The sequence below is a fragment of the Anser brachyrhynchus genome, assembly GCF_964034855.1.
Source record: "Anser brachyrhynchus genome assembly, chromosome: 1".
Taxonomy (NCBI): Eukaryota; Metazoa; Chordata; class Aves; order Anseriformes; family Anatidae; genus Anser; species Anser brachyrhynchus.
In genome coordinates this window covers 1,156,770-1,655,108 of record NC_137694.1, presented here as the reverse complement: position 1 = coordinate 1,655,108, position 498,339 = coordinate 1,156,770, and the positions used below count along the sequence as shown (strand labels likewise).

General features: G+C 56.1%; 23 protein-coding genes and 2 long non-coding RNA genes across 61 annotated transcripts in view; 11 read left to right on the top strand and 14 right to left on the bottom strand.

Moving 5' to 3' along the window:
• Positions 1 to 17,379: 17,379 nt before the first annotated feature.
• On the top strand, positions 17,380 to 38,489 carry COPG2 (COPI coat complex subunit gamma 2). 2 transcript variants are annotated; one of them, XM_080578259.1, is made up of 24 exons: positions 17,380 to 17,483; positions 18,845 to 18,897; positions 19,562 to 19,642; positions 20,479 to 20,550; positions 21,627 to 21,706; positions 22,516 to 22,591; positions 23,000 to 23,092; positions 24,262 to 24,348; positions 25,403 to 25,560; positions 26,250 to 26,383; positions 27,135 to 27,202; positions 27,836 to 28,024; positions 28,885 to 28,980; positions 29,338 to 29,581; positions 30,531 to 30,606; positions 31,783 to 31,886; positions 32,756 to 32,881; positions 33,766 to 33,828; positions 33,952 to 34,091; positions 34,403 to 34,574; positions 35,532 to 35,629; positions 36,342 to 36,480; positions 36,895 to 36,993; positions 37,972 to 38,489. In XM_080578259.1, exons 1-24 carry the CDS (start codon positions 17,447 to 17,449, stop codon positions 38,100 to 38,102), a joined length of 2,616 nt encoding a protein of 871 aa, XP_080434385.1. In that variant the 5' UTR covers positions 17,380 to 17,446; the 3' UTR covers positions 38,103 to 38,489. The 2 variants fall into 2 exon arrangements, with proteins under 2 accessions (XP_080434385.1, XP_080434386.1); XM_080578260.1 differs by having other exon boundaries at positions 17,440 to 17,505.
• Positions 38,386 to 45,537, bottom strand: MEST (mesoderm specific transcript; the record flags this gene model as incomplete). The annotated part of the gene is given in 10 exon segments (XM_080576180.1): positions 38,386 to 39,647; positions 40,114 to 40,182; positions 40,525 to 40,601; positions 42,646 to 42,747; positions 43,221 to 43,367; positions 43,713 to 44,002; positions 44,309 to 44,348; positions 44,350 to 44,375; positions 44,475 to 44,490; positions 45,533 to 45,537. Coding segments are annotated over 10 exon segments (885 nt in total). The 3' UTR covers positions 38,386 to 39,534.
• A 781-nt stretch (positions 45,538 to 46,318) lies between these two features.
• Positions 46,319 to 57,051, top strand: CEP41 (centrosomal protein 41). Of its 2 annotated transcripts, none has more exons than XM_080578238.1 (11): positions 46,319 to 46,390; positions 46,778 to 46,844; positions 47,804 to 47,851; positions 51,512 to 51,573; positions 52,722 to 52,791; positions 53,184 to 53,319; positions 54,044 to 54,195; positions 54,508 to 54,575; positions 55,397 to 55,511; positions 55,682 to 55,897; positions 56,360 to 57,051. In XM_080578238.1, the coding sequence occupies exons 1-11, from the start codon at positions 46,358 to 46,360 to the stop codon at positions 56,506 to 56,508; spliced, it is 1,116 nt and encodes a 371-aa protein (XP_080434364.1). In that variant the 5' UTR covers positions 46,319 to 46,357; the 3' UTR covers positions 56,509 to 57,051. The 2 variants fall into 2 exon arrangements, with proteins under 2 accessions (XP_080434364.1, XP_080434365.1); XM_080578239.1 differs by having other exon boundaries at positions 46,322 to 46,390; positions 46,781 to 46,844.
• Positions 57,052 to 57,732: 681 nt separating this feature from the next.
• On the bottom strand, positions 57,733 to 71,041 carry LOC308187755 (uncharacterized protein). Its single transcript, XM_080575997.1, has 23 exons — positions 69,557 to 71,041; positions 68,736 to 68,817; positions 68,134 to 68,268; positions 67,774 to 67,872; positions 67,160 to 67,261; positions 66,823 to 66,924; positions 66,348 to 66,458; positions 66,074 to 66,164; positions 65,743 to 65,942; positions 65,325 to 65,409; positions 65,052 to 65,232; positions 64,752 to 64,798; positions 64,069 to 64,426; positions 63,657 to 63,738; positions 63,222 to 63,356; positions 63,039 to 63,140; positions 62,795 to 62,896; positions 62,612 to 62,713; positions 62,377 to 62,487; positions 62,095 to 62,185; positions 61,517 to 61,716; positions 60,647 to 60,731; positions 57,733 to 60,520 (listed from the first exon to the last, which is right to left on the bottom strand). The coding sequence occupies exons 1-23, from the start codon at positions 69,658 to 69,660 to the stop codon at positions 60,333 to 60,335; spliced, it is 2,895 nt and encodes a 964-aa protein (XP_080432123.1). The 5' UTR covers positions 69,661 to 71,041; the 3' UTR covers positions 57,733 to 60,332.
• Positions 71,042 to 72,000: 959 nt separating this feature from the next.
• CPA2 (carboxypeptidase A2) lies at positions 72,001 to 83,855 on the bottom strand. Of its 2 annotated transcripts, none has more exons than XM_080578215.1 (12): positions 83,712 to 83,855; positions 81,152 to 81,240; positions 79,183 to 79,264; positions 78,200 to 78,334; positions 77,288 to 77,386; positions 76,381 to 76,482; positions 75,539 to 75,640; positions 74,679 to 74,789; positions 74,225 to 74,315; positions 73,643 to 73,842; positions 72,541 to 72,625; positions 72,001 to 72,299 (listed from the first exon to the last, which is right to left on the bottom strand). In XM_080578215.1, exons 2-12 carry the CDS (start codon positions 81,214 to 81,216, stop codon positions 72,112 to 72,114), a joined length of 1,260 nt encoding a protein of 419 aa, XP_080434341.1. In that variant the 5' UTR covers positions 81,217 to 81,240; positions 83,712 to 83,855; the 3' UTR covers positions 72,001 to 72,111. The 2 variants fall into 2 exon arrangements, with proteins under 2 accessions (XP_080434341.1, XP_080434342.1); XM_080578216.1 differs by having other exon boundaries at positions 83,649 to 83,772.
• Positions 83,856 to 87,939: 4,084 nt separating this feature from the next.
• Positions 87,940 to 101,886, top strand: TMEM209 (transmembrane protein 209). Of its 4 annotated transcripts, none has more exons than XM_080578202.1 (16): positions 87,940 to 88,009; positions 89,187 to 89,245; positions 89,914 to 90,053; positions 90,169 to 90,227; positions 91,063 to 91,194; positions 92,100 to 92,338; positions 92,691 to 92,895; positions 93,580 to 93,755; positions 94,468 to 94,539; positions 95,644 to 95,740; positions 96,617 to 96,742; positions 97,203 to 97,300; positions 99,054 to 99,168; positions 99,264 to 99,361; positions 100,021 to 100,094; positions 100,703 to 101,886. In XM_080578202.1, the coding sequence occupies exons 3-16, from the start codon at positions 89,917 to 89,919 to the stop codon at positions 100,755 to 100,757; spliced, it is 1,683 nt and encodes a 560-aa protein (XP_080434328.1). In that variant the 5' UTR covers positions 87,940 to 88,009; positions 89,187 to 89,245; positions 89,914 to 89,916; the 3' UTR covers positions 100,758 to 101,886. The 4 variants fall into 4 exon arrangements, with proteins under 4 accessions (XP_080434328.1, XP_080434329.1, XP_080434327.1 ...); XM_080578203.1 differs by having other exon boundaries at positions 87,980 to 88,009; positions 89,190 to 89,245; XM_080578201.1 differs by lacking the exon at positions 87,940 to 88,009 and having other exon boundaries at positions 88,963 to 89,245.
• Positions 101,887 to 104,734: 2,848 nt separating this feature from the next.
• Positions 104,735 to 111,534, top strand: LOC308194215 (uncharacterized protein). 2 transcript variants are annotated; one of them, XM_080589795.1, is made up of 20 exons: positions 104,735 to 104,805; positions 106,208 to 106,354; positions 106,441 to 106,562; positions 106,671 to 106,779; positions 106,891 to 107,007; positions 107,193 to 107,260; positions 107,350 to 107,487; positions 107,641 to 107,823; positions 107,899 to 108,001; positions 108,087 to 108,228; positions 108,310 to 108,493; positions 108,596 to 108,695; positions 108,779 to 108,897; positions 109,023 to 109,060; positions 109,284 to 109,396; positions 109,486 to 109,634; positions 109,844 to 109,938; positions 110,226 to 110,304; positions 110,552 to 110,660; positions 110,931 to 111,534. In XM_080589795.1, exons 1-20 carry the CDS (start codon positions 104,748 to 104,750, stop codon positions 111,002 to 111,004), a joined length of 2,247 nt encoding a protein of 748 aa, XP_080445921.1. In that variant the 5' UTR covers positions 104,735 to 104,747; the 3' UTR covers positions 111,005 to 111,534. The 2 variants fall into 2 exon arrangements, with proteins under 2 accessions (XP_080445921.1, XP_080445920.1); XM_080589794.1 differs by having other exon boundaries at positions 107,638 to 107,823.
• Positions 111,535 to 114,439: 2,905 nt separating this feature from the next.
• KLHDC10 (kelch domain containing 10) lies at positions 114,440 to 132,195 on the bottom strand. Its single transcript, XM_080589835.1, has 9 exons — positions 132,029 to 132,195; positions 122,817 to 123,038; positions 122,183 to 122,337; positions 120,406 to 120,554; positions 119,708 to 119,792; positions 118,711 to 118,777; positions 118,115 to 118,162; positions 116,486 to 116,625; positions 114,440 to 115,345 (listed from the first exon to the last, which is right to left on the bottom strand). The coding sequence occupies exons 1-9, from the start codon at positions 132,153 to 132,155 to the stop codon at positions 115,136 to 115,138; spliced, it is 1,203 nt and encodes a 400-aa protein (XP_080445961.1). The 5' UTR covers positions 132,156 to 132,195; the 3' UTR covers positions 114,440 to 115,135.
• A 270-nt stretch (positions 132,196 to 132,465) lies between these two features.
• On the top strand, positions 132,466 to 139,425 carry ZC3HC1 (zinc finger C3HC-type containing 1). Of its 2 annotated transcripts, none has more exons than XM_080589811.1 (10): positions 132,466 to 132,638; positions 133,555 to 133,669; positions 133,907 to 134,057; positions 134,804 to 134,887; positions 135,451 to 135,578; positions 136,630 to 136,787; positions 137,048 to 137,273; positions 138,103 to 138,309; positions 138,426 to 138,629; positions 138,978 to 139,425. In XM_080589811.1, the coding sequence occupies exons 1-10, from the start codon at positions 132,526 to 132,528 to the stop codon at positions 139,044 to 139,046; spliced, it is 1,455 nt and encodes a 484-aa protein (XP_080445937.1). In that variant the 5' UTR covers positions 132,466 to 132,525; the 3' UTR covers positions 139,047 to 139,425. The 2 variants fall into 2 exon arrangements, with proteins under 2 accessions (XP_080445937.1, XP_080445936.1); XM_080589810.1 differs by having other exon boundaries at positions 132,468 to 132,638; positions 138,100 to 138,309.
• Positions 139,426 to 141,389: 1,964 nt separating this feature from the next.
• Positions 141,390 to 191,181, top strand: UBE2H (ubiquitin conjugating enzyme E2 H). Of its 3 annotated transcripts, none has more exons than XM_080578176.1 (7): positions 141,390 to 141,733; positions 166,886 to 166,962; positions 167,660 to 167,734; positions 179,535 to 179,574; positions 180,248 to 180,300; positions 184,091 to 184,219; positions 189,849 to 191,181. In XM_080578176.1, the coding sequence occupies exons 1-7, from the start codon at positions 141,681 to 141,683 to the stop codon at positions 189,971 to 189,973; spliced, it is 552 nt and encodes a 183-aa protein (XP_080434302.1). In that variant the 5' UTR covers positions 141,390 to 141,680; the 3' UTR covers positions 189,974 to 191,181. The 3 variants fall into 3 exon arrangements, with proteins under 3 accessions (XP_080434302.1, XP_080434304.1, XP_080434303.1); XM_080578178.1 differs by lacking the exon at positions 141,390 to 141,733 and adding an exon at positions 143,038 to 143,089 and having other exon boundaries at positions 166,855 to 166,962; XM_080578177.1 differs by lacking the exon at positions 141,390 to 141,733 and adding an exon at positions 154,787 to 155,622 and having other exon boundaries at positions 166,855 to 166,962.
• Positions 191,182 to 208,203: 17,022 nt separating this feature from the next.
• NRF1 (nuclear respiratory factor 1) lies at positions 208,204 to 270,055 on the bottom strand. Of its 15 annotated transcripts, none has more exons than XR_013942544.1 (15): positions 256,703 to 268,628; positions 256,298 to 256,529; positions 252,883 to 252,997; positions 250,829 to 250,955; positions 250,110 to 250,250; positions 243,354 to 243,512; positions 242,191 to 242,388; positions 240,675 to 240,776; positions 240,103 to 240,174; positions 238,133 to 238,290; positions 234,305 to 234,429; positions 220,140 to 220,196; positions 218,612 to 218,674; positions 213,490 to 218,072; positions 211,120 to 212,512 (listed from the first exon to the last, which is right to left on the bottom strand). XR_013942544.1 is itself a non-coding variant. In XM_080570625.1 (14 exons), exons 2-14 carry the CDS (start codon positions 256,518 to 256,520, stop codon positions 209,900 to 209,902), a joined length of 1,728 nt encoding a protein of 575 aa, XP_080426751.1. In that variant the 5' UTR covers positions 256,521 to 256,529; positions 269,876 to 270,055; the 3' UTR covers positions 208,204 to 209,899. The 15 variants fall into 15 exon arrangements, 13 of the variants coding, with proteins under 13 accessions (XP_080426751.1, XP_080426745.1, XP_080426750.1 ...); XR_013942545.1 differs by having other exon boundaries at positions 213,838 to 218,072; XM_080570625.1 differs by lacking the exons at positions 211,120 to 212,512; positions 213,490 to 218,072; positions 256,703 to 268,628 and adding exons at positions 208,204 to 210,063; positions 269,876 to 270,055 and having other exon boundaries at positions 218,588 to 218,674.
• On the top strand, positions 269,121 to 297,895 carry LOC308184060. 4 transcript variants are annotated; one of them, XR_013942563.1, is made up of 6 exons: positions 269,121 to 269,750; positions 270,661 to 271,182; positions 278,678 to 278,814; positions 289,451 to 291,759; positions 291,878 to 292,015; positions 293,504 to 297,895. It is a non-coding gene; the product is annotated as an uncharacterized lncRNA (long non-coding RNA). The 4 variants fall into 4 exon arrangements; XR_013942562.1 differs by lacking the exon at positions 278,678 to 278,814 and having other exon boundaries at positions 271,139 to 271,182; XR_013942564.1 differs by lacking the exons at positions 269,121 to 269,750; positions 278,678 to 278,814 and having other exon boundaries at positions 270,295 to 271,182.
• SMKR1 (small lysine rich protein 1) lies at positions 278,809 to 287,004 on the bottom strand. Of its 2 annotated transcripts, none has more exons than XM_080570742.1 (3): positions 286,913 to 287,004; positions 286,317 to 286,374; positions 278,809 to 283,895 (listed from the first exon to the last, which is right to left on the bottom strand). In XM_080570742.1, exons 2-3 carry the CDS (start codon positions 286,317 to 286,319, stop codon positions 283,692 to 283,694), a joined length of 207 nt encoding a protein of 68 aa, XP_080426868.1. In that variant the 5' UTR covers positions 286,320 to 286,374; positions 286,913 to 287,004; the 3' UTR covers positions 278,809 to 283,691. The 2 variants fall into 2 exon arrangements, with proteins under 2 accessions (XP_080426868.1, XP_080426867.1); XM_080570741.1 differs by lacking the exon at positions 286,913 to 287,004 and adding an exon at positions 286,506 to 286,820.
• STRIP2 (striatin interacting protein 2) lies at positions 293,249 to 313,324 on the bottom strand. Its single transcript, XM_080570617.1, has 21 exons — positions 313,121 to 313,324; positions 311,845 to 311,914; positions 310,897 to 310,971; positions 310,671 to 310,805; positions 310,389 to 310,509; positions 310,067 to 310,135; positions 309,867 to 309,973; positions 309,628 to 309,755; positions 309,164 to 309,349; positions 308,360 to 308,583; positions 307,011 to 307,076; positions 306,290 to 306,353; positions 305,640 to 305,711; positions 305,333 to 305,407; positions 304,587 to 304,684; positions 303,856 to 303,982; positions 302,352 to 302,452; positions 300,783 to 300,849; positions 297,352 to 297,456; positions 296,942 to 297,146; positions 293,249 to 295,208 (listed from the first exon to the last, which is right to left on the bottom strand). Exons 1-21 carry the CDS (start codon positions 313,241 to 313,243, stop codon positions 294,958 to 294,960), a joined length of 2,469 nt encoding a protein of 822 aa, XP_080426743.1. The 5' UTR covers positions 313,244 to 313,324; the 3' UTR covers positions 293,249 to 294,957.
• Positions 313,325 to 314,684: 1,360 nt separating this feature from the next.
• Positions 314,685 to 391,849, bottom strand: AHCYL2 (adenosylhomocysteinase like 2). Its single transcript, XM_080552834.1, is given in 18 exon segments — positions 314,685 to 317,200; positions 318,639 to 318,759; positions 320,038 to 320,116; positions 320,190 to 320,258; positions 320,677 to 320,775; positions 321,419 to 321,513; positions 322,198 to 322,268; positions 323,800 to 323,888; positions 324,997 to 325,060; positions 328,114 to 328,230; positions 329,631 to 329,737; positions 333,370 to 333,464; positions 334,419 to 334,521; positions 335,323 to 335,423; positions 336,100 to 336,243; positions 342,440 to 342,548; positions 391,405 to 391,642; positions 391,644 to 391,849. Coding segments are annotated over 18 exon segments (1,848 nt in total). The 5' UTR covers positions 391,784 to 391,849; the 3' UTR covers positions 314,685 to 317,193.
• LOC308194468 (uncharacterized protein) lies at positions 372,724 to 391,133 on the bottom strand (the record flags this gene model as incomplete). Its single annotated transcript, XM_080590471.1, has 3 exons — positions 372,724 to 373,378; positions 373,710 to 390,395; positions 391,127 to 391,133. The coding sequence occupies 2 exons, from the start codon at positions 391,131 to 391,133 to the stop codon at positions 389,089 to 389,091; spliced, it is 1,314 nt and encodes a 437-aa protein (XP_080446597.1). The 3' UTR covers positions 372,724 to 373,378; positions 373,710 to 389,088.
• A 5,630-nt stretch (positions 391,850 to 397,479) lies between the features above and the next one.
• SMO (smoothened, frizzled class receptor) lies at positions 397,480 to 403,892 on the bottom strand. Its single transcript, XM_080552731.1, has 12 exons — positions 403,673 to 403,892; positions 401,693 to 401,898; positions 401,352 to 401,561; positions 401,079 to 401,251; positions 400,772 to 400,991; positions 400,560 to 400,683; positions 400,389 to 400,481; positions 400,066 to 400,174; positions 399,775 to 399,960; positions 399,335 to 399,483; positions 399,105 to 399,239; positions 397,480 to 398,989 (listed from the first exon to the last, which is right to left on the bottom strand). The coding sequence occupies exons 2-12, from the start codon at positions 401,837 to 401,839 to the stop codon at positions 398,421 to 398,423; spliced, it is 2,115 nt and encodes a 704-aa protein (XP_080408857.1). The 5' UTR covers positions 401,840 to 401,898; positions 403,673 to 403,892; the 3' UTR covers positions 397,480 to 398,420.
• Positions 403,893 to 405,523: 1,631 nt separating this feature from the next.
• Positions 405,524 to 413,380, bottom strand: TSPAN33 (tetraspanin 33). 5 transcript variants are annotated; one of them, XM_080575890.1, is made up of 9 exons: positions 412,483 to 413,380; positions 410,974 to 412,379; positions 410,091 to 410,276; positions 408,665 to 408,739; positions 408,472 to 408,567; positions 407,917 to 408,045; positions 407,527 to 407,688; positions 407,199 to 407,314; positions 405,527 to 406,568 (listed from the first exon to the last, which is right to left on the bottom strand). In XM_080575890.1, exons 2-8 carry the CDS (start codon positions 411,466 to 411,468, stop codon positions 407,228 to 407,230), a joined length of 1,230 nt encoding a protein of 409 aa, XP_080432016.1. In that variant the 5' UTR covers positions 411,469 to 412,379; positions 412,483 to 413,380; the 3' UTR covers positions 405,527 to 406,568; positions 407,199 to 407,227. The 5 variants fall into 5 exon arrangements, 4 of the variants coding, with proteins under 4 accessions (XP_080432016.1, XP_080432015.1, XP_080432014.1 ...); XM_080575889.1 differs by having other exon boundaries at positions 405,527 to 406,565; XR_013944863.1 differs by having other exon boundaries at positions 405,524 to 406,568; positions 407,199 to 407,688.
• A 1,043-nt stretch (positions 413,381 to 414,423) lies between these two features.
• LOC308188273 lies at positions 414,424 to 416,561 on the bottom strand. 3 transcript variants are annotated; one of them, XR_013945309.1, is made up of 4 exons: positions 416,445 to 416,561; positions 415,488 to 415,642; positions 415,184 to 415,309; positions 414,424 to 414,585 (listed from the first exon to the last, which is right to left on the bottom strand). It is a non-coding gene; the product is annotated as an uncharacterized lncRNA (long non-coding RNA). The 3 variants fall into 3 exon arrangements; XR_013945310.1 differs by having other exon boundaries at positions 414,424 to 414,564; XR_013945311.1 differs by having other exon boundaries at positions 414,424 to 414,555.
• Positions 416,562 to 423,062: 6,501 nt separating this feature from the next.
• TNPO3 (transportin 3) lies at positions 423,063 to 445,983 on the top strand. The gene is made up of 23 exons (XM_080577523.1): positions 423,063 to 423,344; positions 427,466 to 427,666; positions 428,701 to 428,774; positions 429,208 to 429,364; positions 431,677 to 431,820; positions 433,515 to 433,690; positions 434,911 to 435,049; positions 435,794 to 435,940; positions 436,360 to 436,467; positions 436,921 to 437,012; positions 439,050 to 439,189; positions 439,275 to 439,466; positions 440,879 to 440,970; positions 441,450 to 441,526; positions 441,748 to 441,808; positions 442,079 to 442,219; positions 442,675 to 442,791; positions 443,155 to 443,249; positions 443,398 to 443,554; positions 444,220 to 444,387; positions 444,578 to 444,690; positions 445,440 to 445,531; positions 445,619 to 445,983. The coding sequence occupies exons 1-22, from the start codon at positions 423,219 to 423,221 to the stop codon at positions 445,498 to 445,500; spliced, it is 2,778 nt and encodes a 925-aa protein (XP_080433649.1). The 5' UTR covers positions 423,063 to 423,218; the 3' UTR covers positions 445,501 to 445,531; positions 445,619 to 445,983.
• Positions 445,984 to 446,133: 150 nt separating this feature from the next.
• Positions 446,134 to 453,365, bottom strand: IRF5 (interferon regulatory factor 5). Of its 2 annotated transcripts, XM_080577524.1 has the most exons (8): positions 453,009 to 453,365; positions 451,373 to 451,590; positions 449,884 to 450,067; positions 449,320 to 449,372; positions 448,888 to 449,224; positions 447,763 to 448,152; positions 447,134 to 447,252; positions 446,134 to 447,043 (listed from the first exon to the last, which is right to left on the bottom strand). In XM_080577524.1, exons 2-8 carry the CDS (start codon positions 451,544 to 451,546, stop codon positions 446,816 to 446,818), a joined length of 1,485 nt encoding a protein of 494 aa, XP_080433650.1. In that variant the 5' UTR covers positions 451,547 to 451,590; positions 453,009 to 453,365; the 3' UTR covers positions 446,134 to 446,815. The 2 variants fall into 2 exon arrangements, with proteins under 2 accessions (XP_080433650.1, XP_080433651.1); XM_080577525.1 differs by lacking the exon at positions 453,009 to 453,365 and having other exon boundaries at positions 451,373 to 451,607.
• Positions 453,366 to 460,354: 6,989 nt separating this feature from the next.
• On the top strand, positions 460,355 to 470,500 carry CALU (calumenin). 2 transcript variants are annotated; one of them, XM_080577518.1, is made up of 7 exons: positions 460,355 to 460,472; positions 463,126 to 463,360; positions 465,781 to 465,974; positions 468,187 to 468,353; positions 468,440 to 468,500; positions 468,879 to 469,078; positions 469,263 to 470,500. In XM_080577518.1, exons 2-7 carry the CDS (start codon positions 463,140 to 463,142, stop codon positions 469,365 to 469,367), a joined length of 948 nt encoding a protein of 315 aa, XP_080433644.1. In that variant the 5' UTR covers positions 460,355 to 460,472; positions 463,126 to 463,139; the 3' UTR covers positions 469,368 to 470,500. The 2 variants fall into 2 exon arrangements, with proteins under 2 accessions (XP_080433644.1, XP_080433645.1); XM_080577519.1 differs by lacking the exon at positions 465,781 to 465,974 and adding an exon at positions 465,518 to 465,711.
• Positions 469,423 to 475,017, bottom strand: OPN1SW (opsin 1, short wave sensitive; the record flags this gene model as incomplete). The annotated part of the gene is made up of 5 exons (XM_080577522.1): positions 469,423 to 471,532; positions 472,853 to 473,092; positions 473,416 to 473,581; positions 474,438 to 474,606; positions 474,675 to 475,017. 5 exons carry the CDS (start codon positions 475,015 to 475,017, stop codon positions 471,410 to 471,412), a joined length of 1,041 nt encoding a protein of 346 aa, XP_080433648.1. The 3' UTR covers positions 469,423 to 471,409.
• A 3,780-nt stretch (positions 475,018 to 478,797) lies between these two features.
• Positions 478,798 to 481,089, top strand: LOC308187754 (uncharacterized protein; the record flags this gene model as incomplete). The annotated part of the gene is made up of 3 exons (XM_080575996.1): positions 478,798 to 479,433; positions 480,784 to 480,905; positions 481,003 to 481,089. The coding sequence occupies exons 1-3, from the start codon at positions 478,971 to 478,973 to the stop codon at positions 481,087 to 481,089; spliced, it is 672 nt and encodes a 223-aa protein (XP_080432122.1). The 5' UTR covers positions 478,798 to 478,970.
• Positions 481,090 to 483,874: 2,785 nt separating this feature from the next.
• FLNC (filamin C) overlaps positions 483,875 to 498,339 on the top strand; it is a 38,792-nt gene continuing 24,327 nt past the window's right edge. The window contains 16 exon segments of the mRNA XM_080577513.1: positions 483,875 to 484,892; positions 487,613 to 487,861; positions 488,678 to 488,775; positions 489,359 to 489,509; positions 490,186 to 490,304; positions 490,448 to 490,525; positions 491,479 to 491,641; positions 492,327 to 492,527; positions 493,172 to 493,309; positions 494,280 to 494,406; positions 494,492 to 494,628; positions 495,292 to 495,485; positions 496,036 to 496,149; positions 496,234 to 496,377; positions 497,229 to 497,352; positions 497,464 to 497,624. Coding sequence (XP_080433639.1) covers positions 484,553 to 484,892; positions 487,613 to 487,861; positions 488,678 to 488,775; positions 489,359 to 489,509; positions 490,186 to 490,304; positions 490,448 to 490,525; positions 491,479 to 491,641; positions 492,327 to 492,527; positions 493,172 to 493,309; positions 494,280 to 494,406; positions 494,492 to 494,628; positions 495,292 to 495,485; positions 496,036 to 496,149; positions 496,234 to 496,377; positions 497,229 to 497,352; positions 497,464 to 497,624 — 2,538 coding nt within the window. The 5' untranslated portion in view covers positions 483,875 to 484,552.

The following is a 498,339-nucleotide window of genomic DNA, read 5'->3' as shown; positions in this document are numbered from 1 at the left end:
CTCCACTTATGAGAGCTGCTCCACACCAGCCTTATGCACAAATCTCTTCTCTTACTCGCGGGTTACTCGCAGGTTCTCACGTAGGGAATACTTTGATGAAGAAGACTGAGGAGATGCCAAACACTACGTCAAACACTCCCCAAACACCATGCTGTGCCTGTTAATCACTCGAGAAGCCACTGACTTTGAAGATCTGCTAGGGGAGGAGGACGCATCTCACCCAGCTTTACATACCAACATCTGGATGTCTCCGCTCAACTCAGTTGCCTTCGATTCCCTCGGAGTCCACAGGAAAAAAACGGCACCTTCTGGATACATCTTAGCTGGTTTCCATCAGAACTGGTGGTCAGCAGCAGAAAATACCTGCAAAGACTTCAAATGACTTCGAATATCTAAACTAGTAGAGCTTTAACACGAGCAGAAGGAAAGACAAGATGCAGTTTTGCAAAACACGCCAACTACCTCTCTTCTTGTGGAAAACGGGGCGTTTTGTAAGGAGACTAAGAGGAAGGTAATACTTAACTATCTGCAGCCACCGTTTCAGAGAGAATTGCTTGGAAATCTGGAAGGAAGCCCTCTGCTCTGCCTCGCCATCTGATACCGAGATTTAGACCTGCAAAGCTTGGACTGGCATGCAACTGCCCCTTCGAACGTTGCTTTCTTAAGGCATTGGATGTAATTGATAGGGATGACTGAGTCAGGATCTCTGGTTAGGGGACAGAGTCCTCAATTGCTCCTTCGTTAACGAAGAGAACTGCAGAAATGGACAGTAACTGCCTCCAGCCTTCCATCTTGCGGAACGTAGCAATCTTGTCTGTGTCTTTCACAAAATGGAGGAATTTAGGTTTGAAGAGAGACATTTCAGCATTCCATGAATGAACACGAGACAGCAGCATGTCCCGCGATGACAGCAGAGAGATGAACGTTGTCCTCTAATTACAAGTTGTGGTTTAACACTTGGATTCGTTCCTTGGATTCAGACACCACCAGCAAAAATTTCTTTCCTTTTATAGCTCTTTCCTGAAAAAGAACCATAAGAACAACAACAACAACAAAAAAACACAGCACAGATGGTTGGAGGTTTTGCTGAAGTGGTTTTGGAGACCAAGGAGCCCTGCTTGTTGTGCATGCTTATGCTGCTTCAGAAGAGTTAAACAATTTTTATTGCAACACTTCTGGTCCAAGCAGACACCACTTGAATTTTCTGCTACAAAAGATTGTATACGGTTACATGAAAACAAGCGTGGCATTCAGGGCATTTGGACAGATTAATCATACTTAAGGAGCAGTTCAAACATTTTGCTGAAAGAATGCATCTTGACCGGGATTTGTCTTTGCTGGACTGCATAAAAAAGCAGAATCAGAAATATTAAGTGGTTTTTATCAATCTCTCTGCATTAATTAGGGGACTGAAACACAAGCCTGTTGCCTGTGAGCAGGCAGTACCAGTCGTCCCATTTCCCAGACGATGTGGACTCAAGGGAATGTAAAGAACAGCAATTCTGACTGCTCAGAGATAAGGAAAAACTCTCAGAAGACATCAGAGAAGACTGTGAGAAAGGATATCTGTCTCAGGAATGGTACAAAGGTCTCGTGGCACACCAGACCGAAAGGAGAAAGTAGTAAACCCAGAAGCTCAGAAAGGGAAGCCCACATGACACAATGCACTGTTAGGCGGCAGAAGTCCAGACAGGCAAATATCTAACCACTAAACCAGCTGGTCACTTTATCATATTGCTTGTGGCTAGAATTAAAGATAAACTTTTCATCCAACACTGTAAACTCACTCACCAGTCTCTAGTTTTCTAAAAACCAAAATGAGAGCTGCTCTTGGAACAGATTATACAGGACGACCTTTTATAGAGCCCGTACTTCTTCTGGGGCAAGAAAAAATTGGCCACAATCACGGAATTGGTACAAACGCGGCACTTTGAGGCTGATCCATCTGAAATTTCCTGGGTTACCAAACCAGACCTACATATGTGTGCTGCCATGACACAACTCCAACTGTCCCAGCTGCCTTGCTGACGGCAACCAGCTCCCGCTGAGGTTTTCAAATAGATTTATGGATGTTCTTTTTCCAGCAGACTAATTTGTTCACCGGATTATGCAATTAATCTTTGTGGTCCGGCTGTGTTAGCGAAGCCAGGGCAGATGTAGCGCATTGTGCTTGGCTGCTCAGACTGCGTCCCAGCTGGCTCCCCCCGGCCACGACGTCTATGGCATGTTGTTGGTGTGGTGGGTATGGACTGCTCCTGTACAGCACGGTGGGGATGGTCTGCTCGCGTACAGCATGGTGGGGATGGTCTTCTTCTGTACAGCACGATGGGTTCCGTCTGCTCCCGCTCTTGGCATAAGTCGCAGTCAGGTTTGCGAGCATGAAATCGCCCCTTGAACAGGATAGCTCGTTAAAACAGAGCCCCAGGCAGAGCACATTCTGGGAAGCAACCTGATAAGGAATCTGTTTGACTACCATTTGATCATTTAATCTCATAAATAGGAAGGGAAAAGCTATCACGACACCATTCCTCTGCTGGTGAAGGCTGACAGCGCCTCACTCCCCTGTGAGGGGAAGAGGATTGCGCAACCCGATTTCAAAATAAATATTCAAAAGACCCGAATCCTGGAAAATTACTGACCAAGAGACAATGGCCTTGTAATCCTATGAATAGCGACCCCAAACAAGAACTCTTGGAGCTCTCCAGGAACTGAACCCACAATTTCCCCCTGAGCTGGGACACCTCTCGGGGTGCCCCGAGGGTCCCCACATCTCAGGGCTGAATCCTCAAGGAACGAGCTCATCTGCAGACATACACCAGCGAGGGAGTAGGGTGAACTAAGAGGGAGGTTTTGAAGCCACAGAATTTAGAACAACTCCCCTGGGACCCTGCAGTAAGTCTCAGGTGAACCTTGTCACTCTCGGACCACTAACTAAGTCACTGCGTCTATTGTAGCAAATCCCTTTGGACCATTGTGCTAATTGTCTGAGACTTACCTACTGATGAGTGCTGTTAAAATCATGTAATCTAACCTGGTTATTTGCTATAAAGGTATATAATAAAACGTTAATTGCTGCGTCATTAGAGTTGCATAAAATCTAATTCCACAGCAGCTGGAAAGGACACCTCTCTTCTTGGCCTTCCATCTGAAACCTCGTAGGGGGTTCCAGAAACTCCCTTTTTGTCCCGTTTTTTCTGCCTGTCCTAAGGAGCAGTGCTTTAAAAAGCAGGAAGCCTGAAACAACAAACCTACTGACAACTTGCTCACATTATTTCAACCCAGTACTTGAAGGGAAAGGGTGTGTTCTATTGTGTAAATCAAGCTCAGTAGGAGCATTTTGCTGTGCAGGAAGGATTTGACAACAAATACAACTTTAACTAAAAAGGACAAGCAAAATTGCATTATTTTCTAGAACAAATTAAGAAGCCTCATGTTAAAGCAGCCAGCCTAGCAGGTGAGCGTGGGAAGTGTCCTACAGCACACAAGGGCCGCACAATGAAGACATCAGAGTGGCTGGAAATACACTGATATATGAGAAAATCAGGCTAAGGGGACTGATGGGTAGTACGCAGTATTACAAAAGATGAATTCAGAGGGGAAGATAAAAGTCTTTTTTTGATGTAAGAGCGTGTAGGAAGACACTGAACGTGTTGGAAGGGGAACTCGGTACACTAGAAGGTAAGGGAGGTGGCTTTTTAATAGCGTTCCCGATGTGTACTCTTGGGAGGCTGTGATGGTACAGTGGTCGAAGCAGGATTGTGTAAAGGACTAAAAGAGAATTTAGCCACGGGGTCGGAAAGAAAAGGAGGGATGGTGGCTACGGAGAGAGGCTAGAAGCAGAAAGATCTGAAGGCAGTCTGTGGGGTGAGGTTGGATGGAAGTTTGGCGTCTTCATGGTGGAGAAGCTGTTGTTTGGTGGCGATGGCAAAAGAAAGGGGAGAGGTTTGGGAATTAGGGAGGGAGAAAGCAAGATGCAAGACAGCATTTTTTGTGTGAAACGATCAGAATATAAGTTTCAAGGAGTAATGTTTGATCATACTAACAATGAATGTCAAATTTCCAGGATGGGAGGTATCTAGGGACAGGTTTTTAAAGCACTGAAGTGTGTAAAGACATACAGAGGTCCCTATATACAGTTCCTAAAAATGTCTCTTCTCCAATTTTTAAAATGTACAGAGAGCAGTTCCCCCTTAGTAAAATGTCCAGGAGTGTAGAAGTTGCAGTCGTGCCCTCCCTGACTGAAACTATTTCCTTTTCAAGTTAACTGCACTAAAATCTGACCCTCCCACATCCACTTTCAATACTCACATGGCCGGACAGGATATAGTTGAGTACAGGCTGGAGAGTGTGAACAAAATGGAAGGATGTCAGCGCGGCCATATTCATCTTTAGGTAGCTCAAGGTAGCTGAGTACAATCCCACAGTTTTGCCATCACAATCTATGCAGAAAACTGAAAACAAAAAACAACAACAATACCCCACAAAGTCAGTATCGGCTTTGGGGACACACTTACACATAACTACTGTTCCTTTACACATTGTAGCAGGGCAAGGGGATGCTGAGGCAACGTTATGTAGTATTTTTATATTGCCTTTTTGCCCACCAGGTTAATGATTTGTTGAAGCACAGAACAGAATTTTTTTATTTTTATTTTTTGTAGGGTGACGCAGAAAGCATTACTCAGAGGAACTTTGCAGGGTCACTTGTACCTTGAGATTTCTGGTTTGTTCTGAGCAGTTGTGGCACATTTTTCACAAAGAAAGATGTCATTTCTGAGGCCATGGTTTAATGATAAGTAAATCCAGCTTAAAAACTCCTGAACTGAGTTAAACCCTTCTGCAACTATATGATGCAAAGCACTGGCCCAATATAAATTCAGTGTGTTGACTTAAGTTGGTTCAAAAAATGATGCTGGATTCCTTAGGTACCAGCTGGTCCTGTGCCAGATCAGGTATTGTTTATTATTCCCAGGTAGCAAAGGGAATAAAAGTATAAATATAAAATATATATAAATATATAAATATAAAAGTAGTGCTAGCTAAAGAAATACTGATTCACAGTTAATTCAGATTGCATTTGTATTGCAAACAATTGCTGAATCACAGCCAAAGGAAAATAAAAAGTAAACCACTGAAAACATTTTGACCAGAATATTTTTGCTTTTAATTTATTTTAAATAAAAGCTATTAAAGGGGAGTGTTCCTCAGACTGGTTTCTACCTTTGTAGTGGCTGTATATAATTCAGTATGAGGTTCTGCACAACATTTACAATCCTTTATTTGGCACACATACATTTATTTTTTTTTTCATTTTTCCCTGTTAGAGATCACTTTTTACTTTTTCTCACGGTGTATTTTGTTACCTTAATTTTTCAGACGCACACCAACCTCTAAGCCCTCTACAAACATCTCAGGCTCAGTCAGCAAACAATCTGGGACTAAATGGACCTGCCCTAAAACAGTTGTCTCAGGCAGGGTCATAAACTGTCCTGTGAAACTATATTATTCTTTAAAATTGAAAATAAAGCCCAGACAGGATGCCTGACCCAGACACACAGCGTTTTGGAAGATTAATTCTGCCCTCCTGTCAAAGGGAGTGCAGTCAGCAGCCGTCCACATCCTTTGACCTCGTCTGCACTTACCACACACTTCAAATGGCGTCAAATTAGAATCAAAGAATCACAGAATATCCCAAGTTGGAAGGGACCCACAAGGATCATCGAGTCCAACTCCCGGCTCCACACAGATCTACCTAAAAATTCGGACCGTCTGACTGAGAGCACAGTCCAAACGCTTCTTAAACGGCTCGGTGCCGTGACTGCGTCCCTTGGGAGCCTGTTTCAGTGCGCGACAACCCCCTCGCTGAAGAACCTCTTCCTGATGTCCAGCCTGAACCTCCCCTGCCTCAGCTTGACACCATTCCCTCGGGTCCTGTCGCTGGTCACTGAAGAGAACAGATCAACGCCTGCCCCTCCGCTCCCCTCGTGAGGAAGCTGTAGGCCGCCATGAGGCCTCCCCTCAGCCTCCTCTTCTCCAGGCTGAACAGGCCTGGTGACCACAGCCGCTCCTCGTACGTCTTCCCCTCTAGGCCCCTCTAGGCCCTTCACCATCTTCATTGCCCTCCTCTGGACACTCCCCAACAGTTTAATGTCCTTTTTGTACCGTGGTGCCCAGAACTGCGCACAGCGCTCGAGGTGAGGCCGCACCAGCGCAGAGCAGAGCGGGACAATCCCTTCCCTCGGCCGACTAGCGACGCCGTGCTTGCTTAAACACAGGACTTGAAATAGGAGAACCTGTTATTTTTAGGCCAGTTGCAACAGCACTGACACCTGCATTCCAGATTATCTAATCGTTATTTTTAAAATCATTAAAAATACAGCTAAATTCTTGCTGGGTGAGCTCCCCAGTGCTTGTGCGGCAGGGACCCAGGGCTGCTGGCACCCCCCGGGCACTTCCCACTGCCGTTCATTGCAGGGTCACAGATGCTGACCCTGACCGGCAGAGCTCCTTGATAGCACCACTGGCAAGTAATTAACAAAAACTAAAGCCAAAGCAAATTCAGGCAGTGGTCATCAGACAGTCGCTGTCCCACTGGAAACAAGCTAGTCATCTTGCACCATGGGAAGCCCATGCAAAGGCTTGAGACTGCGCCAACTTGTCAGGACAGAGCCCACAGCTTTACGCTAACAATAGCAAATTTGAAATTAACGAGAGATCGGTTAGTTAATTTTATGAAGAACAATGTCAGGAAAAAGCATTGTAAAATACTTGGGAAATACTCAGGAAAGAAAGAGGTGACCGGAGAGGCGGTAGCTGGAGGGTGCCCAAACCCAGACACATCCTCTCCATCCCGGTTTTGCTGGAACCAGCTGCATGACCCACGCAGGACCAGCTGTGTGCAGCCAGCAGTGGAGGACGGATGCTTTTCATCTCTCCGGTCACTCTGTTCCTTAGGAATAACCATGCCAGATACAATCGGCCCTGCAGCTCCGGGCACGTGCCCTGGTCCCAGGAGGGTGCACGCAGAAGCTGCCAGGGTGCTGCTCTCCCCAGCCCGGGCTCAGCGCTGAGCACTTATCCCTCGTCCTCCACCACCGCCCAGAAATGAGCAAACACCCAGTGCAACCACGAGGCACAGGGCTTGGGAAGGGCCAGGAAAAGGCTGGCACGGCAGCCACCACACCGCCTGCTGGGATTCGTTCCCCATTAATAGCGTATAGTGTTTAAAATAACCAGCCAGGTTATTTTAAAGTTCTCACACTGCCACTTCAGACTGCGACGTTGTATCTTATGCATACAGCCAGTTGTTGCACCAATTAAGAATTTTCTTTGATTTAATAATCTTCTAATTGCAATGTACTCACAGTCTTGGCCCAACTATTTTGGCAGCAGCGTTTCAAAGAACACGCTCTGTGCACACTGGCTTGTCGTATCCAAAGCAAAGCCTTTGGAGCAGTGGCTCGGAGGAACCCCTTCAAGCCTCTCTGCCAGCTACAAGCCCAGCCCGGAGCTGCCCACAAGCTCAGACTGAGGGTATAAATGTAAATTTCTGTCCTTTAAGAAATTTGTGTGGTATAGGACTGTTGGATATAGATACATTCGCCTGCCTCTGTTCTTTTCTTGCCCCTCCCAAGGTCAGGAGACATTTTTAGTCAAAGGTTACTCACGGACAGTTAAGGGACCCAGCATTTTTAGCATTTTACAGCAGCGTGTCTGCTAGCTGGGTTGTAAGGAAGCTGGTACCTGGTGCAGAACTGCCGAGGAAAACCAAGCCAATAGCCTCCTTTCCTCCAGAATAGACAGCCCCAGCGTCCCCAGCCGCTCCTCACAGGACATGCCTTCTTTTTACCTGCTTTGTTGCCCTCCTCTGGACACTTCCAAGTACCTTAAAATCCTTTTTATACCGTGGAGCCCAGAACTGCAGGCAGTGTTTGAGGTGAGGCCACACCAACACTAAACGTAGCAGGAGAATCACTTCTTTTGATGCCCCCCAAACTGGTGTTTGCCCTCTTGGCTGCCAGAGCACGCTGCTGGCTCCTGCTGTCACCTGCACCCCCAGGTCCCTGTCTGCTGAGCTGCTCTCCAGCCACATGTCTCTGAGTCTGTACCCATGCCTGGCATTACTCCATCCTTGGCACCACAGCCCTCATTTTTCTTTGCTGAATTTCACGCCGTTGGTGATTGCCCAACGTGGTGCCTCCGGCACGGCAGCATGCACTGGTGGCAAGGCACCAGCCCTCCCTGCTCGCCCACAGCCGTGCTTCTCTCCCATGTCCAGCAAGGAAACGCATCCTTGGGGCCTGCCAGATTCCTCACGAAGAGCTGTGTCTTGATTTGAACCAGTGCTGGGCTGGAGAACAGCTGCAATGCAGAAAAAAAAAAAAGGAGTTAAGTGAGGCGATGGCTCCACATTCCTCGTGCAGATCGAACGTTTGAAGATGTGTGTTGTTTAGTGAGGTTTTGTAGCCTTCTGAACAGCCTAAAGGACTTAAATTCTTAAAAGCCAGCGGGTTTTTGTATGCAGCAAACACCTTTAACATCTGGCAAAACAAGTGTATGTAAACTGTACTGTGGCTTTTAGAGGGAAAGAAGTTTCTGAATCACTGTAGTAGTCATATCAGAGACTGGGCCTCTTAGCCACGCTGCTTATTTCACATCCTTCAAGCTTTACAAATGTAACATGAGACAGCTCCCTAGGCTGGAGATGTCTGCGACAGCCCGGAATGCAAAAGATGAAGTATGGGAAAAGGAAAGCAAATACTTGAAGACCAAACTCTGGCATTCGTGATGTTTTCTTTTCATGTATTTTGCAATTCTAGGGGGGAAAAAGCCATTGAATAAATTCATCCATCACTCCTGTCTACTTAACTTCTTTTCTTGGAAAACAACTATCTTTATTTGAACTTATTAGTAGGGAATTCCTCAGGAAAAAATAAAAATGTCAGAAATTGGCCCTATTGCCATTTGAGTGGCTGAGTCGGACATTTCAGAAATGGCCACTCCACTCTTTGCGTCTTGTCCAAAATTGGAAAAGCTCTCCGTCTTTTTCCTAAGCCCCCTTTTAAGTATTGAAAAGCTGCAATGAGGCCACCCCGGAGCCTTCTCTTCTCCAGGCTGAGCACCCCCAGCTCCCTCAGCCTGGCTCCACAGCAGAGGGGCTCCAGCCCCTTCACCATCCTCGTGGCCTCCTCTGGACCCCCTCTAACAGCCCCACATCCTTCTGGTGCTGGGGGCCTCAGACCTGGACACAGAACTCCAGGTGGAGCCTCACAAGGGCAGAGCAGAGGGGCACAATCCCCTCCCTCCCCTGCTGCCCACCCCTCTGGTGGTGCAGAGCCCTGATTTTATCTTTCTATTTCATCCCTGGAGGCAGCAAGCATGAAAATGTTTCCCTACGGCACAAGAAGGGGCACGCCAACATTCCCTGCTTGGTAAGGGAAAAGTGTTTTTTTCCTCTGCCTATGCTGGTGGAACAACGTCCCAGCCCTCTGAAGCTATTACTGCTGTTTCTATTAGAAGTGGCAGCATTTTAAAGGTTGCTCTCATACTAATTAGTCCCTGATAAGGACGCAGCGTGATGATCCCAGGCACTATGGGGCTGATTCATACAGGCGAGCACCAAGCACTGGACTTTCATTTTTACAGCTCTTTGCTGTGAAGGAAAGGCTGCTTGTTTCAGAGCAGGCTGCTCCTTCCCCCATGGGATCGAATGAAGGGGGAGGTTATACTTCCATGTCGCTCCTTCTTATTAAAGTTGCTGTTGCCGTCGAGGCTGAGTAAGAAGCAAAAAGCTACTAAAAAGTGGAAAAAAAAATAAAATAAAATTGCTCTGAGATTACAGCCTTCAAATGGAAATGGACTGGCACAGTGGTCCTTGGGATTTATTTTCTTTAGCTCAGGTGACACCTCTACTGACGTCTGGAAGTCCCAGGATAAAATCTTGCTCCTGGAAGGTTGTTTCAGCAGCGTAACAGAGGGCATGGTGGATGGTCCTCCGAAATAAAATGGTCCTCTGCAGCAGGCGGGCTGGAGCACACACAGCACCTAAAATCCTTATGTGGTGTTTTCTGAAGAACAGCTGTCACAAGTAAATCGAAGCTGTTTCAAACATCATCTAGACAAATCCACGGAGAGACATCGATGCCTTTTAAACACAACAGCCCAGCTATGGAAATCACTAAACCCAGTGACCCCTGGAGTGCCAGAGTGGGGAAAGACTGCGATATTCAGGTGATTCTTAGATTCTGGGTGTCTCTGCTAGAGACTGGGATCTCTCCGGGATATCCCCTCGACAAAAAGTGAGCCCAGGCAACTCAGGACTGGTGCAGGAGGGCAGTTCTCGTACTTGTGTAATCATAAAATGGATATATAGAACTGGCTGTCTTATTTCAGCTCTTACTTTTGTCCCAGTACGGGAGCATGACTTTATGCTGCTCACCAGTGACGCATTTCAGAACCATCTCAATAGCTGCAGAAGGCTGATGAGATAAGGAGGTAAGATAACACCGACCATAACAAACAATCACCTCCCTGAGCTGAATTGTAGCCGCACGGTGTTTTACACTGAAAAGCAAGATGGAACTGCAAAGCACTTTATAGCTAATCAGCGTACAAGGAACTTAATTTCTAAACTATCAAGAAGGTTTGTTGAAGGCTAAAGAGACCCCAGAGTCACAGCTCCGAGGCGGGCGGTAATACGCAGTGAGCTGGGAGGCTGATTTTAAAATTTCAGCCCATGACTGTAGTTTTGAGTGCAGCAATGATCCAACAGAAATCAAATCCCATCCACTGGGTCCGCTTCCCAAGATCAGTGAGCCGAACCCTTTGCCCTGCTGCACAGGGAGTCATCTGGAGCTAGCAGGTAGGAGAGGGAAGAAGATGCGGGTTTTTACACCTAAGCTGTATTAAATATAACAAGAAACCATACCCACAGACAGGGGATTCAGTTCTGGCTGTCTGCAGGGTCAAAGTCTGAGACCCTTCAGTGATGCTGCCACAAAAGCCATTCCCACCCCATCTTTGCTCTTTGCACCACCACCTTGGTTGGGCAGCTCAGTTGCCTTTTATTACGCAGGTAACGTGGAAAAAATACACCCAAGTTTAAATAAATGAATAAATATCAATAAATTATAAATAATAAACAAACTGGTTCTGTTGTTACCTAAGGAAATATGGTCAAAACAGCCTCGTGCCTGCACTTCCATGACTAGTAGCCCGTCGTGCTATCGTGCTCCTCCACTTCTTGACTGCAAAACAGAGATAAAAAAAGTCTAAACATGGAAGGGGCATCACTGCTTGGAGCAGGGCTGAGTCTGGGATCTGCTTGCTTGTTTGCTACAGTCTCTCAGGCAGGGAGAGTGACAAAAGCATGGGATGCGGTCAGCAGGAAGCGAAAGATCACGCCGTGGCTAGCTGGGGCATGCAAACACATTTAATGGAGATCGTGTGCTCCGGTGGGAGAGAATCAGCCTTCTGAGGGAAGCGCTGGGGGCTGCGCGGAAACGTGGGTAGGATTTGGCAAGAGCTGTCTTCAGTCTCTTGTGCCTAGGTGAAGGAATCCTCTCACGTGACTACGGCCACCTCAGGCTTAAGGCTTTCATTCTAAACTACGTTAAAAAGGACGTTTAGATGTGTGGGTAAAGGCGTCCTGTGGATGTCAGCGTCCCCAAACGGGATGCTCTGTCCATGAGCAATGTCTCCTTCCCTCTCCCTTTCTCACCTTCTACTCAGTGCAGAAGACATCCAGATGACCAACTCAGACTAGATGCCTAAGTTGTAGACAGCTGAAGTTAGGTGAGATGAATTCCAGCCTCAGTGCTGTGGAATTACGAAAGCATATTAGTATTTCTTTAAAACTGACCATCAGTATCTATGCCAGCCAAGAGAAACTACAGAACTCAAAGGGCAAAACAGAAAACAACAAAGAACAACTGAAAATATTTTATTTATACAGCCCAGCTGCCTTTACATGGTAGTTTTGGAAAGCGTGTGCATTAGGATAGCTGTGTTATTGCCTTCCCTGCGGCTCAGCCTGCTTGGCCTCCATTGCTTCCCTCCTCTAGCAGCAACTGTATTTGCTTTAACTCTCTCACAGAAACACCCTGCTAATCCAAAATTCCTCATTCCTGATGCAAAACCATTTTATATTACCCTGAACAACTGTCTGGAGGTCTGGAGCTTCTTTCTTGTGTTAAAGTGGATGTTTTCAACCTGTCTCTGTACATCGAGTTTGATTTAATTATCCCTTCTCTTCTAGAATATTGCTCCCAAGAGTCAGATACGCTCTCCCTTGCTGAAAGCACACTGGAAAGAGATGACAGAGCCAAGGACAAGCTTTCCTGGGGAGATGGCTGGTAAATGTTTTCCATTCAGGTACAGTCAAACCGCTTTCCTTTCCTACATAATTCTTGCCAGAGTACTACCATGGATTTTGAATCCTAACTTTGATCTGAAATTAAGAAAGGGACCCGGAGCAGGTAGCAAAGCTATGATCTGCCTCTTCTAAATGCAAGGAGAAAATGGAGCTACTTGAATGTTTTTCAGTGGTGATTAAGATCATCAAATAGGCTCAGCACTTAAGAACAACCCTGCACGTGTTTTAGCCCACGTATTTCTATAGCTTCTCATTCCCCCCAGGCAATTCCTTCTCCTGGGCCACCATGTGGGCTATTCCTGGTTTTAAAACAAGGCTCAGGTGGGCTCTGACGGATACCTCCTGCAGCTTCCCCCAGCATCGCGCAGCTGCTTGAGCCCGAGAACAAATGCTCCTCTCTGGAAGCCCCAGAATATTGGTATTTCAATTGTAGCTGGAGAAGGGCACTTAAAGGGCCCTACTTCACCCTAAATGATCACTTACGGATCCGTTTCCGCACTTGGGGTTGCCAGAGACATGCGGAAGTCCACTTTGACCCAGACCCTTCAAGGAAGAGGCTCTCAGGTCGTGAATATCCACTTGCCTTATCCTGCTTGACCTATAGAAAGGGCTGTTCTTCATGTGATTCACTGCTGTTAAGCACTCGGAAGCATGATCAAGTAGCCCATATCTATTGCTGGTATGTCCAGCTGGTTTCCCAAGTCTGGTTTTCACTTCATACCCTAAGTTCTCCAAAGTGATTTAGTGGCTGAAAGATGGTTCTCAGAAACCTTCACTGAGGAGCAAATAAAAAGGGAACATACGCAACTCTGCTACCAATCCTTCCCTAAACCAGGGGGGAAGTTACCTCTCCTGGAGAAGAGAAGTGAAAGGGTTGAACATATGCAGCACCCAGTCATCACCCACTGCAAAGCTTTTAAGTCAGAAGGAAAGAGCAACCAATGTTTAGTTCCTTGAGTAGCTGTAGGAGGAGGACCAGAGGGTGTGGAGAAGGTGAAACACGGTGTTGATACCCTCCATTCCAGTCCACGGGTAATAATGTGTGATAAGATAAAAGATTCTCCTTCTCCAGCCTACCAGCAGCCATTCTTTTTACTAGATCTGTAAACAGACACCATTCCCTAAAAAGCTGCAATCAGTAAGGTTTTAAAGGCGGTGAGTGAAGGCACCTCTTGGCTCCCTGAATAAAAGCTGCCCTGGTAGCTGTAGTTACCCTAAACCCATACAGGAATTCACCCTGCACAGACCCAGCCCCAGGGATCTGTATGTATCATCTGTTACATCACTGCTCACCATTGAAGACCTCCATGTAAGAGCTAATGCTTTGTACATGTGAAGAAGCTACATCAACATGACAAGCCCGTTTTTAATGTAAATTAAACTTTTATGGACCACGAGAGAGTGGTTCCTAGATGACAGGATGTAAGCACGTCACAGGTGAGGTAAGACATGATACGAATACCTTGAATACTTTACTGGGACAACTAATTCTACACTCAGTGTCCTTTCTTTCTCATTTTCTTCCATCCTCTATTTGCTTCAGTGTTGCTGCCTACTCTCAGACTGTTCCCCTAATTTATATCAAACTAGTTTAGCATCCAGACATTCATGTTGCGAATATCAAAGCCTCCCTATCCTACATCCTGCTCAGTACAGCTTTTTCCTTTCGTGGGGCTCTCCGCTCTTCACCATTAAAAATGCTAAGCTCCATGCTCAATGCCCCTTCAACTCCAGCCCCATGATCTGACCCATTCCCTCACTATTTTTTTTATGAGATGAATATTTTTTTTTATGAGGCTTCCCATTTTATACTAAGAGCAGCAGGTGGACCCCTAGCCAAAGAAGTCTCTGAAGGGAATTGAACGTACAAGATCCTCTGCTGAAAACCATAGAATTATCATAGAATCATAGAATGGCTCAGATTGGAAAGGACCTCAAAGATCATCTAACTCCAACCCCCTGCCATGGGCAGGGATGCCACCCACTAGATCAGGTTGGCCAAGGCCCCATCCAGCCTGACCTTGAACACCTCCAGGGATGGGGCATCCACAGCTTCTCTGGGCAACCTGTGCCAGTGCCTCACTACCCTTACAGTGAGATTTCCTCCTAACATCTAGGCTAAATCTATCCTCTTTTAGTTTAAGAACATTCCCCCTTGTCCTATTATGATCTACCCGAGTAGAGAGTCCTCCATCTTTTTATAAGACCCCTTTAAGTATTGAAAGGCCACAATGAGGTCTCCCTGGAGCCTTCTCTTCTCCAGGCCGAATGTCCCCAGCTCTCTCAGCTTTTCTTCATAGGAGAGGTGCTCCAGCCCTCTGAAGAGTTGCTCCAGTCCTCTGTAAAATCAAGGTCTGTAGGAGCATTGAGCAAAGGGACATGACCGCTTCTTCCACCTGCATGTAGAAAGCTAACAGAGCTGTCCTCAGGGCATCAGACGGAGCATAAAGATTGATGAGATCCCCCCAGAGGACAGTATGTTTTTCCCTCTCAATCCAAGACAAGAGAAGAAGCGAGCAGGTTTAGGGATGATCCTTTCCTGTTGACAGAAGGTTACCCAGACAGGCTACGGTGTCTGACTCCATGCAGCTATTCAAAAGCCGTCTGGACATGGTGCTGGACAACCTGCTCTAGGTGGCCTTGCCTGAGCAGGGGATTCAAACCGTTTGACCTCCAGAAGTCCTTTACAGCCTCAGCCATTCATCCTGTGATTCTGTGAAAAATGCAGAAAAATCCAGTTGCTAAAAACACGCAAGCAGGTGCCAGGCATTGCTGTGTACCGATAGCAGTGTGCTGCCAGGATCCCTCCAAGGCCTTCTCTGTGAAGGAGCTGCAGTGACAGGATTTTGGAAGGAGAGGAAAATATTTGGCTCACAAGTGCTGCTAATCTGAGATTCAGCAGAAATGCCCTGCTCCTGCCTACCTACATGAGGAGCAAGGCCTCAAGGGTTTGCTCGCTCCCCTCCAGGCAATTTCAGATCTTGGCACCCAAATACTCCAAAAAGCACCTCCAAAAATACTCACTAATATCACCTGCTGAGTACTCTGTATCTTCATCTCTTGCTATTTTCATCTTCCACCTGTAAAGCAATAAAGCAAGTGTGAGGACAGGCAGATGAAAAGCAGGGAAGCCACTCAGCTGCTTTGGGCAGCAAACGCCCAAGGTAGGCAGGAGCCAGTTTTGCAGCTGAACCCAAAACATGTCTAAATAACATACCTGAGACTGACAAAAAGTGAAATTTGTCTGTGCCTCACTAAGAAACAGCACATACTTCCTTACAAGGCCAACAATGTCCCAGCTGTAAATAGCTGTAAATAGCTATTTATTATTTCCCTTATTATTTCACTCAGAGGGTGGTGAGGCACCGGCACAGGTTGCTCAGAGAAGCTGTGGATGCCCCATCCCTGGAGGTGTCCAAGGCCAGGCTGGATGAGGCCCTGAGCAACCTGATCTAGTGGGTGGCATCCCTGCCCGTGGCAGGGGGCTGGAACTGGATGATCGTTGAGGTCCCTTCCAATTGAGCCATTCTGTGATTCTGTGATTCTATGATTATTAGAGTCAACGTTTGCCGGTTTCAGAGCCCTACCGAGGACTTTCACTGAGACAATTTTGCAAAGTTGAAAATCCAGGTAATTTATTAAGGTGACAGACATAACAGATTCAGAATTGCCGTTAACAAATTCACTTACTGCAATGATTGATCTCGAGTTAATAGTTCGGCGCTGTAGTTATCAATGTTTTCCCAGGTAACATCCAACAGAGTTGGAGGCAAGAATGTTACCAACGGGGCATCCCTGCTTGGGAAGGAAAGCGGTCCAGGCCTGCTGACCTGCCCAATAATTGGAGTTCTCGTCCTCAGAACAGAGGTTTCTGAATACCAGATTTATATTTCTGGTGAGGTGGGACTAAGTCATTTATCGTGTGCCGATCGGCTCTCAGCAAGGCTTGTTTGGTCAAGAAGAAAAGACGAGGAGGGGGTGAGGCCAACATTCAGTACAGACAGGTTGCTTTCCGGCCTTACTTGAAGCAACATCAGGATGTGAGGAGACATCGTTTAATTGCTGCAGAGAGATCACTTAATTGCTGTAGTTGCCAGGCCTGTTGTTCAACCGCAAACCTCTAACTCGTGTTCCCGCTCAAGTCCAGTTTCAGCAATTTTCTGCTGATTTTGGTATTTTGACACCAAAAAGCCTGGCAATATTCCACAGCCTCTCTGCCCTTGTCCTGAGCCACCATGTCACCCCCAAGCCTGGTGGCAACGGCTCCCAGAAAGGATGATGGCCACCAAACGGCTTGGTGGCACTTGGCACCCAAGAAACCCCTCTGTTGCCTCACACGTTGGCCATCGCTGTTGGGAACGGTGCCATGATAGGGGGGATCCTAATCTCTGTTTTTGTTTTGTTTTGTTTTGTTTTGCTGTTGTTTGCTTTTGGTTTTGTTTTGTTTTTGTTTTTGTTTTGTTTTTGTTTGACTCCATCACCTCCCTGAGCAACCCCTTCCAATGCCTGACCGCTCTTTGTGAGAAGAAATGTCTCCTCATTTCCAGCCAGGAGAGAGGCCATTTGCGCCACATCATTCAGAAAGCCCTCGCAGGGGCATTAATGATTTATGACCACTCCATTTTTAGCTTTATTATTTTTAGAAGGGACGGGGCAGAGGGAATCAGTGCACAGGGTGAAGCAAGGGCACGCTGAGATGGCTGCTGAAACACCTCAGGCAACTCCAAGCCCCTTTATGAGAGTATCTGGCTAAAATGTGCCCTTTTATTTTGTTGAGGGGCTCAGATATTTGTTTGGATTGTTTGTCCGTCTGTCTGTCAGTCGGGGGGGGTCCAACACCCCCTCACAAAATGGCGCCGCGGCTCCTTTAAGACTCGGGGGGGGGAGCGAGGAGCTCAGTCCCTGCCCCGACCCCTCCGCAGCAGGGAGGGGGCGTGGCTTGGAGAGACGGACGGTCCTGAAAGGCTAAGAGCCTTGAGTGGCAGCCCCGTGAGCCAATCAGATCGCAGGCTGCGAGGCGGCAGGGGGAGAGGGGGCGGGAGCCGCCGCTGAGGCGGTGGCGGTGGCGGCGCCATGTTGAAGAAGGCGGACAAGAAGGACGAGGAGCCCGGTCCGGCGGGGCGGCAGCGGGGGTGGGCGGCGGGTTCTTGAGGGAGCGGCTCTGAGGAGCTCCGGGGCCGTGCGAGCTGAGGGGGTTGGGTTTCCCCGTGCCGCCGTTACCGGCTGTGCTCTCGCCGGGCCCCAGCCCCAGCCCGGCTGCGGCCGTTTGGGGGCTCGGGGGGCCGCGGTCGGGCACCTCAGGGGGTGAGGAGCCCCTGAGGCGCAGGTCGGGGCTCGGGGGGCAGGGAGCTGCTGGTGCTGCCCCGAGGCTGCCCCGTTACAGGCCCCGAGCAGCGGGCGGCGGGGTCGGTTCTCGTGCCGGTCCCAGTTTCCCTCCGCTGGGGGTGTGAGGGCTGAGGGATGGGAGAATTAAACGTTAAAAGGTGCTTATGGTAGGAAAAGGGTCAAGAGCAGGGTTTGAAGGGGTCTGTGTGTGTGCAGCAGGGGTTCTGAGGGGTGTTTTTGCTGTCAGCGTGCTGCCCGCAGAGAAGTGCCATCTCCAAGAAGTTAAATGCCTTCAGAGCGAAGAGTTAAGCTCAGAGTTAAACATCGGCGCTCTTCAGAAATCTCAAAGAGAAGATGGTTCCTCTTAACCGCCTCTGAAACTAAAGGCTTCCCTCTGCTTTCCAGCAGAGATTCAAACTGTATTGGATACCAGATGTGCAATAGTTGGCATAGCTGGTTCTCCAAACGGTGCACCAGAGTTGAAATGGACAAGAGATGGATTTGAGCCTCATGCCATGTCCCATCCCGTTGTCCATCCATTGTCTCCCTCTGCCCCCAAATATTTTTGAAGTCCTCCTGCAGATTTTGGTTTTAGCCACTAAATAACTTCCCAGCCCCATAATCTGGGTGGCTAAAAGGTTGAGAAGTCACAGCACGGAGATGAGTCTCGGATCTGTGGTTTTGCGATGTGCCGTAGCCAGGCTGGTTGTGGAGTTTGCTGAGTAGCCCTGCTTAGTGGTGTGCTTGTTTTTCGGATCCCGAGCAGCAGCCCCATCCTGCTGTGTTCGGTGCTCTCTGTGCCTGAAGGAATAAAGTAAGGGGACTAGGAAGAAAAAGAACTAATAGCTTTATACAAAATGACTGTTATTAACTACCTCAGTAGTTAATACTTTTCTCCCTTACCCTCCAGCTGTGTTTAAAGCCTGTCACCCATTTTTTCCTGTACCTCTGAATATACGGCTTCAGGAATTGGATTCACAGCTGCTGATGGGGAACATCAGTTATTCAAAGAGGAATGTCATTGTAGCATCGAGGTGTTTTTGTGAAGTTTAGGAGCTGTTCCTGCATGTACGATTCTGTTGCTTTTATTATTGGCGTTTGTGATGGATGGTTTCCTTTAATTGAGAGTTTTCTCTTGTTGTCCAGGTAGTGGCTCTAATCCTTTCCAGCATTTGGAGAAGAGCGCTGTGCTGCAGGAGGTATGAACAGTACCTTAACCCTTTCTGATCGGGGGGAATTAGCAGCTTGAGGAGGAATTACAGTGCAACTTGCAGGCAATGCGAACAGCGAAGTTTGAATAGTTGATTTAAAATCAGAGGGGGTGTAAAAGTGCACATAGAGCTACTATATCAGGGTTTTCATATGGCAATTAGATCTTTCTGAAGAGATGCCCTGCTTGGTTTCCTATTCTCATTCGATATACTCTGTTATGGGTCTTCCTGTTTCTCTTTGTGTTCCCCTAAGTGGTGAGGTGAATGTGTGGTTAAATAACAGATTTTTGGGGCACAGACAGCAACAAGAAGGAACTTAATTTCAATTTTCTGTTCCCACAGGTTATTACTAAGTAATGTTTGGGCTACAGATGCTAAGGAAAGAACAGAGTTGAAATTTTCTAGGTTATGCTTTTATTTTAAATTATTTTGTTAGTACCAAATAGTAAACTGAGTCATTGTCTCTTGTTGAGACGCAAGAGATGGCCACACTTGAACTGGACATCAAAAATATGTTAACTGGGACACATTTTAGAATAATAATGAAGTTATAAGCTGCTCAGTTGAAAGCAAACTGCTTTAATTTTTATGGTAAGGACAAATTGTTAGTGTGGGATTACAGTGTAATACAGTATTTGTGCTGTGCTTGCAGGCGCGTATCTTTAATGAGACCCCCATAAACCCACGAAGATGCCTGCACATACTTACCAAGATCCTTTACTTGCTGAACCAGGTAATGATCATTTCTTGCCAGCCAGAGCGCGCGTTCCCAAGGCTAATTTCTGGTAACCTTCATTGTGAAAGAGGTTTTATAACTCCTTTCAGACTCAGGAGGTAGGTTTTAAGAAATAGAGTGCTTATGCTATAGTATTACGTGTCCCTTTCTGACTAAGGTGAGGTATGTCTATGTCCCTGAAGCTTTTAAATCTTTTTTCGAGTGCCAAGTGCGCGCTGCTGTTTGGTCTGTGTTGACTGTCGTTGAGCAATTAAGAGTCATTTGTGGTTGCCTGCCTGAAGTAGGAATAACTGAGGTGAGATAAGAGAACAAGGTGTCATTTTGTTTGTGGGGAAATTGGAAGCGTGGTAAGGAAAGGAATTTTACGCTGGGTAACCACGACAGTTTCCTGCCTGCGTGGCCTGAGCCAGGCGGTATTTGACACAGGATTACTGCTGGCTGGGACGGCCTGCGCTGCTCGCTCTTCATTAGCACCAGTCGTCTTCGAGTAGGTGCCTCTTGAAGCAAGGGCATCTGTGCGCTTAAGAAGCGTGGTGCAAAGCCAGCTGCTGACACGCTAACCTCAGAAGAGGGACCAGAGGTTACAGGGCCGACTGTTGTGGCGCTGTACAGCTGTGGGTGGCGCTCTCTGAAGCCAAGTGGGTAACAGTGCCAGTGACGGCCTTACTCCCTGGGAAACAAGGTGAGGGAGGGACTGCTCCTCACATGAGGAACAAGTCTTGAAAGAAAGCATCGTTGGAATGTGAGTAGGCGCTAGAGGTAGGGACTGAGGTGGAGGCTACTGGATAAGGATAGGATTATTTTTCCTCTCACTTCTCGCGTTCTCTTTTCAGGGTGAACACTTTGGAACCACTGAAGCCACAGAAGCTTTTTTCGCAATGACTAGGTTGTTTCAGTCTAATGATGTAAGTGCCTGGCGTTTAACGCTTTCTGCCTCCCTGGTTTTTGTTTGCAGTAATTACAAAGCAGCTGAGTGCTGGGCTGTGGGAGGAGGGTGAGGTGAGCAAACCACTTGCTGAAGGCAATTCACCGTTTGGAAACAAATGACTGAAATGATTGCAGTAACACGCAGCTCCTTCTGCAGGTTGCTTTTGGTGGTTTATTTTGAATTCCTGTTGTAAAGAATGTGAATGATGACAGAAGGGCTTAGTATACCAATCGGTATAATGTTAGGAATGTTTTTTACGCTTGCAAATAATCAGCTCTCAAAACGAAAGTTAAAAAGTTGCTTGTAGCTTAGCTGGTTCTATTCCCTAGCACGACTCGCTGTATTTGTTAATCAGCATGCAATAGAGGCGTGACAACATCCTAAAAACGTTGGATTAAACTTTGGATTTTGCCCGATGTAAAGTCCTCTCCTGGTCTCTTCTGCGGAGGGTGTAGAACTTAGCAGAACATGCTTCCTGGGTTGGATTTCATTCACGTTGGTTAAGATGAGCTAGCGCTTCAGTTTTGAGGGGGACTTGTCTGAAGAGAGTTCGTGTGTAACTGTCAAAAGGCAGAATGAACATTTTGGAAGCACAACGCGTTTTGTGACCTCTCCCATATCCATATTGCAGAAAGAGTATTTTCTAATGCAAAAATGTCATTTGCTTTCAAAGAATTAAAATGGCAGTGCTCTTTGCATATCTCTGTTCTTCTTTTGCAACAAAAGAGGAAGTTTTTAAAGCATTTGGCTGGTAATTGTGAGGTTTCTGCTTGTAGGCTTGGTGTGCCACTTCACTCATAAACAACGCACAGATTTTCTTTCCGTTAGTCCTATCATTTTGTAAGACATCTCTTAGTTGTTTCCTGATTTGTTTGATAGTAGGAGGCAAGAGCAGCGTCCAGCTTTCAATCAGGGTTTTACTTGTGTGCTTATGACTTTGTATGGACGCGGGGAAGGGGGCGTGCCGTGTCTGGTTTACTTCTAAAACTTGTAGGGAGTCTTCATTCGTAATTGCCTGTGAGTTTAATGGTTTTCTGCAATTCGCTTTCACAGCAAACCCTTAGACGAATGTGTTACCTTACTATCAAAGAGATGGCCAATATTTCCGAGGATGTCATCATTGTCACAAGCAGGTACAGCCTTTTCTGCAGCTACCCTATCAGAGCTCTGAAACAATTAGCTACATTTTGACATGTTTGTTTTAACCACTAGGGTTTTTTTGTAATTGTGCAAGGATACAGCAAGGGAAAACAAGTTGTTCCATGCCACCTATGAAGTGTTAATTTCTTCCTCCTGTGTTGTTATGCTTTCCTTAAAAAAAAAAACAAACAAAAAACTTATATACACTTTATTAATATGTTGTTATTTTTTGTGTGTTTTCTTTTTTCTTCCACCTTATTGGTGCTGATGCTTTTGTCTTTCTTGATGTTTTGAAGCCGATTTGTTTTGCTTGTTTGTCTGATGTTTTGAACCTGTGGTTTCTGTTTCGCTTTGCTGTGAGAACAATTACGGAAAACAGAGCAAAACTCAGCTCGTTCCAGCACTGAACTATCAATTTTTATCACTGTAGAGTAGAAGTGACAGTTGTTGTGAGAACAAATTCCAGAGGTACGGTTTTTGCTAAGAGAATTTGGTTTTGTTGATTGAAGCTGTTCAGCAAACAAAATTTTATGAGGTAGAAAGAAGAACGGCTGTGCTAAATAAACCGGCTCCATGGTAGAGCAATTTTATGGACTACATATCTTTGTAATGCTCTGTATTTCTATAGAATCTGATGTTAATAATTTTCAAATAGCTGATTATTAAATTGTTTCTACTGTATCTTGGCAGTTATGTGGTAACAGCTTGAAGGATAGGTAAATGAGATGAGTGGAGCGTTGCAAAAGGACTGAGACACTGAGATCCTAAAGAAGTGTTAACAGGTTGTCCTTGATTATTTCAGTTTGACCAAAGACATGACAGGGAAGGAAGACGTATACCGAGGCCCGGCCATCAGAGCACTGTGCAGGATCACTGATGTAAGTACAAAACGCTTCCGTTGGAGAGATGAGAAGTGTATTTAAAATCAAATTAACTACTCTGTAGCAGGGTGCTTTCTTAGAGTAGAAAGGGAATTTCCACTTCAGGGAGGACTGCTCCGAAGCCCTGTGCTGATGTGGAGGCTCTGGAGCTGTGGCGCTGTAAAGATGGAGTTAAAAATCAGGAGCTTTGGAGTTCTGGTTTCTGCTCTGAGACTGCCTTGCTGTGGGCTTTGTGCCACTGAATCTTCAGGAGTGGGCACTGATATCTCCCTTGTGTTTTTAGAATTAGGTGAGGCATCTTTCTGAGAGCTTTTTGAACATGTTGTGCATTTGTTTTTGTCGTAGCGTTTATACTTTACCCCCAGGGGTTGAGCATCAATGCTTTCTTTCCCCCTCTTCTCACAGGGTACGATGTTACAAGCCATCGAGAGATACATGAAGCAAGCCATTGTGGACAAAGTCCCCAGTGTGTCTAGTTCTGCACTGGTGTCTTCCTTAGTAAGTACAGCAGTAAATTGTTGTAAATCTGTGCCTTGTGTTGTGGCTGGGAAGGCTAGTCCGCTGCATGTGCAGCTTTGCTTGGCTTTTGTTTTGTTCTTTCCTCATCTCCCTTGCCTTTGATAGGACTCCTCTTTGTCTTCTTGCTGGAAAATAGACATAAACAGCAGCAGTGGAGTTTCCTTTGTCTCAAGTAGTTTCTCTGTCTCCTTCCTCGATCTTCTCTTGTTTTAAAGTACTTCGGTTGTATCGCTCAAGCACCAAGTGCTTGGTTATCTCTGCGTGTAGTTAATGTAGAACATTGATTTGTCTGGGGAGAGACTTGTCTTTCTTTTTAAATGTCAAGCACACTGACGGCCATAAAAGTGCTGATCGTTTTGCTGAGAGTAAGTAAAAGCAACCTGCCCCGTGTTGGGAAAGAATTGGCACCGATGACTGAAAGAACGTTTAAGTTACGCAACAGAAAGTAAAAGCAGCCGGCTTTGTGCTGTGCAAAACCCACATCATTGAAATTGCTGCCCTGGTACAACTGCAATTCAAGATTATTTTTGCTAATATCTAGTAGGGGGGCCAGGTGAAGAAGTTTGCTGTGTATTTTCTCTCCATCGTTTTCAAGAAAAGGCTGGAAAAGACCTTGTTAATTTAGTATTTTTATTAAAGGGAGAAAATGCAAGTGAAAGCATGGTAGTCTGAGACTGAGATGCAAGAAAAACAGTGGTTTATAGGTGCGGAGGGTAACAAGACTGGTTGCACTGGGAAAGAAATAAATAAAAAACAGGAGCTAAGAAGTTTAGCTGATAGGGTAGAGCAGGGCTTGTGCAAGACCCCGAGGGTGCAAGTGAAGCTGTATTAATACTGACAACTGAAGGGCTCCTCCTGAACTAGCAGCAGGTAGATGGATTGCCCCGGGTTTGTCTTCTGTCTGGTTTGGACATAAACAAAATCTCTGAGTTACTTCTCGCTTTATTGAAACAGGCATCCTGTTGTGTAATTTGGGAGTTATTGTACGTGTCCTAAATACGTATCTGGGAGTTATTCTTCGTTACCAGTAGCGTGCAATAAAGCGGTAGATGGTCTTGAAGTAGTGAAACCGAAAAACAAGGCTCATGGTACTTCACGGTGCTTCTGCTATCAGCTTGTTTGCAGTCTCAATTTGTGGCTTCTTCCAGCACATGATGAAGATCAGTTACGATGTAGTCAAACGGTGGATCAACGAAGCTCAAGAAGCAGCTTCTAGTGACAACATTATGGTACAGGTACGTTTCGGGGGGCTGCCCCAGGAAGCTGTAAACGCGCTACAGGTTTTAATGGTATTCTGGAAGTTCTTATAATAGCTTTAGAAAAAGGAACTGGTACTCATTTTTCCTTATTCTTTTAAAAACAATGGTTTTGTTTTGAGGGAAACGATTCACAGTTTCAAAAACCATGAATTTCTGCACAATCCCAGTGCAAGACAATTAATAAGTGGCTCTTTAGTGCAATCCTCTGCCCTTTCCCTGCGGGTCTTTTGATAGCTGGAATGCTGCTGACGGGTTTCACAGTAGGTATTGCAGGAGAAGGGCTTTGAATCTGAGTTTCCATGAATCTCGCTGCTTTCCAGAATACCAGTATCTTTTGTCTTGGCCTTCATAAAATTCGCCAGTTATTGCAGGACCGCAGGGAATAGCCCAAATATCTATGATAGCCATATTAGCAAAATCTTTGTATAAATATTCCAAACAGTTATGGAAATGACAGTATTTATTTACGACTAACAATCAGAAACAAATCTACAATACCAGCTTTGTTTGTGCCCAGTTAGCAGCTTCATTAAGCTTTACTGTGAATCAGTCTCATGGAAAAAAAAACAAAGCAAGAAAAAAACACTGCAAGAAATTGGAAGTGTTCCTTTGTACTTTAAACATGAATGTCTCGAGTATTTTTGTGTGGTCAACTATGATTTGAAGGGCTTGGGGTGCAGTGGATATTAAGTATACTAGAAAAGCAAGTGCTACTGTGTATCATAGTCAAGCCTAAGCCTTAGAAGTTCTGGTGTTTAATGGGGAGAAAATGAAGTAAACTAACTTCATGACTCCTTTGATCTTTAAAAATGTATTGAGGCTTTCTTGAGGGTAGGCAGGAAAGGAAAGGAAGTACAACAGATCTTTGTTGTTTGTCAGGAAACTCAGATCATTTGAGGTTAGAAGGTACTTCTGCTAGGAAACAGCAGTTGTAAGACACAGAAGAGGGCTGATAATCTGCCTTTTCCAACTGCATTATGCATTTAATATCCTCATGTGTTCCTGTGCACATCTGTTTCTGATCTAATAGTACCACGCTCTGGGGCTGCTCTATCACCTTAGAAAAAATGATCGCCTCGCAGTTACCAAAATGCTGAATAAGTTCACAAAGTCTGGCCTGAAATCCCAGTTTGCGTACTGCATGCTGATCCGAATTGCAAGCAAACTCCTGAAGGAATCTGAAGAGGGGTGAGTAAGAAGCAAGGTGTTTAATTACAAAATTAATGGTAGTTTGAGGTAAACAGTAGCTCGGATTTTTTTTTTTTTAAAGTATGTGGAAGTCTATACACAGAGCTGTAGTGTTAAAAACGAAGCGCAGGTAAAAGCAGAATGCTAGGCTGAACTGAGTAGCAGTTTGTCTGGTAGTTGTGTGGTGAGTTTTGTGTGTTTTTGTTTTGGCACCACACCAGAACTCACTTTAGAGTACAACTAAAACTGCAGAATAATCTCCGGAGGAGGGGAGTGTTCTGTACTTTGCCTACTTCGTTGTCTTTCAAACTCAGTGAGGATCTATCTATATTACGGTGATAAAAACAAAAGGAACTCTATTCTGATCTCATACTAGCAGAGGAGTTATCTGAGAAATTAATTTTCACTGATAACAATTTCATCAGGAAGTTTTTGTTAGTGGTGCGTGATACATGATTAACCATAAAGTATTTATTTGTAGGGTGCGGGAGTTCTGGCTTGTAGAAGATAAATATAAAAAAGAATAAAAAAATAGTAAATAGGAAACTTATTGCTCAAATATGAGTTGGGCAGCGTCAGAAACATGAGACCCAGGGCAGTAACTGTGCTTTCGGCCAAGTTCTCAGAAATACAGCATCAATGATTGCGTGTAGTTCAGCATCACAATGTGAAATGTCATCTCTTTGTAGACATGAAAGTCCACTCTTCGACTTCATTGAGAGCTGTCTGCGGAATAAGCACGAAATGGTTATTTATGAAGCTGCTTCTGCAATCATCCACCTGCCAAACTGCACAGCGAGGGAGCTGGCACCTGCTGTTTCAGGTTGGTCCGAGAGCCCTGTGTCCTGCTGACATGGCTGAAAGAAAGGGCGGCAAAACACGATACAGAGACAGTACAGCGTAACTGCAGTACTGGACTCAAAACCCAAATTTTCTGATTGTTCCCAGATTTAGGGGGCTTCTGGCTGGGAAACAACTTGATCCCTTTTTACTCTTCATCCAGAGCTTTACAGAAGGGACAGGAGAGGTGGCATGGGGTGATGCCTGCCCTTTTCCAGCTGCAGGAAGGGAAGGTGGGAGGAAGGTAGAGGAGAACTTGGGCAGAGGAGGTAGTAAAGATGTGTCACTAACTGCTATACAGACAGCCTATTGTTGTTATAAGATGAAAAACAAGCTTTTTTTTTTTTTTTAAATTTGCTGTTGATCTTAATTAGCTGTTGAAACTAGAAATCAGTTTATTAATAGAGCTGCACAAATGTTTAGTGTGCCATCTGCATAGTTGAATGTGGATACCTCAGACTTCCCTCTCCACTCCCTTTTTTTTTTGAAAGAGACCACATTTGGTTTTCTCTCGTGGTGATTTCTGACTCTGCTATTTGCACCTCTCAATATCAAAGTGCTGGCACAAGGCAACTTCCCTTTCCTCATCTGGTATGGGCGTAAGGGCTCTCATCTTCTGCTCCTCAGACGTTACAGGTGCCTGGAGGAGCAGTACTGGGAGCCAGTTTTTGTTAAGCAGTCTCTTCTCTGTAATATTTTGTCGTCGCTTACTTCTCTTGGTTCTTTATTTTCAGTGCTGCAGCTTTTCTGCAGTTCTCCCAAACCTGTCTTGAGATACGCAGCTGTACGGACCCTTAATAAAGTGAGTGCTTCCGAGATCTTCTAAACAAGCATAAGTCTCTGAGCATCAGAGGAAGCCAGACTTCAGTGCCTAATGGTGTGTCACCTAAACCAGCAACTGCTGGTGTGATTACTGTATTCCAAAATACTCTGTGTTGGAGGATTGGCTTTTCTGTGCCAAACTTCCTGGGGTGACAAAAATCTTTTCTTAACTGAAGCTCTTATTTGCTTATTTCTAGACCACAGGGCTATAACGGGCTGTAGCTGGATGACTTGTGAGCTCTCAGCTGTGTAAGGAAGCAGAGCCTCAGATATTTAATGCTGTGAGAAGTGTGGATAGGGCGTGTGTGAAGGAAATAACATTCTGGTTTCAGGGCAGCATGCTACACAGAAGTAGAGCAAGACGCGGGTCACGTTATGTGACTGTCAAACTCATGAGCTGTAACTTTAAGTTAGAGGAGTTCATTTCAAAAACCGAAACAAGAATGCAAACCGAAATCAAAATGCATTGATTGCATCCTGCCAGCAGCGCACGATGTAGGTTTAGTTGCAGTGCTTGAAAAAACAAGGACTTTGATACTTGCTTCACTGAAAGCTTTGAACTCTGCAGGATGGCGCTGCTCTCGCGTAACTTTTGAAATTGTTTCCGTTACAGGTGGCCATGAAGCATCCATCTGCAGTCACTGCTTGCAACCTGGACCTGGAAAACCTCATCACGGACTCCAACCGCAGTATTGCTACCCTCGCCATCACCACCCTGCTGAAGACAGGGAGTGAGAGCAGTGTAGACAGGCTCATGAAACAGATCTCTTCCTTCGTGTCAGAAATATCAGATGAGTTTAAGGTGTGGCATTGGAGGCCTCTCCTCTTTCCAGCTGCAGGTTTTTCTCCCATTCTTGTTTTTATGAAGCTTTTCCCACTTTTTAATCCTTCAGTGACTTAGTCTAATCGAGCAAAGCCAACGTGAAATTCTGAAGGTGTGGTTCTGTGTTTTCCAACTGTCAAAATACACTTTTCCATTTCCTCTCTCCGCTCTGAAAAAGGATATACATCATTTGGTAGATTCCTGGCTCCTGCGCTGTTTCCTATAAAACTTTGTACCGTCTTCTGGTTGCCTCTTAGGAGAGGGATTTTAACTGTCTTAATCAAGTCTCTATGACTTCAGCCTGATAGGAAACCTACAGTTCACACTACTAATTTAAGTTTAATCACTGTGAATTCAAGTGATAACGTGGTTAAGGATGATTGTTTGTCTGTACCTGTCCCTCTTACACTGCGGAGTTGCCTTGAGGAGCACAGCATGCCTACAAAGTCCATGTCCACTATTGCACAGTGGTTTTACCGTATTATCTGTATGAGCGCAAGAACCAAGTTTTAGATAGCTTTGAAATTGCAAAGAGCCTTAGTGACACGATCTACCTATTAAAGTTAGAATTAGGTCAGGATTTTCACTGGGTAGAGGGAGAGGTGGGCCTTGGAATTGCCGTATGACATCTGAATACAGCCCCTCGAGCAGAGCCAGGTCTTGCAGCCTGCTAGCATAGAGCCTGCTAGCAATCCATGCTGAGAGTACACCACCAGGTTTTATCCTTCCTGTACAAGAAAGTAATCTGTCAAAGTGACAGTTCGAGATAGGGAGAAGGCTGTGCTGCTCTTAGAAAAACAAAATGCGTGTGCCTAACGTCCTTCTCTGTTGTTTTGCAGGTAGTGGTAGTACAGGCTATCAGTGCTCTGTGCCAGAAATACCCTCGGAAACACAGCGTCATGATGACCTTCCTCTCCAACATGCTCAGGGACGATGTAGGTTTGAAACGTTCCGTGTAGTTCTGGGCAGGGAGCTCTGATGGTGTGAAGGGTCTCTTGCCTTACAAGACCTCGTTTGTCTTGTGGGTCAGACCTGTCTGAAATCTGCTTCTGAATTAGAGTTGGCACGTTAAAAACCCTTCTAAGGAAATTCTCGTGATGATGTGCCTCTCTTGGTGGATGGGAACTGGGAAGACCCTATTAGATTATCCAGCCCGTCTCCTCTGTTTATGTACAGATGTTTTGTTTTGTTTTCCTCAATGGAAAGAAGTAATTGAGGCATGAGGGGAGCTGTGTAGAACTGCAGTCTGAGCTCTGCCTGCTGGGTGAGTGTCCTTGCTTTGCTCTTCCCAGGGTGGCTTCGAGTACAAGCGAGCCATTGTGGACTGTATAATCGGCATCATCGAGGAGAATCCCGAGAGTAAGGAATCTGGCTTGGCTCACCTTTGCGAGTTCATCGAAGACTGCGAACACACCGTCCTAGCCACAAAGATCCTGCACCTGCTGGGGAAAGAGGGGCCGAGGACCCCGTCCCCGTCGAAGTACATCCGCTTCATATTCAACAGGGTGGTGCTGGAGAACGAGGCTGTGAGGGCTGGTGAGTTGAGCTAAAAGGCTGGCGTGATGTCTGACTTCTGCCCATCGTCTGTTTGCATGGAAATCTCCCGTGCACAAGATAAAGATTCCTCCAAAAAAAAAAAGCTTGTTGCAGACTGACGCTTCCTTCCTGCAGGGCCTCAACAACAAACCCTTTAGAGTGTGGCGTCTTTTTTTCGCATTTTGGGCCTGGTTTTGGAGAGGTATTGGCTCGACCTCCAGAGTGCTGGAGGAGGAAGCCCTGCTGGGGAGGGAGGAAGGAAAATGAGCTGACAAATACAGTATGGTCTTCTTGGCGTTTGGTTTTTGATTACAGCTCTTCTGGTCACCATTTCCTAACTTGTAACCCGGGAACACATGGAAAGCATCCCTCTGAGACCGTACTCTGTACAGATATTTCATCATATAGCTTCTTTTTTTTTTTTTTTAACTCTCAAGGCCATAAAGACTACTTCCTTACTGAACTTTCTGTTTGTATATGTGGAATTTATCGAAGGCAGAGCTGAGCTGAAATGAGAGTAGTTTGGACAGGCCGCTTTAGGTGATTGCTGAGGAGTTTCACCTCCTTGCAGAGTCACTGGCCACTGGATGCATCTGTATGTGGAAAACAAAGATAGCCAGGAGTGTGAGCCACTGCTAAGGGTAGAGGGGCCAGAGACTGGAACAAGCTGTGGAGCTTGACCTAACCTCATCTGGCAGAGGATTCTCTCGGAACAGGGTTGTAGGGCGGTCAAGCTGGCCTTGGCCTGTTAGACCCTAATGTCAAACTATTTCCTTTTGAAAATATAAAAATACTTTAATCTTTCCGTATCTTTAACGAGTTTGTGGCGTGGAAGCGACAACCTTTGTCACTGGAACCTCGGGACAGCAGTATGCACAACGCTCTGGGTCTGCTGTGAAATCTGCGTGTAGCGTTCACACCTCTGATGCCTCCCTGTTTCCTCTTGCAGCTGCTGTAAGCGCGCTGGCAAAGTTTGGTGCCCAGAACGAGAGTCTTCTTCCAAGCATCTTGGTGCTTTTGCAGAGGTGAGTGGGTCCGACTGTGCCGTGTAGGGGCTGAGTAGCGGTGACACCGGGTGCTTTGCTCCACAAAGAAGCAAGTTAGGCCAGGCCGGAACGCGTGCTGGGTCTGCTGAGCGGGTGGCTGCCTTCCTTCCCGGCTGGTGGGAACGCAGGGCTGCTGAATGTGCGTAAACGAAGGATGTGGTGGGTCATGGAATCACCTGACAGCAACCTGATGTGAAAATTTTCCTTAGTGGGTAATAAATCTACAGTAATTCGATAAACGTGCATTTTTGCATCCCTTTGAAGCAGGAAAATAGATGTCCATGTTATTCATAAATAGTAAAAGGTCTGTGGCTGGTCTCAGGTGTTCCAGTTCCGCAGCTTTGTGCGCGTTGTGCTAAGACCACCCAACCTTCCTAAGTTGTCTGTTCCATAAATGTCACGTTCTTCCCGTGTGTAGCACCATAGTGTACCAGAAATCCAAACTATGACTGACTTCTGTGGTGAAATAAATAATTTGAATTATGAAACGCTTCAGGAAAAAGGCAACCTCGGCATAGGTGCAGGTGAAGAACTGCTGTGACAAGTGACCGGAGCAATGTGGAAGAAAAAACAGAATGAGTTGCCAGGAGGGGGGAGAGGATCTCTTTTTATAAGGCACCTGCTGTAATTGGAAAAAGTAGGTGAATGTTTGAGCACACGGACGTTTTTTCAGTATGAAATAGCAAGCAGCTCTAACACGGTGGTTTTCGTAATCTTTTCCTTCTCCTTTTTTATCTCAAAACAAAGCTGTTTAATCAAAAAAAGGGCAACTGCATGGTGCAGTTAGCCATAAAATGCAGGCTCCAGGTGTGCGTTCTGTAGTCTAGCCACGTGTGTGAGGTGTTTTGGTGCATCTCCTTTAGCCTTAGGTTTTTCTAGTGTGGCACTTGTATACAAGCTTCAGGTTAGCATCTCCTGACTGAAAGAGCTGAATGAAATATCCCGTCTTTTAAAATCTTACGTTTTCTGGTCAGCACATTTGGGTGTGACAGCTACCGTGTTGTCTGAATGCTTTTTTTCCACAATTTGCAAATCCATCAGGAGAGCTCAGACTATCGCTGCAGTATCAAGCCCAGCCCGGTCAGTGCCATTTGCAGCTCAGCTCTCACAACGTCCTGAGCAAGCCGCCTTCTGTCCTTTTGTTCCCCAAACCAGGTGTATGATGGACAGCGATGACGAAGTTCGGGACAGAGCAACCTTCTACTTGAATGTACTTCAGCAGAGACAGATAGCCCTGAATGCTGCTTATATTTTTAATGGTCAGTGGTAGAAAGAAATGTGTGCACGCCTGAAGTGTGAGCTGTTATTTCACATTCCGTATTATGGGTGGGTTTAGTTGCTGTAAGAATAATTTTCTGTGATGCGTCTGGGGGTAACTTGGGTCAGAATAACTGGAAGAAATGGAACCGTGTGTTTCTTCTGGCACTAGTGCTTTCCTCAAAGGATTTGTGTCAACTGAGAATGGCAGACTTAGCAAAATATGGGAGGGATCGTCTGGGTAAATAGAGCAGGAATATGGGCTGGGCTTTTTTCATCATTGCCTCTTCCTTCACTTGAGACAAGTTTCTTAACCTTTGCACCGTCTTCTCCGTCGCAAAATGCGGATGACGTATCTCGTTGTGAGGGCTGGTTATAAAAAGATGTATTAGAGTTTATGCCAGAGCGATTGTGCAGCAAAGTATTTAATGATCAAGATTATTGCAATGTGACTTCTCTCAAGTGAACTGTTGTGACTCCAATACTCTGGAATGGCAACTTAGTCTCTGTCATCTTCAGAGCAGCTTTTTTATTCTGTGCAGTGTCTTGAAGTACTTCACACGTGTGCGTGTATACAAGTGTCTGTATGTGTTTGCCGAGAAGCGAAAGTACTTCTGCCAGCTTTTTATTAGCCAAAGTCCAAACCGTATCTGTTTAGCTGTAGCCGTATCTGTTTAGCAGATTCCATGCAAGAGTATTGCTCTGCAGCCTGAGCTACAGAGAAGAGCTCTTAAAATAATTTTCCTTACTTGATCTCAAGAGGGACGGAAATATAATGCTGATAAGTTCTTCAGACCCTGGCACCATGTTGATTCTGGGGCAGTGAACCTCATTAAAACTGAAATCTTCTGCCTGTGATTCTGCTTTGCAGGGCTGACCGTCTCTGTTCCTGGAATGGAGAAAGCCCTCCACCAGTATACACTGGAGCCTTCCGACAAACCTTTTGATATGAAAACAGTTCCTCTGGCTACCGCACCGATCTTTGAACAGAAAGCAGGTAACGCTCAGGCTTCCTTTAAATAGGAGAGACTGGCAGCGTTCGCGTGTTGCCGTAATGATATTTGATGCCCGTAAACTTGGCTGCTGCCCTCGCAGTGGGGTCAGGCCAAGACGGAGGTGACTCAGCTGCATGCCTCACAGTTCAGTGTCACGGGCTCTGTGTAGGTAAGCCTGCCCGATCTTCACAGAGGAAAAACAGAACCTCTTCCAAAGAAATACGGATTGGCAAGATTTCATTATTCGTTCAGCTAGTCTTGTTATCGGATGGGAGTTTGTACATCATCAGAATTAATCTGCTCATAGATGTTTGGAAAAGGCGCGTTCCAGAAGCGCTAAGTCACTTCGCTGGCTTTCTTCCATGGTCTTGTGCAATTCTTGCATCTTGACCTTGCACAAGCTTTCTAGAGAAGGTTTTTTTTTTCCCCCCTTTCTCATTTTCCCTTCCTATCTGTTAGATATGGGAGATAGCAGCTGCGTTATTTCGAATTACAGGGGTTACGTGCTCTCACGCGGAGTAAATAAGTTAATGCCTTCTGAGAAACGGCATCTTGTCTTGTAAATTGCTGTTCTCATATATCATGGCGGTGGTCATGTTGTATGCTGAAGCTGGACCAGTCACGCAGTGTGTGGTGAGCTTTTTGCTGGCTGTTCCAGACTAAAGTGCACTTTCTTCATCGTGACTCAAACATCTCCCCTTTTCTCTTCTTACAATCCAGTATTGCCTAGCAGAAAATACTCTAGTGTGTGTGAGGAGCTGGCAGTGGTAAGGAGCAGGATGTGTGAAACGCTGCAGGTTAATGAATTTTTAGTGGAGCTATAAAGGCATTTAAAACTCCCCGTTGTGGAATTGACAGCGCGATGTCTCTGCTTTTCTCATCACAGAGATTGCCTTAGTGACCAGCAAGCCTGAGAAAGTTGCTCCTTCGCGTCAGGATATATTCCAAGGTACGAGAGGAGATCAGCGGGTGTCCGGTGCTTGAAGCAGGGGGAGGATTGCTACAGATGAGGCGGGAGCAACGAGCAAACCTGTCACTGAGTGTCTGTCGTCGTCTTCTCCTTTCTGTGCAGAGCAACTGGCGGCCATTCCAGAGTTTAAGAGCTTGGGTCCGTTATTCAAGTCTTCAGAACCGGTGCAGCTCACAGAAGCAGAAACAGAGTATTTTGTCCGTTGTATTAAACACGTGTTCACAAATCACATTGTTTTCCAGGTGAGGGAAATGAAAAGCCCCTGTGAGGGTGCAGTAGGGGGTCAGCCGTTAGTGAGGCCAGGGTGTAGTGTGAACAGCATTGCCACTGCACCCTAAAAAAGACAGCTTCCCTCTTAAGGGATTTGCACAGTAAAGTTAAGAGGGCGTGTGTTGCCTCAAAAACGATCCAAAAAAGGGTTGTAACCCATACCCATCTGCTAGAGAATTCAGGTAAAATTGGAGAGAAGCTGTGCAGCGAGACCGACTTGGGAAAAACTGGATTGGAAATGTTTCTCCTGTGCTTGAGTCCTCTTCAATTTATTCTTCTGCAGTTTGATTGCACAAACACGTTGAACGATCAGCTGTTAGAGAGAGTCACTGTGCAGATGGAGCCGTCGGACGCTTACGATGTGATCTGTTGCATCCCAGCACCCAGCCTGCCCTACAACCAGCCGGGCATGTGTTACACCCTCGTGCAGATGCCCCAGGATGACCCCACTGCAGGTAACGACTGTGAGAGAATAAATAAATCGCGAGGAAAAGAAAGCTTTTTGAGAACAGGTGTTACAACGTTCAGGGTGTGGGATTTGGTGAGTGCATGCTGAGATTCTAGCGCCGTTTTCCTCACGTGTCTTACTTGCTGGTTTTTATGCAGGACTTACGTTTGTGCAGAACAGTGTGCGTGCTTTTTAACTGATCGTTGGTACCGGGTGATTAAAAATGAGTTGGTAATGAGGACTGGAGAGCACGCAGGTGATACAGGAAACTGAACGTGTTCGCTTGAGTCAGTGAAAGCAGCGTGTTTGAAAACGTGGATGCTTGGTAGTGCTCAGGAACAGACTCAGTCAAAGGAAAACGCAGGTGGAGACGAATGACTGGTAACTTGGGCCTTTGCAAATTCAGCTCATGCAAATTTTCCTCCCCCTAGAAAATTAGAAACTACTGTGAAATTTAGGAGTGAGTGATTTTCTTGTGCGTAAAGCTTCTTTCTTAAGTTATTCACACGCAAAAGAACCTCTGCTGGATTTGGAGTTGATTTAACGTGACTCAGCTTATCAGCGAGATGGATTTCCTGGTTAACGCTTTAACCAGAGAAGATCAGAACCGGTCTGAATTCCCTGAACTGTGCTTTTGGATCGTGATCCGCTTGTCAGAAATCCTTGCAGGGTTTCTGCTGGTGGCTAGCGCTGACCAATGGCACTGCAGCACCCTGCAAGTCCTTGGGCCAGTGCCTGTTACGCTACGGCCTTGGCATACTCCTTCCCTGAGATCCTCCTTTAGTCTTCATCTTGGAGCCTGGGGGAAATTTTACGTGAGGCAGAAAAGTGCTCTGACCGCTGCCGTGTCTGTATCTTCCGGGAAGAGCTAACTTATTTTCTTCCCAATCCTTTTTGGGAAGCAAGGGCTCAGGCAGAAGAAACTGCGCTACTAACCTGTGAGGGCTTTCCCTTTCCTCCCCAGTTGCTTGTACTTTCAGCTGCACGATGAAGTTCACCGTTCGGGACTGCGACCCGAACACAGGAGTGCCAGAAGAAGATGGCTACGATGATGAGTACGTGGTGAGTTCAGGACCGTTTTTCTTTTCTCCTGTTGCTAATTCTGGCCGTTGGGCTGACAGTTTCCTTTCAAGCCTGAAGCCTGAAAACAGGGGGATCTGCCTGAAACACTTCCAAAATACCCACAGCTTGTGACTGCTTAGATCCTTACCCAAAAATAAGCTTCTGCCTAAAGTTCGTTTAACTTTAGTGTCCTGTGGAGACGAGATTTGTGGGTTTAGACGTGAAAGCAGCAATAACTTCCAGTGTCCCTTCTCAGAACCGTGGCCCAACGTTTTTCTCCAACCCCCCGAGCATTTGCACCTCTGCGTTGTGTTCCTGGTACCAGTCAGTGCGTTAGAAGCTGGATCTCAGGAAAGCGCCTGTCTTTGGGGCTTGGGGGAGGTAGAGGCTGCTTCTGGGTTCTGAGACTGCCTCTCTCCTTGTGCATCCAGTAAGGCTGAGAATGGGCTTTGACTTGAAAAGCAATTGCCCCGTTTTTTGCTCTCCTTTTGTCTCTCTGATCATTTTGTGTGTATGTTTTTAAGCTTTGCAGATGACCACCACAAATACCGATTTTTCTCCTCTGCTTTTTAGCACAGTATTATACATTTCTCCTGAAATTAAAGCCAGGCATGCCGGAGTTGTCGCGGCAAAACGCTGCTGCCCCTCTTTCTAAGATTAGGTTCCTCTCTGTAACTGGCAGCTGAAACTCTCCCTCGCTTTTCTCTGTCAGTTGGAAGATTTGGAGGTGACAGTGGCTGATCACATCCAGAAGGTTTTAAAGCCGAACTTCGCAGCTGCGTGGGAAGAAGTGGGAGATGACTTTGAGAAAGAAGAAACCTTTGCGCTGAGTTCAATTAAAACCCTCGATGGTGAGATGGTCTCTCCTCACTTATCGGTGACCCACGTAGTAATCCTGGTAAATCTGCCGTGCTGGGGAAATAATTAGTGTGGTAGGAAGAGGAGGAGGAGGAGGATTTGGTACCTTCCAGTGTGACATTGTCCCAGTGACGAGGGTTTTTGTTGTAGTTTGGGATTACGGTGAGCAGAAGCTTGGCAGAGCTGTCGTGCTGAGGCTTGTTGAAGGGAAGGGTGCGTTCCTGGGCTAAGGCAGCAGAAAGGACATCGCACCTTAGCTGCGGCGGTGAGGCAGCGACCAAGATCATGAATGAAAAACAATTAAGCCGTGTGGGTGCTTAGAGAGTGTTCTTTGACTGAGAACCAGCTCTCACAGAAAGCTTGGCACCAGCCTGGAGCTAACTTTCTTTTCCGATCCCTCAATGCAGAAGCTGTCAGTAACATCATCAAGTTCTTGGGCATGCAGCCCTGCGAGCGATCAGATAAAGTGCCAGAGAACAAAAACTCTCACACGCTCTACTTAGCTGGTACGTATTCACGCTGCTGAGCCCCGTGTTTCCCTGTCCCCACACAGACAGATTTTCCCTGAATGAAGGGAAACGGGTTTGGGGATTCTGCTCCCATAAAGTTTTGCTCTGTAAAAAGCTGCGAGCTGGATGAAGCCGGTGCTGGTTTCGCAGCCTGCTGCTGTGGGTGCGCTCGGGCTGGGCTCTGTGCCTCCGCGTGGAGGCATTCTGCCCGGGGGAACAAAGCCTTCCAAAGAACTTCCAGAGAAGACACCTAACTTATTTCCTTGCCAGTTGTTATTTTGGAAGTGGATTCCTATGAACGCTTTGTTTTCAAGTTCCTGCCTCTGAAGACACGTCCTAAATTTGGCCTGCAGTACCCACAACTTTTTATTCGCTGGCTGTGGTCCAGGCTTACGCTTCTGGGCAATCCCTGGAAGTTAAGAACTCCACAAAACCTTCGTGCAGTCGTTAAACTGCGATGGACCTGCCATATAATGGTCCGACTGCAGGGCTGGATCCGTTCTGGGCACAGAACGGGTAACTCCAGGTCTGTTTTCGTAGTAATGTTGGAGAGGGACTGGAGGTGGCTCATCCTGCAGCCTGTTGCCTCCAGGAGCGCCGCTTCCAAGCCCTCTGGAATAAACCTAGGACTGTTCTTCCTTCACGGCAGGGGCGCTGAGCCACCAACTGCAGCGTGCTGCCTTCCCAAACTAAAAGTGACCTTCAGCTTCCTCGTTTCTGCCCGTTTAAATCTGCCTAGCCCTCCAGCAACTCATGCTGACTCCACGTGACTAATTTGGGCATTAATCTGTTACCTTTGGGATTTTTTGGGGTCGCTTCACCCTCCGTGCAGCTGGCCACAGCCTGTATCTGCCTCGCACTCGGCAGGCTGGCTGCTCCTGGGTTAGAACTACATCACTTCCTGAGCCCCTTACACTAGAAACCTGTCAAATGCTTTGGTGGTTTATTTTTATATATATTTTTTTTGTCCCTCAGGTGTGTACAGAGGCGGTTGCGACGTGCTGGTAAGGTCGAGGCTCGCTCTAGGAGACGGCGTGACCATGCAGGTGACGGTCAGGAGCAAGGAAGAAACGCCCGTCGATGTCATCCTGGCCTCCGTGGGCTGAGCTTTCCAGCGGCCTCAGCTGTGGTGGAAACACCCCCTTGAAACACCGGCTGGGCGTTCCCCAGCTGTCACGCGGCCCCGTCTTTCTGCATGTAGGTTTTTATTCCTCGATTTGGTAAATATTTTGTATGATGTTACAGTAGTGGCTGGCTGGTACTGAGCCTCTCCCGTGCCCTCTCCTCCCCTGACACTTAACACATTCCCGTCTAACTTATTGCGTCTCTGGCCACTTGCGGTAGAGCAGGGAAAAGAAAAGAGGTAGGTGGTAAGAAAACGGAACTGGATTTTTGTCAGAACTAATTTTTATTAACAGAAAAATAAAACACTGGTCCAAGTGGTTGGAATTCATATAAACTACTGTTAATAAAATAGAAAATTCTTGTTCTAATTCTGTCCGCTTCCATGTCTTCAATTCAGAAAAATCCCTCCACAGGGGCTGTTTACTCAGCAGAAGCCCCTTATTCTTAATAAATTTAAAACAAAGCAGTTAAAAAACACCCAAAACCTGCAGCATCTGCCAACCCCCAAATTTACAGTCTCTTGAAGACTTCGCGTGAAATAGAGGAGACAAAAATCACTGTATAGAGAAATTAAACTTCAGCCATGAAGGTTTTTCCCTTTCTACTCTGGACTAACACTTCTCTGAGCCTTGCGTGAGGTAACACTACAGAACACTGCAGCTTTTTTGGGCTTAAAGCTGTCGAAGATTGGGAAGAAAAAGGAGGAAGGAGGACCCGGCGGTGACTTCCTTGGGAGGGGAGCTCTGCCACACATCTCCCTGGAAACGAACTGGCGTTTCTGTCCTTAACCAAGTCAGGGCGAGGAAGGAATACTGCTTCAATGCTAATTTAAACACTTCTCCCAGCTCCCTGTGGCAAAATAAATAGCTATTGCTCTGAAAAAGCCCTTGGCTTTTGCTAGGGCCAGTATTGCTCCAGGGACCAGGCACAAGGTCGCCCCGGTAGCACCGCGTGCTACAGCCCAGCTTCGAGGGAGCTCCCAAGACATTCCCAAGGGCAGCTAACCCAGAAACATGTCACTGCTCCTAGGAACGTGCTCCTGGCTGCCTGGGGCAAGCAGCAAAGCCTCCCGCTGAGGGCAGGAAGGGCTCTTGGACTGACATAACTCGTGTCACGCTTCCCCTCGGGTGTCCTTGTTCTGCCCTGAGCCCTCCTGGCCGGCCAAGAAGCGAGGTAGGCAGGGCTGGAGGAGCTGTCAGCACCCTCTGACTCTTAGGCTGATGATTTTCGTCCACGCCTCCCCGCGGGCTCATCTTTTGCGCTGCTCGAAGGATTTAACTGCATGTGTGAACGCAGCACATTGGCAGCCAAAGCTTGGGTCGTTAGTGCAAAGCGTTGATCTGGAGATAAAATAAAATCAGTTTTTTCCTGCCCCCGAAGCCTGACTTTGGTAAACAGAGAGCAAGCAGCAGCTCAGAAGGAGTCGATGAAGCTCAGACGGGCGTTCAGGAAGCCCGTTGGATCCTCCAGCTGCGGGTAGTGGCTGACGTGGTCATCCAGCGCGGACGCCGTGGACGTGGGAAGCACTTTTTGGGGGGGAAGAACGCAGCAAGGGGTAAGCGCAGCAACCGCCGCGGGCTCCGCCTGCAGCCAGCTGCTGCTGCTGAGAGGGACAGGGCCCTCCTGCGCAGTCGGGGTGCTGCCTGTAACGTGGCTTTAGCACAAATAAAACCCCAACAACCTGTGAGAGCTACAGCTGGCCCCTGGTCCACGTGCTTGGACTTTTAATTCAGGTCCACTGGAGGAAAAGACGATAAATCTTAACTGCCTGACGCGGTTTTCGAACGCGTGATTGCTGCGACTGAGAATTGGGACTTCGATGCCTAAAATTGGGGGACGGTTTCTAAACTTCCGAGCTGCCTGGCTGTGTAGGTTACAGGTGGGGAGAAAAACCAGCCCGGCTGGAAAATGAGCAGAGGGAAAATGTCTGAGACAAAAATCCCCCTCGAAACGAAACCCCAGCTGCGTGCCGCCGCTCCGTGGTGGCGGCGCCGTACTTGTACGGCTGAAGGAACTCCGGCTGCGGATTCACAGGGTCCAGGGGCCCACAGATTAAATGCGCTGCAAGAAAGCAGCACGAACGGAATTTTTATTACCTGGGAACATCCCGAAGCAGGCCGGGGGAGGCTTGCTGCAGTCACAACCCCCAGCAGGGAGCTCAGGGAACGTTCAGCAGGGCGCTAAGCCCCCAGCCCAGCTCAGCACACGGTGGGGGGGTGCAAACCAGAAGCCCAAAGGGCTTTTGCTCAGCCCCCTCTGCAAGCACCAACGCTTTCCTCGAGCTTTTCCTCGTCCTCATCACGAGAGGCTCCCACGAGGAGTGGAAGGAGCTGGCGCCCGCAGGAGACGGGCGCGATTCCCCACGTCCCCCCCGGAAACCAAAGAAAACCAAATCCTACTCACGCAGGACGGAGGCGGCCACCAGAGCCCCAACCCAGCGGTCTCTGTGCTTCTTCCTCTGGTTGACGTACCGCAAAATGCTGAAGGGAAGCCCGTCGTTATAACGCTGCTGTCACCACGAGGTGCCTGCGCAGCCCGGAGCTTGCTCTCGCAGCGACGCCCAAGGGCCCCCTGCACCCGCGTCAGCCTCCCGGGTGCAGCAGCAACAAAAAAAATAAATAAAAAATCAGCCTTCTGGTCAGCTCCCAGCTCGGCAAAGTGCCCGCTCTGTTATTTCAGCAGTCAGCAGGTAAAAGGGCAGCTCGGATCACTGGCTCCGAGCCCCTGCTGCTGCCAGCCCCGTGCCCTGCGGAGTCCAGGTCAGAGTCCTGCCTCCCGGCCGGGGCTGACCCCAGATCGCAGGGGAAAGGGGAACTGGCCCCGTAGTGCGGGTCGGGGAGCTGGGAGGATGGGGTTTGCAGCCTCCCCACATCAGGCGGAAGCAAATTTGGGTCCCCTGCTCCCAGGTAAATGCCACGGGGTTGTTAAAGGAGGGGAGCGGCTCCATCCGGGCAGCGCAGCGCGGCTGTGAGTGAGCACCAAGGAGTTACTGAGAATCAGAGAATCCTAAAATCATTAAGGCTGGAAAAGCCCTCTAAGATCACCTGGTCCAACCACCCCCTCCCACCAATGTCACCACCAAACCCTGTCCCCAAGCACCACGTCCAACCTCTCCTTGAACACCCCCAGGGACGGTGACTCCACCACCTCCCCGGGCAACCCGTCCCAACGCCTGACCGCTCTTTCTGAGCAGAAATGTCTCCTCATTTCCAACCTGAACCTCCCCTGGCACAACCTGAGGCCGTTCCCTCTGGTCCTGTCACTGGTTACCTGCGAGAAGAGGCCGACCCCCAGCTCCCCACACCTCCCTTTCAGGTGGTTGTAGGGAGCAATGAGGTCTCCCCTGAGCCTCCTCTTCTCCAGCCCAAACCCCCCCAGTTCCCTCAGCCGCTCCTCACAGGACTTGTGCTCCAGGCCCTTCACCAGCTCCGTTGCCGTTCTCTGGACACGCTCCAGGGCCTCGACGTCCTTCTGGTAGTGAGGGGCCCAAAGCTGAGCACAGCACTCAAGGTGCAGCGTCACCAGAGCAGAGCCCAGGGGGACGATCACCTCCCTGCTCCTGCTGGTTACACTGTTCCTGACACAAGCCAGGATGCCCTTGGCCTTCTCGGCCACCTGGGCACGCTGCTGGCTCGTGTTCAGGCAAGCACCAACCAGCACCCCCAAGGCTCCGTAAAACCCCCGCTGCTTCGCCCCGGCACCAGGGCAAACAGTGGCTTTGGCCCCACTTCCTACAAAGCAGGCCCGGGCTCCCACTTTTAACCAGCACGTTCACGTCAGCTGGGTTTCCAGGAGCTTTCCAAGGACGGGAAGCTGTGCTAAATAAACCCCCTGGTTTATGAACCCTCGGGCTCGTGGCGTTTCAGGGGCTGGAGATATTTGTGGGCCGAGCTGTGACGTTACAAGAATTTGCCCCAACGGGACTGCCAAGCGGGCAGCGCATCGGCCCCGTGGCTGGGCTAGTTATAAAATGCTCTTGTTACAAAAGGCAGGCAACAAGCGCCCTTCGGAGAGCCTGGTTTTTATTTTTTCTATCCTTATTGTACTTTGTGATTTGGCTGGAGATTGTCCCCCGCTGTCTTTGCAGCCCCCGCAGCAGGAGGAGAGGAGTCCGCGTGCCGGGCAGGACACAAACCAGCCCCACCAAATTCACACCACCAGCCCGAGGTCCTTCCGAAAACCCCAAGCTTGGAGAGAGCCAGAATTAGCTCCGCTTGCGAACGAACCCCCCAAAATTCAAACCGTGCCCCCAGATTTCTCCCCATCAGCGGCCCTGTTCCTTGTCCCCCCTCGCTGCCCCGCCACGCGACACGTCACCCCCCCCCCCGTCCCATTCCCAGCTGCTCCTCCATCACACCCCACATCTTTTTTGGGGGGGTTAAGTGACCCCAAAGCCCAAGAGAAGCGCCCGGAGGCTCCGAGCATCCTGTGCCCAGACCTCTGACAAGCTCCGAGGCGCTGCCGGCAGACAGGGGCACGCTGCTGGTGTCGAACCGAGGAGCTCCCGCGGCGCTCCCAGCTCACCTGCCAACCACGAGATGGCCGTCGTTGGTCCTCACCGCCGTCCACGTGCCCCAGTACTCGGCCTGCGAAGGCTGCGTGTAGGGCCCGTAGACGGCCCCGAGCCTGAGGAAGGTCCGGGGCAGAAGGGCAGCAGCCCCGTTAGCGCGCGGCTCGGGCACGAGCCCATGGCAGAGACGCGCCGAGCGCTCCCAACCCTCCTTGAATCCCTCGGGAGCCGCAAGTCATCCCCCAGAGGCACCCCGAAGGCATCAAAGAGGGGTTGTAACAGCTGGCAAAGATATTTCTTTGGTCGTGTATTGTAGGTAGAGTGGTTTAGGGTTTTCGTTGCCCCCGTGATGTCTCACCTGCAGGAGAGGAGGAGTCTAGGGCATGGAGGAAAGCCACGTGGTGTATTATTAAATGCTCTGCCAACCCAACGGGAACAGCTCGTGGGACCGAGGTCACTCAGATTAGGGGCAAAACTCTGCTGGGGCGGATCCCAGGGATCCCTCCCCTGCCAAATTCCTCAAATTCCTGCCTTCGCCCCCCTCCCTGCCCGTCCCACCCGCCGAGGGAAGCACGGCGCCCCGGCTCACCCTCTGGAGAAGAAGTTCATCGGCCGCGTGATGACGGGGGACAGCGGGTCCCCGTCCTTGAGGACCTGGGGCAGGAGGAGAAAGCAGGCGGGCATCGCGCTCGGCATCGGCCAGGAGGGCGAATCCCGCCCCTCCGGAGCGCTTTTACTTTTTTAATTTCCCCGTGTCGGAATTACGTGCAGCGTTAGGGAAGGAGGGCAGGCACGTAACCCGCTTGGCTGACGGGCTCCAAGCCCCCAGGACCACCCGCGTCACCTCTCTCTGGACGATGCCACCCGGGGAAGCCTTCCCTCCGCTGGACAAGCAGAGGCTCTCGGTCAGGACGCCCTCGATTTTGTTGTGCTCGTGCCTGGGGACAGAGGAGGAGGAGGCGACGCGCGGCTACGACCCCTCCGGGTAGCGGCGTCGCACCACCCCCAGCTCGACACGAAGGAGTTTGGGAAGGAATTTAAACACCCCAGGGGCTGGGATCGGATTGGGGGGGGGGATCCTCAGATGAGGGATGAGGCCCAACAAACCCCCCCAGGCCTTCGTTTCAGCTGCAGGAGGAGAGGGCCCGGCACCAAATCCTGCCAGCCCTGACGGGAACGGGCCGCTCGGGGACACCGTGGGCCGCTCGGGGACACCGTGGGCCGCTCGGGGGACACCGTGGGCCGCTCGGGGGACACCGTATCGCCGTAGTCGTGGGACAGGAGGTCGATCCTCCGGCGGTGGAGGCCGAGGTGCCGCACCAGCCCCCCGACGACGCTCGCCTGCTCGAAGACGGAGTGGCGGTGGGGTCGCCGCGAGGGCCTGGCCCCTCAAAAAAAAACAAACAACCCAAATCCTCCAAAATGAAGCCGCCAGTGGAAGAGCCTGGGGCTCGGGGCTAGGGTTTGTGGTAAGTCCCACAGCAGTCGGGGCGTCCTGGGCCAGCAGCTCCCCAAGAGGGGCCCAGGCGTGCTCCGGAGGCACCCCAAAGCCAAGAAGGGGGGGGACAAGGAACCCCTTCGACCCCCCCCCCCCCCAGCCTTTAAAACATCCCGCTCTTTTTCGGGAGGGGATTGGGGATGGGAAGAGAAACGAGCTCCCCCCGCCCCGCTACTCACGGGCTTGTCGCTGAAGCCGAACCCGACAAAATCCGGGGCGAAAGCGCTGCGCCAGCCCCTCCCAGATCTACGGGGGGTGAGAAAAGCGCCCCCAAAACCCACAAAGTTCACCCCGAAAGCTCTGCCGGGGAGGGAGGGAGGAATCCCGCGTCCCCGAGCCCCTCACCTTGCTCCAGTCGCAGCTGGAGGTGGGGCAGCACGTGGGCCCTCACCCCATAACCGCCTCGCCCCGTAACCCCCGTCCCCAAAAGCCCCGTGACCCCCCCCCCCCCCGCCACGGCCCCATAGCGGCCCCCTAACCCACCCCCATGTCCCCAACCCACCACGTCCCCATAGCCACCCCATCCCCATAAGCCACCCCTGAACCCAACAACCCCCCCCCCTTGGCCCCCATAACCTTCCCCACGTCCCCATAACCCCCCCCCCATTCCCATAACCCAATCCCCCGTCCCTACAACCCCCCATGTCCCCATAGCCCTCCACACATCCCCACGAGCACCCTGCGTCCCCATAACACCCCCGTCCCCACGAGCCCCCCATGACCCCACAGCCCTCCCCATGTCCCCATGCCCCCCATTACCCCCATAACCCCCCCATACCCCCCCATGTCCCCCTGTCCCCATAAGCCCCCACGCTCCCATACCCCCCCATGCCCCCATAACCCCCCCATGCCCCTGATGCCCCCATAACCCCCCCCATGTCCCAAGGCCCCCCATTACCCCCATAACCCCTCTATACTCCCCCATGTCCCCCCATCCCCATAACCCCAGAAGCCCCCATTACCCCCATGCTCCCATACCCCCCACGCCCCATAACCCCTCCATACCTCTAATACCCCCATTACCCCCCACACCCCCATTAACCCCCCCATGTCCCTACACCCCCCATTTCCCCAATAACCCCCCATACCGCCCCATGTTCCCCTGTCCCCATAAGCCCCCATGACCCCATAACACCCATAATCCCCCCATGCCCCCCCATCCCCATAACCCCCCCCAACGCCCCCATTATCCCCCCATGCCCCCATTACCCCCATACCCCCCATGTCCCCCGTCCCCATAAACCCCCCACACCCCCAAGAACCCCCCCATGCCGCTGATACCCCCATAACCCCCCCATGCCCCCATTACTCCCATTACCCCCATAACCCCCCCATTACCCCCATGCCCCCATTAACCCCCCCACGCCCCCATAACCCCCATTATCCCCAACCCCCCCCGTTACCCCATTACCCCCATAACCCCCTCATGCCCCCCACAACCCCACCATTACCCCCATAACACCCCCATGCCCCCATTACCCCCATTACCCCCATAACCCCCCCATTACCCCCATGCCCCCATTAACCCCCCCACGCCCCCATAACCCCCATTATCCCCAAACCCCCCCATGCCCCCAGTACCCCCCATTCCCCCATTCCCCCCATAACCCCCCCATGCCCCCATTACCCCCATAACCCCCCATAACCCCCCATAAACCCCCCATTCCCCCCCATGACCCCCCCATTCCCCCATTACCCCCTATAACCCCCCCATGCCCCCATTCCCCCCATAACCCCCCATGCCCCCATTACCCCCCGCAACCCCCCCATAACCCCCCCCATGACCCCATTACCCCCATGACCCCCCCATGACCCCCCACGCCCCCCCCAGCCCCAGCGCGGCCCCACCTGGAGGCAGCCCAAGCCCCGCCCCCACCAAGCCCCGCCCCCATCCACCACAAGCCCCGCCCCCGGCCCCGCCCACCAACAAAAGCCCCGCCCCCGAGTTCCCCCTTCCCGCCACGCCCCCTCTCGGCGCCACCAAGCCCCGCCCCCCGCCCCCCGCGCATGCGCCCTCCTCCCCCCGGCAAACCCCGCCCCCTCCTCTCCCCGCGCGTGCCGCCGCGGCGTCTCCCCCGTTGCCAGGCGACGATTGAGCGGCGTCAGGGCCCGAACGGCGGCGTCCGATTGGCCGCGGGGGGGGGGCGGGCGGCCAATCGGGGCGGGGGTTGTTGCGGGGTCGGGTTGGGCGGGAGGGAGAGGCAGAGGAGCGGGGCGGCGGCGGCAAGATGTCGGGCAGGAGGAGCGGCGGGCGGCCTGAGGTGGGCTGGGCCGGGGCCTTCCTCCCCTCCTCATCCTCCTCGTCCTGTTCCCATGAGGCGGGGGGACCTTGGCTGGGGCTCGTTGGGGGGGAGGGTGTCGGGGGGAGCGGGGCCGGGTTTGGGGGCAGAAATTCAATTTCCGGGGCTGCGGCGGCCCCCGGGGCCCGGTACGCCCTGTGGTGGGGGGCTGGGGGCCCGGCTCGGGCCTTGCCTGGCCTCTGGGCTCCTGCCCGGGGGGGGGGGGGGGGGTGGCCGCGTTCTCGCTTCCCCCGCTGTCTTTTGGAGCTCCTAAAATTGCCTTTTCTGTCAGCTTTTTAAAGGCTTTCAGCCTCCCTAGCAGGTGCGGGGCTGTGTATCGACAGCTTTGTCTATTTTTCCCTTTTAAAGCAGTATTTAACCAGGCGCATCCCTCAGAACCCCAGGTACCAGCACATAAAAACCCGCCTCGATACTGGTAAGTGGAATTGGGGGGTAAAAACTGCCGGACACGGGTGTAAAAGAGCACAAATGGCTACGCTGCCGGCCGTGTTTTGCCCCAAACCGGCCGTGTTTTGCCCTGCACAGCTGGTTCAGAACTCTCGTTGCCATTGTTGTGTCCTCCCTTATTATTTATGTCAGGTTCTGATGTGGCAGTTTGTGCATGTGAGCTTTGCTTGTATAAATCAATAACTTAACGAGGGCATAAGTCAAAATAATTAATTGGAGGGTTTGTTTTGAGCTTTTTTTTACTGTTAAAGTGATCAAATTTTACCCGGTTTGTCTATAGTACCCAAACAGATATTGGGAAGGGGCAGCATGGCCACGTTTGCACTCGAAGCAATGTGTCAGAGGCAGGATTTGGATACCAAGGTCCTGATTTTGGTTCCCTCAGAGGTTGGTAACTTCAGACTCCATAACCTATGGAGGTTTAGGTAGTGGCAGAGACTTTAACCTACGGGGCACCATGCGCCCCCAGAGACACGGGCAGCTGTGTCCAGCAAGCCCTAGGCTTGATGTGACTCTTTAACGTGGCCGTCCTTGTGAGAGAAAAGCGCTGAGAGAAAAACCGCGGTGCTTTGGGTTTGTGGCTGCCTTGTCTTGTCATGGTAAAAGAGGATCTGCCGCAGACACTTGTTATTTTTAGGAAAAATGTCTTCGTGGTGAGGGTCAGGCGCTGGCACAGGCTTCCCGGAGAGGTGGTTGGTGCCCTATGGCTTTTGGTGTTGGAGAGGCGTTTGGGTAACGCCCTCATTAACGCGATTTTAATTTTCAATTAGTCCCGAAGCGGTCAGCCTGTTGGACTCGATGATCTCTGTGGGTCCCTTCCAGCTGAACTGTTTTCTTCCTGTGTGGTCCCTTCCTTCAAAACCAAAGTGCTTAAGCCTTAGCGGCTTAAGAAAACCGCTAATAATTTGTAACCGATGTTTGTTACAGGGTGCAGCTTAACAAAATACATTGAGAAGTTGGAGGAGATCAAAAGAAGTGAGTATCTCGAGTAGTGTTTTTTTTTTCTCTCTCTTCCTTCTGGTAGGATGTTACAGATTTAACTTAAGGTAGGAGAGAGACAGGTCTGAGAGGTTTTGTAAAAAACTTGTCCAGGTTACATTAGTGAACATGAACCAGGCAGGAAGAAGTTCTCTGGATAAGAAAACTAGCCTAGACTCGCGTGGGAATACTCAGACTACGTTTCTGAGGCTTTATTTCAGTTTTCAGTAACACTACGGCTGAACTTGAGGTCTCTTTTTTTCATATAATTTTAGCACACTTAGATTTCTGTCAGGATATTACAAAACTGGAGGTAGACAAGCTCCTTCCTGTGTCCCTCATCAATTTTTACCAGCAACACCGGGGTTTCGAAGGCTTTGGGTTGTTTGGGCTAACGAAAACCCAGCTGGCTTTTATTTGTGGCTGTGTTCCTGCTGAAAATAAGCTTTTAAAAATGCTTCACTGCTTTATCTTCGCCTATTGTCAGGGTTATTTTCGCACGGAGAGCCAGAAAGAAGCTATTGAACCCACAAGGTGTGTTTATTGAGGTGAAAGAAAACACCCCGTAATTAACGGGGGTTAATTAGGACTTTGAATGCTCGCTTTTCGTTCCTAGGCCCGCTTAATGTGCTCCTCCAAAATAAAGTTTGGGTTGAAAGGGAGGTCACCGATCCGTCGCGGGACGTGTTTGTGCCGGGCTTGCTGCAGAACGGCCTTTTGTTGCCGGCTCGCTCCTGGGAAAGGCGGCAGAGCAATGCCCTCCGTTTCCAAAACCCGGCTAAGGTTTCAGCGCTCGACGCCCGCTCGCCGTCGCTCCCTTACCCGCGCTGAACACCTCGTTGTGTTGCTGCCGTTGGGTTTTAAATCTCCCCCCGTGAATCCGATCTCTCATCTCGCGCAGGAGATCTTTTTGTTTCGGCGGGCTTCGGGAGCCCGGCAGAAGCTTTCTCGTTGTGTCTGCACTGAATGGGCGCCTTGTGTTCCCAGGCGGTTTAGAAACTTCCCTCCCTCGGTTTCTCAGGGACAGATGACACCGTTTGGACTCAGCTTTAGGTACCCAGCACAGTCAGCTCTCTGTTTCTTGGGTAACCTGAGAGAGGGACTTTATACCCCGAGCCTGTCGTGGAATCAAAAACGATAAGGCAGCTGGAACCCCGATTATTTGCCCTTTGGAGGGCTGGCTCGAGGAGAGGCACCGAGTCTCTTCCCTTTCTCTGGCGTTGCCGAAGCACAGAGAAGAAATTCCGTGAATATACAACGGAGAAATCGCAGCTTGAGACTCGTTTCCCAGAGCAAAATGTCAGAGAATCCGAACGGACTTCCCGGGACAGCACCAGGTACCTGGCCTTGCTTGGAAGCAGCGCTGCTGAACCCTCTGCTAACGGCTCCGAGCGTTCAAGTGGGTTTGCTCCAGGTCGGGCTTAGGAATAGCGGCTTTTTTTCCCGTGTAGAACTAATTTTGGGTGCTAAAGGTAAGGTCGTAAAGGCTTATTTGGGGATGAAAAACCCTTGCCTGTGATGGCAGGAACCAGCCAGTCTGCACAGCTGTCGCGGTGAAAGGGCTGTGACAGCGCTGCTGCTTTGTCAGTGCTTATATACATCAGTATTTCATAAGCTTTGCTTCTATTTTTCCCACTAAATTAAAATAATTTCTTGCTCTCCACAAGACACGAACTCTTTTTGCCTGCGGATGGGGGTTTTTAAAGATTCGGTCGTGGGCTGTGCGTGTGTGTTGCGTTGGGCAGCTGAAATGATGATTGCTGTTATTTCCGAGTTACAGGGGGAGTTTCTAACAGCCTGAGCTTGAGGCTCGAGGCCAGGCAGTTTTGCAAGGACCACGAGGATCGTTTTGAAGCTATTGGGCGTTCTGAAACCTCGTTCTGTGCTTCAGACCCGTGGTTCGAAACGGACAGCGTACGCTGGCTTAGTTTGGATGGGCACCGTTTCTTCGAAGACAAACTTAGTAGCACGTTCAGTTCTTCATAGCCTCACAATTACATAGGGCAGGATGTTGAATTTGGGACCTCTGCTTGCCCTGAATGCTGAAAACGAATTGTCTCACTTCTGCAGGAAGGGTATTTAAGAGACGGGAATTAAAAAACTAGAGGGGAAAGCTCACGATATCTTAGTGCCTGTCCTGCTACCACAGCGTGCCTCTCAACTGCGCGCAGGGAGAATCCTCTCCGAGCGGAATTCCTTTCAGGACGCTCACGGTCCCCTCGTACCAGGAAGAGATTTCAGCCTCCGGCATCCGCTTGGCTTCTTCTCGATAAAGATCTCGTCTCGAGGGTTTCCCCCTAAGCCAATTTTGGGGCCGCTGCTTGTGTGGCGATTACAGGGGTATGGATGGGAGCCTCTCCCCCTTCCCCACGTCTTAAGCCATGGAGCATTCAGCAGATGGCAGGGTTTAGAACCGCTTAACTGGCCGGATTTGATAAGTTCCTGGGCTGCGTTATTAGCCCTCTTGGCTGAACAGCTGGAGAGAGGGCAGTCGGGAATATCCTCCGGCAGTTATTTACGATATTAGAAAAACACCAAGGATTTTTCTTATTTTAAAAACAAAAACCTGTGAGCTGAGGGGTGGAGCCCGGTAAGCGAGGAGGGGAAGAAAGGAGGAGCGATTTTGTGGGTTTCAGGGAGCTTGGATTGATTGGAGCTCGGCTTCCTGGGGTTAAAGAGCTGCACGCGGAACTTTTACAGCCGCCGTGCCTGGTGCAGAAGGAATCTTGTTCATCGTCTTTGCCTTTCCTTGCCAGTACAGGACAGATCCTTATTTTTATTTTTTCCTGCTTACCCCCCCACCTTTCTGTCTTCTCTTTAGCTGTGAGCTTCCCAAGGGATGGGCCTTCTGTTACCTCCCAGGGGAGGCTCTTTCGTATCAAGATGTTCCTACTGACGCTTGCCTTAGCTTCCCTCTCCTACTGCATACACCCTTTTGTTTCACACCTGAAGGCTCCTCTCCTCCTGGTGCTTGCCCATCTCGAGTATCTCGGTGCTTCCATCCTTGTCTTCGCTTTCCTAGCACCTTTAATCCCTGCTCTGGTTGTTTGACAGTTGTTCCATCAGACCGCTTGGTTTTCAGGCTTAAGAAGACAAAGACACTCCCTTAGAAATCGATTAACAAATCATAGGCATTGGAATTTGTCAGGTAAAGCAAGAAAACCTGGACCATTATTATCAGTAAGATTAAACACACGTGTATAATACTAGAGCTTAGTAGTTTAAAAAGCTTAGGCTGAGGTCTACCTATGCTCAGATCCTGCTGTAACGTATACAGTTAAAAATTCAGGTAAATTAAGTCTTTTGATACGAGTTTGCAATCACAGAAAGCTTCAAAGAACGGCAGAGGTGATAAATTCATGAAGCTGCTTCCTTCCCTCAGTGAGAACAGAAAGCCCAAAGTAAGAACTACAGTGTAAAAACGAAATCTGCCTTCTACGTTTTAATTGTACCAGGACATGATCTCCCTTTGGTAGGGGTTTTCACGAGGCCTTTAGGTTTGCTGCTCTGACCCTTCAGAGCGAGCTTACTGCCCCGAAATCTTAACACTTTTAAGAGTCTACAAAAATAGCTGAGGCTAAGCCGGTCACCTGGTATCCGCAAAAGCTGAGAATTGCTTCAAAATGTTCATTGTTCTCTTCTGTTTCCTTTTTCAAGATTACAGATACAAAAAGGACGAGCTCTTTAAAAGACTGAAAGTGACTACTTTTGCCCAGTTGGTACGTATAGCTCTTCTCTCTGACTGCTGAAAGCTCTCTTGTGAACAGTGTGCTTGCTTTGCTTAAAGCCTTCTGTGTAGTTACGTAGGTTTTTACAACATGTAATTCTTTTCGTAATTGGTTTCTTCTGCACCTTCTTATTTTCCGACTTCCTGCCCTCATAGATTTCCCTTAATAAAAGCAAGCCGTGCAGGCCCAAGTTTTCAGAGCGGTCAAACTCCTGTAATGGCAAATTGAAGGCTGCAAAAACTCTGGTTTTGAAATTTGTTCCCTATTTGTTTTTTTTGTTTGTTTGCTTTTTTGTTTGCCTTTTTTTCCCATTCGCTTAAGAGGATCTTCAAGCCTCTTACAGAAGAAAAGGACCATGTAAAGTAGTATTCAGATCTGATTTCTTTGAGCTTTGGGTCAAGTAGCCACCTCCTGAAACCCTCCCTAACTGCGGTTGTATCTGCAGGATATGGAAGGTTGAGACTTCAAAGCTTTCTGCGTAGTTTTTAATTAATGAAGCAAAATATTAAAAAATTGAAAAATCTGATCAGCAAGTAGAGCCGAGCGTTTCTTATGTTGGTGCAAGAGAAACAGTAAAGCAAGAAAAAGGCAAGCTTTCTTCTAAGGAGTAAAGGGAAAAGGGAAGGTTAAGCTTGCAAATACTGAAGGAGCAGATTTCTGCAGGATTTTGTCTTTAGTTACACTGGATTGCCACGACCAAAACTGTGACTCCCACTGTTGGGATGAACTGATTTATTATGTGAGCGTTGTAGGTCTGCTGTCACAGGCCAGTTATGCTGGCTGTGTGAGGTTTTTTTCCAGGACAGTACTAAATATTTCAGTTGCTGTCAGTGACTGAGCTTCGTAAATGTCTGAAAACATCTGACGTATCCGATACTGCCAGCACGGCCTGTCTGGCTTTTCTTTGTCCTCAGGCTGAGCGTCTTTTCTTTTTGGTACAACTTCCATTTAATAAAAGGGCAGACCTGCAGTGCAGACCTCAAATATCCAACTGTGTTTGACCTTGAAGTCCAGTAGCAGGTACGCTGAGTTAAAGGCGTTTTGGCTTGGGGATTATTTTTCCTTAAGGTGATCCCTGCCGTCTTTCAGTGACACCAGTGTGTGTGTATCGAGGCATTGCTTGCTTTTGTTTCCTGCAGGTTATCCAGGTTGCTTCTCTATCTGATGAAACCTTAGGAGCGATGAACGAGGAGATCCACAAGCTAGAAGGTAACAATATTTATTGTAAGCACAAAGAGAGGGAGCTGTAGATCACTGTCATGTGCTGAACTGTGCCCTGACGGACATAGCTGACTCTTCAGCAAGTCTTTAAATCGAGGAGAAAAATGGCATCATCTGTGGCCTGCAGCTGTTTGCAGGCTTGCAAATAGGAAAGACCTCGTGCTGCACGGTTTACGTTTCTATTGAATGCTTAAAAGTGAGATCTTGAGCTCTTAAAAATCGTATGGTTCTTTCTTATTTTGTACCCTGGGGCTCTCAGTAAGTCATTTTAATAAGAGGATGAAGATAAGGCCGTCTTTGAGACTAAAAATAGAAACCAGGCTTAAAACCTGCTCGTTTCCTGCAGCATTTTAACTCTTTGTGCCACGTTCTCTTCCCAGACGGTGCTTCCGATGCAGATGCTGAACTCACGGCAGGGACAAACGGGAAAGGAAGCCCCAGTGGGACACCACCCAGTCCAGTCCTGTTCATAAACAGCACAGGAGCTGGGGAATCATACCGGTCCACACTGCAGAGGTACCTGATGATAACACACAACTTTATCTTGGCAGCTAACTGGTTTTACCCAGCTGGTTATTTTAAATTGCTGTTAGTGGCTTTATATTGTTTTTTTTTTTTTTCCTCTTTAAAGCCTGTTTTTGCAAGTCTGAGGATGGGAGTAAGAGAGTTGGCAGATTTTCCTGTCTGGTTGAGTTTGTTCTGAGGTTGTGACCCAGCGCTGTTGCCACTTGATGATCGTCTGAATGGCTGACAAAGAAATGTGTTTGTGGGATTCAGTCCAGTTCCCTGGGCTCAAGGATCCACGTTATAAACTGCTCTGGTGAACCCAGTGATGTGTCTGCCCAGTGAGCTTAATGAATTGTCCCGAGACTTAGAGAAAGAATTTCCAAACCCAATGCATCAAGTTCTTCCTTGACAAGTTTCTCCCTCACCTCAAAGAATGTTTCATAGTCACTTAGAGGGCTGAGTAAAACACCTGGACTTGACTGATCTGGAAGAGTATGAAATGGTCGTATAGCAATGCTGTACTGTTTATTTTTATACAGATAAAAATGAAATCAGTCTCTTACAACGTACTGGCAAGCCTGAAATAGATTCTCTCCGTTTTTATGTGGTGTCATCCTCTATTAGAACATAAACGGGCTATAAGAGAAGTTGATCAAAAAGCACTCTGACCTGGCTAAGAGGTACAGAGGTGTTCAGAGGGAGGCTTGCAGCATAACGCCTTTCCTTTTTGCAGTGTGATAAGTGGTGTTGGTGAGCTGGATATAGAAAAGGACACTCCAAAGAAAGCGGACGCTGAGGCTAAAGACATGCCTTACCCCGACTGCCCCTTCCTGCTTCTGGACGTGCGAGACCGAGATGCGTATGACCAATGTCACATTGTCGGAGGTGAGGAGCCGCAGTCCCACCGCAGTCCGTGCCAGCTGGGGTCACACACGGCTCTGCGTGTCGTGCTGGCGGGCTTCGTATTTCCCCCCCCCGAGGTGGACATCGCTTGGCTGCAGGACGTTCTCTGCACTCATCCAGCGCGCCCATCCCTCCTGGAAAAGGATGCGGGGACCGAGCTGCTGTTAATCCCTTAGTCAGCGGGTTTCTAAATCTGTTGTACTCTTACAAGCCCGTGTCGGTTGTATTCCAGACTGTGAGGAATAACTGTGTGTTCAGTAACTGTATGATTTCTCTTTTTTTCTTCCTCTGCAGCTCATTCCTATCCTATTGCAACGCTGTCTAGAACCATGAACCCGTATACAAATAGTATTTTGGAATATGTATCCTTTACTTATAAAGCGCTGGAATCAAAAAAAAATAAGAATAAAATTGGGGGCACGTTGGCAAGGGCTTTCAAAAACGGTTGCAGCTGTAGCAGCTGCTGTGGCCAGGACAGAGTTTAACCATGGAAATCCTGGGATTCCAAGGAGAGTGGGAGGGGAGGTTCTTTCTGTTAGCTGTGGTTACCTGGTGGGGCTCTGCTGCAGCCAGCGGGTGCTGGATTTTGAGTTCCTCAGAGCTCTAATGCCTCTTGGTGCCAGTGGGAGCTGCCTGAATTTGGCGCTTTGTGAGATTGGCTCTGGCTGCTGGAAGGCAATTCTGTTTTACTTGGCGCCTGTTCCGTGCTGTTGTTGGAGCGCTGGGCTTCTTGAGGGAGGCACTGGTCAAATCCTCTGGCTTCCTCTCGGCGCCTTGATGGGGATTGGCTTTTCTCTGGAGGGCACAAAGAGGATTATTAGCTAGGATTAGGCTGATAACTTCCCAAGTTGGAAGCTTGTGAGGGCTGCAGGGGAGATTTTGAACAAATTGCCTCTTGCTGTTGCCTGTTAGTAACCAGTCTTCAAATCAGCACTGAAACGTGTTCACAGGGGCTGCCCTGCAGTGGGGATCAGGCTGTGTCCTTCCAGTGTCTGGCAAGCTTCAGCTACTGAAGAATCAGTTTTTAAAGCATAGGTGAAGGGAATGTGTTCCTGCCTCGTACTTGTAAATCAAAAAGGGAGTCCCTCTGCCTCCATCCCCACTTGTTTCTCTCTTCTTCTTTCTGAAATTCACTGACAGTCGCCCCGTTTACAAACGGATCCTTAGCTCTTCCGCCTCTCAGAAAAATGCCCATGGGAAAATCATAATTTTGTACGACGACGACGAGAGGCTGGCCAGCCAGGCTGCCACGACCATGTGTGAGAGGGGCTTTGAGAACTTGTTCATGTTATCCGGAGGTGAGGGGCAACGGGCGGGATTTCGGGTGAGTGGGCGCAGTGTGAGAGAAGGGTTGTGTGAGCTGGAGGGTGGGAATGGATGGATGGTCACCCGCTGCTGGTAAAACCTCAAATCTCTGATCCCGTCTTAGCTGGTGGTCGCTGCTAATAAGCGGTCTGTCCGTCTGCAGGCCTGAAAGTCCTTGCGCAGAAGATCCCGGAAGGACTCGTCACCGGCTCGCTCCCCCCATCCTGCCAGGGGGCAGCTCCCCCTGGATCCGCCCGAAAAAAGGCCGCTCCCAAAGCGCCACCCTCACGTGCCGAGAATAAGTGGAGATTTTCTGCGGAAGATCTGCAAAAGATTAAGTACTACCTAGAAGAGGAGCGGATTCCTTCAGATACTGCCAGTAAGGCTCCAGGATAAATGCTGCAACTGCTTCCTGTAGCCCTTGAGCCTGCCCTGCAGCAGTTCCTTGCTTTGCTGTTTTCTTTCCATGAGGTAGCTGGGAGAAGGAGAGGGGTTTTTTTTTCCAAACTGAGAAAGAACTACGCTGTGCTGATCCCGAAATTAAATCTTCTATGGCATTATGACAAAATCCTGGTTCTGTGAGGCAGACAGAACCCACGCTGCCTGCGATGCTTGAATGCCTTTAGGTTTCCTGGCCATTAGTAGGTTTGGCAAGTTCTTAGCCCTTCTGTTCCTGCACAGCCAGATAGAGACTGCCCCGAAACCCCCGCTGAATTTTTTGAAAGGTCTGTGTGTTTAGAGTAAGAGCCAGACAGCCAGCGAGGGGCAGCAGATCATCGTGTGTCTCCGTGCTCTGTCACGCACACAGCTTCATCTGGATTTCTGATCTGTTTTTCCACAGGCCGTCTTAGCCGTGGCTCTTCAGGGCGCGATTCCAAGGCAACGACTGTGAGGAGCAGCCCCAGCCTCCCCACCGCTGCTGCCAACGCGGGGTCTCTCACCACCCGCTCGTTCAGCAGGAGCAGCCTCCAGAACAGGCCATGGAAATAAGCAGCGGCGTCTTCTTCCAGTGAATAAACGAACGTCCAGGTTCTGGGAACCCTGAGCAGTGCAGCCCGTTTGTCGTTTTAGGAATCCACGGGGAAAAGCAGCGGTGGTTTATGAAAGGCAGCTCGGGTAAGGCAGGGGGGGAGCTGGAATCTTTGAGGTTTTGTAGAAGCAGCGACATTGGCAAGGCTGACCTTTAGGTGCAGTGTCAGGACGGGACTGATATAACTGATTTTGTAGGGGATTAAAACTGGTAGTGAAGCCCGTGACCAGCAGGAACGGTGCTGTGAAACCTGTAGTTCAGACTGAAGAATTTGTGTCTGTAACTACTGCTCCCTCTGTGCTGTGCCCGGAACTGCAGGCTGTGCTAACGGGAGAGCACGTGAAGGTCGGTGGGCCAGAAAAGCATCTGTGAGCAAAAACCTTGGTGTTTTTTTTAGCAGAGATGCAAATTGCCAAAATAACGGAGAGAGGATTCCACAACTTCTTCTTTTTAAAAATGTTTATGAGCGGAAGTACTTGTAATAAAGCTGGTTTTGGAAATAAGGCCCAGCATGGCACAGTAATGTGACGGTTGTCTTGGCTCGTGGGCAGTTTGTGAACTAGTTCTGTATTTCTGAAGGTGAGTTGGAAGGGAAAACAACTGATTTTTCTCCCTTACTGTTGGTACTGTTTGACTTCTGTGCTTTTTCTGCTTTGTTCTTTGCTGTGGTTATGGAGAATGCTCCCGTGCTGTGTTTTGGGCTCTGGATAAGATGAGAGGGGGAAGGCTGTGAGCTGAGCAGGGTTTTAGCTGGCTCTTAGAGCGAGATCAGCGGCCGTGCCCCTCTTCCAGATGTGCAAGCGGAGTTGTCTCCCTGGTTCAACTGCACACCAGTGGTTTCTCCGTTTCCCTGCTTGGAGCACCTTCTTTAAGGTGAGGGTGGCTGAAGGGAAATTTTCTTTTGCCCTCTCACCGGGGCGCCTAAAACCTAGACGGGACGCAAATCTGGTAACTGAACAGGGCACGAAGATTTTGTGGAAAACCAGGATCACAGCTGTCATCAAACTGGTGCTTTCATCATACCAGTATTGCCTGGGTGACCTAGAAATCGTCTGAAACTCAACAGTGGAAAAAAAAAACGATGCAGGGTGCGGAGAAAGCAGAACCAAGGCTACAAACCCGTGTTTGTAGATGGTTGCGGAGAGATCCTGCTCCTCTCGCCTTCACCTAGAGTGTTGCTCAGCTTTATCTGGCTTTGGCTTCTTGGTCTTGTGTTTTAATGCGCATGGCTTTTGGGGGTTGCTTTTTTTTTTCCCTTTTGACATAGGCAAATGATCTTTAACAGACCCCTAAATTCACTCCTGGTGCAGGTTGTAGGGGAAACTTAAGGTGAGAGAAATCACAAGCGACTCCCAGTTGATCAGTTTAAGACTCAGCATCCCTGAGGACACTTATCACAACCTCTCTCTGTACCTCCGCTGCAGGAGGGAGCTTTGCCTTCTGTACCCGTGACCCCTTGGAATGGTTAGGATAATCCCTGTGAAAGCAAGGAAGAGGTTGTGTAACGAGCTGCTTTTCTGCTTCTGGACTACTCTTTTCAGATTCTTTCACTCATTTTAGTGACAAATACTGGTAGCAGAGCAGAACCACAGAATTTAGCTCTGGGTCTCTCCGTGAGTCTGAAATCAGAGAAGTGCTCGCACAGGTGAGATTCCTGTGCCAGGCACTGGCAGGCTCATTCTGATGAGAGCCGCAAGCTCAGACCTCTCCAGAGAAGTGCAAAGTGACCGGCACAAACCTCCCACGCTGCATAGGGATGCCCCGAGGGGGAGAAAAAGGGGAGAAAGGAAGGGCAGAGCCACGTTAAAAATATCCTGAAGGACTATGCATACTTCAGCGTTGAACGCCCGTGTTTTCAAATATGGATCTATATTTTTTTATATGTAACAAAAGCCGATTGAAGTGAGGTATCTTAAAGCCCTCAGCTTCCCAGAGAACCCTTGAATGGTTGGAGTTGTGCAAAGCAGCTTTAACTTGGACAAGCTGCCCTTCCAACCCATCCCCGAAGGATCACCTGGTGTCTTGCATTTCCACAGGGAGCGTGCGTGTTTGTACTTAGTGCTGCAAGAGGCAGGTTGGCCAAGTGTAAACACCCAAATAAAATAATTTTAAAAAAAAAGGGGGTTGTCTGTGTCTTAGTCTTATTTCTTCCTGTCCATGGGCAGCTGAATGCATCTCGCCGTCTTATGAACTGCTCTGCTTTCTTGCCCTCATGCATCATCGCGTTTTTGGAAGACTTGTTGGAGCTGTAGGTGTATCTGTTTTGAATGGAGCAGCCTGTTTCCAGGTCAGTCGTTTCCAGGTCAGTCTGGTGTCACTGCGGTGTCGCCTCTGGGGAGAGAAGTGTTTGTTTAAATGGTCTGAGACCAAAGCAGGAGCTGCAGAGACCTTGCTTCATCCCCGCTTTTCTTCACTCGTGGTCCAGGGGAGTAGTGGACTCAGCTGTCAGGGCTTTAGTTTGTTGATGGTGTTGCTGGCTGGATGTCTCCCTAAAGCTTTCAAAGGAGCCTGATATTGAAGCATCGTGGAAATGCCACGTTTAGCTTTGAGTGTTGGGGTGTAATGGGACTTGTACAGCTGCGTATTTAGAGCTTGATGTCCCAAATCAGCTGCTCCTTTCTGTTCTGTAGGCAGCTCTATGCTAATGTCATTGGAAAAACAAAACCAAAAAACAACAACAAAAAAACATTAACCTAACAGGCAGCTCTTGCATGATTCAGCGGGCAGCTAGTCTAGGCTGGTTGATCAGGTAGCAGCACTTTTCAGGCAAGGTAGTTGAAGCTGAGTGCACGAGAGAGCACTAAGAGTATTTATGTGCTTGATCTGCAAGGACCAGCACAGCGTTCAGGGGGTAGGAGGCATTTCAGCTCCCTGGGTGCATGGAGGTGTTGGTGCGGAGGTAAGGAAATAAAAATTGCATCCAGCTGAAACTGGAGATGCGAGTCAGGGTCGTAAATCAAATGGCCTTAAATCAAATCCTCCAACCACTGGATAGCAAAATGAGAAGGATCCAAAATCCCTGGCTGCTCTGGACTGCATGAAAACCGACTTCTGAAGCAGAGGGACAAAACTCTTGCAGCTGTTTGTGATCCTCCTAACCCAGGGCAACAAAGCAAGAACTGAACGTGCTTCCCTGTCCCCCTACTGTCTTGATGGATTTAGGTATTTTGGACTTTTGATTTGGTATTGCTTGGAGGGGATGGGTACAGTCAGACTCTGCATAGACTGGGAGTTTTAAATGTTTAATAAAAAGTAAATGACGTTGTGTGGTTGAGTTCCTCTTTCAAGGTTGAAGAGGATCTGCAGGGGCTGAGCTCCCCTCACCCGGGGATCGCAGCAGGTGAGGAGGGGCAGTTCTAGCAGTGCTACAAGTTGGTGTTCGACCACCAAAACAGAATAAATCTTGCTAACCTGCCCTGGGCACACCCCAGAGCCGCCTCGTCCCCTGGGGATGATGCACACCAGTCCTGCCAGCACGGCTGAGGTATCTGAGGTCTCTGCTTGCCCAGTATCCAACTGAGGCTCTCCCCCCTCCATCCTCTGCTCCAGCAGGGGGAAAACAAGCCCCTTCCTTTCATGTCCCACTGTTTTTATGTCCTTAAGCCCCCCGTGAGCCTGCTGGGCCAACATGCCCTGTTTATGTTGGCCACCCCCAAGAACACCGCAAAAGCTTTTTGACACCGTTGGAATAAGGGAACCCACAACACGAGGCGTTTCTCTCCTTCTTGCCAGCAATTTATTGCATTCTTCTCCCCAGCTCAGTCAGCCACCGCTCCGGCTCCCGTTAGTAGAGGTGTTCGCGCGTGTGGCGCATGATGACCTTCAGCGCCAGCCACGTCTCCTGGGCGGTCGGCACGATCTGGCTGGCGGGCAGCAGGAACCCGTAGCGCCCCGTGTCCCGCAGCTCGAAGGTGAAGGAGTACTTAATGCCCTGATTGTACGTCCAGTCGATGGTTCCTCCGCTCGCTTGATCTTTTTTGGGGGGGGGAAACAGCAAAAATGGTCACTCTGCCTTGTAGGGTTGTGTGGGAGGGTGTCCCCCTGTCATGGGCAAGGGGATTTTGGTTTATGCGGGAGCGGAGCAGCCCCGTTACTTACAGATGGTGCTGATGATGCTGCCGTACTTGTACGTGGTGCCGTACAGAGAAGACAGAGCGGCAACAGCCTCCTTGGCCAGCTGGTGCTGGGGGGACACAGAAGGGAGAAAGATGAGGTGGGGAAGGCCTGGGGCAGCCTGCAGAAAGGTTTTACATTCTTGCCATGGGCAAAAACAATGCCAGGAAGCTAGAGTTTCTTTAGGCTACGGCCTTTGAGCTTTTCCAAACTCCCCAGTCAAATTCCTTTCATAAAGTCTAATAAAATAGGGCTAATAGGGCTCCTAAGATGGTGAAGGGCCTGGAGGGGAAGACGTATGAGGAGCGGCTGAGGTCACCAGGCCTGTTCAGCCTGGAGAAGAGGAGGCTGAGGGGAGGCCTCATGGTGGCCTACAGCTTCCTCACGAGGGGGAACGGAGGGGAAGGAGCCGATCTTTAGTGACCAGCGATAGGACCCGAGGGAACAGTGTCAAGCTGCGACAGGGGAGGTTCAGGCTGGACATCAGGAAGAGGTTCTTCACCAGGAAGGTGGTCGCGCACTGGAACAGGCTCCCCAGGGACGCAGTCACGGCACCGAGCCTGTCAGAGTTTAAGAAGCGTTTGGACTGTGCTCTCAGTCATAGAGTCTGAATTTTGGGGTAGACCTGGGTGGAGCCAGGAGTTGGACTCGATGATCCTTGTGGGTCCCTTCCAGCTCAGGATGTTCTATGATTCTATGAGCAACCTCAGCCCGGGAAAGGCCCTGGGGGCTGGCAGAGGAGCCAGGGCTTCCTGGCTTGCCAGTGTCCACTCAGTGCGGGATGGAGGCCGCTCGGAGGAGGAGAGCAGCCTCACGGTGCCCAAGCCCCCATCAAACCTCCGCACCAGCCCCTACCAGTTCCTCCTTGTCAGGCACAGGGGTGGTGGTGTAGCCGTAGGGGTAGAGCAGGAGCTGGGAGTAGCTGTGGATGGAGATGAAAGCCTTGATGTTCCCGTGGTTCTTCACGAAGTTCACGATGGCCTCAACCTCGGGCTCCGAGTCAGCGTAGGGCCCTCGGTACGTCTCCGAGCAGGGGTTGCTGCTGGACCCAGACCCTGTGGAGAAGAGGACCGTGAAAATGTGGGGTGGGTGTTTGGTGGCTTTGGTGGCACGTGGGTGGCTCGGAGAGTCACAAGAGCAAAGGACCTTTTCCATTTACAATCCCAAGAGCTTCTCCCACCCCTTGGCTGTTTGGTGGCTGGAGAGGAACGCTCCTAGGGCTCCACCTAGACGTTTGTATGATGGTTCCCATTTGTGGTCCCTACCGTACTGGTCACTAGGGGACACCAAAGCCTTGGTAGAGCCCGAACCCACGTCTTGGCCAAGGAGAGCAGAGCCCAGCCCTTCCCCAGAGACATCAAAGAATCTCTCTGAGTCAGAAATGTCCAGGAGGGTGCAACCACCCTCTGTAGGGTTAATGGGAGAGCTCTGACCTCCAAAACCTGCATCCCAGTTGCGGTTGGGGTCCACGCCGACACAGAGGGAGCCTGACCTCTTGGACCTGGTCTTGCGCCACATGCGGTTCTGGAATGGCAGAGCCACCTCAGCCTGTGCCCGGGGCTGGGGCTCTGCCAACCTTGGGCGGAAAAGGCAAAGCAGTTTCCTGGGGGGGACTAACGGGTCACAGCTGTCCCCTTTCCACCCTGTGGAAATATGGACAGGGAGGCCTTGAGCTTGTGCAGTACCCCCATCCTGCTCCCCAGACCCAGCAGTACCGTGGTGTGGGTGAAGACGAAGCCGTCTGGGTTGGTGACAATCTCCAGGAAGATGTCCATCTGGTCCAGGATGGAGGCCAGACCTTCATCTTTCTCCTGATCTTGGACAATCTAGAGAGGGTGGCAGTTTGGGGCTTGCTGGAGCACCATGGTGATGGCCACACGGTGCTCGGGGGGGGCTGTGGGGCCTTGTGGCCCTTTGGGGATGTGATACGTGGCCAGGAGGTGCCCGTACCTTCTTGGCGAACCAGACGCCACTGGCGTGCGTCACCCACTCGCGGGAGTGGATGCCGGTGTCGATCCAGATGGCCGGGCGGTTCGTCCCCCCTTTGCTGAACTGCAAGAGCAGAAAGGGGGCTGTGGGGGAACCACCCGTGGTCCTGGGACCTGGTCACCCCACGCACCCCTCCTGCCTTACCTTGAGCACATAGAGGGGGCGGTTTTCTGTCGTCCGGCCGATCTCGAGCTTGCTGACCAGGTTGGGGTTTTCAGCCACCAGCAGGTCCATGAAGGCGTAGATCTGGGGGTGGGAGAGGGATTGGGAGGGCAATGAATGGCCCCTGCAGTTGGAGCAAGCCCCTTGGCAAAAGCAACTCCAGCACCTAATTTTTTTCCCCCCAAAATGCCCCAAATCTTGTGCTTTCCCACCCACAGGACATCACCTCGTCCAGGTTGTGGTAGCTGCTGTAGTCGAAGGCGTCGGTGGAGAGCGGCAGGACCCGGCGGCGGCGAAGCATCTGCATCTGCTCACGGTCCACCAGCGCCTGGGGGACACGGGGCAGGGTGAGCCCTCCTCCCCCGCCATGCCGAGACCCTCGCCCCCCACTGCCACCACCACCACTGACCTGCACGTCCTCGATCATGATGGAGTAGGGGATGCCGTTGGCCTCCAGGTGGGCTTTGAGGGGCTGCAGGCTGGGGAAGGGCACGCGGACATCGACCGGGTCCCCGGTGCCGCGGGGCGCCAGCCAGAAATCCAGCTGGGAGGGGGAGAAAATGAGATGGGGGTGGGCAGGATCCGGCCTTGGGTTGTCCACCCATGGGACCTCACCCCTCCCTCCCCGGGACATCATCACCCGCTCCCCAAGCCTCTACCCTGAGCACCCACAAAGTTAATCCCTCTCCCATCCCCAACAGCACCCCAAAATAGGGCACAGGCACCCCAACAAGACATCATCTCTAACCCACAGCCATCCCTGCTCTGTTCTGTGGGTGCAAAGCAAGGGACACAGGTGGGGGGGGGGAAATCTTCCCCCCACACACCCTGCAGCGCCCAATACCTGCAGCTCCTCCAGGTCCTGCAGCTCCTGCACCCTCCTCAGCTCCGCGTCGCTACTGGGGACGATGCGCAGCACCTGGTGCCTGCGGGGTCAGAGGGTGCTGGGGGGCGCGGGGCAAAGCTCCAGCACCCAGGAGTCCACCATAGCCCCCTCCCCATCCACCCCATCCCATCCCATCCCACCCCACCCCATCCCATCCCATCCCATCCCATCCCACCCCATCCCATCCCATCCCATCCCATCCCATCCCATCCCATCCCATCCCATCCTCATTCCCCCAGTGCCTGTGTCCCATTGGGGCTGAACCAGCCACTGTCCCCATCCCGGACCCCATCCCCATCCCAGACCCCGTCCCCATCCCAGCCACCATCCCCATCCCAGCCACCCCCACCGGCCAGACCCCCCCCCCTACCCAACAAAATCCTCGGTGGCAGCGGCAGCTGCCACCAGGGCAGCCAGCAGCAGGAGGACCTTCATTTCCAGCCGAAAGAGCTCGTCCCACGTCCCCGCGGCACCTCGGGGCATCTTAAATCCCAGCGGTCCCCAGCCCGGCCCCCGCCAGCTGCCCCAGTTCCCAGAGCCCTGGGAAGGCTCCGGCTGGCACCGGTCAAGGTTGGGCACCGTGGCGCTGCCGGTCCCGGCGAAACTCGTCCCGGGGAGCTGGAAACCGGCCGGGGCCGTCGGTGACTCAGCCGGCGGCGGGGCAGGACGTGGGGAGGTGACGCCGGGTGCTGGATCCCAAATCCCACCGCCCACGGAGCCGGCCGCGGCTCAGTGCTACGGGGAGAAAAAGGGCAAAACCGGGCTGAGAAAGGCGCAGGGTGCGGGTTTTCTCATGAGCCTGGGGTCCTGAGCGCGGCTGTGTTTTCTTGTTGGGGGGGGATTGGATTAAAGGTTGGTGTGGGATGGAGATTAGGGAGGGTGCTGGTTGTTCCGGCTGGGAAAAATAATAGAGGAAATTCCTGGAAGCACTGGGCACCCAGAAGTGTCCCCACTTGTCCCTGAGGGTGCCAGCCCCAAGAAAGGGGAAGGGATTTTGGGGCGGTGCTGCCCCAAAAGCCACAGATCTGGGCGCAACCTCCCATGCTCTCCCACACCCTTTGGGGTCATTGGCCCCAAAGGACAGGGACGTGGTGGGGCTGCTGGTGGCATGGGGACGGGGATGTGTAAGGACAAAGCAAAAAGGAGGGAATAAAGCCCCCCCAAGGGCTCAGAATCCTTTTTTCACTTTTTTTTTTTCCCCTTTCATTGAAATCTACCATGAAAAAAAAAATTAATAAAGGGCTAGGCTTCAACCAAAAAGAGTCTGTGGGATTGTTTATTGAGACGAGTGGCGGGGGCCGGACCGGTGGGATCGGGGTTCCCCTCCCCAGCCGATCCTCGCGGGCTCAGTACGGGTGCTGCTGGACGTGGAGCATGATGTCCAGCAGCGCCGGCCACGTCTCGGTGGCGGTGGGGATGATCTGGGTGCTGGGCAGGAGGAAGCCGTAGCGCCCCGTGTCCCTCAGCTCGAAGGTGTAGGAATATTTCACCCCGTTCTCATAGGCCCAGTCCACGGTGGTGCCGGATGCCACGTCTGCGGGGAGAGGAGGCGAGACGCGGCCCCAGTGAGCGGTGGCAGCGCCGCGGGGAGGACGGAGATATTTGGGGGAGGGGCGGAACACTCACAGATGGTGTCCACGATGCTGCCATAGGTGTATTCCGTCCCGTACACCGCGGCCAAGTCGTTCACTGCCTTTTTGGCCAGCTCGTTCTGCAACAGAAAACCCCGAAGCACTGAGACCTCGTGGACCCAGACCTTGTTTCCAACTCCCTGGGGCAGCAGAGACCCCAAGGCACCAGGGCTTGGAGCCCAGCATCCTTCCCCACCCCTTCTCCTCTTGCTTTTCCCCAAAACACCCTTAGTTTTTGGCACACACGAGGCACATCTTGCAATCCCCATGAGACCAGGGAGATGATGGGTTTCAAAGTGCAGGTTGCACCTAATGAGAGGTCTGGGGGGGGGGGGTCCCGTGGTGATCTGTCCTGGCTTTTCCACCAAGGTTGGTGCTTGCAGCCCCACCTCGACATTTTGGGGCCATCTCACCAGTTCCTGGTAGTCAGGTGCAGGCGTCCTCTTGTAGCCGTAGGGGAACATCAGCATCTGGGAGTAGCTGTGGATGGAGATGAGGGCTTTCACGTTCCCGTGGCCGAGGATGAAGTCCACGATGGATTTCACTTCGCTCTCAGAGTGGGCGTAGGGTCCGCGGTAGGTCTCGGAGCAGGGGCTGCTGCTGGAGCCGGCGCCTGGGGCAGGGTGGAGGAGACACCGTGAAACGAGGGGAAGGGTTTTTACCCCTGGCTTTCTCCCCTCTGGCAGGAGGATCCAACGCTTCAACGCGTGGGTGCTGCCCAGCGCGGGGCATCCCGTGCCTCACCTCCAAAGCCCGCGTCCCAGTTTCGGTTGGGGTCCACGCCGACGCAGGAGGAGCCAGCGTTGATGGACCTCGTCTTTCGCCACAAGCGGTTCTAGGAGCAGATGGGTGAGGCCACAGGGACGTGAATCCCTGCCCCAGCCTCCCCAGGACGGGGTGAAGCCACCTCCACCGCCAGCCCAGGTGACAAGGGACGTGCCTCAGCACCCAAACCAGCGCCTGCTGGAGCCCAGCACCGGGACGAGTCCCCCCCTGCTCACGGTGTCCCCACACTCACGGAGCTGTGGGTGAAGGCGTAGCCGTCGGGGTTGGTGACGATCTCGAAGAAGATGTCCATGCTGTCCAGGATGGAGGTGATGGAGGGATCCCGGCCATACTCCTCGGCGAGCTGCGAGGGGAAGGAGCAGGAGCTGCCTCAGGGCCCCCCGGGATGAGGGATGCGACCGAGCAGCACCGGGGAAGGTGTTGAAAGAGGGCTCAGGTAGGAAGACGGGGAACTGGAGATGCTGCAGGGTTTTTTTCCCCATCGGGTCCAACCACAGCACCCAGGAGGTGGCTTTGGTTTGCAATTTCTGCCCTTCCTTCACCCAGATCTTCGCCACGTGTGGGCCCAGGGATGGGGGACGCCGTCCTGTCCCATCCCGGTGAGCTTTGGGTTGTTCCCCTCCTCTCGCAGCCAACCCCAACCCATGGCCGGTCTGAGCCCATGGAAATACCCCACACAGACAATGAAGTCCCCATCGTGGAGTTACCTTGTTGGCCGTCCACACGCCGGTGGCCTGGGTGACCCACTCGCGCGAGTGGATGCCGGTGTCCAGCCAGATGGCCGGCCGGTTCGACCCCCCGGTGCTGAACTGTGCGGAGAGAGCAGGATGTGACCCCAGGGCCCACGTGGTGCCAGGCTGGCGGAGGTTGGGGCCACCTCTGGAGGCCACCAGCAGGGTGCTCAGCACCATCTCCAGGTGGCTTCTGAAGCTCTCCAAGGAGGAGACCCCACCACCTCTCCCCACCACCGTGCCAGGGCTCAGGCTGGGTGCAGGGGGACGCCCGGGCAGGACGAGGACGAGGTGAGGCTGCCCCCGAACCCACCTTCAGCACGTACAGGGGTCTCTTCTCGTAGCTCTCACCGATCTGGATCTTGCTAACGAGGCCGGGGTGATTGGCCACCAGGGTGTCCAGCCAGTCGTAGATCTGAAAGGAGGAGTTGCTGGGTTATGCGGCTCACACGGGTTTTTCTTTTTGGTTTTTAGGGTGTCTGGCACCAGACACAACATGCAAAGCTTCCCTGGAGAAGATCTGGTGCTTCCCTGGAGCAGACCTGGTGCTCAGGACTGGAGTTAAACCCTTTGTGCGAGCAGGGAGGTTGGTGGACTACCAGGTGAATGGTAGGGAAAAAAATCTCCGAGATCCCCCAGCACCATCACAGCCTCCATCAGCCACCCACCAGGCTTCGAGGACAGGGTTCGACCCCAAAATGAAGTTGAAGACATCCCCCAGTAAGGCAGGGAGGTGGTGGGAGAGGCCGAGCTGTATGTGCATGCACAAGGAAGGGTTCCTGCTCTCCAGGCTCTACAAAACCCTCCACCCAAGGAGGGCAGACACGTCCCAAAGGTCTCGCTGCTGCCGCCACCAATGTCACCCCATGCACACAACCATGGCGCGGCCCCAGGAAGGTGAAGGGAACGCTCTGCAGAGCAAAGTACCTCGTCCAGCGTGTGGTAGGAAGCGAAATCGAACGTGCTGGCGCTTCTCTCCAGCCCCCTGGCCAGCATCATGGTTTTCTTTTCCTCGTCCAGTAGTTGCTGTTATGGGAAATAAATCCATAAAGGGGGCTGGGAGGAGCCGGGGGTTGGTGCAGTGCATTTTTTTTTTTTTTACAGGGGCTGTTTATAGGGAGAAGCATCAAACCCAGCCCCACAGAGCCCACGTCTTCCCTCCAAAGCCCCATCATCTCCACCCCACCGATGGGTTTTGCAACTCTGCCTTCTCTACCCGTCGTCTTTTCTTCCAGCTCCTTGGGCATCCCACCTCTCTTTCACCCCCCTCCTTGGGGCTGTCCTCACCTGCACGTCCTCGATCATGATGCTGTAGGAAATGCCGTGGGACTCCAGGAAGATTTTGACCGCTTGCAGGCTGGGGAAGGGCACGTGCAGGTCGGACGGGCGCCCGGGCTTGGTGGGGTCGCGCCAGAAGTCAACCTGATGGGGACAAGAGGAGGCATTTCTGCTGCCTTGAAGGATCTGGGAAGGGTCTTTGGACAGGTTTTGGGACCAGGAGGGCTTGGGGACCCTTCAACGGATCTTCTACAGAAATGTTTCAGCCCAGATGTCTTGTTGGCTGCAGATGTACCTCTGGATAATGAGGATTTGTGAACTGGACAGCTGTGAGGAGACACTGGGGTCACCGCATGCTGGTTCTGCTCTTTAATTCCATAAAGGTAACTCCAGAAATCAGGTTGGGGGTGCACATACTGCTCCCCATCACCGATCCATCTTGCACTGCCTATATTATCTGCCAGGATTCACTCCCCCGGAGCACCCAAGGCAAACGCAGTGGGCGCATGGGCATTTCATAACTCAACCAAAAACCAACCAACCAACCCCAAACCCCGATACTACAGCAGGAGATGCTCGGGGCTGGCTCTCGGGGCACCAGTGCAGCTCACCTGCAGGTCCTCCCGCTCGTCCAGAGCCCTGAGCAGGGCGATCTGCTCCTCGTTGCTGGCCATAACACGGAGAACTTGGTCCCTGCGGGGAGTCAAAGCCATCAGTGGGCACGGGGGGACATGGAGGAGCATGGGGGGACACGAAGGAGCACGGGGGGGGATGTGAAGGAGTGCGGTGTGAGCAGCAGAGCCCAGCCCCAAGCCACCAACGTGGCCCCAAGCGTGGGCTGGGTGGAAGCTCGAGGTGGCTCTAACGGGTCTGCAGCAGCAGAAATCACACTTTTTATTAGAGGTTTGGTGTGGAGAGGGGAAAATGCATGCTCAGGATGGCTGGCACAGGAAAAAAAGGAAGCGTTGGACAGCCCGAGGTGGTCTCAGGCCTTCCTTGGGTCATGAGAGGGGCTAAAGTCATAGGAAATACCTAAGACAGGCTCAACGTCAGCAGGAGGGAAGGTTATTTCTGTTAAACGATAGAGCAGCCGCCTTGACAGTGGCGATTTATAATATTTGGGGAGGCATTTCAGGAGACTCGTAATGAAACAAAACCTGCTAGCAAAGCTTTGCGCTTGAAAAAAGTGAACGGACCCCCACATGCGATGAGCTCTCGCTCTGCTGAGGCTCAGCTCCCCCGAGGGTCTGAGCTTCCCTGGAACACCCCAAGGTGCAAGGTCCCTCCCCTGGGGAACGCTCACAGCTTCCATCAGCAGAGGAAACACCTAACGGGGCTTTTTTTTTTCTCATGCACGAGGGCGCAGGCAAGCAGGATCCCTCCCCGTCCCCCAGCGGGGGTGCAGCGCGTCCCTGCTTTCGGCAGGACTCACCCCACAAAAAGCTGCTCGCTGCGGGCGGCCGCCACGAGGGCGGCGAAGACCAGGAGGACCTTCATGGTGAGCGGACGCAGGCGAGCCTCAGCCCCTGAGGGCATTTACAGTCCCCCTATATAGTCCCCCAGGGGCACTCATGGACCTCGCCACCAAGGCCACCTCTGCCGTTCCTACAGGGCCGGTAGCTGCAAACAGATAAGCCAGGGACGGCTTCCGTGAGCCCAAATGTTTGCTTTATTTGGAGGAGTCAACAAAAGAGCGGTCAAGCTGGGGGGGATCTGATAACATCTTCCTCGGGGCTCGGGTGCTGGCGCAGATGGCAGAGGAGGACACGTGCACCCCAGCTGGGTGTGAAAGGGCAAGGTGCCATGCTCAGGGGTCCTTTAGGGCTTCTTAATGCACAACTGTTGGGTTCCTGGCCAGGAAAACCCTACATGCACTGGCGATGATGTTGGTGAGCTGGTCCCAGCACAGAGGTCTTCATTTAGGTGGATCGTGGGGTAGCAGAGGTGGGACGGGACCTCGGGAGGTCTCAGGTCTGTATGCGACCTCCTGGCCCATGCAAACTCATCTCGGGGTCAGCCCAGCTCCTTCCACGTTGGGTCTTGGAGCTCTCCAAGGATGGAGACCACACAGCCCCTCTGGGCCATGTGTCCCACTGCTGGACTGTCCTGGTGGAAAAGCTTTTTCACCCGTCCATCCTGACTCTCCCGTTCCAGGTGATGCCGTTGTCTCACTATCACGTTGCGGTGGAAATCCTGGTTCCATTTCCTCAATGATCTCCTCACGGGGACGGGAGGGCCGCTGTTAGGTGCCCCCACCCCGAAGCCAACTCATCTCCAGGAGCAGCCCATCTCCCTCAGCATCCCGTCGTGAGCCTCCAGTCCCTCTGGGTGGCCTCCACTGGCCTTGCTCTGGGTCTCGTTGGTACCGAGGATCCCAAAACTGGATGCCGCTGCCATCAGGCCACACGTTTACAAGACGAGGAGCCGGGTGGCCTTGAGACACGGGTGCTCGGATGGGGCTTTGCAGGTCTCCAACCTCGCCCAGCACCCAACGCGGGGGCCCTGCACCACCAGCAGCAGCAGGTTGGCCGGATCCTGGAGCTGTGTGCCCCGAGTCCTGCCCGCCAGCGGGGTTTTACCTTTCTCACCAGCTGGGTTTTGGCAGGGTGGGGTCAGTTTGGAAATTGGGTGCCCTGTGCCCAGGTTTGCGTTCCCAAACGGCCGCGTTGAACCCAACGACAGACCCACGTGGCGCTGCCCGAGGTCTCAGCTGCACCTCCGCCTCCCTTTCCCTGCCAACAAGTCTGCACGAACGTTTTACCCGCTCGCTTCAGGTGTGTTTGCTCTCCTGCCACGCTCCCAGAGCAGTGAGTAACTCGCCAGCTGCTGGGGGATTAGGAGACATTGAGATAAACCTGTTAGACTCGGTACCTGCTGCACCCCAAGCAGGGATTGCTAATCTCCCGTCCTCTCGTGGCTCCCATGCAGGGCCGTGAGCTGTGTGCTCTTAATCCCCAAGAAATGAGCAGGCTGAGCAGCAAAACAAGGGAGGCAGGCGCTCAGGGGACGGAGGACTGGCCATGCAGGGTGAGAGCAGGCGTCCTCCTGCCCTGGTCCTCCTGATGACCCACCGGGGAGGGAGAATTGGGACAGGACAAATACAAGGGGATGTTAGCCCAGGACACCCCCTTCCTACCAACCATCACTTGCAGCAGCATCTCAAGGCTTGTTAAAGAAAATTAAATTCCTTTAAATTTCTTCCTGTGAAGTCTCGCAGCCTGCGTTATGCTGCTTCGTGCCAGGCACCTGTTCAGCCCCCAGGAGCGAGCTCTGTTGGTGCCCCCAGGGTCACAGGCCCACCAAAACTGAGCTGCTCTGCACAGCAAAGTTCCTCACGATCCTCTTTAAATGGCCACTGGACCCTCCCAGAGCTTAAGGAAGGCTCAGGCAGTCCCCTCAGCTGGAGCTGCGCTGCAGTCGTGGAGCAATTAACATTCTACTCGGTGAAGTTTATCAAGAGCTTCAGCAGCTCTGAAGAGCTCACACTGCTCTCAAGGCACAGCCACAAATTTCTGAGATGCTTTAGAGAGCCTGCACCAGCACCTCGGGGAGGCGGTTTCGGTGCTGGTGCCAGGGCCGGCTGTGAGAAGGGGGCTACTGCATGGGCGAGGAGGTTTGCCGAGGTACAAAACACTGCCAAGGGCTGTTGTTGCTTGCTGCAAGCACATTTTGCATTTACTAACGGAGATGGAGCTGCAGAGGACACCCGAAGGGGCACAACGCAGTATAGTTTGCTGCGGTCACAGGCCAGGGGATAGATGTCTCCTTTCCAAGTGCATCTTTTGACCGAGTCCTAAAATCTGTGATGCCTCGTAGGGGTCTACCGTGCACACAGAAGCACAGCGAACCAACAAGACAAACACGAAGCGCTTGGAGGATTGCAGACGGGGTTTTTATTCAGCCAGATGCCGTATCATTACAGCTGTCTCAAGCACACCAAGGATTTCTGAGCTTGCCGTTACAAACAGCTGACTCCCATCCCTGCTTTTAGTGTGCGTTGTCTCGCACATGCTCAATGATTGTCTTCAGACCCAGCCACGTCTCCTCTGCCGTCGGGATAATTTGGCTGGCTGGCAGGAGGAAACCGTAGCGCCCCGTGTCTCGCAGCTCAAAAGCGAATGAGTATTTAATGCCATAATCGTAGCTCCAGTCTATGCTGCCTCCACTGGCTTGGTCTGAAAAAGAAAAGGAGAAAAGGCACAGAGGGTGAATGGATGAGTGATCTGAGCTCTGCTTCCATCCTTTTTTGTATTTGTGAGGGGCAAGTACTAGGTTTTCCTGTGAACACTCAGCTCCAAAGTCTGACTGATGGTGTCACTCTACAGAAGCAGCCCTCCTTCCAACAGGGAGAGACCTTGAGGGGGTGTCCAGAGACTGCTGCCCTGGGACAGCTCTCAGAATACCAAAAATACTCACAGATAGTAGAGCAAATGCTCCCCACTGTAAAGGTGGTGCCATAGAGGGACTGGATGGCGTTGGCAGCAGCTTTCCCCAGGGCATTCTGCAGAGGTGAGGATAAAGGACGAGTCAGAAAGCAGCCACACTTAATGAGACTAAATGTTAAGATTTCACCAACCTGAACCATACTCAGGGAAACCTCCAAACTAGTTTACAGCCTGCTTTCACTCCCCATAAAAACAAGTTATGCCAAATCAATCAATTCCTTAATTACTCGCACTAGAGACAGCACTCACAGCTTTCCCAGTATTTTTGGGAGGTGACATCGAAGGTGAATTAAATCATAGCAGGTTCCACATCTGATCATCTTGTGTTTCATCTCACCTACTGCCCTTGTCAAGAGAAGGTTCAAAATACACCAGAAAACGCCAAGGCATTTGGGGACCTTCCAGTGCACAGCAGCCAGCTTTGTGCTCACTGCAGCTGCCTAACGGGTGGTTGTAAACAGAGCCAGGCTCTTCCTGGAGCTTTCGTGCAAAAGGACGAGGGGCAACACCAAACTGCCGCAAGGGAAATGGCGTTTACGTATTAGGGAAAAAGAAAATCCCCGTGACAATGGGGAAAATTTGGAACGGGCTCCAGGAAGCTGCGGAATCTGTCCTTCCAAGCAGTCAAAACTCAGCTGGGCAAAGCCCTAGGCAGCCTGACCTGACCTGGAAACTGGTTCTGACACCAAAGCCCGCCTGCTTTGAGCAGAGGGTTAGACCAGAGACCTCCAGAGGTCCCGTCCACTTAAATTAAATTATGACAGTGAAATTCATATTCCCTCAAAGATATTATTACAGATGTGATGCTGTCTTTAGAGCAGAAAGAAGGATTTCTGGATGAGCAAAGAAAGCCAAGAATGGGGGGGGATGGCCCATGTTTGTGTGCGACCAAGACTTCTCTTTTAAAGGCATTGCACTGCATGAGGTCTTTGCTCACTCTCATGAGTGGTCACTGTTACGGATGGCGGAGTTTAGCACCTTGTTTTTATCCTGATAGATCACTATAATACTTTAGTATGGAAAGCCAGCCGGACAGAGCAAAGGAAGCTAAAAAAAAAGTCACTATGTCTCACCAGCTCAGCGTGGTCTGCTGGCTGAGTGCATTTATAACCATAGGGGTACAACAGGAGCTGAGAGTAACTGTGGAGGGTGAGGAAGGCCGCGACGTTTCCATGGTTCTTAATAAAATTCACAACAGATTTAACTTCCACCTCTGAGTTGGCGCTGGGCCCACGGTAAGACTCGGAACAGGGACTACTACTGGCTCCAGGACCTGTTGGTTCAAAGGGGGAACAAAGACAATCTGTCAGGATTGGTGTTCATGGAAGGCCAAAGCAGATCACCACAAAGCTGGGCTTCCTTAAGACCAGGTCTTTAGTCAAAGGCAAGGTCTTAAGTGCTGATAAACACTAGAACAGCAACGACAGAGCATGAATACTCAATGGACACAAATTCTGGAAGATACAGATTCCTTCGTCTTTTGCTCATTGGCAATTAATTAAAAGGTATCTTCACAAAAGACAGCAACCATTCTATTTGACCATTTTCTTTCTGAATCCCTTATATTAAGGAGATCGCTGGTCCTGTGTAACAGGATCCAGGAGCATGAAAGGAACTTTCTTCTTCCAGCCAGAATCCAGAAACTTTATTCCTACCTCCAAAACCCGCATCCCAGTTCCTGTTTGGATCAACTCCAACACACAGACTGCCTGCATTCTTGGAGCGGGTCTTCCGCCACATGCGATTCTGGAAAAAAAAAAAAAAAAAAAGAAACACTATGGAGCAAATCTTCATCCTTGCATTAATGCTGCTACCCAGAAATAGTCGCTGTTCAGCGAGAAGTGTTCCTAGGCACAAGCCTAAGAACATTTCTGATGGGCTGACAGCCAAAATGGGCCAATGGACACAACCGAAGGACTGGTGAGTTTGCAGTGAAGGAGAAAGATGGGTTAGACGAGTAATTGGTATCTTTGGCTTCCCGGCTCTTTTGTAACTCCTTCTTACAACATCAGCAAAAGGACTTTCAGAGCCTATTTCTCTTGCAGTCGTTGGCTTGGGAGAGCACGACAGCTTTCTCAATCGGCTTAGACGCGCAACGTGTTTACTCACTGTGGTGTGAGTGAACTCGTATCCATCAGGGTTTGTAACTGGCAGCAGGAAAACGTCCATTTTGTTCAGCAGAGAGGTGATGGATGGATCGTTCCCATAGTCGGAAGCAAGCTATGCAGAGGCAATAAGGCACACCGTGATTATCAGCACATTTCTTTCCCACTCATTCGTGCTCTAACAACTACGTGCAGAGCCAAAGCTGGCTTTCAGAGCAGGCAAACAAGAAACACTAATTACCTACTGGCAATAACTGTTCCTCATCAGACTTGGAGCTCGGAAAGAGCAATGAATCTATTTCACTATTTTGTTCCAAAGATAGGAAGTTAATGGAAGAGGGCAACAACATTTTCCCCTGCCTGTCCCTGAACACGGGCCAAGGCTAGCGCTAGGATTGAGGCGGATTAGCCAGGCTGGGAACGTACAGCTGTGCTGCTCTCCTCTGGTGGCTAGGTCATTTTCAACAGAAACAGATGCTCATTTAGCAAGAACTGGAATGTTTGGCACCTTTGTGGAAAGCAGCCAAGCACACAGTGTTCCTCTGCATGTGCAGACTGAAATAGAAAACCGACCTTCTCAAAGTCCTTGGTCATTCACAGAGCTATCAGCCCTGGAATCCTCAACAGTTTCACCTGGACTACTACATTTTGTCTGCTTAAGCTTCTCCTGGCTGTTTTAACTGTAACTGTATTAGCATTTTTCAATTCTTTGTCTAAATAGTTGCCATACTGTGTCTGGAGTCAACTGTGTTTTAAGAGGGGTGACGGAGAGTTCTCAGAGCAGGCTGAACACGTGCAGGTGCAGTATATTTTTAACTGGAGGCATTCCCAAGGCAAAAGAAAATCAAACGCTGCCAAAATGACCTTTCTAGCAATCCACATCGCGCTCGCTTGGGTAATCCACTCTCGGGAATGGATGCCAGCATCGATCCAGATTGCAGGACGGTTGCTTCCTCCAGTGCTGAACTGTCAAACAAAAGAAAAAGTTTTAAAAACCCTCACTGACCCCTCTTAGGCAAAAACATCCCATATAGACAGGGTGTCTTGGTTTCAGCTGGGACAGAATTAATTTTCCTCCTAGTAGCTGGTAGGGTTCTGGTTTGGATTTAGGATGAGAATAATGCTGATAACACGCTGGTGGTTTAGGTGTTGCAGAGCAGTGCTTGCACTAAGCCAAGGACTTTCGGCTTCTCATACCGCCCTGCCAGCAAGGAGGCTGAGGGTGCACAAGAAGCTGGGAGGGGGCAGAACCAGGACAGCTGACCCCAACTGGCCAAAGGGATATCCCATACCATGTGGCGTCATGCTAAACAATTAATACGGGATGGCTGGCCAGAGCGGTGGGGTGTGACTGCTGCTCGGGGACGGGGCTGGGCATCAGTGAGTGGTGAGAAATTGCATTGTGCATCACTCGCTTTGTACATTCTGTTATTATTATTATTATCAACACCATCATTACTACTTTCCTTCCTTTTCTGTCCCATTATACTGTCTTCATCTCAACCCATGAGCTTTTACTTTTTTTTTCCCAATTCTCTCCCCTGAGGGTGAGCGAATGGCTGCGTGGTGCTGAGCTGCCTGCCAGATTAAACCCCAACACAAGGATGCTTTGGACTGAGTCGTGCTGTACCCATAATACATAAGTGCATTAGTATATCCATACACATATGTACACTCAGAGTCCAAGATATGCTGTACGACCATACCTTGAGCACATACAAAGGCCGCTTTTCATAGGATTGCCCAATCTGGAGCTTACTGACGATGTTGCTGTACTCAGATGCGAGATTATCCAGTTCCTCATAAATCTGGAATGAAAAGCCATGACAATATTTACATTCCGTTTGTATACAGTGCTGCCCAGACCAACCATAGCACCTGTTGAAATCCATTTTTATCTCCCTTTGTCTTCATTACTGTGGCCTCACCAAAGCCCCACCTCACCTTACGTCAGTGTAGTTGGTGCTGTTCCTAATATCACAGGTGTAGAGGGAAACACTGCTATATCATCAAGATTCATTTATTTCAGGAATAAATTCAAAACCCTCTTTAAGTACTTCTGGTAGTACAAATAACTTTTCCTCCGCTCTGCTTGATGGCTACTGGCTTCCTGTATTTTCCTAGATTCCAATTTATTTCCCAATTTTATTATTTTTTTAATTATTCCAAATTATTTCCCAATTCCCAATTTCTTTTGAGGGCCAGAACTGAAAGGTTTTGAGAGAACTCTGTAGGAGTTTATCAAGAAGTATGACCAGCACTTGCCTCTCCCAACACTCTGTGAGGAAGTGTTGGCTCATTGTGCTGACCATGAAATTAATACATTTAAAAACAAAACTTTTACCAGAAGATGTAAGTGTTTAAGGCCAGGTTGGAGGGGGGTTTTAGCAACCTGGTCTAATGAGAGGAGTCCCTGCCCATGGCAGGGTGGTTGGAACTAGATGATCTTTGAAGTCCCTTCCAATCCAAACCGTTCTCTGACTCTATGAAGAAGCCAGAAAGAAAATTTAGATCCTAATATGGGATGTTTGATTGAAGACAACATGAAAAAAGGCCAGAAGAAAAAAAAAAAAAAGAATCCTTTTCCCCAAAAGTGAGATCTAAGGAACTCACAGAGCTTAAAGAATGGTAAATGCCATAGTTGAAAGTGTTGCTGCTGCGCTCCATCTGTTGACTGGCGACCATATCTTGCTTTTCTCTGTCAAGAACGGCCTAAAAGAAATAATTCAAATCTTGAGGAAAGCGTGCTTAATTTACAAGCTTCTGACCAAATGTTTATAAAATAATGAAATGGTGGCTCTGCATACTGGCTCCGGCCACAGTCCCAAACTTCACACAGCTACGGAGCAAACATGCTTCTGAAGAATTTATCTGTAGTGAAGTGGCAAGAATACTGCTGTTTAAATGGTCGGCATTAAGTTTTTAACGCTGGTTAAGATGAGCAAGAATAGCATTGGAAAGCTGGAAAAAGGGGCAGCGTTTCTGCTATTTTAGATGCTCTCGTGGGATTACTTTTTAAGAAGAAATGTTGGATTAGGGCCCACAGGGGCAATTTTTCTCTCATATGGTGGTGTACAGTTCTCCTGGCTTATGATGCAGAGCCACTCGTAACAGTTTACTGAGTTACGATTATCTTAGTGTAGGGATTCCCAAACTTTGCGGTCCAAAAGACCACATGGAATTCTTCAGGGATTATCAGAACAGCCCTGTGGAGCCTATGAGTTTATTACAGTCACTATCCAACATGGGTTAGGATAGCATCTGCAAAGTGATCTCCACAGTTTCTCAGAACAGAAATGATCCACAGCTTGCCTTTGGAAAATCAGTGACAATCTATAAAAAAATATAGAAAATATAGTCTATTAAAATAAGAGGAGGGCTATAAAGTCTATAAAAATAAGGGGAGGACCTCACAGAAGGCAGACTATAGAACAACACCTGACTTAATGAAAGAGGCTGGACTGTGAACCACTATTTATTTCCACTGTATTTGAAAGCTAATCACGTGCCAGCAGCATTACCTACCTGCAGGTCTTCGATCAGGATTGAGTACTCAATCCTATGGGACTCCAGGAAGATTTTGACTGCTTGGAGGCTGTTAGCAGGGACTCGCACGTCCACAGGGAGGGAGAAGGTGGAGGGATTTATCCAGAAATCAAGCTGAAAAGAAAAAGGAAAATGGATTTGGTTTGGGGGAAAGTGTGCTTTGCAAACAGCTTTCCTAAAGCTTTAGAAACATCAGTTTCTCCCAAATTTAACAACTTCTGCAGTGTTGTTCCCCAGCACATTCCACCCTGTATCAGGTAACATGACAAATTCTCACATACACAAAAAAAATAAAGATCCAGCAGGAGATTAGAGTCAGCATTTTCACTGACTTCAGAGCTCCAGCAATGTAGGCAAGAGGAAATTTCAGTCTTCTATGGTGATTATTTTACTATTCACCTTTTTACATGTAGTAGTTTCAAGAAAAGCTCCATATTACATTATATGATAATATGAAACCCATTACTTTTATTTCTCCTTTGGTAGAGCTTTTCTAAATTTTAGTTTCTATACTATTCAAAACAATATTTTTAAAAGAAAGTGATAATAAAAATTCTCACCAATCACAATAACAACAGTAATAACATAGAACTTTCTAACATTTTCCTGTTTCAATAGAGGTCAGACTAATTCATTAAAATTCTTCCCATTGTTCTGGGAGACAGGTACAGAAGTATTAGCATCCCCCTTTTAACAACAAGGTTTTTGATCCTAAGAATAAGAGCAGACCAGCTCAAATATGACTGTAAACCCAGTGAGAAGAAAATTTGAGTGCAGGCATTCCTGACCATTAGGCTAGTACTAGAATCTGTAGATCAAAAACCAAATATTCAGACAGTATGTCTATCTATGGCAGCTGCCACGTTATGGTACGACCCTTCCAAATTCAAGGCAAAGTCCTACCAGGATAAGTCCTACCCCAGTCTGAAATGTTACAAAATGCCGCTGTGATAATAACGTACCTGAAGGTGTTCCAGCGTTTCCAAAAACTGTAGCTTCCTAATTTGTTCCTCATTTTTTGTCTTGATTCGGAGAACCTGGTGCCTGCAATAAAAGAACTAGCTGGCTACTGAGATTATGAATTTGGAGAGTAGTTACTTGCATGAGATCTGCCAATATCGACTTCTTTAATGCAGTTGACTTAGTGCTACCCAAGAATTTAATCAACAACCCGCAGAGCCAGCCTGGTATACGTGCACTAGATTAGTAACTAGTTAAATGGCAATGTTTAAGATTTCATCATAAGCAAGACATCAGGTGAATGAGTTTTTAATTGGTTACAAGGATTAACACTGCATCTATTATTCTTTGTCAAGGATTTGCAAAAAAAAAGTGAGGTTGTGAATGATGAAATGATGGTAACAAGGGGCAACATCTCCACACCCTGCTCTGAGCAGGGAAGTGGACTAAAGACCTCTGGAGGGCCCTTCCAACCAATGTTTTTATGAAATAGCAAAAGGATCTACGAACAAGTGTACGCAATGTTTGTAGGACAGCAGATCCTATTCTGGAGAGCCAGTGGGGATTCTGAAGGAAACCTGAGAGCCACGGTGAATAATCAACCGCAAGCAAAGCCTGGGATCGACGCCACGGCCAAAAGTGCCGATGTGCTCCTTAGGTTTAGCACCCGAGGACTACTGAAAGAGAGCAGTGTAAATGCTGCATTTGCAAGTGGCATATGGCGATGTGTTTGTTTTCACTCTCTTCTTCCCCAGGCATCTGCCTTTGGCCACTGTGGGAGGCAGACCAACATCCACGGAGTCCCATCTCCCGACCTGGCTCAGCTGCTCTGTTGGCATCCGGTGCAAGCAGTACTGAAAAATGGAGATGACTCAGAGCAAATCGACACAAATGATTGCAGAACTGGAAATCACATCTTAAGGCACAGCAAACAAGGGACTTAACATAGGAGCTCTGTTATTTACTGGTGTGGTCTCAGCTGCTGAGTAATGTTCTTTAATACCAGGTTCCTCGGTCTGGCCAACTGAGGTGTAAAATTCTTTTGTTGGACCAGCTTAAACCAACATTGAAGGTACTTTACCATGTTAACTTATTATCGGATTCTCCACCACCATAAGCTTTATTTTGGATTGGACTCTTCTCTGAAGAGGAGATGAGGTTCATTAACCACAGCTACTGGAGGTGACTGAGGAATGAATTCATGAGAACCCAGTCTACAATATGGCAGAGACCAGATTAAAAGACCACAATAGTTTCTTCTGATCTTGACAAACCCCAGAATTTTAGTAAATTTGGTATACTGTTCTACTTATTCTTAATCCTTACATTTTAATATACTATTTGCTCACTGGAATCTAGTGTTCACTAGGTTTTTTATTATTTTCTATTAAGGTTCTTACATGGTCAGTAAGGCTGTGAGGAAATACACCAGAAGGAGATTGCTTTGCTATGAAACATACACGTAAACCTTTAGGATATAATGGCTGGAAATACAGAGTCAGGTCGATTAGAAGGGCTCTGAAGAGGATTAAACATTTAAAGAGAAATATGAATCTTCAAAAACACAATGGGAAGCCATTGACCTGTCAGATCTGAAGGCAGGTTCTGATCTTCTGGCTCTGGTCTGTGCTGGACCAGATCTGTCAAGCTCTCAAGCTTTGCAGTGTGTTAAGCTCCAGATCTAGGCTTGAGACCACTCCCTACCTAGCACCAAAGCTGAAACAAATCCTTGGGTAAATACAGGAGCTCAACTCTGCAGCTACACCCTTCTCTTTGGACATCCCAGATGAAACTAAAGAGAAAGATTCCTTCAAACACTGGAGAACCAAAGCCATGAGAGAAGTCAGTCATAAAAAGCAAAGAATGTGCCCCAAGCAGAATTTTTAAGGTTAAGATAATGAAAAAGAACAACTGGAAAATGCAGTCTTGAAGGTCTCGAAGTGAAAGGTCGTACACAAAAGCATGACTCACCCAACAAAAGTTTCCAGGCATAAGGCAGCCCCAAAGAGGGCACTGACGATCAAAATCAGCTTCATGTTTGATGTGAAGAGCAACTCAATCTAGCAAAGGTGAATTTATAGAGGACTTGTTAAGAATCCCTTCTTCAGACAAAACACATCTGAATTCCATGTGACTAAATTCTCACATGTATCAGCATTTCAAGGTAACCAACAGCTTGAAGGCTGATTTCACCTCCAAAAAATATTTTCCACTGATCTGGAAATTCCTGAATTTCTACTCAAACCTGTAACAAGAATTGTTTTCAAGGCTTTGCCCACAGAACTTTTTAGTGACCTGGTAAGCATTTTTCTGCTAGGTAGAGGGGAATAGAGTCAAACTGAACGTTATCCCAGCTCTCACTGGGATGGAGCTCTACCAGTAGTTTCTTGCTCGTGTTTTTTTCCTCCTACAATCGGTTTCTAGTAGCCTACTCCTTGATACAGAATCAGCTAGCAGAAAGCTCTCACTCAAGCAAAAATACACAAATTGAGCAATTATTTTGAAGGATGAACTCCAGATTCTGCCTGCTATACAACAAGTTGCCTCTGGTAGACTGGGCCCAGACAATGCTATAAATTTTCTCTTATGTATAAGTTACACATTTCTAGGTGTAAGCCAGGCAGTTTAAATATATCTTTATTGAAATTACTAGCATCCCCCAGTCCTCAGCTGGGGTGGTTTCATACAAATCCAGCCAGCCTTGCCAGTGCTTTAAGCAAATTAAAGATGCAGCAAGCTTCACGTGAAAATTGTACAACAGGAGCAGAAGCAAAGCCGTGGGTGAACAGGAACACAGGAGATCAACCTTGGACAACCCTGCTAGACATCTCTCCCAAGGAAGAATTCTTCTCAGGAGGAGGTGACGTGGGTTTAAAGAAGTGCTGGAACAGCCACTGCTGGGTCCACGCAGCTCTACAACGCCTGCAGTGCTGTTTGCTGAGCCTGTAGCTCTGCGTGTCCCTTTGCTCTTGTGCTGGATGCTGCCTATGCCTCACGTTACAGGGGATGGCCTACATCTCATTTGCCTTCCACACAGGTGCCCAGGTATCTGAATTGTTGCTTTCCACCCCGAAGGAGTAACGGCGACAGGCGCTCTCCTGGCTGATCTTTGGGAACAACTTCTCTCGCCTTTGGTCACAGGAACACCCAGGATGACAGGTAGAGCCGTAGGGCTGTTGGATGCACTTTTCCTTCGTCCCGTTAAAAATGTTACTAAGGAAGAGCCAGGCGTTGAACCTGCTGCAATATGTGCAGATAGGGCTCCTGGGAACTAATATGGGAGAGAACGGAGACAGTTCAGCTACTCCGTAATCAGCCTCAGGCCTCCCCTCCCAGGAGCCACACCTTCCACTCCGAAAATCTAGGTGAAGGGCTGAGGGAAGGAAATGTGTGACAATCCTCAGCGGAAGGTGTTACTACAGACCTCACCCACATAATATTCTCTCTAAATATTCACCAGCACCTCCCTGAGGAGCTTCCCCCGGCTTCCACTTCCACCCTGCCCCTCTGGAGCTGGGGCAGTGGCGCCTTGTCAGCCGATTCCAAGTGAGTCTCTGCTAAGGGCAGGCCCCGTTTTTTTGGGGAACAAAGGGAGCTTCTGGCAGGGACTCTGCCTGTTTTGACAGATGGGCATTAGTCATCCCGCAGTGGCTGTATCTTGGGGGCACACTGTGGAGAGCGTACGCTCTGCGAGGAGAGAAGGTGTGTTGCTGCGAGTCCTCAGGTCTTTGAGGTTTAACCTAACCCCGTCCTTGGGAAATAAACAGATATCTCCGCTCCCCTCGTAGTAAATCAGGTAAAGTGATTTTCTCCTAAAAGATAGGATCCACCACGAGAATTTCCTGCTTCTAGCACTACAATAATGCTGGTGGGAGACAAATTCGAACTGTAGCAAACAGCCTTCAAAATGTCTTAAAGAACTGGTAGACTGTCCACACCATCTCCTGTGGATTCACTCTTTGAAAACAGGAAGGAGGGACTTAATTGAGGGCAAAATTACGGCTTGCTTCATTATTCGTGCTATATCCTGCATGGACTTACACGCTGCCAAGAGATCCCGCCAAACATTATGTCAGGGCCCAGGGTACACCAACAAGCTCCAAGTGCCATGACCAGCCTCGTTTAGGGCCTCCACCCACTGCATTTTAGGAGCTGCATTTAAGCCCAAACCTTTGCACCCTTTCCTAACTCCTGCTGAAGGAATCAGGGAATATGGTGCTGCAGAAGCCTGCGGCAATGAGTCCTCCCACTTGCAGCCATGTGGTCCTGCAGGGTTTGGAGATAAGCCTTGAACCACAGGGGAAGTCCTGTGGGCAAAATCCTGCACAGGCTGAAAGTCAGCCTCGTGGCGCTCCGCTCAGGTTTCAAAACACCCGAGCAAATTAGGGAGCAGCAGGAGAAGGGGTGTACCACAAGAATGAGCCAGAAGCCCAAGGTGACAGCAAGGCAGGCAGGGTAGAGAGCTCACCGCAAGCTGCATGGCCCCACGGGACCCAAACACGAGGAGCAAAACAGGTCTGGTGACACTGACCAGGGACAGCCGCGCTCCAGATCCCAGATAAGTCCGCAGCTGCAAGGCAGGTCCAAGGCCAGGCCGGGATGTCGCGAAGTTCAAACCCAAGGACACCGTGCACCAACAGCAGAGCTCAAACAGGGCCCAAATAAAACGGCCTCAGCTTAAATGCAGCTCCCGGGTCAATGGGCGGAGGGTGCATGGGTGGGGGCCCCACACGAGGCCGGTCTGGGCCCTGGCACATTCACCCGGCAGGGTGGGACGTCTGAGCGCAGTCCCAAGAGGATGCGGTCTCACACGGTGAATCACGAACACCGCGGTAACACGTTAATAACCGAAAGGTTGAACGTATCTCATCCGACCAAAGTTTGCCTCCTGACAGTTGCCTTACAAAGTTTGTCTGTGCTGTCTTTGATACAGGACCGGAATGGGCATAACCCCTCCTGCCAACCAGAAAGGCCTCAAAAGCCATCTCACTTATGTGGAGTCGCTCCTTTTCGTAAAGATTGTCCCCTCTGTTGTTATCCCTATCTGGTAAAGGTTCTTGCGACCACGATGTGGCATAGTGGTCCCCCCTGTCACACGGGAAGGACTGGGGCTGAAAAGGAAGAGGCAGCCTCTGTCCTCAGAGTACGTCTGAGCCCGAGCCCATGTCCTGTGACCCCGTCCATGCCTGTCACCCGTCCTCTCCTGGTCTGTGCCTCAAAACAATGGCAATTCAGTGAGGAGGGGGACTGGGAAGGGGAGACGACCAGCGCTGGAGTGAGCTCTTCTTGTGCTCCTTGTGCCCCACGTGTCCCCTCTGCCTTCTCCACATACCTCTGGCATCACCTCTGGCTCTCTCACAGGGGTATTTCCTACATAACTTTTTTGAACCCTAGGCATAAATTTACAAAACTTATCTTTACCTTTGGAATTAGTCCCCCTTTTGTCAGGACATAACCATTTATCTTGAGCTTTCTGGAGGATCTGGTGTAGGAAAATAACATACAGTACAGATTTTGTTACTTACAACGATATATAAACATCACTTCCTTAATAGCTAAGGGGGAAACACATAATGCTAATTCTTACAGCGTGTGCAAGCTTGTGAGAATGGCAGTTGTGACGGCCCTGGGACATGAGACTGAGTGGTGTTTGCACAGCTACAGCACAGGGAGCGGTGCCAGATCCTGCCCTGCTGCTGTGCCACAGCATGAGCCAGAGGAAAATGCTGCCAGGAGGGGAGCCCTCATGTCCTTGGCCTTTCTGCTGAGTCTCCCAACAAGACCGCAGTCCTTGGAAATCCAACGCACGTTACATATAGACGTTTTTCTTTTGTCATCACCTCGAGTTAGACCTGCAGCACCAGCGCGGCAAAGGGCTCCATCTGCAACTCATCTCCTGGACGATCAAAGTTAATCCCATGCAATTGGCTATAATGCAATTCGCTTTGGATTACTGCTAAGAGAACTATTATTTCTGTAAGTCGATTATTTAGGCATTCCTAACCCATAAGGCACCTTAGCAATGCCCTGGATAAGGAATGAGTAGGGATTTAAGTATGTGGCTCACCATTTGTAGACATCACTGGCATCATTTTAGGACCAGAACATTCATTTTGATCTTTCTGGAAAATTTGCAGCTATATGCCAATGTAATAACACTGATTGCAGTGAAGCTAGTTATTTCCAACTTAAATTCCTTCAAATCAGGAAATCAAGGCCTTCAACTTTGCAGGGTTCCCCAGATTTCATGTCTGAGTCACACAGCACCACATATCCCATCGGATCTTGTTGTGGCTTTGCATTTTAGGCCACCAAGCACATGTATGCATTGTAACTAGTAATAACAAGAGGATGGGAAGGGTACTGGGAGAGATACAATCAGTTACTTGTACCTGCAGATTAAAGACCAGTTCTAACAGTGACATCATCCCCTGAGTGAGATAGTTATAAATAATAATAACAACTTGCGAGGCTGTGAAAGCCTTTTAAACAGGGAAGTTTCGTACTAGGCCCACAACAAGCTTCTGCTAAGAACCAGCAGATGTCAGCATAAAACACAAAATTAAATATCTTACCGAGCGTAAGCAGAGCAGACAAGACAGGTAATCAAAATGCCACTGCAGCACCAAGGCAATATGTTCCCTCCAATCCCCCCAAAGCCTTCTTCATCCTATTTCCTCTCATCTGGTTTCTGACTGGTGCCAGACAGCAAGAAGTCATTTTGCCAATACCACAAAAGACAGGAAAAAGGGTTTGCCACGGAGCCTCGCTGCTGGACGCGGGACCCAGCGTTGCCCCTTCTCCGAGGGAACAGCATTTCTGTGTTCAGAGCAACCCCTTGTCCAACTGACAATCTCAGGAACCCCTGGTCAGGAAACACTCACAGGGATGACAGCGTTGCAAAAGTTGCCTCTTTTGTGCCTGTTAAGTCTGTCAGCTCTGATCTAGTCAGTTCTCTCAAGTCCTGTTAGCATGCAGTGTTTGGGGGCTGTTGGGTGGGATTCACCTCATCTCTCTCTTGCGGTGTCAAAGCTGGGAAGCACTAAAACAAGACTGCTTTTCCTCTGTAACTATGAAGAAGGAGACACATGCAGCCATTCACCACGTCCTCAAGCAGCTGTTTGATATTGGAAGGCTAAATTTGACTTTTAACAGCTCCTCAGTATTATCTCCATTTTATGCCTTTCAGGCTTTCATCTTCTTGCTTAGGAAATGAGTCAAAGAGCAAGAGAGCTTTCAGACGAGCTGAGATTGTCTATTGGCATGGATCTAAAAAAAAAACATAACTCTCAACCTGTTTGGGCACAACACCTCCCACCAGCCCAGGCTGCCCCCAGCCCCATCCAGCCTGGCCTTGGGCACTGCCAGGGATGGGGCAGCCACAACTTCCCTGGGCAACCTTTTCCAGTGCCTCACTACCCTTGGAGTAAAGAATTTCTTCTTTATATCTAATCTAAATCTCCCCTTTTTTAGTTTAAAGCCATTACTCCTTGTCCTATCCCTACACCCCCTGACAAAGAGTCCATCCCCAGCTTTCCTGCAGCCCCCCTTAGGTACGGGAAGGCTGCTGTAGGGTCTCCCCAGAGCCTTCTCAACACCATGACAATGCTGCGTCATTTTCCATCCAGTCCTACGAGTCGAGCATGCCACCCAAAGCCATCCCGTCCAACAGGGATACCTTTACCTCAGGTAATACCTTCTGCATGCATCCATTCACCACAAAATTCACCCAGCCCTCTTCATTTACAGCACTTCAGGTCAGAAATATGAAGTTACGCCCGCGCAGTGCACAAACAGAGCCGGTCTCTTTTAAGTTTTTATTGAACCGTGCAGCGTGCGGTCAGATACACATCAGTGTGTCACCGACTGGTCGGGCCGTATGACGCTACACTACTGCATAAACACACGGAGGCAGCGAGTTCACACACACCCGCACACCCTGAGACATTTTCACACACACACAATTTTCACACCTCGCACACATACACACAATTTTCACACCTCTCACACCCACCCACCCATTTTCACACCTCGCCCACACACTCGCACACCCCCACAGACATTTTCACACCTCATGCCTGTGCGCACACGCACACAGACAGTGAAACACGAAAAGCAACGTAACTTTCTAAGACTCATTTTGGAGAATTATGAAGGTAGGTATTCTTTATTAACAGGTTTGGTTACGTGAGGGATAATTCCACTGAACACGTACACCTAAGTAAGACACATACTTATTTATGGTACGGCGATACACATATTAATGTGATTTCCAAGAAAGGGCAGGATTTACATTAATGGTTTCTTAGAACTAACTATAATATTGTCCTTCCTACTTTTGCATGCACAGTACCCTCTGGTGGTCACACCTTGGGGTCTGTCTAATGAAGGTTTGTTATCTTCTTCACCTTGTACTTTCTCCTTTCCATTTATGTGCGCGTTCTGTCATTGTTTACCACTTCAGCAGTTTTGCTGTTTTACAAACTCAGCTAATTTAATCATTTAAGTTCTCCTTTGGGCACCGTGTTCCTTCTTCAACCTCGATTTTGTGGCTAAACCTGAGTCTTATCACACGAGGCCCTTACAATTGAGCAATTCATCAATCCCTTCGGCTTACCATGTTACATATTTTGTGTTTTATACTCTTTTTTTTTTTTTCAACCTTTTCACGCCTCGCACCTCAGCGGCGCCAACATGGCCGCCCGCCTCACGCGCCCCGCCCCGCCCGCCATGCTGCGCGGCGGGGCCGTCGCCATGGCAACGCGCCCCTGACGTCATCGCTGCGCGCGCGGCGCCGTCGGCGCAGGCGCAGGGGGCGCGGCTGTGGCGGTGCGGGCTGGGAGCGGGCCCGGGGGGGGGGGGGCTGCTTTTTGGGGGGGATTTCTGCTTTTTTGGGGTATTTCTGCTTTTTGGGGAGGTCTGATTTGGGGAGCTTTCTGCTTTTTTGGGGGGGGGGGGGGGGGCTGTTTTTTAGGGGGGGCTGGTGTCTGCTTTTTGGGAGGGAGGGTCTGCTTTTTTGGGGGGATTTCTGCTTTTTGGGGGGATTTCTGCTTTTTGGGGGGGATTTCTGCTTTTTGGGGAGGTCTGATTTGGGGAGATTTCTGCTTTTTTGGGGGGGGCTGGTGGTGTCTGCTTTTTGGGAGGGAGGGTCTGCTTTTTTGGGGGATTTCTGCTTTTTTGGGGGATTTCTGCTTTTTTGGGGGATTTCTGCTTTTTTGGGGGATTTCTGCTTTTTTGGGGGATTTCTGCTTTTTTGGGGGATTTCTGCTTTTTGGGGAGGTCTGATTTGGGGAGATTTCTGCTTTTTTGGGGGGTCTGCTTTTTGGGGGGGGCTGGTGGTGTCTGCTTTTTGGGGGGGATTTCTGCTTTTTTGGGGGGGATTTCTGCTTTTTGGGGGGGATTTCTGATTTCTTTGGGGGTTTTGCTCTTTTGTGGGCATCTCCTTTTTGCGTGTTCTGCTGTTTTTTTGGGGGGGTTGCTTTTTTGGGGGAGGTCTGTTTTTTCCTGGGGGGTTCTTTTTTCACGGGGGGGGGGTTGGGGGTTTGCTCCTTTGGCAGGGATTCTGCTCCTTTTGGGGGGGGTTCTTTTTTGTGGGTTGCTTTTTTTGGGGACTTCTGCTTTTTTCAGGGGGTTCTGCTTTTTTGGGGGGTCGTCTTTGGGGAGGGTCTTTTTTTTTTAGGGGGGTTCTGCTATTTTTTGGGGGGTCTGCTATTTTTTGGGAGGGGTTCTGCTATTTTTTGGGAGGGGCCTGCTTTTGGGGGGGGGTCTGCTTTTTGGGGGATCTGCAGGAGGGTGTAGGTCAGGGGGAGATGCTGGGAAGTGAGAAGGAATTTAAGGGTCTGTGCTTCGGGCTGCCACTGTTTTCAGTGCGGGGAGAGAAACCTCAGGGCTCAAACCACGTGAAAAACTTTCCCAAGCTATCCCAGGCAACTTGTATAATTTCATTACGTTTATATATATCATATATATTTATTTTATATTCCGTGTTCTTGTACAATTCTTCCAGTAGTCGTGGTCCTGCGTTGCCTCTGAACCCCACCAGTAAGCGGCAGGAACGTGATTTTGGTAGGAAGCAACGTTCAGTTGAAGTATTCGTCCCCAAACCCAAACCGTTCGAGTTCCCATCTAGTGAAGAACTAAATAACGAGTTTTTAAGCGAGTGGCAGGTTGGAATGGCAAGCTTTGGTGGCAGGACTGGCGGAAAAAGTCCCCGGTGTTATTTCTTTCACGTGATGAGGCGTTTTGGGGCGTAAAGGTAGTAAGTTGTCAAGGGAGCGTTGGGATGTACCGGCTGGCAGGAGGCTGCTTTACAGTCAGAAAATATTTCTGCCTCCCAGCGGGAGTGGGAATTTTCCCTAGAAAAGCTTCTCCCTTGCTTGGAGAAGACGGGAGCTTTGCCCCTTACCTCTGCGGGATGTTACCTTTCCAAAATGAGGCTGGGTTCTGTCCGTCTCCTTTCATCGGCACCTCGGTGGAGAAAACGGGTGCTGCCTCGCAGTGACGAGGTGCTGGTGCTGACAGCAGGATTCACTGGAGAAATATAAACGATTTGTACATGGTAAAAAGAATCTGTGCCCTTTTTTGTATTCACTAAACGACCCAAGGTCTAAAGGTAAAGCCAAATTATATAGTTTGTTTTGGGTTACTCATTTTTCTTTAATTGTATGCTGACTGAGAACCTTACTGTGTAAAAGCTGACAGATTCTGTCGTTCCTCTGTGTTTGCTGTTACAGGTCATGACGGCGGAACAGAGTCCGGCGACTTCCCTCATTGACAGGACCATCAAGATGAGGAAGGAGACGGAGGCCCGGAAGGTGGTCTTGGCCTGGGGACTCCTTAACGTGTCTGTTGCAGGCATGATATACACTGAAATGTGTGTTGATTGGCATATCCGGCACAAACGAGCAAAGCATCCTGCTTTGCTCATCCCTAAATGTTTCTTTGGACCCAATTGCTGCTAAAAGGTAACTTACTGGTTTTCTTTTCAGGACTGGAAAACTCATAAGCTCCTATTACAACATAACATACTGGCCCCTCTGGTATATTGGTGAGTTGCTGCAGCGTTTAAATTAATTTTCAGGGTTCTCTTCTTTTTTTTTCTTTTCTTTTTTGTTTTCAGCTGTCAGTTTTCTTGACAGAGATGTTATTTTTGAGCCAGCATTTTTTTTCTTTCTCTTCTTTCTCCTCCCCCCTCCCCCCCCCCCCCTCGCTCTCTCTCCTCTCTCCTTTTCCTTCTCTTTTCTTTGCACCCAAACTTTGTTTTTCCTCCGTGAAACTTTTGGGATCTTATCATTTTTTAGTGACAAGTAAAGAGTGACAACAGTTTTCTTACTTACATCTTGAAGGGCACAAAGAGCTCATTTGGTTCCTTAAGTCTGGCTAATGTGTCTAATGTTAAAGGCTTTGGATAACCCTGCAGATTTTACTGCTGTGTTACCTTGTGGCATACGTGGTGTTTCCCAATAATTAAAGTTTGTTTCAGGTGAGTAGACTCTAAGCTAGATGTATCAAATACAACTAGAGGATGAAAAGGAGCAAGAGGGGGAGAAAAATCATGAGACAAGTGGTGATTTGTCAGAAGGTATTTGAGAAAGTGTGAAACTGTTTCAGTAGTTTGTCCTTTTTGGGAAATAACCTTCCATTAAAAATAATATCTTTAGCAATATGGATTAATGTCAGTGTAGAAAGAAAAATTACCTGCGATGTTTCTTTTGTAAGAAGGTGAAGAAATCTTACATCCTTGCCCAAGCTGGTACTTACCTGAAGCACCGATAATGACATATTTTTAATGAGCATATTCCTGTTTTTTCCAAGGCACGTGCTTGCATTATTCCCCGTGCTCAAACTACCCAGTATCGTAAAAGCTTCTGTGATTTTTCTAGAGCTTGCGCTTGCCTCTTTGTTCAGCCTGAACGCCTTATTTGATTTCTGGAGGTACTTCAAATACACGGTGGCACCAACGAGCTTGGTGATGAGCCCCGGACAGCAGACCCTGCTGGGGCTGCAGAATGCAGGTGGGTGTGATGAGCGTCTCTGGCTGCCTTTCTCTGGTGCCCGATTCTGTAGTGAAGTGAGTTCTGAACTACCCCGTCTGAGACGAGCAGTAAGCTCAGTTATCTGCAGCTTATTCAAACTCAGAACATCAAGTGGTAACTTGAGTGTTTGTGAGAACTGGAGGGGAAATGCACGGTAAATAAAGGGGCAGGATAGCTGGCTGCTGAAGGACTGCAAAAAACTCAAGTATTGTGAGGCTGGACGAGGAATTCGTAACCTGTACGTGGGTCTGGGAGCAAGACAGAGAGTGCAGGTTTATATTTAATTTTAATATCCTAGTTATATGACATGGGGTAAAGAACCAAATCAGAGGGACAGACAGGTGCCGGTGTGAAGTCTGAAAATGACAGCCTAGAGAGCAGTCGCTCAGAAAGGTGGTGAACACTACAGCAAATTTCTCAAGTCCAGCAGAAGCTGACAAGGTAAATACAGCAGGAGCAGAATGCTAGTCCGGTGGTGTGGCCCTACAGAAGGGTACGTGGATGGCAGTAGTGCTGTATCACCACAGCTCACGGATCGTTTGCACAGATATGCGAAAACTTTCCATATACTAAAGATGCGTAAAGTATGCAGGTAGAGGAGCCGATTAAATAGGTTATGCAGGGTGCCTGGTAGCATTAACTGAAACGTGAAATTGAGACCCGTGACCACAGCACAGTACAAATCCTGTAGTCTCAGCCTTCCTTTTTCTTCTGTCAGTGGCTTGACTGCAGAGTTTTGGGGGGTTCAGATCTTTCTAATGTTCCTTCTAGCACCTTTATAAAATTGCCTTACAATTGTATTATGTGCATGCATTTACAGGGAGGAGGGAGGTTTGTTGCTGTTGCATCCACAACAGTAATTCTGTTTTTTTTCCCTTTTGCAGCGGTACAGACAACTCCACCCCGTGAGCTGGCAGCAAAGAAAGTCCCTTCTTCGACGCCTTCTCCTCCGATCCAGGGGCAGAGCGTGCTGAGTTACAGCCCGTCCCGCTCCCCAAGCGCCAGCCCCAAGTTTGCTACCGGTTGTATCACAGGGTACAGCCCTCAGCTGCAGGCTCTGTCGAACAACAGCGCTTCCTACAGCAGTAACCTCACCTACTCGCCAAGCAGCAGCTACAGCAAGGTAACGAGCGAGGCAGCTCCAAAAGGTGAAGGTTGGATTTGCTCGTCGTGTCCTTGTGTTGTGCCATGGAAGGTGAACAGCAGGTAGCAGAGTTGTGCTGACGTGTGTGTGCTCCGCTTGTAAGGTGGATGTAAAATTGTCCCATCGGGATTTGTCCTCTTTCTCTGGTTTCTCTTTATTTTAGAGTAGCTGGTTTGTTTCAGGACAAAGCAAAAATAAGAAACTAAAATGTAAATACAGAGCAGCGAAAAAGAAAGCGCAACTGAACAAGAGTCTCTTATATTAATGTAGTTTGCGAATCAAAGTGGAATTCTGTCCCATAGACACAACTGTCTGCTTTCCTTTGCCAAAGATGTCCAGCTTCAGCCCATCTCCTAGTGGATCGCCGCACCCCGCGAGTATCGGACCGATGGAAGGCGGAGGGCTGAGGTCTCGGTACCGCTCCTCACCCATTCTGTATAATTCTCCTACTGGCAAAGAAGACTACATGACAGACCTCAAGTCACTGGACACCTTCCTTCGAAGCGAAGAAGAGAAACAGCACCGAGTTCAACTGGGTAAATAAACAGAACGATTTGATCTGAAAAGCTTGGCAGTGGAGGTGTTGCTTGGATGCAAGAGGTGCTTTTGCAGATGGAGAAAGTTGTGAAGGACTCCAGCAGAAAGCACCAGAAACTAAACCCAGCTCATGTATGGTATCACCTGTGAACCTGGTAAAGGTTGAAAAGTTTAGTCTTCTACTGGATAATTAAGACATGAGGTAGAACGCCATAATTTCTACACGTCCCTACGGCTTAGGAGCTTCGGAAAGTTTGCTCCAACTCCTTATGTCCCGTTGTAAAGGATCTAAAATCCTTCGTATGGGTGGGATAAGTGCTGCTGAGCGGAGCATTGGGCTTCATCGAAGTGTGTGCTGATGGGTTATGTCGGAGCGTGGGTTGGCTGGGGGGGACCATGACAAAAAGCTTTATCACCTCGATGAGAGGTGTATCTTGGGGAGAAGGCATTGCAGATAAAGAGTGAATTACCTGCAGGCGGTTCTTGTCCTGGACAGGGACAATGCTTATCGTGATAAAGAATGAAATCAGTGTTTAGGCAAACTGGCTTCGGTGTGTGTGTGTGTTCAGGGTAATTCGTGTCTGTTTCTCTAACCAAAGCCGTGCTACGCTGACCTATTTACTGCCTGTGCTGTTGCTTCCAGAGTTACTTGGCCATAATTGTACATGCATGGTTTGTTTCAGGAAGTTCGGATTCCAGCTCTCCTTCCAGCAGCCCAACGTTTTGGAACTACAGCCGTTCCATGGGAGACTACGTGCAGATTCTGAGAAAGTTCCAGTATCAGCTGGCTTGCAGGTCCCAGGCTCCATCAGCACACAAAGATGAAGCTGATCTGAGCTCGAAACAGGCTGCAGAAGAGGTAAATTCAGCAGCGAGGTAGCCAAGGGAAAGAAATAGGTCTAAAATAAACAGCTTCATCCAACAGTTTGGATTTGAGCTGTATCAGAAATGCTGGAGAGAGATAGAGAAATCCTGTAGCATTTAACCCATCGTCATACAGCTTGTAAGTTCCGTGTCACTGTAAAGGGACATTTCAAATTCCGAGTTGTCGTTGAAAAATGATTTTTCCCTTGGAAAGCAAGGAGTGCTCTGGATAAAATATATGTGTGACGTAAAAATTGACTTAAAGTGGATCTGTATATTTGTGTGTATTGTGTATATCTGAAGGATATAAAACATTCTTCTTCACACTCGCATTTCAAAGAAGTCTGATTTGAAGAAGTAACATTTATGTCTTCAATTAAATTTGATCAATTTTTTTATTTTTTTTACCTAAACCTAATGCAGCTTCCTAATTTGAATACCTTTCAAATCTATCCTACAGTTTAGACCAATGTTATCTTAGCAGAACTGAGAGCTTAAAAATTATTTTGGACTCCTGCACGGGCGTTGTCCCGTGAATAAAGAGCAGGAGTGTAGTATTTAAGCTGCTGTAGAAGTCATGATGCAGCCAGCAGACACATGAATTTGGGAACATGTGATTTGAATTACGTGCTGTAGTTAGTACGAGAGAATATTTTAGCCCCTAGAAACTCCTTTGGTGTTACCGTATAATAATGTGTTTTCGATAGGTTTGGGCACGGGTGACGATGAATCGACAGCTACTTGATCACATGGATTCCTGGACCGCTAAGTTCAGAAACGTAAGTCCTGTCCCTGAGGACTGCGTGGCTTTTAAAAACAGGCAGAGAGGAGTGGAAAAGTGCCTCCACCTCCCCTGTGCGCCTAGGGCGGCGGGAGGAATTGCGCCCTCTGTTTGGGGACTGGGGTGGGCTTGTGCAAGGAGATAATGACAGCACGGTTGCGAGAAGGGAGTACTGAGATGTGTTTGCAACCTGACCTAGGTGCTTTGTGGCCTGGAAATTATGCGGTTGTAAAGTTTAGCCTCCTTCGAATGACAAGCAGAAAAAAAAAAAAGCGTCTTAGATAGGAGAAGATTTGTTTTTCCTTTTGGGAGCTCAGATGGCTGAGTTAATGTTTCTGCAGCGTTTCAAACTTGTTCTCCTCGGCTCAAAGTGCGGAAAATTCCAACCCAGAAGTTGACTTTTTCTGACAATCCTGAGCAACGTCATAAAAATAAAAGCTAAAAATCTTGATCTTATCACTAGGACCTGCTATAGCAAAGATTTAGTTGCACACGATGGCAATGATATTAGTAAATCCAACTTTGAATCCCCTATGGTCATTAACATCTTTCAAGTATGTGGTTTTGCTTATTTAAGAGAAAAATAGTAGCGAGATGGGTGAAAAGTAAAGGCTTGTGTGAGATCCTTACGAGATTCCTGAGCATCTTTTCAAAAAAGTAGGGCCAGCTTGCTTCGCTTCCCGAATCCTGTAACGTACAAATACCATGTGGGGTGGTCATCAGCTCCTTGTTTTCCTGAAACCGGTTTGAGAGGGAGTTGACCCATCTAAGTATAAATTATCTTTATGGACGAAGGGCTGTGCTCCGTAATGCCCCTTTCCTCATTGTTCAGAAAAGCTTTATCTGGGACTTGCTAGAGATTTGTTTGCCTAACTCCTTTACATTGATTTTTCTGGCCTTTTAGAAGGTATTAGTCATTTAAGTTCAGCCTAAGTTGGCATTGTAATTTACTTGCTGTGCTCCTTGGTTGGTTTCAGTGTTCCTGTTGGTAAGCGTTTTTGTGATTGTACCAATGAGTAGGGTGTAAGCTGAGGGTTTGGGGTTTTTTTTTAGGGTATTCTCATTGCTTCCGAGCTTTTGACTTTTCATTTTTCTTTCCTAGTGGATTAATGAAACTATTCTCGTGCCGCTTGTCCAAGAGATCGAGTCTGTGAGCACTCAGCTGAGAAGAATGGGGTGTCCGGAGCTGCAGATCGGAGGTAGGATGCAGCAGGAGCTTTGGGGTTCTCGTTGGTGGCTGATGGCGGGACGCTCCATAGCTGGGGCATCGAATGGGTGCCATTTAAATTCAGTTTGCTGGAGGCTACTGTTCCATTTCCATTGTGTGTTGGTGTGGGCTTGTTTCACATCATTAATTTCATTAAGCTGGAAAGAAAGGTTCTTCGAAGGACTTCTGGAAATACTGACGAAGGCATGGTGATTTTTGTCTCGTATAAAATTCATAAACCTCTTTTTTTTTTCCCCCCTAAACTTACTCCTCAGGAATTACAGGATCAAATTATCATCCATTATTGTACATTAAACTGTCAGAAAACATTTTAAGGATAGATGTGCTGTAAGCTCTGTTTCCAGTACTACGTGCTTTTCCAAACTCTTCCTTAAAATTAGCTGCTTTCTGAAAGAACTACTTGGGTAAAATTCTGATAAGCTCGAGCTCTCTTTTTCATTTGGCTATACAATTCTGAAGGGACTTCTCTTGTCACTTCAATTTGATATCCCCTTCAGCAAGAAGAGGCTTCGATCTGCTGCCTTTAAATGAAACCCGCTTTTTGTGGGCCGGCTGTAGTGTCTGCTGAAGAGCTGCCTCTGTTGTGATGCCTGGGGAAAACTGATCGCCTCCACCTGGTTGCTCTCCCTGTGCTCTTCAAGGTGGATGTTGGTTCTTCGTAGCTTTTACCTGCTGTAATGTAAAGCAGATGTCCGCTACTTCGCTGCCCTTGAACGGAGCGTTTAGGGTGCTGCGTCACGTGTTAAGTATTTCTAGGACTTCAAATAGTGGGCCAGAAAGGAGAGCTCTTTGTATCGAGGCCTGTAAGGGTGGCTGCTGATGGGTGCTGCCTGTTCTCGTGTTGCAGAAGCCAGCATCAGCAGCCTGAAGCAGGCAGCGCTTGTCAAAGCTCCGCTCATTCCGACCCTGAACGCTATCGTGCAGTACCTGGATCTCACACCCAACCAGGAATACCTGGTCGAAAGGATCAAAGGTGCGTGGTGTCGCTGTGCTAACGTTAAAAGACTTCAGTTACTGCAGTCAGGCGCTGCTGGTGTGGGACGCTGATGTCTGAACATCTCAGCTGAAGCGCCGCAGGGATGAGAGCTGCTTTTAAGTGGGAGAGACGTCTTCACAGCCTTCTATTTTTATAGCAACACCATGCTGCAGGACTTGGATGTAGCTGTTTTTAGTATTTTTAAAAGCTTTATCTTGCGTTCCTCCTGTGTGCTGGGGTTGTAAAGTGCTGGACTTAATCCCTTCGTTAATTACAAAAAAAAAATTGTCCTGTAAATTTGCTCCCCCTACATTTACATCTTTACAAGCATTTCATTAGTTGTTTTTTTTTTCCTATTTTCTATGCTGTAAATATGCTTGAAGTCCCTGAAACTAGCATAGAGTACCGCTCCCGTATGCTTTACCCCCGGTAACTGAATAAATCTTGTTGCTTTCAGAGCTTTCTCAGGGCGGATGCATGAGTTCCTTCCGATGGAACAGAGGAGGGGATTTCAAAGGCCGTAAGTGGGACACTGACCTGCCCACCGACTCTGCTGTAAGTTTTTGAAGACAACTCTGTACAGCTGCTTAAAGTGGGTTGCCTGTCAGCATCGGTTTTGGAGGTGGTGGCCAGTAAGTCTTTTGAGGAACTCGGTAAAAATCCTGTTTGCATCACGACACAGATAACCCCATTGTAGTCAGTGAGATTATATGGGGAATAATACAAATGGGATTAGACGTTGTGTTTGTTGCAAAAATGCAATTGAGTATCTTAATCTTAGGCCAGCCTCTTACTTAAACTCATCTGAAAGAATCCGAGATAACTGGGGAGCAGCCTGACAGGTAGGGGTCTTGCTGGGGCAGTTCTCTTGCTATATGTAAAAACAAAAAGCAAACTTTGTGCCTTAACTAAATCTAGTGATTTCTAACGCAAGAGAAAGCTTGCACCTTGTTCTCACTTTATTTACTGTAATGGACAAGGGAAAAATGGAGATTGGGTGGCATGTCTGCTCCTTGATTCCATATTTTTGGAGAAATTTGAAGATACTGCGTATTTTACTTGAGACTTACAGGGGTGCTTATCCCATTAATCTGAAAGGTCAGGATAACATGACCTACGTGTAAACAATGACTTGAAAAGCCAACTTAAATTAATTAATAAAAACTAAAACCACAGAACAATCCAGGAAGTAGAAACAGGCCTTGCAGTGTGAGCCTTCAGTTAAACTCTGTATTTGAAAGTAGAGTTAGTGATTTTTTTTTCCCCCACTGTATATGGATATTCAGTTACTTGGGAGAATATACAATGGGAAATCTGAATGTCAGAACTTTACAACTTGCTGACAAAGATGTCATGAAATTCAGCTGCTGGAAGCCAAACTTGGACAAAATCAGCCTTGAAATAGGATTTACTTTTCTCGTTGTGAAGATGATTAAATATTTGATTGTGACTGGCTGCTGAGCAACTCTTAAGAGCAAGCCGAACAGCTTGGAAGTGTTTAAAGATCCCGAGACAGAGTATCACACCCTCAAATTCAGTCTTTTATCAAAACCAGGTAAGATAGGTAGTATTGGGCAGTATAATAAACTTCTAGATAAGGTCATGCTGTAGATAACACAGAAAGTATCGATTACAGAGTAATTTCGTCACATTGCCCACGTAAAATGTTGAGAATTGGGTTAAAACATGCAGAACGTGCAGCGTTCTCGCTGTTGGGTACTCAGATATTCTTCCTAGGACTTTATTCCAAAATCTTGGCGTAGTTAGTAAGGCTCATGGGCATCTCGGGTTTCTCCAATTATGTTTGTTTTGCCTGCTTTGAGCAAAAAGGAGAAATTTGCTAGATAAGGGGTAGTGTTTGCAAAACTGCAGATTAATTGCTTAATTAATCTGCTCTTCTAAGCCAAATCCTTGCAGCTAGAAGAAAACCCATCTCTGAAGCAGATGGCTTGTAGTTTGTGGCCCAGATATGCCACATAATGAGATCCGTGACTTTGCCAAATTCTGCGAGACGCCAGGATAAAGTTCCTTGCGTGTTAGCTGAGCTCCTGACATCCAGCATCAGTTCATCACGTCGTGCCTGACGCTGTTTCCTTTACTAGAAAAAAAATAAGCTTGTCTTCACCCCAGCGGCAGGCTTGGGCCACTGAAATGGTGCTTAAATGGTCCTAAACAGCGGGGTTAAGTCAGTGTTGCAACCAGGGACTATCAAGTGCCTGAGATAAAGGAAAGAAGGTCGAGGTATCGAGGTATCGTAGCACTCTGCCTCTCTCAGGACACTAAGTGCGATCTGTTTGTGTTTACCCAGATCATTATGCACGTGTTCTGCACTTACCTTGACTCCAGGCTGCCCCCTCACCCCAAGTATCCCGATGGCAAAACCTTCACTTCCCAGCACTTCATTCAGACGCCAGATAAACCAGGTACTGGCATTTGCGGAGCGCTCGCTAAACTTGCCGCTCGGACCGTGACAGCACCCTTGAAATCCCCTTTTTTCTCTTAAACTTTTCATTCGCAGACACTTCGAATGAAAACGTGTTTTGCATCTACCAAAGCAGCATCAACCCACCCCACTACGAGCTGATCTACCAGCGCCACGTCTACAACCTGCCCAAGGTACGATGGTCGTAGTGTTTTCCTGCTGTCAGAGGGGTGTCAGCAGATCGGCTTTTCTTCCTCTTGTTTTCAGGTGTTTTTGGGAACTAGCCGCACGTTGACTGTTTGCATTCTCAGTGCAGAAAGCAGACGTTAGCTTGGTCCTTGGTCACTACGTTGTACTTGGTCTGGTATTAAATAATACCTGTAATACCTATTTTAAGGTTCATAAGTACCTAGGCAGTAGCTCCTTGTTGGTTTTTTTTATTTTTTATTTTAGAATAAGTCATCCAAAAAAAAAAAAAAAGCCATGTAATCTGTGCAGTGCATCATCATCACTGCCTGGTGCTTGTCCGTAGGAATTCTGGGGGAAAGCTTTCAGCTTCAGAATGAAAAGAGTGAGATGGTACAAATTTTGATGTTTATATTGAGCCCTGGCTGTAGCCTGGATCTCTGCTTTCTGAGTGTTTGGGGATAACACTCCAGCCAAAAAGCGCTTTTTTTTTTCTGAGATTTGCCTGGTGGAAAGAAGTAAAGCATTAAGGCCAAAAGCCCAACGACACACACTGCGGTGCCATTTTGTGATGTCCGTATCGATGCTGCTTCCTGTCTGAAGTTATTGGTGGGATTCCTCATCAGTGACTCGATTTCTCACCCCTTTTCTCTTTCCGTGGACCCAGGGCAGAAACAACATGTTCCACACCTTGCTCATGTTTCTGTACATCATAAAGACAAAAGAATCCGGGATGCTTGGGTGAGTACCCGGCGCCGCCGTCGTGCTGTGGGCGAGACGCCGGGTGTCCTGTTGGAAGTGCCTCGTCTGAAGGCACCTCGAGCTGAAATCGCTCCAATATTAATGATAGTAAAATCAGCTCATTTGAAATAACAGCTTTTAAATAAAATTAGGTACGTTTTATTTGTGGGAGAATGTTGGGGGGGGGGAAGTTTTGTGCTTTACTCGGTCTTGTGCTGCTGGAAAATGTAGTTGAGCCCGTGCCAGGGAGCCGTGGCCTCGCCCAGCAGCCAGACTGCTGCTTTCTGGCCTGAGGTGCTCCGCTGTTGAAACCGGGGACAAATACTGCCGTCGTGCCATAACCTCTTGTTTTTGGCAAAATAAGTCGTGTTTGGAATATACACTGAAAGCCACGGGGGGAAATAAACGCGGCGTCCTGACTTGCCCTCTGTTCAGAGCTCTTTGTTCTGGAAGTGCCCTGCTTGCTGCAGGGCAGGGCGCGATCCCTGCCGGTGCGGTGGAAGGCCGAACCGTGGAAGCGGCAGCTTTTTTGTTTCTGTAACGGACGTCTGGTTTGAACAGGCGCTTTTATTTACTCGCATTTGATTGCGATAACTTTGTTTCTGCAGGCGTGTAAATCTTGGCTTGTCGGGAGTCAACGTCCTGTGGATTTTCGGAGAATAACAACAACTCTGGCGGGATTCCAGGCCAGAAGAGCGATGATCTGATCTGGCTTCTCCGGCAAGAGCAGGATTGTTATGTCGCTGACTTGAATACAGACGGCCTCTGAAACGAGATAATTCAGGCTCTGCTTTGTGGGCAGAGGGGAAGCGTTTGTAATTCCTCCGCGGGTTTTGTGAACGTATTCTTCAAAATGTTTTGCTGTTGCAGTGCTCCTACATACGAATCCCAGGCAGGTTTTCTCTTTCCAGCCCTTCGCCTGAGCGAGTCCTGCTTCGCAGGCCCTTTGCTGTTTGTGTTGCTTGTACTGTTCCCTGCCAGATCCATTTTTGTTGCTATTTTTAAGGATGATAAGAAAAAACATTAATTTTTATCCCTGACTGCTGCTCAAATTGGGGGCCGTGACCCTGCCAGTTGTGTCAGGTCTCTGTGTTGCGGATGGAAAGGAAAGAGAAAACCGTGCCGCTTTCAGTATGTAAGGTGTTTTTTAAAATATATTTTTATTTTTATAAGCAAAATAAGCGTGCCAGGCACATGTGACTGTCTTATGAGCTATGAAACACTGTGGGCATCTTGAGAACAACCGCCACATTACCCTGCCTTTGCTTTTTAATTTTTTAAATTATTTATTTTTTTTTAGCCTCTCATTGGCTTTTCTGCTAGTAACTTCTCCTGGGGGCCATACAGCCTGGCACGCAGCTTCAGCATCTCGCTGTGAGACCAGGCCGTATAAACCCAGCCCCGCTTTGGAATGGACCTTTTGGGGAAAAACACTAGCCTTTGTTTCAAAGAAGGGGTCCTGGAATATTTGCCAAAAAAAAAAAAACAACTTTTTTACGTGGGAATGGGGGAGAATCTGTTTGGAGCTCTGGCAAAGCAGGGTTTGAGAAGCGTACATAGTTTGTTATTTTTATAAACAGGGATAAAAATTCATTGCTGTTTGGTTTTTGTGGGCTTAAGGCAAGGATGTCGCCTCGTTTCCCTCTCTGTCTCAGCGACCGACCGCCCCCGGTGTTACTGTAAACTGCCAAAAAAAAACGTTTTGTACGGGGAGGAGGGAGAATTACACGGGCCTGTCACTGGAGCCAAGCGTACCGCGTTTTGTTATGAAAATATATTTTTGTACCCTGTTTTTCGGGTTGCCTTTGTTGTGCCAGCCTACGTCACGCGCTGACCCAGAAGGGGAACGGGAATTGGTGGTGGGCTCAGGGCAGGCGCCGGATTTTTGGCACGAGCCAAACCCAAGAGCTGCCTGCTCCTCGTGCCTCTGCCCCCCGGGGAGATGCAGATTTTTCCCCGGTGACTGACAACAAAAGGGCTCATTTGGTTCCTGGATTAATTGGGTTCACCTTATCGAACAGCTCTTTGGGTTTTTCCTGTGCTTCAGCATCACTAATTTAATTAATTGGGATTTGCACAAACGCTACCGAGGAGGAACAGTCAAGCTCTCAGCGCTCCGTTACTATCACATGCTAAAGCCTCGTTCTGTGCAGATTTTATTTTTTTTTTACCAAAAAATGGATGTTTGTCAAGAAAAGCCAGCCCCCTGCTCTGCCAGGGGCTGTCCCCAGCTCAGCAAGGGACACCCCCAGGGGCCTGGCCCCAAGAAACCTCACAACCCGCGTGCTGCCCCTGGGTCCTGCGTGCTCTTGGGGTCCTGTGCACCCCAAAAAAACAAGCACCCTGGTCCCTGTGAACCCCACTGCACCCTGGTTCCTGTGTGCCACGCTCCCCCCGCGCCCCAACGCAGCGTGCACCCCGATAATCCCTGCACCCTGCTCTCTGCGCACCCCAGTTCCCGTGCACCTGATGCATCGTGCACCCCATTCCCTGCGCATCCTAGGTACCCGTGGATCCCAATTCCTGGGTACCCCAATACACCGTGCGCTCCGGTCCCTGTGCACCCTGATGGCCCGCGCACCCCAAGGACACCACACAGCGCCCTGTGCACCCCAGTAATTCTTGCACCCCATTCCCATGCATCCCAGATCCCCCTGTACCTGCATCCCGTGTGCACCCCAATTTATCACACACCCCGATACGCTGCACACCCCAACCCCATGCACCCTGCTTCCTATGCACCCCAATACGCTGCAGCCCCCTGCACCCCGCATCTGCCACGCGCCCCGATAAACCATGCCCACCATCCCCATACAACTCCCAGCTCAGTATGCCATGCACCCCAATAAACCACGCACCCCATTCCTGCACCCTGATACACTGCACCCCGACACTGCGTGCCCCAGCCCTGTGCACCCTGCTTCCCGTGCACCCTGATACACCACGCACCCCAATGCACCCTGGTGCCCTGCACACCCTGACAACTGTGGACCCCATTCCCGTGCACCCCCATTCCCTGTGCACCCCGATAAGCTGCGCACCCCATTCCCAAGCACGCTTGTGCCCTGTGCACCCCCATACATCATGGACCCCATTCCCATGCACCCCCATCCCCTGTGCACCCCAATAAGCTGTGCACCCCATTCCCAAGCACCCTGGTGCCCTGTGTACCCTGATAATCATGGACCCCACTCCCATGCACCCCCATCCCCTGTGCACCCCGATAAACCACGCATCCCATTCCCAAGCACCCTTGTGCCCTGCACACCCTGATAATCATGGACCCCATTCCCATGCATCCTCAGTCCCTGTGCACCCCAATAAACCGTGTACCCCATTCCCATGCACCCTGGTGCTCTGCACACCCTAATAATCGTGGACCCCGTACCCATGCGTTCCCAACGCCTGTGCACCCCAATAAACCTCACACCCCACTCCCAAGCCCCCTTGTGCCCTGCACACCCTGATAATCGTGGACCCCGTACCCAAGCACCCTTGTGCCCTGTGCACCCCGATACACCGTGGACCCCATTCCCATGCACCCTCAACCCCTGTGCACCCCAATAAACCATGCACCCCATTCCTATGCACCCTGGTGCCCTGCATACCCTGATAATCATGGACCCCGTGCACCCCCATCCCCTGTGCACCCCCAATAAACCACGCACCCCATTCCCATGCACCCCTATTCCCTGTGCACCCCAATAAACCGTGCACCCCAGGTGCCCCGCACACCCTGATAATCGTGGACCCCATTCCCATGCACCCTCAACCCCTGTGCACCCCGATAAGCTGCGCACCCCATTCCCAAGCACCCTTGTGCCCTGTGCACCCCCATACATCACGGACCCCACTCCCATGCACCCCCATCCCCTGCGCCCCCCAGTAAACTTCTCACCCCATTCCCATGCACCCTGGTGCTCTGCAAACCCTGATAATCGTGGACCCCATTCCCATGCACCCTCAACCCCTGTGCACCCCGATAAGCTGCGCACCCCATTGCCAAGCACCCTTGTGCCCTGTGCACCCCGATACACTGTGGACCCCATTCCTATGCGCCCTCAACCCCTGTGCGCCCCAATAAACCGTGCACCCCATTCCCATGCACCCTGGTGCCCTGCACACCCTGATAATCGTGGACCCCGTCCCCATGCACCCTCAACCTCTGTGCACCCCGATAAACTGCGCACCCCATTGCCAAGCACCCTCGTGCCCTGTGCACCCCGATACACTGTGGACCCCATTCCTATGCGCCCTCAACCCCTGTGCACCCCAATAAACCACACATACCATTCCCAAGCACCCTCGTGCCCTGTGCACCCCGATATATCATGGACCCCATTCCCGTGCCCCCCCATCCCCTGTGCGCCCCAATAAACCTCGCACCCCATCCCCACGCACCCTGGTGCCCTGCACGCCCCGATAATCGTGGCCCCCGTGCACCCCCATCCCCTGCGCACCCCATTCCCGTGCCCCCCCCCCTCTCCTCCCCCCCCCCCCCAGGTGCTGCAGCCCCGGCCCCTCCCGGGGGCGGCTCCCGGGGGCGCGCCCGGCGCATGCCCGGCGCCGGCCGTTAAATGCCGCCGGGCGGGGGGGCTCCGGTACTGCTGCCCCCCCCTCCCCGGTACCGCTGTCCCCCCCCATCTCCCCCCCATGGCCACCGAGAGCGAGCCCGGGCGGCGCCGCCGCTGCTGCACGCAGGATGCGCTGGGTGAGCGGTGCTGGGTGCGTCCCCCCCCCGCCCCAAAAAACCCCCTGGGGGGTCTTCACCCTGCTGTAGGGTCCCCCCCTCACCCCCCTGGGGGGTCCTCACCCTGGTGTAGGGTCCCCCCTTACCCCCTTACGAGGTCCTCACCCCATTGCGGGATCCCCCCCCCCCCCTTACACCCTCCTTGTGGGTGTCCCATCCTCACCCCACTCCGGGATCCCCCCCTTAGCCCCTTGTGGGGTCCTTGCCCCGCTGCGGGATCCCCCCCCTTGCTCCCTTGTGGGGGATCCTGTCCTCACCCTGCTCCGGGATCCCCCCCTTGTGGGGTCCTCACCCCGTTGCAGGATCCCCCCCCCCCCTTGCCCTGCCGTGGGTGTCCCATCCTCACCCCGCTCTGGGATTCCCCCTTACCCCCTTGTGGGGTCCTCTCCCCACTGCAGGATCCCCCCCCTTATTGCCTTGTGGGGTCTTCACCCCACTTAGGGATTCCCCCCCCCCCCCATTGCTCCCCTGGGGGCATCCCGTCTTCACCCCTCTCCAGGGATCCCCCCTTACCCCCTTGTGGGGTCCTCGCCCCACTGCAGGATCTCCCCCTACCCCTCTGTGGGGGTCCCCACTTACCCCCTTATGAGGTTCTCACCCCACTCTGGGATCCCACCTTACACCCCCTCTTTTTGGGGTCCTTGTCTCACCCCACTGCAGGATCCCCCCTTACTCCCTTGTGGGGGTCCTGTCCTCGCCCTGCTCCGGGATCCCCCCCTTTTGGGGTCCTTACCCCTCTCCAGGATCCCCGTTTACACCCCCTCGTGGGGCTCCTGTTCTCTTCCCACTGCAGGGTCTCCCCTTACCCCCTTGTGGGGTCCTTGTCCCACTGCAGGATTCCCCTTTACCCCTTCCCGTGGGGGTCCCATCCTCACTGTGCTCTGGAATCCCCCCTTACATCCCCCTTTGGGGTCCCATCCTCACCCCACTGTGGGATCCCCCCCCTTACACCCTCCTTGTGGGTGTCCCATCCTCACCCCACTCTGGGATCCCCCCTTACCTCCCGGGGGGGGTCCTTGCCCCACTGCGGGATCTCCCCTAACCCCCCTGTGGGGGTCCCTCCTTACCCCCTTTTGGGGTCTTCACCCCCCTCAGGGATCCCCCCCCTTGCCCCACTACTGGGGTCCCGTCCTCACCCCACTGCGGGATCTCCCCTTACCCCCCTATGGGGTCCCGTCCTCACCCCACTCTGGGATCCCCCCTTACCTCCCTGGGGGGGTCCCATCCTCGCCCCACTGTGGCTCCCCCCCCCCCCCCCATGGGGTTTGGGGACCTCCAGCCCAGCCCCCCGGGCTTCCCACGCTGCAGCCTCCCGTCAGGCTGCAGCCCCGGCGTGACTCCGACCCCGTTCCCTTCCCCCAAGACGTCCCCAAGCCCCCCGAGCCCCGTGCCGACGGTGACGCCCTGCGCCGGGGCTCCCTCTGCGACCACCGCTGCGCTGCCATCAACAACGTGCAGGGGGACCTGGGCGACCTGGGCTACCACCAGCACCGGCCCCGCGGCCACGCAGGTAGGGCTGTGCTGGGTTTTGGGGTGCTGGGGGGGGGGTTGGGGGGGTGGTCCCGCGCCCCCTGACGCCCCCCGCCTCGCCCGCAGCCGTGTCCCCGCCGCCCTGCTGCCAGCAGCACTCGGAGGAGGTCTGCGAGAGCTGCGTGGTGAAAACCACCCTGACGGCCGAGAACGTGGTGGAGGCCAACAAGCTCTCCAACAACTACAAGGTGGGCGCCCGTCCTGGGGGTGGGGGTGGAGGCACCCTTGGGTGCCCCCGTATGGCTGCGCGGGGCTTTCCTTACCCTTCCCTCCTCCCCCAAAATCCCTCTCTGCAGTTCGGCTTCAAGAAGTGGAAGAGCCACGTGACGGCGCGGCCCTGGGAGGACCGCTCGGAGATCGTCAAGGAGCTCTACTCCGACCTCAACGTCATCCGGGGCTCCGGAGGTGGGTGGCCTCGGGGCGTCCCCTCGGCAGCACGGGTTTGGGATGGAGGAGCTGGTGCAGGTGACGGTGGTCCCATCCGGCTTGTGTCCCCCCCCCCGCCCCCTCCTGCAGGGTCCACGGTGACGTTTGGGAACGTCCTCTACCTGCTGCTCTTCGGCTGGTGGCTCTCGCTGCTCTACGTCCTCGTGGCCGCTCTGATGTTTGTCACCGTCGTGGGGGCTCCCTATGGTGAGTCCCGAATCGGGGACCCCCCCCACGGGAAGGATTTGGGGAGGCACGGAGGTCTGATGTGGCTGGAATCCCCAACGGGCTGAACCTCTGGGTCCCACGCCGCGGGGTGGCCCCGTGGCTGGGGGGGGGGGGGGGGACGGGGACACGTGTCCCCAGCAGAGCTGACGCTTGTGTCCCCACAGGGCGGCTCTGCTGGGACCTGGCCGGGTATTTCCTCTGGCCCTTCGGCAAAGTGATCCAGAAAGCAGAGGTAACGGCGTGCCCCGCGTTTGGGGCCTGATTGGGGTGGCCACGGCGCCCCCAAACTGGACCCTGACTTCCCTTCCCCATCTCCCCCAGGCCCCCAAATCCCGCCGGGCGCTGGGTGCCTGCGAGGCTGGCGCGGAGGCGAGTGGCACGGGGGAGAGCTCAGCCCTGCTCGGTGGCCCCGTGCCCCGCCGCTGGCGCCCACGCTGCTGGGCTGACGAAGGATACTGGGTGAGCCCCCGTGTTGGCCCCGATAACACCCCCCCCCTCCTGGGCTCGGGGACAGCGGGGGTCCCCGCTGTGGCAGGGATGGCACCCACGGGTGGCCTCCGCTGCCCTGGGGTGGGTGCTTTGGTGGCAGACCCTAAATGCCTGTCCCAGCAGCGTGCCGGCACCGTGGCGTGGCTGTGCTTGGGGTACCCCGTGCTGGCGCTGGCCCACGGGCTGGTGTGCGTCGCCGCCTGGCTCCTCGTCTTCCTCATCCCCGTGGCCAAGCTGAGCGCCCGCACGGCCGCCCGCGTCCTGCTGCTGCCCCCGGAGCGGGTGCACGTCCGGCGCCTGAGGATGGTGGGTGCCGTTTGGGACGTGTTTTGGGGTGGGGAGGGACGCCCGGAGCGGTGTCACCGACCTGACCCTCTGCAGACGGAGGTGCCGCTGGACGCGGAGGTGATCCTGTGCTGCTACCGCGCCGTCAACCCCTACTATTACAAATACGCCGTGGACGGCATCAACGTCTTCGCTGTCAGTATCCTTTCCTGTCCCGGGGTGTGGGGGGGGGGTGACCCCCAATCCCACCCCAGCTGGGCCGTGTCCTTGACCGAGCACCCCAGACCTGCTGCCGCTGGTGCTGGTGACGCTGGTGCTGGGCTACGTGGACAGCCACAACCTCCTGACGAGCTCTCCCGTCAAGTTCACGCTGGCGCTGCTCTCCATCATGCCCCTCTCCTACTACATCGGGATGGCCATCGCCAGGTGAGCGGGGGGACACGGGGACGTCCCCCGTAAGGTGGGGACACCCCACGGCCCCTCTGACGTCCTCCTTCCCCCCTCCAGCATCTCGGCCCAGAGCAACTTTGCGGTGGGCGCGGTGGTGAACGCCACGTTCGGCTCCATCACGGAGCTCACCTTCTACATCACGGCCCTCATCAAGGGCTCGCGCGAGGGCAACCGCTGCTACGCCGAGATCGTCAAGTCGGCGCTGACGGGGACGCTGGTGGGCTGCGTCCTCTTCGTCCCGGTGAGGCCCCGCGAGCGCCCGGTCCCTGCCGTGCCTGGCAGCCGGGTGGGCTGAGCGCTGATGGTTTTTTTTTTTTTTGGGGGGGTTTCTTCCATCCCGAAGGGTTTGTGCATGGTGATAGGAGGCATCCGGCACCAGGAGCAGCGCTTCAACAGCCGCTCGGCGGGCGTCAGCTCGGCCTTGCTCTTCCTCTCCGTCGGAGGTGAGTTGGGGACAGGGCTGTCCCCAGGCTCGGTGGGGTGCCACCGGCGTGGGCGCCCACCCCGTGTCCCTCCGTCCCCGCAGGCGTCTTTGCCCCGACGCTCTTCTCCAAGGTGTACGGGAAGCTGGTGTGCGGCGAGTGCCACAACGTCACCCAGAACCCGCTGGGCCACTACCTCTGCCACAACTGTCACTTTGACCTGGTGAGCAGGGCCACCAGCGTGGGGGGGACACGCTCTGAACCCACCCGGCTCCAGCTTTGGGGCCGGGCGGTGGCAGCGGGGGCTGTCCCGAGCCCCGTGTCCTCACCGATGTTCTTCATCTGCAGATGGAGAACAACGGCACCCTCTACTACAGCCACGTCCAGTGAGTAGGGCCGGGGGGGGACAGGTCTGTCCTCGCTGGGGTGGCACCTCCTGGTTGGGCTTTGGCTCCTCTCCTGGAGCTGCCCCGCATCCCTCCTGGGGCTGGTGTCCCTCTGCGCCACCCCAGGGAGGGTCTGATCCTGCACTGCATCCCCAGCTGGTGCAGGGATGCCCCAGGGTCTCTGAGCCAGACCCCGGCGGTGCTGAGCACCCTCATCCCGCAGGCCCCTGGTGTACACCGTGTCCCTCCTGCTCCCCGCCGCGTACCTCATCGGCCTCTTCTTCACCCTGAAAACTCACTCGCACATCTACGACATCCACATCAGCGACTGTCACAGTGAGTGTCCCCACCACGCGATGCCCGGCCTCGCGGATGGCTGTCCAACCGCCCCAGGGCGTCCAACCCAGTCTCTTCTCTTCCCCCAGTGCCCGGCCACCACCACAGCGCCGTGGTCCACTGGTCCCGCTGGCGGGCCCTGGTCATCCTCCTGCTCTCCACCCTCTGCATGTCGGCCTGCGCCGACCTGGCCACGGAGCACATCAGCCCCATCCTCACCAACTCCACCATCTCCCAGGTGAGCGTGGGGAAGGTGACGAGCCTCCTTTGGGTGGCTCTGAGGACTGTAGATGGTTCCTCCAGCCCAGGAACCTGCCGTGAGCCCCAAAATCTGTGTGGGGGGGAAGATGCTGAGATGCTCCATGCGTTGGGGAGATGTGGCTGCCCAGGGCTCAGATATGGTCAGGATCCGACCATGCACTGACACCTCTTTTTTTTTTCCTGCAGTACTTCATCGGTGTCACCGTGCTGGCGATGGTGCCTGAGCTGCCGGAGATAGTCAACGGCATCCAGTTTGCCCTGCAGAACAACCTGAGCTTGAGGTGAGCGCATGGATTTTGGGGTGTCCTCTTCCAGTGCAGCCCCCGTGCCCCGTCCCAGCCCCGTAGCGCTGCCAGCGATGGGCTGCCCTGCTCCATGGTGCCAGCAGGGCGGATGCCTGCAGGTATGGGCTCTGAAGTGGGTTTAAAACCACGAGGAATGGGGCCAGGACCAGGTTCTGCTCCACAATTTGTTTTCCTGAGGTTGGCTCTGTCCTCACCCCAAGCTGAGCTCCCAGGGGCTGCCAGATACCTGGTGCTCGATCCCTTTAACCCCTCTGTCCTCCCAGCATCGAGATCGGGAACTGCATCGCCGTCCAGGTCTGCATGCTCCAGATCCCCATCCTGGTGCTCTTCACCATCTTCTACGTGAGTAGCCCCGGGTGTCCTCCCCTGGTGGGGCTGGGGACGCAGCACCCCATGGCAGCTGTCCCCCTCCATCCCTCCAGTGACGGGGAAGTGGGTTCAGATGTCTCCTACCTCGGCTGATGCCGTCCCCAGCCCTGGGGACTTGTGGTGGAGGGGGCGCAAAGGGTGACCCGCAAACTGGTGTGGGGCCGTGCTGGTTGGCCATAAACACAAACACCAAAAAAAAAAAACCCTCTCCGCTTCGCAGCCGACCAACTTCACGCTCGTCTTCAGCGACCTCCACGTCTACGCCAGCATGTTCAGCGTGGTGCTCATGAACTACATCTTCATGGATGGCAAATGCGACTACTTCCAAGGTAACCGCTGGGCCACGGGGCTGCTGCGGGCCTTGGTGCACCCGCCTTCCCTGTGACAACGGGGTGGGGGGCTTCTGGAGCCACCTCTGGGGGTCACCACTTGTCGCTGCTCCAAGCCCAGGGTGGCGGTGACTTAACCAGGACTTCAAAAGGCCACACAGATCCCTTACAGCGTGCGCCAGAAGGCCTTAAACCACCCCAGAAGGCCTTAAAAGCAAGCTCCCTCTCTGCTGCAGGCAGTAACGACCCCATCCCGCTCCGTCTCCCTAGGCACGGTGCTGGTGATGGTCTACTTCATCCTCCTGGCCGTGTATTTCTTCGCCCCGTCGCCCAGCGGCTGCTGAGGCCTGGACATGGCTGCCTCCACGTTGGGCCGGCGCCCGCCGGGGCGTTATCCGGCGTCTCAGGGACTTGGCCGGGCTGGTTTGGGGTTTTGGAGGCGTTGTTTGAAGCCGAAGCTCCTGCTGCTGTCTTTTTTTTTTCTCCCCCCCTGTGGGGTACAAATGGAGCTGCAGTGATGGGGAAGGTGGTGGCAACGGGATCGCTCCTGAAACTCCCAAACCGAGGAGCCTGAAGGCCCGAACACTTCACAGAAGCATTCCTGGCTGATGTCTACATGGCTGGGAGGGAAATTGTCCTCGGGGAGGGTCTGGAAGGACATTTCTGGGTGGTCTCAAGGATGGACCCCTCCCCGGGATGTGTTGCACTGGGAGAAGGTGCCTGAGAAGAGCCTCTCGCCCTTCGGGCCGGGGTGATCCCGGCTTCCCCGTGGCCTGGGGGATCACGCAGGGCTCCTTGATGGTACCAGAAACACACCAAACGGTTTTTTGCAGCTGTTTTGTCATTAAAGCAGTTTTGTACGAATCAGAAACAAGCTCCCCGCTCCTTAATGAGCCGTCGGTCGCCTGTCTGGACCCCTCCGCGCCCACTGACGAGGTTAGTGGTGCTCTTGGGGTGATGGCAGCTTGGTGCCCACCGGGGCTGCCCCCAGGACCCCTGAGGTTGGGGGCATCAAGATCCTGCTCGTCCATCACCCGTCATGGTGATCACCCGCTGTGTGATGGGTGAAGAGCCACCAGGACCTCCTGATGGCTGCGTGACCGCCCTGGGTCCCTGCTCGGAGGCTTTAAAACTGGTCAGGGCCACTCCAGGCTCTGAGCCGCTTCCCCTTGGTGCCGCGTGGGGTGAGAGGCGGCGGCACCGTGGCAGGGTCTCCTTCCTCTGAAGGGGAACGCCAGCAGCTGAGGTGAGAGGTACGAAGCAGGTAACTTGGACAGGTTGATAATCAGAGCTTGGAAGGGGGGGAAAACCCCACCGCCCAAATGCTCCTTCCCTCTCGTCCCCTTGTAGCTCCCCAGGGACGTACGTACTCCGCACAAGAAGCGGGAGGGGAGCAGCGCTCGCTGCATGCAACGCGTGCAGGACTCAAAGGTCCTGCAGCAAAAGGAGAAAAGGGGCCAGAAACAGCCTGAAGGGGGGCGGGCAGCAGCCCAGGGTCCCTCTGCTCTGCTCCTTTGTGGTTGGAGATGCTGCTCTGAGCTCTTCCTTTTCCCGGTATAGCATCAGTGTGGACGATCCTGCTGTCTTTAAAGATATTAATGTGATGTTTGGGAAGGCTCCTGTTGAGTATAGAGTCTGCTGGTGGCAGCAGATGGACTTGAGCATGGGGTAGGGTATGGGACTTCAAAAAGGAGAAGTGGGATGGGAGGGCAGAAGCTGACAGCAGCGGGTAGATGCTCCTGTGTCTCATCTGAGACCAACCTGAATGCGTGCCCCTGGCTGAGCAGTGACTGTGGGGTGCTGTGGGGATGCCCCCAAAGACCTCATCTCCCTGAGCTGCTCTGCCAGCTGCTGGCAGCAGAGGGAAGCCATGGGGTGACGGCAGCAGGGCTGGCTGGTGAACCCCCTTCTGACACGGCTTTTTCCCTAGGTGCATCCTGTCCCCATCCCAGGAAGCCTCAGGGGTGTTCTCACCTCCTCTTCTTCCACCAGTTCCAGCAGAGGAGCCGAATCCCTTCCTTCTCTCTCGGGTCCTGCTCCGGCAGAGGCAGGATCGCTCTGCTTGTTGCTCGTAAGTATGGTGTTGGGCGAAGGGAATCCCTCTTCAGAGGGAGCAGGGTGTATTTGGGCACAGCCTGGGCTGAAGGTGCAGGGACCCAAAGCAGGAGCTGGAGGGGGGGGGGGTGAAAAAAGCCTGGAGCCGTTTCTCTTTTTAAGCCCTGTCCCAGCACGAAGCCTCTGCACGAAGCTCCTGTGGTGCCCCAGTGGCCTCTGCTGGAGGCTGGAGCAGGAGCTCTTGGAGGGGATGGCCCAGCCCTGAGCACATCAAGGATGGTGCTGTGAGCTGCTGGGCAGGACCCTGGTTAGTCACCCCTGTCGTCACCCTTGATTTGGAGCAAAGATGATGTGATGGTGTTAGTGGTGTCAGGCTGGAGCTAGGCTGAGGCTGGACACATCCTGGACACATTCCCTGTGCTGCCACAGCAGGCACCGGTGGCGTTCTGCTCCCCGCAGCCCCATGTCTGTGATCCCCCTGGAGCACAGAGGACAAGGAGCCAGCTTGAGCTTAAGTCACTTTTAAGGAGTCAGCTTGAGCAGAGAGCCAGGCTGGGATGATTTTAATAACCCTTTGTGAAGATGGAATCCTTCTTTAAGGTAGGGAGGGGAAAAACCAGGAGCTGTGTAATCAGGCTGGTTCAGTAACTCAGCCCCAGCTCACCTGCAGGCTACAGGACAAAGATGCAGTGCAGGCATCCAGTCCTGGGGGCTGAAAGCCCCCGAGCTCAGGCTAGAAGAGGGAGCTGGAGAAGGTCACCTTGCCCACCATGGTCCCAAAAGCTTACTCCAGAAGAGGACACAGCAAGCCAGGGGCAGGAGGGCAGGGTTGAGTCCTGCCAGCTTGCTGCTCGTTGTTTCCCAAACCCCAGAGCTGGGCAGGGGCTGCGGAGCTGCCGGGAAAGCACTCAGCAGTGGTGCCCACCTTGCAGCTGTTTTGTGCTGGGGCTGGAAAAAAAACAGCAGGACTGGGGCCAAATCTGCACGCAAGAACTGGAAGGGTTTAACGCTGGGGCTTGTGAATAAGAAAGCTGGGTGCACCCTAAGCTGGGGGGTCAGGCTCGGGCAGTTGCAGGTCAGGTTAATGAGGTGAAGTCAAGGCCAGGGTTTGTTTCGACACGAATGCTGTCTACTGAAACCCTGCAGAATCTAACGGAAACTAAAACCTTGCAGAACCTAACCTTGGTCTTAGCTGACAGAAGGGGAAGGGATTAGGAGAAGCTGGTTTGGGTTTTGCTGCCCCTTTTTAAAAGAAAAAAAGGGGGCACTTAAAAATGAGCTTCGAAGGAGGAGGAGTTTGCACAAACCTGGTGCCAGTGGAGGAGGGCTGCTGGGTGTCACATGGAGCACAGCAAGGGACAGACCGCTGTCCCTTCTCCTGCTGGGGCAGAGAGGAACACTGCTTGTGGCATGAGAGCTGTTCCCTCACTCTTCTTTTTTTAATGCTTTGTTTCCTGGAAGGCCTAACATCCCCTGCCCCCAGAAGAACAAAAAGTGAACAAGGGACTGCCCCAACACAGGGGAGGGAGGAGCCCAAAAAGCTCCCAGGTAGGCGGTGGAGAATCAGATGGTGGAAGCCAGGTGGGGGGTTCAGGGGGAACCTGAACCAGGGAACAGCGCAGAGCCTGGCCCCGTCTTCGTGCAGCTCCCTGCAGGTCTGAGGGGGAGCCCCCCCCCAGAGCTGCTCCCCCCCCCCCCAGCACCCTGAGTAAACTTCGCAGTAGTCCGGTTAAGTGGCAACTTTTAACCAGGCTTCCAAGCAACCCTTTCAATATGAAAAGGCGAAGAACACAGCCGCAGGCGCTTCAAATCGACACAGACCGCGCCAGGAACGCTGCACGGGCTGAGATTCGCTCAGTGCCTCCTCGCGCAACGTCCTGGCCCCCTTCCGAAGCACGAAGAGGCTGGGAACATGCCCACAAAACACATGCGAAGCCTTCAAAGGGCAAGAGTTCTTTTTTTTTTTTATAGAGGGAGAGCTCAGCGGGGCGGCACCCAGAGCAAAAGGCAGCTGTCGTTCCGCAGGGAACGGCCTCCGTTAGGTACAGCTCATGAAAATGCTAACGGGGATGCGCCCCCCACGGCAGCGTGAGGTCTGACATTCGTGAAGCTCCCCAGCCCACCCCCCCCACCCCCCCCGTTAGATTGCAAGCGTGTGCTGATGGCAGCTGGATGGCATGAATGAGTCCCAGAGTATTTTTTTCTGATTAACGGCAGGAAGTTCGAGCTCCATAAATAAAAAGCGGAAGTTCCGACAACTGAAAGTAAAAATCTCCGGAAAGGCATCGATGTATTTGCTGAGTAAGGCGCTGAGCAGGTTCCGCCGCGGTCTTAGCGAGACCACCCGCAGTATCCATAAATAGGGGAGGGGAAGGGGCCTTTTGGACGTGGTGTGCCTGGGGCAGAAGCCCGAGACGGCCTCATTTTAGTCGCTCGACAAGTCCCTGCGTCAGTCCGAGGTGCAAAAGCTGAGCTCTGGAGAGCGTGGCTAGGCGAGGGAAGTAGCCGAGGAGCTTCTCCCACGACAGTTCCAGCAGGCTGGGCACCACCAGCCACATTTTGAAGAGCGAGCCAGTCCGTTTGTTTTCGTGGATGTTGACCACCCCGCCGTGAACGTACATGCAGCCAGCCTGGAGAGGAGAGAGGGGAGTTACACAGGGTGCAGGCAGAAAGGGCAAACCTGAAGGTGCTGGCCTGCGCTGAAGCACGATGCTGCCAGGAAAACCAGGATTCGGCTTTCTGTGCGCCTGACAGAGGCGTCACCACCTGAGCCGCTCTCCCTGGGCTCCTTTCATAGCTAGGGGGAGGAATCCCGCTGCTGAGGGCATGCTTCTATCACCCTAAAGCACATACCCACCAGCTTAGAGTGCTTTGCTAGGTGAATTCTACCCCAAGGAATCAATTTTAGGAGTGGGGCAAAGTGATAAGTTATTATAGAACCGTACTTACATTTAAGAAAATATATTTAGTTAAAAAGTCAAAAGAAACGCACAAAGATGTTGTGTTCCCTTTGCTGGCTCAGCAGCACAACACGAGCCTGCTTGAGGAATCATACAAATGTAGAGACGGGAAAAGCTTGGCTGCTGGCCTGCTCTGAGTGGCATTTTCTCAGCGTACAGGAAAAGAAAGGGCAGTCCTGCTCTCATCGCCTACCTCCTTCTTGGTAAATGTGTCCATCCAGCCTAGGATTTCCCAGAAAAAGTTGCATTTATAACAACCGCCAACCTAGATGACGAAAGGACCCTGAGCATCTCCTCCTCTCTCGTTTCCCTGACGTACAGGAGGCTGAAGGCACAGACAAACGCACTTTGTGCTGCCTGTCGGTCACGCCTCGCTCTGCTTCAAGGTACTGCAAAAGGCACCTTCCCGGCTTTTCCACAGAAGGCCGCTCACCTGCTCATCTTCCAACCCTAGCTGTGCTCTGTGGGCCAAATTCACGGCAAGAACATTTACTCGGGGAAGTATTTGTGGGTGTTTTATTTCCTTTTGCAAACAGGAATTGATGTTCTCACACCGAATTACTTCCTGGAGCTAGAGCTAATGCGGTTTAAAAGCTAAAGGTCCACATCGCTGCTTTCAGACAGCAGAAACTGTGTGCTACAGCTCTTCAAACAGCAGAAGTAGTCGGCGTGGTAACCTCAGAGCGGCTCTCAGCCTCCCTCGAGATGCTGCACCCAGGCGGTAACATCTCAGCTCTATCTGCAGCCCACACAAACGCTCGGACAAACACCTTGACCTTGAGCGACGCAGGAAAGAAGTGAGTCACTTACTGGGGTGACAGCAGCACAGTGGAAATACACGGGTTCAGGCATGGCGGCTGGCAGCTTGACCCACTGGAAAGTCTGCAGGTTCAGCTTCCAGACGTCTCCCAGAATCACTTCTCCGTTATAGCCTCCGCAGACGAACACATCTGCAGGAGAGAGGAAACCCGCAGTGCTTACATCCCTCGGGAATTACAAAACGTGCTGCAGATGAAGCGAGCACCTTTCTGAACGGTTTTAGGATCGCCGCTTAGGTTGTCTCAGCACAAGCTCTCGACACCTCCCAGGTCAGTCCCACCCTACTGAGGCCACTTCCCAGCCCGTGATCCCAGCCCCGCTCCGGCAGATGAAGGGACGAGTGCCCCTGAGAAGCACGGATGCAGGACGATTCCTGCTTTAAGGCGCTGCAGCAAGCCCTAACCAGCCTGAATGCAGAGGTTCGAGCTGATTCCTGTGTTTGTAAGCCCACAGGGACCAGTCACAGCCCTGGCCCCAGGCTGCTGTGTGCCCTAGTGCCAGGTCCTCAGCTCCTGGCTTTGCACAAGTTCTCGACTTGCACGATGCTGAAGGCGGCCGGAAGCATCTCCCACCTCCTGCCTTACTTTACTGCCACAATTAGCGCTCCTAAGAAATATAATCAGCTGCATCGCGCTTCTGCACGGCTCAGCGCATTTAAACATCCAGCATTCAGCAGCGGAACTGAAAACGGTTTTAAGAAGAAGGATCAACGCTCTAACTGCTCCTTCAGTCCATTATGAGCTATGTGTTATTTATCAGGGTTGGGAAAACGCATTCTTTGAGGACAATGAGGCTATGGGAGAGGTCCAAACCCCGCTTAAGAGGTCCAAGCGCCGCCAGTCACAACGGGACAATCGAACGCAGGCTGCACGTGCACGGCCCTCTTTAAGCTGTGCTTCAAGGAGCTGTGTGCAAGTTATTTACAGCGGGAACGTTTGGAGGACTGAAGGGAGGAGCAAAAGGCTCTGCTAAGCTCTGTGCAGCTCCTGGCGTGTAACACAGCCACCCTTTTACCAGAGACTGGAAAGACTGAAGTGCTAGCTCTGCTACTGCCTCGTAATCCACGCTATGTGAGCATCTTGGACGTACAGCATCATGGAAAGGACACACGCTATCATAGAAATCCCTGAACAATCTCGTCTCTAAAGAACTCTGCTCCCAGGACCTGGCCCCACTTTGGTTTTCAAAGCAAACTGTGAAGCCAGCCGGTGAGTCGCCAGGCTCTAACAGAAGCATCGCTCAAACCCCCCCGTAAGCTCACCACCAAGAAGCTGCAAACTATCACGGACACCCGTGGCTAAAATGTTATGCTATCGTGCTAAAATGCATGATATTTTACATTAAGGTAGCCACGTGTCCCAAGGAAATTTGTATGTTGTGTTAACTGCATAAAACACTGCCGAATTCCAGGCAGGGACAGCACCGTGCGTTTCAGAAACACGTTTGCCTGCAAGAGCAATCTCCCTCGTATGAAGAGTGGTGTCAATCAGGTGGTTTAAGGCTGTTAACGGGAAAAATCCTCTTCCAGAAAAGACACGCGTGCCCTGCAGTTCCCTCGAACGTGGCTTGTCACCGCTAGGCTGTATCGAGATACACCAATTTTCAACAGGCAGGCTTTACCGTTTTTTATCTGAACGCAGCTATGGCATCTTCGGGCTGCTGGGAAGCCTGAGGGGGAAACAAAAAAAGAAAGAGGCATCAACTCTAGCTGCTTTTACAGTGCTCGCACAAGTGGTGATTTTACCTCAACGTATAATCAAGGACGAGAATTCCTTTTTTCATTGATAAGGGCTTCTGCTTTCCCGCAATCACAGGTCTAACATCTCTAATTTAGCAACTGGCTCTTTCAGGAGGTTTGGCCTCTATCTGCTCTCCAGGAAAGAAAGATCTCACTCCCCACAGCCTCCTGCTCTCCCCTCTGGCTTTTCAGGAAGACTCCCAGCGCTAACCAGGCCAGCAGCCGGTCCCTCAGAGGGAGCAGAGATGGGCAGCCCCTGTCACCTAACCTCTCCAGGGAGGGAGAGAAGCCAAATAAACTCCACCTGGGTTAGTTCTCACTGCTAAAGCTACAAAGGAGCAGGGTCCTGAAGCCAGTTAAAGTCATGACTACAACAAGGCTTCAAGGCAGGCTTTCAGACTGCCACCTGACTGCATTTTCGTGCATCCTGGCCGCTCTCTGGTTTAAAGACGACGACTGGCGACGTTTCCAGACTCACCAACTTTTTCATGCGGTTTCGTGGCAATTTCCTCCCAGGTGTTGGTCTCAAGGTTGTAGGCGTGGATCTGAAGGAACAAAGAGGGGCCGTTAGTTGCTCCTGGCTCTGCCAGCACTACAATGACGCAGCTGCAGGGTGACAAAACTAGACTCCGACCCGGGGAGCCACTATAAATAACACCTCTGGTTCACCAAGTGTAAAAATGAAAATAGCTAATGCAGCCAGTGACTAAGCAGGTATAAAATCACCTTCAAAACGTACCGGCTTACTAAGGCTTTCCTCCGCAACTGTGCTATTTGAGCCCCAAAGCTGGACAAAAAGAATATTGCTTTAAGGAAAACAAAAAAGGACCAATAAAGCCCACACCCTCCAGTTCTCAGAGGTATTTAGAAATACTTAGCTCATACTGCACCTAAGAAGACAAAAATGCAGAGAATGAAGCGGAAAAGTCACGTTAACTTCTACAGTTTCAACTTTTTGGGAAGTGGAGCGCTATTTAAAGCTTCCTCATTTATCATCTCACTATTCCAAGATGAATTCACTCTTCCCTGCCCAAATTTTAACGGGGAAAAATGTTTACGAGAAAGGAAATTAAAACTTAGGATTAAGGGAGAAGAGAAGAAGAGTCACCATATCGATATTCAAATTACACATCAAGGAACTTCGTTGGCACTTTCCTGTTTTGGCGCAACTACAGAGTTGTGAGAGAGGTCCCAAGAGTTTTTAAACAAGAATCTTTGATAACAGGTCTGTGAGAACAAAGCTATTTTGCACATCTGTGTTGTCATCAGGTAACACAGATGAGTCATTTCTAAGTCCACGGGACGTGTTTGCGGTAACACCAGGTTTTACAGAAGCAGGAGAGAAATCTGGTCCCAGGAATTATTTTTATTTTTTAAACCCAGCTCCCCAGACAGACGAAGTGACTGCGCTGGTTATGCCTCGCCGCAGAAAACCTCCTGTCCAGGCAAGGCCTGCAGGTTTCTGATCACCTTACCTTATCTAAGGAATAAGCTGTCCAGGAAGTTCCGCCTCCCAGGATATAAATCCGTTGACCGTCGTGTGCGATTTCATGTCTGTACCTGCAGGTGCAGAGACGGACATTTGGCAGCATGAGGAATTAGCGCAAGTGAGCAAGAACAAAGCTTTCTGCGAGCACCACCGCTCTCGAGTGGTTTGAGCAGGCACCCCAAGCCTGCCCACGCCGTGCCAGTCCCTCAGGCTGGCAGTTCGCAGGGGCTGCGGAAGCTTTCACGAGCAACCCAAGCAGCACTTCAGCAGCTGGAAAGGTGTTTTCTGAGAGCAGAGCAGCACGGACTTTAAATGCAACAATTTCTGGAGCACAGGAGCCCTCAATACTCCTTTCCCTTCTCACCCTGAGGTCGCTAACAGATCTCCTTCCTCCGCACCTCGCTACAGAACGAGACAAGGGACAGGGATCAGGCGGAGTCTCGTCCCCTCCGCAGCGCTCGCCAGCTGCCCCAAGTCCCCTCCTCTGGTCTGGCAGCACAGAGCGGTGCCTGGCAGGAGCTGCACACCCCATCCCTAAATCCTCCTGCATACCAGACCCAGCGGGTTCACAAAGACGCTGCTCTAAAAGCGCTCGGCAGCCTGTCCATGCTCTCTGAGCTTCTCAGTCCCGGTAAAAGCGATGACTCCCCAGTGTGAAAGCTCTCCAGACCGACAGCTTCTCACCTCTCCTCTGGCATGTCACAGGACATGTTGTTCGGTTTCAGCTGGATCCACTCCCTAGTGTTGAGGTCTAGCTTATGCAGGTCGGTACTGTAGATGTAACCGGTCGTCCCACCAAACACGTACAAGGAACCATTGATGATGGCCATGGCCTGCAAGGTAACAGGGAAAACAGTTAGGAAGGACATGTGGCAGCAGCGCCTGAAAAAGGATTCCCACCCTCCCGAAGCAAGGCACTGCTGGCAAAGCTCTACCCACAAATTCCGGAGCTCTGTGTTCAGAAAATATACAACGGGCAAACGAAGAAAATACGCAAAATATAGTGGGGTTTCTGCAGCTCCACGGTCACAGAATGAGTACCTAAAAGGAACAGGAAGAAAAAAAAAAAACTCCCGAGGGAAAAGGAAGTAATGGCTAGAGGAGAAAGCTGGGGCACGAGGCGGGGAAGAAAGCCCACGAGCTTGAATTCTGTAAGAAAAATTCTTGTTTCGGTTTCATCAGGGAGAGCAGTGTCATGGCAACACTAACGTTCCTGGAAAGAGTTTCTAAAACCCGGCAGAGAGGTTTCTTAGCATAAGCCTCGGTGATGCTCCCTTACTGCCAACAGCCAGTGCACTGAGCCCTGAGCAGGGCCAGTCCTGATCCTCGCGATCAGGAGCCAGCATTTGGACTGGCTCGCAACGCGCCGGCAGCTGTAGCAAAAGGCTCCCTCTGAACCCTCCGTAACTGCAAGAGTGGAGAGCTCCAAAAGCCGAGGGGAGAAGGAAGGGAAAGAGTGTTCAAAGCTTCAGGGGGAACACGGGAGATACAGGGCAAGGCTTCCCAGAAAAGCAGAACAAATGGCACGAAGCACTGTGCAAGCAGCAGCAGGTGCCAAGAAGCGTAATAAAGGAACAGAAAGGAAAAAAGCCGCGGAGGAGGCAAGGCTGAGCAGCGAGCCAGATGAGCTGAGAGGAGCTGCTACGTTTCAGACGTCAGATGATTCGAATCTGTGCAGCAGGGGCTCAAAGCAAAGAAAAAACCCTGGGTCTCCTTCACGCTGACCTTACGCATACTGGTACGGAGAATCTTATAGAGCAGTATCAGACAGCCAGCAGGATTAAGCATAACAAAGCCCTGAACGCAGTGGTTAAGCCTCACCAAACGGAGACAGCCTGCACAATTCAGAAGCACTCGGGAGCGTCGGCTCGAAGGCGGTGCAGGCAGCCCTTCCCCGACGCGATTCGAGGTGGGAGAAGAGGCGCAGCTGCTGCCCAAGGCCGGCTAGGGCTGCGCTGGGACAGGGGAAGACAGCCCTCCCCGACCCCAAGCGTCTGGCATGCGGCTAAATGAGAAATTAGGTGGGTTGTAAACGTCTGCACGGATTCACGGCAGTGTTACTGGAAAGCACAGCAAAAGCTGGCAGACCTCCCACGAGAGTGAATGTAGTTTTTTGCGCTGTATTGGACATCAAGCTCATTCAGGACGCCATGGTCAGTTTTAAAAGGTGTTATTTTAACACAAATAAGACCTCCTAAACATCGTTTTCATTTATATTTGGGATTTTAAAGGCTCTGAGGAGGCTACAGAGCAACTCCAGAAAGTACCAGCTACTGCTTTTATCAGACGTACCTTTTCACTCAAATCCATCTGGCATCTAGTTAAATTTGGGGTTTTTTAACTGCAAGATTCTTTGAGATTTCAAAGGAAAATAAGTTTTCAAGCTCTGGCCCCCGCTGCAGGACACCACATAGCGTACGCAGGCGCACGCACCGCGCCCGACAAGTGCTGCGCCTCCTACCTGGCCGTAGATCCGATTGGGTTTCTTCCCTCGGCAGCTGAGCAGGGCCCATCTCTTGTATTTGACGTTGCAGACGTGGACGTCGTTGCCGTTGCTCTCCCCGAAGGGGATCCCGGTGCCCCCGAACACGAGCAGGTTGTTGCCGTGCAATACGACTAGGAAAGACAGAGCAGAGAGACTTGTTGCTGTGAGAGGCAGCGAGGCAGAGCGACTCTGCTCCGTTCAGACATCCTACAACTCACGCCACGCGTTTACGGCCTTGAAACGCTCTAAAAGAGAGAGAATGCAAGCTAAAACCATGGAAACCAAGGGCTCGCTTTTAAAAACGACTAGCGAACAAAGAGATCTATTTTGGGTGCTCTGAGATGGCTGCATCAAGCACCTGTCCACCGAAAACACAGAGGCCTCGCAGCTGTTAAGCTCAATTCCCAAAGACATCTGAAGTTTTTTCTTCCTCCTGGCCTCAGCCCTAGAGAAGAGGAAGAAAAACCAAAAAAACCCAACCCAAACTCACTGCCTACGCGTACGAGAGATGGAAACGGGCCCCAGATTTCCCGGTCTTGCCTGGTTTTGCATGCCACCAATTACAGCGGCCTCAGGAGTCGATGCCCGGGCGCTGCGTTTCCATACGTACGTGACATGGAGGCCAGCTCCCTGGGCATGTAGCCTTCCGTGCCCATCTGATGCCAGGTGTCCGTGGCAAAGTTGTACCGCCAGAGCTCCCTGAAGAGCGGGTAGTCTTCGTTCTCCGGCCCACCGGACTCGTCGTAATCGGGATTGTAGCCTCCAAAGACGTACAGGTTGGCGTTGTCCGCCACGCACCGGTGGCCGCTCCTCGCCGGGGGAGATCTGTGACCTGCAGCGCAAAGAGAAGGCAGGGGAGCCTCAGGGGGACGTCTGCGGCCACGCTGGTGGCTGAGGGGCAGGAGCACGGTGGTCCTCATCGCGGGGTTTGACAGCAAGGAGTCCCATCTGCAGCCGGGAGGTGACGGTTTTCGTGTCGGACCCGCCTCTCTGAGCGGGAGCAGGGAGAGCCGCCGCGCGTCACCGCCTCGGTCACGTCCGCTGCAGCCCCCAGAGCACAGGCCCGCAGCTCAGGGCACGGGAAGCCTTTCAGACGTCAATCCTACCGCAAAAGCTAGCTTCAAGGTTTTTTTTAGCTGTTATTTGTTAACCGATTCCCCTTTCTGGCATTCTGGGTGACTGATTGACTTAGGAAATAGCTCCAAAATGCCGACGGGGAGCTCAAGCTCAGGTCTCAACCAGAAGAGGCAAACAAGACCGGTACACGCATGGCGGTCGGTCCGGGATAAACTCAACAGCAATGATCTTGTTGGGTATCCGAAGTCTTCACCGACAAGCGATCAAACTTCCACGCTTGTTCCGATTCAGCGCTCGTAAGAGGCCAGCGCAGAGCCAGGGGTTTTCCTCCAGTGCGACATGGGGCCACGTAACGGAGGAGAAAGAGGAAAGGAGAAAACGGTCGGGTCCCCGAACAAAGGATCTGGTTATGAGGCGGGTGTAGACCAGGAAAGTTCCAAAACTCATTTTTTTAATGCAATATAACGCGGCTTTGGTGAGACTGCCTCTCAGCTTCACCTCGAGAAGGACGATACATAATGTTCCCCTAAAATTTCAGCGGGTGACCACCACCCTTCAATCACCCCTCACGGCAGACTTTGGTTCAGCTGACAATAAAGACCAAAAGGAAAAAATAAAAATCAAAAGCAGATCCCCACAGCTGCCCTCAGAGCCAGCAACCCGTGATCTGCACCACCCACCTGCCCTCACAGCTCTTTTAGGGACTTTTAAGATGGAACAGGACCCGGAGAAAGGTCTCGGTAGGACCCATCGTGTTTCTTCTTAGAGCCCGTTACGATTATCAGCAGTGAATCGGACGCACGGAGCGACAACAAACGAAGCAGCAAGCATCTTTCCCGCAGGAAAGGTGAAATAAATGATTTGTCCAGACCAAGCTGCGGATTTTAGCTCAGCACAAGCGGCTGTGCTTGCACCTTCCTGGCGTGCTGCTGCCGCTTTTCGTTCCAGCTCGCGTGCGGCATTAAAGCTGCTCGGAGTTCACACAGACGCCTCGCGGCAAAGTTTCCATGGCCCTGGCTTGCTTCCAGGGCCCCGGCATGCCCCAAACGAAAGAGAGGGGAGGAAAGGGAAGGAAAAAAAAAAAATCGCTCGTCTTCTGCCTCTCTGCTGAGGCAGCTTCGTGCTCCCAGCTAGCCGCGCACCCGCACCGAGGGGTGGTTACGAAAAGCTCCGAGGGCTGCAGCCAGCAAGCTCCTGGCCCCGGCGCCGGACTGAGCTGCTAACGCGCGCCGCGTGCTTCAGAGGGGATTCACGGAGGGCAACGAGCATCCGTCCCTCCTGGCTTCGTGTTTTAAAGCCTGGAACTACCCGAAGAAGGGACTCGCTTCCCCTAAGCGAGCCCAGGGGCGATAATAAAGGTACTCGGGGTGAAGGCAATGGTTCAGCCTCCCGCAGGCAGCCACCTCCAGAGGGCGATTCCTCTCACCCTGCATGGCTGCAGCCAAAAGCAGGCCCGGGAGGTGCCCGTGTCTCTCCCAGTCCATAAAGGAAATCCTACAGAAGGGCTCACGTGTCTGCGCTCGGCCAAAGGAAGCTCGCCCGGCTCCAGCCGTCTTCTGCCTCGTCCCCGGCGGTCCCAAGGAGCCTGGAAGGGCTGAAAGGGGAGCGGCACCGAGCACACAGCTGGCAGGGGAGGTTTAGTCCAGCCACACCGTGTTTAAGTGGTAATAGGGAATTAAGAGTTGAAATACGACTTTTACGTTCACTGCGGATCCTATTTCCCTGTTAAAACCCCTGCAGGGAGAACCTTGCAGAGGGAAGAGGGGAATAAGGCCGAGCTTCGCACACGGCGAGCGGATTAAAGGGCCCAATTCAAAGAAAATACGTTAATAAACAAAACCGAGGAGGCATTCGTTCAAAATGAAAAGGGAAGGCGCCTGGCCTTGTCAAGAAATTACAGTTTGACACGAAGGGCTCAGTGCTCTGGTGCAGGCAGGTCCCCGGCACAGCAGGAGGGGTGCACCAAGCACGTACGCATCTTCCCATTTATACAGAAATCTGTTTTCTACCTCTAGAAAATTAACCTTTTTCTCTAGTTCTGCCTGTTAAAGAAAGGAACCGTCCGAGCTGGACGTACTTAGGAGCTCATTCAGATCGGTTTCCTCAGCAGACAAGCTCTACGCCCTGGACCTCCAGCGAGGAGACGGGTTTCCATTTAATTACGCCCTATTCGATGATTCGCGGCTCCTGCCAAAATCCTTAACGCACGTTTTGGACGTGTTTGCTCCGAGCGTCAGCAGCTGCGACGAGCCTACCCAACGCACAGCAGCTTCTGGTGGTGCAGGAAAACACCCACAGGTTTGCTGCCTTCCTCCTGCAGCCTGCACAACCCCCGGCCAAGGGCCTCGCCAGCAACTCTCCAGTTAGATTATTAATTATTAAGTAATTCAGTTAGAGAAAACGGCTTTACGGAGAGTTACACTGGGAAACGGGTTGTGTGGCCGGCTGAAGGCTGTGAAGCCCAGCGTGGCTGCTTTGGAGCAGCAGCGAGCCGGCAGGACGGGAAGGTGCAGTCCTCGGAGACTCCTTCCCCTTGGTGCTCAGGGCAGGAACGGGAATAAGCAGCCACCCAGCCAGAATTAAGCTGAAATACTGCGGCAGGGACACAACGAGGACACTCCTAATTTAGGACGGAGCCGCTCGATAGAAGCTCGCTCGCCGGCTACCTTTACGCGCCGACCTGCTGACGCCCTGCTCAAGCCGCCCTCTGCAGGGGATTCATTAGGTGACTTCAGAGGGAGCTGCTCGCACGGCCCAGGTGAACTTCGTTAGAGCTGCCTCCTAATTAAACACCTCTCCGGCACGGGGTATTATCAGAACAAAGGGGGGCAAGGAAAAAGGCGGTGTGAGCACCTGCTGCCGGGCTTCCTGACGCGGCACGGCCCCTGACACAGGAGATGTTTGATCCCTACCTCTCGGAGAGCTCCGAAGGCAGAACAGATCTGGGGAGAAGAGGAGGAGAGGAGAGAGGTGTAAGAACGCTTACAGGAACCCTTCAAGTCAAAGGAGGAAGGTTTAATGGTCCTGAATGGCATCCAACGAGGCTCCTGGTCAACACGTCCCTCTTACGGGGAGGAGGACGCTAGAGTTTTAAAGCTGAATTGCATCCTAATGTAAATATCGTTCCTATTCTCCCCAACGCAAGCTTCGAAGTTTATTAAATTCCAACTGGGAGGCCTGCGAGCTACGGAGATCTACGAAAAGCCTGGAAAAACCACTCACGTTCAAGAAGTCAGATTCCTTGAAGCTGTGCAGCAGATTAAATGCTACCGGCTCGCCTAGAACCACGCCGCGTGTCAACAGCTCCGGCCGAGCCGGCCGGATTGCTCCGCTGCGTTTCAACAGCTCCATAAAGTTACCTGGGAGGAGAATTAAACGGCGGAGCACGCGCTGAGTCAGTGCGGCCACCGCATCACGGGGCGGCAAAAAAGGTGAGAGGCTCTTCCAACGGAGCAGCGCCGAGACAAGGCGCAGAGGACAAAGGCGCCCGCTTTCCAGCCGATTATCCGCCCTCCGATCGCCGCAGGAAAAAGAACGCCGGCGGCACCTCGCCGGCTTGGTTAACAGCGGGGGGAATACCCGCGAGCGGGTCGGTAAGCCAGCCAGACGGCTTTTATTAGTTTAAAGAAGGTGGAATGAGGCAGATTCAGTGATCAGAAATATAAATAAACAACGGAAGACTTGAATACTGGGTTGCCCTGAGAGCCTACACGAAACCAGCCTTGTCCTTACTGTGAGCACGCTGCCAGAAAAGCAGAAATAAATGCGTTCATCAGCGGTAATAAGCTCTCGGCAGAGCGAGGTCTGCCTCCGCCATCAGCTTTCTGCAGAGTTCAGTTTTACTTTTTACGGGAGTTTTCTTTAGTCGCCGCAGCGCCTCGTTACCACTTCGCAGCAGAGCGATGCCACGCTCTTTTCCTTCGCAACCTGCAGGAGGAAAAAACGACTCCTAGGTCCTTCGGGAGCAAAGCCACGCAAGGTGAACCTGCCTGCCTCGGGCTTAAGAAGCGAGACTCTGGAAGCGGACGCAGGCCATGCCCTTCCACCAGCACGGCCACCAGAATCCGTGGCAACAGCTCCTTTCCGCGATCACGAGGCCTCATTTCTAAGCTTTGCCGCGTGCTGGTGCTTGCTGGGGACGCAAAAAAAACATCCTTTCGCAAGCCGGGGTGGCCAGAGTCTGCGCGGCAGGTGCCCAGTTTGGAGACGACGGAATTTAGAGAGAACTGCCTGCTCCGTCCGGAATCTGCAGTCACCAAAATAATTAAATGCAAGCTTTGAAAGGTTTCGCTCGTCATTACGGACGCTCCCCGGCAAGGAGAACACGCGCGGTTATCTGTCACCTCGGCGGGGACGACCGGAGTTGAAGAGCACGGCCAGTCTCGGCGATCAGGGCGTCCACGTGGAGGTGAAATCCACGGCGAATTCAGGAGCAGCGCCTGGCTTCTGACCTCCAGAAGAGAACCTGAGCAACAAAAGCCGCCGGCGTTTCTGAATCTCAAGGAACGAGCAACTGCCTCGCTTCTTCTCCAGCCGAGATGCGCTTGAGAAACGACTCCGGTACTGCAAGCGTGCATTAAAAAAAAAAACAACAGCGTGGTTTTCGAATCAACGCGTCCAGCCTCAAAGCTCTTTAAATACGGCGAGACTCCGAAAACGAGGAAAGGGCTGACAGATCGTTCCTGCCAAATGAGGATTGCTTCCGACACCCCGTTTTACTGAGACGATGGGCGACCAGCCGTAAGCCCGTGACAGCCACCCAGGGGTGCCAGCACCGCCCTTCCTAAGCCTTCTCCTCAGAGCAGAGGCGTTCCCCCAAGTCCTCCAGCTTATTCTGCTTCCAAAACTAGAGCCGCGTACACCGAAGCGGGTCAGCGCTGCGGGCTGATCCTTCCACGCAGGTAGTGCTGAAAGCAAGGACCGCGTCCTGCCAGGCTGCAACGGGAACGCTCGGCCAAAATTGAGAGAATAACAAATAAATAGAAACTCCTGAGCTGCAATCAAAGCACCGCCGGTTTTAATGCCCTCGAGTTTCCCTCCTGCTTAAAGGACGGCCCCCGGAGACATTCCTCGTAGGGCCGGAGGGACCGTTCGTCACCCCCGTATTTACTGGTGACACCGTTTGCGCGTACAGCCGCGAGTCCTCTTCGTTTCACGCGGCTCCAGCTTCACTCTGGAGGCTGCGCCCAAGCAGTCGAGCCCTTCCCTCCCTCTCCTGCAGCCCACCTGGCACGAAGCTCACGAACACAGATCAGTAACTCGTTCCTGGGGCAGGAGAGGCAGCTACCAGGCCTCGAGCGGCCCCGGGGAGGGCAGCCCCGGCGCCTCCCCGCATCAGCCCTCTTTTTGCTCAGCCCGTTTTCAGCGGCGTGTCCTCCGGGAGGCGATTCGCAGAGCGGAAGGCGCGGGAAGGTAACGGAACTCGAGGCGAGGTCTCGCGGAAGGCGAGGGCGGTTTTAATTTCTAAAAAAAGGTCTTGAAGTAAGCTGGGTCTGGCCGCTCAGAGCCGCAAGGAGCGCAAACAGCCAAATTATCCAGCCAGGAGCACCTGGGGGACGAAAGGACGAGGGCTGCCAAGTCCTCGCTGTGCCTCCCGCGTCTTTCTGGCTGTAGAGTGCCCGAGCAGCCGTGGACGGGTCTTTTACGCCTCGGGGGAACCCCTGGGAACCCCTGGCTCCTCCGACGAGATCCTTCGAGCCTCAGCATTTTGCCTGAACGCTGCGGAAGGAGGCACCGCCCCCACACCTCCTCGATTCGCGTTTCCCGCGGCTTTCGGTCATCCTCCTGCTGGGAGAAGGGGAAAAAGACGGGCGCCGGGCTGTCACCTCCCCGTCCCCGTCCCGTTAGTGGCGCGCCGGCTCTTCTACTCGTTGGACGTCGCTGCTGGGGCCTTGCCAGAGCCCCGGGCTCGACGAAAAGCGGCACGTCGCTCGGCTCTTCCATCGTCCCCACCAAATTCAGTGCTTTTATCACAGACCTGCGCGTTCCCCTGCTGGCTCGGGGGTATTTTTCAGCATCTCCCCTTCCTCCCGACCCGCTCCTTCATCCCGAGCGCTCCCGTCCACGCGGGAAGGGAGCAGAAGGGCCCGGATCCTCCAGGCGGCGCTCGGAACGGGGTCCTCAGGGGGGGCAGGGGGCCGGCTGAGAAACCAGGAGAAACTTTTTACCCCCGTGAACTTGAACGTTAACGGATCGCGGCAGGTTTTTACGCACCGGGCGCGCCTCGGGCAGCTTCCCTTTTTTTTTTTTTTGCTTTTTGTAAAGAGGAAAAGCAGGAAAGGGGCTCCGGAAAATTCAGGTGTCGCGCACACAGCACTCTTCAAACAAATGGCTTTGGGCTTGCTCCCCCCCTCAAGACACAAACGGGTACAGGATACTCGTTTTTTTTTTTTCCTGGTATAATTTTAAAGACATATCAGAAATTCCGAACCTTTCTGCCCCAAAAAAAACCCCTCCAACCCTATTGCAGCTGGGAAAAGAGAAGAGCCCAGCATGGGAGAGGCAGGGAGGTAATTCAGCTCTCCGGCTCGTTTCTGCCCCACTGAACCCTCAAAGCGGTGACGAAGAGAGCCGAATATCGCTGCCGCGGCTCCGTTTTCGGCGTGGACGGGAGGATTTCCTCCGAGGAGCGCAAAACCACACGCAAACTGCTTTTTTTTTTTTCCAGCTGCCAAGCCGCCGGCGAGACTCTTCTGCAGAAACTGCTCCGTGAACGCCTCTTCTGAGAAGCCCTCGTCAGAAACGTCCCGCTCGAGGAAGCGGCCACGGCGACCCAGCTCCGACGGCAGCTGCCGAGAGCCCTCCCCCTCCCCTTTCTCCGCCGCTTCCCCGCGGGATTTTAAATTCTCCGGGGGGTGAAAAAGGCAGAAGCTGTAAGTTAAATCTGTTTTTCGTGGCCGCGTAAGAAAGAACGGAGGGAGAACGCGAGGACAGCGGCACCGACGTAAACGTGGATGCTCTGGTGCCGTTTTGGCGAGAAACGAACCCAGAAACTACTCGAAACGCCACCCGGCTTACCAGGGGTTAGAGGGCTCTGCAGGGAGGGGCGGAGAGAAAACAGAAAACGTCCACGGCCAGGGCACGCTACCAGCTCCCTGCAGCATTTACAGCAGGAATTACTTCTAAAAAAGGGGAAAAAGCAGCAAAAAAAGCCGCAGCACGCTTCGCGGAAAGCTTCCAGGGCCCTAAACGGTGGGAAGATGAAAGCACGGATGCGAAGCTCCTCGAGAGGAGCGAGAGGTAAGGGAACAACCCCGGCTGGGGGAAACGGACGGAGGGGAAGAAACGTCCCCTCTGCGTCTCGGCAGCTGCTGGGGCGCCGAAAATAGGACCTCAGCGGGTGCCAGACGGGGGGGGGGGAAACTCCAGTGAGCTCCAGGAGAGGATTTCCACCAGCCGGCTTTTCAGAAAGGCCGCCGGTGAGCTGCAGGCGGCCTCAAAACGCCGGCGCCGAGCTGAGCTCCAGGTGCAGGCACGCTCCTTAGCCAAAAAAAAAAAAAAAAAAGGTGATTTTAGCCCCGAATGCGAGCGTTAGGACTGCGTCAGGAGGACGCGCTCGAGGCAAGGATCAGAATTCAGGAAGGGGAGGATAACCAGCTCGCATTACCGAAAGAAAATCCCCCATCGCAGAAGGAAGGGAGGGTTTTTTTTGAGCGTCTGCCCCAAAACAGGAGGCGTGGAGCCGCCCGGCAAATCCCCTGGGTGCTCCCGCGAGGCTCGGGGGCGTCCTCACTGCTCCTGAGGCCTCACCGGGGTGCAAACGGCGGCCCAGGAGCTGCTGGTCCGGGGCGGGCTTCGCACCCCTGAAGGGCTCGGTGAGGTGGGGATGGGGCAGAAAGGGCTGGGAACCCCTCCGGGGTGGCAGCACCCCGAAATCTGCGGCCCTGTTGGGCGAGGGGCTGCTACGGGCACGAGGAGGGGAACCCCAAACCACATGGGAAATGCACCACAGGAGCACGGGGCGCCCTAAATCCCTCTCAGGATCACAGGATTGATAAAATGGGGGTGAACACCCCTCCTGTAGGATTGCAGGGTGACCCCGGGGTGCCCCAAATCCTTCTCAGGATCACATCACTGATTAACTGGGGGCGATTTCCCCTCCTGAGGGATTGTGGGGTGACCCTGGGGCACCCCCAACTCCTCTCAGGATCACAGGACTGATAAAATGGGGGTGATCTCCCCTCCTGTGGGACTGCGGGGTGACCCCAGGGTGCCCCAGACCCTCCTCAGGATCACAGGATGGACAGGACGGGGGCGACCATGCCTCCTGTAGGACTGCGGGGTGACCCTGGGGTGCTCCCCAAACACGTGGGGGTTGTTGGGATGGGGGCACCCCTGCCCCCGGGGGGGTTCCCGAGCCCGTTAGGATTGGGAAGGAAGAGACAAGGCGAGAAAAGGGATTGGGGGGGGTCTGAAAGAGGGAGGAAAAGGGACGAGGGGGAGGAATTAGGGGGGAAGAAGGGGACGAGAGGGGGAAAAAGGGGCCGGGGGGCGGCGGAGGAACCCCCCCCCAGGGGATCAGGTCAGGTTAACGCCGCCCCCGGCTCCCAACGGCCCCAGGACCCCGAACCCCCCCCCCGGGACCCCAAAACCCCCCCGGGACCCCCCAGGGACCCCAAAACTCCCCCGGGACCCCAAAACCCCCCCGTTATGAGGGGGCCGGGCCCGTGAGGTGATCCCGGTGGGGGGGGGAGGGGGGGGGGGGCGCGGCCTCCTTCATCCCCTCAGGGCCCGGCCCCCGCTCACCCGCCGGCTGCGGCCTGCCCGGGAGCTGCACGAAGCGGTTGAGGAGCTCCCCCCCCGCCGCTCCCCGCGGCCCCTTCGGATCCCGGCCGCCTCCTTCTCCTCCTCCGCCGCCCGCCGCCGCCGCCATAGCTCCCGTCTTCTACCCGGCCGCCGCCGCCAGGCCGCGGCTTCCCTCCCACCCCCGCGTCGCCCAATCAGAGAGCGGCTTCTGGGGACCCCGCCAATGAGACGGGGCCTTCTTGGGAGGTGGGGGAAGGCGGGCGGGGAGGGAGGGAGGAAGGGCGGTTCGCGGACGCGGGCAGGCAGAAGCAATCGAGCGCCGAGCTTGGGAGCAGGCCCCTCCCCCTCCCCCCCCCAAAAGGATGCCGGCAGGGGGGCGGAACGAAAGAGACGCGGAACGAAAAAGCGGCGGAACGAAGGTGCGCGGGCTGCGTTTCCCGCTCGGCCCCGCCCCCCCCGCCCCCCCCAAAGCGACGGGGACGCGCTGAGGGACCAAGATGGCGGCGCCCAGCGCGGCGGGGGCCCGGGGGAGGCCGCCCGCCGCCACCCCGCAGCAGATCCGCGACCTCATCGACGGCGGCATCGCCCCGGAGGGGGGCGGCAGCGACGGGTGGGGGGCGGGGGGGGACGGGGGAAAGGCCTGAGGGGAGTGGGGTGGGGGCTAGGCCCGGCTAGGGGGGCAGAGGCGCTGAGGGGAGGGCGCTGGGGGGGGGGTTGGGGGCGATGGGGGGGGGTTGGGGGTGCTGAGGGGGGCTTAGGAGGGTGCTGGGGGGGTTTGGGGATGATGAGGGGGGGGATTGAGGGCGTTGGGGGGGTTGGGGGGTTCTTGGGGGGATTTGGGGGGCGTTGGGGGGGTTTGAGGGCACTGGGGGGGGATTTGGGGGCACTGGGGAGATTTGGGGGTGCTGAGGGGGGTTTGGGGGTGCTGAGGGGGATTTGGGGGTGTTGGGGGGATTGGGGGTGCTGGGGGGGGTTTGGGGGCCGCTGGGAGGCTTTGGGGGTGCTGAGGGGGGCTTAAGGGGGTGCTGAGGAGGGGGTTGGGGGTGGTTGAGGGGTGCTGGGGGGGGCTTGGGGAGTGCTGAGGGGGGATTGGGGGATGATGGGTTTGGGGGCGCTGAGGGGGAGTTTGGGGGTGCTGAGGGGGTTGGGGGTGCTGATGGGGGTTTTGGGGGACGCCGGGGGGGGTTTGGGGGGTGCTGGGGGTGGTTGGGGCTGGTAACAGGGGATGTGCCAGGAGCACGGGGCGCTGGGAGGCACGGGGAGAGGAACTGGGAAGTACTGGGAGGCGCTGGGACGCTGGGAGGCAGCAGCGGGTAACGAGAGGCTGGGGGGGGGGGGGGGGGAGAGCACTGGTGGGCACCAGGGGGGCTCCGAGAGACTCAGCTCTTACGGGGGGGGGGGGGGGGGGGGGGGGGGATTCCGAGAAAGCTCCCGCCTCTTCTGGGGACGGGACAGTGGAAAGTTTCTGGGGGGGTAGCAAGGACGTTTTCGCTCGCTGTTTTTTTTTAACTCGCTCTTCCCCCTAGGAAGGACGCGGCGGGCTGGCCGCAGCCCGCCAACGGATCCCTGCAGGTGGAGGACGCTCCCCCCTCGGAGTCGACGAGCAGAGAGGCTTATTTCAGCCGGGTGGAAACCTTCACTATATCCTTCCAGCCTCCCCTCTCCCCGCTTCACCGTCCCCAAGGGTTCCCTTCGTCTCCCCAGGTTTTTTGTTTTGTTTTGGTTGGTTGGTTGGTTGGTTTTTTTTTGTTTGGTTGGTTTTTGTTTTGTTTTTTCCCCTAGGGACGAGCCGCCCCGTGAGGAACGAGGCGCCTAAAGGCGGTGGAGATGAGCCGGGGAATTTTGGGGGGAGGTTTTTTTGTCCTTAACGCCGGGCACCCGCTGAAGTGGGCGGGCAAACCCCACGAGCTGTCCCCGCTGGTGTGCGCCAGGTACGGCTGGGCCAACGTGGAGTGCGACGTGCTGAAGTGCTCCAGCTGCCAGGCCTTCCTCTGCGCCAGCCTGCAGCTCGCCTTCGACTTCGCCAAGTGTGCGTATGCCGCGGGCCGGGGCCGGGGGGGAACCTTCCCGGGTGCGGGGTTTGGGATTCCGCGCCCCAACGGAGCCCGTGGGCCTGCCTGGGTGGCGCTGGGCGCTTCCGTCCCTGAAAACGGATCCGATAAAGCTCCCGGGGTTCGCGGCGGCGCTCTCGGAGGCGGGTTTCCAGGCTCCCTGGTCCGCTGCTCTGGTCCTCCGCTGGTTTTTCTTAATTAAAAAAGACCTTGGCTTGATTGAAACGACTTTGGCTTGATTGAAAAGACTTTGATTTGATTGAAAAGACTTTGGCTTGATCGAAAAGACCTTAAACTTTTCTTAATTAAGAAGACCGGGGGGCTGCTGGCCCTGCCGGCCTGTGCAGGCGCTCACCTCGCGTGATTTAACCCCGAAAGCCCCCCGCTGCAATATTTGCGCCAGGTTGGATCGCCAGGGCTGTCCTGGTGCTGGCTCCCGAGCCCGAACCCTGCCCAAACCCTGATTTTCCTTCACCCGGGTCTGTCCCAGGTGCCTGGAAAGGTTTTTTTTTTGCCCGCCGCCGCCAAGTTTCACCTCCTCGCCTCGTTTTTTTTCCCTTTATTACGGGTCCCCGCTCTCGTTCCCCGCCGAGCAGCGGAGGCGCAGCCCCAGCGGCTGACTTGGGCTGCGTCTGCTGCGGCTCCCCCCCCCTCCATGTCCCTGCTTGCTGTTTGTTCTCCCCCTCCCCTTCCCCGAGGCGTAGCGGCGGGTTTTGCCTGGCAGATAAGGAGCGCTGCTTGGAGCTGAAGAAGTCCCTGCGCACCGCGCACGAGAAGTTCTGCTTCTGGCCGGACAGCCCCTGCCCAGGTCGGTCCCGCAGAGCCCGGCACCGCTCTGGGATCTCCCTTTCCCTTCCTCTTCTCTTCTCCTCTCGCCTCCGTGGCTTCTCTCCAAGCTCCCGCAGCAGGCGGTGTCGTCCCAGTCCCTTTTTCCCCCCCACCTTCTCCCGGGGACGTGGGAGCTCAGCAGCAGAGGGGGGAGCCTCCGAGCGGCAGCGGGAGCCCCCACGCCTCGGGTTTTGGGCCAGCGCTGCCTCCGTCAACCTTCCTGCCCAGGAGGAGGCACAGGGAAAACGCTGCCCGGGTTGTAGGCGGGAGCGGGGAGCGGGAGCTTTGTCCTCCTGGTGATTTGAAGGTGTGAACCGAAACGGTTCCGTGATTCAAAGCGCTAGGATGGGTCCTGGCGAAGCAACGAGAGGCTGCTCAGCTTTTCTTTTAAAAGACCGTTTGCTGGCCTCGTTTCCTCTCTTCCTGCGGGCCAACGAGGGGCGGGAAGGCAGATGTCGCACCTAAGGCTGCTTTTTCTTCTTTTTTTCTTCTTTTTTTTTCGTTTTTTTCCTTTTTTTTCCCTTTTTTTTCCTCCTCCGCCAGCCCGCTTCGCCCTGCTGCTGGTGGACGAGCCCCGGGCCCTTCTCCAGGACTTCCTGGAGCGCTTCCAGAGCCTGTGCCAGCTGGAGCTGCAGCTGCCCTCCCTCCGAGCCGAGGACGTGAAAACCACGGTGGGTTCCTCGCCGGCGGGCTGCTCGAGGCCCCCCCCGGGACGAGGCGAGCGGCGCCCGCGCCGCGCTGCCCCCTGACCGAAACAGCTCTGGGCGAGGACCCGGACCGCGCGCGTTGAGGGTCCGCCGTCGCCTTGGCTTTCTCCGCGGGCGCTCCCTGCGGGGTGATTTTTCCCCTGGCCTTTCTGGAAGCGCCTCAAAGGGAGTTCGGGAGGGTTTCTGCCGCCTTCGGGAGGGTTCCTGCCGCGTTTGGGTTGGTTTCTGCCACCTTCGGGAGGGTTTCTGCTCGCGCAAGCCTTTGCCCGACGCGGGCGCAGCTGCCTCGTGCCAGCACAGCGTTGCCGGTGGCGAGGGGCTGCGGTGCCGGCGTCCTGCTTTTCCTGGCAAGGTGCAAAAGGCGTTTTGGGTCCCACAGAGCCCTTTGGGGCTTTCCCCTGGCAACTCCCCCACCTCATTCGTTACCTCCAGGGGCTCCGAGGGTCCTACAAGAGGCCGGAGGTGAGAGCTTACCCCTGCGGGAGGGAGGCAGGAGCCGAAGTGTAGCCCGCGGGGGCTCTTTTCTCTCTCTGTATCTCGCCGACGGCCCCCAAAGTGCTCTTGGCTTGCCCAAACGCAGACGGCCTCCCAATCCCTGCCTGTCAGCAGGGCGGCAGGGCTGAGATCCCGCTCTCCATCCGGGGAAGCAAACAGTGCCTGGATGAGTGCGGGCAGCAGGGAGAGGCAGACGGGCATGGGGAAGGAGAGGGCCGTCGCTCCGGGCGGCTTCTGCGTGCTAACCAGAGAATTTAAGGGCTGAGCGCGCAAGCTCGTGCCCTTCGGGGCGGCCAACTGGGACCAGAGAGTCCCTCATCTGTCGCACCGGGGGTTTTCCTGCGCTCGTTTCCATATTTCAGTATTATTGCTAGGCCGGGAGTCCCGAGGGCAGCACTTCAATAAAAAAAAAGGAGCTGTGGGGCACCGGGCAGGGTGGCAAATCCAGCCGCAGACGCCGATGGAGTCGGAAGGAAAGGTGAGCGCTGCCTCTGACCGCCAGCCTCTCTCCGTCCCCCAGTCCCTGACGGAGGAGAAGATCTCCTTGCTCCTCCAGCTGGTCAGGGAGGAGCTCGAGCACAAAGCAGAGGGGGAGAAGCCGCCGGCGAGGTTCACCTCGGAAGCCCTGCCCGTGCACGTTTCCGCCTGCGTCCTGGCGCTGTGTGGCTGGACCTGCGGGTGAGTGCGGGGCCGAGCCCGCGACGGCTCCCGGTCCGTGCCAAACCGAAACGTAAACTTTTAAGAGTTTAAATCGGGGATACGGGTGGGTTTTCGCGTCCTTCCCGGCACGCCGGGCTACCAAACCAGCCTGCCCCTCAGCTGAGGGCCGCTGGCTGCGCGCCCGCGGCCGTTCTGAAAGCCGCGGTTTTTGGGAAGGGCCCCAAAGGCTCGCCCCAACCTTTCCCCCCACCCCGTGCCTTGGCTCCGTGTCCCCGCAGCGCCGTGCCCGGCTCCCCGCTCCTCTCGGTGATCACCTGCTCGCGCTGCATGAGGAAGGTGGGGCTGTGGGGCTTCCACCAGCTCGAGCCCGGCGGCCCGGAGCTGGACTCGTGCAGCCCCGGAGGCGCCCCGACGGCACCCGCCGAGCGCTGCCCGCCCGTGCCCACGTCCCCTCGCAGGATGCTGACGCGGAGCCAAGACGCGTTTCCTCCGGGCTCCGAGCAGGTACGGCGCCGTGCTCGGCAGGCTCAGGGCGTCTCGGTTGCGGGGGCGCGCAGGGCTTGAGGCCCCCGAAGGAGCTTTGGGGGTCCGCTACCCCCAAAGGGGCTCTTGGCAGTGCCGTGGGCCGCCTTGGTGGTGGCACAGCCCCCGCCGGGAGAGCTTGAGGGGGTTTTGGTCTCCGGTTTGAGCCGCGCGGCGCCTCCCCGTCCCCGGCGGGCAGGGGGTGTGCTGGCAGCCCGAGGAACCACAGGACCACGGGATGGCTGAGGGTGGAAGGGGCCTCCGGGTCCCTCTGGTCCCCCCCCTGCTCCAGCAGGGCCACCCCAAGCAGGTGCCCAGCCCCACGTCCAAGAAGCTCTCCAAGGAGGGGGCTCCGCAACCTCTGGGTACCCGCCGCAGGGCTCCGGCACCCACCCAGCCCAGGAGTGCTGCTGGTGGGCGGAGGGAACCTCCTGGGCTCCAGCTTTCGGCCTTTCCTCGTAGCGGAGACGTTTAAAGTCTCTCTCCGTCGTTTTCGTTGTCCTTTGCTGAGCTCTCTCCGGTCCGTCCGCGTCCCTCTCGTACTGGGGAGCCCAGAACTGGACTCAGTTCCCCAGGTGCAGCCTCACCGGGGCTGAGCAGGGGGACGGAACCACCTCCCTTGACCCGCTGGGGATACTTTGCCCGTCAGCAGGGGCACCGCCAGCAGGGGCACGTCACTAGCTCGCGTTCAGCTCGGCGTCCGGCGGGCCCCCAGCTCCTTTTCTGCAGAACCGCTTCCCAGGAGGGTTCCCCCAGCGAATCCCGGCGCCCGGGCCCGGCTTAACCCTCGTCCTTTCCCCGCCGGCAGCAGGAGAAGAGCCCGTCCCCGGCGGTCTCTCGCCCGCGGGCTTGGGACTCCACCAGCCCCGTGGAGCGAGGCGAATCGGAGGCAGCCGGCCCCACGCCGAGGAGCCGCCCCGTCACCCGCAGCATGGGGCAGGGCGAAGCGGCCGTGGATGTGCCGTCCAGCCCCATCCGCAGGGCCAAGCGGGCACGGCTCTGCTCCTCCGGCAGCTCGGTGAGTGCCACGGGGCTGGCGTTTGGGCGCGGAGAGGGTTTTATCGCGTCGCTGGAGCCCGTTTGAAGCGATCCCGGCGCTGATACCCTTCGCTGCCGTCTTCTCTGCCTGCCCAGGATGCTTCCTCGAGGAGTTTCTTTGACCCCAGCTCGCAGCATCGCGACTGGTGCCCCTGGGTCAACGCGGTGGAGGGAGCGGAGGCCCCGGACGATTCTGCGGCCCAGAAGGAGCCCCCGAAGGCAGAGCCGGGCTGGCAAGCGATCCTGAACGTGCTCCTGGCCATCGGAAAATGTGACAGAGTGCCCGAGACGGAGCCCGTGGTGAGCCTGCGGGGTTCCCAGCCCCAAACCTCAGCACCCGAGCGCTGCTCGCTGCTGCCTTCCCCCCCGGGGCCGAAAAGCCCACGGGCAGGGTTCGGGGCAGACGAGCTCGCGTTGGGCTAAACGCAGACCCGGCGACGGGGCGGACAGGACCGGGGACGCGTCTTCGGGAGCCCGTTTCCCCTCCGGCTGCTCTCGACGGCCTCTCGGCCGGGTCTCGTCCGCCCGCGACGTGCTGCGAGCGGAGCCGTCGGAGGGCTGCCGTAAATACCAGCCGCTTCCGCGGTTGCGGGTCCCTCCGCGGCGCTTTGACCTCCTGTTGCTTTGCTCTCTTCCCCTCTCCCGCAGAGCCTCTCGGTGAAGTCCTCCAAGGTGTTCCGCATTTTCCGGCAGTGGGAGAGCGCGAATCCCTCCTGAACCTGCCGCCGCCTTCCGGGGGAACCGCGCGCGCAGGCCCTTGCCGGGGGCAGCGCCTCGCTCCGGCACCGATCCCCTTCACGGTCGCTCCCTCGGCAGCTCCGTGCCCCGGGGAGGGCTCAGCCGCGTGCTGCGAAAGCCCCGGGCTGCCCCGGTGCCAAAGCAGCCCCTGGGGATCCCCCCCTCCAGTCCCCCTTCCTCAAACCCCAAAGCCTTCAGCAGTTTTCGCCGTAGCCCTCGGCCCCGAGGGCTTCGACGGCTCCGTCTGGGGGCCGCGCGGGGCGGACGTGGGGCCGCGGTCAGCCGGGCCTGCCCCCGGCAGCACGGGGAGGCGACGCCAGGTGGGAATAAACATTTCACGTTGGTTTTTTTCTTTTTTCTTACGGCTCCCGTGGCCCTTTCTTCCCGGGGCAGGGGGAGCTCCGGGCCGGCGGGCTCGATCGAAAGAGCCGGGTGCGCCCAGGCTGCTGGGGAGCGGATAACGGCCCCGTCATCTGCCCCCGGGGTGATAAATCACCCGGGCGGGAGCTCGGGGGGGAGGCTGAGACACAGCCAAGAAGCGTGGAAGACGCTGCTCGGGGCTGCTTCTGGCTTAGGTGGTGATCTCCTCCCCCCTGGAAGAGGGAGAAGAAGGCAAGGGAGGAAACCCCGACCTGGTGTCTCCGTCCTCGAGGATGTGGAAGGGGCTTCGGGGATGGGCTCAGCCCCCGCAGCTGCCCCCGGAGCGGCTTTGGACCTCGTCCCCGGGGGTCTGCTGCCGCCAAAGCGGCGGGAGGGAAGGCGCAGGGACGCGTGGTTCCCGTATTTCAGAGCAAAGCCCCTCCCTTGTCCCTGTTTTAGGGGCCGGGACGCCTCTGAGCCAGGTGCTTGTCACATACGGAGGCCCTGCCTCGGTTTCCCCAGCAGGGCATCTCACGGAATCGTCTTCACCTCGTCTTTTGGGGTATTTTCTGGCCGCCCCGTTCCCGGGAAGGCAGCGGCCACCGCGCTTGGGGCCGGTCCCCGCCCTCGGTCGCAACGGTGCCACCGTGGCCGGCCCTGAACCCCCCAAAACTTGTAGGTTCACCTGCCCGTGGCTCTTGGGGGGGGGGTTCTGGGGGACACCTAGGGCTGGAGGGTGGGTGGTTCCTCTTCCTTCCCAAAGAGGAATCGTGCTCCTTCACCCCACGGATCACAAAGGCCAGGGGGCTTTGTCTCGGGGGGGGGGGGACCCGCGGGGACCTCGTGGACGTGGGGGTGCTGCCACAGGACCGCCAGCAGCCGCACCCCGAGGATAAACCCCCAAAAAGGGTCGGGATGCCGTGGGGGGCCCTGTCACCCTGTTCCGTTTAAAGGAACCAAGAGAAAACCCTGCTTTTTTCCCCTCTATTTTCCTGCCGGCGTCCGACCGAGGAGCGTCAAAGTCAGGGGAAACGGGGACCCCGTAACCCCGCGTCTGTACTCACCCCGTCCCTGTTTTCCTCCCGGATTCCTCCTGGGTTAACTCACCCAGGATGTGAATCCAACCCCTCGGGGGTGGGTTACGTCCTGCCCCGTGATGGAGGTGCCGCTCGGGGATGGCGGGGCATTAAATCGAGGAAAAACAACCCCTGGCTCGTATAGGGTGGGTGGGGCCCCCCCTTTATGGGTTCTTTACGGGGTTCCCTGATTGCGTTTCCTCCCCGCGGACAGCGGCGCTGGCTCACCGCGGGCACGGGGAGGTGACGCCGGACGAAATTTTTGGTGATGCCGGGGTCAGGAACGCGGGGTGTCCGCCCCGGGGAGGTGGAGGTGGCACGCCAGCCCGCAGGACGCCCCCCTATAACGTCACCCTCCTGCCACCCGCTGTCACCTTCGGGTGCCCCCCCCCCCCCCCCGCAGCCCCGTCCCGGTTGGGTAAACTGAGGCAGGGCGAGGTGCCTCACCGGCACGGCGTCCGAAATCCTCGTGTGCCGATGCTCCGGCCGTTTGACGCCTTCCTAACTGCGACCCCACAGATTTTTGGGGCGCCGGGGGGGGGGGGGGGGGGTGACGTGGGTGCCGTCCCCGGGACCACGCTTCCCCACCTCAGGCCCTGCTGGTGGGGGGGGGCACAGGGGATCCCGTGGTGCCTCTCTGGGCTGTGACACGGCTGAATTTTTTTTTGGGGGGGGGGAAATCCCCCCGAGGTGACCCCAAAAACAACCCCAAGCGCCCCCCCCCCCTTTATCCCCACCGGGGTCTCGAACCCTTGGCCCTCCTCTTCCCCCCCCCCCCCCCGAACTACAACCCCCCCTTCTCCGGAACTACACCTCCCAGCGCCCCCCGCGGCAGGGCGGGGCCGAGCCGCTCGCCCAATGGCAGCTCGGCGGGGCGGTGAGGTCACTGCGGGTGACGTCAGGGGGCCAGAGAGAGGCTCCGGCAGAGGCGGCCGGAGCGGGGCTGAGGCGGCGGCGGCGGCACCACAGGAGGGCGGCGGCGGCCGCGACCCCGGCACCGGCCTCGCTTGAGGGGGGGGGTCCCGACCCCGGTCCCTCACAGCCCAGCGCTCCCCCCCCCCCCCGTCCCCCAGGCTCCTTTCGGTCCCCGTCGTCCCCTCCCCAACCCCCCTCTTTCACCGACGGGAGCGGCGGCGGCGCTGACAGCCCGCCCGGAGCCCCGGGGGCGGCGGCCACCATGTCGTCCCCCAGCCCGGGCAAGCGGCGGATGGACACCGACGTGGTCAAGCTGTATCCTTGGTGCCTCCTCGGGTTGCGGGGGGGGGGGGGGGGCGAGGGGGGGGGGGCTGGGCCTGCACCGGGGCTGGGGGGGGGAGAACCGGGACCCCCCCCCCGTTATCGCCCCCCCCTATTATCGCCACCCCCCTCCGATTATCGCCCCCCCCCCCCCATTATCGCCCACCCCCCCCCTTTTGTGAGGCCCCCTGGCCCAGCCTCCCCCACAGCAGGGCCGACGTGCCCCCCCCCCGTATCCAGGAAAGGCCCTGAACCCTCCCCCCAGATCCCCCCCCATATCCCCCCCTATATCCCCCCCTTCCCCCCCTTTTCTTTTTTTTCCCCCTTTTTGGCCTCACAGTGACCCCCCCCCTTAAGCCCTAAGGGTGACCCCCCCCAGCCCCCTCCCCATTAACCCCCCTGCCCTGCCCCGCCCCCTACAAGGGGGCTCAGGGCGGCCCCATCCCCTAAAAAAAAACCCTTTTTGGGGTCTTTATTGGGGTTATTATTCCCCCCCCCCCTGCGATTGCAGCCTGCCCCTTCACGGACCTGCCAGCTTTAGGGCTTTAAGTTTGTTTTTTTTGGGGGGGGGCTTGCAGGAAACCCTCGGCACCGGGTGGGCAAAGGGCTTTTTGGGGCCGGGCCCCGTCCCGAGGAGGTCCCGTTATGTAACGCGCCGGGTTAGGGTTGTCTTCCCCCCCCAGCCTAGACCTGTTTATATTTTTCTTCCTCGTTTTTTCCTTTTTTCCCCTTTCTCTTCTCATTCTCGCCCCCTTTGTGGGGAGGTAAAATCCTTTCCCCCCCCCCCCCCCCCGCCTCTCTCCGGAGCGTGGGCGGCATCGAAAACATCGGGGATTTGGTTATGGGATCGCTTTTATTAATAGGTTTTGTTTACAAGGCGTGCGCCGAGAGAGAGAGATTGGGGGGGGGCGCGGATGGCACCCAAAATGTTCCCCCCCCGACCTCCCCCAGCAGGACCTGGGGCTGCCGGCTGCGAGGGCCCGAGGTCTGATTTAGTTCCCGGAGAGATAAAAACAAACTATTTGGGTTTTGGGGGTTATTTTCTAGGGGGGGGGGGGGGAGGAGAGCGCCGCCGTTCGTGGCAGGAGGGCGGCTTATCGAAGGAAACTTGTGCTGACGTTGGGCCGGGCGCCCCGCTCCTCTCCCGGAGCCGCTCTCGGTGTATTTTGGTGGTTTTTTTTTTTCTCTTTTCTTTTTTTTTTTTTTTTCCTGAGCAAATAGGAAATGACTGGCGATCATGGTTGAATCTGAGCTATTTTTTATCCGGGGGTTTAAAGTTACACACGCGCACAGGGCGAAGGCGAATCGCGGCCTCGATCGCGCCGGGAGGAGGGCCGGCGATTCCGGCTGGTTGGGGGGTTTTTTGGTTTTTATTTTGGGGGGGGGGGGGGGGGGGGGGGGGCACAAAAAAATACTTGCGTAGGGCCAGCGCCAGGAGAGGTCTGGGCTGTGAGAGGGGCCGAGGCCCAACCTGAGCTGCCGCCGCTCTCCTTTTCCCCTCCCCCTGCTCTCTTTTTTTTTTTCTCTCTTTATTATTATTATTTTTTGTCGTTGTTTGTTCGTTGGCAGCCACCGCTGCGGACGTTTTGGGAGACAAAGAGCAGCTTTTCCGCGCCTGCGGCTTTTTCCGAAGCCTCTCCTCTCCCCCTCTCTATTTCCAGAGGCGCCGGGGGGCTGCGCGCTGGTAGGTGTCGAGCCCCGAAATGCCCCCCCCCCGGCCCCGGCTGCTTTCCCCTCGCTTCCTGACGAAAGGAACCCGAGGGAGGCTCTCCCCAGAGCCCGGCTCCCCCCGTCGCACCCAAACCCCCCCGGGGTCGGAGGGTTTAGGGGGGCCGGCGTCCCGCGGCCGACAAACTTGGGAAGTTGCGCGTGGGGCAGATGCCTGCTCGGCTCCCCTCCTTCCCTCCCTCCTTCCCTTCCCTCCCCGGCCTTTTTTTTTCTTTTTTTCTTTTTTTTTTTTGTCCAGCTCAAAAACAAATCCCAAATCCCGCTCGGAAGCCCACCCGAAATTCGGGGCTGCCCCGAAGGAGAGGGGGGCGGTCCGAAGGAATGTGCGCGGGGGCCGCTCGCCTCAAGGGTTTTGTTGTCGCCTCGCTTTTATCCCCCCCCCCCCCCACCCAGGTTTTTGCTGCCATTTTCGTGACACTTTTCCGTTTTCGGCCTCTTTTCGCCTTCCTGCTGGGGAGTAACGGCGCGGATCTGCGGCCTGCCGGGGGGCTGCTTTTAGGAGGGGGGGGTGACGTCTCCAGCAAACGCCTCCTCCTCCCGCCCTGCCAGGTTTAGGAGCCGAGCGGGGGGGCTTTTTTTTTTTTTTCCTCTTTTTCCCCCTTATTTCCAATCCTAACACGTCCGGGGCCTTTTGTGGACGCCCCTTTGTGAGCGGGGAAGGGGGGGGGCAGGGGGGAGAGGTCGCTCGGGATCTCCCCGTGGATTTCCTGGGGAAGGGGGGGGGAAAGTGGGGGGGGGGGGGGAGCCGGCTGCTCGCCTTCGTGCCCCTTGCTGACGTTTAATAATCGCCTCGGCGGCGATGTGCTGAAACTCGCAGTCCCTCGCTCATTGTTTCTCCCCTGCTCGCGCCGGGCCTGCAGCGGGCGTCCCCGTGTCCTGGGATGGATTGGGGGGGGGGTGGGGGGGTTTGCAGCCCCTGTTAGGGTCACCCAAACTTTTCCCGGCGACCCCCAAACCCTTACGGAGCCGGGGGCGCTGCCTGCCGGGGCGTCCCCCGCGCCCCCAAAACGTTCGGGGATCTGCCGGCCGCCATCCTCGGGGGCGTCGCGCCGGGCGCCTCTTTGGGGAGCCCCCAGCCCTTGGCTCCCGGGGGATGCCCCCCACCCATTCTGTTTCCCCCCGAGCTTTTTGGGGGCGAGCCTTCGGCCTCCTCGGCGCGGTGTTTTTGCGGGCGAGAGGCCTCGGGCAGAGCTCGCAACTCCGCGGATTGGCTGCTCTGTTACCACCCGGAAACCGCGGCCGGGGCGGAGCGAGCCGCCAGCTGATGGGGAGCCTTGGCCTCCCCCCCCCTCCCAGGCCTTCACCCCAACCGGGGTGGGTGCACCCAGGGGTCCCCGAGCCCCCCCCACCCCCCGATGGCCGGGCTTTGTTGCCCTACGCCAGGGCACAGCAGGGCGAGCTCTCCGCAGCCCCCCCCCCCGGCCGCGAGTTTGATTTCTCGCTGATTTATTTCCCTCCTTTTGTGGGTAGATGCTCCCGGCTCTATTTTTAAGCGGCGGGGGGGGGGGGGGGGGAAAGAAAAAAAAGAAAAAAAAAAGAAAAAAAAAGGGGAAGCGTCTCCCCGCTCGGCGCAGGAAAGGAATTGGAAATCGTCCCCGTTCGTCCCCACCAGGAATCTCCCCGTTCGTCCCCACCGGATCCGCCGAGCGTTTTTCCCCCACCCCCCCCCGCCTAAATCCGGGCTCGTTCCCGCGGAATAAAAGCGCGAAGCTCCCGCGGGGCGTTCGCCGCTGGCGGCCCCGCGGAGACGGGCCGAGGCGAAGGGTCGGGCGCGTTTTTTGGGGCCCGGAATGCCCCTTGCCGGGGGGCTCGCAGCGCGCGTTTATCGTCCGGCTTGAACGCCTTCCAAGGGCGCGTTGAGCAACGGGGCCGTCACGTGCCTTTGTTCTCCTTGGCCTGTCCCCAGGGGAAGAGCGTGTGCGCTGGAATGTCTTGTTTTGGTAGGGCTCGGCGGCCGGCTTGCCCTCGGCGTCTTTCTCCTTTAAGGAGAGACGGTTCTGGAAAAAAAAACTCTTTTATTTTTTTTTCTCCCCCCCCCCCCCGACCGGGATGCGAATTTCCCAACGCCGCGCCGCCTCGTGCTCTGCTTTTTTTGTGGGGCTCCGCTTTAGCGAGGTCCCCGGGGACGGGGGGTAACGGCGCGGTGGCGCTCCGGGACGCGTGAAGGGGTGCTCGGGGTTCGGTTTCGGGGCTGGGGGAGCCCCCGCCGCCTCCTCCCAGCGCCCCCAGGACCGCTGGCGCGGCTTGGGGTTCATAAACGCAACCCAGAGCGTGCGGAGCTGCCCGCCGCGCTGGGACCTCTGAATCCCCGCTTCGTCCTGCAAAACCAAACCAGCTGGGGGCGGGGGGGGATCTCGGTTGCCTAAATGCCGACCTCCAGGGCATCATCTCGCCGCTTTTAGGGCTGATTTTAGGGCTTTTAGGGTTTTGGATCCTTCCCGCGCCCGGACGGGCTCTTGGCCGGAGCTGGGAGTCCGCTCGTCCATCGTTGCCTTGTCGGTTTGATGGTGGGGGGCTATTGAAGCCCGGGCTCGTCGGCCGGACCCGAAAACGCGGTGGTGCACCCGCTCCAGCACCGAATTGCGCCCGTCGTCGAGCCCCTTCCAGCCCAGCCGCGCGGGGATCCCCCACGGGCTCGGCCCCGTGGTTGGCAGGGGAGCGTGGCGGGTGCCGGCGCGGCTGTCGTGGGATCCCGGCGAGGTTTTTGGGAGCCGTCTCGCCGAGCGCCCTCCCCCGTGTTCGGAACCGCTAAGAGGGACTCGTAGCAGGGCTGGGAACCTCCCAAACCCAGCCGGAGTCTTCCTACGTAGGATTAACCAGAAGACGCCCCCCCCGATGAGGCTCTGCGTGATGAATATCGCGTTTAATCCGCGCGTGCGCGCCCTGCGCCTTGTCCTGGCGCTGGCCGTGACTGTGCAGCATCGCCGAAGTCAGGTTACGGGGTGTTTTTTTAAATAAAAACGCCGGTGTTGTGGAAATCCGTGTGCTGGCACACGGGGCTCGCGCTTCGGAGGCTCCAGGTTTGTTGTGTCCCCTCCGCTGCCTCGTGGCAGGGCCCTGTAGGGGCAGGTGGGGTCGCCCGCGCCCCTGAGGACGGACGGACGGACAGACGGACACCCGCAGCAACTCCCGGTGTGGATCCAAGCCCCCAAACGCTCTGGTTTTAAGTTTCTTGAGCAAGGCGCTCTTTGTGGCACCCGCTGCCCTTCCCCATCCCGCGCCCCTTTTGCAGGCGAAACCGAAGAAGTGCTTAAAAATAAGAATCCTAAAAAAACAACCAACTTTCCTCCTCACCTGCTTTCTTAAATTTCTCCGGAAGCGAGTCAGGGCGGCAGGGGCTGGCCGGCAGCAGGCTGTCAGGGAGGGAGCCGTCCACCCGAAACCGGCCCCGCGCGGGGCGTCGGGGCTGCTTGCAGCCTAACCCCGCGTGCCCAGCACCCCTCGGTGCTCAGCGCCCTCCTTAAACCGCGATTTAATCGCGGTCGCAGCCAGGAGAAACCCGTCCCGGGCTGCTCTTGAGGCAGGAAAGTGCCCGCGGTTAAAAGGACGAGCGCTCTCTGCGGGTTCCCAGCCCGAGAGCTGCGTTTCGCCGCCCTCTTAAACCGGAGGGGACGTGACGGCAGGGGGAAAGGTGGCTGGATTTTCTTCTCGGCTGTCCCGCGGAGGTGCGAGAGGGGCTGAACAACGGTTTTTAATGCCGGCTGTGAGTTACACGCGCGGAGGAGCGGCTCGCCGCCTCGTTCTGCGCGCTCAGCTCTCCTCCTTTCCCCCCCCAGCTCCGTTTCCCCGTGGGTTTTGTCCGCGCGTTTCTGGAATAACGGCCGCAGAGCAGCGCCCTTTGCGTTCCCTCGCCCAAGCGGAGCTCGCATGACTGCAGCATCGTTTCTGCTTTCCGTCAGCTCGGCCGGCCTTGTGCTGCGAGCCGCGGGCGCCAGCGGGGAGCTGCCGGCCCCGCGAGGAGATGCCGCGGGTCTTGGACCTTGCTCCGCGTCCCCTGGGAGAGTCGGATTTCTTGCTGGCGGAACCGCGACGTTCTCCCTGATTTCTTTTTTTTTTATTTTCCCCCGCTAATTGCCGTTTCGTTTTCTGCCTCCTTGGGATGCTTACAGTCGTTCGTCCCTTGGTGCTGAGGCGCTTTGAATTCTCTTTGGCTGTTGCGGAGGGAATAACACGCGGCCGCTCGTCACTTGAAGCGCTCTCTGCTCAGATTTTGCCAGGTCCTTTCCCCTCCTCTCCCTGCTCGGTCCCTTTGGCCACTTAGACCTAAGCATTCTGTCCTCACCTTCATTCTCCCTCACCTTCAGGTTCCTCAGGCTTTCTGGTAACGATCTACCTGCGATGGATTTGCAGCCTCTTGGAGAAAGGCGACTTCACTGCCCCTTGGGCTCGCGCAGCCGTTAACAGTTCCCTGCAAACGGGGCCGATCCCGGCCCGGGACTGAGGTTGGTTTTGTTGTCACCGCTGCAGCTTCCAGGAGCTGTCCTGGGACCTTAAATCGTTTGGCTTCGTCTCTTCGTCCACGAACTATGAGCCAAACCACTCATAGTTCATTTTTTTTGGCGTCCTGTGCTCCGGAGCAGGTAGAGGGTGTATCTGCGTGGACGGTTCTTAAGGTATTGTTGTTCTTCCATCGACTTTAATCCCTTTTAACCTGCAAATTACAGAACGTACCTGCACGGCCTGCCTGCAGATCACGCAGGAACGCGCAGGGGCTGGTGTAGACTCCCAGACGTCGGGGAATCAGCGTGGGGAAGGGGTTTTCAGCCTAGCCGCCCGGTTGTTCTCAGGGGGTCGAATGCTTTTCCTCCAAGGAAAGCAGGCCCCAACGAAATGTAATAATTTCTGGAGTAAATGCCGATAGAAACGTAAAATATCTTCCTCTGAGATTGTACAAGTGGTGTGTCGGGGTGGATTAATCTGAAATGTTTTGTGCTGTTTGGGCGTAGCCGGCTTCATTTTTTCTTGCGATACTCCCTTAAATATGACCGCTTTAAGTCAACGTTAATGTTTTCGTTAGGGAAAGGCTGCATTTATGACGGTTGGCGCTCTTTGAGGGGGCTTCCCCCTGGAGGCATTTGTCACCGCCCGTGAAAGGTTGAGGTTGAAAGCTGGCAGCCGCTCGTTACGTAAATTTTGCGTTATCCCCAAATTCGGGGGGGGGGCTTTGCCGCCGGCCTCGGGCACTCTCTCCTGCGAGCGTGTAGATGCTAGGTGTGCAAATCGCCGCGGGGCGCTCCTCGGGTAACGGCTGCTGGTTCCTGGGCGGCGTCTGCGGACCCGCTGTCGTGACTCTGTCGTGACAAACGATACCGGAGCCGAGGCGAGCAAGAGGGAAGGACGCGGAGCGAATGTTGAGAGAGGGGGGACGGTGCCCGGCCCGCTGGCTCACGGCCCCCGAGCGAGGCGTGGCGCCGGGAGGTGAGCTCAAGCGTGTCTGCGCTGCACGGAGGGGCTTTCACAGCCTGGAAGGTCTGAGATTGGGACTAAAACCCAGCAGGGTTTAGGGTGGGATTAGGTTTTTACGTGTTTTTTATATATCAAAAAAAAAAAAAACCAAGCACGCGGTACCGAAGCAGGCTCCCGCGTCCCCGCTTAACCTCCCGCGTGGTAAATGAGCAGCTGCAATGTTGAAACAATTGATAAATTATTAACTGGAGCGCCTCGGCGTGTTTTGGCCCTTTTGCTTTGTTTCGTCTCGACGGTGGCGGGATCGGCCGCGCGCTGGAGCTGTGAAGCCCGGTGTTGGGGCCGGGGAGAACGTCCGATAAGACGCCCGCTTTTTGGGGCAGAAAACACGGATAAGAACCTAAAACGGGTTGTGTGCTCAGGGCTGGCTGGAGCTTGAATAAAGCTTTGCTCTTCGAGGTGTTTCGGGATCTAAATGGTATTTTAAAACTGTGCTGCTGGCCTGTAGTTGATTTTTATCACCGCTGTGGAGATGGCTTAAGAGTTGAGGCTCACCTTGGCTTTAGGGGCAGGTGAAGCTGCTGCTGTGAGTCTTGCTTAGTCGACTGCGAAGGGCTTGAAGACCTTCTTTATTCCATAAAGAATCGGGTTTGGCTTTCGAATGTGTTTGTGGAGAGAGTTTGTTGGCTTTTTTTTTTTTTTAAACTCGGTTTCAACCTTGGGAGATGTGCGCCAGGAGGAAGCTGATGCTTTTGAGACCTGGAGGAACCGACGGTGGGATGGAGTCGGTGATGGATGCAGTGCAGAACTAGCCCTCGTGTCCTGGAGGTTCCCAAACTTTTATCTGGAGAAGGTCAAGGTCCCTTTTTTTAGGAGCAGAGAGAAGTTACCTCCTTGCTGAGGCCTTCAGTGAGAGCTTCTGCATCGGTGGAAGACTTCAAACCTGGTGGAAGCTGATTCTCTTTTACCATCTCCTTTCCCCCGAAGCCAAACGAAACCGGTTACGTTTTTCTCCTGCCCCAAACGCCGTTAATTCAGCCTCGCCGACCTGCCCCTCGAATCTTTAAAGCCCCCACGGCTGAATGGGAGCGCGTGCAGGGCGCTGGTTTCGCGTACCAGCCGTGCAGGCCCCGAACCTGGCGAGAACTGGGCCGCTCTCCTGCTGAGGTCATGTCCTGCAGCCGGAGGCGTCTGTGTCGAGGAGCTGACCGTCACGGTGCTTCTCGAAGGTCGCTGCTTTTTGGCTGGCAGCAGGTGGGAAAAGAACACGTCGTGGACTGATTCCTGCGAGAGTTTTGGGGACGGCCTTGCTTTGTAATCCTTCGTAAGGTAAACGAGGCCGAAGCAGCCCTTCCAGGAGCGAAGCACTTGTGGAAATGTCAAATCCAGCTGCGGCGTGACTCAGTGTGGTTAGGCTGACTTGCCCCTCGGTGCTACCAGAGGAACCTCCCACCTATTTTGTTTCTTTTTTCCTCTTAAGGCTTTCAACCCGCCACCGTGTCGGTTGCGAAATGAGGGAAGCAGCGAGAAGAAGGAAGCTAAATCGTCGTCGCTTTGTTTATCGGGCCTGCCGTCGCAGGTAACTCAATACCTGCGGCCGAACGGAGGAATCCGTGCACAGTTATCGGGGCGAGCTTAGGTCCCAAAAGGAGAACGTGGCTTGGAGAGACTTGGGGCGGGGGATGATGACAGCCCCGAAGTTGTGTTGTCAGAAATCAGATCCTTGTAACCTAGTCCCGGGGCCTGTGTTCCTTGAAAGGGAAGGCATGCGGGGAGGTGTGAGCTCCCCCTTTCCCTGCCTGACGCGAGGAGCTGCCCCGTGCAAGGGAGCTGCCTGCTAGCGCTGCTCCGCCCTCTTTAAAAACCAGGGACCCTATTGAATTCACGTGCTTGGTGCAAAGACCTTGGGTTAAAACAGATTCTGGCTTACTTGCAGCTGCTGAGAAACGTAGTCGTAACCTTTTTCTTTTTTTTAACTTCCCGGTTTCTGCCGTATTTCCTTTTGTTTGGTGTTGGCAACGTGACCAGAAGGTTGCCGGTAAAAGGTAAGTTTAAAGACTTGCCTCGTTTGGGCCACGAAGGAGCAGAGTCCGCCAGCAAGTGGCCGTGCTCTGCTGCCTGCGCCAAGGGGAATCTCCAAGCCCTGGCTGCGAGGAGTGCAGACCAGAAGATATACGTCCCCACGGCCTCAGCGAGGTGTTGGAACTGCGAGCCCCGTTGTAGTTATCAGCCGCCGCTTGAATTTCCTGGGGATGATTCCGAGAGTCGTGTCTTGCCAAATGGGGAAAAAAAGAGAAATTGTGAACCTGAAACGATCAGCAGTAACGTTCTCATGGTGGGAAGCCCTTGCGTCCAGGAGAAGGCGTTCTTTTGCTAGTAAAGGCACGCCGCAAACGTGTCTGCTCTGAAAGAAGTGAGAAAACGCGCTGACCCACTGCGGCGAACTTGACGCCGAGTCCTGCGGGGCTTATTGACCACCGGCCGCTTAAACCACCTGCCCGTCTCTGGTGCTCGACTCAATTTTACGGATTTAGTGTGTAGATGGGCTGGGAGAGGAGCGTTTGACCCTCGGCACGCGTTGAAGCCGGAGGATTAGGTTCCTGTGGTAGGATTTGGAGCGATCGGATCCCAACGTGGGAGCTCCTCTCCCTGAGCTGCTTCCCATCGGTTCCTGCAGGCACACGTCCGTTTGTGCAGGGCCTCAGGTGCGCCCTCCTGACTCACCTCTGCAGGGACTCGCCGAAAAACTTGGCCCTTTGGACTGCCCTGCTTTAGGTTTTTTTTCTTTTAAACGTCATCTTTTGTGAAAGGAGAAATCTTTCATCGCTTCAGCGTGATGCGTCGGAAAAAGATTCTGGGTTAAGCAAAGATTTCTGTGTTGTGCCTGGTTAGTCATAGCCAGGAGCGTGTTTTGTTGGGTTATTCGGCTGTGGAGGTTCTAGCAAAGGTGATCTGAGCAAAGGGTGCTTCGGGAGACCCAAACCCTCCTTGTGCCTCTGCTTAGCACGTGTGGCTTCGGCGCCTTCCAGGCTTTTTTCCTCATTTTGGCTTTTATTCGGATTTTGTCGCTCAAGCGGGAACCAAGGGGGGATCGTGGCTGGGAACAGCTTACGTTGTAAGAAGCTGGTTTGAGTCTGCACCCGTTTCTCTGTCTCGTTAGAGCCAAAAGTTTGTCCTGTGCTTACGAATTATTGCACTCGATGTAGTTTCCTTTTTTCGATGGCAGTTTGTTTGCGAGAGCTTCCTGCGCAGTAAGGCAGGGGCGTAGCCGGAGTCGTCGGGGTCAGGAGCTGCATCAGGGCTTTTGTTTTTATTGCTCTCTTTGAGAGCCTCGGCGTACATCCAGAGGAGCAGCAAGCGGGTCCTTAAGTTGTCCTCTGTGCCTCTTGGTGGCTCCCAAAGTCACGGATTTCTTTCCTGCTACTTGAAGTTCAGCCTAACTGGGACACTTCAGGGTACTCCGCGTGCAGCTCACTTGTCAGCCTCCTGCAGACTTGGACAGCACAAGAAGCAAGTCCTGAGGCACGTGGACCCCGTAAACCCCTGAAGGTTTCACCCCAAATAACCGGGGACCTGTTGCTGAGCACCCGGGAGAAGAGAGCGCCGTCATGTGCATGGTCCTGCAGCGCTGAGGGCTTTTTCCTCCCCTTGACGAGGGGTTTCGGACCGCAGGAAATGCCTCCCTCGTTCCTCAGCGGGATGTAGGGTGGATCAGAAGCCGGAACCGCCGGGTTAACTCCAAGCCGAGGCGTTCAGGTTTGACTCACCGTTGGGTTCCTCCCTTCCGAAGCCGCCCAGGAGGCATGCAAGGACTCCGCGGTGCGCGCATCCTCCTCGTGGGAGCTGGACGGGGCTGACCAGGCTGCCCCGTGAGTCACAGAAACCCACATCAGCCGTTTTTAGGTCGTTACCAGCCTGGGCTAAATTTAGCAGATGAGCCAGAAGCGTGAGGCTTCGCGTCCAGCCTCCTGCTTGGCCCCTGTTTCCTGGGCTGGTCGCTCGGGCTGCGCCCCGCGGCCGCTCGTACGTCTGCCGGAGGCGATTCCCCGGCCGCTGCTGCTTCTGGAGCGGGTACGCCACCGGGGCTCGCTCGCAGAGTTGCTAAATAACACCACGGGAGGCGGAGGGGGAGCTCTTCGTCTCGCAGAGTACCAGCTCAAATCCCCTCTGGGTTGATGGTTCCTCCCGGAGGAGAAGCCTCTCCGGTGTCCGATGGACGGCGCGTCGGCTGCCCGCTGCTGGAGGTGTGTGCTGGATCCGGGGGTGCTCCCTCTCATTAGGGATGCTCCTCTCATTAGCATTAAAATACCCCTCAAGCAGAGAGCATCCCCTAATTCTTGCTCTCAAGCCCCACATCCCTGCTAAAATGGCAGAGATAAGTAAAAAGGGGGGAAATAACAGTTCTGCTGACGGCACGATGGAAAATGTGAAGCCCGCTGGGAGCGGAGCAGTAGTTCCGCACCTCCAAGCTGTTCTTTATTTTCCCTTGGCCGGTGGTTTCGGGATCCTGTTGGTTTGCGGTAGCCTGCTGCTTAATTGGGGGGTTTTTCCGTGGATTAGGCGCCTTGTCATCAAAACTGGCTCAGAGCGTGTCGAGTCGTCTTAATTCTGATTTCTCAAAGAAGGCCGGGGTAAATGCATGGCTTTGAGACGCTCGGCGGGTCCGCAGGGGGTCGCCTGTAATTCGGAGCATCTGGCAGAGGTCACTGCTCGGCTTCTTGTTCTGCAGCCTGTGAGCTTTGGGGTTTGTTGTTTTTTTTTTTGTTTTTTTTTTTCAGCTCCTCTCTGAAGGAGGAGGCACTTCAAACTCGGTGACAAAATCCCACTTTCCGGGCAGCTGCGCCGCTAACGACCGAACTGCGTTAATTAGTTCTGAGCGCAGTTGCGGCGGTGCTCCTTTGTCCCTGCTCCAACGGTGACCCGACCAGACGATGTCAAGGAATCTTCTGTTTCTGGCCGGATTTAACGAATTACACGGAAGCGCCGCCTTTGCTCTCCGAAGCTCAGTAACGCAGGCTGAAAGCTCGGACCGGTGGTGGTCCAACAACAGCCTTTATATCGGTGGCGCGGCTCGTGTCGCGGTGGTGCGTGCAAAACCCAATTCCAAAGTTCGGTTTTAAATTGGCTGCTGCTTTTTTCTGATCCGCACGATAAACCTCGAGGTATCGCTGTCCCTCCAGGAGTAGCTTGAGGCGAGCGTTTGTCCCCCGGCTATCAGAGATACGCGGGCATAAATTGGGCTGCTTAATTTGTCAGAGTCCCCTGGGCTCTGCCTTCAGTTAACCGATGCGCCCCTCGTTAGGGGACCGAGCGAGAAGGGGATAATTAAGCCCGGGCAGATGGGCTAGAGCAAGCTCTTGGCTCGGAAGCAAGAGGGCCGGGAGATGGAGTTGCTCCCGACCTGAGCAAACACAAACTCACCCTGTTCTGGTCCCCCTCTCGGAAGGGACTTTGGACCTTGGCAGGGTGGGAAGCCCCGGGACTCTCTTCCAAGGGCTTCGAGGTTATCGGCCGTGAGGGCTCCTTCCAAACCCTTCCAGGGAACGTTCCCGGTCTGCCCCTGGGGCTCGGCGAGGTGGTTTCGGAGGAAACCGCCGGGTCGGGGCGCCGAGGACTGCGTGTTCCCTGTGTTTTAGGAACACCCGCTGCTGTTCTGCTGGTCGTGTTGTTGTAACGTGTGTGTTTTTTTTTTTTTAATATCTTTTTTTCCCTTCCTCCGATTGTGGTGGCGCCGCGTGTGCCAAAGCAGCTTGGATGCCCCCCCCACAAGGTGCTGCGGTCGAGTTTGGTTCGCGGAGCCTTCGTCACCGGGCCGGAGGAAGCCAAGGCACTCGGGACACAGCCTGGTCTTCCAAAATCCGGAAGGTATTTCGGGGGAGTGAATGCCGCGTGGCCGCCGGCCCAGGGCGAGGGCGCTCTGTGCGCCCGTGCTGCCCCGGCTCTGCCTCGGCGAGGTTTTGTCCGCGGCTGGCGAGCTCGAGCCTGCTGGTGCGTTCCCAGCCCCGAACAAAGCCCCGAAGGCTTTGTTAAGGCTTCTTCCTTGGCAACCTTTCCGCCGCGGCCCCAAAGCTTGCCTTTCCGTTGCACGAGGAAGCTCGTTTGGGGATCATTGTTCGTCTCCGGGTATGGCTCTTTCATGTCTTCCTCTTGAACACAATGCAGCTTTATACCTTAAACTCCAGGAAAATCCTGTACGGTTAATCCTTTGGGAAAGGCCAGAAAACCCTCCGAAGAGCTCCGGCCTTTTAAAAACCTTTGTTAAAAGGCGAGCGTTTCGCTTCTGGCTGCCGAAGCCGTTGATAGGAGCTGGATGCAAGCGGAATTGCTGAGCCTGGCTGGCGCACCGGGCCGCTTCCTTAAATTTCCGGGGGTGAGAAGTGAACTTCTTGCAGGTGGTTTGGTCATTGACCAACAGGGCCACGCCGTGGTGGCCGTTAGTGGCTGGGGGGGTGGGAAATGGCTCGTACAGACCCCGGGCTCGGCCTTGGGAGCGTGTCTGCCGGGGTTTTCGGGAAGCGGACCTGAACTTGGCTCCAGCTCCCAGGCCAGGCGCGGGAAGCTGAGCGACAGGTCCGTCTCGTGAAGGAACCCACCACGTACAGGTGGCCGAGTGGGCTGAAGGGAGTAAAGCGAAGGCCAAACCGCTTGCCCTGCGCGCCCCGTCTGTCTACAGCCTGCCTGGGACGTGGGATCCAGGTTGGGGATCTTCCAGAGGAAGCGCTGGGTACGCCACGGTGCTCCACTGCGCGGTAAGGATACGAGGGATAAGTCGTCTAGCAGGGGTGACGGTGGCACCTGGGGTGGTTGTAGGATCCGTGTACCAACGTGTCGTCCGCAGGAAGCCCTACGCCTTTCCTTTTACACCTTTTCTTTCAGCCCAGTCGAGCTGGTTCCCTGGTACGGTGCGTTTTGTTTGGTGTTTTCACCTCTTGGATTATAGATGACCTAGAAAGGAGGAGAACGGCGTCTGTAAGCTTCGACCGCTGCGTGCGAGCGAGGTCTGAAAGGCGCTCGTTCCTAAATCACTTCTTCCTGCTTCGGTTTGAGGGCAAACGGGGTGCGGGCTGTGCTGGAAGCTGTGGCTGTGGTTGCCGTAATGTGGCCAGCCCCGCGGCTCAGATCCGGGCTGTGAGGCATCTCTCCCTCCGTCCTTCGGGACGTCTCTTTGGCGTAAAACAACAAAACTCCGTGTGGGAAATCCCATCGGAGCCGTTCCTCTAAGACCTCTTTCCCGAGACAGCTTTTAACAAACCCGGGGTGGGGAGAAGCAAATCCGATCCCTCCAGGAGCTGTGGCTGGCTCCTTGCTGGGGCACAGACGAGGACGAATCTGCTCCTTATTTTTTTGCACCTGATTTCTAAATCCTTATTTTTCGCACCTGATTTCTAACAGGCGTACCGCCCTGACCTCTGACTTCAGATCTGTGCTTCCCCGCTGTGGACGCGGTATCAACAGGCGTGTTAATGAGCGTTTTGTTAACGAACCTGTCGGCGTAAGCCCCTTTGCGTAGGTAATGGCCGTGCAGCCCCATGGGCGGTGTTCGTCCCGAGGACTTTCCGCGTGCTAGCGAGCAGTCTGCGTCGTCTGCTGAGCCCCAGCGTCTGAGGAAGAGCAGAATGCAACTTCTTCTTGGGGGAAAAAAACGCGATTCGAGTGGTTTGGAAGGCACAGAAATCCCCCAGGCGCCTCGGGGCGCGACCTGCCCTGAAACAACCACCTGCGTGGGGAAGGGCATCGTGCGTTTCTGCAGGTCGGGCTCGGCGGGTGCTGGGAAGCCTGGCTTGAAGCCACGCAGCAGCTTTACCCCGTGCCACCCGAGGTCAAGGGAACTGCTCTGATCCACGGGTTGAATTCAGTTTGTTTGCTCTTGCTTCCTGCACCCGTGCTGTGGAAATGCTGGTTGTTTCTGAGGCTTGTTGTGAAGTTTTTTGGATTTATTTTTTTTTTTGAGGACTGGCAGATCAAAACCCTTCTGCAGGCACTCTCAGAACTGCAGGAGCTTTGTGCTCTAATAGCGAAGTATCCCGTAAGAACCAAATGTAACTCGCGTCCCGTTTTTCAGAGGGAGAAATAATTTCCAAAATCTCTTTGAGAGACCTTTACTGCCTTTCTGGTAGGTACAGGAAGCGGGCGACGGCTCAGAAGTAGGGTGTTGGGCGTTAAGCGTGTGAGCTCAGTGACCCAGTGGTACCTCGTGGGGTATTTCCTTCTGCTCGGGGCTGGAAGGAACCCCAAAGCAGCGCCGTGCCGTAGGTGCCTCAGTGTCTCCTGGTGCGAGAGGTGCCTGCGGAGCGGCTCGGTCTCGTGGTTCTGCTCTGATGTTTCAGGTCTCTGCTCCAGCTGTCGGTTTACGGCAAAGGCCAGCAAAGCAGGCTGTCCCACAAGGCTCTTCCGCAGGTCCGGGTCGAAAGCGAGCAGAGGCCGTGCATCGAAGCAGGTGCCCCCCAGCATCTTCCCAGTCCCACTGCCCAACCAACCCCTTCGTACCTGTCTTAAAAAAGGCAGCCCGAGCAGCTGACCGTCTCGCTGTCCTCACGTCTGCTTATCGCACGGAGCAGTTCTTGGTGTGCTGCCAGGGTTTTCGGGCTAAACCAGCGTTTCCTGGGCAGTCTCACCTCTGCTGGGGTTGTAGAACAAAATAGCAGTGAATTCTGTTCCTGGTGGGCCGCAGAGAGCTCCGTGGTGTATGCAGCCCTGATGCTGAGGGTGCGAGGTCCTGGACAGGACTTCTGGTGTCATTGCTCCTCCACCCGGCCCCGGTGCTTTAATGGTTCAAGCTCGGGTGTGTTCATGCGGCGCCTCTGTTAGCGAGGGCTTCAGGATTTTTGAAGAAGAAACAGCCCAGTGTGAAGCGCGTACTGAAACAATTTGCGGGACTCCTTCTACACCTCCTCAATTCGGCGTTAGGATGTGGCTCGAGCTGCTGCAGCGTTACCCGCGTGCCCCCGGGGAGTCTCTCTGGCCCGCTGCAGCATCCCTTGCAGGCAAGAAAGGGGAACAAAGGAAGGGGATCCGTTCCCAGAACTAGCAACTGCTCAGTGCCAAAGCGTCTTCAAATTAAGCTGCTGTTCAGCACGACCTAGCTCCGAATGTACCAGAATGAAAATATCTGTGTTGACACCTTCTCCTTCCCCCCCCGTTAAGCTCTCCGTCATCTTCAAAACGAAGGACTTGAGATTTCTGGCGTTCCCGTAACCGAGACCTCGTGCAGGAGCCCAGCTGCCGCCCTCCTCCGTGTCTGTGACCACAAACACGCCGTGTCCCGAGGGCTTTGGGTTCCGGGTCGCCGCTGCCGAGGTGGCTCGACGCGCTTGCGCTTTCTAAATGACTGTCATTTAGACGCGACTTCTTGGGGCGAAGAAGTGAGTCAGTGAAGTCTGCAGGAATCTCAAGCTTCGTCTGAGGGACAAGGCCCCATCCTGGGCTTCCCGAGGACGCCTGTTGCTCCAGGTGAAGCGTTCACCTGCGGGAGCGCCGCGAAGCCGCCTGCTTCCACCAGACCCGGTGCGTTCCTGAGAAATGCTCTGTGGGGCACAGCCCCTTCGCAGCGCGGTTAAATCTCACGCTCGGCGTCAGGTGTAGCACGCGTTTGGAGCCAGGCTCTCGGTTCTGTGGTTTTACAACCCCGGTTTCGCTTTCCGAAGCTTTTTATTTTATTTTTTTTTTGCTTCTTGAATTCTCGCGAAGAAAGGAAATCGGCTGTACCAAACGCAACTGGAAAAAGAAACGCTGGTGGGTTTTTTTTTCCTGTTATTTCACTTGAAATGCACTTGGAATTTCTCGCTTGTTTGAGAAGTTTGATTATTCCTACGTTAAATACTCGGTTCCCACCAGTAAGCACGATCGCCATGGTAACAAACTTCTCCTGATGGGAGCCGGAGCGGTGCGAACGGATCTGACGGCTCAGCTCAGGGGCAGGTGTGTGGCCCTGTAAGCTAACGCTGCCGGCGTCTGCGGGGCTTCCAGCTCTGACTTGGGTTTCGCCCTGTGACCGGCTGGAAACGTCAGGGTGCTGAGCTCCGCGCAGCGCCGCGTCCGTGGATCTGGCTCAGAGCGCGAGCTCGCCGATGATTTCCGCCCTGCTCCTGCCAGGTGAGCACCTTGTGCTGACTCTTCTGGGAGGCTCGAGCGTTCGGCCAGAAGGTGCAGAGGGACACGAGTGCGTTGTGTGGGCCTTTTGCCTCTCTAATTACCCCCAGAGAAGCCCAGGCTCCGTGTTCCTGCGTCACCGCTCTGCGTTTTGCCTTCCTTTCCGATGGGATGCTTTCCTCAAACAGCGCTCGTCTCCAGCTGGACCCGTTTAAGAGGTTTGCTAAGCAGCAGCAGTTGTTATAGACTAATTGGCCTTAAGTCCTCTTTGTTGGGTGCATCCTCTTTCACTGAGACACGAACCAATTCCATTCCCTTGTGGAGGGGACGTTGCCGCTGTGTTATGGTCGTGCATGGTAGCATCAGTCAAGTTGTACCGATCGCGACTTCGTTCCGACTGCCTTTCATCAAGTTCGGTCCTTTCCCTTCGCGTTTAAAAATCCCGCATATCAGCTTCCCCTCACCGTGATGAATACAGCTCCCCACCTTTCTCTAGGAGTGCCTCAGTGACCCCGTGGAGGCCAGTTTTAAGTAATTTCGAGCCTTGCCTCCCAACGTGCCGCTCTTGGGGCTGACCAGCGGCACGTGTGGCACCAAAACAGAGGGATTTCGCAGGCAGAGCTCCGCTGCGGCGCGCGTCAGAAGGTGCCGCTGGGCCCTGTACGTGTTCTCCTCCCGAATCGCGCTTGGCTAACGATAGCTGGGAAAACGAGGGCCCGCTGCTTGTACGTGCTGTGTTCTTCCCTGGCTGTAAATGCAGATGAGCCGCGCGGTCATCGGCAGCGCAAAGCTGGGGTTTGGCTGCGGCGCTCGTTAGCTGCTGTCAGAGTGATGCTAATTGTGCCCCTTGTCTCACCTGATTGGGAAGGATCTCGGTGCCGCGGCTGCAATTAAGTTATGACCTACCCGGTGTAAGCTCGAAAATGCGCTTTGAAATAAGTTTATTCCAGCCTGATTTCTCTGCAGCGACAATATCTGCTCTGCTCCTTTCCTAAACAAGCTGGAACTTTTCGAGGGGACAGCACGGGGGGGGGACAACGAACTGGTTTGTCTCCTGGAGGAAAAAAACGGCATTACTCAGCCCAGCAAGGTAGGAGGTGCACCTCGCTGTCGTCTTCTGGTGGGAGAAGACCACTTTTGAAGCCTGGAGCGTCCTCCTTATAGGAAAAATGTTGCTTAGCTTCCAAATCCTAAATCAGTCGATAGCACAGACTCCTCTGCAAAGTGTCTGCTGGGGGAAGAAAGCTGGCTTTTTCTCTGCCTTCTACCTTATCCTCGTTACTTCAGCTTCTTGGCACGAAGCTCGGTGCAGAGCAGCCAGACGTAAATCATCGAGAGCTCCAAAGAAAGCAAAGCCAGACCGGAGGGCTCGCTGGGTTAGAGCCTCCTTCTCCCCAAGCCCCCGCTTGTACCCGTGGCATGTCTCAGTACACGCGGCTGCGCTAGGGAAGGGCCTTTTGACGGGGTTTCTGGTTACCAGGGTGTTTGTCTCGGGGAAATTTGCCATCCTTGACATGAAATCGTGAAGGGTGTATGCAAAACAACTTGAAGATGTTTTCTCGTGTCTGATTTTGCATCTCGGCTGGCTTAAAAATCTGGTAGGGGAGCAGCGAGTGAGGGCTTTTTTTTTTTTTTTAAGAAAAACCGCATTTCTAACGAGAAAGCGGGCTTGTGTGCCGCGTCCAAAATAAAACCCAGCACAGGTTACTGCTCAGCCATTCACTCGCCGTTCCCTAGCTTCTGGAGTATTTTCAGTTCCCATCGTAGCCGCCGTCGTCTTGCTACCTCTGGTAGTGCCCTTCCCTCCTCCGCGCTGTCGGATCGATGGGAGCTTTGTCTCAAAAAGCAGAGCTTTGGGATTCAACGCCTCGGGCGCGTGAAGGTAAACCGCAGGTTACCCCGGTGGGGGTAAACTGCTCCGGGCCTGGCACAGCCGGGGGGGGTTGGGGATTTCTCCACCAGAACCTGCACGACGCGGTGCGCTCAGCAAACAGAGCTGTGCCCTACGGCAACGGGAATAACTAGCTTGGGGGAAAACCAGTGGATTTCAATAACGTGAGCGCGGTGAGCCCGGAGTTCTCAAGAAGTGTGCAGGGGGACTTAAAGTGCCGCCAGGAAATGGCACGCTTTTATTTCTTTATGACCCGCTTTCGTTGCAAGCGTCCTTTGCTGGTGTGCTGCGGGGGGCAGATAACGCGGTGGGAAGGAAGGGGAGCGGGAGTAAAGGGCAGGGAACTTTTACAGGGGAAAACAAGACCGGAGAAAACAGGACTGAATACAAAACGGGACCGGATATTCCCGACGCTCGAAGTGAAGCGACTTCAAAGTCCCGGTGCCGGCTGCGGCTTCACGTGTGAGGCCGGCACCTCGGGCGGCCCATGCCAGACAAAGAGAGGAGGCAAGGCGGGTGACGAAGGGTGACGAGGGCTCGGAGGCAGGGAGGCGACCGAGCTGAACGCGCTCCTCCTGCTGCCCACGCGGCGGTGCAGCCGGTGCCGCTGCTGCATCCCCGGGCTCCCGCAGGTCGCTGCGGGTTGTGGGAGTGGAACTCGCTCACCTGGGTAAGAAAACACGTCTGCATAACCACTGGGCCAACACAAGAAGGTATTTATGTTGCAGGGTTCTGCTTGCAAATGCTTCAGAAGAATTCACACCTCGATGCCTCGACCGGAGCGCTGCTTTCGGTCTCCCAGCTGGCGTGGCCGCGCGTTCGCCGCGCGGAACAGCAGCGCTCACCTGCAGGGCTCTTCACCAAGGAGCCAAATCAACAGTAGTCACCTGGGTTTAAACAGCCTTTGTTTGTCACTAACCATGCAGAGACAGCGAGTTTATTCCTTAGAGAGGTTCTTGGCTGCTGAGGTGGCAGAGCTGGATGACTTGATTATTCTTTAGTAATGCACACAGGTGGGGCCTTAGTTTTTTTCCTCAAATTCAGAATTCCTTCTCTGCTCAGGTTCTTCAGCTGGAAGAGCTGTAGGTGAGTGTCCGTAAGTAATACAACGTGTGGCAGGGATCCTCAGAAGGCAGGAACTTGCTTTTTGGTAAGAGTCAAACTGAGATGCACGTAGATAAATGCACAATTTTGTTCTTCCCTGAGGCTTTTCAGCTTTCTGCTCTGTCTTCTCCTTTGCGGCTGGGTGCTCACGGCCACTTGTATCACTAGGCTTGCAAAAACATTTCCAGCGAAATATTTTTAGCTGGAAAACTGATTTGCCCAAGCTTATAACTTATGTTAATTTCAAGGAAACCTAATGGAGGGGAATTTATTTTAAGGCTGAATGTTTGCCAGGAAAAAAAACAGCCAACTAACCATCTGTTGGCCACGATGTTCACCTGGGACTTCGGGAGATCTGGGCGTGCAGTCGTACCCTAACAGATTTTTTTTTATTCCTGCAGGGGAGATCCAGACCTACAGCAGTGGGTGGCCCTGTGTGAGGCCTCGTGGGAGGATGAGGGAATGGGAACTTGACCCTAGAAGAGGCAAATCCACGGCGGCCAGTTTATTTCTGGCTTGCTTGGGCAGTCTCTATCTCCCTAGATTTGAAAGGTTTTGTGTGTTTTGGTGTGGGCTTTTTTTTGTCCCAAAGCAGAATGGGCAAAATGCTGTGGATCACTTTTTATTCGGGCTGAAGAAACAATTTCCTATGAGCTCAACTCGGAACAATAGAGCCTTGATCTTGATCGGGGCCTCTGGATGTGTTACTATAATGCTAATAGGTAGCGCGCTTGGCCTTTGCGCTTCTGGCACATTTCAGGCACTGTATAGGGCGTCTGTAATCAGCTGCAGCAAAAATTCCCTTCTGTCTCTCTCCTAGCAACCCCTTCTGAACTGATATTTCAAAATAAGCTTGCTTTCCATATCGTCGTCTAAACATTTTTGACACTTGCTGTCATTAAAATTCTCTTAACGGTCTTGGGACGGAGATAATTTATCTTCGGGTCCTCAGGACTCCCTCCTAGTTTCTGTGGTGGTAACGTGGGCGTGCTTTTGAACTCCTTATCCGTCAGAAACAGCACCTGATTTGTCTCCAGATTTTGCCGTTTTCTCCTGGTTTGTGCTCTGACTGTGCGTGACGCGAAGTCAGATTAGTACACCTAGGTGGTGAGGAGGTAAAAGCAGCAGGGCCGCAAGTCACCTAGACTTACAGGAGCAAGCTGAGCGCCTTGAAAGGGGCTGGGATGTGTTTCTGTCGAGTGTTTCAGCGCACACGGTGTGTTACGGGCTGGTTACGTGGCTCTGATCCTGCCCCCGTGTACGCAGTGGCCGTGAGCCCTGCTCTGGGAACAGGGCAGCCTGCTCGCGCCAGCACGAATGTTGAATTACTGCTAGCATCAAGAATCCTAAAGCCTTTATCCATCAATTGATCGTTTCCTCCCATCTGCGTGATGAGGAGCGCAGGGACAGAAACAGTTCGGGGCTCAGAGGAACGCAGCTGGGCAGAGCAGACCGAAATAAGGTGAGGGGGTTGCGGGCTTCCCCCTCAATGCTGCCGGCGTGCTTCAAGTCCTTGGCGCTCCCAGGAGCGTTTTCTGCGCGCTGGCGTCGGGACCTGTTGGAAGAGGTGGGGGGGGAATCCTGGAGGCAAGCACAGCTGTCCTGGGGGATGTGACTTGGGCTTGCACTAAATACTTCGGTCGCTTCTGATGAGCTCTGTGTTCGTGCCTGGATTCCTCGCTGACCTGAAGAGCCCTCGGTTGTGGACATCTGGCCCCAAATTACCGATCTTTTTGTGGGGCTTCCTGAAGCTGTACTTGGTTCGCTGAAGTTTCAAAGCATTTCTGACTCCCTGGGAGCTACCCGGGCTTCCTGCGGGATCCGGCACCTGGCCCCTCTCGCTCTGAATGCAGGCGAGGGGTTTTCGTAGTGCCCCTGGCACAGACGGCTTACTGAAGTCCTGCAGGGCTCCAAAGTGGCAACTCTCTTGGATCCAGCTCTCTTGGATCGATTACTGGCGTGTTTGGAACAGGATTCATTCGGGATTTGGTTGTAAGGCTTTTGCCTTATGGAGAAAAAATTATCCATCTGATCCGAGCCAACAGTTGGGGCAGAGCTGGCATTCTTTGTTCCAAGAAGCATTGCCCTCGGTCGTGGTGGAGCTTTCTGCTGTTCCCCAGCACTTTTCCCCCCTTCTGCTTTTAGAGATTTCCTCGGTACGGTTTATAGCGACAGGGGAGATGAAGAAGCCTTCGGGTCTGCCTCAAGTTCTCCTGGAGTCTTCCTGGAGCCCTGGCTCATGCATTTAATGTTTCCTGGGGATTGTGTGCACGAAGGGAATGGCTCTGAAGACTTCCTGGGGATGGAAGGGAGTTCGCAGGGAGTAAATATTATTCTCTGTAACTGTCCATGTACTTTTCCCACTGCTGCTCTCACTGTTAGTGGATTTCAAATTCCTGAACATCTTTAGGGAAAGCTTGGTGCAAGGAGGAGGACTGCTCGCCCCGCTTGTGTTTGGCTTCGTGTGGAATTCCCCTCGTGCCCAGGAAGGTCGGCTGACACGGCTTCCTCCGTTCTGCTCGGGCGTTTCCAGACTTCTGTGTCGATAGGAGGGCTTCATTCTGAAGTTCACCTTGCTCTGAGGTTGTGTGTGCGTGTTGATAAGCAATGCGGCTGCTCCCAAACACGGCATTTGCATCCCAATGCATGTTCCTTGTGCAAATCTAACTCACCGTTCCTTTTTAGTAGGGATCTTAGGTCCTTGTCACGACAGGGAGAACAATCAAATACGGCACCGCACCACTTATAGTGCGTAGTTGTTTTTTTTATGGTGTATAGTTGTTTTTTTTAATTTGGGAACACTTAGACCTGAGTCTAAGCGCGGAAAACTCCGCTTTTATTTATGCTCAGCATTAATTCGTGCAGCCTGCGGCTGCTCAGGAGCTTGCCCCGAGCGTCCAGCTCGGAGAGCTGCTTTTTATTAAGTGCCCCTTGATGGAGTCCTAAGCGAAACCATTTGTGTTTAACCCAATCTGCAAAGCTGCTCTGAGTGTTAACACACTTCGGCGTTAAACGTTTCACTCTGGGGCGTCGTCACGCGCAACGGGTTCGTGTCAGAGCCCCTGTCTGAGTGGGGAATGGTTCTCCGTTAGATGAGTGCCTGTGTTTTCAAAGGAGCTCAGACTCGGTCGAGCCTACATTTAAAATGTCCTGCCGTGGCACTGGGTGACGTGAGGAGATGCGGTGACAAGTGTCCCTTAACTCCGGGTCTGAAGGAAGCTGCAATATTTAGCTGCTAAGCTGTTCTCCCCAAACCTTCAGGGACAGAGCAGAGTCTGGCTTTTAGCACTGCAGGAAAACTTCTCCGATCCGGGCGTCGTCGTGCTCGAGGAGCTGGTACAAATCCTGACGGACCCTGCGGCTGGGACGGGGATGTCCTGCACAGGCTGCCAGGCTGAATCGGCCCTTCTGGAGCCGGAGCCTCTTCTCGTTGCGTGACGCGTCCGAAGCAGACTTCAGAGATGGGAATTGCGCCGAGAGCTTTGTTCCTGGTGGTAGGTCCCGAGCAGTTACGTCCTGGTGGGTCAGGGACGTGTAAGCGAGCGTGTGTGTGTGTGTGCCAGGGCACGCGGGTGGCTGTTTTGCTTGGTGCCACAAAGATGGAAGAGCATCAGCGTTACTGCTGCGAAGTAGAGAGGTTTATGGGCAAATGCTGTGCCTTGAGCGGCAAGAAAACTCGTTTGCATCGAGGGAAGGATCGTGGTTGTGGAAGCTTCGGTTCCGTTTAGTCCAAGGTGTTCTCCCAAGCTTGCTGCGAAGACATTAAGCATCTCTTCTTCGACACTGTGCTCTTGCGCTTTTCTCAAAGCAGGGTGGCCTCAGGGGTGCAGAGCTGCAGCAATTTGAAGCTCAGATAGGAGAAAACCTTTAATTTCTTCCTGCTCCATTTTTCGGATGCGTCCCTCGCAATTCACATTACGATTATTGATTACAGGCAATTGCTGTAGGATATTATTCGCAATCTATCAGCCCTGATTCATAGAGTTCCTCAGCAAGTTTGGGTGCCGAAACGTCCCCGCTAATTGTCTCAACTGAGCCTTGAAACGAAAATCTCGTGCCTTTCGGTTTGCGTTCCCTTCTTCCCAAAGCACTGGCGCTTTGATTCCTTTCTTTAAATGTTGGGAAATACGGCTGGTCTCTTAGCACCCTCGCAGTGCCTCGTCGTCTCGCCCTTCTGCCATCTCTCCGAAGACGCCGAGGTTTTTTTGGTCTTGCAAGTCAAATCAACGTGAGGTTGCCGTAATTTGCATCGTAGCAGTGGGAGGCCATCTGACAGCGCCGAAGGCGGCCGGGGAGAAGTGAATTCATCAGCGCTTGCGTTTGTCAGGGCACGGGTCGGGGAGAGGTCTGCTCCTCTCATCAGGGCAGGAGAGTAAACATCGAACGTGAGCGTTGGAAGGGCGAATTTCTGCCCTGAGGCTCCTCTCCAGGGCGCAGGAGTGAGAGGTCTCTGAGCGCTGCCCCTGCAATCCAGAGATTTGTCCCTGTGTGCCCTGAGCCTTCGGAGCTATTGCTGGATTTTAGCTCCCCTGCACAGCTCCGGCGTGGTTCCAGAGGCGTCGCTGATAGATAGGGACTTGGCTTCTTCTTAAATCGCAGCTTAAGCTCCGCCGAAATAAATGGGAAACGCTACATAGCGCTGAGGGGAGGGAGGGAGGCATCGCTGCTGACTGGAGATTGCTCAACGCAGGGGCGGGGATTCTCGGGGCGTTGAATTGGCTCTTGGTAACGTCATCGTGGCGGTTTGGTCGCTTGGATGTCACTTAGATGTGTCAGGACGCGCAAATTGCATGTTGTATGGTGTAAGGTGCTTTGAATATTTGGTTCTAAACAAACAGTGCGGTGCCCCAGGCTCTCAGCAGGTTACCTGGGTCTGAGTAAGCGCTTTGTTTCGCAGACTGAACGTTTTCCTTGACTTGACTTATCAGTATTGAGAGCAAACACGAAGTCACAATCCTAGGAGGACTCAACGAATTCGTTGTGAAGTTTTACGGACCACAAGGAAGTAAGTACGCAACCCAGCCCCTCTATAAAAGCAAACTACTGGGTCCGTGGGGGGGGGAATAGTGTAATGACACCTCCTTCTGGAGCGAAGGAAGAGATGAGCAAATCCAACTGGGGGCAAAACCTCAAAGGCTGGCAGCCCTTGAGGGCTGACCTCTTGAGGGCAGAGGAAACACAACCGTGGGCGTTAACACGGATGAACCACCTCGCTTGAAGCTGAGCAGAGCTGGGCGCTCGCTGCCTCCCGACCACCGAGCCCTCTGCTGGGGCCTTCAGCGCTGCTCTTGTTGATCCTCAGCTCTTCTAGACCTGGCTCGTGAGCTTTGCATCACCACCATCTGAGTTTTTTGTGGAGCTGGTAATTAAGATGGCTTTTCTGGTGATGAGATCACAAGTCAGGTCTCCGGCATGCCTTAATTTAGTGACATCTCTAAAGGTAAGTAGATTATTCTGAACTCTGCTTTGAATAAGGCTCTTGGGCCTTTGTGCGGAGATTTTCTGCAGTATCAGTTAAATCAAGTATTTCTTGTGAGGCAGTACAGGAAAAAGGCTTTTACCGTAGGAGGTTTGATGTGAAATCTTACCCCCTGATGGGACTAAGTATTCTTCCAAAGATGTGTTTTGCTTAATACTGGAGTTCTATTTATTCTCTCCCGAGTTACAAAGTGTGTCTAATACCTGCGTTTCTTTCCTTGCAGCACCATATGAAGGTGGAGTATGGAAAGTTAGAGTCGACCTTCCTGATAAATACCCTTTCAAATCCCCGTCTATAGGTAACCAATAATCGCTTTCGGTCAAAATCTTGTTGCTTATGCAGGGGAGGTGTTACTGCTCGCAGCATTGCTGCGGGTGAAGTTGCTCTTTAAGTCTGCAGAACGGTTTTACCGTAGACTTCCAAATAAACTGCTCAAATGTCGAGTGGAGAGGAAGCTTGGTCTCTTGGCTGAAGGGCTAGGAGCCGGAAATCTGGTTTCATTGCACGTTTGGGTACTGATGAAGTAAGTCTTCCACGTGCTTTTTTTAATTGATACATCTGTTCATGGGTAAGGTGTGAGTGGGGTTGGACTGGATCTTCACAGGTCCCTTCCAACCTTGGCCATTCTGAAATAACAGCGTGAACGGTGGAGACTGGTTGTATAAAACGATTTATTTAGTATGGAGAGCAAAGCCTGCAGTGCACGTTCATGATCTTGGGGTTCACCTAGCTGTTGGGACCTCTTGTCCAGAAGTGGATGGAAATAAAGACAGGAGCTGAAGCCTTTGTTCACTTGGGGTAGGTGTTGCATACGTGAAAGGACATAGAACGTATGTGGAAGAACGTAGAACGTGTGGAAGAATGTAGAAGCAAGGAGCTATCACCAGAGTAATCGTGGCTGGCTTGGCTGGTCGGGCTTGTTTAACTTTCAAAAGCAAATAGGAAGTTTGATAAGGAAATGTTCTTTAAGCTTTATCCATCCTGCCTTTGTCCTTGGGTGGTGGTGATCTAACTCAGGTGTCTCCTAGGACCAACCTTTTCCACTCACTGGAGCTGTAAATAAAACAGCCAATATTGCTTGAAAAACTGGAGCAGAGACGTGAACTGTCAACGTCTCCGTTCTGGCTCGTGAAATAAGAGCTGGTAACTCGGTGACACGGCCTTTATCAGAAGGGTGTGCTCGTGGCTTAAGCCACCAGAGGACTCCGAAGAATGGAAAAAACAGACTAGGGAGAATGATGTGGGAACTCGGCTGCATGGGATGGACGAGATGGGTCCCTTCCAATATCAACATCCTGATTTGGAGCTGATAAGTACTGGCTGCTTGCTTAAAATAGGCTGTTAAGCTACAAGTGCCATCTATTTAAAATCTCTCTTGTGTGAGAAATAAACCGTCTAGTTCTGAAAGTGAACTGCGCCTTCTGGGAAAGCAGCGCTGTTTTTACGCAATCCTTTACCTTTCTTTTTCTGTTGAAACCTTAACCGAACCGCAGAAGGGTGCGCGCGGACGAGCAGCGATGCAGCGTTGCTGCAGCTCTAACCAGTTCCTGCTTCCTCTCGAGTCAGCTCTGAAATTCGCTGCGAACCTCTTAAATTGAAGATCGAGGTGCACAATGTGTGGCTTGGTGCCAGTCGCTTTCCCCTCTCCTCTCCTCGAGTGCCATAAGGAGGAGCAGATCAGGGCACTGTCACACCGGCAGCCTTAAACGTGAGCTGGCTACGGATAATTCTAAGGGGAAAAAAGTTGTTGTTAATTCCTTCGGCACTTTTTTTCTCCTGATGTTCTCCCTGCCCGTATTTGAAACGAAGATGGCTGGCTTAATGCAGAAAAGCAAGCTTTCTTCCCGGTAGCCCTGTGATGCCAACACAGCTAAACGCAGGCCAGGCTCTTGTGTATCTGTAGAGCTGTTGATTTAGGCTCCGGTTAGTGGCGCTGGAGGTGGTGGGTCTGACCTTTCGGTGATTCGGCTTGGAGGCCGTTCAGTGCTGGCCGCGATGCGCGGGAGCGAGAGGCAACCGGGGCTGGGAGCTGGCCCAGCTGCGTTTGTTTTCCTGCTCAGTTAAACCGTGCTGCTTTGCCCCTTCTGACGATGCTTTTGCTGCCTGCCTTTTTAGTACAGCACCTTTCCGTCCAGCCAGCTTGCTTCTGTCCCCCTGCGTCGCAGCTGCCTTATTCCGGACTCGTCGGACCCTCCGGCGTGCTTCTGTTGTGCCGTGAGTCCCTGTCTGTGCAGCTAAAAACCACGGCTGCTCGTGCTGAGCTCCCCGGAAGGCTGCCTCTTGCTCTGGGGGGTTGCCTCTTGCTGTTTCTGGTTGCCTCCTGGGCAGAGCCTCGCGCAGCTTAGGTTTCAGGGCAAATAAGCACTCGGTGCTGGATCGGGAGCTGGTGGAGAGCTCGGTGCTGCTGGGGGGCAGAGGCACCGCGGGGAGCTCTAGGACCCGGCGAAGCTCCCAGCCAGCTGCAGGAAAAGGTTTGTTTTTCTTTGTCTGGTTCCCATTTCTGCTGCCCCAGCCCAGCTTATCGGGACATCCAGGGCCCAGCAGAGTCTCGGCCCCTTCCTCTGGGCTGATCCGCGCTGCTCGCAGGCACGCTCGGCGTTCGCTGCCCGGTGCTGCCGGTTTTTGGGCAGCGCAGATAGCGCCAGAGCAAGTCCCCGGCCCTGCTGAGTCCTGGAGCAGCCCTGGGTGCAAAACAAGCCCCCAGGTGAGACAAGAAAAAGCGAGGCGAGACGTTCTGCTCTCCCTGGTCAGCTGCAGGACTCGTTCCAGGGAGCGCAAGCGTCCTAACCCCCAGCCAGCTTCAGCTCCGGTTAGCTTGGGGTAGGAGTTACGGGGAGGAATTCGTTGTGGGAGTCCCTTATCTGTAAAGAGGGGGGAAGTGAAGGATTTCAGAGGTGGGGGAGCCCAGAAAGGGACTGAAAGGTCGCCCAGAGCACACGTGTAGCTTGTTTGCAGCACTTCTGTTCTCAGCAGTGCCGAGATCCCTGCTGCTGCGGTGACGTGCAGAGTTCAAATCAGCTGTGTAAGTCCCTGGGATGGATGAAGTATAGAATCCAGCAGTTTCCTTTAATAAATTGCGCTTTTATGATGAAGCTTAAAGCAGAAATGCTGTTCTTGCAGCTTTCCTTGTTCTTCCGGGACTGCGGGCTAAAATTTTCTTTCTGTCTTGGAAATCCTTAATGCAGTCTTAAACACGGTATTGGCTTTTTGCAGCAAATAACGTGATGGCTGGAAGCGTACCCATGTGTTCTAGGGAGCTGCTTCTGAAAAAATGACTGCTAATAGTCGCTTTCTAATCTCTCCAAACTGCTTTTATCCCAGCATGGCTCTGAGTATGAGGTACGTGAAAACGTAGCCCAGCACAACCTGGTGTTCTTTTCCAAAGCGTGCCTGGCAAACCTGAACAGAAGAGGTTTTAAAAGTGGATTCTAGACTCGTGGTGGTGCAGACCTGTTCTTAAACCCTAGAAGAGCGGTGGTCGTCCTTGCCTTTGAGGGTGCTTTGGTCTCTGCAGGAGTCTTTGCCTGGTGGCTCTTCTGCTGAATCTCAGCTCCCTTGTCCCATCCGCAGCTCCCTTCTCAAATATCAGGGAATCACAGAATGCCTTGGGGTGGAAGGGACTTAAAGCCAATCCAGTTCCACCCCCCTGCCATAGGCAGGGATGCCACCCCCCAGATCAGGTTCCTCAGGGCCTGATCCAGCCTGGCCTTGAGCACCTCCAGGGATGGGGCATCCACAGCTGCTCTGGGCAACCTGTGCCAATGTCTCACCACCCTCTGAGTGAAGAATTTCCTCAAGCCTCTAATCTAAATCTCCCCTCTTTTAGTTTAAAACCATTCCGCCTTGTACTATCGTTATCTGCCCAAGCACAAAGTTGCTCTCCATCTTTATCAGCCCTCTTTAAGTGCTGAAAAGCTGCCATGAGGTCACCCCGGAGCCTTCTCTTCTCCAGGCTGAACACCCCCAGCTCTCTCAGCCTGTCTTTTTAGCAGAGCTGCTCCAGCCCTTGATCACCTTCGTGGCCTCCTCTGGACCTGCTCTAACAGCCCCACATCCTTCTGGTGCTGGGGGCACCAGACCTGGACGCAGGACTCCAGGTGGGGCCTCACAAGGGCAGAGCAGGGGGGGACAATCCCCTCCCTCCCCTGCTGCCACCCCTCTGGTGACACAGCCCAGGACACAGTTGCCCTCCTGGGCTGCAGGCACGCACTGCTGGCTCGTGTGGAGCTTTTCTTCCACCAAGTCCTCCTCCGCAGGGCTGCTCTCAGTGGGTTCTTCTCCCAGTCTGTGCTTGTGTCTGGGATTGCCCCAAAAGGGGGTGCAGCACCTTGCACCTTGCACCTCATTACGTCCACGTGGGCCCACTTCTCCGGCCTGTCCAGGTCCCTCTGGATGCCATCCCTTCCTTGTTTGGTATCAACTTCCCCACTCAGCTTGGTGTCACCTGCAAACGTGCCGAGGGTGCGCTCGATCCCGCTGTCTGTGTTGGTGATGAAGATATTAAACAATTAAACAGAACCGGCCCCAGGACAGGGCCCTGAGGGACTCCGCTCGTCACCGGCCTCCGCCTGGACGTGGAGCCATCGACCACCGCTCTCTGGGGGCAGCCTTCAAACCAGCTCCTTACCCGCTGACCGGTCCGCCCATCGAGTCGTAGCTCCGATCTGGAGACGGGGATGGCGTGTGGGACTGTGTCAAAAAGCCTTACAGAAGTCCAGGTAGATGACATCAGTTGGTCTTCCTTTGTCAGCTGAGGCGCTCATTGCGCCACAGGAGGCCACCGCGTGGGTCAGGCACGACTTGCCCTTGGTGAAGCCACGCTGGCCGTCCTGGGTCACCTCCTAAAACACGCGTGGCATTGATTTCCTCTCCTTCTCAGGCTGGTAATTATGGCTGTGGTCTATTAAATGATGCCACCCCAGGGACAGCGCTCTCCTGGCAGTGCACACAATGCCTCTCGTTACAGAGCTGAACCATCCGGGGATCTGCGAAAAGAGCAGTCCCGGCGAGAGCTTCCAGGGTTTCATCACGGCCCGCAGTAGCTTTCTGGTATTTCTGGCACCTGGTCTTTGCTTGGTCTTTGCTGTGTAATTAGATGGATTCCTGACCACCTTGGTGCAGGATAGCTTTTCCTAGCAAGAGAGGAAAGGGAAAAGGATGGGAAAAGGGAAATAACGCGCACTAAAAATGTAGATGGAGCGAGGTGTGGTGCTATCATGTTGGCTCTAGGCTTGAGTACTCCTCTTGAGGTTGATTAACTCTGCTTGTGATCCCCAAATATCGAAGTCTTTAGGATTTAGAAAGAAAAGGACTCGAGCAGTTTGTTAGAACAAAGCCTAACCCCTGAAAAATGCCCTGTTGATTTCTGGAATTACCGAGCGCTGCTGCTCTTAATGCTTTTGTCGCTTAACGTAAATATCCCTGCTCTTACGAGGCCACGAAGCGCTGCCTTGCTGGATGTTTTGTTCCTTTTTGCCTCCTAGACAATACTCCGTGAGCTGTTCCTGGTTTCGGGAACCCTGCTGGCACTGCCTCGCTGCTTTTCCCTTCCCTTTGGGATTCGGTATCTCCAGGGGCACTTTGTGCCCGGTCTGTTCCTGCCCTTTCAAAGGGGAGTTGGGAAGTACTCGCAGTACTGTTTTCAAGCTCCCATATCACGAGAACGCTTTGTGTAAGTTTTTTGCATGTTTTTCGTCTGCCCGTACGCCTGCCAAGAGCTGGAGATTAATGCTCTTCGGTACCCGAAACCCAGGAGGAAGAGCAGTGATGTCCTGCCTCGCTTAGAGGCTAAAAGCAGGGCAGTAGATACAGGAACACGGGAGCCCGAGCTCTTACCCGGAAGCCCCATGGCGTTTATTTTATTGCTAAAAATCTGCAGAAGCATTAGGCCAGCACCGCGTCCCTGTTTCCTCGATGATCAAATGTCAGAGCTGCCAAGTTTGTGCACGATAGGCGCAGAGGCCTCGATTTCTCCAATAACCCGTGTGCGTTTATACACAGCTCTCATTTTTCCTCCCATCTCTGTCCCCGCTCTCTGCAGATACCTTGCATTTGTATTTCACCTCTCTTCGAGGTGTTTTCCCAGACAAAATGCCTCGAACATCCGGAGGTGTGTGCCTATAACAAGATCGTGGCAGCCAGCACGGGATCGAAGCCGTTCAGCTCTAGCCAGGATTTGCCGGATCTCTCCTGGCCCGTGCTTAATTTCTTCTTTTGAACCGCAGCTGCTATTTTTACTCCCAGCCCCTCTCCGGCTTGCCTTACGCTTTGCTCCTTGGAATTTCATGAGTTGCTCATCGCCGGCGACCGCTCCGAGCTCGCTCTTCCTGGAGCGCGTTGATCCTCGGTGTGACCTGTGAGCACCGTGAAAACTCTCGTTCTTTCCCCTACGCCGGGCTTTGTGCGCGGGGAAAGATGAGACACCCGAAGGTAATCTGTATTCCCGGCTCCGCTGCACGCTCTGCACCCTCTGCATCTCCCCTGCCACAGCCAGACAAAATTGGGGAGGTGTTTTCGAGCCTGGCTTGGCACGGATTCGCTGCCTTCTGTGCCAGGCTCTGGGCATCAGGTGACGGTGCACCTGAGCAGTCAGACAAAGTGATATTGGGCAATTGCTTTGGTTTTTTTTTATTTTCTCAGAGCTTGCAGCTCTCAGCCACGAGCTCCCCAACTGCTGCTGCTGCCTCTCCGCTCCCAGGAAGGGGCGGCTCAGCGATTCCCTCTGGGCAGGGGGTCCGGAGTTGACAGCTCTTGACACCATTTCCCATCCCCTATGGCCGTATTTTTTTCTCTCCTGATATTTCCCTCGTGGAAGCTGCTGCGGGATTATTTATGGCGTTGTTTTGAAAAGCCACTAAAAGTTGAGTGGGGTAATATAAACTGTTCTGCTTCTGTTGGCGAGCTGATGTTACGCAGCCCCCTCGCGCCAGCGCCGTGACGGATGCCTCCACGGTCGGTGCGCAGCCTTGTGCTCGACTTTGTATCCTGAAGGAGCTCCTAGCCCCTGAATTTCATAAAAAAAAAAAAAAAAAAAAAAAAGAAATCCTTGTAATTCTCAGTGAGACCTCACTGAGAGCGCCGGACGAGGTAGACCAGTAGTCCCAGTGTCCCCAGGGGACTACGGGGAGGGCTGGGGCAGCAGCCTTGCTCTCGTGCCCTCTCCTCCGTCTCCCACCGCGGTTTCTCAACCCGCGGTGCGTGGCGCGCTCGTGATCGGTTACACAAGCAGGCAGTCCCTGAAATGAGTGCAGCGTGGGGTTTTTTGTTTTTTTTTAAAGTGTGTGTTCTCTTGCAGGCTTTTGAGTGTTTAGAGGGGGGAGGGAAGTACTAAACATTAATTTTAGACTAATCTTATCTGGCTGTTTGGCAACGTTGCACAAGTATTTGGAAGCACGAGTATTTGGAAGACTTTTTTCCATTAGCTAGGTTGTCCTGTGGTTGAAAAAAAAGTGGAGGAAAAAGTGTTCTTGATCTCTCTGTGCTGCATACGGGCTCTTCTGCGTGCTGATCTCTGTGCACATCGTTCTGCCCTGCGCCTCGGGTGCTCACCCGAGCCACGTGGGCTTGGTGCGGTGTTGAAACTCACTGCATCCTGCTTCGGAGAGCCCGTAACCACCTTCCCACCTCCCCAGCCAGGCAGTCTGAGCGATTTCCTGACTTGCCTTTAGTCTCTCATTGAAAAACAAAACTTTCAGCCTTGTCAGTCCCCTGCCCGGGAAGGCGGCTGTACGCCTGTCGGATCGGCTGCTCGCTCGGCGCGCCGGTGGCACGTAGACGTGAACGTGCTGTCGCAGTTGGTCGGACGGAGAAACGTCCAGCTGGCCCTGCTTCGCCAGCAGAACGCCAACACGTGGGCAAGCGGTGGTGGCTGGGGGCTAGGTAAGTCCCAGATATAACTGGCCCTGCTCTGGCACGTTCCCCCGAGCAGGTGGGATGTCCTTTTGCAGCTACCACTGGCGTGGGGCAGCCCGTGCAGCTGTCCCCCTGCTCAGCAAGGGGGCTGGGATGCCCTGATCGCTTGCTCGTTTTCCTCCGTGCATGCTTCACGGCTTTAAAGAGCTGTGCTGCAGCAAAAAAAAGCATCTTTTGGGGGATCTCTCAGGTCTTTTGGGGACCTCTCCTACAGCTAAGCTGGCTGTCCTTTGAGCTTGGAGAAGCAGCGGGCACTTTGGAAGCGCTGCTCGTTGGATGGTGCCCAGCGCCTGACCTGGAGGAGCACCGGTGGGCGCAGAAACCCTTCCGCTGCCGCGGGCCAGCACCTGTAGCAAGAGCAGGGAGGCGGTCTCCAGGCCTGATCCCTGTTTTCTGCAAGTTTTCAGGTAAAGCCAGAGCCTTCTATTTTCCCAAATAGAAGAGGGATGTACTAAGGTAGGACCCTGCCTCAATTATGGTCCAGCCACGCAGGCGTGATGATAGGGGGAGTGATCAGCGTGGGACTGCCCCTCGCAGGAGCTTTCTGCTTGTTGGCTCCACAGGACAAAGGCAGGACAAAGCTGCCCCGGGTGCCCTCGGTGTTCCCAACTCGCCAGAGTGCTCGGGCTCTGCCTCTTGGAGGAGAGCCTCTTGGAGGGGAGCTCACCGGCACGGCAGCTCGCCGGAGTGCCTTGGGTCTGGCAGCGCTTCCCAGCCCGATCCTGAGAGCTTCAGGCTGGAGTTATTCAGGAGATCCTTCGACATCAACACAAGTCTGAAATTCCTCCCGGTTTTCCCCTGCGCTCAGCTATTGCCCAGCCCCGGGCCCGAGGCTCAGCACCGCTTTGACCCGACCGCGGCTCAGCACCGGGCTTTTTGGATTCATCCTGGCTGCTGCGGGAGCTCGGTGGGAGAACTTCACCTGGAGCGCGGCCAACCCCGCAACCGTGTGAGCATTGACAGCAGCCGGGGAAGACTGACAGCCTTTCTTCCAGCTGACTTCATGTACAAATACACTTCCCTTCAAAGGCTCTGCCGAGCCAAGGAGCGATTACTCCAGGGCTGCTGCAGAAATATCACCGTTTTTGAAGGTCAGCACCTGCGTGTGGGTCCCAGCACCTTCCAGCCCTGGAACAGATAGGTCCCTTTCTGTTGTGCAACCCCTTTATGGGTGTATTTTTTTTTCTGCTTTCACCCAAAGCTTGTTGTCAGTACAGGTTTCCTGCAGGCCTGCTTTACCTCGAGAGGCTCTCCTGGATCGTGGTGTCTCCGTATGGAAAATACGGGCTGCGGTCACCCTGCCAGAACTCCACCTAAACGTCGGGTTTTCCAGGGAATCGGTGGTCCGCGTGAGTGCTAAAATGTTTAGTGAAGTGTTCACAGGCAGTCCAGCACCCAGAACGACGGCTGCACAGGCTCAGGGGGCTCAGCTTCGTGCTCCTGGCTGCGGTGGGAACCCAAAATCAAGGGCCTGGGACCTCCCTGGGGTCCTTGCTGCTTCCCCAAAGTTTTGCGTGGCGCTTTAATCAGTTAATTTAATCAGTTAATCAGGGATGTGTTGTACTCGGTGCTGTGGCAGTGAACCTGCCGCTGTATTTATGCTGGCAGGAAAGGCTTTTTTTCCACTCCTGGCTTCCTCTGCAAATTGGACACTCCTGCTTTGTGCTCTGCATTTGTAGAAATACAGAGAAAGGCGGCGTTACCGGAGCGAGGTTGGTGCTTCGTCACTGAGGGTGACTTTCCAACGAGGAGGAGAGGACGGATTGGACTCGTATCTGGGTCAGGAAGAGGGAAAATACGACCAAAGTTGTGCTAGGGGTGGGCAGTTTGCATCTACAGGAGCAGGAGGCTGGGGGGACCTTGGAGAGTTGCGAGAAGATGCGGCAACAGCCGAGGACGTGAGGAGCGCAGGGAGGGGATATTCGTGCTCGGCCTCGAACAGCAGCTGTTCAACGTGGAGAGCTCGAGACCAAGGGCACTGAAAGAAGGGATCGCTCCTCGGGTGAGCGCGAAGATGACGGAGAAGAATTGGAAATCTCTAGGGCAGGAGCTGCAGGAGCGGGTGGCCCGATGTCACCTCCGTGGATGTGGTGTCCGGTTTAAGCACCGAAGGGTGGCCGCAGTCTGCCAAACCCGCAGGTGTCCGCGCGGCACAGCGTGGTGCAACCAGCCGCGGGTGGCTGCGGGAGAACTTCCTGGGAAGTAGCTGAGAAAAGGAGAAAACCCAAAACCCAAAAAAGGAGAAAACCCGAAGGAGAGGAGGCAGGGGGATGCCTTGCCTCTAGCTGGTCTCCGGCCCAGAAATCAGAACGGACAGCGTTTAATTCGGCAGCTCCGCACGTTGCTGCTCTGTTCTGGCTGCCTTCTGCCTTCTCCTGTCCTCCCTTTACTGCTTTTTCAGAAACTTCTCCTTTTTTTCCCCCCCCCCCTTTTAGAGAGAGGCAGGATTTAGATCTGGGCTCGTTGCTCGCCGCATCTCTCCAGTGCCTGGCATAATGGATCCGTGACCTGACTTAAACCCGAGGGAGCTACCGTAGTGTAAATATTTGATGGAACTACAGCCTCCCTCTTTCACTCTGCTTCAGTTTTTCAAGCTAAATCACGGGAAGGTTTTCCTGAAAGGCACTTGTTAGCACGGGCTCGCTTCTGCAGTTCTTGCTCTTCCTTCTAGAGACCGTTCTGTTTCCGGGCATCGTTTCAGTCTTGCGTTGTATTTATGCAAAATCCGAGTGGTACAAGTAAACACGGAATTATATTTGTGTCACAATACGTGGAAAGAAAGGGAGCTGACTCCATATGTCGGCTCTTACCCAGCTGGGAACCAAGCTGCCACTCAAACTGCGCTCGCTCCTGGTTCGGGCAGAGCTGGTGCATCGCTGCTGCTCCTCGGGGCCGCGAGGTATTTCTACGCTTCTGTGGCCTGGTTGGAAGAGAAAACTGTCTTTTCTTTTTAAATGGATTGAGTCAACACCCCGGATTTAATTTTCTTTCCTGTTTTTATAAGCAGCACCTTTATCAGGAGTAGCTGCTGTTAGCTGAAGTAGATTGTGGGCTCCCACCTGGGCGGGGTTGTAGGGCTTTACAGGGAAAGGGATGGTGATGTGACAAAGGAAGCAAGGTTTGATTTTACCTTCTGGGAAGAAGAAAAAGCCAGCAAGGTAAGATCTGGGAGCCGCTTAAAGTGGTGCAGAAACAGGGGCTGCAGCCAGCCCTTCTGGGCAGAGCTGAAATATACAGGGACCAAGCAGAAGTGTATAGGGGACCCAGCAGAAGTATATGGGACACTCGATCCATTTTCCAGTGAAGTAACTGGAAAACCCGAATCTGTTTTCCTTGGCACACATCCCTTGTGTAGCGGGGACGGGTCCCTCACCAGGGGTTTTAGTTCCCCCCTACTGAAAGGGAGGGGTTTGGGAGCAGGATTTGGCATCCCATGCAGTCACCCGAAATGCTAAACTTGTTTTTTGGGGTCGATGTGCTCTACTTCTGTACAGGCTACAGTGGCAAGCGTGGCATGTTAGAATCCCTCTAATATTTTTGCTTTTTAAGCTCTGTTTGTGGGAGAAGGGGGAGTTTTTTGAGGCTCGGTCCGTCTTTAACTCAAGGCTGAACGACGTAGCTGGAAAATGTGGCTTTGTGTCTGGTAGCAGCAGCCAGAGGTGTCCCTAAAATACGAGGCATCTTCTACCACGGTGTTGTAACTCTTGAACCAGGGGATTTTTTGCTCCTGAATGGCTTACAAATGTAGATTAATGTTGTAACTTCAAGTTGCAGAAAAACTTTAAGAAACATCTCTAAAAAGAGACGAAAACTTAAACTAGAGCTTAAAATTTGTGCTTGGTTTGTATTGAAATGATCCCTGCAGCTTATAAATCAGAGATGTGTGGTTAATTGTGCTGACGGGCAGTTCTTCTCAAGCTAACGCTGGACCACAGCCGTTGTGGTACTGCTGTGCTGTGAGCGGGGTTTTTTTGCAGTTCAAGGGAAAGGCTGGGGACCCCAGGGTCAAAATGCTGGCTGCGTATTTTAAAGGTTACGTGGCTATATATAGCAAAGCCGGGTTTTTCTGTGAAAATAGTAAGCAGAGTCCTTGTTCAGTAAATTCCAGATTTCTCTTTTTTTTTTTTAAAAAAAAAAAAAACACCTTTTGGCTGTTTTCTGCTATTTACCAGTGTCTCTTTTTGCAGGATTCATGAATAAAATTTTCCATCCTAACATCGATGAAGCGTAAGTAAATCCCATGTGTGTGGTTTTTCTAAGGCTTTTGTTTAATGGTAACTGTGTCCTGGCTCTGTAATAATATGCCAGACTTTAATGACGCTTCCAGCTAATCAAGCAGTCCAAAGTGGATGTCTTTTAAAGTCCACTTCCAGGAGTGGGTCAGGCTGTAGGCACGATGGGGAGATGCGTGCTGCAGGCTCTCAGATGGGGTCTTTGCACTGTAACATGCCTCACTTACAGAAAATTTGGAGCTGTAAGACCCCTTCTCCTTGGCCTCGTGCTGGCTTTCTTGAAACAGGGAAGGGTGCTGGCTTAGCCATAGCTCCTTCTTTAGCCGAAGTTCACGTTCTTGACAAAATGCTTTACAGTAGAAATCAGCTTTGCCACAATTTTTCAGTTCGGGTTTAAGGGGAGCCACCTCCACTTCGGTCTCTCCAGTAGGTCCCCGTATGGGCCAGCTAATTCAGTAATGGCTCCAATTTGCTTTCCTTTGTGCAGAGTACAAAGATTCGTGTAGTTAAAGGCCGCCCCCCTCTTAACCACGGGACAGGAGTAAATCACAGCTTATCTGAAACCGCGGGGCGAAGGCAGGGCAGTGGAAGGGGGGTAGATTGTGTTAAATCCCCAGGGTGTTTCTGAGTGTGACTGTGTTTAATTCAATTTTTTCCATGTGTTTCAGGTCAGGAACTGTATGTCTAGATGTAATCAATCAAACTTGGACGGCTCTCTACGGTGAGTTTTGGCATTCCCCCGAAAATCACACGAGCGTCCGTATTGGGTGGGTTAACACAACACAGGCACAGATGATCTTAGGCTGACTCCTTTTAGTTAAATTTTAGTCTTCTCGCTGAGCCAACGTCACGTGAAAGTAAGATTTTCATGCGAAAACACTTTTCGTGACTTGTCTTTATGCCAGAGAGGCAAAAAAAAACGTTCCATAAACTTCACAAGGAATCGCTCGGTCCGTTGCTTGGTGGGGTCTGGCAGCTACACAGCAGCACCCAGGGGTGATTCGGCAACAAAAGAGAGGAGAGACTGTATGGAAAGTGAACCCTCGTTTCAGCTACCCCATCCACGTTTTGCATGTGCGTTCGAACTGCTGTTCTTTGTGCACGAGGCTACGGTCCCACTTCTGCAGGAGGTGACACCGGAAACTTTCTCGCGGCAGCATCACTTCAGCGCAGGTTAGGAGGGGATCGTGTATCTAATAACTGCACTGCTTGCTGCAGAAGGTTTGGGGTTTCTTGTTATCCCTGGCTGTAACTCTCCTTTGCAGAGCTGTAACAAGGTCAACTGATAGTTGAAGATCCATTAAAACAGCATTTAGGGAAGGCTGAAGTTGTTAAAAAGGACTACATTTGAGGAAAAAAGGAATACGTTTGAGAATCTAGTCTAGGTTGGCTGTGTTCTAAAAAATATAATCTAAAAAATATAAACTTCTTCAGGTGTTCCAATTCTGTGTTATGGAAAAGTATTCAAGGAAACGTACACGTCAAATCCTTCACGTTTTCCCTTGAAAACCCAACTTTACCCGTGTTAAGCTGGAGTTTTCAAGCAGTTGCTAGAGAGACGAGCCACTTCCCCTTCCTCACGAGCACAATTTGTGAGGGAACACTAGACTTGGCGAGCGCCGGCTGTGAAATTGCTATAGCAACTTGTTGAACCTGACTCCGAATCGGAATGCCTCGAGTCCTCCCGGCGCGGCTGCGTGGCGTACGCTTCGCATGGTTTTGCTGTAAAGGATTGCCTTCGCCGTGACCCGGGCGGCGTTGCTAATGGAGGATGAGAAGGCTTTTGTGTCCCGGGAGAATGTGATGCGGGGCGAAGGACTTAAAGCTGGCAGCAAAGCAAGCCCTCTGCTGGGGATCAGCCTGCGTGGTTCAGCCGACGGGGGAATCCAGCTCGGCGCGGGGCCTGCCGCTGTTGCACAGCCTCGATGCCACCCGCGGGTCGTGGGGGTGGCTGGACAGAAAGAAATCGCTCTGCTGCGACTGCGGGGCTGGTTCTCTGCCCCGGCAGACGGGTGTGGATATCCCCTCTGTTCTGCAGCATGCTCTCACAGGCGGTCACGGCGGGGCTTCTGCGCTATTTCCAAGCGATTTCATAGGAGGGCTTTCTGTGAGAGGTTTCCTAACGAGTGCTGCTGTATTTCTGTCCTTGTTGCTCACAGAGGTAGAAAAAATATCTTGGTCTTTGCTTTGCTTCTGATGTATTAATATCAGCAAGCTTGCAAAAAAATCTCCCGTATTTTTCCTTGTGATATCGATGCAAGGAAACCTGAAAGTATCAGGTGCGGATTCTGTACAGAGCACCTTTCAGTAGCTGGTGAATCTCGGCATTACGAAGTGAAACTTGGCGTTACAAAGTGCTTTTTTTTGGCAGTCCTCTCGTTGCAGGCTCCCCTGGCTTTACTGTAGGATGCCTCGAAGCTTGCGGAGGGGGTGCTGGGATGACTGCATTCGCTCTGCCCCTTCGGTTAGGAGTCGTCAAACACCAGAGCGCCTACAGCTCTCCTCCTCGCTTCCAGGGCTTCACCTGAAATAAGGAGGTGGCCGGCTTCTGAACACAATCAAAAGGGGGGGAAATAAGATTCCCCAGTGCTTCCCGGCACAGGGGAGCATTACCCCTTGGAACCAGAGCGCTCCTGCGCTGGCAGAGGAACTGGGTCAAAGAATTCAAGGAGGAAACTAAGGTGGAAGAGACCCAGAATAGCCACCAATAAATTCGTGAGGACCTCATGGCTAGGCTCCCCGTCGTTCCCTAATGAAGTATCAGGTCCTTGGTGCGATTGTTAGGCTTCCTGCTCACGTTCAACTAGTTCTCGATAAACTAACGCTGCTTTTAGTGATCGGAAAGAAGGGGGACGTCCCTCGGGTCTCCTTAAAAATAATAATAAAAAATTCCCCGCAGTGTGTTCCGTGAGTCATGGTAGTTTTTAGGACTCTGCTCAGCAGACGCTAGGGTTTAGGTGTCCAGTGGCTATAAAGAGAAGCCTGATCTAAGCCTGCTCGTGGGGAGATTTGCACCAAGAGCAGGTGGCAGCACAAGCTGAAGTTAACTTCGTGCTGATATGTCTGAACCCAATCCCTAGGATGGTGAAATTGGTTTTCCAAGGAGAGGCCACTCCCAAGGCCATGGCAGAAAGCATTCCTGCCGAGCGCTGTCACTGTTTTTGTGGTCCCTTTTCGGATTCAGATCCTTCTTCCAGATTCTGATCCTTCTTCCAGTTGCTGCTGTGCTTCATCCTAGGACTAGTTGGTGGCACTGAGTGCTCAGCTGGTCAAATTTGGTCACGGCTCTCACCCTGTGTGCGCTCTACAGGGCTTTGTCACTGTCCTCTGCTGGCGGTGGAAGGGGCAATGGTTTCTAACAGCAGAGATTTCAGGGTAAAATCACCTAATTTCTTAGTGGTGCCCCTGCGTAGCAGAGACCAGTTGGTTGTGACCTGTAGCGATCGATACCATTGACTTTTTGCAGCTGGGTGATGTGGTTCCAGCTGGAACGACCCCTGTGCTCCTGAGTGTATATAAACCATGGCCTTCCTTCCTACCCAGCAGCAGGGTTTGTGCTGGGCAGGTGGCTGGGGTGGCTGTAGCACGGTGCCCGTGTGTCCTGACGCATCGATGCAGGGGAAGAGAACTGACAGCTCCTGGAGTCTCCCTGGCCTTGGGTAGGATTAAATCAACGCATTTAGAAGGCACACGGTGGTAGATCCACAGAGGATGTGACCTTCGGGCGGTAGCACGGACCTCCTAACCCCGTTTAATCTCTGCTCGGGGGGGGGTTGCAGAGCCCTTCCGAAGCCCCCCGAGGAGGGGGAGTGATGCAGGGCTGTGGCTGAACACCCCCACTTGTTGTCTCAGGGCCGTGGGAAGAGGGCTTCGTGCATCCGCAGTTACCAGCACCAGGAGGACGTGTCCTGGTGGAGGTTATTTAGCGGCAGATGCCAGCTGGCGCTGCGGCGTTACTGGGGGTCTCTTTGCATCCTGTGAATTGGTTTGGGTCGCGGGGGGGTGGCTTGTTGGTTGCTCTTTCTGGTAATGCAGTCGTCATCTAAGGCCATCTGTAGGTGTTTTGTGCTCGAGGTAAGTCCATTTAGTCATGGAGCATGAGATAGGTACCCATAATGATGCTTAGAGAGGGAGGCAGAAGTGGGAGAAGAACTCAGTGAGGTGGGATGGGGGGAATCGTGCTGGTTTCGGTTTTTCTCCTTTTATTTTTAAGCCAGGGCTAAGCAAGTCTCCACGGATGTTCCAGACAGTTCACCTTCCACTTCTTCAACCCGCGGATATCCGTAGCTACGTTGTAGGGATGTTGAGTAGTTGGTGAAGTTAGCTGAAGAGCTGCAGCATGTCTCCAGCAGCAGCCACAGCTACGTGTGCTCCTTCCCCGATGCCTTCCTCTTTATTTTGTGTCCACGTTCTCAGCGTGTTTGCCCAGCTTTGTGCTGCTCTTTGGTGTCAGTGCTTGCAGGATGATGAATCTGACTCACTCTTGGTCCGTGGATGTCTTTCACTTGCAGATCTCACCAATATATTTGAATCGTTCCTGCCCCAGCTGCTGGCCTATCCTAACCCCATAGATCCTCTAAATGGCGACGCTGCAGCCATGTACCTCCACCGACCAGAAGAGTACAAACAGAAAATTAAAGGTAAGGGCACTAATAACACGTTGAAGAGTAAGTAGTGTTACCGTGATCCCACCTGGGGGATCGAGGACTGTCTTCGCTGCAGATTTGTGCCCGTTCCTTCCCATCACAGCAGCCCTGTTCGTTTTAAAGGAAAGTAGCCTGAAATAAGGGGTGGGTAAATACCTGCTTGAAGATGGTATGCATGGTGTGCGCAGTGTGTGGCCAGGGTTTTAACTCGTTAGCAGATCCTAAGCAGGGAGGTAAGCGTAGTAGGTTAGGATTTGATGCTGTTCTTTGGAGATCGGGGAAAAAATAAAAAGAAAAAGTATGTCGCTGAAGAAAGGGACAAGGAAAAGTGCTCAGCTTAAATGGAAATATCCAGTTCCCAATTACTGAATAAAAGTGCTTGTTAGCAGTTCTGTGGAAATCTGTCTGAGAGCAGGAATCAAAGAATCGGCGATACCATTGCAGAAAGCGCTTCTGTACAGCGACAGAGCAGGAACTCTCAGTAAATGCCAAGTAATCCTTCACTGGTGCTGCCTACTCCAGCTGAGGCTTATTAGTGCTCTGCCCTGTTCAGGGAGTGCCATTTAAGAAAGCTGCAGGCCAGTTAGTGATGGCTTGAAGAGTGTGACGAGGGTAGATGGTCTTGAAGATGCCTCTGATGATGAAAAAGGCAAAGAACTGGAGGAGTTTTAGTTTTGAGGGCTGAGTGGGGCTTGAAGACACGTCAAAGGGACCTTCAGATAGGAAGGGACTGACTGCTGGGATCACCGGGAGCAGGATGTGGTCACAGGCTTCCAACTCAGCTCGGGGAGCCTCGGCTAAGCGTTAACAGTGACTGGGGAGGATGGGTGAGCCCTGACAGAGCCTGCGAGGGTGCTGCTGTGTCTGCCTGCGGAAGGACAAATGAAACCAAGTCAGAAATAAAGAGCCGGTAGCTCCTGGGGGTCAGGGAAGGGTGCCAGTAAGGGCTCGTATGGATGAGACTGAGGATAGGAGTACTGTCCTGGCAAGCTAAGTGAGGCATAAACTGAATTAGTTTTGCATGCGAAACCTGAGAAATGAGAGAAAATAAGAATAGGGGTGCTTGGCCTTCCCCAGAATCAGCTGCACGTAGGCAAGAGCGGAGGCAGTGGGCCTGTGGCAAAAGCTGCGGACGTTTTATCCCTCGATCCAGTGATCACAATCAGTATTTAATTAGAGGTTGGTCATTTTCATCCCGTAGCTGGTAATTCACAGCCTTTGGTCCGGATTTGGTCTCCAGCTAAGTTTTGAATAGAGATCCCGACCACCTTTTTTTTTTTTGGTCCCTGAATAACCATGAGGCTCGTTTGTCCGTGGGAGCCCGGCCAGCAGGGTGTGCAGGGCCTGCTCAGCAAGGGGAGCATCCCCCAGCAGCACGATCTAATAGTCTCCCTGTGCAAGATGGGGCAACAGCTTTCCTAACAGCATTGCAACATCCCCCCTGTGTTCAGGGAGCGCGGGTACACCAGAGAGATGAGGGATTCGGTGGTGGAGCCCTTTCATCAGGGCTGCCACGTCACGCCGGAGCGGTTAAACCTCGAGTTGTTTTGTTCTGATGCAAAATGACCCTTCATCAACTGCGGGGTGTTTTTCTGAGGGTGGAACTCCAAATGAGGTCAAGCCAAGCTGTGATTTAAGTGCTGAGTTATTCAGCACGCTTTGCTCGACTCCTCTGACAGCTGCGTGACAAGATCGTAAGAACTACCCTGCAGAGCTGGCCTGTTCGGTATCCTCAAGTCCATTGCCTTTTTTTTTTCCATACGAACAACCTTCAGGCAAAGTGGTTTGTCACATAAAATCTCCAGGGTCAGCATGAGGGATACTTTGGGCGTCCTCTGCGCTTTAATGAACCAGGGGAAAAAAAAGAAACACCCTGGAAAAAGCGATCGGACTGATGGTAGCCAGCAGCAGGTGCTGCAAGGAACATCCAGGGGCCTGCCTACGGGAGGCTAAATAGGGCAGTCTGCTCCCTCCTTGCCGTCCCAACAGGCAGATACAGCCCGTGAAGGTGATCTGGAAGGAGATTGAAGGAGTTGAAACATGTCTCGCGTTCCGTGTACCCGAGAGTCCTGCCTCTGCTGTCTCTTCCCAGGCTTGCGTGACAAGCAGGAGAGAGCTCAACGTTGCCGTTCCGTATTGTCGTGTTTTTAAAAATAGCCTTGGACGCGTAAAAACTGAGGCAATGGATTGTAACAGCTTCCCTGCTCTGGGAAACGCAGTATTGCAAATACATAATTTATCGCTGCTTTTCTTCATTTTTTAGTTATGAGCGCATAGAGCAGTAGCGAAAAGACGGGCGTAGACTTAGAGATGTTGCACAGGGTTTGGAGCTGCCGTGATTCTTGGTATTGAGCCCTAAACAAATCGGGATCTGTTATGGGACGTGTAAATATTTAATATTACTGATACGAAGCTGGAAAATGTGATGCTTAGCCTTAGAGCCTTTATGTTGATCAAGCAGTCAATGGACACAGAACCACGTCCTCCTTAAAGATCTCCTTTTTTTTGACGCTCCTCGGCAGGGTGCCTTGTCTTACTGCTGGTGTGGCACCAAAAGGTGGGCTCCAGACAGGGAAAAGTGGCTCAAGATTAGCTTCTGTTGAGCTGTTAACTCCCTTGTGTCTTCCTTTTGCCTTCTCTTTGGCAGATCTAGCATGAAAGCTGCTTTGGGGAGGGCAGGGTGGTGAGCAGCAGCAATCAAAGGGCGCTGAGGGGTGGGTTGGGTGTTGGTGCTGGGAGCAGGGGACACCTCTGGGAGCAGCTCTCCCATCCTGCCTGGTGGCTGTGCGGTTCCAGCGTAGCTGTGCTGGTGTTTTGAAAAGCTCACAGGCGTGTACCAGCCACAGGGCATAATCACAGCTTGTTCTTCCTGCCCCAGGGTTTAAAAACAGATGGATCCGAGTGGAATTTCCCTGGTAGGAATGGGTACATCAAGGCTTTTCTTTGTGGATTTGAAGGGGCTTCTGCGGGTTTGTCAGCATTATTTAGATGTTTCGGTGTCCTTCCCTTAATATTTTCCCTTAATAAACTGAAGATCCAAGTTCAATGCAGTGTTCAGCACAAAAGCTCCCTGGAAGCGTGACCTTTCTGAGATTAAACCTCCAGAAAGGCCCAGCCCAGGGGCCTGGTCGTTTTCCTGGGTAGAGGATGGCATTTTACATTTGACATGCTTGTAAGTCTCGTTTTATCTGAAACGATTTAGGTTCAGGCAGGTCTTTTCCTTTTCTTTTCCATAAGAAATGGTGGCTTCTGTGACTAAATCACTGGTTGCCGGAGAACACTTGAAGCAGGCAGTGAAGGAGCACTTCTGGCCCCCTGTCCTGCCATCCTAGGTGGGTTTGGAGTAGGCGTAGAGTGAATCTGATCCTGAAGTTCCCAGGAAGAGGTTACTATTGTCATCCAGGACATCCCAAGTCTTGCAGCGAAGGAACTTTGGTTCCCTTTGGATTGTGCAAGAAATAACAGCTTATCTGGGAGATCAGTTCCTGGAAAGCTCCAGGGAGTGGCCACTGCAGGGACGTGTCCTGTCGGCATCATCCCATCTCCTTATCTCTGCTCGTCGTCTGCTGCCCACCCACCCATGTAAATCTTCTGAAGGCATGATGCTTTTTTGCATCCCTCTTTCAGTCACTTCCTCTCGTCTTTAAATGTGATTAGGTCTGCTGCTTCGTTTTCCTTCACGTTGCAGTGTCCGTCTCTTCTGGCAGGTGGCCCCTGCCCCCAGACTCTACAGCACCCGATCTCCGCTACAGGTAGGAGATGCGATCAGGCAGGGCCTAAGCACCATCATATCATAGTCCAGCACCTTCCGAGAAGAGGATTTTCAGCGACCAGAACCTGAGGACGGAGGACAAGGGTACTTTTCTGTCCATGTTGTGTGCTCCGAGAGCCCGGCAGCACCCTGAGTCTCTGCAGCGCGCGGAGAGGCCTCGAGTGCTCCCTGCTTCCTGGTGTTTACGGAGCTGCCTTTAATACTTTATCGGTTCTTACAGCTTCTTGTAAAACAGATTCGAACAGCAGTTTCTGCAGTCTGAGCGAGCGAGTTAATAATGTATCTTAAACGCTACGTGCGTCATTAGACCGAAGCTCTTTGGGCTCAGAAGCACCTTCCAGCCAGCTCTCACGTAGAGCTTTTCAGGGCAGAGCTGGGCTGCCGAGGCCACCGGCTGCTCCGTCCTGCGGACCCCTCCGTGAGGGTTTGTCTTCAGGTTCTGCCCATGCCATCCTCCCGGGCCTGGGGCAACTACCTGAGCTCCGTGTCCCTCTATCAGCCCCAGAAATAGGGGGAGTGATAAAAGATTTCTTGCCAAGTATTGTCCCTTCCATTAGGCTGAAAGGAAGGGCAGTCCTAATGCAGTCTTTAAAAAGCGCAGTCTTTAAAAAGCCCAGTCTTTGAAACCTGTGCTTTAGGACTTAGAGATATCGGGTGTGTCCTCCTGCAGCCCTGCAATGCATCCCCCTGCCAATGGGACACAGAATAAAAAACTTCTCTGTGCTCCCGGAGGAGATCCTTGTGCACCTCATTCCCTTCTGCTCCTGGGGAGAAAGAAAAGAATTCGCAATTCGGAAGGCTGCTGGGCTGGGGATGGTACGTGACACGTTTCCGTGCAGGGACCCGTCTTCGAGCACGAAGGGATGACGGAATTCTCCCTCACTTCAGTGTTTTAGTCTTGCCGTCTGGGGGAGGCTTTGCATTTTAGTACCTTCGTGCCTGGAAAGGAGACGAGTTTGCAGCTGAAATTCCCCGAAGGCGGCGCAAGCACAGCTCCCGTTTCCTTGCTGAAAGGCAGGGTGGAAGAGGTGCTGTCGGGATGTTTCTTCACTTGTTCGTGCCCTGAAGCTGCTTTTTCAGCACGGATGTGTAGCAAGAAGGTTTTCTCGGCCAAAATAACCCGCGTGCTGAGGACACCAGCCCCTCCTTGAGCCTTAGAGGGGCTGCTCCAGGAGCCAGGAGGAAAAGGGGACGTGCTTTGGGTTTTCACTTTAAACAAACCTATTCCCTTAAACAAACCTGTTCCCGCAGTAGTCTTCTGCTCTTTCTCTATCCATTCTTCCTTAAACTCCACCTAGGCACAGTCTCTCCCGTCCCAAACTGGGGACATCTGGTTTGTTCTGAGATTTCTCCTCTTCCTCCTCAGTCTATCAGGTAGGTTCCAGTGACTCCTGTCCTGTGCTATCAGTTTAAACTTTCCGATTGTAATTTTTTAAAGCCAGGCTATATAATAATGACCTCTCGATGGCTTTTAGGTTTGTTCTCTGTCACCGTGGAAGCTTCTGTTTTGGCAGTAAATGTAATCCTATTACAGTAAACGTGAGAGAAACTCTACGAGGGAGAACTTGGGTTGTTTCTAGCTGTGTGTGCGCGTGTGCCAGTGGTGTGGGAGCATGGAGACTGCACATTTTCAAGGGTCTTGCACGTCTTTGATTGTCTTCAAGTGTTTTCTTGCCGTGTTCCTGGACAGTGCTGCCTTTGGTCAGAGGAATGTGGTCAGCCTGCGGTGACCGCTGTAATGCGCACGATCTGTCCAACACGTCACCCCCGCCAGCTGTTAGTCCTAGCTTAGCCATCCTCTGCCTGTTGAATATTTGCTGTTTAATGTCTTCTCTTTTCTGTCGCACGCAGAATACATTCAGAAATATGCAACAGAAGAAGCACTAAAAGAACAGGAAGAAGGCACCGGGGACAGCTCATCCGAGAGCTCCATGTCCGACTTCTCGGAAGACGAGGCTCAGGATATGGAGTTGTAGTAGAAGAGGCAACCTGCTTTTCAGAGAGACTCTAATTTCCTAACCATGAGAAGCAGACTATAATATTCATATTTAAACAAAGCAATTTTTTTTATTACTAAACAAGGTTTTTATGAATAATAGCATTGATATATATATATATATCACCCTTTAGATCTTGATTTTCTTGGTCATTTCTCAACCCGAGGTGCATAGCATATTCCCACATTCCATTTTGGTAGCAATATGCAGCCCGAATGCATGCATTCAGATTCCATTTGGCCAAGTCAACTTGTGTGCTACTGAACTGTCAGCTACAACAGCTGCCCTGGTAGGTAGGGAGTTAGCCGAGATGTTTGCTTTCTGATCGATGTTTCCAAAGACACCACCTTGGATGCTGCCGTGGAACAGCGTTTCCTCAAAGTAACGAAAAAAAAAAAATCTGGGGGATAACATACTAACCGTGTAGATCAGACAGTGGAAGAAAAGGTGCTCCTTCAGGTCAACCTTGCTGATCGTATTTTGTGTGGAGTCACATTTAAAAAAAAAAAAAAAGTAAATAAAAACCAACACAAATGCATGGAGCTATTCAGAGCATTGAAGCTTAAGAATTGTGACTTGGATTTTCAGTCCGTTTTTGTACGTGGACTCCTGCCTGCCCTTCTGAACTGTAGGGACTGACAACCACTGGTCTATTTGCTCTTGGGACTTTTTGAAAGCCTTCATCTGGATGTTGCTCACTTTCTTGGTCTGGATTACGAGCTGTTCCCTTCTCGGGAGGAAAAAAAAAAACCACACAAACAATGCTCTCTGAGCAGTGCTTTTGATTTAGCTGGAGCACATGTGAAGTCAAACTCTTACTTTGTCATAGTTTTTGAAACTGCTGCCCTTTAATGGCTTCAAGTTTTGCTTTTTCTCTTGCTTGAAGTATGGTTAAACACCTCGCAAACACCTCTGTCCCCTAGGAGGGTTCTCTGACCAGATGGATTAGCCTTGCTGAGAGCTTCAGGTCCACGAAGATTGGCCCATTGGCTGTAGTCCACGAATCCATCGGCACTGATTTTATTTTCCTTTTTTTTTTTTTTTCCCCTTCTGCACCAGCTTGGTAGCCATCTGCTTGTGTGTGTACAACAGGATTAAAAATTTCGTAAAGTTAACAAAGAATATGATCTAGAAAAAAAAATTGAGATGAATAAAAAAAAGACTAAAAGCACCAATTGAGGAAGCAAGTGAATCTGCTTGTTTTGTTGGTTTTGTTTTTTTTCTTCCTTTCAGGACACTTCTGTATGAAACGTTTGGTTTGTCTTGGTGTCTTTCAGCGAGCTGAGATTTTTTGTTACGATGCTACAAAACCCGATATAGCAAATGTCTACCTGGGATGCTGGTATACTTGAACTCGGATAACTGTGTGTTGGAGGTTTGAACTAAGATGGATTTCCAATCAGAATGTTGAACGTTACCTGCTGTATTTTGGGGGGGGTTCGGAGGGGTTTGGACAAGATGATTTTCACTTGCGGTGCAACCCACAGGACAGTGCGTGGAAATCGACCCACCCTGTGCAACTCTGGAGCGGAGTTTTGGATGTCAGATTGGGACATTTTCCTTTTCCCAGAAGTGTGTTTTTGTTTTTTTTTCTTTAGAAACGCCACCAAGCTTTGAGTCAGTGGGGTTGGAAGGTTACAATCCTCTTTCGAATTCATAAAGCACAATCAATTTTTTTTTTGCTGTTGTTTTGGAGAAAAAAAAAAAAGAAACAACTCGTACCATTTTGCTTTAGCATGATTTTCCTTAATAAAAATATACAAAGAATTTCCTTTACGTTAATTACGGGCATGAAGCAAAGGGTTTTCCTCCCCTTCCCCCCCCCCCCCCTTTTTCTTTTTTTTTTTGTTTTGAAGCAGTGATGTAGGGCTGTGGCTAGTGACTGTGCTGAAGTTCTCTATCTAGCATTTGTGGCTTGTTGGAAGGGTAATATTAACTATTTAACATGTAATGGTGTACTTAACTCTTACCTAGCACGCTGTTTTTTCTCATTTCTTTGGGGAGGGAGGGGCCGCGGGTGGCTGGCACCGTTTTAACTCGCTTACCTGCTGACCCCGCCGTCTGCTTGTGCTATAACCTTTACCGTAGGTGCTACTTAGGAGTAGAGCAAGTGCTGGGTGGTGATTTCGGTTTAAAAGGAGGAAAAAAAAAAGAAAAACCACAATAAAAATTTGTATTTTTTCAATATTGTATAAAAATAGTGTTCTAATTAACCTCCTTCCCCCTTCCTTTGCAGGTAACCCTTCCTCTCCCCATCACTCTGTCCCCCCAGGTCAGATTCGAGGCATCGCGCTTGTACCCCTCTCCTTTTGGGGGGTGAGCGCAATCCTAAAGAAGGCGCCCCCAAAATGACGGTGTGAGGACGCAGCAGGGCTCGTGGCGCGAGTCCAGGCTGCCAGCTTGGGGTCTAGAGCTGGTTTTTCCTTGGAAAATGCCCCTGCCCGGGGTAGCACGGCCGAGCTGTGCCCAAAATCACCACCCTGGCACAGCACAAAAAAAAATCCGCTGCTGCCCGCGGGCGTGCGTGCCCTTGCCGCACGATGCTTTTAGGGTCAGATGCTTTTAGGGGATGAGCTGGAAAGGGATCAGTGCTGTGGGCCGGGAACGCCTGCTTGTAGCCTCCTCGCACCACTCTTTTTTTTTTCTTTTCTTTTCCTCCTTCATCTTGTGTCAGTTTTCACCCCTTGGTTTCCGAGTCTTCCTCCTCCTCCTCCCGAAAGAAGCCTCCCTCCCAACAAGTCGTTTGTAAATAAAACCCTCTACGTGGTCTGGAAGGGAAAGGTGGAGCCCTGGTGCAGCATGGTAGCTCTTCTTTGGGTCAGCTTGAGCTTTTTTGGTTTGTTTGTTGTTGTTTTTCCTTTGAATTACTCAGAAACCAATCTGGTTGTCACCATGCCCTCCGTTGTGGGGAGGGGGGGAGCTGCTCAGCCCCCCTCTGCCCCCAGCCCCAGGCTCGTCCCTGGGTCCCCAAAACTTGCTGCAGCCCCTGGGTGCCCACGTGGCACCGCGTCGCCTCCTGCTCCTGCCACCTCCCGTTTGCTCTCGGTTTTTGTTTTTTGTTTTTTGTTTTTTTTTTTTTATATGTGACCTGAAAAGCTGCCTCGCCTCTTGGTGCGCAAACCACCCCCCCAGCTCCTTGGGGACCCCTCGGTGTCACCGGCACCTTGCCTCGAGGCCGGGGCCGTGGTCCCCAGCCTCCTCCCTGCAGGTTTGGCCCCGCAGGTGCTGTGGGACGGAGCCCACGAAGCCCCTTTGCGACCACCCCGAGACCCCACAGCCTGGCTGGGACGAGCGGGGAGCCTCATGCAGACCCCGCTGGGGTGGGAGCCCATCCCCGGGGCAGGGCGGGAGGCGTTTGACCATTTTCTCTTCTTTTCCCTTCCTTTTCGCTTGTCCCAGTCCCGCTGGCACTTTAAGCAGGGGTGTTTGCAGCACGAGAAATGGCCGTTGTCTTACTGCCTGTACTGGTACCTAGCGTGTGATACTTGAAGAGATCGGGGTGTTTTGCCCTTCATTCGAGTCTAAGTTTTTTTTTTTTTCTTTTTTTTTGGTTTTTTGTTCCCCTTTTTTTCCCCCCCCGCGTTGTGATGTAGTGGGCACGTCGCCGCCCAGCCGAAACGCCTCCTCGCTCTCGGAGTATAACCTCTCCCATAGTTGTGTATAATGAAAGAACTGTAAACTTTTTTTAAATAAAAATAATGTCTATACCTCGGAGCCCGCCTGGTGCTTGAGCCCCGACAGCTCGGTTCTCGCAGGAAGGGTCCCGGGCCCTTGGGGCTGTGTCCCGGGGGGGGGCTGCGCGCGTGTGGCCCCCCGCGGCCAGCTTCGGGCTGGAGGTGGAAGCCGAGCTCAGGGCTCACCCAGTGCCTTACTGGGGATACTGGGAGAGCCCCCTCCTCCTTGGCTGCCTGCTTCCGAGCATCCCAGTGACCGTGTTCAGCGCCAGGGCTGGATTCAGCCCCTGGAAGAGTGCCATCACCTTGAAAGTGCTGTGTGATGTTGGGGGGGACACCCAAAAACGGGGCCGTGCTGCACCGGGTGCTGAGCACACACCAGTTCTGGGGACTGGGCTGCGGGGTAATTAACGCCCGTGGGATTTGGGGTCCCCAGAGGTGACATTTTGGGGGGCAGGACAGGGACGGGGACAACAGCCCACCTTTGCGCCAGGGTCCTGCAAGTGGCTCGCCCCCATCCTTGCTTTCCTTGCCGCAGCCCCGAATTTTGGGGCTGGGAACCCTCCCCTCGGTTCCCCCAAACCCCCCCAAACCCTCCCGGCTGGTGGCTGGGTGCCACCTGCTGCCAGCACCCGGCCTGGCACCCTCGGGTGACACTGGGTGCTGGGGGGGGGGGGGGGTGACACCCCGTCCCAGTGCCACCTCCTGGGGCCACCACCAGCCCTGCGGGCTCCGTGCCCTGCCCTGGGGAGGGAGCAGGGCAGGGGGCACAGCCCTTTGTGCCCCCCCTTTGTGTGTCCCTCCCCCGGCAGGGGGCTTTTAGGGACAGCTGGGGGTGGCGCTGTCCCTTCTGCCCAGCAGGTGGCCCCCGAGCCCCACCAGTAGCCTCCCACTCTGCCCAGTACGCGCACAGCTGGGCGCACTGGTGGTGCCCTCCGTGTCCCCTCCTGCCACCTCCCACCCCACCGAGCTCACCGGGTTTGGGTGGCCGGGGATGGGGACATGGGGACACCCAGGTAGGGGTGGGTGCCGCTTGGTGACCCCGGGAGCACCCGGCGGCCTCATCCTGCCCAGCTGTGCGATGCTGAAGGGCACGGAGCATGGGTGCCCGTGGGGCTGTGGGTGCCATCCCCGGGGGACTTTGGGTGTCTTCCCCATGGGGTGACGGGTGCCATCTCACGGGGCTTCGGGCACCAGCCCTGAAAGGCTCTGGGTGCCTTCTGCGTAGGTATGGGTGCCAATCCCATGGGGGTCTGGGTGCCAGCTCCATGGGACTTTGGGGTTTTTTCCCCGTGGGGCTCTGGGTGCTGCCTCCATGGAGCTTTGGGTGCCACCCCTGAACGTCTCTGGGTGCCTTCTCCACAGAGCGTTGGGTGCCAGCCCCTTGAGGCACTGGGTGTCTTCCCCACGGGGTTTTGGGTGCCATCTCCACGGGGTTTTGGGTGCCTTCTCCACAGGGCTGTGGGTGCCAGCCCTGCAGGGCTCTGGGTGCCATCTCGCGGGGCTTTGGGTGCTTTCCCCCGTGGGACCTGGCTGCCAGCCCTGCAGCTCGGTGGGTGCCATCCCCGGGGGGCTCTGGGTGCCGTCCTGGTGGCTGCACAACCCCTGTGACACGGGGACAGGATGGTGATGCTCAGGACTTCGGTCCCCAGGCTGCTCCAGGGGGTGAACGGGATGTCCCCCCCCCTCCACATTTTGTCCCCATGTCCCAGCAGGTGGCTGGGATCTCGCAGCCCCGGCGGACCCCCAAAACTGCCCCCTTTTCCAGGCTGGAGCTGCCGGTGCCCGAAGGACCCCAGCCCCATCCGGATGCGCCCCCCCCCCAAAGGGCTGCCAGCCCTGCAGCCTGGCCCCGGCCACCGACCCGGGGACTGGGGACGTGCAGCTCGGAGCGGGCACCGAGACAGGTGACCCCCCAAGGGCCGCGGGGGACACCTGAGCCCTCTCCGCCTGCCCCGCGCCGGCTCCGGTTACGGCCCGAATTGTTCCCCCGGCTGGAAGAAATGCCGTCAGCGCCGCGGGTCGGATCGGTGGCCATTACTAATGCATGATGCTCCGGCGGGGGACGGCTGCGCCCGGCCCCCCCCTGCAATGGTGCTGAGCACCCCCTCCCCGCGCCACCTGAACCCCTTGGGGAGGACGGGAGGGAGAGAGGTGGGTTTGGGGAAGGGACTGGCTCCATCCGGGCCCCAAATGCCGATTTGGGTCAGCGCTGGAGGTGCCGGTGCGAGGCAGCAGGCCGGGGCCTGGTAAACGAACGCGTCCGGCTGGAGCCGCGGCCACGCGGAGGGATGGTTCTCGCCCAGGAGGGACCCAGGCGAGGGCGAGAGCGGCTGCAGCTGCCCTCAGCGGCATCCCTGCCGCGTCCCGGCTGAGCAGGAGCGCTCCTGGGGAGCCCCCTCCCAGCGCCGTGCTGGCAAACGTCGCCCTTCACCCTGCAGTCGGTGGTCCTGCCCCACGTGCGGCCGTGGTTTGCAGCCAGGGGCCCTTCCTCTCCCCGTACTCCTTGGTTTGCAGCTCCTTTTCCCAAAACGAGATTTTTTTCCTCCTCTTCTGCGCCCCCGTTTTCTCTGGGAACCGTCTCGGGCTCTTAGGGACCACCCCAGCTCTTGGAGACCGCGCCAGGCTCCTGGGGACCACCCAAGGTACCTCCCCTCCTTGGGGACCATCCGAGGGTCTTGGGGACCATCCAAGGCTCTTGGGGACCACCCCGCATCTTGGGAACCAACCTGGGGGAACCTGAGCCCAGCAGCTTTGCCCCAAGCTCCTCACCCACCCCAAACAGTGGGGCACAAAGCCGGGGTGTCCAACCCCAGCCCACCGGGGTGGGACACTGATCCCCTCACATCGCATCTCAGGGGCAGAAAAAACAAATAACCACCTCCCTTGACAATCCCCCGTCCTCTCCCAACCCCTCTCCCCCCTAATATTTCCCCCCCAAGGTCCAACCCCATTTCCAAGCAGGCCTCTCAGGGGGGTTTTGCCAGCCCCGGCCTCACCACAGCCATAAAAACGTGCCGGGGAGGGCCGCGTGGCTAATGTACTCGGGTTGCGCTCCCGCATCCCGCCGCATCAATATTGCATTATCGTTTCCATCCCCATCTGAGCCCGGCGAGGAGCCTTGGAAAGAAACCCGGCCCCGGCCGAGCCCCGGCCCCGAGCCTCAGCGCCAGCGGGGCGGCTCTGCCCGGCCCCCGCCGCCTTTCCGGAGGCTCCTCCGCGTCCGCGCGCATCAAATATTCGGGTTAGGAACAAAGCGAGGCGGTGTAAATTTTTAAACAGGGCCATTTGCTCCGCTCGGCTTCTGTAGGGGTGAGGCCGCGAAGAAATTTCGGCCGGATCCTGGCGGAGCCGAAATATTGACGGTGCCGGGGAGAGGGACGAGCCCGGCGCCGGGGGGGTCCCGCACCGCGCTCAGGATGGCGTGGGTCCCTTCCGTGGATGGGGTTTGCAGCCCGGCCAGCCCTACGTGCCCGGTCCACCACGGTGTTGTGCACCCACACGTTACCCATGGTAGCACCCTGCACCTTTTGGGTTGTCGGAGCCATTTTCTGGGGTGGTGCCTGCGGCATGGAGCTGCATGGGGGCATGGGGAGTGGGGAAAAACTTGGCCTTGGTTTGGTCATGGGATCATCCTGGGGGCCTTTGGGATCATCCAGAGATCCTTTGGGACCATCCTTGCACCTGGGGACCATCCGGGGTGTCTCCCTGCTTGGGGACCATCCTGGGCTCTTAGGATCTATCCCAGGCTCTTGGGGACCATTCCAGGTTTTGGGGAACATCACAGGGAGCTTCCCTTCTTGGGGCCTGTCCCAGATCTTGGGTGATGATCCCAGGATGCCTCCCTGCTCAGGGACCAGGTGGGATCTTGGGGACTCTCTTGGGGTCTTGGGAAAGATCCCGGCTGTTGGGGACCATCGCAGGCGCCTTCCTGCTTGGAAGCCAAGCCAGGTCCTTGGGGACCATCCCAGGTCTTTGGGAACCATCTCGGGCTCTTAGGGACCACCCCAGCTCCTGGGGACCACGCCAGGCTCCTGGGGACCACCCAAGGTACCTCCCCTCCTTGGGGACCATCCTTGGCTCTTAGAGAGCATCCCAGGCTCTCGGGGAACATCCCAGGCTCTTGGGGACAATCCCAAGTCTTGGGGACAATCCCATCTTGGGGACCATCCCAGACTTTTGGGGAACATCCCAGGCTCTTGGGGACAAGCCCACATCTTGGTGACCATCCCAGTTTCTTGGGGACCATCCCAGGCTCTTGGGAACCATCCCAGGTTCTTGGGTACAAGCCCACATCTTGGGGACAAGCCCACGTCTTGGGGACCATCCCAGGCTCTTGGGAACCATCCCAGGTTCTTGGGGACAATCCCAAGTCTTGGGGACAAGCCCACATCTTGGTGACCATCCCAGGCTCTTGGGGACCATCCTAGGCTCTTGGGGACAATCCCAGGTTCTTGAGGACAAGCCCACATCTTGGGGACAAGCCCATGTCTTGGGGACCATCCCAGGCTCTTGGGAACCATCCCAGGTTCTTGGGGACTATCCCACATCCTGGGGACCATCCTGGCCTTTTGGGGACCATTCCAGGGTCCCTCCTTTCTCCGGGACCATCCCGGGGCGCCACATCCGCCAGCAGCCCGACCCCATCCCAATCCCCATCCCGATGCCAAGCTCAGCCCCATGACGGTGGCACCAGCCCCCTCCACCTCCCCCCCCTGCTCCCCACAGACCCCCCCCGGCTCTTCCCTGGGGTCTCACCCCCCAAACCGAGGAGCCACCGACCCCTCTTCGCCCACCGACCCCTCTTCGCCCACCTCCACCCGGTGCGCGGCCGCCGCCAGGCCCTGCGGCAACCCGATCCCGAGCCCGTCCCAGCCCACCTCAGGCCCCAAACTGGTCAGGCTGGTTTGGGGCCCGAGCCCAGCAGCTGCCATGCTCGGGGGGGCTCGGGTGACCCCCCCCACGTACGTGTCCGTATATAGCCCCCTATAAATGTATATAAAATAGGTTACACCATACGGGCTTTAGTTTTTTTTCTTTTTTTGGTCAGGGCCTGTGCACAGGCCTTGCGTTGGGGGGGGGGGTGTGTGGGGTGGTTTGGGGGGGGGGGGGGCAGCGTATTTTGTGGCTGGATGCAGCTGGTTTGGGGGGGCTGTGTGTGTTCGGGGATGTTCTTGTCTGTTCTGGGGGTGCTCGTGTCTGTTTCGGAGGAGTTCCTGTCTGTTTTAGGGGAGTTTGTGTCAGTTTTAGGGCTGCTCGTGTCTGTTCTGGGGGTGCTCGTGTCTATTTTGGGGGCTCTCGTGCCTGTTTTAGGGGTGCGTGTGTGTGTTTTAGGGCTGTTTGTGCCTGTTTTGGGGGTGTTTGTGCCTGTTTTAGGGGTGCTTATGTGTGTTTTGGGGATGTTTGTGTCTGTTTTAGGTGTGTTTGTGTCTGTTTTAGGGGTGCTCGTGTCCGTTCTGGGGATGCCCGTGTCTGTTCTGGGGGCGCTTGTGTCTGTTTTAGGGGTGTTCGTGTCTGTTTTGGGGGTGCTTGTGTCAGTTTTGGGGCTGTTTGTGTCTGTTTTGGGATGCGTGTGCATGTTTTAAGGGTGTTCTTGTTTGTTTTGGGGGGTGTCTGTGTCCATTTTGGGGTGTCCGTGTGTGTTTTGGATGTTTCTCTGCGTGTTTCAGGGATGTTACTGCGTGTTTTGGGGCTGCTCATGTAAATTTTTGGGGGGGTTGTATTGGTTTTGCAGTCTATGAGCGTGTTTTGGGGGTTTTGTGTGTTTTGGGGGATGCTCCTGTGTGTCTTAGGGATGTTCTGGTTCGTTTGGGGGGTGCTTATGTCTGTTTTGGGATATGTGTGTGTGTTTTGGGGCCATTCGTGTGTCTTTTGGGAGTGTTTGTGTCAGTTTGGGGGGATATATGTCCGTGTTTTGGGGAACCTTGTGTATTTTGGGGGTGTTAGTGTGTTTTTCGGGGCTGTTTGTGGCTGTTTTGGGAGCCTTCGTGTCTGTTTTAGGAGCATTTGTGTGCTTTGGGGATGTTCACATCTGTTTCAGCAGCACTCCTCTCTGGTTTGGGGGCGTTCGTGGCTGGTTTGGGGAGCTTGGGGGGGGCATTTGTGTCTACTTTGGGGGTGTTTGTGTCTGTTTTGGGGGTGTCAGGGCTGCTTTGGTGCATGTTTGGGGCTGGTTTTGGGAACGTTTATGTCTGCTTTGGGGGCATCGGGGCTGTTTTTGGGGGTGTTTGTGTCTGCTTTGGGGGTTTTGTGTCTGCTTTGGGGGCATTTGGGGCTGTTTTTGGGGTGTTTTTAACTGTTTTGGGGGTGTTCGTGTTTTTTTTGGGGGGCGTCGGGGCTGTTTTGAGGGGTGCTTGGGGCTGGCTTGGGGTGTTGCTGTCTGCTTTGGGGGCGTCGGGGCTGTTTTAGGGTGTTCGTGTCCGTTTTGGGGGTGTTTGTGTCTGTTCTGTGGGCATTTGCGGCTGTTTTGAGGGCATTTGGGGCCTTTCTGGGGCACCCAGCCACGCTTTGAACACCCTGCTGTACCTCTCACAGCCAACCGTGCCCCCCAGGGGTACAGCCCAGCCCCGGGGGGGGGCTTTTCGCATGGCGGGGGGGGGTCCAAGGGTACCCCCCCCTCTCCCCCCAGTGCCCCCCCCTCGGGCGCGGCCCCGCTCGGGTTGCGGAGAGGAGGAGGAGGAGGAGGAGGAGAAGGGGGGGGGGGGGGTTGGGGGATCGCTTTCCTCTCCCCCCCCCCGGCCTCCCCGAGCACCGAAACCGGATCGGCGACGGCCGCGGCGGCTCAGGTGCGGGGCCGGGCCGCCGCTGCCCGCCGGTGTCCGGTGTCCGCCAGCCGGCGAGCGGCCCCGACGGCGGCCCCGGGGGGGGGGGGGGGGGGGCCGGGCCCGGCTATAAAATCCCCGGGGGAGCCCGCAGCGGGGCGCAGCCGCCCCCTGCCCGCCGCTGCCCTCCGGGACGGAGCCTCCGCAGCCGGCCCGAGGCCACGGGGAGGATGGGGGGGGGGGGGGGGGGGGGGGGGGGGCAGCAGCATCCCCGTCCCCCCCCCCGTCCACCGGTCCCCGGTGGGCTTGGGGGGGGGGGGAGGGGGGGGTCCGGGGTCCCTTCCCCACACCCTGCGGGTGGGTTATTTTTTTTGGGGGGGGGTTGGAAGGCGGCTCCTGGAGGGGGGTGGCCCGAGGTGAGGCCGGCCCCCCCCCCTTCTTCCCGGTTCTTCCCCCCCCCCCCCCCCCCCGGGCCCGGCTCCACCTTCCGGGGCACCTGGGCCAATTGCAGCCGCGGGGGGGGGGTCCCCCCGGCCGGGCTAAGGCCGCCGCCGCCGCCGCTCCTCGCCATTTGGGCGAGCGCCGGGGAGGCGGGAGGTGGCCGGGACCCCCCCCCCCCCCACCGCCACCACCACCCCGGGTGGGTGGGGGGCGGCAGCGGGGTCCCCTCAGCCCCGATCTCCGCCCCCCCCCCCCCCCCGGTGACCCCCGACGGGCCCCCTTTGGGCCGCCCGGAGCCGAGGCGCCGCGCCCGGAGCTGAGGTAAGTGCGGCCGCCTCGTCCCGAAAAGGATGGGGGGGGCCCTGGCTGTCCCCCCCCCCACCCCTCCCCGTGGGGTTTAGGACCCCCCCCCCCTCCCCCTTTTCCCCCCGTAGGATCCGGCCCCGGGGCTGCGTTTCCCACCCGCGGCTTTTCCTCGACGTGGGGACCCCCAAACCGAGCCCCCCCCCCCCCCCCCCCGGGATGATCCCAATCTCTGCCCCCTCCGACCCCATCCAGTGCCCCCCCCCCCATGACCCCCCCACACTCAGGGACCCTCCCCCGGCCCGGGGACCCCCAAACCTCCGCCGTCGGGGGGGGGGGGGGGGCTCCGGAGCCGCCGCATCCCTGCGGGTCCGAAGGGGCGACAACGAAAGCGGGGCGCAGCCCTGAGCCCCAGCCCCCCTTCGGCCCCGGGGGGGTTATTTAGGGAGCCGGGGTGCCCCCCCCGCCCCGATCGGCCCTATTTATTTGCCCCCAAAGCCCCGGGGTCGCCGTTACCGCAGCCCGGCCCCGGTGGCAGCGGCTCCGGTGCCGCCACCCGACAGCGCCCGCAACGAAATCCCGGCCGCGGCCCCGCTCTGTGCAGCGCCCATGGGTGCCCCGCAGCCGGGGGGGGGTTGCTGCGGCCCCCCCGGGGTCCTTACCCCCGCCCATCCCCACCCCGGGGCTGCGCAGGGACCCCCAGAGCAGCCCCCGGCTCCGGTGTGTCCGCAGCCCTGCGGGGGGGACACGGGGAGCTCCGTCCGAGGGGTCCTGGTCCCGGCCGGGGGCTGCTTTGGGGTTGGGGGGGGGTCCTGGGCAGCTCCCCGGGTGTCACCGGCACTGCGGCACAAATACGCCCTGCTCAGCCTCAAAACGGGCTCCTCGTTGTGCGTGGCAGCTCCGTCCTCGTCCCCGTCCCTGTCCCCTTTGCAGCCTCGGTCCCTGTCCCCATCCCTGTCCCCGTCGCCATCGTCAGTCTGTCCCCATCCCCGTCTCCATCCCAAAACCCATCCAAATCCCGGTCCCTGTCCCCAGCCCGGATCCCATCTCTTTCCCCCGCCATATCCTTATCTCCGTCCCTATCCACTTCTCATTCCCCATCCCCGTCCCCGTCCCCATCCCCGTCCCCATCCCCGTCCCCATCCCCATCCCCATCCCCATCCCCGTCCCCATCCCCATCCCCATCCCCATCCCCATCCATTTCTCCTTCTGCATCCCCATTCTTGTCCCCATCCCTTTATCCATCTCCGTCCCCATCTCCGTCCCCATCCCCATCCCTTTATCCATCTTTATCCCCATTCCTATCCCCATCCCCTTCTCCATCCCCATCCCTTTATCCATCTCTATCCCCATTCCTGTCCCCACTCCCCTTCCCTATCCCCATCCCCATCCCTTTATCCATCTCCGTCCCCATTCCCGTCCTCGTTCCCCATCCCCATCCCCGTCCCAATCCCTTTACCCGTCTCCATCCCCATCCCTGTCCCCATCCCATCCCTGTCCCCATCCCCTTCCCCACCCGGGCTCTCCCCAGCCACCCGCTGCCTGTGCCCATGGAGGGGGGGCAGCGGCCGCACAAATTGGGGCGCCCACCCTCACCGCACCCCACAACGGGGCAGGCGTTGGTGGGAGCCACTGGGGACCACGGCAGCCCCCAGCCCCTTTGGTCCCCGTCCCCTGCGGGGCGGTGGCAGCGGCCGGGCACCATCTTGGTGGTGTGGCCGCGAGCGTCCCTGGGTGACGCCCGCGGCGTTTCGGGCTCGGGGAGGCTTTTTTTGGGGGGACCCTCGACCCTAAACTCGGCTCGGGGACCAGGGGACCCCCCCGCATCCCCCCGCTGAAGGTCTGGGGCCTTGCGGCAGAGCCCTTCGAGGGGGCTGCCGGGAGCGGGGCCGGGGGGGGGGCCCCGGGGGGGGGCCAGCATCCGCAATGCGGCATCTCCCAACGTCATTGCCCGGGGTGCGGCGGCTCCGCAGAGGGGCAGGCTCAGCACCGGGGCCGGCGGGGCCCTGGGCTGCCGCAGTGGCCTTGGGCGGAGGCAGGGGACAGGGACGGGGACAGGGATGGGGACGAGGGGGCACCTCCAGAGCTGCCACCCCCTCCCCTTGCCCCGGTTGGGGTCCGCGGCACCCAGGGGCGATGGGGCGCAGGGGACGCCGCGCCGCCGCCCCGGGGAAGGGCCCTGATCCTGCCTGGCGCGGGGCACGGGGACGGCGACCACGCGGGGATTAGGCGAAGCCGTCGCCTTCAAAGTCACGCCAAGGATGCCGGCGGGGCGTCCCCAGGGACCCGCGTCCCCGAGCCACCACGGTGCCACCGAGGTGCCCCCGTCCCCGCCGCGGCCAGAGGTGAGCGGTGCCGCGGACGTGGCCGCGGCCTCGGGGCTCTGCTGCCTTCCTGGCTGCGATCCCGACCCCGCGGGGGCTCCTCTGGCTTTTGGGGGAGCTTTGCTGCGGGGTGAGGGCTCTGGGGAGGGGGGCACAAACCCGTCCCCGCTGGCCGAAGCCCTCCGCTCGCAGAGCTCCGCGGCTCCCGAAAGCGCGGGGATGCCCGAGGTGAGCGAAGGCGGCCGTGGGCCTCCTTCGGCCCCAAATTCGAGGCCGGCACGCGGCCCCAGGCACCCCCAGCCCTTCCCGGGGCCTCGGCTCAGCCGACACAAAGGGGACTTTGTGCCGTGTCCTCCTCCTCCTCCTCCTCCTCCTCCTCCTCCTCCTCCTCCTCCTCCTCCTCCTTCTTCGCGATGGCCGCTTGGCACGGCCCCGCGGGGACAGCGTCGTCGCAGCCAGCCGGGGGGCTCGCAGCCACCTGGGGCGGGGGGCGGGGGGGGCTTTGCAAAGCTTTTGGGGGGGGTTGCCACCATCCGGGGGGGGCTTGGCAGCCTTTTGGGGAGTTTGCTGCCATTTGGGGTGTCTGCAGCCATCCGGGAGGGGTTGCAACCAGTTGGGTGGTTTGCAACCCGCTGGGGGTTTGGGGAGCGTCTGGGGGCTCTGTGGCCATCTGGGGGGGGGGGGGGGGTGCAACCAGGTAGGGAGGGTGGAACCTTTTGGGGGGGCTTGCACCTGTTTTGTGTTTTTTTTTTTTAACCCCAAGGTGAGGGGTACAAGGTAAGGGGGTTACCAGCATTCAGGGGCTTTGCACCTACTGGGGGCTTTGCAACCATTTCGGAGCTTCGCGGCCATCTGGGAGGGGTTGCGGCCTTTTTGGGGGGCTTGCGGCTGACCCGGGGGGTTGCAACCTTTTGGGGGTTTGCAGCCACCCAGGCGCTTTGCAACCTTTCAGGGCACTCGCAACCTTTTAGGGCATTTGCAACCTTTTAGGGCGCTCGCAACCTTTTAGGGCGCTCGCAACCCTTTAGGGCATTTGCAACCAAGCCGGGGGGTTGCAAGCATTTCGGGGGCGTTGCGGGCATCCAGCGGGGCTTGCAGCTTTTTGCGGGGTTTGCAGCCATCCGGGGCGCCCCCGTTCCCGTGTAACCCCCGCAGTGGCTGGGAAACGGCTTCCCGGCACCGGGTCCCGGCCGTGCCTCGTCCCTGTCCCCGTGCCCGGTTCCTCGGCCGGGGCTGCCCCAGCTCCGACCGAGCCCCGCGGGCCGTGGCCGGACCCAGCCCCTCCGGGGGGGCTGCACCTCGTGAGGGTCTCCCCGCGGCCCTTTTATCGACCTTTTATCGATAACCGTTTGCTCCCATTTTTTTTTACGGGGCTGCTCGGGGGGATGGAGGTCGGGGCCGCCCGGTGGGCGCCCACGGAGGGCGCGGGGCGAGGGTGGCTGCAGGCGGCACCCTCCCAATTAAAAATCTTCCCGACGCTTCCTAATTAAAATCCATCCTGCCCAGCCCCGCTTTTAAGTCTTCATCAAGCAAAGAAAAATAAAGCTCCCTGGGATGGGGTCGGGGGGCAGGGACGCTGCCCTTGCAGCGCACCTAAAGGCACGCGGGGAGGGCGAGGTTTCGGGGTAAAATCGGGCAAAAACGGGGGTGCGAGCTCGCTACTCCTGTTCTGTGTATGGCACTGGTAGAATTCACTGTGCAACCCCGCGGTCAGTGAATTACCATAGGGCCATAAACAGAGCAGAGAAAGACCCGCGAGCCCCGCGGGGCCGACGCCACGCCGCCCGGCCCGCTTTGGCACTAGCACATTTTTGCTTTTGTCTATGTATTTTGAGCAATTATGTGTAGTGCCAATATGGGAGGAGGCGGAGAGAGCAGCGAGGGGCGGGGGGGTGGGAAACGCGTCGGCTTTCCCCCTGTGTGTGTCCCCAACAGAGGGACAGGGGACGTTCTGGGGACAAGGAGAACCCCGGAGAGATGGAAACCTCCCCGAAATGTGGATGCCCTTGCAGGGATGGGGCAAACTCCCCATTTTTTTGGTGATGGGGCAAATTCCCTGTTTTTTTTGGTGATGGGGCACATTCCCCATTTTTTTGGTGATGGGGCACATTCCCCATTTTTTTGGTGATGGGGCACATTCCCCATTTTTTTGGTGATGGGGCAAATTCCCTGTTTTTTTTGGTGATGGGGCACATTCCCCATTTTTTTGGTGATGGGGCACATTCCCCATTTTTTGGTGATGGGGTGCCCGGCCCCAGCCCATGGAGCACCTCGAGTGTCTGTGGCGCCGCATCAGGGCGCTGCTCAGCCCCAGCCGGGATTTTTTTTTTTTGGATGGAAGGGGGATTTTTATTTTTTTGGGGGTTTTATTTATTTATTTTTTCCAGCTCTCCAGGCCCGGCAGCGCGTCCCTCCCGTCCCGGCCGCGGGTGCCGGCCCTGGGGCTGCCTTTGGCAATGGTAGAACTCACACTGGTGCGGTAGCAGGATCCGGTGGTTCTAGACTTGCCAACTACAGCCCCGGGGAACCGCCGCAGACACGGCCCCCAGCCCCCCCCCGGCACCCATGGGTGCTGCCGGGCACCCTGCTCATCCCCAGGGCTGGGGATGTGTGGGGGGAGGGGTTTCTGCTTTGACTTGGGGATCCTAAAATGGGTTTTGGGGAGGGGTTTAGGGGGGGTTGGGAGCAGGACCTGCTGGAAGGCGGTCATTGGAGCATCGTGGCCGCGTGTCCCCGCTTGACTCCAAGCATTAGGCAGCCGGGGGGGTGGGGGGGGGGTATGGGATTAGGTGGCCGGCTCCTGCCCCCCCCAGCCTCGAGGAAGCGGGGGGGGGGGGGAAACTGAGGCAGCGGTGATGCTGCCGCTCGTCCCTGCCCGTCCCCGGGTGCAGGTGGGGAGGTCGACAGCGTTTTGGGGAGGGGGGAGGCTGAAACCTTGGGGTGGGGGAGTCCTCGCTCCAGGCTGGGGGCTGGGGGGGGTGCTGCAGCCCCCCGGCGGTGCTGGCGGGCGGGCGCTGGGGATATGTAGGGCAGCGCCGGGTGATTACGGGGGCTTTCGGCGTAAGCCCGCGGAGATTGGATCACGCTGGATTAGGGGCCGCAGGCTGCGCACTCAGAAGCAGCCGCCCTGCGCTGGGGGCAGGGGCGGACGGACGGACGGACGGACAGAAAGGGGGCCTCGTGGTCGCCCACGTGGGGCAGGTGGGGGGGGGGGGGGAGCGCTGTCTGTCTGTCTGTCTGTCTGTCTGTCTTTTCGTCTGTCCGTCTGTCCGCCCGGCTAGCCAACATCCGTCCTTCAGCCTCCCGCCCAGCTGCTCGTCCACACGTCGGTCCGTCTGTCCTTCCGCCTGTCCACACGCAGCCGTCCTCTGTGGGGGGGCAGTCGTCTGTCTGTCTGTCCGTCCGTCCGTCTGTCCAGCCATTGAGCCAGCTGCCAGCCCGTCCGTCCGTCTGCCCGTTTGTCCATCCGTCTGCCCGTTTGTCCATGCGTCTGTCCGTCCGTCCATCGCTCCATCACTCCGTTAGTCCAGCCAGCCAGTGCTCCATCTACCAGTCCGTCTGTCCGTCCGTCCGTCCGTCCGTCCGTCACCCAAACACTCTCCCCACAAGCCCAACACCGCTGCCTTGCCCCCGGGGCCGCGGGGGCGGAGCGTCCTCCCAAGCCCTGCCCCCCGCGATATACCGCACCCCCGCGATAACCCACCCCCCAAACAGGCCCTGCCCCCAGCACCCACCCCAGGACCCCCCCCCAGACCCAGACCCCAGCAGGAATCACCCTAAGGACACCCCCCCCCCCCCCCCCCCATCCCCAACTGGGCTCTTTCCCAGGCCCCGCAGAGCTTTTGGGGTCAAATCCTGCATTTTGGGGCCGCTGTGGGCAGAGCAGCGCTGGGGCTGCGGCAGCAAACCCAGCTGGGACACGGGGATTTTGGGGGGGGGGGGGGCAGCCTAAGCTTGGGGAGCCCCCCCCGAGCCCCCAAGGACCCTCCCCGTGCCCAGGCCGGGCCCCCCGCTATGGGGTGGGATAATAACGGGGCCGACCCTGGCGTGCCGGGCGAGCCGCCCCGGCGGGGGGGCCCCGACCTGCTTATTAAAGCCCGATTAGCAAAGATTAAAGCCTGGCGGCAGCGTCTGCTGGGCTGAGACCCCCCCTGGGCCGTGCTGCCGGCCCCATCGGGGCACCCCAGCCTGGGGGGGGGGATGCACCCCAATTCCCGTGGTGCGGTGCTGTTGGTTCGCTCGGGTGCCGGCCGAGCCACGCCGGTGCCTCCTTGTTCCACCGCTGCCTCGTCGTCCTCCTTCCCGTCCGTCCGTCCGTCCGTCCGTCCGTCCGTCTGTCCATCCTTCCACCCGTCCCCGTTCTTTGTCTTCAGGCCCCCCCAAGGACCGGGACCGGGCTCCAGGATTCACGGCGGCGGTGCCCCCAATAAAGCTGCTGAAGCGCGGCGCTGCCGGCCCCGCTCCTCCTGGGGCTGCCCGCCCGGTAACGCGCCCCCGCTGGGCTACTGGGGGCCACGGGGGGGCTTGGGGGGGGCTGCAAGGTGGCCACCAAGTGCGTCAAGCACAAATCCTGCCCCAAAACTGGCCCCGGACACACAGCGGGGACGGGCAGCGGGTGCGGGACCAAGCCCCGGGGAGGGACGGCAGGTGACCCCCCCCCCCGAAACCCTGGGAAAATGCCCCAAAAGAGGAGCGGGAGGCGTGGGTAGACACATCTGTAACAATTTATTGAATGAGGCAATAATAATAGACACTGGGAAAACAACGGGGGGGTCCATGCTCTGCTACTTGCCTGGTTTTGTCTCTTTGGGGGGGGGGGAGGGCAGGGGGGAAACCTCTCAGACTAGAAGAACGTCATCTCACCGCCAAAGAAACACGGACTCGAAAGCCACCGACATCTTCACGACGACAATAAAAAAATAATAATTAAAAAAAAATAATAATAACAAACCGGAGAACCAGGACTGTCTCTATGGCAAGCTTTCCCTCCCCTCGTTAAAGTACAGAAGAAATGTAATACAAAGAACGTTTTGATATTTTCCCATATAAAACAAGTAAATACAAGAATCTGAAAACTTCCTCGAAGGCGGAGCAAGACGCGGAGAACTTTGTTAATGGCCACTCGAAAATAATAATAATAAAACCAAAAACGAAACAAATTAAATACCATGCACAACTGCACGCGCCGCGGGGCTGGAGGGGGGGGGGGGGGGGGGGCTCGGCCGGGCGCCGCTGGAAAGGTTTGGCCCGCTGGGAAGTCAAGTAGGGTCTGTCCCCAAAAAGGCCCCCGCGCCCCTTCCCTCCTTTGGAGGGTTTTTGGGCGGCGCGGGTCGGATGCGGGCAGCGGAGATGCGCCGGGGGAGGATGCGCGTGGAGCGGGACCGGGCGTACGGCTCCGAGGGGTCCCCCAGAGGGGACAGTCCGGGGGTCCTGGGGGGTCCCAGGGGTGGCAGCGGGGTCGGGTCGAGCCCCCCCGGTGGCTCTTTGGCAAGGGGGGGGCTGAGCGCTGGTCCCGGCAGCCCCGGTTCCGTTCCCAGCGCAGCCCGAGCTCCTCTCGAGGCGGTTCCCCTCGGTTCCAAATCCACGCAAGAGGAAATAATAATAATAATAATAATTATTATTATTAATAATAAAGAAAAAAAAAAAAGATCTAAAATGGCAGGTACGTTTTCCAGAGCAGAGGAATAAGGACAGGTCTCCAGTGTGCGCCAACGGGAGCCGAGCGGAGCGCGGCGCGGGGCTGGCGGCGGCCGTCCAAGGCAGAGCTGTCCTCGCGCCGGCACGGGGCTCCCGGCAGAGCGGCACCCCCGGGGGGGGGGGAAGCTGCCACCCCCCCCCTGCAGTCACACATGCATTTTCCCCAGAGGAGCCTTTTCCAAATTCACTTTTTTTGTTGTCGTCGTTCTTTTTTAATATAAAAGTCCACGTTAAAATCTTCGAATCCCAATTTGCCAAGTGCGGAGGGCGGCGCGGCTCGGGAGCGGCGGCGGTGCAGCCGGAGCAGTCTCGGCCGAGGGCGTCCGTGCCCCCCCCCGGCCTCACCCTGCTCCGTTCCATGCTGGGGGAAAGGGGGCTAAGGGGCTGCTTTTTTTTTTTTTTTCCTCCTTTTGAATGAAAGTCCCGTCAGAATTTGGCTGCTCGCTCCTACGAGATGAGTGGCGCTATAAAAATGCACTTAACACGCATCCTCTGCTATTTTTTTTTCTTTTTTTTTTTTTCTTTTTTTCCTTTAAAAAAAAAGGTTAACAAAAACCTTCGCTTCCAAAGCCGGGAGCCTCGATGCCACCTGATTTCAACTCTGGAGAGGCGTTTTTTAAAAAAAAAAAAAAAAAAAAAAAAAAAAAATTTAATTCGCGTAAGAGCCGAGGAAAGCCACCACCGCGCTCCCGCTGCGGGCGCCCGTCACTGTTCCAAGGTCACCACTTCCACCGCCTGCCCGTCCATGGTGACGGCACTGTCCGCTATCCGCGTGGTCACGGGTGCCATCGCGACCTGCACGGGGCCGTTCCCCTGGGCCAGGCTGGTCACCACGGTCTGGTACATGCTGACGGGGATCTGGACGAGGCCTGCGGAGACGAAATAAATAAAAAAAAAAAAAGGAGAAGCGGGGGGGGCGTGAGGTGTGTTTACGCCGGCTCCCAAAGCGGGGTTTTTCCCCACCCCACCGCCCCCCTCCCCAAGGGATGAGGGTGGCGCGGCCGCGTGGCTCGGCGCGGTCCCCAAAAAGGGGTTTTTTTGGGCTGCGTGGAGGCACCGAGGGTCCTGCGGGCCTTCGGTTCTCAGGGGCGGCCGGGGAAGACTCGAGGCTCCCACCCCAAGAGCACACGGCACCCACGGGGGGGGTCACGCTCGTGTAACCGCTCAGAGCCCCGGGGTGATGGAGCTCAGCCCCCGCGACCGCGCCAGAGCGGCCCCACGGCTGCCCCCAGCACGTTGGGAGGGGAGGATCCAGCAGGCGGGGGCGAGCCGGCCGGGGTTTTGGGGCAGCAGCCCAACCCACGGGGCTGTCCGGGCAGGAGCAGCGGGGAGCCACACAACATTAAAGAGGAAAGAAAGAAGAAACGCGCCGAGGGGGAAGCTCTTCCACCTCCTGTAACACCACAAATGACTCGAACGCCTGCCCAACGCAAGAGAAGGGTCCCACCAGCATCGCCCAGCACGCAGGCAGGGCTCCCAGCCCCCCCAAACCAACTCGGCCCCCCCAAACCAACTCGCCTCCAGCTCGCGCCCCCCGTCCCAGCCCCGTCCTCCCGCCTCCGCTGCACGCGGGGCAGCGCGGCTGCGGGCTCTCGTCGCGCACAAACATACACCGCGACCGACGGAGGAAGGCAAACGGAGCCTCTCGGCCCTTCCCCGCCCACGAGCTGGGTCCGGCACGAGGGAAACGTCTTCTTCAGCCCCAGAAAGGGCTCGAAGCCGGAGCCTGGCTGAGCCCGCAAAGCTTCGGGCACGTTCCCGGAGGAAAGCGCTGCCGTGGTGAAGGTGAGGGGCCGGGGTTAGCCGGTAGCAGCCAGGGTGACGAGAGAAAAGAAGGAGGCCCTGAGGATACTGCGGTGTGAATGATCACAAGAGGTAGAAAACACCTGCGGGCAGCAGCGCCGGCACTGCGAGATACACCGGGATGGCAGGCAGGGGAAGGGATCTCGCAGCAAGGAGTAACAAATCCTAGGGGCTGGCAAGAGAACAGCGGGGTGGCACCAGGCTTCGCCTGCCTCCGGCCGCCGCTGTCCTCGGATGGGAAGGAGGCTCCTCAAAGTGTGATTTAGGGCACCTGCGTAGGACATTTCTGAACCTTCCCACATCTGTTGGGACAAGAAGGCTTTTAGGGGGTCCCCAAATCCTCCCCCTGAAATCACAACTCCCAGCCCACGCAGGGGCTAAACAAAAACCCTAAACAAAACCCAAGGGGATCAGGGCAGCAGGCTCCTGATCCGGGCTTTCCCGAAACGGCAGCAGGATCGCTTCTGCTCGGGGTTGCTGCGGCCGGCAGGGCGCTCCGTCCTGCCAAGGGCACTGGTTTAACGCCGTGAGGCGGCCGAGCGGGGCGCGGTGTCCTCAGATAACTCGCTGCGCAGACAGGAAGGCTTCAGGAGCTAATCGTGCTGACCAGGTGGGTGACCCCGGCGGAGTTCAGCGTGCTTTGCTCCGACATCTCTCAGGATCTCCCAGCGCTACGCAGACGGGAAAGTTTCGCAGCCCCCCAGCATAAAGGGCCGTCCCCGTTCCAAACGGGGGCACCTACGGGTTCGTCCAGCTCAGCCCCACCGCGGGGCCACCTTCCCGGGGTGACGGTCCAACAGCTACGGCTGTCACGGAGGCAGAAGCGCGACGTTCTTGGGGTGCTCTCTAATAGGTAAGAGTTTTAGGCTACAAGAGATGAGAGCTCACGCTCGGCCCCGTTGAAGCAAATCTCCAGTAAGCCCGCCAAGGACCGCGGCACAGCCCGCTTTAAGCGGGTTCTTGGCACAGAGCAGGGGATGCGGCCTGGGATGCACCTGAAATCCCCGCTCCAGACCGACAGCTCCGCTAAGCCTTCGGGGTGAGTGGGGCTGCTAACCCGAGGGAATCTGCTGCGGCTCTCCGAGAGGAGCGCGGCCCCCGCGGCCAGCCCCAAGACGAGGGGGCGAGGGTCACCGTTCACGCTGGGAGCAGCCTGGGCCCTCTGCACGGCTCGAACACGCGCTGGCCCCAACCGGGCTGCCAAAAACGGGCTCTGCCAAAGGATGACGAGATGGAAAAAGCAAACGGGGCTCTTTTTTTGGGGGGAAGGATGAGGTTGTGTCACGCAAGGCTTGGCGAAGGCCGGCCACGTCTCGGGCACGGCGCGCGGAAGAGCAGGGATGTCTCCGCGAGAGACGGCGACACGCAGATCCCTTTTTTTTTTTCTGCGCGGGATTAAAGCAAATCGCCTCAGCATCTGACGCAGCGGCCGTCCTGGCAGGAGCGGTAACGAACCAAAGGAGGAGAGGGCGAGGGCTGGAAAGTCTGCTGTGCATTAAAGCAGAGATGATCGCCCTTGGGGGAAGAGACGATTAAACCCCTGAGATGCTGTAATCAGGCCTAGGATTGGCCCTGTGCTGCATCTGCTCAGCCCCGCGCCCTGATTAGCCCTAATCTAACTGGCATATGTTAATCTAAAGCGTGGATTTCAGACCCTTTCAATTGTATTAAAAACAGGAAATCCATTAGACAAAATAAAAAAAAAAATACATCGAGACCCTGAAAAATACATAACTGCCAAGAAAGTCAAGTTGTGCTGGGTGCAGGAGGGGGGAAAGCCCCAGGGAGCGACGGAGGAGGGCTCGCGCCAGCTCCGCACGCAGCCCGGAGCTGCTCCTACCTGGGGAGAGGTGATGAATAATGCACCGAGCGGGGACACAACGCCAGCGGGCTCCCAGCACGCAGGGGATGACGCGGCTGGGCTCCTGCCTCCCCTTTGTGCAGGGACTTCCTGCCGGCGGGGCGCTGGCAAGGTGCTGCTGGAAAAGGTCCCTGGGAAGCAGCGGTGCTGGGCGAGGTGCGGAGCTCAGCAAGGCCACCCAGCCTCACCTCGGTGCTGGAAGGGGCTCGGACCAGCCGGGGAGCACCCAGGCTCTGCCCCTCGCCGACCTCGCACAAGGGCGCTGGGCAGGATCCTGGCCAGGGAGGAGGCGAGCGCGTCACCCGCTGGCTGCGGAGGGGCAGGGGTGCTCAGCACCCGGGGGAGACGGGGAGCTGGGGGAAGGCCCTGGGGCTGAGAGGGGCACCAGAGATCAGGAGTTGGAAGGGATAAGGGACACCAGGCTCGGAGAAGGCTCCAGAGGTACTCTAATGCCAGGCCTGGCGATCTCTGGATTTGAGCTGGGGGACTGCAAGGGGCCAGAGGGAGAAAACAGCACTGCAGCAGGGGTTACAGCCCGCAGGAGAAGGGTGAGGATCAGGCTCCACCTGGGTCTGGGGAAACCACGGGATTCAGAGGCCAAAAATCAAGCAGTGGCTGGCAGACCCCTTACCTGGCGGGGAGGGAGGGTGAGCAGCAGCACGAGGCCAGCCGCTTCGATCCCAAATCGCAGGTTTACTGCCTGCACCAAAGCACAGGGAAGGGTTTGGGGGAGAAGAACGGGCGGCCGGGCTGAGTCAGGGCCCTGGGAATTGGCAGTGGGGTTCAGCAGCCCCCAGACATCCGGGGCAGTCAATGCTCAGGGGACTGGGGTCAGAGGCAGTTGCTGCTTAACCTTAACACTTTGCGATCAAAGCAAGCACAGCACGAGGAAGAGACCACAAACTCCAGCAGCTGGAGACATCCCCAGTCCCACCAGACCTGGGACAGCGACACAAGACAGGTTTTTCCCTTCTGGTACCTGGGGCTGAGTCCGTTCCCCACGGTGCATCCTCATCTCCTCTCCTCCAGCAGTTTTAGCGAAGGTGCTCAAAGCACACGCACGGCACCCAGCCGAGCAGACCCACTCACTTCCACGAGCTGCCCGTTTCCTGAGAACAGCAGCTACGCTCGCGTCACAGCAGCAGCGCGAGTTTTCAGCCGGACGGTCAGGTTCTGCAAACCTCGAGATGTACCTCTGGGGAGAAAAGTCTTGGCTGGTGCCAAGGCACCGACTGCCTCAGCGACCTGTATGGGGACCACACGGACCTGTACGGACCACACGGACACTCGGTGCAACGCCTCTGGACGTCTGATGCTCCCGTTAAATACCTGAACTCGCAGATGGCTGGGAGAAACCAAACAACGTGCGATCCCGAGGCACCTCCCCGCTGCCCTCTCTGGGAGAGGGAGACATCCTCCTCCCAGCTGAGATGGTGAATGCCTTGGCACCACGGAAAGCCTGAGGAGCAGGAGCTCACGCGTAACGTTTTCTGCCTGGTTCTCAAACAGCAGCACCGCAGCAAAGCCTTGGAGGGCCAGGAGACAGGAACCAGCTCCGTTCTTCACCAGCTGAGACAGAAACTAGTCCCATTCCTGGCCAGCCACGACAACGCGGCCACCGCCACCACGCTGAACCTGCCTTCGGGGAAGGAAGCGGTCTCCTCGTCTTTCATGAGCTGCAACGTCCTCCTCCTTTGTAGCACCAACTTCAACAGAGCAGATCTCCTGCAAACGTGCGGGAACAGCCTCAGGAAAGGGAGGATCGTGAGGAAGCAAGAGGCAAACCGAGAAACCATGCGATATGGCTCCAGCACCAGGGACCCGAGAGTCCGAAGATACTCAGCCCTGCAGCGCAGATCCGGCCTGACGCCAGCACGGTGGGCAAGAGAAGATGGTGCGATTTTTTTCGATACACCCTCAGGGAGGGCAGCGAAGGAAGACTTTGAGAGGCACGCCATTAACAGAGGCAAGTTTTGCTGTTCTAAGAGCTGCCAAGCCACAAGAACCACTGCCATGGGTGCCTGGCACGGAGCGGTGAGGAGCACGGCTCCGGAGCCACCACGTAGCACAGAATATTGCTCTTGGGATTCCTTTTATGGGGCAAAACAGATAATGCACAATGACCTCAGCAATCACCTTGGAGACCCCCAACAGAGCACGGTACTTTTTGTTTTGTAATTCAAGGTGACATAACCTATCAATCAAACGCCAAGACCTCAACGGAGGGACATCGTCTTCTTCCAAACGGAGCCCAGAGCCCACTTCGGATCAGCAGAAGCCAAAAGCCACGGCTGGTTGCATGCTGTGCTGCTCCTGGGGATCTATTGGCACTTGAGCAGAGAAAGCAGATCCAAAGCAGTGAGCGTAGAAGTCGGTAGGTCTTGCTCTGCTCTCTTGGACACCAAGGGGTGTAAGTGCTGGAGGTTTCCTGGTTCATCGTTTCCTTTGGATATCTGCAAGCACTGCAGAGCCAGGGGACCGCTGCCAGCAGCCTCACAGGTCCCCCTGAGCACTGCTGGAGCTCTGAAGGCTTTACGGTGCTCTGGCCAACGATGGAGAAGGCTGAAAGGAGGGAAATTTTCCACTGGGATTCCTTGGCTGTTGACCTCCAGCTCCTTTGGCTTGCTTCGGTCTCCTTAGCTAGCACTGAAGGGAACCCAGCACAAACTCTGCTTAGCATGACCCTGCCCCAGCAGCTTGCAGCAGATATTCCTGCAATTTCTTTCCCCCCTCCTCTGGAGGCATAGAGCCGAGAAGCCCTGTGCTCAGGGAACGCACCACGGGGCCAGGCAGCCCAGCAGGTACCCTTACCGCAGCCCTTGGTGCAGGGCCGAAGGCGACATCTGAAGCCACGATGGAAGAATCCCTGTAGATGAGCCAAATTAAGCAGTGTGCAGGTGTTAACGGAGAAAGAAGAGATTCGGGGAGATCTCCAAGCAAGGAAACGTTCGCTCTCAGCGGGCAGCACAGTGAAATTGAAACAGCGCTGGGCACGCCTTGGTCTGTATACATGGCACAGCCCACAAATCCATCAAAACCGATGTGAAAAGGAGACCAGCCCGATCACCTTTTCCACAGTAGGAAAGAATAAGATAAGAGTTTTTAAGAGCAGCACGGAAAGCTGCTCTAGATATCAGGGGGATATCCATTAAACATACGTTTGTGAAGCTCCGGATCAACCTGCGTGGGGAAACAGCACTGGATGTCTTTTAGAGCCGGCTGAGACCGATGGTGGCTCAGGCACGGGGCCGGTGTAAGCAACCACTTGAATTCCCTTCCAGCCTGTTACGTGAACAAGGTTTCGCAGGCTCCGCTCGATGTAAAGAAGCGATGGTCCACAGATGGGAGGGTCACCAGCCAAGCAAGTCCAAGACAGTGCTAGGACACGCTGGACAAATCAGTTGGCACTGGAGGTATTTCTTGACAGTAAATCCAGTTCCTAGCCAACCAGGGGATGCACCCCTTTCTTCCAGCCACATAAAATTTCTTTTAGCAACCGGGCAGGGCAGCAGGGCCTCTACTACCTTTACTGCTGCCGGTTTTAGAAAGGACACTCATACAGACAGAAAGCCAACTGGAAATTGGCTTGCCAAGATGTCCAGAAATCATCATCCTGACCACCTCCCTTCTGGGGGACTAACTTGAGAGGCCTTCAGGAGGGAGGAAGGACAGGCAACAGGCAGGAGCAAGTGTCTTCAGAAAACCAGCACAGCTCTCCAGCACATACAGAGTGCACCAGCTCCAACGAGTGCTGCCGAAGTCACATTACCCTGAGAAATCCCTGACTATGGAGAAGAAACATTTGCAAAATACGCGTTCCTTAAGACAAGGTGTTGACATGACACCGTGGATGGGGTTTCACCCAAAGCCAAGCATTTAAAAGGGTCCTACCGTGCTCAGTGGTGACAAAGGAAGAAGACATTTCATAAAGGCACCTGCTTTAAGATGAACTGTAATCTGAATGCGTGCCTCTCTCTGCTAATGATTGCTGGAGGATCAACGTCTAACTCAAATTAGACATCTCGTACAACAAGATGATGGTTGGAAGGACTTCCACGATCAGAAACGCCTCACTGACAAATCACAAGAAGTCCACGCAGTTCTTTAAGCTTGGAGAACTTTCTAGGCACACAACAGTCACAGCTCACCCCTACACATCCTCTGTGCCACTCCTATCCAAACACAAAAAATCGCTCCATCAAACGATAATTTGAAAAAAGCCGCTGTCCTCATTCTGCTTGCCAACCTCAAGCACACCCCAAGGTCAGCCATCAGCTGTCTTTTCAATCCCTTTACGGAGAAAACCACAACAAAAAGCTCTAACAAGGGACCTGAAGTTTGACAGCAGAGAAGAGTCACGGCCGCTCACAGAGCTCTGAGCTGAGCGTTGCAGCCCAGGAGGTTACGGCATAGCCTCAACTCTTCCTGAGAACAGAATATAAGCACAGGAGACAACACTAACGTCTTGTATACACCTCTGTTTTCTTCCTCTCTACGTGGAGGGAAGAGTCCCAGCTCAGCCAGGACCTGAAACGCCTTTGGGCTCATCTCCCTTATTCCTTGGTCCTGCCTCTATAGGAGGGGAAGGCAAAACAGCCTCATGAAGGGACTGCTCGGACACTCAGGGCTCCTTCCAGCAGACCACGGCAGGGCTGGTGCGCGTGTACCTCCCCGATTGTTCCAGACACAGGCCAAGAGGATACCCAAGCCCGGTCCTCATCCTGAGGTTAGGATCTAGAGGACACCACTCTCACTTCTCAAGTGACTAACAAGTGCCCCGAAGTGGATTACGATGCTTTTGGGGCTTTTGTTTGGGGGTTTGCTTTTTGTTGTTGTTTGCTCTGGTTGTGGGGTTGTTCTTTTTGTGCTTTTTCTTTGTTTGTTTTTTCAAGTTTTTGCTTGCTTGTTTTCTGAAGTTACAACACTTTGATACAAAAAACACTGGGGCCGAGATTCCTGATTGACAAAAACCTCAGTCCCCAACCTATTTAGTGACATACAGACAGGGACTGAGCTGTGTCCACGGAATTATCTCCTCTGAAGGCCCCAGTGAGCCAGCCTGATACCCAGACTTGTCCCTGGCACAGCCACGGCCCCCAGTCTTCGAGCAGTGGGGACAAACACCTCCTCCACCGATGGCACTTCACAACCACCACGCATCTCTGTCCTTGCAGCCCTTTCCTGACACACCAGAAGTCCTCCACCTGCAATCATCTACAGCGAGGATAGCAACATAAGGAAAAATCGACAATTATTTTTAACATTGGAAACATTGGAAACGATCGATCGGAAATGCTGGGCCTTCTGTTCCACCTTTATTTCAATGTGGCTGAAACTCTGCTTCCCTCCCCCCTTTTTTTTTCATTTAAAAATATTTAAAAAAGGGGGGGGAGGGAGGAAGGGTGAGTGGGAAAGAAGCACCAGCCTGGTATCCCGCTGGATTAACTTGGTGCCTTCAGCCCCTGCGTCCTACAGAAGGCAACCTGCCTCTCCCTCTCCCCCTCCATGGTGTGCTGAGGGCGATTTTAGAGCTCGAGAGCAGGATGACGGCAGGACCTGGACATCGGCTCAGGCAGAATAAAGCTGGATCTGGTCAAGCCTGGTTCTTACACAGGCTTCACACACCAGCACCGGGTCCCCAGGGCAAGGCACTCTAAACCCAAAGCCAATCTGGTGGGGAGGAAAGGTGACAAACACGCGAAGAGGAGTCTAAACATGCATGCGTCTACCTGTATAATGAAAGCTTTTTTTACCGTGCTCCACAGACGAAAGCTTAACGAATAACCCTTCTAAGCTTCCTTGATCGGCTGGCTTTGCTGTGGAGTGAAGGGCACACCTGATAAGATTAGCAGTCTACCACGGTCAGTCATGTATATAGGAAACATAGTTAAAAATAGAGAAAGTACAGCAACCCCTAACGTCTGCTCCCCGCGGGGTTTGCTCCGCTCACAGCCTGCTCTCTGTTAACAAGAGGGGAGCTTTTCCAGACAGGTGCAAAAGCTTCGCAGAAACTAGAGACAGGAAACACCTAGGAATGAATTAGAAGTCTGTTCCTCTCACGGTACATCAGGTATTAACCTGGTGGTTGGACAGGCAGGCAATGTAGCACCTTAACGTTTCTGGGCAGTCGCCTAATAGGGACTCCCTCTTATATTTCGCCATAAATACTTTACTGAGTCGCCTGCTGCGTTACTAACATCCACACAGTCTCTTCCAGAGGAAGAATGGTGTATCGAGAGTGATTCTTGTCCTTAAATCCTTGAGGATTCTGTACTTTCTATATGGTTTTATTAAAGACTACTGCGAGAACGAAGGCAGAGTACCATCTAAAGTGATTAAACGTTGTATTACGTGAACTTGAATGATTAAAGCTCACTTTAGAAGCGATTTGAATTGAAAGTTTCTTTTTGAGGTACTAAAATATCACATATTCTAATGGAACATAATTATTTGGCGGAGTTATCTGCAGAAATAACACCCTGGGCATGCTTGCAAATCAAATATAGTGCAAGGGTGAGTTGCATGTTAAAGGACAGGTGTGCCCAGAGTCCAAAAGGATGGCGAGCTTCGGCCAGCACAGCGCCCAGGGACGCGCACACACGAGCTCTTGTGTCTACCTCCCTCTGCTGTGCCATGCACGGGACAACCTACATCTTTATTCAGGTTTCTGCTACATTTAGCCCATCATTTCTTAAAACCGATGGGTGTTGGAGGCGTAGCTGTGGGGTTTTCTTCCCTTTCTGGTGTTGCTTTAAGCCTGCCTTGTGTTCGTGACCTTTAAAAAGATGAATTTTACAAATCCAAAGATCACAACACCTCACTGCCCCAGCCGTTACCCCAGTGCTTGGGGGTTATTAAACTGCATGCTGAGCCCAGCTCTGGCCTCCTCACTAATTCTTTACTTAAGTAACGCTCAGAAGAGAGCTCGGCTTGCGTGAGGCTAACGGCATTGGGCTGCGAGACATTAACCCCGCAGGCGTGCACGTCTCTACCCTGCAGCCAGGCCAGGGGCCAGCCCAGAGCAGCGGGGGAGACGGCCACCACGAGATGCTCCAGTATAAATCCGTATCTCCAAATATAAATCCATATCTCCAGTGTTTGATGTCCTCCCCTTAAAAGTGTGAAAGGAGGGGGGAAAAACAGAAAAGAGAGAGAGAAATAGATACAGCCCTTTCACCCCCAAGAAACACCACAGTGTCAGGAACCTAAAGGAATACGTTGGCAATGCCAACGACAGCTAAATCCCATTATTCCAAACTACCACCACAAAAAGCCACTCACCTGAAAAACTCTCTGCTAGGCTCCACTTGCAACCTGAACAGTCTGCTGCTAGGATGCCTGACAATAAAATGCAAGTGTAAAAGGCTGAACACAGGCCAAATGCTACAGTCACGGGGGGGGCGTTAGGTGGGGTAATTCGGGTTTTCGTGGGGAATACAACCTTTTGCTTAACGGGTGAGCTAGAACAGAAAACACTCGTGACCTTCATTTCGTTCAGTGGCCACGTACGAGCAACACCCCAGCGTTAGGCACAGTAACTTTAATGTTTCTGCCTCTGTACGGAGCGTTGTGTGCGGAGGTGGGAGGCAGAGCACGTGGGAGGCAGGGCGCTGGCACTCCCAGCTATTTGTGCTGCAGTTTGCAAACGTTTAGATGGATGGCTTAATCGGACCAGAGAGGCCTGACGCCGCACAGGGCAGAGAGGAGTAAAATCCATCTCGGAGAAGCGAGGGCCACCTCCGAGAACGCTCTGCCCTACTCCCCACGTAACGAGGGATGAGGAATGAATGAGAAGCAGAAGTGGCTGCCAAAGTGGCATTTCTATGCATCCCCAGAGCACGAGGCTAGAGAGTTCATGAAGCCCAGGCGCTCGGCCTCATTGGTCTCCAGGAAGAGCTGGATGTGTTTTTAAGGCTACCTGAGACGTGGATCTAAATGAGTTTCACAAGCTGGTAGGCTGCACGATAGATCACACGTGAACACGGGCATTAGCATATACTACAGAGCGTTTAGCACACGGGGATATAAAGCAGCTATTGTTCTGGCGGTAAGGTAATACGTAACCAGATAGGCCCTGGCTTCATCTAAAAAACATTTTCCCAGCATTTCGCTGACTCGTTCAGCGGGAGCCTCGCCGCGACAACAGAGTGCACATTCATGGCCAAGGAGAGGGCCCGAGATGATGGGCGCTCTCCTCCAGCGCCGCGTTCCCGGCCCCGCAGCACCGCCGGGCTCAGTCTCCTCCCTCCGTGCTGGGGGAGATCGTGCCTGTAGCCCTAAAGCTGTCACGAACACACAGTCAGGAGAGGTGAGCAGCTTTTGGAGGGCGCCAACACCTTGGGAAGGCGTTCAGAGCTTTGCCTTGCAAATACGGAAAGTGCAAGTGTCGCATCTCCGCTGGAGCCTTACCTTCCGCTAGCCACCGCGCTAGCTGCAAGGAGGTAAGCACGCTTCTTTTTTCCTCGGGAAAAAAGGGCTGGACACACAGCTTAAGCATCCTTTTTTCTCTTCTTCAAAGCATACCCGTCACGTCTAGCTACAGCGGCAGCCCTGCTACAACCCAGCACGCCCCTCGGCGCAGTGGTGCGCGGTGCCTGCGGCCCCGCTCCTTTACGGGACGAGGCACCCGTCCGGCACAGGGTCCCCTCCCCCTGCGCACCGCCCGGCCCATCCTCGGCAAGGTGAGCAATAAATCACGGCCAATACACCTCTCCGACGTGGAACACGTCGTGTAAGGAGCAAGTTTTTACAGTGCACATTCCTCCTTTTTTCACACACACGCCGCTGTCTCCCGCTGCCCGGACCGCGCGGCAGGTGGGGTGGGTTCCTACCTCTCCCTCCCCAGAGCATTTATCCTTGGTATGCTACTGCCGCTGGCAGATTCCTTGCTTTTAAGCTCTGCACATCTGCTGATTTAAAAATAAAAACAAGCTTGGGCTCTGGCCTGGCGGCCGAAGGCACATTTGTGCAGGCGGGCACAGCCCGAGCCGCGCGGGCTGGGTGTCGGGAAGGCAGCTCGCCCCTGCGCACGCCAAGAGAAGGCGACGACGTCTGCAGGGAAAAGAACAAAAAATTCGCTTTGCATCAGCCCCAAGTCATCTACGCGTTTTGTCCCTGCAGGGCTCAGCCCGGGCACACAGCAGCCTGCAAGGGGGAGACGCGTGGCACAAAGAGGAGGGCCGGCAGGCACAAAATCCACGAGAAGATCAAGCAGCCGCTTGTGCAAGAGCCCGTCCATCACTCCCCTCGTGCAGGGGCATGACAGGGCAGGTCGAAAAGTGGCTCCACGAGAGCAGGAAGGGGCGGCCAAAGAATCCTTTCTGCTTTGCATCTGCTGGGGGTGATTCAGAGCAGCACGGGGCCGTCTGGAGCAGAAGCAAGAAGGCAGCTCTCTGACAGCAGCAAAGGAGGAGAAAGCCTACAACGTGGCCAAGTCCTACAACGTGGCCAAGTCCTACAACGTGGCCAAGTCCAAGTCTCGTTGATTTGCAGCGGGGCTCCAAACCTCTGAACGCTTAGCTCCTATTCGGAAGCATGGCTTGGGCTGCCCCCAGTAAAACCAGACCCAGGACCTCCCAAGATTGGGCTGAGGACACGACAACGTAGCTGTGGGTGAGAGCCACGGGGGCTGCCTAATTGCAGACAAACACCGCTGGCTGCTGATCCCTGCGACTTCAAAGGAGTCGAACGCACTATATTTATGCCAGCAATAAAACCTCTGCTTCCATTAGCTATACATCCTCCTCTTAAACGCAGTGCACACACCAATTAGAGTCCCCTAATGCTTGGGAGTACAAAGCTTTTTTTTTTCCTCTTTTTTTTTTTTGAGGAGAAGGGGTGGAAGGGAAGAGATCAGGCGGCTCGGGGGAATAGCAGAGAGCCTTTCACTGCTAGGTCTCTCGTTCAAATCTGTCAGAGGGCAGCGGGAACAGATGGCCGTTTCTGAAGGCTGCTCCGTAGCTTACACGAAACGAGGGATTGTCTCGGGCCGCGTCCTGGTGGACAACTTATTGATGCCACAAACGCGCTCTTAGCGGTTTCTGGCAGGGCTGGTGGAGAAACCAAGGGATTACACGGGTACGAAGCAAAATGCTCCCTACCTGATCAAAGGCACCTCTCCTGGGGGGAATCGAGGCAAATTGCTGGCAGCTTACACCTGCCGCTGCCTGGGAACCTCTGGCTGCTCAAGTCTGGCTCTCGGTCCGAGACCGGCTGCTTCAGCCCGGTCCCCTGAACTCCCCTTTGGACATGCTGGAGGTTTTGAAGACGAAAATCATGGGAGAAAGCAGAGAGGAGGAAGTTCAGGATCTGGGGCAATAAGGAGGCAAACCCTTACGGAGTGAAAGCTTGCTACCATCGGCGAGCAACAGCAAATAAAGCCATGATCGATTTTAAACCAATTCTAAGCTCGTGCTCTGCTCAGTCTCTCCATTCTTAGAGCCTGCACCTCCTCCAGGGCATAATTTTAATTTTCTGAGGGCAGGTGGCAAGAAGTCCACCAGTGCCCGAGCGGGCCACCAGCCTGCTGGCCTCGTGCAGCGCAGCAGAGGGGGGCCCAGGTGAGCCATCAGAAAGCACCACACAGAGGGGAGGTTGGATGCTTTAGGGAACAGATTAAGGATACAGGGTGGGAGTGGGAGGAACAAGCCAAAATCTGACTTAGAAACACCACCTCTGTTTTTGGAAAAGATTCAGAGGAAACCAGAAGAAACTGATTTTTTCTTCTATGAACTTGAGCAGCTTCCCATCGACTCACGGAAGCACGTGGGCACTCCTGACCTGGAAACCGTGCTTTGCAGCAGTGTCTGGTGCTACTCCAAACATACCAACCTGCCTCCAAACATACCAACCTGCCGAGGGGCTTGAGGACGATGAGGAAACGGCAGCCTCCCCCAGGTAGCCAGCAAGCAGAAGCCACCACCCCCGGTCTCGTGTGCCGGCCCGCCGGGGTGCGCGGCGCAGGAAAATAGGGCGATTCCCCTGCAATCTCCCCGCACAGCTGGTTCCTGGCTGCGGATTACCGCTGTCACATGAGCTGCTTTACAGCAAAGCCAAGCTGTCTTCGTGAGCTGAGAAGGTCACTGGGAGACAGGGGCCTCCGGGGACAGACACACCGCCCTCTGCTGCGGCGGCGATTTACTTCCCGGCGGGGAGAAAGGCGATCCCTTCTGGTCGGAGGGCAACGAGAAATGGTTTTTACCTCCCAGCCGTCTGCCCGGCGATCATTAGGACTCACCCCGGGAAAGGGGAGAGCGGGGATATCCCCGGATCTGGGTCTCACGCTGCCTGCCAGGCTGCAGTCGAGGTACTGGAGGGCTAGGAGAGCTGTGCAGTGATGGCTTTACCTTCCCCTTCCTCGTGCACACACAAGCGCACGTCACCAACCTTTACGACAAGGCCACTTGAGTGTCACCGGTAAAGGGATGCCAAGGTGGAGGTGCATCTCCCCCAGCACTCTTGCACAAGCTCAGAGCATGAATAAGCCAATCCTTCCTCAAAGGAAGCGGCAAGAAACGTCCTCTTCAAACCTAAAACTCTAAAGGAAGCGGCAAAAAATGTCCTCTTCAAACCTAAAACTCTAAAGGAAGCAGCAAGAAACATCCTCCAAACCTAAAACTCTAAAGGAAGCAGCAAGAAACGTCCTTCTCAAACCTACAACTCCAATGGAAGCAGCAAGAAACGTCCTCTTCAAACCTACAACTTTAACTGCTGAACACCGGGGCCAACGAAGAGGAACGGGTTTCGGTTGGAAAAACAGAAGTCTGCGGGTCCGTTTCAGCCTCCTGGGAAAATGAATTAAAGCCTGCCATCTTCATCATCCTGCCACAGGCAGGGCTGGTGGGCAAGGAAAACATTTCTGCGAGCGAGATCGCTCACGTGCTTAGTGCTTGCAGGACGGGGCTCTTTACTATGCCCCAGAGGCAGAAGACAGATGGGGTTGTGCTTTTAGGCTTGAAAAATCAGCCCCTGTTACAGAGATCCAACAGAGAGGAGACGTCCAGCCACAAAATAATTCTCTAGACGAGCTCAGAAAAAAGCAATCCGGGAACTCCAGAGGTCAGCCTCTGCTAAGAAAGCAGCTGAGGCTGTTCTCAGAGAGGGGCAGGGAGCTTTTTAAGGAGCAAACCTTGAGAGCAAACCGCAGTTAGCTGGGCTCTGCACGTGGTGAACCCACGGTCTGAATCGGAGCACGGACAGGAGGCTGAGCAGCTCTGCAGGGAAGGAATTTGGTCTCACACACGGGGTTATTAGCTTCATAAGCACGCAGACACACAGACCGTGCCTCGGTGCGCTCGGGAGCTGAGCTTGGGGAAGCCCCAGCTCGCAGCGTACCTCTCCTTCCAGTGGGGTGCCCAGCAGGGGGGAGGTTCACAAAACCCTTCTCGTTTCATCAGATGCCTTACAGGGCTCCAACAGCTTGCTGGGATTTCAGCCAGCTTCCCATTTGGATCAGGTTGCACCCTGCGCCCGCGGCTGGCCATTAAGAGCCGGGAGCTGGCGACTGCCCCAGGGTCAGAGGAGCCTCCATCCGTTCAGCCCTCATTTTCCAAAGCTCTCCCAGTACAGCAGGAGAGGGTTTCTCGAGCCAGCCCAGCTCGTGGCCACGAGGGTACCTGCTAGGAAGGCAAGGACTGCACCCTGCTGCCACGAAACAGCAGACTGCAGCCCAGTTCTGCGCCGTGAGGGTGCAGGGGGATTAGAAACCCCTCTCCATCTGCCCTGCTGCAGCGTAATCACAATTCCCCAAGCCCTTGAATGGTGCAAGGGGTAAGAGTGGGATGGCACGGGGAGAAAAACGGCAACGGGACCGCAGACAAAGCTGGGGACGTCGGCGCTCACCTGTCACCACGTGGATGGGGACGAGTGACACAAGTGACACAAGTCTCGCTCCGCTCCAGCTCAACTCCAAGTCCCTCTGCCAGCAGGGAAGGGGAGCTGGGAGCTCTCGTTTGGGGTGGCAGGAGAAAGAGCAGAGGGGTCTGCGCCCTGGGATCGTGCAAGCAGAGGGAAGCGAGGCAGCGCTTGGTCGTCTCCTCCCCAGGGGAGATGGAAAACCTTCCGGGGATGGGCTACGATTCCCAACGTCTCACAGGACCCCAAAAGCTGGGGAGGTGGGCTGCCACACGGCACATATTTGAATAAATTATTTATTCAAATAACATTGTAATTATATTAACAAATTATTAATAGTATTTATTTTATTCCACGTGCGCCTCATCGTGGTAGCAGTGAACAAGGAGCAGCGAGCACGGGCTGGTTTTGATCTCAGCTTAACCCACCACCCACCCGATTTAATTCTTAGGGGTTTGAATGCTCAGATCCGCGCGGCCAGCACAGGCATCACCTGCGGGGGGGAAGCAGCCCGTGGTCCTCTCGCTGGTGCCCCTGCCCTATTTGCGAAGGGGGCAGGAGCCCCCTGAAGGAGCCCTGCAGGTCCCGCTGTGCCAACCAAGCCTCTGATCGGGGTTAGGGTTAGGCACGAGGAGGAGGACGCCCGGAAAAACGGCAGCAGCACTACTGAGATCTGCTCGCAGACGCCGCACAAACGCCTCCATCCCTTCGCATCCCAAGTCTTGCGCTGGAAACGGCGGCAAGCAAGGAAATATTTATCTATCCAGCTCCGTGCCCCCAGACATACTCATAGAAACATGCCAAATATACCGATCGCCCTTCCTTTCCTACCTCCATACCACCTCAGCTCTTTCAGATAAAAGCTTGTCAAAGGATTAGGATCTCCATCTCTTGCAGGTACCCCGAAGGCCCCACTGCAACCAAACTATTTTAGGTCCAAAGTTCTTAAATATCCAAGCCTCACAGTCAGGATGCATACACATCGGGGGGGGGGGGAGGGGGAACCCTACAATCTACCATCAGAAAAAAAAACACCCTCAAACAAGATCCCATGCACTTTTTAATCATGCGATCCCCTTGGCCAAGTGAATGTGGAGTGATTTGGAGCTGCCCATAGCCACCACGTTACGCAGCAGGCAGGGGGAAGGCACCTTCCCTATGAGCAAAAGTGATCACAAAACACCCCCAGGTATCCACAAAACACCCCCAGGTATCCACAAAACACCCCCAGGTATCCACAAAACACCCCCAGGTATCCACAAAACACCCCCAGGTATCCCAAGTCAACACCACCAAGCTGCTGGGGACTTGTCGCCCTCAGCTAAAACAACTGGCAGCGAGCACTGGCAACGGTACAGTTGAGCAAAAAGCCTCGCTAAGAAATCGTAGAGCCACAGAACTACAGAATATCCCGAGCTGGAAGGGACCCACAAGGATCATCGAGTCCGACCCCTGGCACCACCCAGGTCTACCCCCAAAATTCAGACCGTGTGACTGAGAGCACAGTCCAAAGGCTTCTTAAACTCCGACAGGCTCGGTGCCGTGGCTGCGTCCCTGGGGAGCCTGTTCCAGCGCGCGAGCACCCTCTCGGTGAAGAACCTCTTCCTGATGTCCAGCCCGAACCTCCCCTGTCGCAGCCTGACACCATTCCTCGGGTCCTATCGCTGCTCATTAAAGGGAATACGGAAGAAAGCAAGCTCCAGGAAACATGATTATACAGCACCCACGTCGCTTCAGCTGCCCAAAGGCCCGGCCTCTGCTCAGTACGCGTTCCGCACCCAGCAGCCCTTCCTGAAGCCACGTGAATTATTGAGGGGCCGTGAGATGAAGGCGCAGGAGCCTGGATAAATATCCTACAAACACGCCAAAGAAAGAGGCTTCTAATTCAGCCTAAAATCAGACTGAATTTCTAGACAGGCAGCACGTTCATTCAGAGCGTTCCCAGCCTCGTCGCTCTTTGCGATGGAGGGCGACCAAGTGAGGGGAGCTCAGCCGTGGGAAATTGGGAAGGCAAAAACCCTACGGGAGCAAGAAACGGGGCCACTGCTGCAGGAGGGCAGCAGGAGGGCAGCAGGAGAGCCGTGCCCCTTTGAGACAAACCTCCAGGAGGAAGACCAGAGCCCTGCCTGCTGCTTCCACCCGTGCTCTGCCGCAGCCAAGCCAGGCATGTCTTTCCATCCTTCCGGGCACGGAGCAACCACGTCCCTCTGCCCTGAAGATCTCGGACTGAATAGTCCTCAACATCCACCTGCCTCAGCAGAGCTGAGCCTTCTCGAAGGAAAAAAAGGGGAAAAAAGAAAAGTTTTCTTCCCGACTGCTGCCTTCTGATCCAGGATTTCTGTGTTTTGGTCCTAAAGTGCTTGGGGTCCCCCAAATTAAAGTGCTTGGGGCCCCCCAATTAAAGTGCTTGGGGTCCCCCCAAATAGGAGCCTCCCAAGTGCATCAATTCAGGGGACAGATCAAGGAGCACGGCGTCACCAGATCTGAATTTTCCGAGAGAAATTCAAGATCTTAGGAGAACTTAAGCTTTCTGTTACGTGCACGAAGATGACGGGCAGTGCCTTAGGTAGCAGACTTGCTGTAACTATTACAGCAGGCATCAGACAGCTCCACTTTTCGAATTTACAGCTAAAGAAAAAACCCTGCTCAGCCCGGAGTCGATACCAGCCCCATTTCCTCTCCCAGCCCAGAACAAAAGGGAACATATTGCAACTGTGCTGAGAGAGGAGGGCTGCTGCCTATTTCTTTAAATGTAATGTTAATGCCTCGTAATCAGCTTTAATTTTTAAACAGGCCCAGCCCTCCTGTCCATTTCTCCTAATTCAGGACACGTGGAAGGTAAATGGCCTGTGCTTAAACCAGGCCAGCATCGGCGGTGACAGCTGGGGAGCCTGTAAGTCTCAACTGCCTGCTAAGAGGAATGGATGTCAGAGCCCACCAGGGGAGGGGAAACGGGGAGGCGCTGGAGATGCTGTAAGGTCACCAAGAAGCCCCGAGATGAGGCCAGGTGGGGCACGGCTCACTGACTCGATGGGAACTCGCCGAAACCAGCGGGACGCCAAGAAATGCTGGAAATGATCAAGCAGCAAAAGGACTCGGCTGCGACTCCCTACCCCTGATGAAGGCGGTTTCCCTTTCTGGATCACAAAAAGGCTGAGGAGCGAAGGCAAGCGTCTTTTAGGGGACGGCAACGGCCACCCGAGGAGCTCCCGGTGTCTCCCCGGGATGCTGCCTTCCCTCTTTGCAAGCTTGAGGGCATGTTTCAGAGCTAAAAAAACAGCCTGTAAACTTCACGTGAGACTTGGGGGCATAGAACAGGAACACACACAAAAACCGGCAAAAGGGACCCAAAAAAAGCAAAGAGCAACAGGCTCTTCCTTGCACTCCTCCGACAGCTGTCTTTGCAGAGAGGAGTCCTGTAGCGCTCACCCTATAAAAATATCTTCGCCCAAGGAAATCAAGTGAGTTCGTGAGTCTCCCTGCCTGAAAAGACAAACTGCACCCAGAAATACCATTTGGGGTGTCAGCCAAGGGACTTACCGAGGTCACAATAAGCAGGGAAGCCCTACAGCCAGCCCTCGGGTGCCGTGGCCTCCACCTCCTGCCCTAACTCGGCCAAACTCCTGGTGCTGGGAGCAGCCCGGGTCCTGGGCAAAGCCGGCTCCGAGCCTGTGCTGGGGGTAAGAGAACCGCTGGTGCAGGTGGCGCCTGGTTTGTAGGACCAGAGGGAAAACCTGGCGTCTGACAGCGCAAGAGGGAGCCGTCGGAGCCACCGTTTTTAGCCCCGGTTGGTGGGCAGACAAATCCTAATCGTCAGCAGCGCCAAGGCGTCGAGCCGGAGCCGCACGGCGCCCGGCACAGCCCCGTGGCAGAAGGGCAGCCTGAGCAGGCAAAGGGTCGTGCCCAGGAGGAGGGCAGGGCTGCAGCACAAAGGAGAAGCCCCACGAGAGGCTTCGAGCAAGGAGAGCCGTGCCAGAGCGAGCAGGTAGCACTTAGCTGGCGAGGTTCGGTGCCAACGCAGCAGCAGCCCCGGGAGCGAGCGCCCTGCAAAATCCTTTGCCCCCCGTGGTGCTGGGGAAATCCCGAGCAGCACCGCTGGCATCAGAGCTGTGGCTGGCGTCCCCCAACCCCAGCAGCGCGTATTCCTCAGCGGCCACGCTGGGATTCGCCCAGTGCTGACGCAGAAAGGGGACAGACGCGGAGATGACGGAGCTGCAGCCGAGCGTCCCCTCTCCGAAAGGCACCAGCGGGGAGCTCCGCGTGCTTGACACGGAATAGACTTGTTTGAGCTGATGCTTGTGCCAGCGTATTTCACTCAGCATTCACCAGGGCCCTGCTGTTGACAAGAACTCATTCATGCCCAGTAATTTGTCCTCTGGGGAACACCTCTCCTCCTTCCTGGAGCTGCTCCGCTCACCCAGGACTTTGCTCGCCCGCTCCAGCTCTCGCTGCTGGCTGCCATCGTCCTCTCTCCTGCCCTGCCAGGTGACACGCACCTGCAAAAGTTTAAATTCCTCGCTTCTCCTTCAGATGGTGATTAAACTGTGCCCGTTTCAGGGCAGCGCTCGTTAAAAAAAATAACTATCTGTTCCTACCGGGAGGGTGCTACAGAAAGCTCGACCCTTTCCTTCTTGTCCGCCTGGACGCAAGGGAGCTCATCAGCAATTTGCCAAGCTGTTAGCGACTCGTTTGGACCCATCTTCCTTCAAAAGAACATCTAACGGGGGAATTTATTATTTAAAGACGTCTGACAGTCTGACATTCGCAGCGGGTCAGCCTCCAGCCCCTGCCTTTCCCCTTTTCTCATAAAAAACCAAAAAGCCACCAGGGATCAGGGCGCTGCACCTCCCTGTCCCGAGGCAAAGCAAGAAGAGGCAGCTCCTGGCTTCGCCCTCGGTGGCTCCCTGTGCTTTCAGGCTCCTGAGGAGACACACGCCGCTCAGGAGCGGGACCTGGGCTCCTGCCTTCCCCTCCTGGCTGTGCTTTCACCCGTAAACAGCCCGCCAGGAGCCTGCCGGGGCTGGCGGCCGCGCGTTTCCCATCTGCACCGAGGGTGGAGGCAGGTTTCCACCCACACCTCCTTGATTTCACGCGGGGAGCTCGGCAGCCTTGCAGCGATTAAAGCACTCCTGGTGCAGAAATCACCAAAAGCGGGGCAGCTCTGGTGCAACGGGGCCCCCTCACCCTAAATAACCCTACAGGAGCGTTGGTCCTGCGCTAGCCTGCAAGATGCGGCCCTGCACTGATGCCTCACCTCTGCTCGCAGAAGCACGGAGCCTGCTAATCCCCTTGCTCACGTCAGAGCCCTAATGCTCTCCCCGTGCTTCCATCACAGCTCGGTAATCCTGGCTCACCCCCGGCCGTAAGCGCGCCTCCTCCTTCGGTCCTTTCTGAGTTTGTTCTGACGACCAGAGGGCTGGAGAAGGGCAAAACCCACTGCAGCTGGAGCTTGGAGCCCCTCTCGTCTCCAAAGCAGCTCTCCAAAACGCCACCAACAACACAAAACCGACAGCCCCGGGCTCCACGGGACACCGGAGCAGCCTCCTCGGGGCAGGGAGCCTGCTCTGTGCGTCGCCTGCCATACTCACGGGGCGGCACCGCGCGCTGCTCCAGCGCCGCGCAGGCACAGGCTTCATCAATATTTAAGCATGAAGTCAGGAAGCCTGTAGCCAAGGCAGCTTTCAGGCCCCGCTCGGATCGATGCCAAACAAAAGGCTGCAGCTCGAGGACGCAGAAGCGAGGCCCAGCCCGCGGGCTGGCGCTGCCACCGCTCCTTCCAGGGCTCGGCGCACGGAGCTGCCCGTAGCGTGCTCCAAAAGCACCCCCAAGGGAGCACAGCTTCCTCTTCCCGGAGCATTTTCCATTTTGCAGCCAGCTTCACGAACAGGTGCCGCCACGATCCCGGTCACCTGCTCAAAATAGGACTTTAATGCCGGCCCTTTCAGACCAAAACATCTGAGGCTTCAACCACGGGGTCAGCGGTTCCAGCACCCCGGCTCGGAGCAGATGCTCCCGAGCAGCAAGGAAACCATAAAGCACTTAGCTCGTCTGACACGGCGTTGGGGCGGGAGATCTTATTTCCCTTCGCTGTAGATGTAACCGACGAGATTACCCACAGCCCTTTCGCAGTTGAGCCCCGCCGCCGGGCTCCCTGCGATGCTGAATGGAGTCCCAGCCTCTGAGACACAAAAAAAATACAGAATTTGCCTCTTTTTAGCCAGCTTGATTTTCTGGGGTCAGTTAATTGTTATTCGGATGCCGGAGCACGGATAGGAAAAGTATTTTATCAAGATAAAACAAAAAAAAAAAGGGAGTAATTACATCTGGTGGCTGCCATCAAGAACTGAGACACCTTCCCTGACCTCAAGCAAATCTGTTCAACTACTGTCTCAGTTCCCCTACCAATGAAACGGGGATAAATTTATGTCCCTCCCAGGGAAAACTGCACGGGTACGGGATCAGAATGCCTCAGAAACAATCTACGGAAGGGTAAGACTCCTAGAGAGAAGCATTTATTGAAAATATTGGCAAGTTAAGGCTTCGTAAGCAACAGCGAGCAGGGGTATTTGCTGGTTAATTCCATTGTGGCTCTGGGAGCCACCCCTAGGTGCCCAGTCGCACCAAATCCCTCCGTCTGCTCTCCTCCCAAGAGGACAGCACGCAAAGCAACGTGTCCCCACTGCCCCAGGGGACCGAGTGCCCAGGACGATGCTCGCCCTCACCCCCGGGGCTGCGGGGTACGAAAAGAGGCAGAGCGAACCCTCGGCGACAGCGCCAACGCCGCAAATCCACCTGCTCTCCAGCCCCGGCCAGAGCCAGCAGGAATGGATACCCGCCACCTCCTCCGTCCCCGGGGGAGATAAATTAGCTGGTTACGTAAGGAAGCGACCGGCACGGCGCTTCCAAGGGCTGCCCGAGCCCTTCCCCTTAATGCCGCCGGAGATTAGAGCGAATCGAAGGGTGGAAGCAAGGCGAGGGGCTGCGGGTGAGGCTTTGCACGGAGGAAAACGCTGCAGTCTCTCCCCTTAATGCACTCTAAATCCCAGCTGATTTCCAGCTCCGCTGTTAGGAAAAAAAAAAGGAGGAAAAAACCCCAGCATTAATATCGTTTTAGTGCAAGCTGGGCAAGCGAGGTGGAGTGACTCAGGGCCTGGAAGGGTGGGAGGTGTTGAGGGGAAGCATCCAGAGGAATCCAGAGCATGACAGCATTTTGGAAGCCAACCAAAAGGGGTGCAGATCTGCCAAAGGACACTAAAGCGCTTCTACGGATCCGCTCGGTTGCTGGTTTTGAGCATCCAGGGTCAGATTCTCCCTTCGATAAATGCTGCTCGTCCCCCTCACGCCCGGCAGGCAGGGAAATAGAGAGGTGAAATACAACACACGGCTGCTCATCCCTCTCTGCATCCCCGCAGCGAAATACCAGGGTTGGTATTTCATTTCTGCTCCCTCTTCAGGCCGGCTGACTCCACAGCAAGAGGCGTCAAGCACAGCACCCTGAGGAAAGCCGCTCTTCCCTCCTCTCCCCCAGGCGCTGATGTTTTAGGACGAGCGCATTCCCTACAAGACGAGGATTTTCATGGGAGTCGAACCTGACGTCTGACCTAGAAGGATTTCTGCTTTATATGCAGAGCAACAAGGCGAGAACTCAGCGGTCTGCCCCCGGCTGCGCACGCGTTTTCCCCCTTTGACAATTACTGCCCAAATAGCAACTTTTTTTTTTTAGACACAACTTCACAGTCCTCATCCTTCCTGGGCTTATTTCGATGCCTTCCTCTCTATTCCATCAAATAACCGGAGAGTTTCATCTCTTAATTTGGGAAGTGTGGTAAAGGCATCAGACAGATACAGCGAGACTGGCGGTGGTAGGTAAACTAGGCACACCAGTGTGACCCAGTACCATCCTGAACCAGTTTCCACGAACCTGCTGTTTTATTTATTCACTACCAGCTTAGTCTGGATATCTATGAAAGTCCCCAGAGTTGGAAAAAAAGATGCTGAGTGAGAAGCTCTACAGAAAATCCCCCGAACTAAGCCACTGGCCGTGCGGCGGCAAGATGGGAAACGAGGCAGAAGGCAGCACGCTGAGGCTGGCTGCCGGCGGACGACCGAGCAGAAAAGCAACAGTTGTTCAAGAGCAGCCACCAAGCATAAAGGAATAAAAATAAACAGTAAGACAACTAGAGAAGGAAGGAAACGAGTGGGTAATAAAGTGTTGGTCATACTCCCTGCCACTCCACAGTGAAGTGTTTTGGAGTCAAGCTTATCATGGCACTGACTAGCGGTGTCAACCAAGTCTGGGTCCTGGGCAGTGTACGGGGACAGAACAGGAGCAATCCTTCCCCATAAAACTAGGGCTGAAGAGCAAGCTGGCAGGAGGAGGAGGACAGCGGAGCCCCCAGCACCAGGGAAGCAAACGAAGTTAGTGCTATCATTTTGCTCTCTGGGCTTTTAAGTCAACCTGAAGTGAGGCAGAGCTATTTTACTGGGGAAAACTTGACATTTCAAGTGGAGAGGAAAAAAAAACCCTAGCTGAGAGCAAAGGAAAAAAAAATTTAAAAATAAAACAGAAAGCAAAAACTTTCCGGCAGCCTTACCATTGGCATCTTGGACTCCGGTAAGCGCTCCTACTGCCGCCGCGGTTTCACCAGACAGGACGATCTGTCCTCCACCTTGGAGAGTGGCTTCAGCAAGTGTGGCTACCGCGTGGGCTGCTGCTTCACTGGGGGCACAGAAAAGAGAAGGGAAGGGTTAGGAAGTCCACCAGGCAACCCTGCTCCAGTAGGACCCATTTAACTAGGCGTTGATATCAAGAGAACACACACAGGAAGGAGGGACTCTCACCAGGGCCAGCTGAAGTTATCCAGAATGGAAAATCTGCGGTGGAGGAGGAATACAAGGAAATAAGCTGCTTTCACTGCCTTTTTTTCAGCTCGCATCTCTCTCAGTTAGAATATCCGTGCCTTCTTTAACATCCTTTTGCCTGCGACTTCACTAAAAGCTTTTGGACGATCCCAGTAAGTTGTAACACAACGTGGCTCCTTCCTGCCTCTGGTTTCCAGTACAAAACTCATTCTTTTGCCACCGGGTCTCTCCGGATTTTCCAACTCCCCCTCTCACTACTGATTCAGCCAGCTTACCTCGCACTGCAGAAGGCCCAGAGGTTTACCGTTACCAGGATCACATCAGCAGCTCTCTATTTAGAGAAGACAGAGTACCTCTCCCCAGCCAAGTGGTTTAATAATTCTTTTTAATGAGTGATTGGTAGCTAAGCACGGTATTCTTAAATTTCCTCGCACGAATGAGGTCAGACCAAAGGCCCTCCTAATGCAGCAACCCTGCTGTGAGAACAGCCAGTATCAGATATTTAGGAAGGAGTGTGTATGATCCTTCCCTTCCTACACCCTCTCAGCTTCCGACAGTCAGCAGCGTATTGATTTCCTACATCAGAGACTGCATCTGGACCATCAGGTTTGATTTTTCTAATCCCCTTTGAAACCCATTTATACTTTTTGCTTCCCCAACATCCTGTGTCAATGAGACCCACATTTAATTAGATGACGTGTGAATAAAAACGTTGCATTCTGGTAGTCCAAAAACCTACTCCCTCGGTCTTGCTGGGCAGCCTGTGCATCTGATAGTGCAAGAAATGGAAAATAACAGTTCCATTTTCATTTTCCTCGTGACTTCATAGACTTCCAGTAATCTCTTTTCCAAGCTGAAGAGACAGAGTCCGCTCGCTGTGGAAGGGCTCTTCCTGGCTTCCTGATTAGTCTCATCCTTTTCCAGACTTTTTCTAAATATAAGACATTGTTTGAGGGGTGTGTGTGACCATTTCTCACATTATTCAAGACGTAGACGTCCCATGGGTTAGTACAGTGGCCTAATCCTGCCTTGCTCTCCATGCCCTTCCCTGTAATTCCTAATATTCAACTTACTCGCCTGACAATACCTGCTCAGCAGGGATTCTTGGAGCTTGCTGAATGGTAACTGGTAACAAACAGTTCCTCGTTGGGTCTATACAGGAGATACTTCTTCACGCGTGGATTATTTGGCATGGATTGAGATGATATCCTATTTGCCATTTCGTTGTACAGTCCGAGTGCTCTGAGCATCCTCCAACAACCGTTCAAACTTCTCCAGACCCCTTGGATAAATATTAGCTACTCAGGGCATATTTTCATTTCTCAATAGCCCCTCTGTCACTCAGGGCAGCTCTCAAACGCTGTTACTGAGCCAGAATATTTTCTTGTTCTGCCTCCCTACCCCTTTTGGCTGATCTCTCTTCTGAACCCGCAGCTACGTGGAGGCAGAGTGCAGGAAGGCCAACTACAACAGGGCAAACCTGGGGGTAAACCCAGACTTGCTGGGGTAACACTATTTCCTAGACTTTGCACGCTTACTTGAAGCCACTTTCAGGGGCAATTCAGCATTTTAATCATTGATTAAGGTTGCACCTATGAAAATAATAACAACCACACAGCATAAGAGCTGTGCCCAGTTACAGCGTGCTCCACAAACACTAATTAATTCAAATCAATGAATTAAGCACCTCCACTTTGTCCTCCTTTACCAGGAGGCCCCATACTTCCCATCCTCAACCCTGGCAGAGCTTTCACCCACCCCAACATGCTGTTCGCGGGCGCACTGCTCTGCACGGACTACGAGACTCCTTTGCTCCCTGTCAGGGAAATCAAAGACAGCAGCCCTCAGCTAAATTAAGCATGAAGTTTCCAGAGCTGGAAGAGCCTTCAGCTCTCAAGGACTTGCTGAGATGTTCCTACAGGTAGGGGAAAGACCCCCAGCAGTGTTTGGTGGCAAAGAAAAGCGAGCACCTGTTCCACATGGAAGGTTTGGGGGGCTAGTCACCCAGACGGGACCCCAAACCCTCCCACTGTCAGTAGAGAAAGAGGGTGACAACAAAATGTGAAATAAAACGCGAGGCCCATCATTCCCACTGCAATGCTGCAACAGGCTTCACGTTGCTCCTGAGCTACGAGCTGTTTCAGACTTACTGCAGGGCCTTCCTGGGTATAAGCACAGCTGACCCTGTCTTGAGGCACAACAGCGACTACGTTACTCGTTGAAAGCTCTTCCGCTCGTGTTTTCTAGGAGCCTTCATTTCATTTTAACATTTCTTTTTTATTAGGGATTCTGAACTCCCTAAATGCAGGAAAAGGAACTGCTCGTTGGTGACCTTAAGAGCCAGAACTAGTAGCAATGGGACAAAATTAAATTGAAAGCACACTGGTTTCAGAAAAATTTCTCAAAAGTACATAGAAAAAAAATCTACCAACTAGGAACGTGCAGGACACAGGTCCTGCAAGCCAGATTCCAGGAGACTGGACTTTCTTTTTTTTTCAACTCCATGCCTAGTTACTTCATCTGTTCTTACAGTGTCCTAAATAGATCACTTGGTTTTAAAAGGCAATTTTCCAGTGGAACTATTAGTTAAAAAAAAAAATCCTACTCAATCAGCCTCCTACAGCAGCAGAGAAGAACATATCTGACGGACTTGAATCTGGATCATGAACAGAAACAGTTCTGGGTGGGTTTGCAATTCAGTTACGACAGCAATTTGGAAGCAAGCTGGAGATGGACCCCAGGATCGAGGTGGCTGCTTTAGTAATTTGTGATCCCCGCATAGCATGGTCTTGGAGCTCTACCCCAACTACCAGCGCTGTGGGCTCGTGTCGTGTCCCAAGCCACGGCTGCTCAGCCTTTACTCTGACAGCCTTTAATCCAGAATCCTGATTTGGATGAGGAAAACGTTTTGCCCACACCTCAGCAGTGTGAAACCTCCTGCGCTGCTGGGGCTGATGCCGCGTCCTGTCCTGCTCCCTCGGGCTGCAGCCGCAGTGTGCCCCAGCCACTTCCAGTTTTTAAGAACATCAAGCAAAGCTTAAAAAACTCCCCAGAGCTGAGCAAAGACGCTGCTTCCTGCTGCGCGGACCTGCACGGAACTAGACTTTACTAACTTTACCCGTTGGTGCGCTGAGCACAACATTCTGTTTTCTGACGAGAGACCAAGGCAGCACACCACTGGGAAATTCAGCCTTTTAGTAAGGAACTATTACCAATTCTGACGGATACACAGACCAGCGTACCAAACGGCACTGTCAGCACGTTAGGACTCTTATTAGCAAGCTCGGTTCTGTAACCGGACCCTTGCTGAACCCAAACCATTTAGCGGGTACAGTTACCACCTACCGTTTCCCCTTTCAGGAAATTTCCATGTCAGCATGCTCCTACTGTTACAGTGGAAACTGAAAACTATCCTGCAGACTCCTGTACGCAGGTGGAACTAGGAATCTGCTAAGGAAAAGCCTCCACGGGACTGCAGACAGTGTCCTTTTACTGTCAGAGTGAAAACCTAGGAGAAAGCACCCGCGTGCAGCCTTCTAGCCTTCTCCTCTCCCCCGTACCTGTTGAGTGCCATGGTAACAGTTGCTCCTTGTTGCATCTCCTGAGACGCTGCCACTGCTGCTTCTGCTAACGATGCCACTGCCTGCGTGGCCTCTGATGCCTGCGTCGTCTGGATGGTCATCTCACCCCCCTGTAGCGTTGCCCAGTTCTGCTCCACCTACGGAGGAAGAACAAGAAGGAAGGTCCCAGGATGTGAAGCCATCCCGTGAAACGACGGCTGCTGCCTAAAACAAAGAAGTCAGATAGTTTCGAGAAGTCTTTGGAGAATCCTGCACGTACTCTGACTCTCTCCCAGAGACTTTGACAGGGAAAAGAGAGCACCAGGGGGGAAAGACCAGGATCCAGCTGAGAACACCACGGACCCTACAACCCTCTCTCAGCCATGAGTGAGTTTCTGTAGCCTGCCCTCAAGTCTAGCTGCTGTTCTGCACATGTTCAGTCTGCAAGCGAGAACTGCCAGGCACTTTTTAAAGCAGCCGCACTGCTGCGGTGCTGGAAGCTCAGCACAGATCCCCATCCCACAGGGCAAAGGGCTGCACGTGCCTCCCTGTTTCCATTTGTCTGCACCCCTCCCGTCATTTTGGGGAACCAAACGTGTTCCCATTTAGGATTTATTTGTGCTGGACTTGTCTCAAGCTCACCTAAAGCTCACAACTGGAACTTGTTTTGCTGTAGTACGCTTAATAAATGAAAGTGGCCATCCCCAGTTCAAGGCAACTGCTTTGCTCTCCTGTGCCCACAGCTGACCCTGGGCGAAAGGATCCAAAGCAGGGAGGAAGCAGCGACAGGGCGTTGAGACAAGGTGAAAAGAAGCCGAGTTAAGAGAAGGCGAAGTCTTTTAGGAAAGATGGAACCAAGTCCGAGTGCCTCGAGAGGAAGAAGTCGCAGACGGGAGGGATCTCAGGAGAGTTGGACTGAGTTTGTGCTGCTCCCTAGCCATGCCGAAACCAAAGCAAAGCAAGCCCGAGCAGGGAAAGGCACCCTTCCCACCACCATGCAGGAGGAGAACATACGTATATTCTGCAAATACATGTATTCAGCAGTCAGGCAGATCTCCACTGTGGCGCACAGCACCCTGCAAAAACGCCTAGGCTGTTTCAAAAGGGGGAAGGACTTACTCCTGGCAAAGGAGGAGGAATTGTCCAGGCCCTTCTCCGCACTAACACAAAAGTTGTGCTGCTGAGATCGTAGCAAGCATCCCTGCTCCGTGTTGCTCTGCATCCTATAAACACGTCTGCTTACTCAGAGCTAACTCACATCTCCACGCAGCATGACAGCGAGGCAGAAACATCCTTAGAGACGCTGCCAGCAGGCTGTGGATTTGTCTGCACATAGCGATCCCAGCCATTCACCAATGAAAAAACTTTTGTATCTTTATTTCGTCCAATATCTCTTAAACGTTTAATTTACAGGAGGAGCTCGGTGCCTGCACTCCCTTGATTTCTGTTTGTCCCTCTGAAAATTTTCTTACAGGTGTCAAGAGACATCTGAAGAGGGTTCTGAAAACCCTCAAAGTACTTCAAGGTCACAGCCAGGCCGCTTCCCTTTGCTCCTGAGATGGAAATAGGGTCTTGTGCAGAACAAAGCTGTTCTGTGCTGCCACCTGTCGCCCTGAAAGCCTCGCTCGCACAGAGCTGACCAGACCCCAGCACTCCTGCACAGACCGTCCGCAGCCGGACAGCCTGGCACGCAGCAAAGGGGCGGAAAGCTGCCTGCAGCCTCATGGATTTACAGGGGGGTTAGTGGGGAAAAAGAGGTTAAAAAAAAGCGTAAGTTTCCTTGCGGTCTTTAAACTTATTAACGTGTTTAAAAAAAAGAAGCGGAAAAAATAAACGCATGCAAGTTTGAGAGGTCAGATTTGAGGGCTGAAGTGGTCTGACGGACTCCTCAACAGAAGGAACTTTGCCCAGTTTTAGAGCACTGGAAGAAGCTTTCACAGTACGTGGAACAGTACTGCGCTCCGCGGTACCTCATGTTGTCTCGAATATAACGTGCATTTATGAAGCTCTCTCCGGTATTCACTTGCAAACCTCTCTAAAAGCTGCAGAAGAAGAACAGTCCCATTTTGTCCAGAGATCAGTAGCCGAAGAACCACACCATTTGCCCACAGCCATGCAATATCCTCCACTAACCACAGGCTCAGAATACCCCAGGCGTCACCCCCAACCCTGAACTGGCAAAACTCGGGATCTCGAGCACACGTGAAACAATTATCCCAAACAAACACAGAAACGTGCATTTGTGCAGTTAGGTCTCTATCTGCTGGAGCAGATCTCCCAGAATTAATGTATAGGACATTAAAATGGGATGAAATTCAGAGCTGAGGCTTCTGCCATAATTGCATTTGTATGCTCTTGAGTCAAAACGACAACAGTTCAGCACTTCCTATATGAAATTTCGTATAGTTTCACATGTATTTTAACCCTGAACACTGCAGGGTTGGTGTTTTTTTGTGACTTAATTGTGACAAATATTTAACTTTGATGAAGTCAAATAGGATGATCGTGCTCTGCACACGACGGGCACAACCCGGATCCTTACCTCCCCGTCAGTCACTGCGGAATAATTGACTTGTGCGACGGTGACCGTGGTAGGCAACTCGGAGGCATCAGCCAGCGTGGCAACTGTAGCACCGGTGCCAACCTGCAGAAGTCAACAAGATGCAGCTGAACACGCTTGCTAGTGCAGGAAAACATCCATATAATTCAGACAAAGGGACAGTCAAACGCTCTCAGGTTACAAAGCATTGCATCTACAGGGAATAATAGTAATGGGCAGAGCTCGTGGAAAATCCTGAGCTGTCTCCAAGGGGAAAAAATAACATGCTAAAGCAATGTCAGTCTGCAGCAGCTTCCAGAGTGGGGACAGGGCCCAGAAATGAGTTTTGCACAGCCCTTGTGTCTGTCTGAACACAGGCCCTCGCTATTTTCCTAGCCTCACAAAGAACAGCTGCAGGATACCACTGCCATTCCCAGGTGCGAGCACGGTGCACAGGTGGAACCAAGACACTTCTCCCATCGCGTGGAAGTCGTGTAAAAAGCCTACCCTGTAAAAACTATACCCTGCGTATCAGCTACCATTTATAGCACCACTTACCACTCACAGGGGCACTGCTCTCCAGGCACTTGGCAAACATCAGTCCATCCTCACTACCCTGCTGACTTTGGAAATTACACTTTCCCTATTTAACAGCTGGGAAAAGGCAAAATCTGGGAGATGTGCAGCTTTGTTTCTAAGCAGAATTAAACCTGTAGGTGCTAGAAAGTCGATGAGATCTCAGGTGCTGGGTACCTAAGAGAATACTATCAAGGGGAAAATGTCTGTTAGCAGGTGAGCAAACAGAAGCAGCTTGGCACGTCTGCTGGGCCTTGGGGGAGCAGAAAGCTGGGCCAATTCACTGAAAAGCTTTCATTTGAAAAGCAAACAAAAAAAAAACAAAAGCAAAACAAAAATAAAGTCCACGTCCTGAGCTGCCAGAAGCTGCCGCCCCACATGGAGAAGGGAATACAGCAGCAGCAACTTCAGCTGTGAATCCCCTAAAGCGGCCTAAGACATCCTTCCCTCGGGGCAGCTTGAGAATTACAATATTTATATCTTAGACACTTCAGGTGTAAGAGCAGGGGACACAGAAGTACCTAATGCCATGGATTAAGGTAGATTTCATACCATTAAAGAAAAGCAGTCCCATCACGTTTCCTCCCGTCACTTCATCCCACGGCCGCCACAGGTTTTGTGTGGCCACATGAGCTGTGTGTCTGGTTGCGAACGGGTTAGTAAAACCCAGGTCAGACCCTGAACTACTTGACCAAATAGCTGCAGGTCTGTCCGTGCTGCCACAACAGGAGAGCAAGGGATAGGAGCGGGGAAGAGAGAGGATGGGACCGCTTCTTTGAGCAGGAGCACTGGCTTAAAGAGCCAGAGGGCTGAGAGATTGATAAAGAGAATTCCTGAAGGACAAGGCAAGCTACCAAAAGGAGTTTGCTCTAAACCACCTCCTAGAGGCAGGCAAGTTGATCCTGAGTCAGCTGTGCTGGGAACGCTGGAGGGCTTTTCTCACCTGGATGAGGGACACGGTGCCATCGGGGTTGCTGAAGGTTTGTACCACTGTCTGTGACGGCACCAGGTGCGCTATGCTGTGTGTGGTCGTGGTCTGCTGCTGCGTCTGCTGGTCCTCGAACGCGTAGAGCAGGTCCTCACGGCCATGCTGCTTGTAGCAGTTCTTCACGATAGTCCGCAACGCCTGGGTCCACGACACCTACCGGGAGAATCAGAAAGGAGTTGAGAGCGTGTAAAAACTTTTCTGAACCGCTCGAATGCTGCTACTGCTGTGATTTGCATGCTTACCTTTACTGGGTGCTTTTCAATAAATCCTCAAACAAGATGCCCCCAGTACCTAATCCCTCCATCCCCTCATTCCCCAGGACTCAGAAATTACCCTGAGCCACTGCATTTCTATGTATGGATACAGAACGAGCATACTTGACCAAAGGAGGGCATATTTCTCAATGAAATCTCAATGAAATTTCTCTGCCTTGAAAGCTTAAAGAATTGAGGCCAACACACAGAAAATCACCTCCACCTTGAAAGAGCTGAGGACGCAGCGCCATTTCCAGCCCCCCAGGCATCCCTCCCCACCCAACCAGATCCGCATCAGCACTGCCCTCACACCCTGGGAGCCTTTTTTTTTGACAGTCTCCTTGTGACAGGTCGGTGACAACATCACCTGCGTGGGATCCACAGCTGTAACTGATACCCAAGACCTTTCACCCTTTCTCTCACTTCTCTTTTTCCTGGCTCCACCACACATTTTTGATCACCCGCCTTTAAGCACAAAGGTCCCTGCTCAGGATGGGACAGTAAACCCTTCAAGGGCTTCACGAGGCCACGACACAAACTCGGTGGTAAATGAGCTGCATACTTGGAGAGTTGGCTGGTCTTAGGCTGGGAAGGCTGCTTCAAAAAGCCACAGAGATGAGCAGGTGATGCAGCTAGCAAGAAGGACACCCGCTGCAGAAGGAGATGTGCTTCAAATACCTGCTCGTCGCAGCACGCAGGCAGGGACAGAGCAGGTTGCACGCTACACCTCCCATCTCATCGCTCTCCCGAGCTCGATGTCTGACACTAAGCCAAGGACGGGCGGATGATGCAGTTTCTTCCATCACTCGAGGGAAAGAAAAACGGCTCCCCCAAAAACTGAAGGCAGACCCATGGGATACCCACCCGCTGCTTCTGTTCCTCCGTGCGGACGTCGCTGCGGACGTTGGCCCACGGGATGTCCTCAGGCCACCAGATGGGCTTGCAGCTCTCCTTGCCCCAGCCTGGCTTGCCGCGACCCGTGGAGTATTTCAGCATCTCCGGGATGAAAGCTCGCAGCTGTGCCTGGAACAAAGCGCATAAAAGGGTTTGTAGGAACACAGATCTGGTAGTTTTGAGATGCATAGGACAAAGTTACTGCATTTCATTTCCATCCTGCTGGAAACATGACCTGGAAGAGGCCTGCGTGCCCAGGACAAACAAATCCTGTATCATCTTCCCCCAAGTCTCAGCTGAGAAGAGCTCGCTAGATTATGGAACAGCAGAAACAAAATGAATCCAACTAGAATAAGGCAAAACACACGCTGTCTTAGCACGCTTTTTGGTTTAAACACTACCACGAAGAGAGCTAACCAACCTGAAAGGGGAAATAAAACAATTAGAACAACGCAGGACAAAAAAAAAATTAAAAGAAAAAACATTCCATGTCCCTACAGCTGCAAGAACTCACTTGTGAGCTGATGTACGTTTTACGTTGATGTTGCAAAGAGGACAGAGCTTCAGCGAGCTTAAAGACACTCTTACCTGTTCTTCCCTACCCCTGCAGAACATATCACACACTGCACTGATTTTCTGAATCTGTTTTTAACTTCTCCCCCAGCGGGGACACCTTTCAACCCAATTGAGCTTTTCCTTGGCACCCACAGAAACCGGCCAGCTGGTGACTGCCTTTACCATCAGCAGACCATACCTTAGAAAGAGAGATTTGCACAGCTAATTGAGCAGGCACATCACCAAGAGCAGCTAATGTCCGTAGAGTCGTCTACTAGAACATAAAACTCACGGAGGGTGCTGGGGCACGTTTGGGTTTTGTCCTGGGCACTGCCTGGAGGTGCGGGAGGAGGCCGGTGCAGCCGTAGAGCTGAGCAGGAAGAGCACGACCGCCCACACCAAATTAAAACGTGTTAACTTCAAGCTAACTAGTTGCATGTCAGAATGCCCCCCTGCATCCCTTCGGAACTTGCCGTAAAAGCCATTTGAGTTCTGCTGTCCTGGCGTGCAATATCTGTCGGAGGAACGGGAGGCTGCAGAGCGCCTGACCCCGCAGCACCCCGCTAAACGCACCACGACCTGCGGCAGCTCTTCGGGGCACAGGGCTGCTCTTCGAGGGCAGAGCCCCACCACAAGATGTGATGTTGGGCTCTAGTTTACAAATCTAAGGAGAAAAACTGAAGTGTGTTTTGGTAAAAACCAAGCAATTCATTTGAACGCATGATTTGCTGCTTGCACAGTTGGCAGCAGTGGCTAGGGACTTTAAAGGCAATAAAAATCCAGTGTACTCGTGGGTCTGGACATGGTGTGTCTGCTGCCACCCTAAAAGAAACTCTGCTGCCCAGCAAAGCGGCTGCATTTCAGCCCTTCCATCATTCCCGAGCTAACAGCAAGCCCAAGAACGGGCCAGAGCCTGCTAGAGATGGAGCAGCCCCTCCGGAGCAGCCCCCACCACCCCAAGGACATCCTCAACCATCTCAGGGACAGCGAACCAAACCCCGATTTACAAACAGGGCACAGAAAAGCCACCAGCTCGCCCGTGCCCACACACGGGTACAACCACTGCAGTGTCTTCCCTTCCAGCCCACGACGCGGCCTCCAGGCCGGTGAGGTTTGCTCGGCCCAACAAACCTGCTGGTGGCATCGAGTCGCCCGGTGCAACAACGGTTAAAAGTCTCCTTCCCGGAATCGCTGCCTGCGAGCTGTGCTCCTTGTTACCAGATGGATTAATTACTGGTCCCGGGGAGTTCGGCAGCTCGAGCTACTCTAGGCACTTGTTAAGGAGGGCTCGCCTTTAATCCGCCAGGGAGACAATCAGCAGCGACGCCGCAGCCTGCTCCAGCGCCAGGACGTCTCTAATTAGTGCCGTAACGAGACCTCACCCCGGCAGCTCGCAGGGGTCTGCCACGGGCACCGAGACAAAGACCCCGCGTGTCTCAGAGGGCGCAGCCGGGAGAAGCCGCTGCAGTCACTTCTGGGGCAGCCACCTTTCTGCTGGCTCCGGCCACAGACCACCCAAAAAGCAAGCCTCTCCCCAAAAAGAAAGCTTCTCCCCAAAAAGCACGCAGCTCACTCTGGTTTTCACCGTTGTCAGCTCTGGGAAAGGCTCCTGTAATCTCTAGCACCGAGAGAAGCTGTACGAAAGTCTCCTCGGCTGCTCCCAAAAGCAGAAGAGGGCAAAGGAGCAATGGCAGCAAAGCCCCCCGGGTACTTTGTTCACTTGCCCTTCTGTTTTTCGGTTAAATAAATATATGTATTTATATATATTTTAACGTTCAGGGTACAAAGCAAGGCACCTTCCAAGGCTGCGGCACAGCGCTGCCAGCAGGGAGCCCTGGGACTGCTTTTCCCCAGCCCAGAGGACAGCCGGCACCTGCTGAACTGCCCCCACCAACGCCCTGCTGGTCTCCCCACCGAGGGCTCTGCTCACACATTTATTTATTTTTGTGCAAATCTACCTTCTCTTCCGCCCTGAAACGGTGGTCAAGGCATAAATAGGAAGTGCTGAGGAGTTCTAAAGGGTCAGAGGGGAGCGGGCAGGATCATCGCTGCTCGTTCTTGCTGGGAACGATGCACGACGCAGGCTCTGAGCTGAAATACTGCAAAAGCAGCGTTCGTCTCTCACCCTGGGGTGCCTCCGCTGCGAAACAGGGACGCTCTCCCTCCTCCACACCCCAACGACCTGCTGGGACAGCAGAAACACGCTGTCCCCATACCGCATCTCCGATGGGGACCAGGGGGAGCACCACCCAAGCCTCGCACCTGGGCGATGGGGTCCAGCACGCAGGCTTGGCCCCGATCCCTGTAAAAAGGTTCTGAGAGCCACGGGCAGAGCAGATACCGCCCTTCAGTGCCCGGCGTCTGCTGCCTACAGCCTGGCACGCAGTGATAGCTGCTGTTTGGGCTAAAGCTTTCTGCACGGCACCACGCAAACAGGCGTCGAGTACAATTTTTCGAGGCCAGGGTAAGCTTTGTTGGCTTGCGTAAGCACGCTGCAAACCGCAGGTGCGCATTAGGTTAAGAAAAGCGAAATCAAAGAACAAAGAAGTGAAAATTGAAGTGAAATTAAAGAACAAAACACCCGTTCAGGAAAGCATCAGCAGCTTCTAGTGCCTCTCATGAGAGCTGACTGGTGCTCTGGCCTCAGCATCACCCGAGCTTCCTCCCTAATGCTACCGGCGAGCCACAGAGAACAACAAGGCCGAGTTTTTACAGGCAAACTCAGCTCTGCCGTGGTGTGCACGTCGCCAAAGCCCGTAAAGCGACGGGCCTTCTCTGTGGAATGGCTCCAGGGTAAGAGCCCCGCTGCAATGCCTTATTTTGCACAGCTGAGGTGGGCGATGCTCTTCGCTCGGAAGCATCTTTGCTCAGCAAAGGCTTTATTTCCCTTTAGAGCACCAGGGAAGCAGAGCAATTAAACAGAGAGTGATTTTCGCCTCCCCCTTTGAGGAGCCAACGCCTCCGCCACCTGCCTGCAGCCACCTGCAGCTGCTCGGCGCAGGGGCTTCGCTTCTCCCCTCCCAGAGACGCCTCTGAATTGTGCTGCCCAATTTACACTCGTAAATATTTTGGTTTTCCACGGGGCTTTGTAGCATCTAGTCAAAAAAAAGCTCATTTTTTGCTAGCGGATAACGAGAATTCCATCAGCAGCTCTGGGAATCCAAATTCCTGCAAAAACCAACAGCGTCTCCAGCCACGCGCCAGGCTGCAGGGATCTGGGAGTCAGCAGCACCACCACCACCTCTAACTGATGTATTTCAAATCCCACTGTGGCAAAAAAAATAAAATAAAAACTGCCAGTATTGCAGCCTCATCATGCTCAGCTTATCTGTGTTGTGTTTCTGTTTTAAAAGTTTGGCCCCGAGTCTGGCAAAAACTACACGGCAGCTGGACTCCTTCAAGAGCAAAATTATCTCATAGCCACCACACGCACCGTCCTTACTGCCTGAATTCTGACCAGGAGGAACACCTGCTGCGCTGCGAGAACCCAGTCTGTAGTCCTGTCAGTTAAATCTGGTGATCTGTCCTCAGACGGCCTGCAGGCGTTCCAGGAGTGCAGGTTTTTAAAAGACGATTCACAAAAGGTGAGGCTGCCTCCAGCCCAGCCTTGGGCACCCCCCAGCTCCTCGGGGCAGCCTGGGCCAGGGCCTCACCGCCCTCCGAGTAAAGAATTTCTTCCTAATCTCTAATCTAAACCCACTTTCCTTCAGATTAAAGCCGTTCCCCGTGTTCTACCCCTACACCCCCGGCACAGAGTCCCTCCCCAGCTCTCCTGCAGCCCCTTCGGGCCCCGGCAGCCCGCTGGGAGCTCTCCCCGGAGCCTTCTCTTCTCCAGGCTGAGCACCCCCAGCTCCCTCAGCCTGGCCCCGCAGCAGAGGGGCTCCGGCCCTTTTTGATCACCCTCCAACACCCCCAGGTCGTTTCTCCTCAGGGCTGCTCTCCATCAATTCTCCACCCAGCCTGGATTTATGTTTGGGATTGCCCCAGCCAGGCCCACCTCTCAAATCTGCCCAGGTCGCCCTGTCCACAGCTTTGGAAAAGCCTTCACAAAGCTGTTTTGATTTACACATCGGAAGGAAGAAGGCTATTCCTAACGGGAGGCTTGTTTTAGCATAACACAGAACGGGAGGACTTGAGATAAGAGGCTCCAAGTTGCTGTGCTGTTGCATCAGCAGGCTGTGTTCGTGATGACAGAAGGCCCTGCAAAATACGGAGGGGGGAGGAAAAAGCATTTCTGGTTTAAGAGAGCTGCAAGGAGCCTGGGAACACAGGAGCGGTGCATGTGGGGAAAGAAAAAAGAAGAAAAAAGCTCTGCCAGCAACTACTGCCTTAGATTGGAGAGCTGCTTCACACACGGACACACAAAGCAACCAAACCCCAGGGGCAACGTGGCTCGGCCAAATCTTTGGGCAAGGTTTCCTGAAGACCAAGGGCATGTCACACTTGCAAGGAAAGAAACAAAAACCGTTACTGTTATCTTAACGTGAAAAGCATCAGTGTTTTATTCAGAGATTTTAGGAGGGGGGGTTGCACAGCCACGTCCGGAGGAAAAGCAGAGAACGCTTCAGCACTCCTTACCGTCAAAATATTTAATTTCCAACTCTATCATAACAAATAAACAATTTGTATGATAAATGCAGTGGAAGGTCTCTCTGAAGTGAGAGCTTGTCACTTCTACTGCTGCTTTGACGGCACGTGCAACGTTAACAGCCAAGGAGACCTTTTTACGGACCCGTTTATGCTTGCACATATTCCGCACACTGCGAACCACTTTCTCAGACGTGTCACTGGTTTGCAAAAACTGGACTTCCTGACCTTATCCACCCACCTTCACCGCTCTTATTTCTTTCACTAGCAACGGCTCATTTCCTTGTTATTTCCTCAGAGCCCCCACGCTGCGGGTGCAGGCACCTTCGCTGCTCACAGCGTGCGGGGACGGCTTCCCTCTGCCTGAAAAAAATCCACTGCGAGGTCTCCTCCTCCTCGTTTTTAAGTCCTAGGCACTTCTGTTTAATTACTACAACGACAAGGCGACAGGGAAACTTTGTTTGCTAATCTGAATGCCAGACCTCCGTACGGTGCTCTTAGAGGAAGAGAAGAGACCACCAAAACGGCAGGCTGTTTCCAGGCTGGGAAGCCATTAACCACCCAAACCAAAAGCTGCCTTCCAACAGCTCAGCTCTGAGCTGACCTGCAAGTACCGGCCCGGCGGCTTACAAAACCAGCAACTACGTTTTGCCCTGCGCTGTCGTGGATTAGGAACGTGATCTGTTATACCTCGGCTAAGGCACAGTGGCTTTTGTAAAACTGCATGAGAAAGCGTGAGCGTGTCTGATTAGACCCAAGCACAGGAGCTGGTGTCGTGACCAGCACGTGATCGTTGCGCAGAGCACAGCGGAAACCAGCACACCTTTTGCTCCGTCACACTGCTTGTACGTTGCCCCAAAGCCCCCGGCCTTTCCACCTTGCTGCTGGCTTTCAGCATTTTAAATGTGTTACAGTGCATCACGCTGAGTTGAGGTCCTGCACCCCCAAGGAAGGAGAAATCCCTGCAGGATCCCTCCCACACCAAGGAAGCTTCCCTGGGGGCCCCCTCTCCTTCTCCCCAGCAGTAAGGAGGTCAGCAAGGGGCTGGACCTGGACAGAAAGGGAGTCCCCCACATCCCTAGGGCAGACAACTCCCCGTCTCCATCAGCAACATCTCGAGGTTTGATGTGGAGTTAAGCAATCAACAAGCTCTTCTCTGCTCCAGCCCACGGCAGGAAGAGGAGGATGGAAGGAACTAGAGCACACAAGAAATATCCAAGGAGGATAAGCCAAAAGCGGTACTGCAAAAGCCACCTTCCTGACCTCAGTGCCTAAAAATCCCTGCAAAGTGCAGAACAAATGGCTTCTCTGTTCCCAGCACAGGGGAGGTGAGAAGAACAGCTCAAAGGGGAACGCTCCCAGCAGCCTGACCTTGAGTCCTGACACGCATCTCTACTGCTGCGTGCAGAAAATAAGCACCAATAACAAAGCTTCACGGCTAACTTCTATCTGAGCTGTCACAGTCCCTTGGGAAAGAAGAGATTAAGTGCATCCCCTGGGGATGTAGACATAAGCTCACTGTAAGGTGCCAAATCTCTCTCTCTCTCTGGTTCTGCCAAGTTTCTGCCGTGTCTGCCTGCTTACCTGGGTCATCTTGTCCACTGAGACAGGAATGCCGTCGATGGTGAGGGGTGGCAGCTCCGAGTTAACCTCCTGAGGCGCGGGAGCATGCTCCGCTAGCGCAGACTCCAGGTCTTCCAGAATCATGCTCTTGTACTTGCGTACCTGTGGGGAATCGTTAAGCTCAGGTAAACAAGGTAAGGAGCACCAGGAGAGGGGAGGGTGAGGAGGCAGGGCCAGCTGCCTTCCCCGGGGTGCTGCGGAACAGAAGGAGCAAACAACGACACAGCTGGCAAGTGAAAACACCCACGGGCCCTGAAGACCTGGCTGCATCAGAGAGCTGATGATGAAACGTCAAGTAACGCCACCAAGTGGAAGTATTTACGGGATTAAAAGAAAAGTTCAGAAGCAAGGCTTAGCACAGACAGGGTCTGCTCCGTTTACTGCCTGGTCTGCGGCAAGGTGCGAGCACTGATAGCTGAGCTGAGTTCAAGGACACGACACTACCTGTCCCCCCGAGTTTTAATCGAGGCGATTCAGCCCTGGTGAGATGTTCAGCACTGACATAGAGAAGACAGGACCTCACTGCTAGACTCATGTCCATACAACCTGAACTCCTACCTCCAGGGTCTTAAACATGACCTCCAGGTCGCTACCAGGCCTGCAAAGCTGCCTGGAGCCAAAATGAAAGCTGTGGAGAAGGTGAGCAGTTTATGATACAACCTTTTCCTGCAGACACCTACCACGTTTTCTAAGGGTGCAGCTCCAAATACTTTAAAGACGGGGTTGGGTTTGGAGGGTGAGATGCACAGAACGATGGCCTGCTGCCCCACTCTGGTGGTGTACTCATCCAGCGTTGCTCGGAGCTTCCTGAAACAGAGGCACGAAGCAGTGAGCAGCTATCAGCTGCTGATGGAAACACAACCCTTCGCATTGTGGAGTCCCTTTCTTAATGCCCCCCATTCACAAACCAGGTGAGAAGCAGAGCCCCAGCTGGTCGGATCAGCCGCACGGTGCTGCCCTGCTCCCGCAGGCCTGCTGTGCTCCCTGCAGCCCCGCGGCAGCTCAAATATCAATTATTCTCCCCGCTCTCCTTTTTTCCATTGATGCACAAAGTAAAGAGAAGCAAAGCCAAGGACAGCGGGGGTCTGCAGATCCACTCTGTCACTGGCTAAGTTCATCAGTGATACAGAAATTGTAAGGTAAAGAACATTTTAACAAAAGAGGACTTCAAACAGGTTATTTTACACTCAGCCCCATAACAGCACATTAAAATTCCCTAGCACCAAAGCCCTACTCGAACCAGAACCGTAGGCACTCAACTGACAGCTACACGACAGGCAAGAACCAGAAATATTGCAACAGCTAAGCACAGGGAACCCACGTACTCCAACACCTGCCGCATCAGCAGGTCCCTTTGGAATGATCTCTCTGTAGGAAGAAAATGTTCCATCGTAGACTTTCCTCCTCTTATTAACTTCCAAGCAACGCAAGAGAACGTGTCGGAAACTTTGGCAGAACCTCATTAAGCAGGAGAGAAGCAGCAGCTACCACCAGGCAACGTGAGCACGGCCATAAGACGACAGTTTAGTTTCTGTCCTGGTCATTTCAGGACCTGCTGCTAGCAGCAGACACGTTGCCAAAGAACCATCACCAGCTCTGCAGAGATCCCAGAATCGGACACTAACCTCCCACCTGCTGCACGCTGGTGCCTGGTGTTTACACAAACTCATTAAACTCGTCAGAACGCACAGAAGTTATGCATTTTGTTGGTGTTTTACACGTAACAAAATGAAGCTGCTGCGAGAAGGGAGAAGTAATCCCTCTACAGAGGAGTCTCTTTTAAAATATATTGTTCCCATTTCAAGAGATTAAAAAATTTGCTCTCCAGAAACGTTGCACAAACATGGCTGAGTCAGCAGAGGTGGGGGGAAGGAAAAATGAAATGAAGCTACAAAAGAAAGGGAGCCCACTCCAGGAAATACCATTTAACGCTAACCCTGCTGTATTCCTCTCCACTTTGGTCACGTGCAAAGGGTGTTGCAGGACTCAGCAGGTGAATAAGCAGAACATAAGGAAACCAACTTAATTTCTCACCAACTTTGCAAGGAGAGGAAGAAAAAGTGACACTGGCCTTCCCTACTTCAGGGTGCTCAGTGTGCCTGCAGGAGGAAGCCAGCAAGTAACAGAGGCTGACAAATACACCAACTCTTTTGATACAGCCCAATTAAGGCCAGAACAGGTTAAAAAGCTAAAATTGTCTTCTTCCAAAGCTTTATAAGTGGTACCAGCCAATAGTTACAGATGTTTCCTAAGGACAGAATTGCAGGTGATCTTCAGAGGCTTGCAGAACTCCAGCACCAGTGCTCCTCGGTGGCCATCAGGTGGGCGGACACGCTCAGAGCACTCGTGATGCAGCACCCCAAGGGCTACAGGGGCTTCTGCCCAACGAGTTCTACAGTTTCTAAAGCCAAAGAGGGTCTGGATCGGCTTTAATGGGCATCTCCCCTCAGTTCTCCCCCAGCCCTGTGCACTGCAGGCTGGGTCAGTGTTCAGTGTGGATCCCACCACGACGGTCACGTCAGCCCCAGTGATCAGAAGACCACGTTAAAAATGAGCAAAGCAACCATTTGACCCATTTCTGCAAACTAAAATATAGCTCGTGGGTTCCAGAAGAGATGCCCCAGACTCCTCAAGCTGGAGGATTTGTGGGCAGCACGTGGTCTCATCACTGACAGTGCTGGAAGCTGATCAAGGAGGCAGACCAAAGTGTCAGGGTGCAGGCAGGAGTCCTTACCGTAGCAAACGCGTCTGCTGCCTCTTGCGGATCGATGGGTTGGATTCAAAAACGTGGGGTCGCTTTCGTTTTTTACCCGTTGCCACCGCAGCGGCTGCTGCCATCCCCACGGGGCCTGGAAATCAAACCACAGAGGGTGAATCAGCATGCACAGCTCAGGATCTGGCCCCCCAGGGACAGCCCTAAGGGCTCAGCTCGGGGGCATCCCCCCTGGATGACCCCAAATCCCCTGGGCTCCCTCCTCTCAGCATCGAGTGCATCAGAAGGGTCTCCAGTTCTCCAGACTGGCAAGCCCCGGCTCAGTCTCAGGTGAAAGTCACAGATTTTACTCCAGAGTTCTCCTTCCAATCGTGTAATTATGTATTTCACTTTCCAAACACACTGAAAGACTCAAGCACTCCAGGAGCTTAAACAGCCAACTGCAATCGAGGAGATCCTGGCAGCAGGTGAGGAGATGCTTGGTGCAGGGCCAGGAATCCTGCTCAGCCACCGCAGCTACAGCGTTAGGGGCCTGTGGCTCTCCCTGGGGATTAAAGACCAGCTCTGATGGGAAAGAAATTGTAACTCCACAATAACTGGCAGCGTCCCACAACGGGCCCCGAAGCACAGCAAGGACCACGGCAGCGCAGAGCTATTGCTTTCACGGTCACACTTTGGACAGTCTGTGTAATGGGAAGTTAATTAAGTTAGACGAAGTATCACAGAACCACAGAAGGGTTTGGGTTGGAAGGGGCCCTACAAGCCCAGCCAGTCCCAGTCCCTGCCACGGGCACAGCTCCTGCCCCCAGCCCCAGCCAGCCTGGCCTTGGGCACCCCCAGGGCTGGTGCACCCCCAGCTCCTCTGGGCAGCCTGGGCCAGGGCCTCACCACCCTCATAATAAAGAATTTCTTCTTATATCTGGTCTAAATCTCCCCTCTTTCAGGTTAAAACCCTTACCTCTTATCTTATTACTACACGTCTTTAGAAAAAATCTCTCTCCATTTTTCTTTTAAGCCCCCTTTAGGTACAGGAAGGCCGCTATGAGCTCTCCCCGGAGCCTTTTCCTCTCCAGGCTGAGCACCCCCAGCTCCCTCAGCCTGGCCCCACGGCAGAGGGGCTCCAGCCCCTTCACCATCCTCGTGGCCTCCTCTGGACCCATTTTACCAGGTCCACGTCTTCCTGGTGCCGGCTTTACTAGGTGAACCAAGTGACACGCAGTGAATTGCGCTTCTGTCAGCGATCTCACGGTCTCTAACGCAGGCTCCAGGACTTGCCCCTGACTCCCGAGCAGCCCCCACAGGTGCTCTGCGTGGTTTCTCCACGTGTCAGAGGACAAAGACCACATCAGGCGGCCCAAAAGCTCTGCACCTCTGTGTTTAACAAAGATACAGCCACCGGGGCAGGAAGCCCTTCGCTACCAAACCCACGGCACCAGAGCAGTGTCAGATGTCTGCGTTTTCTCTAGGCAGGACACGGCTCGGGGCTGACACCGCCACCCCAGTTTTGGTTATCAGTAGCCACCAGGGTGCTACCTGCCACAGGTACATCGAGCCCTGCAGTGCTCTGTTGTCCTGTGTGGGGGGAAAAAAGGATAAAAACACTGATTTGGGGGACTGGAGAAACACTGGCTGCAAAGAAGCTGTGCTGTGTGCAGGTTTTGGGCTGGGAGAGTTGGGGCCAGGCTGCTGCCCATGCCTGGGGTGCAGCAAGACCCTCCTGCAACCCCCTGATGGGTCTGGCAGGCTGCTGGAAAGGAAAAGCAAAACCTTTCAGGAGTTGAGGCTGTCAAAAGAATAATCAAAGGGACTGGGATGCTCGGCAGGACAGCACTCAGGACCACGAAGCTGCGAGAGTGAACGTGCAGGCACAGCAGAGCCCCAGGAGGGACTGTGCATGGTCAGGGCGCAGTTTTTACATCGCAGCTCAAGCAGGTTTCACGTCAGTGTGTCAACCCAACCTCAAGGCAAATAAAGCCGAGAAGGCGTCAAGTAAATAAAGCAGAAATGGATCAGATGGGCATGCAATGCATGACAAAGCAGGGGGCCAGGCTTTGGTGCGCTGGGGAGGAAGGGCTGGCGGTAGCAGAGAGGAGCCACAGGTTAGAGAAGGGCAGGAGACCCGAGTCAGTCAGGTTTGGGGTTTAACTACCAAAGCAGCAGCTGGGCAGTCAGACCCACGTGGAGGTGCCACAACAGAAAGCGACGGCAAAGGGGAGAGGCAAAAGGTGCAGATGGGAGGAGGTAAAATCAAAAATCCCGGTGGAATTTAAACAGAAATGCACCGCGCGATGGGCAAGCAAAGCAGAAGAGCGCTTCGGGATCTAGGACAAAGGGAAGGGACAAGGGCAAGTTTACTTCCCAAATTTGGGGTGGTTTTAGGACACTTTCAATGGATCGAAAGTGGCAGATGCCCACGAGCAGCAGCAGCCCGGCTCCCAGAGGTGGCAGCAGCTCCCCAGCCCTGCCGTGCTCTGCTGAAACTTCTGTCCAAGTTTCAAACCCCCGCCAGTAACCTCTGCTCAAACATCTCCTCTCCGTTTCTATCTGCTCTTGTATCTTTCTTAACGCACGTGATCCGCCTCCTCTCGTGTCATACAAGTGCAGAAAAGCTTCTCCAGGAACATTTTTGCCTTTTCACGACTCTCTACAGAGACTCCGAAAGGTTTTACTTACTTGTTGAGACAACCTATAGGCAAGTCTTCCTGCCAAAGCTGTTTATATAGCAAGGGTTCACTGCTTAGCATGTCTGTACACCCCTCAGCAGGGACACTCACTGCACCAGGGGTGCTGACACGCTTGAGCTGCTTTCCACAACTTCACGGGTTCCACGAAGCAGGTCAGGAGCTTTATTCCTCAGACATGGGAGTTCACGAGTGCTTATTTATCGCCGCGTTTTTCTACTAGGGAGGTAGATTCGCTACAAGGCAAATGTTGAGGGTGCTTGGCAGGGGCTTTGCTGGAAGGAGCTGGTGATCCTGAAATACTTTTCCACTCCAGATACGCCAGCACCGCTTGTGGCATCTCCTTGGGAAAGCCCTAGCACGTGAGCGCCCTGGCTACGCAGAGCTGCGTGGCACTGTTGGGTTATTTTGGCTGTTGTTTACGTGGGGATGAAATAAGCTTGCTCTCCGACATATTTGGTATTTTAGCTTCATTTCGGAGGCAGAATGTACTAGGGGCCTTTGCATCGTACACACCAACCTCTTATTCCCAGCGCCTGCACAGCACACACCGACAAGGCGACGTGGCTCAGCTCAGCAACATCCAAGCAAGCAGCAGGGCTGGCGAGGAATTGCTCTCGGAGCTGGAGCAATAAGGAAGCATCCACAGCTTCCCGGGGGGGTGAAAAGATCGCCTGGCCCCCCAGAGTGCTGTTGGGGACCTCTGTACGAGCACGGCATTGGGGGAACAACACCAAGCATCCCGCGGGCGTTACCTGCCGCGGCCAAGTGCGCCGTGACCTCGTCGGCAGCCGTGGAGTTGAGGATGTCGGAGTCATCGTAGGAGGTGTCCTCGGGGGAAGACGGCGAGTCTTCGTCCGCGCTCAGCATGCTGTGCTCCGTGTAGGTGGCCACGTGGACCTGCTGCACCTGCTGGGCCACTGCGTGGGCCTCGATGGTGGCCATGTGCTCTGTTTGGGTCACCCCGTGTTCTTCCATCAATAGAGGCTGTGAAGGGAGACCAAAAAAAATAAATAAATCACAGGACAGGCGTTAGGGACACTGATGCACCATACATGAGGGCAGTAGGAGGTTTCTGAGCCAGCTAGGTGAGCAGGCTGTGACCGGGAGGGAACAGAATACCCCCCTCGTGGTCTCCTGCAGGAGGGAAATAACCTCACCAGGAGGAAGAGGAGGAACTTGAAGCGTTTGGAGAAAATCCCTGCTTCCAAACAGCACACGCAGCACCCGGAGGCAGGCGCCTTTGCTGGAGGGAAGGTTTTTACGGACCAGGTAACCCCGGGATGAAGTGCCCTGCCCACGCATACCTGCCCAAAGCTGGAACTCAGCTCTGCCTCTCCAGGACCGAGCTGTAAGGGGAGATGCTCAGCGGCAGTGCTCAGCCCCGCTCCTCCGGCCTCAGCAGCTCAGCGTCACGCCGAGAGCACAGCTCACGGGCAGCAGGCTGCGTCCTACAGACTTCTGCTGCCTTACTTTTTAGGGGCCAGAAGCAGGCACAATCCTTACCAGCTAAGCACAAACGTTACACAAAGCATATTTAAGTTATCTAGTGGTAAAGCACTGAGCCAAGTAGCAGCTCACACGGTCAGCAGGGCACTGGACCACGCAGCACGAGCGTAAATCTGGGCAGGGGGAACACGACAGGAGGGGCTCGGGTATTTTTACATCTACAATATGTTGGTGACAAAGAACAGCACATCACACGCTACTGCATCACACCAGCAGGGCTCCTTGGAGTTCTGACCCCGCAAATACAGCCACTGAATTAAAAACCCTTCACCAACACCCTCTTCGTGGAGATCTGTTCAGCTTTTTGGGAGGAGAGAGCCCGGCTGCAGGGCCGGGTAGCTGCCCCATGAGCTCCATCCAACAAGAGACGCCATCGCACCCGGCTTTGCACTTCCAAAGCTTTCAGTAACTCGTTATCAAAATAATCAACAGACTTATGGCAACCAAAAAAAAAACCAAAAACCAACACATCATCGTGACCACCATGCAAGGCAATGGCAGGAACGATGGCACCAGGAGGCAGAGCGCTTGGCCAAAGTTGTTTTGGCCAACCTAGCCAGCAGCCAGAGCGCAGAAAGAATAAAGACTTGACACCTTGCAAGAGAGATGATTACAAACGTGGAACACTCTCTGGAAGAAACGGAGGAGTGGAGGACACCTCACAAATTGAGGTGCTTGGTGGAAGGCAGAAGGAGGCCAAAGGAGAGAACCAGAGTCTTGTACTGAATTTGGGAAAGAAGGGACGAGGCACGTCCAAGGCTGTAGCATCTTTTGCAGCAGCTTTTAAGGAGCACAAGCTCAGAAGCCAGGAACCGACTGCCGTAGACAAGAAACAGAAGAACTGGCATGGTGGGAAGCAGCCAGTATTTAGCTGCATTTATTTCTACCTCAAACCCCCTGACCAAGGAGCTGAAACGTGACAGATTCCCCCCCCCATCACCAGGTGGTTTCCAGAGGCTTGCTTCCAGGTGCCTTACAATGCCTTTTGTACCTCAGCGTACCGAACGTTAGGGGCACTTACAGAACAGCTCTTCCAAAGGCAGTTCCAGCTCCGAGACACCAAAACCAAGGATGCAATTATTTTAGAGAGCCCCACCCTCCGAACAGGACGCTTTCCAATATCGTTTTCTGCAGTTGATTCGAGCACACCTGTGTTGACAAACAAAAGCTGCACCTCAAACGCGGGGAGAACGTCCCCTGGGCAGCGCCAAGGGCGAGCTCCCTGCTCAAACGCCATCGAACGGGGACGAGATGAAGTTTCTGGAGCAGCAGCGAGACCAAGACATTGAAAGGAGGCTTGGAAGGAGCCAAGCAAGCCACTGGGCACACCGCCGGAACACCCGTTATCGCGACAGCGCTGCACAGATCACGATAACGCACGCGTGCCGATCCTGCCCTACCTCTGGCTGCAATCCGTCACCTCCTGAGGACCTGTCCAGCTGGACAAGATGTTTGCAACCACCCTGTTCCTCGTGGAAAGGCCATGGGCAGCTCGGCAGGCCGACATGCTCAACGGAGAGCTCCCTGGCCAGCAGACCCTAGGCTGTAGGAGGAGGGAGCTCCAAATCCACGCGCACAACGCTCCTTCTTCTTCTATCCTCCTAAGACATTTTGGCACGGCTTCTTGCTTACAAACACGAAGAAATCCAGCTAGATCTTTCGAAGTGTTACTGAATTTCCCCAAAAGCCAAAAATAATCTCCAAAGCATTTCACCCCGCTCAATGCTGTCTGCTCAGCCGGAATCCAGAGCGCAGCCAACTCCTCGCGAAGCACCAGCCTCCCTCCAGCGACTACAGAAGAGAAGCCACCAGCAGCTGCCTTCCAGCTTCGACACCGTGGGTTCACAGCTCAGAGAAAAGGATCCAGGGCACGGAATCCTTTTACTTTACTTTTGTAGGGCTGGTTTCTCTCCTACACGCCTCTAATAACAAGAGGCACGTGAAATGAAAGGCTTCTGCTAAGAGCTCCTAAATTCCTTGCGGAGCATCAGAGCCGACCCCGTTAATTTGGCCTCCTCCAACACAGCGGGATGGAGGCAGAAGGGAACTGCAGGTATTTACGTAGGAGATTTTCATCCTTGGGGTGCCCGCATTGCTGTAGTGCACAGCAATAGCCTAAATGTTGGGGCGAGGCTGGTCTGCGAGCCCCAGCTCGGGGGAGAGTGATTAAAACCAGAGAGCTGTGCTCCCAAGCATTTGGGAGGAAGGGTTTGCTCACACACCCGGCTGGTGTGCAAGCCCACTGAGGCTACACCTAAAGCCAAACCACTTCCCAGCTCACAATCAGCCCTAAAAGAGGCTAACGGAGCTGGATGCTCTTGTCCAGCCCTCCTTACACACCAGACCACAATGTCAAAACCACCCCAAAACAGCAAGTCAAATACCTCCGTTAAGGCAGGGCCTAAGACGCCGACGCACGTTGAAGCAAAATGAAAAATTCCAGTTGAAATAAATCAACTGTAATCTTCTTCCCAGGGGCCTTATTTTGCCATTGCCACGGAAAAAACGGGGGGAGCGTGGCAGAGATTTCACACCAAACCTTAACGGAGCAGCTCAGCGGGCCAGGGTTTCCTGAATGGGCACACTGCTGCTTTCTCCGTAGTGCCATACAACTTTAAGGACTTCTATTAAAATAAAAAAGTGTAGTAACGTTACCAGAATATGACCACCGAAGTGCAGTACCCACCCAGCTCACTGGGAAACAAGCCTGCGAGGTGACCGATGCTTCAGGCACCGCTTTCTTTAGGAGGAAAGGTGCTCGGATCGAGGCACTCTGCTCTTGACACCCCTCAGAAGGACGCTGTTCTTATAAATAAAACTGGTCGTAGACTGAAACCACTGGGCCACGTGTTCTTGAGTCGGCACGGGTCACCGAGAGCAGTGCTCCTCACGGGCAGCGTGTTCACATCGGTGTCTGCCCTCGGTTTTCTGGGCATGCATCCTGCACAACGCCTGGCTGAAGCGCGGCAGATTTGGAAGTGGTTGCGTCCAGCTACAGTCTCGGATAAATCCAGCAACTGGGATAAATCCAGGGGTCTTGCTAGTGATTACGTAGAGGTGAAGCCCACTCGATTCCAACCAGACCTAACAGATTCCCAGAAGCGCAGCTGAGGCTGGGGGCACCTCGGGTCCTCCTGCTCCCCCCCCATTTGTGCACGTGGCAGTGCCACGAGCTCCAATAACTCATTTCCAGGTCGTAACTGGAATTAATTCCAAGTTTAACCAGACAGCTGACTTCACTTGACGCAGACTTTCTACTTTTCCAACCTCCACACTCTTCCTATCCGCACGTTTTCCTTCCAGAAAGGTCCCAAACGTCCCCAAAATCACAGGCCAAAGGGCAAAAGCCTTGTAGCTGTGTTGAAACCTCAGGTAGTTACCCGTATTCCTCACATACTCACGGTATTCCCGCAGGGTTCCTGACACTCAGGCTTTGTGAGCAGGCACCTCACCTGAAGCTTCCGCTGGCCATTACCAAATTACTGATTTATTTCAGAAATGAGCATTCACCGTTCCAGAAAAGCCATGTTTATTCCTGTCGCACCCCATAAGCGAGAGCGGTTTCGGGTGTAAGGAAACGCTCACAGCACGACGATGCCTGCTAAGACATTTCCTGGTGGTTCAAGCTCAGTCCAGAAGCCTTGGTCGGCAGCCAGAAGTACTTTTTATAGTCATTTAAAGTGCTTAAAGAAATTATGAGGATAAAGCCCTCTGCTGAGGCTTCACGACCGTGTCGGGGTCCCTCTGCTGCACCGTCGGCTGCGATCGGTGGCTGCTGGCACCAGAGCTGGAAGAAAACCAGGCGCAGCAGGAGCACAGCAACCCAGAACAGCAGAAAACAACACAAACCCCATGAATTCTACATTAAATTCAAAGCCACGTGGATTAAAACAGAGGTCTCATCTACTCGGTGCAATCTGTGGTGTGGACGTAAAGAGAAGGAACCAGATCGACCCCAAACCATGCAGGCTGCCCTGCTGGAGCAGCTCTCCTCTACCAAGTTTCATGTGGCCACACGGGTGCTTTACTGAGCCAAAAATAAAGTGTCCACACCAGAACAAACCGATGAGGCACGCCAGCCCGGCTGGAAAAACCCTTACCAGACGTGGCCTGAGCTTATTTTTATCCTTCAGAGCACTCCGGGTGCTGCAGGCAGCCAGCCTTGCGGTGAGCATCCCAAATTCCCCCGGCACTTCACATCGGGTGGCTCTTTTTTTTTAATACCAGCTCACCCAGCACCATGCCTGGCTCACCCGAAACCCTGCTCAGATTGACCATGAAATAAAGAGCTGCTGGGTCTGATGTCTTTGGCAGGTGAAATAATTTTAGAATGGATGCAAAACCACGGATCAGGGGGAGGACGAAACAGCGACTGCAGGGCACCGAGGCGCAGGGGCCGGCCTTACACCTTTCTGTATGGGGTAAGCACAGGACTGGAAGCTGCCAGTCCCCGAATTTTCCCCTGTGTAGACTCACACGCTTTTCCAGAAGGCACCTGATGAGCGATCACTGTCAGCAGTTACCTCGTTTAATAGGCTCGTTAGCCTTTCCAGCACGGGGTGCCGGCCCTGTACTCGTTTTACACCAACCCTCTCCTCCTCCCAGCGGGGAGACGGAGCAGAAAGGCTGGGTTACACGACCCACCCGGTGCTCTCCAAAGAACTGGCCTTCAATTGCTGAAAAGAGCTTAAATTTTGATGATAAAGCAGCAAACTAGGTGCCACGGGAAGCAGTACCGAGTGAAGAAGAGGGGCACTAAGCTTGCAGCAGCTCCTAGCCCTGGAAGAGCGAGGCAGCCTGCATCAGGCTGCTCCCCATCCTCCTCCCATCACCCCAACTCCGCACCCAAAGGTGTGAGGGTGCAGCAGCACCCCCAGAGGCACGGCTCTCCCCAGCACGAGCTGTTTCCTCACTAAGGCATAACTCAGCCTGCTAGGTAGCAACAGACCCACCTGAAGTTAATTTAGAGGGCTTATCCAAGAGGGGGCCAATTTTACACACCCGCTCTCACCAATAATCCCTCCGGCTCATTTCCTAATTTGTTTCGAAGGAACAGCACCACTCCTGTTGGGTTTGTGGTTTTTTCTTTTTTTTTTCCTCTTTCCTAACCCATTTTCTGGTTGATCCCCTCGCTGTGCTCAGCGCCAGCTCCTTATCGCCAACCCTGCTCCGCACGGAAGATCGGCACGTCGCGCTTTGCCGTCTGGCGCTGCACAGCCCCGTCTCAAGACTGGTTTAAAAAAGGAAAAAAATTTAAAAAAATCCGTCTCATTATTCAAGCCGGGCACCCTCCTCGTGGCTTTAACTTCAACGGAACGCTGCTCCATGCTGTAGAGAGCTGATTTCTTCCAGGAAACGTGCAACACCTCCTTCCCTTTCTTCCACTCTTTCTTTTTTGTGTGTGAAGCCGACAAGCATCTGGAGTTTAATACGCCCTTAACGGCTTCAAGCCTCCCCTGTAAATAAATCGCTCGCTTCGCATTAAACAACCAACATCACACTGGCACTTTTGTTCTCGTTGTGGAGCGGGAAGCAACGGGGCCGCTGTGATCTGGGCGTGCTAAATCCCGTGCAGCAGCTCCGCGGGCTTCGGGCATCCAGCAGCACCTCTGCGAGGAAACGGGCCTCTCCAGCAGCTCGGAGCCGTTTGCTGCTCGGCTTTTCTCCTTCCCCCGGTTCGGAGGGGAGCTGCGGGGTCTGCTCGCTAAGCGCCGCGACGCTCAGCACCATCCCCTGGCCGCCAGCAGGGTCGCACGGTGAAGGTCTCCAAAACGTTGGCACGTGGAGCCTCGCTCCCCAGCCCCGCTGGTTTCCGCGGCAGCAGGTACGGCAGAGCGCATGGCCCACCTTTAGTTCAAGAACTTGGGGGGAGAAAGAAACTGCTTGCGGCTGGAACAGCTCCTCCTGCCACCGTGACCATCGCCTAAGGGGGGGAAATCTCAAATACCTTCGGTGATCCGGGCCAAGGCGACGGGGAGTTTTTCAGCTAACTGCCGCGGGTCATCCTGCACGCGTGAAATCAGATTAAAAAGCACTTCCTATGCACTCACCGCCCGAGGTTGTTTTATTTTAGAAGCTATTTCAAACTGCTGCTGTACGTCCAGATAAATTCTGAACTCCCTGCGAAGACAGCCTGGAATAATTCCTAAGTGAAAAATGATCCAGGGAGAAATTAATCATTCGCCATTTACTAATAAAATAAAGCCCTGTTTGGGTGTAATTACGCATCTGAAATTGCCTGGCACTGCTTTTTGCTCTTCTGGCACGAAGCCCCCTGTGCAGTTTTTAAGGCACACAGATGCTTCCTGGTCCCGTCGGCATCCCCGCAGCAGACCCCGGAGGTCGTGCTCACCACGAGGAATTAACCTCACCCAGAAACACAGACCAAGAAAATCACGGCTGCCACCCAAACCTCGTTAGCCTCGAGCCTAGCAGCCTCTAGTAGCCAGAAACTGGCCGTTTCTGACAGGTCCTGAGACTCTCTGAATTGGAGGAGCTGCCAGCCCCTAGCTGAGGGCTAGGGGACAGCCTCTAAGCGAGCTCCGGGCTCACGGCTGGCCTGGCCACACTCCTCCTCCAGCTGGGAGCAGAGCTGATCACTGCCTGGGGCATCACGTCAAGCGAAACGGGGCCGTCCCCATCCAGCCTGGCTCGCAGGGCATTTCCAAAACCGCTTCCAGGTGGAGCTCACGGTTCCGTGGGAAGCGACGCCTCGCGTGGCTCCGCCACCGCACGCGGCCAGGCACAACCCAGACCTCCTCCTGCCTCTTAGAGGGGAGAAAAGAAAGAGGAACTCGCGTCCTCCCTAAAAGGAGGCTTCAGACTCTGGGTATCAGACGGAGCCCTCTCCACCGCATCCATCCGTCACGCTGCGTTGGCATCTCCCGCGGGTTAAATATTAGTCCACGCGTTCACCTTTACGGCGAGCACGATACCATTGCTCCGTAACAGCGTGCCTCCGCGGGGCTGCCACTGCAGGTTCGATGAGGAAACAACGCCATGAATCAGGGGCGAGACTGATTGCTGTCTTTATCATCACCCTCCCTCATTTAAATGCGCAAGTCCTGTTCCTGTGGAAAACGCTCTCCCCGTGCTCACGGAGAGAACTTGCTGGCCCGAGCCTCGGTCCAACAAAACCCGGCTTTGCTTGGCGAAGCTCGTGGCACTCGGAAGACGTGCAAGACTTCAGGCAGGGCCAGTGGCCCGGGGCTGATCCCGCGCACACCCTGCACGACGGCAAGGTAACGGACGCCAGCTTTCACCTTTCCCATCAGGACCGAAGCTAACGCTTTATTTTGTGCACGGGGACAGCAGCCGCGGCAACCCAAGCTCTAAGAGGGACTGAAACCGCCCAGCTCTCATTCCACAGCGTCCTCCTGTGGCATAATACAATTATCCTTTTAATTAGGGTGGAAACAATCCCTACGCTACCAGTTGCGGCGTTAAAAAAGTCCTAAAACAAATAAATTCTAGGGAACCAAACCAAAACCCCCTCCATTCCTGCGCTCGTTTCATCACCAGCTCACCTAGAAGAACAAACGCATCGCACTGCGGGAAACGCTGCCCGGAGAAGAGACAAACGGGATCTTGCACACATTTATTAGGAGCACGAGCTCCTGTTTGCTGAAGTTTCTGCTGAAAGCCGTCATCTGGAAACGAGACAGGCCGCTCATCCCGCAATGGGCGCTGCGATTTGCAGCCAGTCCTTCCTGCGGTTTAACTTCACACCTGTAGCACCAACCGCTGCCAGATCTGCCTTTTTTTTTTTTCTCCTCTTTTTCTCCCAAATTTTAGGCAACTTAATTTTATTTCTTCCCCCCAGCAACCACGAGGAATGCCTGGGGCAGAGCTGACCCCCTGCAGGACGCGGTCCGACGCGCGCCCGGGCGCCGTGCCGTACGCCGAGCTGTGGCCTCGGAGGTAGCACCACCTCAACGCACGCATCCTGCCGCTTCCAGAACCGCTCAGAAACCCCAATTCCAAATTATTTCGCTCCAAACTGTACAGCCAGAAGTCATTCCAACCGAGTTAGCCATCTCCAGCTGATAGGGCTTCGTAATTAACATCCAGCGCTCCGTCCTCATGCCGAGGGGAACCACACACAAAGAAAACGCTTCTTTTAAAGATCTTACTCTGCCTAAGCTTTCTTCCTCTCTTCTTTTCCCAAAAGCTCCAGGCACAGCCTCTGACACCCGCTATGGGATGTGCCAGCCGGAGGAAGGCAGCCGTGCGCTTTGCTCCGTTTGGGGACGCTCCTCCGGGCTCACAGGACGGCGCCCGAGCCTCAAGCACAGCCGGGCTCGGGTCCGCACCCGTAAAACCCGGGATTCCTCCTCCTCAGCTCCAAGCCCACCGACGGGCAAAGCTCCTCAGCAGAAAGCCTGAAGGGAAGGAGAAAAACCCAGAGAGGGAAACGTGCCCCGTGCAGGACAGGCACCGCGTGCTGGGAACGCCAGGCACAGCCGCGGCTGGGAACGGTGCAGGATGAGGATCTGAATTTTCCAACAGAGGCTGCATCTACAGCTCGGCTCAAAAGATTCCTCTGCAAGTTACCCCCGCCTGCGTGCTGCATTTAAGTCCTGGTTTGAACTTGTTTCCCTCCACGGGGCTGAGAAGGAGCCCATGAACCTGGCCACCTGAAATGACAGCGCTCACCACCCAGCCGGTTTCCCTGCAGGTGAGGCTGAACTCGAGAGCAAGGAATTTGAAAACGGAACAGAAAATGGAACACAAGATTTAATTGCTGCTGTGTCCTGCATTTTAGAGGTCTTTGGCTTTTCCTCACCCTCATTTTTGGGGTGTAAGCCCTGCGGCCACCACAGAATGCACGCCACTTCCCTCTCGGGCAGGAGATCACCTTACTGCTTTCCCTGCCGTCAACGCTCACGGTGCAGAAATAAAAAGCCTGAAACAAACAACTTGCAGCCCAGGGCAAACGCCCGAAGAGCTTCGACCCAGAGAGCTCTTCCTAAGGAGAAAGGGAGCGGCAGCACGAGCCCCTTCCCCTTCAGGGGAGGACCTGGGAGCACAAGGATCCTCTCCGCGCCCAAGCAGAGCAGGAGGCTCCAATGGCTGAAGCCAAAAATAAACTCACGGGGAGAATTAATTTACACAGCACAGAGGATGTCGCAATGTAAATACGGCACGGAGACTCCGGGGCTGTGGTCTTGCAAGTATTTTTGACCCAGACAATGGGGAAGTTTCCCAAGCCTCGGAGTCATCCCCGTTTGATGAGTTTAATTAGGCGGTTACGTAACGAGCGGTGGGTGGGAATCGTTCCTCTTCGGGTTGCGTTACTCGGTCGCGCTGCTTACAAGCGAAAGGCACGCTCCGGAAGGGGAAATATTTTGGGTTTTCCCACCTATGGGTTTGGAATGGGAGGAATTGTGGAAATGCACTGAAAAAGCTCCCCGCGGCCATCGGTGCGCAGAGCCTGAGCGATCCACTTGTTGCTTACGGGCCGTACAGACAGCACGGGGAGCAAAAGGACGAAGTAACTCACACACCTCCCCTCCGCGCAGCCTCACAGAGGCAAAAAAAACGATCCACACCTGGCCAAAGTAACGCACACGGGGAAGCAGAGGCCGAGCCCTGCGCCAGGAGCAGGACGCGCTGCTCTCCTACCTGCTTTCGTACCCTGCCGCTACCCGCTGACAGCAGCACGGTCTCTAAAAAAGGATGAAAAAAATAAAAAAAAAGGAATCTTTGGCCTCCCCAGTTCTACAGAGGCAGTGCTCAGGGGGAGCACACCTTCCACCCAAAGTGCTCTGAGTCTCTGCCCGTCCGTCCCAGAGGAGGATATAAGAAGCGTTTCGGTGACATCCGGACGTCGGCGTGCACCACGCCGCCCTCCTGCACGCTCCACGCGGCGCAGCCTCCGCCTCCCCGGTTTCTGTCCGTCCGACGGGGGACTCGTCCGCAGCAAGCCACCGGCTGGATGTCCTCCACGTGGGGCCGGGCCATCAGGAGAGCTCCAAAACGCAGAAACACAGCCCTGGGGCCTCGGCCAGCCTTTAACGGAGGCTCTTCCCGACGCTCCTGCCGACAGCAAAGCCCCAGGAGGGCCTGAAAAGCTTCAGGGGGCTGAGGATGCCTGCGCCTGGGGCTGAGCGCTCCCGGTGGAAGCTCAATAATCGGTGGAAGCAGAGAGAAGACGCTCGTGACGCTGTCTTATGGTCCGTCCGCGGATGCTCGTGAAACAGACCGAGGTGCGTATTTCAAACTTAATTTATCAAATAACTCGGGCACTGAGTATCAGGCGTACAAGAGAAGTGTTAATTACACGTATTTTCCTAGGGATCTGCAGGAACTGCGGCAAGAAAAAGGCCGAAGGTAAGTTTGACAACAGTACCTGCCCTCGATATCAGCGGCAGCCCCTTTCTCCTGCCAGCACCTGACACCCTGTACGAAAGCATCGCATTTTCGTGGCAGAAGGGATGCCGGGGCGCCCCACGGTCACTGCGCCCCCTCCTTCCTACGAGTTCCTTTCCCGGGCTGCTTCCCAGATCGCAGGAGGGCTCAGCAAAACCCGTAAGGAATCCCCGAAGCCTTCAGGAGACCGAGAGGCTGCGGAGAATCTCAGCTGGAGCAGGTGGAAGCAGCAACGCCAACGCTCCCAGCGCGCACACGGCAGCAGAAGTTTGACCTGAAGCAGGATTTGTGCTGCGGGCTGCCCCGGTGCTCCCATCCCGAGCTCCTGCACTCACTTGCGCTTCTTTATTTTCACTTAGGAGGCTGAAATCTCCCGGGCTTGAGCCTGCCAGAGGGGACCGAGCTCTATTAAGTCTGCAAAAGACGATTCGGGCTCCTGGAGCTTCGCTTCGGGGCTCCGGGCGCTCCCCGGCACACCGAGGTCCCCCATCCCCGCCTCAAGTTGTGCCTGGGTAACTTCGGCAGAGCGCAGCCGCTGCTCACCGTAAAGCCCGCACCTAAACGGGCTGAGACCCGAGGAACAACCGCCACGCGACGCTCCATAAAACAGCAACACGCGTAGGAAATTACGGGGGGGGGGGATCTCAGATTTAAACGCTACCCTGTAACGCTCCTCCGTGATGGATGGGATCAAAACCCTAAAGGAGGCGCTGGTGAGATCCCGGCCCTTCCAGTGCCACCGCGACCAGCAGGTCCTTCACCTTACCCCTCAGTGAAAAACCTGTTGCTCCCAATTTGACCATAAAAAAAAAAATAAATGAACGCTTTCTCTCTCTCGCCCGTTTCCCCAGCATTCAGGCACCATAAAAGCAACCCCACAGCTTGCAAGAACGAGCAGCAGCGGTGCGGGCGACCCCGAAGCCGTGACGTCCCCCAGTGAAACCGGGGAGCAAATGCCCGCGTCCGGACGCGGGGCGAGCCTCATTCAGCCTGGCCGGGCATACAGGGCCCTGCGCAGGGGTAAAACCACACCTGCAGGGCCCTTCTGGGGGTAAACCACCAGATTTTGGAAAGGCTCGCGGCCCCGCGGGGGGCAAAAACCCGTGGGGATGAGCCCCTGAGTGCGCTGCCCCTGCTGAGCCCCGCTGGGACGGGCAGGGGGGCACCGGGGCACGGGGAGCTCCTCTGGGGGGAAAGGGGGAAATGTTAAATGGGGGGGGGCAGAGGGAGAAAAACTTATAAAAAACGGTGGGGGAATGAAAAGAGGGGGAAAAGGGGAGAAATATAAAAAGGGGGGAGAAGGGGGGGAATAAAAGGGGGGGAATATAAGAAGGGGGGGAAGAGGGGGAATATAAAAAGGGGGGAAAATATACAAAGGGAGAAAAGAGGGGGTCGAAATATAAAAAGAGAGGGAATGTAAGAAGGGGGGAAATTAAAACGGGGGGAAGAGGGAAAAAATAAAACGGGGGGAAGAGAGGAAAAATAAAACGGGGGAAAATTAAAAGGGCAATGAAAAGAGGAGAATAAATTTAAAAGGGGGGGGAAGAGGAGAAAAAAATTAAAAGGGGGGGAAGAGGAGAAAAAATTTAAAAGGGGGGGAAGAGGAGAAAAAAATTAAAAGGGGGGGAAGAGGAGAAAAAAATTAAAAGGGGGGGGAAGAGGAGAAAAAAATTAAAAGGGGGGGAAGAGGAGAAAAAATTTAAAAGGGGGGGAAGAGGAGAAAAAATTTAAAAGGTGGAATATTAAAAAAGGAGAAAAAAAGAATATTAAAAAGGGGGGGAAAGGGAAAAAATAAAAAGGGGGAGGAATTAAAAAGGGAGAAAAGAAAATATTAAAAAAGGGGGGGAAAACGGGGGAAAAATAAAAAGGGGAGGGGAAAAGAAAAAAAAATAAAAATGGGGGGAAGAGGGAAAAAACGTAAGGCAATTAGGCGTGAAAAAAATAAAGGGGGGGGGGAATTAACGCGGGGAGAAGTGAGAAGGGGGGAAAAAAGGGGGGGGAAATAACTCGAACGGAGCCCTGAGGTAAAACCCCGGGGGCAGCCGAGACCCGAGGGGGGGGGGGGGGGGGGCCTGCAGGGACCGGGGCCGTGCTCCCGGTGCCCCCCCCCCGGCCCTCAGCGGCCCTGCCCGGTCCCGCGCCTCCCTCTCCGGGCCCGGCACCGGCGCGAGGCCCGGGGGCTCCCCTCAGGCCTCCTGCAGCCCCCCCCGGCGGCCGGGGCGGGCGCCTCCCGTTCCCCGTCGTGGTGCGTGTCGTGTCCCCGTCCCCCCCCCTCCCCCCCCCCCCTTCATCCCGAGGCCTAGCGCGGCCCAAAGCCGTCCCCGTGAGGTGAGGAGCGGGCGCCGGGGGTGGGTGGGGGGGGGGGGTGCCTGGGCCGGCCGGCGGGGGCCCCCGCGTTGCTGCGGCTGCGCCGGGGCTGGAGGAGCTGGGAGATTGCGCGGTAGGACGCTCACCTCAGAGCGGCTGCGCTGCGGCGGGCCTGCGCCGTGGAAGCCCGCGGCGGGTGGAGGCCGGGGAGGGAGGGAGGGAGCGGAGCCGTGGGGGGGGGGACGCCGGCGGGGCTCGCCCTGAGCCGCCGCGATGGCGAGCGGGAGAGGCGGGGAGCGGCGGGCGGCGGCGGCGGCGGCGGCGGGAGGAGGAGGCCGAAGTGGGGGGGGGGGGGGGGGGAGAAGGAGAAAGGAGGGGGGGGGGGAGGAGGGAGTATGGCGTCATAGCCCGGCGCCGCCGCCATGAGGAGGAGGGCGAGGGGCTGGGGAGGGAGGGAGGGAGGTGGCGCCGCCGCCATGTGGGGGAGGTCGGGGGGTGGTGGAGGGGTGAGGGGGGGGGTTTGGGGGGTAAAGGTGGGGAGTGGGGTTGGGGGGGGGGGCGCCATGTTGGGGAGGTCGTGGGGGGGGTGGGGGGCAGGGAGGGGGCGGCGCCATCTTGGGGAGGTCGCCCCGCGCCTCAGGGAGGCGGGCGGGAAAGCCCTGAGGGGGAGCCGGGGTATGGCTGCCCGCGGTGAGGCGGCCCCGGCCATCCCCGTGGCGTTTTGCTGTCAAAAAAACAAAAAAGCACGTTTCGCAACGTTTTGGCCCGCCGCTCGGGCGTCCCTTCCCACCTCCACCACCCCCAAACCCTAGTTCGGTGGTAGGAGAAGCCATATTGCTGAGCTAATCCGGGTTTAAAAATAACGCAAAATAACACGAAGCTGCTCTTTCTGATACATGAGGTCTAACATTTTCTTGTATTGTCACATCAGGGCTCAGAGACCTGTACTGGGACCGCGGCCCTGTCACAGGAAGGTGTCCGCGTTCGAGGGCAGCCTGTGGTTTCAGTGGGAACCTGAAGTGTAAAGCACTTAAAATACAGGAAAAAGGAAAAAATAGCACAAAAAATAGTACAAAATAGTAAAAATAGATACAAGTGTGATTTACAGGAGGGAGTCTTAAGGAGGGACTTCACACTGATGCACCGAAACCGACAAATTGAAGATGTGTTCTCCTCAACTAAAGAATGGCGTGGAAAGTGCAACGTGGACGGGTGCTCAAGAGAAAAGTTAAGCTGGTTTACAGCAGCCTGGAAAGCAAAATATTTTCAGTAATGTTCCTTCCATAAAGATCTTAGATGTATGTTAAGCGCTCCACTAGAGACCTGACAGGTCAAAAATTCAGTAGGCTTTTATATTACAGCAATCATGGTTTTATTTTTGTTGCATATACTTTTTTTTTTTATTTCAGGACGTCAGCCTACCATCTGTGCCTAGTAGAAACCTCTTCCATGGGTATGTCACTGTACTAAAAGTGATATTTTTCTCATTATACTAATATCCACTACTGGAATTTTACAGCTTCCCTTGAAGCATGCAATACCAATCCCTCTAAAATGGAACGTATCTCACATGCCTACCAGCTCACAGCACTCTGCAAATTGTATAAACTGATAGCCAAATACAGAAATAACTTCATCCCATAGGCGGAATGAAGCACAGCCACCAATTTTTCTATTAACAAATGCAATAAAGCAATTGTAAATGGCTTCCTAGGGCAGGAAGTTATGACCGCACTACGACCATCTGAAGATGCAAGAATATGGAAAGCACAGGACGAAAACCTCTCAGAGACGTGCCTCGTCTGCAGAGCCAGCCGAGGCAATTGGCATGCGTGTCAGGTCAGCTCGGGATCGAATGTCCACTCTGCAGTCACACTCCAGTTGTTGCCTCTGCGGTGCCCCTGAGTTTCTCTGGGAGCTCTGCAGCCACGTGCACGCTCTCATAGTGCATTTTTGGGGGAAAAACACCTCTGCTTTTTGCACGAATGCCATCTTAGCCCGTAGACTCAGTTACTCTGAGTTTGGGATGCTCTTGATTTCCATCGTTGGTCTCCCATAGGCACAAAATGTGGATCCAGGCCAAATGATGACTTACACCAGTTGCTGAGGTGAATGTAGCTCTTGCTGCAGAGCCATGTCTTGGCGGTGGCTTGCTGCTCCGTGAAGACAGGGTAATGCCCTGCCGGTGCAGGCAGACGTAGAGGCAGCTGATGCGGACCGTAATAGCTGTGGAATTCCCTTGTGCTAATCAGCAGTTTTGGAACGGGGCCACAAGCACGGAGAGCCGGGACTGTGCCACCCGACAGGCCTGGTGTAACCCGCAGTGGGCTGGAGGGAGGAAGGTCACTTCCCTGTACATCACAGGAAGGTAGAGCCACGTGAGGCACCAAAAAACTTTCGTAATGGTAGGATGACAGAATACTGGAAGGGCTTCCGGAGGCTCTGGAGTCTCCCCTCTTGGAGGTTTTAAGAACAGGTTGGGCAAATGCTGCTCAGGAATGCTGTAGGTAGAGTTGCTCCTGCCTCAGGGAGAGGGATGGCTGACATGACGTCTCAGGGTCCCATCTGGCTGCATATTTCCCTGGCCACGTGTTGCTAATGGGTTTGGAGTGGGCAGATGAACCCGTGGGCTTGTGAAAGTGCACATCTACAAGGCAGTGGCTGTTGGGTGTGCTTGGCTGGGCCTAACACGTGCTCATTTCTTCTCCACCCCTCCCAAAGAGCGCTCACTTACGTGAAGAGAGCAGACAGGACCCAAAGCTCTTGACAGAGAATGGTGTGGACATTCATTTGGGATGCACCAAAAGGGGCCTCGAGAGGCAAATTTTCCCAGTATGAACAAACCGACTCTGCCTCTTTGGAAAACTCAGCATCAGCACGTGTTTCCCCAGGTTCTCGGGGAGATCCTGCAAAGCCCAGGCTGCCTCCTGTCGTAGACCCATAACCCCACAGGATAAGGGTCGGCACAAGGCTAACTGCAAGTACAAATGCACGTTTTGCCAGCAGAAGGGTAGGGAGCTTGGCTCACGCCCCTGTGGGGATGCCAGGGCTGGTCAGGACATGTCACATGCAGCATAGAGGAGAAGGAGGGGAGGAGGTTAGCTGCGTAAAGGCAAATGATGCATGGTGGGAAAAGGGAGTTGTGCCTGCTCAGGTGCTGTGAGGCTGCGGGAGAGACATCAGGGGACTGTACAAGGTGTTTTAGCAATTCACCTTGTCTTTGGCTGGTGAATTCTCGTCCAGAGCAAGAAAACAGATGAGTAACAAGGAAGGATCGCCTAGCAAAGGGTGCATGGGAAAGCGTAAGGGCACTGGGAGTGCCCGTGTCAATTAGCTGCTCCCTTTGTAGGATGGGTGGCTTAGAAGTAGCAGCGTAAGTGGCTTTTGGGCTTTGGCCAGCAGCATCAGGACTGGCCTAAAAGCACCACCAGCCCTGGGTCACAGAGCTGATGTTTTCAGGTGCTGCGGTGGGGTCAATGCACAAATACGAGCCCAAGGTCAGCCTCCAGTGAAGACCAGCTCAATCGACAACATTACTCCCATCAGCTGAGCCCCTGTGGGGAGGAGAAAGACAATTTCTCCAAGAAGTGTTTTGGAGAGACAGGTGTAGCTTTAGGACTTGCTGAACACACCAACGTGCTTGTTTCATGACAGCAGACATTACAATGAACAAGAGCCTGTTATCTCACTGGGTTTATACAGGAAGGTTGGTCTCTGGCGTGCTGGAGATGAAGGAGCTGCACGTGGTTGTGTAGCGGAAGACGTGCTCCTGGCAGCAGCTCTGTTCTGTTTCCTACAAAATGTCCTAGCTGCCTCAGAGTTAAAAAATCTGCTGCTGCCTGCTGGCACTTTCTAGCTGCCTGTGCTTGCAAGCGGTATGAGGAGGAAACCCAGCCACTGTGCATCTTGTATCATCAGGAGAGAAAAAGCGAGATCCGTCTTTTTTCTTGCCTGTGGAGTTTTCATGCATCTTAAGCCCACAGAAGAGAAAAGCAATTGATTCACCCACTGTGCTGTCAACAAACACCCTGATGATTTAGCGGTTTTGTAACTGAGCAGTTTTTAAACATTCACAGTGCAGACTGAGGAGGAAAACTACAGACACAGCTGCGTGGCTTTTTCCTTTTCTCTCTTTTTCAGATTAAAAAAAAAAAAGGATGCAGCCATTGCTTTCCTTTAATATGAGTCTTTGCAACAGTGATTGTTCAGTAATGTGCAATAAAACAGATTTGCACAGCTCATAAAGAGCCAGGCTCGTTTTCATTACCCTAGGGAGAACGTTGATAGGGCAATGTGTTCGTTATAAGTAGCCTTGATTGGGCTCTGGATGCCACAGCTTCCCTGCAGCCAGATTAGGCCAAAGCTGCCTTTGAGTTTTGGGAAGATTCCTTTGAAGAAAAGCTCTGTTAAAGTTCCTAGCCACCGAAATCCACACACAGGTCCAGTCATTCTGGAGAGATACTACCGGTAGGATAGCGGGTTCCTGCAGCATCACCCAGAGCCTGACGGGGCCTTGCAAACACAAGTTTCTGGTCATTCATCTGAATATCCCCTCGGCAGTTTAGATCTTTACACTTAGTTCTTCAGCTTCGTGCTGCGGTATCTAATGACACTCCTCAGATATTTTCAGCTTATTTTCTCTCTTCCTGCTCAAATGTAGTTCGGTGAAAGTTCCGCGTACACCAATCTCTCCATTTTTCTGCACAGAGTATTACAAGCACCTGAACTCCACTTACAGAACAAGGTGGGTAAAAGAGAAGAGTCTGAAGATAACGTGACCAGCCCTGCCAGCTGCTAGAGGGAGGCCAGTTCTTCAGGCTTTTTATTACTTAACATATTTGGTCTTTTTTTCCCAGATTGTCAGTTCTTCCATGAAAAAGACACATCCAGAGCGTTTTTTGTTTATTTCAGGCCAAGTTCCCCAATAGCTATCTCAAGACCAGAGTTTCCAGTGTGGCCCCTCTGGGCTGTTTGGCTGTACCTCTAGCTGTACAGCTTACCCTTTTTTACAACTCTTTGGCATCACCACGCAGAGCCAGCTCACGCTCATAATTTCACCTGTGAAAAACCCTAGAGTGGAAAGCAACCAGGCAGCCAACAGATAATTTCTCCAGATCTGTTTTCTTGGGTGATAATAAATGATTTTAGGACTCTACTGCATAGTTTTTTGAAATTCTCTTGAGATACTTGCCTGGACCAGCAGCGCTCCAGGGCGGCCTCAAGCCTCAGACCATTTCCAGCATTTTCCTCAGATCATTACCAGCAGAAAGGGGATCTGTGCTACGGACTCTCGAGACCTCGATTCTCTCATCAGCAGGGCGAAGGGCTGCATGGTGTGAAGATCTAGAAGGTAACGCAGACTGGGGCCTATGATTCTGCAACAAAACGGGGTCCCAATGGGCAGCAACACAAACCCGCTATGTGACGGGTCTTGGGGTCAGCAGCTTTACTTGTTGTGGTTCCTCTTTCGCAGCATCCAGGAACCAAAAGCAGTCTGGATTTTGGTCTTGCCTTGCAGCAACCTGCCTTTTCACTTCTCATAACTAGTGATTAATTGTTTCTATCCTGCCAGCGCCCAGAGTATTTGGAAATAAAAGCCAGTAATGCTGGCTGAGTGCCATGCTCTCATCTCTATGAAACAGCAGTAATAGTAACAACTATCGAGAGAGACCGGCACGTCAGAACCCACTTATGTATTATGTATAGCCTTTCGGTGCCTTTTTCTTGCAGCTGAGCACCAAACTGCAGTCGATCTTACAGCAGAAATAGTTAATGGAGAGACAAAGATGAGGCACTAAAAAAGGAAGAAACGCGCTGGGAACTTTGTTGGCAGGAAACCTTTTCTCTCCCATCCCCACATGCTGCCTGGAGCTTATTTTTAAATGCATTGATAAAGATTGTCTTTTAATCACTTCTTAGGACAGGGGTAGCCGGATTGTGACTCGAGTATCTAATGTCCGTGCTGAAGCTTGTCCTGCACCAGCACTGCGCTGATGCTGGAGCCCCTGAGAGCCCAGTCCCCAGCTGTGGGACAGAGCCACCGGGGTGGCTGGGGCCAGCATGACCGCGGTGAGCTTGGAGCCCTGCCGCAGGATGGCATCTTGTTAGGCCACCGACATCTTCCTGATGCTGGCTGTGGCATACGGTGCTTCCAAATAACCTGCTGCTCTGATGCCTTTTGTACAGGGCTGCAAGACTGCTCTTTGTGAGGTATTTCCTCAGGTCCGATCTGCTTCTCTTAGGGACATAAATTCCCCAAACAGTCGCTGCAGGCTGATTACACCAAGCTGGATATGTATGAGTTGCTTTTCTTCGTTACTCGAGGTGATTTTGCCTAAACTGCGTAGCAGGCAGGGCGATTTTCCCCTGGCTGGCCTAGCTGTCTGAACACAATTCCACTTGGCTATTATTAGCGAGAGTGAGCAGGGCTGAGTTTACAACTGTGCAGGAGTGATAAGCTCAAGACGACTGCACTTCCTCTCCAAGGAGCTGTCTAGCTCTGCTCGACTCCTCCGCGTCTGAGACGCCGCCGTCCTCAACTCGGGAGGTATTTTTGTACTCGGAGAAGGGATGCCCAAAAGGCGCAGGCCAGGTGGGTTCCTTTTAATTGGAAGGCTAGACTGCATCTCTGACGTGATTTTACCCTCTTCATCCACGCCGCTAGAGTCACTGAAGGTCTCAGGTTTTCTGATACTCGTTTTTATGGCCTTCAGCCCAAATTCCTTAGGGTCTCTAAGCTGTGGCCATATTGGTTTCCCTGGAATCTTCGTTTTGTAAAGAACGTACATTTCTGTATCCACACTAAACCTCAATTTGCTTTTCCAGTAGAATCTTACGCATCGCAGAGAGTGGGATCTGTCTCACTAGATGTGGGTTCCTGTATCTAAACAGGACTCCCCGGGCTGCTGTAAGTCTCTGTGTACGTAGAGTCAGAAGAATCACATCCTGAGATCCTCTTACCGTATGAACTAGATAATCTAGATGACTAGTCCAAACTTTGATGCAGATATTTGGATTTAGGGGAGATTAATCCCATGACTCTCAGTTTTACGACTCCCATATAGCAACATGCGAGGAGAAAAACTGTGTCAGAGGTGCTAATTGTCACCTTGTGCTGACGAAGCAGTAGCATTGGGAAGCACTGAGGAAAACAAGAATAACAGGTTTAAAAAATGTGACATTGGAATGAAAGGCAAAAAGTGGTGCACTTTTTTGTCGTAAAGAGATGAAACGAAGGAATTCAAAGGGAAGGGAGACATAGCAATCCTCACTTCACAAAAGATCACTGTGAAGACAATGTGGGTTATGACTGCTGGTGGGCTCAGGACGAGCACAGCCCTGACACGTGTAGGCATGGGAACGGCCCTGGAGCTGCGCGAGTGCTGGATGACCCTGGGCACTCGCTCTTGCAGCCCTGCCAACACTCCGGTTCTACAATTCAGCGATTTCCTTCATTCCCTGACAATTAGGAAGCATTTTGAGAAGCACTGAGCAGCTCATCGCAGACACCCCGAGGAGGTCACAAGTCTGAAATGTCACAAACTATTAGAACTAATTCTGTCTCCTCTTCCAAGGAAGCATGCAGTGCCAGACCTTTTAAGAGCTGTCAAAGCATTGCGACAGGCCCTAACTGCGGGTCCAGGGAAGAACAGCAAAGTCTCAACTGCCAGTGTAGGAGCTCGAAATGCTTCGTATTTATTCTGCTACCTGCTTGCTGGTGATGGCAACAGAAATGATGGAAGCTGCGTGCATAAGGCCACGGAGAAGTATAAAGAATCAAAGCACCTCACTTCTAAGAAAGCAGAGCTTGGACAGTTCCCAGAGGGCAAGCTGTAATTACCAGGTACTCCCAAAATATATCTCTTCAGAAGGTGCAAAAATTCCTGGATTAAATATCTCAGGAGACAAACTAATACGTGACAGAAGAAGGACTCTTGCTTCCATGACCATTTCTGGTCACATCGTTCAGATGAGTTAGACACCACAGAAAGCTCAAGGGTTTTTACCGGAATAAAGCAAAGAGCCTCATACTTAGAAAGGTCTAATATACCCCAGCAGAAAACGTCTGTTTAGGCACTGCTTACCTTAAAGATCTGAAGTACGAGGTAAGATTACACAAAATTAAGGTCACTAAGGAGGCAATACTATCAACACTATTAGTAGACACAGTGATTTCATGAGGGTTGGCATTTTGTTCCTTTCATTTCTTCAAGCATCAGACTGTTGCCAACAAGCAGATTGCAAGTCACGTCAGAAGCTTTAAGCCAAGCGTAACTCTCCTTATGAAGCTCTCGTACAAAGCAACTCGTGGCAAGATAATTCTCTTTCCATAGAAAGGTCACGCTAAGAAAGATAGGAACATGACATCATTCATCTACACCACTTGTGATCCAGTCTTCACTTCTGCTGTCTCAAGGGCTGAATAAAATCTGATAACAGCCCAGTGAAACTCTACAGATAACCCCAGCAGGTCCTTCCCCTTCTCTGATGAGAAAATCCATCTTACGCATAGAAAGCTTTCCCACTTGCTCCTCCACAACAATCTGTAGTGAAGGATACATTAAATCAAGCAAGGGAAACCCCCAGAATCCTCAAACAGCACACAACAGGAATTCTCTCCGTATGTAAGCATGACAGTTTCAAGAAGATTGGCCAACCTTCGTAACATTTTGAACTGCCATTGAAAGAAATCCGTGGAAGCTATCACAGACAACATTTTGTGTAAACAAGAAGGGCCCCAGATCATTCCTGGAATGCAGTGAGCAATCCAAACAGCTGTAACTGTGTATTCAACATGCAAGTGCTACATCAGGCAGTGTCTGATAGTACTACATCCATCAGATCCGACAGAGATTTGGGCAGAGTTATTCTGCAAACATTTTTTTTTCAGACCAAGAAAGGTAAAGAAACTCACGCAGAGCTTTTGTTTTGTTTTGTTTTGTTTTCAGGAATGAAATACTTCACCAAATGAGCTCTTTGCCATGAATGTGGAAAAGAACTGTCAGACTTTCTGGTGCAGACATGGTCCTGTCTCGTATGTCTGCTCAGGCAGAGATATACCTGTGCTATAGACATGCAAAGCGAGGTGAGATGACCCATATTTAAAGTCTTATATTTAAAACTCACAAAAACAACCAACCAAACAAAAAACATCTGCAGTAATTATTGTAACTAATTGCTTACAACTTTAATGCAAGCATCAGTTTTGCAGCTTGTGATTTAACATCTCAGCGTGCATGGAGAACTCTTCCCCAGTTGGCTTTTTGTACTTCCCGGAACAGGCTCTTCCTATTACATGCTGTAGAAAAAGTACCCCCAAGAGATGCGTGACCTATTTGAACCACCCCGAATAAGACTTTTTTGAAGCTAAATGTAATTTTCAACGTGCACTAAGCAGCATTAAGTATTTTTGCTTTCTTCATATAATCCAGGTACTCCATTCTACCTACAAACATTAAAAAAGGGCTTCCTTTTAGCTTGTAGGAGCACTTGGCCTATCACCTGCAGTTTCAGCTATTAAAAATATTCTGACATTCACTAGTAATTACAGGTGAACCTTTAAAGAATTTGGTTCAAGCATTTTCACCAAAGAGCAAACCGCTCCATTCATGACATACAATCACCAGCATCCCAAGGAAGCCATTGTAGCCATGTGCTGCATGAAGCATTTTCATCATATTTCTTAGCCATTTCTCTCTTTTAGTGCCAATTACAGCTAGAAGACGACCGGGAGACATGCTGACACAAAGGCATTTTTTGCATAAAAAAAGATTTCACACTCAGTTTATTCTAGCTTAGTCCCGAATATATCAGACTGAAAGAGTAAATAAAAAAAATCCCTTTGGTTATGTTTCTCCTGTAGTCATATCGCAATAACCTAGAAGGAACACTGCCGACTTAAAGGACTGTATTTTACTTTAAAAGAATAACAAAATTATGTGCAGCCTAAACCAAAAAAAAAAAAAGAGAAAAAAGCTATTTTCTCCCTCAGATTCTCTCATAACTAATCTATGGTCTGAGGCTATCAGGGGTGGCGAGACCTCATAAGCTTCCTCTAAGAGGATCATCAAAAACATCTCCAAGAAGCAGGACTCCTGAATTCATGGAATACCTCCAGGAAACTACCAGTGACTGGGTAGCACTAGGATGCAACAAAAACATCTCGGCATCTGGAATGGAAGGCCTCGATACTCGCCAGTGTCACGGTACCCAGACCACGTCTCAGAGAGCACCCACCTCTGCAAGTTCTCACCTTTTGTTCCTTCCAGTCTTGTGCGACAATTATGAGCAAAAGAAAAAAAGGCACAAGCTTTTCCCAACCTAAGGTGAGAGGCTTAGAAAAAAAGACATTAAAATTCAATGAGGTTTTTTGTTTCTGAGGAACATCTGAAATGGCAGTGGAAGACTAGGAAAAATGGGCAAATGAGACAGGAGTTAACCTACCAAAAACATTCTTTTATTTATTTCTGCTGACACTATTCAGTGCCAACATCTAATATATATATTGGGCAAAAGCTTTGTTTTGTTTTGTTTTTAAATTCACCATAGTAACCTTTTCATTATGGAGATAGCATTTATGACCAAAAGGTCCTCAGCTATCCTCCCCTGCAGCTGGGAAGTAACAGCCAGGGCATATCTTAAAAAGCAAAATGAGACAAAAGGGCGCATGCCACTTCTGAAGCTTTTCTTATGTATCCTGAAGATCCACAATGCTTTTCTTAATGTGAAAACAACATGCTAGGAAATACCAGGCAATACAGAAGCAGTGACTGAAGGATGTTCTAATACCAAGTGTGGTGAATCATGTCTTTTTTTTTTTTAACTGCTATATAAATAGCCATCACTCACTCTGCACAACAACAGCCCTGTGGCCCTCCTTCCCCCCCCGTACCCCACCCACAAACACGTACGTCAGCACCCAGTGTATTTTTAACAGCCTGGTTTCGGTATACAACTTCCTCCAGGAAACGTTAATACACTCAAAGCAGCACGCTGCACGACTGCTAAGTAACAGCAGCACGAAGGAAGCCCTACTTCCAGAAAAATGTCCTTCTGCAAGATGCCGCACGCAGTGCTGCAAAGTTCCCTCGCACCGTGCCCCTAAAGCGAAGGGCCCCTCCAGCGTCCAGGTTCCCCTCAGAAGATTCTCTGGGGATTTGAGCAGAATTGGCTTTATTCGCCTTAAACTCAGCTTATAAACTCTGCACTCCGGCGGGAAGAAAAGCCTGCCACAGAATCGAGCTCTTACACACTGTGATACAACAGAAGTATCTGTGTCATCCAGCAGCAACAGACTGCCTGTGAAGTCACGTCCACTTGAGCCAGGCTGTCCCTTAGAAGCTGGCAGCAGTCTGCAGCACTCTGAAGCAACGTATTCAAACAGAGAATCAACCCATTTGAAGTCCAAACTTTTCTTTTGAGGTGTCCGTTGGCTTTCATTAACCAACAGGGAGCCTGGATTGCATGCAAAATTGAGATGGATCCAGGCGTGAGAGAGGGAAAAGGGAAAAAAGAAGAAAAAGCGTTTATTTTTCAGCTTGGGATGGTTGGAAGGGTTTTCCGTCTGCTGCCAGAGAAATGAATAGCAACTTTTCAGATATACTAGAAAGCAGAGTCTTTGTCCTTTGCACTTCGCTGGTCACCATCTGCCGTGCTCAACTGCACCACACAAAAAGCAGATTTTTGTGTTTTTAAAGAGAAAACGTATAATGATATTTCACTATTTGTTCCAGTCATTTTTGCAAACTAAAACTTTGATCCGGAGTCTTGAAATCACCGTAGCTCCAGTCTACCATGGCTGTAAAAAAAAAAGGCTTTGCTTACTTTTAGCAGTCGTACCAGATCAGATCCGTCTCGAGCGGCGTGCTGCCTGCCGCCCTGGTCAGGTACCAGCTGCTTCAGAGGAACCCGCGCACGGTGCTGCCATAGGTAGTTGTGGAGGAAGTTGCCCAGAAGGAAGTTATTTTCCTAAATGCCTGCCCTGCATGTGATTGCTGTTAAACTGGGTTCTTCATTTTGGCAGGAGCTTGTACTGCTCTTCAGCTTCTCCTCCTGCAAACTGAGCCCGTAGCAGAAGCAGAGAAACATTGACAGTGGTGGGCTGCCCCACGGTGTTAAGGAGTTCCTTCCTCGGTGTGCGGAAACACCCGTCCCTTAAAAGCTCTGTGTAGCAAGTATATCACAAAAAGAGGGAACGATTTTATTTTTAACCGTTTAGCTTGAAATGCTAAGTACAGAGAGAGCAAATTTCGGTCCTCACTTGCTTTGGGACACTGTTACTAGGAGGAAATAGTTGCAACTAGATGCTGTGACCAGACTTCCTGGTGGGCGATGGGGAAGCAAGAATATGAGTAAACGCTGAGGAAGACACATCTATGAACAGAGCAAACTGGCACTGCTAACCACATCTCTGACTCAGCAGAACATGCCAGCTACAGGCTAATCGGCAAGGAAACAGGATCCCCACCAGGATTTTCTTGACATGTAGATGAAAGAAATTTGGTGGAGTACTGCAGTAGCCTATATAATAGTATATATAATAGTAGCTGGCCTGCAAGCACCACCACACAACTATGATTTTATCGAGATCTCTTCATGGAGGGAAAAATTTTAAGCTGGAGAAATAGCATGAGGCTTTACAGGCCTTTGCCAGTTTGGGTCAATCACGCTGTAACTGGTTGTTCTGCTGCCCGTAACACCAAGCTACCTGGAAGTCAGAAGGGTGCTGCGCCTCCCCTTGCAGTTAAGTCAGTGAGAAACGGCCTCGAGGTGACTCCTCCAGGGCTGGCTCACTGCTCTGCCAGCTCAGCACCCGCAGACAAATGTTCAGCCCCAAGAAACCAACTGCAATGCTGCCGTGACACTTCCTGTGCGCCTCACGGCGCCGCTCGGTGTAGAGAGCAGTCTTACACGCTCCCAGGCACCGTGTATCCGAGCGCCCTGGAACATCTCCCCTTGCAGTAACTCTAGCAGATTCTCTTTTCCTGGATTCCAAGATTCCAGCCGTTTTGCATTCCTTCCCATCTCTGCACAGCCTGCACCAGTTCTGGACACATCCTCTCCTGTCCCGGGCACTCCACTGCGTCCTTCCAGTCGGTGTGCTGTAAGAATCCGTGGGACATACGGATTCGTTCAACATGCTGCTTTGCAACTTAGCAAGGGCTGCATTAAACTGACGTGGAAACGGAGCGAAGCAGCTCTGAACTGTAACACAAAGCTTGTGGTTTCCAGCCAGGATGTTTGGGCCACGAGTGGTTACCGTAAGGGGCAACCTGGCAGGGGAGCGCACCGTCACCTCTAACTGTAATGCAACATCACTGATAACACCCGAGCTGGATCTCCAGGTTCTCGCTACAGCCAAAGGAGCGCTGGCGGTGCGTTCACCGGAGCTCCAAGCACTGCTCATCTGAGCAAACGTACCCATTTCCTTCAGAGCGAGGTGAATCACGCAGATACACAGACTGCATCGCGTAGCTCTCCGCTGACCCAGAAAGGGAGCGCTGGGTGACTCTCAGAGCAGCTGATGTTGTAGAAATATTTAACGCTGTTGATCTTACTGCGGTATCCACTGTCGGAGCTCGTTTCCACCAGCACTGGTTGAAAGAGCTGGGGGTGCTCCGTCACTAAATGCAGAACGTACTGGGGAGCACTTCCCACCTGTGGGGCAAAAAAAAAAACAACCCAGCACAAACCCTTCAGACTGCTGAGGCACAACATTTTATTCCACACAGAACCGGAGGGCTGAGGGCCACGGCTGAAGTCACAGTGGCACAGACGTCACTCACCACTTGTCACCCTGTGCTTGAGCTACGTACGAGTGTCTTTGTACGGACACAGCAGTGGTTATGGCAACACGTTTGAGCTAACTACTGGAGGCGTCACTACGAGTCTAATACTCAAAAAATATTCTTCTTCACCGGGGAGCTGGGTTTTCATTGTGTACTTTGCTTCCCAGCCACCCGGTTACTTTCGTTTCTTCCCTTTCTTTTTGGGGGAGCCAGGCCAGGGAAAGCCCCGCAACTCCAGGCAGGCGGGGGCGTTGTGGCAGATGTAGTAGGCGTTGAGCATGGCAGCTGGGCTGAGGATATCCACGTCTTTCACCGCCTTCTTCCCTTTCTTTTTGGAGCTTTTGCCTTTGGCACGCTTGGGTTTACTGCTTTTACCTGCCTGCAGAGAGAAAATGACCACAAAAACACACAGTTAGCTCTGTGTCTGGATCGTTTCGCTTCTGGGTAGAGGATCGAAGACATCCTGAACAGCTTCACTGCATCACGGTCCTGGCCTGCAGTATTAGCTCAGAGCCTCTCACCAGACTCCTGTGCTTTGTGGTGATTTTATATATGGACTACCAAGCGTTAATACACTTCCACCAAATCCATATTTGCTCTATAGCCTGTAAGGATCTTTCAAGTCATCAGACAGGGATGATTAGTGTTCCGCTGTGCTTCTGCCTGGCTAAAAAAGGGTTGTGCATAATGGAAATCAAACATTCAATTGATTTTTTAATTAATGCATTATGATACAGCCCTAAACGAAGCCTGTGTTGTGTTTCCATCCAACACTGCGCGTCTGGTTGTGCCTCCGGACGATGAACTGGGAAAGCAGGCCTCTCTGCTACAGCCGTGGCCTCTGCAAGGCACCGTGACACAGCCGCTCCTCTACCACTGGTGGTAACACAAACCTAAACAGAAGCTCTGCCACTCCCTGTGTACGAAGCGGGGTTGCCAACACTCATCCAGGCCCTGGAGCGGGCCAAAGACTCCCGTTAACTCCGCCTGAGCAGTGCTGGTGCCTGAACACCCAGCCTCGTGCCTCCGAGAGGGATTTGCCAGCCTCTGATTCCCTCCCGGGATTATTTTCTCACCCACCCTGGGCACTCCTCGCAGGAAGCCTGCAGCGTGTGTGCGTGGAAGATGCTGCCTCCAGGCACTGAGCAACAGAAAGCAGCCTGGGGACCCGGAGGGATCTCTCCTTGCTGCTGTGTGGGCAGGAAGACGGTGATGGCAACACGAAGCCACAAGGTGGGCAGCGTCCCGGGAGTGCCGAGGACAGAGCAAGAGCTAGTCCCAGAGAAAAGGCCGGACAGGAATATTTGCACATCACGAGTGACTGAAAGTATTCGACCCCCGGTCTGACGCCAAGAGCACTTTTAGTACACACCGAGTCACCTTCTGCATCTGCCCACCCATTTCTGTTATTTGACTAGTTTTGCATACCACTAATTAACAGTTCTGTGCGATTCATTCAGAATAAAACGGATAGGTGCAAAGGCCGTATGTAACTATCAGCCAGGCACAAACTAGGCGAAGGCAGTACGTGTAGCATATTTTTCCAGGGAATGAGAACTCTGGGGTACGATCTTCAGTCAGCCAAGAGCACAACGTGAACGAATGCGGGCAAGTAAATAGAAAAAAAAAATAGAAATCAAGAGGTCCATACAAAACACACCACTACGCACAAGAGAAACAAAAAAGACAGACCAGCAGAAAATACAGAGCGAAAGCTGCAGATGCTGGTGGCATTGTTCCTAAAGTTTCAGTCATGCAGACTGCAAACTACTTGAACCCAGACATGCATCAGAGAGGGCGACAAGCCTTTCATACAGACCTTAATTGGACAGAATTTGTTGAATACTTTATGTGCTGGAATGTGTACACTTCAGAGTGGATGCTTACATCAGATTTTTCAGCCAGCCTCCTGAACCACGCTCCCAGTTTGTGCTCCCAGCAGGGTCATGGGCAGATTTTGTGAGCGTTAATTAGGTTCCTGGTCAGAATCTGGCCTGTAGCTGATCTTTCAAAATAAAAAAGGTGCTTACAGGTAAGGCGAAGCTGTCGTAATAAGTCTGCAGTGAGAAGCAGGGAATGTCTTTGGTCTAAAGCTGACTCACTGCTCCTGCTGTCTCTCTGCAACAGACACCTCTGACCTCAGGGCTTTGAATGTCAGCAGTCAGTCATTGTCAGCAACTGTCTTTTCTGTCTCTTATTAAATGTGGTGGCATCGGTAAGCTGCAGTCAGCTCACGCGCTCCAGCACAGCCTAGAGAAGGGGTTCCCAAAACGTGGGAAGCTAACAAGCTCCTCCAGCACAGCATCACAAACGCTGTCAGAAGTCACACCTCGTGCATACACACGCACATAAGGCAGTGCCGGAGCCAACACACAGCATACCAGCCAACAGTCCCGGAATTTCTTATGGATTTATCAGGCAATCAGTTGAACAGAGTGCAAAGTTGAACAGAGTGCAGCTCTTTTTTGGCAGTTAGAGGCAGGACTGAAGCAGATCAGAGTTCCTAACTCTTCAAAAAACCACCAGGATATCTGCATTTGTGTGGTGTTTTCATTCACCCACAAGGAATTGGATTTGGGGCTTTCTAAGATGCCTACAGAATTTTACAGCCTATGGTCTGTAAACAGCGAGAACAGCAAGAAAAATCTAAAAACCAGAATGTGTGGCTTACCTGCACACAACATGAAAGTGTGCAGGTCAGGTTACGCCCTGCAGTTGTGGAATGGAGCCTTTTGGCTATTAACGCCCCTTCCTTAAAATGTGGAATCAACACATATCGAAAGAATCAAACCTGCATTACCATGGTTAAGTCCTTTCAGTGAGCTGGGAGACTCCACGCTAAGCCCTGAAGACGGTCCCTGCAACACACAATCACGTAGCGAGTTACACGGTGTGCAACAATTTAGTATTATTTGCCCTAAACTTTAGTTAGAGGATAAAGGAAGTGGGAAAATAGGTCCTTGGAAAGCCAGGTCCCGGGGTGCCATACCTAAAAGCACAGCACCACCAGTGAGGTAACTCTGAGCTCTGCCAGGGTCCAGGACTCGGAGATTCCCTGTACAGACTTTGTGATCTCCTCTAGCAGAACGTGCTTGGCCAGGGAGGAGGAAAGGAGAGGAGGAAAGAGCAGAGCAGAGCTTGGGCCACAGCCCCCAGTGGCTCCACAGCGAGACCCTAGTAGTAGGCAGCGCTAGGGTAGCCCAGGGCAGGATCCCACCGCCTCCCTCCTCAGCTCCCAAAGCCTTCCTGTCCCCTTTTCCACACGTGAAAAAAAAAAATAGAAGAAATATAAAATTTCATTAAAAATTTTCCACAGCTTCTTCCCGGCCCCCAGTAACGCGGCGATCCGGCGCTACCCTCAGCCCACCGCACCCCCACGCCCTGCCTGCGGCGGACCCCAAGCGCTGAACGGGTCCGGATCCCAGTCCCGATCCCAATCCCGATCCCGGTCCCGGTTCTGATCCCGGTCCCGGTCCCGGCCCCCCCCGTCCGCAGCTGCCCCGTTGCCATGACGCCCGCCCCCCCCACCTGTCCCCCTGCGCATGCGCAGCGGAGGGCGGCGAGGCCCAACCCGCCGCCACCGACCGTTGGGGCGGCAACGGCCGCCTCAGGAAAAGGGCGGGAAAGAGCTCCCCGCGCTGAGGGGAACGAAACGGCCCGCGGAAGGGCGCTGGAAGAATAAATACATTTTTTTTTTTAAAAAAGTACCGCAATAGTTTTTGTTTTAGAGAAAGAAAACGCGTTTTTTTTTCAAAGGTTGTGGGAAAAATCGGGGTTTCACAGAGTATTAAGTGAGCTTTTGTGTATTTGGGGGCAGAAAGCCTTGGGTTGGGGTATTTGTGGGCAAAAACACAAAATTGCGTTGGGGTATCCCTGGCCTCAGCTTCTGGGCTGTGCTGGAGGAGGCGCAGCTCGCACCTCTATGGTCTGCACAATCGTGGGGTGTGCTCTTAGTTAAACCGGTGTCACGTACCACAGAAACATTTTTAAAAACAACTTCTGATCTGGGCTGAGTTGAGAACCACAGCGTCAGAGAGCGGGCATCAAACAGAGCTTGGATGTTTTCTGAAAAATCCCTTAAAGTGATAAAAATAAAGCTGATATCCAAGGTATAAGTGAAGCCACATGAAGTTGAGGTGTCACAGGGAGGAGCAGGCAGCTGAAGGGACGATTTTGGTGCCCTGCACCTTTTTTATTTTTTCATTTTTTATTTTATTTTTTTTTCACAGCCAGGGTACTACTCACAAATACTGTTTTTGTTAAATGCTGTGGAGAGGTTGCGAGGCGGGTTTCTGTTCCACATCCCTCAGCACCAGGCTTTCGCTGCTGTGCGCTCCCATCTGCAAAGTGACAGGAGTCCAAAGCAAAAAGTGCAAAAAGTGGAAAGTATCAGGAGCTGAATCACCTTATAAAAATAAATAAATAAATAAATAAAATTTAAAACAAATAAAAAGCTCGTAATCATTCTATCGCCAAACCCCAACACTTTGATGAGTCTGCCTAGAACCCGGTTCCATTTTTCTCTCAGATATTAGCCTCTTGGAATCTGCTTTCTTGTCCATAAGCCTGTAGAATGCACTTTATCATATTTTCAAACTTGTCTTCAGGTAGGAGCTTGGAATTTAGTGCAGTTTCCTAAGGAAAAGGGGCTTGTACTACCACACGGGTTGCCTGCCCTCCCCTGTGCCATAACTTTCAAACCAGCTCTAACCGAGTTTGACACAAAGCCAAGAGTTCAAATATATTAATTTCCTATGAGTTTCATGAAAATTGTCAGCTGTGCCGAGCGTGGGAGACAGACACTATTAATATCTCGGCTGAGGAAATGTCAGCACAGCTCAGCCCTTCTCTAGTCTGTTTGGCAGCAGCATGTGCTGTTCCTGCAGTGGGGAGGACGAAATGGTATTTAAGGGCAACGGGACGTGAACCTGTAGGAAGACAGCTTTGTTTCAGAATAATTTCAACATAAAAAAAAAAAAAAGGATTCCCTTAATTTTCGGAGCTGGAAGCTACAAAATAAATTTCAAATGACAGGCATTTTAATGCAATGGTACGTACTGCAGACCTATGTGTATTTTTTAAAAGCTTTTTTTTTTTTTAAATAGAAATGAATTTATTTTATTTATCAGATATAATAGCCGTCCAGCCTTTGTTTTCTCCCTTAGTATGATAATTGTATATATTACAGTGTACTAAATACAAACATTTAAGTAAATCAGCATTGGAAAGGATTGTCGGTAGAAGAAACAATTCTGATTTACAGAGATGCCCTACCATCTTTCCTGCCCTTCCCCTCTTCCTGGCAGCTACAGCTATTGTTGGATTTATTGCAAACATAAATTTCCGTCTCATGTAATTATAATGATTAATCTGCATTCAGTTACTGCTTTGGATGCTGGTAAGTGATGTGGTTAGAAGGTATGCAGACTCTGTAAAGAAGCATTTTAATACTGATACAAGGGGGGATATACTTGGTTAGGAATGTAGAAGTTCAAGGGGGAACTGGCCAGCTCTACTGGAGGAAGTGTTTGCAGGGAGAGTATCTCAGTCAGGTATGCTGAAAATAGGAGGAGATACGGAGAGTGAGCCAGACCTGTGACCTACTAGGTTAAAGCATGGATTAATAAAGAATGACGGATCTCCCAAAAGTGAAAGCAAAAGAAGAGATGAGAACAATAAGGAGAGCAGGAGTCGGTCCGATACATTAAGAGAAGTAAATGTATCAGTGAAAGAAAGGAATAATGTGGTAGGGAGGAAATTTTTGCAGGAAAATATTTACCTGCATGTGGACTAGATATCAAAAGAGGGCAAAGTGACAGGAATGAGTGCGACTGATAGGCTGCAGCAAAACGTACCTGGTGATGACTAGAGGAAGTCAAAGAGCAAAGGCACAGCTCAGCAAAACACTGGTCTAATGATTATCTCTTTTATCAGGAGGGAAAGTTGAGCCAGGAGTGCAGGCCCAGTGGAGAAGTGAGACCAGGAAACTTTGGAAATAACAACTGGGTCATCACCCGACACCACGGCTGCCATGAAGCCCGGAGAGAGCAAGGTGCTGCTGAGGAGGACAATCTGAAAGGCACTTTTGAAACACGGAATATAAACCATCAGACTTACTTGCCTTGAGGAGGAAGGGACTGAGTTAATGGAAAACAGAAGCTTGTCTTTCTGAAGTAATGTTAGTAATAAAGCGTTTGTGATCAGCTGACTGTCATTACCACAAATATGATGCGGTACCTCTCTCTGAAGCGAGTGGAAATACTTCTCTGTTGTAATCTGGACATGTTACATGCTTCCAAGTATACGTGATAAGACACGCAGCCTAGAAACATACATCTCCGATTCTTTTACTTCTCATGGATATTTTATTTGCTCTAGAAAATACTAGCCTTTTCCCTTTCATAACTGCTTTCTGCTGCCATGAGTGGGATGCAGGTTTTGTTGCACAGGAGAAAGTGCTATTGGAAGGGAATTGCTTTCTGATCAGTGGGGAGTATCAGACTTCACCGAGGCTAATGAGCACGTTACCTCCCTTCTATTCAGACGAAATGATGGAGCAGCTGAACTTCTTTGTCTTCAGCTGCAAAGGAAAATGGGGGATCCTGTTACCCTGTATCATAGACCAAGCTTGTCAGGGCCATGTAGAAGACGAATTGTGGACTAAAGAGGTTCCTTGCCATTTGAAAAGGAACAAGGCCTTAGGCTTTGGTTGGTCTGGGTGCATCCGTGGCTGTTTTTTTTCAGTGGCTGTGTACTAATGCAGCTCCCACATTCTTCGTCGTGCTGCTTATTTCTCTCCCATTCCTGCCTCTTAACAGGCCACAGGCAGTGGAATTGGTCAGCTTTCTGAGATGCAAATAGCCCTGCAAGAAGAACTTTCACTGCTGGGGAAAATCTCAGGGGAATCCTGGTACCTGATCAGAAGGAGCCAAAAAGGACAGAGAAAGAAGCAAAAGAACAAGAGAAAATAGGAAAAGGGTCAGAAACATGGCTCAGAAATACTGTCTGTAGACTTTCTAAGTAAAACACTTTTGAATAAAGCTTGGGATAAATAAAAAAAATGATGAACGAATAATGAAAAAATAACAAAAAAATATTTTTGCTATGTTCACGGAAAAATGATTTTATGTAATTTTCTAATCAACAAACCACATGGCATAAAAGAAGTGATCGTAATTATACCCATTGTCTCCTTTTAGCAAAAGCAATTGTCAAGATAACACATTTTACTATTAAGGGTAAAATGAAGTACCAGCAATGACAAGTGTGTCAGAAATTAGATCAAGCGTACAAAAATTAGCCTGCGCAGTCAACTTGTTTTTTGTAAAGATACTTGGAGCTGGCTACAAAGCAAGCTGCTCTTTACAAATGCAAGGGTTTTGATAAATAATTAAGGGAGGTTCCTGCAAACTAGGAGTATAATAAACCTGGCCTCATAAAGACACCGCTGTAGTTACAAATTGATAAATAAAGAGTGCAGCTGTTAGGTCAGGACATCTCACTATCATTATTTTTACAGAAATATTCAGATAAGAAGAAGGAGGGCTATTAGGGTATGGTCCTTTTCACAGAGAGAGTGGAAAATTTACACAGGGGACCGCATCCAACTAGAGAATCAAATGACTGCTGAGACTTAGTGGGAAGAACATACTGCCTTATGTTCTGTATGCCAACAAGTTGATAATATCTTTCTCTTTTTTTTTTAAACAAGCTGTCCTATGTCATGGAATTACTGAAACCCAGTGTCACACCGGCGTGCATCCCTTCCCTTCAGCCCCTCTCCCCTGTCCTTTCCCAGCACTGACCCCAGCTCTTCTTTTAGGACTGGGCAGCTGGTCCCTGCTGAACCGAATGAGAAACGGCTGAGCTGCCCCGCTTTGCCTCGGCTGGGGCATTAATAGGGTCTATCCCTCCACTCAGATGCTCCCTTTCACAACTCTTATGAGAACACAACATCTTGGAGGCCTTTTATCCTTTACTCAAATTTGCAAGGGATCAGTTAACCAGCTCAAAAGTTGCTTATAGAGCACTGAGAGACCAGGAGTGCAATTGCCGGTGCCTTTTATCCCTAGGAAATGAGGCTAAAATTAGGAACAGAAGAATCTTAAGGTACTGAAGATACTGACTTAGCAGCAGCAAAGCTTTCTGCAACCACCTGTAGGCTGAAAAAAAGCTCTGCAGACGCAGTTTCAACAGAAACTGAGCATATGCAACCGTTCCTGGAATCAGGAGTAATGTTTGGGGTAAGATAAGATACGGCTCCTTCAGCTGTACAGAAACCATTAGAAAACTATATTCTAGAACTTTTCTTTCCTATGTATCAGAATGATTATCCCATAATTGCTGCCTTCTGACTCTTAGGTTTTTAGGGAGAAGAAAATGCTCACTGTGAAGCAAAGACGTTTTAAGCTGCTACCAGCTTGCGGTTTGAGAATTCGTAGCAGGATGGAGACTTTTCTCGTACCGCTGGAGGAGCAGCAGCTCAGGCTGTCAGAGACGGTAAGGGAGTTTTCTAGAGGAGTCTCAGTGAATACACTGCTCGAATGTGTCTAGGGAAAGCCTTGGCATTATTACCTTGACTTGCATCTGTTTGTAACTAGAATAAACTTATTAAAATATAGGTTCCTCTGTTCCTGTCAAAATGGCATTTCAGCTGCACGGCTGCTTTGCAGCGTGCTGTGCGGTCTGTAGGGAGACCAGCAGCGTTTATCAGCCCGAACTGACACCCACATTGCCCCTCTTTCCCAAAGAAACCCTCACAAAGCATGGCCTATCTCGATAAACGTACAGTCTGTGATAAATCCGTGATGAGATACAGCATTTAAGTTAAAAGTCTACCTTTCCCTAGTTATTTTTTTACACAGAGGTTCAGTTTTTATATAGAGGTATATCTCCAGGAAGCTTAACTTGTGTTGGAAATTAATAGTATTCAAACATAACAGCTCATACCTCCTTCTACCACAGAGATCCAGGTAAGAATTTGTATTCCTATTCCATACCTCAGAAAAGATGGAAGGCACTGATAAGCTATGGAAACCTCATATGAAGCAGAATTTAAATACAAAATGCAGAAAAATGAACACGATATCAAAGAGAATAACTAGTACCCACACAAACAGTGGGTGAAGGAGACACCTGGGGGGGGTTGAGCCAAACATGAAGGGCTTTTCTAAGTTTCTGATTAATAACTAATCAACTTGCTTGTCCCCTTGAAGAAACACCTCCGTGCCCTTAGTTTATTAAGACTAAAAGGATTTCATACTTCTGTAATACTTCCTTTACATTCAGACTTAGCTGTTAGGAAATAAGACAGTTTTCTAAATCACTCTAAAGCATAGAATAGCAGAGGAATCATAAAATAAGTGGTGCAGCTGGAAACAAATACGGGGACTATTTCAGTGTGGGGTCACCATGAGAAGGCAGGAAAAAAAGAACAGACAAGTGTCCCTTGTGCCAGACCATGTAATACCATGCAGGGTACAGCTCAGCTCTCAGGACCCTGGCCTGTGGGCGAAATGGGGGAAAAACTGCACATTTGGTAGGAAAACCAGATGAATCATCACAGAGAAAATCCTAAACTGTCCAGTTAGTCCTGGGCTCTGTCCCCTAGCACCTGGCTGGAAATAGTAGCATTTATACTACATTTCTACCCCTAAAACAAACAAACAAAATTAACCACCAAAAGCAGCATTTAAATTAAGGTGCACAAAGAAAAATATTCCAGTAAATGAATGAACTTCAAAAGTTGCTCTGGTTTATTTTGAACAAAAGCCTTTTTGAGCAGGTTTACTAATGCTATTTCATTGAAAAATGTCTTTTGCAAACCACATTAAGGAAACATTCCCAGTTTAATTCTACAGCAATAAGCACGAATCCTGCCATAACAAATACCTGTGATTTTATCACTTGTGCGCTTGCTACGTCGATACAGCTAGAGAGGAGCCAAATTTTGCCCATGTTTATTGACACATTTTTCTTTGACACCAGATCTGGTTTCATAAGGGAGGAAAGGTTAACCCCAGGATTCCCTGTGCTGGACTGACAACGTTTTGTAGAAAAAGGTAAGAATTCTCAGACCCCATCAGGATCCTGAAGGAAGCACGGGGAAGCCCAGCACTAGGGCTGCTGGCCGAGGAGAAGGTAGGCACAGTGCTGAGCAGAAGCTCACCCAGTGGGTTATCCCCTGCCCACGAGGGTTTTTCCTTGTTATAGAAAGCTCTCAGCTCAGTTTGCTATTCATTTTGAGAGCTCTGGACTGCAGCATCTGCTGTTTTCGTCATGTGATGGCAGCAAAGTGTTACCCAAAGCACTCTTCCTTCCCACTTAAAGGAAAGAGCCAAAAACCTGTGCAAAAATCAGGTTATTTTCAGGAAGATGTGGCATTTACTTTCTCCTCTAGGGCTAGAAGGGCTAAAGAGCAGTGAAGAAAGCAACCTGGAAACCTAATGTTGCAGTAATTATCCTTCAAAACCAATCAGCCTGCTGCACTTTGTTTTCCTGCATGGACGTCTTAATGGAGCATCTTGATGGATGAGGAAATAATCCTTTACGTGGCACTTTCAGACGTCTTGTAGTTTGGGTCAGTAACCTCTGTGCCAATAATTCTGGGCTCATTTCAGATGGAGAGGCAATCAATGTCCTCAGCAGCTCTAAGCAATGCACAGCTCACTGTGCATCTTACTCTAATGCAAGTGAATGAAGTGGTGAAGCAAAGTGGAGCAGTGGAAAAGGTAATTACTATCCCTCGTGAAGAATGCAAAATCGTCAGTTGTGGAAGAAAGCCTCCAACGCAGGCCGCACAATCCCAGCAGCAGCACTGGCCTGGGGACAAGCAGTAATGTCATCTCCGTTTGCCAAGTCAACCTGTCACCTCTGCTCAAGATCGCCACCAAGTGCCACCTATTTTCCACTTCATCAGGGAGCCAGGGCACCTTGCTCACAGCAGTAGGGTGTCTGGAGCACGTTCTTGGACATCCGTAACTGGATAAATGAAAACAAATTGAGCGCAGCATGGGGCGTTTGGGGGAGATGGAGACCTTCCACTGCTGAGATTCTCTTAGGACAAACTTGCATGCGTGAACCAAGCAAAGGGACAGCCCAGACTCTGATCTCTCGTGCACTGGTGTAAATTTGGAGTGAAAAACAGATGAGGATGCTGCTTACACTGCCACCAGCGTGATGCTGAAACCTGGTCCTTGGCCTCTGTGCAGGTCCGTTGCTACCACACAGTCTCCAAGAGGTCACCCCAAAGGGAAGACCTCCAAATAGATGGCAGTTGCGTACCAAGGATGTTTGGGTAGATACAAAGAGGCCTGGCCTCTTTAGAAAGATGGTCACCTTTTTTCCAGCCTTACTTAAGAACCCCCAGGTCCAAAATCACCTTCCTTTCCAGCCCCCGGGTCCTCACCGGGGTGGGACGGCGGCAGGTGACGGGGCGGCTCTCACTGGTAGTGCAGCAGCTCTTCCCAGCGGATGGGCTGGGAGAACACCTCCCGCTCCAGCCACAGCTCGTAGGAGCAGTGGAAGTCCTCGGGGAGCTCCAGCCGCTGGCCCAGCACGCTCTGCAGGCAGTTGTCCACCGGCGCAAACTCCGAATCCTGGGGCTTGTCGTATCTCCGGCTGTTGAAGGCTTCGATGTTGGCTCTCAGGGTGCATTCTTCAGCCTGGAAGTCCCACGGTCTGGCATCGATATCTAGGTTCAAGAAGAAACAAGACCACGGCATAGTGGAGAAAGTGACTCCGGTACGGTTTGACCAAAAGAAAGGATCAAGAATTTACAGCAGTCATGTGCCTGAACTAAAAAGAGTATTATATTAGCCAGTCAGTTATTTCTAATTCTATGGTAATTATTATTCATAATCAGTTGCTGTTATGCACGCATTTAATTTAAGGTATTTAAATAAAATATATTAAAATCACTTGTAAATTCAGCAGTCAGAAAACTTCATGCAGAAATGCAATTATTTCTGGCCTTCAGCATGGTTTAAGGACTCTGTACCACTACAAAGCTCCTGCTTTTTTTGGAAAGGCCCCACCACTTTTACTGAAGATCTCCGCAGATGTCTGAGGCAGGGATCAAGATTTAAAGCTTATAGCTAAAACCTCACAAATTTACTATAAGCTACTGAAAACAAAGGCTTCTAAATTTTGGGCAAGGTTGGGAAGCTAACAACTGACTGTAATAACCACAATATTTTAAACATCTAATATTATGTAAATATGTACCATTTCCAAAAAATTACTATTTCAAAACTTGGTCTTTATGAGCTTTGAATCTATATGAACCAGCCATTCGCTCCACAAAGGGTCAGCAAATTCACTGGCAAGGTCTCAGCAGTGCTGAAGGGAGGGAGAAGTCCAAGCTGCATCTCAGTCCAGATACACCAAGCTAAAAATAAATCCTTGGGGAAAAACCCTTCCGGATCTCGTCTTTGCAAGCCAAGTCCTGGCACGGCAAAGTGCCCAGGTCAAGAAGCAGCGCCTGCTGAGTAGTGAATTATGCGATCGCGGGCATAAAGAAGTCCTGCTGCTGCATTCAGCCCTGCAGGGAAGACGAGTGCGCTGAGCAAGGCAGCGAGGCGAGAGAAATCCCTGTAAAGGAAAGGGAGTCCCCAGCCTTCCCCAGCCCTCCGGCCCTTGGGCATCTGGGGAACTCCACTAGCCTTACAGGGAAATTAAAAATAGCGAGTCTAATTTTGGTTCTTCTGAATCAGTGGCACAGCGGTATCACAACTCTCAAAAGCATACCCGTCTTCGAAAAATAAATTATATCTTTTACAGTAGAAATTAACACCCTAATTATAATGCCTCTCTCCCCTGTAAGGAAGAGAAGATGTTAGGCCTTTACGTCTCGCCCTGTCTCCTTTTCAAACAGGGATGCCACCCAATTTTTCTGTTTAACTCTCTTTAAAAAAAAAGAAGATGTATGCAAAGCAACAGTTCAGGACCATGTTATTAAGCCTTCTAAAAATACAGCTTTAGGCCACGTAAGAGCTGTTGAAACAGACCGGCACGTCTTCAGCTTAAGGATCCTCAGCATCCGCCGCTGTTTCTCCGGCGTGCACTGCAGGGCTGCCGCCCAGATCCCAGACATGTGGCTGCCCCAAGCACACGTTTGGTGCGGAGCAAGTCAGTGCCCTGATGGCAAAAGCCATCGGTTTGGGAGTGCAGAATTGGAGGGCTGGGTTTGGTGGAAATTTGTCTTGAAGACCTCGTGGGACTGTGTCCCAGCCTGATCTCGTTATTCCCAACCTCCCTCATGCAACTGGGTTCCTCCTGATGGTGCCTTAAGGCCTCCGAAAAAAATCCCCAGTGCTGACCCAACCAAGTTTACAGTATCCCAGCAGGTCCTAGGACAAAACACGCCCGAACCCCAACACAACGACTGTGCCGCCGCGTGCAGGATGCGTCCCCGGCTCTGCTCACCGTTGCCGTAAGCCCAGTCGTCGTTCATGCGGTGCCGCACCTTCTGGTAGATGGCGGACATGGTTTTCATGTTGCTCTTCCTCCACTGGCGCCCCAGGTACTTGGTCTGGATTTTCAGCAGTTTGAGGACGTACAGCTGCATCATGGCCTGCTTCACCTTCAGCGCTCGCTTCAGTATCGGGGCCGACTTGAAGACTACCAGCATCTGCCAAGAGAGCAACGCAAGTCAAGGCCACGAGCTCAAGGAAGCAAAGCAAATACTGCCTGTGCAGCACTGGGTGTTACCATGTCACACAAACCCCGAGCAGACAGAATAGGGGTGGTCACCGTATCCCAAAACTGCTGCAGAGGGCTCGAGGATTGTAAAACTAAGTACTATTTGCAGGAGGAAAAGTATTTCTCCACCCTACCATCGTCCTCGAGTGTTTCCACTTGGTCAGCTTGTTGAGGATCCTCAGCAGGTTGATGCAGGAGAATAAGTTTCTCCAGCAGAACTGGTTGTTGTCTCCGGCCTCCTGCAAGAGGAGAGGGAAGAGGGTAACCCTAAGGGCAGTGCTCAGCAGCTCTGCCCTGTGCAGAATGCCCTCCCTGATGCTCTTCAGTGGCACAAATCTTATTTTGGACGAGCAGCGGAGCCGCCTCCTCGCCTGGGCTATCATTACACCACTGACAGCCCGCAGCTTTTCCCCAGGAAAAATGTTCTGAAAGCCTCGGACAAAAATCGGCATTTTTAGTTTGTATTTGGGTCTAGAAGAGGGCCCAAGATAAATCACGTTGCTCTGTCAAGGGGAATATATATTTCGGTAGATTTGTGTTCCTTGTTTTACAGAGCAAATTACAGCCTAGTCATCACCACTGCTCGGAGAACAGCTTCTTGTTAATTATATAAATTAATTCCTAAATTGCCACATGCTTAGAGGAAATATTATGGACAAATAAAAAGAAAAGACAAAATGATGAAGGATGACAAACATTCCTGTTGGGAAGACGGGACGTTTCTGTAACAGAGAGCCTCGCCAGCTTAAGTGCAGCTCCTACGTTTTTTGAAATAGTAGCTGTATAATTTTAAATATTAGCTGTACATCAGCACCCCCGGCTCTGGCTTGTGTAAACAGTGCTCATGGCACGTTTGAGCTGTAATTCCACCAGCACAGTAACCTGTCTTGTTTGAACAGCACGGAGCACGGCACAAGTGTCCCACAAATAACCTACTTGGGGCTGAGAGCAGAAACGAGTGCTGCTTAATTTATGAGCCACTTACAGCAAGCTGCAGCCTTAACCACAGAAAAAAAAAATCCTGTTCACGTTCTGGGCACCCTTGGGAGGAGAATTTGAATGAGACGCTTCTGTCAGCGCCTAATCCAGCTCTGAAGCTAGATTTACCAAGAAAATCCTGCCCGCGTAATACCTTTGTTCTTAAAAGCGAGCACCAAACCCCTTGTTTCAGGAAGCTGGTAAAAGCGCTAGCGTACGTGTAACTTGTAGAGGCCGACAAGAAACAAATCTGCCAGTTGGGAGCACTGTAATGCCGGGATTTGGTAAAAGCCACTCCGAGAAAATGCACTCTTCTGCCAGCAGAGGCTACGTCTGTGCTGGAGGCTCCTACGCAGCAGAGCGCAGAGGCAGGATGTCACCGAGATGCCACCAAAGGGGAGACGGGGACCAGGATGGGACTGAGAAGCCTGAGCCACGAGAGGATGGAAGAGGTCCCTGCTACCCTGCCAGGATTCATCCGCTTCTGATTTACAGCGTGGGAAGAGCAGCAGCTACCGACAGCCAGAGGGTCCCTCCTCTGGGAACGGCGCTGCCGAACGTGTCCTAGTTTTCCGTGGAAGCAAACCAAGCACGCCCTCCTGTATTCAGCCCACTGAAAGCACAAGCTTCTGTTATATCTGCTAAGAAATGTGTTACGGCTGTGGTGTTAAAATCAGCGTATCGGGGTTAAAAAAAAAAAAAAAAAGCCAAAACTGCATAAAATGTTGGCTGAAGAAAAGAAACACAAACACGTGCACAAACACATCTCTGAAGAACCAGGCTGTGTTTTATGCCTACCAAAATGCAGTGTCTAATTAATAGGAATACACCCTGCATCATTTCTAGACACGGAGCCAACCAATAAAAACAAGGAGAAAAAAAAAAAAAGAGAGAAAAAGAAAACTGGAACTTAATTGTCTCCTGCCTGAACCTCTCCAAGTAGCTCTGCAGGAGCCCTCCCTAGCAGCAGCCTCGAATTGCCACTTTCCAAGGAGAGGGTTTCAAGGAGAAAAAAGGCAGGGTTAGGTTTCTTCCTGCCAGACATCACATTTTCCTTGAGGGGCTCTGAGATCCTACATTCACGAGCGTCCTCCCAGAGGCATGCACACGCAGTAGCACTCAAGTTGGCTTTGGCATGTCTAATTAAATTAATCTCCGGTGAGGATAACACCCCTGTCTGCTGGAGGGAAGCAGTGGCTGATGGAGGGGGCAGTATGTTATGTTTGGACAGCACTGAGCACGGCAGAAATAATACATATATAGGATATATAACAAATAACCTGCCTAGGGGTGAGAGCAGCTCCCAGACTGGGGAGCGGACCCTGCTGGGAAAACGCACCTGCGAATGTTTTCCCTAGAAAAGTTAGGTTCTCTCTTAGAGCCACAAAACCTAGCGTGAACCTAAGGACCAGCACGAGCCATCGGAGTGCTCAGTGACACGTCGCTAGGTGTCCCCGTCGGGCCAGGATGCGGCCCGTGGGAGCCCAGCGGGGCTGGCCAAGACCCCCGGCCCTGCACAAGGGGCAGGAGCTGCCGCCTCCAGCAGGCACCCAGGGCAGTGTTGGTGGAAAGCACCAAACCGCAGAGCTGTGGAACATCCCGAGCTGGAACGGTGGCACGGCGGCGGCACAGGACCCAGCTGGCCACATGTGACCGTCCCGTGCCTTCCCGTACGTGCTCCGCAGAGGGGTTTTGTGTAAGTTTGGCATAAATCTGGCAAAATCAGCTCACAACAGGGATTTGCATCACAGGAGCGTTGGAACTGTGGTGGACACAGAGCTGATAAATTCATGTTTGCTGCCCCAGCTGCTCGCAGCCTTGGAAGGATTCGTGAGCAACTTTGGCTCATGAAAAACCTTTCACCACGGAAAACCTTTCTTGTTATTTCAGTGGCTGTAACCTCTTCAAAGCTAAGGAAAACAACAGGGGCTTAAGATTTTAGCAGCCAGGCACCACGCGATCACCCCTGCCGGTGATCAGGCTCCTTCTAAATGCTTCCTGCTGCATTTAGGGTCTCCCTTCCCAATGATCCCCTCCCTGTTAGCCACAAGGCTTGTGCCCGCTCTGCGCCCTGTGCGGGAAGAGCATCGCAGCCCGCGTGCAGCCCACGTCGTGCTGCAGTCGTGGCAGTTAGGGACCCTCCAGCATTAACCTCTCATCCGTACCCATCGTGCTGGCTGGCCTCTGTAATGCTCAGGCTCCTCTCCACAGGGAATTTGGTTTATTCCTTCATCTACTGGCATCTCACAGAGCGTGAGCGCTGAGCAATTAAAGCCTGGGAGGCAACAGCCTCTGGCTGAAGCCTTTTTAGAAGCAGGCTCTCTAGCTTGGACAAGTAAAAGGGAAAACTCTAAGCCCAGCAGATTGTACGGGGTGCACAAAGCTTGCCCGTGCCTCCTGCCCCACCTCCCCGTAGCTGGTAATAAGTCAGAATAGGGATGGGAGGAATTTTCTAGTCTGGAGGGGAGGGGAAAAGTCTAATTTGGGACTGAATGGGTATAGAGAGGGCAGAAGTAATAAAACAAAAATCCTTCCTCGCCTTCCCACGTAGAACCATACTGTTACAAGGAGCCTATGTGCTGCTTACCAGGCTTTCTGCAGTGAGCTCAGGCAAGTCGTGGACCGTACAGTGCGGATAATCCAGGACGGAGATGCTGCGGAAGATGGGAAAGGAGGGACTCGTTACAGAACAGGTCGGCATGCGAGCAACTTTTTAGGATGATCTATGAGACTACGTCCAGCAACCTGCAACGTCTTCCTGCCTCATGGCTGGGGTTTGAGTTGCCAGGGCAGAGCCACCTCTGGTGACAGCGTCTGCCCAGCACCGTCAGCATCCTCCTGGGCTCCCAGCACCACCACTGCCCCATGCCTCAGCTTAACGGAGCACGCCGAGCCCTCGTGGCTCCCGAGTGTGTCCCAAGCGTGTTAGTGAGGGCTCGGAGGATTTGGATCCATTAAGACATGGCAGATTAGTTATTCGTATGGACACACACACACAAAAAACCACAACACAAAACCAAGCACATACGAAAAGCAGATCTTGGGTTAAAATGCAGACATCTGGCAGAATATTACCAGCAAGAAAATGCACGGTAAGGGCATCAGGTCTTTCCTGGCCTTCTGGGTTTATTGACTTTGTAAAAGTACCCAAACAAAAATTGTATACATATTTTATATAAATTATAAATTAGATAGTTATAAATTATATTAGATAAGTTTTATATAATTTGATAATTTATATTAATTTATATATTATATTTGTTTGGCTATGTATATTATATATTAAACAATATATAATATAATATGCATAGTATATATACTACATATATGATGTATATAATATACAATATATAATATGTACATATACACTCACTGATGCTATCTATGTCCCAAGACGTGCAGGGATCTAAAATGAAGCCTGCACTATCAGTCTCGCAGCGTCAGTCCTTCCATCCCCTTCTTTGCCGCTTGCTGCTTTTAAGTCCAGCAGCTGAGCCACAGCTCAGCCGCCACCAAGCCAGCGGGAATTCAGGGTAGAGACACAAGGTCTAGAGATGCCCTAAGTCAGGCTAAACCTCTTGTGGACTGTCTACGGGGCCGGATGCTCCTCGTGGGCTCCCAGGTGCCACAGCCTGACACAGGGCACGGAGCAGATGCAACCCTGACGTCCCAGCGGGAGCCCACGGCTCAGCGCCGCGCGCCACCCAGGTACTAGCATCGCTGCTGCCACCTCCCATCCTGACATCGCCAGGCTCAAAAGGGAAAGGCAGCGACAACTACGTGAGACCTGAGGGAGTCGGGAAAGCTGAATTTTGGCTATAAAAAGCAGAGAAGACACAGAAGGCTCTGCCCCACCTCGCCTTTGTGAAGCTGTGGTCCACAGATGCCCAGGGGCAAAAAAAAAAATGCTTTCCAGGAGGCCACGCAGAGATGAAAACCAGCCCAGTGAGAGCGAGATGGGTCTGGGCATACCTCAGCAGTGAGGGAGAGTCTGGAACCCCCTGCACTGCACCCCTCCGTGCAGTGCAGAACCCGCTGCCCCAAGCCACTCTGGGGCCAGCGGTCACTCAGCCCCACCGCGTGTTCATGTGTTTGGGGTCTTCATGCACATTCCTCCCTGCTCCACCACCTCTCTCTTCCCCAGCAGTGGCTGTACCTGTTTTTGGCAGTGATATAAGACATGATGTTTTGGTTGAAGAACTTCAGGATCAGCGGGATGCAGTTGGCAAACACCAAATGCTGGGACACGTACTCAAACTGAGGAAGAGAAGTGAGATGGGTCAGCGTTAGCGGGAGCAACAGGAGCGTACGCTGGGAATGGAAACCCATTTCCAGTTGGAAGCAACACAGCCTCGATGGTTTGCTCTAGACACCCAGCAGACCATCTTCCCCGTGCCGAAGTCTGCTGTAAAAGGCTTGCACCATATACAACAACTCCCACCGGCGGGGAAATTGCATTTGCCATACAGTGGACATCCAGCCTCTGTGTTTTAGGGATAGCTTCCGTTTAGGGACAGCTGCACCTAGTGTGTGCAGGTCACTTTTCAAGATCAAATCTGCAACAAAATAGTATATGGGGAAGGAGGAGATAGAGCTACTAGGAGAGGAAATTGAGAAATTCCTACTGCAGCACATGCTAACCCAGCCCCTTTTTAAATTTCGACTTTTGAAAAAGTACCCTTACCTTCTTGTACGCTTTTAATTTCTCTCCCTCTCTAAACGTTAAAAGGCCTGGGTCTGCATAACACAACACATCTCCACCGCCCTCTAAAGGAGGGATACAACCAGCAGCAATCTCCCGTTCACGCAGCCCACGCCGTCCGACCCCATCGCATCCTGCCCTGCCCAGCCTATCCATGCTTCTCACCATCCATCATCCAAAACCCAGGAGGAAGGAGCAGCTTGCTCCCACACCTCAAAAAAAAAAAAAATAAAAAAATAAAGGGGGGGGGGGGGGGATACGGGAACCCACAGCAAAGGCAGGATTGGAAAATTTGATTTTTTTTTTCCATTTTACCCAATCCAATACATGGATTTCTATTTAACCTCATATATATATGTGCATATATCAGTGGGCTTCATAAAACGGATGGATTTGATGGCTTTGCACCACGTGGAAACCTCTTAAATAACAAACAAACAGAAAACCGCCACCTATTTAACAAAATTCAAATTGCATCTGGGACCCTGACCTTCAGCTCTGCTGAAACCGGAGCCCCCAGAGCTTGACCCTGCCGAGGGGCAGAGGACCAGGTTGGCTGGCCTCACGAGGTCCCACCCAGCACCACCTCTCGGCACTGGAGGGTCTTGCCTAATCCCTATTCCCATACCCTTCTGCCAGGGAAGGCTCTTTCTTGTGAGATCTCCGGAATTTTAACCTGATCAGCCACAGCGTGAGTTTTCCCAGCACTCTGGGAACTCGTTCCACGTGGGTGGAAGTGATTCCGTCAAAACACAGCCAAAGACATACGGCAGGCAGGTTATCCCTGCACGAGTAACGCTACAAAAAACGTGTCCTGGGGCTAGGGTTCATCTCTCCAGAAAAGCCACCTGCAGCTCCCCACGGACACGATTCCTGGAGAGGTCCTCCACAAGAGCACCGTGGGACACACCGACTGCACAAGCGGCTTGGCAGTGGCCGACCCCTTCTCAGCGCTCACCTGGTAGATGTGGTTCAGCTTGAGGTGCTTGAGGAGCAGCAGCAGCAAAGCCGAGATGCTCTTCACGATAATCTCCTTGTGCCTGTTCACATCGATGCCCAGCTTCATGCTCTGCAGGACGGTGATGCTGGGTTGGAGGGAAAGAAGGTAAGGGCGCAGCGGGTACACGAAGGGACTGGCGCACTCGGATCCATCTGGAGCGGCTCCGCAGGGACCTTCCAGGTCTTGTTTCTATCCCCTTCTGCCCGTTGACACCAGAGTGTGTCAAGAAAAGAAGAGCTGATTGCCCTCAGCCAGCAACCCTGGGGAGCAGCGTGGAGGATGCCTACCACATGCTCACGGATAGTTACGACTTGCCTCAATTAGTGTGATTTCATGATTTGTGTCAATTAGCTAGAACAGCACAGAGGGCAGCTGACTGCGCTCGAACCCTTACACCCCCCCCAAGCCAGTGTTCATTTCTGTGGCTTTCACCCCTCTTCCCCAGCAGCAACAGAAGAATCTCAGAGTCATGTAGGTTGGAAAAGACCTTCAAGATCATCGAGTCCAACCATCAACCTGACCTACTGCGTCCCGTCACTAAACCACATCCCAGTAGCTTGGATCTATCCAAAGAGCCATCCCCAAATCTGGAGCCCCCTGAACCTCTTGGCAAACCCCAACTCTCCCACTTGGTCCAAGACTTCACATCACAGCGGGGACAGCTGGTGGCCACCTCCCTGGGGACTTACGGCATCTCTTCCGGCAGCACGTCTGCCAGGATGTTGATGGAGTCGGTCTTGGCTTTGGAGGTAGGCGCTGCAGCAAGGAGGATCTTCAGCAGAGCTATCTGCAGAAGAGGGCAGGTGTGGAGGGATGGTCTTGGGAAGGGGGAATTCCTTCCTTCGCCTTCACTTGCCGGAGCTGGACAACTTCAAGCCAACTCAACGGGATTTCAGCAGCCCAAGCTCCACTCATGGTGATGGACTGACTATGCCAAGCCTCAACCTTTACACCCTGGGCAGACAAGCCAGTTGCACCTCTGGCTTGGCATTACTTGATGGATCTGACCGCTAGCAGTATGGATAAATTAATGCAAGAGTCGCCTGGAGCTTAATGCATTTAAATCTGTTTGCCTCTTCCCATGGATGCAGGGCACGCGCCCACTAACATCACAAGGTAGCTGAATTTTGGGACGCACATTGTACTGTGTGAGAATCTCTTGGGGCCATGGGAAAGCTGCAAGGGGTGTCCCCATGGGAACATCACACCTTACAGACTCCCCATTAGCTGTTAAGAGCACTCCCCAGGTTGGTTTGTTCGCAGAGCCACCCAAAGCGACACGATGGGGCAGTTTGGTTCCTGCTCAAGGACGTCCAGAGCTTGTTTTTTGGGGTCAGACGATGCCTGCACCCACGCACAACGGCTCGTCGGCTCGCCATTTGGCACCATTCCCCGCTCACAAATTCGTTTTTACTTTTAAAAAACACGGGCTTACCATATACTGGGGGAGGTTGTACAGCATGGCTCGATACAAGATCTCACAAGGGGTTTCTTGGACTTCCTCTTCCCCCTGTAGCACAGAGAAATATTAGAAACAAGGGGGAAAAAGTATTTCTGGTCTGCACAATTGAGGTATGTCAGTCACATCACTAAAACCTAACTTGAGGACTTATTGATTTGGTCACGATACAGTGTTTTAGAGCAAGGAGCATCCAAGGTGTGTTTAAGGATCAGGGAAAATGTGTGGATTTCTGTGAATTTCTCCACGTGTCCGTTTAGTGACGGGGAGCACATCTCCTTACCAGAGACATGGGGCACTTCTCCAGCTCCTCCTCGTTCTTGATCTGGATGTCTGAGATGGAAATGTACTTGTGCTGGCAAAATACACAGAGGCAGAGAAATTCCACAGCTGCGGGAGGGAACACTGAGCAGTGACAACACCTGTGGCGTTCATTCGTATCCGAGGTAAGTGCACAGGTCACAGCACACACGTGGAGAACTTCTCTTTGCAGAGGACATCCCTCTGTCCCCGAAGCCCCTCACCCATCGTGCTTGTGATTGCTTCCACCTACTCCTCCTAGGATCTCCCCACAAACAAATGGAGAGCTCAGGCTCAGCGTGTCGTTGCACATCAGCTGAAGAGGAGCAGAGGACTGAACGTGCATGAATCATTTACGGTGCGCTGAGAGAACATGTGAGTAACTTGAAGCTCTTAGTGAGTGCTGTGGCACGAAGTTAATGCACGCGAAACTTGATGCCCTGCAGTCCCTCTAGGGCCCTGGTGATCTTGGCCAAAGATTTCCCCACCTCTATGAGATCCCCATGGGTGTGATCCCTCCTCAGAGCATCTGCAGATGCACAGATAGCATGGGGTGAGGCTGGACCAGCTGGCAGCTCCCCAGGGCTTTCTGGGCTGCTTCACCCGAACGCTGCGCACGGCGCGATGCCTTACCTGCTTCAGCGTCTTCACGCTTTCGTGAATCGGCCGTGGCAGCCCTATCAGGGTCTCGGTGTCTCTGGAGGGGAGGACAGAAGGTAAGTACAAGGCTGGGGAGGTGATCCCGGTGACTTCCATCTCACACGAGGTGAAAGGAGGGAGGCCATAGCCCACCGAACGCAGCCTGGATGGGTGGGGAGCTGGGAGAGGTGTTGGTGTGGGCTGCCCACCTCCCACCTCCTCCCCGGCAAAGTCTGCATGAGAGAGGGGTAACGTTGGCAAAAGGATTTGGGTGAAAGCAGATCTCTGTCCTGACCGTGCTCAGCACCACACCTACAAACCAACACATCCTGTACACCCTGCTGGGCCCGGGCCAGGATGACTGCGCTCGCAGCTTGGTTTGTTCGGAGCGGGTAATTTGCTGGGGATATCGGATCACCCAGACTCCTCCCCTCAACGTGGGCTCTTGCTCGGGACAGGGGTCACTTATTCTGGGCTAGGTCTGATTTTTAATAGAAGGAGGTCCCCAGAGGCCAGCATCCTCAAGGACGCGTTCTAATAATGCTGAGCGCAGTGCTGCAGCCCCAGCAAAACCCAGCGCTGCTCCGCGTCGTCCCAGGGACGATTTAGGGTGGCTGAGCGGAGAACAGCCGAGCTCTGTGGGTTAAATTGCAGTTAAATTGCACCGATGGGAGCTAGGGGACAGCTCTGTTGGCCCTGTGCACGTGACACTCACTGTCCCAGAGTGAAGCCGATGAATTTGTTCCTGCTGGCCTCCAGGAAATGCTCGATGTCCTTCTGTCTGATGGAGCAGCAGAGAAACGAAAACGAGAAGGGAGGAAAAGAGACATTTATCAGAACGCAGCCTCCGCTGCCTAGAAAGAGCTCCCGAATGGGGCTGGCAAGAACCTCTTAGCTTTCTAGGATCGATTTCTCAAGGTCTTAATAGCTGCTGGCTACAGCCACCGTTGCTCACAACGTGAGCCAAAACCATCTGCATTTGCCGAGCAGCTCCACGGGAGAGTGCAAGTAAACGGCGAGCGGTTTCCTATGACCAGGAACTCCTTGCACTTCTCTGCCCTGAGCACATGCAACTGCAAGTAGCACCTGCTCCTTTGGGGCGAACAAACGTGATCTCCACAGCCTCGCAGAGCGTGTGCTGCTACGGGAGAGGCCGCTGACATCTCGTCCGCCTTGGGCATCTTGCATGAGAACGGCTCGGGTCTCAGCGCTGCCAGCGGAGATGGGAGCCGAGGCAGGGAGAAAAACGGCCGGATTCCCAGGCACCAGCCAAGAAAAACAAGGGTCATTTGATTCCAAAGCCGAGCGCGTTGACGCGGAGCACGATGGCACCACGTGTGCAGGGACCCACGTGGGAAACGGCTTCTCGCTGCGTCCCCCCAGGAGCGCTGCGGATAGAGGCGCTTAACCCCTCACTGCCCCCACAGCAGAAAGATGTATTTGCTCCTGCGTTTTAAAGATACTGGATTAAATCCAGGCTTCAGATCAGCAGCAAGAAGCTCGCACGGATTTGAAGGAGAGGGCAGAGGGTCACCCTTTTTTCCTAACCCTCCTCCATACCACAGGTAGCAGGATTGGCCCTAGGAAGGGAAGGCACCATGTTTTATCAGCTGTATTTCTCCCATTTCTCACCCTACGAGGCCACTCAAGAAGGATTCATTTGGCAACACAGGGGTCCCACTCAGTGAGCAGGAGCCCCTTTCATTAACCAGATGATTAATCAAGGACCCTGCCCTACCAAGACCCATCGGTGCCGGCTGGGACAACTCGCCCTGCTCCCAGCCCATGGGCCCTGTTCCCATAGAAATTCATTCCCAGTGCCCCTGGGGTTTCCAAAATGGGATTTCCACTCCTTGGCCGGCCTTGGCCACACTTGGCTTGTAAAGTCAAGCTAAACCCAGCCCAGCAAGGGCCAACTGAGACCGAAAAAGAAGTGGAGTCACCTCAGCTCGGCTTGCCAGGAGCCAACAAACTTGCCACAGGCAGATATTCAGCCTGTAATGAGCTCCAGGACAGGCAGCTGGTAGGACTGGGGAGGATGGCAATGAAACCAGCTGGATTTACCTGACTTTGGGGGCCCAGGGGAGGCCTTTGGGGAACGACACCCTTTCAATAGGTGCGCGCTGGGCTGGCACCATGGGGATAATCGCATCCCGCTCCATCAGGTCCAGCTCCCCCTCAATCCCGCTGTCCACATCATCGCTCTCTTCTTCATCAATTCCTGCTTCATCATTCTTGAAGGGGTCTCTCTCGTTGTAGATATCCAAACTGTCCTGCTTCATCAGGGGCTGCAGCAAAATGGGATGGAGAAATTGAAGTCACACCACAGATTTCATTTCCCTCCCAGCCACCGGCATCAGACATCTCCATCCTGGAAGGGCTGAAATCCCAGGTGTTCCCTGGGTGAGGATTTCCCTTCTATCTGTTGCCACCAGAGTCTGGACAAGGAACAAGCTCCCTCTGTGCCTCTAACCTTGCTGCTCTGGGAAGTGTGGCCCCATTTTCCACCTTAATTGTTGGAGCTACCGCCCGATATCTCCCCCTTAGTACAAGAAGTGTTTTCATCCTCTGACCGTAACCCCGCAATGCCAAGAACTGAGCTAAAGAAAGACGAGCCTGCTGCGAGCAGCTGGGTGCTCAGCACTTATCAGCCTTTTGCCATAGGGTCAGGACATCCTCTCGCTTCCTCCGGATCAAGCACATCACAGGGCTGATCTGCAGCAGCTTTTATAAGCTGAGAAATGCATGAGCGCTTGGAGGGGGAAGGAAAACGTGCTCCCGAGCACAGGCTGGCTCCCTGAGCAGGAGAAAACCCCTCCCCATGAGAAAACCCTGGTCCACGTCCCGGGAGGACGCGCTCGCCCTTACCCGCCGGCTCCGGTGCCCGCGCTTCTGCTGCTGCTGCTCCACGAGCTCGATGCAGTAGGTGGGAGGCGAGGCGGCGCGCATGCTGCGCATCACCTGGATGCTGTCCTCCGGCAGGGGCGGCAGGCCCAGCTCCTCCCTCTTCCTCACCTTCATCGCCTGCAGGGCTTCAAATCCTCCCAGCGTGAACTAGGGACCAACAAGAGAGGTGACGGAGCAGGCAGGGGAGGTCCCTCCCGCGCCGCGCGGCTCTTCGGGGCTGCCCGGGGAGCAGCGGCTTGAGGCCATCGAACTGAAGAGCTGAGGATGGAGAAACCTCACCCCAGAGGGAACCGTTCACCTCGGTCAGCCTCTTGTGCCACCCTAAATAACCCCGCCGTGGCTGCACTGAACAGTGGGGAGTGTCCGGGCCGCACAGCGCCGTTCCCAGAATTACCAGGTTCTGGGAAAAGAAGGTTTTCACGCACCAGGAGCACCTTCCAGAGCAGGAGCAGGACCTTCTTCATGGGGAAGTGGGGAGCATGGCCACTGCAGAACTTGGTCACCATCGTGAAGAGCAGAAGAGCAAACGGCTCTTCGGTGCGCACGGGGAACCCTGGCAGGGAGAGGGACCAGGAGCGGGTTTAGAGCCCCGTCCCCGAGGTCTCCCCACGGAGCTGGGGCAGCAAAGGGACCTCGCTGGCGCATGATGAACCCCGAGGCTCACCCAGCTCCATCCTGAAGGTCTCCCGGCAGGTTTTCCACTCCGGGGGATCCGACTCCTGCTCCACGCGGATGTTCTCCACCATCAGGTACATGACGCTGAGCAGCACCCTGCCGGGACAGCACGGCGGGGAGGTGACGCCGGGTCCCCAGCGCTTGTCCCTGATGCCGGCCCCACGGCTGGCAGGGGGCAGAGGGGGGTACCTGAGCTCGGTGCTGTCGGCCAGCGAGATGGCCGGCTTCCGCAGGGCGCTGCTGCAGGCCTGGCTGTTGCTGCAGGGCAGGGGAGGGAATGGCTCAGCACCAGCCACCAGGCACTGGCTGCTCCTCACCCCCGGCCCCAATCCCAGCCCCAATCCCAGCCCACGGCCCTGGAGGTGGAGACGCAGCACTCGGGGCTGTGCCACGACTACGGCACCTTGCTGGTCCGCGGTGAGGAGGAGGAGGATGAAGAGGGGGGAAGAGGAGGAGAAGGATGGGGAGAAGAGGAGGAGGAGGAGGGCGAGGGCAGTGCAGGTCCTCTCACTCGATCTCCATGTTGAGCAGCTCCAGGAAGGCGGTGAAGGTTCCCAGCTGGTAGAGGAGGAAGCTGTTGTGCCGAGACCAGTGCAGGACATCGTCTTCATTATCGCAGTCTCCAAACACGCCTGGAGAGGCCCCAAGGGAGGCAGTGGTTAGGAGGAAGCTGCTTTGGAGGCCCCGGGGCCATCCTGGGAAGGAGCTTTGCTGCACCGAGCTGGCACAGGATTGCCACCCAGAGATGACATTTCTCCCAAACCTCCCGCCGGAGCCAGGCAGCGGTCCTTACCCTGCGCCAGGTACAGGATGGCCCGTGCTACCTTGAGCCTCTTGTCCCTGTTGACCACCTCCAGCCCATCCAGCAGGTGCATGACGTAGGCCTTCTGCTGTGCCCTGTCCAGCTCCAGCCACCGCCGTCCCCGCACTGCGAAGGGGACACGACCACGACCACCAGGCGGGTGCCGGCTGCGGCGGGGCAGCCCCAAGCCACGGGGCGCTGAGCCCGGAGCCAGTACCTTGGGTGTGAAAATCCTCCTCGAAGCATCTCCTGTTAGTGCCGAACTCGGGCTCCTCGGTGTAGCTGTACAGCTCTGATGGATCAAAGGGGTCGGCAGTGAGCCGGGGGCTTCCCCCTCCTCATCACCACCGAATTCCTCGTGGGGCTCTGAGATGTCCCCACGTGCCCGAGGAAATGGGGCAGAGATCTCAACTTGTCCCTGGGCCCTTCTGTAGCTCCACTGGGCACCTGGTACCCACCCAGCGCTACCAAATTCATCATTTGCAGCCCTAATTTGCAGCCGGGGGTGGAGGCTTTGTGCCCGTGGGGCAGCAGGGAGGGCAGTGCGGGTACCCAACTTGCCATAAAATCCGACAAAATCAGAACAGGATCCGCAGCCCTACGGAGCCCCCCACACAGCCGCATGATGCTCTGGTCTCGTCAAGCCTCGCTGCAGCTGCAGCTCCGGTTTCTGTTCCCCGGGGCTTTTCCCCCTCCTCTTCCTCGCCCCTGGGCCGTTCCCACGCCCCTGCCCCGCTGCATCTGCAGCACCGTAGGGGTTTTTGGGGTAAATTTCTGTCCCGGTTCAGTCAATTTGCAAAGGGAGGGACTGCAGAAGCACCCGTGCAGCCAGGCAGAACTGCACTGATCTCACGCTGAGCGGCTCGGAGGTTGTGGCACCTGCACACGGGGCTGGACCCGGAGGGACGCGGCATTGTGCCCATTCCCATATAATTCCCACAGCCCTAGGTAATTCCTACAGCAGCACCGTGGGGGACCCCGGCAGTTTTGGGGTGGAAGCAGCCCGAGTCACTGCCCCGCGGGGAGATGTGGGACGGGGCCATAAACTGCTAATAAAAACCTCGTGCTCTTTTAACACCAGGATGGTGCTACCCCAAAACCACCTCCCACCCCACGAGGACACCCGTTAGAGCAACACAGCCCCGAAACGCCCCGCTGGCCCCACCTGACAGCTCTGCGCCGTGGCCGTCGGCGTCCCCGTATCCAAACTCCAGGTTGGGGCAGTCCAAGGAGCCCTGCGGAGAGCAGCGGGGGTGAGTGGTGGGCGCGGGGGGCTCCCACGTCCCGGGGGGGCCGGTCGGGAGCCATCGGGACGGGGCTGCGAGGCCGCTCGGGGAGCGCGGTGCTGGCAGGGTTTGTGCCGGAGCTCCCGCAGCCGCCGCAGCGGGGACTCGTGTGTTGAGGATCTCGGCTCGGGTCCCCAGGGCTTGGCCGGGCCGTTTGGCACGGGGCAGATTTGGGGAGGTGCGTGTAAAAATAGCGCTCCCCGGCCCCAGCAGAGCCACGGCAAAGCCCGGGCAGGACCCAGGCAGGACCCCCCCGGGAGCTTTTTGCCTTCAGAGCTCCACACGTGCTCCCCGTCCCTCCTGGCTTAAAACGGGGGCTGGTTTGGAGCCAGGGCACCCATGGGGGATGCAGACCCCCGTGCCCTCCCCATCCCCACGCCAGGTTTTGGGGTGCCCGGGGCGGGGGGGGGGCTGTAGACCCCAGCCCCGCAGCTGCTCCCGAGGAACTGGAGCGTGAAACCTGGCGGAGGAGCGCGGAGAAGGCGCAGTGGCTGGACACGCGGCTGGGCAATAAGCGTGAAATAAAATAAATAATAATAATAAAAAAAAAATCGATAAAAAACGTGAAATAAATGCCCTTACCATCAGCTCCCCTCCCGCGTTCCGGCACCCTCCTGGCAGCCAGGCTGGGACCGGGGCGCGTTGTCCCCGTTAATTGTCCCCGTTAATTGTCCCCGTTAACACCGATGTCCCCCCCCCCGGGATGCGCAGCGCAGATCCCCGATTTCTGCCCAATTTCTGCCCCGGTTTCTGCCCAATTTTTGCAGCCTGGCAGAGGAGCCGCGGAGCCCGGTGGGGGCGAGGGGATTCGGGGAGCCGGGAGGCTCCGGGAGCGGGGGGGGGGGGGGGGGAAGGCGAAGCCCGGAGCCCCCCCTCGGGCACCGACCCCGGGTGGGCACCCAGGGACCGGGTCCCCCCCCGCGCCCTGCTCCCGGGGATCCCCTGGGGGGGCTTCGTGGTGCCCGCGGACCCCACGGTACCGGGGGGCTGCGGGGGGGGGGGGCCTTCGGGACCGAGCCCCCCCAGACCCCTCCGGACCCCCAGAGACCTCGAGCCGGCACCCAGAAAGCCTCGATCCGCACCCCCAAGCCCGAATCGTGCCCCCCCCCCAGCCCGACCCCACTTTGGGGCGCCCCCCCCCCCCCCGGTCCTTACCTCGGATTCCTTCCGCTGCCCCCTGAAGAGCTCCCGGCGCTGGGGCTGGGGCTGGGGGGGGCCCGGCCGAGCCCTGCCGGGACCCGGACCCGGACCCGGACCCGGCGCCGCCGCCGCCTCCATGCGCTGCGCGCCCCCCCCCGGGTCCCCCCACCCCGGGGCAGCGCCACCGAGCACGTGGGGGCCGGGCTCCGGGCCACGCCCCCCCGCTCCTATTGGTCTGCTGGTCCCAGGGGGCGGGGCCGGAGGACACACCCCCGCCATGCTATTGGTGGAGAAGGGGAAGGGGGTGGGGACAGCAGAGGGGTGGGGTGGGGAGGGGCGGTGCTGGGGGGGGGGGGCATGGGGGCACCCCGGGGTGCTGGGGGGTCATGGGGGTGTTGGGGTGCAAGGGGGGACCTGGGGGCTTTGGGGCACCCCGGGGTGCTGGGGGAGTGTGTGGGGGGGGGGGGCTGGAGTGCGGGGAGGGGGGGGGAGCTATGGGGCACCCTGGGATGCTGGGGGGAGGGAGGTGGGCTTTGGGGCACCCTAGGGTGCTGGGGGTCATGGGGGGGGTGTTGGGGTGGAGGTGGGGGCGGGTCTGGGGCACCCCAAGGTGCTGGGGGGTGTTGGGGTGGGCTATGGGGCGCCCTGGGGTGCTGGGGGTCATGGGGAGGTGCTGGGGTGGGGGTTGGGTCTGGGGCACCCTAGGGTGCTGGGGGTCATGGGGGGGGGGGTTGGGGTGCATGGGGGGGTTATGAGGTGTTTGGGGTACATGGGAGCCACATGAGGCACCTCGGGGTGCATGGGGGAGTTATTGGGGTGTTGGGGTGCAGGGGGGGACCTGGGGAACCCCGGGGTGCTGGGGGCAGTAGGGGTGTTGGGGTGCATATGGGGGGGCCGCCAGCACCCCCATTTCCACCATTAGGGGTACGGGTGGCTGCCGGGGGCGGGCTGGAAACGAGGGGTGGGAGTGGGGGTGTGTGTGTGTGGGGGAGTCCCCCCGGTCCCCCCTGGATCCCCCAGTGCGGGTGGTTGCTTTTAGGGGCAAGCCAGTGGGCGCCGCGTTGGTGCCACTCAGCAAACGCCGGCTGCACCCAGCACCCAGCACCCAACGCCCAGCACCCAACGCCCAGCACCCGGCACCCGGCACCCAGCACCCAACACCCAGCACCCAACACCCAGCACCCGGCACCCAGCACCCCGTGTGGCTTCGCGGCTGGAAAAGATGAAGCCTGGCATCGGCGCCTGCTCCGGCCCCGTGGTGTTTGGACTTTTGCTCTTTGGCAGCGGGAGGCGATGGAACGGGAGCAGCGGTGATACCGGGAGCAGCGGTGATACCGGGAGCAGCGGTGATAACGGGATGGCCCCGTGCCCGCTGCAAGGCCAGCGCAGGAGCCACAACAGTCCCCGGGGCCACAACATCTCGGCCGCCACAAGGACACGCAGCCCCAAGGACGGCAGCCCCGTCCCCCTCCCTCACCCCCCCATGTCCCAGATTTGGGACATTTCTTGCTCCCACAGCTGGGACGAGGGACAGAAGTCGCCGCCCGCCACCGCCACCCCGAAACACGCTCGGAGAAGCTCGTTTTTCCAATGTTTTATTTGTGTTTTGAGATTACAGAGTCTTTATTGCTGATCTAATACAATCACTCATACATTAATATTTAAAACATCCTTTTGAAAATGTTACGATTGCAAAGTTTTCGTTTCCCCACTGCAGGCTGATGACAGTTTTGTCTCGCTGTGAAGTTCAGAACAGAATTATTTTCCTTATACAATTTTGCTGGTGTTACCTAAATCTCCTTTTCCTAATTCTTTAAAAATGCGTTACATTAAAAAAAAAAAAAAAAGAGAAAAACAAACCCAAACCCATTACACGTTAATTTAGAGATGATCACAGAATATGATTCCAGATTGATTAGGAAAAGCCAAGCAAGCGAAAAAGCTTACAGAAGCGGAACGACATGGAGAAGAGCTTTAAAAATCGAGGGGGGGGGAAAGCCAGGTGGGGCGATTTTCATTTATTTATTTATTTTCTCCTATCTACCTGGAAGATAAATCGGGCTTAAAAAAATCGGCACGAGCGACTTGGCGGACGAGGCCAGCACCACCGCGCGCTGCGCAAGCGACGGACGGCGGCGGGCGAGCTTCCTCGGGGCAGAATCGGCTGCGTCGGGGACCCGAAGGACGCTCAGCATGACCCTGCAGCCGCCATCCCCGAGGGCATTAAAGCATTGCTGCCGTCGTGCGAGGCGAAGGCATCACGAGCATCCTGGGCACGCCGGGCCGGGAGCGGGATTTTTGGGCTACGGGGAGCGGCAGAGCCCTGGGTTGCGGGGTGGGCTGCCACCGTCCCAGCCCTGGGAAAGACCCGACCACGAAATCTGCAGCAGCTCGGTGCACTCTTCCCAGAATTTTGGATCTGGGTAAGAGCCACAAGTAGAGAGAATTTCGAGTTCGTGGTTAGCGACCGGTCCACGACGCGTCCCTCGCTTCTCTCGTTTTGACAAATTTCAGAGAAACTCGGAATAAGAAAGTGAAGGAGAAAGCCTGCCCCCGAGGCGAGCGCCTTGCGGAGGAGCTGAGCGAGGCCTCGCCGCCAGGAGCTGTGCGGAGGACGTGGCCGCAGGAACCGCGGTGCCACGGCTTCTCCTTCCTTGTGCGTGAACGAGCTGCCTCGGGGGAGTCTTCATGAAGCCCGCGAGGACAAAACGAGGATCTCATGGGGGACTCGGGCACCGAAGCAGCAACCACAGGATAAACGAAAGGCTTTTGTGCTCCCAAGGTCGGCAAATTCACTTTACAAGGGCCACGTTCTCGGGGCGAGCCGTAAGCGACACCGGTGAGACGCGCCTGGGGAGCGCGGTGCTGGTCGCGGCGTTGGGGCAGGACGTCCAGGGCTCCGACAGGCAGCGGTGCCAAATCTGCTGTCCGCCGACTCTAAGACGTCAAGATTTGATGCCACTGAAGGGTTTTTGTGATTCTGAACTCTGCTTGCGACCCTCTGCCCCGTGCACAGAATCGGGGTGGGGATTACTCCGGAGTACATCTCCTGCACTCGAAGGGGATTTCCTGATTTATCACGATAATGGACAAATATTACCAGAAAATCAGACTCCTAAGACTCCCAGGGAGGACTGAGACCCGGCGCGCTCTGGTTGCGTTTCGGAGAAGCGTGAGCAGCGTCCGTCAGTGGCGGTGCAAGGCCCCACGAGGAAAATAGCTTTGGTTGCACGGCAAAAGGTTGGCACTCGGAACGGAAGCAGCAGGACAACGCCGCGGAGCGGCTCGGCGGGGAGCGGGGCCGCGTCCATGCCACCACCTCCACGTCTTCGGGGGGCTGCCGGACCTGGCTCCGCTCTGCCGCCGGCTCCTGACACGTCCTCGGGGCAGGGCTCGGACCCTTCCTCACAGCTTTCAGCAGAGCGAAGGCGAAGTTCACCGAGGCGCTGGCAGATCTGTCCCGGGGGCAGCTGAGCCGATTTCCGAGCGGTTTCCCCAGCGGTCGCCGGTCAGTTCGCTGCTTCGCCGCCAGCCCATCAGCAGCATCCAGAACAGACACGTTTTTTCGCTGCATTTCAAACAGCACGGGAGATGAAATCCCAGCACTCTCCTGCCCTGCACGCCTGTTCCAGTCCCTGCAGCTGCTGGGGATTGCACTCTGCTGGAAGAAGCGGCCGGGACCAGAAGCAGGGCGCAGCCTCCACCTCCCCACTGCCTGCACGCCTCGGAGCAGCGGTGACAGCGGATAGCGTGCGGTGCCCTGCAGCAAATCGGCTCCAGCAGCTTCTTCCTCGCCCCGCAGCACTCACTTCCCATCCTCCCAGCCCCGGAAAAGAACAACCGAAAGAGAAAAATGAAACAAACGGAAAGGAATCAACCGTCTCCCAGTCCCGTGGCAGTACAAACACCAGTGGCAGAGGCCGCATGTACAGTATTCTAATTTAATAAATAAATAACCTAACACACTGTCTACTACATGAGCAAGCCCGGCTCTAACTTAGGAAGCTTGCACTGTTTCATCCTGTACAGTAGTTGAGAAAAGACTTGGGTTCTTGTTCCTTGCGATTCTGGCTACGGCAGCAGGAACTTTAATACCTGAGGAAGGGAAGAGAAAGCGAGGTTTTAGCCCGGCGCTGCGCAAACCTCATGGCACGCTCCCCCGAGCAAAAACCGCATGTTTCAGGGGGGTGGACGCCAAGAAAAGAAGTGATGTAGGAAGGGACCCGGTCCTCTCCTCCTCCCCCACAAATACCGCATTATATTTAGCCGCCTGCCCTCGCTGCCGGGTGCTTTGGCTCTGCCTCTCGCTTCGGATGCAGGAAGGGCAAAATTCAGCAGCGCCCGAATGATGGGGACACGAGGGCCAGGGTTTGCGGTGGCACCAGCTCAGGGAGCGGGGGAGATGCAGGGAAGGTGCAAATGCCTTCAGCACCCGAGCCTTGCTCAAACCAGCTGAGGTTATTAAAAGAAACTGGAGAGAGGCGCAGGGCAGTGGGAGCTCCAAGGCTCTCCGGCTCGGAACTGCAGGGAGAAAATCCCCACCACAACTGAAGCCACAGGTAGCAGGAGTCCAACGGCCCCTTTTTATCTGGAAAAAGAGGCTGTGCGTGCACCTGGAGATCTCCTCTCGCCCCCAGCCCCGAGCGTCAGGCCAGGGAGCTTTGGAAAAGCTGACGCTGCGCTGGCGGCTTGGGTTTCTGCGGCTGCAGCTGTCGCGCACGCCCCGGCCCCGCGGCGTGGGCACCGCGCCACCCGGTGCTGCCTGCAGGGTCAGGGCTGCAGCACGGCCCTGGACCAGGGCAAAGGCAAATCCCGTGGGAAGCTCCCCGCAGTGCTGGCAAGGCAGGACGCAGCACTGAGGGTTTGTTTGTACACAGCACAGGGCAGGAAAAACGGTCGGGATCTGGCAAAACGCGCTAAACCCCAAGAAGTGGAGTGCTTCGGCACAGCACTGCTCTCCCGGGGGCACTGCAGACCTGAACGCCCGGTGCTGTGCCAAGAAAATGCCTTTTCCTGCATGAAAACATCAGGGCTCCAGCCCCCAGGCTGGTCTGCGTGTGTGCAAAGCTGTCACAGCAGAACGTGAATTGCCTGGCTGGCCACAAAGACACCCCGAATCTGGAGCCCGGAAGGAGAAGGGGCTCGGATCGAAAATGATTATTTTTTTTGTGGGCCAGCCCAGGCTTGCCTGCGAGCTCAAACGCTGCCCTGTGCCAGCCCGTGCTCGTCAGGCTTTATAAATAAAGCTGCTATCTGAGTTGGCCGAGGGCACTGCGCCGAGCTTCGCCCCGTCCGGGTGACAGCTGCTGCCAGACACCAGGGGCTCGCGTCCTGATGAGCGCCCTGCGTCGGCTCGAACCGCGCCGTCCCCGTCCCGTAAGGGGATTTGCCAGTAAGCCCACGTCCCCCCAGCGGGATTAAATCCTTAATCCCGTCGTCCCCCCCTCATTCAGACACCGCGGTCCCAACCCAGTCCCCGCGGCCGCCCCGCGGGCTCGCTGCGGACGGAACGCGGCGTTGGAGCGAGCGGCACCTGTAGTAGTTGGGTTTGAAGGGCCCGTTCTTGTTCAGCCCCAGGTACTTGGCTTGCTCGTCGGTGAGCTCTGTCAGGTGCGCGTCGAACGTCGGGAGGTGGAGACTCGCCACGTATTCGTCTGAAACCATTTCAAGCCTCGGGAAATTAGTGGGGGGGGAGCGGCAAGCGCCCCCCCTGCTGCTCTCGAAAGCACAAAGGGCGAAAGGGGCAGCAAAAAGGGGCGTAAGGGGCAGCACAAAGGGCGTAAGGGGCAGCACGAAGGGCGAAAAGCCCAGCTCCCTGCAGCCCCCCTGGGGGAAGCAGCACGCTGTGGCCTCAGTCCCGGCCTCTGCTGCGTCCCCAAGCCGTGGCAGAAGCATGGTCCTGACCCCACGCAGCAGCCGAGCCCTTGGGACGTGGTAGCAGGTCCCAGGTGCTTGCCCCATCCTTCCTCCTGCGTCTCAGCATCGATGGCTGCATCTGGAAACCCGCCTACATCACAGCCCGGCTTTTCCCCTACTGAATAAAACCCAAACCCCCGGGCCAGCCGCTCACTCCCTGCCCCCAGTTCTTGGCACCCAGGACCAGGACTCTTCTCCCCAAGACCTTGGGCGCAGCAAAGGGAGCCCGCTGCTATCTGCGCCGCGCTCAGTGTCTTATCAGTGCCTTATCCCACTGCTGGAATTTCAGGGGACTGAGGGGCTGAGCACGCTGGCACCACACCGAGCTGTATTTCGGGTGGCAGCCAACATCCAGGTCTGGCTCTGAAGGAGTCAAGTTGAGGCGCCCAAACCCAGCTCCAGCGCCTCTGAGCGAACAGCAGACGTGCTGCCATGAGGCTGGAGTTCAGTTTTGAAATGAGAGCTGTGCTCCCCTACGAGCTCCACCGTGACGAACGCAGCAGGCTTTCCCGCTGCCTGGATGCCCTACTGAGGCAGGAGACACCTAACTTATACCCAAGCTAGGGACAAGCTGCACCCGGTCCCAAAAAAAACACAATTAAGACAAAAAAGACCGGTTCTGCAGCAAAAGCGCGGTCCGTATAGCTGCGTTCTCGGTGGGGTCCTGCTGGCAGAGCTGCTGGCAGGGACCACGTGTCCTCACGGCCAGCTACGGGAGCTCTGCGGGCAGAAGCCCTGCACGAAAATCTCCTGAATCAGCACGGGCGTGCGCCGGCGGTGAGCCAAGCGTGGCAGCCTGCTTCCCCCAGGTGGGGCAGGGAAACAACGCGTCCGGCTCCGAAACAGAGCCAGGACCCAGCGGGAGGAGCTTGCTGGAAGACCCCGAGCTCGGCAGGGAGGTGAACAGGAGAGCCCAGGGGGCTGCGACGCCCCGCTGCTGCCAGCCCAGCCTGGCGGAGCCTCCCGTCTGTTCGGTCTCGGTCGGAAAAAGAAACGAAAGAGGAAGCAAGGTTTACCCATCTTCTTAGGCAGCAAGTAGACATCTTGCTTGTAGCGGCCCTCGGGAGCGTTGTACAGCTCTATCAAAGCCAGAGCCTGGGTGGAGAAGACCCTTTGGTGAGTAACCGCAGCCCGCCACGGAGCCAGACGCGGCCCGAACCCCGCTCACCTGCGTGGTGGCAGTGATGGAGAGCACGAAGGTGGGGACGGTGGAGCAGCTCAGGTTCAGCAGGCGGCCCTGGGGAGCAAAAATCTGCTGTTATCCCTGCCTGGCGCCAACACCAGCCTGCAGCCTTTCGTACAGAAGGGGAAACGCCTCCCTTCTGGGATGAAGCAACGTTTATCCGTGTGCTTGAATGCCAAGGTGTCGGTTGTCCCTGGAACTCAGTAAAACGATCCAGAAGGGAAAATCAGATGAAAAACCCTGCAGGGGATGCCGCTGGGGTGGGATATGGAAAAACAGAGGAAGCTTTTCTGCATCCCAGCAACTCCTCAGCCAAACCAGGGTGAAACCAACCCTTTCTAGCAGAGGGCCTGCTGGGTGCTGAGCCCCAGGAGGCGATTTTTGGAAGTGTTTTGGTTCCACGCTGTGCCCAGCCCTGCTTTTCTCCGTCCCCAGGAGGAGGGCAGTCTCATTCCCTCCGCGTGCAACTCACCTCCGCCAGGAGGACTATTCTTTTCCCGTCTGGCCAGATGACGTGGTCCACCTGGGACCTCACCCTCTCCCAGGTCAGCTCCGGTGTGCGCAGGCTTGCCTGAAACACGGCGTTAGAACGGTTAAAGCCCAGGCCAGAGAGCAGAAAAGAGAAGCTACAGAAGAGGAAGGAAAAGAGGAAGCAGCTCGCCGACATTATTCTAGTTTCCTTTGGGCCCGGTCACAGTCCCAGGCCGATGAAACCTTTATGAATCATAACCTGAAAATGTTTTTTATGGTTAGGGTGCTCCAGCGACAACAGTTGTTTGAGCTCTTCTGGCTGAGAAGGATTTAGGGTCACCAGCTGAACCGTACACGGCCACGGTCACTTCTTGCCAGCGAGGTGGGCTCAGCCGCACAGAAAATGGCTTTAAACGCGGAGCTTTGGCAAAACAATTCCCTTCAGACAAGGTTCCCCCGGTTTTCTGCCCCCCTCTAATAACAGCTGGGCAGATTTCAGTGCAGCGAGGGGGCCGAGCGTGCCGAGCTGCACCAGGCTGAACCAGGCTGGGTCCGAACGGCGCACCAGCAGGGAAGGAGAGGCACCGGCTGGAGGAGGGGATCCACTGCCTCTCACGGGGAAGGGATGAGGCTGCTGTGGGGGTACGGATTATTTCACCTCCTCTAGGGTGCTTGCTAAAGGGGCACCGGTCACACACCGGGGCCAGAGGGCCCTGAAAGCACCACCGTCACCCCGCGCTCACCACGTCGATCTCCGTGTTGGAGTGCCCCATGTTGCAGACGATGCAGCTGTTCTTCATCCGGTCCAGGTGCTCCCTGGTCACCACGTTCTTGTTGCCTGTAAGGCAGCAACATCGGTCAGAAATGGCAGTATTGGTAAGAAATGGTAGTATCGGTCAGAAATGGCAGTATTGTTAAGAAATGGCAATATCAGTCGGAAATGGCAATATTGGTAATAAATGGCAATGTCGGTCATAAATGGCAATATTGGTCAGAAATGGCAATATCAGTCAGAAATGGCAATATTGGTCAGAAATGGCAAAATCCATGATAAATGGCAATACTGGTAATAAATGGCAATATCGGTCAGAAATGGCAATATTGGTAATAAATGACAATATCAATAATAAATGGCAATATCAGTAATAAATGCCAGTATTGGTAATAAATGGCAATACTGGTCAGAAATGACAATATTGGTAATAAATGGTAAGATCGGTCAGAAATGGCAGGATTGGCCATAAATGGCAATATCAGTAATAAATGGCAGCATTGGTAATAAATGGCGATATCAGTAATAAATGGCAGTATCAGTAATAAATGGCAGTATCAATGATAAATGGCACTATTGTTAATAAAAATTATGAAATGCAAAAGCAGGAGTGACGTGACGAGCCCGTTCCCATACTGCCACGGGCAGGGGCACGTCACCCGTGACCTTCCCCGTGGTTTTGCCCTTTCCTTTGGAAAACGATGGACCCGAAATTCGGGTACCCGTCCGCCCGCCCCCGGCACCGCGCACCTGTGCAGGTGATGACGATGTCGACCTGTCTGATGACTTCGTTGAGTTTCACGAGCCGGAATCCGTCCATGCTGGGAGGGGAAAAATTACAGGGTGTGAGAAGGAGCAAAAATGAGCCAAAAATAGAAAAAAAAATCAAGTGACTCTCAGATACTCGTTTTAACCAAGGCCAGAGGCTGCAAACAGCAATGCAGCGTGCTGAGGGACACACACGTACCCCGAGCCATCAGCATTGCTTCTGGAATTGGGGTCTGTTGTGCAAAAAGTGACTTTTGAAAAGTGTTTTGGGGGGTTTCACGTTTTCTGCCAAGGACTCCACATGGAAAAAAATCTCAATTTTGGACTGAGACAGCTTTTTTTAAAGCTGCTGCTCCTGCAAAGCACATCCAGAACGTGCAGATAAACTCTCCTGCTGCAGAATCCTTCCTGATCCGGATTTACAAAAAAAAAAAACGAGCCACCCCAAACCCACAGATGTCTCTCATTAACTTCACAAATCTCTATTTAGGCACCTAGGTGATATTTAGAAGTGCTGAGCACTCAGCAAGTCTGCCCAAACTTCGCCGAGAAAGGTGTGTTCAGCACATCTGATAACGAGGGCAGGATTTTTTAGGACTTTTTTGACAGTCCTCCCGGGAGTTTATTTCTGTGACTCTCACAAGCTGCAAAATCACAGTTACTATAAAAAAAAAAGTGTTGGTTTTTCTTTTTTTTTTTTTCTTTTTTTCCTGCTGGATCTCTCAGGACGTCCCGGTTGCTGTCCTCCCCACTGCAAACTCCCTTTAAAAGGGGCTGCGTGGTTTCACCTTGTGCAGAACCCCACGTGTGGGTGCCGGAGGGGAGCCCCTTGGCAGAGGGCAGTGGGTGCTGGATGAGGCTCAGAGGGTGCTGGATCAGGCTCAGAGGGTGCTGGATCAGGCTCAGAGGGTGCTGGATGAGGCTCAGTGGGTGCTGGATGAGGCTCAGAGGGTGCTGGATGTGGCTCAGAGGGTGCTGGATGAGGCTCAGTGGGTGCTGGATGAGGCTCAGAGGGTGCTGGATCAGGCTCAGAGGGTGCTGGATGCAGCCCAGCTGCCCCCGTGGGGCTCCTGCAGACTCAGGGAGGCTGCAAAGCGCACAGGCTGACCCGCCAGTTGATTAGTGCCGCTAATTAGTCGGGGCTCATGCTCCCGCCGTGGGGCAGGAGCATGGGGCAGGGGCAGGAGCAGCGTGGTGGCACCGAGCTGACTTTTCCCTGCAGGAGGTGAGGCCGGTGGGACCGCAAGGTGCCCGTGCCAGGGGACAGACGCGTGGCTTTGCAGCTCAGCAACGCCTGGGGTTGCTCTGCGAAGTTCGTGGCTCGCTCCCGACATCCCTTCAAGGCTTATTTTTGCCGTGATGGCTAAAGTGATGCAAGCTGGCACACGGGATGCAGAAAAATGGGGTGATGCTGAGCGCAGGAGCCCTCTCCCGGCTGCAGGAGGGAGCTGAGAGCCCCCTGAGCGTGCTGAGAAGCCCCCCACCGGCCCCCCGCCAGGGAAGCACCGTGGCCGAGGGGTTTCTGGGCACGGTTTTCCTGAAAAAAAGCCCGAAGAAGACGCTGGGCGCACGGCGAGCGCTTACCAGGCCTGCAGGGCGCAGATGGGATCGATCTCAGTCACGTACACGATGGAGCCCATGGCCTTCAGCGCCGCGCAGCAGCCCTTTCCTACCTGGGGGGGAGAAGGGCACAAGTGAGACACCAGGAGCTCCCTGCAGCATCGCTGCCCTTCCCTGAGCAGAAATCCCAAACGTTCCCCTTCACGTGCTGGGCATCTCCTCTGCAGCCCAAGGGGAAGGGACAGAGCCACTGCAAGCCCCGTGCCAGCCCCGGTTGCACGCGCACGGCTCCTGGGTGCACAAAATTCCCCGATGCACAAAATTTGGAGCAATCTAGGAGCTGAGTCCGGTCACAGCTAAGCCAGAAGAGGCACTAAAAATATAAAAGGGGCACTTATTTTGGTCCCTGAGAGCTCTTTTTCCCCCAAAAATGTCCTCGTGTCCAAAAGAAGAAGGATAACAGGAGATTACACTTAGCTCAGAGAAAGTTTAAGAGTCTCCCACAACCTTTGCTCTGGTTAGGAGGCTTAAAGGTTTAATCCCTGGGGTTAACCAGCCTTAACCTTCACACTCCACACACGGCGCAGCACGCAGGGGAACTCGGCGCTACGGCTAAAGGACCACGATTTCCCCAAAATGTGATTGCTTTGGCATCCCAGTGCCTCGGGGGAGTGGGCAGTCCTCGGATCGGCCACAGCTGCCCAAAGGTTGCTCCATGGCTCATTTCAAATGAAGGGAGGAAAATGCCCAATTTCAGCTTTTTGGAAAAAAGAGCCCCAGTGCAGTCCCCCGTAACTGGTGTTAACTGGTCCCTGCAAGGACTGCCTGGGGGGAATATCCCAGTCTCACCTCCAGAGAGGATTACTCCTCGTGGGGGTGAAAGCACATCAGTAAATTCATTAAAAAAGATTAATTTCTCTTTTTTTGACCACCCTTCTGCATGCAACGCTGCAGCTGCACAGCGCGCCTGCAGAACCCCGCCTCTGAGCGCTTTGGTAATTAAAGCTATTCAGGGTATTTCATGCTTTAAGATTCAGATGTGGTGTGTTTAATCCCAAGGACCGGACATCACGGAAAGAAAACCTTCAGTTTTGCCAGGACAGGGCCGTTCCCAGCAGGTCTGAAGTCGGCGGCAGCCACAGGGGACAGAAAAGCCCCGCGGGGTGAAGCCGTGCAAAAGGTGCCCCCGATTCCGCAGGACGCGCTGCACAAAGCCCTTACCTCCCCGTAGCCACAAACCACGACCTGCTTCCCTCCAAACATCATGTCTGTCGTCCTCTTAAGGCTAGGGAAAAAGGAGAAAGCAGTTAAGACCCGTGGTAAGCCCCCTTCCACTTGGCCATGATGTGAAGGATGGCACCAAGACCTCATTCTGCTCCTGTTGAACACGTCGCTGCCCCCGGCAGGAGCTGTGCCCTCCACCCGGACCCAGCGAGGCCCCACAGAGATTTGGGTGCAGGGAGGGGACCCGCAGGGTCCCCCCAAAGGGACTTTTCCCTCTGGGGAGGGTGGGTGCTGCCAGCGCGGAGCTGCCACCAGGAGGAAGGATTTGGGGCTTGGGTCTCTCTTTGTTGGGTTCGGTGGTGCTCCGGAAATCTCTAAAATCTTTCCAGAAACACTTTTGTTTTTTTCTCCATTTTCTCAAAGCCAAAATACCTCGTAGAAACAGCTAGAGGAGGAGCAGACAAGCGGTGATTTATTGCCAGAATCGCAGCGCTTTCTATAAATAAAGCTCTCCCTTCCACTCGGTTTCCTCCTCGTTCCCCCCGAAGAGCGCCCTACATCGCGGGCTATTTTTAGCACACATAAATAGGTTAGCAGTGCAGGGAAGGTGAAATTCCCTTCCACTTCCAGGAGAATTTAGGCGACGACCCCGGCAGATTTAATTGGGCCTGTGCTCAGCTCTGCCTTGGCCCCGTTCAGGTGCGTGGCCCGGAGCACCTCAAATCCCAGCCTTCCTCCTTGGGAAGCCCATCGCCCGCCACGACCGAAGCCGACACGATGAAGAAGCTTGTTTAAGAATTTCAACCTTTTTTTTATCCACCAACAGCACGTGAACACACGGCTAAAGAACCGTAACGTCCCCAGACCCTCAAATTTTGGGGCAGCCCTTCCCCAGGCGGCTGAGCCCCGGGACAGAGGCTGCCCTGGGTGCCTTCAGCCACAGTCGGGGACCCCAGGGCCATAACGCAGAGGGACGGGGACTTAACGATGGGACTGACTTCATCAGGACCTTATCCCCGTATTGCTTTGGTCAGCGACGCGTTGCCCCTTGGGTACGATCCTGTATGCTGCTCCACCTCTCAGATTGTACCAGTCTGGGAGATTTCGGTTGAACTTTCCAAGTTTTGAGGGCAGGAAGAGCAGGAGGCTGCTGGACACCACGTTCTGGCTCCTGCGGCCTTGGCACAGAAAGGCCAGCCACCAGCACGGCTCACTTGAGCCCAAAACACGGTCTTTTAGGACAACAGAAACGTGGGGAAGAGACCCCAAGTGCAGTGGGTCAGCCAGGGGAGTGTATTTGGTGGTGCACGAGCTCCTATGGCACTTACACACGTTTTAAAGCATCGGGACACGCAGGTGCCCAACACGAGTCCTCCTCACTCCTCCTGCTCAGGATGACCACGACCAGAAAACCCACTCCTAAGCCAAGATGATGGATGAGGCACGCCACTAAATATCCCATGAATTATTATTAATGTACGATTTAGGAAAGAGGTGTTGGAGTGGGTTTTGTGATGAACACGAGGCCTGCCCCGGGTCTCTGAGATACTCAGGGGGAAGGCGATCGAGGGCAGCGGCACTGCCAGGTGAGCTCTGAGGGAGCAGGAGGAGACATTCTGACTTCAGCAAGGAACCAGGAACTGCAGGCAGGTCATTTAGGCTTTAAGCCACGCCAAGTTATCCACATGAAGACATGTTTCTCTTGAAAGAGGCAGCCTTCACGGAGAACACTTCTCCGGGGGTTCCTCTGCTGTACCGCAGCTGCCTGGCACAGAGCAGCGAGCTTTTCTCCACCTCAGCAGCATCACGGGGCTGCAAAGTCAATTCTGCCCTAGCGTCTGGGCTTACCTGTCTGCTGGGAGCACCAGACTCAAAATAAACTGTCCACCTGTCCGAACTGCAGGAATAAAACTCGTCCTAACCTCGCCTGGCTTTGGCAAACTTTGGCGGTGGGGGCAGGGACACAATTCCACAAAAATAAAGAAAAAAGAGAGGGAGAGAGGAAAAAAAGAGACCGCTGAGATTTGCACCCTCTCTAGCTCACAACTTCAAGCATTTTGCACTGCATCTCAAGACCAGCAGCTTTAGAATACTCCTTAGAAGGAGCCGGGTGGGAGAGGAGGACAAAGCCTTCGTCAGCCCCGTCGGTCCCACCTGCCGCACCTCCTTATTTCGCCCGGCTGAAGGACACAACCTCAGAATCGCATCTAGGCTATGGGCCCGTAACTGTTACGGGATAAATTCTCGGTCTTCCACAGCCTCTTCTCTTTCCTTTCTCTTGGCTTCTTGTATACGCACAGGAGAGGGTGAAGAAAAGGAGACTAGGAAGGCAAAAATGTGACGCAGCAGCTGCGTGACTCAGCCACAGAAAGGTTTCATCCTGACACCGCACGGGAAAAGGGGAAGGGATGAGTGCTGCAGCCACGCTGCTGCTGAAGCCCTCGCACAGGAGACGCTGCAGAGCTGAAGTCACCCTCACCGAGAAGGGAAAATGCATGTGAGACACCTACACACAAGGAAGGGCAGCACCCTGAGAGCACGAGGCTTGGTGAGCTCCCCAAGGGCACCAAAAGGTTTTTCAGGAGTGCCGGACATCACTACGGCTCAGAAAACATTTAGTACGTCTTCCAGACACCGGAGGAAAAGAGCAGGGTTGCTTTCCACAAAAAGAGGAGCAGAGGCAGAGCTGAAGTGATGCACCCTATCCGTAACATAGCTGGGCTGAAGAAATGAATTGGGCTTTCAAAAAAATGAGTTTTAGAACTGCTCAGGGCTTTGCTGCGGGATCGTTCTCCTGCGAGCACAAAATTCAAGGTTTGCTGTCTGGCGTGCTTTTGTTTGCAGTGCTTGACATAGTTGTGCAAATCACCCCTGGCACTTTCTGACTGACAGAGGGACAGCTTCTGACTCCATGAGCCTTGCAGATGCCCATCTATGCCACAAATAGGATGGACCGGAGTTAAGAAAGGGCCTTTGATTTCCTCCAAAACATCATTTGAGCAAAAATGTTCTAAACCAGCAGGCAGGAGAGACACAGGGACCCCATCCTGTGGAGCAGCCCCCGAGGTTCACCATCCCCATCCCGACCCCGCGGGCCGGGCAGCGGGCACGTACCCGTCCAGGATGGACTCCCTGCAGCAGTACAGGTTGTCGAACTTCTGCTTCGTGACCGAGTCGTTGACGTTCATGGCTGGCACGCAGAGCTTCCCGGCTTTAGACAGCTGGTACAGCCTGCCAGAAACACAAGAAGCGGAGGATCAGTGGAAAAATATTTCCCTTCGCTCAACTCACACATGTCCTCCAGGTCCTCGTTGCGCTAGAATGAGCGGCACGCATCGGGGGGGAAAGCTAAACCCTCAGCAGGAGCTGGGCAGGGCCCTAATTTCAGGAGGAGGGAGCATCCTTCCTTCCACAGGCATTTCTATCTGCCTCCCGTCCCTCCTGAAATGTGTTGCTGCCAGGCAAGAGGCATCTCATAAAGATGTCGGACAGAAGGTGCTCTGAACTCCGCCTGCCTCAGGGCTGCTGGTATTATGACCTCCCTCTGATGTCCTTGAAGGGACAAAACCCCCAAATCCTGCTTCAGGTAACACGATGGGAACTCCTGTAATTCCTCAGCTTCTTACGGCTCTGAGGCAAACAGAGGTGGCCACAGAAGGGTGACGTTCACGGCCACGTGCAGCCAGCCAAGAGCAGTGGGAGCGAGCAGACCCAGCTCCATCTCCAGCAACCCCCCTATGAATGAACTGAAATGCAACACTACTGCTGCAAAGAGGGCTTGAAATTCATCCCCCCGCTCCAGACCTTGGGGAGGAGAACCTGCCGCCTCGGTCAGTCCCTGCAGAGCCCTTCCAGGTTTCTGCCCCTTCTTGCTTTGAGGAGCCTCCCTCCCCACCTCGGTCTGGGACATCGGGCCAAGGCCGGGCTGGATGGGGCTGGGGGCAGCCGGGGCTGGCGGGAGGCGTTGTGCCCCTGGCAGGGGCTGGAATGAGATGGGCTTTGAGGTCCTTCCAACCCAAACCGTTCTGTGGTTCTGTGTTTCTCCGATTCTGTGATTTCTACGCCCATTTCTATACCCAGGAACTCCCCCAGAGGCAGGGGCACACGCTCTCTGCATGTGCGCATCGTCAGAACACAGCCCTGACCCCAGAACAAGAACACAGGGAACCATTTTTATCACACTTTTGTTCTTGCACACCTCTTTTACGCAAATCGGGAACGATTCCCAGTGCTGAAAATACCACCAGGTCCTTTTCTTGACCCCACTGGCTACAAACCCGGATCGGTCGCTTCCTCGTTTCGGGTATTTCGTTTCCCTCTTTTGAGGGCTGCCTGCGCCTCTCTCCGAGCCCTCAGCCACTTTCAAGAGCCGCAGCTGAGCCTCTCCCAGGGCAAAAATAAAGCCAAAAGCAGAGCCTGCTGCTCTTCTCCTCGCTCCCCTGTTTTCTGTCACCCGTGGTAGGACTAACCCTGCTAGCAAGTCACCTCCCACGCCGAAGGAAAACCACAGACCACATATTCAGAGGCTCAACATTCAGCCTGTGGCAATGAGCAGCTTGGGCTGGTTTGCTAGAGGTGCCCCGAGGCAGAAGGGGCTCTGTCTGCTCATCCCTGTGCTCCTGGCCCCTTACCTGTGGACACCGGTCACGCTCTCCTCCACTATCCCCTTGATCTTCTTAAACATGTTGGGGTATTTCTTGTAAATCCAGTGCGTGAGGTCGCCTCCGTCATCCAGGATCTGTAATGAAGGCAACCACAAAGTCACCGCCCCGAAGACCCAGAAGGCCTGCTGACCCCAAAAAGACACAAGGGATAAATCGTGAGCCCGAATCACTCCTCATCAAGCCCAGGTTTTGGCATCGCAGACACCAGTCTGACAGCTCAGGTGGGACTGCTCTGTTTGATAACCCAGAGCAGGAGTGCTGCAGACCTTGGTGGTTATCAGGAGACCGGGGGAAATGCAGCAAGCTGCTGGGCCAGCTCCTCTCCCCCATTTCCAGGAGCAGAGAAGCCTTCGAACCACACGCAGCCATCAGATTTCCAACGTGCCTGCTCACGGTGGAGGCAGGAGGATGGAGAAGCGGAGGCACTAATGCCAACTGACATGCAGCTGCATCGTGAAACAGCGCGTTGAAAATCACAGAATCACAAAATTCTAGGGGTTGGAAGGGACCTCAAGAGATCCTCGGGTCCAACCCCCCTGCCAGAGCAGGTTCCCTAGAGAAAAAAACAATACTGACCCACGCTCAGACGACAGCTTTGGGTCGCTGCCCATTTGCTCAGGCTTCAAACCTCAGCCTCCGAGGTACAAACCTGTTCTTCATCGGGCCCCGAGTGCCCTGAGCCACCCACCTCCTCCTACCGACACGCTGCGGGGCAGGGGACAAAGCCGGAGACTTACTGCTTTAATAAAAGCATTGGAGATGAGGGAAGGTGCCCTACGAAAACCTGCCTTGGTAAGGACAGACGTGAAAACAACCAGGTCACAGAAATCTAAAAATCTCAGCGAAAAGAGATGTCTAAGAGCTTGCCCGTTCTCTGCTGGTTTTAACCACCCAGGGCGATACTGCAGACGGCAACACACCAGGTCACGGCTTCGGACACGAGGTCGTGACTCAGCTACAAGTCGTGTTTCATCCCTCCCCTGCTGCATCTCAACACGCAGCCAAATGCAGGGAGGGTGCTGAGCTCTGAACGATGCCCAGCGGTGGTTCGGAGAGCCCCTGTGCTGCAGGAGCCCACCGGGATGCCTTACGGCAAGAAAAAGGAAGGGATGTAAGAAAAAAACAAAAAGCCCCTACGCACGTGCTCTTCCCGGAGTCCTCCGCACCTCGGTGGCCTCAGGTGGCCCACGGGGTCCCCAGCAGAGCCACGGCAAGGTGGGAGGCGGGAGGACCCCGACTCCAGAAGAAGCAGGGAGCAATCTCCTTGCTTCGCAGCCTTGGTCTCCCTAACGGAGCTGCAGGGGCTTGCACCGAAATATGAACGCTGCGGGCGGCTGCTGCTCCTCCAAAATGTTTGGAAAGCGCCACTTCTGTTCAATTTCTGGGAATTCCCAAATTTACCTCCTGTTTAATGGCTTGGAAACCGAGTGAGCAGGCTGGGAAGCTCCCCTGGGCCACGCAGGGCTGGGAATTCAGCAGCCCAGCCCCCGGGACGTCTTCATTTCATTAATCCCCATTTAATAGGGCGCATAATCCTCTTTCTAAAACGCTGAGGGAATCGTGGGAGCCGGGGGTTTCTTCTTTCCTGGGGGGGCAGGAGATGGAAACCCGAAGCAGCGCAGAGGCTGGGTCCTGCTGGGGGGTCACCTCCCGGAGCAGCCCCCACCAAAGCCCCTGTGCTCACCCTGCGCCTTGCTCAGCTTCACCCAGGCTCCCTGCTCTCATCTCCGTTTTCCCCAGGCACCTATTTTTCTGGGAAAAAAAGCCCTTATTTGTTTGAGGGGTGAAGGATATTTTATTCCCCTGCTGCCAAGTGCCTCGCCCCGTCCCCTTCCCAGCCCTGTCGTGGCAGCAGTGGATTCCACGCGGCTGATCCCCCCCAAACCCGAGCTGATTAAAATTAGCCAGGATCAGCTCGACCACAGGGCTGAAAACAACAGAGAATTACTGCTGAAAGGTGAGGAGATGGCAGGGCCACCAGGTCGGGGGCAGCAGCCTGCTCCCAGCTCAGTTTATGCTGAGCCAAGCCCTCAGCCCTACAGAACTGATGTTTTTCAGGGAAAAAAAAAAACAACAGAACTGAGCCGTTCCTGTCCAGACAGAGCACTGCCCTACAGGTCTGCTGTTCGCATCAAAAAACTCAGCAGATCTTTCTTTGGAGACTCGGTGTTGGGACTTCAGTTCTTCTCATGGACTTTGCAGAAGCCCAAACATCAAATATTGAGATTTTTGGACGGAGAGGACAGGAGAGGACAGGACAGGAGAGGACAGGAGAGGACAGGAGAGGACAGGACAGGACAGATCTATGCAAAGGCTGCCAGGAGCAGCAGAGCAGAAGCCAGCAGTGCGGGCTCAGTCCTACAACCTGGCGACGCAGCTCCTTGGTTCAGGCAGTTGGGGAAATTCTCAGTGCCCAGAACAGAACACGAGGCACCTTCTGAAACGCTGCCATCAGCACGGAGCAGGGTAGGTCCGTCTTGCCTCAGCCCTGAGACTGGAAGGACCAGAGCAGCAAATATTGCCTGGCTTTTTGGCCAGGTTTGCCAGCTCCTCTCGTCTTAAACAGTCACATAAAAAAGATCTCACACCTGCTCTTTACTTGGCGTCCAGCCTCCTATTTCTTGTCTCTAAAAACACAGACCTCCAAAATCAGGCACACGGATCTCTGGGAGCTGCTAGACCCAGGGCCAGTTGTTTTTGTGCTCAGACCCAGTTGTTTTTGCGCTCACCAGAAACAGGTCAGGAAACACCGATGGCTGGAGACACGGTGCAGAGCCAAGAGCTCTGAGCAGATCCTAGGAAAGTAAGCGTGCTAGATGCGTAGTCTGATAGGTTTACTTTGTCAGCTAGTGACATTTTTGATGGGAAATTATTCCTCAAAAAGAAGAAGAAGACAGCACCATGTCTAGACTCCTAGCTTGGGGGTGGACTTTTTGACGTTCACATTTCTTTTTCAAGGTGGCAGCCCAGACGTGAACAGCAGTAGACTGGGAGGGACAACAAAAACACCTCGAACGAGCCAACAAACAATGCAGACACGTGCTCATCTACTGCCTTTAATTACTATTTGACTGAAGTAGATCACAAGCTACAAGGCTAAAAGCTTGTCGGGACGAAAACAGCAACTTGACTGCTGGGAATTATTCCGCTCACCTAGCTCAAGGTTCTCTGTTCTCCCCAGAAACAAGGGCAGGATGAACCAGCGGCGCAGGGATGTTTGTGTCCGTGCAGTAAGAGCAAAGCGCAGAAATCACACAAATTCTAGTTTTGGTTTTAAAACAAAAACCTAGATAAGAAAAGCCCCTCAACCAACGCTGTGAATTTAAACAGACACAGTAAAATGGATGCAATGCCTCTCCAGAACATCCTTACCTGCAGTCAGTTTTTACTGGCTGGATTAAATCGGTTCGTTTTTTAGCAAACTACCCTGAAACCAAACTAAACTCCCTACAACAAACGTATTCATGCTTATTTAGAAAACAGCTCAATAAAACTTCACTGGGCAGCAACACCCACGCCTGCAGATGCAGCAGCAGGTCTGATTGCACAGACCGGTTAATTGTAAAGCACTTTGGGGCTAATTGCTGCCTTAGCACCGAGCACTCAGGTCTAAATTCAGGAGGCAATGCAGACCAGCACTGAGCCCCGTTGAGAGCCCTCCTCCCGCCCTCCAGATCAGCGCCACCTCTTTGCAGTCCGCTCTCACCATGTTGGGCTGCCATCCTTCGACGTTGACGCAGCGATCGATGCACCACCAGAAGTCGTCTTCGGATTCTCCCTTCCAGGCGAAGACAGGGAACCCTGCCACAGCGAGGGAGACGGGTGCTACCTCCTCAGCCTTAGCAGACCCCAGGGAGCCAGGAGCCAGCTTTACCCGTCCCAAAGGCTTAGGAAGTTACTCAGCCTTGTTCTGGCCCACGAGTAATTTTGGTTCGAGCAAGACCCGGTAAGAGGCAAGCTGCTGTTTGGCTTCTCCCGGGTCTCCTGGCTCCCACAGCTCTTCCCAGGTGGAACAGGATTTGAGTTGAGGCATCTCCCAGGGGGGCAGCAACATCGGCTGCTTCTGCTTTGTGAATTGTGTCCCCAGGAAGTCCTCTCTCAGCCCTTTTAGCCAAAGTTGTGACTCAAATGTACGAATTCCCTGTCTTTATAGAGCTGAAGTCAAGCGTAGTTTCTCTTAGCAAAGTAACTTTTAGGCTCACGTAGCTCTGATGGCTGACAACGTGCACCATCATCGTCATTATCATCTGTACCACCTACTTTTATACTCTGGAGAAACTGGCTGAAATATTTGGACCAGTGGGAGGGATTGACCTTGTCTTGCTTAGTTCCCTTCACTGCTTAAATAGGGGAAAAAAGCAAATCTCTGTGACTAAAGCCATTTCTTCTCCAGATTGTTTCAGTTTGAGGTTTGATATATCCCTCCTTTGCTCAGATCTACTACAAGTTTCCCACTCCATCAGACTAATTCAAGCTGGCAGTTTGCACTGGTAACCCTAGAAAACAGAAAACCGCAGCACTCCTGGTGAACCATTACGGGCTGATGTGTGCAGCTTACCAGGAATCGCACTCACCGTGCACTCACAGATGGAGAGAAACACTCTGGGGAGATTTCACTCTCCCCTGGTGTTATTCCAAAGGGAAAATAATTCAAAGGAGGAAAAAACTACAAGAGAATGTAAATGAACTAAACCTGGTGGGACAGTAAGAAACCTTTTCAAAACCAGAATGAACGCAGCGGGTGAAGCTCCCTACCGCTCTCGGCGAGGGCAGCAGCCACTTCGTTGAGAGTAGAGTAAATGTTGCATGCAGCCCATCGGCACTGGGCACCCAGCGCACCCAGGGTCTCCATCAGGACCTGGAATAAAATTTAAAAAAATCAAACACTGCAAACCATAACGTGGCCTTGCCCAAAGCCAAAGCGTCAACTGTTTCTACTCCGGCAGCACACACACCTGATTTTGCTTGGGAAAATTTCGGGAGGGTACCTGCAGCTGTTTTAAGCAGCATTGCAGTAGCTGGAGAGTTATACAGAAAACGAATTTTGCAATTCTTTGTTCTACGATTAAAAATGAATGAAGTAAATTAGAACTTCAACGTGTGTTATTAGGTTTCACTCAGCAAAGTCCCAAATCCAGGCAGGAGAAAGCGCTCCTGTCCCGTTTGGGGGGGAAACCACAGGTTTTGAATTGCAAAACTGTACTAATTACTAACTGCCATTTTGTCCTGCATACATGATGAAGATAACTTGATTTTCTTAGTGATCATTACTGGCAGCAGTGCCTTATCGATTCACACACTGCACCACCTTCAAGCACAGGCTCTGTTTATCCAGAAACGGTCACAAAATTGACCATTCTCACTTGGTGTAAGGCGCTGCTCTGCTGGCTCAGGGACCACATCTCCGTATTACCCTCCTGGGGTCTGTTTTAGAGGAGAAGCAGTGAAGAATTCCTGCCTATAACCCTGCTGGCAGAGGGCTGTCTTTGCCCAGAACTAGGCAGAGGGAGGATTGGGCTGCTGGGCACGAGCAGTCTCTAGTCTCTCCGCTGGAACGGGCAGTCACAGCACGTAGCAGCCCCCTGCTAGAGCATTTAAATAGTCCCACACTGAAACGTCAGTGGTGAAAAAAGCCCAGAGCTTATCGAGGGGATCTTACGGCTGTCTGTGCTGTGATGTGCGTGCAGCCCACGATCTTGGCCCCAGCCAGCGGCTTCTCTCCCTGAGCTCTCTTCCTCAAAGCCATCAGCGCAGGCATTTCTGAAAGGCAAAACGACAAGAAGTCCATCAACGCAAAGCACAGATGGACAAGCACGTAAGAAACTGCCAGCAGTGCTTCTCGCCCAGATATCCAGGGCCCTTGCGAAGCTGTACGGCTGCGACAGCTTCAAAAAGAGCAAAAGACTTGAACGGAGCCACCAAAGAAGTCACGACACAGCTGGAAAGAATCCGAGACCCTGTGAGGTTTTTTTTCCAGCTATTTAGGATGCAGGATAGTCATATTTTCCAAAGTTCAACCTGCAAATGCCAAGCGAGGCCAGAGGAACACCAGCTTCAGACAGAAGAGGACTCGGGACCCGCGGCCCCTCCAGCCATCTGAGTGCTGCACTGCCTCTGACACAGGCTTTTGGAGACAACCACGCTAAACCAAAGTCACCCACTGCATAATTTATACGATGGATTTCATCTTTTTCACTGTTTTTAACAAAATACACTGGACTGTACAGTAGTCCTCCAATAACCGGCTGGTAGGAGTGCCATGGTTGTGCCGTGTAACTCCACAAAGTCCCATAAAAGTTCCCTCTCTCAAACAGGAATGGTGTCAGGACATAACCGAGACACTAAGCCTTGGAAGAAGAGGGTTTGGGGGAAGGAAGGGCTGCACGAGACAGCCCAAGAGAGCCAGGAGCCTGCGGAACGCGCCCGCCCCGTTTACCTTGTTCGGCAATTTCGATCTCTCGGCGCCCGAACTCCGCCTGCTTGATGTTTTTCACGCAGAAATCGCTGCTGCCTTTGGAGTTCTTCTGCTGCTTGTCGCGGGGGGAGGTCTCATCGTCGGAGCTGTCTGTGTAGGAGGCAGCTGGAGGAAGACAAGGAGGGAGGTCAGAGGCTGAAGAAGATGCTCCCTAAAGCCAAGCGCCTGCAGCGGAGGGGCACAGGGGACCTGCTGCACGCATCCATGGATGCGCTTCTCCACGAGCATGTCCTGGCTCCCACCAGCCTCTCCTGGGATCCCCCCCTTCTTCTTACGATGCCCATTTCCCCCCACTCAGCCTTTACCTACAGTGACTTCCTTGGGCTCATTTACCTCTGCTTCAACACCGCACCAAGGTAATTACTCAAGCACCGCCTGAGTCCTCCACGTGCTCGTCTCTGTGGGCTTTGCCAGCTCCTCTGTGGCCTCTCTTCCCCAAATGTTATCCCTTCCCGGCTCTAAGACAGCCAACATCCGTGCCTACGAATATTTTAAGTACTGCCAAACCACTAAGAGGTGCAATTTCAGGTGCCAGACCCTACTGCGTTTTAAACAGTGGCACAGCAAAGGCTGCTCCCTAATTATTAGTCACTCACGGTGGTATTCCCCGTCCCTGGAATCAGTTTTTGCAGAAAAAGAAACTGTGAAATTCGCAGGACAATCCTTACTAAGCACACCCAAAACCACACCAAGTGGCCACACGGAGGGCCACGCGGGCTCCTTGAATCCGGTGAAAAGGAGGCAAAGGGGCAGGGGGTCCAGCTGCAGCCTTAGTCTGCCTGGAGGAAGCTCCAGGAACGGCAGAAACAGGAGGACAGCACGCCATGGGCTGAGGCTGCGGTGATCTCCAGCCTCCCAGGGCTCCAGGAGCTGGCTGGACACAGCCGTGGCTCATCCGACCCCGTGCGAGCACACGGGGGGACGAGATGACCGCTGGAGGTCCTTCCAGCCAACCTCTCTGTAATACAGACAGCTCGTTCCAGCCCTGGGATTTTCCCCTTGTTTTCTATGAGGAATAACAAGCACCTGGAGATGTTCCTCATCTTGCCTTTCTGCATCTTTAAAGCCTCCTTCCTTGTTCCTTGAACTTCCAGCTGGTTCATTCGTGGCAGACGCACGGAGATTTACCAAAGAACCTTTCATGGAGCTAAAACCCCACTTCCCACTTATTTCATTACTAAGATCACACATAGAGTCCATTTCCTACTCTAGCCTTGAAGAATTAGCTGCTACTTGTGCTTCGAGCTTTTCAGAGCCAGCCGAAGGGACTATTTGTGCCGTGTCGCCCTCGGAATATACCCCCGTGGAAGAGCAGACCTCTTGCACCTTCTAGGAGTGGCATCAGCAGCCAGAGCAACACGTGAGGACTGGAGATGGACCCGAAGCATCCCTCCTCTTCCATCCCGGAGCCAAAGCACCTGGAACGCGGGGCCCTCGGTCCTGCTGAGCTCCCCACCACCACCTCTTCTTCTTCCTCCTCTTCCTCTTCATGGCAGGGGCTGCACCTTGGGACCCAACTCAAGAGCCTCACCCACACACACGAGCTCATCCCCTGTTCCTCGTGAACCTGCCCTGAAGTTTTACCCGAGGTCTTTAACTGCCTTCCAGCTCAGGGGGCGTTGTGGCACCATTCTGCACGCAGCCAAACGAACAGGACCTGGCCCCAGCACGCTCTGCGCGTCCCCAGGGGACTGTCCTCGAGTCTCGTGCATGAACCTGCAGGGGAGCTCGTGCCACTGGTGTACCAAACTCCATCCAAAGAGTTTCTTTTCTTCAGGATCGTTTTGTTTAGCTCCTTTTGGAATTGAAACTCGTTGGAGCAGACACACGATCCCCGTGTGCCAGACCAGCCTGCCAACGCGTCCAACACACTTTCTGACCACTTTTAAAAAAGAGCTCCCAAATTATCACAAACTGCTAGCAAACCACGTGCATTTCCAACTTTCTGTCCCGATTCCATGCCAGAGGAACAGGGTGGCACCAAGGCGAGCGCTTCTTGCCTCATGCCACAAGGAGGGCGCCGTGGCTGAGCCCATGGTCCTGCCACTGCCCACCAGCAGCCACGGCTTTACGGAGGCACCCAGACCTCTGGAGATATCTACATATGATATAAACCACATGAAGGTGTGCACTGCCAGCTTCTGCTGGCTTTGCTGGCATCTGCACGGCAGAAGATCCAAAGCAAGGCTTGGAGCTCGTTCACCAGCCCGGCCATCGGTTCGTCGTGCCAGCAGCACCCGGAAAGCTGGCCGTGTTCGGTCCTGGAGGGCAGGAAAAACTCCAAGGACCGCCAGGCACGAGCTTAGCGCTGCCGCTGTCGGCGTGCCAGGCTCCCCGAGCCCTGCCCGGGTCTGATCCGCTTACCGGGAAGAATTACACATTGCTGAAATTTCTCTGCCTACCCGCAGTGGGGAGCGAACGGCGAGCCCGTCCGGGGATGGCCACACGCTCCTCAGGCTGCGTGCGCACCCCACGGCAGCTCCCGAAGGGCTGGGAGCCGGGATTGATAACAAAAAAATGCGTTATGTAATACCCGGCTCTTACATCGAGGGCTCCGGCAGGATTAATTAGTTAAACGAGGATTACCTCCTTGAAGGCAGCTAATCTGCGCGGGGGGGTGCTTTAAAACCAGAGATCTTCGTTCTGGGGCTGAAAGCAAGTTTTGTAAAAGCAAGTTTTGTAAAAGCAGGTTTTGTAAAAGCAGGTTTTGTAAAAGCAGGTTTTGTAAAGAAAAAGCTCGCCTAGATGGGAGCTGGATTCTCAGATGCAGATGGGTCTTTACTGCTAAATACGTGTGATACAAGAGCGTGATGCAGCACTGCGGTAATTAGAGCAATAGTGTTAGTGCAGTGTGAGAGCACACGGATACAGAACAGAAAATATTGCCCTGGCTCTCCTGCCAAATGCACAAATACAGGAAGGAAAGGATTCCTAGTACCTGAAATCCAGAAACACCCAAGTAACTGGTAGGACGGTCAATCTCTCAAATTTCATCCCAAATTACCCAAAAGTTAATTAACGGAAGCTTCATAACTGGGGTTGGCACTCCACAGAGCCACGCACCGTTTTAATATAAATTGTATTATTTCAAAGAGGACGCCGTGAGCATCTTGGGTGCTGTTATCCAGGGAAAAAACACCAGGGGGAAAAGAAGGCACCTCAGCCTGTGTCCTAAACCCAGCAAAGACCGGGTCTGAGCCTAAATTCAGCGACGTCAGCCTTGTTAATGCTTTAGCTGAGGATCTGCTGGCATTGATAGTTGACATCTCCATCGCCGAAGACAAGGAAGGACGAAGGGCTCGCTGCCCCTCCAGCCTGCGCTTCTGTTACAGCCAAACTGAGAGGCAAACCTTGTTTTTCTGCACAGCCTTTCTAAAGTTATGAAACAGCACGAGGGGGAAATCAATCGCCTTTAATTAAAGGCATTACCGCCCTAATCTCATTTGGGTGCCCGCGTACCATGCAGGCAGTGCGTAACGCGCAGAGCTGCGTGCTTCGGCGTTCCAGGCACCGCGCTGCTGTTACCTGGCTGATCCCAAAATCTTCGTCCCAGCAGACGTAAATTATCTGACTTTTGCAGAAAGGGGAAGAAGTTACGGGAACGTATGGGATTTGTCACTGCACCGGTGCCAACACCGCCGCGACTCCAAAGCCCTGCTCGTGAGCTCCCTGGCTTGCAATAGGTGCCGAGCGGCACGTCCTCGGGCACAATGAGAACAGGCGAGCAGAAAATATGCTCATGTTGTGTTACTTCTGAGCAGCAGCAGTGGAGAGGTCTTCATCCCTTAATGAATAATTTCACGCACGGCCCGGCCAGGGCTCATCGGGCGCGCTGGCTGACAGCACATCGGCACGCGCAGCACTTCCACCCGCTCCCCAACGGCATGGACAACAATTAACTTCCCCGGTGGGAGAGATTGCATGCTCTAAATGAAGTGCTACGGATCACAGGCGACCAGCAGCTCATGGCAGGCGTAACAAGGGCCTTCCACTTCCAACCCGAAGAGTCAGGCCAACACAACTCATCGGCGTTCCCGTGCTTCGTGCCCTGCAGCAGCCTCGTGATGCCGTTTTCTTCCCGCGTGGCCAACACAGCAGGCACAGCCGCTTCAAACGCTCAGCCCTCCAAACCTCCGGCCCTCATCCGCTCTCTCTGCTCCCCACACTCCTTGTTTCCAGCCCTTTCCCATCCCTGGAGCACCTGGCGGGCCGTTTAGATGGTGTTACTGCCCAGCACGCAGAGCAGCACCGCCGAGACCCCAGCCGAGAGACCAACGGGATTTTCCTGTCCATCCTGCAGCTGTGTTGGGAACAGAAGTCTTCCATCTCAGCCACCAGCCTAGCGGCTTTCATCAGGAGGAAAATATAATGCTCTCACCTATTAACTAATTGCTGGTGGTGATGCTTTAGCTGGAAACGCTCAGTGCAAGGGGTGGAGGAGAATTCCCCCAAGGTGCTCCACGTTCTTTCAGCTGCGGATCGGGTGCAAGCGTGAAACATTAGCCAGGTTAATTAGCCTATTAGTCTTTAAAAATGAGTCACATCGAGTATACCCTGCTGATTAGACATCAAATGGGGTTGTAAAACCCGTACAAACATTATACCGATCGCAGACCCGTGTTAGGGAAGTCTAATCATTAACGCCAGCGCCAAGCAGCGGGGCAGGCGAAATTCCCCGGGGGCTCCTCGGGGTGCGCGAGGCAGCACGTAGAGGATGCGACCCAAGAGCTGGGAAAAGAGGCAAAAAGGAGCGTTCTGGTGTGTCTGGGGTCAGATCAGGGCCTCCAGGAGCTGCATCTCCTGGAGCTGAGCGTGTGGCTCTGCCGGGGCAGAGGAGCAGACAGGGGGCTTCGCGCCCTTACAGCAGGAGGGAGGGAGGCTCATGCCTGCTCTGGTTCAACCTCATGCCTTTGGCTCTGCCCTCCTGTGCCCAAAGTCTGCCTGCAGCGGCCAGCCAGGAGGCTCTCTGCCTGGACAGACATGGAGAGAATGAAAATGAGGGATTGTGCTGGAGCCTCCCCACGAACCCTCCTCATTCCCCACGGCACAGAGCCAGAGCTCTGCAAGGGCTGAGAGCTCCTGCCACCACGCCGGCAGGATGGTGACGCACGTCACCAGAAAAGCCTGAAAACTGCAGGGGGACCAGGAGAGCACCACCTCCTTCCGACGGCTTCAACATGCTTATATCTTCGTTCTTTGCAGACCTGTGCTAGAAGCTGGTTGCTTCGGCATCTGCTGCGGTACGAGCCAGGGGCTGGGAGCAGGAGGGGATTGGACGCAGTACAGCTCCCTGGGGGATGGGGACTTGGATCCCAATCCCTTCTGTAGTGGTCCTGCTCCCTTCTGTAGTGGTCCTGATCCCTTCTGTAGTGGTCCTAACCCCTTCTGTAGCGGTCCCGATCCCTTCTGTAATGGTCCTAACCCCTTCTGTAGTGGTCCTAACCCCTTCTGTAGCGGTCCTAACCCCTTCTGTAGCGGTCCCGATCCCTTCTGTAGTGGTCCTGACCCCTTCTGTAGCAGTTTCAGGAGCTGCCCCATTGCAGGCAGCAGGCAGCATTCCCCGTAAAGCACCAAAGATCCCGGTGGGCCTGTCCTGAGAGCATCCCCAGTGAGCTCTCCTCGCTCCCGGACTCGGGGGGTGAAGGTAGCACTGAAGCTTCTCAGCACCCTGAGGCCACGGTGAATTATTTGCTGGAAAAAAACGAGGCTGGAGCCTGCTCGTGAAGTGCAGGGCAGCCTCACCTTGCCTGCTCAGTCTCCAAGTCAAGCTTTAGCTGGCCTGCCCCCAGCGCTGCCGTCCGTCCTTTAAGGATAAAACACCAATTTCCACCAGATTTGTTTTCAGGGCCTTGTTGTGCTGTCTTTTTTTACATCAGCTCTAAATATTAAATGTTTCATGAATGGGGCACTCAACGAAGTTGGTCTGGTTCTCGGGGGGCTTTAACTCTTGCTGGGTTTTAAGAAGTCTCCATAGGCTGCTCTGGTAGTTAACTTTCAGCAAAACGTGCCCAAAGAAAACAAACAACTTGAGCACCTCTGAAGGAGAAAGCACAACTCTGCTGTGCCATGCTGAAAGGAACACGCAGGGGGAACAGAGCCGTGCGTTTCTGCGCAGTGAGACAAACATTAGTCCAGACAAAGCGAGTTTCCAACTCAATTTTCTTAATTTTTAACTTTGGAAAAAAGAGCAGTGACCCTCTTCCCGTGCTTCCCCTCCAGCAGCACCGACTACAAGGGGGAGCTGGGGGTCCTGGGGCTGCTGCCTGCACCTCCTGTGATGCTGGTGGGACGCGGCACCCACCTGAGCTGTAGCTGTCGGTCGACGACTGCGAGATGGAGCGGGACAGCGAGCGGCGGCCGATCTTCGTCGGGCGCTTGTTGAATTCCTGCTTTTGGTCGGCAAACTGGATCTGTGAAAAGAAAGGGCCAGGTAAATCGGAGGGAAAAAGCCAAGGGGCCGAGACAGGAGGACGATGCGGAGCACCCGGAGCCTCGAGCAGCCGCTGGCGCCTTCTCGGCTACAGCCGACCCCTGACTGCGGGTATCTGGGGGCAGAGGGCACGCTGCCTCGGCTGTGTTTAACCTCAGCGACACCTGAATCACCTCCTTTAGCCTTTCCACATCCACATCGGAAGGTTTCCATCCCCGTTATGCACAGACCAAGTACCAAAATGCTCGCTGGGGCCATCCAGCACCTGCAGGACTGGCACCGACCCTGCTCACCACCTCTCTTGTAGCGACCGGTACGGGTTTGCTGTGCAAAATACAGGGGAGAAAAACAAAAACACCCCGAGGAATGAACCCCCCAGCTGCACCCCGCAGCAAGAAGCATTTAGGAGTGGATATCTGGAGAATTACACTTTTGTAAGCCAACCATGCTCCCCGCAGGCTGTGCGAAATCGCAGCGGAATTGGAAACGTGACTTCCACCTGCAAAACTCCTCGGCCTTTGCTCGGGACAAAAAATGAGCCAGTCTGGTGTGACGGGATTAAATATTTACATCTCCAAAATGCTGAAAGCTATTAATCGGGTCCTTTCACCAACCCCCGGGGTATTTCGAGAAGTTGGTTTTGGTTAAAGAATCCATCAGGCCTTAAGGAATGCAATCCCCTTCTGGGAACCCAAAGTCAAGCCCCGAGGTTCAAGCAGTGGCACTCTGCCCATGCAATGGGCTGTCACAGCCCCGGTGACTCGCTTTTTGGGCCAGGAAATGAGGAAAAAGGGTGCTGGGGGTCTCTGATGGCTACGTCAGCCCCGGGAATCCAGGTCCAGCCAAAATCCACGTCCAAACTCATGCCGCAACCAAGGGCAGCACTGAGGATTAGTGCCGCCGATCCCTGCGGGACAGGGCACACACATGCTGGTTTTCATCTTCCTTTTCTACCAAGTTGTTGGCCTGAAATAACTTGTTTTTTCTTTCCTTTGAAACAAATCCCTTGACAGCCGAACCGCCTCATCAAAGCATCGAATCATCGGCGTGGAACGGTGCTCCCGGCAAAGTGGGATACGCTTGAAACCTAACAGGGTGAAAAATTCGTATCATAGACCTCGGGAGTTCTGTTAATATTTTCCTTTCCCGCATCATCTGTTCAAGGACATTCGATGCAACTGTTTCGAGCAACGCAGTAAGGCCGACAATTGCATTCAGGCCTCCCGAAGCACTTGCATGTGCACGGCCAGCAGGCAAAACCCCAAATCAGCCGTGCGCCGAGCTGGGCACAACCTCGGGCCTCGCATTACCCCTGCAAGAGTCCAAAGCCTGAAACAAGGCTCTGCTGCCGGCTCCCGGGGGCATCTCCAGGGCCTGCTGCTCGCTGCCCCAGCACCTCACCAATGTCTTTTAACGTTTGTGTGCTGGGATTCGAGCCAGGACAGCCGTCGCGCCCAGCACTGGGCGGGCACGTGTGAGCACCACCAAGTGCTGGCAGCAATGTGCCCGTAAGACGGTTTCCACATCATGGCTTCTTTTTTGGGCTGCAGTTTCAGGCACGCGCTCTGTCCAGCCAGAAGGACGGCAGGGAACGATGGACCCCAAACCTTGCTTAAATCTCTTCCGAAGGGCACGGTGCACCCAGCGCCGCGCCGTGCTGCCGCGCGTCCTTCCCGAGCATCGGGGACCGGGACTCGCAGAGCAGCTCAGTTTCGGGTGGGACCTTCCCAGCCCCTAAAGACCTGCCCCCGATGGTAACAGCGGCCACACACAGGTTAACGCTCAGAGGAGAGATTACGGAGCCTTGGAAAGCTGCAGCTTGGGTTCAGGCGGCCGACCCGCTCAGCGCTTGCACAAACACAGCGGCTTTCCACCCACCGCCGATTCAAGCCGAGACACCCGGCGTCCCAAGCCAGGAGGGAGAACGGCTTCTGCGGCTGCCCCACGTCCACGTGAGGGACATCTCGCTTCCACCCGGGCTTCCCTGGCCCCAAGTAGCATCCCTGGCACGCCACGCGTGGCTCCGCGCTCCTCCTGCCCCTGGAGCAAGCAGGGCAGCTCCCCGGAGCCGAGGCTCTCCTCCAGCCAGGAAGGTGCACGGCCAGCTCCAGAAAGAGGTGATTTGGGGGAACAGCAAGGGGAGAAAGAAACGAAGCGGGGGTACGGAGAGAGAAAGAAGCGGACTTTTTAAATCGAGAGACAGCCTTACGGTACCTAGAGCCTGCCCTCACCTGGGCTTTAATCCCCGGGTCCCCATTGACATTGTACTTCTTCTTGTTCAGCATGGCGCGGCCACCGCCTGCTCCGCTTTCAGCTCCGTGGGGAGGCAGAGGGAGGGAGGGAGGTGGCTTTCGGATGTCCCTTGGGGAACCCCGAGACCTCTGGGGGCACTGCTTCCCCTTGGGGGAACCCCAAGACCTATGGGGCTCTGCTCCCCGCGTCCCGCCGCGCGAGCCCTGCTGCTGCCCTACGCACACGGGCGAGCACTTTTATCGCGGTCTGCCTGGTGCGTGCATAACAATAGCCCGTTTATGTAACCGGGCCATTGCCACTTGCTATAATTAACTTGCTAATTAGGCTCCTTTTAACTCGGGTTCTCCCCCCACCTCTCTTTTCCCCGATGTCAGACGATTACGGTAGCAGAACCTCATTAGAACAAAATTAACTAATGGGTAACTAAACCAACGATGGCAAAGGGGGGGTGGAATTACGGCAGCAGCCTGCCCAACGTCGCCCTTGAGGGGTCGAGCAATGGCTTTGCTTCGTGGCTGGAGCCGCTGCCCAAATGTTTTGCCCCTGACAATGCTCCCAAAACGATTTCTATCGAGAACCTCAAGGGCTGCGCCAAAGACAGGGCATCGCCCATCGACCTCGGCGCTGGGCCCAACCGTATGCCTGTAACATTTTCTGCTCTTTTTGAATGTTAAATGAAACCTTGAAATACTTTAACATCTACAACAGCCCTCGCAGTTTGTGCAATGTGTGGGGTTTTGCACTGCAAGAGGAGTATCCTTGTAAATCCTCCTCACTTCTCAATTTTGCGAGCGCAGCGTTTTTGCAGCGCTGGCGTCTTAAATTTATTCTCATCCATGGATTATTTTTTTTTTTAAAGGAACAAGGGGAGAAAGCAGCAGGGGCTACTGGCCCTGTAACTCACGTGGGCTCTACGGCATTGCTGACAGCCCGCAGATCCACCTGCCACAACCCTGGGAAACAAAGAGCAAGTGACGGAGCTCATTAAAATCCATATGGGTACGAAACAAGACACCGAGTTTGTCATCTTCAAGAGTTGTTGCTGCTTGCTTATGCCTGTGACAAACTACCCGGCTAGTCCTTTTCCAAAGGAAAAACTCATCTACCCATGCCTGCATATGACAGAAGGAATTTACTCATTTTTCTAGAAACAGATGAGGGTGGAGATTGCAAGGGAATAATTCTGCACCTCCGAGCAGACCAGCGGGGTCCAGGGCACTGGTTGTGCCGGCCCTCCTCCGGCCAAAGGAGCAGCCACGGTGCTCCAGCTCTCGACCTGCTGAGCTGGTACCTTCATCCCTGCGTTTGCTTCCCCAGGAAACTGGAGATGGGCACGCAGACAGTGGCGCTGGCACCCAAAAGGCATCTGGAAATGAGCTGTGACCCTCAGCTTTCGAGTTCTGGGCAGCTTCTGTTCTCCTAACCCACCTCCTCGCCGTGCTCGGGTTTCTTGATAGTGTCCAAGGGGCTGCCCAAACCCATGCAGTGCATTGCTCCACGCACCTGAAATGTTATTTCCGTACTGTTTCAAGGTGCCTGGGCAACAACGGGGTAGCTGGTGCTTTATGGCACCAACAGGCAGTCCGAGATGGAGGAGACCTCCCGCCCTGGCAGGAGACACGCAGCGCGCTCGCTCTTCTCGCTTCGTACCGCTGGCTGCTCCAACGGGTGCTGATTTCCCTTCTTTTGACCCCGTCTCCCTGCAGGGATGAGAAACTCGTGCTACAATCACCCCCAGATGCTTTTGTGGGCTCCCCTGACTGCTGTGGGTATGCACTTGTTCGGTGTTGATGTTAAATCCCAGAAGGATAATGAGGTTTTTAATACCTGGCTAACAGCAAGAGGTGTGCTGTAGTAAGCGTGGGACCTTGGTGAGAGCGCTGAGACGAGAGCGTAACAGACTGCTTGAGATAACGACCTTAATGAGGATGAGCATTTGGCAGCTTAGGCTAATCGTTATTTAAGATGCAGTTGTTCACTTCCACGTCGTCCTGAGAAACCACACAAAACACACATCAGTCGAGACTGAAAACCTGCTACAGGACTTAATTGCGTGCTCCCTGTGCTCTATAGTGCAGCAGCTTCAAACCAGCTACAAAAGCATCCATCCACACCGGCACCGAACCCAACAGCATCGAGATTCCTGAGTCCTAAAGGAGAAAACTACAGAAAGTTACAGGGGGGGCAGATCCGTGGCGAGGGCTCGGCGCTTGGTTCCAGAGCGGGCTCCGCATTTCCCAAGGTGTGGAGGGCACCAAAACCCCCAGCTGAAGCGATGAACCAAGCACGATGCATAGTTCTTCACTGCCAACCTTGCACAAAATCCATCTCCTTGTTGGCATCCGCGTACCGTGGGGGCACGCCGAAGGAATCGCAGACCGCCATGACCGAGCACGTGGGAGCGGCAAGCGGTGATCCTCCAGGAGGCTGCGAAAGGCAGCAGGCTCAGGACAGCTCCACGGGGGGTACAGGGGAACCGTGAGTCCACATCAAATCCCCATGCGATTGTAGATAAAGGCGCTGAGAATACACCGAGAACACAAACCTTTTATTAGGGTGACCTCAGTATTTTTAAAAGAGCCAAGAGGCACGGTTCAAAACCAGCAAGATGCGAGCAGAAACCCCGGGCACTACAACGAACACTGACACCGAATGCCACGCTTCTGGAGCACCACGGCCCAAAACGCCCCGCGCAGACCCTCGGGGGACACTCGAGGCTGCAGACCCGCAGCCTTTGCCTCCCAGGCACTGCCTGCTTTTTGGAGCGATGCCACCACACGTCTAGCAGCTTTGGGAATTCTTTCCATCAGAAAGAGGGAAAAAAAAAGCCTGTTTCTGCATTTGCTAGCATCTGTTCCACCCCCCTTTGCCACCAAGGTGAAGCTGAGCAGCACGCACGGCCCCGAGGTATTGGAGGAGCTCCGTCAGCAGCAGAACCAAATCAGGTTCACCAATCTTTACCGAATCAGGTTAAAAAAAAAAGCGAAGTAGCCCAAAAGATGGTAGCAGCCATGCTGGTCTTGCGCCCGATGAAATCCGGTGTCCCCAGGAACATGCTGCAAAGCTTCTCCCACTCCTCCTGCCCGCTGGCCCCAAACTGCTCTAATAATTCTCTCTCAATATAACACACCCAGGGGACGGGGTGGTGCGTGGGGACCGTCCCCTGTCCCTTGGCTGCTCCAATTAGGCAGCTCACGGCGGAGAATGGCCCCGAGCCAGCAGGGGAGGGTGCCTCAGATACCCCAATAATCCCCAGCTTTAACGAGTCTCCTGCTGGCTGCACACCGCCAGAGCTGTCCAAGCAGCACCCAGCTCCTCCCGGGAAAGGCACACTCCATCCTGGAGCTCAGCGATGAAGATAAGGAGCTCCTTAACTCACCATCCACGCCGGCACCTGGAAAGCAGAGGCGCGGGTGCTGCTGTCCCACTTCTTCTCCATCAGCTTGAGTTCTCCCAGCCGCTCGCGGGGGCTTTGGCAGCCGAACCTTCTCCCAGCAGAGCCCTTCCCTTCCGCCCAGCCCCGCCAGCAAGCCCGAAGCTCACTCGGGGCCTCATTTCTGCTCCGGGATTGCCCAGACCCAGCTCATTTCTGCAGCCGCGATCCCGCGATGAGTTCGAGCTCAGAGCCTGCCTGCGGCCCCGGCCCCACAACACCAGATAGTGGGATCGATAGAAAATCAATCCATGCCGGGGAGGCACGGCTCTGTTCAGGCTACAGGTCTGGGACGAGCAGGAGGGATGCACCACGGCACGGCTTCCAGCAGAACACCCTGCCAACACCTCTAACAGCGGGTGCCTCCCGGCATCAAACATATATACAGTCACGAACGGGCCGTGCGATCCCCCGGCTGCACGCAGCCAGATAAATATTTCTGAGCGACTCGCGCTCAGCCCAGTCCCAGGAAAAGCAGGGACGGAGCCTCTGGCTCGGCTGCAGCTCCCTCTGCTGAGCGCCTCGGCCCTTGCTCGGCAGAAGGCGCAGAGCTCAAGCTCCTGCTTCAAGGAGCTGGAAGCCCTCTGCTTCATGCAAGTAAGGGCTCAACATCTGGGAGCGAAGGAAGCCTTTCTGACCCGTTTCCTGAGCCTGTTTCGGGATGCTACCAGCACGTTTCCACCAACAGAGCACCCAGGGCGAAGTGAAGCCGGGGCTGGCTGGAGATGGCCGGGACCCTGGTGGAAAGCCCCCTTCCCCACCTGGAAGGTCTGGCAGCTCATCCAACCACACCAGCACCTCCTGTTTTACCGAAATCCAGTGCAAACATGCTTTACAAACTCCACTTTCCGTGCAAAGCTCGTTATTTGGGGCAGCTTTTTTGCAGAAACCTCCCTTCACCGACCCCTTCCTTCTGCAAGGAATTTGGTCGTTGGCGGCCTCTCCACGGGTCCGTGCGTCCCACCGGGCTGCTGGCAAACCTGGCTGGGCAGAGCAGCCCCCGGGGTCACCCCTCGAGCAGAATCGGGAACACCCCCATGTGCTGGGAAGTTTGGAGTTCGCTGCTTCTGGCTGAGGAAGGGTCGCGGGGGGGTCCGGGAGGGAAGGAGGGGTGCAACGCCAGCACCAAGTAAGAGGAGAGCCAACACGCGCACGGCCACGCGCAGCCCAAGCCGGGTGGATGTGCTTTGTCTGAATCACCTCCGTTAACAGAAACTGGGTAAAGTTTGTTAGTTTTTGGCAATATTTGCACGCTGCTGGCAAGCTCACCCTTCCCGACTGAATGAAGCTTCTGTTCAGCGCTGCCTCCAAGCCTCGGGCCACTCAATTCTCCCCTCCAAGCAACACAAAGATTAACTTTAGCCAGAAAAAAGCTCTTTATCCAGGCATGCCCACGGGCAGTAACGCAGCCAGGCTGGGTCGCCCCCCCTCCTGCAGCAGGACAGACGGACGTCCAGCTGTCCCACGCCGGGTGGATGTCTCAGAGGGTCCCGCCAGAGCCGCGCACCAGATGCGCCGGTCGTCATTTGAAAGGCAGAGCTCGTTCTCTGCGCACAGAGTTTGGCTCAGAAAGGACAAACGGCACAAAAGCTTGCCGAAAAATACTCCACCTGCAAAGCAGGCTGCAAAAATATACACGGCCTGGCTGCTGCAGACCCACGGGAGCTGAAGCTGAGCCCTCCTGAGCCATGATTTCCCCAAATCCCAGGCAGACAACTCTGCAGCAGCCAAGTCTCCGTCTGCGACACCGTCGGCATAGGCACGGGACCGATCCTGCAAAGCGTGGTGACGTGCCGGGTTGTTTCTCAGGAGCATCTTTCAGCCTTCGAAACACTTAAATGAGGCACACCAACACTTGGCTGTCCCTTTTGACAAAATCAGAAGAATGCAGTTGGTAAAGGAATTTTTGAAGACCCCTGCCCCAGCCCAGGCTGCCCCCAGCCCCATCCAGCCCGGCCTCGGGCCCCCCAGGGATGGGGCCCCCCCAGCTCCTTGGGGCAGCCTTCACCAAGCCCCCGAGAGCCTAACGCCAGCCCACGGGCTGCACAAGCCCCACGCAGACACGAGGGGGAGCAAGAGCCTGCGGAACAAAGACAACATTTGGGCCTTCACCGCTGAGTAAAGTGATGAATTTTACGATAAAATGTTCGCACCGAGCGAACATTTGGTGTTCTCCACTCCTGGTGACCAAGAGACGTCTTCCCAAGAGGCAAGGAAACAGCAGATCCTCCCACGTCAACATCAACAAGCCAACGTCAGCACAAACGCGTGGTCTTCACGGCAGCTCCGTCATCTTCTGCAGAACTTTCCAGTTCTCCCCACTCTCATTTTACCGTGACCATCACCGCAGGGAGGCACCGGGCCTAGCACAGCCATCCCTTCGCTGCTCTCCAATCGTCCTTGCAGCGAGCCAGGGGCGCTCCCAGCCCAAAACCACGACGGGCAGGAAGAATCACAGAATTGTAGGGGTTGGAAGGGACCTCCAGAGACCATCGGGTCCAACCCCCCTGCCAAAGCAGGTTCCCTAGAGCAGGCTGCCCAGGTAGGCATCCAGACGGACCTCGAATATCTCCAGAGAAGGAGACCCCACAACCTCCCTGGGCAGCCTGTCCCAGTGCTCCGTCACCCTCACCGTGAAGAAGTTCTTTCGCGTGTTGGTGCGGAGCTTCCTGGGCTCCATTTTGTGGCCACTGCCCCTTGTCCTGTCCCCACGACAGAAGATGAAGATGCCCAGCTTGGTGACTGCGGGCAGGTCACTGACGGAAGCAGAAAGAGTCCCAGAGAGATGGGATATGGAAAACAGGGGGAAAAGTGAGAAAACCTGGATATGGGGGGGCTGTTTCCTTTAGGCTCTTCTGTGACACCTGTACCTGGACTTGCAGAACCGCCTGGCTGAGGCTGGTGCTCAGCCCCATGCCCAGGTGGGTTTGGGGACCCCCCAGGAGGAGACCCCCCAGCCTCTGGTCCCGGTGCCAGGGCTCCGGCCCCCACCCAGCCCAAAAGCGCTGCTGGGGGCCAGGGGGAGCCTCCTGGCTGCAGGCTGCGCCCGGGGCCTCTGCTCCTGCCCTGGGCAGCGCCGCGCAGAGCCTGGCCCCGTTGTCCTTCCACCCTACGTCTGCTCATGCCATTGCTCGTGTTTGCTCCCCGCCCTGCCCAGCTGCTACAGCTACCTACTGGGAGGCCAGGCCCCAGTTCATTGCTCATTTCTTCCACCTTTGGTGGTGTTTCACCCCTTGCCTTCCAGACAGCCCAGTTCTTGAGTACTTGTAAGCCTGTTGACTACCTGAACCATCAACTTCACTTGGTTAAAGTGTTTGCAGAAACTAAAGGCTGGGGTTTTGCAGCAAGAATAACTTTCGAAGGCACGTGCAGCTCCTGGTGTCATGGTGGGAATGGAATGGTTGAGTTGGAAGGGACCCAAAAGATCATCAAGTCCAACGGCCCGACCACTTCGGGGCTAACCAAAAGCTAAATCATATTAATGGGGGCATTACCCAAATCCTCTCCAACACTGCCAGCCATGGGGCATCAATCACCTCGCTAGGAAGCCTGTGCCGGTCCCTGACCATCCTCACGGTAAAGACATTTTCCTAATGTCCCGTATGAATGCTATCGTTATAACACTGCAGATAACCGTATAAACTTAAACATAACAGCTTAGGTATCACGTTTCTATCTAAAAAAGCTGTTAGCTTGCACGAAGGCTTCAAGTGACACTATTTCACAGCCCAAAAGTTTGTCATTAAACCTGTTCACGTCGCTCCCTTCCCACAAAGCACAGCCAGTAATGCTTTGAATACAGACCTGATACAATCAGGCTGCTTACAAGATCCCGCTGCTGGATTTTATCCTCAGAGGAAATCTCTTATAGAAATCGGTTTTCCCACGAGGCTTCAAGCACCCCGGGACGCGAAGGCTTCTGCTGGAAGCCCCGACCTGGTTCCAGCAGGCTGCGGGTGCAGCAGGAGGCAGCCACAGGAATTCCTGCCATTCTTGACTTACAGGATCACCCCTGCTAGAAATAGCTCCCAAAGATCACCTCTCGGGCACTGCGAGTAGCAGAGGAGCTGGCGGAACTGAAACATCTTCCAAGCACTCCCTGAACTGTGAAATACCGGCGTTGGGTAAACCAGTAGGATCCTCCAGCAGGAAGAGGCGTCCTCTTAACACCCTTGCCTGCACTGGCCTTGTGTTTTCTCCGCGTCTTGAAGCTCTCAAGGATTTCAAACTTCTCGGCATTTAACACAACCTTGGCACTCTGAGCATCAGAGAGCGGCCATCACCCATCGCCACGCAAAACCGCACGTCCGAGGAGAGAAGGCGATCTGGCACACGCAGCGAGCCGTGCCCTGCTCCCACTGCAACGTGCGGAGGCTTCTCGGCTGAACAAAAAGAAAGGGAGAAGGCTGTGTGAACGTGGGATGGATCCTGCCCCCAGGAATTACAAGGAAGGAGTCCACTGGAATTTGAATTAGGAACGGCTGAACCTGGGGAGCGCGGCTCTTCCATGGGTTCTGCGGTGGAGCGCCAGCTTCTGAACTTTAAATTTCTTTAAAATCGAAGCAAAGCTCCAAGAAAGCTTCTGAGATCCAATGCATGAAGATGCAGAAGCTGTCCCGTGCTTTTGGGTCCCGTTTTTTGGCCACGTCTCCCATCTGGACAAGATGAACCGAGCTGGGCCAGGTGCAGCCCGCGGATGAGAGAAGGAAAGAGCGATGCTCGGCTTTGAGTGCGCAACAGCCGAGGCAACGGCTGAACATTACGAGTCATATTTCTACCGGAAGACTCCTGGTGTTGCTTACAGCACAAAACCATGATGGGAGACTCCCAGGAGAGCAGCGGTCTTGAGAGAAGACAAAACCATTACCGTGCTCCCGAGCTGGCAGCAATTCTAGGGCCAGCTGCCGCTGAGCCTCCTGCAGCCGGTGGCTCCGCACGAGGCTCCTCGCCTGCCTTCAGCTTCCAGCCACGGCACTGCTCCCAGCCGGCTCTGTCCGTACAAGAAGGACCAAAATGTGTCATTTCCCTGGTGAGAAAGGCTGAAAAGCCAAGCAGAGCTCTGGCTCCCAGAAAAGATTAACTTTTATTCAATTTCTTACATCTATTTTTCCTCCAGAGAGGAACGGACGTGTTTGGAGGATCATCGGCAGGCATGAGATGCGGGGACCTCCCGGTACTGCAAAATATCTGGAAGTTGCTAAAGGAGAAGTGAAGATGATGTTGTTAGCATGGAAAATAGCAGGGAGCAAGAAGCCACAGAAGCTCGATGGAAGCAAAATTCACAGCTCTCCTGGAGAGAGATGTGTCTGCAGAAAAAATCCTAAAAACGCAGAGCCTGCCTTTGCCGTGGGGCCGCCCAAGAGAGAGTGGCTGGGGCCACATGGAGCCCCAGAATATCTGGTCGGGTGTTCTGACGTCCAGACTGCAGATTCCACATCAACACTGGCCAAAAGGCTCAGGAGGACACATTTTGGTTCAAAGCACATTTGGGGAAGAGGCGAGAGGAGGGCACGAAAGGCTGCGCCGCCTCCCCACGGCCTCGCTGCCATTTGGTGCCAGAGCAGGTCACAGCCAACGCGTGATCAGACAGAAGAGAATTGCCAGGTGGAAAATAAAGTAATAATCCTACTAAATCCACTCACTTGCAAGTCTAAACCAGCGTTCTGCGCACACCACCCCAGGCAGAGTGACCAGTTCTTTGAGATCATGCCAAAAACTCTGCTCTCATTCAGTACCTCGGTGCCCATCTCCTTTCCTTCTCCACCTCCCAGCTTTCAGAGTCTGATGGCCTCCCGTCTAATTGAAGCTTGCTAGATTGCCAACCTGCCACAAAAACCTGCCAAAAGAGGGTTTTTTAAAGCCAAACAAAAGCTTGGTGGAGCCATGGCACGGCCAACTGATCCATCCTTTGCAACGAGCCGTGCATTTCTAGAGGTTCACCTGAAGTCCTTCCTCGTGGGACACCCAAGCCAACGCGACCCAGTGCGAGCGGTCAATAGGAACAGGGAGCCAAGAACCGACAGCACCCCTGGGGGCACGGCGAGGGCCAGATGTGCTCAGAAACCCCCCGTGGAAAGAGGTGTGGGGACAACGCACGGGATCCTCCTGCTACGTAGGGCTCGTTAGCATGTCCTCCAGCAGGAGAGTTTGATAGCTGGTGTCACAAAGGCCCGTCCACCAGGTGACTGGAACTGGGGACGAGCAGATTGCAGCTCGCCCACGTCTCCTCACCGCATCTCCTCGCTGCTCCGGCTCTTCCACCTCTCTGCAGTCTGCGTTTCAGTCCGGCAGAGCCACGGCGTTGTGTCACTTGGACAAGAATCAGAGATGAGAACTTAGGAGAGTGACGGAGACTTTCTTCAGGCTGCAGGGTGTGGCGGGGAAGGAAAGGGTGGAATAGAAAATAAATACAAAAGGACTCCGGGGCCCTCTAACCAAATCGCTGCCTTACCCGGCTGCCCCATCGCTAACAAGAAGAGGGTGAACCAGTGGTTACGTTCAGAAATGTGAGCTCTACATCTGGGGGAGGGGGAAAAAAGAGCACAGATAACAAGCTCGGGGAGAGCATCGCAAAATCTGAACCTCTACCATCCTCCTGCGGAAAGACCCCAACCCAATAAGAAAACACGATCCAACACAGGACCCAGAACTTGGGCACTGGAGATGTGAAAGCTCCCCTGGCCGCATGCTGCCAGCTCTCGGGTTCACAAGCACTATTTATTCCTGCCTCTGTGTGGCTCCGGTGGCTCGACACCGAAGCCCATCTCAGCAGCACGTGGGTAATGCATACAGAAGCGTTCCCGGTGGCGGTGAGATGAGGGCAAGGTCCCAGAGCGATCCCACCTCCCCTGAGACCCGCAGTGGCCTCAGGGGGGCCATGAACGCCCCGGACCAGTGCTGGAAATGACGCTCGCTGCACCACGTGCACCGCTTGGATGTCAGCGGAGCGGGGAAAATGAAGTTAATGAGCACAGATTTAATCAGCGGACCTTGGTGTAATCGGGAGCGGAGCCGCTTCGAGGGGTCGTGACAGGCCACCTCCCCCCGGCTCTCCATTTTCCCATGGGAATAAAGTTACAGCTCCTCAAATGGAAAAAAAAAATACTGCTGTTTTGGTAATGGATGAACTTGTGTGGCAAACGAGCGGGTATGTGGTGGCAGAGACGCAGGCTGAAAGCACCCAGCTCTCCCGACGAAGGGCCCTGCTCTGCCCAGACCCAACGGCCGGGTGCCAGGGTCCAAGCGCGTGCACCGGCCTTGGAGGATCTCAGAATAGTTTAGTTCAGTTGGAAGGGCCCTACAAAGATCATCGAGTCCAACTGCCCAGCCACTTCAGGGCAAAACAAAAGTTAAATCACATTAACAAGGATTATTAACCCAAACGCCTCTCCAACACCAACAGCCGCAGGGCACCAAATGCCTCTCCAGGAAGCCTGTGCGTGTCTGACCACGCTCACGGTGAAGACATTTATCCCAATATCAGGTCTGGGCCTGGCAAGGACCCCACCTGGACTCACGGATTGAGGTGACGCTTGCCAACGTCTGCCACCCGGCCCCGACTCGTGTCACACCCACGCCACAGCTCTCTGCATGCCCATGGGCTAAGCTTTGCCATGAAGACGAGCAGAAGCCGCCACCAGCACCGTCGGCCAAGACAGGTCACTCTCCATTCCCTCCTCCTTTGCATCCTTTCCTCGAGGACTTACCGTGAGCCTCCCGTCGCAGCACTCACCCACAGCTCTCACCACTTTCCTGCCCACCGTGCCCCTCGTTAGAGCCCCTGATTAACAAAATTCACTTCCCTCCCTCCCTATCTACGGCCATGGCCTGTGAGTGCTGTACAGAACAAAAGCTCGGAGAGACCTGGCTCACCCCACAGCTCTGGGCGTGCAGAACGAGAACAGCGTGACGACAGGAGCCCCGTGCAACCTACCCACAACTTTTTAAGCCACTTTATGCTTGTTTTCATCTTCCAAAGAGTGCTATGGATTGGAGTCGTCAGCCTGCTACCTGCAGCTCACAGAAACTGCTGGCTATCAGCTGTCCCTCTGCATCCTTATCTCGCAGGAGCTGCGGCACAGCTCCGGGACCCAAGCTCCCTGTGCACACGGAGAGCCGCGACGGCTCACGGCGCGCACCAACTCGCTGAGCAGCGCCCACGTAGCTTTGGATCCATCCTCAGCAGCACATCCGTGAGTCCAGGCCCACGTGGGGACATCACAGACAGACCGAGGTCGCTGTGTTTTGCACCAGGAGCATCTTTTTGGCCCTTAGGACAAAGCGCTCCGTGGCAGGAGCTGCTGCAACGTGTCCTTTACCTGCCGTGGCCCAACCTCGTTGTGCTACCTCCATCTTGACACCAGGCTGCCAGCCTGAGGTCACCCACGGGGGGGCTGGAAAGAAAAGAGCAGAATATGGGTGTGAAGCACAACCTTGCTGTATTAACACTGATTTATTGAAAAAAAAAATCAAACAAACCCCAAGCGGGACCGAATAAACGTGTCCAGAGAGGGAGGGAGGCAGTCGCTGTGAAAGAGACAACCCAGCTCGCTTCTCGGCAGCGTCTCCAGGTTAACCAGGCCTCAGTGAAATCAAGTTTGACAGAGCTATTAACATCCGCTAATTTACGCATTTTAATCATTTAGCATCCAGCGCAACGAGAGCGACGTGCGTTGGCTGCGATCGCTCCCAGAGGAACAATAGCTGCGAGCCAACGCGTTCGTTAAACGCGCCTCGGTGCCTCTGCGCACGGAGAGCCCCGGCCCGGTGCTCAGTGCTTATTTTCCAGGGCTCACCCTGGACCACCATGCCGATCAAGGCCAAATAATACAGACAAGGTCTAATACGCTTTGTCCCAGCCGTATGAGCCACGGTGTGACAGCATCAGAAGGAGAACCTGCCCAAAACACGGTTTCACTGACCATATGGCAAACAGGACTGCCAGCAAGCGAAGGATGGTGGTAACCAGCTTTGCTCTCCTCTGTTTAAATTAGCTGCGTTGCTGCGGAAAGCAAGCACAGAGCGGCACGTTTCCATTGCATTAGCAGTGATCTCTGCCCCCTCCAGCCCCCTCTCTCAGCGCACCCGAACGCGGTGCTCGCAGGCGGCAGCACCGGCACGGCAGCGATTCAACCCCTGCAAATCTCCTGCCACGGGGCTGGGGGAAACCCACACCCGATGAACCAAAACCTGACCTGTGCCAAATTGAAGGTGGTCTTTAGACTCTGAATTGTTAGGGAACTGCAGCCACGAGCCCTCGGACGGCAGCGGGAGCGAGCCTACACGCGCCCAACGCATCCAGTCTCATCAGGGCACCGGGAACGGGGAGCGCGGGTGAATCCGTTAGGCATTCTTCATGTGCGTGCAAAGATCGACAACGCTTAAATCCATGTGAGATACTTAAAATTAGACTGACGAGGGATTACGAACAGTTTCTCTCTCGGAGCAGAACGCTCTGACAGATTAAAAGGCGAATGCTTTGTTACCGCGTACGTGGGCTGCGCGTGCGCCCCCACGCCTGGGAACGGGACAGCGGGAGGTGGCAGCCGCTCGCTGCGCCTGCGACTCGCTGCGGGCAGACACCGAGCTGTGAGGGATGAAGGAAGCACCGAAACCACCGAGAAGCCCTCCTCCACCGGGATTTCAGGACGGATGAAGAGCCTTCTGTGTTTACTTTAGTGTTTTCACCCTTCCATAGGAAAATCCCACGGAATTGTTTGGGTCGGGTCCCTACACCCCCGACACAGGGGCTATAGGAAACCTGGGGAGGGACTTTTTACAAGGGGATGCAGTGATAGGACAGGGGGTAATGGCTTTAAACTGAAAGAGGGGAGATTTAGACTGGATATAAGAAGAAATTTTTTATTATGAGGGCGGTGAGGCCCTGGCCCAGGCTGCCCCAAGGAGCTGTGGCTGCCCCATCCCTTGGGGGTGCCCAAGGCCGGGCTGGATGGGGCTGGGGGCAGCTGGGGCTGGTGGGAGGTGTTCCTGCCATGGCAGGGGGTGGAACCAGATGGGTTTTGAGGTCCCTTCCGACCCAAACCACTCCGTGGTTCTGTAACTCACCCCTTCCCCACACACACCTACCTAATTGCTGTCATTACAGCATGCCTCTAATTGGCGCCCCACCGGCGGAGCAGCCAGCACATCGCACCGGCACGTGTTGTCCCGACACGTGGTGTCTTGCCTCTGGCTGGCCTTGCTGTCTGCAGGCAGAATGCCCCCCGGACAAACCTCTGCCAGGCACCAGAGTCACTCGGGCAGAAGGGGAGCCATCGCCACCGCGGCAGGAGCAGGATTCCCCCTGGGAGCTCCAGGCAATCAGCTAAAAGCTCAGATGTCAGAATCGGAGAGGGTTGGTTCTCCGCTTTAAAAAAACCTGAGCCACTCTGCCAAAGTTAATCACCTCCCCGACTCCGTATTATTTTTTTTGAAATGTGCTTTGGGTTCCAGAGGCACTTCACGAGCAGTTTAGGAAACACCCGCAGTGGCGTGAGGTCACGAGAGCACACGCACGGCCTCGGCTGTGTCCGACCTGGGTGCTTGGTGCAAGCTCACGGCACGGTGGCACTGCAGCAGCCACGGGGCAGCTCTCGTCCCTGCTGCCCTAATGCAGAAGCAAACCGTGGTGCAGTCAAAGGGCTCGGCTGGGCAGGCTGTGAGAGGTCCCGAACGACCCCAGGATGCTCAGTGCTCAAACACCACGTGGGCTGTCCCGCACCGCACAAATTCTAGCACCACGCAGAGTAAGACAGAGGCAGTAATTGGTGTGAGGGGCTTAAAAGTGCCACTGCAGCTCCCTCAACCTTTACTGCTTTGGCTTATGACAGCAGCTGACCCTGTAGATGAGCGCTGCCCCGCAGCTAACCTGCGCAGAGCTGTCCCTCCATCAATCCACAGCAGTTAGCTCTGGTGTTCCGGCAGCCTTTATCGACGGTGCTGGGCTTCCATCCTAAAACACGGACAAATTTACTGTGCAGTAACAGCCAGCACAAAACCGATCCTGCAGCGCCTGCGTGCACGCATACAGCAGTGAGCGCAGCAGTTCCTCGCTCTGCTGGGCACCAGAAACATCCTCCGAGACGCCGCATCGCACGCTGCAAGCGCTTGATCCGTCCTTCATCTTTGCTTCACCTGCAGCTTCGATCACCGTGGGCACACGCTGACGTTCCTCCTTGGAGACCCGGGATGGCTCGTCGTGCTTTCCACCTTTGTGCCTCCTGGGCAGCTGGGCTCGATCTTTGCCGGTCCCTTCCAGCAGTTCTACTCCTCGTTAGGAGGAGCAATCAGAGCACATCCCAGGAAAGGAGGAAAGAACCCGTGACACGCTTCTCACAACTTACAAACACTTTCTCCTTGCCTTAACGCAGCAAGAAAGGCTTACACTCTTAAAACGCATCTTAACACAACAAACTGGAACTGAGTAACGCGGGGACAAGGCTGGCAGGGGGTGCTGGAGACCTGAAACCGCTCGATAAAATCCGTAAGCACGGTCCCGAGGTGTGCCCAGGCGTGGATTAGCCAACGTCCACGACACAAAGGCTCCCAGCCCAGGCAGCGCAGAGGCACGGGGTAAGCCAGCACCACACCGCCCCACGCGTGGGCTTGCACATGCTTTAAGTGGAAAAAATTAGGTAATTTGTCCATTGCTTCACATTTCACGGAAAAAAACAACACCCCTTAACTAAAAATGGAAGCAGCGTCACTTCCCAAGAGCGCCTTGTAACTTCTTCCTCACCAAATCAAACTGAAAACTAAAGAGAAAGTTTACAATTATACCGCAAGAGCAGAAGTTTTTGAGTCCGCAGTGGAAATTACGGCCCGTAACGGTGGGAGGGCACGAGGCGATACTCCTGGTTGGGATGCCCGGAGGAAAGCTTGTTTTAACAAGGAAAGGCAGCCAGCCCTTCTACAAAGGAGTTCCAGGCTCCCTCGCAGTTTGGTTTGAAGATAGCAATTATTTTTTTAAAATAAACTCTGGCAGTCACACCCCTGGAGAGCAGGATTCAGCAGGAGGAGACCAGGAAAAACTCCAACCTGCTCGGGATGAGGCTGGTGGGTGGGAGACGGCGTTAAAGGGTTGGGCACCGGGCTGCAGCCCTCGAGCGTGCTGGGCAAAGCACACCCAGTCGTGTGTCCCTGGCACACGTCTTCCTACCAACCCCACGACGGATTTCCCCGCTTTCTTCTCCCCCGTGCCTGTTTTCCCAGGCAGGCTCCCACGGCCGCTCAGCGCAGCAGAACCGCTGCTCGGTATCGGTGGCTGCTGCTGAAAAACGCAGGTACCGAGCGTTAGCTTTGCACAAAGCGATGACCCAAAAACATTTTCCTGGACGCGCCACATCAGCAGCTTAACCACCAGAAAAACACGGTCCTTCACTGTGCAGGGCTGCATGTGAGGCCCTCCCAGTCCCGCGGGACGGATGCGCCATCAACCCGCCCCATTTTTGGGCTGGCACACACACACGCAGAGCCAAGCCTCCATCTGGAGGCACCGGCAGCACCGGCCCCGGGTTGCAGACGACCTCTTACAGCCACCTTCCGTTTCCAAGTGTCGTTTCCTCACGACAGCTCAAGCTCTTTTTCAGCGTGCTCCTCATCACGGCGCCTTGCACAAGGGCTCGCGGCTCCGACGTGGCACGGGCAGCGGCGACGAGCTGGGATTGCAGGGACCAAAACTGCTTCCAGCTTTCCCGCCTGCCTAGAATTAAAAGCACACAGTAATTTAAGCGATAAATAACAACCAAAGCTTCGCTGGGTCTGAGTGCTTTCCAGAAGTACTTTGTGTCCTCTTCCCGAGCTTCCCCCGATCCGTCGGTTCCCTCAAAACCGGCACCCTTCTGTCTGCTTTCCTCTGGGAAGCTGTTCCCCTTATGTACCAACACATTTGTAATGATGAAAAAAGTCGCTGCAGGAACCAAGCAGATGCCACACTTACCAGCTCTCACACAAAAAACTACCGGTAAGAGCCAAACGCGCCCTTCCTTTACAGGGCTTTCGTTGCCACGCGTGCTTAATTTACGCGTCATCACCTCGTTTTTTATCGAAAAGATGTCAAAACGCACAGTTTTTGGCAGATCAGGAACTTTGTGCTGCAGAACGGGGCCTGCACCCACCTCTGCACCCCGCTGACCACAGCCGGTGCCACCGCCGCTTGCTGGTACCCAGAAGGTGGCAGCTGCTCCGCACTACCGGCGAAATATATTTGGGTGCTCCCGCCGCGATTTGATCAAAACGAGCCAAAAGCAATTTACGCAGCGGGTCAGTGCTGAAGGAGCTTGCTCGGACACGCCTGTGGGCTCCAAAGCGAACGTCCACGTCCACGTCCCCGGACCTGAAGGCGCTGGGGAGGTCGCTCGAGGCACGGACGATGTTTGCAGGCTCCAGGAGGAGCGGTGGAAGGGGAACGGCACAGGCGAGCACAGCACATTAACATGCATGGCAGGAGTTGCGGCATTACTCATACGCTGCTTTGAGACGGGGCTATTAACGAGAATCTCTGCCTTGGAAAAATCCGCACACAGCTGCTACTTTACCCGGCTAAAACCGCCTAGATTCTTGGTGCGATTGTTTTTTTAAAAGCGGGTATTTTATGTAAGTGCGCCACTCTGAAACGTGCAGCACGTTACTACTGTGAGACAGCAGTGCCACGGGATGGGAAGGATCAGCGCAGAGGCTCCACTCGGCCAAACTCCAGGCGTCAGGAGGGAGGGAGGACAAGGAGGACGCACCCGCGTGGCACCTTGGCTTGGACGAGCAGAGCTCCCTCGGGGCCTCGAGTCTCAAATGCAGACCGGGGAGCAAAGGGAAGGCTGTAGAGAACGTGTGTTCTGGCATTTCAGCACGGCAGAGGCTCCAGCCAGTGATCCATCCGCACCTTCAGCAGCAAACCCTTCCAGCGAGGAGGCTGGGGCGCCTTTCCCCATCCCCGGCACGGTGAGCCCCAGAAGGCGCCTGCTGTGCACACACCACGATGTCTTCTCGTGCCCCCGTCGGTCAGGAGCATCTCTGGGTTACGCTGCTTGCATTTATAACCGGCGGTGCCAGAACACTTTGGTACTGCTGCGAAGGGATAAGAAAACACTCAGCGCGCCCTTTGTATCCTTCTCGGTCACTGAGTGCTGAACATGAGCCTGCTAGGAGGGCGTGCTGCCTTTACCACCCGTTCCTTTGCACGAGCTGCTTTGAGGAGGCTGCTGCTGGACTCCGAGCTCCCTCCAGCATGAATCCAACCCTGGCCGGTGCTGAAGTCGCCCCTCGGTCCGCCGCCGGTACCGCACGCACCTCCCTCTCCCGGTGCGGAGGCAGCTGAGTGCTCCCCTGGGGACTTCTTTCCCCCAGAGCTGGGATCAAAGTCAATTCCTTCTAGAATAACCTCTCCTTTTCTTGCTTAAGGTTTAAAAGATTGTGTTCTTAAAATTAATTTATTTCCTTTCTTCCCCTTGCTTTTCGTAGGGGATAGATGTTACGCTTTTATTCTATCGCTTCTGTTTTATAACCGCAATGGGTTTTACCATCAGCCGGGGTTCTGGCTCCTTTTCCTTCACACAGCCTGGCACGCTGTTCATATTCCTTAGGGGAAATAAATAAATAAATCTATTTAAGTTCCACGAGAGATGGCTTCACGGCACGCCAGGAGCAAATCCGTTTCAGGGCCGTGCCCCTCACTCGACGGGACGCCGGCCGAGGCGCTCAGCTCGCCGCGTTCCCGTTCCCCCGGCCGGGCAGTGGGAACAGCAAACGCCAGGGGAGGGGAAAGCTGAAGCCTTCGGGAGCTGGAGGTGGCCCCGGAGCTCCCCAGCCCCTTGCGGGAGGTGCCACGACCTCCCTGCTGCTCACGCGGAGCGGTCACGGCGCTCAGCAGCGCCCGCAAGAGCTCGTTTGGAACTGGCAGTTAACGGGGACGGCAGAAGGTAAATGGAAAGGAGCAATTTAAAGGACCGAAAATCCTACGTAACGCCGGCTCTGACAAAGAATGTCCACGCGTTTAAGTGTAACCTACTGGGATAATGGAGGAAAAAAAGCGTGAAGAATCGAATGTGGGTGGGCTCCTCAAAAAGCAAAGCCTAGTTAAAAGTCCACGCTAATGGGGAACGTGGGAAGAGGAGCAATCAAGACTGCCTTCAGCTCCTTCTGCACAAAAAGGTTAATAGCGGAGCCACTTGGAACCTCAGCAAGTTTCTGTCTGCAATTTTCATGACAGGAGAGAATGCATCTGACATTCATTAGCTCTCCTAATGTTCACATATTTTCTCGATAAAACGGCTTGCAGCTTGATTCGAGGTTTTTTAAACAAGCTGAAAAAAGGCTTCTGAACTACTCGCAACGCACACAAGGCAACCGCACTACGCAAATACTGCCAATAGCAGGTGAAATCTGCAGAAATCTGACTTAACCGTAGCTCACGATGCTCAAAGCCCCCTTCCACCTCCAGCACGGAGGGGCAGGAGCGTCCAGCAGCACCCCTGGCCCATCGGAGCGCACCGCGACCTGCTCCAGCCTCTGCAGGATCGGTGCCGGCAACGGCACGACGACGTATTTGAGCGCGGCGCCTCTTACGGATCGCAGACCTCGGGAATGGAGCCCAGCTCTGAGAAGCGGCCGTGCCTCCGTCGGCTGGGATCACTTGGGAAGTGGCTCGCCGTACCTGCAAGTCTGGGATCAAGAGACATGAGAAGCTTCCAGGCGGTTCGCAGCGAACGGAGACCTCGCGAGAGACGCGCAGGGATCCCCGTGCAGCCAGATGCAGGAATCACAGAATCATAGAACGGCTTGGGTTGGTTGGGATCTCAGTTCCAAACCCCCTGCCACGGACACAGCTGCCACCCACTAGATCAGGGTGCCCGGCGCCTCGTCCAACCTGGCCTTGAGCACCTCCAGGGATGGGGCATCCACAGTTCCTCCGGGCAGCCTGTGCCAGGGCCTCACCACCCTCAGAGTGAAGAATTTCCTCCAAAAATCCCCCTAAAGGACGGTGATCTGCAAACAGCAACGCGCATGTGGCTCCCTCTGGACACGCAGACGGTGCCCCAGAGCCAGGGGCCGAGCCCAGGCAGGGCTCGTGCCGAGAACGGGGGGCGCGCGCGTGGTGTCGGTGCCGCACGATGCTCTGCGGGGTAGAGTTGGGGCAAAATCCGCTGGGATTTCTGAACTCCTGCTCAGGTGAAGCCCTCTGTCCTCCTGCACCAAGTGAGGGAGCTTTCTGGATGCCGAGGGATGTCAGAGAGCTCGAACCAAGTAAAGACAAGGAGAAGCAGCTGTCCAACAGCGCTGCGCACCAACAGCACGGAACAAGACCAAGTGTGCAGCGTGGAGCCAGCGGCACGTGGCAGCGCTGCCGCTTGCGGAGGGATATTTCCTTTTGTAAGCACTGCTCGCTGACCGAGGTTGGGGTTTGTCCCCAGAACACCGATCTGAGCTGCTCTTCAGGGTCAAGCTCGCGTTCACACTCATTCTTTTAGAGGTTATACATACGTTAACAAACAATAACGTATTGTTTACAGGAACAAGGCAGCTGGCGATGCCAAGGCCAGCAACAAGGGAGATAAATCAGAAGGCCTTTAGATTAAAGCCTCCAAGAAGCTGAAGCCGACAGGAAAAAAAGAGGAAAAAAGGCTAACATTTCCCTCGGAGCAGCGAGAACCACATGAAGGGTACACACCGTGCAAGCGCCGTGCAGAGGCAGAGCTGCAGGGGCCAGGAGGGGAGGGAGACATTGCCCCCGACTCATTTTAGGGACACACTAAGACCCCGAAGCACTGGCGATGGCAGCTAAACCACAGAAACCCCAGCTCATGCTTTGGGAAGAGCCGTCAGCGCTGCAGCCCGGCTGCCTGGCGGACAGGATGGCGTGGGGCTGCCTTGCGGGGTGCAGAATCCCCTCTTGTGGCTTTGCACGGGGTCAGAAACAGCCCCGGGACAGGAGGCGGTGCCCTTAAGTTCAGAGAAAAGGAACGGCACCGACCAGCTGCTCGACCACAGCAGCACTGATTTATTACCGGAGAGATGGGAGCGAAGGCAAGCCGCAAAAGGGCATTTCCAGATTTCGTCTAACTGCTCAGAAATGCAGAAGTACTGCGGTGGCTTTTGTGTAGAAACACCTCACCGGGGGGCCTCGACAGCTGCCCGAAAAAGCTCAAAGCGCTGCACCCACCCCATCGCCCGGCTGGCAGGGCAGCCAGGACGGAGGCTGTTCAGGTGGTAGCCCCGTGTGCCTTCCTAATTACATCTCGGGAGGGCAGCTCATAATTATACTCCACTCCTGAGCAATTATTTGCACGACTGGGGCCGCAGCAAGACTTTAGGATTCACTCGCCCAGCCACGCGTCAGGCTCGTCGCACGGGCTCCACGTGGCTGTCATCGGCCCCAGAGCGAGACCAGGCTTTGGACGTGTCCTGCAACGTCCTTTAATGATCAGGTGCTGGAAGAAAAGCCAAGAAAAGCCCAACTTTGCTATGCATGTTGGTCGGATACTGATCTCCAGCACCTTCCCAGTGCATTAAAACCTATCGTTTTTGGTAGACCTTGTTCTCAGGCGTTACCCTGATGCATGATCCAAGAGGCGGCCAGACAACATCGCTCGTTACAACATGAACAGACACAAATGTCAGTTTTTGGTACAGAACTTGTATGCGCGTCGTTCAAACCCAACCCGCTACAAGAGGCGTCTCCAGGAAATCAAGCAGCTCTTTGCTAGACTGCTCAGACAAAACTACTCCTTAACCCGAACGCTCCTTCCCAGTCTCTCAAGTCCCATCTTCGTATGAGCACCGTTGTCTCTTCTTGAGGGATTTCACGAAAATGAAAATTAACAGAAATGCCAAAAGCAGTCTCCTCCCCTTCTCCGCCAGCTTTCAAACACTCCACGACAACTGAAGGCGACACGTTTATCACAAGCTACGGGATGAAAAGGAAATCCCCACCATATTCCAGTGGCTATCAACTGCACCGTTAAGAGTTTTCTGCTCATCAGCGTTTTCTCAAAGCTCTCAGCAGAGAAAGGACGGCTACCCGGGGTCACAACTGGAGCAGTTTGGCCGTAAAAAGAATAAAAGGAACAATGAGGAGTCTGGGAGCGCTGCCTTTGAGACAAAAGTTACCAAAGCTGATGGGCGCAGCGTTGCCCGGATGCATTGCAGAAACTTACATCGCCACTCCCAATTTAGAAGACTCAAATCCAGATTTTGCTTGAAATAGGCTAACAACAAGGAGCACACTACACTCGCCCTGACTTCCAACGGTCCAAACACTTGTTTTTTTTCTTCTCCAGTATGAGAAATCCCAAGCCAGCAGACTCTGAAACCTGCTATAGGCAACGGGGCTTCCCTGTGCAAAACCCAACAAGGACCAAGATCAGAGAAATCTTACTCCGAGGCTTCTTGGCAGCCAGTCTAATTGGATGTGGCCCACACCTGGAGGGCACTAAATGGAGAGGGGGGTTTCTGTGGGTCGTGCAGTCCTACCAGAGGCACAGCTGGAGCTGAAGAGCAAACCCAAGCGAGAACGTGATGAGTCTGGCAAGGAGGACAGGGAGGCTCCGCAGGGCGGCGCGGGGAGAAGCGCTCCTGTCCACCAGCCACCAGACGTCGCACGCATCCCAAATCGCACCTTCAGCGAAGGCAAGAGAGAAAGAGAAGCGAGGAAAGAGAAGTCCTTGCACCACCTCAGCACTGCAGAGATGACAGTACCCAACTGGTGGCCGCAAAAAAGCTCTGGCGCAGCTTTCGGGCTGGTTTCCTGGCCAAAGCGCTGCGTTTAAGCGACGTGCCGGCTTACCAAAACCGAGCAATTCAGCGCAGCGCTCGTGAAGAACCTCGCTTTCACGCTCTGCTTTTATACTTCGCTGGGTCTTCAGATAAGAAAGAAACACTACAAAGCTTTGTGAAATGTCTTCGGTGACACTTCGCATTTTGAATTTCGAGCAACGTCAGATGTTTGCCACATCAGACAGACAAAATGTATTCCATTTTACACCAGGCCTGTTTTTTTTTTCCCTTTTGTTACCTTTAACTGAACTGGGGGCACGTGGCGAGGCACAGAAGAGCAAGTCCACTGTGGGCTAAGCCTCCAAACTACGTTTTTGTCAGGCACCCCAAGGAAAGCTGCTAAGTATCACAAGCAGATTTGAAGTTAATGGATAAGCAAATACTTCCGAAAGCCATTCACGGATGTTTGCAGATAATGATCTCGCCGCGCTGGTTTCAGCTCAATTATCCGTTTGAAGACTCCGATGCCACATAAAAAAAAAAGGCAAATGCTTTAAAAAAAAATATTAAACTCCTTCATAGCAAAGTTTCATGGTCAAAGCATGGGAATCCACAAGGCACTGCTCACACCAGGCCATGGCTTCCTGGCGCTGCATGCTCTGGGGCAGGAGGGTCTGCACTGAATCCACACCACGACGGAGGGGAGGTGAAGTCTTCTGCCTTCATGCAGCAGCTGCAAAGCAAGCCTCAGCCGTGGCGGTTCGCGTGAGGATCCATCCACACGCCAGTCCAAGTGTCAAAGCTGTTAAGAAATCCAGACGGGGAGCCCAAAGCTGCTAAGAAACCCACACAGGGAGCTGAACAACACCAAGGGACCCACTGCCCCCAGAGGCACCTGCTTCTAGCGATCCCTGTGAAATGCAAAATCACCAATTGCATTTTAAACAGCTCATTTAAACAACTAAAACAATCTTTGGATATAGAGAGGGGAGCCAAAGCAAACCACAGTTCCTCAGCCTCCTCCAAGAGGAAGGCTGAAGCCTGTTTCTGAGGGCTGGCAGCACCAGCTTTGCGTTCAGCCTCCCAGTTAACTGGGGGGGAGGAAATGAAACTAAGGGCAGTTTTTTCACTCGTGGGTATGAAAAACACAGCCATCAAGTTATTTGCTTTTCCTTTCCCCCGCAGCCTGCCAGCCATCGGCAGGACTGACAGCACTTCGGCTGGTGCGATGGGATCAGCCCCGGCTCGTTGCACTGCGCTGCCCCGCTCGCTTTTAATCACCTCGCCAGTACCTCCGATGCCAAACACGAACCAGAGAGGAAAGCACTCTGGGGGTTAGCTCCAGTGTCCAAGGGGTCCAGGGAAGAGCGTGTCCTGTGCTCGGGTGGTCTCACGCTGAGGGGTCTGCACCATGCCTGGAACTCACCGCTGTGGCATCGCGATTTTTGCTCACAGCCCACGTCACCACGGGGCTTTCAGGCCGTCCTCACCTGGGCGCATGCTTCTGATTATTACCCTCGATCTGTTTCAGCGACCACAAAAGTGATTTATATCCGCTACTGCAAGTTATTAGCGGCTGGTTCCTGGCTACACTGCGAAACGCGGGCGGCACAGATTGTGAATTTATTGTTATTCTTCCCAGTGCAACAAGAACGGGGAGGTGCACCAGGGAAAGCACCCTGGAAGCTCTCCTTCAGCTGCCGAGCACGAGAGGCCGGTTCCTGGAGGAAACCAATAGATCCCACAACTTCCACTGAAGCAGAAGTAGAGGACAACTGTGCTGGAAGGTCCCGTGCATCCACGAGGACAGACAAAGTGCCCTACACCACCACAAGCAACGCAAATTGCAGGAAGAAGGATCAATAGCCCCACAAAGACCGAATCCCTCAAGCTCACCAGACGCAGCTTCAGATTTTTGCTCTATCGCTCAAGGGGACGAGCGTTAGAAGTCTCTCTGGCGGTCTGCAGGGAGAGGAGAGCCCCGAGGCTCTCCTGCAGGCCGGCTGTCGCGATGTGCTGCAGCAAACACACGCCTCGCATCCTCAGAAACCTGCCAACACCATCCAGCACGGGCCCCGAGCAGCGAAGGCCTGCAAAACAACGAGCTTAAAACAAGCAATTAACACCCCACGCGCAGCAACCCACAGCACGTTTGTCGCTGCAGCGGCGTGCCTGCCAAGTAACCCTGGTTAGGTCCCCTCACACCTCTGCCAGGTTCATTTTCATCCTCTCCCCGAGGGAAGGCACCTTGCCTTTGGCGCCGCGGGCGCTGCACAGAGGGGTTCTGCCCTCAGAGGCACGGGAGCGGGGTTTTAGCAGCACCAGCACCAGCTGAAACACCAGCACCAGCAGCGCTAAGCCGCGGTTCTCAGCCTCCTGTCTATCACACCGAAGGGGAATATTTGCAGAACAGCCCCCAGCGAACGCGTCCCGTTACAAAGAACCACAAAGTCATCGTGCTTCCAGCGATCAACAGTGCCTTCTGCTCCGGAGAGCGGATGGAGACGAGCACAGCCTCCAGCCTCCATCTGTTTTTTCCTGCCTCGAGCGCTCCCTCCTTGCCCGCACAGCTTTCTGCCCCTTTGCACGTGGCAAGCACCCAGCAGAGGCACCCAGAGGTGGCGGCCGGGGTGAGGCTGCTGGTGGCCATCAGCAGGAGGTGCCGAGCACTCCAGCAGGCCGTGGGCATCGGCACGTGGCATGGACGTGGATTTTCTCCCGGTGGAGGCAGCAAAAGGCCTCCTGGCAGCAGGGCTGGAACCAGCCCCTGCAGCAGCTACCCCAGAAACAGGGATGCTTTTAGCGAGTGGAGTTTGACGGCTTCAGTGGGCAACGGGGAAAGATAAAATTATGATTTCGGCTTCCTGCTACACGCATCGGTTATAAACGCAGACAAAAATAAGGTTCGTTATGTTCTCACGGCTACATATTCCGACACTCTCTGCAAAATGTAATTTTTAAAGGCTGAGATTTATAGAAATGTGCCTGCTGACGGAGAAAACCCTCTAACGTAGCAGCTCCTCCGGCCACCACCGAGACGTGTGGATGTATTTTGGACAACACGGAAGAATTGCTTCTCCTGGCAGTCCCTTCCAACGCCACGGAGCAGCACGGAAAGGCAAACTTCCCCCGGCGAGGTAACATGGGGTGCTGGAGAAGACCCAACCAAGATCACTGCGCTGTCAGCGTGCGAATGTCTCTGAATTTCTGCGCCCCTCGCCCTGCTCCTCTGCATCTGGCGGCCCTCCGAGGGCGAGCACAGCGGCACCCGGTCCTCGGATCGCGCCCGGCGCTCAGCCCTGGCGTCGCACTGCTGCTCTCGCCAGGAAATGTCTCCTCGTCTCCTCTCCTTCCACTGCTGCGGCCGCTGCCTCCCGCAGGTTGCCTTTGCAGGCAAAGATGACAAAAGGTGAGATTTGACCATTAAAAGGCAACTCATCTCATCAGAACGTCCTAACCCATGAAGAACAAAGCTCTTTTTGAGGCATTCCTAGAGGTAGCCGCCCACCACCACCTCCCAGAAACCTAAACTTCCTCTGCCATTACGCGTGCACAAGGAGAAGAGGAGGCAGGACGCTCAGCTCGCACAGCAGAGCGCATTACGAATGGGAAGAGAACCATCAGGGAAACTTCAGCATTGCTTCTCAGTAACGGGAGAATTGAGCCGCCGACACAACGAAGGTCTGGAGTGCCTGAAGAAGCGAGAGGGCCCATCTCAAAAAGAAACGTATTCTGGTTCAGAACTCCATCAACTGTGCGAGTGTAATTAAACTAAGGGATCCTTAAATAAAGGTTTCTCAGACCCTCTGCTTTTCTTGGAACACAAAGGAAGAGCTGAAGCACTTCTTCCACTTACTTCTCAGACCTAAGTAGAGGCGCAGCTGAACATATTCTGAACATACTCCCTGGGCTTTTCAGCAATTTTCTGACACTTCTTAGAAAAATGCAAAGCTTGAAGCCTCCCAGCAACATCCTTCCAAGGCTCACAATACAATCGCTGAAATTGTATAGCTAAACCCCCTAAAGCCGTTCCTATGAAGAATAATTCTGTAGTCGAGTAACTGCAGTTAAAGACCAGCAAGTTTCCGCCCGCCTCCACGTTCCCTCCGCTCCAGCACGCAGACCTTACGCTAAAGCAAAGAGGTTCTGGGAGAGGGAAGAGAAATGAACGCTTGTGGGACAGGACACGTAGTTGGGCAGGCTTCAAGGACAAGCAGAAACGCACCAAAATGAAACCCAAAGCCCCTGCTGGCCTCCCTGCCTTCGTTCACGTCCTCTCTCCACGCTGACTTCTTGCTGTGTCGTGCGTGGCTGAAGGAAGTATTGGGTTACGGCCTTATGCTTTTAGCATATTTCTAATAGAGAAAAACTGGCAAAAGAGCATAAAAACAGACGTAAATAGAGGTTGGTTTGTTGGGATGGAAAGCCAGCCAAGGAGATGTTGCGCTCTGCTCTTTATGGCAAAGAATACGATGACCTGTCGCCGTTGTAAATGGTTGACTCCGCTTGCGTTGGTCCGGATCTGGCAACACCGAGCCACGGTTTGGGGCCAAATCTTCCGTTTCTGACTCAGCTTTTCAGTAAAGACTGTGAAAGCGCTTGTAGAGACATTTGAAGGAGGAATTTGGTCAAAAGGCTTCATGTTTTTTAGGCTTGTTATTGTTTAAGCGTGTTAAGTACCGCGTGCTCCGTACAGATGCACTTTGAAGGCAGTTTTGGGTTTTCCCCTAGGATACAGCCACCCACTCACACAACAGTTGTTGCAAAGCTCATTTTAATGAAAGCTCCAGCTACGGGCTCTCATAGTGGCATCTCTAAGGCATGAGCGTGTAAAATAGCAGCCACATATCTAACAGAAGCCTTTTACAAGAAGAGAAGCTTAATCCTTTCTACTACAGAGGATTCCCTTGATGTGGAGGGAACGCTGATGGCACACTTGCCCACTCCTGAAGCTGGAGTTTACACTGGAAACGCTGATGCCACCAGAGTCAAGACCAAAGCAGCAGACACTGCTGTAACACAGAAAAACAGTTTTCTGCAGTCATTATCTGCCAAGAAAAAGCCATAGTCTAAGCTGACGTATCTACAGGGAAGACACGTTTTCTTTCTCTATACGTTTGTACAAGCACGAAAATCTGCTAAAATGAGAGCCGGAGGTTTTCTCCTCCATTTTCTCTTCACGTTTGTCAGACCAACATCTGAGGAACGCAAAGGGCAGCGCTTTGCCAAGTCATCAGCTGGGACGGTGAAACACGAAAGGAAATCTCCAGGCTCACGGGGACTGAAATATAGGACACAGCTTTGTGCTACCGGGACTTGATAGTGCTAAAGTGATGTTGCGTTTTCAGATGAGATCTCTGAAGTGTGAAGTTCAGAAGTTCAGAGAATTTAGAGGTGAATTCTCTCGTAAGTCATGTCCTCTGCTGGAAGACAGCTCACAGACTTCGTCATCTCCCAAAACACCAGACACGCACTTCTTTGGCGGGTTTTATTAACGGCCACTTTGGGGATGAAGCCTCCCAAAATCCGCAGGTCTCCTTTCCGCTACCAGGTTCTTCCTGGAACATCTCTACTAGAAGGGAATTGAGCACTTTCCTGTTGGCTAGTAAAAACTTCCCAAAGGCCAGAAAACGCTGTGCCTGCCTGTCGGTACTGCGCGCATCCTGAGCAACATCCCGACTCCACGCCTCAACAACTTCACTCTTGTTAGCTCGGGAAAAACAATTTGTCTTCCCTGAGGACCGTAATCCTGCCAGATCAGCGATGGAGACGTATATGGTGTGGTTTTTTAAAGGATACCATACCATGGTTGTCTCCAGACACCTCTGCTTTGTGCTGTAACTGCATTCCGAGGCTTTTGACACCCTAAATTAAAATAAATAAAAAACCAAAGCAGGACGCACAGGCTGTGATATTGCACCGAGCCAACCAGCTTCATGTTTTCAGTGGCACCCTGAAGACTCAGTGCTGCCCCAGCTCCAAATAAAATATTCCCTTTACTCCTCCTCGTTTCTTTAATAAAATTTTAATTACCCCGAAGGCAGTTTGGGCTGCATACGAAGGCAGATGCCTCATAATTAATGTAACAAAACACCAGGATTATTGTCTAGCCACGCTCTGCAAATCCGAGAAGATTTCTATTGGGCAAAGTACTTTGGCAGCCACATTTTTGTGCTTTATTTCCTTTAACTGCTGCAAGCGTCAAGAAGTTCTCACCCCGTGAAACCCCCTGTGACAGGTGGGCAGATTTCTGATTACAAGAGGAAGTCCTTACAGCTGAAATCCTCCTCAGAAGGGCGAAGGCACCACGGGCTGGGATCGCTGCTCCCTGCAGCTCCTCCTGTAGCTCACCCACACCTCGGAGAGCCCCGCAGGATAACCACTATTTGCAAACGAATCCAAGGAGGAGCTTCAGAAGCCTGTGGGTGATTAGAGGGGAATAAAATTTAGGGAGACCTACTGGGGGAATGATGGAGAAGTGGTTCCACGGGCCATTTCCAGCGTGGAGCACCTTTAAACTGCTCCGCACTCGGGGAGCTCTAGTTGTCCGTCTTGGCTGAGGGCTGGCCAGGGCAGGAAAGAGCAAACAAACTCTTCTCTTCCCCCGTGTTCACCAGGTGAGAACAAGAATGCAGTTCACAAGGATGTTTAATTTGCTTCCTAAGGATTTATTTAACATTGGTTATGAAGCGGACAGAAATCAAGAGGCGAAGTCAAAACCCAACCACACACAAACTAAAAACCACTCACCGAGGAGCGAGCTTTTGTTTGAAAGCCTGGCTGTGGGCAGGTAATAAATAAACCACAGTAGCAAGTGCTGAGGGAGCTACAGGGATAAAGTGACTTCTGACAACTTCTTCAGGTTAGCTGTTGCCAAAACCTTAATAAAACAGAGACATTTGCGATCAACATAAAAATAGCATAAGCAATTTGGCACTGAGATCCGGAAAGCCTCAAAGCCACACGTGGCAAAGCCCAGGTCACTGGGAGCAGAATTTGCCTTTTGACAGCTAACATCCAAGCACTTCACCCCCCAGCCCCACACATGTAAGAGCTGCTGCGTCGCTGCCAACTGAAACAAAAGCGCGCGTGCTCAGAAGCCAGGCAGGTTCCTGAATTAAGGCGAAATTAAAGCAGAGCAAAATGGTCTAAGAGGGCATCGAGAGAGTGAAACCAAAGCAGTTTGTTCGGAAAACTGCCCGTCACCTGTGCTTTGTGCAGAATGACACCCCGTCATTTTAAAGACAGCTAAAGGCAAACTGCATGGTTTCTGTTTAAAAAGTACGGTTGCATGGTTTCTATGTAATTTTTTTTTTTTATTTGCTTTGCTCCTTTTCCTACAGGGCCCGTGCTGCTTGGCCTCAAGCACAGGGCAGGCAGAGGAGATGCAGGCACCGGAGGACGCCTCTGAGAGGTGGCCTCAGCTCCGTTTTCTCCTGTCAGGACGGATCGCCCCAGGAGCAGCAGCTTCTTGGGAAGCGCCTCCTTCACCGGCTGTGAACAGAAAAGCACGATATCGGGGTAGTGCCCTGCTTTTTGTCCTGCCACAGCAGTAACCGCCACGGCGTGCCAGCCTGCTTTCCGAGGCCTCTGTTATGCCACGCTCCCGTTCCCTGCTCCGTGTCCGCACAAAACCCAGGCCCCAGCACATGGATCTAAACACAGCCAGCCCCCCACAACCCTCACCACCCGACGGTGAGCACGTTTAGGCTCACCAAGGCCACCCCACCCTGCTGGGGGAACCAGGCTGATCTCTCTGCCACCTTCTTCCCCGCACCACTCAGGTCCCAGGAGGACGCAGGGCTCTGCCTCCTCACCTGCAGCATCCCCGGCAAAGCCCCCGGGAAATCCAGGTCACCTACTCTGCCTTCCATCAGCTCTCGGTTATTTTAAGACCCGAATATGAGACGCTCTGAGTCTATATTCAGGCAGCTACCTGCGTACCCAAACCCGCACACGACGCAACTGCTTTACTGCAAGCGCCGTCCCTCCTCCTGGGGAAAAACGACGCAAACCTCAGCGGCACGAAGAAAGCTTTTACAGCACGGTACTCCTCTGCACACGTAGGTATTTGCCAACCTAAATGTGATTTATTTGGAGGAAAAAAAAAGGAATAGGGTCGGTGAGAGCCTCAAGACAAACAGGGGGTCAAAATCTTTACAGTGACTAATTTGAGTTCTACCTGATGTATTGTAACGTGCTGGAAATGTGCCCTTCAGCTGGTTTTCTGCTTGTTCTCTCCCTTCTATTTGTTTCTGAAATCTGTTCTATGACATTTCTTTTCCTCTGTTCCAAATTTCTCAGAAACTAACTAACGACGAGGAAGCTTGACAGCTCGGGAACTCTGCGTGTACGAAAAAACACTCAGGAATGAGTCAAGCCTGAGCCGCTAAGGCAAGAAGAGAGCAACGAACGCCGCGTGAGAAGGAACACCTAGCATTTCAAAGCTGACATTCACCTAGAGTATTTTTCTGGTTCTTTCTGACAATTTGAAAACGAATTTGCCTACACCCGATGCAGTCATCCTCGTTGAAGGGAACGTTTTTAATTCCCTGTCAGCCACTGACTCGTCAGCAGGGAAGCTGCAGAGAGAGGTACCAAGGGACTGCAGGGACGCCGTTAATCGGTGCTGTGGATGAAGACCTGCTTGAGCCGGGCTGGAAGGGAAAGGCTGCTCTGCTCTTCCTCCGCTCGCCCTTCCTCCTCCTCCTCCCTGCTGGCCCGCACACCGCTCCCCAACCCCGCCACCCCCGGCGTGTTTTACAAGACGAGACAAAAGGGACGAGGAGCAGCAAGGTGCTGGAAGGTGGAACCACAGGAGCACGAGCGGGATCCCTCGGGGCAGCGGTCGAAGTGATTCAGCAGCCTTGCCCAACCTCCGGGCAGAAGGGGAAGGGTGAAGTGGGAAGGGTGAACTGAACTCGTCAGGGCTCGCTGGCGCGGGACGTGGCCGTTGTGCGCAGATTTCTGCCTCGCCTTTCCGCCCGGGGTCACCCTTCCCACAGCAGGCTCAGCAGAAAGCAGCACGCTAGGCTAACGGAGACACAGGCGATGGCCATTTTTAAAAGCAGCAGCTTTTACATTTTTAAGAGACGTCCGCCTTCGCGACACCTCCAGCAGCGGGGAGGGACGGGCAGCGAAGGGCTGCCACGTGCCTCACGGCGCTCGCCAGCCTTACCTGCCACGCACGGCTGCTCCTCTCTCTCCCCCCACACCTGCAAGAACAAAACCCAAACTTTTTCCCCTGCCCTGTCAAGGGAAGAAACCAGGGAAGGAGCAGAACTCCTCTGAGCTCGAAGACGGGGCCGTTTGGCAGAGCCCGTGGCACCTTTCGTCTCCTGGATGAAGTCGGAGGACAAGTTTCTCAAAGATGCTTGGTTATTTTTTAACTGGGGAAGGGGAATCTAAATTCTGCTCAGCGCTGGTCTGTGGTTACGCACGAATCTAGAGCAAGGCTGCCCCTTACCCTTCCGTAACACCCTTCTCAACACCCTTTTATCAGCGCCACCGTAAGTAAGCTGCTGTTCCCTTAAACTAAGGACAAAGCACAGGAAACAAAGAACAAACGAACAAACAGGAGAAAGAGCAGCTCAGAGTCCCTGCGGTGTGAAGAGAGCTTTGTCTGGCTCTGTCCGGGAAGCTCAGTGGGTCTGCGTGCACCTACGTGGTTTTGCCGCAGGGTTACTGAAGGAAGAGCCTCCAGAAATCACACGTGCTCGATGAATCAGCCCGTGCTGCTGCCACAACTCCAGCCCTGCCTCACACGACTTCCAAAAACCCAGCTTTGTCAGACTTTCCACGCTGGCAAAGCAGCTGTTCTGGCATTTTCTGATTGCTGTGCCAGCAGCTAGCGTCCCTCTAAAGAAAGATGAGGCAGGAGAAAAGGTCTCGTGCAAGCCGTACGGCGACGGACGTCGACTGAGAACGCTTTACGCGCTCAGGCGGCCCGATGACTCATTTGTGGTCATTTCGCTGCATCTGCTGCAGAGAAAGCAGAAGACCTTTCAGCTTATTTATATCAAAAATAAAAAAGTCAAGGCAGAACGAAAAGCCAAGCACAGCAAGTTCTTGGCACGGCGAGCCACCCAGCGGCGCACTCGCTGCGGTCGCCGGACAACTCGCCCCCCGAGCCCGAACGCCTCCCGCGGGCACCACCTCGCTGCCATCGCCGCAGGACACGAAGCCCACAGCAACCCCTCCGTCAGCTCAGCGAAGCAGCCCAACACCAGCACGATTCAGGTGCCTCCAAGGCGCCGACTCCACGCTGAGACCCGCGAGAATTGCGTTTCTCAGCACCAGCCTCACAACGCCGGGGCTGCAGGCAGACGCTCGGTGCTTTTGGGGGACGTTTGCTGGCTTTGCCTCCCCGACACGCAGTGCCGCAGCGATTTCAAACCGCCAGCTGGGTTAGCACCAACCAAATCTTTTCCCTCTTTTTAGAGGGAAGGATCTTTTCCTCTCTCTTTTTAGAGGCTCAGGAGATATCCCGTGGGGCACGAAGCCTCCGGGAAGAGCACAAGCATCAGGCAGCCAGGAGCACGGCCGCTCTTTTGGCGAGTGGCCTCCTTCCTGTCCGCTCCTTCCTGTCCTCTCAGGGTGCATTCACCCTCTCCTGGATCTCCGTGGATGTCCGAAAATGAGTCCTGAAGACCACGATGGAGCAGGGTTTACGCAGGAGGAGGAGAACGGGAGGGAGAAGCGGTGGGTCAGCAGGCAGGGAGGAATCAGGAGCGTGGAGCGATGCGGCCACGGGACACGGAAGCGCTGCAGGAGCCAGAGCCGGGTGAAAAGCACTCCAGAAGCATCAGGAAATTATCCTTTCATCTGTCTTGTAGTTGCAAAGGGTCTTCGAAGAGCGCTGTACAAACACAGCACAGAGCACTCGATAAAGCAGTCATCCACGCTCAGATCTGCTGGGGAGATAACCGATACTGCCCAATTTATCAGAGGAAGGTACAGATAGCTGGAGCAATTGGCCCAAGGTCATTTTAATACCACAAGATAGCCTCAGTCGGAGAATCACGTGGAGATTCTCTTTCTCTCGTCCTTGCTTCCGAAAGTCTCCTCCTACCCACAGACTGCGGGGAGGTTGCATCTTGCACAAGGAGAGTTTATTTTCCTCTGCCACGTGGGTGAGAACACGTCCTTGCATATCTACTCTTGAACCATAGCGAATTTCCCTTGAGCTGAGTTTCAGAGTCAGCTGAACTACACAGAAACAAAAGGCTTTCAGTGCCACACTCGAGGCTGAGGAGCAAGCCAAGAAAACAGGAAGGAAACGTTTTCGTGACGGCCTCTTTCCATTAGGAGCCGACACTTCAGCCCTTCCGTGCCTGCTGCTGATGGGACCAAACCATCCGGATCAGCTCCCATGAAGCAGTTCCTTTCACAAGCCACGTGCAATGGAGCGTTTTTGCTTTGCTTCTCTTTTTTGCCTCTCCCGGGACCAGAAAGCGACTTCTGCTTCCCGGCACTCCCCTTCGGACCGTCTGAGGTCGCGCCGAGGTCTCTGAAGCCGTGAACTCGAGCAAGTCCCGATGTGCTCCACGCACCTCTCGCGGCCCGCGCAGGCAGCCCAGCCACCGGTGAGCCTCCTGGGCAGCCCCGCGTGCGCTGCCTCTGCCTGATCCTGCTCGCTGGGTAACCACAGAAACAGTTTTAGAGCTGGATGAGCAGACACGCAGCCTTCAGGGAGCAAGGCTCGGCGCTTGGTTTCCACCCGGACAGGCCCGCTCACCTGCTCCTCCGTTAGCTCTGCCCGACGAAGCGCCCTTACCTCTCGGGATGCCTCGCACGTACGCGTCCCACGGGGATGTGCTCCAAGGAAAACGCTTCTTGCCTCCTGCGTGGCAGCAGCCCGGCTCCCTGCACTGCCGCGGATCCCCGCTGCCGTTTGCCCAGACACCGCCACTTCAGACACAGCCTCGTGCTATTTCACAGCAGAGTTTGTTTACCGGGGGCCATTCAGGTGTCAGAAAACCGGAGCTGGAGCACAAAGACCGCAGCAGGGCACGCGAGCAGTGCCGTCAGTAATAGAGGCTGCTCTGCTCGAGCCACGCAGCCCTGCTCTTCAGGCTCCCGCGACGTGCCCGACGCCGCTCCTTCGGACGGCAGCGAGGCAGGCTGCAACCTCACAAACACGTCCGTGCACAGAACATCACTCCTTCCTTATTATTCTCGGCTCGAAATCGTTCTTGTTGCTGAGGGCTCCCCAGAGACCCATTCCTGCCTTCCTCCTCTTCCCCGCCAAGGCAATTGCCTTACTCCTTCGCGCAGCCCAGCAACGACTGTTAAAACTGTCTTTGCTACCCAGATGGGTTTCTGGACTTCTCTACCTCTCGAGTGACGGAGATTTAAGACAGGAATTTGCAGTGAAACTTGAAACGAGTTCAATTTATATATTTATATATTTATATATTTTTTTTTGTCCTTTTCTTTTTACTCCCACTGCTGCACCAGTTTGGACCATATCCAGTTAAACATTACGGGCTGCCACCTGTACAAAAGCTATTTGCAAAACAAAAGCTTTGTAGAGCATTTCCCGGTGACAGAGGCTCCGTTACCACGTCCTCACCACACCCTTGTGCCCACCAGGAAGAGCCGCAGGTGGCAGCATCCCATCTCCTCACGTTCTCCACCAGGACGGAGCCAGCAGCACCCTTTTAGCCATGGCCTGCGCCAGCTCCCCGGTTAATAAGGGGCAGAAGACCAGCAGAGACCTCAAACACCCTCATCCTACTTGATGGCTAGGTCAGAGACACGCGAGGTGATGATCCCAAGACACGGATGGTGAAGGACGGCAGCCCAGGAGGAATGCTCTTGTCCCCCTCTATCCTCTGCCAGGATGAAGGACCCGTTTGAAAGGCAGCTGCTGGAGGCAGTGCAGCAAAGCGGCCGGTCCACAAACAGAAAAACATCTCAAAATTCGGTGAGGGCTCACCGCCAAGGAGCACTGACCACGCAAAGGAAGGTCGGGAGGCCGAACGAGCTCTGCTAAACGCATCCAGAGACATCTGTGGGTGAATCCTCACTCAAAAGTAAGACAACGTTCACACAAACAGGTAAAAATAATTTGAGAATGTTTCTCCCAGCGCCGGCAGCTGGCATAATTAACCCAAATTAGGGGATGCGACTGCGCACGACCTGGAGGAGCCACTAAGGACGAGCGGGCCGCGTTCACCCGGACCCACAGGGTGCAGGATGACTCGGGCAAGGAGCGCTCTGTGCCCTGGCAGCTCCGTGCTCAAAAACTGGACTTTTAGGGGAAGAAAGGCTGGAGAAGCACACGAGGAAGCCGGCAGCTTCATAGGGAAAGGCCTCGCAGCCCCGCACGCGGCGGCCTGGCCGAGGGCTCCAGCACCAGGCCGGGCTGCAGCCAAGGGCCGCTGCCTGAGGAAGCCGATTTTAATGATAATAGTTGCCATGGTTACCTTAATTCCATCACAGCTCCAAGCAGCCTTGCAACTCAGACTCCACACCGCTAATCAGGAGGCTTGCATAACATTAGCACTGAATAACCCAATTTAAACCAACTTAAAAGCCTGGATTGTTGCAGAGGTTGTTGACGCAAAAAGGAGGGGAAAAAAAAAAAAAAGAAAGGGGAAAACACAAACCTGTTTTGTTCTGGGAACTGCTGCTTCTGCATCTGTCCCCAGCAAGCGCTCCGCTGCTCTTGTCTGTACAGAAGCTGGGGGTAAGCCAAAGCCAGAGCAGAACCAAAACTTTTTGTTTGTTTAGTCAAGTGTAGACTGCTCGGTTTGCTTATGGAGGAAAAGTAGAGGAAGCACGGTGACACGGCATCAAGTCAAAGGGGCTGGAAGAAGGACTCCTGGCTATTACTGGGAGAATAAAACAACACGACATGACAATCCTGGAATAGGGAACATGGGAAGCGCGGCGTAAGAGCACATCGGCTGCAGGAAGAGGTCTCCAGCTGCAGCTTCCAAGTTCCTCCTTTGACCGCTGCCCACGGCGGGGCTGGCAGAGTTGTGTGGAAAATATTCCTGTAATTTAAACACAGCCGTAATAAGCTCAGCTGACCTTAGTCGAGACAGAAACTCTCCCAGATCTATTCCAGTTTGCCTTTTGGGTTTCAGGCCCTTAAAATTAGGCAAGGGGCACGAACCCTGCGAGTTCAGAGGAGGAGACGGGCGCCGCACCACCTGCAGCGCTTCAGCAGCTCAGACACGAGCACCCGGACACACGACGGGCTGCAACCCGACGCGTCAGGGCATCGGGGCAGAAGTCTGCAGCCAACAGAGCCCGGGGCCCCTCTGCAGGAGCTCGGAGACAAGAGAGTTCAAGACAAGGCCCCCATCTAGTCATCAAGTCTCGGGAGAGCAAAGCCATGTATGTTTTTTCCCCTATTAAAACACAAACGAGTTTCTTCTTCACTCCATTTTTTCCTCCCTCAAACTTTGCTGCCAGAAGTTCCTCCTGGGCCTGCAGGACCCGCGGCCGCCTTCCCGGGTACAGCAGCACGAAGCTCTGCTTCTCACCCTGGGCAGTGCAGGAGGAGGTCACATTGCTCTTAACCCCTTTCTCTGTCCAAACCCCAGCGTTCTCCCCAAAGGCAAAGCGAGGAGCAGCAAAATCCGACCTTTAACGGGACCGGCTTTGGTGATCCGCCCTGCAGACTGGTTCCATATAGCTGAGTATGATCCTGTGTTAACTTAAAGGCAGAAAGAGGAGTTTTTTCCACGGCTGTGACATCCCACTAGGGCCAGAACAGACGCAGCCCCTTGCACACAGACCTCAGCCCCCCAGGAGCAAAAAACAGAGGCTTTGAAAATGGTTAGGAACTTGGGTGTCCCACAAAATCCCGTTTTCTACGATGCCCGCAAACTTCGGATGAGCCACACGGACCAAAATCCGAGCAAAAGACCTCATCTGTTGCTGGATAAACAGAAGTGAGAACCGTAAGAGCTGGCAGTGTCTGCCACCTGCAACGCGACGCCTCCCGTTAGCGAACCCCAAAGAGAAATTAAACGGCATCTGTAGGACGCGCAGGCAGCCCCGGCCGGGCTGGGGCCATGCACCCCAGCAGCACGGGGTGGGAAGGCAGCGCGGCAGGGCGCCGCTTGGGCAAGGAGGCACAAGAGCAGCGCAATAGCCTTCCCCTCCCACGATTCTTGTGCTGAAGCCTAATTTGTTCTGCTTGTATTGTGCTCATCTGCGCGTTATTTAAATGCGTTACAAAGTCAGGCGACAAAAATCAGGGGTAGGCTGGTACTCAGCACTTCTCCCCCTGTTTATTTTGTTGCTCGGTTATTCTCCTCTCCGGGGTTTTTCCCACCAGCTACAATCCACACTTCTGGTAGGAAATAACGATAATTGCAGGAGAGCCGAGGTGGTAACGAAACCACCGCCCCCGACTCCTCCATTTAAGCCTGAAATGAGATTTTCCCAGAAAGGCTGCAGGTATTTCAGCAAGACGTAACAGCAGCGTTAAAAAGCTGCAGCCTGAAATACCTCCGTGCTACGCTGCAGTCCTCCATCACCCGTCCTCGCGGCAGCAGGCTAGATCACGACATCCATCAGAGCAGGAGAAATAGATCGCAGCCGTTCACATGAAGCAGGAACAGAGGAGACAGTTGGTGTTCTGGCAGAGCTCCGGCACGGTATCAGTGCTTTGTTCCTGATAGCGAGGAATCTCACGTTTCTGGCCCCTACAAAAAAGCTCGGGGGCAGCTCGGACAGGTAAGGCGTTAGGACTTGGGGTGTTCGGTCCAGACACGGAAAAAGGAAACTGTTTGGAAGGCTGCAAGGTGTAGGGCACTCAGTAAGTTCCCATCTATAATAATAAAGCATTTCGCGCTGTTTGGCCTTTACAGGAGTCGGTGCGTTCTAGAAGAAGGGAAAATTGCTGGCTAAAAGCTGACGGAGGAAGGCCCATGACTGATAACCCCAATCCCCAGGAGCGGTGCCTCGGCACGAGCTCGCCAGCACCGCAGGCAGCAGGCTGCATGCTAGCACAGCTCCAAGCTCGCCCAGGGAGAGGGTTTCAGCATGTCAACACCCCGCCACGGTCAGCCCGCCCAGGGCATCACCACCCGGACAGCCTTAGGAGGGATAAAGGGCAGCTCGTGGGGCGAGTGCACCAACCTCCTTCAAGGCAGAAGGGCAGCATGGAAGAAGCCCAAACGTCTGTTGGCATCGAGGGTGGTTTGGGGGCACTGACTTCCGAAGGGGAGAGCAGGAGACTGAAAGGGCCTGCGGATAAGGGAGGCGACAGAGGGGAGGCCAGGGGGCTCGAGCTGGTCACAGAGCCACCAGGAGCACCACGTGCGGGGCAGCATGCCGGGGGGACAGCAACGGAGCAAGGTAAGAGGGTATTTGTCCAAAATCAGGTACGAGCACAGCACGTAGAAGTTCTGCAAGACTGGCTTCTGCCACCCGGGTGCCCTTGGGCAATTCCCTTCGGGACGGCGCACAGCACCTGGCCACGGCATGGAAGGACAAGGCAGGGGACACTCGGGTGCCACCTCCATCCACCGAGGGGGTAATTTCCCCTGGCAGCACTTAACGGAGCCGTAAGGCACCCGTCTGCAGTCAGCCTCCAGGGCCAAGCACCGGCTCTGTTCTTGAAGACAGATCTTCCTTCCCCTCCTACCTCTTTTCACAGTGCTGAGGAGCTCGCTAGGTTCACGCTAAGGCTCTGAGAACCAGTCCTTGCTTTTTCCTACAGAAATAAAATCTTAAGATTACACATACGTATAGTGTCACATGTAAAAAAAAAAAGACAAACCCACAGTGAGTGCTTGCCTCTCGACACCTTCGCTCCCTTTCAGCTTTAAAGGATAAAACACCCATCAGTGCACGCAGAAATAACAAAAACCACGATTTGATGCCAACTACCACAACGCCCTGAGATTTAATTTACTTTCGGGTCACTGTGATCCCAAAGGCCCTGCTCCCAGCAGGTCTGGGGGCCAGAGGACGGGCCCTGCCGCAGCAGAGCTCGCGCCCCGGCTCACTCCGCACGCCGCCGCAGGACGTATCACCGCCGTGCGGCTTTAAAAAAGCAGCCTCGCAGAACTCAAATTCTCCGAGGGGTGACGGCAAATGTCACCGAGCCCGGTGAACGTCTCACCTTCCCAGCACGCGGCCCAGGCAGGCAGCCACCCGCGGGACACGCAGCCGCGGCTCTCCGCTCGCGGCTCCCCAGGCCGTTTGCCCCAACTCGCCACGTGGCTTACGGCTGCCCAGAAACATAATTACACAGAAATAAATGTACACGCCGTATCTCTGAAACATTACCCCTCGCCTCCTGGCCTTTTCCCTGATCCCCACCTCCCCGACTGCCGCTGCCTCAGGAGAGGCCGAGGGGAAGCCGAGCAAGCGGAGGGAGCAGGAGCGCACTCGTTCGCACCGCGGTTTTCTGCGCTGGCACCCAAAATACCGGCTGCTGGAAGCACTCCGAAGTGCTAACCCCTTACGCAGCCAAACATCTTCGAGAGGATCAGCTACAGTTACTTGGGAACAAAAGGGATTTGCCTCCCGACTCCTGAACGCGCGCACTAAAGGCACATAGCAAAACGGGAGTGGGATTTGGTGTAAGAGCAGAGAAATTGTAGCAGCTCAGTACGACGAAAAGCCACTTCGATCGATGCCTAACTGGTCCATGTGAAACGCTGGACTTTTGGTAGTAACCTCCCCATCCCACAACGTAGCAGGTTTTTGGTGGTTTTCCCTTTTTTTCTTTTTTTTCACCCACATCAAGCCATTTCGTGCGCCCTGCGAACAATAGGAGTTATCTCGGCCAATACCAGAGCTGACCCGAGCAGATTTCCTCGCCTCCGCAAGCCCCAAAGTCACGGCGAGAACACCAAATGTGAGTCAGCGAGCTCCGGGGTAACTGGAAGGCGAGCTGGGAACAGACAGCGGCCCGAACCGCAGCAAGCCCTCTGCTAAATTGGTCCCTGAGTCATTTTGATGGGAACGGGCCATTCCCGGGATTTTCTCACATAACTTCGGGATTAAACGCCGATCACCTCGTGCCCTGTTAAGTAAATACCAAGCAAAGCCTCCTAACTGTCGGGCGAAGGCATGTTCGTACTCCTCCAATTTTTAAATGCTTGCCTTTGGAAGAGAATTTGAAATAGAGTGGTTCAGCAGTTCTGGGCAGCCGGCTCGTTTTTCGACTGACTTTCCTCTCTTCTGAGGCTCATGAAAAATGCAGCGGGCTGCCTATTTCAGGCTCCGTCAGGAGGAAAAACACCCGGGGATCCACCGCTGCTCCACCTGCGATTTAAAGCAAGGTCAAGCAAGCAGCAAAATTTGAACATTTCGCGTAGCAAAAGGCTAAAAGCGCTTTTAGGAGACCACCGAGGCTGGAGAGCCGAATCGCAGAGCCGAGGCCTGGTGCTGCTTCCCGGGGAGCCGCCTCGGGCGGCGGACGGGACGCGGCTTCGGGGCTGGACTCGCTGCCACCCGGCTTCGCCCCCGGGCAGCCACAAAGCACACGGAGCAGGCGGCAAGAGCCTGCAGGAGCAGGGGTTGGGCTCGGCTGCTAAATGCTGTAATTACGCCGTTTTTCTGCGATGAGGCTCCTACGGGCAAGTCCACGCAGGCGGGTGCGGGCAGAGCAGAGCTCGAGGCAGGCGGACGCCCGCCAGCTCCGGTGCAGGAGCTGCGTGCCTCGAAGAGCACGAGGGGACCAGCGCAAGCCGTGCTCTGGCAACACGACCTCCGTAAGCTTTGCACGCCTGGCTACGAACGGGAAAAGTGTTGGTTATCTTCTTGTGGCTTGGGATCCGGGCTGGCAGCAGCGCTGCGCTCGCTGCTCCAGTTGATGCTGGGGGGACCCGTGCCTCTGTAACAGCTCTGCTCGGCCGCAGCAAGGCACTGGGGAAAAAGGTTGGATCTTCATCATCTTCACCATCATTTTGTGGTGGAAACCCCAAACATATCGGCAGGTGATCCTGATGTCGGTGCAGCCATAACCCAGCTCCAAACCTGAGACAAAGCAAGTTTTATCTTCCAAAACCAGGAAATCCCAGAGCCATCCGACGCGAGGGTGAGCCTTCCAGGTGCGTAACTCCCAGGCTCTCACCTCTCTGTGCGTATCCCCCAGCACTCCAACACCACATTAGCGAAACACCTTCCATCCCAGACATAAAAAGGAGACGGGCACGACCGTGCCATTTGGTTCTCTCAAGTCCCTGCAAACGTCACCCGCTTCTGCTGGTCGTCCTCTGGAAGCTCACTCAGAAGCCTCCGATCTCTTTATCAACTAGTCCACTTGAGATATCTAAGCACATTTCTGCTAAAATAAGTGCTTCAGTCCGTATTTATATAGTTACACGTGCGCTTTTTCCCAGTAACAATACTACAATAAGTTAAAAACAGTCAAAGGTTCTCTCCCCATAGTGCAAACTGTAGGAAAGCTTACGCTGCAGGAAAAGCGCCGCAAATCAGACCATCGGCGTGGCCAGCTTCGCGTATGTTTTTGCAAGGTAAGGAACAACTTCTGGCAACCTGAGCATTCCTCGTTCTGTGCCCCGTACTTCGGAGAGAGCACGAATTAAACGAGCTGCACCTGCAATGAGTAGGAAGTTTGAAAGTTTAGCTGGGAAGCCAGCAGTTCCTCAGCAGCCCTGTCTCCAGGCTGTTCCTGCTGCGCTCCAGGAAGGGACACACGGTGTTTGATGCGAGGAAGGCCAGGCCGGCACATTTAGGCACCGTTGGCCTCCCAAAATACCACAAGAAACAGGAGGTCCTCAGCGCACAGCCAGCAGGAGCGTGGCAGCAGGTGAGCTCTAGGCCTGAAGCTAAGAAGCAGTCAGTTGAGAAGCGTTCCCAAAAACTAATATTCAAAAATAAATAAAAACCCTTGCCCTCGAATCCTCAAGGCTCCCCAAAGAGCCGCTATTTCACGTTCCTCAGGCGTGCTTTCTCACGTGCTGCCTTCTCCCCCTTCAGACCTTTTTTATGGAGGGGCTACAAATGCACAGCATGACCTGCGTGGAGCTGGCTCGGTGCAAGGCTTAAGGTTTATTTTATCCTCCGCGCAGCCTTTCCCTCCCAGTCAGCCCTGGAACCCGCCGGTCCCGCTGGGACCGATAGCAAGCGGTGCCCGGCATCGTTCAGGGGCTGGAGCTCGTTCCTCAGGCTGCCCCCTCCATCCACCACGCAGGTCCTGCCACTCTGCAGCTCTTCCCCCTACCAGGGGCTTAGCGGGATGTCAGCATGCGACCGAGGTTCCACCCTCGGACCCCCGGCTCGAACCTGCAAAACCGAAGAGGGAAAAAAAAACCAACGAAGAAGAGAGCGAGGCGGATGCTTTCTGCACCCCGCTGCCGCGGTTTGGAGCGATTTGGAGCAATTCTGTTCCTTCAGCCTCGTTGTTCTTCAGCGTACCCAGCGCTGCAGGCTGCTCGTTTGTACGGAGAGCCTGCCTGCTGTCTGAGCTACCCAGCTCGCCGCTTTATTCTCGGCTTTATCTGCATCGCCTTGTTTGAGCTAAACCATTACACTGTTTTACAACGCACCAGACCGAGTTAAAAAGAAAACCTAAAAGGTCAAACACGGCCCCGAAAGCCGTAATTGCTTTACCTGGCTCATCCTTCAAGTGTCAAGCCAGGGCCAAAGCTAAGGCTGAGCTTTTAATTGCTTGCGAATTCAAGCACCGGGCTGCCGTCCCTCCGGGAAAGGCGCAGACGCGAGGATCGTGAGGTGATTTTATTCCCGAGGGGGGCCCAGCACCCTCAGCACCCCCACAAAACGCGGGTTTGCTGTTCCGTCCCGAGCGCTGGGCTCCTCCTTTCCACGCTTGGCCACCCGCTCGCGTCCACCGCCGTTATTTTCCATCCCTTCTTTCCCGTCGCGCTGCCTCCACGCCAAAGGTTGAGCCGTCGACCCTTCCAAGCAGCGGCACCCAAAGCGCCTCCCAAAAATCGGATGCCGCACGTTCACGGGGGGACAGACCCCGACGAACGAGCACGGCCTCCAACGGCAAGATCTCATTAAGTGGCGCTCCGACCGCGCTCATTAGCAGCGGCACTGGGGAGCTCGGCCCCAGGGGAAGCGTTCATTACCTCGCCTAAGTGATCACCGCGGATCAGGGCGGGATGGGAGAACACGAGAGGGACGCGCAGCTGGGAATCGGAGAGCCGAGGCCCGAGCCATCGCCTGCACGAGCCGCGGGAGGGGCGTTCGGAGTCTCCGCAGAACAAAACCTCCCGAGCAGGAGGCGTTTATTTGGGGGGGGATCACGAGAATCGTGCGGCGGGGAGGTTTTGGGGGGTTTCCCTCCAGCAGCGCCGCCCTGCCCTGCACATCGGCGAACCGCCCCGACTCCACACCCTCCAGGTGACGCGGCCGCACGGAAAGCACAGCCCGAAGCTCCGGCTTCGGGGGCAACCTCCTGCTTTGCCGAGCGGTAAATGCTCACCGTAAAACTTCGGGGCTACACAACCGCGGCCATCGGAGCTCCCCAGCCAGGGTTACGAGCCCTACGGGGGGCCAGGAACCAACGTGTCCTCGTTGCGGCCCCCGTGCCACGCACACCGGCGCCACCGTGGCCACGAGCTGGGCCGTTCCTCCTGGGCTTTGATGCGGGGACGGGCTGAGAAGTCACACGGAGCGGGAACGACCGCGGCAAGCAGCAGGACGCCCTTAGGAGCTCCAACACGAGCCCGCAAGCTGCTGCCGCTACCATGCCCAAGTCCAGCCAGGGGGCTTGAAACCTCCACCCGTCCAAACGTCCTCGGCAGGGACACGAAGCCGGCCGGATGACCCGGCTGAGCCCAAACCAACACAAAAACGGGTTTTAAAACGAGAGCAGGGTCACGGGAAAGAGCTGCCGCGGCTGCGTACCGGGACCTCTGCGCCTGGGTCGGAGCTGCGTGAGCAAACGTTTGCTCACACGTCAAGAGCACGCGTTAAAATCTCGGTAAAAACAGAAAGCGCGACGCTTTCAACACGTAAACCAGTCAAAAAGAAAGAAAAACAAAACACATTTTTTCGGCCCGACTAACTCTAAGAACTACAGTTGACTTCGCACCTCCTGATTTCGGTACGACCTTGCCGATGTATTTTTCAACAGACCTTCACTACGGGCACTAAAGCAAAGTTCTACTGGATTTGACTACAATTTTCACCCGCTTGTTTTACATTTATTTTTGTTCTAAACCTCTAAAGCTGCGAGCGATTTTCCGGGTACCAAGCGCGGGGAATTTATTCGGGCGCCAGCGCTTCCCCGGCGGCCGAGGGGAGGACCCCGGGTTCGCCCACCGAAAACGGAGCGCGCGAGAAGCTGTGGCAGCGCCGCGAGGCGCGCGCTGAAGTCCGACAGCGTGGAAGGAGAGAGAGGAGAGAAGGAGCGGCTCGGCCCGAGGCGGCTCGGGGAGCATCGGCTCCCCAGGAAACCCGGCACCTCCGCCGCCCCGGGGTGCGTCCGGAGAGGGGATCCCTTCGGGAACTGCTGGGAGCGGGCCCCAAAACCAGCCCGCCGGCCGCAGCCTGCCCTCGCGGGTGGCGAGGCGCTGGTGAACGCCGCGCCGCTCGCTGCCGGCGGAGGGGGAGCGCTCGTAAAGGAGCCAAAAAAAAGAAAGGAGGGGGACACGGGGTGGGGCAGGGAGCGTTGAAAGGACTTGAGAAGAAAATATGGGTACGCTGGGGGGGGGGCTCTCTGGAAGCCGAGAGGTGGGTAGGGGGGAGGCAGCAGAGAGGGCTCGAGGTGCTCGGGTGCGCTCAGAGCGCGCGCGGGCAGCTCGGGATGAAGCTGTGGTGCCCGCCTGCAGGTGAACCTGGCTTGGGATGGCAAGAGAGGGAGCTGTGGTTTGGCGGCTTGCACGTGGGGGCCAGCAGAGAAACGGGGCCCCCACGCACCAGGGATAACCCAGGGGAACCCGATGGAGGAGAGAGCAAACGGAGCAGGGAGAGGGTGAGGATGAGGAGGCTGTCCCCTGGGAGGAAGGTCTGCCTTCAGCGGCGTGCACCTCTCCTCCCTGCCTTCCCCGGTTGCACCCCCCTGGGGGAGGACCCCCCCTCCTGAGGATCCCGAAAGCGAAGGCCGCCAGGCTCCCAAAAAACTCGGCTTCCCGGAGATTTCCCCACTCGGGGCTACGTAAGCGTGAACCCACCCAAATGCTTCCTTGCACGCGCAGGCGTGTGTCAGGTGCGCTCCCGCGTGCACAAGCGCGTGGATACGGCCACGCCGGGGTGCCCTCGCGCTGCGTGAGCAAACCGCACGCAAGCACGCGCACACCCCCCGCGCCGGGGGCACACCCGCGAGGCGACGCGCACGTCCACAGGCTCCGTACCCACGCACGACCTGCACAGGGTGCGCGATCCACGCGGGCGAGGGGCAAGTCCGGGGCCGTGCCCCGGCACCCCGGGGCGTGGGTGAGCGTGCAGCGACACGGCCACGCGCACGCGTGCCCGGCAGGGCCACCAGGGCACCCCTCCCGCGTGGGGCGGGCCGTCGTCCGGCTCACAGCCGTATCTCGGAGATAACAGCGGGGCCACGAAGCCGACGCGATGCCGTGGCCCCGGTGCTGGCGCCAGGGCACCGGCGTCTCCGGCGGACGCCCCCGCAGGTGGGCGTGCACAGCTCCCCCCCCCTCCCCGTGCACACACACGCTCTGTGGCGGGTGTGAGCGTGCAACACAGGGGCCACAGGGCGCGCAGCGGGGGGGGCACAGGAGCCACACAGGGGCACCCGTGGGTGCACCTGCACCGTATGTAGGTGGGATAGGGGCAGCCCTGAGCCCACGCTGGATCACGGGGTGGGGGGCGGGGGCCGGGTGTCCCCACACAACGTGGCGGTGGCCCTGGTTTTTTGGGGGAGGGGGGCGTCACCCGTGTCCCCACACACCGTGACAGGGTCCCCACTTAGGGGGGGGGCACCTGAGTCCCTGCACACAGTGACAGGTCCCATTTGGGGGGTGTCACCCGTGTCCCCACACTGTTGGTGCCCCCATGTAGTGGGGACGGGGGGGGTCACCCCACGTCCCCACATCCCCTGACAGGGTCCCCATTTAGGGGGGACAGGGGTGGTCACCCCATGTCCCCACACAGTGACAGGGTCCCCACTTGGTGGGGGGCACCCTGAGCCCCCACACACCGTGACGGGTCCCATTTTGGGGCTGTCCCCGCACACCACGACAGGGTCCCTGTTTTTTGGGGGGGGGACGACAGGGGGACACACCCCACGTCCCCACACCCCATGACGGTTCCCATTTGGGGGGTGTCACCCACGTCCCCGCACCGTGCCGGTGCCCCCGTTTAGGGACGGGAGGGGGACACTGACAGTGCTCCCATTTAGGGGGGGGAGCCGGGGGGGTCACCCCGTGCCCCCACACCGTGCCGGTGTCCCCGTTTAGGGACGGGGGGGGGGGACACTGACGGTGTCCCCGTTTAGGGGGCGACCGGGGGGGGTCACCCCGAGCCCCCACACCGCACCCCCACACGGGAACACCCCCCCTACCCCCCCCGGTACCTTCTTAACGGTGCGCGGCGCCTCGGTGACGGTGCCGTCGGGGCTGACGAGCGCCTCGGCCGCGCCGCCGCCGCCGTTGTTGTCGCCGCCGCCGCCGTGGTGGTGCCGGTGCTGGGGGAGCAGCGGGTCGCTGCGCTTCATGGCCGAGGCCTGAGGCACCCTGGCGGCGGCGGCGGCGGCGGCGGCGGGCGGCGGCGGGGGGGGGCAGCCGCCGCCGCCGGGGGGGGGGCCGCTCGGCCGCCGGGGCCGCCTCACGCTCGGTAACGGGCACCGGGCACGACGGGGGGGCCGCGGCGGGGCACGACGGCCCCGCTGCCTTGTCCATGGGGCCGCCCAGCTCCTTCAGCTCCACGGCGGGGGCCGCCACCTGCACCGACATCGCTGCCGCCGCCGCCGCCGCCGCCGCCGCCGCCTCCTCCGGTTCCCTCAGGGACCGCCCGGCCCGCCCCGGCCCGCCCCCGTCGCCGCCGCCGCCCGCGGGGCACGCTGGGAGTTGTAGTCCCGCCTCCCGTTGCCACGCCCCGCCCGCGGCCGCGCGGGGACTACGAGTCCCGGCGGGCAGCGCGCCGCGCCTCGGCGGGGAGTCATGGGAGATGTAGTCCTGAGGAGGAGGAGGAGGAGGAAGGGGGGAGGAAGGGGGGGGGCGTTGTGCGCCTCACAGGGCTGAGGCGCGGAATGGCGGCGCTGGGGGGACGAGGCCGGGCACCCCCGAGCCGTCCTAGGCCTCTTGCACTGCCCCAAAATTCCCTTTTATTTCGTGGTTTTGAAGAATTCAATTTCTGCCTGGTCGTTTTTAGCGGTTTCGAAGAATTTTGAAGAATTTCCCGCACTGCAGCCCTGCCTCCCGCTCCGTGGCCCCCCCCTCACCGCGGGGAGGCTCCCCACGGGCCGTCCACGCTCCCGCGAGGCCATGTCTCCAAGCTTTGGCCTGCCCTGGGCTGGCCCCAGCGCGTCCCAGTCCATACTGGGACACGGCCTGGGCAAACTGGGGGGAGCCCGGCAGGAGCTGCAGGGCCCGGAGCGAGGAGAGGCTGCGGGAGCCGGGGCTGCTCGGCCTGGGGAGGGGGCGGCTCCTGGGGGCTCCCCCGCATCCGTCCTGCTGCCCCCAGCACCGCCGTGGCTCTCGTAACCTTCCCCGGAGCGCTGCGGATCCTTCCAGCAGCACCACGAGGCTTCCGTCCCTTCTTCAAACCATCCTCTTCACCTCCTGGGCCACCTCAAGGCACCAACCCCCCCCAGCACCAGGTCCGAGCCTCTCTCCCGGGCCTGCGGCTCCACCACCGGCAAAGCCCCGCGGAGCGGGAGCTGAGGCGCGCTGGCAGAGCGGCGCCCGAGGGCCAGGACACTCGCTGTTCTGCCAGGTTCCCCGAGCCCACAGATCCCCCGCTTTGTGGGGGAGCGTTTGTGCAAAGCAGCAAACGAAAGCCGGGTAACAATCTGCGGCTTTCTACGCCCGGTTCTTCGGGAAAGCTCCTCGTAGGGAAGTGAAACTCGAACTCGTCCTTGGCTTTTTTATTGCTGTCGTTATTGGGATTAACGTGGGATATCTCTGGGCACAGGACTGCTGATATTGTTGACGTCGCAGGTGACCGCATCACTGGGTATTTGAAAGCCCTAGCCGTACAATCTCATCCTTACACACCGCATGCTCCGGAGGCACAGGAGTCAGAGGTGCAGCCCATCTACTGACGGATAAATTTCCTTTAATTAGCTCCTTCTACGAGGTTTCTCATTTTTCCCATTCTTCAACCCCCCCCCCCCAACTTGCTCTTGCATTCAAATTCCTCTTTTTGACTTATCTTTTCCTCTTCCCCTCCTATTTTGTACCGTTCTGCCATTGCTTTTGTCCACGTGCACACACGAGGACCGACGCAGCAGCGGGCACAGGGGAGCAGGGGGCTCCAGCAGCATGCACTGCCCTGGCACAAACGTGGAGGTTTAGGCACTGCCATCCCCTTTGCTGCGTGGTGGGGGTGGCTGGGGGAGCCGTGCCTCTTCTGGTACAGCCTGGCAGCACGACGGTTTCGTTTTTAAGCTATTTCCTTTCCCTAAAGCCCGTGCGATCTCCCTAAAGTCCATACGATTTCCATTCTGTGCTCTTCGATGTCAACGTATTCATCGCTCAGCCTCTCGCCAAGGATCTTTGGGGCTGTGCAAGCACCGGGCAAAGCCCAACGTTGCCCTCCCGGTGGAGGAGCAGGAGCTGCGTTGGCTGGAGGTGAAAGGACCCCGTGGTTCTTGGGCCGTGATCAGGCAGGAGAGGCGCGGAGCAGGCTGGAAAAAAGCCACCAAGTCCCGCAAGCTCGCGTGGAGTTTCAGGACCCACCAGAACAGAAATGCCAAGGTTAGGCCGGCGCAGGGCAAAGCAACCTGCAGGATCTCGACGAAGCCAAAAGAAGAATTTCACGCTTTGAGGGGAAGAACCCGGTCAGCAGCCGATGAAGCACGAGCACGACACGCCGCATTGGTAAAAAGTCACCGGGGACGGGAGGAAAAACGGTTTCATTACGTGCCCGGGTGGCAGCTGGACTGGAAAACGCTCAGGGGAGAGGCGAGGGCCGTAAGGCATTTAATGGGCTCGGGAAGCAACGCGGAGAGGACGACGGGAGGAGCGTGAGGGGGGCGAAGTTAAAGAAACACACGGCTTTGTGCGTGGAAAGCGCCCGGAAAAGTCCCGTCTTCGCTGAAATAACCCCATTTTCCTGCTAAAGCGAAATCAGCATCGGTCTCACAGCACGTTCCTGCCCCTCTGTCGGAACAGAAAGCTCAGTCTCGGGCAGCTTTCGGCCTCAGAAGGGGCCTTTGAAAACAAAACTCTTTGCAAACTGCTGGGGGAGGGATTTGGGGTGGCAGCAGATGGAAATCCCTCCCCGGCGCTGCCTGTTCCGCGCAGCCGCCAGCCGGCTCCGTGTGAAGCCCTGGATCCGGCAGCATCCCGGCCCTGAGCAGCACGGGAGGGGGGCTCATGCCGGCCTGGGGGGCCAAAATCCCCCTGGTGCTGCCGATGGCTCCGCCGGCGAGAGAACGCCCGATGCGGGGGCACCGGGCACGCAGCTCGGCACCACCAGCACCCAGCCGCGCATCGCTTGCCCCGCTTGCCTTTTGGAGCGCGGCCTCATCCTGGGGGTGCCAGGTTGCTGGCAAAGCCACAGAGTAATCTCAGCATGGCCCAGCGCTAATTAGTAGCCACTAATTGGGCACTTCATCGCACCGGGGCGTGCGCTGGGGATGCCCGCGGAGGGAGCGGGTTATACCCCGGTTTGCCAGCGCTCCGGCCGCATGGCACCAGGCCGTGCTGGAGGATTTATCCGGGAAAACAGCGGATATCGGGGAGGAAGGGAGAGGCCGGCGGGTAGGGAGGGTTCTGCCGCTCAAACAATCGGGGCTCTGTGAGCGCGGGGCAGAGCGGTGCTGCGTGCGAGCTGTGCCGGTACGAGGACACGGGACAGGCACCGGTGCTGGACCCCATGCCGGGGAACGCGGCCCCCAAAAGGCGAGGGTTTCCCCGGGCTGTGGCCACGTGGAGGTCTGCACGGCTGACAGCCGGGCTCGGGAACTGCTTCTCTTACAAGCGCTGACCACAAACGACATTAGATGAAATAGCACGGTCGTTTCATCCTGCTCCCTCGCACAGCTCATCCCCAGCGCACGGTAAGAGAGGGAAGGGCAGAGGAAAAGCCCAGGCAGACGCCGAGCTTTGATCCTGCACAAACGAACAAAACCTGGGGTTTCTCCTCCACTCCCTTAGCTGCAAAATTAAACGTGGCCAAGCCCTTCGGCTCAGGAATTGCCCCGCCACCCGTGATCCTCCATCCCCGTGCCAAACTGCTGGCGCCTGCACGGGAGGCAGAGCTGGGCCCCCACTGACCACTCCACGGGCTGGATGTGCCCATCCCCGTGACATTTGGTCCTAAAAGCAGCGGCCACGTGGGTGCTGGCCTTTGAGACGGAGCCCGGCAGCAGGGCTGCTTGGCACAGAGCCGATGCCGGCCACCGTTAACCGGGAGGGCAAAGGCTCCTCCACGACCGCAACGCCGCGAGCATCGCCCCGTGCCACTGCGAAGGCTGATCCCTCGCACAGGAGGAAAAAGGGGGAAAAATTCCATTTACGTGGAAGCTTTTCAACTCCCCGGGACTTCCCGCTGTAAGCCGACAAGACAGCAGTCGTCTTGCCAGGATGCATTTCATAGCAGACGTCAATAGGAGCCCGCAGCGTTCGTTAGCTCTCCTAATTGCAGCTCCTGCTCTACAGATTTAAGATGATTCAGCCTACTCCTGCCTAATGGCATGCGGACATTCGATACAAGCAATCCGATTGTACCGCGGCTATTGATTTGTTCTGGCAACGTCTCCGGGACCGGCCTGCGCTATCGCAGCTTTCGTTCATTTAATTAAGGCAAAGGCAGCCGGAGAGCGCCGACACTTGTCCCCGGGGGCGGGCGGCCGCGTGCGTTCGGGGCAAATATTATCCAGGCTCCTTGAAGCCGCCCTGCCTCGCCCGAGCACTTTAACCTCAGGTTTACCTCCGGTGCCTCCCAAACCCACGTGAACGCAGCGCAGACGTTTTTGGGGGGGCTCCATCCCCGTCTCTTCTTCCAAATGTGGCCGCAGCCCCGATGCCACGCGGGTGATGCCTTCTCCTGGGGACACGGGCAAGTCGTGGCTCTCCCTGTGCCCGGCCTCGCAAAGTCTCCGCAGCCTCGACCAGGAGGACGCCCGACAGACACACGGAGAGGAAACGGCTTGAAATAACAGGAACTGGAAGATATTAAAGCTTTTTCACAACGGGAGGGCAGGCGGGAGGAAGGGCTCTTTGCTCCTGCGTAAGGTGAAGCAGAGCCTGAGCCATTTCCCTGCACCGAAGCGGAAAGGATCACAAAGAAACGCGGTCACTCGAGCTCTTCCCTGCCCCTCCGAGGATGCCACCGAAGGGGGATTTGTCCTCCCAGCCTTTCCAACCTGTGCCTCTCCCCTTGCAGCACCCCTGGCCCAGCCCCGATGCGAGGGGCGCTTTGGGCACGTGGACGCTGCTCCTGCCGGAATGGGTCAGCGATGGAGACCCCCGCGGGAAGCCCAGGAGAGGGGAGGAAATCGGTGCAAATCCCCCTGCTTTGGGGCTGTCTTGAGCCCCGCACGAGGATGACGCGTCGTGTCCCAGGATAAATGTTTTGCCTTCACTACAGAAACGAGTCTTTCTGCCTGCGCGCCAAATGGGGGGGGGGTTGGTCTGCTGCATGGGGGATGCGTTGGGGTCGGCCCCAACACGTTTAGCTTTTGGTTAGCTTGACATCTCACTTAGGAACGGTTGATTGAAAGCTATTTTCTTCTAAAAAAGAAGCCCACAGAAAGAAATCCCTCAAAATGTTTCGTTTAGCCCCAGACAAACCAGCCCTACCCTGGCTGGTTTGCACACCCCAGCCCCGCAACGGCTGCGGAGAGAGCTCAGCCCATCCCACTCACCAAATACCATCAGGAAAATGCAATTCCACCCCAAATTTAAGACAGGACCAGGGCTCAGGGTAACCCATAACCCTGAGCCCGACAGTGTGTGGGCTCCCTCCTGAGCCAGATAAAAAAGGACGCTTCCCAAAAGCAGCGTCTGTCCCCAAACACAGACCTGTCCCTCCTGTCGCTGCGGGACCCCGCGCCGGTCGGAGCACCCAAGCAGCACCCCAAAGGGACCACCCAACCCGTGGGTTTGGGGATATTTAAACCCATAGTGCCATCTGCTGGCAAGGGGCCCCCCAAACCCCCCACTTTGCTGCTGGGGGACCTGCTCAGCGTCCCCAAAACAGCTCCTGGAGCACCCGTGGCCTTTCACAGCCGTCGGGGACGAAAGGGCGGGGATGGGGGCTTCAGAGCAGCTCCCCTTGCGGCTAAGGAGCACCCACAGAACCCAGAGAGTTTCACAACCTTCCCCATTTCTACCATTTTCACCCCATTAACACAGGGGCACTCCCCGTGGAAGCTTCACGGCAGAGCTGGCGCCATCCTGGAGCCCTTTAGGGGAAAGGAAAAACCCCACGGCGCTTCCCCGCAACTCGATACCCCCCCCAAAAAAAAGCCCAGGCAATGGAAACTTGGCAAATTTAATACTGATACAGGAGGGTTTTGCTTTACACAGCAAAAATTAACCCGTGGAGGTCACCAGGATAGCGAGAAAGCCAGGAGCCTACCAGGATTTAATAAACACTCAAGACATTTACAGGGCTAACGGGCGGATATAAAGCACCAGCGAGGACGGGGCGTCCTCCTACGTCGGGATCGCTGTAATCAGGTCTTGTTCTTTTTTTTTAAAAAAAAATACTAAAAAAAAAAAAAAGCTTGGCTCGGAGGTTGCTGCACCCAGAGAGAGGCGACCCCGGGAGCTGGAAGGCACTTTGGGACCCCTGCAGAACCACGGGCGTACCCCGAAAAAACGTGAGCACCGCGGGGACGCGGCCGCAGCGCCCGAGCGGCCGCCACGTCCCGGTGTGTTATACAGAGTAAAAAAAAATAGTCGTAGTAAAAAAAAATCCCTATTGGCACCACACGAGTGTGTATAAGCTCTACGTACCATCTAGCCGGGGGGCGGTGGGGGCAGAGGGCGAGCGGGGGGCGTCAGCGGGGTCCCGGCACCCCGGGACGCGGGAGGAAGCTCCCCAAAATCTACCCTAACCTACCTAGGACCGCTGTCCCGGGGGGGCCGCCCGCTCCTGCCCCCAGCGGGTGCGCAGGCAGCGTCCCCAAATCCCCGCAGGACCTGCGGGGGGAGGGTGTCGCCCCACCAGCGGCACCCCGTTTCTCTTCTCCCGGCGATGCCGAACCCCTTTCTGCCGCCGTCCCGTTGGGCTGGGACGTGTGTCGAGTCCAGCCGGGTGGCACGGGGACAGACACCACCGTCCCCGAGGAAAAGCCACCCGTGGCCACGCTCGGGACCGGCCCCGGTGCGACGGGGCGGGCTGCGGCGTCCCCTCGAGGCTGTCCTGATGCGGACACCATCGTCCCCACGAGCCCCTCGCGGCGTCCTGCCGGGCTCAGAAGTCCGAGTCGGCGTCCAGCAGCTCCGCGTCCACCAGGTTGGTCCGAGAGTGGATGGGGGCCAAGCCGGCGCGTCGGCCCCAAGTCCTCGTCCCCCCGCCGTTGGGCAGGGCCTCGGGGGGCCAGCGGGGACCCCCGTTGTGCCGCCAGCCCCCGCCGCTGGGGCCGGGGCTCTCGTCCTCCGGGGACCCGCTCTCGGGGCAGAAGGGGTTGCTGATGAGGTGGGGGACGATGGCTCTGCGGCTGCGCCCGTCCCACGGCCCCCCGGCGACGCTGCCTTCGGGCCGGCCGCCTGCGAGCCCCGGGAGGACGGCGGGGACGAAGGCGTCCCCCCCACAGCGGCGGGGCACGGCCACCAGGCAGGGCTGGAGGGGCAGCCGGGGCAGGCGAGGCACGGCGCTGCTGGAGGCCGGGGGGTCCGCGGAGCCCCCAGCGCAGCGCTCGGGGCCCGGGCACACCTCGTCCTTCTTCTTCTTCCTCCGCTTCTTCTTGCGGCTGCGCTTCTGCAGCTCCGGGGAGACGTCGGCCTCCACCACCCAGAGGTTGGCCCTCTCCTCCGGCGGCACTGCGGGACGGACACGGGGCCGCTGAGAGCGGCCGCATCCTGCCCTGCGCCCCCCCAGCCCCTCGCCAGCCCCGCCGCCCCCCTCATCCCCCAAACGATGCCCCCAAGGACTTGCCAGGCGTCGCCACGGGTGTCACGGAGACGTCCTGGGGCAGGATGGCCCCTCTCCTGGCCACCATCTTGGTGACGTGCTGGGCCCACGCCGAGGACACGTCGGCCGAAGGCTCGTTGATGTCAAACGCTAAACCGGCTGCGGGGACGAGGAAAGGGGGGAGCCACGTCAAGAGGGGGGACAACGGGGACCCCCGCGGAGGTGGCCCCATCCCGCCCCACCACCGCACGTACCCACGGGGCCGTCGTGCGAGACGGTGTGCATGCTGAAGGACAGCTCCCGGCCCGGGTCGCGCAGCAGCTCCTTGCGCTTGGAGAAGGCTTTGGCGATCATCTTGCTCTTCTTGATCCTCTTGGGCTGGTCGTCGCTCTGCCCCGTCAGCCTGGGGACACGGCGGTCACAGCAGGGACACGGGGTGGCCCCGTCCGGGCACGGCCACGTGGAACGGGGCACGCACAACCCCAGGCATGGCACGTGGGGGCTCAGGGACCCTCCCCATCTGGATGGGGCGCACCAAGGGCTGGGGACAGCGCGGGACGGACGTGCCCTACACCCCCCGCTCCCCTCCCACTACTACCCACAACTCATTGACCCGGTGGACGAAAGCCTGGCGACAACCTCTGACACCTCGGGACGCCGGACGGGGCGCGGGGTGACATCCCCGGGGTCCCACCTGCACCAGGTGCGCTTCCAGATGAGCAGGGTGGCCTTGGTCCAGACCCAGGTGCTCATGGAGACGCCGGTGCCGAACATGGCGAAGAGGTTGATCTTCTCCACCAGCAGGCTCGGCCGGTTCTTGATCTCGCACTCCGGGATGGGCTTGTTGGTCTGCGTGGCGATGGTCACGTTGGCCTCGCACCTGCACGGGCAGACGTGGGACCGTGAGGATGGGGACAACAACGACGCTGAGCACCCCAAAAGGAGCTATAGAGCACCACGAGCACCCCGTCCCCATCCCACGCACAGGACGTATTCCCGAAAGCTGCGCTCCCACTCGGCCTGGTTGAAGAAGTCGTAGAAGTGGCAGCCGAACGTGATGAAGACGAAGCCGAAGGCCAAGAAGCCGAAGATGCCTGGAAGAGAAGCGGGATGTCCCCGGCTGAGCCGGACCCCAACAGTTCTGGGACAAAGATTCCGCGCCGGGACCGCGCCACCACCAACGCAGCTTTGTCCCTTGGTGCTGAGATACAACCACCTCTGGGCGGGCAGGACAGGTCCGTCTGGGTTCAGGGAACCAAGCGTCCCCGTTCCCACGTGAATTTCCCCCAGAAACGGTGCCGCCCTTACCCAGCCGCAGCATGGTCTCGTTGATCTTGCTGGCCGCCTTCTCGCTCAGCAGCCCGGGGTGGTTGCTCTTGATGGAGAAGAGCGTCATGACCCCTGCGGCGGAGGGACGCGGCGGTGAGGCTGGGGGGAGGGGGGACACTCATGGTGCCCCCAGCCCCGTCCCGCACCTACCCCGGATGAGGAAATAGCCCCCCACGATGAGGACGAGCCCGATGGGCGCCAGGACGAAGCCGGCGCGGTACCGGTAGTTCTTGTACCCCACGAAGCAGATGCCGCTGACGGAGTCGCCGTCCACCTGGTAGAGACGGGGACCGGGAGGGGGTCAGCAGGATGCGGCCACCACCACCCCCTCGAGCCGGTCCACGGGCTGGCGGCCCCGTTACCTGCGCCACGGCCAGGATGGCCACGGTGAGGACGAAGGGGATGGACCAGGTGATGAGGTGGAAGTAGGAGGTCTTGCCCAGCAGCGGCTGGTAGGTGGTGCCCAGCGCCTTGAAGGAGGTGTGCCAGGCGTAGGTCAGCATGACGAACCAGATGACGCCCGACATCAGCGAGTAGTAGACGATGACGAAGATGATGACGCAGGACAGCGTCTCGTTGGAGCTACGGGGGAGGCGAGGCAGGGACGTCAGCCGGGAGGGGACGCGGGGCAGGAACACGCGGCGGGACGGGGACGAAGGCGACACCTACGTGGGCTCCCCCAGGCGCATGGTGCCGTCGGCGCGGCACACGATCTCGTCGCGGGCGCCGTCCATGAACTGCGCCAGCCAGCCGATGCTGCCCACGAAGAAGCAGGCGTTGACGTAGAAGAGGATGACGGCGGGGTAGCGGTTGGAGTTCCTCCAGTCGGCGACGAACGTGGCCTGGGCGGGGGGAAAAAGGGACACCTGGGTGGCCGGCCCCCTTTTCGGGGACACCTCCACGCGTCCCCCGCCCCAGCCCTGCAGCGGCGGCGCGGCTCACCAGGGTGAAGAAGGTGCAGAAGATGGTGACGGAGCTGAAGGCGGCGATGTAGACGTGCATCTCGCGGTGCTCCTTCTCGGTGAAGAGCGGGTTCTGGCACTGGATCCCGCAGCCCTCCACGTCCTCGTACCAGCTCTTGGGGTTGTCCGTCCGCACCAGCGGTGCCTCGCACTGCCCCGAGCTGTTGAACTTGATGTTCTGCACCTCGTTCTGCCAGAGGTGGTGGGCGCCATGAGGAAGAGGAGGAGCGGGGGGGGCACGGCCACCCCGCATCATCCCCCATTCCAGGTCCCGGGGGACCCGGAGGCGTCGCCGCGGTGCCCCCCGCGCCCCCACCGTACCGGGCAGCCCTCGGGGAAGCGGTCGGGCGTGCACTTGAGGAAGTCGGGCCAGCCGCGCTCGCGCTCCACGATGGTGCAGGGCGCGCGGGTGGCCTGGCAGAGGGTCTGGCTGGGCAGCTCCACCTGCCCGTCCTCGCACTTGGGCATGTAGACGGCGCACAGCAGGGGCTGGATGACGTCCCAGCAGCGCGGGGCGTTGCGCAGGCCTGCGGGGACAGCGCCGTCACCCCCCCGGTGCGGGGACGCGGGGTGGGATGGGACGGGATGGGGACGCCGGCGGTGCTGAGCCCCCGGCTGCTCGGCACCCCCGGGCGCCATGCCCCTTCCCGGACCCTGCCGATATTGATCCCCTTCACGTCGCCCCCTCTTATACTGCCCCCACGCCGCTCCCCTTCACGCTGCGCCCAGCCATACCGTTCACCTCCATGCCGTGCCCATCCTGCTCCCCGCTATGCAGCCCCCCCCACCCACACCCATCCCAGCGCCCTGCTGTCCTGCGCCCGTCCCGCTCCCCTCCGCACTGCTCCCCTACACCGTGCCCACCCGCTCCCTTGCTATACCGCGCCCACCCCGCTGCCCCGCTCCCCCCACACTGCACCCACCCTGCTCCCCTCTATATTGCACCCCCCCAGCTCCCCCTATACTGCGCCCACCCCAGCCCCGCTATACTGCCCTCCCCGTACTGCACCCCCCCACACCGCCCACCTCCGTTCTGCTCCCCCCACACCGCATCCATACCGCTCCCCCCCCATACCGCTCCCCCCCTACCGTACGCGTCCCCGATATCCCGTTCCCCTGTGCCCTACCCCCTCCAATAACCTACACCCACAGCGCCCCTGCCTATAGTGCCCCCACGCAGAGCCCCCCTCTTTAGTGCTCCCCTATAATGTCCCCCTCTATAGTGCCCCCCCATAATGCTCCCCTCCATGGTGCCCCCCCATAAGTATAGAGACCCCCCCCTCCCTACAGAGCCCCCCCATAATACTCCTCTCTATAGTGCCCCCCATAACGCCCCCCCTCCCTACAGTACTCCCCCCATAACTTCCATGGCGCCCCCTCCCCATAGTTTACCCCTCCCATAGTTATCCCCCCCTATAGCTACCCCCCCAGGAGTTAGTTACCCCCCCCCCAGGAGTTAGTTACCCCCCCCCAAGAGTTAGTTACCCCCCCCAAGAGCTAGTTGCCCCCACCCCAAAAGTTATTTACACCCCCCCCAAGAGCTAGTTGCCCCCACCCCAAAAGTTATTTGCCCCCCCCAAGAGCTAGCTGCCCCCACCCCAAAAGTTAGTTGCCCCCCCAAGAGCTAGTTGCCCCCCCCCAAGAGTTAGTTCCCCCCCCAAGAGCTAGTTGCCCCCCCCAAGAGTTAGTTGCCCCCACCCCAAGAGCTAGTTGCCCCCCCCAAGAGCTAGCTGCCCCCCCCAAGAGCTAGCTGCCCCCCCAAGAGCTAGTTACGCCCCCCAAGAGCTAGTTGCCCCCCCCAAGAGCTAGTTGCCCCCCCCAAGAGCTAGTTGCCCCCCCCAAGAGCTAGTTGCCCCCACCCCAAGAGCTAGTTGCCCCCACCCCAAGAGCTAGTTGCCCCCACCCCAAGAGCTAGTTGCCCCAAGAGCTAGTTGCCCCCCCAAGAGCTAGTTGCCCCCCCCAAGAGCTAGTTGCCCCCACCCCAAGAGCTAGTTGCCCCCCCAAGAGCTAGTTGCCCCCCCCAAGAGCTAGTTAACCCCACCCCAAAAGTTAGTTACACCCCCCCCAAGAGCTAGTTGCCCCCCCCGAAGAGCTAGTTGCCCCCACCCCAAAAGTTATTTACACCCCCCCCAAGAGCTAGTTGCCCCCCCCGAAGAGCTAGTTACCCCCCCCCCAGGAGTTAGTTACCCCCCCCCAGGAGCTAGTTGCCCCCCCAAGAGCTAGTTGCCCCCCCCAAAAAGTTAGTTGCCCCCCCCAAGAGCTAGTTGCCCCCCCCCCAAGAGCTGGCTGCCCCCCCCGTACCGGACCACAGCAGCAGCTTGCCGTGAGCCTCCTCCTGCGAGGCGGAGTCGGCGGCCAGCAGCGTGGAGGTGGCGGCGTAGGGCAGCGCCGAGCCCAGGCACGCTCCGAACCGGAGCCGCTCGCAGGCCGCGGGGCGCCGGCACCGCTCGGGGGGGCCCGAGGCGTTCACCGGGGGCGGCGGCGGCGGGGGGGGGGGCGGCGGCGGCCGAGGGAGGGGGGCGGCGGGGGGGGGCCCCCAGCGCCAAGCCCAGCGCCAGCGCCCACAGCCACCCCCCCGCGCCGCCCCCGCCGCCCCGCCGACACGGCCCGGGCCCGGCCGCGGCCCTGCCGCCCCTCCCGGGCCTCCCGGGCCCCGCCGCCGCCATCCCGGCCCGGCCCGGCCCGGCCCGGCCCGGCCCCGCGCGGCGCCCGCCCGAGAGCACGGAGCGAGGGGAGCGGCGGGGGGGGGGAAAGGGGGAGGGGGAAGGGGAGGGGAGGGACGGAGGTGGGGATTTGGGGAGGAAAGTGGGGATTTGGGGAAGGTGGGGCTGGGGAGAGGAGGGGGGTTTGGGGGGGGAAGGGGGGTTTGGGGGGGGAAGCTGGGTTTTGGGGGGGAAAGTTGGGTTTGGGGAGGAAAGGGGGGTTTTGGGGGAAAGTTGGGTTTGGGGGGGAAAGCTGGATTTCGGGGGAAAGTTGGGTTTGGAAGAGGATGGGGGATTTGGGGGAGGAAAGGGGGTTTGGGGAAAAAGTTGGGTTTGGGGGGGAAAGTTGGGATTGGGGAGGAAAAGTTCGGTTTGGGGGGAAAAGTTGGGTTTGGGGGAGGGCGGGGGGTTGGGGGAGGAAAGGGGGTTTGGGGGAAAAAAGAGGGGTTTGGGGTGAAGTCACTGCTTTGGGGAGGGGAGGTGGCGTGGAAGGAAAAGTTTTTGTTTTTTTTTTTTTCAGAGAAAAGTTTGGTGTGGCAAGTTTGTTTTCAGGAAGAAAAGTTCGGAAAGTTGTTTTCGGGAAGACAAGTTTGTTTTTCGAGACGGGAAGTCGCTTTTTTCGGAGCGAAAAGTTGTTGGGGAGGGGCGAGGGTGCTTTTGGGGGAGAAAGGGGGGTTTTGGGGAGAGAAAAGGGGGGGTTGGGGGTGAAGGAACTTTTTTGGTGAAGGAACTTTTTTGAGGAAAAAAGTTGGTTTTCGGGGCGTGAAGTTACTTTTCTGAGGAGAAAAGTTGTTTTTTTGGGGGAGAAAAGTTGGTTTGGGGGGGTGAAGTTGGTTTTGAGGGGGTGAAGTTACTTTTTTGAGACGAAAAGGTTTTTGGGGGGAAAAGTTGCTTTTGGGAGGGGAGTTGCTTTTTTTGAGGAGAAAAGTTATTTTTCTGTGAGAGAAAAGTTGTTTTGGGGGGGTGAAGTTGCTTTTTTGGGGAGAAAAGTTGTTTTTTTGAGAGAAAAGTTGGCTTGGGGGGGTGAAGTTACTTTTTTTGAGGAGAAAAGCTGGGTTTTGGGGGGGAAGTTGCTTTTTTGAGGAGAAAAGTTACTTTTCTGGGAGAGAAAAGTTGTTTTTGGGGGGCTGAAGCTACTTTTTTGAGGAGAAAAGTTGGGTTTTAGGAGCAGAAGTTCCTTTTTTTGGGGGGGAAGTTACTTTTTTGAGGAGAAAAGTTGTTTTTCTTGAGAGAAAAGTTATTTGGGGGGGGTGAAGTTACATTTTTGAAGAGAAAAGTTGTTTTTGGGGGGGTAAAGTTACTTTATTGAGGAGAAAACTTGTTTCTTAGGGGGGGAAGTTGCTTTTTTTTGAGGAGAAAAGTTGTTTTTTTGGGGAAGAAAAGTTGTTTGCGGGGGGGGAAGTTACTTTGGAGAAAAAAGCTGGTTTTGGGGGGAGAAAAGCTGCTTTGGGGGGGCAGAAGTTTTTTGTGGGGAGGACAAATTGAGGGGGGGCAAAAGTTATTAAAGTTATTTTGGGAGAAAAAGTTGTTTTTTTTGTGTTTTTTTTTGGGGGGGAAGGTTACTTTGGGGGGCTAAGAGTTAGTTTTTTTTGGGGGGGGGGCACTGGGCCCAGCAGCGGCCCCAAGGGGGCTGCTTTGGGGCAAAAAAGGTTCCTTTTGGGGCAGGAAGTCGCTTGGTGGAGGAGAAGAGTTTGGGGGGGCCAGTTGGGGGGGGAGCAGCGTTTTTGGGGTGAGAAGTGGTGGTTATGGGCAAAGCGTTACGTGGGGGGGGTGGTTTGGGGGGAACAAAAGTCACTTTGGGGAGGAAAAAGGGGAGAAAAAGGTTGCTTTATGTGGGGGTGTTATTGGGGGGGGAGAAACTGCTTTTTGGAGGAAAAAAAAGTCATCTTTTGGGAGAAAAGTTGCTTTTTTTGGGGGGGAAAAGCCACACTTCTGGGGGACGAAAGTCCCTTTTTTTGGGGGGGGGAAGTCACGTCTTAGGGGAGGATCTTTTGGGAGAAAAAGTCGCTGGGGGGAGGGGAAGTTATTTTGGGGGAAGACGAGTCACGTTTTGGACAAAAGCCACTTGGTGCAAAATAAGTGAGGTTTAGGGAAAATTAAGCCACTTTTTTTGGTGGGGGGGGAGTCACTTCTGGAGAGAAGCCACTTTGGGGGGGAGAAAACCTGCTTTTGGGGGAGTATTTGGGAGAAAAGTCAGGTTTTGGGGTGGGGAGAAGTCACTTGGGGGGGGGCATCACTTTTGGGGGATGAGATCGCTTTTTGGGGGAGAAATTCCTCTTCTGGGTGAGGAGTTACATGGGGGGGCGGAGAGAAAAATCACATTTTGGGGGTCGGGGGAGGGACGCGAAGCCCCCCCGGCGCTCCTGGTTCCGCACGGAAGCGACGGAGACGTCACGGACGGACGCACGGACGCGGGGGCACCCCCCCGGGACAGACGGACAGCAGGGGAGGGGTCCGGCCCCAAAACGGCGTGTGGCACCACGGCGGGACCGCTGCTGCCGGTGGCACCAAGTCCCCAAGTGTCCCTAAATGTCCCCAAGTGTCCCCTGATGTCCCCAGGTGTCCCCCGTTTTCCCCAGGTGTCCCCCAATGTCCACAAGTGTCACCAGGTGCCCCCCAAACATCCCCCGATGTCCCCAGGTGTCCCCAAGGGCCCCCAAGCATCCCCCGGTGTCCCCAAACGTCCCAGGTGTCCCCCGGTGTCCCCAAGCGTCCCCCAATGTCTCCAGGGGTCCCCCGATGTCCCCAAGTGTCCCCCAATTTCCCCAGGTATCTCCTGGTGTCCCCAAACATCCCCCAGTATCCCCCGGTGTCCCCAAACATCCCCAATGTCCCCAGGCATCTCCCGGTGTCCCCAGGTGTCCCCCAATGTCCCCAAACATCCCTGGTGTCCCCAAGCATCCCCCGGTGTCCCCAAATGTCTCTGATGTCCCCAGGTGCTCCCCGTTTTCCCCAGGTGTCCCCAAGTGTCCCCCGATGTCCCCAAACGTCCCCCAGTATCCCCAAGCGCCCCCCCCCCCAACGTGTCTCCGTCCTCTCTCCCACCACCACTGGCTCTTCCCGCAGGTGACCGAGGAGCCACCAAACGTCACCGCCGCCACCGTCCCCATCCCCAGGGGACACACCGGTGGCAGCGGCGGCCTCGCCGGGGGGCTCAGCGCCAGGGCTCGGCGCGGCGGTGCCGCCGCACCTGGTCCTTCAGCTGCCTGAGGAGCACCCGGGCCAGCACGATGCCCACCAGCTGCGGGGCGAGAGGGCCACCGGCGTCACCGCCACCGCGCCACCGTGTCACCGCCGCGCCGCCACCACCGCGTCCCACTGCCCCCCAAAAACCCACCCCATCTCCTGGGGGGGCTGGCCCCCGGGGCCATCCGGGTGGCCCCATCCCACCACCAGCTCCTCGGGGCTGCCACCGAGGTGACACCACCCCCCCAAAAAAAAAAGTGTCCCCACCTGGGGGAGGGCCAGCGCCAGGGCGATGCCCCCCAGCAGCACCAGGTTGCGGCGCAGCCAGCCGGCCAGCTCGGCGATGCAGCCCGACGGGTGGATGGAGGCGCCGGCCTCCGCGTAGCTCCTGGCCTGCGCGCCCTGCCCGCACAGCGTGTTGATGACGCCCTGGGGGGGGGGGACGACACACGGGGAGGGGTAGGGACATTGGGACACGTGGGGGGGGGTACGGCGTCCCCATCACGAAGGGACCCCGTGGGTTGCGTCAACGCCGGGACTTGAGCGATGCCCCCATGCCCCGGGTGGGTTCAGTCCTATAAACAGCCCCATGGGGGTCCTCAAGGGTGGTGGGGGACCCCGCTGGGGACGTCCTCACCCCGCTAGGGACGTCCTCACCTCGCCGGGGCCGTGCAGGCAGCAGGAGAAGGGCACGGAGCAGCGCTCGCGGCTGGGGTTGGCGGCGGAGCAGTTGAAGTAGACGTTGCGGGACCAGTCCCTGTAGGAGACGCCGCCGCAGCAGCGGAACTGTAGGGACATCGCGGGGACATCGCGGGGACATCGCGGGGACATCGTGGGGACATCGCGGGGACGTCGCTGCCACCACGGCCCCGTCCCCTGGTGTCCCCTGCTCGGGGACGGAGCGCGGGCAGCCCCGAGCCCAGCCACGTCCTGCTCACCCTGTCCCTGTTGTCCCTATGGACTGGTGGTGATCCCCTCCCAACCCTTCTCCCGCAGTTTTAGTAGGTCCTACATAAACACAGGCTGCAAGAAACGGTGCCCAGGTGGGCTCCCCCCGCACCAGCCCCCCCAAACCTCTCCCTGCCCCAGGCTGGCCTTCGCCCCCACCGCCAGACCCTCTTGGGAAAGCCCCGGGGGGGGATCCCCATGGATTTCGGGTGGCAGCCGAGCCCCCTTGGGGGCGGGTGGCGTCCCCCCGGTGTCCCCCCGCACCTCCTTCTGCCCGAAGTCGATGAGGTTCTGCAAGTCGGGGTCGTCCCGGTAGTGCACGATGGCCGCGTTGATCACCTCGCTCACCCTCCCGCGCGCCTGCGAGGGGACACGTCACGAGGCTGCCGCCCGAGGGGACAGCGTGGCGGGGGTCCATGTCCTCCTGTGTCCCCCCCCCCCCCCCCCAAGGCCATACCCCGTCAGAGAAGACGAAGCCCAGCGCGCCGGCTGCCAGCTGCAGGAGGAAGATGACGGTCAGGCAGACGGAGAACTGCGGGCGAGAGGAGGGCGAGGGTGGCACCGCGGGGACGGCCACGGCCAGGGGTGGCCGGGAGGTGACGAGTCCTCCTGGGATGGTGTCCTCCCACGGGACGGCCACCTCCCCACCTCCACGTGGGGACAGTGACTTCCACATGGGGATCAGTGACCTCCACATGGGATCAGGAACTTCCCTCCATGGGGACAGCATCCTCCACATGGGGACAGCGGCCTCCCCACGGGGATGGCCACCTCCACGTGGGGACAGTGTCCTTCTCATTGGGACACCAACCTCCACATGGGGACGGCCTCTTCCCCACGAGGACAGCATCCTCCACGTGGGGATAGCGTCCCCCTCATGGGGATGGCCTCTTCCATACAGGGACAGTGTCCTCCACATGGGGAGAGCCTCTTCCCCGTGGGGACAGTGTCCTCCACATGGGGATGGTGTCCTCCTCGTGGGGATGGCCTCTTCCTTACAGGGACATTGCCCTCCACATGGTGACAACCATTTCCCCACAGGGGCAGCATCCTCCACATAGGAAAAGTGTCCTCCCCATGGGGACAGCCTCTTCCCCATGGGGACAGCATCCTCCGCGTGGGGACAGAGTCCCCCTCATGGGGATGGCCTCTTCCTTACAGGGACGTTGTCCTCCACATGGCAACAGCCGCTTCCCCATGGGAAGAACCCATAGAGGACAGCAGCTTCCCCATGGGGACGTCATCCTCCACGTGGGGACCGTGTCCTCCCCATCGGGACACCGACCTCCACATGGGGACGGCCTCTTCCCCATAGGGACGGCAACTTCCCCACGGGGACAGCATCCTCCAGATGGGGACAGCCTCTTCCCCATGGGGACGGCCACCTCTACAAGGTGGCAGCGTCCTCCCCATGGGTGCAGTGTCCTCCACATGGGGATGGTGTCCCCCTCATGGGGATGGCCTCTTCCATAGGACGGTGTCCTCCCCATGGGGACAGCCACTTCCCCACGGGGACAGTGTCCTCCACATGGGGACAGCGTTCTCCTCATGGGGATGGCCTCTTCCTTACAGGGACAGTGTCCTCCATGTGGGGACAGCCTCTTCCCCGTAGAGGACAGCAACTTCCCCATGGGGACATCATCCTCCTCCACATGGGGACAGTGTCCGCCTCACGGGGATGTCCTCTTCCCCATGGGGACGTTGTCCTCCCCATAGGGACGTTGTCCTCCCCACGGTGATAGCCTCTTCCCAACAAGGACATTATCCTCCCCATGGGGACCGGGTGCACCCCAAAGTGTCCTCCCACCCCAGGGACACCCGGGCTGGGGACACCAGGCTGGGGACACCCCAGGGACGCGCCCCGGCCCCGCGGCGCCACGCACCGCCTGCAGCAGGCAGATGTTCTCCCGCAGGGCGCCGACGCAGCCGCAGAAGGTGACGAGGAAGACGAGGACGCCGAGCAGCAGCAGCAGCAGCGCGGGGTCCAGGGCCAGGCACGCCGCCGCCGCCTCCGCCTGCTTCAGCAGCCGCGCGTAGAGCCCCACGGCCACCAGCCCCAGCGAGACCACCTGCGGTGGCACCGTGGGGACGTCACCCGTGGGGTGGCACCCGTGGGGTCCCACGGGGTGACACCCTTGGGGTGCTGCGGGGGTGTCATCTGTGGGGTAACACCCGTGGGGTGCCACAGGGATGACACCCAAGGGGTCCTGGGGGATGACACCAGTGGGACACTGTGGGGATGTCACCCATGGGGTGACACCCATGGGATGCTGGGGGGATGTCACCCGTGGGGTGTCATGGGGTGCCACCTGTGGGACACTGCAGGGATGTCACCCATGGGACGTTGTGGGTGTGTTACCCATGGGACACCACAGGGGTGACACACGTGGGACACCGTGGGGATGTCACCTGTGGGATCCCACGGGGGTGACACCCGTGGGACGCCGCAGGGATGTCACCCACGGGACACCGCGGGGATGCCCGCTTGCACAAAAACTTCCCCAAAACGCAGTTTCAAGCCCTCAGCCCAAAATCCCCCCCAAAATCCCCGTTGAAAAAAAAATCCCCAACTCTCCAACCCCTCCCAAACCCCCCCAAACCCCTCGGGACAAGCGGGCGGCACCGCCTGGGGACACGGCCGCGACCCCTTCGGTCCCGGTGCCCGGTACGGGGCGGGGGGGACGACCCCAAAAGAGCCGCGGGGACCCCAAAAAGTGGCGGGGGGGGGGGATAAAGGGAAAGGGGGGGGTTCGGATCGGCGCTCACCCAGCCGAGGAGGTTGAGCACGAAGAGCGCGGAGCGCAGCGCAGGGCTCACGGCGGCGGCGGCGGCGGGGGCTCGGCCGGCCATGGGTGGGCTCCGGGGCACCGGGGGGCACCGGGGGGCACCGGGGGCACCGGGGGGCACCGGGCAACGGCACGGCTGAGCCGGGCTTAAGGGGTCCGGGTCGGGTCCGGTCGGGTCCGGGTCCCAGTCCGGGTCCGGGTCCGGGTCCCAGTCCGGGTGCGGGTCCGGGTGCGGGTCCCACCGCCGCTCCCGGTGCCGGTGCCGGTGCCGGTGCCGGAGCCCCGCGCCCAGGAGCCCCACCCCGTGCCCGTCCCACCCACCGGCCCCTCCCCGCCCTCCCGTTGGCTGGGGACCCTCCACCAGGTCTCCGTGGCCAACATCAGGTCCGTGGCCAGATCCCTGCCCGCCCACCAGCCGTGCACCCAACCACCACGTCCGTGTGTCCGTCCCCCAGGCCGCATGTCCGTCCACCATCACGTCTGTGTGTCCACCCCCCAGATGTGCCTGCCCACCGCTCACCGTGTGCCCACCCACCAGATCTGCCACCCACCCACCCACCAGCCCCACGCACCCACCCCTTACACACCCCTGGGGGGGACCCTCTGCGCCCACCCAGCAGCCCCACGCGTCTGCACAGGGACCTGTGCCCACCCATCAGGTCCATGCCTCCACCCCTTGGATCCACCCATCAGGTCAATGTGTGCACCCATATGGTCAACACGTGCACCCGTAGATCTACATGTGCACCCACAGACCAACGCGTGCACCCATCAGGTCAACGCGTGCACCCATCAGACCTACTTGTGCATCCATAAGGTCTACATATACACCCATCTTGTCAACGTGTGCACCCACAGACCAACGCACCTACCTATTGGGTCAACGCATGCACCCATAGACCTACGTGTGCACCCGCAGACCAACGTGTGCACCCATCAGGTCAATGCATGCACCCATCAGATCTACACATAAGGTCTACTCATGGACTCATAGACCAAAACCTGCACCCATCGGGTCAGGGTGTGTACCCATAGGCCTACGTGTGCACCCATAGACCAATGCATGCACCCATCAGGTCAACGCATGCACCCATCATATCTACTTGTGCACCCATAAGGTCTACATGTGCACCCATCGGGTCAATGAGTGCACCCATAACCAACACACCCACCCACTGGGTCAACGCATGCACCCATAGATCTACGTGTGCACCCATAGACCAATATGTGCACCCATCGGGTCAATGTGTGCACCCATAGACCAATGTGTGCACCCACCAGGTCAACGCGTGCACCGATAGGGTCAATGCGTGCACCCATCAGGTCAACGGGTGCACCCGTGGACCAACACACCCACCCATTGGGTCGATGGATGCACCCATAGACCTACGCGTGCACCCATAGACCAACACGTGCACCCGTCAGGTCAACACGTGCACCCATCGGGTCAAGGTGTGCACCTGTTGGGTCAACACGTGCACCCATAGACCAACGCGTGCACCCACCAGGTTGATGCCTGCACCCACCAGATTTACGCCTGCCCCTCAGCCCCCCGCAGCCCCCCACCGGATGGATCCATCCCCACGTGGGAGCTGCACCCACCCGCAGAGCTATGCCCCTGCCCGCGGCTCCGTGCCCCCCGCGCACCCGTACAGCGCCCACCCACTCCGTGCCCCCCCAGCAGACCCACATGAACCCCCCAGCTCCTGCCTCTCCCCCCACCCATCACTGACCCTGTCCCATCCCCAGCGGGCACGGAACTGAAGGCCACGATGGGCTGGGGGCCCATCTCAATGGGCTGGTGGCCCACATCTCCAGTCTGGTGGCCTGTCTCTCCAAGCTGGTGGTCCATCCCTACAGGCTGGTGGCCACATCTCCAGGCTGGTGGTCCATTCTTCCAGGCTGGTGATCCACCTCCCCAATGTGGTGGCCCATCTCTCCAAGCTGGTGGCCCACCCCTCCAGGCTGATGGCCCACATCTCCAGGCTGGTGGCCCACATCTCTAGGCAGGCAGCCCATCCCTATGGGCTGGTGGCCCACATCTCCAGGGTGGTGATCCATCTCTCCAAGCTGGTGGCCCACCCCTCCAGGCTGGTGGCCCATCTCTCCAACCTGGTGGCCCATCTCTCCAGGCTGGTTGCCCACCCCTCCACACCGAGACCACCGCAGGCTGCCTCCAGCCGCTCCCCCCAGCCCAGCACCCCCCAGGCACCTGCTGGGGCCACCTCCCTCCATTTCCCCCTTGCCCCACCGCCCACCCCAACAAACGGCCCCGTGCGGCCCCTAAGGGGATGCCCCCGTCCCCCGGTGACAGCCGGGACACCTCCTTCATCCCACATCCTCCTCCTCACCGGGACGGCAGCTGGGGACTCTGGGGTGGGGGCATGGATGGGGGGGTCAGCTGGCAGCGGGGATGGGATGGGATGGGGGTGGGGATGGGATGGGATGGGATGGGATGGGATGGGGTGGGGATGGGATGGGATGGGATGGGATGGGGTGGGGATGGGATGGGGATGGGGTGGGGATGGGATGGGATGGGATGGGGTGGGATGGGATGGGGTGGGGTGGGGATGGGATGGGATGGGATGGGATGGGATGGGGTGGGGTGGGGATGGGATGGGATGGGATGGGGTGGGGTGGGGATGGGATGGGATGGGATGGGGTGGGGATGGGATGGGGTGGGGTGGGATGGGATGGGATGGGATGGGGTGGGATGGGGTGGGATGGGATGGGATGGGATGGGATGGGATGGGGTGGGGTGGGGATGGGATGGGATGGGGTGGGGATGGGATGGGGTGGGGATGGGATGGGATGGGGTGGGATGGGGTGGGATGGGGATGGGGATGGGGTGGGATGGGGTGGGGTGGGGTGGGGTGGGATGGGATGGGGATGGGGATGGGGTGGGATGGGATGGGGTGGGATGGGATGGGATGGGGATGGGATGGGATGGGATGGGGTGGGATGGGATGGGGTGGGGTGGGGATGGGATGGGATGGGGTGGGGATGGGATGGGATGGGGTGGGATGGGGTGGGATGGGGTGGGATGGGGATGGGGATGGGGTGGGATGGGGTGGGGTGGGGTGGGGTGGGGTGGGGTGGGGTGGGATGGGGTGGGGATGGGGATGGGGTGGGGATGGGATGGGGTGGGGTGGGGTGGGATGGGGTGGGGATGGGGATGGGGTGGGGACAGGTTCCCCTCCCGCCATTCCCACCACCGGGGGGTCCACGTGCCTCAAATCCCGCAGGGGCGGGGCCTGAGCCCAGGGGGCGGGGCTGAGCGATCGAGGGGCGTGGCCAGACAGCAAGGCTGGCGCGCCACACGTGACCCATGGGCGGGGCTTTGGGGGGCGTGTCCGTGGGCGGGGCTTTGGGGGGCGTGCCCGTGGGCGGGGCCGGGCGGGGCGGGCGGGCGCAGACAGGCGCGGGCAGGCGCGGGCGGGCGCTTTATTCCCGCACGGCCCCGGACACACGCGGGGGGGCTCGGGGCGTCCTCAGGCGCTGGGGGTCTTCGGGTCCCCCGGTGGCAGCGCTGCTGCTGCTGCTCCTGCTGCTGCTCCTGCTGCTCCTCCGTCTGCAGCCCCGGCAGCCCGGGCTGGGCCCCGCGGTCAGCAGGGGCTCTGAGACCCCCCCCCCCCGCCGCGACCCCTGACCCCCCCACCTCGGCTCGGCTGCATCCCTCAGGGCAGGGAGCGGGGCACGGAGTCCCCGCACGGAGCTGATCCTGGTCTAATTCCCGGCCCTGTGCTTGTGCTCGTCCCTGGCTTCTTCCCTTTGTCACACCCATGGCTGTCCCTGTCCCCATCCCCATGCACAATCCTACTGCCGTCCCCATCCCATCCCTCTCCCCAATCCCATCCCTCTCCCCAATCCCACCCCCATCCCAATCCCATACCCATATCCATCCCAGCCCCAATCCCATCCCATCCCATCCCAACCCTGTCCCTATCCCATCCCCATCCCCTCCCTCTCTCCAATCCCATCCCCAATCCAACCCCATCCCCAACCCCATCCCCATCCCACTCCCATACCATCCACATCCCATCCCTATCCCATTCCCTCCCTCTCCCCATCCCATCCCCCCCCAATCCCATCCCCACCCCATCCCCAATCCCATGCCCATCCCCACTCCATCCCCACCCCACCCCATCCCGTCCCCCGGCCCCATCCCCACGGGGTCCCCCCGTCCCCACCTGCTCGCCCCCAGCAGCGCCTCCCGCAGTGGAAGCAGAACACGACCATGATGGCCACGGCCACGAAGGCGGCGGTGAGGACGCAGACCAGCACCATCGTGTCCGGCGCCACATTTTTGGGGACCTCTGCAAGGCACCGCGGTGACAAAAGACTTTAGGGTGAGGGGGACCCCCTGAGGACGTCCCGAGGGCTGGGTCTGGGGACGGGGACGGGGCAGGTGGCAGCAAGCAGGAGGGAACCCCATTAGAGCCCCCAAGGGATAATTAGGGGGTGTTGGGGGCATCGTTTTGGGGGGACACTCACGTGGTGTGGCTGAAGCCGTGGCCACTGTCACTGCAGAGCCAGTGGGGGCCCCACGGGTGTCCCAGCCCCGGTCGGGGTCAGTGCCAGCCAGGGCCAGGAGTGGGGCCAGCGCCCAGAGCACAGTGCCAGGGACCAGCGCCATCCTGCTCCCCTGCCTGGCCGGAGCCAGGAGGAGACGGTGACGTCCTCATCCCCCACCCTGTCCCCGAGCCCCCAAACACCAAAACCCCCAAAACCAGCCCCCGGCATCGCAGCGAGGGGGGGGACGTGGGGGCAGCCACCCCCATCGGTGTCCCCGGGTGGGCTCCTGGGTGCGGGCAGGGAGGGGCTGGGTGGGACTGGGAGCGGCAGTGGGGCAGGATGGGGGAGCTGGGCAGGGAGGGGGCTGGGTGGTTATGGGGCAGGCTGTGGGGCAGCTATGGGACAGGGGACCGGGGCAGCTCTAGGGCAGGGTGTGAAGCAGCTATTGGGCAGGGCTCCAGGGTGGTTATGGGGCAGGGCCGGGCTGTGGGGCAGCTATAGGGCAGGGGTCCGGGGCAGCTATAGGGCCGGGTGTGGGGCAGCTATAGGGCAGGGGTCCAGGGCAGCTATAGGGCCGGGTGTGGGGCAGCTATAGGGCAGGGGTCCAGGGTAGCTATAGGGCCGGGTGTGGGGCAATAATAGGACAGGAGTCCAGGACAGCTATAGGGCATGCTATAGGGCAGGTATAGAATGGGGTGGTTATGGGGCAGGCTGTGGGGCAGCTCTAGGGCAGGCCCTACAGATGCAGCCCCCCCTCAGCCCCTCCCCGCTCCCCGGGAAGCACGGGGATCCCCGCCCCCCTTTTCTCTCCCTTTTTTCCCTTTTCCCCCCTTTTTCCCCTTTTTCCCTTTTATCCCCCCTTTCCCCTTCCCCACCCCCTTTCCCCCCGTCCCCCCCTTCCCCGGGCAGCGGGGGGCCGAGCCCCGCGCCCCTCACCGCGGCGTCCCGGCTGCCGCCCGCCCGGCGCCGCTCGGAGGCAGCGGGACCCGCCCCGGCCCCGGCCCCGCCCGCTTGGCCCCGGCCCCGCTCCTGGACCCGGCCCCGGCCCCGCGGCGCTGCTGCTGCTGCTGGTGGTGCTGGTGCTGCTGGTGGTGCTGGTGCTGGTGCTGCTGCACCGGGCGGAGCCGAGGCACGGAACGGCCCGGAACGGCCGCACCGGGGGGGGGGTAACGGGGGGGGGGGGGGGACCGCGCCCGTGACCTCGCCCGGGTCAGAAGCTGCCCCCATCCAGATGTGCCCCGTCCCCATCCAGATGCGCCCAGGCACCTCCAGATGTGCCCCCTCCTAGACGTGCCCCCACCCCGTCCAGATGTTCCCCGTACAGATGTGCATCCGTCCAGTCCAGATGTGCCCCACATCATCCAGATGTGCCCTATCCAGATGTGCACCTGCCCATCCAGATGTGTCCCCGTACATATGTGCCCCCATCCAGATGTGACCCGGCCCCGTACAGTTGTGCCCCATCCAGACGTGCCACCACCCCGTCTAGATGTTCCCCATCCAGATGTGCATCCGTCCCATGCAGAAGTGCCCCCACTTCATCCAGATGTGCCCTATCCAGATGTTCATCTGCCCATCCAGATGTGACCCGGCCCCTTACAGATGTGCCCCATACAGATGTGCCCCATCCAGATGTGCCCCCCACTCCATCCAGATGTGGCTTGCCTGGCTCTGCCCATCCAGGTGTGCCCCAGATGTGCCCTGCCCTGACACACCCCCTCCAGATGTGCCCCCAACTGCGCACGCCCCCCCTCCAGATGTGCCCCCCCATCCTCAGCTCTGCACGTTCGGCTGCATCCCTGCACCCATCCAGGTGTTTCCCCATCCAGCTGTGCCCCTGCCCCATCCAGCTGTGCCCCCCACCCCTGTGCTCACGGTGCCCAGCCTGGGGATGTCCCTGGGGGCACTGAGCCCCCTTGCCATGAGCCATGGTCCCCCCCCCAGCCCCCTCCTGCTCCCCACGGGACCCCAGTGCCACGGGAATGGGAAGGCCAAGGGCACCCCCAGAATTCCTGGCCTTCCCTTGGGGTACCGCAGCTCCATGCCCCATTTCTGGGGACATCCATGAGGCCATGAAGAAGAGCTGGTGTTGGGGAGCCCCATTGCTGGGTCCTCCCGCTGGGTTTCCCCCCGCAGCAGCCCCCAGGATGCGATGGGCTGGTGGCACCCGATGTCCCAGCAATTTGGGAGCTTCTGGGACCCCCTGGGGACAAGGTCCAGGACCACCGGGGAGCTCCTGGCACCTCCTGACTGCGCCTCCCCAGCCCCAGCAGAGGGAGGTGGTGCCCACCCCTCGCGTTGGGGCGAGCGCAGCCTCTGGAGGAGGTGAAGGACAGAGGCCGGCGACTTCTGGCACCAGGAGGAAGGCGTAGATGTGCGATGGGATCCCCGTCCTCGCAGCTGCAGAGGGGACGGGACACCAGAGCGTGTAGGGCCACTGGGAGGAGGCAACTGGTGGTCACGGTGGGTGGTCACGGTGGGTGGTCATGGTGGGTGACCTGTTGTCCAGAGAGGTTTGGTGCCCGTGCCCAGGATGGTGCGGGATGTCTGGAAGTGGTGCTGGTGACACGGCTTTGGGGCCCACAGAGCCTCTTGGGGGTTGTGGTGGGGTCTGGGCTGCCTCACCAGGGAGGTCAAGTGAAGGAAGCCCTCTAAGGACAAGCCCTGGTCCTCATGGGGGTCTTCAGGCACCCCAATAGCTGATGGTGGGACCACAGCAGGGCACGAGCAACCCAGGAGGTTCCATCACCAGTGATGGCTTCCCTCTGCAAGGGATGGAGGAGGCAGCGAGGAGCTCTCCCGGACCTCATTTACACCTTCAAGGAGGGGAACGGGAAGCTCCAGGGCAGCCTTGGCCGCAGTGTCCATGGCGTGGTGGAGCTCAGGATGGAGCAGCGAGGAGGGCGCGCGGCGAGCTCGCAGCCCTGGGCTTCGGGGAGACTTCGGCCTCCTCGAGGTTCTTCCTCGGAGAGTCCCGTGGGATGAGGCCCTGGAGGACGAGAGGCCCAGGGGAGCTGGGTGATATTGAAGGCTCAAGGCTTCAGGGATCTCCTCCGAGCTCAGGAGCTCGTCCCAACGACGAGGAAGTCGGGCAGAAACGCCTGCATGGATGGACAAGGAGCTCCTGGCCAAACCCAAGCAGAAAATTGAGGTCTACAGGGGGTGGACGCAAAGATGGGCGGCCTGGGAGGACGCAGGGGGCTGGCCGAGGTGGGTGCGAGGCCACCCTCGATAATCCTTGGTCATGGCAAGGGGGAGACGTGCCCGTGGGAGGAGGCCAACGTCCCTCCTGTCTTCATGAAGGGCGAGGAGGGCCTGGGGTCAGCCTCACCCCGTCCCCGGAGCAGCTCATCCCGGACACGGGGCCCACGGCCTCCAGCACGGGGCCCAGGAGAGCTGGAAGAACGGGAAAATTGGGGAAATCATCCAGGAAAAGCCAACTTCTGGCTGAGGGCTGGGGCGAGCAGCGAGCGGCAGCCGCCGACCTGCGCCCTCTGACGTCGCCGCGAGGGAAAAATGACTTTTTTCTGCCCAAAATGGAGCTTCTCGCTCACGGATTTCCTTTTCCGTCTGGGATTCCCTCCGGGATCCCCTCCGGGATCCCCTCCCGATTTACCACGGGCGTGCGGTGATGTTTTGTGTGCACACACGTGTGCTCGTACACGCGCACGGAAGCAACCGGCCGGCCGCTTTTTGCTGCGTTTTGCTGCTTTTGGCATTAAATTCACGGCAGCCCTGGGTACTGGCATAGACGGGCTGCTGCTGGTGGTGGTGGTGGTGGGCGCTGCTGCTCGCTGCCACGGGGCTGTCGGCTGGAAATTGCGAATATTCTGAATATCTCACACACACGGATACGGCTATTTGTTTTCTTCTGGCTTGGGGCAGCCACAGCGGGGGGAGCAGACAGACCCCCAGAGGCCCAACGATGTGGGCCTAGAAAAGAAAAAAAAATCCAGAAAAAAAGGAGAGAGAAAAGGAAGAAGGAAAACAGAAAATGGAAAAAAATAAGGGAAGGGAAAGGGAAAGGGAAGGGAAAGGGAAAGGGAAAGGGAAAGGGAAGGGAAAGGAAAGGAAAGGAAAGGAAAGGAAAGGAAAGGAAAGGAAAGGAAAGGAAAGGAAAGGAAAGGAAAGGAAAGGAAAGGAAAGGAAAGGAAAGGAAAGGAAAGGAAAGGAAAGGAAAGGAAAGGAAAGGAAAGGAAAGGAAAGGAAAGGAAAGGAAAGGAAAGGAAAGGAAAGGAAAGGAAAGGAAAGGAAAGGAAGAAAATAAAATTGGAATGGAATGGAATAAAATAAAAATAAAATAAAATAAAATAAAATAAAAATAAAATAAAATAAAATAAAATAAAATAAAATAAAATAAAATAAAATAAAATAAAATAAAATAAAATAAAATAAAATAAAATAAAATAAATAAAATAAAATAATAAAACACCCCCACAGTCCTCTGAGTTCTTTAGCACAAGCGTGGGGCCCCAGTGACGCCCAGGGATGGGGACAGGAGGAGGAGGAGGAGGATGGTGATGATGGTAATGATGTAGGGGAGGAGGAGGAGGAGGAAGAGGAGGAGGAGCAGGAGGAAGGGGCTGCTGTTGAGGAGGAGGAGGATGCTGATGGTGGTGGCGGTAATGAGGAGGAAGAGTAAGAGCAGGAGAAGGAAGAGGAGGAGGAGGATGGTGATGGTGATGATAATGATGGTGGTGGCAATGAGGAGGAAGAAAAAGGGGAGGAGGAAGGCGGTGGTGGTAGTGGAGATTAGGAGCAGGAGGAGGACAAGGAAGACGGGGTCCCTGGAGGGTTTGGGGGACTCCTGGGGGGGCTTTGGGGTCTCCTGGGGGGCTTTGGCATCTCCCTGCAGGGCTTTGGGGCCCCTGTGGGCCTTAGGGGGTCTCTGGTGGAGCTTTGAGGTCTCTGTGTGGGGCCTGGGGTGTCCCTGTGGGACTCTTCAGCCTCCTGTGAGGATTTGGGGTCTTCTGGGGGGGGGGCTCAGAGGTTTCCTTGGGGCTCTAGCATGCCTCTATGGGGCTCTGGGGTCTCTCTGTGGGGTTTGGGGGTGTCCATACGGGGTTCTGTGGTCTCCCATGGGGTTTTGGCATCTCCATGTGGGATCTTTGGAGGATTTAGGGGTCTTCTGTGGGACTTTGGGGCCTTCTATGGAGCTTTGGGGCTTTCTATGGGGCATCGGGGCCTTCTATGGGACATTGGGGCCTTCTATGGTGCTTTGGGGCCTTCTATGGGTTTTTTGAGGCCTTCTATGGGGCATTGGGGCCTTCTATGGGACATTGGGGCCTTCAATGGGGCGTTGCAGCCTTCTATGGGGTTTTTGGGGCCTTCTATGTTTTTTTGGGGGGCCTTCTATAGGACATTGGGGCCTTCTATGGGGCATTGGCACATCTCTGTGGGGTTTAGGGGTCTCCTAAAGGGATACTGGCATATCTGTGGGGCTCGAGGTCTCTCTGTAGGGCTTTGGGTCCTCCCTGCAGGGTTCAGAGGTGTCCCTGTGGGACTCTGGGGCCTCCTTGGAGCCTTGGCATATCCCGGGGGGTCTTTGGGTCCCCCCACAAGCTTTGGGGTTCTGCTGGGAGTCCCTGGGGTCCCTCTGTGTCACCTTTCCGACCCCCAAACACCAACAACCCCAACCCAGACATTGGGCTCCTTTTGGTGGACAAAACCCAAAATTGGGAAAGAAATTTGAGTGTTTCAGCTTCTTTGTCTGCAGCAGCCCCAAAACGTGCCGGAGGTGGTCCCCGTGCTGGCTGTGCCCCAAAAATCCTCCTCGTGGCCCCCAGGACCGGGAGGACCCACTCCCCTGGGTCATTTCGGGGTGATCAGTGCGGGTTTTCCTCACTTTTGGCAATTAACCCGTGGGGTTAATGGGATCCCCTGGGGTAACGGGGTCCCCTAGGGTTAATGGGATCCTTCTGGGATGATGGGGTCCTCCTGGGGTTAATGGGATCCACTGGGGTTAATGGGATCCTCCTGGGGTGATGGGATCCCCCTGGGGTTAATGGGATCCCATTGGGAATGAGGGAACCCACTGGGGTTAATGAGATTCCACTGGGTAAAATGGGATCCCACTGGGAATAATGGGATCCCGCTGGGGATAATGGGATCCCCTGGGAATAATGGGAGCCCACTGGGAATGCAGGAACCTCCTGTGGATAGCGGGATCCACTGAGAACAATGGAGCACCATTTGGGACAATGGGATCCCACTGGGTTTGATGGGATCCCACTGGGTTTAATGGGATCCCACTGGGCCGGGCTACTGGGGCTGCGGCCACCGGGCCTTGCACCACAGGGGCAACTGGGATGAGTGGGACAACCGGGAAAACTGGACAACTGGGTAACTGGGACAACTGGGTAACTGGGGCAACAGGACAATGGGGAAAGCTGGGTAACTAGGACAACTGGATAACTGGGATAACTGGGACAACTGGATAACTGGGATAATTGGGATAACTGGGACAGCTGGGTAACTGGGATAACTGGGACAACAGGGATAACTGGGACAACAGGGATAACTGGGACAGCTGGACAATCAGATAACTGGGATAACTGGGATAACCAGATATCTGGGACAGCTGGGAACTGGGTTAACTGGGACAACTGGATAACCAGGATAACTGGGACAACTGAGTAACTGGGACAACTGGATAACTGGGATAATTGGGGTTACTGGGACAACTGGACAAATGGATAACTGGGATAACTAGCATAACTGGGACAACTGAATAACTGGGTAATTGGGATAACTGGATAACTGGAATTATTGGGATAACTGGGATAATTGGGATACTTGTGACAACTGGACAACCAGGTAACTGGGATAACCAGATAACTGGGATAGCCAGGAACTGGGATAACTGGGACAACTGGGATAACCAGGATAACTGGGAAAATTGGGATAACTGGGATAATTGGGATAACTGGATAACTGGGATAATTGGGACAACTGAGTAACTGGGTAACTGGATGACTGGGATAATTGGGATAACTGGGACAACTGGACAACCAAGTAACTGGGATAACTGAGATGACCAGGTAACTGGGATAGCCGGGAACTGGGATAACTCTGATAACTGGGAACTGAGATAACTGGGATAACCAGATAACTGGGACAGCTGGGTAGCTGGGATAGCTGGGATAACTGGGATAGCTGGGATAGCTGGGATAACTGGGTAGCTGGGATGGCTGTTAACTGGGCTAACTGGGATAGCCGGACAACCAGCTAACCGGACAACCAGCTAACTGGGCTGACCGCTAACTGGTCATACTGGGCGAACTGGGCGAACTGGGCCGCCCCCCAGCGGCCGCCCCTCACGGCCCCGCCCCCCCGCTTCCCGCCGCCTCCCTTCCGCGTGGGGCCGCGGCGCACCCGGCCCCCTTTGCCCGCCGCACCCCCGGCACCGCAGCGCCACCGTTCCGGCCCCGAACGTTCCGGCCCCCTCTTTCGGGCCCTACCGGGAACCGCGCGGGCGGCGGCGGCGGCGGGGGAGGGAACCGCGAGAAACGGGGAAAACCTCGGGGCAGGAGCGAAGCGGCTTCGAGGCCGGGAAGCGGCGGGGGAGGCGGCGGTGCGGGGCGAGGTTTCCGGGGGGGGGGCGGGGGGGACCGTTTTGCGGGGTGCACCGCCGCGTCCCGGTACCGGCGCGGGGCCAGGAGATGGCGGCGGGCGGCGGCGGGCGGCGCTGAGGGCGGCCGAGGAGGCGCCATGGAGGGCGGCGGGGCCAAGCCCAGCCTGCAGCTGGTCTACCAGGCCGTGCAGGCCCTCTACCACGACCCCGACCCCAGCGGCAAGGAGCGGGCGAGCTGCTGGCTGGGAGAGCTGCAGCGATCGGTCAGCGGCGGGCGGGGGGGCACCGGGGGGGCACCGGGAACGGGGACGGGAACGGGGCGGGGGGGGGGGAGAGGGGATAATGGGGTTTGTGGGGGGGGAGGGAGTGGGCCTGGGGGGTTGGGCACCGGGTATGGGGTTGGGGGGGGCTCGGGAAGGGGCCTGGGGGGGCCCCGGTTAGGGCCTGGGGGGGGGGTCCCGGGTATGGGGTTTGGGGGGGGCCTCCGGGATTTGGGGTCTGGGGGGTCAGGAACAGGCCGGGGGGGTTGGGTACCGGGTATGGGGTTGGGGGGGCTCAGGAAGGGGCCTGGAGGGGGGCCCGGTTAGGGCCTGGGGGGGGGGTGCCGGGTATGGGGTTTGGGGGGGGGGCTCTGCGATGTGGGGCTGGGGGGTCAGGAACGGGCCCGGGGGTTGGGTACCGGGTATGGGGTTGGGGGGGGGAATTTGGGATGTGAGGCCTGGGGGGGTCGGGAACAGGCCTGGGGGGTCCTTGGGTCCGGTCGGGTCGGGAGATCCCGGATATGGGGTCTGGGGGGGGTCAGGAACGGGCCCGGGGGAGTGGGTACCGGATATGGCGTTGGGGGGGGGGGGGCTCTGGGATATGGGGTCTGGGGGGGGCCCAGGAACAGCTCTGGGGGGATCCAGGGTCGGGTCGGGAGCTCCACGATATGGGGTGTGGGGGGGCTCGGGAACGGGCCTGGGGGGTGGTCCCGGATATGGGGTTTGGGGGGGGGCAGGGTTAGGGTTAGGGGGGGCTCTGGGATATGGGGCCTGGGGGAGGTTCCAGGAACAGGCCTGAGGGGGGGGGGAGTTCTGGGGTGTGGGGGGGTCCTAGGGTCAGGTTTAGGGGGAGGGCTCTGAGATAAGGGGTTTGGGGGGGCCCTGAGGTATGGGGTTTCTTGGGGGGTGGCTCTGAGATGTGGAGTTTGGGGGGCTCCGTGATATTGGGCTTGGGGGGAGGGGCAGGATCAGGTTTGGAGGGGACACGATATGGGGTTTGGGGTTGTGCTGGGGGGGGGCGTCCAGGATATGGGGTTTTGGGGGGGACCCTGGGTTGAGCCGGGGGGTGTCCAGGATATGGGGTTTGGGGGGGCTCCAGGAACAGGGCAGGGTTGGGCGGGGGGGGGTCTGTTTTTTTGGGTTGGGAGGGGACCCTCATGACGTTGGCTTTGGGGGGGTCCGGGGATTGTCCTTGGGGGGGGCTCCGGCACCGCCGCCTGCTTTGGGTTCGCTCGGGTCGGGCTCCGCCGATCCCCCCGGTTCCCCACCCTGCACCCCCAGCACCACCCCGAGCCTTCCCCCGTTGCCCCCAGCGCCCACCCCCGGGACAGCCCCGGTGCCCCCCCCACCCCCCCGCAGCCCCACGGGGCCGGCCGGGGAGCTCCCCGAGCCCCGTTCCAGCCATCCCATATTAATTCCCCTTTTTCCTTCCCGGAGGGGAGCCGCGTGGCAGCGCCCCCGGGGGCACGGCACAGCACCCCCAGCTGAGCCCGACCCCCGGTCCCCAAAGGAGCACCCCAAAAACCAACCCCGCTGTCTGAGAGCGGTGCTCTGGCAGCTCGGGGCCTCTCCCAGCCCCCAAAAACCTCTCCCTAACCCCCCCGACCCCTCCGTCCCGGCCCCAGCGGGGTCTCGGGGAGCGGCCGGGGCTTTCGGGGGGAGGAGGAAACCCCAAATCCCTTTGCCCGTCGCTTCCAGAGACGTCCCGGGGGGCTTCTGCGGCGCGCTCCGAGCGATTATTTAGGGTCCGGTGAAGCACCGAGCGGGGCTCGTTTCGGTGCCCGGCCTCTGCGGGCACCTCGGAAGCAGGAATAATTTTTTTTTTAGCCACAAACCGCTTCGATGATTTCCTTATAGCCAACGTGACGCGCCCCCGGGTGTCCCGATGGCTTCCGTCACTCGTCGCGGCGCTCCGGAGGCTGGCAGTGCCCAGCCTCGGTCTCCGGCCCCATTTCGTGCCCTCTGGCCGCTCGTTATTCGCGGGGCGAGCCCTGCCGTAACGAGGCAAATCGTGGGAGAGTTTGGGGTTCGTTCGAGCCGAAAAGTCAGCCCCAAACACCGGGGTTTAACTCGTTTCGGATGCTCTCGGTCCCCCCGAGCCTGATGCCCTGTGAGCGTTGTGTCCCCGTCGGCTCGTCCGTGCAGCGCCTGGTGTCTTTGGCGAGGGGTTGCCGCAGCCTGGGGCGCGGTTCGGTGCTGGTCTGGAAGGGTTTGGGGTGTGCTTGCGGGGATTTCGGAGAGCTGGAGCTGCACGGGGCCCGTGGCCGGGCGGGGCTCGCGTAAAGGGGTTAATTCCGGGGCCGTTTTCCCCGGATCCGTCCCCGAGGCTTCCTTGGATCCGTCCCCGAGGCTTCCTTGGATCCGTCCCCAAGGCTTCCTTGGATCCGTCCCTGAGGTTTTTGGCCTCCCCCACCTGAAATAACTCCAGCGCCGCGGGGAAAGGAGCCTGTGGCACGCCTCGACGCTCTGAGCTGCGCTCACCTCGAGCTTTTGTCCTGCTCGGCTGGGTCCTGCCCTGACCCCAAATCCCAGACTCAGGCCGCCGGCGGAGCGCTGGGCGTGTGAAACCCACGGGTTCCCGTCCGTCCCTCGTGTCCTGCCGCGAGGACGTGGCTCGCTCCGACGGTCGGTGGCCACCAGGACATCCAGCGGCCCCTTTTTGGCACGGCCGAAGGCGCCTCGGGTCCTGCGGGGCCGTTTGGGACGTGCCGGGGCCCTCCCGCGGTGCAGAGAGATGTGGCTGCCCTGTTCCTCGGCCCCGCGGCGCTCCCGTGGCGGAGACGCGGAGCAGGACGGGGAAGGGGGCTCGGGGCCACCCCGGGGTTGTGCTTTATTCTTACGATTATTTTTTAACCCCACTGCTCCAACGCCTCTCCTGGACCTCGGTGCCTCCGGGACGGGCGCCGCACCTCGGTCGGCCCTCGTGGGACGAGCGTTGGGGCAAAACGAGGAGAAAACCCCTAAAAACGTTGCGGATGCTCCCGCTTCGAACCTCCCGGGGGCTCCAACACGATTCGTCCCCAAACCAACGCCTTCTCCCGCGCCCGCGGGCAGAGCGGGCAGAAACGCCGCTGTTTGTGGGCAGGGATTTCTCCGGTTTTGTGGCTTTTCTTTCCCCCGGGCCCCGTACGCCCGCGTCTCCTCCTGCTGCGGCCCTGTAAACGCCCGGCTCGCGTTTCAGAGCCGCGCTGAGCGCCAACCCCAGGCGCTGCGCGCCCGCCTTCGCCTCGGGGACCTGCCCGCGTTTGTCCCTTCCTCGGCCAGGGCTGGAGCGGGCGCTGGGGCTCGTGCTCCCTCTCCCCTGGCTTAATTCTCGGCCCCCCCAAAATATTTTTGGAGGCTCCGCCGTGAAGCTGGGCGGCAGAAGACAGCCTGAGGCGCAAAAGCAGGGCCTCAGGGACGGGGGGACTTGAATTCACAAGCAGAGCCGCGGACCCCGGGCGTTTTGTGGTTGTGGCGCCGGGCTGGAAAGTGGGGCTGGCCCCTCCTCTAACCCCCCGGGAATACTCGGGGGTCCTTCGCCCCCCAAAACGTCCCCAGATCTCCTAAATTCGGCCGTGCTCTGGGCGGTCTCACCCCCCTCGTGGTGAGCTTCGTCCTCCTCCTCCGGAAAGTTGCGCCCGGCGGCACCGTGCTCCCGCGCCGCCAGGGCCCTGGGTCAGTGCTGCGGGAACTGCAGTTCCCAGTTCCTCTACCAAATCCCGCCGGTTTCCGGAGCAGGATTTCTCCTCTGCCGTACCGAGAGTCCCCTCGGAGAGCCCACCGCCCGACTTACTTCAGCCCTCGAGGGGTTCGGGTCGTTTCCGAAGGAGCTGCGGGAAATCCGCGCACGAGGGGGGGGGGGCAGCTGCCCCGAGCGCCGCCGGTGCCGAGCGATCCCAAAAGCAGCGCTAATCGCGCCGTCCTCGCCCAAACGGGAATTGTGTGGAGGGTGCCGGGCACCGGTCTGCCCGCTGCAGGCGTTGCGTGGCCGTCCCCAGCCTGGCACCGTTGTCACCACGGCTTGAGGTTTAGGGGCGGCGTGGGCTTTTAGGGTGGAAATTGTGGGAGGGGAGGTGTCAGCAGGGATCCGGGCCGGCTCCATCCCCGCGCGGGGAGCCCCCTGACGCCGCGGCTCGCCGCAGGTGCACGCCTGGGAGATCTCGGACCAGCTGCTGCAGATCCGGCAGGATGTGGAGTCGTGCTACTTCGCGGCGCAGACCATGAAGATGAAGATCCAGACGTCCTTCTACGAGCTCCCCACCGACTCGCACGCCTCCTTGCGGGACTCCTTGCTCTCCCACATCCAGAACTTGAAAGACCTCTCGCCGGTCATCGTCACCCAGGTAGGCGCTGCGCTCCGCGGCCAGCCCCGGGGCCGCCCCGGGGGTTAACCACGGCCGGCTCCGTCCCGGTCGGGGGCAGCTGGTGGCCAGGCTCCGTCCTTTCTCGGCGCAGGAGCACCCCACACCACGGGTCCTGCTGCTCGCGGCCACCTCCACCTTTGCCACCGCTGATTTTTCTCCGAGCCAAAGCCCGCGGGTGTCCCCCGGCCGCTTCCCCTCCAGCTCAGAGCCAGGCTGCAGGCAGCCGGCCGCCTCTCCCAGCGCAGGATCCTCTGCCCTTGCTCGTTGCCGATTCCTTTATTTGCCACCCCCTTTATGTCCCTGCTGGGAGACGGAGGGAGCGGGGAGAGCCGTTCCCGGGGCGTCTTCCTGCGCTCAGCGTGGGGGCGCGGTGTCGAGCTGCCCCGCATGGACGGGCTGCTTCCCTCTGGGAAATCCCTTCCTGCCCGTTGTCGTCTCATCCACCCAGCCCTGCGCGGCCTGGGGCAAGGCTTTAAATCTTTAAATAACCCGGCGGAGAGGGTCACGCGCTCCCGTTGGGCGGTGCTGCTCCACAGATGATGGGGACGATAATTCTTAATTCACTTTTTTTCCAATACCTGAGACCTTGGTTGAGCTGGTGGCGTTGGCAGAACTCTAAATGAAGGGAGCTGGCAGCACACCTCCCGCCTTCAAAAGCCTGGAATGATTTTCTCTAGCTGGGAAAGATGGGGACAGAGGTGTGTGACGGCACGGGGGGGGTCGGGCTTTGTTCCCTGCTCGGCACAACCGCGTGCGGTGCCTCCGGAGGAGCCAAGGGGCCGGCACGGCTGTGCCGGGAGCACCCGATGAGTAGAGTTTTGGAAATTTTGGGACTCCCTGTGGCTAAATTCGGCAGCAGCAAAGCGTAAGGTGCCGATACCACTCGGGCAGCCCCTTTCCAAAGGGACTGTGCGTGGCGTGGGGCCCGGCCGTGCACATGCGGTGGGTGTCCCGTGCTCTTGGGTGGGTTTTGGCGGTTGCCGCTCTGAGCCATGTTCTCTCTCCCCTTCCAGCTTGCTTTAGCGATAGCAGACCTTGCCCTGCAGATGGCTTCTTGGAAAGGCTGCGTGCAGACACTGGTTGAAAAGTAAGTCACGTTTACGGCGTTAAACTCCGAATTATTTGCGGAGAGAGCAGCAGCGGGAGGACCCGCGTCGGTCCACGTGGTCCGACGACAGGGGGGTTTTTGTCTCCCGATCAATAACGCGAAGTGCCTCGGGTGGCTGGAGGAGAGGCTGCTCACGGCCCTGCGTGATGGAACACGCGGCTCCCTGAGCCTCGGGGGCTTTTCTCATCCCTGGCTTTGTTACCTTCCAACCCCTCGCAGCGTTATCCCGCTGTGCAGGACTGAGCAGCAAGGTCGGGTTGTTTGCCACCGCTGCGCAGCGCCCTGGGCTCGCCGTTCATGTCCGGAGGCGTTCCCTTTACCTGCCCGATTTTGCTCACGATGGCTGATTTCACCAATTCCACCAATTCCGGCTGCCGCCCGCCTTCACCCCTCGTCCGTTTTCTCCTCCCAGGTACAGCAACGACGTCACGTCGCTGCCCTTCCTGCTGGAGATCCTCACGGTGCTGCCGGAGGAGGTCCACAGCCGGTCCTTGCGCATCGGGGCCAACCGCCGCACCGAGATCATAGAGGACTTGGCTTACTACTCCAGCACGGTCGTCTCGCTGCTGGTAAGAGCGGTGGCGCGCGGTGGCCGGCTGCTCAGGGAGCTCGCGCAGCCGCTTCTCCCTCTCCGCGTCACCAAGTCAGGTTGCTCCAGGCTGGGCGTGATCAAAGCTGGAGGAAAAAAAAAAAAAAAAAAAAGGATCAAAACTTCTTTTATAGGGCCGGTGCTGAGCAGATGAAAGTCCTAACCAGTCACAGTCAGGTTCCTGTTAGTGCTGGGCTGAGAAATGAGGGAGTTACGGTGTTTTTGTCCTCTCCGTTGGGCTCCCCACTGCCCACTACCCACTCCGCTATCTGGTGGCGCAGCGTGGAGGCTCCTGGAGGTGCCCGAGGCCAGGCTGGACGGGGCTGGGGTCCGCCAGGGCTGGTGGGAGGGATCATTCCTGCAGCAGGGATTGGAGTTAGATCATCTTTGAGGTCCCTGCCGACCCAAACAGCTCCGGGATTCGTCTGGCACTGCGTAAGTTCAGGAAAATGCCTTCAATCTCACAACTGGGGTCCGGTGGGTGGCTGGGACCCGGCTCCTGCGCAGGCTGCGGTAATTTGGGGTTACTCCACGGCTAAACGAGAGTACCCCAGCCCGTTTCGGGGCGGGTGTGCACACACACGTATTGTCACCGACCTGTTAGAAGGGCGTTCAGGTCCTTAGGGACTCTGCTTTCTCTTCTCGTGCCCCTTGCAGCACTGTACGCTCCCGATTCTCACCCTCGTGCGACCAGCTGAGGCTACGTATTTAGCCCCGCGGCGTGTTCGGTACTGCCTGCGTGGCTTTGCCGTGACCGCGTTCAAACTGTCCCCGTGGCAAGGCCGGGCAAACCTCCTGGTTTGTCCCCGGGGGCTCCCCCTTTCACACTGCCTGCGATCTGGGTGCTGGGAGCCTCAAAACGGGGCGAGCTGGGGGAGCAGAGGGTGAATCCTGCCTGCTCCGTGCTGGCTCCCTCCTTTCCTGAGAGACTTGTCGTGTCCTTCGGCGTTATTTGAGTCCCGTAGACGAGCAGCCAGCCTGATCCCCTGGCTCAAATGAAGCCCGCGCCCTAACTTCTTGAGCTTCCCGTTAGTTTTCACCATTTCACGGTGCGTATTTAAAGAGGGAAAGGTAACGCGCCCCCTCTCACCATCTCCTTTCTGGGGAGAGGAGCGGTCGTTTCCCCTCATCAGCCGAATCCTCGCTATCAAAGGCAGGAGGAACCTCAGTTTGTAGGATCCCGAGCCTGTAGGATCCTCGGTCTGTAGGATCCCCCACGACAAGCGCAGCCTGTGCTCGGCCGGGCTTTTTGGTGCCGTTTCACCGAACGGCAGAATCACAAGGAGCTGCCGCGTCTCCCCTGGGTGTGTGCGTGCCTGCCGGCTGCGCTTTGGGTTCCCTCTCACCAAAAAGCAAAACTTGTGGGCGTTGCTTTCACGTGTGAGATCTCTCCGTGTCGCTCCCAGCCCCGGCACAGGAGCGGGCAGGGTGTCCTGCCCCTTCTTCCGTCCCCTCGTGCCCCTCAGATGTTGCTGACACCCCTCTGACCCCGTCCTTCCCTCCCCGGTGGGACCTGCTCCGTGCCGTTACCGCCCCAACCCTTCGGGCAGCTCGCTTCCATCGCTTTGTTGTCCCCGCAGCTGGGCTCAGAAGCCCCTTTGCCCTGTGCTTCTCCGTCCCGGCATCTGTAGGAGGTTCTGTTCAGCTCCTGATGGGGCAGGAGGTGGCTTCGAACTAACAGGGGAGGTTTGGATTAGATAGGAGAAGAAATTCTTTATTACGGGGGCGGGGAGGCCCTGGCGCAGGCTGCCCCGAGGAGCCGGGGGTGCCCAAGGCCAGGCTGGATGGGGCTGGGGGCAGCTGGGCTGGGGGCAGGGGTCGTGCCCACGGCAGGGGCTGGAACCAGCTCGCTCACCTCTGAGGTCCCTGCCGACCCAAACCCTTCTATTTCGGGATTCCCCTGCCGCTTTTCTCGGAAACCCCCCACCCAGGCACTTTAACTTTGCCTGAGGAGCAAAATTCAATTTCCCACGTAGGATTCGGGTGCTAAAATCACTTTTCTGAGTTGGAAAATGGGCTTTTAAAAACTTTTGTGGAGACTAGGATGACATGCAACACCCATCTTCAGGATCCGCGTGCCTCCGCGTGGGTCCAGCACCGCTGACGGTTCTGCCACCCTTGGAGGGTGAGCACAGCCTGTGCTGCTACCCGCCCCAGGCCCCTGTACCCTGGTGAGCGCCAGGGGTGTTTCTTGGCGTAGAGGCTCCAGGGGGGCTTTCCCGAAGTCATTTTGTGTGTGAAATTACGCGTCGGGGTTGGGGTCCTGAGCAGTTCTTCCTTGTCCCGCCGCAGATGACGTGCGTGGAGAAGGCGGGCAACGACGAGAAGATGCTCATCAAAATCTTCCGGTGCCTGGGGAGCTGGTTCAACCTGGGCGTCCTGGACAGCACCTTCATGGCCAACAGCAAGCTGCTGTCGCTCCTCTTCGAGGTGCTGGTGAGTATTTCTTGCACGCTGCGAGCGGGGGCCTCGTGGACTGGGACAGTGTCGCTCTTAAATCCGAGCGGCGCCGCTTCTCCTCCTGCGGGTACGCAAGGTGAGTTTTGTCCCTCCTGCCCCGAGCAGCAGGGGCCCCGGTTTGGCTGTTGCTGCGAGTTTCTTAGTCCTCGATTTGTTTTTCCGGAGCAAACTCGGACCTGGAGCAGGTCCTGGCACCGGCTCTGGGACCAGAGGGACCTGAGGTGCCTCCGTCGCGGTCCGGGAGGGGGCCTGGATCTCTAAAACCTCGTGGGGCTCCTCCGTAGCGGCACAGAACTGAGCAGCAGAGGTCGACAAAAGGCAGAAAAGCTTCTCTAATCTGGGCTGAAATGTTCTGGGAAAGGCATGGCTCTACCGGAGCCCATCACCCGGGGTGGGCAGAGGAGGTGTGGTGTTGGCAGAGCTTTCGGGAGCGAGCAGGAACGCTACGGGCGGCGCTTCCACCTCTGCAGCCCCCTTCCCGCAGCCGCTGGCAGCCGGCAGAACGCTCCGAGATGGTTTAATTTTCTATTTATATCCCTTCTCCCTGCTCCTGCCCTGCTGATCATCAATTCTGGAACCTGTGCTAGGCGGAGACCTCGTCTGGCTGAAGCAGGAGCCGGGTTCCAGTTTCCTGCGGTGGCTGCAGGAGATTTAAGGGGGTTGCCTCTGGATTCAGAAGCTGTCTGCTTGGAGAAAGCACCAGGCGTTGCTTTCATCTGCTCAGCACTAAAATCACCGCTGCTTTTTTTCTCTGGATTCTCACCAAAACCCTTAGTTCCCTTTCTGGCATTTTGTGTTAGAACAGCAACCAGCAAAGGGGTTTTTGTGGGCGCGTGGGAGAGCCCCCGGACCCCGTGGACAAGGGAGGGTTTGGAGAGCCCGGCGGGGCGGCGAAGGAGCGAACGAGGAGCAGGAATTCCCGCAGGAGGGAGGAAGCTCCTGCTGCAAACGAGGGCTGCAAATGAGGGAACCTTCATTTGCATCCGGAGGGAACCTTCATTTGCATCCGTGCCGCGGTGCCGATGAAACCAACGGCAAATGCAAACGAGGGCCCCCCGGTCAGCGGGACAAAGGGCAGACAGTATTGGGGCAGAAACCCGCGCCCTGCGGGACCTTCCCCTCCTGCTGGCGTCGCTTTTAAGCCCGGCGTTTGTCCCGAGGGGCCGCGAGGCTTCGCGGGCTGCCGTCCAGACGCTTTTGAGACCCGGCGCGAGAGGCGCCCGCGGAGCTGCCGCTCCTTTGTCTGCTCTCCCCGCCGCGCCGCGCGCGCTCCTCCTTAGTATGCCGCCCTCGTCTCCCTCCTCAGCTGCTCGGGGCGCCTGCTCGATCAGCCTCGCACCATTTCCTGCCGGGTGGGACCCGAAATGTTCCCCCCGGCCCACCACAGCGGTCGATATTCCACGCGTGCTTGTGAGAAACCCTGTCCCCGCAGCAGGGCGCGCGCCCGCGGCGTTTCGCTTCCCTCTGCACCCCGCAGGTTCCTCTTGGTCTTCCTCCCGCTCGCGCCGTGCGTGGTCTGGTTGCGGAGGGGTCGATTTTGGCCTCGGGTGTCTGCGGGCAGGGCAGCGAGGGCTGCGCAGGGGCTGGAGGAAACCCTCCAGGAGCCGCGGTGACGGCAAAAGGGCTTTCCAGCGCCGCCCGGGCTCACTTCTGCTTCTTCTTTCTTGCAGCAACAGGACAAAACTTCGTCAAACCTCCACGAAGCTGCTTCGGACTGCGTGTGCTCGGCCCTCTACGCCATCGAGAACGTGGAGACCAACCTGCCCCTGGCCCTGCAGCTTTTCCAGGGCGTCCTCACCCTGGAGAGTGCCTACCACATGGCCGTGGCGCGGGAGGACTTGGACAAGTAAGTAAACTGGCAGCCCGGGCTGCGCCCAGAGGGAAGGAGAGCGACAGTAATTAACTGCCCGTGCCTGTCCCCGGCTATTTTTGGAGCCCGTGCTGTTCGCTGCGGCGCTCCGAAGCCTCTCATGCAAACCAGCGGCTGCAAGCAAAGCGAGCTGGTGGATTCCCCGCCCCGGTGCAGCGCCGTGTGCCCCAGGGTGGCGCTCTGCTGGCCTTTCATCGTGGCCAGAAGGGACAAACCCTAAAATCCTGCAGCCTTCCTGCCCCAAAAAGCCCCGAAAAGCACACCAAAAGCCGTGCTGGCTGCCCCCCAACCAGAGACCCCCTCTTCTCCACCTCCACCGACCCTTTATCAATAAAACACCGGTAGCGTTCGCTCTTCCTTCTGGCTGCCGCTGTCACGGGGCTGCCCTGGCACCCCCCCAGCTCCCTCCTTGCACACCGACGTCTCCTCTCCTTCCACGACCGTCCTTCGTCCGGCTGCTCCGGTGTCCCGGTGACACGGGACCAAACGCTCCAGGTCCCGCTCCGCTCCGTTCCTCTCGATTTAAAGCGTTGTGGCTGGGCACAGCCCGTTTGGGGTGAGCCCACCCCGTGGTCAGCCCGTTTCCCTCCAGCTTCCATTTTAAAACTAAGAGGTTTGGGATGCTTTTGGGGGTGGAGGCTGCTGTCCTGCTGCTTCCACCCCGGGGACTTTGAGCTCCTCGTGCCCCAGCGGTTCTCACCTGGCCCCTGCTCACTCCGTGGGTGGACAAGGTCCAAATAATGTGTACCTTCGACCAGGAGGAGTTCAAAGCTTCTGCCGTAGAATCACAGAGTCATTAGGGTTGGAGAAGCCCTCCAGGATCACCTGGTCCAACCACCCCCTCCCACCAATGTCACCACCAAACCACGTCCCCAAGCACCACGTCCGACCTCTCCTTGAGCACCCCCAGGGACGGTGACGCCACCACCTCCCTGGGCAACCCATCCCAATGCCTGACTGCTCTTTCTGAGCAGAAATGTCTCCTCATTTCCCACCTGAACCTCCCCTGGCACAACCTGAGGCCGTTCCCTCTGGTCCTGTCACCGGTTACCTGTGAGCAGAGGCCGACCCCAGCTCCCCACAACCACGTGGGGACTGCTGCTGCACCCGAGAGCTCCCATCACCGGCACATCCGGGGCGCGCCACCCGCACGGGCGCACCTGGAACATTTCTCACCCCGTTTCTCCCCTCACCAGGGTGCTCAATTACTGCCGCGTGTTCACTGAGCTCTGCGAGACCTTCCTGGACAAGATAGTCTGCACGCCGGGCCAAGGGCTGGGCGACCTGCGCACGCTGGAGCTGCTGCTGATCTGCGCGGGCCACCCGCAGTACGAGGTGGGTGCGCCTTGCCCCGTCACCAAAATTCGCTCGGCCGAGGCGGTGGGAAATCATCCTGGTGGGGGGCTGGGGGCTTTGTCCTCTCGGCTTAAACCTTGTGGGGCTGCAGCGTAGCTCCTGCTGGCTTTGTCTTCCCAGGCAGATAAAGCAGGGTGGGCGCTTCGTGGGTGCCATCGTGCCAGCACCCCAACCCCCTCTGTGGGTCCCCATCGTGCCAGCACCCCGGTCCCCATCATACCAGCACCCCAGCCCCCTTTGTGGTCCCCATCGTGCCAGCACCCCAGGAACCTTTTTGTGGGTCCCCATTGTACCAGCGCCCTGGTCCCCATCGTGCCAGCACCCTGGTCCCCTTTGTGGTCTCCCTTGGCCCTAACCTTGTGCTCAGGAGGACCCACAGCTCCCCAAAAAAACCCCAAAAGGCCAGTGGGGACACAGATTTATCGTTGGCAGGAGCGGCTGACGTGAAGTTTGGAGCGACAGCCCCCTTTTCTGCTTTGATTTTACTTTTTCAGAGATCATTTTTGCTTTCTTCGGAGGGCTGGCGGCAGGCTTTCAGGCTGACTCTGGGTTTAAAACCCCCCTGTTACGTGACCAGCAGCAGGGCCGCATTTTCTCGTGGCCCGAAGAAGCCTTGCTGCCGATGGAAATTTGTGCGACCCCCGGGGGCACCCCCGGAGCTCGGGGCGCAGCGCCAACACCCCGGTGGTGACGCGCCGCTGCCTTTTGTTGCTTCCTGCCCAGGTTGTGGAAATCTCCTTCAACTTCTGGTACCGGCTGGGGGAGCACCTGTACAAGACGGACGACGCCGTGATCCACAGCATCTTCAAAGCCTACATCCAGCGCCTGCTCCACGCGCTGGCCAGGCACTGCCAGCTCGACTCGGACCACGTAAGGGTGGGATGGCTCCGTGGGACAGCTCCCCCCGGGGGCTGCAGGGCCCTGCAGGTTGCGGTGCCACAGCTGTAATTGCAGAGAGAGGGCTGAGAGTAATTAAAGCTGCTGTCTGGCACCTCCTTTCGTCAAGTCGGCAGAACTCTCTGGCATCTCGATGGCGCCGTCCTCCTCCCTCTGCTCCGTGCCTCGTCCCCTGCACGCGGGGCGGCCGTCGGGGCGCGTTGCGCGCGCTGGGGGAGCTCTTGGTGCACTGCTCCCCCCTCCCTAAAATCCCCTCCAGTCTCGCTCTGCCGGGAGAGAGGGGAGCAGGGACGGGTTTCTCTTCTGAAATACGATTGCTGCTCGTGTGCCGGCGTGGCCGAGGGGCCCCCCGGAGCTGCCGTAACGCCTCTGCTCTCTGTGCCCTCCTCTAGGAGGGCGTCCCCGAGGAGACGGACGACTTCGGGGAGTTCCGGATGCGGGTCTCGGACCTGGTGAAGGACCTCATCTTCCTGGTGGGCTCGGTGGAGTGCTTCGCTCAGGTGGGTCCTCCCCGCTCACCGACCGCGCCGAGACCTCGCCGGGCCCCCTCGGCTCTGCCCTCCCGGCCTCCCCCGAGCCCGGTGGCTTTGCCCCGCGCTGCCGGCCCCGTGGGAGGCCTTGTGTCACGCCGTGCGCCTCCTGGCTCTCATCCAGGCGTCGCCGCAGCCCCGGGCGGCGTGTCTGCTGCTGGGCCGGGCCCTGGGGGCCTTCAGGGCAGGGAGGAGGCCCCCCCATGCACACATATCGCCTCCTCGAGCACAAGGAAGAGGCTGAGAGAGGTGCCAGAGGTGTTCTGGGGGGAGCAGCTTGGGCAGCTCTCGCATTTCGAGGGTCCCAAAGCAGCCGGGTGCTCTGTGGCCAGCAAGGTTTTGTCTTAGCAGGGGGACACTGGGTGCTGCACACCCCCGGGCTGCGGTCGTGGCTCCTTTTGTGACCGGTTCTCCTCCCCGCAGCTCTACGCCACGCTGAAGGACGGGAACCCGCCCTGGGAGGTGACGGAAGCTGTCCTCTTCATCATGGCCTCCATCGCCAAGAGCGTCGACCAGTGAGTGCCGGCGGCCCTGCGGCTGTGGGCTCCTCCCGGGCCCTGGGGTTTGCCCAGTATCCCGAGGACACTCGTGGGGTTGTGCTTTCCTAGGCAGAAGAAAGTGGGGTTCACGCGTTTAAAACCTGCTTCGGCTCAAGCAGGACGTTGAGGAGCGTGGCACAGCACCCCCCTGCCCGTGGAGGTCCCCGGGGCTGGGGTCTCCAATTCCCAGCTGGGGACAGGACCCAGGATGGAACTGGGACTGCGGGAAGCGGCCGGACCCCTCGGGGCGTCCTTTTCTGCGTGCTCCTTGCGCTTTTTTAACGCTTTTCTGCGTCAAGGCCGCTCCGCCCGGCGTTATCTCCGGTTCTATTTCTGCTCCCAGAGCGCCAGCCTCCCCCTGACCTTGCGCCTCCGGGGCTGGGGATAAACCGGGAGCCCGGCCCCGCTCTCCCACGGGAGGGCAGGCGGTGCCGGCACCGTGGTGGCCACCGGCAGGGGCTGGGAGCCGGGGATGCGCTGGCTGGGGATCGGCAGCAGCCTCCCGGCAGGGAGCGGCCTCCTGGCAGCCTGGGCAGCGCTCGTCGGCTTTGTTCTCGTGCCTCGGGCACCTCAGCGCGGGCGTCTTGCCGTCCCCAGCTTGGTTTAGTGACGCCAGAGGTGCTGCCTGCCTGGGTCCCGGCTTCGGTCCCTCCCGTGCCCGTGTCTGGGGCACCCAGCGCGCCCCGGCTGCCCCGAGTGCCCAGCGGGGTGCTGAGCCTGCAGGCCTGAGGCCGGGGAGCCCAGCGGGTGCGGTAAGCCCGACCCGGGCTGTGCGGGGCTTGCATTTCCAGCAGGGTTGGTTCTGGGACTCCCTTTCCAGCCCAGCACCTCCTGGGGTTGCGTTTCCACCTGTGGATCCTCTGCGATTCCATTTCTACCTGGGGTTACCCTGCGATTCCCTTTCCACCCAGGGATCTTCTGTTGATTTCGTTTCCACCCGGGGATATTCTGTCTTTTATTCCCGCCAGGGTTTATTCTGTGATTTCATTTCCACCCAGGGTTATTCTCTGATTTATTTCCACCTGGGGTTATTCTGTGATTCCCTTTCCACCTGGAGATATTCTGTGATCCCCTTTCCACCCAGGATTACTCTGTGATTTATTTCCACCCAGGGATCTTCTGTAATTCCCTTGCCACCCGGGGTTATTCTGTGATTCCACTTGCAGCCAGGTTTATTCTGTGGCTGTGTTTCCAACCCAGGATGTTCTGTGATCCCCTTTCCACCCGTGGATCTTCTGTGATCTGTTTTCACCCAGGGTTATTCTCTGATTCCCCTTCCACCCGGGGTTACTCTGTGATTTTATTTCCACCAGGAGATATCCTGTGATTCCATTTCCACCCGGGGTTATCCTGTGATTTATTTCCACCGGGGTTTATTCTCCGATTTATTTCCACCCGGGGTTACTCTCTGATTCCCTTTCCACCTGGGGATATTCTGTGATTCCCTTTCCACTGGGGTTTATTCTGCGATTTCGTTTCCATCCGGGGTCATTCTGTGATTTGTTTCCACCCGGGGTTATCCTGTGATTCCATTTCCACCCAGAGAGATTCTGTGGTTGCATTTCCACCCAGGGATATGCCGTGATTCCCTTTCCACCTGGGCTTATTCTCTGATTTATTTCCACATGGTATTATTCTGGGATTCCCTTTCCACCCTGGGTTACTCTGTGATTTATTTCCACCCCGGGGATCTTCTGTGGTTTATTTCCACCTGGGGTTACTCTGCGATTCCCTTTCCACCTGGAGATATTCTGCGATTCCCTTTCCAGCCAGGGCCATTCTCCGATTCCCTTTCCACCCGGGGTTACTCTGTGATTTATTTCCACCCGGGGATCTTCTGTGATTTGTTTCCACCCAGGGCTCTGCCCCGTGCCTCCCGTTCCGGCCGGGGTCACCCCACACCTCGATGACCAACCCAGCTCCGCGCAGGGGAGGCTTTGCGGGGGGCGGGGGGGCATCGAGCCGCTTCCCCCATCGGGCCTCATCCCGTCCCTCTGCTTCCCCCCCTCGCAGGGAGAACAACCCGACGCTGGTGGAGGTGCTGGAGGGAGTGGTGCGGCTCCCCGAGACGGTGCACACGGCCGTGCGCTACACCAGCATCGAGCTGGTGGGGGAGATGAGCGAGGTGGTGGACAGGAACCCGCAGTTCCTGGGTGAGTTCCCTCCCGGCGCCCCCCCCCTCCATAACGCCGCCGGCCCCCTCTCCCCGCGCTCACCGGCGCCGTCCCCGCTCCGCAGATCCCGTGCTGGGCTACCTGATGAAGGGGCTGTGCGACCGGCGCCTGGCCTCGGCCGCCGCCAAGGCCATCCACAACATCTGCTCCGTGTGCCGGGACCACATGGCGCAGCACTTCAACGGGCTGCTGGAGATCGCCCGCTCCCTCGACTCCTTCACGCTCTCTCCGGAGGCTGCCGTGGGGCTCCTCAAGGGTAAGCGCGGGCAGGGGGCAGCCCCCGACCTGCGGCCTTCGGGCCCGAAGCGCCGTGCGCGCCCGCAGCCGGCCCGAAATCCTGCCCCGGGGCGGGCAGGAGGAGAGGCTCCGGGTCGGTCTGCGTCCCGCGGAGACGCTCGGGACTTGAGATGCGGGGAGGTCTGGAATCGTAGAATCACAGGGAAATAAAAGGTGAGAAAGAGGAAAAAGGAGGGGATTAAAGAAAAAAAAGGGAGGAAAAAGGAGGGGATTAAAGGAAAAAAAACAGAGGAAAAAGGAGGGGATTAAAAAAAGGAGGAGGAAAAAGGAGGGGGTTAAAAAAAAGGAGGAGGAAAAAGGAGGGGATTAAAGAAAAAAAAGAGGAAAAAGGAGGGGATTAAAGAAAAAAAAGAGGAAAAAGGAGGGGATTAAAGAAAAAAAGAGAGGAAAAAGGAGGGGATTAAAGAAAAAAACAGGAAAAAGGAGGGGATTAAAAAAAGGAGGAGGAAAAAGGAGGGGATTAAAGAAAAAAACAGGAAAAAGGAGGGGATTAAAGAAAAAAAACAGAGGAAAAAGGAGGGGATTAAAGAAAAAAACAGAGGAAAAAGGAGGGGATTAAAGAAAAAAACAGAGGAAAAAGGAGGGGATTAAAGAAAAAAACAGAGGAAAAAGGAGGGGATTAAAGAAAAAAACAGAGGAAAAAGGAGGGGATTAAAGAAAAAAAACAGAGGAAAAAGGAGGGGATTAAAGAAAAGGAGGAAAAGGAGGGGGTTAAAAAAAAGGAGGAAAAAGGAGGGGATTAGGGAAAAAAGGAAAAAGGAGGGGATTAGGGAAAAAAGAGAGGAAAAAGGAGGGGATTAGGGAAAAAAGAGAGGAAAAAGGAGGGGATTAGGGAAAAAAGAGAGGAAAAAGGAGGGGATTAGGGAAAAAAGAGAGGAAAAAGGAGGGGATTAGGGAAAAAAGAGAGGAAAAAGGAGGGGATTGGGGAAAAAAGAGAGGAAAAAGGAGGGGATTAGGGGAAAAAGGAGAGGAAAAAGGAGGGGATTAGGGGAAAAAGGAGAGGAAAAAGGAGGGGATCAGGGGAAAAAGAGAGGAAAAAGGAGGGGATTAGGGGAAAAAGAGAGGAAAAAAAGGGGAAAAGATCTCCGAGATCACCTCCTCGTGTCGGGGCCTCGGAGGCTCCCGAGGGGCTCGGGTGCCCATCCCTGGCAGCGGGGCGGCCGTGGGGCTGAGGGCTTTGTGGTTAAAGGGGTGAAATTAACGTTTTTCCTCTTGTCCACGCTTGTGTATCGATGCAAGCGGCCTCGGTGGCGGTTCGGCTCCGTTCCCGTCCCTGCCACGGAGCGCGTTCCCCTCCTTACCCCGCAGCGAGGGCGTTTCGGTGCTGCTGGTTCTGATTCCTGGCCCCTTTTCCCCTTTTTTCGGTTTCAGGGACCGCGCTGGTGCTGGCCAGGCTGCCCCTGGAGAAGATCGCGGAGTGCCTCAGCGAGCTCTGCGCCGTGCAGGTGATGGCGCTGAAGAAGGTACGGCCCGGCCCGAGCCCCGTGGCTCCCGGTGCATGCGTGGGGGCTTAAATGGGTTCGAGATGCTGACCTGCGGGATGGGAGGAAACGGTCTGGTCCCCAGAGACCACCGTGTGTGCCTTGAGCTGCCCCGAGACCCCCTCAAACGCAGCCGGCGGCTTCTGTCCTGCTCCAGGTCCCCAAAAGGCAGTGGCCGTGGGGGTCTTTTGGGGCAGAAGTGGGGTCAGGGAGAGCAGGGACCGCTTCGGTGAGCCCAGAGGAGGCTCGGGGTGTGGAGAGGGGAAGGGAAGAGCCCCCCTGAGCTTTCAGAGCAACCCGCCTGCATGTGGCGGAGGCTGGGAGCCGCTCGGGTCCTGGGCAAAGGTTTTCCATGCCGGGAGCTGCAGTGCCGCTCCTGCTGGAACAGAGAAATGTCCTTGGGCTGGAGGGACGCGTTCATGCACACATTCCTGACGTCCCCACGTTTCCCTTTCTTCCAGCTGCTCTCTCAGGAGCCGAGCAACGGCCTCTCCTCAGACCCTACAGTGCCCCTGGACCGACTCGCCGTCATATTTAGGTACGGGGGCTTGCGAGCTGGGGCACGGCCGGCGCTAGTGGCAGCCTCCAGCCCCCCAAAGAGGGGCTGAGCACGGGGTCCCGGCCCCTCCGAGCCTGTTCCCGGCCCCTTCCCCGCAGCCCCAGCGGGTGCTGGGCCTTCCAGCCCCTTTTCTTACCTTTTACACCCCAAACTGATGGCGTAGAGGAAGGGCGGTTGACCTTTTTCTCTGCCTTTCGCAGGCATACCAATCCCATTGTAGAAAACGGGCAGATCCACCCGTGCCAAAAAGTCATTCAGGAGGTGAGTGCCGGCGGTTTGGGGAATTTGGGGGGGTGGGGGGGGACGTCGGGCAGGGGGACGGTGCCGCTGGGGGTGCCACGCTGTCTTGTCTCCGAGTTGCGGAGCTGAGCTCCCCGCTCCTGCACGGAGCCAATTCACACGCCCCGTAACCAGCACCCAAGGGGCATCTGCCTGCCAGTTTTTGGGTCGATTTGGGCCTTTTTTTCGGTCCGAGGGGTGGTGGCGTCTCGTGTGCCGTTTCCCCCGCTCACCCTTCCCCTCCGCGCCCAGATCTGGCCCGTGCTGTCGGAGACCCTGAACAAACACAGTGCCGATAACCGCATCGTGGAGCGCTGCTGCCGCTGCCTGCGCTTCGCCGTCCGCTGCGTGGGCAAAGGCTCGGCCGCGCTGCTGCAGCCGCTCGTCACGCAGGTACGGGCACGGGGACGCGGCCGGGACGGGCGCCGAGACGCCGGCGCCGCGGCGAGCGCGACAGAAAGCGCCGGGAGCTCCTGCACGAACCCGTGTGGGCGGCAGGGAGCTTTGAACCGCGGGGCAGAGCCGGGCGCTGCCCGGGAGCCCTGCGGTTGTGGCTGCGATTTAAAAGGGATGCGAGGAGACGCCGGCGGCGTGCGGCTCCCTGGGGAGGCAGCGCTCAGCTCGGTGGCCCCCGCGCCCCTCAGGCATAGGCAGGGCTGAGGAACCCGCACTCGCTTGAGGTCCCCGCGGTGCGGGGATGCTCCAGAGCACAAGAAGAGACCCGAGGCAGCCCCTGTGCCCCGGGATCTGCCCCCGATAGGGCTGGGGGCTCGCGGTGGTGGCTCTCAGTGGGGGTCCGGAGGCGGTGTTGGCGGCGGGCAGGCGTCACGTCGCGTCTCTCCCCGCAGATGGTGAACGTGTACCGGGCGCACCAGCACTCCTGCTTCCTCTACCTGGGCAGCATCCTGGTGGACGAGTACGGCATGGAGGAGGGCTGCCGGCAGGGGCTGCTCGACATGCTGCAGGTGACCGCCCGCTGCCCTCGCCGGGGGTGCAGCAGGTCCTCTGCGCCTCTGGGACGTGTCCCATTAGGGGGGGGGAGAGCCAGGTCCCCCGGGTGGTGGCAGCGATGGCCATGGGGAGAAGCGGGGCTCTGACCCGGTCCCCGTGGTCCGTGCTGGAGATCTGCCCGGGGAGAGGAGGGTTCAGACAGGGGGAGGGCAGCGCGTGGCCAAGCCGGACACCGATGTCCTCTGTGGGGGCTATCAGCACCGCGGGGCCTCGCTGCCTGTCCTCCCTCCTTCCGACGGGGCTGGCTCGAGTCTCAGCAGCCAAGACCACTGTAATGACCGCTAATTGCTGACCGATCCCCGTGCCCCTTCTCCTAGGCGCTCTGCATCCCCACCTTCCAACTCCTCGAGCAGCCCAACGGCCTCCAGAACCACCCGGACACCGTGGACGACCTCTTCCGACTCGCAGCCAGGTTCCTTGCTCCCCTTCACCCCCCTTCTCCTTCCTGGAGCCTTCCCGGCGCCGCCAGGGCAGCGCGCCCGTCCCCGTGGGCAGGCGGAGGAGGCGGGGTCCGGCTGCGTGCCGGTGACCCCCTCGTCCCCCCCCCCGTGCCCTCGCAGGTTCATCCAGCGCAGCCCCGTCACCCTGCTGCGCAGCCAGGTGATGATCCCCATCCTGCAGTGGGCCATCGCCGCCACCACCCTGGACCACCGGGACGCCAACTGCAGCGTCATGAAGTTCCTGCGCGACCTCATCCACACCGGGGTGGCCAACGACGTGAGTGTCCCCGGGGGGGGGACGGGACGGGGTCGGTGCCCGTGGGATGCCTTCCTCCTCCGTGTCGGCCGCTGCTGGGCGCACTCAGAGCCCCAGCAGCAGGACGGGGACGTGGCAGAGCGAGGCCGGAGGAGGCCACGAGGATGCTGCAGGGGCTGGAGCCCCTCTGCTGCGGGGCCAGGCTGAGGGAGCTGGGGGTGCTCAGCCTGGAGAAGAGAAGGCTCCGGGGAGAGCTCCCAGCGGGCTGCCGGGGCCCGAAGGGGCTGCAGGAGAGCTGGGGAGGGACTCTGTGCCGGGGGGTAGGGGTAGGGCAGGGGGAATGGCTTTAAACTAACAGAGGGGAGATTTAGATTGGATATTAGGAAGAAATTCTTTAGGTGGTGAGGGCGGTGAGACCCTGGCACAGGTTGCCCCGAGGAGCAGGGGGCGCCCCATCCCTGGGGGTGCCCAAGGCCGGGCTGGATGGGGCTGGGGGCAGCCTGGGCTGGGTGGGAGGGGTCCTGCCCATGGCAGGGGCTGGAACTAAATCATCTTTAAATCCCTTCCGACCCAACCCACTCTGTGATTCTCTAATTCCACGAGATGCCCGGGGCGCTGCCCCCCAGACCTGACCGCCTCTCGGCACCCCCTCACCCTCCTCTTATCCCCCCCCCCGCCCCCCGCAGCACGAGGAGGACTTCGAGGTGCGGAAGGAGCTGATCGGGCAGGTGATGAACCAGCTGGGCCAGCAGCTCGTCAACCAGCTGCTGCACACGTGCTGCTTCTGCCTGCCCCCCTACACCCTGCCCGACGTCGCCGAGGTGCTCTGGGAGATCATGCAGATCGACCGGCCGGTGAGAGGGGCGGGCGGCGAGGCCCCGGGGGTCCTCCTTGGGCCGGGACCGAAGCTCCAGCATGGTCTTGGGGTCTTCCTCGCACTGGTGGGACGGGGGCAAATGCTGCTCGGATCGAGCGTGGCTTTCTCCCGGTGCGTCCCGTGGTGCTGAGCCGCTGCCTCTCCTCCTCCTCCTCCTCCTCCTGCAGACGTTTTGTCGCTGGCTGGAGAATTCCCTGAAGGGCTTGCCAAAGGAGACGACGGGGGGAGCCATCCAGGTCACACACAAGCAGCTGACAGACTTCCACAAGCAGGTCACGAGGTGAGGCGGCGGGGGGAAAAACCCATCTTGCAAAACCCAGCTCGGGGCGCGGGGGGGAGGGCTGCAGACCCCCCCCTTCCGAGGGGAGCCTCGCGCCTCTCCCGGTGTGTCCTGGCCCGGCCCCAGCGCCCGCATCCTTCCCAGACCATTCCAGCCCGAACCACGCCGCTGGTGCTGAGCGGTGCCCGTCCACGCGGGGCTGCCCCTCCAGCCCCACCGGATCCCTGTAGCCACCCACGGACCCCCCCGAGGGTTTCGGACCCTTCCTGTGCGGGGCATCCTGCACGGCCACGGCTTGTCCCCCGGCACCGGGTCCCGGTGGGACGTTACCGCCGGCACTGCCCTGGCCGTTCCCAGCGCGGCGCGACCGCCGGCTCAGCCTCGCGCCGTGGGGCGCCGGCGGCGTTCCCGGCCCCGACAGGTTTTTCCTCTCTTGCAAACGCGGCGTCGGGGTGCCGGCGCCTTGCGCGCGCCCTGCCCGCGCCTCCCGGTCGCCGATCCCGGCGGGCCCGTCGCTGGGGGATCTACGAGCCCCGCTCTGCGCCCTGGGGACATCGGGGTGGCACCCCGGGGACAGCGCCGGGGGCTCGCCACTGCCTTCGTGTCCCGGCTGTGCCTGCGCCCCCGCGAGGGCACCTGCCCGGTGCTGGGCATCGCCCAAGCTTTGGGGAAGCCAAAACTGTGACTCATGTCCCCGGCCCGTCCGTGTGTCCGCCCTTCCCCTAACGCAGCCCTCCCTCGCCTTGCAGCGCCGAGGAATGTAAGCAGGTCTGCTGGGCTCTGAGGGACTTCACCCGCCTCTTCCGATAGCTCCGGCACCGGCACGGCGCCTGTCTCCCAGGTAGGGCTGGGGGCTGCCACGGCGCCGCTCCCGCTGCCCCACGCCACGGTGTCGCCACCCCCCCTGACCCCCTCCCTCCCCTCCCAGGAATGTCTTTTAATTAGAAGAAGACAGGAAACGAAGAAAACGAGAACGTGTCCCACAATCAGCAACCTTCGTCGCGGCCGAGGGCTTTCACTCGCTCCAGCGCGTCCCGCCAGCCAGGGCAGCCGCGGCCGCCGCGTGCCGGAGGAGGGCTCGGCGCGTCCCGTGCCTGCGCCACGGCCCCGAAACAAGAAAACAAACCAACGGGGGAAAAAAGAAAAAACAAAACAAAAAAAAAATACAAAAACAACAACAAAAACAGAACCACCGGCAGAAAATGAATTTGCCTGGCAGCAAAACAAGAGTGCAAAGTAGAAAACTTTCTGTGAAATGAAAAATAAATAAATAAACGCAAATTCCTTCAGGAACGATGGGGTTTCCAATGTACCTAGCAGCGAGGGGGTGGCTGCTGGGCGACCCCCCCCGGCCCCTCACGGGCAGCAGGGGGAGGCCGGGGCTCAGCCTGGGGACGCGCAGCGGCGGCGGCCTCCTGGAACAGACGCAGGCGGGACAGACTGTTTAAATATATATTATATATTTTTTCTTTTTTTTAGCTTTTTTCTTTTTGGTTTGGTTATATTTTTTTTTTTGTTTTTATTATTATTTGGTTTCTTTGGGGTTTGACCGAGCGCGGCGGAGACGGCTCGAGCGAGTGCAGGGACAGGGCTGGGAGACGGCCCCGGGCGCGCGGGGCCCCGCGGGCGCGCATGCTGTTCCGTCTGGTGTTGTAGCCATCTCGAGAACAATTAAACACAAAATTAAAAAAAAAAAAAAAAAAAAAAAGAAAAATAAATTAAAAACCCGCGGCCCAGCCTGGTTCTTGGGTGCACGCGGGGTGGGGAAGACGTCGTGGCTGGAGGGGCACCGAGGGCCTGCAGTGGTGGCGGTGGCCCTTGAGATGCGGTGTCCTTGCAGCGCTGATGTCCCCAGAGCCATTCGCCCCGCTGGCCCCGCTGGTGCTGGGTGTCCCCATCCTGGCCCCGTTTTCTCGCCGTTTCTCCCCAAACCTGCCCGGGGAGCTGTGGCACCGCGCTCTTGGTCCCGTGTCTCTGCTGCAGCCCGGTGACAGCTCCCCGCCGGGCAAGCGCAGCCCCGTCCCTGCCCCGTCGTGGCCCTGTGGTGCTGGGTGTCCCCGTCTCCACCAGCCTGGCGGCGGCATCGGGCGCCGCGGTGCCAGCGCGGGGCTGTCCCCGTGTCCCCTCACTGGGGCAGGGACCCGGGCGGCAGCGCCCAGGGGCCGGGCTCGGTGCGCGCCGGGGGCTGCGGCAGGCGCTGCTGGCTCTGCCAGAGCTGGTAGAGCTCCTTGAACTGCTCCACCATCCTGTCCTTCAGGTCGGGGTGGGAGATCTGCAGCGGGATGCTGTCGGCCGACCACGACAGCTCCCCCGAGAACATCTCCAGCAGCAGCCGCGCCGCCACCGGCACCACCTGCAAGAGCCCCGCGCGTCAGCCCCGGCCCTACCGCCGCCGCTGCCACCACCACGGGTGCCCCAGCGCGGCGCCGCTCGCCCCCCTCACCTGCACCGTGATCAGCTTCTTCTCCTTGGGCTTCTGGTCCGGCCACTCCTCGCCGAAGCAGAAGAAGATCTCGAAGGGGGGCGGCGTGGTGGTCTGCCCCTTCTGGAACAGGATCAGGCCTGGGGGCCAGGCGCCGCGGTGAGGGGCAGCGCCGGCCCTGCTGGTGCTCCTTCTGGGTGGCAGTGCCCGTGCTGGCATTGTCCCCGTGCCACCCGGTCCCCATGTGCTGCCCAATGTCCCCCACGCTGGCCCGAGTGTCCCCGAGGACATCCAGGCCCAATCTTCCAGCTGGTGCCCCCCACACCAATGTGGTGTCCCCCACGCCAACGCGGTGTCCCCCATATCAACGCGGTGTCTCCATGTCATCATGGTGTCCCCATGTCATCACGGTGCCCTTCCACCCCAGCAGGTCCCCACGTGCTGGTTGGTGTCCCCCACACCAACGCAATGTCCCCCACACCAACAAGGTGTCCCCCACACCAACGTGATGTCCCCCACGCCAACATGATGTCCCCCATGCCAGCAAGGTGTCTCCCACACCAACACGATGTCCCCTACACCAACACAATGTCCCCAACCCCATGGCGGGGGACGCAGGAGACAACCCCAGCCTCTGCTCCCCCCCTCACCGTTGAGAAACCCCTCGAGGCTGAAGAGCTTGGTCTTCTTCTCCCTCTCGATGGGGTTGGGGCCGGCGCAGTGGGCGGCGCAGGGCCCGCTCCAGAAGACCTTGCACTGGCAGAGGCGGATGGCGTAGATGTCCTGGCCCTGCAGCTCCAGGATGAGCCCGCGGTCGAGCACGTCCAGCAGCTGGTGGGTGTAGAAGCGCTGCTTCTCGTTGGGGATGCCGTCGGCGGCGGGGAAGCGGACCTGCTCCAGCGTCAGCGGCCCGAAGAGCTCCACCTGCTCCTGCGTGGGCTCCAGGCTGCTGTGGAAGAGGCGGCAGCCGTGGGGGTTGCTGATGGTGAGGACGCAGACCTGGCGGCCCCGGTACTGGAACTTGAGCTCCAGGTCGGTCACTGCCGGAGGGACGGGGGCCTGAGCCACGCGCGGGCACCCCGGGTCCGGCCGCCCCGTAGCTGTGCCCCCGTTGTCAGACACCACGGTCAACCCCACGCCTGTGCCCACTCACCCCCAACCACCCCACGGCCACCCCACTCCTTTGCCCACCCACCCCATAGCCACTCTCGGCCACCCCACACCCATGACCAACCACCCCACGGCCACCCCACAGCCATGCTCCCACCACCACCCCACAACGTCAGCCCCGTGCCCATCCACGCCCAACCACCCCACGGCCACCTTCAGCCACCCCCACGGCCTCAGGCCTCATCTGTGTCCCCCTGTTGTCATCTGCCAACCCCACGGCCACCCACGCCACAGCAACCCCACGTTCAGCCACCTCACACCCATGACCAACCACCCCACGGCCATGTCCAATCACCCCACGGCCACCTTCAGCCACTCCGTGGCCACCTCACACCCATGGCCAATGGCCACAGCCGTGCCCAACCACTGCCAACCACCCCATGGCCCCCTGCGTCCATGTTCCCTCACTTTTCCATCACTGTCAACCCCATAGCCACGTTCAACCACCCCGCAGCCATGCCCCACCACCCCAGTGCCCATTGCCAACCACCCCACAGCCCCCTCACTGTCAACCCCACGCCCACCCCATAGCCACCCCATGGCCACCCCACACCCGTGGCCAATGCCCACCCACCCCACGCCCACCCCCACCCACGGGTGCTCACGTGGCAGCAAGTGGGGGCTGATGAGCAGGTTGGGGACCCCGTGCTCCATGGGCGCCAGGGCGGCCGGGGGGGGCACGGTGCCGGCAGCCCCGGGGGGCAGCTCGGGGGCCGCCACCGCCCCCCCGGGCAGGAAGGGCCCCACAGGGCAGGCGCTGCCAAAGGGGGGCTCCTCCTTGGGCCAGGGGTAGGGGGGCAGCAGGTCCCCGGCGTGGACGGCGGCGTCTGGGGGGCAGCGGGGTTGGGGGGCGGCCGAGGATGCCCCCACTTCACTGCCCTCCCACGGGGCGCCCCCCGCGGCCGGCTCAGCATCAATGCTCAGGGACATCAGCTTCTGCAGCTGCAAGGCACAGAGCGTGGGCGGTTATGGGGTGAGGGACCCCCAAGTGTGGGGCAGGGGGCTGCCCCCCCCCCCCCCCGCTGCCCCGTAGGTACCTGGCTCATGTCCTCCTCCCCGCCGCAGCTGAAGTCGTCCCCGGCCACCGCTTCTGCGAGGGAGAGAGGGGAACGGGGCACTGAGGGCTTGTGGGGCGCTGGGGACTTGTGGGGTACTGGGGGGTCCCGTGGGGTGCCGGGGACTTGTGGGGCGCTGAGGGCTTGTGGGGTGCTGGGGACTTGTAGGGTGCTGGGGACTTGTAGGGTGCCGGGGACTTGTAGGGTGCTGGGGGTCCCATGGGGTGCCAGATCTTTGTGGGGCACTCGGGACTTGTGGGGCGTTGAGGGTCCCATGGGGTACCGGGGACTTGTGCGGTGCTGGGGACTTGTGGGGTGCCAGATCCTTTTGGGGGTGCTGGGGCATTGCAAGGAGCTGGGGCCCCATGGGACCTCTAGGAACTTGTAGGGTGGTGGGGGTCCCATGGGGTGCCAGATCCTTTTGGGGTGCTGGAGCCTTGTGGGACACTGGGGCCCCGTAGGACGCTGTGGCCCCACGGGGTGCTCAGGACTTGTGGGGCGGGGGTTCCCCCCCCCCGGCTGCCGGGTCGATCTCGTGCCCCCTACCTGCGCCGTCGGCCTCGCACACCTCGTACACCTTGTAGGGCTTGGGGGGGGCGTCCTTGGTGCCGTCGTAGCGCAGGCGGAACTCGCGGCTCTTGTTGAGGGCGCAGCGCAGGTTGGCCTTCCACTTGGCGGGGTCGGGCTCGTCCACCCCCTCCGTGAACTTCCCCGTCTCCATGGCCCACGCCTGGGGACGCAGCGAGGAACAGGGTCAGGGATTTGGGGTCAGGGAAAGGGTCGCTAGGGTTGGGGTCATTAGGGATAGGGTCACCATGGAAAGGTCATTAGGGTTAGGGTCACTAGAGTTGGGGTCAGTTGGGATAAGGTCATCAGGGTCACTAGGGATAGGGTCATTAGGGTCAGGGTCACCATGGAAAGGGTCATTAGGGTTAGGGTCACTAGAGTTGGGGTCAATTGGGATAAGGTCATTAATGTCACTGGGGAAAGGGTCGTTAGGGTCAGGGTTACTAGGAATAGGGTGATTAGGGTCACTATGGATAGGGTCACTAGGGTCAGGGTCACTATGGAAAGGGTCATTAGGGTTAGGGTCACTTGGGACAGGGTCACTAGGGAAAGGGGAGAAGGGTTTCTAGGGACAGGGTTAAGGTCTTTAGGATTAAAGTCATTAGTGATAGGGTTAGAGTCTTTAGGGTTATGGCCATTAGGGTTAGGATCACAGATGGGCTCGTTAGAGTTATGGTCATTAGGATTAGGATCATGTATGGGATCATTAGAGACAGGGTTGGGGGTCGTTAGGGTTATGGCCACTAGGACAGGGTCACAGATGGACTCATTAGGATTAGGGTCATTAGGGTTAGGATCATGGGTGGGCTTATTAGGGTCATGGTCATTAGGATTAGGATTAGGATCATGGATGGGATCATTAGAGACGGGGTCATTAGAGACAGGGCCAGGGTCATTAGGGTTGGGGTCACTAAGATAGGGTCACGGATGGGCTCATTAGGGTTAGGCTCATGGATGGGGTCGTTAGAATTAGGATCAGGGATGGGCTCGTTAGAGTCAGGGTTGTTAGGGATATGATCACATGGTCTCATTAGGGTTAGGACCATGGATGGGCTCGTTAGGGTTAGGGTCACGGATGGTCCCATTAGGGTTAGGGTCATGGATAGTCTCATTAGGGTTAGGATCACTGATGGTCTCATTAGGGTTAGGATCATGGATGGGCTCGTTAGGGTTAGGATCACGGATGGGCTCGTTAGAGTCAGGGTTAGGATCACGGATGGTCTCGTTAGGGTTAGGATCACTGATGGTCTCGTTAGGGTCAGGGTCATGGATGAGCTCGTTACGATTAAGATCATGGATGGTCTCATTAGGGTTAGGATCACGGATGGGCTCGTTTGGGTTAGGATCACGGATGGTCTCGTTAGGGTCAGGGTCACGGATGGTCTCGTTAGGGTCAGGGTCACGGCCAGGCCCGTTCGAGGCGGGGCCGTTGGGGCCGCGTTCCGCGCGTTGGGCGGCGCGGTCCCACCTTGAAGATGGTGCCGTCGTCCTCCTGCGGCGGGAGGTGGCGCGTGGCGTGGTGCCAGGGGATGCAGAAGAGGCGCTGCCGCTTGTCCACCCACTGCAGCCCCGGGTAGCGCTGGCTCTCCACCTGCGCCAGCAGCCACGGCTTCAGGCGGACGCGGCGCGGCGGCGCCGTCATGGCGGGGGGGTGGCCGACGGTCACCTCCTGTCACCTCCGGTCACCTGTGGTCAGACGTGGTGACCCGTCACACCCAGACAGGGTCACCTCTGGTCACCCATCACCCACGGTCACCTATCACCCATGGTCACCCATCACCCACGGTCAGCCGTGGTGACCCATCACACCCAGCCATGGTCACCCATCACCCATGGTGACCTGTGGTCAACTGTGGTGACCCAACACACCCGGCCACCTCTGGTCACCTATGGTCATCTATCATCCATGGTCAGCGATCACGCATGGTAACCCACCACCTATGGTCAACTGAGGTGACCCATCACACCCAGCCACCTCCCATGGCCACCCATCATCCATGGTCAGTGATCACCCATGGCCACCCATCACCCATGGTCAACTGAGTTGACCCAACACACGTGGGCATCTCTGGGCAGCCATGGTCTCCCGTGGTCATCTATCACCCATGACCACCCACCACCCACGGTCACCTGTGGTGACCCATCACACTCAGCCACCTCTGGGCACCCATCGCACCCAGTCGTCCACCATCCATGGTCACTTAGGGTGACCCAGCACCCATGGCCACCCAACACCTACCGTCAAGTGAGGTGACCCACCACACCGGGCCACCCATGGTCACCCATCACCCATGGTCACCCAACACGCGTGGTCAACTGAGGTGGCCCATCACATCCAGCCACCCGTGGTGGTCACCCATCACCCACGCTCAGTGACCACCCACGGTCACCCACCACCTGCGGCCACCTCTGGTGACCCATCACACCCATCACCCATGGTCACCCACCACCCGTGACCACCTCTGGGTGCCCCCCCCTCCCCCCACGGTCACTTAGGGTGCCCCACCACACCCCGCCACCCCCAGTGATGCCCCCACCCATGGGACCACCACCACCCACTCATGCCCCCCCCCCCCCCCCAATGACCAAGGAGGAACCGGAGAGGGGGGGACCCGAAAGCGGAACCGCTCCCCCCGAAAGGAGAAGTGACACCGGGGGGGGTGGGGGGGACGACGACATCATGGGGGGGGCACAAAGTGACCCCATGGGGGGGGGTTGGGGGGGGCATGAGGCCACCCCCCCTGCACTGCCCCACCCCCACCCTAGGGTGGTGTCGGGGGGGGGGGGGGGCTTTTTACCCCTCCCCCCCCATTCCCCCTCCCCATTGGGGTGCCCGGGGGGGGGGGGTGGTCCCAGGTGTGGGGGAGGGGAATTTGGGGGGGGATTTTGGGGGGGGGCACAGATTTTGGGGGGGGCAGCGGTGCGGGGGGGGCCCCACGCGTGTGCGTATGCACACGCGTGGGGCCCCCCCCGCACCGCTGCCCCCCCCCCAGGGGTCCTCGCCCCTCCCCCACACCCCCCCCTTCCCCCACACCCCCTTTCCCCCCCCCCCAAATCCCCTCCCCCCCCCCCTTTAGGACCCCCCCCCCCCCCCCAGCTCTCACCCGCGCCCCCCGGGTCCGGCCGCCGCCGCCGCCGCCTCCTCGCAGCGCTTCCGCACGGCGCGCCTCATTTGCATGTCGTTTGCATCTCATTTGCATGCGCCGCGCCCTCCCCCCGCCCCGTCGGGGAAGCCCCGCGGTGGGCGTGGCCGGCTCGCTCCCAGGCGGGCTGTGATTGGTTGGTTGCGGGTGTGGGCGGGGCTTAGGAGCGCCGGTTGCACGGGGTGGGGCCCACCGGTGTGGCCGCTTTAAGGGTCGCTCCTCCCGCCCCCTCGGAGCGGGGATTGGCTGGCTTTGCCGCCTTCCCTCATGCTATTGGGCAGCGCGGCCGTCAGGCAGCGGGGGCGGCTCCCGCTTCTTCCGGCTGGGGAAGCGGGCGTTGCCTAGCAACGCGGCAACCCAGGCCTGAGGCCTAGGCCCAGGCCCAGGTTGATTGTTATTGCTGGCGTTTTAATTCGTATTTTGTAGTGTTTTGTATTGCCAGCATCGCTACTGCTATTAGCTTATGTTATTGTTATTTATATTATTTGTTATATTATTTATATTATATATAACATTATTATTTTACATCATTATTGCCATTACCATTATATTACCATCATCATCCTCATTACTGTTACCATTACATTATTACCAACCACCTCATTATCCTCATTAGTATCGTTATTGCTGCATTATTGCCCTCGTCCTCGTCACTCCCACTATGTTATAACTGATAGCAGTATAGTAATAACTGATACTGTTATCGTTATATTACCACCATTATCCTAATCATTCTCATTATCGTTACCATATTACCATCATCCTCCTCATTCTCATTAACATCGTTATAATACCATCCTCATTCTCATCATTCTCATTATTATTTTTATCATATTACCACCCTCAACCTCACTATCACTATCATTATATTATTACCATCATCCTCATCCTCCTCATTATCGTTGCCATTACATTACCACCATCCTCACCCTTATCATTCCCACTATTATATTATGATCATCTTCATCACCCTCACCATCCCCACCGTTGTTACCGTTCTATTACGTTCACAATATTATCGTTATCGTCGCGTTATTGCCATCCTCACCCTCATTCTCCTCCTCATTCTCAGTACATCCTTACCACCCTCCTCATCCTCATCATTACCGTTACATTACCATCACTCTCTCCCCCCACTGTTATTATCATTGCCGTTATATTATTACCACCACCACCCTCCCCCTCCCCACCCTCACCGTTACTGTTCTATCTCCCCTCTCCCCCTCCATCTCCCTCCCCGCCATCCTTCCCCCTGTGTCCCCGCTCCCCTTCCCACCCCAGTGCCCGCTCCCCCCCCGGTGCAGCCCCGGAGGTGTCGAGGAAGCTCTGTGGGCTCGCCGCCCTCCTGGTGCCCACCACTTTCCCATCCTCTCAAATTTCGGGAGCGCCACGTTGATTTAATTTTAATTTCCCCGGGCCTGAGCCACGTCCCGTGTCCCCGTCAGCCATCTGGGCCCCGGCTCGTTACGGCGTGGCGCTGTAGCACGGGCAGTGAGGAGGGACACCCCAGCCCAGAGCCACAAGATGCATGTTGGAGGGTGGTAGAGGCACGAGGAAGGCCGGCCGTGCCCCCTCGCATCACTGCGTTTGCCCAGATCCTGCCTAGGAGCGCTGCGCACCCTTCTAACACCACTGCCGGGTGCAGGTCCCGTGGCCGTGTCCCCGTGGGGCACTCGGTGACAAGAGACATGGCACTCCCCGTGCCACATCGCGGCTCCTGCCGGCCTCCACACACCGACAGCCCGGCCAGGAGTCACCTCCACCGGGGGTCCCAAGGCGCAGAAAACGGGTGGGTGCAGCCCCCTGGGTGTCCCCGTCCCCGTGTGTGGGCGGCTGGGGGTCACCCCACAACGCACACAAGGGGATCGGGGCCACGTCTCGGGGCTCTCCCCTCGCCCCCGCGGCGATGATGGGACGCGGGGGGTGGGCACGTGCCGGGCGCGCTCCCCCACCGCCAGGCGCTGCTGGCCCGCGCCGCCCCCGCGCCGAGCGCCCGTGGCTTTTTATGGGCAGAGCGCGGTTGTTTGCAGCTTCCTGGCCTCTAAGATCATCCGCAGCACCCAGGCGGCCGCGCTGACGAGGGGCCGCGGAGCGAGGGGCCCGCCGGCACCGCTACCGGCGCGCTGCTGACCTCGGGGACGCTCCCAGGCCCCGTGAGGAGCAGCAGCAGCAGCAGCACGGCCATGGGTAGAAGCGCCGGGGCCAGCGCCCGCAGCGGGCGATTCCACAAGAAAACGCCGGAATCGAGCAGAGTTGGAGTGCCGCTGAACTGGAATTAATTTCAGGCCCCCTGCTCGCTGACTGAGCTCGAGGTTCCTGGTTTAAGCAGCCTTAATTAAATCAATCTGCTCCGGGAGCAGGAATTCCCCCTGATTTTTTTCTCTCTGGGAGCGCCGGCAGGCGGCCGCGGCGGGGAGGACGGAGTGGCCGGAGGCCAGGAGCCTGCGGCACGCGTGGGCACGGCGGCGGGGGCCTCCCGCTGCGGGACGGGGACTCCCGTCCTCCCTTCGGCCACCGTTTGCGGGCCGCGGGCTCCCCGAGCGCCGGGCGAGCGGCGCAGGAGGAGGAGCGCCCCGGCACCGAGCCCGCTGCGGCCTCCCGAAATAGCTGTTGGCGGCGCGGGGGGGATTAACGGGGGCATTCCTCGGCCCCTCGGCCTCGCCGCGTGCCGCTCGTTGGTCGCTCTGTGTGCCCGAGGGCACGTCCTTCGCCCCGCAGGCCGGGCTTTGGTTTGTGCTCTCCCGTTGTCCCCTCCTGGCACCGCTCCCCAGGGAGGCACAGCACCGGGCGTACAGGTGGGATGGGGCCGTGTCCGTCTGTCCGGGCCCTCGGTGTCCGTCTGTCTGGGCTCTCGGTGCCTGAAGCGCTGCGTGTGTTGGCGTGGGATGCTGCAGTGCGCCGAGGGAAGGAGGCACAGGGTGGGCGGGGGAAGGTGCCCCCACCCCGCGGCCGTCCCCGTCTTCGTTTGTGCCTGCGCAGCGGCGTGTCGCCCGGCAAAATCCCCCAGTTCTGGCTACAAATCTGGTCGTGGCGGCGAGATTCCTTTCGCCTGACTTCAGCCTCTCAAAAGGAGGCTCCCACGGAGGGAAACTGAGGCACGGAGCCGGTCCTTGGCCTCACGCTCCTCGTTCTCCCACGGCGCCGGCAGGGAGCGAGGCCGCCCCGAAGCGGGCGCCCGCGAGGCACCTGCCGCGTCGGCCCCGCGCTGACAAAGGGCGCTTTATTTCCAGCGGGACGCGCCGCGGCCGAGCTTCCCAGCTGTCGCACCTCGTCACGGCCCCGCTGCCTCAACCACCGCGGCACCGGCCGTAAGCCACGGCCGCGCTCCGGCAGCTGCTCGGCGACGCGGGCTGTGCTTCACTTCGTCGTCCCGCCGGTGCTCCGAGGGCCCGGGGCTCGAAACGAAAGCGGCTCCTGGTCCGCGTCCAAAGCGGCGGCCGAGGGCAAGGCGACCGGCACGGCAAGCTCGCAAAATCCACCGGCACCGAGGTCATCCGCCCCGAGCCTGCCCGCTCACGGGGCGCACGGTGAAGAGGCAAACAAGGATGCGGCCAGAAGGTGGTTAATGAGTAACGCCTCTCCTAGTCCGCTGCCTCTGGTAGAGGCTAAAGGTGCAATTAGCAGGCGTCCAGCACCTCCAAACATCGGGACTCTATTTACTGAGAAACGAAGTGGGAGCTGTGCGAAGCCGTGGTCTTGTGCCCGCACCCGTTACAGATAACGCCATGAGCAAGACGAGACCTGAGGAGGAAGGAAACGTCTCCAGGCAGTGCCGCCGAACGGCACCGCGCTGAGAAAACAACACCAGCGGGATCGAGGGATGAGGAACCCTGAAACAGGAAAACAGCAGTCAGGGCGGTGGGTTTTACCTCATGCGCAACGCTGGAGGGAGAGCACGGTATCCAGCTGCAGCGTGTCAGCGTTTTTACGGGACTCTGAGAGGCTGGAAGAACTAAAAAAGGAATCTATGAAAATGGTCCGACCCTTGGAGAAAATGCCTTTTACGAGGTACTTGGAGCCAGCGCTTTGTTAGCTCATCGCGAAGGAGACGTGACTTGGATCCTGCACACGAGCACCTCTGCAAGGGGAGTACACGAGGGTCCTGCGAGCAGTGAGGAACGCTGTAACGAAGAGCTGCAACGAGGAGCGATGGGGACAGAGTAGAAAGCTGACCCGACAGCTGTCAGGCACTGCTGTGGGACGGCCAGAGCAGCGGGGCAAGCTCGTAGTCCCTGGGGGCTCGCGAGCCCGCGGCCCGGCCACCCGCAGCGGGAGCTTGTGCCCAGATGGATCCGGGTGGAGATTTTTATCAGCAACACCGTCACGGTGCAAAGCAGAGGGCACCCTAACCTCCTCGGAGGGGTCACTAGGGAGAACGTACCCTTCCTGCCAGAAAACTACGGGAGGAGCCTCAAATTACCGCTCTCTGCTGGACCAACACCGATCAGAGCACAGCCAGAATTCCAGCGCAGAGCCTGGGCTGAGTCACTGCTAAAACCCCCGTGGGGCTTGAGCGGCAGCGTCAGCCCTTGGCCTCGCGGGCGCGCAGCGCGGCCGACGGCGCTCTCACGCCCCTCGCGCCCCGCGGCCCCTCGCCGAGCTCGGGGCCGTGCCGTGGCTGCTGCTCCACGTGGGATCCTGCTGGGATGCGCTGCAGAGGACGGTGCTGGTACCAGTGCTCCTTGCTCCTACCTCCCCGTTCTTCCCCGCAGCCCGCCCTCGCCACACCCAGGCAGGATCTCACGGCGTGTTCCCGGCACTCGGGGGCTTATCAGCAGCCGTGCGATACCAGGAGCTTCCCTTCGAGCCTTTAAATCCGGTTTTATAACAATGCCAGCTTCTCCGTAACAAAAAGGAAGGGGAGAAAAAGTTTCCAGCCTCCCCGTGTGCAAAGAAAAGTTTGAAAGCACAACGATTAACGTTTTTAAAACACGCAGACAGCCTCCCCCCCCCCTCATTTAAAAAAACACATCTTTCATTTTAAAAAATCTCCCGATTTTAAACTCTGCCCGCAGCCCTCTGATAAGGGACCAGCTGCACCACACACACAGTCTCACACAACCCATCGCCGGTGCAGATCATGATTTGAAAGAGCGATGTCGTTTTAAATGTGGTTATTTTATTATCTTCTGGTATCAGCACTGCAGAGATTAAAAGAAAAAAAAAACAAACGACGTGACAAAGTGCTATTTTTTCAAGGAACTTTCACATACATTTTTTTCGGCTCGTGAGCTAACAGTCGGGGTGAGCTCTAAAATGTCAGCTGGCTGGAGCAGCCTGCAAAATTGCTCACCGTGACACAAAGGGTGGGAATCGTCTCATCTTACTGCAAGCATCCAGCGCGAGCATCTGCCACGGAGCACGAAGCCCAGCTCCCTCCAGAGCCCGGCGAGAAACGCTCCCGGAGGGTACAATTCCTCTGACCTAATTTAGGCATTTACTCTAGGATGAGATGAATCATGCCCTGGAAGTGCCTATTTCTTTCCAGTGACTACAGCGGGAGTCTAGACGGCCAGCGCAGATGTGGACGCGTGCATCTCATCCGACGTGATTAAGACCTGACCTCACCGATAGCGCTATTTGGCCGGGGCTCAACGGCGAGCTGATGTGTCATGATACGCTGAGGCAGTGCGGAATTAAATAGCAACATGATGCTGCTCCGGGGCGATCGAGTAAAATGGATGACCGGCTTGGACTTCGGTACCGCGCAGCATTCCCTCCCGATGGGATCACCTCGTGCCACACAGCTCTAACATCACGCAGCGTTTTTAATCCAAAATGGACTTAAACTTGTAAAATTTGCCGTCCGCTCACCAGCATAGCGTCCCTGTACTGCTTGTGTTTATTTTTGGCCCGCTGCGGTCATGGCGCCTCGCAGCGTGACGAGGACTCCCAGCAGGACGCCCGCCACGGTGACACGGCCGGTGCCGCTCGGCGTCACCGCTCTGCCACGACACGGGCTGATGACTTGCAGAAAATAGACTCCGCAATCAGTAGGACTGTAAAGTAGGAGTGTTTATTCAGCGCTGGGCAGCACGGGGGGTAGTCCCACCAAAGTCGTGCCCGCCCGACGCGGCAACTTGCCATGGTTATATGCAGTAAAGAGTTATATACACATGGAGTTTCACAATGCGGCTATACATATGCATAACCTGTCCCCGCTTCGTATTAAAATTAGTTCCAAGGAGTCATTTCCATCAGCTCCTCCCGCCTGCCTTGTGTAGTGTCTCCTGGCGGCGGTCGATGAAGGTTGACGACTCTTCCTCGCCACCACCGGTTGACTTCTTGTCTTTGTGCAGACTCAGTCACGCTCTTACCAAGACACTGACCTTGGTAAGGGGCCCAAGGCTTCTTGCTGTAATTAATTTGCACAACAGTTAATAAAGACAGGGACCGTCCCCTGCTTTGTGGGTTGGGGAGCATGCCTCACACTTTGGGATGGGGAACATCCCCTGATTTGTAGGATGGGGAGCATCCTCTGTGTTTTGGGATGGATAACATCTGCTTTGTGGGATGGGGAGCATCTTCTACATTTTAGGCTGGGTAATATCCCCTTTATTGTGTGACAGGGAGCATCCTCTTTAGCTCTATTTGCTAAGATTCTCCTAACTCTTAGCTGGACCTGGGTGATCTACGAGGTCTGTCCCAACCTGAGCTGTTCTGTCATCGTGTAATTTTGGGGATTTAGGGGATTTAGGGTTATGAACTGTGGAAAAGCCGCGTCTCGGCAGCACGGCGCTGCCTGAGGCTCACCCTGACAGACCTCACCCCGTGAGGCGGGCGGGCGCCATCTTGGTGATCACCTCCCCTCACTCCGCAGGTGCTGCAGGGAGAGAACGCCCGCAGGATGCCTCCGGCACCCTGCTGCCAGAGAGCTGGCGGCCGGCATCACCTCAGCGGGGTGAGGAAGGCTGAAAAGGCGGCGGCGGTGCCTCCGCTCCCCTTTCAGCGCCCCTCAAAATGGCGCCGACGCCCCCCTCAAAATGGCGCCGCCCTCGCGGCCGCCGCCTGCCTCTTCCCGCCCTTTCCCGCACCACGTGACCACCGCCCCCCCACCCGCACCCTCAGCCCCTCTCCCCCGCCGCGCCTGCGCAGTGGCGGAGCGGGGCCGGGGGGGGCGTGGCCGTCTGCCGGCGCGCGCGTGAGGACGTGGCGCTTTGCAGCCAATCAGCGCCCTCATCCCGCGCGGGGAGGCGGGGCCTCGGCGGGCGAGGGCGGGGCCGGGAGGAGAAGGCGGAGAGGAGGGCGGGGCGGGCGTGACGGACGGCGGGGCGGACCAATCGGCGCGCCGCGCGTGGCGGCGGCGGGGAAGGAGCGGCGCTCCGATTGGCCGGCGGCGGGGGGGGAAGGCCGAGCGGCGTGGCGCGGCGCCCACTTCCGGTCGGCGGAGCGGGAGGGGAGAGCGGGCGGCGGCGGCACTGGCGGGTAACGGCGGGGGGCGGGGGGGGATCGAGGGGGGGGGCTGAGGGGGTCCGGTGGGTCCGGTGGGTCCGGGGGGTCGGTCCCGGGCTGGGGGGGGGGCGGTGATGGGGCGGTGATGGGGCGGCGGGGGCCTGGTCACGGCCCCGGGGCCTGGTACCGGGCTTGGGGCCTGGCGTCGCCATGGCAACGGGAGGGGGGGGGCGCTCGGGGAGGTTCCCCCGGTGCTGGTTTGGGGGTGAAATGAGAGGATTTGGGGTGAAATGAAAGGATTTAGGGGGTCGTGGGGGTCACCGGGCCCGCCCCGGGGCTTGCCGGGCCGCCCCGAGCCCCCCCCCCCCCCCGTGGTGGCGGTACCGGCACCGGGGGGGAGCCCCGAGCCGCTGGGACCCCCCTCGGTCCGTGTGTCCGTCCGGTTGTCCCTCGGTCCGTCCGTCCTCGTGCCCCCTCTGTTTGCCTTGGCTGGCCTCGGGCCCGCCGCGGTCACCGGCAGAGGTCGGGGCCTTGGAAAGGGACCGGGGGGGGGGACGGGGATCGGGGGGACGTGGCACCGGGGGGAAGGGCCCCGAGCCCTGGGGTGTTCGGTGTAACGGGGCCCCGCTCCGCTCCCGTGGGTTCCCCTGGGGCGAGGGGAGCGGTGTGGTGCTCCCTGTGGGAGTGGGGGGACAGCGGGGTGGGCGTTAGGGACAGGTTCTGCACCCCGGGGGGGGGGGGCGGGGCTGGGCTGGGCCCACCAGGGACGTGGGCACGGCTCTGCTGGAGGTGGAGACGGGTTTTGGGGCGCTCCGTTGGGGACCCAGGAGCGCAGAGCCGGGAGCAGGACACGGTGAGCTTCTGCTCTTGCCCTCCTGAGGCCCCGCCTGGGGTCCTGCACCCAGGTCTGGCCCCCAGCGCCAGGAGGATGTGGGGTTGTTGGAGGGGGTCCGGAGGGGGCCAGGAGGACGCTGCAGGGGCTGGAGCCCCTCTGCTGTGGGGCTGAGGGAGCTGGGGGTGCTCAGCCTGGAGAGGAGAAGGCTCTGGGGAGAGCTCCTTGCAGGTTTTCAGTACTTAAAGGGGGCTGATAAAAGGATGGGGAAGGGCTCTTCGCTTGGGTGGATGATAGGACGAGGGGGAATGGTCTTAAACTGAAAGAGGGGAGATTTAGACTGGACATTAGGAAGAAGTTCTTTGCTGTAAGGGTGGTGAGGCCCTGGCACAGGCTGCCCAGGGAAGCTGTGGATGCCCCATCCCTGGGGGTGTTTGAAGCCAGGCTGGCTGAGACCCTGAGCAACCTGATCTGGTGGGTGGCGTCCCTGCCCGTGGCAGGAGTTGGATGCGGTTTGGTAACCTTTAGGGTCCCGTCCAGCCCCAGCCTTTCCGTGATTCTGCTGGGGCTCTTCCACGGCCCGGTGCCGGGTCCCGCGCTTTGGCCGCACCAACCCCACGCAGCGCTACAGGCTGGGGGCAGAGAGACTCTAAAGCCGTGCAGAGGAAAAGGACCTGGGGGTGCTGGTTGGTGACCTGACCGTGAGCCGGCAGCGTGCCCAGGTGGCCGGCAAGGCCAGCGCCATCCTGGCTGGGATCAGGGATGGTGCAGCCGGCAGGAGCAGGGAGGTGATCATCTGTGCTCTGCTCTGGTGAGGCCGCACCTCGAGTGCTGGGTTCAGCTTTGGGCCCCTCACTACCAGAAGGACGTCGAGGCCCTGGAGCGTGTCCAGAGCAGGGCTACGAAGCTGGGGAAGGGCCTGGGACACAAGTCCTGTGAGGAGCGGCTGAGGGAGCTGGGGGGGTTTGGTCTGGAGAAGAGGAGGCTCAGGGGAGACCTCATTGCTCTCTGCAACTGCCTGAAAGGAAGGGGTGGGGGGCTGGGGTCGGCCTCTTCTCACAGGTAACCAGTGACAGGACCAGAGGGAACGGCCTCAAGTTGTGCCAGGGGAGGTTCAGGTTGGAAACGAGGGGACATTTCTGCTCAGAAAGAGCAGTCAGGCGTTGGGACGGGTTGCCCAGGGAGGTGGTGGCGTCACCGTCCCTGGGGGTGCTCAAGGAGAGGTCGGACGTGGTGCTTGGGGACGTGGTTTGGTGGTGACATTGGTGGGAGGGGGTGGTTGGACCAGGTGATCCTGGAGGGCTTCTCCAACCCTAACGGTTCTGTGATTCCATGGCTCTCTTGCCCAGGGGCTTGTCAGGCACCCCTAATTAGCTAACGAAGGCAGGGGAGGACCCGGGGGCTCTGTGCGGGGCGTTCCTTGGGTCTCACCCCCTGGGGACACGGCTCCGTCCACGTGCTCAGTGTGTCCCCGTGAGCTCAGCCCCTTCTCCTCGCACCTCGTGGCCGTGAGCGCGGCTTCCCTGCGCCACGTGGCCGATCCCTCATCGCTGGGACAACCACGGGGCTGATCCCTCCTCCTCCTCCTCCTCCTCCTCTTCCTCCTCCCCCACGTACCGGGGGCTCGGTTCTGTCCCCTCAGAGCCGGGGCTGTGAGGACAGCCCTCACTCCTGCCATTAACCACGATGCGAAGGATCCGGGCACCGCTTTTACCGTTAATTACGACACAAAGGAGCTGGGCAACCGTTCCCGGGACCACCAAACCGGGACCAGCGCCCCGGGGCGGCCGCGGGCCGTGGGCTGACCCCCGGCGCGACCCGCTGAGCGTCCCCCCCCCTCCCCGTGCCCCGCAGGCGCAGCGTTCACCATGAGCATCCAGCAGCTCCTCCTGTGCCTGTCCCTCGGGGTGGCCTGCGTGTCGGCCAAGCCCACGGAGAAGAAGGACCGGGTGCACCACGAGGCGCAGCTCAGCGACAAGGTGCACGACGACGCCCAGAGCTTCGACTACGACCACGACGCCTTCCTGGGCGCCGACGAGGCCAAGACCTTCGACCAGCTGACGCCGGAGGAGAGCAAGGAGAGGCTGGGGTAAGGAAACCAACACCCCCCCCCCCCAAAAAAAAAAAAAAGCCTCCCCCGAAAAGGGGGACGTGGCGCCGCGGGGCAGCCCCGAAACGGCGGCGTGTCGGGGGCGCTTGCGGGGGTGCTGAGCTCTTCCTGCCAGCTCGCCTCGGCTCGCTGTGAGCACGTGCTGGTCCCTGCCCAACAACGCTCCCAAAACCACACCCCGAGGTTGGAGGAAGCCCCCCCCCCAGGGCCCCCAAATTCCCCGTCCGTAGCTGGCGCTGCGTGGTGCACGTGCCCGGCCCCCCCCCCCAGGATCACAAAAAGGGAGCGTTTCTTTCCAATTAACTCTAAAATTAACCTCGGTGCCGCGCCTCCCGCTGCCACCTGCCTCCGCCGCCGCAGCTGCCGGCGCAGTTGTTCCCGTTTGGCTCGGGGAGGCTCCGACCTCCCGAGCAGCCCCCCAAAATGACGCCTTTCCCACGTGGGGAGGCCCGGGGCCAGCCCCGCGCCCTGCTCGGGGTTTTTTTGGGGGGGGGAATCAGCCCCGGGAGGAGGGGCAGGAACACGCTGGCTGCCCTCCCCCGCCGGCTCTTGTTTTCCTAACCCCGGGGCTCGGCGCGCTGCCTCCGTGGCTGTGCAGTTATCTGCTGGAGGCGCTGCCAGCGGGGCCCGGCCCGGGGCACGGCTTCCACTGGGACTTTTCTAACGGGGCTGCTCCGAGCCCTGGACAAAAAAAAAAACACAACATTTTGGTGTTTTCACTTGGAGGCCAGTCCGACACGTTTCCTCAGCCCCGGGAGGGTTTTGTTCTCTCGCTGTGAGCGCAGGATTAAGCAAAAGAGCTTTTTTTCCTCAGGCGCCCTGCCTCACGGCGTGCCGTTCCGTGCGGTGCTCCCCGAAACGCCACCGGGGCCGCAACCAGCTGCTCTCCCCCTTGCTTCTTTCCCCGAAGCCCCCCCGGCGTCAGCTGCGGGCACCCGGTGCGTGGTGCCGGAGCCCCGTTTTCGTGACAAACCTCCCCCTTTTTTCATGAAAACCCCTCCCGGTTTCCACGCCTCGCGCCCCAGGAGCCGCAAGGGTCGGGGCTGTGCCGCGCTCGCTCGGCTCCTTGGAGCCCCCACGGCCGAGGGCGAGGAGCTGGACGCGGCTTTGCGTGGAAGGACCGCGGCGTCGGGTGCTCCCCGGGTGCTCCCCGGGTGCTCCAGGCCCTGATCTCACCGCGGGCGCACGAGGGATGGGTGCGGGCTGCCTGGCGGCCCCCCCCAAGGAGCCCCAAAATTCGGCTGGCGTTGCGGTGCCGCGGCCGGCGCTCGGGACCGCCGGTGCTCAGCATGCTGCGTGCGTCGGGGCGCCCTGCCGCGGCGCTGGGGAGGGGGCCGCGGCGCTGTCCTGCGGGTCTGGGGGCGGAGGGGTGGCACGGAGGGATTAATTCGTCCCATGCTGCATGCGCAGGGGGTGGGAGCTGAGCCGTGCCCGGCGTTAAACGCCGCCGCGGTGCCCCGGGTCCCTACAACGGCACATGGGACCGAGCAGGAAGGCTCCAGCAGGGGCTGGGAGCGCTCGCAACGCCCTCGCCCCGTCCCTCTGCTCACCTCGGGGCGTTGGGGGCAGGTGGCATCGCGGGGCCGGCTTTAAAAGCGAAGCCCCCGGGATGGGGGGAGGAGAAGAGCGCGAGGCGGGAGCTAAATGCGGGGCGATGACAGCGCCCGGCCCCGCTCCCACCTGCTGCTCCGCCGGGGCCCAGCGCCTCGCCGCATTCCTCGCGTGGCTGCCGGGGCTGTGCTCCCTCCCCGGGGGCTGCTTCACGTCAGGGGGGGCTCCCCTGGGAGCAGAACATCCCCCCCCCACGGGGTCCCCGGGGGCTGCTGGGGGGCCACGAGCTCGTGGATCCGCCCCAAAGATGGGGACTGGAACGTGCCGAGCGGCGGCGGGCACCTGCAGGGTGTCTGTGGCCTCGCAGCCACCACTAAAAACCCAGTGGCAATGCCCCGCGGTTTTAATGCCCCGCGGTTTTAATGCCCCGCGGTTTTAATGCCCCGCGGTTTTAATGCCCCGCGGATCGCGAGGGCTGAGCCCCGTTGTGGGCTCTGGTGGCACAGAAGGTCAGGTCGGCGCTCCCCCCCCCCCCAGAGCCTCGTTTCCCTTAACTTGTGCTGGATTTTTCTGCATTCCCCACAGAAAGATTGTAAGTAAAATAGATGAAGACAAAGACGGGTTTGTAACTGTGGAAGAGCTCAAAGACTGGATTAAGTTTGCACAAAAGCGCTGGATATACGAGGATGTAGAGCGGCAGTGGAAGGGGCACGACCTCAATGAGGACGGCCTCATTTCCTGGGAGGAGTATAAAAATGCCACCTACGGCTACATCCTAGGTAGGTCGCTGCGCTTGGGACCGAAGCGTCGCGGAGCCGGCACTTGAAACTTGCTGTTTTGTTTTGTAGAGTGATTGTAGATAAGATAGACACGGATAAGGATGGGTTTGTGACGGAGGGGGAGCTGAAAGCCTGGATTAAGAAGGCCCAGAAGAAGTACGTGTATGACAGTGTCGAACGCCAGTGGCAGGAGTTCGACTTGAACCAAGATGGATTTATCTCCTGGGATGAGTACAGAAACGTGACATATGGCACCTACCTCGGTAAGGGGCGAGGGCTCAAACCCGGTGCTGGTCCCCGGTCCATAAAGCAGAGGTCCCCCCGGGACGCAGCCCCAAAGCCCCCCCGCGAGCCGAGCTCCTTCCCTCGGCCTCGCCGCGGGAGCCCCGAACCCAAAGGTGCAGCGCGGGCGCGTGGCGCGACCTCTGCTTTATCGACGCCCTTGGTTGTGAAACCCAGCCCCCGCCACGGCGCCGCTCCTGGGGCCGGCTCCCCGGGCGCCCAAAAACCCTTCCTCGGCCCCACAAATTGGCGAGGGTCTCTGCTGGCTCCCCAGCTCCAGGTTCTGCCCACCCCTTTTCTTGGCTTTTTTCTTGGGTCCTGGCCCGCGGAGCTGGTGCATTTTTGGGGCTGGGGGGGGAAAGCGGAGGCCCCGGGGCGCAGGGAGGAGCTGTGCTGGGGGCCGAGCGCCGCGCGCCGGCGCTTCTCTGCCCCTCGTTCCCCTGCTCCGGAGCGCATACATATATGGCGTGCCGAGCCCCGGCGCGGAAGCGCGAAATAAAGCTCAATTTGCTAAATATTTCCAAAGATAGTCAAATGCTCCGCGGGACGTATGGAGCGCGCTGCCTCGCCCCCCGGGGCTAATCCGTCTTCCCTCGAGCCGCTTCTCCTGAGGGAGCTGAGCCGCAGGAAGCCTCCGGCTCGCCCTGCCCTCAGCCATCCCCTCAGCTTCCCCTTCAGAGCTGAGGTGCCCCCCACCCGCAGCCCCTCTAGTTTTTGGAAACCCACCCCCACCAGAGTCAGCCTGCAGGGAGGGAGAGCTGTAAAAGGCTTTCACGCTGCTTTCTGAGCTTCCCCGCAACGGGGTTTTAAGGGCCGCGGGCGTAGAAAGCTTAAAAACTGTCCCAAAAAGAAAAGGTAGAAAAGGAGGAAAAGAAAGGAGCAGCGCGGGGGCTGCTCGCTCCCGCTGCGGGGACGGCTCCTCCGCGGCACGGTTCTGCCCCCGTCCCCCATCTCCTACCAGAGGCCGTCCTCTCCTCCTCCTCCTCTTCTCCTCCCCTGGCAGCAGCGGCCCTGGGAACACCCGCGCAGCGCCTTGACGCGCGGCCAAGGCACGGCCGAGCCCTTAATCGCGTTAAGAGCGTCCCGCTCGCAGCGTGGGAGCCGCGCGCTGCTGCGCCGCCCGCCCCTTGGCTGCCCGCGAGGAGCGCTGCTGCCGCCCGCGGCCCTGCGGGCCCGCCTCAAATCTTCCTTTCCTCGAGGAAAGCAGGATGGGCAGGGGGCGGCTCTCTGCCAGCTTCATGGCGAGGCAGCGGGCTCTTAAAAAAAACCCTTAAAGCAAGGAGTGAATGGTGCGTGTAGTTTGCCGCTCGGCACCGGCGGCTTCCCTCAGCGCCGCTGGCAGGTCCTGGAGCCTGAAGCGCTCGCGTTGCCCCCGTGTTTGGCCGACGGGGCGAGCTTCAGGCTTCCCCTTCTCCTCCTGCCGGGCCGTTCCTCAGCTCTGTGCCCCAGGCCTGCCTCGCACAACGCTTCCCTTGTGCCGTGGCTGCTTCTCCCCCTTCTTCTTCGCCCCCCTAAGTGGGTCAGAGCCTCACGAAGCAGCCCCCCCACGTGGCAGCGAGCTTCCCAAGGGGCCCGGTCACGGCACAAGAGCCCGTCCCGGCTCGGGAGCGCTCCTCGGAGGCGAGCTGGGCTGGCCGCGTTGCGCGCCGGAGCAGGGAACCTGAGGATTAGTTGTGCCTTGGGGGTGACTTGAAATAAAACCTCCCGCCGGCTATATTTAACGGCTGGCCGGCACCGCGGCTCGCACACAGCTTCCTAATCCCGGGCCTTTTGTCCGGGCTGTAAGCGGAGCCGGCAGCGAGCCTTTTTTTAGCCCGGGCCTGGCTCTCACCTCCTCTCAGCCTCCGATTCGGCTGCGTCGTCCTCTACCCATCCCCGCTACCGGGGGGGGCGGACGGACAGACGGGCAAAGCCAGCGCCCTGCGGCTCCACGTGCCCCCAGCACAGCTCCCCCCTTTGCCCGTTTCCCTCCAGAAACGCCCCAAAACCACGCTCCGTGGCGCACAGCATCCTCGCCGGGCCGCTTGCAGCTCCTCCTCCTCCCCCTCCTCGCAGCATAGGTGCAGCCCGCGGGTGTCTGAGCGTGGTGGTTAATTAGCGTGGTGGTTAATTAACGCGGCGGGGTTGGCGAGCGGCGCCGGGCTCCCCGACGGAGCTGACCCGGCGCGGCCGCCTCTCCTCTCGTGCACCCAGACGACCCGGACCCCGACGACGGCTTCAACTACAAGCAGATGATGGTGCGGGACGAGCGGCGCTTCAAGATGGCCGACAAGGACGGCGACCTGACGGCCACCAAGGAGGAGTTCACCGCCTTCCTGCACCCCGAGGAGTACGACTACATGAAGGACATCGTGGTGCAGGTGGGCACGCCGCCCGCCCCGCCGCCCGCCCCGCCGCGTGGCCGAGGGGGGGGCTCCCCGCTGACCGCGCTCGCTCCCTCTTGCAGGAGACCATGGAGGACATCGACAAGAACGGGGACGGCTTCATCGACCTGGAGGAGTACATCGGTGAGTGCGCGGGGGCCTGCTCCCCCTCTCCCCCCCCCAGCAGCTCAGGGTTCAAGGCGAGCGTGCGGGGAGGCCGGGCAGGATCGCAGCGTGCCCCAGACAGAAGGGAACATCTGCTCCCGCTCGGCGCGGCCGCCAACTGCCGAGCCTCCGAGCCCAACAGCTGCCCTTCCGGCACCGACACCCGAAACGGGGGCTGCGGCGAGGGGGAGGGACGGGGGGACGAGGGCGGCGAGAAGCGCGCGACTCGACAATAATGTCGGTGGGAGCGCCGCCCGCCCCGCCAGGCTCCTGGGAAGCGCCGCGTCGGGTTTCTGGGGTTGGGCGCGGTGAAATCGGGGCGGGGGGGGGGGCTCACGGTCGCCCCGTGCCTCGCAGGTGACATGTACAGCCACGACGGCGACACCGATGAGCCCGAGTGGGTGAAGACGGAGAGGGAGCAGTTTGTGGAGTTCCGGGACAAGAACCGCGACGGCAAAATGGACAAGGAGGAGACCAAGGACTGGATCCTGCCCTCGGACTACGACCACGCCGAGGCGGAAGCGCGGCACCTCGTCTACGAGTCCGACCAGAACAAGGTGGGGCAGAATCTCCTCTCCCCGGCTTTTTGGGGCGCACGGATACCCCACGAGCATCGCCCCTACGTCCAGGCCGGGCACGCGGCGCTCGGCGTCGCGGCTTGGGGCCGCGCACCGCGGTGATGCCCCCGGGGAGCGCCGGCGGCACGCGGTGACCAGCGCTCGCCCCTCTGCTCTCTTGCAGGACGGGAAGCTCACCAAGGAGGAGATCGTGGACAAGTACGACCTGTTCGTGGGGAGCCAGGCCACGGACTTCGGGGAGGCCTTGGTGCGGCACGACGAATTTTAAGACCTGTACAGAGAAACCCGTTTTCTTAAATAATTTATTTTTTACAGTTTCTGGATTATCATGAGAAACATTTTCGCTACTGAGACTGTTATTTCAGGCTATGAGGTGAAAACGAAATCTCTCTCCCGTCCTTTTTTTTTTTTTTTTTCTCCTTTTTTCCCCAAAGGAGTGGGGACTCGGTGTTCTGAGAACCGACCTCTCATTATGACACGTTGTGGTTTTTAGATTTACACTTTTGTTTTATGGTCTAACGAGCTCTGTTTATTTTTGTATTGTTTTGGTTCCATGTGAAGTGAAGAACACGTATCCCGAGAGCTAGCGGCAGAGCAGCGCTGAGGGTTTTCCCCCCCGCCCTGCCTCCCTCTCCCCCCCCCGCTTTGATTTTTGTACGTCCTTAGCTGCGGCCTTGGAAGGAGGAAAAGAAAACAAAAAGCGAAGCCCTGAGATATAAAAAAAAAAGCGAGCCCCAGAACACGAGCGCTGCCCCGAGGAGAAGGAGGCGAAGGGCACCCCTGCGGCCCCCCGGCGGCTCCCCACGACTCCGGGCCCACCCTCGCCCTTCTCCGCTCCCCAGCGGGATCCGGCTCGGCCGAACAACCCCGGGGACGGCGCCGCGTCCGCCCGCCCTCCTGGCGCGCCTTCAGAGCCCGCCGCCGCCGCTCCTAGTAAGGCAAGCGAGCGCGGGGCCGCTTCGGGCACTGCTCCGGGCTCGGGGGAGGCCTCCGACCGCCTCCCCCGCACGCCCAGCGCCGCTCCAAGTGCCTTCATCCACCGCGCGCGGGGCCGAGGACGGGGGGCAGCGTGAAGGGAAGCTCCCCGAAGCTCCGCGGTCCCCCCGCCCCCCGGAGCACCCCGTCCTCCCCTCGCCGCGGGCGCTGCAGCGGCTCAGCCCCGGGCTCCGAAGCGCGGCCGCTGCGCGTTCTGTACTCGTGCTATCTCATGTAACCCTCTGAAGTAACACTTTTGATATAACTCGAACCCAGCCTTGGCCTGGAGGAAACTCGTGGGGGGGGGCTCGGAGCTGCGCGTGCCTCCCCCTACCCCCCCCCCAGCACCGGGGACCCCCTGCGGAGTGGGACCTGGGCTCTGCGCGGCCGCGAGCGTCCGGCTGTCAATAAAACCGTTTCCATTCACCCGTCCTGGTGCTGGCCCTGCTGTCGCTGCGCCGTGGGCACCCCGCTCTGCCCTCGCCGCGGTGTTGGGGGCGAGGGGGCTGCGTTCCCCCACCCCCTGCCCTCTTACCCTAACCGCCCCCTTTCCCCTGGCCCCGTAGCGCGGTGGGGCCGTGGGGAGCGCGGTGCTTGCCGTGCTGCGGGGGCCGAGCCGCGGCTCTCGGCTGCCTGGAACGGGGCCGCCGGGCCCGGCGCGCGGCGCCTTAATTTGGAAGCGTTGGGAGCAGGGCACGGGGAGGGTCCGGGGGCGGTCGGGATGGGGCCGTGGTCACGCTCCTGCCCCATAGATAGGGGTTCTGTGTAGCACCAGCCCCATAGATGGGGGTCTCAGTCACGCTCCTGCCCCATAGATGAGGGCTCTGCCCCATGTCAGCCCTGTGGATGGGGGCACAGCACCCCTCCTGCCCCATGGAAGGGTGCTCAGCACTGCCCCAGTGCCGTGGGTGGGACCTCAGCACCACTCTTGCCCCACAGATGGGAGCTCTGTGTGACCCCAGCCCCACAAATGGGGTCTCAGCCCCGTGGATGGGGTTTCAACACCAATCCTGCCCCATAGATGGGGCTTGTTGTGCCCCACAGAAGGGGTCTCAGCCCCCCCACAGCCCCACGGCAGGGGGCAGAATCCCCACCTCCCTTCCTGCCCCCCACTTGTGGGTCCCGGGCAGGACACAGCTCCCCCGTTGCGATCCCCCGCAGCGCCCCACACTTGGCGTCCATCCCATCCCACACCCGTGGGGCCCAGCCCCACGGTGCCGTGGGGCCACCAAGGCACAGACGGGCTCGGCATTGCGGCGGCGTTTATTGTCCTATGTCCTAGGCTGGCCGGGGGTCCCGGCCACCACGGGGGTCCCGGCCGGGCGCCGGTGGCTCCTAGCTGGGGCTGACCTGGCTGGAGGACACCGAGGACACCTCGGTCCTCTGCGCCGAGCTGGAGATGTCCGAGTCGTCCGTCATGGGCTTCCCGCACACCGTCTCCATGATGCAGGCGCGGAACTGCGGGGACGGCAGCCGCTGGCTTTGGGGACCAGCCCCGGCCCGCATGGTGTCCCCATCCCTGTCCCCATAGGAATGTGGTGTCCCCATCCCTGTCCCCGTGGAATGTGATGTTCCCCATCCTCGGTCCCCTGCGGACATGGCGATCTCCATCCCTGGCCCCAGTGGACGTGGTGTCTCCATCCCTTTTCCCATGGTGTCCCCATCCCTGTCCCCATGAGATGTGGTGTCCCCATCCCTGTCCCCCTGGAACGTGTGGTGTCCTCCATCGTTGGCCCCAGAGAATGTTGGTGTCACCATCCCTGTCCCCATGGGAGTGTGGTGTCCCCATCCCTGTCCCCATAGGAACATGGGGTGCCTGCCATCCTTGGCCTATAGGAACATGGTGTCCTCCATCCTTGGCCACCTGGGGACATGGTGATCCCCATCCCTGTCCCCATGGAACATGGTGTCCCCCATCCCTCTCATCATGGGAACCTGAGTTCCCCCATCCCTGTCCCAATGGAACTTGGGGTCCCCCCTTCCTGTTCCCACTTCTATGTGGTGTCCCCATCCTCCTGAAAACATGGTGTCCCCATTTCTGTCCCCACAGGAAAGCGGTGACCCCCATCCCTGTCTCCATGGAATGTGGTGTCCCCATCCCTGTCCCCATGAGACATGGGGTCCCCATCCCCGTCCAAATGGGAACGTGGTGTCCCCCCATCTCTGTCCTCACAGGAGCATGGTGACGTCCATCCCTGTCCTCATGGGAACATGGTGTCCCCTATTCTTGTCCCCACAGGAGCACAGTGATGTCTATCCCTGTCCCCATGAAACGTAGGGTCCCCATCCCCATCTCAATGAAATGTGGTGTCCCCCAGCCCCCATCCCTCTCCTTATGGGAACTTGGGGTCCCCCATCCCTGCCCCCATAGGAATGTGGTGTCCCCATCCTCCTGGAGACGTGGTGACCCCCATCCCTGTCCCAGTGGAACATGGTGACCCCATTCCTGTCCCAGTGGGAATGTGGTGACCCCATCCCTGTCCCAACGGAACGTGGTGACCCCCATCCCCATCCCAGTGGGAACGTGGTGACCCCCATCCTTGTCCCAGTGGGAACGTGGTGACCCCCATCCTTGTCCCCATCCCCGTTCCTGGGCCTGTTCCCATCCCAGCACCACACTGTCCCCATCTCTTGCTCCTGTCCCTGTCCCGTGCTGTCCCCTGCCCACATCCTCGGGTGTCCTGGTGTCCCTGCCCCCTGGCTGTCCCCAGCCCGATGCCACCCTCACTCCCCGGGGGTCCCCGTCCCAGCCCGTGCCCCCCGTGCGCCGGGCGCCACCTGTTTGTTCATGAAGCAGTAGATGATGGGGTTGTAGACGCAGGCGCTCTTGGAGAAGAAGGCAGGGATGGTGACCAGGCGCAGGTCGAGGCCGTGGTCCCGGTTGTTCACCATGTACATGGCGAGGGCGGCGTAGGGCACGTAGCAGAGGCAGAAGGAGCCGACCATCACCACCACCATGCGCGACACCTCCCGCTCCGCCTTCTGCGTCGTGGCCGACTCCTGCTGCTGCGCGGCCACCTGCGCCCGGGGGGCAGCACCCCTGGGTGCTGCTTGCCTGTCCCTGTCCCCATCTCCATCCCTGTCCCCGTCCCCACCCCCTGCCCTCCTCCCCAGCCCTGCATCCCTCTGTTCTTCCATCCCACCAGCCCTTCCTCCCTCCTTCCTTCCAACGCCCCATCCCTCCAGCCCTCATCTCCACACTTCCCCTTCTTCCCTCTCCCCATCCCATCCCATCCCATCCCATCCCATCCCCATCCTCTTCCCCCCCCGTCCTCGTCTCGCCCCTCCCATCCTCCCCCCCAGCCCCTGCCCTTGCACACGCGCGTGCCGCCCGCACTCACGGCCCGCAGGGCGCTCAGCAGCTGTGAGTAGGAGAAGATGATGAGGGAGAGGGGCACGACGAAGCAGAAGATGAAGAGGAACCAGGTGTAGTACTCGCTGCGGTACTTGGTGCCCACCGTGTACCAGTCGGGGCCGCACGAGCACTGCAGGCCCTCGGGCAGGTACCTGCGGGGAGGCGGCGCGGCTCCATGGCACCGTGCGGCACCCCATGGCATCCCCATGGCACCCCATGGCACCCCGTTGAGCCCCACAGCATCCCCAGCATCCCCACGGCACCCTGCAGTACACCCATGATACCCCTTGACACCACACAGCACCCTGTGTAACCCCACGGCACCCCACCGTACCCCATGGTGCCTCATGGCACTGCCATGTGGCCTGGCACCCTCATGGCATCATGAAGAGCGCCCCCATGGGACCCCCACAGGACACCCCACAGCACCTGCATGGCATCCGCATGGGACCTTGCATGGCACCCCAAGACACCGCATGACACCCCATGGCATCCCATGGCACCCGACGGCACTGCACGGCTCCCCGTGACACCCCACAGCACCCCAGGTCACCCCAAGATATCCCAAGACACCCCATGGCACCTGATGGCACCCGATGGCACCCCAAGACACCTGATGGCACCTGATGGCACCCCATGACCCAATGACACCCTACGACACCCAACAGCATGCCAAGACACCTCATGACACCTGATGGCACCCGATGGCACCCCAAGACAACCCATGACACCTGATGGCACCCCATGGCACCCAATGGCACCCCAAGACAACCTATGATGCCTGATGGGACCTGATGGCACCCAATGGCACCCCAAGGCACCCCATGACACCTGATGGCAACTGGTGGCACCTGATGGCACCCCAAGACACCCCATGACACCCAGTGGCACCCCAAGACACCCCATGACACCCAATGGCACCCAATGGGACCATCCCATCCGATCCCATCCCGTCCCGTCCCATCCGATCCCATCCCATCCCACCCCACCCCGTGCCGTGGTGCCGACCTGCTCCACCCGAAGAAGGGCGGCAAGCCGACACCGATGCCGATGGCCCAGGTGGCCACCACCACCATCAGCGCGTGCTTGGAGCTGAAGCGGAAGTTGCCGAAGGGCTTGCAGATGACGATGTAGCGCTCGAAGGCCAGGAAGGCCAGGGACCAGCCCGTCACCAGCCCTGCGGCACAGGCGGCGGCATCAGCGCGGCGGCCCCGCCGGCCCCGCGCCGCGCCGCGCCGCCCCTACCTCCGGTGGTGCCCACGAAGGCCTCGAGGGCGCAGACGTGCTTCCCGAAGACGAAGTAGCCCTGCGAGCTGGCCACGAAGACGATGAAGACGCTGAAGATGCAGGAGATGAAGCCGCTGAAGGAGATGTTGACCAGGATGTAGTTGAGCGGCTGCCGCAGCTTCTTGTAGCGCACGGTGACCAGCAGCACCACCGTGTTGAGCGGCGTGCCCACCGCGAAGACGAAGCCCATGAAGGCCGTCTGCAGGTAGAAGGCCCAGGGGGGCGCGATGTGGTACTGGGGCCCGTCCCACGGCCCCGGCGCCGAGCCGTTGGTGAACAGGTAGAATTCCTCCTCCGACATGCTGGCGGTGGTCGGGGTGGGGTGGGGGGGGGGCTGGCGGTGGCCCCCCGGCACGGCCCTCATATAGCCCCGCGGCCCCAAGCCGCTTAGAGGCTCAGGGGGGGATCAGGGCCCTCATCCCCCCAAACTTGGGGATTAGGGGCGCTAAGCCCCCGCGCTCAGCCTAATCGCCGCGCTAAGCCGATTGAGGAGCCCCCCCCCAACCACCACTGGGCGGGGAGGGGGGGTCAGGTGAGGGGGGCTGCCCATGGGACCCCCGGCTTGGACGCGGTGTGGGGCTGGGGAGGGAGCAGGGGGAGGAGGAGGAGGAGGCACCGGGACCCCCCCATGTCACCCCCACTTGTGTCACCCCCCATACTTGTGTCACCCCCCCCATCCATGTCACCCCCACCTGTATCACCCCCTACTCGTGTCACCCCCCCCATACTCATGTCACCCCCCCATATTACCCCGTGAAATTCCCCCCCACAACATCCCCCCGCATCACCCCTTACTTGTGTCACCCTCCCACCCGCATTGTCCCCCCCCATGTCATCTCCCCCCCATGTCACCCCCCACCCGGGTCACCCCCCCACCCATCACCCCCTTATTTGTGTCACCCTCCCACCCATATCACCCCCCACCCATCACACCCCCCACCCAAGTTACCCCCCCATATAATGCCCCCCATGACACCCCCCCATACCACCCCCACCCGTGTCACCCCCAACCCCTGTAACCCCCCCATTACCCCCCCAAAACGCTCCCCACCCATGTAAGCCCCCGACATCCCCCCCAATGTCACTTCCTTTTTGCCCCCCCATGTCCCATCCCCCCTGTTTCACCCCCCCCCCCGTGTCACCCCCCTGCCTGCCCCTCCTTGTCTGGGGGGGTTGCATTTTGAGGTCACGTTCTGGGGCTGCAATTTTGGGGTTGCATTCTGGGGTTGCATGTTGGGGGGGGGGCGTTTTGGTGTTGTATTTTGGGGGGGGGTACATCCAGGGTTGTAGTTTTGGGGTTGTTTTTGGGGGGCCGCATTTTTGGGGTCGTATCCTGAAGGTGCATTTTGGAGCCGCGTTTCAGGGCTGTTTTTTTGGGGGGGCGCATTATTGGGGCTGCATCCTGGGGCTGTTTTTTTGGGGGCTGGACTTTGGGGCTTTTTTTTGGGGGGGGCTGTTTCTTGGGGGCCGCATTTCGGGGTTTTTTAGGGTGGAGTCCACATTTCGGGGCTGTTTTTTTTTGGGGCTGCAGTTTTGGGGCTGTTATTTTGGGGGGCTGAATTTTTGGGGCTGTTTTTTTGGGTCTGCATTATTGGGTCCACATTTTGGGGGTCCAAATTTTGGGGCTGCATTTTGGGGCTGCATTTTTGGGGCTGCAGCTTTGGGGTTGCATTCTGGGGGCTGTTTTTTTGGCGGGGCTGGTTTTTGGGGTTTGCATTTAGGGGTCGCATTTTTGGGAGTGTTTTTTTGGGGCTGCTTTTTTGGGGCTGGGTTTTTTTGGTCTGCAGTTTTGGGGCTACATTTCACGGCTGTTTTTTGGGGTCCGCATTTTTGCGGTCGCATTTTTGGGCCTGTTTTTTGGGGGCTGCAGTTTTGGGACTGTTTGTTTGGGGGCTGCAGTTTTGGAGCTGCATTTTGGGGCTGTTTTTTTTTTTTGATGCCTCGGTTTTGGGGCTCCATTTCGGGGCTGTTTTTTGGGGTCCTCAGTTTTGGGGCCGCATTTTTGGGACCGTTTTTTTGGGACCGTTTTTTTGGGGCTACATTTTTTGGGCTTTTTTTTTTTTTTTTTGGAGGGGGGTGCTGCATTTTTGGGGCCACATTCCGGGGCTGTTTTTTGGGGTCGGATTTTTGGGGGGTCCCCATTTCGCGTCCCCATTTCGGGGGAGGGCGGCGTGGCCGGGTCTGGGAGGCGCGTGCGCACTAACGCGGCCGGCGGCTCGTTGGTCTAGGGGTATGATTCTCGCTTAGGGTGCGAGAGGTCCCGGGTTCAAATCCCGGACGAGCCCTTTTAATTAACTAATTAATTTTTTTTTTTCATTTTTTTTTTTTTGCGGCGCGGAAGCGCCCAAGCCGCTTAGGGCGGAGCTGGGGGGGGATTAAGGGCGGGGGGGCCCCCACCTCCCCCCCCCCCTCCAGGTCCGGGGATGCCCCCCCAAATCCCCGCAGAGTGAGGTGGGGCTGGGGGGGACAGGGCGGTGGGGAGGGGCACGGGGAGGTGGGGGGCACGGCTGCCCCCCCCGGGGCTCCCATGGTGCCCCCACCCCCAGAGAGGGACCTCCCCTTTGGCCCCCCTCCTGCAGCTGGGTGTTGGGGGCACTGGGATCCGATGGCACTGGGAGCACTGGGAAGTGGGGGCGGTAATGGGGGCACTGGGGCACGGGGAGGTGGGGGCACTGGGAGGTGGGGGCACTGGTGGGGGCACTAATGGAGGCACTGGGGCACTGGGAGCTGATGGAACTGGTGGGGGCACTGGGAGCACTGGGAGCTGATGGCACTGGGAGCACTGGGAGCACTGGGAGGTGGGGACACTGGTGGGGGCACTGGGGCACTGGGAGTGGATGGAACTGGTGGGGGCACTGGCAGCACTGGGAGCTGATAGCACTGGGAGCACTGGGAGATGGGGGCAGTAATGGGGGCACTGGGGCATGGGGAGGTGGGGGCACTGGGAGCTGATGGAACTGGTGGGGGCACTGGCAGCACTGGGAGCTGATAGCACTGGGAGCACAGGCAGGTGGAGGCACTAAATGGGGGTACTGGGGCACTGGGAGGTTGGGGCACTGGTGGGGGCACTGGGAGCACTGGGGGCACTGGTTATTGATGTCACCGGGGTCAGGGGTGTCACTGGGGGCACTGGTGTGACCGGTGGCACCGAGCACTGGTGGCACTGGGTGCGGGTGGCAGCGGTTACCGGGGTGACCGGGGGCCCCGGTGACCGCGGTGCCGGCGGCAGGCGCGGTGCCCCCCACGGGGCCATGGAGCTGAGCGGGTGCCCCTCCGTGGGCAGTGAGTGGGGTGCGGGGTGGGGGGGACCCCGGGGTGGGCATCCTAGGGGGACGGGGACCTTATGGGATCGGGATGGGGACCCCGTGGGGACAGGGACTCCCAGGGACTGGGACCCCCAGGGATTGGGATCCCCCTGGGATGGGGACCCCATGGGGACAGGACCCCAGGGATTGGGATGGGGACCCCATGGGGACAGGGACCCTATGGGATTGGGACCCCCAGGGACTGGGACCCCCCAGGAATGGGTACCCCATGGGATCAGGACCCCAAGGAATGGGCACCCCATGGGGACAGGGACCCCAGGGATTGGGGTGGGGACACCATGGGGACAGGGACCCCAGGGGTGGGCACCCCAGGGGGACAGGGACCCGCAGGGATTGGGACCCCATAGGACGGGGACACCAGGGATGTGGACCCCCAGGGATTGGGACCCTCAGGAACGGGTACCCCATGGGGACAGGCACCCCATGGGGACAGAGACCCCAGGAATTGGGACCCCCAGGGGTTGGGATGGGGAACCCATGGGGACAGGGACTCCCAGGGATTGGGATGGGGAACCCATGGGGACAGGGACTCCCAGGGATTGGGACCCCCAGGGATTAGGATCCCCATGGATCAGGACCCCAAGGAATGGGCACCCCATGGGGACAGGGATCCTACAGGACTGGGACCACCAGGGATGGGCACCCCATAGGGATGGGGACCCCGTGGGATGGGGACCCCCATGGATGAACACCTCATGGGGACAGGGACCCTAGGGATCAGTACCCCCAGGCATGGGTACCCCATGGGATGGGGACCCCCATGGATGAGCACCCCCATAGGATGGAGATCCCATAGGATCAGTACCCCCAGGGATGGGGACCCCATGGGGACAGGGACCCCCAGAAATGGACACCCCATGGCATGGGCACCCCATGGGGATGGGCACTCTGTGGGGTTGGGCACCCCATGGGACGGTGACGCCATGGGATGGGGACCCCATGGATGTGCCCCCCCCGTGTCCCCTCCCCGTGTCCCGCAGCGGCGCTGGGGACGCTGCAGGCGGAGCTGGGCGCGCTGCAGGCCGGGCAGGCGGCCGAGCGGGGTCAGCTGGAGCGGGCGCTGGCCACGGCGCGGGACGAGGCGGCCACGGCGCGGGACGAGGCGGCCACGTGGCAGCGGGAGGCAACCAGGCTGCGGGGCGAGGTGGCCACGTGGCAGGACGAGGCGGCCACGCTGCAGGATGAGGCGGCCACGTGGCAGCGGGAGGCCACCAGGCTGCGGGACGAGGTGGCCACGTGGCAGCGGGAGGTAGCCACCCTGCAGGAGGAGGTGGCCATGCACCGGGAGCTAGGAGCCCGCTGGGAGCTGGAGGCCACCGCGCTGCGCGCCAGCAGCCGTGGCAAGGAGCAGCAGTGGCAGGAGGCCACCTCCGAGGCGGCCCGGCTGTGGGGTACGGGGATGGGGACGGGGACGGGGACAGGGTGGTGGCCGTGGTGTGGCGAGGTGGTGGCTGTGGAGCGATGAGGTGGGGTGGGGGCCGTGGGGAGGAGGGGTGGCCATGGCAAGGCAAGGTGGTGGCCACGGAGGGGAGGGTGGTGGCCAAGTAACAACGGGATGGGGGTCATGGAGGGGAGGGTGGTGGCACTTTGGTGGCCATGGAGGGGAGCGTGGTGGCCATGGAGTGGCAAGGGGGTGGCCATGGATTGGAGGGTGGTGGCCAAGGCACAGTGGGATGGTGGCCATGGACTGGAGGGTGGTGGCACTCTGGTGGCCATGCTGTGGCAGGGTGGTGGCCACGTCACGGTGGGACAATGGCCGTGCCACGGGGGGGGGGGGGTGACACCGTGGCACAGCGCGGTGGCCACCGTGGGGCCGGGAACGAGCCTGGGGGCTGGTGACACCGCGGGGCGCGGTGACACCACGGCGTGTGGGTGACACCCTGGGGCGGGGTGACGCCTCGCTGAGGGTGGGGGTGACACCGTGGGGGGGGTGACATCGCGGGAGGTGACACCACAAGGAGGTGACACCGCGGTGACGCCCTGCAGAGGAGCTGGGCCGCGTGGCCGAGGCGCACCGGGCGCTGCAGCACCGCCACCGCTGCCCGGGGGACAGCCGGGGACACCGGTACCGCCTGGCCCCGTCCCCGTCCCCTGTCCCCTCACGTGTCCCCCATGGCCACGTCCCCCCCATGTCCTCCATGGCCACGTCCCCCCCGTCCCCCATCTCCCCTCCCCATGACCCCACCGGAGGTGTCCCCATCTCCCCATCCCCTGGGCCACATCCCCCCGATGACGTCCCCGTGTCCCCATCCCCGTGTCCCCATCCCCGTGTCCCCATCCCCGTGTCCCCATCCCCGTGTCCCCATCCCCGTGTCCCACGTGTGTCCCTGTCCTTATCCCCGCTGTGTCCACGTCCCCTCTGTCCCCTGTGCCCCCTGCCCACGTCCCCGTCACCCCCTGTCCGTGTCCCCTGACCCCCCACCCATGTCCCCATGACCCCGTGTCCCCCTGCCCACGTGCCCCTGTCCCTTGTCCCTGTGTCCCCCTGTCCCTGTGTCCCCTGGGTCCCCCAGGTCCCCCTGCCCACGTCCCCCTGGCCCCATCCATGTCCCCTGCCCCCCAGCCATGTCCCCATGTCCCCCTCCCCCCTCTCCATGTCCATGTCCCCCTCCCCACGTCCCCTTATCCCCGTGTCCCCCCGTCCCCATCCCTGCCCCCTGCCCCCCAGCCATGTCCCATGTCCCCACGCCCCCCTCCTGTCCCCGTCCCCATCACTCAGCCCCATTCCCCCCCCCCCGTAGGGTCCCCACCAGCACGGAGCCGTCCCCCCCAGCCCCCCCATTGGGGCCCTCCCCGGAGCCCCCCCAGCCCGCGGAGCCTGGGGGGTCCCAGCCCCACAGCTCGGAGGAGACCCAGGTACGGGGTGGGGGGAGGACACGGGGGGGGGGGTGGTGACACCACCCTGGTGACACCACCCCGGTGACACCACCCCGGTGACACTGCCCCTCCCCCCCCCCCAGGCACCCCTCGGGGGGCTCGGGCCCTTCCTGCTCTTCGTGGTGGCCGCCGCCGTCCTCGTGCTGTACCCGCGCCTGAGGCCCCGCTGAGCCCCGTGTCACCCCCCCGTGTCACCCCCCTGTGTCACCCCCCCCCGTCACCCCCTGTCACCCCTGTCACTGGTTGGGGGGGGCAATACACCACTGCTTCGCACGGCGGGTGTGAGTGTCACGGCTCGGGGACGCGCCACTGCCACCCGTGGGCACCCGTGGGGACGTCCCTGGGGGTGTCACCAGGTCCCTGGGGGTGTCACCAGGACCCTGTCCCTGGGGGTGCCACTGGTGTCCCCATCCCTACGGGTGCCACCAGTGTCCCCATCCCCACAAATGCCACCCCAGTCCCTGTCCCCACGGGTGCCACCGGTGTCCCCATCCCCGTGGGTGCCACCCATGTCCCCGTGGGTGCCACCAGTGTCCCCATCCCCATGGATCCCACCAGTGTCCCTGTCCCCATGGGTGCTACCGGCGTCCCCGTCCCAGTGGGTGCCACCCGTGCCCCTGTGGGTCCCACCAGTGTCCCTGGCCCTATGGGTCCCACCAGTGTCCCCATCCCCGTGGGTGCCACCGGTGTCCCTGTGAGTGCCACTGGTGTCCCCATTCCCATCCCCATGGGAGCCACCCATGTTCCTGTGGGTGCCACTGGTGTCCCCCATGGGTGTCACCCGTGTCCCTGTGGGTGCCACCGGTGTCCCCGTCCCCATGGGTGCCACCCAGGTCCCCGTCCGTGCGGGTGCCACCAGTGTCCCCGTCCCAGGCAGCGGCGTGTGCCGGGGTATTTTGGGCCGGGTGCGTGGCGCTGACTCTCCGGGTATTTTTAGCACCCCCCCCCCTCCCCGGGGTGCCCCCCCGTTCCCCCCCCCCCCCTTCGCACGCTGGAAGCTTCCAGGGCCGGTGGCCAGGTGGTGACGTGGTGACACGGGGGGGGCACGGACCTGTCCCCAGCCCCAGGGACACCCCGACCCCCCCCGGGGCCACGTCACCGCGCGGCGTCACTGGCACCGGGGTCAAGGGGGGGGCACGGGGACAGGGCCCCCCATGGGAATGGGGCCCTGTTAATGGGGGTTATGGGGGGCTGGGGGGGTCATGGGGGGATTTGGGGGTTCAGGGGGGGCTGCGGGGGTCATGGGGGGATTTGGGGGGGCCTGGGGGGGGGTGTTTGGGTGTGGAGGTTTGGGGGGGGGCTGGGTTTGGGGTGCTCAGGGGGGGGTGCCCAAGGCATCGTGGTTTTGGGGTGCCAGGGTTTGGGGTGTTTGGATGTGGGGTGCTGAGATTTGGGGTGTTGGGATTTGGGGGTGCTGAGGTTTTGGGGTGCCAGGGTTTTGGGGTGATGAGTCATTGGGGAATGGGAACGTTGGGGTGCTGGGTTCCTGGGGGGGTGGGGGGGTACAGGGATACTGAGTTTTGGGGCACCAGAGATTATGGGTGCAGGGTATCAGATTTTGGGGTGGGAGGTGGTGGTGTTTTGGGGTACAGGGGTCTCAGGGTCCCAGAGTTTTGGGGTGCTGGGTCCCAGCGTTTTGGGGTCCCAGCATTTTGGGGTGCCAGGTTTGGGAGTCTGGTAGTTTTGGGGTCCTGGAGCTTGAGGCCCCAGGTACCAGAGTTTTGGGGTGCTGGAGTCCTGTAGTTTTGGGGTTCCGGTGTTTTGGGATCTCAGAGTACCTGCATCTTGGGGGGCTGGGTACCAGAATTTTGGGGTCCTGGCATTTTGAGGTCCCAGCTTTATGGGGTGCCAGACTTGGGGATCCTGGAGTTTTGGGGCACTGGGTACCAGAGCTTCGGGGTGCTGGGGTCCTGGTGTTTTGGGGTCTTGGGGTCTCAGCATTTTGGGGCGCTGGCACCAGGGATCCTGTAGTTTTGAGGTCCTGGTGTTTCAGGGTCTTGTCATTTTGGGGTGCCAGGGTTCTGGTGTTTCAGGGTCTTGGGGCACGGGCACCAGGGGTCCTGTAGTTTTGGGGTCCTTGTGTTTTGGGGCACTGGGCCTGGAGTTGCTGCAGTTTTGGGGCCCTGGGTATCAGAGTTTCAGGGTGCTGGGGTCCCGGTGTTTTGGGGTCTTGGGGCACCGGCACCAGGGGTCCCGTAGTTTTGGGGTCCTGGAGTTTTTGGGCCCCGGTAACAGAGTTTTGGGGCACTGGGGTCTTGGCATTTTGGGGCCCCGGGTATCAGAGTTTGGGGTGCTGGGGTCCTGGCGTTTGTGAATTTTGGGGGTGCCGGGTCCTGGAGTTTTGGGGCACTGACACAGGGGGGTTCGCCATGTTTCGGGGTCCCAGCATTTTGGGGTCCCATAGTTTTGGGTCCTGTAGTTTTGGGATCTTGGCATTTTGGGGTCCTGTAGATTTGGGGTCCCAGCGTTTTGGGGTCCCATAGTTTTGGGTCCTATGGTTTCGGGGTCCCAGCTTTTTGGGTCCCGTAGTTTTGGGGTCCCGTAGTTTCGGGGTCTTGTAGTTTTGGGTCCCGGCGTTTCGGTGCCCCATAGCTTTGGGGTCCTGGCGTTTCGGGGTCCGGGGGGTCCCAAAGTTTCGGGTGCCGGAGTTTCGGGGCCCCATAGCTTTGGGGTCCCGGCGTTTGGGCTTCCGGGGTCCCGGCATTTCGGGGTCCTGGCGTTTCGGGGCACCGGCCCGGGGGGGGGTGGGGGTGGATCCCAGAGTTTCGGCTCCCGTAGTTTTGGGGTCCGGGGGGGGGGGGTCCGGTAGCTTCGGGGTCCCGGCGTTTCGGGGCGCGGGGGCTCCGCGCGCGGGGTCCGGGCGGTTTTCGGGGCTCGTCGTCGGGCGGGGGCCGCGGCCCCCCCCCCGCGGCTATAAATAGCGGCTGCTGTCACGGGGCGGCCCGGCCGCGATCGCTGCCGCTGCTGCCGCGGGCGGGTCCGCGGGGCCGGGCCCCAGCGCTTTAAAACGGCCCCGGCCGCCCCCCGCCGCCACTCAGCCGCCGGCACCGGCACCGGCACCGAGACCGGCACCCACGCGGGACCGCGGCCCCACGCGCCCGGAGGGACACGGCACCGCGGCACCGAGGCGTCGGGACCCCGAGCGGCAGGACCCCCAAATCCGCGGCACGCCGAGCAGCGGGACCCCGAATCCCCGGGACCCCGAATCCACAGGACCCCGAGCGGCGGGACCCCGAAACTCCAGGACCCCGAAACTCCGGGACCCCGAGCAGCAGGACCCCGAATCCACGGGACCCCAAAGCTACGGGACCCTGAGCGGCAGGACCCCAAAACTCCAGGAGCTTGAGGAGCGGGACCCGGAGAAGCGGGATCCTAAAACTCCGCGAGCCCGAGCAGCAGGACCTTGAGAAGCAGGACCCCAAAACTACGAGACCTTGAGCAGCGGGACCCCAAAACTACAGGACCCCCAATCAGGGGGACCCCAAAACTACAGGACCCCCAAGCAGGGGGACCCCAAAACTACAGGAGCCCGAGCAGCGGCACCCGCCCGGGGACACCGGGCACCGTCCCCAAGCGCCGGGACCGAGGCGAGGCCACCGTTCCCAAATCCCCGTCCCCATCCCCGTCCCCGCCATGAACTCGTCGGGCTACGAGGCGCCGGCGGGCGAGGACCCCGAGGAGCTGCCGGCCACCGAGAAGGACCTGGCGGAGGACGCGCCCTGGAAGAAGATCCAGCAGAACACCTTCACGCGCTGGTGCAACGAGCACCTCAAGTGCGTGCACAAGCGCATCGGGGACCTGCAGCGGGACCTGAGCGACGGGCTGCGGCTCATCGCGCTGCTCGAGGTGCTGAGCCAGAAGAAGATGGGGCGCAAGTACCACCCGCGCCCCAACTTCCGCCAGATGAAGCTGGAGAACGTCTCGGTGGCCCTCGAGTTCCTCGAGCGGGAGCACATCAAGCTGGTGTCCATCGGTGAGCCGAGGGGGGTTGGCGTGGGGTTGGTGGGGGGCCAGGTCCTTGCGTGGGGCCGTGCTGTGGGGCCAGGTCCGCGTGTGCGCGGGGCTGGGTGTGGGGCTTTGCCGTGGGGCTTTGCCATGGGGTTGTGCCATGGGGCCAGGTCCCCGTGTGGGGCTGCGCCATCGGGGCTGTGCCGTGAGGTTGGGCTCTTGTATGGGGTTGTGCCGTGGGGTTGTGCCATGGGGTTGTGCCGTGGGGCTGTGCCATGGGGCTGGCCTCTTGTATAGGGCTGTGCCGTGGGGCCAGGTCCATGTGTGGGGCTGTGCCGTGGGGCTGTGCCGTGGGGCTTTGCCATGAGGTTGCCCCATGGGGCCATGCCGTGGGGCTGGCCTCGTGTATGGGGCTGCGCCGTGGGGCTAAGACATTTGTGGGGCCGCGCTACGGGTCCACGCCGCGGTGTGCTCGGGGGTCCGGCTCCCTGTGTGAGCACCGTGCCGTGGGGCTGGCCCCACAGGAGGCCGAGCTGCGGGCGAGGACGTGCCGTGGGGCCGGCCCCACGGGTGGGGCTGGGGGGCTTTGGGTTGGGGGGCTGGGGGCTTTGGGCCGTGGGTTTGGGGGCCTGTGCTATGGGGCCGGGGGGCATTGGGCCACGGGGCTGTGGGTCTGTGCCGTGGGTCTGGCCCCATGGGTGGGGCTGGGGGGCTTTGGGCTGGGGGTCTGGGGGCCCGTGCCTTGGGGGCCGGGGGGGTTCGGGGGTCCGCGCCGTGGGTCTGGCCCCACGGGTGGGTCTGGGGGTCCGTGCTGTGGGTCTGGGGGTCCTCGCCATGGGTCTGGCCCCACGGCTGTGCCGTGGGTCCGGGGGGGGGGGGGGGTGGCCGTGCCGTGGGTCTGCTCCCCCCCCCCCCCCCGGGCGGTGCCGTGGGGCCGCCCCCCGCGTGGGCGCGGCGCTGAGCTCACGCCGCTGGCACGAGGCCGGGCCCCGCTCCCCGCCCGCCGCCCCCGCGCGTGGGGCCCCCCCGGGGCGCCCCCCCCCCCCCCCGGACAGCTGCGGGGTGACCCCGCGGCCCCGCGCGCGCGCACGCCGCCCTCGTGCACGCGCACGCGCGCCCCCCCCCGCCCCGCGTGCACACGTGTGGGGGGGGGGCGCCCTTGCACGCGCGCCCTTGCGCGCCCTTGCACGCGCCCCCCCCCCCCCCCTCCGCCCTTGCACGCGGCGCCCGCGCGCCCCCAGGGGTCCTGTGCGCGCTCCCGCGGGCGCGCGCCCTCCCCCCCCCCCTCAGCGCCGCGCCCCCCCCCCCACCCCCCCGCGGCCATTTCCTCCCGAAACGCGATCGCTCGGTGGGGCCGGGGGGGGGGGAGGGGAGGGGCGGGGGGGGGGAGGGGCGCCGGGTTCGTGTTGGGGCCGGGGGGAGGGGCGGGGGCCGGGACCCCCCCCTCACCCCCCCCCGGCAGCTCCGTGCCTCAGTTTCCCCCCCCCGGGCACCCCCCGGCGCTGTGCTGGGGACCCCCGGGGCTGGGGGGGGGCGCAGGGGGGGGGTTGGGGATCCCCCCCCAGTGCTCCGGGGGTTTTGGGGTGCCCCCGAGGTGGGGCTGGGGGCTGGGACCTGTCACGGTGCGTCCCCACCCCGGGGTGCCGCAGTGTCCCCAGCCCCGTGGGTGCGCCCTGGGTATGGGGGGGTCCCCAGCCGGGGGTCCTGGGGGGGCCCAAATTGGTGCTGGGGGGGGTCAGGACGTCCCCGTGTGCCTTGGGGCACCTGGGGGGGGTCCCAAGCCTGGGGTCCTGGGGGGTCCCCAGCTGGGTGCTGGGGGTCCCCTGTGCGTGCGTCCTGGGGTCCTGGGGGGGGGAGGGCCCCAGCCTGGTGCCGGTGACCCCCACCCGTGCCCTGCGTGCTGAGGGGGGTCCCCGGAGCGGTGCCGGGGTGGCCGGGACACCCCCACGTGTGCGCCTTGGGGCTCCGGGGGGGGTCCACAGTTTGGTGTGGTGGTGCTGGGGGTCCTGGGGGGGTCCCTAACTTGGTGCGATGGCACCAGGGGTCCTGGGGGGGGGGGGGTCCCAGCTTGGTGTGATGGCACCAGGGGTCTTGGGGGCTCCCCAGCTTGGTACAGTGGCACTGGGGGTCCCGGGGGTCCCCAAGTTGGTGTGGGGACACTGAGGGGGTCATGGGGGCTCCCCAGCTTGGTGCAGTGGCACCAGGAGTCCCAGGGCGTCCCCAGCTTGGTGCGATGGCACCGGGTGCTGGGTGTCCCGGAGGGTCCCCGGCTTGGTGTGATGGCACCGGGGGTCCCGGGGGGTCCCCAGCTTGGTGGGATGGTGCTCGGGGTCCTGGGGGGGTCCCAAACTTGGTGTGATGTGCTGAGGGTTCCAGGGGGTCCCCAGCTTGGTGTGGTGGCACCAGGGGTGTCCTAGGGTGTCCCCAACTTGGTGCAGCAGCACTGGGGGTCCCAGGGGGTCCCCAGCTTGATGTGATGGCACTGGGGGTCCTGGGGTCCCCCAACTTGGTGCGGTGACACCGGGGATCCTGGGGGGTCCCCAACTTGGTGTGACAGCACCAGGGGTCCCGGGGGGTCCCCTCTTGCAGACAGCAAGGCGATCGCGGACGGGAACCTGAAGCTGATACTGGGGCTGGTGTGGACGCTGATCCTGCACTACTCCGTCCCCTATACCCCCCTATATCCCCCTATACATCCCATCTATCCCCTATACGTGCCATATACGTCCCCTATACCCCCTACAGACAGCAAGGCGATCGTGGACGGGAACCTGAAGCTGATCCTGGGGCTGGTGTGGACGCTGATCCTGCACTACTCCATCTCCATGCCCATGTGGGAGGACGAGGACGAGGAGGACGCGCGGCGGCAGACCCCGAAGCAGCGCCTGCTGGGCTGGATCCAGAACAAGGTGCCCCAGCTGCCCATCACCAACTTCAACCGCGACTGGCAGGACGGGAAGGCGCTGGGGGCACTGGTGGACAACTGCGCGCCCGGTGAGGGGGGGGGGGGCACGGGGGGTTGGGGGGTTCAGGGGGCTGGGGGCGATATGGGGTTGCGGGGGGCTATGGGGGTAGAGGGGCTGGGGGGTGTGGGGGGGACATGGGAGGCATAGAGGCTGGGGGACGTGGTGGGGAATAGGGGCTGGGGGGGGCATGGGGGGCGTGGGGGGACATGGGGGGCTGGGGGTGTTGGGGGGCTCTGGGGCTGTGGGGGGCTATGGGGGTTTAGGGGCTGGGGGGGTGTGGGGGAGCATGGGGGGCTGGAGGGCGTGGGGGGACATGGGGGGCTGTGGGGGGCATGGGGGGGTGGGGGGACATGGGGCTATGGGGCCTGGGGGGCATGGGGGGCTATGGGATGTGTGTGGGGTTATGGGGGGACATGGGGGGGCTATGGGCAGCTATGGGGCGTGGGGGACTATGGGGGGCTATGGGGGTATGGGGGCTGGGAGGACATGGGGGGGCTATGGGGAATGGGGGGGCTATGGGGAATGGGGGGCTATGGGGAGAATGGGGGGGGCTCTGGGCAGCTGCGGGAGTCTGGGCAGCTGTGTGGAGTGGGGGTCTCTGGGGGCTATGGGGGGACTATTGGGGTATGGGGGCTGGGGGGGGGGCTATTGGGGTACAGGGGGCATAGGGGGTGGGGCAATATGGAAGGGCTACGGGGGGTTCGGGGGGCTGTGGGGGGCACTTTGGTGCGTTGTGCACCCCCAGGCTGCGGTCGTGGGTGGCCGTGGGGGGGACATGGGGGGGCTCTGGGAGGGGGCGGCGTTGGGGTGCTGACCCCAGGGGTGCCCCGCTGCCCCCCCCCAGGGCTGTGCCCCGACTGGGAGAGCTGGGACCCCAACCAGCCCGTGCAGAACGCGCGCGAGGCCATGCAGCAGGCGGACGACTGGCTCGGCGTGCCCCAGGCATGGGGGGGGGCACGGGGGGGCTGGGCATGGGGTGCCCTTGGGAATGGGGGGAGGGGTCCCTGGATACGGGGGGAGGGGGTCCTGGGGGTATGGGGAGGGGTGGTGTGCTGGGGGTGATGGGGGACCCCTGGGTATGGGGGGGGTCCCCAGGTGTATGTGGGGGTCCCCTGGGTGCAGGGGGGGGGGCTGGATGCAGTGGGGACCCCTGGGTATGGGGAGTCCCCAGGTGGGAGGGTGTCCATTGGGTAGGGGGGGGTCCCCAGGGTGCAGGGGGACCTCTGGGGATGGGTGTCCCTGAGGTGCAGGGGGGTCCTTTGGGTGGGGGTGGTTGCTGGGTGTGGAGGGTCCCCAGGGCGCAGGGAGGGGTCCTTTGTGTATGGGGGGGGTCCTTTGGGTAAGGGGGGGGGTCCTTTGGGTATGGGGGGTCCTTTGGGTAAGGGGGAGGCCCCGGATATGGGGTGTCCCCTGGGGATGGGTGTCCCCAAGGTGCAGGGGTGTCCCTGGGTGTGGGGTGTCCCCGGGTCTGGGGGTCCCGGGGTGCAGGGGTCACAGCACTAACGGGGGGGGGGGGCACCCGCAGGTGATCGCCCCCGAGGAGATCGTGGACCCCAACGTGGACGAGCACTCGGTGATGACCTACCTGTCCCAGTTCCCCAAGGCCAAGCTCAAGCCCGGAGCCCCCCTGCGCTCCCGGCAGCTGCAGCCCACGCGCGCCCGCGCCTACGGGCCCGGTACGGGGACACGGGGGGACACGGGGGACATGGGGGGAGGCTGAAAGCCCAGGGATCCCCCCATGTGTGGGGATGACCCCCAGGGGGCACTGGGGACGTGTCCTTGTGGGGGTATGGCCGTGGTGGTGATGTGTCTCCGTGATGGCACGGTCATGGTATGGCCATGGTGACAGTGGGGACACGTTCTGTGGTGGCATAGCCGTAGCACGGTCATGGTGGCACTGGGGTCATGTCCTCATGGTGGCATGGCCATGGTGGCACTGGGGACATGTTCTTGTGGTGGCATGGCCATGGTGGTGCTGGGGATGTGTTCTATGGTGGCATGGCCATGGTGGTGCTGGGGATGTGTCCTCGTAACATGGCCATGGTGGCACTAGGGACTTGTCCTCACAGTGAGGTGGCCGTGGTGGCCCTGGTGACACTGAGAACGTGTCCTCATGGTGGCATGGTCATGGCACGGCCATGGGGACACTGGGAACATGTCCTCATGGTGGCACACCTGTGGGGACACTGAGGACAAGTCCTTACGTTGCGGTGGCCGTGGTGGCGCTGGGTGGCAGTGGGGATGTGTCCTGGTGGTGACACAGCCACGGTGGCGCCGGGGTGATGTCCCGTGGTGGCGGGGAGGTGCCGGGGGGGGCTGGCGGTGACGGCGCATGCTGACCCCGTCCCGCAGGCATCGAGCCCCAGGGGAACACGGTGCTGAAGCCGGCGCAGTTCACGGTGGAGACGCTGGACGCCGGTGTGGGCGAGGTGCTCGTCTACATCGAGGACCCCGAGGGCCACACCGAGGAGGTGCGAGGGGACCCCGCCGCGTCCCCGTCCCCAACACCCCCTGGGGGCGCTGGGGACGAGGGTTGGGGCGCCGTGCCCCATCGCGGTGACCTCTGTGGGGTTGGTGACACCGTGTCCCCCCCCCCTTGGGGCTCTCACCGCAGGCCAAGGTGGTCCCCAACAACGACAAGAAGAGGACGTACTCTGTCACCTACGTCCCCAAGGTCGCGGGGCTGCACAAGGTGAGGGCGCCAGCGGGGGGCACCAGGGTGGGGCAGCGGGTCCTCGGGGTGGCCCATGGGGGTCCTCAGGGTGTCCCCAAGGTGTGGAATTGGGGTCCTTGGGGTGTCCCCAAAGGGTGACACTGGTTCCTTGGGGTGTCCCCAAGGTCTGAGACTGGGTTCCTTGGGGTGTCTCACGGAGGTCCCCAAGGTGTGGAATTGGGGTCCTCTGGGTGTCCCATGGGGGTCCTCGGAGTGTCCCCAATGTCCATGGGGGTCCTCGGGGTGTCTCCGATGTGTGGCACTAGGTCCTTGGGGTGCCCTACAGAGGTACCCAAGGTGTGGCAGTGGGTCCTTGGGGTGTCACCAAGTTGTCACACTGGGTCTTTGGGGTGTCCCATGGAGGTCCCCAAGGTGCAGCATTGACGTCCTTGGGGTATTCCATGAAGGTCCCCAAGGTGTGACTTTGGGCTCCTCTGGGTGTCCAATGGGGGTCCTTGGGGTGTCCCCAAGGTGTGGAATTGGGGTCCTTGGGGTGTCCCCAGGGTGTGACAGCGGGTCCTTGTTGTGTCCCATGGAGGTCCCCGAAGCACAGCATTGGGGTCCTTGGGGTGTTCCATGGTGGTCCCCAAGGTGTGACCTTGGGGTCCTCAGGGTGTCCCATGGGGGTCCCTAAGGTGTGGAATTGGGGTCCTTAGGGTGTCCCCAAGGTGTGATACTCGGGGTATCCCATGGAGGTCTCCAAGGTGTGACATTGGGGTCCTTGGGGTATTCTATGGAGGACCCCAAGGCATGGAATTGGTGTCCTTGGGGTGTCCCATGGAGGACTACAAAGTGTGGCACTGGGTCCTCAGGGTGTCCCCAGACTCTGGCACTGGGTCCTTGGGGTATTCCACAGAGGTCCCCAAGCTGTGGCGCTGGGTCCTCGGGGTGTCCCCAAGGTGTGACACTGGTGTCCTCGTGGTGTCCCGCAGGTGACGGTGCTGTTCGCGGGGCAGAACATCGACAAGAGCCCCTTCGGCGTCAACGTGGGCATGGCGCTGGGTGACGCCAGCAAGGTGACAGCGCGCGGCCCCGGCCTGGAGCCTGTGGGCAACGTGGCCAACAAGGCCACCTACTTCGACATCTACACTGCAGGTGGGCGGCTGGGACACGGGTGGGGGCATGCTGGTGGCACTGGGTGGCACCGGGGCCATGTCCTCATGGTGGCAGGGCTGTGGCATGGCCTGGTGGCACTGGGGACATGTCCATACGGTGGCAGGGCTGTGGTGGCACTGGGGCTGTGTCTTCATGGTGGTGTGGCTGTGGTGGCCCTGGGTGGCCCCGTGGCCATTTCCTCCTGGTGCCACGTCATGATATGGTGGCACCAGGGCCACATCCTCCTGGTGTCATGGCCACATCTCATGGTACGGTGGCACCAGGGCCATTTCCTCCTGGTGGCACAACCACGTCATGATTTGGTGGCACTGAGGCCATGTCCTGATGGCATAGCCACGTCACGATGTGGTGGCACTGGGGCCACGTCTTCCTGGTGGCATGGCCATGCCATGAAATGGTGGCACCAGGGCCACGTCCTCCTGGTGGCACAGCCACATGTCATGATGTGGTGGCACCAGGACCACGTTCTCCTGGTGGCATGGTCACATATCATGATGTGGTGGCACTGGGGCCATGTTCTCCTGGCGACATGGCCACGTCATGATGCGATGGCACTGGGGCCGTGTCTTGGTGTCACGGCCGCGCCACGACGCGGTGTCACCGGGGCCACGTCCCGGTGTCACGGTGGCGTCGTGGTGCTGAGGCCGTGTCCTGGCGGTGGCAGGGGCCGGCGCGGGCGACGTGGGCGTGGTGATCGTGGACCCGCAGGGGCGGCGCGACACGGTGGAGGTGATGCTGGAGGACAAGGGGGACAGCACGTTCCGCTGCACCTACCGGCCCGCGCTGCAGGGCACGCACCTCGTGCACGTCACCTACGCGGGCGCGCAGATCCCCAGGAGCCCCTTCACCGTCAACGTGGCCGAAGGTGAGAGCGGGCCCCGACGTCCCCAGCGTGTCCCCGGGGTGTCCTCGTACCCCTGGTGTCCCTGCCACATCCACCGGTCCCCCTGGTGGACCCCCACAGCCCCCCTATGTCTTTGGGGACCTCCTGGCATCCCCTTGTCCCCTGGTGTCCCCACGGCCCTTTTCATGTTCCTTGTGCCCCCGTGGCGCCTCCTTGTCCCCAGGGTGTCCCCACAGCCTTTTATAGGGACCCCGTAGCACCTTCCTGTCCCCAGGATGTCCCCATGGACCCCCCCTTATGTCCCTGCTGTCCCCATAGCACCCCACTGTCCCCAGGGTGTCCCTGTGCCCCCTCCCAATGTCCCTGGTGTCCCAGTGGCACCCTGATGTCCCTGGTGCCCCTATAGCACCCCACCTGTCCCAAATGTGTCCCCATGCCCCCCTTGACATCCCTGGCACCCCCACAGCACCCCACTGTCCCCAAGGTGTCCCCATGCCCCCCCAGTGCCCCTGGCACCCCCATAGCACCCCATGCCCCCAGGCTGTCCCCAAGGCACCCCGTTGCCCCCAGGTCCCTCTTACACCCCCGTTACACCCCCCATTACCCCCCCCCATGGTGCTGGGTGCCAGGCGGGGGTGCTGAGTGTGACCCCCCCCCACACCCAGCCTGCAGCCCCGCCGCGTGCCGCGCCTCGGGCCGGGGGCTGCAGCCCAAGGGGGTGCGGGTGCAGGAGGCGGCCGCCTTCAGGGTCTTCACCAAGGGCGCCGGCACTGGGGAGCTGCGGGTGCTGGTCAAGGGGCCTGGTGAGTGTGCAAGGGGGGGTTGTGGGTGTGCAAGGGGGGGTGCTGAGATGGGTGTGCGCTGAGCTGGGGGTGTGCAGGGGGTGTATGGGGTGTGCACAGGGGTACGAGGGGTGTGCATGGGGTGTGCACTGAGCTGGGGGTGTGCAAGGGGGTGCGTGGGTGTGCAAGGGGTGTGTGCGTGGGGATGTGTGCTTGTGTGTGCAAGGGGTGTGGGGGTGCGTGGGGCATGCACGGGGGTGCGAGGGGTGTGCAATAGGATGTGCGCTGAGCTGGGTACGTGGGTGTGCAAGGGGTGTGCAAGGGGGGGGTGTGCACGGGTGCGTGTGCCCGGCACCGTGCGCCTGCCGCTGCTGCCCCCTGCTGGAAGCCGCAGCCGCGGGTCCGTGGGGCGGGGAGGGACCGGGGGGGCCCTGGGGGTTCCCTTTTGGGGGGGGGGTCAGTGGTTGGGAGGCCCTGGGGGTGCTGGGGGGGTGCCCATTATGGGGGCGGGCTCACGGGTAGGGGCGGGTTGGGGTACCCATGGGGGTGCTATGGGGGTACCGTGGGGGGGTGCCCATTGCCCATGGGGGGGCACATGGATGGGGGTACATGGGGGGGGGCAATGTTGGGGTCCCATGGGGGTGTCCTGGGGGTGCCCCTTGGGGGGGGGGCACATGGCTGGGGGTGCCCATGGGGTGCTGTGGGGGTGTCCTGGAGTTGTTATGGGGGTACCGTGGGGGTGCTCATGGGAGGGGGTAAATCAATAGTGAGGGGGTTCGGGGGGGGGAATCAATAGTGGGGGTGTTCTGGGGGTGCCCATTGTGGGGGGGGGGTCACGAATGGGGGCGCACGGTTGGGGTACCCCAAGGGTGCCCCATGGGCGCATGGTGGGGGCGCACGATTGGGGAGCCCATTGTGTGTGTGTGTGTGGGGGGGGGTTCCTCGGGTGGGGGCACCCCGAGGTGACCCCCCCGTTGTGTCCCCCCCCCAGACGGCACAGAGCTGCCGGTGTCGGTGCGGGACGTTGGGGACGGGGTCTACGCCTGCGAGTACCGCCCGGTGCAGCCCGGCACCCACCTGGTGGCCATCACCTGGGGGGGCTGCGCCATCCCCCGCAGGTAAGCGGGCTTTGGGGGTGGCACTGGGGGGGTGGGGGGGTCATGGGGGGTGTCCCTCCCGCCTCACCCTGACCCGTCCCCGCAGCCCCTTCGAGGTGCAGGTGTCCCCCGAGGCCGGCTCGCAGAAGGTGCGCGCCTGGGGGCCGGGGCTGGAGACCGGCGTGGTGGGGAAGTCGGCCGACTTCGTGGTGGAGGCCATCGGCACCGAAGTGGGGACGCTGGGTGTGTGGGGGGCGGGGGGGGCACGGGGACGGGGGTGGGGGGACAGGGACAGTGGGGGGTCACCGTGGTGGGGACACGGGGACAGGTTTGGTGGCACCGTGGTGGGGACGTGGGGATAGGGTGGGTGGCACCACGGTGGGGATGTGGGTATGGCTGGTGGCACCGTGGTGGGGACATTGTGGATTGGGTGGGTGGCACCACGGTGGGGACGTGGGGACAGGATGGAGTGTCACCGTGGTGGGGACATGGGGATAGGGTGGGTGGCACCGTGGTGGGGACGTGGGCATGGATGGTGGCACCATGGTGGGGATGTGGGGAGAGGTTTGGTGGCACCGTGGTGGGGACACGGGCATGGGTTTGGTGGCACTGTGGTGGGGACATGGGGACAGGATGGGGTGGCACCATGGTGGGGACATTGGGGATTGGGTGGGTGGCACCACAGTGGGGTTATGGGCAGAGGATGGAGTGGCACCGTGGTGAGGACGTGGGCATGGGTTTGGTGGCACCACGGTGGGGACATGGGGACAAGTTTGGTGGCACCACGGTGGGGACATGGCCACAGGGTGAGCACCACCTTGCCGGGGACACCCATCTGGGGCCGAGGCCCTCTCCGGGTGCCACCACCGCGTCCCCATGACGCCCCGTGTCCTCCCCTCCCCCCAGGTTTCTCCATCGAGGGCCCCTCGCAGGCCAAGATCGAGTGCGACGACCGCGGGGACGGCTCCTGCGACGTGCGCTACTGGCCCACGGAGCCGGGCGAGTACGCCGTGCACGTGGTGTGCGACGACGAGGACATCCGCGACAGCCCCTTCATCGCCCGCATCCTGCCCGCGCCCCCCGACTGCTTCCCCGAAAAGGTACCCCCCTGTCCCCCCCCCGACATGTCCCCTCCCATATCATCTCCATGTCCCCCCCGTGTCACCTCCATGTCATCTCCATGTCCCCCCGTGTCCTCTCCCGTCACCCCTGTGCCCTCCCTGGCTCTTCGTCTGTCCCCCCCATGCCCCACCCCATTTTCTCTCTGTCCCCCCAGTGCCATCCCTTTTTGCCCCCCCCATGCCCCCTCCTGTCCCTCCATGTCCCCCCACGTCTGCGTGTCCCCGCCATGTCCCCCCGTGTCCCCATGTGACCACTTGTCACTTGTCCCCCCCATATTCCCCCCATGTCCCCCCTTCTCACCCCATGTACCCCCATCCCCCAGGTCACCCCACATCCCCCCCCCATGTCCCCCACATGTCCCCCACCCTGCCCCCTCACCCCCCCAGTCACCCCCAGCACCCACGGGTGCCCCTCACCCCTTCCCCCAGCACCCCCCACTCCCCCCCCACGGACACCCCGACACCTCCCCAGTTTGGGGGCCGCCCCCAGGCCCCCCCCCCCACGCCATGTCCCTGTGTCCCCCCCCAGGTGAAGGCGTGGGGACCGGGGCTGGAGCCCTCAGGGGTCATCGTGCAGCGCCCGGCCGAGTTCACCATCGACGCGCGTGGTGCCGGCCGCGGGGACCTGCGGCTCTACGCACAGGTGGGTCCCGAGGGGGGGTCCCAGGGGGGTCCCAGGGGGTCTCAGGGGGCTGTCGGGGGTCCCTCACCTCTGTTGCCCCCCCAGGACGCCGAGGGGTGCCCCATCGACATCAAGGTGAAGGACAACGGGGATGGCACCTACCAGTGTGTCTACGTGCCCACCAAGGCCATCAAGCACACCATCATCGTCACCTGGGGGGGCGTCAATGTGCCCCGCAGCCCCTTCCGCGTGCGTGGGGGTCTGGGGGGGTGGGGGGGCACAGGGAAGGGGGTGGGGGGTGATGGGGGGCGTTGGGGTGCCAGGAGCAAGGGGAAGGTGCTGGAATGGATATGGGGTGCGTGGGGTGCCCAGCGTAGCTATGGGGTGTGTGGGGTGCATTGGAGTGTGGGGTGCTAGGAGCAAGGGGAAGGTGGTGGTGTGGGTATGGGGTGCATGGGGTATGGGGGGTGTGGGGTGCTAGGAGCAAGGAGAAGGGGCTGGGCATGGATATAGGGTGCATGGGGTGTGGGGTGTGTTGGGGTGTAGGGTTCCAGGAGCAAGGAGAAGGGGCTGGTATGGGTTTGGGGTGCGTGGGGTGCCTAGTGCAGCTATGGGGTGCGTGGGGTATGGTGGGGTGTGGGGTGCAAGGAGCAAGGTGAAGGTGCTGGGCATGGATGTGGGGTGCAGGGGGTTATGGGGGTGAATAGGGTGTGGGGTGCCAGGCGCAAGGAAAAGGTTCTGGTGTGGGTATGGGTGTGGGGTGCATGGGGTATGGGGTGCCAGGCACAAGCATCAGGGTGCCAGGCACAGATATGGGGTGTTTGGGACGTGGGGTGCCAGGCACAAGGAGAAGGTGCTGAACACAGGATGGGTGTTATGGGGACAGGAACGGGGTGAGTGACAAGGGGGTGCTAGGTACGGGTATGGGGCACGGTTATGGGGACAGGTCTATGGGGCGCACCCTGGTCTATGGGGCGCGTGGTCCATGGGGTGCCAGGCAGGAGGATGGGGCACACCCTAGGGGGTCTGTGCTCCATGGGGTGCGTGGTCGGTGGGGTCCATGCACCCCACAACACCCCACTGACGCGGGCGCCCCACAGGTGAACGTGGGCGAGGGCAGCCACCCGGGGCGCGTGCGGGTGCACGGCCCGGGCGTGGAGAAGACGGGGCTGAAGGCGGGCGAGCCCACCTACTTCACCGTGGACTGCAGCGAGGCCGGGCAAGGTGGGGACCCGTCCCCGTCCCCCTGTCCCCATCCCCTCGTCCCCATCCCTGTCCCCTTGTCCCTGTCCCCGTGGCACGGTGCCAGCGGCACTGATGGCCCCCCGCCCACAGGGGACGTGAGCATCGGCATCAAGTGCGCGCCGGGCGTGGTGGGGCCGCTGGAGGCTGACATCGACTTCGACATCATCAAGAACGACAACGACACCTTCACCGTCAAGTACACGCCGCCCGGCGCCGGGCTCTACACCATCATGGTGCTCTTCGCCAACCAGGTGCGCCGCCGGGACGCCCGTCCCCACGGGGACACCATGCCGTGGTGGAGCCACCCCCACGGGGCCACTCGTCCCCAGCAGTGCCGCTTGTGCCACAGTGGTGCTACCCCCACGATGCCACTTGTCTCCGGTGGTGCCACTTGTTCCATGGTGGTGCCACCCCCATGGTGCCACTTGTCTCCAGTGGTGCCACTTGTGCCATGGTAGTGCCACCCCCATGGTGCCACTTGTGCCCAGCAGTGCCACTTGTGCCTGGCGGTGCCACTTGTGCTATGGTGGTGCCACTTGTGCCTGGCGGTGCCACTCGTGCCATGGTAGTGCCACTCGTCCCCTACCAGTGCCACTTGTGCCATGGTGGGGATACTTGTCCCCAGGGGTGCCACTCGCACCCCTGGTGGTGCCACTTGTGCCCAGCAGTGCCACTTGTCCCCTAGCGGTATCACTCATCCCCTGGCGGTGTCACTCCTGGCACGCACCCACCCACGTCCCTTGGCCATGCTGCTTTGGGGTTGTGCCACCCCGTCCCTTGGCCGTGTCCCCTGTCCCCTGGCCGTGTCCCCAGCCATGCTGTCTGTCCCCTGGCAGCACCTCCTGGCAGTGTCCCCTTTCACTCAGCTGTGTCCCCTGTCCCTGGCCATGTCCTCTGGCGGCGTCCTTGGTCCTGGCCGTGTCCCTGGGCCACGTCCCCTGTCCTTGCCACGATCCTGGCCGTGTC

Coding starts and splice junctions, on each gene's coding strand:
- COPG2 (XM_080578259.1), top strand. CDS start 17,447: ATGTTGAAGAAGGCGGACAAGAAGGACGAGGAGCCCG. Junction 17,484..18,844: donor CAAGAAGGACGAGGAGCCCG/GTCCGGCGGGGC, acceptor CTTGTTGTCCAG/GTAGTGGCTCTAATCCTTTC. Junction 29,582..30,530: donor GAACGAGGCTGTGAGGGCTG/GTGAGTTGAGCT, acceptor TTCCTCTTGCAG/CTGCTGTAAGCGCGCTGGCA.
- CEP41 (XM_080578238.1), top strand. CDS start 46,358: ATGTCGGGCAGGAGGAGCGGCGGGCGGCCTGAG. Junction 47,852..51,511: donor GTTGGAGGAGATCAAAAGAA/GTGAGTATCTCG, acceptor TCCTTTTTCAAG/ATTACAGATACAAAAAGGAC. Junction 55,898..56,359: donor GATTCCTTCAGATACTGCCA/GTAAGGCTCCAG, acceptor GTTTTTCCACAG/GCCGTCTTAGCCGTGGCTCT.
- LOC308187755 (XM_080575997.1), bottom strand. CDS start 69,660: ATGCCCTCAGGGGCTGAGGCTCGCCTGCGTCCGCTCACCATGAAGGTC. Junction 63,357..63,656: donor AGGACCTGGAGGAGCTGCAG/GTATTGGGCGCT, acceptor TCCCCCTCCCAG/CTGGATTTCTGGCTGGCGCC. Junction 60,732..61,516: donor TGCCTGACAAGGAGGAACTG/GTAGGGGCTGGT, acceptor GTGTCCCCCCAG/CACCAGCTGGCCAAGGAGGC.
- CPA2 (XM_080578216.1), bottom strand. Junction 77,387..78,199: donor TCCTGATCGAAGACCTGCAG/GTAGGTAATGCT, acceptor TATTTCTTTTAG/GCCGTTCTTGACAGAGAAAA. Junction 75,641..76,380: donor GGCCTTTGTATGTGCTCAAG/GTATGGTCGTAC, acceptor TTTGTTTGACAG/TTCAGCACTGGAGGAAGCAA.
- TMEM209 (XM_080578202.1), top strand. CDS start 89,917: ATGACGGCGGAACAGAGTCCGGCGACTTCCCTCATTGACAGGACCATC. Junction 97,301..99,053: donor ACCTGCCCACCGACTCTGCT/GTAAGTTTTTGA, acceptor GTGTTTACCCAG/ATCATTATGCACGTGTTCTG. Junction 100,095..100,702: donor AAAGAATCCGGGATGCTTGG/GTGAGTACCCGG, acceptor TTGTTTCTGCAG/GCGTGTAAATCTTGGCTTGT.
- LOC308194215 (XM_080589794.1), top strand. CDS start 104,748: ATGGCCACCGAGAGCGAGCCCGGGCGGCGCCGCCGCTGCTGCACGCAG. Junction 106,563..106,670: donor AGCTCTCCAACAACTACAAG/GTGGGCGCCCGT, acceptor CCCTCTCTGCAG/TTCGGCTTCAAGAAGTGGAA. Junction 107,008..107,192: donor CGTCGTGGGGGCTCCCTATG/GTGAGTCCCGAA, acceptor GTGTCCCCACAG/GGCGGCTCTGCTGGGACCTG.
- KLHDC10 (XM_080589835.1), bottom strand. CDS start 132,155: ATGGCGGCGGCGGCGGGCGGCGGAGGAGGAGAAGGAGGCGGCCGGGAT. Junction 120,555..122,182: donor CCAATCGGATCTACGGCCAG/GTAGGAGGCGCA, acceptor GTTACCTTGCAG/GCCATGGCCATCATCAATGG. Junction 116,626..118,114: donor CTGCGTTCAGATAAAAAACG/GTAAAGCCTGCC, acceptor TCTCTCCTGCAG/ATGTGTTCGTCTGCGGAGGC.
- ZC3HC1 (XM_080589810.1), top strand. CDS start 132,526: ATGGCGGCGCCCAGCGCGGCGGGGGCCCGGGGGAGGCCGCCCGCCGCC. Junction 137,274..138,099: donor TTCCTCCGGGCTCCGAGCAG/GTACGGCGCCGT, acceptor CCCCGCCGGCAG/CAGGAGAAGAGCCCGTCCCC. Junction 138,310..138,425: donor TCTGCTCCTCCGGCAGCTCG/GTGAGTGCCACG, acceptor CTGCCTGCCCAG/GATGCTTCCTCGAGGAGTTT.
- UBE2H (XM_080578176.1), top strand. CDS start 141,681: ATGTCGTCCCCCAGCCCGGGCAAGCGGCGGATGGACACCGACGTGGTC. Junction 166,963..167,659: donor GTTTTACGGACCACAAGGAA/GTAAGTACGCAA, acceptor CTTTCCTTGCAG/CACCATATGAAGGTGGAGTA. Junction 184,220..189,848: donor GTACAAACAGAAAATTAAAG/GTAAGGGCACTA, acceptor TGTCGCACGCAG/AATACATTCAGAAATATGCA.
- NRF1 (XM_080570625.1), bottom strand. CDS start 256,520: ATGGAAGAACACGGGGTGACCCAAACAGAGCACATGGCCACCATCGAG. Junction 220,197..234,304: donor CGGAGTCCAAGATGCCAATG/GTAAGGCTGCCG, acceptor TTTTATTGTCAG/GCATCCTAGCAGCAGACTGT. Junction 218,675..220,139: donor CCTAGCAGAGAGTTTTTCAG/GTGAGTGGCTTT, acceptor TTCACTCCACAG/CAAAGCCAGCCGATCAAGGA.
- STRIP2 (XM_080570617.1), bottom strand. CDS start 313,243: ATGGAGGCGGCGGCGGCGCCGGGTCCGGGTCCGGGTCCGGGTCCCGGC. Junction 311,915..313,120: donor GGCAGCGGAAGGAATCCGAG/GTAAGGACCGGG, acceptor TGCTCTCCGCAG/GGCTCCTTGGACTGCCCCAA. Junction 307,077..308,359: donor CCCTGGGCCCCCAAAGTCAG/GTAAATCCAGCT, acceptor CTGCTCCATCAG/ACAGAAGGACATCGAGCATT.
- SMO (XM_080552731.1), bottom strand. CDS start 401,839: ATGCCCAAGTGCGAGGACGGGCAGGTGGAGCTGCCCAGCCAGACCCTC. Junction 400,992..401,078: donor ATGCGCCTGGGGGAGCCCAC/GTAGGTGTCGCC, acceptor CCTCCCCCGTAG/CTCCAACGAGACGCTGTCCT. Junction 399,484..399,774: donor TGGAAGCGCACCTGGTGCAG/GTGGGACCCCGG, acceptor CCGTGTCCCCAG/GCTGACGGGGCAGAGCGACG.
- TSPAN33 (XM_080575887.1), bottom strand. CDS start 411,468: ATGGTGGACGGACATGCGGCCTGGGGGACGGACACACGGACGTGGTGG. Junction 408,568..408,664: donor GCTTCGTCTTCTCTGACGGG/GTATGGCCTTGG, acceptor GTCCCCTCGCAG/GCGCGCGGGAGGGTGAGCGA. Junction 407,689..407,916: donor GCCTGCACGGCCCCGGCGAG/GTGAGGACGTCC, acceptor CCCCCCCCCCAG/GGCGTCATCAACACGCTGTG.
- TNPO3 (XM_080577523.1), top strand. CDS start 423,219: ATGGAGGGCGGCGGGGCCAAGCCCAGCCTGCAGCTGGTCTACCAGGCC. Junction 427,667..428,700: donor CGCCGGTCATCGTCACCCAG/GTAGGCGCTGCG, acceptor CTCCCCTTCCAG/CTTGCTTTAGCGATAGCAGA. Junction 428,775..429,207: donor GTGCAGACACTGGTTGAAAA/GTAAGTCACGTT, acceptor TTCTCCTCCCAG/GTACAGCAACGACGTCACGT.
- IRF5 (XM_080577524.1), bottom strand. CDS start 451,546: ATGACGGCGCCGCCGCGCCGCGTCCGCCTGAAGCCGTGGCTGCTGGCG. Junction 448,153..448,887: donor CAGCCCCCACTTGCTGCCAC/GTGAGCACCCGT, acceptor TCCCTCCGGCAG/TGACCGACCTGGAGCTCAAG. Junction 447,044..447,133: donor AGAAGCTGATCACGGTGCAG/GTGAGGGGGGCG, acceptor GGGCTCTTGCAG/GTGGTGCCGGTGGCGGCGCG.
- CALU (XM_080577518.1), top strand. CDS start 463,140: ATGAGCATCCAGCAGCTCCTCCTGTGCCTGTCCCTCGGGGTGGCCTGC. Junction 465,975..468,186: donor GACATATGGCACCTACCTCG/GTAAGGGGCGAG, acceptor TCGTGCACCCAG/ACGACCCGGACCCCGACGAC. Junction 468,354..468,439: donor TGAAGGACATCGTGGTGCAG/GTGGGCACGCCG, acceptor TCCCTCTTGCAG/GAGACCATGGAGGACATCGA.